Source organism: Pipistrellus kuhlii, unplaced genomic scaffold (assembly GCF_014108245.1).
Source record: "Pipistrellus kuhlii isolate mPipKuh1 unplaced genomic scaffold, mPipKuh1.p scaffold_m20_p_7, whole genome shotgun sequence".
Classification (NCBI taxonomy): Eukaryota; Metazoa; Chordata; class Mammalia; order Chiroptera; family Vespertilionidae; genus Pipistrellus; species Pipistrellus kuhlii.
In genome coordinates this window covers 31,455,505-32,032,220 of record NW_023425573.1, presented here as the reverse complement: position 1 = coordinate 32,032,220, position 576,716 = coordinate 31,455,505, and the positions used below count along the sequence as shown (strand labels likewise).

Genomic DNA, 576,716 nt, shown 5'->3' with positions numbered 1-576,716 from the left:
TCTTTGATTTCTAACAAAGTTACTTATTTGTTATTTTGCCCACTTTCCTATTGCATTCTTCTCCTTTCCCTATTGGTTGGAGATTTTATTTCAATAGTCTAGATTTTAGACCTCTAAATGTTTGCAAATGTTACCTTTTTAAATAAAATATATTATGAATAGATGCTTTTAATACTAATACAGTCAAAGTTATCAATCAGCTCCTTTAGAAATTGTACTTTTTCAGTCTTATTTAAGGAACATTTCTTTATTTGGAATTTAAAAAGAATTCTACTTTTTTTTTTTTCAAGTTCTAAAGTTTTCGCTTTCACTTCTAAGCCCCTAATTCATTTGGAATTGATTTTTAGATATGTGTAACAAAGGGAGGTATTTTTTAATCTTTGTGGGTAACTAACTGTCCCACCACTTTGTGTATTTTTTTATATTAAGGAAATAATCTATAGAATGAGGGATGAAAAGAAATTTTATTTGTAGGAACTGAGCTTTTTCAATGATAGGCAAATTTAGGATTTGCCTGGCACACAGTTTTATTCCTTTTTAGAAGAATGAAAAGCATGACTCCCTAATGATAATTTCATGTTCGATACAAGTAATTGAAAGTTAGTAGGCATATTTCTGAACACGGAAACTTTCTAACTCAACCTCAATCAGACCTGTTTATAGAGTAGCCATGATTAAAACTCTGCCATTTAGTGTTATTATTGTTCTTGTTTTGAGAAGCAGGTGAATTAGAGAGAAATGGTAAGATCTTTATGAAACTTCACAATCAGTTCTATAATTTTGGTGAGATTTTTTTTTTTTATCTTAAAGGCGGTAAATCTGCATCCCAAACATAAAGAAAAGACAAACAGAAGTCAGATTTTTTAAGACATTTAGTTCTTTCAAGGCCAAGAAAATAAATATAGGAACGAAAGCAGAGGAGAAAAGAAGACTTCTCTACCCTTACCTCTCTTGCCACTATTGAGGAGACCCCTACACACCTACTGTTCTGAATGACTTTCATTTCTGTCCAAGTTACCACGTCTCGTTTGCTTCTAGGTTTGTGTGTAGACGGCTCTGCCTCTGCCTGGAATACACGCCTGCCCGCTTCCGCCTTCACTAACTCGAGCTCATTGCCCAGCCATTGAGGGTAGGCAGCCTCTCCTTCAGGAAGACGTTCCCAAGGGAGGTGTCTGTTCTCTGTGCCCTTAGTCCCTCCCTCTAGTCATTTTTCAGTTCATGATGTAGATGCCTGTCTACTTGCATGTCTCCCTGACTAAATTAACAACTTGAGGGTGAGGCCAGTGTGTTCTTTCCAATAGTACAGTTCTATCTGTTGGATAAATGAATTTTAAAAGTCTTTGGATATGTTACACACCCTGGGTATTACCGTGATGACTGCCCATTGCCAAGTTAAGAGCTGCTGAGTCCTGGGGCCCTAAGTTCTTGGTGTTCTTGGGAGTTGTATGGTTTCTGTGCTGGCATCTCTGAAGCTGTCACTCCTTATAGCTTTTAGTATTTGCTGCCAACTTCCAGTTAAATTACTATAGACTACTCCACCCTGTGCTCAGGAATCTTAAAGTGTCAAAATAAGGAGAAATTCTTGTCCTCAGAAACATGTTTCTGTAAATCTCCCTATCTGTCTGAGACTCTGAAACCTAGTTTAGGCAGATAAGTAGAATGGAAGGCCTGTTTCAGAATTAGGGAAACTTCCATGGACTATGTGCTACTTCTTATACCTTATTGCTGATGAGGAGGAGACCGTCCCAAGTGTAAATGTATGATTGTAGAATGAATATGATATAAAAACTTTGCTTCCCCTGCCAAATCACATGGTATAATTTGAAGTGTCCTCCCTTAGCCTTCCTGTTTTATGTAAAAGCAATGTTCCCCCCTCCCAAAGATGAAGCTGCATTTGTTTCCGCAAGGTACTAGTGTAACCTACATCGTGTTCTCTGTTTCTTCTTCATCGGTGGCTAGCATCTAAATGCCTTTTCTGGTTTCCTTATCATTACTGCAATGCTTTCCTCTGCTGGACTGTTGCCACTTTGATTTCCCCTGCCTCACTGGAGGGTGTGATTTAGTGGAACTGTATCAGCAGTGACATCACCACGACATTCCCTTTGGTGGCTGACATCTTAGTTTACCAATGGAAGCATTGTGAAAGGCCATATAGGGTCAAGACCCATTTAATTCAGAGGGTTTATGAACTCTCAAAGGCCATACTTCACAGGCTGTAAAGAGAACCTCAAATGTCATATTGTTAAGTTCAGTACTGCTATTAAACACTCAAAATCATTTCTCCGTGGGGGTTGGGTTGAGAAAGAACAGATACAAAAACCCAGGTAAATGACGGGATGCATTTTCTTTAATCATGTGTTACATCAGATAAAATTATCTAACAACTAATTGTTTTCAATCTTGGCAGCCCACTGAGTTTTAAATAGCCCCGTAGAAGTTATAGTAATGGGACAGACCTGAAAGTATTGGTAGCTGCTTTAGATAAATGGGAATGTGTGTGTTTCACATACAGCTCTGCAAGGGTAGGATGGACATAAAATCTCCAGACAAGGCTATCTTCAAGCACCGACCTGGGATCAGAATTCCAAAAAACTTCAAAGGTACATTTTAGTCTCAACCTTGGCAAATCAGGCATTTTGCATCTTGATCAAATCTGTGCTCAAAGACTCCCCCCGACCCCCATGGTTTTGTAAAATACCAGACAATGGGGTTCTAATTATGGGTGGCTAAGGAATTACCTAAATGTTTACACATGAAGATCCACTTACTCTGAAATATTTCCCCTTCATCACTGCTAAAGAAGGCCTGGAATTTTATTTGGATTACAATATAGTCTATAAAAGATTACCACAAGAAGTGTCCACTAAAGCATGTTGGTAGAAGGGAGAAGCATCAGGGATAGCCCTGTCACAACAAACTTATTCATAATAACCATACATAGTCACATCGGTTTGGCTCAGTGGATAGAGCGTCGGTCTGTGGACCGAAAGGTCCCAGGTTCGATTCTGGTCAAGGACATGTACCTTGGTTGCGGGCACATCCCCAGTAGGGGGTGTGCAAGAGGCAGCTGATCAATGATTCTCATCTATGTTTCTAACTCTTTATCCCTCTCTGTAAAAAATCAATAAAATATATTTAAAAAAAATAAATAAAATAACCACACATAAATGTGTTGGTTTTGGGTTTGGTTTGGCTTGATTTAAATTTTGTGTGAAATTTATTGGAATCACTGGTGTCATCTTGGAAACCAGGGAAGCATAAACCACGGTAAGATTTGGTTCTTCCACTGCGTAGAGGCATGTTCCACTTCTCCGTAGGGGAGCACTAACACCAACACACAATCTTGAAGCAGGAAGAAATGTGGACCCACAGAATGGAACCCCTGGGTCAGCAAGCAGGTGAGGACACAGTGTGGGGAAGGCAATTGAAGTCACACCATCACAGTTGGGGGAAAGAATCCAAGAAGAGACAGCACAATCCCTACATTGGGTGGTGGGACCTCAGACAAGGTGCTCCCTTTGGCTTCTTTGTATTGTTGCTGAAGATGGTTTCCACGTCCGGCCAACTTTAAGGTGAAACCTTATGAGTATTTGAGTGGAAACATGAACCGCATCATTTTTCTGAGGAGGCTTTTTGTTGGCTCCACGGCCCCAGGCATTTGAAAAGCAAAAACAATTAATTTATTTAGGATTGAGGCTCTGATCAAATTTTTTATCAAAATTACAGCTATCTTTAAGGTTTTCCCTACTTCTCAACTTTTATTCAAAAGTATGGATCAGATTTACAAGCCGGACACAAAAGTGTGCTCTGTGCCATGACCCTGAATTAAAATGTTCAATTTACAAGCCTAAAGAGTGGGTTGCTGGAACCCTCCAAAGCCTTAACATATCTTGGATTTAGATTTTCGTATAGTCTTCTGAGGCAGGAAAATGTGTGGAGGCTGAAATGGGGTGTTGCCATTCTGAGCCCGTTATCTTGCTTGGCCTCCTTGCTAGATACTTTGCTAATCTGCTGACTATGGCCTGGCTCCTGTTCCATTTGAAACATTTGAAGGGGTTGCTTTTTCCTGAGAGGGAGGGACCATCCCTTTTTTTTTCTTCTGGGCACAAGGAATCAATCTTGTTCTCTCTTGTTACACTTTGCAATTTTGTTTGAATCTTTATAAAAAGGCATTGTAAGGTAGTCTCAATGAAATACATATAACAAAAAAAGGAATTACATCTCCCTCTGAGACTCCTAAAATATAAGAAGTAGCTATTTAACTCGTAATTTTAGTCACAACGGAAACCTAGCTCTTTGGAGAATAGCCACCAAATAAATGTAATAAAAGCTTAAAGTTCATTATTATGTCCTGTTCATCCATGGCTTGTAAAGGAGCTTTTAAATGTTTTTGATGGTCTGTTTGTTCTGTACTTTCTAATCAAGCTCCCCTGAAAAAACACACAAAAATCCAAAACAACTACAGTTAGTTCATTCTGAAGGAAAAGCCAGAAACTTACATAAGACACTTGTGGTTAAAAGAATATATGTCACATTTGATACTTCCAAAGGGGGAAGTTACAATTAATAAACAGAAATTTCTGAGACCTAATAAACATAGATGCTATTTAAAATAGCAGCCAGGTTAAGTAATCTGAGCATCTGTGAACAGAAAAGTCTGGTGTAGCCCTAACTGGTTTGGCTCCGTGGATAGAGCATCGGCCTGGGGACTGAAGGGTCCCAGGTTCAATTCCTGTCAAGGGCATGTATGCCGTATTTTCCGGCGTATAAGACGACTTTTGAAATGAAAAAAAAAGTCAACCGAAAATCGGGGGCAAAAGACCAAAATTGCATAAAAATTACCTGCAGATCTTGATGGCAAAGTAAGTCTTTTCTTAGAAGTGGGGGGTACTTTTATACAGCGAATATAGGCATAAACCTATGTTTTAACTGTAAAAATTAGGGGGTCGTCTTATACGCCGGAAAATACGGTACTTTGGTTGCAGGCACATCCCCAGTAGGGAGTGTGCAGAAGGCAGCTGATGAATGTTTCTAACTATCCCTCTCCCTTCCTCTCTGTAAAAATCAATAAAATATATTTAAAAAAATATTTTTTTAAAAAGAGAAAAGAAAAGTCTGGTGTAACTGGCCTGGGGAAGACAGTAGAAGCAAAAGATCAAGACCCCTAACTTCCTAAATACTGGCTAGTGTTTTCTTTCATTTTTTTAAAGATATATTTTTATTGAGAGCTAGGGAGAGGACGAGAGAGATAGAAACATCAAGGAGGAGAGAGAATCATTGATTGGCTGCCTCCTGCACACCTCCTACTGGGGATCTAGCCCCAACCCGGGCATGTGCCCTTGTGCTCTGACCATAAATAGAACCATGATCTCCAGTCAGTGTTTCCCAAAGTGTGGTATGCATACCCCCAGGGGTACGGGAAGAGTTTGGTGGGGGTACGCATTGCACCGGAGTTTGGTGGGGATATGCACTGCACGGTGCTTAGCTGCGCCTAATTCTACGTTCTTATGAGTACGAGGGATACTCAGCATTACGAAAATTATAGAAGGGGTACATATATGTCAAAAGTTTGGGAAACACATCAGACGCTCAATCATGGAGCCACAGAGGCCTGGTTAGTGTTTGTCTTTAAGCCTATAAATAAAAAGTTCTAATTTTTAAAATGATAACTCAAGAAAATGAGATTTTCTTCTGGCCTGGGGTGCTTGAATTCATGTGCACGGAAGAGACAAAATTTGCCACAGTTCACATGTGAAAACCTGTGGATACACTGACTATGAAACTGCTGTCAGCTTGATTGTCAACCGAGGTCACGCCTTGGATTCCTGACACTGCTGCACACGGTCTTTTTGTAGACATCCCTACGTTACAGAATGAAGACTTCTCCTGAGAGAATGGGGCCCAGCAACCGTCAGTCATGATGCTCAGGGACAGAAAGTGAAGCAGGCAGCACTCCAGAGTGACGAGACTGGTCGAATGACTCCCACGGAGTAACGATGACAATAACTGAGATTACACACCTCAGCCTTTATGCTCCAGCCTTTCATTGTTTGGTCTGACATCACATTCACACTTGATAACCCTGGCTTCACCACATCTTATATTTCAAGAGAGAGATGCATGAGATGAGAAATTCCAACCTTCCTGTGCTCCCAGAGCTAATGGCATGGCTCTGAAGAGAAGGTAATTCATAATCTGACCTTGAGAATAGCATAGAAGTTGGTCAAAAAAAAAAGGCCAATGTAATGCGACCTACCAGTCATAGCATATCCAAGCCCTTCTTAAATTATTTTTACTTCCAGTCTGTGAAGCCCTGTGGGGGAATTGGTTGTGCAAGTTCATATTATGCCTCTTGGTTTTCTTAAGCCTATATCCCCTTCAGGCACCAAGAAGACTCATTAATTCTAAAATTCCAGGACCGAATGAACACGTCTACTTTCATCTGTTATTATCCCAGAGATTTTGATAATCTCACCTTGAAGTTCATAATGTTATTCTAAACAATCTCCCTGAAGGCCCCCTGTCCCATGGAGAGCTGAGTCAAGCCCTCCTGGGCTTCTCTCTAGCTGTGCACCAAACCAGGGCACCGCACCGGTGACAGCTTAATGGGCCCAACCAACCCAATGGCTGCAAAACATAAAATGCATGGCTTTCTTCGAAAACTTTGTAAGCATCGCTACTGAGAAGGGGGCTCCTGACAGTGGAATGGGAGGTACGACATGAGGAGAGAGGAAGGAAGAACTTGGAGAGCTGGTGTGGGAAGGAGGGGAGGCATAGGAAGAGGTTGATAAAAGGTTACAAACTTTCAGCTACAAAATGAAAATGATCTCAAGATCTAATACAGAACATGGTGACTATAGTTAATACTGTATTGTATGATTGAAATTTGCTAAGAGAGTAGGACTTAAATGTTCTCACAAACACACAATCAGGTATACATATGGGGTGATGGATGTGTTCATTAACTAGCTGGGTGGAAGCCTTTCACACTGTACACTTTAAATATCTTACAATCTTTTTTGTCACCTATACCTCAATAAAGCTGGATAAGAATAAAATACCACTATATTAATGTTAATATAGTGATCTGAACTTTATCCTAGTATCTCTGTTGAGAGATTAAAATCTTCAAAATAACACATGTGAGTAACAGAGCCCTTTAGTGGAATCTTAGCCTAAAGTAGACATTAATTTTCGGGTTTTTTGTTTTGTTTTGTTTGTTTGTTTATTTGTTTGTTTGTATGTCTGGCCTGTGCTGAAACTGGTGGCTAACCCTCTCAGTAGCATAATAGTTTTAATTTTGTACACGTTTATCAGGCATTTCATATATGCCAGAGTGATAAATGCTTTTGATGGAGCACCTTTCTTTGGACTCCACAACAGTGCATTGAGCCAAGAAGCACCTTCTCCCATATTTTGCTGACGAAGGAACTGAAGCTTATGTGTCACAGTAGTTAGCAGAGGGTGGGAACCAGATTGAGCCACCAGCCCACATTCTCACCCACTGTGTGAGGTGACTGTCCTGGTTTAGCCACCTCATTAGATCTTTCAAAGCAGCAGAGCACTGGTATCTAGCTAAGATCTGAGGAACCCTGTGCCAGTAGACAGCCTGCTTATGCTATGGGACTTGGGAAGTGGCACTACATGATATGTTACTCTATCTTGGAATGGGGTCGTCACTTTCCTCAGGATAGCTCACCACAAAATCATAATCAATCATTAAAACTGATGCAAAATAAACCCAAAGGCCTCTTAATCCCACTTCTTTGTCTAGAGTAGAATAACCAGCACACAGAACAGTGAGGGTGACTTTTTCCTTGGGCCTAACAAGTAGTATGATTTAATAGCAAGAACACTGGATTGATCAACAGGTGGTTAGGGTGTTAATCCTACAAAGTAGATTTGTCAGGACACTTTTTCTCTGTAGACCAAATTCTGTTCATCTGTAGCAGCAAGGAACTCATTCATTCATTCATTCATTCATTCATTCATTCACATTCATCCAATGCAGATTTATTAAATGTTTTTTATGAACCAAGCCCTATGCTAGCTATTGAATATCAAGACTGTAAAAGATATTTACTCCCACCTAGAAGCTTATAGTGTAGCTAGGGGCAAAAAGGTAAATTAAAAAAAAAAAGTACTTGCAGTTCTGTAAGTCTGGGTGGTCAGTGCAATGATGGAAATATATAGAACATTCCTAGGAAAGGCAACTAGCCTAGGCTTGGGTGGCAGAGCTTCTTAGAGATGAGTGAGAACCAACATGAGTCCTGGAAGGATGAGAACAAGTTATACAGATCAGAGAGGTGGGGAAAGTGGGAGGGAAGGAAGGGGAAAGGGGATTTCAGGAGGAAGGAACAATGAACAGACTCAGGATGAGATGGAGACAGGGGTGTACCTATAAGGAGCTCAGAATGCTGGAGCTGTGTGGTATTCAGGTTGTGTGGTTGCACCTGTGCCTGCATGTGGGCTGGCAGGTGCCTGGTGGTGGTGGTGGTGGTGGTGATGGTGGTGTGTCGGGGGGTGGGGAGGGGAAGGGACTTGGGAAGAATGGAGCTGCAGTGGGTGGGGAATTTTGAAAACCATGAATATCCTGACTCAAGGGTCCTGGGGGGCTGGGTCAGAGTTTTAAGGAAGAGGGTGGCATAATTAGATCAGTATTTTTCAGGGCATTCTGGAGATGGTGTGGAGAATAACCTGTGGGCAGCAGCCCTGGAGGCAAGCAGGCTGCTTGCACAGCTCCCCAGGGATGCTGATTCAGCTCGTCCAGGAGCCACACTTGGGGAACCAGTGGGTGAGGCGATGTTGTTGGCTCATTATAGCACTCTGGGATTCTTCCTGATTAAAAAAGCAGCTTTCATGAGTATATACATATATTTTTTTCAAGCACACTCATTCTACCTAAATTACTAAGATGAATATGGGCTTACTGATAAACTAAATTAATTATCCTTGTCCTAGATTTTTCTTCTTTTCTTTTCCCAAGTTAAACTTCATTTGATACACAAGAGAAAAATCTCATGGTACATCCAGTCATTTGCAACAGGATTAAAAAGCTAAAATGCCACTGCAGTTGACTAAATTCTTTGTCTGATGGAAATACAATAGAGCAATTGAAGCCTGTGATATTCGGGTGCAGGGTTTAGACATTTAACCTTGTAGAGGGAAAAGAAATGTCTTATCTGCTTTGTATGGATAAAAAAAAAAATCTCATTCCTCCTATTTTGATGCTGGGAAAACAGGAAAAAAAAAAGAGGTTAGAACTGCAAACTGCATATATACCCGGTAATCACAAATTCCTTCCCTTATCAAGTATCTAGGAAAGAACACTATATCATAGAAAAACAATGGCTCTTCAGAAAAAAAAGGAACTCTGTTACTTTAGAACAAGGCCCTGCATGTCCCCAAGTCTCAATCTAATGGAACAAAAAAGTCCTGTGTTACATTTTTTCATCTAAAGAACAGTGAGTTTGTAAAACCATCAGGCTGCTCCGACTTAAGGGTGGACTATTCATAATGCAGAGTATTTTAGCAGCACACTGAGCCTGTTAGTGTTGAACCATATACCCATCGTATAAGAAGGACTTGGTCAAAATAGGCAGTCGACATGTGATGATGCCGTCTCTTAGGAGTTCACTTCAGTGAAGCTACAAGGATCTCTCTCCTTCATCAATGCCATTGAGGGGCAACTTCACCAGTTTCTTCATGTCCCAGTGTCAGCTGTTTTCTTCAGAAAGCCTCACCTTCTTAGGCTTGTTCAGTGTCCCGGTTAGTTTAACATCACATTTCCCTTGGAAATGCAAAAAGGCCCCCATGTTACTGAAGAATGTTAATCATCCGAATCTTAATAGAAGGCTCAGTGCAGCCAGAATAATCCCAATGAAAGGGACTAATGACACAGATTCTATCAATTCAGCCATTTTCTCTTTGCTAAGCATCTCGTTTGTGAACTCACAATTGGTTTCACTAGAAAGGATTACAGCATCCCAAGCATTGGGCCATCGTTATAATTACAGGTGTGGCCTGCGGAAGGCAGCACAAGCAGATGAGCTCATAAGAAACACAGATTGGGTCTGCTGGACGGTCTATCTTGTCTAAAGAACAAAGAGTGGCCGAGTGGATGAGTCACCGTGTAAACAAATGGAGCAATCGCCAACATTCAAAAGGGTGCGTGTTCCTCAGCCAACAAACACACCTCTCTCTTTTCCCTGGCGGAGCCGAGTTTTGCCTCCCTGTACTCTCCCGACCTCCAGTCGGTGGGCAGGGGCTGGTTGGGTAACAGTAATGAAGCTTCGCTCCCCTCCTCTTTCATCACCTGCCCCCACCCCAGTCTATTTTGCAATGACCAGGAGAGGACAATACAGCCATTGACCTTGAGTGAGAACCTTAGAATGTCATTTTTATCTCAGCTAGAAAGAAGACAGGCAACCACACTCTTCTTTAAGGATCGGCTACTAACGTGACAGGCACTGTTTCTACTTGTCTTGAGAAAGTCCTCTTTTGTTCCAGCAGTGACTTAGGTTGGATTTGAGGCTAATTGGAGCAACATACTTGACGTCTTGACTTCCAGTTTTATAGGAAAGCAGTTTGCAGGGCCGGCAGCCAAGTCTTCATTGGCAAACTGAGTCAGAAGAGTACTTACTGCAATTATGCAAACGATCAAGAAAAGAAAGAAAAAAGAGCTACAGCAAGCCCTTTTTAACAATGTGGGTGAGGCCACAGTACCTCCTTCCTGGTTTTCAGTCTGGCTGTGCTCTCAGAGATGGTCCTACTCTACTTGGGCTGGATGGTGAAGGACAATGTTGGGGCCCCATAGAGGTTGGGGTTTCGGTGCGGCCTTTCCGGAGATCATGAAGTGGATTACGGACTTTTTCGGGCAGGCAAGCATTTAACCTGGTATTTAGAAGCCAACACAGGGCAAGGTTGGGAGAGGAAACTTACTATCAAGGAAACTTTTAAAGGATGACGTTTAAAATATTCTTTCAACCTTTCTCCACTGCTCTTCATTATTGTATATGACTCAAAGTACTACGTTAAAACAATTTCCTTCATATAAAAAAAAACAAAAAACTGGCTTTGGATACAGTGTTTTAACCTGGAAGGTGAGAGCGGATATGAGGGCCAGGGAGAAGGTCATTCCTTCGTGAAAGTAACGAAGAGCTTACACACATGATGGGCAGTTCTTCCTCAGGAGCCTGTAGGGTGGGGAGAAGCTTGCAATATGCATAGAAATAGACACGACAAGTCTGGTTCTATGTCTTTAGTGGCTAAAACGGCATGCCCTGTTGTATTTTGCAGACATTGGCCGGGCAACTTGGGACTCTGAGGGCAGAGGAGAAAGTTCAGTGTGTACCAAATGTGGCTGATCCAAAGGGAATAGCAGCAAGCAGGGTCTTGACATTGTCATGAAAACAATAGCAGCATTCTTCCCGGCCAAGCACACACGATGGGGCTGAGCCCTTTGAAAGCTATTACAGACGAGAGTCCCTGACTGGCAAGTGACCTCTGCTGTTTCCCAGGGACTCGCCCACCGGCGCGATGGTCACAGAGTGCTCAGCCCGAGGCCACAGGGCTCTGCCTGAAACCCCAGCACAAAGCCGGCCCTGACAGGAGGCCGCGAGCCCTGGCAACAGCTGCTAGACACGTGCGTCACGCCTCCTGGGAATGTCCAGGCACCGGCCAGCTTCCCAGCCTCCGCGTGGGAGGAGGGCTGGCCGGGCTGGGCACCTGGAAACCTCCGTCCCTCCTCGTTGTTTACTTGACACCAAGTTGCTGCAAAAAGGCTGGCTGGCAGGGGCACCAACCTGGGGTGCAGGCAAGACAGGCGGCCGGGGTGGGGTGGAAGGAAGCTGAAAGGCTGTGCGGGACGGAGGTGCGGCCCCCCACTCAGTCCACAGACAAACCTTCCCCGCGGGTCTCACCTGTCATGACACGGCGGGTCCCGGAGCCGGTATTTTGAGGCAGGGGAAAAACCCAGTTGAGGTGTTCAGACATGGCAGCAAATGGTTCCTCAAACTATTTTTTTTTAATATATATTTTATTGATTTTTTTTACAGAGAGGAAGAGAGAGGGACAGAGAGTTAGAAACATCGATGAGAAAGAATCATCGATCAGCTGCCTCTTGAACACCCCCTACTGAGGATGTGCCTGCAACCAAGTACATGCCCTTGACCAGAATCTAACCTGGGACCTTTCAGTCCGCAAGCTGTTGCTCTATCCACTGAGCCACACCGGTTTCGGCTTTTCAAAGTATTCTATAAGCTGATGCCTGGGTGGGATTTTTGCCTAGCAGACATTCATTGGGAATAAATTAACAGTAATTAACAGGATGTGTTTCTTATTTTTTACTTAAATATATTTCTTTACTGATTTCAGAGAGAAACAGAAAAGGAGAGAGAGATAGAAACATCAATGATGAGAGAGAATCATTGATCTGCTGCCTCCTGCATGCCCCCCACTGAGGATAGAGCCTGCAACCCAGGCAGGTGCCCTTGGCTGGAATTGAACCTGGACCCTTCAGTCCACAGGCTGATGCTCTATCCACTGAGCCAAGCCTGCCAGGGCCAGGATGTGTCTTTGTGTGTGTGTGTTTGTGTGTGTGTATGTGTGTGTGTGTGTGTTTTAAGAGTTATACTAATATTGCCATGAGGAAAGTATAAAACAGAAGCAAAACGCACAGAAAGTAAAGGCTTCCCATAGCGAAGAAAATTTCACATCCTTACATTTCCAGATCCGTGCACGCTCACAAATATGGGTTTGGGAGAACAGCTATTTGAGAGTTTAAGAGCTAGTGTTTTTCTTGATCTCTAGCTAAGCATAACCCACAGTGCATAACTCACAGTGCAGCTTCTGGGTTAGGGAGGAGTTAATTGACATGACTATGAAAGTCCCTCCCACTGCTGAGAATCCTTGAGGCCAAACATTAATCTTTACCTTTCATAAGGACTTAGCTCTTGTCATTTGAAATCTATTAATATTTTGCCTTTTGTCTGTTTGTATTTCCTTCTCACTGATCTCAGCGCGCTAGCACTTCACAACCAGGTTTGAGAATAAAGCGGCTTGGCTGGGGCCATTATAAAACACACTAGAACTTCTCAACAACAGATGGGTGCTGTCTCTTCTACAATAGCCACCAAGCAGGCACTCTGTGCTCCTTAAACACAGCACCACAAACAAACTGAATAGTCAATGTGCCAAATGCTTCATGCTCGTATTACTTACAATCCCCAGGTTCCGTGCTATCATCTTAATTCCATTTTAGAGGTGAGGAAAGGGAGGCAAGAAAAAGCGTTAAGGCCACATCGCGTTAACAAGGAAGGTGAGGGAATTAAGATTGGAATCTAGCCACGTCTGTGTATTTAAGCATCATGAAATAAGAAGGTGCTCTCCCTTCCCAAAGGTTTCACAGGGTGATAACGTGGTTAGCTTTCATCTCAAGTTCAGCCCCTTCTCCCCTTGTGTCCCTCCCCTTTATTAAAAAAGCTTGGATTTACCAGAAAACAGTGTTTTAAATCAGAGTTAATTCTACTCTTTGAAAGCTAGTATACTTTCAGACCTTGTGTGAATATCATTGTAGCGCCTTTGGGGGTGACGTACAGAATGCTATAATTATACCATCTATACAAGCTTACTATCCAAGGTCTGAGGTGCGCCACCTACAGGAGCGATCCGCACGTGACATGAAACTTCCAGAGGAAGTGACTGTAATCCCACACTTGAAGAGTGAGTCACAACTTAATGGGAAGGGCAGGAATGGAGATGTTCTGATGCTGCCTTCATTATTCAACTAACTCCTCTCTTCTGCTGTTTTCAACGAAGCCAGGCCCACCCAGGAGAAGGAAGCGGTAAAGCCTCTTAGAAATGGACTTTAGGCTTCCTGTCCGTATAAAAGATACATCATGACTCCTTTTCCTCTGCTTATCTAGTTGATCTCTAAGCTGTTCAGCAGAGGGAGAAGATATTGATAACTCTAATTAGGGAATGCCAGAATTAAGGGCGAATAGAGTTAAATAACTTGTCTCAAGTCCTATGAAGAGCAAGAAGCAACGTCATTACCCACACTCTAGCATCCGCTCTATCAATAGTTTCTAGGCAGCCACATAAAGATGTCATCCTATTTGAAACCACTAGGTTTTCTCAGACACAGTGGAGTTTTTGTGCTCAAACCTAAAAGTCTCTTAAATAGGATGTACAATTACAAGATGGTTGCAGGCATCCTATTTCTTCAAGCCATCAACGTGCTTTCTTATATTAAAAAATTGCTTTGTAAAAATGGTAAATAATTTGAGTGTCGAAGGGAGCCACTCAGTTCTTGGTTTTTATTTTTGCAGCTGCTATCACTTTTTAAAAATATATATTTTATTTATTTTTTACAGAGAGGAAGAGAGAGGGACAGAGTCAGAAACATCGATGAGAGAGAAACATCAATTAGCTGCCTCCTGCACACCCCCTACTGGGGATGTGCCCACAACTAAGGTACATGCCCTTGACTGGAATTGAACCTGGGACCTTCCAGTCTGTAGACTGACGCTCTATCCACTGAACCAAACTGGTTTTAGCTGCTATCACTTTTAAAGGTGGCAGAATATAGTAGTATTGCTCAAATAATAAAGAAGTTCTTAAAACACACACACACACACACACACACACACGCACACACACACACACTTTAATGTTGTGAATGTGTTGCCTTGAATAACAGGCACAGGAAGTTGATGGCCAGAGGCCTTCATGCCTAGCAAAGCTGCAGGCTCTCAGAGTTACCCAACTCCATGGGGTCTGTCATGTGCTATTGGCTTCTTTTTATTTAGTCATTGTATGGTTTGGCACCATAATGAAATTTCACATTTTTAGAAACAATAGTGTGAACAAAGACCAGATTTTTTTTCCTGTTAATGTATTATTTAATTTGCTCTGAGTGCTTCAAAAGCAAAACTCTACATAGCCAGTTATATATTGTCTCCTGTTGTTTTTTTGTTTGTTTTTTTAATCAGAGAAATGATAACCATGATATATTTGAGGACTGGAAGTGGGAGCAGAGATGTCACTGACATCATGGGAATAACGATGAGCTAGTAGCTTGGAGAAGAGCAGGGACAGTGGGAGCAGATCATGGTTAGAATGATTTGGCAAGTCTGTCACACATGAGCACCCACGTGTATGCCACATGGCCTTTTAATTCTGTAGCGTGTAAACTGAGGGTTCTGCTACACAAGATAGGCCCTTAATAAAGGCTAGGAATCTCAACCTATATATTTTTTAATGTAATGTTTTCTTTTCTTTCCCCTAGGTAGTCAGTCAAGATTTATTCTTTTTTCCAATTCAAAAAAAGGACCATCAAGAACATGTTCCACTCTTCTCTTACCTTCCCAAAGAAAACGTCTTAAGAACAATGATCCTTTGTTTTCTAGTTCTCTCTGACTTAAGCAAAAGTGTTTCTATTTTGATTTTGAAATTTAAAAATGTTAGGCCCTGCAAACAGAGAAAACTTACTATCCAAAAACTTACTATCTCAGTACTGAAAAAGATAGCTCTTTAAATGATTCTAGATGATTTTTAAAAAATTTAAGCTTAAGCGTTATAAATTCTAGATCTATATCTTTTCTTGCCTTATAGCTTTCTAGAAAAGGAATAAATGAGGTCTGAGGAACCCGGTGATCCTGTTTCTTATTTTGTCAATAAGCAACTACAACTTTTTTTTAAACATAATCATCTCTTCTTAGTTATGATTTATTGATTGGTTTTTCTGGGGCTATGAACCAGAAGGAAGGTGACTTGATGTGAAACCCAGTGTTTTAATTCCTATGGCAACAAAGTAGCTCCAGCATTAGGCATAAGGAACAGCAGCATCCTCCCGGAACTTGGAAGACAAAATCATTCCATTCCCAGGAGTGAGCTTTTGGAACCTTTTGCAAATATCCAATATTTCACTGAGCTGCGCTGCCCCTCAGCTACCATTGTCAGCTTTGAAACTGGTAGCTCAGAACCCTAAGAGAGCTGTAACTCCATCTCCACTTAGCCCTGTTACCAGAATCTAGGATGCAACTCAACTGTTTCTCAGCTCCTTCACCTTTTCTCAATAGCCTGGAGGGGTCTGAGTAAAGAGAACTTGCTGTTTTATATGTACATCATGACTCATACAAATCCTGGCTAACTTCAGGCTGTGTGAGCTTTTATGGGGAAGCATTAGGAAGATGGCATGTCTGGGGGAATTCACTAATATAATTGAATCAAAGTTGAGACAGGTGAGGAGCCCAAACAGGTCCCTTACTGGTGTGTTGATGCTCACAGGTATACCTTCAGTGTGTCCTCACTGTCTCAATGCACCTTCACTGTCTACATGCATTCTCACCACTCTGGCTGGGATCCTTCATCTCCAGAATTATCTTTCAAAAACAAAAGACTGCCACCCACTCCTGGAAACCACCTGGAAAGCCACATTTGCAGCCTGATGTGATGTCTTCTCTTCAGTGTGCTCACTGCATTTTCACTTGTCTTTGACTTTTCATGGATTGAATTCCGTATCCAACCCAGAGCACTACTGGTTCTTCTTAAAGTTTATAAATACTTTGCCTTTTTCCCCCCAAAAGAATTTAAGGCAGGTTATAAACATTATATACCTAATAAAGTTTTTCGACTTCAAGGCTGTGTCCCAAATGCAAGAGGTCCATAGGGTTTATTGTTAAATAATTATGCAAAACATGTGAAATGACTATAGATAAGCAGGGAAGATAAATTTTACTTTCTGTGTTGATCCTGCCCTGGTATTGCCATCGCAGTATGATCAAGAGGAGTCTGCCACCTGAAACTGGGCAGAGCTCCTGGGCCAGCCAAAGTCAGTAAAACACGCCCAGGAGTGTTGTCAGCACGCCCTGGATTTCACCACCCTGGGTGTTCACAGAGGAGGGATGACACTAAAAGGTACGCAGCCAAGCAGTAATTGTTAGATGTCATCTACTGCTGGGAAATAGATAATTAAGTGACTGCTTTCATGACACCACGTACAGACACCATGGTTTCTCTCTGGAAAACAACAACCCTGAAAGTGGACCAAGCCCATACTTTATAGCATATGACTTTTTTTTTTTTTTTTTTTTTTAAGGGTTCTGCAGTGTTTAGCATTTGAGATGGAGCTTGGATACGTTTCAAAGGAGCACAGCCAACTTGGCATGACTCAGTGTGTGACCAGCCAACCTGGACCCCTTCAGGAGGTGATTTTCCAGTCTGAATTTTTCAGGGCCTGGTTTCCCCCCTTCTATTTCCTTCTTCATTATGTTGCTTGCATTCATGGCTTATTAGTGGTGCCAGCAGAAATGTTGGCTGAAAAAGTCAGGAAAAGCACAATCAGTCCAAACTGAAGGTCGCTAGGCATATAGATGAAAGATTTGGTGTATGTGTGTGAGGGGGGTGGGGTGGAGGAATTATAGTTTTAAATAAAATTTTAAAGTGCTTTCAGGTTTTATGAATCCATAATATCCTGGATCTGATTTATCAAAGAAAATAGATCTTCCCATGTTCCTCTCAATCTATGAATATGCTCCAGTGAATTCCATTTTTTTTTTTTTTTACAAATAGTATGGAAATACCCACCCCACCTCCAATTTTCCTGGTATCCCAGGAATATCGGGGTGGGGGTGTATTTCATCTTTTCCAAGGAAGTTTCTCCACTTGCTTCCCTCCCATTGACTCCTCAGCACTCCACGGCTGACCTCTCGTCAGTCACCGATGCCTCACTAATGGCTAAATCCAGCAGATGCTGTCAGCCCATCTCTTGTTCAGCCTCTGCTGTGGGTCCTTCTCTGTTTCTCAAAATTCTCTTTTCCCATAAGATCCATGACACTGTATCTCACTAGCTATTTTGTATTATCCTGACCACCCCATTTCTGGCACTTCTTCCACCCACACAGTAATTATTGCCATAGCCCTGGGTTGTGTTCTCTGTCAGGTATTCTTCTCACTCTATATGCCTCACCTGAGTAAAATGCCCCATTTTGATTGAAGCAATACTGATTTGCTAATGACTCCCATATGTATATACAGTCCCTACTTTTCCTCAAGTTTTAGATTTCCTTATTCAGTTTCCTGATCCTGATATAGTTCACTGGCCTCTCCAATGGAATTGATAGTGAATTTTTATATTTCCTCTTTCATTGACTCCTCTTATTCTCTTTCTTTCAGTGTCTTCACCAACCTTTTAGTTACCCAAGTTAGAAATCCAACAGTTCACTTTATCACTTGTCCTTATCACTTGTCCTCACTGGTTTGATTTGCCTCTGAAATTTATTTAGTGCATCCATTTCTTTCCATTCCTACTATCGTGACCTCAGTTCTAGTCTTTATTGTCTCTTACTTGGATTAATGCCAACAGTTTTGGTGGTTCTTTCTCTCTCTGTTTCTCTTCCCCTCTCAAATCTCTCCTCTATACTATCTGAAGAACTACTCAAAAATGCAAATTTAACCCATATTGCTCCCTTGCTTAAATGTCTTCAACTCTTCATCATCTATCCTATCCTTATTCTATCAGACCCTCCACAAACGGCATCCCACTGTTCTTTCTTGCTACTCTCTAGCACACTCCAAGATTTTGTATGGATTTATTGTTCTCTGCACATGCTGTTTCCTATCACCATGTTTCAAGGGTCTCTCATTCCTGGAATGGCCTTTTCCCCCATTCATTACCAATGACTAGCTTCTACTTATCCTTTAAGGCCTAGAAATGGTGTTATATCTGCCAGGAATTCTTCTCTGATACCTCCAAAACAAGACTATGAACTCTTCATTCATTACAACACTATGCCCATAAATGTTACCGTGTTTTAGTACATTACAAAATTATTCATTTTTATTGTGTCTATCTCCACCATTATAGACTTTAAAGTCAGACTGTTTCATATTAGTGGCTTCCAGGTGGCTCCCATAGTACCTTGCACATAATAACCACTTGGCAAATGGTAGATGACCTTATGAAGGTGATTGGATACTGAAGTGTGCTTTACTCCTGGTACCACTACCTCTTGATTTATCATTGCTAGATATTTTAGTTCTTTATGATTTCTTCCAAATCTATTTAAGATACCTTAGCAATTACAACTCTTATAAAGACATTTTATAATTATAGCACTTTTAAGTTTTCACTCTTACTGTTCCCCTTCAAGGAATTTAAATTATATGCTATAGAAAGTTACATATTCTCTGCTAGCCCCCTGGGAATCTCTAAAAAAATAAAATTTAAAAATTTAAAAAAGGAAAGCAAGTTCAACACACATCTCTAGTTCATAGACATGCCAAGTTCCTTCTGGGATGATAATTGCCAAGCACCAAAGTACAGTAACTCGTCATCTTTAGTGAATGAGAGGAAGAGGTGGTGTGGAAAGAACATCCTGTTTTGCAGAACCTCAGTGACTAAATGTTGTCATCTCACGTTACTTTTTTTCTCATTAGTGCATCTGTTTAATTTTATGTTGCCCCAATATCTCATGGTTGACTAAAAGCTGTTTTATGCAAAGAAACTGGAGCATAAGAAAAGCAGAGTGGTTTAAGGGAATTCCTTGTTCCCCAGCCCTGAGAATCACCATAGCACCATCTCTGGATCTTTAAATGGTGTGATGCCAATCCTGATGACATTCCATTAGACCTCCTGTCAAAGTCATTGTATTCCCAGAAGCAGTTTATTTCTATTTTAGAAAGATACTCATTTTGAGAACATCCACCAGTATAACGAAGCAAGTTCTCCTAAATGCTATCGGGGTTCTACTAGCAACTTGAATGCCCACTGTGCATCAATAATGTAGTAAATGCTTCCTATATGCTCTCTTACTTACCTTGCAAAGTAACATTCTGAAATAATGTGTGAATACCAAGGCTCAGAGGGCATAAGCAACTTGCTTGAGGTTCTACAATTGGTAAATAGGTGAATTTAGATGAAACCTAAGTCAGCTTTTGTCTCAGTTTAAGTACTCTCAAACCCCTCGCTCTTTTTGCTGAGACATAGTTTGTTTAATTTGACTCTTACAGCCATTTTGAATGTTTTTAGTTTTAACAAACTATACATTGAAAGTGTTGAATATATCATTTCAAATTTTTGAGTGAAGAGACCCTAGCTCAGTTGGTTGGAGCACTGTTTGTGCACCAGAAGAAGACTATCAGTTTGAGCCTGGGTTAGGGCATGAGGCAATTGATCAATGTTTCTCTCTCTCCTTCCTCCCTCTCTAAAAAAATTTTTTTTTTTCTTGAGTGAAGGGTACATTTATTACTATTGCAGCCTCAAATGCAAGACCTTGACAAGTGTCAGCAATAATTAAATGTTAATATTTGTTATTTGTTTTAAGCTATAAGTGACAGCAGGAAGTATTTTTATTCACCAAAAAGGGATGAGAAATATTTCTTGCTTTCATGGGTCACATAACCTGTTTGGGTAAGACAGTTTCTGTGTGTGATGACAGCTTAACAAGTTGATAGTGCTTATCTTTATGGCTTTTCTGTTGAATTCGATTTTGATCTAATAAAATGAAAGGATTGGAAGAGTTCTAACTTCACACGGCCTGCTTACTCTTGAAACATGATATTATCAAACACATTAGGAAAATTACTTAAGATAACATTGATCTGTAAGACCATTTGAAAATTCTGTGTAGTTTCAGTCAGCAGGGTTGCTGCCTCTTTAGAAACTCACTCAGAGGAAGCAAGTCTTGAGTTAGGAAAAAAATACTGCTGATTAGTAACTCCAACCTGAAGATTCCAAATCTTTGAATCCTCCTAATAAAAGGAGACACATAGTCTTAAAGTGAAATTATCTTTTTTTCTCTTCTAATAAAGATAGAGATGATTTTACCTTGTTTGACAAAATGTTTTGGAGTTTATTTTAACAAAACCATCTGGCTGAATCCCTTCTTTGCCATTTTTTCAGATTCATTCTAGATGGATAAGATTATCTTCTATAATACTAGATTATTAACTCCACTTCCTTTTGTATCATAATCTTTTAAAAGTTCAGTTAGAGAAGATGGGAAATAAGTTCATACATTTTCCCTTTTAAAAATGAAACAGATGTCCTGTGTTTTGGGGACATACCATAGAGTTATCATTTTCCAGAATTATGTCAAGAATATATTTCAGGTTACAAAGAAAATGTCAGCATGATACTTAGATCCAAGCAAGAAGGCAGATAAAAAATGCATGGGAAATAACTAATAATAAGTTGTATAGTTCAAAAACAATTTTACTTCACTTGAAGCTAGCTGTGCTATGTAAAAGACAAAGGAGGCAGTGAGAACTTAGCTGGGTTTCAAACCCATAAAGCTGGCTCTCATCAGCATGAGTCACTGGGAGATAAAGGCAGCCAGTGATCTGCTTGAATCGTTTGCTGCCAGCCTGCAAAAGATTTGGGGAATTAGCAGTGTCCTCACTTTTTGACGGCATGGCAAAAGAAAGGCTAATTCATGAAAAGGAGAAACTCCTTTCATTTGACATTGGATTTCCTCCTAGCTCAAACACAAATGGCATTCCTAATAACAAAGCAATGTGCTGGGAGACTAGACAGAGATTGTGTGCCTTTCAAAACAGCTTCCCATCTTTAGAGCATAACAAGTAAAGGGTGACCTGGGACATTTTGAATCTACAAATAGTCTCATTTTACGGACTATCCCTTCTTGGTTTTTGTTCTTATTTTTTAAGGACATCAACACATGTTTATTAATTTCCCAAGCAGTTGTACTTTGTAATGAACTTGCCAGTTTCCATTTTTACCCTGCGAATGATGTATGGCCTGGTTAGAACATATGATTCAGGTACATGCAGGCTCTTTGTGGCATTTTAGGATGATGAAGTACGCTGACAATAAGAACGTACCATCTTTTCTCTTTGAAGATGTTGACAGTCTGGCCATAACCTGGCATAGCTAACAACTGGGCCATGCCAAGTTAACCAAACACTCATCATCATGACGCTAGATGGTATTTGTGTCTCTTCTCCAATGTCAGTCCTGCCTCTTCTCAATTCAGGAAAAGGGTCAGGCTTATGAGAATGGCAACCCATGGTTCAGCAGGGCCCTTAGAGGGTCTCCTGATCCCTGGAGGAAGGACCCTGGGACATTCTCAGCGACGAAATAAAAGAAACAGGAAACAGTTCTTAATGCCAAGAACTTTTTAATCCCAGACTTCAGGAAAGACTAGAAGGTGGCCACTCATTTTTTCCTAGCCTGAAAGTATGCATCGTCAGGATCCATCTGTGATAGCTCCAACCGTGTTTGTCGGTGTCTTTGTCTAGTTCCTCCTTCAGAAAGCGCCAGCTCTTAAATAGCTGCTCTTGCCTTCCACGGCCTCTTCATGCGTGAAACTTGAACATGTTTCCCTGTGTCCTTAAAAGCTGCTCTTCATTCCTGTCTTCTGGCCGCCAACCTTCACAACCCGGGCAGCAGTTGTCATTTCTCCTCCGCCGTGTCCATGCCCATGGAGTTGATTTGCAGGGAGCGTGATTCCAATTATGGTCTTGGTTTCCCTCCCACCTAAAATGCCTCTCTCTTTAATTGGCACAGTCTTGGGATCCTTGGATTGGAGGTGAACTCATTTTTACAACCTTGTTTCGGCTGGTGTGCTCACAGCATTTCTAGTTTAATAATAAACCTTTTTTGTTGTTGCTCTGAGCATAATTTGTAAATTACTTCCCAGAGCTGCCCTTACTAAATGCCTCTGACCTTATTGTCGAGAAAGGCTTGACAAGCAGAAGCTGCTGCCTAGGGGCTGGAATGTACCACTTCCTGTTCTTTCTTTCCAAGCTGAAGCGTTCTATCCAAACAAAAACTGAACTCAGTGCACATGTGACCCGGAGTTAGTATGAAACAAAACTCCCCAAAGATGAAAAACTTTACACATTAACTCCTGGTTCCACTCCATCTACTTACAGTGCTTAAGACTACAAAGAGGGCCTTTAAAAAGAAGCAAAATAAACAAAGGGATGGTTCAAGCTGTGGATGATGGCAAACAAGCAACCAGCAGCCACAGATAGCATCAGATTAATTGCTGCTGACTTCTGACAAGATGTAAGAAACGAAGACAACAACACAGTACTGTTTAAGTCAGAGACTCCAGAGGCCTGCTAGACACTACTCAGTCCCACTAGGACATTTCAGTGTAAAGCAACCTGTACTTGGACCCCAGCTAAGGGTGTTTTTGATCAGAAGGAGCAGAAGAATCCTATGTCTTCACTGTAAAATACTATGACTACAGCATGGCACCTTGGTTATAAATACCTGCGGTTGATCTTGATGTCTTCTTGTTTTTCTGTCAATAATTTGCTAATGATATAATGTGAACCCTACCAAAAGGTACACCAGCCAGGCATTAAACCGAAGGCTTTTGCTCTTCTTTTTTGCTTGGGAGATGAGTGAACAATAAGTGGCAATAAGATGGGAGACAGGAAATTAGCAGCCAATCACTAAGGTAGCTTCCCTAAAAAGGGAAACTATCCTGGGAGAAACCTTATTTTATTCAGATGCTCCCCAGGAGAGGGAAGGCACTAGGCAGAGGGAGGAGTTGGAAAGATGGTGGTTCTGGGTCCATGAGGTGGCAGTAGTAATTGCCTAGTGGATAGATAGATGGCTGTGGGTGAGAACTGAGGAGGCTGAGCACCAGACCTAAAACCCCTTCGGCTCTGGCCAGACTAGACATGAAAACTCGTGACTGGATGTGATACTGGTAGGGTGGTCGCCTTTCCCCTAAGAACCTCGGCAGCAGGCCTCTCCTCCAGTTCTTGCGGTGGCCACTGGAGCAGTGGACTTGCATCTGCCCTGCTCTGGGAAGCTGTGGGAAAGGGGATTCTGTGGCATTAAGTAACTGGGTGGGTCTTCAGAATATGGGTCTTTAAGTGCTAAAACCAGAAAGGTTCTGGGTGAACTGAGATGAGCTGGTCACCCTGATGCACAAAAAACTGAAATTACCTTCTTTTCCATATATGCAATAAAACTTCCATTTGGACCTTAACTCAAATAGAGGCTGACTGAGACATGTTTGACATATTATTATAATAGGAATATAGAGAACAACAATCAGTTTAAGAGAAATAAAATAAAATTTTACACCAGCACTTACATATTGAGACAGATCTGTTCAAATAACGTTGTTCTTAGGTTGCACTTTATAGTGAGATTCAAGGACTCCAACTGGATGGTGGTATTAGAATAATTATAATGATTATAACAGGACTTACACAGTGCCGTGTAACTTAGGGGGGGAAAAGAAATCCATTTTGTTATTTGATTTTGATATCAACCTTGGGAATGTTATTTTCATTCACATTTTGTTGATACAGAAAACGAGGCATAACAAAAGGTCATAAACAATAGAGTAAGATAGCAAATGCAGGTCTTCCTGCCTTCAAAACCTGTGCTTTTAAAGTCTTAAGTAATATACCAGGTAAAGAGAAGAGCATGTGTAAAGGCCCTGAGGTAGGATAGAGAGAATTGGACGTTGTCAAGGAACAAGCAAGGTGAGAAATGAAGCTACAAAGTTTTGTGGGGTCCAGAGAAGGACAGCTGTCAAAATGCCAGCCTTTCAAAGGCATTACAACTCCACAGGGCACTCGGTGGACTATACATGCAGGCCCCTGTCTACAGTGCTAAAGTGCACCGCGCCCATGAGTGGAGACTGAAAAACAAAAATACTCTCCACACGAGTGCAGGCCTCTCTCTGAACATGTTTTCAGGTCAGTCAGCTAAAAATTAGTTAAAATATTGAAACCCATTAGACCTAGTGCTATTTACTGGGAATAAACTAGTTTTGGGGGGAGTTATTTATTTTTGTCCTTTTTTTTAATTAAATTATTATCTGTGTACATATTTTAACATTGCCCCCCCCCCCATACATACCCTCCCTCAGGAGGTTATTTTTTTTTAATTATCAGAATTTAAAAGTTCTTCCGGATACCAAACAATACAGTGTTAAGTTTGGAACAAAGAAAGAACTAACTGAACAGCTGGGGAGAACAAAAACTGCAGAAAAGTCAAAAGAGTTTTGTCATTTCCTCCAGAAGAGTTTCTTGCTTTGACCCAGTGGAAGTGAATGTTTTTATTTTTATTTATTTATATATATATTTTTTTAGTTATTCAATGTGTTTCTCTCCACTCCCCTGGCAGTAAGTTGAATTTGTGTCCCCCCCTGGGGACATGTCCACCCAGAATGTAAGAATGTGACTTTATTTGGAAGCAGGCTCTTTGCAGATGTAATTAGTAAAGGATCTCAAGATGAAATCACCATAGGTTTAGAGCGGGCCCTGAGTCCTATGACTGGTGTCCTTGTCAGAGACAAAGGAAGGACCCTGTGAAGGCAGAGGCAGAGCTTCCTCACGCAGCCTCCGAGTCAAGGAATGCCCGGGGCCACCAGAAGCCGGAGGAGACAAGGACAGTTGGCTCCCTGGAGGTTTCAAAGGAAGCATGGCCCTGCTGACAGCTTGACTTCAGACCTCTGGCTTCCCAAACTATGAGTGAATACATTTCTGTTATTTTTGAGCCTCCAGTTTGTTGTAAGTTGTTAGGGTAGCTGTAGGAATCTAACACACCCGCTAAATAAATGTTGCTATCGTCTGTGTTTTGGTTCAACCTTGTACCTGGGTTTGGGGAGGAGTCATAGGGCACATGTGGTGTACTTTTCCATAAGAAACACGGGCAGAAAGGAGATTTGGGTGGGAAAATGTGGTTCAAACATAGACATAAGGAGTTTCAGTTGCCTAGGCCATAAGGTGTTTCAGTTGCCTAGGTTGAACAGTCCATTGGATGTATCCACCTGGATTTCGGAATCTTGGTTTGGGCTGGTCACATGTGCTGGGAGTTGTCTGTGCACAGGTGGTACGTGACCCAGAGGAGTGGCTGAAATTGCCTGGGAAGTCAGGTGATGAAAGAGAAAAGAAGCACACTTTCTAACAGTTTCCTGAAGAGGTGCATTATTTAAACCTGGGGTAGACGAGGAAGAGATTGGACGGGAATGGTAGAGAAGACAGAGTAAAGCCGGAGAGGAGGGCAGCGCATCAGCCAGGGTAGGGGACTACTTGCCAGTGCTGAATGCTGAGACTTTGAGTCAGATACAGATTGAACATGGCCGCTGGCAGTAGCAACACGAAGGTCACTGAGGACTTCAGCAAGAGTAGTTCAGGCAGCATGGGATTCAGATTGGAACAGCTTGAAGTGCACACCTATTTAAAATGCTTTCCTATCTTTTCTAAAAGGAAGGGAATGAATGGGAAATGAGAAAATTGAGGAAGCAAAGCTCACCAAGCTTGGCTCTGCGGAAAAAAAAGGATAAGAGAGTGCTCTCTGTGTGTGTGTGTTTTAGGAGGGAAAGAAGGACTTGGGTGTGTTTAAACTCCTGTTGAAAGTTGAGGGGAAGAATTGTTTGAAGGGAATGAGTGTGAGGATAGATGGGGAGAGAGGAAGCAACTAACAGTGCAAAGTTCCACAGAAGCTCCACAGTTCACTGGACACCTGGGAGGAGTTGGCCCCAGAAGAAGGGAAGGCTCCCCCACTGTGACAGCAGGAAGGTGTAGACGGGCTGGGATCTGAGAGGGGGCAGGTACCGAGTTCATGGCGGGTGTCTCATGCTTCGAGGTATCATCTAATGTATGCCTTTCCCCAGAACGTTAACCTGTTAACCAAGTGGGACGTATAAATACGTCAAACGTAAACAATATCGGATACGAATAAGACATATGAATACATCCTTGAAATATATGTTGCTCCCTGAAACGGGCGGGACGTATATTTCCGAACAACAAAGGTATTAGTCATCCATACATGTCTCGACATGAATTTAAGACATGGAGGGAATCAGTATAATTTCGCTATTGAGAGTGGTGGCCGTGTTCTGGGTGAGCAGTGATGGGTACGTACTTACACTTACCTACCTGTTTTCTATTATATATTATTTACTTATATTTTTTATATCTCCAACCTTTATATAATAGAAAAACATATAAAATTGATCCAATCATCAATAATTTGTCAGAAAAGTTTAAAAGTTTTTATGTATGTGAACGAGAAATATGTGTAGATGAATCTCTTTTATTATGGAAAGGGAATTTATCTTGGAAACAATATATATCTACAAAGAGAGCTAGATTTGGAATGAAGTTGTTTATTTTGAGTGAAAGCCAATCTGGATACGTACAAAATATAATTTTATACACAGGCAAGGACACAAATTATGGTTCGAACTACCCACAAAAAAAACAATTGACGAATTGTTTTGGAGTTAACACATGACCTACTGAATAAAGGGTATAGGATTTACTTAGATAATTTCTATACGTCAATTCATTTGGCTGAACTCTTGTGTCAAAACAATACAGACATTGTTGGAACAATGAGGATAAACAGAGTCGGAATCCCCAGTGAAATAAAAACAAAAAAATTACAGAAAAATGAATATATGTAGGAATCAAAGACAAACTTATGGTTTTAAAATGGAAGGATAAAAAAGACGTCCTGATGCTCAGTTCTATTCATAATGACGAAAAGACAATGATTGAAAAGAGAGGAAGAAGGCAAGAAAAACCGAATGTTGTCCTGGATTATAACAAGAATATGGGCGGCGTAGATTTGGGAGATGGAGTTATGGTGGCCTACATGGCTGCCCGTAATAGGGTAAAAAAATTTTATAAAAAATTTTATAAAAAAATTTTTCTACGATTAATTGATGTGTGCTGCTTCAATGCATATATTATATACAACAAAGATAAAGGTCATTTGGATTGATTACACTTTTTGATAGAGTGTGTAGAGAAATTGGTAGATAACAACATAGTGAAAACCCACCCAAAGACATCAACAAGCAGCTCTACATCTACCAGGGGTCTTCAAACTTCTCTCATTATGAGAATCACCTGGTGGAGTTGTTAAAACACAGATTCCCAGATCCCAACTATAAGAAGTGCTATCAGGAATCTGTGTTTTAACACCTCTACCAGGTGATTCTCATAATGAGAGAAGTTTGAAGACCCCTGATAAACCATCATGCTTAGTTGAAAGGCATTTTCCAGAACAAATGAAAAGCGATATAGGAAAAACTAAATCCACGAAATGCCGAGTTTGCTACAAAAAAGGTGTTAGGAAAGAATCTACACACTGGTGTCCGGATTGTAAGATAGCACTATGTATCAACAATTGTTTTAAAATATATCACACGGAAGTTGAGTTTTGAATTTTTACATCTATATTTCAATTTTTTAAACTCAATATTTCTACTTTATTTGTGTGCTTTTGTTTATTGTTCTGTAATTGTTAACTTCTTTATATTTTTTATTGTGTATAGAAATAAAAAATATATATTTTTTGTAATCTTTATAATTGTTTGTAAAATTTATAATTTTTTAATTCGATGTTTCCATTTTTTTGTTGGTATTCTTTTCTATTTGTTTGTAATTTTGTATTTTCCTTTGTGCTTTATATATAAATAAACGAAAGAATATATATTTCATTTATTTTAATTAAGTATAAATTTAAAAAATAATAATATAAAATTATGTCCACTGGGCGTGACGTACTGACACGTCCTAGTGAAAGAGTATGCGCCCGTTGTACTTTGCGTAATTAAAAAGGGAACTCCCCGGTTAACAGGTTAAAGTGCCACGTCTTGATACATTTCTAGTTTAGGACTCTACACTACTTTACACTGAGATCTCCTCTTCCTACAATTAATCCAAATAAATGGTGTTTTAGGATTGTAATTTCTCCAAAGCTTCAGACCACACAACCGTATTGGGCTCAAGTCAAGATACTATACTGTTTTCATAAAATAAAAGACCTGCCATTACTTTTGGTTATTAATATCCCCAGAAAATGACACACATATCCACAGAAATTTAATATTTGTTATGCTTCTGTGAGAGAAAAATTACAATTCTTTCCAAAATGAAAAAAAAAGAGGCATAAAAATATGGAAAAATTGCTTTGGGGACTTCCCAGTGGATTTAGCCAAACTTTAAAAAATGTAATCAGTCTTACAATAACAACACTGCTGTTATACTAACTGAGTCAATTCTGGACTATGGGGCAGCTCATACAATTGTACACTGCATACAGCAAGCAGATAGACAGAAATGTAGAGAAGTGAGCCCGCAGATGGGTAGGTAGTAAAACTACTTAACATCAGTTCTACTGCTCCTGTTACCAGATACGCGGTAAGCTGAGTATAGCAGCTAGCTATTGATTTAACCTTTTTTTTGCTCCTGACACATAAGAATTCCAATTTCGTGTCTGCGCAACACTGAATAATAAATGCTATTACTTTGAAAATGTGTGTGGTCCTGTGCATATCCTTTTTTTTTTTTTTTTTCTTTCTATGAGCTGCTTTTCTTCTGAACTTAATCCTTTTAGTCCCACATTAAATTCCTTCTGGCATATTCACCCTTAGGACTGGCAAGGATAGAGCATCCCTTGCCCATTTTTGTGGACATAGTAATTATTTCCTGATAATGATGTGGTAGAAATAGCAGCGTAGTTGGCAATCAAGGCTGAACTGCTGATCGATGTTAATTCACTTTACAATCTAGTTACTAGATTATAGTCCATTTGTTTTGTTGCTGTATGTGTTGGCCTTCTGACCTGTGGTTAATATGCCATTTTATTCAAGCTTATCACTATTGGAGCTGGGGAATGAGCCTTATATTAGTGAAGCTAAGGACATTTTGCCGCATTTCGTCTTGCTTTATAAATCACAGCAGGTACCATAATTCATTTCAGCAATGAATTCATGGGGCAATTATATGGCTATAAATGTAATAGTAATACAGTAAAGGTTTCCTTTTAAAGCCCAAGTACTGTTCATTTAAAAAATATTCTAGATTTCATCAGTCTTTTGATAATAGCAGTATTACTTTTTATTACCCTTTTGAAAACTGACACTCCATCTGTATACAGCTCTTTCTTCAGTTCCTGAATCTTTAGTGAAGAACTGGTAACTCAAAAGTTTTTACAGCCATTTAGAGAATATTGGGTTTCATTGTTAAAAAGGAGAGATTTTAAAAAATAGTGATTCAGAGAACATCATGCATTTACATTTCCAGCATTGATGAATTAGGTTCTTATAGGCCCCTAACAATGTTTCTGGAAGCAAGCAAGCAAACAAAAGAATTTGGAAATAAGAATTTGAAAAATAAGGGTTTAGGTTTATATACAACTCACTGCAAAACCTTCTGCAAACCACCTAATGTGTCTGAACTTCTGTTTCCTAACCACAAAATGTGAGTATCAGCCTCGCTGCCCCTTCTAATGTTCCCTCTAGCTCTAACATTCCCAGGACAATCACATTTTATGGGTCAGAGAATAATAACTATAAATAATGATTTATTTCTCCCGGAAAAGAAGCATGCACATTACTATATTACAAAACATGGGAGGAACAGGACACAATAAAAAGAGCATGTAGTGACTCAGACTGGGGCTGGAACCCTCGCTACACCATTACCGCTAAGCAGTTCGTGCAATGCTCTCCGCCAGTTGCCTCACTTCTGCCATGAGAGCCATCCATCCTCCTTGCCGGGGCTAGGGCAGCCAATAACCAAATAGCTGGGCAGAGCTTAGCCAGGCACAGGTGGTACTCAATAGAGGTGAGTCATTGTTTTTGTTGTTTTGTCACAGAGGATTGCTACGGGAATGAAGGCCCCCAGCACCATTTGGGTACTTCCTAGGTGTCACTCATTCTTGCCTCCTTTTTTAAGTATCAGTTGAAACCCAGGGCTTTAAGACTAAACCATACAATGTGAGAAAATGGCATTAAAAATGGCCAGAAAGACGAAGCCAGTTTGGCTCAGTGGTAGAGCGTCAGTCTGTGGACTAAAAGGTCCCAGGTTCGATTCCAGTCAAGGGCATGTACATTGGTTGCAGGCACATCCCTGGTAGGGGGTGTGCAAGAGGCAGCTGATCGATGTTTCTCTCTCATCAACGTTTCTAACTCTCTATCTCTCTCCCTTCTTCTCTGTAAAAAAATCAATAAAATATATATATTTTTTAAATGGCCAGAAAGATCCCCAAGTCATGAGAATGAGGCAAGCAGTGTCTGGGTGAGGGTAATGATCCCTTACTGGGGAAGGGGGTGAATGTTGTTGACTCAAAGTATAGAAATCCGCTGCGGTAGTGGTAAAATAATACACGTGAACAGTATAGAAAACTGGGAATGGGAATCAAAAGGAAATAAAACACCTCTGACAACAGAAAGCCAATTCCCTCAGCAACAAAAGTCAGTGAGGTGGAAAGGCCTACTGAGGAAAATCAACGAAGCAAGGGTTCTTCCTTGCATCCAGGGATGAATGAGATGCGGTGTGGAGGTTTTGATAATGGGCCTGCCCCAAACTTTCTTTAACTCTTCTGGTTGCTTCTTCAGCATATATTTGAAACAAGGAGCACTGGATTTATAATCAGAATGCCTACTCTGCTGTGCAATAGAAATGTGATTGTGGACTATTCTCTCCTCTCTGGGGAATGCAAAGAATTATACAGTGTAACCTATTCCTGTGTACTCCAACTCAAAATATACTTCCTCAGATTCTTAAATTATAATTTTTACAGTTGAACCTTCCGATGGTGGATATGCTTGAAATGAGCCCCTCTTGGAGTCACCCCAGCTGTTTCTGAGAGTTCCTTAGGGGTCTTTGATCCCTGGCCGAGTCTTTTTTTAGTTTATTCTGTTCTGATCTTCTCTCTTTTCTACTCCACCGTTGATTCTACTGGGGTTACATTTATGAGGTAGCCATTTGAGAAGGCTGGTCTCTACTGGATTTCTGCTCTTGGAACTGGACAAGAGGGGCTGCTCTGACTCTCCTCCAGCCATGCCCCACCTCCTGGGGTGGGGAATCCACTGGGCCTACTTGTCACTCTAGAGTCTAGACTAGGGGTGTCGAACTCAATCAGAGAAGGGGCCAAAATCTAAAATCCAGCCTAAATCGCGGGCCGAATGGTTTACTGAACAGTCATAAACTGTCATTGTGATGGAAACGCAGCGGAGTGCAGTGATGACAGCGCGGTGTGGGCCACATTGCAAGGCCTGGCGGGACGGATTTGGCCCGCGGGCCTTGTGTTTGATACATGTGGTCTAGACCATGCTCTGGGTCTCCAGGACTCCAGAATCTGCAGCCCAGAGGGACTTCAGGCTTCCTCCCTGGGGCCTTCATCCTGAAGCTAGAACACTCAAGTGTACATACCCTACAGGCTAAAGGACCAATTTAGGGTGGTTGTTTGCTGTGAAGTGTGTATGTAGACTAAAAGTGTGGTTGGAGGTATTCACTCATGAATGAACAAGACCCCTCCTCATATGGGACAGAGCCAGCTTGGGAAGAGCAGTGGGCAGTGGGCAGAGGAGGGGAGAGAAAAATTCTGAATTTGAACTGGCCTACCAGGTCATTATGAAGGTAGACTTGGCAAAGGAAGACGATGGGACCTATTCTAGGCAATTAGGTAGTTTAATTCGGAATGTTTAAGTATTTGGCTCTGAGCACATCTCCTTTGTAATCCTGCCCAGGCCTGCAGACACTGGGGTAGGCCTGTCTGAGGGAGGTGATCACCACTGACACCTCCTCGTTAGCTCCAGAAAGGGCACTCTGCCCTTGCTCATTCTCCTCAGCACAAGTGATACCAGTTTGTGATTTTAGTAAGACTTCACTGAAGGCCAGGAAATAACCAAAGTCTAAAGTAGGGGTGTCGAACTCAATCAGAGAAGGGGCCAAAATCTAAAATCCAGCCTAAATCGCGGGCCGAATGGTTTACTGAACAGTCATAAACTGTCATTGTGATGGAAACGCAGCGGAGTGCAGTGATGACAGCGCGGTGCGGGCCACATTGCAAGGCCTGGCAGGATGGATTTGGCCCGCGGGCCTTGTGTTTGACACATGTGGTCTAAAGCATAGTAACCAACAGCTGTTGCCAGTGGTGGCTACTCTTAGGACCCCCAAACTCAGGTGGACTGCAGAGTTCCTGATGGGCTCCCGCAGCTTCCGGAATTGTGGAGCCCCGCGCTGCCCCCTCGGGGAATTCTAAGCACCTCTAAGCCCTCCTCTAGGCCCAACTATTTAATGTTGTTCCTCTTGCTCTTATTTTAAAGAAGCCTGGGTTTTTTATTTATTTATTTATTTAAACCAGAATAATGGGCAGTAATATTATCTTTCCTTAAGATAAGAGCTCACCTACCCATCAGCACCCACATGTGTGGGATTGGACCACAATAGCTTGTAAGAGATCACACTTGTTCCCCTTTCTCAAAATCCTAATTGCTCAGTCTTAACTGGCACAGGTTTGGGTCACTAACTGACGAGTCCAGGCAGCAGAATACAAGCCCCAGGCCAGCTCCCCATCACAGCCTCACCTGCAATAGGAGAGGCAGATAGAGGAAGGATGACACTTGCAAGTCCCTCCTGTCATAGCCTGGCCTCTGATCCCAGGATCCTGAGAACTATCTAGACAAAAGAAGGACTCAGAAGGACTCAGACCTTCCAGGAACAAGTTATTCTTGATTTTAAGACTAGGTAGGGGGAAGGGAGAATTCTCTACCCTTTAGGGGCAAAGACCTTATTATTCCCAATCATATTAATAGAATTGAATAGAACTCAAGATATCAGTTTGAAAATTTAGATTAAATTTTTATTATCCAGGGCTTTTCTAAAAATATGATTCTGCACCTGTATGTATATATCTGTGAGATTTAAAAGTCTCACCAGCCCTGGCCGGTTTGACTCAGTGGGTAGAGCATAGGCCTGTGGACTAAAGGGTCCCAGGTTCAATTCCGGTCAAGGACACATGCCTAAGTTGCAGGCTCAATCCCCAGTGTGGGGCCTGCAGAAGACAGCTGATCAATGATTCTCTCTCATCATTGATGTCTCTCTCTCTCTCTCTCTCTCTCTCTCTCTCTCTCTCTCTCTCTCTCTCTCTCTCCTTTGAAAGCAATAAAATATATTTTAAAAATAATAATAAAACGCTCATCAGAGTTAATTTTCCCAAACTTGCTCCTTGGCAAGTTTTCAATTTTCAAAGTTATTAGAATCAAATCTCTGCCACTCATTTTTTTTTCATTTTTACTTAATTTACTGGGTGACACTAGTTAACAACATTATGTAGATTTCAGGTACACAGTTCCACAACACACCTTCTACTAGTATACTCAGTATCCTGTGTTCTCCATCCCAAATCAAGTCTCCGTCCAGCACCATTCATCTGCCATACATTATTAAATGTGTTTACTACCAAACACAGTGTTTATTCTTAAGGCGAATAATAGTATCTGTCCTACCTCCATCGTGGATGATTGTGAAGATTGAAAGAAAAAAGGGGTGTTGTGCCACGGTATCATGGTAGCATGTCTAAACCCCATGAATAACAGCAGCGTGGTGGCATTACCATTAGCTACTTCACAGGCTCAGGGTTTGGACTTCAAAAGCAGATTGCAGACCTTGACATGATAATCCAGTGGCTAGGTATTCTGTTACATTTCCCATCATTCTGAGGCTAGTTGTCCTGGTGAACATATTGAGATTCAATTCAATGTTTTATTGAGTGTTTTCTAGGTATATGGCAGGATGATAGGCATTAAAACTCCAACTACAATCCCTTTGCTCAAAGCAACATTTCCAGGTCTATACCCACCCTGGAAAACTTTGGGTGCTCTGCTGCTGCTGAAGACAAAGGACTTCTTTTGTTTCTCCCCATTTTCCTTTTTATTCATTTTATATGACCAGAGAGAAAGAATGGTAAGGTCTGCCTTCGCCCAACAAATGAATTGATCTGTTTTGTTAGCGTGAACACTATGTATAAGACACAACTGTAATGGTGAAGACCAGATTCCAGAACCAGAAGACCTGCTTTCAAACTCTTAATTATTGAATTATTTAATATCATCAAAGCAGACTTTGATCATATGTCAAATGGGATCAAGAATAGTACCTTTTCTGCAAGAGTGTTGTGAGGATTAAGGAAGGTAATGACTATAAAGCACTTAGTAGAGAAGACTCAACTGTTAGTCATTTTAAAATACTAGTAGTTTGCCGAAATCGGTTTGGCTCAGTGGATAGAGCATCAACCTGCGGACTGAAGTGTCCCGGGTTCAATTCCGGTTAAGGGCATATACCTTGGTTGCGGGCACATCTCCAGTGTGTGTGTGTGTGTGTGTGTGTGTGTGTGTGTGTGTGTGTGTGCAGGAAGCAGCTGATCGATGTTTCTAACTATCTCTCCCTTCCTCTCTGTAAAAAATCAATAAAATATATTTTTAAAAATACTAGTAGTTATATTATTTCTGAATTAGGTGCAAAAGAGGACACAGGGATCATAAATTGAGACCCCTAATGCCAAATGTAAAATCCTTCTAAAGGGAATAAACTAAACATCAACAATGTGGTTTACAGTAAGAGACAGGGAGGAACTCTTTGTTATTAAGAATCACACCTACGTAGAATATATCTGAGAGGTGGGAAGTAAGTGAAAAATGAATCAGTACAGCTACATTAGGTATTATAAAGTACATATAGATCCTGTGCAAATAATAGGCATGAAATAACTCATGAACAATTGACAACAGATTATTATTGTAATATTCTGCAATGGTAATCATGATTTTTTGCAGGTAGCTCTATTATTGGCCATTCATAGAGGCCTTGATAGAAGAAACGTGAGTCAAGACACATAAGAGTTTAGAACAGTTCTGTAAGCGTGCTAAGTTATTAACAAAAGTTAGTTTTTATTATTGTTTTTCCAGGAATAAGAACAACTTGGACACACGCAAGAGTTTCTATGGAACCTGCCCAGGTTGAAGACCATATAGAGAACAATTTAGAAACTTAGAAATTTAGATCCAAAAAGCATATAAGGCTGTTTTATTTTTTTTTTTGTTAAAGAATCAACTCCTTAGTTCACACATGTGTGATGCTATTGAAAAGCTTTTGCATGTTTAACTCCGTAGTAATCTATATACAATCATTATTCCTTCTTTTTTAAATGTGTCATCTTCACAAATTTCCCATCTAAAACCCTTCCAGCTATTATTACAACTGATAGTATCTGGATCTACTCTAGTTCAAGTTCTAGGGCCCACCCGGAGTGGGCAGATCAGATAAGCATGCCACCTCACATATAGCTGCCCTGTTTGTTGGGGCATGTTTATGATTTCAGTCCTGTATTTTACTTAAGATGAGACCTCCTCACCCTATTCAAAGCTCACTTTTCTCTTTTCTAATTCAATGCTAAACATTTATTGAATTTCAAATATCTACAAGGCCATGAATATGTCTGGCCAGCCAGAGTAGGGGCAACTTCAGATTCATCAATTAAATGACAATTCGTTGGGAGGAGCAATGAACACCTCAGGCCTCTGAACCTGTGCTTCAAGATCGGTGTGAGAATGAAAAACAACATACTTACCCATTATAGACAGTTTTGCTTTTCTGGTTATAAACATATAATCCCTAGTAGGTTTGTAAACTACTCCCTGTGAGGAGAAAAATGCTGCTTTCCTGCTGTCACTTGACATAACCTGTAGTTTTGAAAGCACTCATATACATTCTCTACTAATGCATGGATTTGAAGACTTTTTATGGAAGTCAATGACTCATAGGGCAATCTATGTGACTTAAACACAATGGCAACCTGTGCAGGTGGTTTTTATGTGATCATACTGTGCCTGCTGTGTATATTTTTTCTAATTAGTCATACATCCTGAGGCCGTTAAAAATGTCTGTGGGAAGAAATATGAATTATATTAGGACTGATCTTAGCCTAACCCACGGTGAACTTGAGTGAGTAAAATACCCCCTGGAGAGAACATTGCTCACTGTATAAGGTGGGTGTATTCCTTCCTTTCAAGGCAACAGGATACATTTAGCAGCAAGGAAAAGAGAGATTATAAAATATATCCTGAGTTAGACCCTTTGGTGATTTGTTATTTTTCAGGTTCAATTTCTTGGCTTCTAAGATCTGTCCCTTATAAAGAATATAGTTTAAAAGCTGAAAACAATCAAGAATCCAATTTTTTTTCCCATTAAGTCTTCCTAGTGAAGGAATGGCAAGGAATTTAATTTAGATTTTAGTAAGCAGTCCAGGATGATTTTTAGATAAACTATAAAGCCATCGGCTTACACTTAATTTGCCCTGATAAAATTTAATTACACTCAGACAAAGCAAGTTCTTCCTAATTAGATTTGATATAAAAAAATTAAAACACAGCAAATTAACAAGGAAAGTGATCCCCAGATAATTAAAGCCAGGAGAATTACATGTTGTACTTAAGGAGTGGTCTGGAAAGGGTTCTAACAGCTAGACAAAGGGAATTCAGTGTGGTAATAGTAGGAGGAAAGGCGGCCAAAGAAAAGAATACTGTGATGATGAGCCTCAGGTCAGTGTTTGAGTTTCTAAAGGGGAGTAGAGAATAAAACCAGCGTGTTAGAAGGATCTACAATCACCCGCTCCTGCACAGAGGAGGAAACTGAGGTTTCACATAATCTCGACTTGTCCACGGACACAAAGAGTGACAAAGTTATTAACTGGGCATGTGTGAGTCTGGGCATACTTGAGTCTTCTGCTTAAGTGTTAGGTAATGTATACTATTAGGTATTATCTTCCTTATTAGATGTGAAAGAAAGAAGTTTCTAACAGTACAAATATTTAAGGTTATTATGTAGACTGCCCATAAAAACTTACTAAATATGCATAATCATCATTTAAGATAGACTTCTATCAATAATGTAGGAATTATGGGAGATATTTTTCTAAGTAATCCAAATACACAAACTTTAAATGTATTCTTGGAGGAATATCTAGTATTTAAATAAAAAAGTGATATAATATTGCAAACAGCTCTAACAGTCAGTATAATATCTTAATATTTAAAAATGTGTTTAAAGATAGAATATGGCATAGAAGCATATGTTATGAGGCAGTGGTTGGCAAACTCATTGGTCAACAGAGCCAACTATCAATAGTACAACTTGATTGAAATTTCTTTTGAGAGCCAAAATTTTTAAACTTAAAATTCTTCTAACACCACTTCTTCAAAATAGACTCACACAGGCCATGGTATTTTGTGGAAGAGCCACACTCAAGGGGCCAAAGAGCCACATGTAGCTCATGAGCCAGTTTGCTGACTACGGTTATGAGGGAATTAAAAATTAAAACAATAATGGGGCCCAGCTGGTATGGCTTTGTGGTTGGGTGTCAACATATGAACCAGGAAGTCACAGTTCTATTCCTAGTCAAGGCACATGCCCGAGTTACAGGCTCTATTCCTAGTGTGGGGTGTGCAGAAGGAGGCTGATCAATAATTCTCATTATTGATGTTTCTCTCTCTCTCTCACTCCCTCTCTCCTCTCTGAAATAAATTAAAAATATATTTTTTTAAAAGTACAGAATAACAAAAGTGTTATCCAAAATGTCCTTTCAGGATTATCTACAGATTTTATTTCTTTTATTTTCTTTTTTAATATATTTTATTGATTATTTACAGAGAGGAAGGGAGAGAGATAGAGAGCTAGAAATGTCGATGAGAGAGAAACATCGACCAGCTGCTTCTTGCACACCCCCTACCGGGGATCTGCCTGCAACCAACATACATGTCCCTGACCGGAATCGAACCTGGGACCTTTCAGTCCGCAGATCGACGCTCTACCACTGAGCCAAACTGGTTTTGGCCAGATTTTATTTCTATATGCTACTTTGTCTACTATTTAATGCAGTATTACTCAGCCATATTTTATATTTCCAGATATCCTGGCAAGTAAACTGTGTGGTCAGATACGACTTTTGAAACGAAAAAAAGTCAACCGAAAATCGGGGCAAAAGACCAAAATTGCACAAAAATTACCTGCAGATCTTGACGGCAAAGTAAGTCTTTTCTTTGAAGTGGGGGGGTAGTCTTATACAGCGAATATAGGCCTAAACCTATGTTTTAACTGTATAATTAGGGGGTCGTCTTATACACCGGAAAATACAGTATGTTCCATTCTGACCAAGTCACAGGCTTGCTCATGGCCGTGGGTTTGTAGGCATCTCCAAAAAGCCACTCAGACTGTGTGCTCAGATCTGAGGCTGACTTTTAGTGTGCTATGGTCGTCAGATTGCTGTATCCAATCAGAGACTTTATCACCTGAGAGGAAGATGAATTATTTCCTCCCAGACTTGCATCCTGCTTAGATAGCCTGGCCCCAAACACCCCCTTTTTAAGTTCCTATAAGTGAATGAGATTAGTGACAAGGACTTGGTCAATTAATGAATTTACAGTGTGTCTGAGAGTAAGAGAACAAAGAGGTGTGAGTGGTGGTGTGTGTGTGTGTGTGTGTGTGTGTGTGTGTGTGTGTGTTAGGGGGGACAGTTTATTTCACAGACCTTATTTTTATTGAATTTCATCCATGTTGGTTAAAGATGGAGGCAGTTGCTACAAGGGGCCAATTCCCATCTAAAATGACATATGTAGTTTTGATGGCATGATTCAGTGTATGAGCATTGACCTATGAACCAGAAGGATCATGGTTGATTCCCAGTCAGGGCACATGCCTGGGTTGTGGGCTCGATCCCCACTTTGGGGCATGTGGGAGGCAGCTGATCAGTGATTCTCTCTCATCATTGATGTTTCTATTCTTGTCTTCCTTTCTATTCTTCTCTGGAATAAATAAAAATATTTTAATAAGTAAATAACATAACACATGAAACTTCCCAACTAAATCAGACAAGGGAGTTTTGACAAAAGGCTGGTTTAGCACAGCCAGATAGCCGGTGGGGCCCACACAGAAGACTGGCTGTGCTTTCCCTCTGCAGAGAGAGAGCATGGCCTGAGGAAGGCGGATGGAGCTGCTCTTGTGGAAATCGCCTCCCTAATGCCATGTGGTCTGGCCATGTGGGAGGGTCAGGAGGAAAGAGACTGGGAATGGGAAGTGTGTAGGGGCAGGCCTCTGCTTCATAAGTCTTTCTATATTTGGTTTGACGTTTTTGTGTCATGTGAGAGGGACAACAAAGTTTAGAAGAGTAGCCCTACCCAGTTTGGCTCAGTGCATAGAGTGTCAGCCTGCGGACTGAAGGGTCCCAGTTCGATTCTAGCCAAGGGCACATGCCCCCAGGAGGGGGCATGCAGGAGGCAGCCAATCAATGATTTTCTCTCATCATTGATGTTTCTATCTCTCCCTCTCCCTTCCTCTCTGAAATAAATAAATATATATTTTTAAGTTTATTAGAAGGAAAAAAAAAATTGTATTAGTTTCTCAGGATTGCTGTAACAAAGTATCAAAAACAAGATGGCTTCAAACAAAAGAAATGTATTGTCTCACAGTTCTGGAGACCAGTTGGAAGTCAAGGTGTCATCAGGGCTTTACTCCCTCGGAAGGCACCAGGGAAGGATCTGCCCCAGGCCTCTCTCCTCCCTCTGGAAGTTCCTTGACTACGGTAACGCAGCTCCAGTCTTCCTGAGGCATGCCCCTTTGTGCCTGTCTCTGTTTCACACATCCCCCTTTTATAATGGCACCAGTCACACTAGATTAGGAGCTTACCCTGCTCTCGTATGACAGCATCTAACTAATTACATCTGTGGCAGCCCTATTTCCAAAAGAAATCACCTTCTGAGGTACCAGGGGTTAGAACCCCAATATAATAATCTGGGGAAAGCACACATTTCGACTCATCACACCACAGAAAGATGTATCCTTGATGGATCTCTGTGCCTGGAGTCTTCCCTCTTTGATTTGTGTAATAACTGAAGTGGTCTTTTGGCCTAGAGCACTTTGAAGTCATAACAAAGACATGAACTTGGATGGCATAAATTATAAATATTTTCATAGGCACCTTGTCCTTTTAGAATAACACATTTGTTTATCAAAATGCTCATCTCCTTACTTCAGTGTACCTACCATTTAGTGTACTTCAAAAATGCTTCCTGAACAATTCTCCATCCTGATGTTTTTCTCTCATCCATTGAAATCCTGGATGCGGAGAAAATGGAAGAAACTAGATATATGGTGATTTTATAATTAGTAAAATGTATTTGGAATTGAGTTATTTTTCTTTGATGATCTGGTATTTGCTGAAATGTCTGCATTTCTTAAAACTTGAGTCAAAATTATTTAGTTGTTCAGTGTAAAATGAAACATTTCAGAATTAATCCTGCATTGACTTAGAAGTTCAAGAGCTGCTACCACATTTAATAGACTTCAAATCTCTGCTTCTGTACTAGTTTTAAGAGTACCAAGCTATTTTTATTCTGAAAAATGAATCCTTCAAAGGTTTCCCTAGTGAACATTCTTATTGTTAATTAACAATAGAATGCAGCACACAATAAAAGAAAAGTAAGGGCTGGGCAAACAGGTTGAACTCTTACTTTTTAAAGAAAATAGGACCTAAAAAGGAAGTGAATAATGCCTTTAAAAACAAAAAAACAAAAAAAAACACCTCACAACAAATCCAGAATTCTATATTTTCCCTCACTGACACAAAGAGTCTGAGAACCTTGATATTCTGCAGATCACGTAACAGATGCTGTGATAACTCTAAGCCTTAGATATTTGGCAGAGCTGAGGTTTTATAACAAGGTATTCTGGCAGAGGAGAGAGGACCCTAATTAGAAAGCAACCTTGTTAACCTTTAAAGTATTGTCCTTTTGAATTCCATAAGGGTTTTTTTTTTTTTTTTTCAATAGATGCATCATTTGTTTAGATCATTGCAGTTTTATGATTTGGTGTCTTTCCAAAACTGGCTTCAAGGTCTTCCTTAGTTACCCTCCAAATGAGCCCAGGAGAGAAGAAATAGAACTTCACTGGAAAGTCATGTGTTGTTTGCAAGTCTCTGACTCCCTTTCCATGAGAAACAATCTGGTGCCCAAGGTTTTCCTTGCAATAACATATACTAGAGTACTGGCCATTGATGCCTTATAAAATAAGGTCCAGCCTGCTGATGTGGCCTGAGCTTCCCGTTCCTGGTTTTTGCACAGGTGAGAGGCTGTGGGTTAGCCAAAGGGAGAAGGCGGTGATGGTCAGTAGGGCGGGGAGAGGGGGCAGCTGGCCTGGTCTGACATGGGCTGTCCGAAGTTTGGAGGGTCCTCCAGTGACTTGCTCCATTGGAAGTCCAAGAGGGGGCGGGCATCTTCCTGCTTTAAATACAGGCATCAGGGATGGAGAGTTGAGGGCCTGGATTTGGCCAGGGCTTTTGTCCAAAGTGTTCACTTCACACTGAGATGAGATCACCTTGAACCACAGTGGGTGTCAGAGGGGAAAGCAAGAAGCTCGCAGCTCTTAGGAATTTCAGCGTTACTACGAGGGAGCTGCCAAGCTTGGGACCCTGGCATTTGGCTATCAGTCTGAGTAGGCTCTCCTTGTGTTGTCCAAAGACAGCCTGGGCAGCAGGCCACTAAGGACCCTGTGTCATACACAGTATACTCATGTCCTTGCAGCCACTTGTTTTCTAGGGACCTAGCATTTTTGAAATTACTAAAGCTTGCCTTTCTGAAAAAAATTACATACATTTGTATTTTTACTTTCTCTTCATTACAGAGATTACAAAAAAAAAAAAAGCATGTATATATTTGAAGGGTTTTATCTCCCTGGCATTTACTGCTTCTACACCCTTCTGTGGTAATAGCAGAAAACACAGATAAAACAACAAAGTATCTAGAACAACAACAATATTATTAGGTACTAGGAGCCCAGCGAGCGACTCGAAATTGTGCGGTGCTGCCCACCCTCGACTCGCTGGTCTGGCTCTTCCTGGATCCCTGGGCCCCCCAGCAGCCCCAGCTGCTGCTAATCAGGCCCTCCCCTAGCACAGGCACACGGAGGCCCCTGCCACCCCACCCTCAACGCTGCATGTGCAACCTTCTCCTGTCCTGTCAACCCGTTACAGTGTCCCAGTTAATTAGAATATTTCTCTACTATATATATATATATATATATATTGATATATATATATATATATATATATATACATATATATATATATATATATATATATATATATGCATTAGCCTTTACTGAGTGTTTCTAGCTCTCTATCCCTCTTCCTTCCTCTCTGTGGAAAATCAATAAAATATATTTTTTAAAAATTAATAAAATAAAAAAAGACTAAGGGAATTATTAACAGGTCTATTAACATCCAGTCTTACTAGAGGAGTGTGTGTGTTTGTATGCATTTTACATAACAAAATATTAATATTCATGCCATATAATTTGGCCTTTAGTAAACATTTGTTAAGTAAATTAAAAATAACATTTAATTAGATTCTGAGAGTTATTTTTTTCCCAGAGGAATTTTTAATGAACAATTATAATGCTATCCCCATAGTGAGACATAAATTTTGTAATAAAACTACTGACTTTGAATCCAAATGCCATCATGAGAGTAATTTGGCACCAACAACTCCACATTACTGAGAGAATAATAATGTGGTCAGTGCAGTGAGGTGTGGTTAGTTCCTCAGGACTTTTCTGATGTGGCGACTAGTTGGCCTGTTGACAGCATGAATAATAATAATTGCTTACATTTATTAAGTGCTTGGTGTACGTCGGGAAAAGTTAATTGTTCTCTGTTTATTAACTCATTTAATGCTCAAAACAGCACAGGGTATTTACATGTTGCAGAGGACGAAACTAAAATAGTTTCCCATGGCCCCGCACTTAGTAAGTAGAGAGGCTGGAATACAAAGCCAGCAGTTTGGGTGGAAAGCCTTTGTGTCTTACCATTAGCTTAAACAGGACAATCTTCCAGTCCTATCATATATACCAGGATTTCCCCTTTTTAACTTTTCATTTTAATTTATCATTAGCCAACTTAAGTATACTTTCAAGCAATCTTTTTTTTTATTAAGTATGATGATCAGTATACACTTACAAGTCTATATGTTACATTTAATATATTTTAACTGCAAGTAGCAGAAAATATGACTCAAACTGGCTTAATCCAGTGGTTCTCAAACATTAGTCTGCATCAGAGTCATCAGAGGGGCTTCTTAAGGCAGCTCTATTTCTCTGCCTCTTTCCAGCTGTTACCTCCTCTGTGTGTCTGCCTAGCCCTCAAACACTGGCAAGATGACTGCAGCCATTTTAAGCCTTGAATCTATGCACAAAAATATGCAACGAAAAAGAACTCACCTCTTTTAAGCAATTTCTGCAAGAACAAGGGGATTTAAGAATACCGAAGCCTTTGGAGTGTTTCTTTGGGTCACGGCCTAAATCAGCTCACCTCTTCTTTCTTTAAAAAACTCTAATGGGCAGGGCAGCACTGTTTGCTGGCTGGCTTAGGCCTTGTTCCTGAGCAGTCAAGGAGCATGGCATGCCTCTAAAAGTAATCAAGGACTAACCTTGAAGTGCAGGAATTGTAGTTTGTAGATAAGGAGAACTTTGCTATTTTATCTTCCTTTCCATTGTTTTGGATCAAAGTACCTTTTATAAAACGTTTCCTTTCAGGAGAAATTTTCAGAATCTGTCTTTGGAAAACTATAGACTATACTATTTTACCTTCCCAAGTCAACCTTAAAGCTAATATTTTAAGCTTATATATTAAAAACAATGTAACAATATTTTCAATGATAGAACAAGTGTATATATTTTAAAACAGTGCCTTTAACACATAATATTGAATAAGATTTTTCTCCTAAATAAAATAGGTACCTATCTATATGCAAAGTCTCATGGGAGTTTTGAAATGAACGTTGTTAATTTATAGAGTACTTGAGATATGCTGAAGACTGTACTTCAAAGACATTATCTAATTCTGTCTACTTGGAAACCCTAATAATTAGGTAATATTATTATCTATGTTTTGCAGATAAGGCTACCACATCATTATATAACAATACTTGTGGTCTAATGTAATTTAAATGACTACAATACTTCATTTTTCTTGATAACATGCCCTTGTATAATACATACTGCTCATTTATTTCAGGTGCATAAATATATAGTATATATGTGATATGTATATGTACATATGGAAAGATATATTATAGAGAGAGGCCTTACCCAGTTTGGCTCAGTGGATAGAGCATCAGCCTGTGGACTGAAGGGTCCCAACTTCGATTAGGTCAAGGGCACATGTCCTGGTTGCGGGCTGTATCCCCAGTAGGTATGTGCACCAATTCTCTTTCATCATTGATCTATCTCTCTCTCCTCTTCCTTTCTCTCTGAAATCAATAAAAATGTATTAAAAACAAAACGGCAAGAGAGAGAGAAAGAGAAGATAATCTCCATAAAGCTCTTAATGTAATGCTGTCTGACTCATAAAGCTTTTAATGTAATGCTGTCTGACTCATATTAACAGTATTATAGGGTACATATTAAGTACCCTATAATACTGTTAGCTTTTTTTGTATTTTTATTTTATTCATTATAACAGATATTCATTGAGGAACTATTAGCTGTGAAGCATTGTTCAAGGAAACGAGTACATATTCATATACACAGACACTAAACACCAGCCTTTAACATAGGATGCTCTTATTATACTCATTAAAGAGGTGATTTCTCAAGCAAATTAGTCATGTAACTTGTTTCTTGATAAGAGCACAGGGAGTTCAGAGTGCCAAAATCAACAGTGTGTGTCAAAGGCTGCCAGGTTCTGTATAACAAAGGCTGAGTAAGCCATGACTCACAATCGGGAAACTTCTATTTGAGGGCCTCATTATCTCTCTTCATATCTGGGGTGTGGGAAAGACTGGTAGGAGTGGGCAGCAGGCAAGGGCAGAGTTCCGTTCTGTTCCTAGTACCTCAAAGTGAGTGAGACACATATAGTGGAGTTGTCCTGGAGGAGTCTTTTCTATTCAAGGAAGCCCCCGGACGTGTACGCAGTGGTCTAGGACACATTCAGGAACACATTGGGGCTGCGTTAGAATTTATGATCTTTTACAGTGTCTGTGGCCGACTCAATAGTCATCCAGGAGTAAACCTGACTCTGTCTCCAATTTAGACTCTCCGGGTTGCTTGCTGCTTCAGTCTAAGTGTTTGATTTATTTATAGGCAATGGAGGGAAAGTGTTTTGAAGGCTCAATTTTGACCCTGCAGAAAATGTAATTAAAAGAGAATGGTTTCCCAGTTGCCCAGAAGGGGTTTAAAACGTGGCTGTCATGTGCTTGTTTTATGGCCTTTGGCAACACCTTAATATTTGTTTTTTATAGTTTTCTGTCTTTTGAAGAGTGATATCATCTACCTAGTGGATATGTTATGAAAAATAAATTAGATTGCAAATGAAAAAGAGAGCCTTCACAATTGGTACATAGTAGGCTCTCAAAAAAAAAAAAAAGAATAAAATAATGTCATATCTTTCAGTGTATAGGTCCTTCACATCTTTGTTAGGATTAATCCTAGGTTTTTTGGGGTGTTTTTTGGTTGCAATTTCAGAAAGGATTGTTGTTTTTTCATTTGTTTTTCTGAACTATCATTGTTAATATGTAAGAATGCAATGTATTTTTATACATTGATTTTATATCCTACAACTTTATTGTATTTGTTTTATTGTTTCTAATAGTTTTTTGAGAATAGGGGAAGAAGAACAAATAGTCCTGCTGTGCTCCTGAGGAAACTTTTTTTTAGATGAAGGCTAAAAAAAGAAAAATGTGACCGTTTTAAATACTTTTATGTTTTAAAAAATTACATTTTTAAATATGAAAGATGTATAATGTATAAACTACCCACAAAAACATCTGAAACCGCCTCTTTCTTGTTTTGAGGACTTTTTAAACTATTGCAGTTAAATCTTGACTTTCTAAAAAAAAACAAAAGCACTTTGAGCCCTGGTCCAAGAAATTATCTAGGCTCTACCATCTACTAGTTAGTACATATTAGGAATGGGATCTAAAAGGAGGTAACTAGACCTTCATGCCAAAAAGAAAGCATCTGGCAAATTTCGTGCTTGGCAAATTCTTCATTCATTCATTCATTCATTCATTCATCAGATTTTATCATGTTTCTACCAGTGCCATGTTCAAAGCCAGATGCTATGAATTGAAGCATGCTCACTGCCATGCCAGGCTCAGCCATCTCAGGTTTAAAGTCCAGAGAAGCAGATAGCATAGCTACGAGCAATTACTATAAAATGAAACCAGTGTTAATGATAGAGGAAGCTCAAGGCACTATGGAAGCCTATAGTGGTCACGAGTTCTCTTTGGTATGTGATTTGTTAAGCAGAGCAGGGTGGGTAGGAACGGCTATTTTATAATGGAAATTATGCCCAACGCAGGAGGGAGAGTCTGTGAGGGATGGTAAGAGAGAGCTTGATCTGAGGGTCTGAAAATAGACTAGCATGGCTCAATTAAAGATACCTGGTCAATATGAGGATGGAGAGGAGAGCAGTGGCTAAATTCTGGTAGCTTTGTAAGTCATATTAGGAGTTCAGACTTGATCCAATAGGTAGCTGGAAAGCTGTTAAGAGGCTTTATGCAGAAGGTTGACATGATTAGGTATGCATTTTATAGAGATAATTCTAGCTCCAAAGACCACTTGCAAAATGATATAATGGTCAAGGCCACAATGATCAGCAATTTCGGCAAAGATGTCAGTGGACATGGGAACATTTAAAAAGGTTGTATTAACAAGACTTGGTGATTAATTGGATAAGGAAAGTGAAGTAAAATATGACTAGGTTTTTGGCATAGAAGTCTGAGTGGGTGAGTGGTCCCTTAAGCGATATACAAAATATTTAAGGAGAAAAAAAGTGGGTTTGCAAGTCATGATACTGAGTTCCTTTTGGTCAGGTTGAGTTTGAAAAATCCATGACATATTCAAATAGAGATGTTAAACTGAAAGTTGATTGCATAGCTCAAGAGAACCATAGATAAAGATTTTGGACTCATTAGCATTTAATGGTCTTAAAGGGCCTGGAAGTAAATGTGAAACTCTTGCACTTCTCGATCCCTCCCCCCCGCCAAAAAAAAAAAAAAAAGATTTTTAAAGGGTTTTATGAAATTGACGGCATGTGACCACAGTCTAATTTGAGATGATAAGATATAGAGTCTAATATTATGTTCTGGGTTACAATATCAGTCAATATCTAAATATAGTTTTAAAGCCAGATTCCAACTAAAACAAAAATCTCTTGATCTTCTCTGGAAGTGAAGAGGACACGGGGCCTGACTATCTCACTAATGTTATTACAGTTTCTTTCCTTTTCCTTGCCTTCTTTGGTAATGCTCTATCCAGGACATGCTTCTCTGGTAACATGCCAGGCGTGAGCAGCCTGAAGACGGCCCTCATCTTATTCTCAGACAATATTCTCACTCATATTATACAAAAAGGAAGTTTTATGATAAGGGTAGGGGGAAAAGAAAGTATCTGCTTACTCTAGTCATGAGCTATTATTAGAAAGGCTAGAAATACCCTAAGTAGTAATCCAATACTCATTTCTCTCAAGAATTTCATAAAACTTAATTAAGGGGGTCAAAGGTCTTAATAAAAATTTTAAAATGTATACTGAGAAGGAAATAGATGCTCTTATTTTCCTCTCTGTGTTTCCAATCTGCATCGCATCCACTTACACGTGCTATCGCTTCATTAGAATTATGGCATATTAAATGTGAAAGGATTTCAAAGAGCCTCTAACCCAACCCCTCTTTGTCCTGGCCCCTTGACCACGTTATAGATGAGGAAAGTGAGATGCAGAAATGATAACACTTAGAATTTCATTTGCATGCCGCTCTCTATTTAAATAATTACCTTCAAGGGAATATCAATTGATAACATCAGTTGAGACACTTGGCTCTTGGAATTGACTGGGTTTAGTTCCACACAAGCTTTGGGTGAATTATTTTGTCACTTAGGAATTTCTCAGTTCCTTAGTTTCTGTATCTATGAAGTCAGCTCATTATAATAGCTGTTCATGAGTGCTAGTAGACAATTCTCCACAGGTTCCCTGTGTTTCTGCCTATGTTTTGAACAGAGACACTGAACACCTTTGTTCAAGACTGCTTATTCAAAAATGTTTGTATAGGCCGAAGGCTTGAAAGATAAGATAGTGTCTGCCTCCAAAGCAAAGGGAAGGTTTGCTGACCGTCCAACAACAACAAAAAGATAATGTCTCCCTTTGGAGCAAAAGTAAAGTGTGCTTACTGCCAATTACAAAAGGTTTAGGTCCCCTAATCTCAGGGTTCCTACTGTGTAACATGGCCCACTGAGTGTAGAGGTATCACCTGGCTCTCAGAGAACTGGTACAAATGCTGACAACTCTGGCTACGAACAATAGTGTAAGTAATAAAGGTCTTTGTGCCGAAACCGGTTTGGCTCAGTGGATAGAGTGTCGGCTTGCAGACTGAAAGGTCCCAGGTTCGATTCCAGTCAAGAGCCTGTACCTTGGTTGCGGGCATATCCCCAGTAGGAGGTGTGCAAGAGGCAGCTGATCAATGATTCGCTCTCATCAATGTTTCTAACTCTCTATCCCTCTCTCTTCCTCTCTGTAAAAAAATCAATAAGATATATTTTAAAAATAAATAAATAAATAAATAAATAAATAAATAAATAAATAAAATAAGGGTCTTTGCCTCTGACCCAGGAGTCTCATTCTCTTCTGCCAATGTCGATGAGATTATGGCAGGCTCATACATTTGCTTCCAAGTACAGTATAGAATCTCAGATCCTTACTAGTTCTTAACAACAGATTTCTATAAAAATTCAGTAAAGCAAATAAGCATAAAGAACTTAGAAGTGTGTCTGGCACATAAAGACTGAGTAAATGTTGGTTGTTAATATTGTTAAATAATTACACTTATAAAATGCACATAGTTTATTAGTGCAAAGCCAGGACTAGAATCTAGATCTATAAAAATGCAGCCTAGCCGAAACTGGTTTGGCTCAGCGGTAGAGCATCGGTCTGCAGACTGAAAGGTCCCAGGTTCGATTCCGGTCAGGGGCATGTACGTTGGTTGTGGGCACATCCCCGGTAGTGGGTGTGTAAGAGGTAGCTGGTCGATGTTTCTCTCTCATCGACGTTTCTGGCTCTCTATCTCTTTCCCTTCCTCTCTGTAAAAAAATCAATAAAATATATTAAAACAAACAAACAAAAAAAGCAGCCTAATGTTCTTTTTTTCTCTCCATTCTACCACTTCTGGCATCCCAACATTATATTTTCTGCATATTTCACTTACAATCAATGTTGAAAATAATGCAATTTAAGAAGAAGAATTACAAATTTCATGACAACTTAATCGATGAACATGTTAATATTATGAGAAAATAAAGTGTTAAAGTGTTATTTTAAGAAAAGAGAGGCCCAAATCATAGCAAGTTCTGATACATAGAAAGAAAATAATTTGCTCAAAAATATTTTATGAGAAAAAATTGTAAATCTGAGAATTTCCTAATTAGTTTAGTATGACTAATTTTAACGCCTCCCTCCCCAAAATCCACTACTACTTTTTATTAAAGGCTCAAAGAAAATTTCTAAAATGTATATAACACAGACAGAATTTCTGAAAACAATTGATCACTGGTACTAATTGCTGGATTTTTAAATATTTCCCTAATACATTTTGTAAATGTTCTGTTTTAAGATTTGGTATCTGTATTAACATAGGAATGAAAACAACTAATATTAATCAAATAATTGCTTTATAGCTGACCCATACTTAATATTTTGCATGCTTTCTTTCACTGAGTCCTAAATAATCCTACAGGGTATAAATTACTAGTAACTTTGTTTACTGATGAGAAAATTGTGCATGGAGAAATCAAGTAGCTTACCTAAGGTACACAGCTAGTGAGATCAAGGTGAACTAAAATCTGAATACTAGTCACCTGCTTCATTGAATCCTAATTATACTGCCATCAATCTTGGTTAAATTTACTAAGTAAATAAACATGGTGTGATGAAATGCTAACATTAAGAAACTAGACTTTTCACCAAATAATAAAACACTTCAATAGTGGACATTATATACTAATAATTGCAAATCACAAATCAGACCTACCTTTTCAATAAGCTACTCATGAATAGCCTGGTTCTAACTGTATGCTCTCTTGGATAAAATGTGAAATTTTTGAAGAAATATAGGATATAATTTAACCTTAAAAAACATTTTTATAAATTAATCGATTTTTTTACCTTTTTTTATTAAATTATTATCTGTGTACATATTTTACCATTGCTCCCCCCTCCCATATATACCCACCCTCCCCAGAGTTTTGTGTCCATTGGTTGTACTTATATGCAGGTATACAAAGTCCTTCAGTTGATCTCTTATCTCCCCCAGATCTCACTCCCCTCCCTACTGTAATTTGACAATCTGCTTGTTGCTTTACTGTCTCTATATCTATCTTTTGGTTCATTAGTTTATAATGTTCTTTATTATCCATAAATGAGTGAAGTCATGTGGTGTTTCTCTTTCATTTACTGGCTTATTTCACTCAGCATGATGTTCTCCAATTCCATCCAGGTTGCTGCAAATGATGAGAATTACTTCTTTTTTATGGCAGCATAGTATTCGATTTTTTTCCAGAGACCCTTGAAAATACTATTGTAAATACAAATAGTACATGAAGGGAGAAATCAAGATGGCAGTATAGGTAAACACCTAAACTGCTGCCTCACACAACAATATCAAAACTACAACTAAAATACAAAATGTACACCATCCAGACCCACAGGAAAGCTAGCTGAGTAGAAATGCTACAACTAGAAAGAAAGAGGAAAGCACATTGAAACTTAGAGCAGCTGCAAAGGCTGAGGTACAGAGACACACGGAGAGGATGGGCAGCTGAATGCATAGGTGATTGAGTGGGTGGCTGGCTTTCTAAAGTGGAGAAAGACAGAAGCTCCCAACTGTGCTGAACTCCAGTCCCAAGCAAGACTCTGGGGAAACCAGACTCATTTGGGGGAAATCTGGACTTTCAGGAAAAGAGAAAGCATACTGAGACTCAGGAGCTGCTGAAGGCAGAGGTCCAGAGGCCCTCTGTGTACGCGCAGAGAGGACTGACAGCTCAGTGTATGGATGGCTTAATGCACAGCTGGCTTTTTAAAGCAAGAGGGAAAAGGAAGCTCCCGACTGTGCTGAACTGCAGTTGCAGGTGAGTTTCTGGGAACCTAGATTCATTTGGGAAGAAACTGGACTGTCTGGCAGTGTGCGAAATTTGAGGGGTTTCTCTCAGAGGTGCTTGCAGCGATTACCAAGAAACACTGAGACCCAGGGTCCTCATAGAGCAGGGCTGACAGGAAACCAATGCTGTCTGCTCCGTCCTGAAACTCCACCCCATCCAAACTGAGCACAGAGGCTTTTGCAGTTTTGCAAGTCTTGTCCCTTAAAGGTGTCTCTTGCACAGAAATTCTCCCAGGATAGACACAGCTGATCCTCACAGCCAATTGGCCTGGAGGTCAATTCCTCCCAGTGATACCAACAACAATCAAGACTTAACTAAAACAAGGCTGAGCACACAGTCCACAAAGGGGTGCACCAAGAATGTCCACCCAGGTACCAGGAGGCTGAGCCACTGGACCCATAGGACACCTACCATACAAAGCTACTCTACCAACTCAGGGAAGCAGTGAAAATATGGAGACAAAGAAACAGACCACTTGTGAAAGAAATGGAGGAAAGCAAACGACTGGATATAGAGTTCAAAACCACAGTTATAGGTTTTTAAAAAATTTCCTAGGAAAGGCCGAAAAATTTAGCAAGACCCTTGAGGATATGAAAAAGGACCAACTAGAAATTAAACATACACTGACTGAAATAAAAAATATTATACAGAGACCTAACAGAAGACTAGAGGACTGCAAGAATTAAGTCAAAGATTTGAAATACAAAGAAGCAAAAAACACTCAACCAGAAAAGCAAAAGGCAAAAAGAATCCAAAAATTTAAAGATAGTGTAAGGAGCCTCTGGGACAACCTCAAGCGTACCAGCATCCGAATTATGGGGGTGCCAGAAGAAAGAGAGAGCACGATACTGAAAACCTATTTGAAGAAATAATGACCAAAAACTTCCCCGACCTGGTGAAAGAAATAGACTTACAAGCCCTGGAAGCGAACAGAACCTCAAACAAAAGGAATCCAAAGAGGACCACACCAAGACACATCATAATTAAAATGCCAAGAGCAAAAGACAAAGAGAATCTTACAAGCAGCAAGAGAAAAACAGTTAATAACCTACAAGGGAGCACCCATTCAACTGTCAGCTGATTTCTCAACAGAAACTATGCAGACCAAATGCGAGTGGCAAGAAATATTCAAAGTGATGAATAGCAAGATCCTACAACCACGATTACTCTACCCAGCAAAGCTATCATTCAGAATGGAAGGTCAGATAAAGAGCTTCACAGATAAGAAAAAGCTAAAGGAATTCATCACTGCCAAACCAATATTATATAAAATGCTGAAAGGTATTCTTTAAGAAGAAGAAGAAGAAGAAGAAGAAGAAGAAGAAGAAGAAGAAGAAGAAGAAGAAGAAGAAGGAGAAGAAGGAGAAGAAGAAGAAGAAGAAGAAGAAGAAGAAGAAGAAGAAGAAGAAGAAGAAGAAGAAGAAGAAGAAGAAGAAGGAGAAATAGGTAAAGATAAAAATTATGAACAACAAATAAATGTCTATCAACAAGTGAATCTAAAAATCAAGTGAATAAAAAATCTGATGAACACAATAAACTGGTGAATATAATAGAATCAGGGGCATAGAAAGGGAGTGGACTGACAATTCTTGGTGAGAAAGAGGTGTGGGGGGTGCGGGAAGAGACTGGACAAAAATTGTACACCATGGATGAGAACAGTGGGGGAGAGTTAAGGGCAGAGGATGGGGAGGGAACTGGGTGGAGGGGAGCTTATGGAGTGGGGAGAGGAACAACTGTAATAATCTGAACAATAAAGATTTATTAAATTAAAAAACACACAAATAGTACATGAAAAAAATACACTTTTAAAAATTTCTTTATTTCCCTCACTTGCTTCATTGCTCACACACTTGAACATCATGTTTTCAATTGTGAGAAAATTAAGATTAATGCATTGTGTGATTGTTTAAATTGAACTGTTTCTAGAAAACTCAAAATTTTCTCCAGTTTTGTTCATTCATTTTTAGTTACTTCTTTTTCAATTTTCTTGGTTCATCAGCTTTTTAAAAACACTGGGAACTTTTTTTTCTGTATATGTCTTCTATCCTATTTCCAGAGCTCTGTTTTCTGTCTTTAAATCTGTCAAACATAGTAGCTCCATGAAAAAAAAAAATTTCATCTTTTTTTTTCTTTTCTTCAGTGCACTTTATGCTTTTTAAAGTTATCATGATCATTTTCGTTCTTGATCAACACTTGTTCTAAAAGCTTTCCTGAAGCAAAAAGAAGTTACTAAAGCAGGCAACATGCTGAATGATCAGATGTGGGGACTAAATCTAGCCTGATATCCAGCTGGAGTCCTTGGCCACCTAATTTATATAATTTTAGGTAATTTTTATGTAATTTCAGGGTTTTTAAAACCCTGCATGTCTCCAGATCTTTTTACATTAATTCGCCATGATCCTGGTTCATCATAAGTTTAGAGAAGCAGGGCTTGTCATTAGTTCACCATTGGTGAAACACCATAATCATGGAAGATTATTTCTAGAACTACTTATCAACTTGGGCTATGAGGATAGGACATTTCACTGTGTAGCAGGAAAACAGAAGGAAGGAAAGGACATGTCAGGGCTGAGAGATCTCTACAGTAGCAGAATATACAAGGGTGTCAGCTATTCTGCAGGAGATAGGAACTTAGAAGGTGTTTTTTGTCTTCCTATGTGTTCATTATGAAAAAAGCACTGAGAATATGGTAAAAATAATACAATGTAGACCTCTCCCTCCTCCCTCCCTCCCTCCTCCCTCCCTCCCTCCCTCCCTCCCTTCCTTCCTTTTTTTTTCTTTCTTTCTTTTTCTTCCTTTCTTTCTTCCTTCTCCTCCTTCCTTCCTTTCTTTTCTTTCTTTTCTTTCTTTTCTTGTCTTTCTTTTCTTTCTTCTTTCTTTCTTTCTTTCTTCCTTCCTTCCTTCCTTCCTTCCTTCCTTCCTTCCTTCCTTCCTTCCTTCTCTCCTTCTCTCTCTCTCTCTCTCTCTCTCTCTCTCTCTCTCTCTCTCTCTCTCTCTCTCTTTCTTTCTTTCTTTCTTTCTTTTTTCCTTCCTTTCTTTCAATTGATTTTAGAGAGGGAAGAAGGAAGAAAGAGAGACACACATCAATCGTACGCACCAAAATGGGGACCGAATAGTCCTTAGGTATGTGCCCTGACTGACAATCAAGCCTACCACCCTGTCACATTTTTGGTATAAGGGATGACACTCCAACCACACCAGCTAGGGCTAGACTCTGCTTTTAAAACATTTCCCATATAGTTGGGGAGATTAAACTCACATGACCAAAACTGAACACTATATACAATTATTCTATTTCTTGGCCACCTAATTTATATAATTTTAGGTAATTTTTATGTAATGCACTAGAGACCTGGTGCATGAAATTCGTGCATGGGTTCCCTAGGCCTGGCCGGCATTCAGGGTTCATTGAGGCCAAGCCGATTGGGGCCTGAAGGCCCTGGCAGGGTCGGAAGATGAGGCAACAGTTGCCAGGCCAAGTGCAGAAGGAATGGATGCCAGATGCCAAGGCTGCCATCATCGGCGTCCCGCCTCTGTGCAGTTCCCTGTCTTCCATCCTCCCCCCCTTCCCTCTCTACCATGCTGCCACCGCAGTGAGCAGTCAGCGGGCCAATCTGAGGTTGGCTGTGGGAGCACACTGACCACCAGAGGACAGCTCCTGCATTGAGCATCTGCCCCCTGGTGGTCAGTGCATGTCATAGCAACCAGTTGTTCTGGTTATTTGGTCATAATGTTCGCTTAGGCTCAGATAGATAGATAGATAGATAGATAGATAGATAGATAGATAGATAGATAGATGATAGATGCAGTATAGTCAAGACTGTTAAGAATTCAAAGAAACACACTAATACTTCAAGCTTTCTAGCAGCATTCTCTAGAGATAACAATAAAGGAGTAAAGAGGAGAAGTAAAGGGTGAAAAGTCAGAAAAGTGGTTAAAAAGGAAAATAGCAATGTATCTACAGCACACTCCACTGATTGAAGGGTTGCATGGCAGCAGTTCCCAAAAAGATTAGGCAAACATGTTTTTCAGAACAATGTGGTTTTGAACTTAGGACACCTTAGAAAAGAGACCTGGATCCCATGTGTGACCATGACACCTACAAAACTCTGCAATTCAAATTATTTGTAAAAATAAATGAAATGAAATTTGCTTAGTACCCTCTTAGTTTATGATGTGTTTAACTTATTTGGCTTAAGCAAAATGGCAGTTACAAAAGAAAATATAAAATACAGCATAGCGAATACAGTCAATAATTCTATGTAATAAAAATGTACTATGCAAATTCACCAAATGGCTGAACAGCAGAATGACCATCCAAACAGCCATTGGATGACCATCTGGCACCAAGCTATGAGGCTCACTGACACCAGACCAGCCAAGGTAGGTGCAATATGATTGGTCAGGGGTCTGGCCATTACCCCAGACTACTGGCTGGCGGGGCGATCAGTTGGAAGGGATCCACAATCGCCCCAAAGAGGGAGTCTCAGGCCACCAACTGAAGGGCTATGGAGGTTGGGTGGGGCCTCCCTCTGTGAGGGAAGCCCGGGTCTCGGGTGCCAGAGGGAAGCTGATCCTGGCACCCAGAGGAAGGAAGGCCTACTCTTGCATGAATTTTGTGCATCAGGCGTCTAGTTTTATAATAACTAAGTGGATAATAGACTTATTGGGGGAATCATTACATAAATGTCTAACCACTAGGATGTACACCCAAAACTAATATAATATTGAATGTCAACAGTAATTGCAAATAAATAAATAATAGAAAATAAAATAAAATTATATATTAAATGCCAACTTGGGCATGGCATTGGGGACTGATTTAATAGAACCCAATAAATTCTGTTATTGCCCTATAATAAAATGTTATAACCTAAGGAAACATTGGCAATGAGAATAACATCAGCACATTCTTTGAAAGATAACTGAAAAAGAGTTGCCTATGCTGAAACACCTGTGTTTTTCAGTGACTTTTTCTTTGTTTCTCACTCTTCTCAAACTTCTTATTTCTTCTCAAACTGCCCGAGGGAATCTTGGCAGAATGTTTAGCAAACTATAACTAAGAGGTAGCAAACAGCAGCATTTAGGGATGTGGGAATTCTTGAGTTTGGGTTTTTTGAATCCTGAAGAGATTCTGCTTTAAGGAGTAAAGGCCAACTCTGTTCTTGGAAATCTTTCATAGACAACTGCATTTATGTTACCATAGGAGCAGAATTTTCAATGTGAAGCAACTCAATTGGTTAGAAGGAATGAGGAGATTGAGGGAGTTTCAACCCATCCCCAACACATCAGCCCATTTCTCTCTCAGAGAAGTCAATGGCAACATTGTCATGTAGAGGAATTTACTGTTGTACTTAATTTAAAAAAAAATAGTCTCAAATTATGGAGTGAAATGACAAGAACCAGAGCCCACTTCCCTCAGTTTTGACTTCTTATTTGGCTTTTAATGTGGAATTTTGGATACCCTCTGGACTCAGTGCAGTGAAGAATCATCTGGTGTAGTGCAATCTACAGCAAGAACAGACTTGACTTGGAAATACCTGGCTTATAGGGAATCATCTACACTTTTAACTCTGGAGGTAAATGAGGCATGCTGCTTGTTGTATTTGTTATCTGGGTTTTATTAGTGAAAACTGATGACGAGTAAGAATTGCTTTAATATGAAGGCTTTGCTATTAATATAACTAACTGGGACTTGGAATTTTATGAAAACAAATACCTTTTCACCAGCTCTTGCTTTGAATATGTGTATCAGTTTAATGCTTACTTGAGAATTTGGGATTTTGTTCATTATTGTTCTTTAAGATACTTTGAAGAAAGTGTTGTATGAATCCATGAGAGATATTAATGGCTGTATTGTGAATACTTACATTTTTTTAGGAAGATCCAAGCTTGTTTGAAATTTATTTTTACCATTTTATTTTCTAAAATAGAGATTTCTGTATCGAAATACATATAATTACAAAGAACAGAAACATATTGAGGGGTCTGGGTATCAGAATGAAGCATGGGGTGAGATTCAGTAGGTATTTTCTATAGACATTGGAGAGATGATGTGCTAGACAGTCCCTGGAACATGGCTACAGCTTTGATGTATTGTTTTGAGTTGATGAAATTATTGCCTTTCACAGTCAGAAGTGAACATAGGGTGTCTAAAGTCAATAAAGCCTGAAAGAGCAGCTTGTACTGTCGCATTTAATGTTCTTTCTGTGGCAGCACCTACCTCCACCTCACGTCCTGCCCCCTGCCCCCCTAGCTTGTTCTCGAAAGGCTCACAGTTAGTATGTATCAGGGGGAGTGAATGACAGGGTGTCTGAGCAGAGAAAAGAGAAAAGGAAGATGAGATCTGAAATGGGGTGGGACTCAGAGTTGGAAGCAAAGGTATATTTATCAGTTAATTACTTGAGGAAAGTGGTATATTCTGTGGGACTAAAAACAAAGCAATATAAGAAAAATAGAACTAAAATCTAGGGACTTGGATTCAATCTGTACACCCCATTGGCTTCTCCAATAGCAGCTCTATGTTGCCAGCTCGTGGCCAGGAAGAGAGCCTCTCATCATTACTCACTCACTGGGGGCTGCTGGAACTCTGAGGAGATAAAGCCGGGACTCTGTCCTGAGCCTCTGTAACCCTAAACTCTTTGCACCCTTTGATTATCCCCTTCCCTGCTAGGATAGAGGGGCCATTTCTGTGAGATCGGCTGTTCTAGTGCACCATCAGGCGCAGGAGAGCTCCAGGGTGTGTCCAGCCCATCTCGCTCAGTCCCCATTGGCCAGACCCCAGCGGTAAGCTAACCTACCGGTTGGAGCATCTGACCCCTGGTGGTCAGTGCATATCATAGCAACTGGTCAACCGGTTGACTGCCTGCCCCCCTGGTGGTCAGTGTATGTCATAGCAAGTGGCTGAGCAGCCTTAATATATCATTAGCATACTAGAGACCCAGTGTCCCTCAGCCCAGCCTGCACCCTGTCCAATCTGGGGCCTCTCAGGGGATGTCCAACTGCCGGTAGTCAAATATCCCTCTCACAATCCGGGACTGCTGGCTCCCAACCACTCACTTGCCTGCCTGTCTGATTGCCCCTATCTGCTTTTGCCTACCAGCCTTATCACCCCCTAGCCACTCCCCTGCCGGCCTGATTGACACCTAACTGCTCCCCTGCCAGCTCAATCACCCCAATTACCCTCCCCTGCCGACCTGGTCACCCATAACTGCCCTCCCCTGAAGGCCTGGTCCTCCCCAGCTGCCTTCCCCTACCAGCCTGGTAGCCTCTAACTGCCCTCCCTCCCCTGCAGGCCTGATCACCCCTAAATGCCCTCCCCTGCTGTCCTGATTGCCCTCAACTGCCCTCCCCTGCCAGCCATCTTGTGGCAGCCATCTTGTGACCACATGGTGGTGGCCATCTTATGCAAGGGTATGATGGTCAATTTGCATATTACCTCTTTATTATAAAGGATTATGTTTTGATTGGTTGTTTGGTTGTTCTGCCATTTGGTATATTTGCACATCACCCTTTTATTATATAGGACAGATTAACCCCTTGAGGACAGAAACTATGGCTCATATTTTCTGTATGTATAACATAGAGCTTTGCATACCGAATATCATTTATTGATTTCCCGCTGTTATATGGAGATAAAGTTCTTTTCGTACTTGATAGCTGTGGCAGCAGATAAAAAAAGAGATGAGGTAGGGGTCTCAGAGGAGCATAGCTTCCATTTCCAAACATGTGCTTTGAAAGACAAAACATTTTAATAAGTGCCTAGAAATTCATCATTTTTATCTGGCCATCAAGTATGTTTCTGAGAATTAAAAACATAAAGCATGTTTTTCAAGAGGAGAGCCTATTTTCATCAACTGCAGGCACAGAATGCTAGTTTTTAAGAATGCTTTTGAAAGACAGCCTGTTATGTAATTATGTTGTAAAATTATATCTCCTAGCTCAAGGAGAACTGTTGAAAGGAACACAGCTGCTTTAGTTATCTAGAATATCAGTGTCATTATTCTTATGGGATGCTTTTGAGAAACACTAATTTGTGAAAGAAAAGCATCCCAGAAGGCAAATTTGACAGTTTAAATTCTCATGCCCAAAGTGTTCTCAGGATCTTCATTGAAAGGTTAAATATAGCATTGTGTTTTTGTTTTGTTTTGTTTTTTTAAATATATTTTATTGATTTTTTACAGAGAGGAAGGGAGAGGGATAGAAAGCCAGAAACATCGATGAGAGAGTAAGATCGATCAGCTGCCTCTTGCACACCCCCTACTGGGGACGTGCCCCCAACTCAGGTACATGCGCTTGACTGGAATCGCACCCGGGACCCTGGAGTCCGCAGGCCGACGCTCTATCCATTGAGCCAAACTGGTTTGGGCTTAAATACAGCGTTGTTTAACTTCTTCACAGAGCCAGTGAAGTGACTCTGAATGTTACTATGCTTTAGATAGAAAATACAGGCTGACTGAGAAATTATGAAATGCTGATTGGCATTCTAGTATGATTTTAACTGGTTCTAGACAGTCAGAATAAGCACAATCCTTTCTCACAGTGAAACACAGGTACTTGTATAGGCCATTCCATTTTTTATACAGACTTTATTTATTCATTTATTTATTTATTTATTTATTTTTAATATATATTTTATTGATTTTTACAGAGAGGAAGGGAGAGGGATAGAGAGCTAGAAAGGTCAATGAGAGAGAAACATTGATCAGCTGCCTCTTGCACCTCCCCCACCCCGGGGATGCGCCCGCAACCAAGGTACATGCCTTTGACCGGAATCGAACCCAGGACCTTTCAGTCCGCAGGCTGACGCTCTACCACTGAGCCAAACCGGTTTTGGCCATTTTTGATACAGACTTTAAAAGCATGTTAGATTATTATCGCCTGAAAGGTGATGCCAATGAGAAGCTCCCCGTTTGGCCCTTTTTAAAAAATAAAACTTAATCTTTTTTCATTGTCAATCATTTTTTGGTAGGTTTAAAAACTAAACTAATTTGTGAGCAAACCTTAGGAAATAGGATCTGTCATTTACTCTGTGGAGGAGTTTCAAGAACAAAAATGCAGCTGTAGTTAAAATCAAGGAAAAACCACAAACTTCAGGAGCTAAATTCCGTTATACCAGCAGGATAATTTATTTTTAAGGGCTTTTGAAGGAGATAGTATTTTGGACATTTATCTTGTTATTATTGGCCCTTGCCTTTCACCCACCCTCTTGCTACCAATAAAAAAAGATATGGAGACATTTAACTTTGAGGAGAAATTGAATATAATTTATATTATGTGGTTCAAGACAGTGATAGAAAAAAAGTTGGTAGTAGTAAAAATATTGTCAGTAGGAAACAAATGGAAGAAATCAGCCTGAGTCTGAGAAGTATCTCTAGGTATAGGCCTTGCTAAAGTCATGGAACTATGTCCAATGGCAGGAGGCAAGGATGCCCACAGGTAACCACCTGGCAGGTAACAGGGAGTGTCTGGTCCTCTTAGAGCTTCTGTGTGAAAGGATTTCACAACTCTGACTATATATTTTCCTGAAGGAAATTAGCACTACAGTACCTTTCAAAAAAGAAGGTAATGAAAATTATAAGTTCAATGAATGAATAATTGAACGAATAGAGATATTCCACTCTCCTTCACCCATGGGAATTCAATTCTCTTCTATTAGGGCAATTTTATATAGTCAATCAAGGTGTATAGTGTACTTTAAATATATTCTGCATGCTCTCTTAAATAGATAATTCATTCAGTGTGGATGACATTACAAACAAAAACCACTGAGTTTTAAATAACCAATTTAAAAACAGGATTTTACAAATATTCACAACGGTAATAACTGTGATTTGAATACTAAGTTTCATATTCTGTGTTGCTTTGGACATATGCTATTTCTTTTTGTGCTCACAAGGCACCAATGAGGTCAGTATTAACATCCAGAATTTATACAGGAAACAGAGGCTCAGAATGTTAAATCACATGTTCAAAATTGCACAGCTAGGAAGGGGTTCTGCAGGGGCTCTGAGGAAGAGACAGGGAGTCGATTCCCAGGAACACCTTAATCTTTAATTTGTCTTATGAACACAATCAATGAACACAGTCAATGAACACTTTTTTGAGACACAAACTCATTTCAAAATATAGATCCCTTCCTGAGATTAACTATGCAATGTACATTGATATAAAATTTCCAGGCCGTAGACATACATGCTGCCAACCTCGGTACATATTATGAATTCCATACTTAATTACATAATCAGACTTTTGAAGCCAAAAATCTATGAAATTATATTAAAATTGGAAATATAAGAATTGCAATTCAAAACATCTCCTAAAGGGCTTACTACAGAATTAAACAAACATATGCCTGGCACTGTTTTGGGTGTTTGTGATACACCAGATCCATGAATTTTCCTTTGGGGAACATGGCATCATATAATAGTTGATGATTTAGGATGTGCTCTTCATCCCAGAGGATAAAGATGTGCACCATATTCTTACAGAATGTAATATCCAAATTGTCACCTTAGTTGTGTCTTCAAAAAGCCATTCCATCACGCTATCAAGCTAACAGAATCAGGATAGTAGGATATGAGATAGGAACAGAGAGTCTCGTGATCAGGTTTCTACTGTCACACCTTGTTTGCAGTAAAAAGGCATTGCTTGATTCAATGCAATTTATATAGGACCATGTGTTGGTAGATCAAACATTGTGTCTGCTCTTGGATAATAGTGCTTTCTAATGAGAAGGAAAGCCAATCACATAGAGAATTCCACTCAAAATAAATTTCTGTCTCCCAAGATAGAACGGGCACAATGTAATCAACTTTGTCTAGCTGGTCTGCTCAAGAGATGGTGCCATAGCAGAGGGTCAGCATTAGTCCTGCTGCTGGCAGGTTAGATGACTGGCAGCATCAGTACTTGGTCCACCTTGGTGAGAGGTGGGTTATATTGTCAGGCCCGTGCACACCTCTGTTCCCGAATCCTTAACTTCTCCTGAATAAACCCTTTTGGGCAACATTGGGGTGAATTTTGACAAAGATTGTCTATTGTCAACTGGTTACATTATTCTGTGTGGTTATTTTGTGCCCTTTCAATAGCCGATTCTTTCTAGTGGGCATTATGATGTAAATCATAGCTATTCACACTTCATGCCTATGTTTATGTGTCAATTCACATGTCTCCTCCTCAGACATCTTTTTCTTAGTCTAACTTTTCTCATTCCCAGCCCCTGGCCAATAAGCACAACCATTTGTCACTGCTAAAGAGTCCACATCTAAGCTTATATCAATGTTCTCTTTTGACACAAAATAGATGATCATGCATACTACCCAAACCTCTGCCAGTGGGGAAGACTGCCCCTCCCTGCTGTCTTTCAAGGCCACCCCTGAGTGAGGCCATTGTGTGAGTCCAAATAATATATTTGTTTATCTACTATTGAGTAACTGTTTGTTTAAAAGTAACTATTGAGCCACCCCAAACAGTTTTAAAACAAAAACAGTTAATTATTTCTTAAAGAGAGATGACAAACATAGTCAAGAATGAAGTCAAGTGAAGTGAAATGAAGGTGAAAGCTATGAAATGAGATTGTTATAATAGTGATTGTGATATTACCACCAATACACAATGGCAGGATGTGAGATAAAGGGACTGTGAGCTAGACAATAAGGTTTTAAATAAATATAGGAGATAAACTATAAAACGTATTATGCTTTCTACTGTTCAAAATCAGAAATCCTTACCCTGCTCTTCAGACCTCTCTCCACGCTGGATTCCATTTGCCTGTGAAATATTCTCCTCTGGTTACAACTTTAAAAGGTCCTATCAGAAACTGTGTAAGAAAATGTTCTACGTACTGCCTCCCACGTTTTTATTTTAATCTGCAATTTTCCTCCCACCCCATCAGACTCCAGTTCTCAATGAAATAATTACTTCTTATAATCCAACTCAAATAAATTATTTTTGGAAATGCGCACTTAAACAAACAAATTGAGTCTCTATGAGAAAACTCCTGTCAAGAACAGGTCTTTCCTTCCCGGAACACACTGAAATCCTTACTGGCAGAGCACACATCTCACTGCTGTATAAAGCACATGCAGATGCTTAAAACCTGATGAATGAATGCCTTAGCACCTTATACTTAGGCCACACAGTATTATATTTTGGAGTCATTTATCATTTCTTTCATTTAAAATGTCTTCCAAGTCAAGAGACAATGTCATAATTTTGATTTTCATAACAGCTAGTCTCATATTTAAGTTGGTTATTTAAGAAAATTGTTGCTTATTTGGGACACATGAGAAGCAAAACTGATCCGTGATGTAATTATAAGAACAGCCACAGTCAACCCATGAGGATCTCTGAAGGTAGAGTGGCCCTTTAGAGATGTCTTGAATGGAGGTAAGGTGGACAAACCTTGAACCAAGATCATTTTGTAAAGCACAGATATGTGATCCATCAGCATCCAAAATGGTGGAGAATGACTACTTTAATTCTAAAAGGGGATCTGGATAGTAGATGACAGCATCAAATACAGCATCCATGAGAGGGAAAATGCAGTCTCTGGCTTAGCTTCTATAGAAATCCTGTTTCTGAGGTATGGGCGAAAAGAGGTGAATTTACTTTTAGCACACACACAAGCCTTGAACTCCTCTTCTAAGCCCCCAAACTCCATTTGCTCTTTGAGGATTTGAATTGGCACCTGAGGTATTTATTTCTGACTCCTGTTTCCTGGCTACTGGAAAAGTTTCTCCCACTCACACAATGCTAGTCACCCGTGTCAACACAGCCCATGACCCAGCCTCGTCAGGCAGGGTCTCCCTACATCAGCAGACATCTCCGTGGACTACAGCTTCCTGGAAGTACACTGTTGCTCCTAGCTTGAAGACCACAGCATTAGAGAACATGACCCTGAGAAAAAATTCTCACCACTGTCCTCTATTTCTTTCACTCTCAGAATCAAGGCTTACTTCTGAGTTAATGACTTCTACACATACGCATATCTCTGAGTTACTGTAGGTCTCGTTCCAGACTACTACAATAAAGTGAGAATCACAATTAAGAGAGTCACAATCTTTTGCTTGAATTTGAAAAAAAAAATGCAACCTAGATGAAATTCAATAAAATGAAGTTCAGTCAAATGATGTATGTCTGTACAAGGAAGGAGCATCAACTTCTTTAAACTCCAACATTCATGATCTCTGCCTCCTTCCAGAAGGAGCTAGAATATCTGTTGGGCAAGTTTGTTTGCAAAGATGACTTGTCTCCTTGGTTCCTCCTTGTTTCATGATCTTTATTTTTGGATGGCTAAGGAAAGTCTCCCATAAGAAGTGTTTTCTAGAAAATACCCATCTTTCTATAACTAAATTTTAAAAGGAGAGGAGTGGGAAGTACTTTCCTTTCACCCGGCAACCCAATGCATTGAATATACACCACATAAATGAGTAAGTTCTAAAGGTGGTTTGTACTTCAATGGTCCCAGCTGCTCTGAGATCAGACTTCATACACTAAAGGTAAATTAATGGAAACAATCTCTTACCAGAGCTCCCATTTTTGCTGGGTTTCAGATCAGAAATGAAGGTTGGGGACCACTCCTTGTGACCTTATTTTCAGAAAAGTTGATTTACTAGGAAAGCTGATAAACCAGCATGATCAACTATATCTCTCCAAATCTCAATTAAGGCCTCCAGTTCAACTCTGTCATTTGGTTGGGTTCCATAAAGACATCTGTCACCTCGTTTCTCTCTCTCTCTCTCTCTCTCTCTCTCTCTCTCTCTCTCTCTCTCTCTCTCTCTCTCTCTCTCTCTCTCTCTCTCTCTCTTCTTAACTAAAGCTTTGCTATGAAGGACAATTTAGCTCCCCTGTGAATTAAAAACCTTCTTGAATAATGCCTTACTGTATTTTACTCTTGTAATAACATGCTTTAACTGAATCTGATTTTCCAAACTGTTCAATAGCACCTTGTTATTTAGCTCATTGCAAAAGACTCTCTAGTATTAACACATTTTCCAGGGAACTTTTCTGCTTCCTGTTGGTGCATGGTGGGAGCATGGATGTGCCAGTCCCAGCAACTCTCCACCATTATCAGGTGGGCTTTATGATGCTGTCAAGTATTTCACCACAGAGATGAAATTCTGACAGGACTGAGATCATGTACACCTATTAATGCCAAGTGCATACACTTTAATCTCCTTCACATCTCTGCCTCTGGAACCTGCCACTACTGCTCACTACTGCTCTGCAGCATGTTCTCTTCAAACTCAAAAATCTCTTGTCTATTCACTAAAATCCAGACTATTTGAGAATGTAATCTAGTGTACAGTTACTATTGAATAGGTTAGCAGCCTCTACTGAGGGTTCCAATGCTTGCTGATTACTGCTTCGACCAAAGATGTCCTGCATCTGAGGGATTCTGTATCAACAAATGGAGCTTGGTAGGGGCCTCGGGTCAGCAAAATCACCATGGCCATGTACATGCTTCCCCTTCCAAAGAGAATGTTATGTTTTAGAATCTCTTGAGGCAAACTTAAAAAAACAAAAATAAAAACCCTCACCTGTGACTTGGATGTTTTGGCTTATATCATAAGCCAAAATACCTTACTTTTTGTTTAAAATATTCAATCTTGAACAGTGTGTCTCTCTGAACAAACTGAAAATCAGAGCAGATTTCTATTTTGGATTCTCTAGGACGCTATTAGATTCTTATAATTGAAAATAGAGGGTCTGTGAGGCACATCCTGAATACCCACAGAAGGCTTTTTGAAAGATCACCTTAAATCTTCCAATGTCTTTAAAAAGGGTTTTGCAGTCACACACTTTGCTTCATATTTACTCTAAATTCCCTTATCTTTCTTCATATTTAACCTAACATTACCCTAAATATTTACCCTTCATATTTAGCTGTTTCCTGACAGCACCCTGGATTTGATCTTTGCCCTAAGGCTCCTTCTTACTTTTGAGAACCTTCCGAATCTTATTTTCAAACAAGGGCAATTATTATTTGTCCTATATTCTGCTTGGAAATGGAATGTTACTAGGCCAACCTAGTAACTGTTCACTAGATTACATTCTCTAATTTCTTCTTTAGCTCATATCTTTTTATTTTTATTTTATGACATGCAGCTAAAAGAAATTAGCCTAGAAATATCCTTAGCCAGATCAATTCATTCATAGAGTCATTTCTGTTTTCTGCAGGTGATGATTTCCCAAACTTTCCACCACTATATATCCAATACCTTCTATCTTCTAGCACCCAATAACATTTCTCTTACTCTCCTTCAAGCCTTCACTGAAAGCTACATTGTGGCTCAATGGTCGTGGTAACACCCTACTTAGGGTAACAAAATATGACTCTTGCTACATAGAAAATTCACCTAAAACTGCTCAGTAAAAAACAACATTCTGTTTTGCTCATGATTTTGTATGACAGTAATTTGGGGCAGGACTCAAGTGCACAGTTCCCACCTAAAGTCTCTCATGTAGATGCTGTCAAATGTTGGACAGGCCTACAGACATTTGAAGACTCGACTAGGCTGGATGTCCAAGAAAGCTCACTCTCATGGCTAACAGTTGATGCTAGCTATTCACTGGGTGCCCAGCTCAGCTGTCAGCCAGAATGTATAGAGGTGGCCCCTACATATGACGTAGATTCTTCAACATCTTGGTGACTTTGTTGGATTTCTTACAAGGAAACTCAGGACCCAAAATGTCAGTGTTCTCACGAGCAGGGTGAAATCTGTATCACCTTTTGTGACTTGGTCTCAGAGGTCGCATAACACCAATTGTACTCTAGCAGTCAAAGTAGTGACAAACCCACGCAGATTCAAAGTGAGGGAATCTATACCCACCTCTCAGTGTGAGACAAGTCTAAGAAGTTTGCAGCCATTTTTAAAAACCCACAAAAAGGGGCTTTGCTGTCTTGCTTTTTCTTATATTTTCACCCCTTCTGGTAATGCCAGAAACACAAAGGGTGCTCTGTAAGTGTTTGTTGAAAAATCATGGATTTTGGTAAAGAAAGGCAAGAAATTATGTGGGTGATACTACAATTAGTGAGGCAACATTGAGGTCTTTATCCCTGGGATCTTCCAGAAGAGAAGAGACACTAGTGGCTACTTGGGATGATGTAAGCACTCATTTGTCTAAAAGCAAAGGGCTGACCTTCTGTATGTATATGGTCCTTTTCATTTTTTGAATATTCTAGGCCCAAGGGAAATTCATAATTACCAGAGTTTTTATTTGAATTTTTTAACAATAATCAGGTTCCCATACTCTAAAAGTATGTAGAGTTATGATAACCTTACAGCAATCTCAAGAAACATCTGGAAAGCAAATGATCTGGAAGAACTATAGATGCTCTCCTAGGGAGCAACACAGATATACAGCTGAACATCTTTTTCTGTTCCATGTTATTTTATGTATAAAGTGTTTTCATTATCTTGTGCCACAGGATACAGAGAAATTCTTCCTGTAGATGAATTTCTATAGGAAGAGCTATAGGAATATTATATACCAAGGCCAACTACCTAGACTCTGAGCTAGGATTAAATTCAGGAAATGCCCTTCTTACACATCATAAACAAGATTTAAAAAAAAAACAACACACAACTTAAAAACATTGGTGATTGTTCCTTAGCATCTCCACCTAACAAGTTACCATATTTCTAAGGGGAAATATCTTCTGAGAAATGCCATCTTGTGTGAATTCTGTGAAAGAAAACTTCTGTGATGCAAGTACAGTGATGCCAGGAAATCCATCTGCCCCCCAGAATTCCATCCTTTTAATACTTCGTTATGGCAGCCCAAAAGAACGCAATGAGTTATGGTTAGAGTGTCAGTCTTCCATCTTAGGGCAAAAAGGATTAGGTCTAAATGGGACATCATATGTAAAGACTGTATGAAAATGTTTCTTTTGTCCTTAAAATTCTTGGTGGTATTTTATAAATAGCCAAAAATATTAATTGTACTGGGCGAAAAAAATCAAAAGGCCTTAGTACATGTGTCAGGCATTCTAATTTATGTGATTATTTTTCACCCAAAAGTCAGGGAGCCTTTCAAGCACAGACATTTGTTGGACATGGCAGGGGCTGAGGATAAGCCAGATATGTGGTGATTAAAAGCATAGATTTTGGAGTCAGTCAGATCTGTTATAGCCTCACTGGTCACTAAGTGTGACTAATAAATTTATTTAACTTCTCTGTGGCTTATATTCCTCACTTGTAACATGGAAATAAAAATATTTACTATCTAGAGTTGGCTTAAGAGTTAAATGGAATAACATAAGTAATCCATTTATCTGTGCTTGGCACAGAATAGCTGCACAGTTAACAAGTCAAATAAGAGTGAGCATATATTTTTAATAAGTAGTGTGTGGGTATGTGTGTGTGTGTGTGTGAGAGAGAGAGAGAGAGAGAGAGAGAGAGAGAGAGAGAGAGAGAGAGAGAGAGAGAAATAAGGAGGGAGGGGAGAAAAGAAGGAGGAGAGAGGGTGAGAAAGGTAAAGAGATGATGGAGAGGAAGAGAGACTATTTTGGTAAGGGTGTATAGAGAACCTTGTTAGAAAAATAGGATAGAAGTGATGATGATTATTTTCTGATGCTAATTTATTTGATGAAGGGATTTTGAATGTTGCATATGTTGGAATAGAATATGAGGGAACTTTTGGAGATGTATGTTACTTTGTGACAGTCACTTGTCTCCTATTCATAGAACAAAACATTTCCCACTTCTTGCTCCCCATTCTGTTCCCATTTCAACTGTACTTCCATACCCCTTCCAGCACTTGTTCCCACCCAATGTGAGAGGTTTGCTCTTTGAACAAGACTCAGCTGTCCACCAGGTGAAAGAGTTGGAAAGCCAGCAGGCCATAATGATGTCACTGCAACCAACAGAGGCATTTTCACCTTATTATGGGAGGAAAGTCCAATGAACTATTGATATATAAATAAAAATGGACTTTCCTAAGAAACAAGAGTTGGAGAAGGAGTGAAAGAAATATTTTGAGGTGTGCAAGACCTTTGCTTCCTTTTTAAATGAACTGGTAAGGTCATTTCTTTTTAAAAATATATATTTTTTTATTGATTTCAGAGAGGAAGGGAGAGGAAGAGAGAGTTAGAAACATCATCGATGAGAGAGAATCATTGATTGACTGCCTCCTGCATGCCCCCTACTGGGGATTGAGCCCACAACCCTGGCATGTGTCCTTGACCAGAATTCAACCGTGACATCTTGGTTCATAGGTCAATGCTCAACCCCTGAACCACACAGGTCGGGCAGGTCATTTATATTTTTAACGTTTATATGTTGGGCCGTTTGGAAAAAATACACTCAGTGATATAATGTAGTATCTTGGCATTATTAATTAGAATAATAATTTCCATTGCTTAAGGAATATTTATATAATGGTTTTGTTTAAGTTCTGGGTTTTTCAATGCTTTCTGAAAAAAAAAATAGATTTGCATATTACCTTAATACAAGTCTGTTTGAAAGCAATTCTAACACCCTTCAAATAACCTTTTAAAATATTACTTATGAATCTAGGCACTTCAATAAAATGTTTCCTGTTTTTTATTTCCCTAAGGCTAAAGTGACACAATTACTAGCTTTTGATTGAGTTAAACAATAACCACCTATGCTTACCTTTGTGGAAGAATAGAAAACAAATATACTTTAAAGCATTGTAACAGTTGAAAAGATTCCCATTTTTCAGCTCTTTCTTATTTTTCTTTTTTCCTGGAAGAGCACAGAAGAATTAAACTAAATTTCTAAATAAAATTTTCTCTACTTCAGTGCTGAATAACGTTCTTTCTGTCTCAGAATGTTAACATTACCATACTTTCTAACGGGGAACCTCTCTGATTCTGTACAGTAGTTACAACGTGCCATGTAACATTCTATAATAAATGCTGGGGATGTCCCAGAAAACAAAACACCAAAATCCCTGCCATCATGGCGTTTGCAGTCCAGTGGGAGGAGACAGGAGAGGACCAATATTTATACATACAGAATGTGGTGATAAACAATAAGGAGAAAATTAAGGCAGAAAGGAACTAGGGAGTGTCAGTGGGGTTGGGCAGAGTTGTGATTTCAGATAGGATGGTCAGATAAGGGCTCTTGAGAAGTTGACATTTAAGGAAAGACGTGAAGGAAGTAGAGAAGGGTGCCATGTTTTAAGTGACAGTTAGAAGGCCAAAGTGGAGTCGGTCAAGGGCAGAGGAGTGAGAAATGAGAAGTAAGAGGTGGCCAGTCTGGGATTCTACTGTAAGAACTTTGGCTTTTATGCCATTACATTAAATGGCATTGTAAGTACAATATAAAATGAGGAGCCATTATAGGTATGTCTACATCTGCTTGTCTCTCAAGATTTGTTCACCACTCTTGTCCATCCCGTTCTCTTGACTGGGGAAGCTGAACTGTATTTTCCTGTTTCTCCTCATCATTAATCATATTTCCTCCTTTTGACTACCGTCCCCCTCTTTCAATGACCTCTGCCAGAGAAGCAGAGACCAGATACCTGTGTTTCTCAGCAGTTCTCAACAGCGGACCTAGCTTGCCTGTGTCAGTGCCAAGAACCTACTAAAATGCAGATCCCTTGGCCTCACTTAATTCCATCAAGATCACTGGGGTTGGGGTCCAAGAATCTGCATGTTTAGCCGAAACCGGTTTGGCTCAGTGGTAGAGCGTCAGCCTGCGGACTGAAAGGTCCAGGTTCGATTCCGGTCAAGGGCATGTACCTTGGTTGCGGGCACATCCACGGTAGGGGGTGTGCAAGAGGCAACTGGTCAATGTTTCTCTCTCATCGACATTTCTAGCTCTCTATCTCTCTCCCTTCCTCTCTGTAAAAAAATCAATAAAATATATTTAAAAAAAAAAAAGAATCTGCATGTTTAAACACCTCCTAGGTCAGTTCTTTCTTAATGTAAGGCTTAAACATTACAACCTAGACTAGAGCATTACAACCCAGCCTTCTGATGGGTATCCAATAAAATGATACTCTTTTTCTTAGCTCCAAATACAGAAACTTAGAAATATTTGGTTCAGCTCTACTATATTTTGACTGATTATCATCTGAGAAACTTGGTTTATCTTTGTATTCAATGCTTATAAAATACTTTATTTTGTGAAATATTGTATCATTAAGTAAATCCATCAGAACCATTTTGCACACTCCTCATCCACTCGTGTCTTATGAGATTTGATATCTGGTTTCCAAATTTATAAACTGTGAAAGGATTATCTGTGACATCTATGTGTTTTTGTGTAACAGCACTGATTTTATTTTTACTTAAATTCTAATTTTTCCCACGATGAATCATTTTCGACGTTATATTTGAGTTAGAAATAAAGGTACCCCAAAGTTACTTATAAATGTCATCTATGTTTTCAACTATTCAAGTTGTTAGCACTGGATTTTGAGAACTTTCTCAGTGTTATGGCAGGAAAGTGCGTCTGTGACTTAACACTGATGCAGAGTTTGTGGCGAGAAATCCACATTTCCCAGTAGTTTGTGCAGTGCTGCTCTCACATCACGCCCAGTCTTCTGTGAAGAGACACAAGATAGATGTTTCCCAGAGTGTTTCTGTTACAGACTCCAGAGTTCAATGTTTTTAAACAAGTACTGTCTCTTTTTTTTTTTTTTTTTCAGATTTTATAGGTTAATTTCCTGGTACCCAAATTTGCTATTTTGAGATACTGAGGTAAATAAGACTTTCGGAAATAAAGAACAAAGGAGGCACTGACTGCCATGTATTAAACAGATAATAATAAATATCTACCTGAGTAGCTGAATCTAATACCCCTGAAGACTGGTTCATTGGGCCTCTTACTAATAATTTAAAATTCTTTCCTAGCAGAGAGAGGGTGTGGTATTTTGATTGAGGGAGCTGCATAATGGATTTGGCTGAGACCAAAGGTTAAACTTGCCTTTTAAGCTGGAAAGCATCAGATGGAGTCTTTATGGCCCATTCTGGCTGGACTGTGTTTACAACAAATACTCAAAAGCATGTATTTCCTCTCAGATATTAGGGTTTGCAGCTGCTGGTTAAAAATACATCCAAATGGATACCAAAAGCTGGAGCAAATAGTCCATACATTTTAAGGATATGAGAAGAAAGGCTTGTGAATCTTTTAATGACTATGTTGCACATAACAAAATGTCTTATAATAAAAGAAATTCTTGCAGAATTTCTGTTTCTCTATGCCTTTGGTTAAATTGTTTAAGTGAATGTGTTTAACATGAGTGCATTTTTCAGAAAGATAAATAAATTTCCCAGTTTTAAAAACTAATTGCACATTTTTGTTAGTAAAAGGGCATATAAAAGCTCTAAATAATGGGTGCATTAGATGGTAAGTGAAGATTAACCTATACAAAAAGAAAAACAATTTTTCTATTATGTACCTCAAGAGGCTTTGTTTACATTACTTTACATCGTTATATAGGAATTATGTTGGATTTTGGAAAACCTAAATCTGAAAAAACTGTGAAAGTTATTTAATTCAGGAACACCACAGTCAACAACAATGCTAATGATATAGCTAACCTTTGTGCATTCACCATCTGCCGGGCCCTGTTTTAAGAAGCTTCACTTAGGTGATCTGAGTGAACGCTTATGACGTAAATATTAACTACATTTGACAGATAAGGGAACTGAGACACAAAATGTTTAACAAATCTGCCTGAAGTCAGAGCTGGCACGTGGAAGAGTCCGTAGAAAAGCTGGAGAAACACTTGTGAAATTATCCCAGCCAGTTCTACCCGTGAAAAGTGTACACAGCTGTTGAGAGTGTGATTTGAAGGTGCCAGAAGGTAACCAAATACATCACCTTCAACAGTTTACAACACTGTTTCAAATTCCCACCAATAGAGCGAGTGCTTTGCATGAAGACAATGCCTTCAAAGGGCTGTATCTTTAAAAATATTACCTACGAATTGCCCATTAGCAAGACAAAGTTGACACATTTTAGGCAGATTTTGATGATAAAAGGAGAAAACAAAAGAGTTGTTGAAGGCAAATAACACAATATACATACACTCTTGGATAACCTTGGCAAGTGGAGGGGTGGTAAAGACAAAATTCTCCCCATTGGCTTCAGCTGTACTAGTAGATGGAAATGGTCCATGTTAAGCTGTCTTCTCATTTGGGAGACAGAGCCATATCAGATAGTTAAAACTTCACTATTTGCAATGGTAAACTTGGCTAACAGCAAAAATTATGTGTATTTTCCTCACCACTTCCCTTTTTGAATAAAGATTCTTAAATAGATGTCTTCCAGATGCATTCTGATTGATGTATGAAATTCCTAATACATATGTGAGAATGCACAGAGCCCTAAGCACTGTCCAAAGGTTTCATCATATTCTCATAAGTATATGCAAACCCACAAAACAGCATACATTGAACCTAGCCTGTCTGCACTTCTTATATATTCTCTAAAATTAGTGTCTGCTTTAACAGCTAAGAGAGCATCTAAGAGTTTCCAATTGTGTATCCCAATGAGCATCCAGGGCTACATTCGTGTTGATATTTTAGAAAGCCAAATATGGTACGCAAAATGATCAAGACCAGGATAACATCACATGCCACAGGCTTGCTATAATTATCTTCCACATTTTTACTGTGTTTCTGCAACAATGGGTGCCACTCTTTAGGACTGGAGCTTTAAGTAAATAATATGCTACGAGGAAGTGAGACAGGCATGTGGATAAAAGTTCTTGGGTTAGGCAATTGGAATGAACAGTCAATTAATAAAAAAATGCTTTTCAAAATGAACATCCTGATCTGACATTCTCACAGAGCTATTAGCAGGTTCATTTGAGTTCTCAAAAAAATTCTCTTTACTCTTGTGTTTAACAACAAATGTGGGCCAATTGCTGAGTTAATTGAAAAGGATTGTGTTCTTGTTGCCAAGAAACGGCACTTTCTTACATTAAGCAGGCCATTATGTGCCCAGATCAAGCCTCCTGATTTTTCTTTGAGAGTTTAAGAATATAGGCGGCTCTGGTTTAGCTCTGTCTGGAGGAGAGGAGCGCAGATCAAGGACACTTTCAGGGGTGGCGAGTAGTTCCATTTCGATGTACCAGGTAAGATTTGGATTTGAAAGTACTACCTTGTTCCTCACGCTTAATTTTTCCTAACTCACTTAAATGCTTTTATGTTGAGTGAATGAGTAGATCTAAAATGATGCTTTACTTGGGAGAATTTAGAATCATTCTAAGTTGATTTTTTTTTCTTCTCTCCAACTGAATGTGCTGAGGGGGGAAAAATATAAAGATCATAATAGACGTCTGTGAAACTGGCTGTAGAGTTTTTTTCTTCTTTATTTCAGAGTAGTAAATACATGCAAAGCAAGAAATTTCACAGATCATTGATATTTGGAGTAAATGTTATTTCTATTTCTATTTGGAGCAAAAAATTTCAAATCTTGTCTGACTAGTTCCAACTGAGAACTGAGAAATGAGCTTTATATTTGTTAACTTCTTAAGGGATATTTGTTGGCCTTTAGGTAGAACTACATTACTTGTCTCTCTTTAAAAAACAAACAAACAGAACTATATTTATCTCTGTTGTCTATTTTCTTCATTATCTTTGTCTTGAAGATGAAGATAAATCAGAATCCTTGTATTTGGATAGTGCAGGGTCCTTGTATCCTGTTCTTGAAGCTTACACCTTACCTGGAAACAAATACACAGTTCCAAAAAAATGGTAATAAGTCACACCAGGTGTACACACAGACAAAAAAGCTACTCTTCTTCCTCAGGAAGGAAAGTAGCATTTTTTTTTTTTTTTTTTTTTTTTTTTTTTTTTTAATATATTTTATTGATTTTTTTACAGAGAGGAAGGGAGAGAGATAGAGAGTTAGAAACGTCGATGAGAGAGAAACACCGACCAGCTGCCTCCTGCACACCCCCCACCGGGGATGTGCCTGCAACCAATGTACATGGCCTTGACCAGAATCAAACCCGGGACCTTTCAGTCCACAGACCGACGTTCTACCACTGAGCCAAACCGGTTTTGGCAGAAAAGTAGCATTTCTTGATTCGGTTAGTTACTCCTCGGCTCACCAATGCAAGGTTCGTTCTAGGTAATAATGTAGGGCAAGTGCTTGAAAAGGATTCTGTAAGATGTAAAATCATCCCCCCACTCTTAGGAGTTCCTACTCACATAGGCTTGTGTTGAACTCTGCAACCCCATGCACTTACACGTACATCACACAGTTTATATAGACTATATGTTGAAAACAAGCGTTTCCCAGTTTGCAGAGGAACCTAGTTGAACGCTGTTATTGGCCCTTTCTCTCAGTCATATTTTACCTCTCCTCTTCCTTGGCTCTGGGTTTCCTAGGGATATATTTCCCTTACAAGGAAGATCATCCAAATGGATGCAAGTCAGGTCACATGTCTGTTGTCTCATTAGGCAAGTTTCCATTTGTTCAGAGTTTGAAGAAACATGAGTATAAATATGACCTGAGTAATATGAGTCCTGGTTGAAGCTGGAAAGAAATTATTATAGCATGTCTTTACCTGATAATACGGTTTGGTTTTCCACAATAAACCAATGCTCTGATAAGCAAACTGCTATGTGGAATAATGTCAATAAAGTAATAGTTGAATATGACATGCAATCCATCTATTTTTAACTTGTCAAACTGAAGTCTCCTTTCTTTAATTCCTATATATTTTTTAATTAAGTGAAAGAATCACAGTATCATCAGCTATCACATGGTTTGTAATTATGAATATCTGGTGTGACTTATTACCATTTTTGTTGGAACTTTGTATTTCTTTCTAGGTAAAGGTATAATTAAACAATTCTGTTCTGGTTTACATTCCTTTCTTTACCTTGTCAAAAAGTGTCCTTTGCCCTGAAAACATACTTTGATATTATTGGTAGTATGGTGCTTAAAGTATCTATGCTGGTAAAATTTTTGCTTAGTCATTTTTGCAATTATTGGAGCAAAGTGGCAGGTGAATATGTGGGATGGGTGGAGTGGAGCAAAAGTCAGATTGATACAGTATCTTATAGGCAGATTTCTGAACAGACCATTTCTTCTTCATGTTGACTAACTATAAGGGAAATATTTAATAGTGAACAAAAATCTTGACTTTACCTGATTACTATTTTTAATTAAACAAATATTAGGTATTTGTTGAAGTATTGATTTGCTTCTCTGTGGATTAAAAAATTATGCAAAAAAGAATGATGTCCATCTAGGTTAATATGAAAATCAGTCTATAAATTTTTTGTTCAACCTTAATTAAGAAGATACTGAATTGCATTGATTGTAGATCTTAGTGACTGCAATACCATGAAAGGTTAGACTTGTAAGGTCACATATTGATTATTGAATCTAATGGGTTTGAAACTTTATTTTGAGGAGACCTATAACAACGTTGAGTGTGTGAAGGTGGGGGGAGGTGGTGTAGGAAAATAAACTATTTCAAACAGCCCATACTTTTTGAGTTTGCAAGAACACAGCCAAAGAGTATTTCCTTTATGGAAATAAAGATGCACTATATGCATAGGAATTTTCCCTTCTACAATTCAAGAAACCTAGTAGAATAGAAGATTGATTTGACATATCTCAGAAGATTTTAGACAGTCAATTCTATTGCAGGCACTCATCCTTTTTTTAATTTACATTTTTTATTGCTTAATGTACTATATAAGTCTCCTTTTGCCACCACTGACCTCTCCCAGGTTCCCCCACCCCCAGCACATGCCCTCCCTCGCCTCCCCAACCCCCCATCTGTGTCCATTGGTTATGTTCATATGCATGCATACAAGACCTTTGGTTGATCTCTTACCCCATTTCTTTCATTGTTGTAGAATTATTTTAGGGATCTTTACTAAGTAGCTTATCGATTTTTTTTTAACATCACCTATTTTTTTAAAAAATTGGTATTACTTATTTTATGGTACAACATCATATCAAAGATTTCTAAAAACTTTGTACTTTTGATTGCTCTTTTTCCCATACTCTTTTGATATGAAATTTATCTAACTTTAGGAGTTCAGAATAATACATAAAATAATAAAGCAATTTCTTACTCTTTTCTGAATTAAAATGGACTCTTTATAATGTTAGATCATCTGTCTTCATGGAGAAGATATACACAAAATTTTTAGTAATTTTAATTCTGTTGTTTATTTACACACAGTCAGCACCAAACTTTATCTTGCTCTGTAAGCCACGAAGGACATTATTTCCTTTTGTCCTTAAAATTTTTGCTAATATGGGATTTTTATCTCCTCTACAACAATGATATGATTTTTTTTTTAATTATTCTGATAAATTTCTTTTTCTACATTTGTGTGAGGAAGGGAAAATGTTTCCCTCTTTTCATTCTTACTTATGCTAGCTAGTCTAATAATAACATAAGATGAGACAGATTAAGAGAAGAAAACAGATAAATTTAATTTCATATGTACATGTGGGGATTTCATAAACATATGAGGCAGTTGAGGCTTATCTGCCATCTTGAGCTAAGAAGAAAAGTGGGGGTTAGTGGTTTGGGACTTCACAGGGGAAGAAGGCAATTTTCATGGAGATGGAAAAGCAAATGTTTGGTAAATACACGTTTGCTGGGCCATCTTTAACCATGGGACCCAGAGAGGTCCCTCCCTGTCTGTCACCCTCAGCTCATATTAAACCATAATTATCTGTGATGAATGCTCCCTTCCTGGAGCAGGTCCTCCACCTTTAGGCAGTTAGGGGGGAGATGAAAGGGTCTTTCCTTCCTTAAAAGTCATCAGCTTAAAATAATTAACATCTCCCCACAGGCACATTTTGAGGTGGTAAACTATGCCCCTCTCCCTCATTTACCTATAAGTATTTTTAAAACCTGAAAATGTAATCTTTCTTCTGTTCCTTCTTTTTGGATAGTTGTTCTCAATTTTGGAATGTCTGAAATTTTTATTTTGTTGTTGTTGCCTCATCAGAGGAGGTTGGGTACTTCAGGCATCCAGTGGGTAGAGGACGGGGATGCTGCTAAACATCCTACAAACAAAGAGGCATCAGCTTCCAAATGTCAATAATGCTGAGATTGGGAAACCCAGCTTCATGGGCTGCACATACTGTATCATGGCCAAATGCAAGATTACGGGTTAGAATTTTTGTTTTCGAATATCCTGAAATCTCATGTGCCTTCATTCCTTTTGTTTATAATTTTGGCCTAATTTTTAATGGACCTTTCTGGAATCTGCCTATATAAAGTCTAGGAATCATGATCTTACTGGGTTTTCCAGTTTTCCCATCCTTGATTGTTAGCACCAAAATGACAATGGTCACATTATCTTTAAGCTCATGTCACGTCATATTACTAAGTAAAGGTTAGTCTAAGTGACTCATGGCGTATTTCCCTCATTGCTTTCAATTGTGGCTAAGGAGGGGCTCGTTAGGACAAGACAGTACTATTATGTTTAATTACTGTGCTCCTGATTTCATGTCCAAACTCACTCTTCAATAACCATTTATTTATTCTAGTGCTATTTATTCAATGCCCATCACATTCCAAAAAATGTTTTATGTTGGGAATTTAGCAGTGACTAAGACAGAAACCCTATTTTTGTAGTAATTGCATTCCAGTGGAAAGCAAAAGATCCAAAATCCCCTTCCTTCAACCATTTTTCATCCTGGTCTACTATATGCTCAAAACAAAGTAAGCAGAATCTGGTACATTATAAGTAGTTGCAAAAGCTTGTTGTTGTTTTCATGTAAATCCTCTATTTTTTATTGAATTCCCAAAACTTTTTCATTAACTTCTTCTTCTTTTTTTTTAATCCACACCTAAGGATCATGTACTGGGCCTCTAGTTATTAATATTCTTTCAGGGTGCCATTGTAAATGACTGAAGAAAGAATCTACAGAAGCTCATAGCTTGTTTAGCAGGGCTCAGTGGTTGAGCATGGACCTATGAACCATGAGGTCACTATTAGATTCTAGGTCAGGGCAAATGCTTGGGTTGCAAGCTAGATCCCCAGTGTGGGGTAAGCAGGAGGTAGCTGATCAATGATTTTCTCTCATCATTGATGTTCATATCTCTCCCTCTCCCTCTCCTTTCCTCTCTGCAACATATATATATATATATATATATATATATATATATATATATATATATATATATATATATAATGAGGTATATATATATATGTATTTTTTTTAAAGAAGCTCATAAAGCTCAGATGGGCAACACTCACTGCGTCATCATATAATGATATAACCACAGTGCCAGCATTCTGTGGACTTAATATAAAATGCAACCACTTGCTCATTTGTTCATATAAATGATTATACTATTACATCTCACTCATGCCACATGGGCCATTTCAAGTTAAAACTATTAAAGTTTCTAAATGTGCAAGTGTTAAGCTGCAAAGTAGGAGCTGTTTTCTCCCTGGGATAATGAACATCTGCTGAAACAATTTGTCCAACAGCCTTTGCTTCTGCTGGCCTTTTTTTTTTTTTTTTTTTTTTTTAAGAAATGGAAAAAGGATCATTGTTTAACTTCAACTCTCCTCATTTTCTAAACCAAGAAACAGCTTCTCTTAGGACTAGATATTTCTAGGATTTAGAAAAATAAAGGGGCCTCAACTTTTTATTTATTTATTTTTCTTTTCAAGAAAGGGTAAGTAGAACTTTACTTTGAGTGTCACATTCTTTTTGTTTCCTTATAATTTGAATACTGTTTGAGAGACCACAGGCTTTTCTAGATGACCTAAGCTTTCCGCAGTGAACTGAGCCCTACAGCCCTTTCTGAGAGAGAGACTGAGGAGGTGCAGTAGTGGTTTATCACACAGGGAAAATGGGTCAAGTTTTAAATTCAAAAGGCTTTTCAAGAAATAGCTCAGATCTATTACTTTCTGTGTGCAAAGTCAGAGGGGTCTGGAGGGAAGATGATCCAAAATCTTGAAAATGAAATAAAATGCTCCCCACACGAAAACCCAATAGCATCCTAGAGATAATGGGTGGTTAAATAGCACCACTGATAAACTTCAAGTCAAAGATTTATCAGTCAGGTTACCTCTCCAGCTTTTCTACCTTGGTTTCCCCAGGGAAAGCAGAAGAGAGGACACTTCAAGCACTTAGCTTTACAATGTGTACTTAAGAAGTCAGTGAATAATAACGATTAGAGTTCTCTGGGTAGAGCAGCTTCAATTAAAGGTGCTTCTGTTGTTTCCTTACTCTAAAGTAGAGCTTCTGGTCCCTGGGGGAATAAGCCAAGAGCCACTAATGAGTCACATCTGAAATGAGGAAGGAAAAGTGTTGTCAAATTTCATGTTGATTCATAACAATCAATGTGACAGTGGGTCACAGTATTTCACTGCAGCAGGGAGACCGGGATCCAGAGAATCAAAGTTGAGCATTGTAGGGTTGCTCTTTGTTGTAAAAGGTGCAAGAACCTTGCTGTTTCCACACAGAATGAATTTTATTGTATAGAATTATTATTCCTGATTTTTTGTTTGTTTTTCCATTTTTGTTTATAAAACGGCATAAGTAAAACGAAAAGGTTCACCTAACACGTGCAAAATATTTTGCCACCTGCTATGTATAATATTTTGCCAGCTAGTTAAAATCTTTAGCATTCTTTAGTACCAAGCCCTAAGATGGCTGTGGGGAGGAGGGGAATTTTCCTCTGTTGGGATCTTTTGGATGATAGTCAAACACTTCTGTAATTTCCTTTACCATTTTTAGCTGCTTTTGGCATCTCTTATTTCAAGTATGCCTCTGGAATGTCAAGAAGATGCCAGATATTATTTTGAATGTTGTATTTTAATATAATATCAATCTAAAGCTGTTCCTTAGAGACTTCAAAATTAGAGTGCTTCTTTCTTATCTTTTAGCTAAAAGAAAAACTTTAATTAAGAACCAAATGGAGCTTTTGGTCAGTCTCCTACCTGTGAAAGTAGATTAGAAAGGAATTTTTATCCTCCAGCTACAGGCAGGAACAGATTGACATGTGTGGACATGAGGAGGGTTGAGGGTTGAGGAAAACCAGAGGCAGGCTTATCACTTTAGGTATCAAATGGTCCAAATATTTCGTCCAAAGCCTTGACTTCATTGGACTGGTTTTGTGCTGGATATTGGCCTTTGAGTGTTCCTCGTTTAAACTCTTTAGAATAATGATTCTGGCAATGCTTTGGAATAATTTCTATGGTTATTTCCTCAGTTCCATACGCCTACCATTAGAAATTCTAGCATGGCTGGCCATTCTAAGGCTCTGAAACAAGCATGTGAGATTTGTTGTGTTGGCAGCCAGAGGGAAAGAATGATTGAGCAGGGAGAGACCTCTGAGGTCACCCGATGTATGCTAAAGTCATTCAACATAGATGGTTCTTTAGTCAAAGGTTTCCAAAGGGATTCGTTATACGGGCAATTGCAGTATGACTAGGCCCATAACTATAAAAGAGGCTTGCTTGCCTTTCTGATCAAGAATCATTGCAATATCAAACAAAGGATGAATTCTTTCCTAAGAAGCTTATGACTAATTCAGGTCTCTACAGGTATTCCAGGAACAAGATTCTTTCTGGTTACCAAGATCATAAGTGTGATTTCGGCCCAGAGGCTTTAAAACCAAAGCATGTTATGTTGTGTCTCACTTGTTCTGTGGGTCAGTTCCTCTTTTTTCTTTCTTTTTTTTTCCCCCCCCTATGCTAGGGTTTGTCTTCTATCCTTATTGTATTGAGAAACATCAAGTACAAGTACTTTCAATTGGCTTACCTGAATTCATCTCTTACAGGACCAACATATTTGAACTAAAGGTCACAAAAAATAATTAACATAGAAAACATCCCTGCTCTATATTTTCTAGCTCCTCTCGCCCTCCCCTCTCCCCATTATTTTTTTTTTTTTTTTCTTAGCTTTGTGAACTTGGAAAAGTCATTTAAATTCTCTGGGTTTCAATTTCCTCTTTTGTATAAAACAAGAAATTGAGTCTAGATGACTGAAAGAGTCACTTTTAGTTCCTGCTGTCTATAATCCAATCTATTATAAAGCAAAATTGTGACCTTTATTATGAAGAAAAGACAGTGGGAGGGAAACACGTTAGGAATTTTTTCTCAATTCTCCCACTGCCATAAATGCTACAAATGACTGAAATTGGCAACTTAAAACTTTATTAGCTATTTTAGTTATTTGGGTCAAGTTGCACACAAAGCTTATGTATTTAAAAGGGAGAGAGAACCTAAGCTACAATCTTATTTTTTCCATTTTTGACCAGCTTCAAGACTTGGAACCTGTTTTATTTTAGAATAAAATGCTTAATAATATTGTGTGTTAGTTTCTTAGGAAATAACAGCTAACTTAAATTAACATTAGTTTTGATGTCTTCCTTCTAATTAATAAAATATAACGTTTCATTTTTTTCTCCCAAATTTTTGTGATAAACTTGCTTCCTCCTGCAAATGCCCAATATTTCTTTTTAAAAATTCTTCATTGAAATCCACCCCCAAATTTCAAAATACTCAGGGAGAAAATATTGCTAACGATTTACTTTTAATAATTCCATTCCATACACAAACAAAAAGAATATTTCTTCTTAGGGTCCACCTATGGCTTTGAGGGTAGAGAAAGGAGAATATTTTATTGATAAACCTTTTATTGCTATTCTTGAGATTTCCTCAAATTCTAGAAAAAAACTTTGATATGAGAAAACCATTGGAGACCTCTGATAATGAAATGTCAAATTTTGGTTAGACAGTGAAATTGACAGACTGGGAAAAGGAGCTAATATAAAAGGACTAGCTATGTTTCATTTCCTGAATTTTTATGTCTAAAAGCAGAAACATTTATCTAGTTCCCATTTTGTAAAGCTATTGCAAAAATTATCTGCAAATGAACATCTTAAAGATGTGAGTTTTACTTTAAAGTTGTAGGTGGAAAGGCTGCTCAATTTATACCAAGTTGCCACTGTAGACTTGGTTTCCTAGGAAAGATTGAGGAGCATGTCTTTTCTATTAGATGATGTTAGAATCAGCCGTGGTGACAAGTTAAATCTTTCAGTTTCATTTCATTTCAGTTGTCACCTGCTTAGTAGGGCAGGCTGACAGGTTTGGGTTAGCTCATTGACGCCATGCGCCTTTGCGCATAATTGTGCACGGACAGATAAGAGCTACAAGAAGAGCTGGTAGCTAATTACAATGCTCATGTTTGTATTTTTCTATCACAACTGAAAAGGAAAATTTAATTTTAAGATTTCCACAGAATCTATAAAAACCTGATTTATGCAAAGTTTTAAAAAAAATCATGCCCAAGGTATAAAATCAACATAATGCAAATAAGTTTATACCTTTTACTGGGAGAATATACAAATTCAGAGGATAATCTAAACCAACCATCTGCAACTTTAAACTTTAAAAAGCCACTATTTTCCAGTTTGTTTTTATGGTATATTCTATTAAGTCTTATTTAAAATTTAAGAGAATACTACAGGTCACATTGATCTCAACAGGAGGAGAAAACAATGTAATTTTTCATTAGAGCTGCTGGTGGTAACCATAGAGCCAGCAATATAGCAAATACAATAATGTTTGTGAAAATCACAAATGAAGGACATAATTTTTAAAAGGTTAGCCCATGAGGATAATTTCCAGGTACAATCATTTATCTTTTAAACTGCTCTGCTTCTAAGAAGTTTCTTTGGAGCATAATTCAAGCAATAAGAACACAAACTTTAAAAAATTAGATAAGACATTTCAATATATTTTTCTTCACAATATATTTTACTGCTTATTAGATATTCTAGGTAAAAATGTACAAATTTTGCCGAAACCAGTTTGGCTCAGTGGATAGAGTGTCGGCCTGCTGACTGAAGGGTCCCAGGTTCAATTCCAGTCAAGGGCATGTACCTTGGTTGCAGACACATCCCCAGTAGAGGTTGTGCAAAAGACGGCTGATCGATGATTCTCTCTCATTGATGTTTCTCTCTATCCCTCTCTCTTCCTCTCTGTAAAAAAAATCAATAAAATATATTTTAAAAAAAGAGAATGTATAAATTTTTATACTAGAATTTAGACATTTTCATTAGTTCAGGAGTCTTAATTAAGAAAAACCTATTCCTTGCTGAGCATTAAGAAGTCATAATTTTAAAAATTGTACAGTATCATTTTCTATTCCAGGCAATATTATTGTCCTGTGTTCCAACACTCAGCTTTTCCACCTAATTGGGACATCTCACTCATGACACAGATAATTGTGATTTTAGGTGTGTATCTGAGATAACCTACATTCTCACCCAGAGAAGTGCTTTCATTTTTGCATAGAAATGAAGGAAAAGAATGGGGAAATTCAGAAGTTAGATTTCTGAAAAGATAACTTAAAAGATTCTCATTTAGGTGTTTACTCATGCATCAGCTGCCTGGTGGCCCTACCCATCCAGTTTGCTCAGAACTGCCTTATCCTACAATAGCTGGCCAGAAATGCCCTTCTTTTGCCCATACAATGAGTCTCCTATAGCAGCGTTTTTCAACCGCTGTTCCGCGGCACGAGATGTTGCCTGGTGTGCCGTAGGTGCAGACAAGACAAGAATTTTATAATTTTTCACTATTTTGTTTACTTAATATTTCATAATAAAGTAATTATAAAATACTTTCTTTGTGTTTATTTGATTCCTATTCAAGAGAATTACTTTATATATAGTCAATATAGGCACAGAGTTAAATTTTTTAACATTTTCTAATGGTGGTGTGCCTCGTGATTTTTTTCATGAAACAAGTGTGCCTTTGCCCAAAAAAGGTTGAAAAACACTGTCCTATAGCATGAAAAATAACTTTCTTGTTTCCCTGCTGCTACTTCCCATCTTCCATCACATTTCCCAGTAGATGTGGTGAATGTCAGGAGGTTGCTCCTCCCTCTTTACTCTTTGTTCTCAGTTCCCACTACTGTTGAGTTATCTCTCCCACATCCTTCCTCTTACAGCCACCCTCTTTCATCCATTCTGCATGGACCCAACTATAAAACATATGTTTTTATTTATTTCCCTAAAACACATTCACACCAAGCAGTTGAGTTAAATATTTGGGTGTATATTTTGGAATACTAGGACATTACATTACAGCACAGCAGGACAAATAATGGTAAAGTGAGCATCGGCCATCCTGTTCATTGGCAGTATTTACCACAAGGCACACTTTTACTCAGGACTGAGCTCCTGGTGTCTTGCTGGACCAACCGCCCTAACTCCTGTGAGGCCCCACTGCTTTTCCTGGTCTTGGAACACTTGAAGCATCCATCTCTGACTGGAGCAAAGCACTGTTCTTACCTTATTTATACAGGCAATATTGTTTTGTCCAATTTTTAGCTCATTTTAGACAAGTTCCAAATGCAGAATCAAAGATGGCCCACCAAGATGTTTTTGCTAAACAAGGCATTTTTTTTCCCCATGAGGAAATCTGTTGCTTGCTTTGGAGTTATCTGCCCGCCCCACTACACACACACACACACACACACACACACACACACACACACGCACATACACGGTTTTGTAGCACATTTTACATTTTGAAGGCCATTCAGCCAGCAGAGTACTAGGCTTTGAAGGGCCCTGGCAGAGATCTGGGATTCATTCCCATGTTTCCTTAATCCCTGCTAACCATATCCAAATTCCAAGTCCTGTTGGTTTTACTTGATACATCTTCCTTCTCTCTGCTGCTACCCTAATCCAAACCAGCACTGCCTTTTCACTAGGGTTAGTGTAACAGCCTCCTAACCTACTGCTGGGAGTAAAATATAGCCTCTACCGACTTACTAGTAGGTCTAAGAGCCCTGGGGCCTTCAAAGTAATTGAAAATAGATTGACAGGAGAAAAGTCTCTGTTCACATTCATGTGGGAGCACCCCATAAGAAGTAATTCCCTGAACAGAGAGGAGTAGAGTTACTATACCAGCTCAATGAAGGGGATGGGGTCAGGGCTCAAAGGATGGGAGGTTCTGGAGAGGCTTGTTGACACAGTTTTTTGGAATGTCCCAGTGCCCAAGGCCAGTCACCTCCCTAACTCTCATAAAGTCCTGCTTTAGTCAGATAAGAGAAGTTCAGAGCAGATCTCTTTCTGTAGATATTTTCACTTTGGAGTAATCTTCATACCATTTCGGTGAGCTGTTGGTCCTTATACTATCTCCCTACATTTATCCTTGTTCCACAAATCTGCTCTCTATGCTGCAACCACAATGATATTTCTAAAACACCAGATCACGAGACTCCATTTCTTAAAATCAGTTCAGTGACTTTGTGCTGCCAAGGATTATGACTTATAATCCCAGATTTACCACATGCCTACTAAAGCTTAAAGAACAAAAGAGTGAAATCATATACGTCTAGCCTATATAGACAGAGATTTATATGACAGGAAAGGGAAAGCAAGATTGGTAAATTATGACCTATAAAAAAAATTAGTGCTTAGAGCCATCTCACATTTTCTATTTATATTTTTCAGACTTTACAACTAAAATCAGTGCTTTGGGCTCTGTGCCAGGGACCAAATCTTTCCCTCTTCCCTTTAGTTTTAATTAACATTTCATCTCTTTAGGGCCTTACTGAAATGCCTGGCTAAGTAAGTTCATAAGTATTCTTATGGGTGTTAATAAGTTAATGTACTATGCATTTCCACATACAGTGTTTCCATTTTAATTTGGTCCTACATGACTTATTCCACAGGATTACCTAGGAAAGTCATTGTAGATCCCAAGGCCACAAGCTGAGAAAATCTGAGCAAATGGGCTTTTGAAAATCTCTAAAACCCCAGGCTCTTGCTTGGCCTAGGAATAGAACTGGCCCTGAAGGGAAGAATTCTATCGCCTTCGTATAGTCCTCGCCCTTCAGGAATGGGTTTTGTGCTATTCTGGATAGCTTGTTATGTAGCACAATTTAGCGCACCAACACTGATATTTCCTGTCCATCTGTGGTTACTTACTTGAATCATCTATGTGCATTATTTTTAAATAAATTTATTCAGATATTATTTACATGTTATAAAATTTACCCATCTAAAGTATACTATTGAGTAATTTTTAGTAAAACTTGGACTTGTGCAACTGATACCACTATCTAATTTTCAAATATTCTCAGCATCCTATACACATCAGTAGCCATTTCCCATTCTCACCCTGCTACCCCAACCTAACTTTAGGTAACAAATAACCTATTTTCTGACTCTATAGATTTGCCTATTCTGGACCTTTCAAGATGCATCTCTGTTGTAGCATGTATTGTAATACTTCACTCCTTTTTATTTCCAAGTGATATTTAATTATATGGATGCGCCATGATTTTTTATCCATTTATCAGTTGATGGACATTTGGGTTGTTTCCACTTTTTGTCTAATATGAATAATGCTGCTTTGAACATTGGTGTACACATTTTTGTGTGAACATATGTTTTAAATTCTCTTGGGCATATACCTCTTTGTGGAATTGCTGGTCATACGACAATTCTGTTTAACACATTGAGAAACTGCCAAACTGTTTCTAAAATGGCTACACCAGTTCATACTCCCACCGATAACGTGTGAAGTTTCCAATTTCTCCATATCTTTGCCAACAGTTGTTATTGCCATCCTAGTGGAAGTGAAGTGGCATCTCATTATACTTTTGATTTTCCTTTTCCTAATGACTAATGATGTTGATTATCTTTTCATGTTCTTATTGGCTATTTATATATCTTCTTTGGAGAAATATCTATTTACATCATTTGCCCATTTTTAATTGTGTTATCTTTTTATTATTGAGTTGTAAGAGTTCCACAATTGCATTTTAATTTAGTTCAGAGCCTTCTGGAATATTGCAAGTTTAAGTATTGAAGGTGTTAAAGCATCTTTCCTTCACATATCCAGGACACTTAAGATTTGCCAGATGCCTGAGGTAATGTGACATAAAGATCACAAACATGGGCAGGGAGAAATAGACAAAGGTTGGGCATTGATTGTAAGAGTTCTTTATATAGTCTGGATATAAAGTAACTCCACTGGTCTGACTTACTTCCACGATGCTGTATGTTGAGGAATGCTGTATGATGGTTTATGAATAGCCTACCTTGAGTGTCATCAGCTATGAATCACCAGGTGTAGATCATGGGGTCAGTTCAGCACTTATCCATATATGGCTGTGGTAATTCAATGACTCACTAGAGTTTTAATGTTAGAAAATCAGGTGTTTCTTATATACTTTATATATAGTTCTTTATATATTCTGTTACCATTATCTAATTTTCAGAATATATAAAGAACCCTGTGGTCAGAAACAGAATTAAACTTAAAACAAAACAACATTGTCTTGAATTGTCCTGGCTATTTCTTTTAAATATGGTTAGAATAATGGTGTTTAAAGGGTGTTACCAGGTTAAATCTTTGTTTATTTGAGTTCTTTATATATTCTTAAAGTTAGATAGTGGTAACAGTTTGTCAGATTTATAAATTGCAAATATTTTCTCCCATTCTGTGCTTTGTCGCTTCACTATTTTGTTAGTTTCTTTTGAAAAATAACAATTTTACATTTGAGAAAGCCCAATTTGTCTGTTTTTTTCTTTTGTTGCTTATTCTTTGAGAGTCATATCCAAGAAAGCATTGCCTAACCCAAGGACACAAAGGTCTACTTTATGTTTTATTTTAGGAGTTTTATAACTTTAGCTTTTATTTTTAGTTCTAGGATTAATTTTTGTATAAGGAATGAAATCAGAGTCTGATTTCAATCTTTTTCATGTAGATATCCAGATATCCATCATCATTTGTTGAAATCGCATGTGTTTTTTCAACTACACTATGAACCTGTTTTGTCAGCTGCCTGTCACTGACTGTCTTTGTAAGCAAATTCACCTCTGAAAGGCTTCAGATATTAGTATTTGATCCTGTACATTCGTGTACACTCTACATCTCTTCACGCTTCTGAATATTTTGTGGGTTTTGTTCTGTTGAGTATCTCAGATGTTCAGTTGTATTTCTCTTCTCCAAAGCAAAGATAGCATTTACTATCTTCTTCAGGTAAAAATAGTGACAACTGTTATAAGTAATTAACATTGACCTACATAAAGCTAACAATTCATCCATTTATTTCCTCAAGAAAACTGTATTGAGTACCTATTATATTATATGCTTTAGATATAATGCTGGGAATATAGTAGTAACAAAGAAAACATAGACCATGTCCTCAAGGAACATGTTCTAGAGAAAAGAAGCAAAAAAAAAGTATACAAATAAATGTACACTATGTGAGGTATTGATACATGTTAAGAAGAAAATTAAAGCAGCGAATGAGGATAGAAACTGATGCAGAAAGGGGTTGCCAGTTTATATAGAATGGTCAGAGATCTTTTTGCTAAGTCAACATTTAGTTGGAGTTACAGTGAACTATCTATGCAGTGGGAATAGCAAGAACAATGACCTGAGGTGGAATGTGTTTGGAAATCAGATGTTTCTTATAAACTATACTAGAGGCCCCATTCATGAAAATTAGTGCAAGAGTACGCCTTCCTTCCCCTGACTGTCAGCACCGCTTCCTTTCGGCACCCAGGACCCAGGCTTCCCTCCTCCAACTACCAGCAGGCACCTGGGACCTGGGCTGGCTTCCTTCTGGCCCTGGCTGTGTCAAAACAGATGTCTGGAGTGACATCTGGTTTAATTAGCTTATTACCCTTTTATTGTTATAGATTTCCACTGAATACCAATATCCGACTAGAAGATAAAATTTTCAACGTATTTTACGACCATCACTTTTCTTAAAAAGTCATCACTTGACAGAAATAATGCCCTGAAAATCAAGGCCCAACCTTTGTCTATTTCTCCTTGCCCATGTTTGTGATCTTTATGTCACATTACCTCAGGCAGCTGGCAAATCTTAAGTGTCCTGGATATGTGAAGGAAAGATGCTTTAACACCTTCAATACTTAAACTTGCAATATTCCAGAAGGCTCTGAACTAAATTAAAATGCAATTATGGAATGCCCTCTAGCCTTTTGCCAAATATATTTAACTCTTACCCACTGCCTAAAATAAAATAATCCTTCCTGACCCTGACCTTACATTGAAACATTTTCACTTGCCTGGCATTTCTTATGCCTTGTTTTCCACACTGTCTTGTACATACTATACATCCCTTGACTGCCAACCCCCAGGAGCATAACCTATAGCTATAGAGGATTCTCAATAAATATTTACTAGTGTGTTATTATTGTGGCTTGGAAGTTCTAGGGAATATAATATTAGAATGGCTCCATAGGATTTAACCCTGGTTCTATTTTGTTGTGTGTTTTTTAATTTTATTTGTTTAGTTTATATGGCTTTGGTTAAAAATAAATAGGAGAGGATGAATGGGAAGTAAAGTTTAAAGTATGTTATTCTTCTAGGGATATTTTTCTTTGGTTTTACCTGCCCTGTGGTCAGAAATAGAATTAAACTTAAAAGAAAACAGAACATTGTATTGAATTGTAATGGCTATTTCTTTTAGATGTGGCTAGAATAATGGTCTTTAAAGGGTGTTACCAGGTTAAACCTTTGCCAAGTAAGGAAGGTGGAGCTGTGTGGGAATGAGGCTTTTTTTAACCAGGTTGTCTAATGTTTTGCTGAGACATGTTAGGAAAAGCAATCCAAAGTAAGGCGGACTCAGTATGAAATGAGGCTGAAGCACACCTTACAAAATATAAAGATTTTTTGCCATTCTCTTAGAAATTCATATACCAGAAATGCTAGGCAAACTAACTCTATTTACTATACACATATTGTCCCTTTCCTAACATTTGTGGGACCTGGGAAAGTATAAATAAAGACCCACATACAATATACCAAGTTATCAATCATGGTAACTACCTTCAAATGAAGTCTTCTCCATCCTCCTACCTTAAAAAGTACACCTTCAGGCAAAATTCAAACAGAAAGTCCTTTGATATCTTGGAGTTTTGTGTTTAAAAAGTGAAGGTATTAGTAGAGCCTGCTCCAAATCCCACAGCCTGCCCCCTTTTCTCTTCCCATCCCCAGCTCCATCCCACAAGGTAAGAGGTCTCAAGAGTATGCCTGTGGCCGAAACCGGTTTGGCTCAATGAACAGAGCGTTGGCTTGGGGACTGAAGGGTCCCGGGTTCGATTCTGGTCAAGGGCATGTACATTGGTTGAGGGCATATCCCCAGTAGGGGGTGTGCAAGAGGCAGCTGATTGATGACTCTCTCTCATCGATGTTTCTAACTCTGTATCTCTCTCCCTTCCTCTCTGTACAAAATCAATAAAATATATTAAAAAAAAAAAAAAAAAAGAGTATGCCTGTGGCCACATCTCTTCACATATCTGCATCAGATCCCTTGCAAATACCTGCTGGTTTGGGCATCCCTCGGACCATACTACCCACTGCCTAAAATAAAATAATCTCCTGCCCCTGACCTTACTTTTTTCAGTTGTCTGGCATTCTTATGTCTTGTTTTCCACACTGTCTTGTACATAGTATATATACATTCCTTGACTGCCAACACCTAGGAGCATACTCTATGGCTATCGAGGATTCTCAATAAATACTTACTAGTGTATTATTATTGTGGCTTGGAATAATTGGGGAAATTAGTATTAGAATGACCCCATGGGGGTTAACCATGTTTCTGTTTTGTTGTGTGTGTTTTTTAGTTTTATTTGTTTAGCTTGTATGGCTGGGAACAGATTTAGGGAAGAAGATAAAGCAGACTCCTGGACATTTGGATGGGGAATTCAGGGATTCCTGATCACCAGAGAGGCATAAAAAAAAGGGGAAGGGGGGGCATGACTCAGGCAAAGAGTGGGCCAGTCCTTCAGTTTCTGGATTCTTTATCTTGGGCATCGGTCTATAGTCAGAGAGATTCTCTCAGCAGAAGTTCCATAACAGAGTCTCCCTCTTGCTCTGGTCCAAGAGTCATACTCTGTGGGTGTACATATATGTGTGTGTGTGTGTGTGTGTGTGTGTGTGTGTGTGTGTGTGCATACGCCAAGCACTGTTGCCTATATATCTTTTAAAGATAAAGAAAATTAAGCATGTAATCACGTATCGATTATCTTATCTAAAGGAGAGGTATAACCTTATGGATGATCTAAAAGGATGAGCCATACAACACATTTGTCTTTGGATGTACTACAATAATTAGTTGACTGTGGATATCTAAATACTTCAAACAAATGATGATACGTTGTGCAATGATGAGATGAAAGTCCTTCTCAGAAAGGCCTGGAAAGCTGTCAAGTTTCCTTCATCTGTGGACTGAAGGATCAGCTTCATCTCATCCTTATTGCACTGCTGTGCACTGGGGGAAAATAGAGCAGCATTGTCTCCTGCGGAGCAAAACCTAGCAGCGGGCTGACCAGAGGCCACCTTCCACCGAGTCCCTCCCTTCTCATTGGTGGCTTCACATCCTCTTCCCTTGAGTTCCCTTGCACTTTGGAAGGAGTTGTCCTAAAACCTCATCTCCTTAATCTCATGGCAATTGAGAGTTGAAGCTCAATCTTTAGTCTTTTAAACAAAAATTACTGCAGCCCTAACTAAATTTACTTTTGGGGTACGGTGATATTGAAAAGTCATAATCAACAAAATGAAGCGTGTGAATAAAGAAAAAAATTACATTTTGTGTGTCGATATGGCTTTTAACTTTTTAAGAGGTCGTGTTTCAGCTTGTGTTTGTGTTTTTCAGGGGTGAAGAAGTCAAAGGCTTGAGGGTAGAGAAAAGGAGAGGCCAGTGAGGCATACAAGATGCAGTAAAGCAGTTCTAAGTAAAACGAATCAGTTGTTTGAACAAATATTACAGCATATGTATGTGAACTATTCCAGTTTAATACTGTATTTAATAGTTTGGGATAACTTGAAGTAGTGGGTTTAATCTATTGTGATCCGATTTGCCATAATTTGTACTGAGGCAAGATATTTTAAGTGATAACACCATGGATCATTATCATTCTAAACTATTTGTGGGTTTCCTTATCTCATAACCATGTTCTCTAATATTGTATAACTCTGTGAAGAAGTAAGTGGATAATTGGCATCCATAAACAGAGGATGTGTGTAAGAGGGCAAGATCTCTGGGCATCTCACTGGCTCACTGACCTGTGTCCATAACCAAGAATCTGGAATGGCCCATAGTAGGCCATTAGTAATTTTTGTTGGCTAACAAAAGAATACATAAATTAATGTAATTATATCAAGTACTGACTACGGCCCAGGGATTAGTGTTTTAGTTTGATTAGTATTTTGTATATTGCATAGCATGAAATCTTATTAGAATCCATAAGGTTATAAAACCTGCCTACGAACATACAGCTTGTCAAATGATGGACTTACCTACCAACTACTGTCATTTTATTATGTCTATTCCCTCATATTTATCTGTATCAGAAACTTAAATTTCCTTAGCTTTAATGGGCATATCAAGAGTATGACATGTACATATAGTCAGTAACTTCCTTTCAAGGCTAACAGTGTAGTTAGATCAGTTCAGTAATCTGTGACCTAACATGGCAAAGCTCTGTGCACTGAGTGATCCGGGCTCCTCTGCCTCAGCCAGAGGCCCACTTCCCAGGAGGACTTCTGACCTCTTTCTGATAGCAGTCAACAGTCAGGGCCCTGTCACAGCCACACACAGCAGGAAGAACAAAGTGTCACCTGTTCTCCAGAAACTTTCTTTCCAACTTGCTCTGACTTCCTGGACTCTGGGAACCTTGGTGATATCTAGAACGATGGCACTTGCCAGCTACGCTTGGCCTTGCCGGACTTCCCTGGACTCCAGCCTGAAGTATAACAACTTTTTCCCCTCCCAGCTAGAGTCTACCTCCAATGGCCTTCCTGAAGCTCTTCAAGTATGGTATCTTCCAGAACCTACCTGGCTAGTTTAGACACTTTCGTGTGTTTTCTTCGCTTGCTTAACATCAAAACCGTCCAAGCAGTAAACTGCAGAAAGCCTCAAGAGTTTTAAAAAATAATTGGAAAATAAATTAGATCTTATTCTACAATGCCTTCTCTGTCACTGTAGTATAATACTTATGCTGGTTTCTCCGTTAGGATAGGCCAGAGAGATGAATCCTCAGTAATATAATGAGTATCGGGTGACCATTTTGTTTCATCTGCAGGTTTCTAATATTTGTAAAAGGCCTGTAGAATGTGTGTCTGTGTGTGTGGGGGATGGTTTGTAGGTGATATGTGGGGGCTTGTGTGTATTGGGGGGTGTACTGTAACAACATTGGGCACTTTTGCTCAGGTGGTGTTAAATGTTAGTTTGAACTGATATAAAAGGTCTTGCAAAAAATAAAATGAAATCTGAACTGTAAATATTGATGTAAACCAAACAAGCCCATATCAGATATTATTCCATGAGCAATAAACCTCTTTACATAGGATAACATAATGAATGCCATGGTTTAGAGAGACCAGTTATAAAATTGTTACATGTTTAATGTATTGGGGAAATGGTTTCACTTGTCATGCATAGAGACAAAGAGGCAGAGAGAGAAAATATGTTAACTAGCTTTCCCTGACAGAACTTGATCTAATGTTCCTTAGAGTGTCTTACTATAAAATGATGTGTATTTTAAAAGGTATTCGTTTTTAAATGTAAACTGTGTTAATCATGAAAACCCTTTCAAAGTTCTCATGAGAAAGGTAAAGTGTTTTTCTAGTTTCCAACCTGTGAAACTAAACAACAGGCAGATAAAATCTGGGAAGCTGTTCAACTGAACTAATTTGTTTTAAACATTTGATATGAAAGATTTGATTAAAATTTTGCTTATCATGACTCAGGTTGGAATAGTAGAAAAGGTTATTCCAAAATGTCTCAGACACTGAAGGGACTTTCAAATTGCAACAAAACTGATTAGTTGCAGTTTTTAGAATATACCAGAGCTAAAACTATTGGCACCTGGAGTTCCTGTGAATTCGCACGAAGGCCATATGGCTTATAAAATAAGCAGGGTCTTGGGAACAAGAATTACATTTGACTCCTGGTTCTAGCTCTGCCAACAACTAGTTTGGTGAGCTCGGGTGGGTCACCTGACCTACTTTGGCCTTAAATTTTTTCAGTGTAAAGGAGGGTCTAGGCTCTGATCTCTAAGGTTAATTAAAGCTATAAAATCCTGTAATACTTCTGGAGCTTCCTTTCAAGCTACACATTGCTTTTTTATTTATGCCTGGGCCTATCCTAAAAGTATTACTGGAACTTATCCAATCATAGCTTGGGCAAACAATACAGCCACAGAAAAGCTACTTGCGTCACTTGATTTTATTTTTTCACACTCAAACAATACCTGGCAAATAAAGAAAGGTTCCTGAATTGTGATTGGCACAATAATGCATGATCAGCTGCACTGAGAATTTAAGCAAACTTTATATATTGTCAGGGTGCAGAATGAAATGAGGGCTGATCTGCAATTACCTGTATTTGTGAACCAAACCAATGCTGTAAATTATGGGTATGGGACAAATGCCAAAAAACCAACTGTACAACAGTTTCTTTACACATATATCCAGTTCTGTCATGTTAGCACAATTCCTACCCTCTCCCACTTACTGGCTTTTTTTTTTTTTTTTTTTTTTTTTTTTTACTAGAATGCACACATAATCGGCAACTTTTCTTTTAAGCTCTCTCCCTCCTAGGTCTTTTATTGGATTTACCATCATAGTCCACTCTTTATACTTTGCAATTTCTTATTTATCTCATTCTTCTCTTCATTCTTTAAATTTAGTTGTAATACAAGATATATTCCTAGAGCATTTGCTCTTCTGTATTGGATCTCATTCCTTTAGGGTTTTCTTGACGAATTCTCACTAATAATCTGGACAGCTCCAAAGTTAATATCTTTTTTTTTTTTTTTTTAATATATCACTTTTTAACTAATTGCCACTGGCTATATTCTCATCCATTCAGTCCTTCAATAGATAGAGCACTGCCTATGAATGGGCTATTTTAGAGCCACTGGAGTATTTGAGGTTTTTTTTTTTTTTTTAATTATGTCATTTCTATACAGAAGTATTATGTGATATATCTCAGCACTTGCTGGATTTAATAGGCACTCTCAGGTTTTCATAGGACTAAATTAGATGCCCTATTTTTTTTAATCTATATTGTTCAGATCATTACAGATGTTCCTCTCCCACCCCACCCCCCACATAGCTCCCCTCCACCTGGTTCCCACCCCACCTCAGGCCCTCACCACCCGACTGTCCTCATCCATAGGTATAAGATCTTTGTCCAATCTCTTCCTGCACCCCTCCCCAAACCCTTCCCCCTGAGAATTGTCAGTCTGCTCCCTTTCCTCTGATTCTATTACACTCACCAGTTTATTCTGTTCATCAGATTTTTTATTCATTTGATTTTTAGATTCACTTGTTGATAGATATGTATTTGTTGTCACTTTGTTGTTCATAATTTTTTTTAACTTTACCTTTTTCTTCTTTTCTTCTTCTTAAAGAATACCCTTCAGCATTTCATATAATGCTGGTTTGGTGGTGATGAACTCCCTTAGCTTTTTCTTTTCTGTGAAGCTCTTTATCTGACCTTCAATTCTAAATGATAGCTTTGAGTAGAATAATCTTGGTTGTAGGTTCTTGCTATTCATCATTTTGAATATTTCTTGCCACTCCCTTCTGACCTGCATAGTTTCTGTTGAGAAGTAGTTTCTGTTACCTTGTTGGTAACTAACTGTTTTTCTCTTGCTGTTTTTAAGATTCTTTCTTTGACTTTTGCTCTTGCATTTTAATTATGATGTGTCTTGGTGTGGTCCTCTTTGGATTCCTCTTGTTTGGGGTTCTCTGCATTTCCTGGAGTTGTAAGTCTATTTCTTTCACCAGGTAGAAAGTTTTCTGTCATTTTTTCAAATAGGTTTTTAATATCTTGCTCTCTCTCTTCTTCTGGCACCCCCATAATGGCACCCCCATAATTTGAATGTTGGTATTCTTTTTTTTTCTTTCTTTTTTTTTAAAAATATATTTTATTGATTTTACACAGAGAGGAATTGAGAGGGATAGAGAGTTAGAAACGTTGATGAGAGAGAAACATTGATCAGCTGCCTCCTGCACACCCCCCACTGGGGATGTGCCCGCAACCAATGTACATGCCCTTGACCGGAATCGAACCCGGGACCCTTCAGTCCCCAGGCCGACGCTCTTCCACTGAGCCAAACCGGCTTCGGCTGAATGTTGGTATTCTTGAAGTTGTCCCAGAGGCTCCTTACACTATCTTCATATTTGTTAATCTTTTTTTCATTTTGCTCTTCTGGTTGGGTGTTTTTTGTTTCCTCGTATTTCAAAATTTTTACTTGACTCTTAGGATCCTCTGGTCTACTGTTGGATCTCTGTATATTATTCTTTATTTCAGTTAGTGTATGCCTTTTTTATTTTTTATTTTTATTTTTATTTTTTGCATTCGCGCTAATTTCCTTAGAGGTCTCACTAAGTTCCTCGGAGGTTTCTAGAAGATTCTTAAATAACCTTATAGCTGTGGTTTTGAACTCTATATCCAGTATTTTGCTTTCTTCCTTTTCTTTCATTTGTAACATGTTTGTCTCCACATTTTTGCCGCTTCCCTGTGTTTGTTTCTATGTGTTGGGTAGCTGCTAAGTCTCCTTGAGTTGATGGAGTGACCTTGTGTGGTAGGTATCCTGTAGGGTCCAGTGGCTCAGCTTCCCCAATCATCTGAGGTGGACACTCTTAGTGCACCCTTTTGTGGGCAGTGTGCAAAGTCTTATTGTAGTTAAACCTTGATTGCTGTTGGTATCACTGGAAGGAATTGACCTCCAGGCCTATTGGCTGAGAGGACCAACTGCATCTACAATGGAAGAGCTACTGTGCTAAAGACACCTTTATGGGGCAGGACTTGCTTTAGTGGGACTTTGGTGCTCACTGTGTCTACCCCTTGAGTGTGTCACTTATGGATGTGAAGAGTTGTAATCTGGTATGGTCTCACACTGACCACTGGGTACACTGGCCCTTGGATCTCCAAGGAAGTGCACAAATTTTATGCACCAGGCCTCTAGTAGATGACAAAACCAAGACAGAGATTGAGACTTGCCTAAAGTAACACCACTACTCAATCCTATAGCCTCAGCAACTATAAATCCTTGCTCTTTCTCCACACGGGCTCCTTGATTTTGGATTCCAGGAGATATGATTATGAATAAGACATTGGCCCTGTCTACAAGAACAACACTTTAAAAAGGGAAAAAAACAACAAGTAAGAGGACAATTCTGTATAGGCACTCCAAGAGCACTGGTATAAAGACACTTAATCCAGGCTGGAAGGCCTGGGATTGGTTTCCATTGAAGTTTACAGCTAAACCAGGACTTTAAATAGACAGGAATTAGATCATGGGCTTAGATTGGGTGGAGAGTGTCCCAAGCAGAGGAAACAGCAGGCAAAGGAGTGGAGAGGATGCTCTGCCTGCAAAGGTGGAGGGCGGTGAGAGGACACACAACACTTACTTAGTATTTACAATAGATCAGCTCAGCTGGAACGTGGAATTTAGGGTAGGGCAGAGGCCTGGTTTTTAAGGGGAAGAAGTTGAAGCAGTTCTCCTCTGCCAGCCATGAAAATAGAAGCCAAGAAGAGGCAGCACAAATGCTTGTACACAATGATGTATATTCACTGGCCCCAAACACTCAGTGCCTGAAGTACAGGCTGGTGCTCATTTACTTTGAGGTCAGGATCCTTTTAAATATAATGTTTGCCCCAGGCCTGAGAGGTCAGGTGTCTATAGGTACTGTATGTTTTTTAGGAAAAATAACTTCATTAACAATTGAGAGAAATCTCCTGAACTTCCCTCTTCCAGGTATTCTTTCCTAAGGAAACTTATCTACATTAGACTTACATATTCAAATACCTTTGTTTCTAATGGAAAAGCATCTTGCTGACCTGTATGAAAAATATTTTTAGTGTTAATCTTACCATTCTCACAGTAGTAAATAATATATAGAATAGGTTACACTCAATGCCCTATGGATAGATGAGCTTACAGAGAAGTGCTGGTTTAAGGGTGTTTTTAAATTATACTCCTGACAATAGATTATCTCAGAATAACTGGGGCTTTCCATAGTGCAAGATTTTATTAAAAAACATTTTTTAAAATGTAATTAAAATATAAGCTAATTAGGAACCTGAAGAAATTTCAGCATAGTACCTTCTTTACTCTGTAAGACAATTTTATCCATCTAATGCCTCCCTTGATACTTTGCAGAAAAGTTACTTGTGCAAAGCAAGCATGTTGGGAAACCATCCATCTTAACAATGTCACTATCAATGACAGTGGACTCCTAGTGGTATAATCTTTAATTCAACTTAACTGATAAAGTATGACTAAGTGCCAGGGATATTATGAGTTAAATACTAAGGGGGGTGTTGAGTAAGATAAAGTTCTGCCCTTAAGTAACTCATTTTATAGGTTTAAAACATAAAATCTCCATGATGTAATATAAGTACTAACATAGAAGTATGTGTCAAATCTATATCACACTTGAGAATCCAGAGAGAACATTGGCAAACCTGGAGAAAAATAAAAGACAATTAAGTAATTTAGTGATTTTTTTCCTCTAGTAACTGGATATGGGAAGATTGAATCATTTAATATAGGTCAGCAAAACATCTGATTAGCACAAACTTGTGTTTAATAATTCTTCAAATGAGGGATAATGTTAAATTGAAATTGTTAATCCCCTTATCTTTTAAAACACCCTGGTCTCCCTTATAAATGTTCTAAAAATGCAAATTATGCAATATGCACCTATTTAACCAGAAATGTTTCCTTAGATTATGTACTATATTATAAAATAATTTTAAAGTTAAGTCACTACCTAAAGTATAATAGTATTCCTAAGAACACAATATGGATATCATAATTTATGAGACTAGAAGCTACAAAACAAATTTCTTTAAAACTGTGAAGTAATATTTTTGTTGCCTTTGAGGCAGAAAAGTTCCCATGTGAATCTGTGAACTATTTGTCACTGTAATCTGAATTCTTTAATCTATTATGAATAATTTATAATAAATAAATCACAGCTTTTAAACGAACAATCTTTACATTAAAATGATTTGAAGGAATCTTTTGTCTTGCCTAGTTCAGAACTTATAGTTCCCAATTTACATGGAGAATTTCAGGCTTAGTGTCTTTTATTTTTTCTTGTCAAGTGCTGTTACTGTCACTAACTTAACTTATAATTTTTCCTAACTTCACCATCACCAATAATCATATCACAGTGACACTGATTTTATAGTAAATTAATGGGATTACTAGATATGTACTTTATATTTCATTTTAAAAATTATTAAATTCCTTTTTTTTTAGTATAGAAAAAAAAATAGCGGAGGTTCCATGTATTTAAAATGTAATTTAAAAATACACCATACAATTTCCTATTTATAACAGAATTAACTAGAATAGAGGGTCATAAATAATAGATATTTCCAAATATCCCCAACTAATAGAAACATGAAAAAATTTTCATCCATTATAATATTAGAAAAGGTATCATTTTACATGTGAATATTTCATATTTATTATCGCATTGCCTTTCACTTCCCTTCTTTCATTTTTTATTTTATTGATTTGGGTCCTTTGTCTTTTTTTCTTGATAAGTCTGGTTAAATGTTTGTCAATCTTGCTTATCTTTTCAAAGAACCAGCTCTTGGTTTCATGAATCTTTTGTACTGTTTTTTTTTTTAAGTCTTTATGTCATTTATTTCCACCCTAATCTTTATAATTTCATTACTTCTACTTACTTCTAGTTTCTAAAGTGATTTCCCATGTTTATTTATTTTGATCCTCACAAATACCAGTATGTCATATACTATATTATCCTGTCTAATAAGAGGGAATATGCTAATTGACCATCGCGCCCTCACAAACATGACGGCACCCACAGCCAATAAGGAGGGAATATGCTAATTGACTGCCATACCCTCAAAGATGGCAGCACCCACAGCCACAAGGTGGTGGTGCCCAGTCCCGTCAACCCTGCTGGGCAGCAGGCATGTAACACACAGCCGGGCCCACCTCCAGGTGCTGCTCTGCACACCTACCTCCAGAGTCCCCCAGTCCCCTCAATCCCCCAGCTGCCCATGGCCGACTGAGGCTTGTGCTGCTGGCAGTGGCAGCAGCAGAGGTGTGATGGGTCCATTGCCTTCCCCTGATTTTCTGGTCGCCTTCCACCCCTGAGGTCTCCTGGACTGTGAGAGGGGGCAGGCCGGGCTGATGGACGCCCCCTCCAGTACATGAATTTTCATGCACCAGTCCTCTAGTATTAATATAACAATATAACAAGATATCTATATATAAAAGCCTAAGCAACAGTTTCTACCAAATGACCAGTTGACCAGTCACTATGATACGCACTGACCACCAGATGCAGATGCTCAATGCAAGAGCTGCCCCTTGGTGGTCAGTGAGCTCCCACAGCCAACCTCCTGCAGTCCCTTCCCGCAGCCGGCCGGCCCCAATTGTCCCCCAAATCGCCAACCAGGCTGAGGGACCCCACCTATGCACGAATTTGTGCAGCAGGCTTCTAGTAATCATAATAATAAAAGGCCAATATGAAAATGGTCATCATGCCATGACACCATAATGACCGAACAGCAGGAGGCTGCCTGCAAGGCAGGCATGGGTGGGTGGGGACTTGCAGCGTCGGTGGGCGGGGACTTGTGCCAACCCAGGATGTGAGGCTACCTCCCAGCCCGGTGTTTGGTTGGGACAAGAGGCTGCCTCCCCATCCAGTGCCAGGCCAGAGGACATGAATAGCAATATTAAAATGTTTCCTCTAATTAATCCCCTTTTAATATGCATGAATTTCGTGCACCAGGCCACTAGTCTATAATATCGATAACTATAGAGAGTAGGAAGTGTGCTTCAATCATCTTTGTTAAACAAAGAAAATGTAGAAAATCTGTATGTTCTAAAACAGTGGTCAGCAAACTATGGCCTAGAGGCCAAATTTTACTTGACCACCTGCTTTTAAAAATAAAGTTATATTGGAAAACAGCCCTGCTCATTAATTTACATATTACCTATGGCTGCTTTTGTGCTGCAATGGCAGAACTGAGTAGTGACAGAGATCAGAGGACTCTCAAAGCCCAAAACATTTACTAACTGGCCTCTTAACAGAAACAACAACAAAAATGTCCTGACTCTGTCCTACTATGTCCTTAAGAACCATACTTAAATAACCATATTTAAATAACTTTCTTAATTATGTCAAATTATGTCAAATGTGAAAAATCTGCATACTACTGAGGTGAAATAAAGAATTTCATAGTATTTAGTGTTAATATTTTATTTTATAATATAGGAAGCAGAATATAAAAATGTGCAGTTGACAGGAAAATAATTAGGAAAATTTTGTCTTACTGATGTGACTAGCATGCACTCAGAGAAGTGCAAAAAAAAAAAAAAAAAAAAAAGTCTCCTCTTAACGTGAACCTAATATAGTCCTAATTTAGTTTGGCATGCAATTTCATTCCTATTAATATTTCAGCTTAGCTTGCCTTAGCTAGCTCTTAACAGAAATAATTACCAAGTAATTTTTACAGCGTTAAAACAGGCACTAAGGCTATTTTGATCTTATTTTTAGACATTTCCTATTAGGGAATTTTACACTTGAGTACAAATATCTGTCTTTAAAAAAAAAAAAAAAAAAATCCCCTTCAGACAAGATGTGCTACAATCCCATGATATATAATAAAATTGTACCAATGATAATGCATTCTCACCAAACATTTAAATAAACTTAATATAGATTTTCTAGTAGACATATATAACTTCAAATTATTATCTGCCCCTGGTTTTCCTACTATGAAGAAGTTTAATTGTAGAGAAATTGGAAAAACAGACTTCCCTTTATTATTGCTAGAAATTTGAGGGTGATTTAATTGGGGGCATAAAATAAAAAAACCAATGTAGGTGAATGAAACACAAATTTATATCAGAGTTAGAGATTGTTTTTTTAAATGCAATTACAGCATTTTAATTGTAGAATGCTTTGCTTTGGTTTTTATTTTGGTATATTTACACTATTGAAAAGTAATGAAATCTCTTACTTAAAGACACTAAAATTCAACATCTTTCTAAAAAGAAATATTTGTCTGATCTGGTTTGGCTCAGTGGATAAAGTATCGGCTGTGGACTGAAGGGTTGTGGGTTCCATTCTGGTCAAGGGCATGCACCTCAGTTGCAGGGTCTGGGCCCTGGCTGGGGGCATGTGGGAGGCAACCAATGTGTCTCTCTCATATCAGTGTTTCTTTCTCTCTCCCTTCCACTTTCTCTAAAAATCAGTGAAGAAATATCCTCAGGTGAGGGTTAAATAAATTAAAAAAATAAATAGAAATATGCAATATACTTTCAAGTGTCTTTTCATGGCTGTACTATACTTCTTGTGGTCATCTCAATATCAATTATGTTTAACTGCTTGTGTGTGGCATTTATTCAAAAAAACTTACCCCATAAATATATGTTACATCTCTATTTACTCACTTTTCCTTGTAACTTACAGCTTAATGAAACCCTACAAAAACATTGATCTACTAAATTTAAGGCATGTGTACAGTTTGAAAGAAAATCATATTTGAGATTCTCCATTAGTTTGGTGCTAGATACTCTTCCTTCAAGGACTGATCAATTGGAACAAAGTTGAATAGAGTCAAGATAAAAACATTTTATTCTATTTGTCCAGTTTCTAGTCCTACTTATACCTCAGTGGTTTCGATAGCTTTCTAGCTGGTTCCCTTTAAGAGGAAACATAATCTCATAATAGAAATAAAAGCTCAATTGCTAAGCACTCCATAAACGTTAGTTCCCTTTCTTTCTTATCTTACTTCTTTACCCGTTCTCTCTCCCTCAGGCTTTCCCAAGTCAAAATCACTCTTCTCACCCATGGCAGACTTCTCTCTTTTTTTTTAATAACAGTGCTTTTAAAGCTGGTTGTGTGGGTTCTGTAGGAGGAGGGAAAGTGTAACCAGGACTCTCTCACTGCTTTTCCAGGCAAAAAAAAAAAAAAAAAATGTTCTCCTGTGATACATTTCAGACCTCATTCACTTTTTTAACATTTTAAAAAAGTGATATTTTAAAGCACTTGCCGGTAATTAAAATGACAATTACCTTATAATACAGCTCCTCGGCATGGTCCTCCTTAGTTTTCAGGTTTCTGGGTATCAGAAATAAAATCTTCGTACTCAATTTCTATCTGGGTCAAGTTAATCTCCTTGTATAAAAAGCACAATGCAACTATTTATTGACTGAATAAAACTGAGCATGGACTGGATGATTCCTAATTGAAGTGTATTTAAAATCTTACTTAACTTTTTAGTAATAAGGACACTATGATAAAATTAAATTTTTAGTAACTTCTATAAATGTATTACTGTATTTGCAAAGTTTTACTCACTGGAAATAGCTTTAGCAATAAATATTTTAAAATTACATACTTGTATACAGATATATGTGCACATGCATACATCCACATAGATAAATTGAGGTTTTTCTTGAGATTTTCATGTTATAAATTTTTTTTTAATAAAAGTTTTTGGTAAAAAGATTGTAGCATCAAAAGTTCTTTTGATCGAGCCATATTGACAGCTAAGGCAATCATATTAATAGTCAATTTTATCTGATGGAAAAACCAGGAATTCTAAAAAAAATTACAGACATTGGCAGTTATATTCAAGTATTCTACAGTTAAAAGCAGCACCAGCTTATTTAACAGGTTGCTCAGAATCAAGTGGAACTTACTGTTTTGCTGTTCTGCCTGACTTTTTTTTCCCATTTATAAATAATTTTAAAATATAGGAAAAATGTAATTGCACCAATATAATTTACTAACTAGGATGACAGTACTCCTCAGTGGTATTTGTCTGACACTGGGTTTATGTATGTCTTCACACATTTTATTAAATGAACACCTGCCAAAGCAAACGTCCGAATGATATTTATTCCAGATAGTCTCTATGTATAATAGGAACACAGTGTTACACTGCTTGCTTCCTTGAAATAATACAGAAGATGAGACGTTATGAAAGTGGAATACAAAATTGAGTTTCTGTTTTTTGAAATGCTACCTCCAAGTAGCATTTTAAAAACTGAAATTTACTACTAATAATAGGTATTCAAAAACCAGAATCTAAATAAACAAAAAAGATTGTTCAAATCTTTAAGCAACCCTTGAGACTGCTTTTTATCAAACATTAACCATTTTTTTCTAAGAAAGTGCCTAAGCATACTGACCCAATAAAATAATAGATCACCAAAATAGTTTAGGCATGCATTTTTTTCTTCATGTGTTTTAAGTCCTACTTAAGCATCGAGGCTTTGCAGTTTATCTGAATGGTCTCTGAAGATCAAGTTCACTGTTTCTAAATTCACTGTGGGAAAAGACTTGTGCGAACCCTTGACCACAGAGAAGAGAGCAGAGACAGGGTTTCTGCTCTTTCTTTAAAGTGCCTTCAGAATTCTTCCAAAGAGCCACCGGAGCTCCTGCTGGGCTGTGGAAGGGCCAAGCAGGCCAGACCTCCCCTTTCCCTCACACACTGCACTCTGTAACAGGAGTTGCTCCATTTGCATCTTTTTTTTTTACATATTTGAAATTCTGGGTAAGAATGAGTTTGGGGGAGGGGGGGATGAATTCTGTTCTTAAAAAAAACAAATTTGAAAACCACCGCATTACCTTGTGAATTGTGGGAGAAAAGAGGGAGAAATATTATTATGGGGACTCCAATCTGAAACAATGTCATTGTTAGTAGCTATCATGGAAATGCCTAGAAATTGCATGCTTAAAGAATGGAAATGGGATTCTGAATATAGTTGTTGTTTTTAAATCCTTGTTCATTTTTTTTTTTTTCTTGAACTTGGGCTGTTTACTTAGGTTTTTAGAAATTTGAATTGCACGGAAATGAACAATGAATAAACACAAGTTAGTGGAGAAACTTCCCATGTGTTTCAGAACGCAGGGACAGGTGGAGCATATTGAAAGGCATACAGATAAACTAGCTAACAAAGATTAGAACAAGGGAATTCTAAAAGGACTTACTGAAAGGAAGAGCACCTTATGGGCTGAAAGACTTAGAGCTTTCTGGAAAAGAGGTGCTTGAGTAAGAATAGAAGATAAAGGAGATGGCATTCCTGGTGGAGGGAACAACTGAGCATATTTATCAGAAAGAAAGAAGACTCAGCCGAAGCTGGTTTGGCTCAGTGGTAGAGCGTCGGTCTGCGGACTGAAAGGTCCCAGGTTCGATTCCGGTCAAGGGCAGGTACGTTGGTTGCGGGCACATCCCCAGTAGGGGGTGTGCAAGAGGCAGCTGGTCGATGTTTCGCTCTCATCGACGTTTCTAGCTCTCTCTCTCTCCCTTCCTCTCTGTAAAAAAATCAATAAAATATATTTAAAAAAAGAAAGAAAGAAAGAAAGAAAGAAAGAAAGAAAGAAAGAAAGAAAGAAGACCCAAATGGAGAGGAGTGCTGTGCCAGGGGGGTGTCAGCTTGAATTGGTAAAGTGCGGTTACATGGAGGAAGCATTTTAAAGGCAATAGATGTGAAATTGAAAGTATGCAGAAGGGCATACTTCTGATATTCAACAAAAGAAGGCCTTTAGTGCTGGTTGGCTGGCAGTGTATTCTGAGTATAAAAGAGACTTTTTTATTGTATGAAGTTACTGGTAGAAAAATTTAGATGGTACTTCAAAAGATGCTAGATTGCTTTCATAGATTTAAAATCATACATGTAATAGGAGGCCTACATAGACACTTTGCACTGCTGTTACTATTGAGTTGGCAATAAATAAATAAATAAATAAATAAATAAATAAATCCTAATATATAAAATATATAAAAGGCCAGGGGCCATCATGACCAAAAGAAGTGGACAGTTCATCAATTGAACACAGGCTGCATGGAGCAACCAGGCCGGCAGGGGGAACAGTTAGGGGTGACCAGGCTGACAGGGGGTGGGGAAATTAGGGGTGACCAAGTCAGCAGAGGGGTGGCAGTTAGGGGCTATCAGGCTTGCAGGCAGAGGTGGTTAGGGGTGATCAGGCTGGTTGGGGGGGGGGGGGGTAGTTAGGGGCAATCAGGCAGACAGGCAGGTGATCAGTTAGGAGCTAGCAGTCCTGTATTGTGAGAGCGATGTCTGACTGCCGGTTTAGGCCGGATCCCCGGGATTGGACCTAAACTGGCAGTAGACATGCTCAAGATTAAAATGTTTTGAGTTAAGGAGTCCCCAGAGCTGGCTAATTCAGCAGTACCATTACTTCACCAATGACTGAAAATCTATTCAACTTTCCATTTGTCATCCTGGGTATCTAGGCTGGTCTGATTTAATATAGGACATCCAATTACATTTGAATTTTAGTTGAACATTGTATGTCCTATGCATATTATTCATTATCTAAATTTCAAATTTAACTGGGTTCCTGCATTACTATTTCCAAAGTCTAGGAAACTTATCAGCATCTAGATTTTTTCTTTGTAGACTAGCTCCACATTTGGTCACATGGTGTCTGCCAGCAGCCAATGATATCAAAGGAATTCTGTTGGTAAGAAAGAAGGTGGAGGAGTGGTGGTTTGGCAGACAATATAAAACTCAAAGGCAAATCTGAGTTTTTGTTGACTAAAACATAATTTCCTCAAATATCTGCCAGTTAGTTCTATAATAGTGTATGATTTATCCTGCCTTCTGATCCAGGGATAAGATTTTTTTTCTAGCAAACTTTCTTATTTTTTAATTGAATTTATTGGGGTGACATTGGTTAGCAAAACCATACATTTCAAGTGCACAACTCAATAAAACATCATTAGCACACTGTATCTTATGCCATGATTCCAAGCAAAGTCTTCCTCCATCTATTTTCCTCATTCTACCCCCTTGCCCACCTCACCTACCCCTCATATACAAATGGTTTTACTTAATCCCTTCACCTTTTTCAACCAGTCTAACAACCCTCTTCTCAACAGCTCTCTGTCCCATATATTTATGCACCTGTTTCTATTTTGTTCACAGTATATTTTATTTATTAGAGTCAACATATAAGTGAGATTATTTGATATTTGTTTTTCTCTGACTTGCTTATTTTACTTAGCATAATACTCTCCAGATCCATATATGCTATCAAAAATGATGACTCCCCCTGCCTTCTTTTTTTTTAATGGCGCAGTAGTCATCCATTGTATAAATGTATCAAAGCTTCTTTATCCATTCATCTACTGATGGGCTCTTGGGCTATTTCCATATCTTGGCTATTGTAAATAATGCTGCAATGAATATAGTAGTATATATATAATCTCTTAAATTCATGTTTTGTGTTTCTTAATATATGTTTCCAGAAAGGAAATCACTGGGTCATAAATCAGTTCCATTTTTAATTTCTGAGGTGACTCCTTACTGTTTTCCACAGTGGCTACACGAGACTGCATTCCCACCACAGTGTATGAGGGTTCACTTTTCTCCACATCCTGGCTAGCACTTGTTGTTTGTTGATTTATTGATGATAGCCATTCTGACATGTGTGAGGTGATATCTCATTGTGGCTTTAATTTTCATCTCTCGGATGATTAGTGATATTGAGCATTTTTTTCATTTGTCTATTGGCAATCTGTATGTCCTCTTTGAAGAAATGTCTATTCATAAAGTCCTTTATCCATTTTTAAATTGGTTGTTTGTCTTCCTGGTTTTGAATTGTATATTCTTTATATGTTTTGAAAATGAACCCCTTATCAGATGTATCATTGGCTAACATGTTCTCCCATTCAGTGGGTTCCCTTTTTATTTTGTTAATTGTTTCTTTTGCTGTGCAGAAGCTTTTCAGTTTGATGCGGTCCCATTTATTTAGTTTTTCCCTTTGTTTTCTTTGCCTGAGGAGATATAGCAGCAAATATTGCTACGCAAGGAAAATGTCTGAAATGTTATTGCCCATGTTTTCTTCGAGGATTTTATTGTTTTAAGTCTTTTATCCATTTTGAATTTATTCTTGTATATGGTGTCAGTTGGTGGTCTAGAATCTATATACAGGAAGTCCTAGCCACAGCAATCAAACAAGAAGAAGAAATAGAGGGCATCTGTATTGGAAAGGAGGAAGTAAAACTGTCATTATTTACAAATGATATGATAATGTATACAGAAAACTCTAAAGACTCCACCAAAAACTACTAGATTTAATAAGTGAATTTGACAAAGTACTAGGATACAAAATTAATACTCAGAAATAAGTGGCATTCTTATATACCAGTAATTAACTATCAAAAAAGAGAAATTAAAAAAAAACAATCCATTTACTACTATTAAAACAAAAAATAAGTTTAGGAATAAATTTAACCAATTGGTTAAATACATTGAACCAATTTTCCAATATACTTGGAAAATTATAAAATACTGAAGAAAGAAATTGAGGAAGATACAAATAAGTGGAAGAACACACTGTGTTCGTGGATAGGAAGAATTAACATAATTAAAATGTCCTTACTATTCAAAGTAATACATAGATTCAACATAAACCTTGTTAAAATACCAATGGTATATATCTCACAGATCTAGAACAAATATTCTAAAAACTTGTATGAAACAACAACAACAAAAAAGACCTCTAACAGCCTCAGCAATCTTGAGAACGAATAAAATTAGAAGTATCAAATACCTGATATCAAACTATATTACAAGGTTATTGTAATCAAAACAGCTTGGTAGTGATAGAAGAATAGGCAAATGGATCAACTGAACAGAACAGCGAGCCCAGAAATAAACACATACCTTTATGGTCACTTAATATTTGGCAAAGAAGGCAAGAGCATACAATGGAGTAAAAACAGTCTCATTAATAAATGGTGCTGGGAAAATTCGACAGGTACACTCAAAAATATTTTTTGTCTTTGAGGGTCTTTGTTGGAATTGGGGATATCCATATCTCTGCATGAAATAATTAAAATATATATTTTTTTTATTGAGTATTCTGAACTGAGGGAAGAAGATGCCTCACATTTCCCCTTTTCCATATTATTCCTAGTGCATGCGTTAGAGGCTCTCTGTGTTTGAGGCTGCTGGTTCCTCTCTCCTCCTTTATGTTAGGTCACATTACTCATGGCCAAATCAAACCTCCATTTCCTGTGTTCCCTTCCCCCTTCTACTCCCCTACCTTTAAAAACTTACCCATATCCTTAGGGCCCTATTTGTGCTTACATGATAATGGTTTTGGGTGGGCTAGGGAAAGTAGTGTGTGTTAACATTTACTTTGTTGGACCTCGGAATGATTTAAGGCTTTTCTCATTTCAATAATTCAACCCCTTTGAAAAGCTCTTCAGAAACGCTGCCAGTTTAGGCACTGTAGTGATGTAGGCACTGTAGTGATGTGGGCACTTTCGGCTTCCCTAGCACACTCAGAGGCAGATAGTTATTATACAAGAAAGTTTGACCTATGCCTCCACTGTCTCCTGGTCTTTAATCTTACTCACGTTGCAACCCACTGGTTTTTGGAACCATTTTCTCCACCCCTCTTCCTGCCTCATCTTGAGTGATTCATATGTGACTTCAGTATTTATAGAGATGCCCCACCCAACACCCTAAACTCATCATTTCTTGATCTCAGCTGCTACACAGGCCTTTAGCCTTCAGGGCCACACCCCGTGCTACCTACTCATCCAGCAACTCCTCACCTCTCTTAATTACACTTTACAATTGCACTGTCTTCATATGAATTCCTGATCTTTTCAACCATCCTGCTTCCTCACTTCTATGGAACTCTTTGACTTCATAAGGAATCTAAAACCTTAGTCAAATAGCAAACATTCAAATCTCTGAGCCCTTCTACAAGCTGCTTCCTTCCCTCTTGCCTGACATTTTCCATCTCCTCTGCATTCCAAGGTTTAAGTCATTAACTAATCCTTTAACGTCCACCATACTGAACTTCTGAACTCCTATCCTGAGTGAATCTAAAATTTTATCTTTTGAAGTTTAATACTTGCATTCCCAAGCCTTCGAAATAAAGTCCTATATCATTGTCACCGGCATTGTGAAGTGGTTAAGAGAATGGCCCTGGAGCCAGATTACTGAGGTTCCTCTCCTTACCAGCCTGGGTGGCCAATAGGAAAATAGCATGACCACTTTATGCCTCATTTTCTTCATCTGCAAAAAGGGGATAATAATCAAGCATATCCCATGTGTATATTATAATGAATAAATGAGCTAATATTTATAAGACGTTTAGAGGAGTATATGATTGTCAAACAAATATTTTACTTCCTCTGTGTAGTTTTGTTTCCATTTTTAATAATAGTTACATAGTCTAAACCAGCGTTTTTCAACCGCTGTTCCGCGGCACACTAGTGTGCCGCGAGATGTTGCCTGGTGTGCCGTAGGTGCAGACAAGACAAGAATTTTATAATTTTTCACTATTTTGTTTACTTAATATTTCATAATAAAGTAATTATAAAATACTTTCTTTGTGTTTATTTGATTCCTATTCAAGAGAATTACTTTATATATAGTCAATATAGGCACAGAATTAAATTTTTTAACATTTTCTAATGGTGGTGTGCCTCGTGATTTTTTTCATGAAACAAGTGTGCCTTTGCCCAAAAAAGGTTGAAAAACACTGGTCTAAACTCTTTAATTCTCCAAACAGCTTAAGTTCCTTCACTGCAGCAGATGACCTGGCCTAATTCTCTGAGTAGGAATAGGACATTAGGTGTGAACTCCTTTAAATCATCGCGTCCCGCCCCCCATCCCCAGAACTTAACTACATTGGTGGAAATACATTTGTGTTTCCTTCCCATCTAAGACAAAGATATGATGTTATTATATTAATTTTCCTTTTTCTCAAGATCTTATTCCTTCAAATACCTAACCTTTTCTGCATACAATTAACCTTTCTCTGTCTACTTGTTCTTGTTTTATTTCCATCCATTTCCCCTCAAAAATAATTCAAGTCCTTTTTCAGCCTCCCATTTTCTTTCAGCTGTTTTCCTGTCTTCATCCTTTCCTTCATCAGATGTCTACTGTTTCTACCTTTACCTCTCTCATGACTGCATTACCCAGAAATGATAGCATGTAACTGTAAGGTCTAATATTAAAATTAATTGGGAATAAGTTCAGAGGGGTCAAAGCATTAGAACTGTTTGTTTGTTTTTTTTCACTCAGCCTTATCCGGGCAACAATATTTATTATTTTGAATGGCTTGGTTTTCCTGATTTTTTTGTTCAACTTAACAAATTGATTGTTCTAGTTTGAATACCATTGCTACTTCCTATTTCACTCTTCTAAAAGTAATCAGTCCCACAGATTCTTACTGTAATCAAGGCTTCACTTTTCACCACTCCCCACAATTATATTCAAGGTCAGCAATAACATCTGTATTGCCAAATACAGAGGTCAATTCTCAGTCTTCATTTCAATCAACTAATCAGGAAGTTGGTAAAATTGACCATTTCCTCCTTTTTTTGAAACCTTTTTTCTTCATTTGCCTCAGATCACCATTTTCTCTTAATCCTTTTCCTGTGGGGCTCTCGGTCTTTCTCAGCCTCTTTTGCTTGTTCTCATTTTTCGGCCTCTAAAATGTGAAGTACCCCAAGACACTGCTCTTGGCTATCTCTTCTTCATTCTTTACCAATTTGCCCCTGGGGATCACAACAGTTTTTTGTTTGTTTTGTTTTTATCTTTAGATACCATCTATAGGTTGATGACTTCTAAATGTATACACACTCTAGTGCAGATTTCCCCCCTTGAACTCTATATGCATATATCCAAATGCCTACTCAACATGTCCACTTGGATGTCTTTTCAAACTTCACACATTCAACAAACTTTTGTTCCTCCCAAACTCCTCCATCGGAAGCCTTTGCCGTTTCAGTCTGGGAGAGTGTGAGGAATGTGTGAACATAAGAGAGGAAAATCCTCAGGAACACAACAAAAAAGCTGGTAAAAGAATGAAATCCAGTGAAGGAGACTGAAATGTAGGAGAACCAAAAACTGTAAGACCAAGAAAAAAAAAATGAGGACAGTTAATCCTGGCAAAAGCTCTACAAGGTTACCTATAAAATGAGGGCTGAAAAGCATCTACTGGGTTTGGCATTTTAGAGGTCATTGATGACTGTGGCCTCAATAGGTTTAGTTTAGAATAGTTTTTTGGGGGAAAGAGGGAAAGGGCTGCTATCTGGTATTAATGATCCCCAATGTCCCACATGCACACACACCTACAATATTTAAGCCAAATTTTATCCAGAGTTCAGCAGTTGTACTGAACTTCTGAGCTACATTTCCATCAGTGTGTCATATAAACACCTCATATCTAATAGGTCCAATAAAAAACTCATTTTCTTCCTTCCCTCTTGTTCTCTTTACTCAATTCTCACACATTCTCTTTCATGTTGAAACACCAGTACCTACCCCCAATACCTACTGCTCACTTAAAGTAGAAGACATATCTCGGTCATATTCTGTTTCTTCCTCCATGCCCAGTCCTAATCTGTCAAATCTAATTGTAGCCCCTACCTCCACCGCTCTCACTGAAGTCTTTAGCAACCTCCTTTTCTATTCTATTAAGCTTCCCTTGCCTGAGGACTTAAGGTTTCCACTCTTTCAACTATATTGTTACTAGTTAAATGAGTCAGAAAAAGACAAGTATCATATGATTTCACTCATATGTGGGATCTAATAAAAAAAAATGAACTAACAAGCAAAAGAGTGACAGATTTATAGACAGAGAACAGGCTGATAGCTGTTAGGGGGTTAGTGGGGACTCGGGGAGGAGGGTGGAGAGAGAGAGAGAGAGAGAGAGAGAGAGAGAGAGAGAGAGAGAGAGATGGATTGAGAAAGAGAAACTAACTCTTGGCTACGGACCAAAGTGTGAGGATTGCCACAGTGGAGGCGGAGGTGAAGGGAGGTGAAACAGGGATGGTGAACAGACATAGTAGGATAAAAGGTGATGGACAGAGACTTGACTTGGGGTGATGTACACACAATACAGTGTAAAGATATGTTGTAGAATTGTGCACTTGAAACCTATCTATTTTGTTAGCCAATGTCACCCCAATAAAAAGGAAAAAACTTCCAATAAAGAACATTAGTTAAAAACTGAATGCTGCTTACATCTTCCCACTGGTAATAATACAATCTCTTAGAACAGCACATTATGGCCTTTAAAATTTGGTTCTTATCTACCATTCCAACCTCACTTATCACAGTCCCCCACTTGCCCTAACATGATCATGGGGTCATGCACATACTTCCCATATTTCTCCTACCTCTGGAATAAATTACTAGAGCTTTCAAAGTTGAAACCACTTTCCCTTCTTAAATTAAAAATACAATTTCTAAAAGTTTGTAAAAATCAAAGAAAAAAAATTAGGCATAACATTGCCATTCTAACAAAACATATTTATTTCCCTCCTAATATTGTGCTATAAATATACATATTTGTATAGTAAACATAGTTCTGAATATTCTAACATATTTAATTATTTTCTTTCTCCTGTTGCAGAGAAGAAATATAAAAAATTACACAATATTATTTTGAGAAAAAGAAAAATTAAAAGAACAAAAAACAAGGGTGGGGACAAACTAGAGCTATGAATAGGATTTAAGATGCATACCATGGTGGCCTACTCATCTACTGTGAGTGAGCCACACATTTGGCTCTCAATTTTCTAGTAACCAATGTAAAAACTGAAACTTCATCCTTTATCCAAGTCCCAGTGCTCTTGAGATTTTTTTTTTTTTTTAAGTCTCAGTAATTTTGACTCTTCTTGGAACACATATTATAAAAAGATATTTCTACTGATGTCCTCCTCAAGAGAATACAGGGCAATATGCTTAACTTTGGGAAGATTCTGTATTAGAGACAGTGCATTACAATTCATGGCATTGCTCATACTGGAAATCAATAGAGATGGATGCCATTGCATAAATCAGAGTGATTCTGTAAAAACTATCTTTTTGGAAATCATTTGACCTTATCAAGGCACCCAGCTTTTTGGAGATCTGCTTTAAGTCACAGGTAAATCCTAATATTTTGAAATACTCACGTAGAATATATATTGTCACAGTAATGGCTGGATTTTTATCCTTTTAGAAAAACTTTCTGAGTATTGTTTCTCTTCAAGATTGAGTTTCAAACAATTCTTAGGTAAAATCTTAAAACTCCAGGCCCCCCATTGAGCAGTTGAGGATTGCTTGGAAGACCAGATTTTAGGTTGAAAAGTAAAAAAATCTCACTTTTTAATCATGAACATTGTTCCTTTGGAAAAAGCCCTCTGAATACAAGAATGTGGCTGGACCAGGAATGTCTCCCTATAATTCTGGGTTGCTCTAAAAGAAATAGGTGTACCACAGCACTTGATCATCCTGCATTGTGGACAGGAAGTCACTGTAGGACAGAATATGGAAAAACAGAATGGTTCCTACAGGCAAAGGTGTCAGAAAAGGGTGCACTTTATGTCTCTATTTGTTTAATCTGTATGCAGAACAAATCATATTAAAAACCGGGTTACAAAAAAAACCAAAAAAAACAAAAACTGGGCTATTCTCAGGAAAGGGGAGTGAAAACTGGTAAAATAAATAACAAGATATGCAGATGATACCATCATACTGGCAGAAAGCAGCAATAAACTGAAATGACTTCTGATGAAAGCATAAGAAGAAATTGCCAAAATCAGAACTGCATTTGAGCACCATGACTACAGAAGAAATATACAACTTTTACATAGATAATGGAAATATCAAAATTGTTAAAGCTTTTTGCTTACATTCAAATGGAGGCTGCAGCCAACAAATGAAGAGAAGGCTGAGATTAGAAAGGGCAGCAACAGGAGAATTAGAAAAGATCCAGAGCAAAGAGGTGTCATTAGAGACCAAGGCTAAAACCATTCACACCCTCCCACTCCCAAGTAAGACGTATGCATGCAGAAGTTGAACAGCAAAAACACTGATAGGGAAAAAAGTTGATTCATTTGAAATATGGTGTTGGAAAAGAGCTCTATGGCTACCCTGGACCAACAGAAAGATGAGTAAGTAAGTCTGAGAGCACATTAAGCTTGAAACTACTAGGGGCAGAAATGACAAAACTGAAGGTGTCCTACTTTGGGCACATCATGGGAAGGCAGGATTCTTTGGAAAAGATAACAATGCTAAGGAAAATAGAAAGTAGCAGGGAAAGGAAAGAGAAAGACCAAATAGGAGATGGGTAAGTCCATAAAAGAAGCTGGAGGCATGACTCTATCGGACCTGGCCAGGGCTGCTGAGGACAGGACACTGTGGCCATCACTCAATCACAGGGTCTTCAGTTGTCAGAGGGGACCCAACGGGCATATCACACAGAAGAAACTTGACTACTACACTCTTTGTTTTTACCGTCTCTTGAGTTTTTTAGGTTTGATAACATAGAAGCAGTTTTTCTAGCTTTGCTTTTATTAATATTTGTAGGGCTGCTGTGAGATGTGGATTCTTGTTCCTAATGAACTCTATCACTTAACTAGATGGCTGACCTTATGCAGGCTATTTAAAGTGTTTGAGCTCAGTGCTCCTCCCTGGTAAAATGAGGACATTGTAGTAGTTCATCCCTTTCCTAGAACTCCTTCCACTTATACGAAGTCACACTGACCCTCTGCCCAAGAGTGGGCCTGGAGTACTCCAAGGCAGTCACACATTTTAGTAAGGGCATGGGCTTTGCAAGACAATAGTCCTGGTTCCACTCTGCAACTTGGGGCAAGTGTTCACCTTGGTAAAGCTCAGTTTCCCTCTCTGTGACGTCAGAATGACACTAGCCCTCACAGAGTTGTTGTATTGAAGGAGACTGTAAATCCAGCTCTAAATACAGTGTCTGGCACACAACAAGTACTCAATCAGAATCATCTACTTTTAACACAGTTATTTCCTTGGGCCCACTGAAATAGTTCTCCTCTAACAGCCTTTCTCCGACCTGAGTATCAGCACTATTATGGCTACAGCATTTAAAGGTTTGAAGGTGCCAGCATGGGCTGGCTTAGAAAAAAGTTGGAAAGACACGGGCTCAGAGGATTTTTTAAAATAAACAAAACAACCTGTATGCTGACCTTTACCCTGTAATTCTTTTATTTAATAACAGCCTATTAATAAACATAACTTTAAGCTGTTTGATTTATACTAATTGTAATCTATGCCAACTATGCTACCTGAAAGTAATAATAAACCTTCTCTAAAGCAATTATAATGGAAGTTTGCTTCACTTTTCTGCCTGTTTTGAAACAAGGTCGTGGGGATAGTTCTTTGCATTGAGTTGCCATCAGTAGATATTTAATCGTTTTAACTTTTGATCATACGTAGGTTCTATTTAAATACAACTAAATGTGATAAAAAATCATTTTTAGATGCATGAGATAAGCTTTGAAGTCTGTGTAACTACTGTGTTTTATATTTTAAAAAACAATTGCTTAACCAGAAAAGAAAAATTCCCCCAAATGTGGGAAACCTAAGTTCTTTGCTATGAACTTAGCTACAGCAGGAAATATGTGTTTGTTTCTTATTACCCTAGTGCTTCCATAGCCAAATTAACTTTCAAACACTGCATTTTCATTCTGTATAACCAACAATTGTCACCCTGCCCTGTGGAAACTGATAATTCTAAGGGAGTTCAAGAATAATTGCATAATTACACCTAGTAAGGCCAAGTGTGACCCCACAGCTCGGAGACAGACCCTTTGTGAACAGGAACCCTTATAACTCAACCCTACAGGATGGATTAACTGTTTTATAGCAAAATGGATCTGAATTACCATTATATATTTAAGAATGTCTCCTTCTTGATTCCAGGTTTCTCCTCATTCATGAGATGTGAACCCCAACAAACTTATAGAGTGTTCACTTGTACTATTGCTAAAACGTTCTCTGCAGGATAAAAGGTGAGTAATACGTTCTATAGATACCTGCATGTTAAATATCCAAAATTTATCAAGATACCGTAGAGACTTTGATGACAGCAATTCAATTTTTAAAGTTTCTTAGGAAGTAGCTTATTTTCTGTCTCTATTTCTTTTAATGTTTTGTTTGATAAACTCTCATGAGCTTCACTTACATTAAAAGCAACTTTAAAGGACTGCACGCTGAATTTTTAACAACTTTCTAAATGCCTAAGCCCGGCCGGTGCTACTCAATGGTTAGGTTCAATTCCCAGTAAGAACACATGCCTGGTTGCAGGCTCAGTCCGCAGGAGGGCGTGTGCAGGAGGCAGCTGATCCGTGATTCTCTCTCATCATTGATGGTTCTATCTCCCTCCACCCCCGCCCCTCTTTTCCTCTCTGAGATAAATACAAATATATCTTAAAAGATAAAATTGCCTAGAAGCATTATTAATTGGCCAAAATTGATTTAATCAGGAAAAAGAGATTATTGAGTGGATACATTTTTATAGCTTCTGGATTAAAGAAGGAAAACATGGGGGATTTAAAACTGTCGCTACACTATAGTAGATCTGGTTTTGCTCACCATCACAGTGCTGGTTGAAATGGAGTGTCCCTGCTTCCTACCTGTTCAATCTTGCACTTTTTGTTCAGTGATGGTAAAAGAAACTGGTGGAGGTAAATGTAAATAGCCAGAATGGTTTAGCAGAATCCTATCTGAGTCTGACAGAAACGCTGCCCTCTCCCCAGTCTGTCCACCTTCAAACTTGCCAAGCCTTGTTCGCTCTGGCTTTCTTTAAAAAATGCACTTCTGGCGAGTGAGGAAAGGTTTTGTGCTGTTTTCAATGACTCACCCAAAATAACTCCATTCAACTTGTAAAGGGTCCTGTTCTGAATGCAGATTGTGTTTGTTCTGAGATGGGCACGGAGGGGCTGCAGAAGGCAGATTAGAGAAGGGAAATGTGATGGGAGAGGCCAGTGGAGCTCAGGCTCACATCAGGATTATTTTTAAAAAAGACATTGTGTGCATGTTTTCAAAAACCGTTTATAATATCTGCACCATGTAAGGCTTTTAAAGATACACTGATATTAGATAGGTACATGGTTCATATAGTCACTGACTTCTTTTTTTCTGATCCTCATAAAATACAGGAGATATTTACATGCAAATATATAATTCCAAAGATATGCATAGTGAAATAAAAATTTTAATAGTTCTAGTAGCTGCACATAGGAAGTAATCACATACATAAGAACTAGAAATAATCTAAAATTAGGAAACAAATGTGTATCAATAATTGATCATAGGACAATTATTTTAAAACTGAAAAAGGCAATATTGGCAACCCCCTGGTTAGTTGTGTACCGCAGAAAAATGTTAACTCTCAAGTGGCATTGACTGAGCACTTGATAGCAATAGATAAAGCTCCTTAAAAGCTTGTATGATTTATAATGCCAGAGATATTTAATAGCAACATTTTAGGGCAAGACTAAAAAGAAAAATAATAAAGGACTGATTTAATCTTGAGCATTAAGATTTCACAGCTGAATTAAAAATATTTTGGCTTTCCTATATGAAACTATGTCCAGTTATGAGGATATCAAAACCTCTTTTGAGTTGTTTAATTCATGAAACAGATCCAATAATGCTTATTCTGTTATATAATCTTGCTTCATGTGAATATTGATGACGAATAGATGAGCCATTCTTACCTGTTGCTTAGAAACACCAGAGAATTGAGCTACTGAGAAGAAATCAAGCTCTCTACAAAGTTTACCACAGAAAGTGTAAATGTCACATTATGTGGCAAATGGAAAAACTGTGATCTGGGAATGATGAAATGAGGGATAAAATTACAAGTTTTCAACATGCACAAAATCAGAAGTATAAAACTTTTCCAAATTATGTAAATAATGTTCAAGGTAAAGTTCCTGTGGTATTGACACCTGCTTTTCCTTTTAATATGTACTTGGGAAAATATGGGAAATTAAAATACTATATTGTTATGCTATATTAATGCTCCCTTATGAAACATTGATAGGACAATGAACTGATATAATAATCCTTGATTTTTTTTGCTAAGGTGAAAGAATAAATAATAGGTGTAATTATACACCTTAAATATACAAATTTATTATTGTACTTTCAAATACATGTCTACAAAAATCAGAAATACTTTAATGATTAATAATGACAAAGAAATATATTTTTAAAAAATCTTATATTTCAAAAAAACAAATATATTTAAAAAAATTTAAACAATTAAAAAAAAAAAGTTAGACAAGCCACTTTTCCTCAGAGTTCAATTATATGATTTGTAAATAAATCTTTAAACATTTTTGAAGTATTCACTTGCTGAGTAACATTTTCCTTTCATTTTCTTTTATGCTATGGCAAATGATTCCACTCTTATTCCTGGAAATGTTAATAGTTATATTGAGAGGCCCAAATGATTTCATGTTGAAATACATTTTAGAAATAGTGAGTTAAACAAAGGTAAGCCTTTTTTTTCTTAAAGTAAATTTTGAGGACTTATCAAGTCTTATTATGACAGGGTTGGGGTAGATTAGGATATAACATGCAGTGTTTTCCAACCTTATTTCATATAGAATTTTTCTCTCCGGTAATCATATCTATAATAATAAAAGGGCAATATGCTAATTAGACTGGACAGCCAGATGTCCTTCGGGACGAAGCCAGGGCCATGAGGGCCGAGCCCCTTGCATGAATTTTGTGTATCAGGCCTCTAGTTGAAATATAAAATGCTGCTCTCTTTGTTTAATTTGCATTCTACTCACCTTATTCCTCCCAGCTCCCCTAATCTTAATAAAGGTTGAAAATTTGGTAAACTACATCATTATCACTTTCTGGTCAGGTTCTAAATTATTAAGATTTAGATGTATAAAAGAACATTTTTGATCTTGTAAATATTTAAGGAACAATACCGTAACTAGAACCAAAATGCTTTAGTCTACCTATTAGTAAATTTTGTTTTTTAATTTTGAGATATGTGTTAAAATCTGGGAAAACAAAAAAAATTACTGAATTGAAGTGAGCATAATGTTGCAGTTTTGACATAAGCTTTCCTATTTATAAAAATAGAAATTGATTTTTGCCTCCTACAATATAATAATTCCAACAGCTATACTGAGTATCTACCGTATTCTATGTCATCCTCACATCACCTTAGATCGTCATCATGATTCCTATTTCACAGATGAGGAATGTGATGCCCAGGGAGATATTGTCTTGCTCTAAGATAGGGGTGTCAAACTCAATCAGAGAAGGGGCCAAAATCTAAAATCCAGCCTAAATCGCGGGCCGAATGGTTTACTGAACAGTCATAAACTGTCATTGTGATGGAAACACAGCGGAGTGCAGTGATGACAGCCCAGGTGTGGGCCACATTGCAAGGCCTGGCGGGACGGATTTGGCCCTCGGGCCTTGTGTTTGACACATGAGCTCTAAGGCTCTAATACAACTAGGCAGAGACAGACAGAAACAGATTTCAAACTTCAGTCTGACACCAAAGACCCTACTGTTTCCATTACATCATGCTGGTTGGAATTATGCACATCTTATATAATAAAAGCAGAGTATGCAAATTGTCTCTTCTACCCGGAGTTCTTCCTGGAGTTCGGCCAGGGGTTGGAGCCGGCCCGAGAAGGGGGGGAGTGCCCTGCTTGCCACCACCTGCTACTAGGGGTCCTTACCAGTGCACAAATTTCATGCACTGGGCATCTAATGTATAATATAAATGTGTTTCTCCATCTTATAAGCATCAGTAGTCAGATATTATCTTTTATGTAGAATTTCTGCAATGTGGATGTGCTGTTGGTCTACAATGCAGTAGCTGTTTGGAAAAAAACCTTGAAGAAGCAAACAGCTAGACTCTCCTCATGTGTGATAGGGCATTCATTATTGAATAAATAAAACACCTTGGGTATTTTTTAAAATCGCAAATTTGAGAATGATAACCCCCTACTTTTTAAAATAGCCATTTTAAAAAGAATTTCAAGGATTTTTCAAGGATTTTATTCTCTATTATTTCTGTATGTAACATTTTGCATTAAAAATCAGCATGTAGAAGAAAACTGAGGATTGTGCCATTGTAAATTCAACAACTATTGTTACCTGCTAACAATTTTTTCTTCCTTTAACTGTGGTGGTTTCATTTTAAACTGTAAATTATGGTTCATTATTGCTTTTCTCCAGAATTCTTGTCTATAAAAGTGTGTTTAAACAATAAAATTAAGTAAAAGACAATAGGTCTTAGAGAAACAACATAAAGCAAGTATCTTATCCATTCCACTATCCATTCTGAAGGACATAAAGTATAAAAAATTACTTCAGAAGATCTCATTGTTCCTTGTGATACTGGCATTGTACTAAAAGTGTAAGAGGTATAGGAAGATATTTAGAAATGCTCTTATTCTCTCACAGTTTACAATTTGGCTGGGAAGTCAGAGACCAGTCATATTATTTACTGTACAGTTTAGTCCCCACGTAAATGATGTAGACATTTGCAGTTGTGTATCAGAAAATTGTGGGAGAGATGTGAGTGGGAGTCGTGGAAAGATATAGTGAAGGAAAAGTTCTGGCTCCACTAGGTCTTGATCATAAAGGTACTGTACAGAAAGACCAGGAATAAATTGAGAAGCAAGGATATAGGGTCAGTAACAGTCTGTGGAAATGATGGAAATGAAGCTGGGAGAAGTTGGGTAAGGAGGGGTCCTCTAGGGCCCTGAATGACACAAAAGAGTGTACCTTACTGTCTTTTGACCAGAACCTTTGGGTGCCTCCTCCCTCATTCTCTCTCCTTACCTTTCCTACAGGCAGCTAGACTCTGGCCTATTTTTGAGGGTCTTTAAACTGTTAGCTGCTTTTTGCCATAGGACTCTTGAAGGCCGAAACGTCGTTAAAATTCAAAGAGTAATAGTGAAGTTTCAAACGAGTAAGAGAAAATAAAAAGTATCACTGTCCTAGTTCCCTTAATAGTTCATGGAATACATAAGGCCCAGATGATAAGTAGACGGTACTGGAAAGTCAGTATGGATTTTGGATATGATTTTATAGATAGAGCCTGTCCTGGCAAAACCATTAGAAAGCAGTGCGTGTCTGGTTTTGAATACGGTTTTATAGTCTTCCTCATGAGACTCTTAAAAAACAACAAAAGGGTACGCTCACACGCATTCGAAAATCGGTTCTGAACCCTGACATCATTGGTTTCTTGTAGCATCTTGTTGCACCCAAATCCAAGCACGTGTCCCCAGCTATCTATCCCGTGCGCTCTAGTTTCCCGTCCCTCTCCATGTCCAGCGTCAGTGTGGCATTTCCAGCTTCAATATTCTTTGCCAGCCCACCTGCCTACCATCCCCACAACCTCCGTCCACAGCTTCCTTACGCAGGAAGCATGGTCTTCCCCAGCCTGGACGTTAGGACAAGACCGGGACCAGGAGGAAGCGCCTCCCCGCCCCTCTCCGCCCGCAGCTGCCCGAACACAATTCCCTGGCCTCCCCGGGTGGCTCGTAGCGAGCCAGGCGGACACTTGGTGGCCCCTGGTCCTCCCCCATGGCTCCGCTTTGGAGCAGAGAGAACGTGGCGAGGAGGACACCACCACTGGCAAACAGACCAGCAAACAGACCTCGCCCCCTCGGCCGGGCGGCGGGGCCAGCCTCCCGCTCCCGCCCCCGCCGCGCCCCGCCCACCCCGCGCGCCCCCGGCCGGAAGGGGGCGGGCCGCCGGGGGAGGGGCGCGCAGACGCCGGGCCGCCAGCCCCGGGCGCGCCGGCGGGAGGCGGGAGGGAGGCGGGAGCGGGACGCCGAGGTGAGAGGCGGGGGGCGGGGTGAGAGGCGGGGGGCGGGGCCGGGGGCGGGGTGAGAGGAGGCGGGAGGCGGGGGCCGGGGCGGGGAGCGGGGCCCGGGGGCTGGCCGGCGCTCGGCTCCCCGCGGCGCACGTTCGGGCCACTCGCGCTCCCGCGCCCGCCGACTTCATGTGAAGCGCCGGCCCTCCGCCTCCTCCCTCCCCTTCCTCTCCTCCCTCCCTCCCATCCCCTCCTCCTCCTCCTCCTCCTCCTCCTCCTCCCGCTTCTCCTCCTCCTCCTCCCGCGCCCTCTGCCCCGGGCCCCCAGCCCGGCCGGCCGGGCGCTGACCGAGGGGCGGGGGTCTCTGCCGCCTCGTCCCGCGCAGCTCCGGCTCCGGCCCCGGCTCGGCGGCGGCGCGGCGCCCGGCGGCCATGGACCGGCCCCTGACGGCGTCGGCGGAGGCGGAGGAGGAACTGGAGTGGCAAGTGGCGAGCCGCCGGAGGAAGGCCTGGGCCAAGTGCCGCGGGTCCTGGCAGGCGTCGGAGACGGAGGACCCGTCCACCGAGGCGACGACGCAGGACGAGGACGAGGACGACGAGGAGGACCTGCCGGGCGCCAAGCTGCCGGCGGCCGCGGGGAGAGGTCGGTGCGCCCCGGGGCTGGCGGCGGGGGGACTCGGGGGGGAACGCGGGCTGGAGGCGGCGGCGCGGGGAGGTCTCGTGCTGCTCTGGGCGCCTCCGGGGAAGCGGTGGACGGACGGACGGACGGACGGACCGCCCTCCCCATCCCCGGGGCTGCAGAGGCCGATGGGGGAGAAGGCACCTCCGAGCTTTAAACACGCGCGCTCGGGGCGAGGAGGCGGCTCCAGCGTCCAGCCCGGTGCCGGCCCGCGTCTCTCTCCGGAGGGACCCCGGACGGCTGCCCGGGCTGCGTGTGGACCCCCGGGGACCCTCCTGCGGGCCAGCCTCCGGGTTCTCCCCGCCGTGGGGGCCTTCCTGGGGTGGGTAACCAGCTGCCCCTCCCCTCTGCCCCGCAGGAAACGTGCCCAACGAGAAGATCGCGATATGGCTCAAGGACTGCCGGTGAGTGCTCCCGCGGGCGCCGCCGTCCCCGTGGGTCCCCCAGGTTCCTTGTCAACCAGAAGCCGGAAAGGGAGCCTGCGGATGGCTTCCTCCTCCGAGCGATGGGAAATGGAAGCCCCGGGGCCGCCGATGAGTGGGTGACCGTGGTCAGCCCTCCCGTGGTTGGAACTGAGCTCCGGCGGCGAGTGATGCTCCTTGCGCATCAGGGATCGCGAACCTCACACACACAGACCCCCGTGCCGTGTGGTTAGGCTCGCCTTGTTTTTGTTCCAAAGGGTTTCTCACGTGCCACACGGTGCTTCATTTCGCTTTTGTTTTGACATCTTGACATCTGGCCTCGGATCGTTTCCCTTTCCAGTGTGTGTTAAGTTAGATGAGTTCTTTTTTTAATTACCTTAATTGCACTTAACACTATCTGGGCTTGCATATTTTTTTTTGTGAGTGTGTGTGCGTGCCCCAATGCTGTTTGGAGAGCTAGTAAAACCAGCTCACTTTTTTGTTCTTGTGATTTACTTCTTGGAAACGCATTTGTCAGATGGCGCTGGAATTCACGGAAGGGAACTGGAGCTTTGAAGGCCTTCAGACTGCATAAATCTGTTTAATTACAGGTTTTGGCAACTGGCACAAAAATGATAAAGAAGGGGGGGTGAATCATATTGCAATCAAATCTTGTGACAGTGAAATGTGCTTGTTAATTCTCCTCCCTCCCCCTCCCGCCCCAATGTATTGCTTCTTATAAAATCTCCAGGGAAAAATGTTGCTTTTTAAGACGTTTGTTTCTGCACGTATTTTTTTTTTTTTTTCTTTGCCAGACATTTGGGGCTTTTCTTAATCTTGTGTTCAAGGACCAAAGTTTGGGAAGTCGTTTTTTGGGAAGGAGGGTGAAGTGATTCTCTTATAGGTCAATTTATTTCTCTTTCCTAAAGATAGATTAAAATATTGGCCACTAGTCTATTGATGTCCTACTTTGATGAATTGCCTGGAGCCTTCCTGAACACTTTATTGCAAAGATCCTTGACCTTTATTGAGGGTATCATCGATCCTTCTGAGAAAGGATAAAATATGTGACCCCTTTCTCTAAAGATACACCAAAAAATGTTTAAGAGCAAGAGAAGAATCACATTAGGTTTACTGTATGATGTAAAGGAATTAAGATTGTATAAGAGATTATATTCAAGTATGGGGCAGGTGTCCTTGATTATTTCAAGCAGATCGTAAATAAGTACATCTTTTAAGATAAATGCAGTAAGCAAATGTTAGTGTTCAGCAGGATGCATCATGTCTGAACATTTGGGAACTTTTATTGCTAGTCTCGATTAACGCAGGCAGATTCTGAAGTCTGCCACTCCTTTGCTGCTTTTTTCTCTAACATGTTGCACCTGTTCTGTTTAAAAGTGGCAGAGGTAGAATAGGTCTTTTACTGTTGGCTTTATTATCACAGATTTGACTTCTAGGATATATGCAACTGTATTTGTGTGTGTGTGTGTGTGTGTGTGTAACAAGTTAAGATCCTTCGGAGAGCTGAGCATCTAGCTACTTCGTACATTGTAAACAAATTATCTGAAGACAGCATTTTGTTCTCAAATAGTCATTGTTTTCTTATTGCTGCCCATATCCTGAGTAAAGACACCACACTGTGTTTTCTTAAAGTAAATATTTAATTTGATAACCATTTATCTTACTTTATTTCTGGCTAAGTGGAAACATATTGCTTGGATTACCATCTAAGACTGGACAGAGTTTTTGATAGAATTTGGAAGTGAGCAAGTATAAGAGTGAGATTTGTGTTTGAAGGCCAGTTATATTATGCTTATTTGCCACTTTGTGTCAGTGCACAGACCAGTGGGTACATCTGTACAAGGAGTAATAGTGTTTTGTCCTAATAAAGGAGCCATTGAGAAGAATGACCTTTCTTATGGCATAAATTAGTTTCATTAAAACATATGTAAAAACTTAGCTCAAAGGTTTTGTTAATATCTTTATGGCAATTGTTTATGATTCTTTTACTAAGAAAAAATTACAGAAAGCATGAATTTTACTAAAACACGAATTTCCAAAGAACTGCCTCTGCTATATTTTGTTTGCAGAAAATCAACATTTAATTGGCATTTCAATAACATTTATTTGAAACTGATGTTTTTATGTTGATACTACATCTGAGGGAATTTGTAACAGGTATAAATTATTATGAAAGTAAAACTTTCAAACTAAAACAATCTGGTTCTTTAATATAGTTTTGAGGAAGAAGTGAAAATCCTTTTTTTTTTTTTTTTTTTTTTTTTGCCTTGAAAAGAGATTTCTAAGTTATCTGCGACCTACAAGAATGTGAAAGGATTTTAGTAATGGCTAGTTCTTAAGGTTGATTCTCAAGCCGACGTTTTAGTCATTTTCTTTTCAGAGTACAATGAAGAATACATGTACTTTTTAGTTTAAAAGCAGAAAATAAACCTCCAGCCTCCCCATTTGTATCAATAAAGATAGTAGTTGGGATAAAGGCAGTGCCCAGCGCTCTAACATGCTAGTGATAGATTTAACAGATAAGGTTCACGGTAACTATGGAGCCTTCTTTCTGACTAGACTCTGACTTTTAGTTTTGTAGAGATAACCATTTGCTTTCTTTTAATTCTGTTTCCTGTTTCTAGGGAGCAGCCTGAGAGAAGCAGACATTTTCTCAATTCCTGCTGTAATTCTCTCTTTCTGTTTCTGTAAAGAAAGTGCCAGTTCGTATCACTTATAATTGCCATTCTTGCTTTTAATTGCTGGCAGATCAGACGTGTGATTAAATCATTCCTGGTAAACTGACTTGACACAGGTATTTGCTTAGCTCGTAGCCGTGGCCTATTCCTTACGTAATCCACTTGCATTCCTTGTGTGTTTGGGAGGAGAGTTACACTGTGATTAGAAGCTTGCTTAGCTACAACCCTTTAAGCGTGAGGCTTGCAGTGATAGCTCTCCAGACAGCTTTTCAAGACTAAGGTGTATGCGTTTCTGTGGTTTCAGTACCCCGCTGGGAGCCTCACTGGATGAGCAGAGCGGTAGTGCGCAGAAGGGTAAGAAAAAGTTGCCTTTCTAAATCTGTTCTTTACGAGGGTCCTGCTTCCTTTGTCCTCTAAGTGAGAATATAGCTTGTCAAGAAACTTTTTGAAAGGTGGCAAGCTTAAGCACATTACCAAACATTTCTATAACAGGAAACTATGTTTTTATTGTCCGGATAAAGATATACTAATCAAGTACAGAAATAGGATATGTGAATGTAAGGAAAATATATATTGTGTGAGGTAGATCAGCCTTAGTGCAGCATTTCTTTGCTTACATTAACTGACGTGGCCACACCTGAAATTTCACCACCTTTGCAAGACAGAATGCTAAAGTTCAAAGTACGACAAGAATGTGCAGGTAGTGGCAAGGCATATAAGGAACATTTACAGTATTGGGAGAGTCTAGCTTGAGCTCCTGATTTAATGTAAGGGGTGTGAAAGGATGATTCCTCCAAGATCTGGTTTTCCACGAAAACCTTGGGTAAGATACCTATTATCTATTTGAACATCTACAAAGGCATAAGTATTAAATAGCCTGTACGTTGGCTTCTAAGAACTTCACCTGCCTGCAAATCTTGGTTTCTTTATGATAAAGTTTGTACTACTTGAAACTGTATAATCAGAATAATTTTCAAGGGCATTCGGGTCTGAAACACTTTACTGTATCATATATTTTGCTTGGTCAGTTTGGCTTACTAAGACATTGATTTTACATGGGGGTCAGGAGGAACAGAACAGTAGGATGAGTCTTCTGATGTTTCTTTCAGGTGTGCTGGTGAGAAATGGAGGAAGTTTTGAAGATGATTTGTCACTGGGAGCTGAAGGTACATTTGTTTGTATTTTCACATAGTTTTTAAAATTACATAACGAAGGAGAGCAAGTTGATTGCTTTCAAATTCTCAGAGCTAAACTTAAAGGTTTTGAAAATGGCTCAGACACATTTTATAGGACCTTTTATATGTTAACAATCTAGTCAGAACATATATGATACATATAAGAATGTCTCTGAAAACTTTTGTGAAATGTCCATGTGCCTTCTTTGGACTTAAATGCTTAAATGAACTGTTTGGAGGCAAACAATGGTGATATAACTGGGGGAAGAATTGTCCTACAGAGGGAAGGAAACTTAAATACGTGAGAAAACTAAATTGAAGCTTATGTTTAGTATGAGGTAGCTTTATGTCAGACTTACAGCTGCAGTGTGTCTTTCTCTTTGCATTCAAGTGTCTCTTTCTTTCCCTCTCCTCTTTTTCCAGATTTTTAGGAGATTAAAGGATAAATGACTTTATCCTTTACCAAAGTTTTATTAGAAATAATTATGCTGAGGTCTATTCCAGACTGCATTAGCATTTTAAGTGTATTGTGCTATGCTTAAATTTTCACAGATTATATAATCTCTTCCAGTGGGTTGATAAAGCTTTCCATAATGTAAAATTTCCATAATGTAAAATTAAGAACTTTTTATTACTTTATTGGTATTTTTAAAGATTATTGGTAGCTGTATAGCTTAATAAAAGAATTAAGAATTTTATTGAATTTTTTAAAATTATAATTTGATTAATAGTGAATTTTCTCCACTGAATTTAATATCCTTGATCTTTTGCTGTTTTAAATCAATCTGTATGATATAGAAGCTTCTAGTAAATATTGAAAAGTCTAGAATAAATTATTATCACTGTTAATATGCTTTCAAGGAATAAACTCTGTGTAAGGAGCTTAAACTTATTGCTTTCCAATCACAATAATTAAACATGTGTCGACCCATTTTTAAAAGCCTTTCAGTATTACTGTAAATAACACTGATATTTGTCTTAGTAGTTTCTTCAAAATATGGAATTATTTTTTAAGACACTATGTTTTTAGAGCAATTTTAGGTTCACAAAAACATTGAGGGAAAGGTATAGAGATTTCCCATGTGCTTCTGTTTCTGATGTGTGTGGCCTCCCATTATAAACATTCCCCACCACAGTAGTACATTTATTACAATTGAACCTACAAGGAAGTATCATAATTACCCAAAGGGCATAGTTCACCTTAGGATTCACTCTTGGTCTTGTTCATTCTATGGGTTTGGACAAATGTGTAATTACATATCGCCGATGTAATATCATATAGCATATTTTCACGGCCCTAAAAATCCTATTGCTCTGCCTGTTCATCCATAAGTAAATGATTTCATGGGAAACCAGACCCTAAAAAGAGTGTCCCAGAAAAGAGGAGAGTTATGCCCTGGCGGGTGTTGTTCGGTGATTAGAGCATCCGCCCTAGCACTGAAGGTTTCCGGTTCAATTCCCAGTCGAGGGCATGTGCCTGGGTTTCAGGTTTGCTCCCTGCCCCCTGTGGGGTGCATGTGGGAGGCAACCAGTTGATATATCTCTCTTTCTCTCTCTCTTCCTCGTTCTCCCTTCCTCTCTTTCTCCTCCCCTCCCCTCCTCCTTCCCTTCCACTCTCTCGGAAAAGCAAATTGCTTTTCCGAGAGAGTGGAAGGGAAGTGAGCCCAGCTGATGTGCCCAGCTGATGTGCCTCAGTGGTTGGGCATCAACCTATGAACCAGGAGGTCACAGTTCAAATCCTGATCAGGGCACATGCTGGGGTTTCGCCTTGATCCCCAGTAGGAGGTGTGCAAAAGACAGCCAATCAGTGATTCTCATCATTGATGTTTCTTCCTTTCCGTCTTACCGTACTTCCTCTCTGGAATCAATAAACACATATATTTTAAAATATCCTCAGGTGACGATTAAAAAAGGAAAAAAGGAAAGAGGAGTTTTACTGAAAATTATTTCAAATTTATTTTCATTCAGTAAATATTGAGTAGCTATGTGTTTATGTACAAAGAAACATAAGAAATTTCTGTGACTTTGTAGATCAGAAATGAAAAAATAAATGGGGTATGCTGGAATAGACGTTTTAAATTAGTTTCATTCTTTATGTTTGTCTAAAAAAGTTAAATACAGTAAATTTAACTTACTCTAAGCTTAACATTAATCTGTTTAGGACTTGTATGTCTGGGATAAACTTGAAAGGCAATTTTAAAAAGAAAAATTGAAATGAGTAGAAGTTTTCCAAATATGTGCATTAAAAAGTGGTTGTAACTGGAGTTTCCATCCTTAAAAAAATCACAGTAGAAAGTGATGCATACTGTTGCCACACTTAATGCTGAATCATTCTTTATTAACAGCTTTTAAATTTAATAATAAGAATCTCCTGCCGAAACCGGTTTAGCTCAGTGGTAGAGCGTCGGTCTGCGGACTGAAGGGTCCCAGGTTCGATTCCGGTCAAGGGCATGTACATTGGTTGCAGGCACATCCTCGGGAGGGGGTGTGCAGAAGGCAGCTGGTCGATGTTTCTCTCTTCTCGACGTTTCTAGCTCTCTATCTCTCTCCCTTCCTCTCTGTAAAAAATCAATAAAATATATTAAAAAAAAAAAAAGAATCTCCTATACCACATATGCTGTGTATCTTCTTACCACTTATTTCTAAATTGTTAAACAAAGAAGTTTAATTGGTTATTTACATGGCTTTTTATTTTAAACATTCAGTAGAAATAGTTTTAAATTGATATCTCATAAAAACAAAAACAACCTCCATAAGCTACTGTTTTCTGTTCTTACTGATCTGTGTATTACTTTTAATGATATAGATTTAGGGAGTCATGACAAGAGTTGGCATATTAGGCATTTAACAATAGTATTGTGGCTGATTTGCTAATTGTATCATAGTAGTTCCTGTCGTACTAACAATTGTACTCCACATTTATTCTTTTTACCTGTAGCCAACCAACTCCATGAAACTGATGCTCAAATTGAAAACAGGTATGTAACTGTGTGTTTTTCCTTTTTAAAAATGAGGGATATTTAGGAAAATAAGATTTTATATAATCTATTTTTTATTTTATAGCAGTAGTATCTTGGCCAAAGACAGAAGACTACAGTTTCATCAGAAAGGGAGAAGTATGAATTCCACTGGATCTGGAAAAAGTAGTGGGACAGTCTCAAGGTAACTTATTATTAAATTATGCTGCAATTACATTGTGCTGTAGATGACCTTCTCTTGTCACCTTTTCAAACTTGGATTTGGTGTAATAGTATGAAATTGACAGGAATCCAAAGTGTTTCATGGTTCAGCATGACTGACAGGAGCAGCTGCTGTCTTTTTTTTTTTTTTTTTTTTTAATTAAGAGTGAATAAAGAGCAACAAATATGTTTATAGTGCTGTTGGAATTCATTAATAAGTATTTTGAACCCTAGCAACAACTTGAAAGAGGAACTCCATAGTAGAGTAACTTCTGCTTCCAAAATTCTTCCTTCTGTTAGGGTCTTGAGTTACTCTGACATAGAAATCAGAAAAACCTTCCTAATTTAAAGCTTGATATTTAAGCATAGGTTTTTCTTTCTACTAAAGTAAAGATCTTTATAATATGTGTATGTGTATTTATATGTATATGTATATGTTTATGTATATATGCAAATACATGTGCCTCTGGAACCAGTTATCTAAACTATTTTATTGGAACCTGAGCACTTTTTTGGAAACAAATAGAAATTTTTTTCTGTTCAAATTCTATCTCTAACAGTCCTATTTTTCTCAGTGATCCTCAGCGTGGATTATCAGGATGAGAGAGATGGGATAATAAATGTTCAGTTCCCAATGGCATTAGAGTAAGAAGTTACCTTTGTGTAACCCACCTTACTCACCTTACTCCTCCTACTTCCCTAGTGGAAGTGGTTGAAGTAGCTCCTCCCTCTTTCCTGAGATCAGGTTGTTACCTGTGCTGCCTCTCAGAGGAGAGCCAAGGGTAGCAGAGAAGCTCCAGGTCTACCGAATGTCACTTGGTACCCAAGTTCTGCCAACTTCCTAGTGTGTTTTCCCTTTTCATTTATTCTTTCAATGTTTTTATTCCTTGTTCTCTCCCATCTTTCCTCTTAATTGTTTTGTTTTAGCTGCTTTATTGGGAATCTCTTAAAATGCCAAAAAAAATAAGGTGAGGAATCACTTAGAGAATCTCTGACTGAGTACGTTCTTAGGGGTTATCTCTTTTCTCCATGCTGACAACTTGAGAGAGTGGGCATTTTCTAAGGGATATCACATTTGAGACATGGTGTAGAAAGATACTGAAATAAATAATGGTTTAAAGCTGTAGGAAAAGGTTTTTATCACAGAAAAGCAGGAATATGGATTTATTTATAATGTAATGTGGACTATAAACTCATTTTATATCTTGGTATTTCTTTTCTTTTTTTTCTCCTGTTTGGTAGTGTTTCAGAATTGTTGGAACTTTATGAGGAAGATCCTGAAGAAATTCTTTATAATCTTGGATTTGGACGAGATGAACCGGACATTGCTTCTAAAATTCCTCCCAGATTTTTCAGTTCCTCATCATTTGCCAGAGGAATAGATATTAAAGTATTTTTGAGTGCTCAAATGCAACGGATGGAAGTAGAAAACCCAAATTATGCTTTAACAAGTAAGGTTTTTTAAATATTAGTATATTATTTTCAAAATTAGATGGTCTTGTTTTCAAAGCCTCGCTGATTTCTAGGAATAGCACTGGAGATTTAATTATTGAGGTTAACACAATAGCTATTTTAACTTACTTGGAAATTTTATTATTCTATTTATGGAAGTTAATTTACCTACTCTTCTCCCCCTCCCTCCCAAATTTTTGACTTAAGTGTTATCTTACAGTGACACATGCTGCCTTGTGGAGCAGAACCTTAGACTGAACACCTGTCTCCAGAAGGCTTTGTTCAGGAAGGAAAGAAGGAGGGGAGGGGCCTTGTTACTATGAAATGAAATCAATTTCAGGTGCTTTTATGTAAATCTAAAATAGCACATGTAGTAATTTTTATTCATATTATACCTTTGTTTACTTTTCTCTATTGGCCAAAATTTTCAAAAGAGGATTAGCTTTAAGAGATCTATAAATCCACCCCCTCCCTAATTATGTACACTTTCTAAGGAGAACATATTGAAGAGTCTTAGTGGAATCCAAAACCTAAAAACAGAATCACAGCTTTGGAGCAGTATCTAGCCCTTTCTGTTTTATGTGGTGGTATCCTTTGTGCTTCTGATTTTCAAAACTAAATTCTAGTGCTTAGAATGAAAAATCTCCACAGTAGATGTTGAGAAGTTTTAAGTGTTTGGTAAGAGGGGGAAAATCTGGTTTCGTGATCTTTCTGATCTAAGTGCAGTTACTGGAATTCTGAACAATAGTAATGGTTTAATATGTAGACATATATATATGAAAGAAATATATATATATAATTAACACTTTTTTCTTTTTGTAGGTCGTTTTCGTCAAATTGAAGTGCTTACTACTGTGGCCAACGCTTTTTCTTCTTTGTATTCCCAAGTCTCTGGGACTCCACTGCAGAGAATTGGGAGTATGGCCTCAGTAGCCTCTAGCAAGGAGACAGACTCTCCTCCACCGTTAACCCGAAGTAACACTGCAAATCGCTTAATGAAAACACTATCAAAACTGAATTTATGTGTTGATAAAACAGAGAAAGGAGAAGGTAGTACTCCTTCCCCAGCAACTGAAAAAGGAAAGATTCTGAATGTTTCTGCAAGTGAAGACAGTGGCAGTAAAAACGATCCAAAGTCTCAAAAAATTGTAAAGAAGAAAGACTCATCTTACATGTTGGCTACAGTTAAAGAAGAAGTATCAATTAATACATCAACTATTATGGAGAATGCTGACATGGATGATGGGCTTTCTGATGAAGCAAACACTAATTTTAACCAAGAAAGGGAAAGTGAACAAAGAAATGAAACTCAAAGTCATGGTAAACGGGGTGAGGAATCCGATATTACGGGATCCGATTTAGGTAGCGATTCCAACATGGCCAGCCACAGTGAGCCGGAAAACATGCATGTGTCCACAGCAGAAAAGGAGCCATGTGCCCCGCTGCCCATCCCATCCATAAGAAACATAATGGTACAGCAGAAGGACTCCTTCGAAATGGAAGAGGTGGGTAAAACATTACTAAGACCTGTTTCAAAGAGTAAGGGGAGAGGGGGGAAAAGTGCCAAGAATGAAAGGTGGCTGGCTAATAGACTGATACTAGAAAAAAAGAAAATTCTAATTTTGGCTCTCCAGGTTTTTTGTTTTGTGTTTCTCAAACCAAGAAGTAATCACAGGAATATGTGAAGTCAAGATCATGGTGCAGTTTATTCCACTTCTCTAGATCCTCTGTGGTCCACTGCTGATACAGTGCGTGAACTTGAACCCACTTTCTCTCAGGTTGAGATTTTGATGCCCTGAGAAAGTCCTGAGAGAATTTTCATATTCAAGTTAGCATTGCGTAATAGTTAAAAACTCAGGCTATGAAATCAAACAGGTTTGAATTCTGTCTCTGCCACCGAACTGCTGTGTGCTTTTGGGCAAACTTTTAAAGTATCTCAGGGGAAAAAGTCAAGGCTGAGGATAGGTTTGATATAGGACTGGAAAGAACAGAAAGAAAGGTAGGTTCTTGAAGGGGAGGATAGGGAACCTCAGGAAGGTTTGAAAGGCCATTGAAGAGGATTTCTGCAAGTCCAGAAGAGCAGTGTTTGATTACTTTTTTCTTTTCCCTAGTGATAGTCCTACTAGCATACGTAAATTTTTGATTGGACAAGATAAAAATATTAATTTTGGTGAGATTCCTATAACACTGCTTTTGAATAATGGGAGCTGACACTTATGAGTTGGGGCTATAGAGCTTGTGGCAGGAAACTCCTTTATCAGGGACCTCCCCTACCTTGTGTCAGGCATTGTACTAGGCCCTTGAAGTACTTTTCTCTCTCAGTCTGGGAGGCAGGCAGTGGTGGTCTCATCTTACATGGGAGCACATACGTACTGCCGAAGTGTGTGGCTATACATTATGTGCAACTTCTCTTTTTAAAGTTTATTACAGAATACTTTTAGTTATAGGTCACAGTAGTTCATGCTATTATATTAGGGAATTGGAAAATGGGATAATTGATTTTGCCCATAAATGTTCTATTAGGTGAGTGTATATCTCTCACTTGCGAAGGTTTTTCATTTGTTGCAAAATTTGAATTGTTGATATAGCTATTTACCTCTTTGTGGTCTTTGAATATATCTTTTAATACTTTAATTTCAACTAAAAAGAGAAATAAAATGAACAAGAGCAGCCTTTGAAATATTTTATATTTTTTTGATAAGCTTTTCATCTTTTATATATTTATACACTTTAAATCTTAGTATATTTCTTATTATAATGAATTTGGAAAATGACTGCTTTGACTAAAACTCCTTTATATTTCATTTTATTGTTCAATTTCTTTTTTTACTTCAAAACTTGTGATCAAAACTTGTTCAGGCACTCATAATTAAAGTGTAACTTCTTGCCTTCCAGTAGGGCACTCTCTGTGACAATCAGCTATGATAGGTTTCTTGTTTTAATACAATAGCAGAGTATAAAAATTTAAACAGATCATGGTAGATTCTTGAAAATTTCTTATCAGTGACTCAGATGTGACACTTTTTTATGCTGTTGTTTTTTTGTTTTTTTGTTTTTTTAATTTCTAGAATTCCTGAATTCTAAGCTGTAGTTTTTTAAAAAAATTATTGATACCATACACATAAAAGGTCTTTAAAATGTTTATGAAGTGCTAGCTAGATGTGCTTTGCCTCAAGTTAACATTTAATGGATAGACTGGGCTTTTTTTTGCTCCCTCTGCTGGCAAAAAACACTTAATGACAAAAAAGTAATGTGACATTGAACTTTTCTTTGAAGTACATGTTTATAGGCATTAGTGGTTAAAGAATAGTGGAGTGTTTTTTGTTTTGAAAAAAAGGAATATATGATTAACTATAGCTACATTGTAAATATGGGGAATTTAAAAAATGAGGAATCCTACTTCAGATATATATATGAAATGTGGATAAAAAGCTCCTAGAAATGTCTTAATCTTTTGGGAACTTAAAAGAGAGTTTGTAGAACAATGGATAAAGAAGGGAAATAATGTGTTTCTTTAATTTCCTCCCCTCCCAAGCATGATTTGAATCATACTGACAAATAGAGAACAGTCTTATTGAAGCAAACTTTTAGATCCCATTCAAAGCGTTGCTATTTTTCTTTTGGATTCCTTTCCCTTGAGGTTTGATTCCTATTGGGAAAGTTGTTCCTGTGAAAACAGGGAATAAATATAAGTCAGAGCGCGCACTCTCTCCCTCAGTGAGCCCGTTTCCAATCAGAGTCACTGACTACAGCTGCTTCGGAGCTAGGTAGGAAAAAATGTTGCAGACACAGCTTTGTGCGTGAAGCTGCCTGATCCCTTAAGGCAGAAGGTAAGATCTCAGTCACCAGGAGCAAAGGGAGGAAATATTTAATTGTCAACAATTAAGTATATGACAAGAATGACCCCAGCCTTGGAGAATGAAAGTGACTGTTTCTTACGTTAAAAAAGGGGGGGTGGAGGGAAGAAGAGCCACAGACTATTTTTAATTAAAAGCCAGCTTACCTTACAAAAAAAATGTCTATTTAGAGTTTCAGTGTGTTTAAAAGTTGTAAAATCTGCTCTTGAGTTTTGTAATTCTTAATAACTTGTCTGGATAATTGTGCGGTTTTTAAATGGTTTATTTTGAATAAATACATCATGGTAACTCATAACAACCATAGGTTGGTAGTGTGAATGATTCACAGTAACACCAAAATGATTTACCCATTAAGCAATTGTTCTTGCAGGTGTAAAAACTTTGCTGAGAAAGTTGGCAAAGGGATCCTAACTTTAATAGTAAAACTTTGTCATACTTACATACTTATCTGTATATTTCTGTAAAAATACTGCTCTGTGTCTTCTCTATATATGAATGTACATTCAAATACAGATATTAGTGGAAGTATATATACATAACTTTTAAGCTACCAGTTTTACTAAGTGTTTCTAATCCTGTCTTTACACTGATGGGTGATTTAACTAATGCACCTCGTTTTACTTGGTCTTCCTCGATTAATATAGTTTTATTTAACATGGTTTTATTACAACATTGATGAGGGGCCATGGGAACCTAACTTTTGTTTATATCACCTAGTCATGGTACATTGGGTTTTGTTAGATGCTGTTTCGCTTGAAGTAGCAAAACCTATCCACAATGTTAAATGATTCTGGCCTTTTATTATGTTTATTGGCCTGAGTTAATCCCAAATCAGGCTGGTACACACTTAAATTGTCCCTTTGACCTTTCAGATTGAACTGTATGTTTTGAAGGCAAGTATTGTGTCTGCAGTAGGATATGAGCTCTGATACATGACCTAATGAACCAGTGTCTGTTACCTCATAGCCCAGTTAATCACTGTTTTGTTATGTGGTTTATCTAAAAGAGCAAGTTAGCTTTTTTTTTTTTTAGAGTATTTACCTAACAGTAAAAGTAAACCAAATATATGTATGTGTGTTTTTAAAACGTGGAAAAAATTTTTTAAGGTAAAAAGTTGCAGCTAATTATAGAACCATAGATTAGTAGAGAATGAGTTAGTTCTTTGAATGCGTTTTCCAGTTTTCTCCCTTTACAGGTGAGGAAGGGGTTTCCCCTCCCTGACATTTGATATTAATTGATAGCAGTGGTTTTCCCTCATCTCTCTGAGGGTAGTTATGTTTGTTCCCTTTGATTGGTATCAGCACCTCACCCAAGGGAGGGGCAAGGGCGGGTCAGGGTGGGGAGTTCCTGGAGGGTGGAAGATAGAGATCTATTCTAAATCTTTCCCGCTTCACTGTTTCAAAATACTAATAGTCACATTTCATCATCCTCAGGACCTGTGAGGTAGGAGTTTCAATGTTTACTTTTCAGTTAAGAATTATTAAATGTTTTTAAAATGAACTAATGAGTTACTTCATTTTATGTATGGGTTACTTTTTTTTTAACAGTTAAAAGTTGGTATTTATTTAAATTTTAACATATTGACTATGATATAATGCTAGCATAGAGAGTTGGATTTTTGTTAGTTTCCTTCCCCCCCCCCCACTGTTTGTTTGTTTATTTATTAAATTATTATCTGTGTACATATCTTACCAGTCCCGTCCCCCCCCCCCCCCACAAAGCTGGTTTATAATATAGCTTTAAATCTCAAAACACCGAGACCAAGTTATTTTGTCATTTTGGTTTAGTGGGGGCCTTGGGTGTTTTTTTGTTTTGTTTTGTTTTGCTTTTTATAATTCTTATTATGAAAAGTTTTAAGCTTACAGGAAATAGTGTAATGAATACCCACTATCCGTCACTCAGCTATCATTATTGAGCCGTAGTTAATTCAACGAAAGGCAACCTGTAGCAAATGACCAGAACTCTACCTGGAATTGAAACCATTGAATAGGAAAAATCATACCACATAAATCTAAATTCTGTGTGTGTGTCATAGTTTTCTGTGGTGCACACCATCTGAAATGTGACTGCTTTCCTCTGCATACCCATGAGTAATAACAAAACATAATAAGCTGTGAAATTCAGCCATTATCACTAGTGTGTCAGTTTCTGCCTTCAACAAAGAAATCGATGATTTTGCTGAGTAAGTTGGCAAAAGGATCCTGACTTTAATAGTTTCATTAGTAAAATATGACCTTCAGACCTTTTACTGAAAGGACCTTTTTCTTTCCATCAGTTTATGGGGTTTGTGGTGACAGGAGAGAGGGGGTTAGATGATTGATTGATTGACCAATTTTTGCCAGGAGAAGCTTCTTGAAGGATAATATGCTGAGGATACATATTCACTAAAGTCATATTGTTTTGTGACTAATTTTGTAAATCTAAGGGACATAATGTTCTATATTAAAAATGAGCTTATAATTTTTAAGAGCTTATAATTTTTATCATTTTAGTGTGCATAAATTGAGATTTCTAGAATATAATTAAAGAGACATTTGCATTTCTTTTATAATTTCTGGCCTATTTGATATAAAACTCTTTGATGTAGGGTAGGCCTAAATAGAGACTAATAATAGACCTTTTGTTGATTATAAAAGGAAAATGCATTTTATTTCCTTGCACACAACACAATGGTTTTCCTGTTGAACTTATGTCTGCTGCTTTGAAGAATATTTTATAATGTTTCAATAACAAAGAATACTAGAAACTGTTTTATATGTGATTTATAGGTGATGGTTTTAAATGGCCAGTGTGCTTTCAGTCTTCAAAAGCGTCCTAAACGGACTCATGGAACTGTTTTAGAAAAAGATAAAACAAATCAGGCCCATTTTTAAATTAATAATAGCATCTTTAACCTCTGGCCTTTTTTTTTTTTTCTCTCCATGTTGATCATTCCACTCTGATTCAAATGAGTTATTTCTTTTTCTTGAATGGATTCATAGCTTGAAACACCAGTGTTCTACCCAAAACCTGTTTGCTATTTGCTCTCTGATTTTTTTCATTGTTGAAATCCCCACGTGTTTGGCTAGTTTGCCCACTTTACTAGGATGTCATTTATTATTTTAAACACTAATCATTACAGGGGTTAAAGTGTTGGGAATTAGTATTCTCCCCACCGATGGGCCCCATGTTCCATCTTAGTATAGAGTTACTTATGTTAGAATAGAGGGTGTGGCAAATAAGGAATCTGAAAATTCCTAAATTTTGTAGTTGTACAAGTGGTAGTTGGGGGTAGGGGGAGAGAGTGAAAGAGAAAACCTTTGTGGGTTTGATACCTTCTTTGGACAGAGTTTTCAGGGAAGATTTGTGGTTAAGAGTCTTTCAACATTTTAGTTCTGTAATGAAACCTGCTTTTCCACTTAACAACTCCCAAGTTATATGTCTTAAAAGATCAATTATGTCTGGACAAAGAAGTCTTACACACAGATTTGACGCCTGAAATTTGTGGGATTTTAATGTAATTTTGCAATGGGAGCATAATGTGCCATTTTTCAAAGATGCAGGATCCGGGCCTGCCTCGTTGGGGTCAGCCATGCCATGGTCTGCTGCAAGGACTCTGCTAGCATTCCTCCTGGCACTGAGCAGTTTGAAGTTTAACACGGAGAGAACTTTTTGTTATGGGTCTGTTTTTCATATGATAGCAACTTTTAAAGTTAGTTTATACATGTAGTCATTTCTCTTTGCTAGTTAGAAACTTGCACTCCTGTTAACTTGAAAGTAATTTTGAGGTAAGATATTGTGCAATTTTTAAAGAAGTGAAGCTTTGGTACCCTTTTTGTTAGGTTGATTTGTTGAATAAATGATTGTTAGGAAGGGATTCTTTGCCATAGATTCTTTTAAGTTTTAATCACTTAAAACTCTTTTTTTAGGTTCAAAGTACGGAGGAAGAAGCACCTCATGTTCCAGCCACTTACCAGTTAAGTCTTGGTAAGTCGAAAAGAGGTAAGTAGGCCAATGTCCACAAATCCCAAGCATATGACCGAAGGGTAGTCTTTTGGTTGGGAAAAGGGGTTTTGTCTGCCAGTATTTGTAGAAGATAATAGTGTAAAACAATAATTAAGAAACATAAGTATTCATGCTTCATTATGGTTTGGATATAGAATTTTTTGTATTCTTGAAGATTATTGCTCTTATAAAATAATTTTAGTTTGCTTATTCTGCAAAGACCTCATTATAAATATTTTTCAGTTCTGCATAGGACTAGGTGGGAAGTGATAGAGCAGCAGATTCAAGCCTACGTTTTTATGTGGTTATGATTGAAATATACACCTGTATTCCCCCTCTGGGTTTTCATTATTTAAATATGGCTCCTACACTGATACATGAATATGCCTCTGGCAAAAAAAAAGAAAGCCCAATGTCTCAGCAATAGTTAAAGCTAGTTAAATTAAATTCAAACTGGATCAAAGGTGAGTGGCTGAAGATGTCATTCTTCTCTTGAATTATTAATTATTGACCAAAGGACCTTTGAGTCCATTTCTTTCACTTTTCATTTACAACACAAAAAGCATGTCTGATCTTCTTTAAAGTCACAAAGCTTTTGAGATTTAGAGAAAAAGAGAGAGGAAGTCAAGAAGTTAAAATGACCACTGAAGGTAGGACTGTTTATTTTTAAAACTTTACCCATGCCGAACCACCCTGCTTTTTTTAAGCAAAGATTCATATGTATGTTCCTAGAATAGGAAATTACATGTTTGTTTTCTGATCTCTGAAATGACTTTGTAAGAGATGATTTGCATAGAATTTTTCTTTTATTCCAATATGGTACTAAGAAACAAGAGCTCCACTTACTAGGTTACTGTAGTTCCCGTTAGACACAGAACGAATTTTACTATTTAATTTTCTTCCCCATGTAAATCCATAATGTATGTACTTCTGAGCTGTGAGGAAGAGTTCATAGGAATCTCTGTTTGAGATAGGTAGACAAGGGGTACATTGTGTCAAAAGGGATAATGTAGTATCTTTGACCTTTGAGCTTTTTTTCATATTGGTCATTCCACTCTCATGCCTATGAAGTATTTCTTATTCTTGAATGGCTTCATAGCTCAAAACTTTGAGGATTCTACCTAAAACCTGCTTGCTGTTTGTCCTCTGATTTGTTCAAGATTGAAATCCCTTATGTTTGGCTGGTTTGCCCACATTACTAGGATGTGGGAAAATTTTATACATTTAAATAAAAACAGTATAATTTAAGATCTTCCAAGAGTAAGCTTCCTGTGGTAGGAAAGATGGAATGTGGTTTGTATTCACATCCGGGTTTCTTCCTCTTATTGACTTGTGCTGTTTTATTTCTGTTGGCATATGTAAGAATGTTAACGTTTTTATGAGTCACATTTTTATAAATTAATAGTAAAATGGTTTTGTGTGTTCATGTGAGGGAGAGCGGACAATACAGTGTTTTAATCATTTTTGAAGGTAGCCTATCAAATTTTGATAACGCAAACATGTGAGTATCTTAGATTAATCACAATTGCAGAATTAGAATCACTGGTAATGTGTTTATTTCGCAACTTTAGTAAAAATGCATGTAATGTCTGTATAAAAATATTCCACACTTTTGCTAATAGGACATTGGAGATTACAATGATCTTAAACTCAAATCCTGCCTTGGGATTTACATACTGAAGCCAGAGAGGCTTAGTGACTCAACTCATGTCACAAGCTAACATTCCATAATTATTCCGAGAGCAGTGCAAAACTTTCCTTAGTACAGAGGAGAAACAATATTTCCTTAAGTCTGGCAGAGCAGACAGGTGTTCTGTTTTGTTTCTTTATGATACTAGTCAAATACAATGTCCAGATGTTTTGTTCTCACTTTAGTTTGCTCTAACTTCCCAGTTTTTAAGTTAGAAAAACCTTATGTCTTCAGTTAGGACCAGAGGTCTCTTTCTTTTAAGCTCCACCTTTTTTCTTTGGAGAGTAGTGCATTTTCTTTTCTTTTCTTTTTTTTTTTTAAATATATTTTATTTTTTTACAGAGAGGAAGAGAGAGGGATAGAGAATTAGAAACATCGATGAAAGAGAATCATCGATCAGCTGCCTCCTGCACACCCCTCACTGGGTATGTGCCCTCAACCAAGGTACATGCCCTTGTTTGGAATGGAACCTGGGACCTTTCAGTCCGCAGGCTGATGCTCTATCCACTGAGCCAAACCGCTTTCAGCAGTGCAGTGCATTTTCTGAAACAGAAATGTCTGACTCAAGAACCTAGATTGTGATTTTTAGGTTACAGAATAGTTTTCCCTGCATTGCGCTTAGTTCCTAAAGTGAGCCAGCCGGTAAGATAGAGAGGATTATTATTCTGTCTTGCAGAGGAGAGACGTCATGGCTTTCCGGAATAAGCAGAGGCTTGAACCCAGGCCTCTTTGTTCTTCCCTCTGCCTGACACCTGCTCTGAAGACTGAGCAGTCTGCAGTCTGACTGTCCTGTGTGAACTCAGGCTCACCACGGAGAAGTCAGCTCTGCACGTGCAAATAAAATGGCTCTTAGCAGAGAGGCCTTGAGTGTGGCTGGGCACTCAGGTTTCCCTGCACGCACTGGCAGCTTTTTTACTTTAGCAAAATCTGGCAGCTTTTGACATTACAGCGATCTTAATCTCACATCCCAACCAGACAGGCAGTTTTACTTCCAAATCCTTTAGGAGATTGCTTAATTATATTGTTGCTTTAAGAAGATAGTTCTCATTCATTCATTCAGCAAACATTTTTTTCTTTTTCTTTTTTAATTGTTAGCTTTCGCTAGATACTGGGATACAAAGAAAAATAAATGAGGTTCCTGCCTTCAGGAACTTTAAAAAAAGGACATACACATAATTTAGGTGATAACTGCTGAAAACATAAGATGTTAATTGTCCTCTCCATTATCGTAATGCATAATGAGTACCTTTGGTAATTAACAGCTTATTCCAGTTCAGTTTCACAATGATTCCAGTTTACCTAGACTTCTCAAAGGATATTAGTCAGTTTCTTGTATTACATTATGCAGTATCATTAACTTCCAAATGATATTGCAGAACTATTCTAAATTAATGAGGAAAAAAATTACTCCATTCCATTATACTCTTTGAAACGGAGGCTACACTGGGACACTTTTCAAAGTCAGGCAAACCTTAATTGATTTTGGATTTGATTCAAACATATTGTATAGTTTTTTTTTTATTTCTAGCATTCAAATATGAAATGAATGGATTTGGCGAGCACACTTTACTGAGCCTGCTGCTTTTGAAGTTCTGCAGAACTAATCTCACGAAGCGCCTCCCTTAGTAAACGCAGCAGTGATAGAGTGTCTCCCACTGCGGCATTGTAGTGTGGATGGGCATGTGATTCTGTTTATTGTACGCAGTTGGCCTTTTTACATACTTAATGTGGGTGTTGGTTTTTTTTTTTTAGGTTATATTAACTGGGAATTTGAGGTTTGGGGCCAGAAACTAAATAGGGTTTTTATAGGATTAACAATATTATGTACGAGTTGAACCTATTTGACTGAGTTTTATGCAGTTGTTAAGAGAAAATTTGTTTCATAACTTACAAATGTTTGCATCATTTAAAACACCACGGATGTTTAGATACCTGCAAACAAGTTATTTAACTTATTGGCCTTAATTGTACTTTTATTTTCTTATTAGGAAAGTAATAGACATTTTTTACACTACATTTAAACTTCTAATTTTACCTACTACATATTTAACCTTTACGTTTTTACATAATAGAAATGGTTTATTTGGGGGACTTTTATTTTTACTGGAGCCAATATTTTAATTCAAGCAGTTGTCCTCCAAGGATAAGACATTAATTGGACTTACCAAGTACATTATAATTAGAGTTTGATTAGCAACCGGACATTGAGAATTTGTGATCTCTTTCAGTTTTTGTTTGAATTTGACTTAACTCCTGAGCTTTGAAGTCACAATTTTTAATAAGCGATGCATATTTTTCTAAGACAGAATCAATGTTTGCATATCTGTTAGGAGTTCATATGTGTGTTATAATATTGTTCTCATTGAAGCATATTTGGCAGTTTTGTATAACTACACTTCTTTTGGTAGATCACCTGTTACGTACTGCCAGTCAGCATTCTGATAGCAGTGGTTTTGCTGAAGACTCCACAGACTGTGTCTTCATTAATCAACTTCAGGTAAAATTTTCTTCAGGTAAAATAGTAAGCACTATGATTAACTTCACATTTACGTGGTTTTTTAAGTAGCTATTTCAAGATTCAATCTGTGATATCTTTATTTTAAACATAATAAGAATAAAACATTTTCTGGGATGCAGATGTAATCTAAGTGTTTGGCTACTGATTTTAGGTTTCACTAATTCTTCATCTCTGACAAATATGTAACAACAGCAAAAAAAACAACTAAACTTCTTTCTTTTTGGACCACCAGTAAATAGGTTATTTTAATCATTATCCTAGCTTGTCTGCTGTTTTTATTACTTTTTACCATCGTTGTGTTTTAGTATTTTCCAGTAAGCATTTATTTAGTAACCAACATTAAGTGTGGATCTATAGCTTGCTGATCATTATATGACTTTTATGTAAGACTATGTTAGATAACCCAAGAGTTAAACACATCTTCTCAAGGAACAAACAGTGTATGTGTTCAGTGCACAGAATTTATGTGAAAAGTGTCTAAAACACCTATACACAAATTTTAAATAAAGTTACATTAATAGTAAAAGAGAACCCCCCAAAAGAACCTTTAGAAACAGCATTGGGTGGAAATATAAGAGGAGTGACTGCGGTGACTCTGAAAGGATGGTTCAGTGGGCAGAAAAACCGGGAGCTGGAGGAGAAACTTTCCAAAGGAAAGCTATGGCCATCAGAGTGCAAAGATGAGAATTTGGCTGCTTGGAAATTGAGTAGTTGAGTGAGCAATTCTGATACAGTAAAAGAGGCAAAAGTGCAATGGGAGAGTAAATCAATGATAAGGACAAGAAGATAGGAATGTTAACTATCCTTTCAAATGATGATGATAGCTTCAGGGTGATAGATTTTTCTTTGGTCTTTTTCATATGGCAGTGGCTTAGGGAAGTTTTTAAGGAAGGGCCCTGTGAGAAGAGAATTGGATGCAGAAAAATATGGGATGAAATTTTGGGAAAGTACCCTCATCCTGGGGAAGATGTGATCAGAAGGACAGGTTGGAGGGTTTAGTTTTAAAAAAAGAGACACAGTTTCCTTTCAAAACGGAGAGGAGGGAATGATGGGAAGAGGCGTGGGGAAGTTTGTAGGTGTTGGGGAGGAAAGCTAAGCAAGCAGCTTTTGTCCATTTCCTCTGAATTAGTAGTGGCATGTGTTGCAAGAAAATGAGATGCGTGTTGAAAAAGGAATTTAAGGGAGTAAAGGTCTGGACTAATCTCGGTGAGAAATTGGAGGGACGGCTGACTAGGGTGGTGTAAGCAGTCTTGAACAGCACCTCTGTCACAGCAGAGGTGGGAGACCCCAACATACAGTTGCATCGTATCTCTGGCATTTCATTCATGATACGTATTTGAACGTTTCTTCCTTCCACCCGTTTTTCCTCTCCCAGGTTCACATGGGGAGTAGTGCCGATAGTTGTGACAGCGAGACAACAGTCACTTCGTTGGGTGAAAACCTTGCCACGCCAACAGCACCTGACCCTCCTTCCTTTAATGACTCTGCGGAGGGATCTCTCACGCCCGTTCCCAGGGGAAGCGGGAAGGCGGCAGCAGCTGCTGACAAAGGAAGGTCAGATGGCCAGGACTCCCCCCAGTGCGAGGCGGTGGAGGATACAGGAAATGAGGAGTCCACCTGCCGTGCGGGGGATCATGCTCCCGAAGTCACTGAAGTGAAAGAGGACTCCTCTCCCGCACAGCCAGAGGGACTGCCAAGGGGAGAAAGCGCCGAAAGTGACGTGGATAGAAGCACGGAATGTGAATTTGTGCAGTATACCACACACCATATTCTGAAATCGCTGGCTTCCATCGAAGCCAAAGGCAGCGAGAAGGGCCCTGAAACTAAAGCCGGGCTTCCCTCTTCCTTGGACAGAGTCAATACAGCCTTGCAAAGAGCTCAGATGAAGATCTGCGGTCTGTCTGGTCAGAGAGCGGGGCGTAGCTTGATCAAATCAAAAGACCTGTTAAAGCAGAGGTACCTGCTTGCCAAAGCCGGCTATCCTCTGCGCAGGTCTCAGTCTTTGCCCACCACCTTGCTGAGTCCCGTGAGGGTCGTGTCCTCGGTCAACGTTCGATTATCCCCAGGAAAGGAGACCAGGTGCAGCCCACCCTCCTTCACCTACAAGTACACCCCCGAGGAGGAGCAGAAATCGGAAAGTGAGGCGGTTGAGCACGATGGCCAGTCTGTTGTCAAATCCACTATCTTCATCTCCCCGTCGTCCTCTGGGAAGAAAGACTCGGAAGCCTCTCCCAGGGAGGCGAGCCCGGCGGAGGAGTGTCATCATCAGAGGGCGCCCACCTGCTCCCTCTATGCCCCGGCGCCCATATCGCAGTCCAGCTGCTCCCTCCACTCTCTCCACTCCGAGTGGCAGGAACGGCCCCTCTGCGAGCACATGAGGACCCTGAGCACCCGCAGCGTCCCCAACATCTCCGGCGCCACCTGCAGTGCCTTCACGCCCCCTCTCGCGTGTTCGTACTCCCATAGACACGCTGCCTACCCGTACCGATCGGGCTCCGTGAACCCCCCTTCTGCCATCGAGATGCAGCTGCGAAGAGTGTTGCACGACATTAGAAACTCGCTGCAGAATCTTTCACAGGTATGGGGGAAAAGTGCATCTTCACTCATTCTTCGTTTTATCGACCTGAGCACCTCCTAATTCACCTAGAGGCTAAGATGCAGAAGGCATGAACCTCCTGTCTTCATTGTCTTCCGTGTCTACACTGATCTGTACCCTCTCTCCTCCCAGACTCCCTCCTCCCGCCTCAGAAACGACTCTTACTAACGCTGGCCAAGGTTCATGTCTCTGCTCGGAACGTCCCATCTAAGAAAAGAGATTTTGTCCATTCATGTCCTTCCTTATGCCTCTGCTCCATTGTTTTTTGTCTTAGTGAGGTGGTCCTGTTATTTAAAAAAAATCTTCCCTCTCAAGAACTTTCTCTCCTTCTCTCTGCCAGTGGACAGTGTTCACCACCTCTTCTTTCTAAGTGTGCGTGCCCTTGCCTGCCTGTCGCCGTGTGCTCTGGTTCTGCTCGTAGCTCTCTGACTAAGCTTTCCCCTCCACCTATTGACTCCCGAGGCCGGTCTCCTGGCGCAGCGTTAGTCTGCCTCCACTGGGTTCAAAGCCTGAACTACCCCAGGAAAGGAAAAAAAAATCAGGTAAACTGTGAACGTGAATTAAAATAGTCTTATGTGTCTTGTCACTTAAACAACTATTAGTGGACTGGAAATAATCCCCCCCTAAAAAACGCTGAAAATAAGTAAATTGTCCTCAGGTTTGCCTTTCATATTTCACATTTCCTTTCTGTATCTTTCTGAACTACTTACATTCAGACAGTTAAGGACATGAAGAAAGGGACTGTCATGCAAGGATCAGAGTGTTCAGCAAGGTGTCAGGAGGCCTAGGATGTGCATAGTAGGTCTCTCACCATGATGACTGCAGACAGGAAGCCACTGGGAAAGTAAAAACTAAAGTTGTGACTTTTCAAGTTAGGTAGTAATGTGCCTTCTCCAAATGATTTTCAGCCTAACCAGAATGTGGGTGTTTGTCTTCCTGTGTACAAAATGTAGTTCTGTCTATGAGTGAGACATTTAACCTTTCAGCTGTAATTGTGTGACACTGGGGATTCCCAGGGCCCTGTCTCCCTGTGACTTTCTTGCTAGGCCAGCTTGTTCTACCCTGGGTGTGGCCTTCTCATTGATGTCCCTTCAGTAACTCAGTTAATTTCCACTCCCACCTCAGTAGGCAGATGCTCTTCATGACCTGGACTCTGCCAGTATCTCCAGACTTATTCCTTACGTGTGAGCTCCAGCCGTTACTGGACTGCATGCCGGCCCCTAAATAGTTGTGTCAGGTGTCAGCCGTTGAGGTTGTGTACTCCCCTAATCCGGATTTTTGAATGTTTCTATCGTAACACTCCCCTCCACCCCAGAAGTATAATTTTTTAAGTTCTCTTTTCTCTTTTTTTTACATTATGAGAACACTAAAAGGTTGGGAATGCCTTTTATCTTTTTTTCTTCACTGCCTGTAATAGTCACATATAGCAGATGCTCAGACGTCTGAGAATGAGTGATGATGGATTGCTACTCTCTCCATTCAAATCAATAGTTCTGTTATTTCAGAATGACACTTGTTATTTCTTCTGTGGGTTTTGTTTTTCTACTTTCCTAAGGCAAGAGGGAAGTCCTATAAGACATAAATGAGCTATCTGTGTTCCTTTGCTTCCGCCTCATTCCAAATAGGCTGACTTATCCCCGGAACAGATGGGAGTAGTAGGTAGAGTGAGGGACTGATTGATTTGGCTCTTGCTCACAATATGCAGTTTTGTTTTTACTATTTTTGCCTCAAAGAGAAAGACATGAAGGCCTCAAATTCATAGTTTTAAAACTTCAAATAAATCAGGAACAATCACTTTGGCATTAGTTTGTAACCATCCTTTCCCTTTTTTTGAAGCACCCTATGACGAGAGGATCTGATCTTGCTGCTGCTTCGTACAGTCCTCAGAAATCGTCTGTTCTACCTCTTTATGAAGTAAGTTCTTACTGAAATCGCTGTGTGCAAAATAACCTCTGTGACTTAGAGGTATAATTTTGTTATGTTGTATTTCAGAATACTTTTCAGGAGCTCCAAGTAATGAGGCGGAGCCTGAATTTGTTTAGAACGCAAATGATGGACCTAGAATTGGCGATGCTGCGTCAGCAAACCATGGTTTATCATCACATGACTGAGGAGGAAAGGTAAAAGTTTATTCTGTCTTAACGTGACTCAAACCTTTTTCTATCCTAAAAAGCATTGCCAACTTTTCTATTTAAAGCTAGATTTTATTTCCGCTGCTGTGTACTCTTTATCTATTTGGTGAACCAGTATAAATAAAACTCCCAAGTACACTTCCCTGCTTTCAGTGCGCTCAGGAAGGTAGTGGCTGTCCTCTGTTGTCAGTGTTTGGGGTATTTGTGAGGAAGGCTAGAGAGAGAGAACAATTGTGCTGGTGGTCACACCTGCTGTTGTGCCAGTTTCTAGAACTTGGAATTTCACTGCCTTCCGACAGCTGGTGAGGGAATGGTGATTGCATCCCCAGACTGCTTTATTCAGACGTTGTGCCTGTCCCCCTGCCATTAGGTATGAAGTGGACCAGCTCCAGGGTTTGCGAAATTCAGTCAGAATGGAACTCGAAGACCTGGAGCTGCAGCTGGAGGAACGTCTGCTGGGCCTGGAGGAGCAGCTGCGCGCCAGGCACATTCCTTCTCCCTTCCGCTCCTCCGCACTGATGGTGGGTACCCGACGATGTCAGTAGATCTAGGAAGGATTTGCTTATAGTGTTCCATGTAATTTCAGATACATGCCTTAACACTTATTTATATGGCATTAGAAGCATGGAGTATGTTTAAGGAATCTTCCCCAAATTAGTTGAATGTACACATTGTGATTACTTTCTTAAATAGTATATTTAGAAATACATTGAAAACTTTTCATCGTAATTTTTAATAATAGAAAATAAGCAGCAATAGAAAAGTTTAGGGGTTTTAAAGGAAAGTGATAGTGGTTAATCTCTGACATTTAGCATGTGATTGTAAAAGAACACATATATATTCCACTCAGTTTTTTTTCTTCCTTTCATGTCTTTGAATAACTACTTTCTTTAAGCTTTTCCTTTATTTTGGATACTTTTCTATTCTTTGTGTGTGTGTATATATATTTTTTTAATATATTTTATTGATTTTTTACAGAAAGGAATGGAGAGGGATAGAGAGTTAGAAACATCAATGAGAGAGAGTCATCAATCAGTTGTCTCTTGCACACCCCGCACTGGGGATGTGCCCGCAACCGATACATGCCCTTGAACCTGGGACCTTTCAGTCCCGGCGCTCTATCCACTGAGCCAAAGCGGTTTTGGCAATTCTTTGTGTGTTTTTTTTTAAGAAATCACATGAATTCTTTGTAAAGGCAAAAAATATATACAACAAAGAGAATTAAAAGAAACACTTTATATTTATAAAAGTACCACTCTTTATACTTCCCATGTTTCTTTTTATCAAATTTGAACTTCAAAAGTTGTAGTCTTATTTTTGCTGATACCTTTGCAGTTGTAGAAAATATTGCTTTGAAATGCTGAAGTAGTGAACTTTTCTGTTACCGGAACAACATACTTGATTTATTATAAAAAAGTGGATGATTACCATACACACACACACACACACACGCACGTATGTGCACATATGGTAAAATCAATAGAATAGGAATGTGTATGTACACATATGAATAAGTAGCATAGGCTAAGAATATTCTATATCAATGATGACTATCTTTTTTCTATAAAAGGTTTTGATTTATTCTAGAAATGTGTGTTGGTGAAACTGTGATGTATGCACTTTCAATCGCAGTAGCACCTTTTATAGGTTCCCATGACATTTGAAGGTGACATAAAGGAATGCATTAGAGTAATAATTAGCTAATTTACTTTATTATAAAACAGTTGCAGTTTGGGGGGAAAAAACACATGTAAATATATATATTTTTCTTACTTTTTCAGGGGATGTGTGGCAGTAGAAGTGCTGATAACTTGTCTTGCCCTTCTCCATTGAATGTAATGGAACCAGTAAGCCTCTTTCCTTTTAAATCATAGGGGAGGGAATGATAGAACATTTCAAAAACACACAACTTTCCTAGTGCAGATGAAATACTTTCTAAACTCAGAATTTGATGAGTTATTTAAATTGATTGGAAGGGAGTTTGGGACTTCTGGAAGTCCCTTGCTACCTTAGCCCACTAGGAAGCCAGTTAATTGCATAACGGGATTTATCTTTGTGGCCTACAGGAGATAATGCATTATAAAAACGTTTAATTTATACTCCAGGGTAATTGTTCTTTTACAGTCTGATTCCATGTCCTTTCGGTAATTGGATCTCTAAGGAGACTACTTTTTGAGCAAAAGTCTGATTTTTAACCCACATTAAACAAATTAGTTTAGCGATTTTGCTTTTCACTAGTTACTCTTTCTCGTAAGTCATTTGGACAACCATATGGTGACAAGTAAAATTTCATCCCACTAGTTGTTCTAGTTACACATTTTATGGCCTGATCTCACTAAGAATTTAAATTTTCTTTGCTATTGTTGCAAATGAAATTAAGTACCGTATTTTTCGGACCATAAGACGCACTTTTTCCCCCCCAGAAGTGGGGGGAAAAAGTCCCTGCGTCTTATGGTCCAAATATAGCCTACACATATACTTTAAAAAAAAAGTTTTTTTACTTGCCCGGCTCTGTGTGGTCTCTGTGTGCTTGCCCGGCTCTAAAATGGTTCTAAATGCTGCTGTTTACTTTACAGGGTTGATTACATGTGTTTATGACTGTGATGTTGGGTTTTAATGCACATAAAATATTTTAGGACACTATTTGTTTCAGAATCTTTTTTCTTCATTTCCCTTCTCTAAAAACTGGTGCGTCTTATGGTCCGAAAAATACGGTAGTTACTGAATGAATGCTTTAGAAGAATCATGCCTTACAAGTTAAGTGACTTTAGGCAATATAGCCAGGACTTTAGTTTTTTTAACCAGTGATCTTAATTTCAAGAGAGGATAATTATAATTTTTCTGATCTCCAGGTCACTGAACTGATGCGGGAACAGTCATACCTTAAGTCTGAATTGGGCCTGGGACTTGGAGAAATGAGATTTGACATCCCTCCTGGAGAAAGCTCAGAATCTGTTTTCTCCCAAGCAACGTCAGAGTCCTCTTCTGCGTGTTCTAGTCCCTTTCATCCTAATCGAAGAACTGGAGGGCCTTCTGGTGACTCAGCGCGCAAACCCAAGGCTCATCGGGCACCAAGCAAGAAAGTGTTCCGCGCATCCGTGGCCCTGACGCCAACTGCGCCTTCTAGAACAGGCTCTGTGCATTCGCCTCCAGAGGGGGAAAGTTCTGAGGACGTGGGCGCAGCTGAAGAACACTTAGAGGCTGTAGGACCTAAATCCGACGTGGAAGAAGGGTATGGAAAAGTCCCATTGATGCCAGCTGCTGAGGAAATGCATAAAAATGTAGAGCAAGATGAATTGCAGCAAGTCATACGGGAGGTGAGTAAAACCCATGCTTAATTTATTTTGTGGTATATGTTGGAGGATGTTTTGTTTAAACATTATTTCTAAGATATTCCTTTGACTCACTGTATTCAGTAATTTTCATAGAGCTTTTAAATTAACCTTCTCTTTGGTCCATCTTATATTGATTACAATATTTTTTTAATATTTGAAATGGCATTTCTATAAATCCCATACTACAGTGTGGAATAATTGCAATTCTGTATTATTCACTCTGGGGAAGAAGGTACGTTTAGAGTTTGAAATAGATAAACATGTGACGTGCTCTTTAGACTGTTTCTGCATTTGTAAAATGGGAGATTACAATTTAGGTCTCTTCCAGGATATTATGTCATTTTTATAATGTCAACTTACATGGGAAGGTGGTGTTGTGACTTTAATAAGTATAATTAATTTGGTCTGTTTGGTTTAATGGGTGGAGAAATATAGAAATTATATGAGTTGCTCAAAGACAAAAATACAGAATGAAAAGGTTTATCCTGAAGGATGACAGTGGTCAAACCTGATTAACCATGGTTCTAGTAACCAAAAGGACCACAAGAAAATTAGGAAGTTGAGTAGTCAGAGGTCAAATGTTAATTTAGAAAATTAATAGAATACCTGTTTTTGGCACTAGGATCAGGTAGAAAGAAAGAATTGTATATATTTTTTTAAAAAGAAGCCCTAGTTTTGATTAGTGGTTAGAGCATCTGCATGCAGACTGAAGGGTGTCCTGGGTTTGATTCCAGTCAAGGGCACATGCCTAGGTTAAGGGCTCAATCCCCTATAGGGGAGTTGTAGGAGGCAGCCATTCAATAATTCTCATCGTTGATGTTTCTATCCCTCTTCCTCTCCCTTCCTCTTTGAAATCAATGAAAATATATTTAAAAAGCAACAACAAACAAAAAAAGGGAGATCAAGTTGTTTCCTAATTCAGTCATGTTTGAGACAAATGCACATTTTCAGAACAAGCATTATAGCAGGAGAGACTGGATGTATATACTTTATTTTCCTGACATGATATATTAAAGTTTGAAAAATCTTAATTCTATAAAGTTATTTGTCTTACAGATGTAGTTATTTTTATAAGTTGGTTGTGGCCAACTAGTGTTTATCAAGCTCTATGTGTGCAACTTTCTCAGGTATGACCTATTATTATTTGTATGTTTCATATCAAAGATCAATTTTTGAGTGAAATTAAGTAATTGTTTTTCTTCACACTATTATTTGTTAACTAAGGAAGTTTTAAGATACTTTTTTTCCACCTTAGAAATGTGATACTTTTGCTCCCTTTAGCTTGTTTTGGTTTGAAAATTTTCCTTTATATTTCTAATTTGTTACAAATACTCCCTTACTGCACTTTTGGGCCCTCATTTTAAAAGTTATTAATGGATGGCCTGATATGTGCTGTATATAAGGAGTAAGTGATTCCTAGACGGGAGCATTGATCTTTGACATAGAATATAGCATGTAGGAAGTTGGTGGTGTTCTCTTGGTTCTAGAGAATTACTTAGGCATCTATAAGAATCTCCCATGTAATGTAAATGTAGATTTTATAATTTGAAGATATTTAAACTGACATGCAAGGCAAATGCTTCAAAACTACTCAGAATTTGTTATTAAAACTGTTACTTAGACACTCCCTAAGTCAGAATTTGGCATGTTTGGAGGAAATTGGGCTTAACATTTATCTGCTTACTGTCTACAAAAAAAAAAAAAAAAAAAAAAAGCAACCACTAAACAAAATGTATAGATCAAACAGTGTGAAAGAGGAGTATTGGTGTATTTAAGAAAATTAAGCTGCCCTGGCCCGTAGGCTCCATTGTTTGGGCATCATCCCATGCCCCAAAGGCTGCTACTTGGATTCCTGGTCAGGGCAGGTGCCCAGGTTTTGGGCTTGAGGCCTGGTGGGGTGTGAGCAGGAGGCAGCCATTCCCAGTCAATGTTACACTCAGACCCTGATGTTTCTTTTGTCTCCTTCCCTGTCTCTCTAAATATCAATAAACTACTTTAAAAAGGAAAACTATTTTGAAGCACTTTAATTTCAAATCCATACACTTTTCACCTAAAGACACTCGGCACTGAATTCCAATTTTTTTTAAAAAGCTTATTGTTTTAGGTACCAAGAAAGTTAAGTGAGATTCTGTCTTCCAGTAAATTCTGGGCCCCTAACCCATTAACAAAGCCACTATTCAGGAAACAAGCTTTAAGCTTGTGCTGAACAGTTTTGCCGACGAGGATTAAGCATGTTTGGCAGACACTTTCAGGGAAGTTTTCTTACTGCACTCTTGGGTGCATGAAAACAATGATGTCTGTCAGGCCTTTGTTTCCATCGTTTCGCCATATCTGAAGTTTTTAGAACGAGTGCTTTCATTACTTATAATGTGTTAGTGCAGTGGAATTCTTCTTTGGAAGGACAGGATAGGAAGTCCTTTCAAACACATGTTTCATACTCTCATTCAGTAACGAAGCTTTTGTCACATTGAAGATGCCCCTAACCTGTACAGGTTGTGTGTGTTGTGGTGGGGGGAAAGGACACTCTCGGGCATTTTCCCTGGTGGTCCATGATGTATGTAGTCAGCAGCCTGAAGCTGTTCATTTGCTTTTCTTTGAAGTAAACAAATGAATAAGATTACTGAACAGAATGAGTGAACATGTGCCCACACTAGCAAACGCAACAGAACTAAACACGTCAAAAGTGTAAACACAGGTTGCTTTGTGTTCAGAGAGTTGTTCTTGGTTTATTCAAGTTCCTAGGCTTGGCTCATCCCTTTTACTGTCTTCACTACAGTTCACCTGACACACTTTAAACGTGTATTTTGGTAAATCCCCAACTTGACTGTGTTCTTACTATTATAAAGTGTGTTAGTGATCTCTGGATAGGATGTCTGCCACGAAGTTCGCACGCAGAAGATGCGTGTTGGATGGATGCGTTGCCCCGCACGTCAGACTGGCTGTCGGTGTGTGTATGAGCCAGGAAGCTTGCCTTTCTTAATCTCCAGTAACCTGGCTTCAGCCTGTCCCACTTTTTGGAAATTGTGCTCATAAAAGCAACTTGACCACTCATCCCAGCGTTTTCTCACTCCTAGCCCTTCCAACCTCTCTGTAGCATGGAGGATTTTAGAAAGAACTTATTTGTCTGTACATCAATTCTTTCAATAAATTGTTAAAGGTATTTGATTCTTTTCAGTGCTAGTCTGTAGTCCCTTTTTTCCCTACTTCCTGTTTCCTTTTGTGTGTGATATATGGTCTCTACTCTTGGGCTCTTTCCCGGTCTCTCTCCCTCTGACTCTCACTCTGTCATTGATTCATTCAAACATTTATTGAGCACTTATTTTATGCCAGGATACATTGATAAATGAGGCCCAACCCTGCTCACAATAAATAAACACTTTCCATTTGACCTCACCCTTTCTGTTCTAATTTCCCAATTTTCACTCCCTCGCAGGAACTAGCTTGTCAGCCAGGCTCCTTTTGGCTTGCACCCTCTTATCCAGGGTGCTCTTGCTACAATTTTCTGTTCTGTCTTCTGAAACCACCTTTCCTTTTTCATGACCTGCTCCATTAAAGTCCGTCATTCTCTGAGGTGTTTTTTATTTATTTTTATTTATTTTCTCTTCTCCTAGCCCAAAGTGGCCTCTCATTTTTCACAATTTGTTCTATTCTTATGTCATTAGTGAATGAACAAATTACTTTTCCTTGTCTATTTTAGGAAACAGTATTGATTGTGTGCCCATCTTGATAATGATATCCTTGATGATGGGGACTTTTATGCTTTACTCCAGTAATGCCTATACTCCCCAGATACCCTGGCACACTTTTTTGGTTTGTAAATAATACTCTTTGACAAGTTTGTCTTTTGAATGCTGAAGAAAGACAAGACTTAATAAAATGGCGTCATGGCATCAGACAAGGGAACTGGGAAGACTCTGCTGCTCATTGTCTCCTGTAAATACAGGTGTGCAGTGGTTTTGATTCAGCACACATTGTGTTTGGGCTTGCATAGTGTGGTTAAGAGATTCTGGTTTTCATAATATTTGTGTCTTACATGTATCTGTTTAAAAAAAAATGAATATGAGATGATACGAACTTCAAAAACTTTTGGTGATGTTTAAAGTTTAAAATATTGGTAGAAAATAGAATGAGAAGCTCATATTTATTTGGATATATTCCTGTGAAGATGGTTGATAGCTATGGAGCATTTGTTCCTATGTATACTTGTGTATAAATCCATGTATTGTGCATGTACCAGGTTTATCTATATTTCAGAGAGAAAGGGAGAGGGAGAGAGATAGAACCATCAGTGAAGGAGAATCATTGTTTGGCTGCCTCCTGCACACCCCCTACTGGGCCCACAATCTAGGCATTTGCCCTTACCACCAACCACTCCTGAGCCACACTGGCCGAGCTGTACCAGTTTTGCATGACAGATTAATTCAGAGCTATTTTTGGAAAGACTTCAATTGGAATGAGTTCAGGATGTACTTAGAAACATTTTAGGAAATAGATCAGCCTCACAGGAAACTGTGGAAATGTAGAATTTTTAAAAGCTGGGTGAGAGTGTCTCCAGTGCTAATTTAGGAAGGCATTATCAGTTTACTTCAGGAAATGCACAGTTAGAGTCTTTCCAGAGGGCTGTTTGGAGGAGATGGTATATCATAAGAGAGAAAAAGGCACGGATAGGCATGTGTAGTGTTTAGGCATCTGGAGAAGAAAACCTTGATGAAATTGTCATTGTCATACTTTTATTTGCACTTTCCACTAATAAAAGAGATGTATATCTTTTTTTGAAGCTAAAGTTTTAGACAGTTGACAAACATACCGTACAACTAAAGAAGAAAAATTATTTTTTAGAGTTTATGGTCATTTATTTTCATGTTTTAAAGTAATCTGTGCTACATGATCACTTCTTTCCACTTAAAATATGCATGTTACATTTAGAACAATATATAACAATATTACTCCACTTTCAGACCATATACTTGTCTATTGTTTTGCCATTAATGGACTTTCATAACAATGAGAACACTTGAGCTTCCTGCTGACTACGATACAAAGGTGGACACTAATCAGGAACATAAAAATGAAATCTAACAGTGATTACTTCTTCCAGGTTATCTTGTGTCGTGAAGCAAATCATTTAAAAGACAGTTTTTAATATATAAAAGAATATAACTTTTTAATGTTCTCAACTTAAGAAACGTGATATTTTGTAATGTAGTTGTCTGAATTTTGGACCGACCAGACCTAGGAGTCGGGTCTGAGTTAGAGGGGAGATGAATGTGATTGCCGGCTCCCTCCGTATTCATCGAATTTCACATGAAGGTTGCCACTTTCCTTATGGTTTAGTCGATTACAGAAATGAAATGCTATTTATGTTTTTTTGAAAACAAAAAATGGATGATAGTTACGTTGCCAAATTCTTATTTTCCTTTGTTTCTATTCTAGATTAAAGAGTCTATTGTTGGGGAAATCAGACGGGAAATTGTGAGTGGACTTCTGGCAGCAGTGTCTTCAAGTAAAGCATCAAATTCTAAGCAAGATAGTCATTAAATGGGATTAATAGGTAAATTTACTGATGTTCTTTGTTTAGGTAAATGTAAAGTAGTTTTTAATGCTTTGTTTTCTTAGTACACAGGTCTGCTTCTCTAAGAAGTTTTAATTTTTAGAATGTGTGTACTATATTTTCCTACAATGTAAAAGCCCCATACAGCCCCTTTTGAAATGTAGTCAAAATCTTATAATACTAACCTCCAAGGAATTGTTATTCAGAGTGGGACAGAAGTAACTTTACAATTGTTCATACAGAAAATAATACAAGATTTACCTCTGTGTTTACCACACTCACAACTGTAAACCTACTTTCACCCCATCCTGTATTATATCATTTTACTGAAAATTAATTATAGTAAACAAATTCTGAAATTGGGGAAATCAGGACCTTCAAACCTGAGTCTTATTTTAACTGCATTGGTTCTAATGGTTTTTTAGATATACAATTTATGGACCACAATTTTAAGAATTAATCATAAGCCCTAACTGGTTTGGCTCAGTGGATAGAGCATCGGCCTGCAGACTGAAGGGTCCCAGATTCGATTCCGGTCAAGGGCATGTACCTTGGTTGTGGGCACAGCCCCAGTAGGGGGTGAGCAGGGATCGATGTTTCTCTTCCATTGATGATGTTTCTAACTCTATCCCTCTCCCTTCCTCTCTGTAAAAAAAAAAAAAAAAATCAATAAAATATGTTTTTTAAAAAGAATCACAAATTCTTAGTATTTTTCTCAATTTTTGCCTTTTAAAGAAGTGTTTCCCATAGTTCCATATCTAGTCATGTCTTAATATATAGCATTATATATATGTTTTAAATATTAAAAGGAAGAACTTTAATTTTGTCTCATAACTTTAGTTACATTTTATAAAATACATATTAATAGTAATACTCAAATGCTAAAATCAATAATTCAATTCAGTAGAATAATGCCAGAACTAAAAATATTCATTCAGTAGAATGTGAGAAACAAATATATAATTTGAAAAAATATATATAAATATTTATAATATAAAATTTAAGTATATAATATAAAAATAACTTTTAGCTGAAGAAAATAAGAAAAATAGTTCTATAAACTATTTCATAAAATAACTAACAGGGTCTTTTTTTTTAAATATTTTTTATTGATTTTTTACAGAGAGGAAGAGAAAGGGATAGAGAGTTAGAAACATCAATGAGAGAGAACCATCGATCAGCTGCCTCTTGCACCCCCCCCACCGGGGATGTGCCCGCAACCAAGGTACATGCCCTTGGCCAGAATCTAACCTGGGACCTTTCAGTCTGCAGGCTGACCTCTATCCACTGAGCCAAACCGGTCTCAGCTAACAGGGTCTTTTTCAAAGCCAGGGATAAAAGAACTAGCTCTCAGGAAGATGTATAGAGATCACACATTCTCATTTCACTTTTAAATAACCTCTTAGTAATAATATTTGAAAGATTTTGATGCTCTCTTTTTCTTTCCCAGGGTTGGCATGGATCATATTAGCTGAGAAATGTTGGAGTTATGGTATACACTGGTGGAGGTGTTATTTGTGCTTCAGAAGATACTTGCTGCTGAGCTGGGCTGCTGTATACAGTGTACAATGTTTATTCTGTGCATATCTTTTTTAAAAACAACATACATAGAAACTTAGGCAACTTTGCTGACTTTATTTCTCTCCTAAACTGTAGCTATTCAAAAAGCCTAATATTTATTTGTATGTCAATATTTTCAAGTGGATTCCCTATGTAGAACTAATTTTAAAACTTGAAAACTTCCAGATTTAACCAACATATAAATAACATATTACTGTAGACTAGCTTCCTTAAACACTGACCTCTATGAGGTATTTACTGTGCAATAATAACTGATTTGTGTTTTGAGAGCTTGAAACAACCAATGATTTTCCCTCTACTGCTGTTCATTAGTATCTCTTCCAAGAAGAAAATTTGTTCTGTTGTGAAAGTTTGCTCTTAGTTCTTGAGGAAGTTACTAATAGCAGTAAGATAGAATTCTCATATGAGGTTTCCTGCAACTACTTATTGTTCTTACACTGTAAGCATTGTTACTTTACCTAAGACAAATGTAACTCTATTATAGCTTATCTAGTATTTTTCTTTTGGAAATGTGTCTTATATTAAACACTATGTACTCTTTGCATTGTCCAGACTTCTTAATTGTAAGGAGATGTTTATTCTTCTGTCTTTTCGACTAAATAGAGAATTTTCAAAAGTAACAGGGCCTATGACTTGAATGGGTAGAAATAAATAAGCTGTTTTTGTTTTTGTTTTTCAAAATGGAAGTAATTTAGATTTGTTCTCCTTACAGTAGATGGTTTTAGTTCAGTTTAACCATTGAAAACTTGGTTTTGGGGGTGGGGGGGTGGGGAGAGGAAGATGGCTTCCTATTGTGGTTATGTATGTGTTAATAAATATGTAAGGTAACAACCAATGTTACTAGAAATATTCCCTTGGCATTTATAATTTTCAATTGCTAGTCTATTTCTTTGTGTGGAATTTTAATCAAAAGTGGTCGAGATGTTAACAATATTCTTTGAAAAACTATCTAAAAGGTTTATCAATGTTTGAATTATCACACAAAGGCTGATTTCTAAAAAGGAAAAAAAGAAAAAGAAAAAAATTTTAAAACAATAAAGTATTTATTTTGCCTAACATGTTTTTAAGTGGTTTATTTTCTGGAACTGCAACTCGAAGAAATTGGATTAGGTTTGGTGAGTGATGAATGAAGCCCAAAAGAATTGCAACATATAACTTAATAGGTTAATATTCTCCTTTCCGGAAGAAGTTGAAATGCAGTTTAGACTAGACCACCCCGGAGAAAGATACACACGGGGGGTTTTTGGTCTCATCTAGTTCTGTGGTCCTAATGATTGCCATCTGAGGCAAAATAAAATGTTTCTGTAAAATGTACTGTTCAACTACACAAAAAACATTAAAGCGTTCCCTTATTCTTTGATAAAATTACTCAGCGATTTAGTTGATTTTTAATAAGGATAAGTAAAAACCAAATACCCCATATTAATAGCAATATACTATATCAGTGATTTTTACTACTCAGCTTTGTAGCCATATTTAGTTCATTTCTGATAATACAAAATACCCAGAATTTGCTAATCAAAAATTAGAGACGTAACAGTTACAATAATAGGCTGAGCTAGTGGGCAAATCACAATAGTATACAAATAAAATGAAACTCAGCACTACTAGTTTCATCTTCCCTCTCCCCATTTTAAACCTTTGTGTACTTGAACCATTGAAAGCTATTATACTATATTCAAGCCACCTGCAGGCTGCTATGTATAAATGAGTGAGATCCATGCTTGCTTGTCAGGGGAGATGCCATGATCAGGAAGGTGGCTTTTCCAGGCGGAGGCTTATCCCTTGCCCTTGGGATGTGCTGACCCCTGTGATTTCCCCAAACCTGGCCTACTCGACGGCATAATTTGTGTTAATGGGGACTGTGTTCACACTCTCCTCTGGGGGTGGGGGAATGAATAAGAGAGGGTCTATGAACTAAGTAGAGGAACAAGGCATTGTTTTATTTGTGGGTAACTTCAGAAGCGCCAAGTGAAAAGTATGCAGAAAAAGAATAAAAAGAATTTGAAAGACTTTGGATGGTCAGAGAAGGCTTTACCAAGGAGATGTGGGTTGAGTCAAGTCTTAAAGAATGGGAAGTGGAAATGATGGGGTTCAAGTAGTTACATTTCTGATTCCCTGCTGAGCACCTTGACACTTTGTATGCAAGCTATTATTCCAGTACCAATGCATCAGCTGTGATAATAAGAACAAAGAAAACAAGGTAAAAGGCCTGCCTTAATAGTAACAAATATAAATTTAAAAACTGTATGAGAGGAGCTATTAATTAGATATGACAACTTTATATATTTAGAGTGCAGCCAGAATAAGTGCTAATGAAATGCTTTCAATAGTTATACCTGATTCCAACAGTTATATATATTTATATATATATATATAAAAACACTACAAAATTTAGATCCTTAGGTTTAAAAGATACAATGTTTACTCTTCCCACTTCCTAAAGCTGCTATAAATTCTTCCTTTCCAGGAAGGAAAATAGAAAACAAACAAACAAAAAACCCCTATGCTTCTTCAGTTTGGGCTATTATTCTACTAGCACCACTTCCATTTGGACAGGTGAGGGGCCTGGGCAATATTTATCTTCAAGAATCCCCTAAACATACTTTTCGTTATTTTACATGCATTATTATTTTCCTTTTTAAAAACTGGTGTCATAAACCTAACACTGTTCTAAAAATATAGTCTTAAAAAAAAGTTGAAGATGGCCAGATGAATAAATCTCAACTGACATAATGCATCATTTAAATGTTACTGAAATTCAACAGAATATTCTTAGAGGAACAATATGTACTTCAAGTCTGAGAAGCTGCCATTATTGACAACGGTATATCTCATCATTCACAGCAACCCCCAATTTCCAAATCACCATCAAAAAATCCTTTTTCTTCTATGCCTTCTTCATGCAGGCTCTTAGCACAATACTAGAGGCCCGGTGCACAAAATTTGTGCATGGGGGTGGGGGGAAAGGTGAGGTCCCTCAGCCCAGCCTGCACCCTCTCCAATTTGGGACCCCTTGAAGGATGTCTGACTGCCTGTTTAGGCCCGATCCCACTGAATGGGCAGTTGGACATCCCTCTCACAATCCAGGACTGATGGTTCCCAACCACTCACGTGCCTGCCTGCCTGATTGTCCCTAACCACTTCTGCCTGCCAACCTGATCACCCCCTAACCACTCCCCTGACAGCCAGATTGATGCCTAACTGCTCCAATGCAGGTCTGGTCACTCTGATCAGGCATGCCCTCTCCTGCATGCCTGATCACCCCCAACTGCCCTTCCTTGCAGGCCTGGTCTCTCCCAACTGCCCTCCCCTGCTGGTCTGATGGCCCATAACTGCCCTCCCCTGCTAGCCATCTTGTGGCGGTCATCTTGTGTCCACATGGGGGCAACCCATCTTGTGTGTTGAAGTAATGGTCAATTTGCATATTACTCTTTTATTATGTAGGATATGCAAGCTGTAGACAACTTAGGTTCTAAAAATCATTCCTTTCATGATACATATAACTCAAACTGAGTTTATTCTGGATGATCTTTGCTAATGCTCTTGACTACTCAAATATCAGAATCCATTTCCTCATGAGTGTCTTTTTGGATGTCCCAATGGAGACTAATCTTTTGTGAACAATGATTAGCCTATTTGCTCACTCCATTCACTCACTTATTAAATTTTACTGGATACCCACCCTTAGGAAGATGGATATATAAAGAAAGAATGAATAGCAGCATGTTTTCAGAAAAGGAAATGAAGTACATTGGTTAGAACTCTGAAAGAATCAATACACTTAGGAATTAGATTGTCTCCTTCTGATAGCAAGGATTTAGAATAGCAGGTCTTACTATCTGTCTGATGCTTCGAAGGGAGAAATTTCTCAAGCAGAAAAGGACATTTTATCACTAAGGAGACATCTTACAGGGAGCTTTTCATTATAGCTCATAGTTCAAAGTAAAAAAACCAAAAGTAAGCATAGCACATAGGAAGGCAACCACAGGGGAACAACCTAAGTCCTCATGAGAACAGTGTTCAAGAGAGGTGGTGGCAGCAATAAGAGCTTGAGCAAAGAGCTATCTTGCTGTTCATCATAGCAGTTAATAAGTATTTTCTTGACTGTGTTGACTAGACATTGAGAAGAGTAAAGATAGTCTGAGTGCTTCTAGAGTCAACCAGTCAAGAATGAGAATGAGCCAAAACCGGTTTGGCTCAGTGGATTTCAGCCTGTGGACTGAAAGATCTTGGGTTCAATCACGGTCAAGGGCATGTACCTTGGTAAGGGGTGTGCAAGAGTCAGCTGATCGATGATTCTCTCTCATCGATGTTTCTAACTCTCTATCCCTCTCTCTTCTTCTCTGCAAAAAAAATCAATTATATATATATATATATATATATATATATATATATATATATATATATATATATATATATGAGAATGAGACCATTAAGGAGAGAACTTGCTTTCAAGACGCTGTAGAAGGAGGTCAGCAGTAAGAAGTGGAATTGGTTTCCGTCATTGGTATTTGGAGTTGCTTACCATCCCTTTGGGGAAGAGATTAGTGATTTAAGAGTTATACCTGTGCTGAACACACTGTAATATGTTATTCATGTTCTTGAGTTAATTGTTTAGTAAATCCATCCATAGACAATTCATGTTTTGTTTCAGTACAACACATACAATTCTTTTTATTATTTCTCCAATCCCAAGGTGGGGAAAAAAAATTCCCTTGAGGCATTGCAAAGCAGATGCAATCTGATGAGTCAATTCACAAACATGAATCACAATCTTGTGCCTCAGCAGAGATTGCTGAATTACTCACAAGGGACCATCAGGTAAATCTTAGTTGAGAATGTTTCTGTGTTTGGTTGGAACACGGAATAGTTACACCACTATTACCCTACCGAGATACATGTAAAATAAGCTCACTCATATAAGCCTTCGAATACAAGTGGAATATTTACCCAGATCTCATCAGCCTTTGAGGAGATATGGGTTTGCGTTAGTGATGATAGGCATTTGAAATCTTTTTCCATCACCAGCTGAGGCATATTCTCTCCCAAATCTCATACATTTATATTGAAGGGGATCCCCAAGAGTTTTTTTATATATCTTCACAGCTGTTCTTAACTGTTGATTCCAAGTGATTTCCTCTTTATAATTATATTCATTCAACATATATTTAATGAACAACTGTGGTGTACAAAGCACTAATGAAGAAGTTAATATTTATATGACCTTATTTTACTATTTGCTCATTCTACTAGCATTTGAGTAAAGTTTTTTTTTTTTTTTTTTTTTACAATTCACAAGGATTTTTATCTTGGTGCAATTCATTATTGCTGTTTTTGTTATTTTTCAGTTGCTCTATAAGAAGCCAAAAGCAGAACACAAATAATATCACAGTTGTGTCAGGTGTAATCCTAAACCATTTTTTGAGTGGATAATTTCCTAGAAGAATTATAGCTTGGCTCATTTTGCCTGAAATGCCCACATGGGAAAGGGAATGAATGGAATAACACATAACTTGTGAGATGTTTTAATTCTTTAAAATCTAAATATACATTTTGACAGAAATTAATTGTAATAAGCACAACAGCTGTGAAGAAAACTTCATCCATGGTAAAAAAAAAAAAAAAAATGTGTGTGAGTTATAAACCACAGTCAAAATATCACAATTTTTCTAAAATAAGCTTAATTTCCAAAGATTTTGGATTTGTGTCTACTCATAGGTAAATGCCTGCCTCCCATTCCCCCAATCTCCCTAGAAATCCAAGAGCTTGGCTTTATAAAAACAACAAGTGGGACATTAGAGAAACTGATAACCATCCATTTACAACGCGTCTTGGTTTATGGATCATCTGAATTATATCAAAGCTGGCAGCAAAGCAACTTTCTTTAATGTACTTAACACTTTCCAATTAACAACAAAAAGAAAGGGGAAAAAGGAGAGGACAGTGGGGGAAATCAGTAACAGCCCGAATAGAAATCTTCTGGTGAGGAAATATTTTTATAATGGAAAAATCCCAACCACAGGTACTCATAGAGTAATACATATTTCTTTTATAGTGTGTCATCAATTTCAGCATTTCCTTTCTGCTTTTCCTTTTCTTATCTCTATTTCTTCAAAACCTAGAATGAATGAGTGTGTTGTTTTTATTCAGTTTCATAATTTTACAATTGGAGAAATATTCCTTTGAAATACAAACTACAGAAAGCACAGCCTGTTTAAATATTATGAACTGGCGGCGTATGGGTTAACAGAAGTTAAGAAAAACTGGCTAATAAATTAAGTCAATTTATTATCAATACTGAAGTATTACAAATAAAATGTACTCTATGTACATGAGGGGTTCTTCCATGCAGAATATTAGAGACCTAATTGATATGCATCAGCCAGATGATTTTCAAGTTAATATAATTCTGAAAAACAATCTAAAGTTAAATAAATATTCAACTGGTAAAAACTACAAATAATCTGTTTAACAATATTTTAAGGCACTACAATGGGATGGTCAGCATCTTCTCTCTAGTGGGAAGAATTTACAGCTCTGGGTCATGATGGTTGCTAAGGAAATAGCACTTTACCACGATTTGTGTATCTTACAGACTGATGATCAGGAAGTGCGGACATCCGTATTTCATGACCTTGATATCTCATTACAGGCAAGAGGTGATGGCCACTGCCAACTTCCTGGTTTCTTCTTTAAACAAGGAACATTTAGACATCTCCAACATATTCTGGTACAGTGATAGAAAAACATCCCATATACTGAAGGGGCTTCTTTTCAGCCTACCTATTTATTTTTATTTTATTTTTTTTAGTTATTGGTACAAAACTTCATAGTTATTTCTGTAAAAAAAAAAAATTAAAAGACTTCTAATTAATGATGTTGGTGATCAATAAGAGTAACTATTAAAAACTTCATAGTATTCATAATAAGCCCCCGGTTTGGTGATTAGGTAGTTTTTAAAATATATATTTGACTTCTCCTTGAGAAGAAATGTGTAAGCAGTTTTATATATTTAAGGTGTGTTTTTTTTTTTAACTTAGAGATTTTAAGTACATACAAATACACTTACAGATTGTGCCATGTCATTTCTTTCCTTTCAAGGGAATATTATATGCAAAGCTTATGTCATCTGAAACAGCCATTTTAGATTATGTTTCACATTTCCCCCTTGTTGAAATAGCTAAGTAAGAGTCTTACCAGACTTCCAGTTCTGCTTAACAAAACTTTATTGTCTTTTTTATGCCAGGTACCTTGCTGCTTTCCACCAAGACATGATAGTTTAATTCCTTCAAATCTAATAATCTTCACTGCTAATATCTTAGTTCAGGGTCTCTTACTTCTTATCTCAGCTATGGCACTATTTTCCAGTGAGGTCTTCCTTCTATAGTAATCTATCTGAAGTCCATATTCCCCCATATTGTTAGAGTGATTGTTTTACAGACAAATATGGTTCTATCACCCCTTCTCCTCTATTGCTCAGACTTCCAATGGCTCCCCATTGTTTTTGAGACTCTCTTTTTGCATCTCCATCAGTGATAAAAATATTCCCCTAAATATTAATTTCTTTATGCAATCCTATTTTACTTAGCTTAACAGATTTTGTTTTCCAAAGATAGGCCCACATATTCTTATAAAACCTTGTGACTTCCCCCTCAAGAGCTGGAATCTATATACTGTCCCCTTTCAACTGGTTGAAACTTCTTGGCTACTTCAAAAATAAGGTGTAGTATAAGTGATTACCTATGATTCTCAAGGTTAGGGTATAGAAATGCCATGCACTGCTATTTGTTTTTTTTCCTCTTGCTTAATCTCAGAACCGAGCCACCACACTGTCAGGAAGCCAAATGACGGTACTTAGGAAGGAGAGGCCTAGGTGGAGAAGAACAGAAACTTCTAGCCTTTGATCCTGGCTGAACTCCCAGCCAATGAACAGCATCCAACTGCCAACCATGTGAGTAGGTTATCCTGATGCAGGTTCTCCAGATGCCAGTCAAGCTACACCAGATGATCCCATGAGACAGGTTGTCCTTGCTAAGCCCTGCCTAAATTACAGATTCATGAACAAAATAAATAATTATTGTTGCTTTAAGCCAATGGTCGGCAAACTCATGAGACAACAGAGCCAAATGTCAACAGTACAACAATTGAAATTTCTTTTGAGAGCCAAATTTTTTAAACTTAAACTTCTTCTAATGCCACTTCTTCAAAATAGACTTGCCCAGGCCTTGGTATTTTGTGGAAGAGCCACACTCGCGAGCCGCAGTGTGCCGACCACTGCTTTAAGCCACTAAATTTTGGGGTTATGTATGTGTCAATAGGCAATTGCTACTAATTTTGGTACCTATGAGTGTAATGTTGCCATAACAAAAACCTAAACTTGTGGCAATGGCTTTGGAACTGTGTGCTGTGGGACGAGGTCAGAATGGTGTGAAGGAGACTGAAAGCAAAGGGCTTCAAGTAGAGTGTTAGTGGAAACCTGAAACACCTTGAGGGGGCTGTCAGCAACCCTTAAAGAAAAATGTTATTGAAAAGGAAGGAAAGGGGACCCTAGTTAGGTGAAGGCAGAGAGTTTGTCAAAACTCAGGTGATGTTTTGACAAACTCTCTGTGGTAGTATGGTAAAGAGGAAATGTACCTGATAAACTCAATGATCTAGCTAAGGGATTTCCAGGCAGAATATTCCAAGTGCCACCAAATGCCATCTTTTTGTATGTCACTGTCTATAATAAAATGTGAGGAGAAAGAAGGGGGGGGGGCGTAGATGAGCTAAAGAATAAATCATTAAATATAAGAGAGTCAGGACCTGTGGTTTTGAAATAAACTTATTTCTCTAAAAACAATTACTAAATTGGAAAATAGCTTCTGGAAAAGATCAAATCCAGGGTGAATGGCTACACTCTTTGCTAATACCTTAAAAGGATTTAAGATGGTTGCTCATAAAACATTTCAAACAGAGGAAAGATTCTTTAAAAATCTTAATGCCTACTTGGCCACTCATTTCAGTTAAAGAACAGGGCTCCAAAGACTCTTAAGGGTGTTCTATTCCTACTATTGCATTGAAAACACACAACGCTCTTCTGGATGACCATGGAGATGCTAATGGACCTACAAAATTTGCTGTGATTGAAAAACTACATCAATATCTTTAGCCATACATCTCAGAACAAGGAAATTGCAATGTTAACTGCCCTTACTAGAGAGGGTTCATGGATCATGGGAAATAAAGTAGGAAGCAAACATCATATCAAATGTAGCCAGCAGAAACAGTAAATATTGACTGAATCCTGTTTGAATAGTTATAGAGGATTATTCCATGTGTTTCCTTTATTCACTTTAATGAAGGTAAGTTGAAGGAGGTGAATGAGAGTGATGTATCTGAAATACTTCCCTTTGGATGTGACATTTTGGAACTGGAAGCTGGCAGGGCAGCAGGTACATATTTGGTATTGTCTCGGGCTCTGTGGGAAGCGTGTTTTCCCCGCGCAGCCTGCATCTGCAGTGTCAACAGTAACTAAGCAAGCACCGGCGAAGCTGCATTCCTGGAGAAACAATCTAATTATGGCGAGTCTGAAGACCTTCACCCGGTGATAATTTCCAGAGTGAAATGTTCACCGGGTGAAATGGAAAAACATCAACTGCTCATCCTTTTCTCTGTCATCTTGTTTATGGAAACCCAAATCTGTGAATGAGCTTCCCTTATTTCCCAAGCTGCATAGAGACATATATGGAATTCTACCCAGTGAGTTAGCATTTCTGTGCAAGTGCCATCCAAATGACTTCTTATGGTTTGAGCAACTACTTTGAGTAGTCACTTTTTCTGGATTCAAAGTCACTTCCTTTCAAAGAAACAAACCCAATTTGATCAAATCCTTCATTCAAGGCCTAACGTTGAGAGATGGCTGAGTCTCACTTCTTAGCTGCTCGTCATTTATGTAATTGAAGAAAGCCGAGGTCTGTCAGATCTTTATTCCTGATTTTGCTCTGGCAGGATAATTTTTTCATATTAATTGATGCTATTTCCTTAGGATTTTTGTCACTCTGATAAGAGTGAGGAAAATACACTTCCTTGCTTCAAGGTTGTGATGCAAGGCTGATTCTCTGAAACTGAAGGAGAGGCAGCTCTCCTGGACTCCTACCTCGAGAGGGCTCCACCTGGGCTCTCACCTTTTGGCCGTGTTGGGAGAAAATCCACTCCCACCTGTAACTGTTCCATGTCAGGGCCCCTGGAGAAGTGATTGTGGTATAGGATTGGGTAGTCTCAGATCAGACACTCCCTGTTCAATGCTGATGACTTTTATAGAGCATGGGCTTTTACAGAAGAACTTCCTGTAGAAAGATGACCACACACCCTTTGTCTAGGGATAACTTTTATGAATTTCAAAGTTCATGTAAAAGTAAACAGTCTAATAGGACTTCCTATCACTAGGTCAGAAGGAAGTTGGGGACTCTAGAAAAAAACAAAACGATGATGACAGAAATAATTTGGGGATTTCTTAAGCCTGTCATTTTCTTATTTTTTACAAGTCCATTCATTTTTCTAAAATAAACATCTGTGACACACATAAATTGTAAAAAATCTTTGTACATCTCTTGGGGGAGGTCAGCTAATGAGATTGTGTCCAGTATTTAGACATTCTTGTGAGATAAGACTAAGGGATGGCATAGAAAAGACACTGACCTCTTGAATGTAGAAACTCCCATGCTGGTTGACTAATCCTGTGAAACAAATGAGGTGAGTTTTTAATTCATTTATTGTGATTTAATTTTGTAAAAACGCAGATTTTAATTTCTCTGAAACTGTGCTTGCTCACCAAATTTAATGCTTATCAAATTTTAATTTTCAAAAAATTAAAAACATGATTCTTCTACAAATATAAAATTAGCAGTGTCAAAGATTGACTTAGTTAATTAATGAGGGAACCAAAGGAATATTAATACTAATTTAAATATCTACTGGTTAGGCAGAAATATATTTGAAATACCAGAATAACATTGTTAAGTTGAATTTTAAAACCTTGTGTTTTAACCTTTTTAGCTACACAGAAATCATTTACTCATCCACAGAATGAAATTCATTTGCAATGCTATTGGGCAAAATTAATTTGAATTGCTATCAGTTTTCTATAAGTTAATATTTATATTTTTACAGTTGTAAGGTAGCCTAATTAATGGGAAAAATAAGTCAAAACAAAACTATATATTCTTCTTTAGTTATCAATCTTTTGTCTTTTCTCAGTTGGTATTTTTCTTTTTATTGTGATTCAGTTAATTATATTTTTTTTCAAAATGAGAAATATAGAGTGATTCCTCCTGAGAAGTGATTTTCATAAGGGAGTGAAATTATGACACAAATCTTTTGGTATTTATTTTATGTAAAACTAAAAACCAGTATTGATGTTATTGTATTTTTAATTTTAAAAGTGTGCTTGGAAGTCAAAACAAAATAGTCAATGAAATAAAATGCTTAACAGCTTTATAAAATTTATGAAAAGATTACTAATCATAAATTAAAAAATAAATTTATAAAAAATTAATAACATATTTCATTACTCATAACTTAACGGATAAAAATGTAAGAAGAATAAAAATGTTATGCAAAAAACTCATAAAATGCTAGATATTTAATTTAATTCGTCTCTCCTTTGGCCATGTGAGGACACAAAGAGAAGGCAACCATCTGCAAACCAGGAGGAAGGTCCTCACCAGGAACTCAATTGGATGACACCTTGATCTCGAACTTCCCAGCCTGAGAACTGTGAGAATTAGATGCTGTTGTTTAGCCACCAGCCCATTTTTGTTATTACAGCCCAGCAGTCTAAGATGCCACACCTAAGGAAGATTTTGTTATTTTTTTGTTTCCTTTCTGGGGCTTGAAAACTGCCCCCTGTCATCGCCTGTATTCTTCATATTTATAAGTTTTTGGTAAAAACTCTATTCTCAGCCTTCCAGAATTTGTTTCTTGATATTTAAAGGATAGACTGTGAAAATAAAAACAAAACACAAAACCAAAAACCTTCTCTATCTTAATCTCTCACCTGGCTCTTGAAATTGAAAACTAAATTCAAGTTTGTCCTTACTGAAATTGATCTTAAGAACCTAATTTTGGGATCTAAAGCCAAACTCTGATTACTGACTCTTTCTTTTTTAATTATAACAATAGTAATCCCCAGATGTAATGAAGAGCTCTAGTTGAAGAGGAGTAAGGTAAAACAAAAAATAAGGAAGTATGAAAAAGAAAAGCTTAATAACGTGTTTCAAAATATTATTTCAAGTATAAAACAAGAACATCTACCCATGCATTAAAAATTATTGAGAGGAACTAGGTGACAAGGTAACATCAAACAGTGCTTGTTTGCTTATTTGTTTAAATAGCATTTTGTTATAAGCTCTTGTCGTCCCTCTCTCTATCCTGTGGTACTGCTAGAACTCAGAGACTAATTTCTCTTCCTTGGCAGGGACTCTGTTTTGAAGTTCTGATAGCAGTACATGCTTGGCCCCTACACTGGTCTCAGGATTGCCGCCTGTCTGACATTCTTCTAGAGTTACTTTGGAATGTAAGTCTGGCATTTACTGAGGTCTTTTCATCTCCTCTTGGTAATGGGCCCTGGTGTTCAAAGGTTTCTCTAGATTGGGCTTATTAAAGGTAATAGAAACCTAGGGCTCCCTCCACCCAATATTATTTTACTAGAGGCCTGGTGCACAAACTCATGCACGGGGGGTCCAGCCAGCCATCCCAGTCACAGCCAATCAGGCCAGGCCAGGCCAGCTGGGGGAAGGGGCCACAGGCAGTTGGCCAGCTGGCCCTGACCCTTGGTGGAACTCCCAGTCAAGGGGACAATTTGCATATTGGCCATTTGTTATATAGGATTTGGTTTCTATGTAAAGTAGTCTTTCTTATTTTCTCAGGTAGCCCCAGGTGTTATATAATTCTTGATGTTACCTTTAATTTCTTGAAAGATTTCAGTATCCTCCATGGTCAGAGTCAAAGGACAATCCATATAGCATCTTGAATGTCTTGATGGGGTCACCTTGAAATAACATATGTTAGTACTAAATCAGCCAGTTTACTATGTTCAATTCAAACATCTCCCAATACATTTCTCTGAGTTTTTTTTTGTTTTGTTTTTTTTTTAAAATATATTTTATTGATTTTTTTTTTTTTTTCAGAGAGGAAGGGAGAGGGATAGAGAGTTAGAAATATTGATGAGAGAGAATCATCAATTCAGCTGCCTCCCACACACTCCCTACTGGGGTTGTGCCCGCAACCAAGTTACATGCTCTTGACTGGAATCAAACCTGGGACCCTTCAGTCCGCAAGCCTATGCTCTATCCACTGAGCCAAACTGGTTAGGGCATCTGTCCTAGAGTTTTTAACACATCTGTGTACCCTGAGAGGTTTTAAGATTGCCTTTATCCTAATATTCTTAGAGAGTTTAAATTCCCTTTTTTCCTAGAGTCCATTTATAGCTTCCCCTCGAGGAACATCATAATCTTTCACAAATATATGTTAGAATTGGGGGTTAATATACAAATTAGATCTTTTGGAAATCCAATCTAAGCTAGTTAAAATGGCAGAGAGGATTTATTGACTCATATAACCAGAAGTTGACATATAAGTTGGCTTCAGGTTTGGTTTGAATCATCTGTTTAATCACACCTTTAAAGATTCAGTTTCCTTTTCTCTCTTCATATATATATATATATATATATATATATATATATATATATATGACTTTTTACAGAGAGTAAGAGAGAGGGATAGGGATAGAGAGTTAGAAACATCAATGATAGAGAAACATCCATCAGTTGCCCCTGCACACCTCCCACTGTGGATGTGCCCACAACCAAGGTACATGCCCTTGACCAGAATCTAACCTGGGACCTTTCAGTCCCCAGGCCGACACTGTATCCACTGAGCCAAACCGGTTTTGGCTCTCTCTCTTTTCTTAAGCTTGGTTCTACTTGTGGTCTACTTTGATGGTTGTGTCCACTTCCAGGGCAATGTGCTGGTCTATGCACATCTATGGAGGGAGAAAGGATCGTTTCCAAGAGTGTTCTCAGAAGAGGGAGGGCATTTTTTCTCCTGAAACCACTCCTCTGACCTCATCAGCCTGACATCAGTCATCCTGGAACAAATAACTGTGACCAGGGAGGGAGATTATGTTCATTAGTTTGGGCTTCAGCCAGTTGCTCCACTTGCTAGGGTGATATGCTCAAGGGAGGTGGAGATATTTGAATTAAAATTTGGGTAGAACTAAGGAAAGGGAGAGTAGTGTCAGAGACTAACCTCAATGTCCAATGTATTTAACCACCAGAAGCTAATACATTTCTTTGACTTGAAGAAAACCATACTGTGCATTGACTACTAGGCCTTGTGCCAAGCCACATACGTGTTTCTGACACTATTAGAGAGTATCTGGCCAGACTATTGCCTCTTTTCATTGAGAATTTCCCCTCCCTCAGGAATGGGCTCCTGTTAGACACCTGGTCCAGATTAGGCCAATTGTTCGCCTGCTCCAGGAATGCTATAGTGGGATTCAAACAAGTTAGTCTCTTGTGGTCTGTGGGAGCAAATATATGAAACTGGAAACTGTGGAGTGGCTGCTGCTGTGTGTGCCTAGAGAAACAAAGGAAGCACTTGGGAAAGAGAGGAGAAAGATGTAGATTATGAGCAGAGAGAAGCAATAAAGGTAGTTGTTTGACCCTAGAGAGGGAAAGACAGAGAAAAGCTTCCTTGGTTCCTGATCGCTTCACATTCAGCTACCGGTTCAGCTATTCCTTAGCCCCATTGTCTCTATTACAGGTTGTTAAAATGGAACCCGAAGACAAAGAACAATATAACAGATTCCAGAGAACATTCCCTCCACCCTCCCTGCCCAGTTCCGCAGATACTAACATGCTGGGCCACCTGTGCATGATTTGTTAAGGGATAAAGAATTGTCAGCCAGCTTGATCACGTACCCCAACTGGTAGAAGAGGGAAAAGAATAGAGAGATTTCGTTGGGTGAGCTTTATGAGGTATTCTCTGCTCCCTCCTCAGGGGAATAGAAGGATGTTTACCTTCACCTCAAGCCGATGAGGGAAAACTATGAGGGGTTTAGATATTGGTGTCCTGGAGATGGAGGATGATAGACAGTGGTGTTTGACTTAGGTCTGAGAGGTCTTCAGTTAAGAGGTGCGAAGACATTCTACTAGGGCAGAGTGCACTTCCACTCAGATTGGCTCATGGGGACAAAAGGAGACCTTCCAAAGGTGAACGGACCTGGGTCATCTCAAAAGGAAATCTCTTCCAAAAGGACCGCCTCAGCGGTTACGATACACAAGAGACGGTGAGTTATTGCTAGTTACGCAGAACAGAGCTCCCCAGAAGAGGGCAATGCCAAGGGCGGGGGAACTTCATCCGTGATCCTGAATACGTATCTCCAAAGAATCAACCAAAGTGTCCAAACGAGGAAGCATCAGCAATGCTTCAGTCCCAAGGGCACTGAGGACAGATTGCCTTTTACCAATCATGTGACCCGTTTCCTTTCTTCTAGTCCCTCGCTTCCTAGGCTGACTTCCTTCCCAGAGGCCAGAACTGGCTTACAAGGTCTGAGGAGTCAGTGAAGAAACTGCCTAAGAAGCCAACCATGACCCTCTCCCCTCCTTGCCCTGGGCCCCCATCCTGAGAATTGGGAAAGCTTTAGATCAAATAAGAGTTTAGATATTTTATTCCTCACTGGACTGGACTCTAGTTTTGCAATTATTAGACTAGAGTGGATCGTGTAATGCCAAAACATGATCTAAGAGTGAGTATCCTAGTAAAAGCTATGGCCTATAAGAGTTTTATCTTTAATACTGATAAATAATATTCTTATTTTATTTTTACATCTTACTACTGGCTGAGGGGTCATATAATCATTTTAATGACACTTCAAGGGAGATAAGATTATTCTTGATGCTGTAATAAGGAAACTGAGGCTCAAAGAGCCTCATGGAAGGGAATGACTCATGGAATGGACTTGAAAAGGAGGAATAGGTTTTTGGTAACCAGAGATGAGAGAAAGGGAATTCTAGGAAGAAAAGAATAAAGAAGCCAAGGCTGAAACTGTGGGTAGTCCAATTTGAGTCTAAGCAGGGTTAGGGTAAGATAAGTCTGGAAACATTTTAGAGTAATAGTGTGGCCATTTTTAACATCACTTTTACCCCTTATCCTCCTCTACAACTTCCTCATTTACATTCTTTAAAGAAAAATAAAGGTATCTTTTCTATTTGATCTATGTGAGAATGTACAATTTGGGGTTATGTGAATGAAAGGGGTTATGTGCCAGATCCCACAAGGTATAGGAGAAAATGAAAAGAGCTTTGGGAATTAAGTAGACCTAGTTTTAAATCTATTACTATTGTAAGAACATACTGTTTATAAAACTCAATTTCCTTGACTGCAGAGCAGGAAAATCGCTCCACATGACTACTGATAAATAAAATAAGATGAAAGTAAGGCAGATGCATAAAATAATTTTGTGACCTAAGTAAATCTTAGGTGTTTCAGGTCCCTCCGTTTACCCATTCCATCGTGTTGACAATAGTACTTCTTGTTAACATTCGAAGTACATCACCGTCAAGATATTTTTACGATAGTAAGTTATAAATGCTGAGTATTTTAACTTTCTATGTCTCCAAAAATTAAACTTCTTGCTTTAGTTACATAAGAAAGGTCCTTTTGGTGAGGGTAAGAAGGGCAATTAAACTGGAAGTGGTGTAATATCAGGCCTGAAAATTTTTAATGGCCTTCATTTAAGACGAATAGAAAGGTACTTGAGGAAGGGCTTTCTTTTCTTAGGAAATCAATACTCGTAAAACTCAAGGTTGGAATTGAGAATTAGAAACCACAGTGAGTTTATTTAAAAACATGTAGCCTGTCATATTTACTTTCCCTTTGGATAACACAGTGTTTATACCCAGAGGTCTATTTATGTGGCCGCAGCTCTCTCGCTGACTTTGAAGTGAACTTCCTCGGGCTCTAGAATCAGAACCTTCGGGCCTGGAGATGGCCTCCTCCAAACCCCTCATTTACAAAGAGTACACTGAGGTCAGAGTGGAAAGTGAGTTGCCCGAACACCTCCTCCGTTTCCTCCGTGGTGTAAAACGGGACCTCCTGTTGTTTGTTCTTAACCATCAGGTCCCGCTCTGTGCGGGCAGGACTCTCCTTTCCCTGTTCATCCCCACCGCAGTCCTTGCCCTCCCACCAGACCTGGACAGTGCCTGGCAGGGAAGAGGCGCTCTCTCTAGAGTTCTTGAAAAAAAGAAGAAAGAAAAAAAAGAATTGTATTTAACTCAGAACAGCCTATTTATTTCCTTTTTTATCAGAGCCTGATTAGAAACTCCGTGGCTTAGGTGAATCACTAATCACTGGTTAAAGGGAAAATAAATAAATCTCTGCTTCTTTACTCCCAGATACAAGTTTCAAGGAGCTGCCTGGGTGAGAAACAGTTCCACAGCGGATCATGCCTGCACTTTAAACATTCTACTCCTGTAACTTCTCATCTGCAGGTTCCTTCTCACCGCCGGCTAGATCTGCTCATACCTCCAGCACCTCTCATCCACTGGCAGGCCCACAGGCTTATCAGAGATTGTTCTCAGAGGCAGGGCCCTGCCTGCTTCCGCAGGGTCCATTCAGGATCCCAGAAAAAAAAAAAAGTCATTTATGTTTATGTTTTAAGTGTGGCTGTTCCAAACAAAGTTTCAGTATTTGGAAAAAACGTGTTTGCCTTTTGGTGTGATTCGGATACAGGGACTGATTGTATCTGCATAGTTTTCTTGAAGGCTATGTGGATTGGAGAATGATTCATAGACAATGAGAAAGTTCGAGGTTGAACCAAATGAATGAACTTCGATGGTTTGTAATTTCGGAGGTTTTTGTCTGGAGAGGAGGAAGCTAAATCTGACCTATATTCAGCTTCCTGTATATTCTATGTGGGGGAGGCCATCTGTTGCCCTTCTGTACTGGGGCACACTAGTAATTATAATAGGCATACTGGGTAGTAATTGGAATTTTTATTAGAACCAGATAACTTTTGGAGTTCTTATAGCGAGACGAAGACAGCTCCGGTGAGTCCCTTTCCCTTGGTTTCAGATCCCATCTACCAAGGCTGATTCTGCCCTCACTCCTCCGTGTTTACAGGTGACTTAGTGCCATGGTTTCCACACTGAGCCCGGTGCCTGGCGACCCTCTCAGGGGCCTCGCAGCGGCACAGAGAGCGTTTAACACTGTCCAGAGAAAGCACAGTGCCATCTGTTGGAAATCGTGCCAACGGTTCTTTAAATTGTTTGGACCTAGCCACTTAATAAATGGAACTACTAGGTATTTCTTTTGGCCAGGAATACTGTGAGAAACTTACTGAGACCTCAGGGAGCCATCACTGAAGAAAGTTTAAAGATCTCTGAACAAGTATTAAGAGACTCCAGAAAGATCACAGTTATCAAGGAAGTTAACCCCTCCCCCTCCCCCCCATTTGCGAACATTCCACCTTTTTCTTTATTGCCTGCAGACATCCCCCTTCTGCTCTCAGCTATGTAAACAAAGGCAGATGTCCACGGTCAGAAATCAGCCTCCAACTTCTTGGCCCAGGATCAATTTACTGCCACGTTACTGGCTACGAATTCTTTCTATGTATATTCTCCTATCTGCATCTATAGACAGATGATATTTATCTACAAGTGCATAGATAGATTTTTTTTCCCCCTAGAAAAGTCTTAAAAATTATCTTAAAAAGTTTTTAAAGAATAGTTTATTGATTTTTTAGAGAGAGAAGAAGGGAGAGAGAAACATTGATGTGACAGCGAAACATCGATAGGCTGCCTCCCACACACCCACCATGGGGGATCAAGCCCACACAACCTGGGCCAGAGCCCTTGATTGGGAGTTGAATCTGCAACTTCCTAGTGCACAGTACGATGCCCAACCAACTGAGCCACACCAGCCAGAGCTTAAAAACTATTTTTAAAAAGTTAAAGATAGGGGTTTCATGTTACAGAAAGTGCTAGAGTGGGAGCTGTTTGAAGGCCATGAGAAGTGTTGACAGTGAAATCAGACTCATCCTAGGTGACCTCCATCAACTTTACAAGCTCTTTGATGACTTATTAGTCCATTTATAAAACAAAGAAAATAAGCAGATGTTATTGTTGTTTTTTTTTTATTTATAAAATAGCCTAAGATGCTCAGGTGAAAGGTGTGACTCACAGGAAATTCCAAGTATGAGATAAACTGTCCCACAGATTCACAGCTAATCCCTTTCTATGTGATGGAAAGTTGAGTTTTGAAAAAACCCATTGTAAGGATCCTGTTCTCATCAGCTGTGCCTTTCCTCTTAAATTTGTTTCCTTTTCCTTTCCCCGTTATCATGCTTTCAAATGGGTTTAAGTCATTGAGCACTTACCTAAGGAACACTTGCACAAATATAATTTCTTTTCTACCAAGGAAAGATCAGGTGTGTGTTTAAATGTGTATATCCCTTTTCTGTCAGCATTTGTCCATCAAGGAAATAGATGTTAGGAAAAAGTCGATTGTCTAATCTCAACGGTACCGGCAAAACCAGTTTTGTTTTGGTCCCTTATTTTAAAACCAGAGGCCCAATGCACAAGTTCCTGCACAGGTGTGGTCCACTGGCCCGGCCCATTCGGGGCACATAGGGGTTAGGGCCTGTATGGAAAGGCAATTGGCCAGCAGGCCCAGCCCCCGATTGGAGTTGAGGGGCCGATTGGGGGTGGAGCCAGCCATGGGGAGGGGCTGTGGGTGGGGCCTGCCAGCCCCCCCGCCCCAAAATGGGGAGGGGCAGCAGGGGTGCCATTAGAGGCCAGCAGCCAAGGGGACAGGCCATGGGTGATTGCCTGCCAGCCCTGCCCCTGATCAGGATGGAGGGCCTGGCTGGGGAAGGGGCTTTGGGCCAATCAGGGTGTTGGGGGTCCATTGGGGGCATGGCCATCCAGGGGGAGGGGCTGTAGGAGGTTGGCTAGCCAGCCCTGCCCCTAATATATATACTGTATATATACTGTGTATGTACTGCCTAGGAAACATCTATAATATATATATAAAACTTATATATATATATTATAGATGTTTCCTAGGCAGTAAATAGAAGGCTTATATATATTATAGATGTTTTCTAGGCAGTACATACACAGTATTTCAGAGAGATCTAAGTAAATTTCTACTTAATTCACACAAGCCTTTATAACACGCTTTCATAATATTCTCATGCATAGGTGACATTCACCCACTAAGCCTTTGAGAGAACTTAGAATTGTAGGGAGGATCTTATACATTATCTTTTCCATAAACAACACTTTTCCTGATGAAGAAAACGAAATGATCCTCAATCCTAGCACAGAGATAAACATCAAAATGTTGGTGCGCTCAGTCCAGCCTTTCATTTATATACATCTTTCTGTTATATACATTTTTATTTTATAATCTCATTATGTGTCACAGTTTATTTGGGTAATTTTGAATACCATTCACTCCAATTTAATTAATCATGTAATACTGCTGGAGGCAAAGACCAACAGTAGCATAATAAATTTGAGAAGTCCTTCAGAAGGCTGATGGACTTTGATATTCAGCTGAAAATCTGCAAAATTATTACCTGCTGCTGGCTGAACAGCTGAAGGCAATTCCCCTAACCTGATAATCCTTTATTGTTTACCAAACCTTACCACTGATGTGTATTTGCTTTGCGAAAAGGCCAAATGTATATTCTAGTAAATAAAAGCAAAGGGGATGGAAAAGTCAGGGAGCTTCTCACTAGAGGAAGTGATCCCTCCCTCTGGCTCCCCCAATGCCTTCTAAATTTATATTTCTTGTCTAGTGTATCATGTATGACAGTGACTCCACATTGTGAAAGGAGTGTTTTGGATAAAATGGGAATTTTGGGGGGTGAAATGGGCAGGTCTAAGAGATTTTAAAAATTAACAGGTCCATGGATAAAACATGGGCTACAGAGTTGCAAAAGGGTACATTTCCATAAGACAAGGGAGCTGGGAGCAGCAAAAGGTACACATTTACAGAATAAAGGGAAGGAGAAAGAAAGCCCAGAGAGAAGAGGAGAACAATAAAGGAGGAGAAGAGAGCCTCACATGTCATATGTGAAGTTCCACCTTTGAACTCTGGAGTTGCCATAGTAACCAAATCAGAAGGGGATAGTGACCAATCAGAGGGGATATCTGCAGCCTTTATAAACCAGAGGGATAAGGGACTCAGAGGGACTTTTTCCTTCTCCTCACGTGGGAGTCTGTACTTGCTCTTCAATAAATTTTCACCTTTGTTATACCATCTTCCATCCACGGTTTCATTCTTTGACTCAGATGGACAAAGAGCCCAGAAAAGCCATCCTACCCAGGGAAACATCATTTGTTCCAGTCTAAAATTCCCACTTCAATTGTATTTTCAAAGGTGTCCCCAAAGTCCCCTGTCCTTTTTATACGTCCGAGGAGATCTCAGACATTAAATAAAAGCTATTTGTACACTTTGCAACTTTCTCCAGCCTGATTCTCCTCCCAAGCATCCAAGGCAGTCTTCTTTATTCAGAGAATAAAGTCACTTACAGTAAAAACATTTTCATTTGATCTGCTGAAATACATTTAATAAGCCTGTGTGATAGATGCCCAACCATAAATATAAATGGCAACCTGAAGCTACAAATTAATTGAAGAAACTTAACCATGAAAGTGAGTTATTCAAAATATTGAAAGAATCCTAAAAGTTTCTAAGTAGCAGGACAAAACACACACACAACAACAACAACAACAACAACTATCCACATTTAGACATTTAGACTCATACCCTAGTCTAATTTCAGAATGCCAAATTTCAGAAAACCTAAAATTAAAAGATAATTTCGCCCTGACAGGTAAATAAAGACTGGGGAAGTGGACATGCTAAGCTTGGAGCCAGATGTAGACAATGAATGCTATTCATCTACTGAATTTATTATTAGTATAATTAATTTTTACTAGAGCAGATAACAATGGATAAACAAAGTCCTGTGATATCGATAGGATTCAGGGAAGACATGTCCAAAAAGGGGGCATTTGAAGTCAGTTCTAAAGGAAGAGGTGTTTGTCAAGTAACAAAGGTGGTTAGAGAGATGCTCTGAGCAAAATGTCTGCAAGTGGCAGCATTGTGCAAGGGCTTGGGTTATTCATGATGGGATAAGAAGATGGTGACTTCTGGGTTCAGGCGTTGATGTGTTTAGAAAATAAGGTTTTAAAATTTCTTTCTTCTCTGAAGGGCCAGGTGATGATCTAATAGACTTCCTTATCATGCTTTCTTAATTATCTACTCCTATCATCAATGACTCATTATTTGCACTGGAAAATAAGGCTCAGCACATTACAACCTGCTAGAAATTGTATGGTCTTTCAGAATTAAGACTAATTTCTTTGCTTTCAAAATCATTATGCATATATCATACAAGCAGTCTAATGAGTCATGTGTTAGTTATATCTTTAAAACTAGGTGGTTATGGGATCATAAAAAAAAGATTTATAATATTTCAAACTCACAAGAAACAGACTATGGAATAGCATTAATAAAACCCATAACAGGTCGCTGTGAACTAAATGTCATCAATAAACAACTCTGTTTTAGAGACTGACATTCAATATAGGTTTCATGTTCTTACTAAGAATTTTGCTTTTACAGGAAGTGACTCAACCTAATCAGTGCAATATTCTATTATATAATGTTCCATTACCTAAGACTATGCTTATATTTTGCATGGAAACATAGACAAACAATGGAAAATAGTTATCATATTCTTTTCAGAGTCCACTCAGACCTAGAAGATTGCTAAATTGCAATAACATGAAGCCAAAAGTTGCAATCATCTTATAAATAACTTATTTTTTTTTTTAAATAGAAGCCAGAACAAAAGGAATATACACAAAGTACTAAGGGTATAAATATTATTCACATAGTGGAATGCAGGTGAGCAGAAAGAATAAGACAGAGATAATTTATCAAGGTTTATAATAATCTATATATATAAAAGGCTAATATGCAAAGTGTCCCCTTGGGAGTTCTAAAGGGAGACTGGGAGTTCCATCACTCTCTATGATGTGCACAGAACGAAAAAAGGCCCTGGCTGACAGCCGGAAGGCCCCAATCGACCCTGATCACCAGCGGCCTAGGGACCCTGTCCATGCATCATCTCGATGCATCAGGCCTCTCATATAATAATAATAATGGCAAATGATGAATGTTAAAGTATCAAGTTAATAATTTCTTGAGGTATAAGTCAGAAAAAAAGAAATTTTTAGCAAAGCAGATCTTTCTCTGTTGTGAAGAGTACATAGACAATTGGTATTTTCTGCAGAGTTGTTCCAGTCAAATGTATTTCTTGAAAAACAAACTCAATCTGAATATAGTACAAATTTATGTAATACTATTAGAGGTCCGGTGCATGAAATTCATGCAAAAGTAAGCCTTCTTTCCCCCAGCTGCCGGCACCAGCTTCCCTCTGGCACCCGGGACCCCAGCTTCCCTCACAGCCTCACCTTCATCCAGGTCATCTGAAAGGACATCTGGTCTAATTTAGCATATTATGTTTTTATTATTAGAAATAGTCTGGCTGACACCTATCTTGGATGAACCTTTTCTAATCACATTTATATGTAATTTAAATTTATATCCTGTTTCTTAAAAAAAAAAAAAAAGATTTTGAGAACCTTGTTAGATCATTTACTATTAACACCAACTTTCTGTTTCAGATGAATTAATTGGTGACTTATGTAGACATTTATCTCCAATTTTTCTTCCCTGTATCTTGCCTTCAAGCAATCATTTAAGTATTAGTGTTTTACCCATTCAGAATATTACATTCTGAGAATATTTCTTTCTATTTTTTTTTTTTTTTTTTACCTCATCACAGAACTTAGATTCTATTCTTATTACAAATTGTAATTGGAAAAGACTGTGGTCATACCCCTTGCATGAAGATTTGACATCTACTCTGATAAGGGATTCCTCCAGATTAAGATAAACCTGAAGCATCTCAATCATAACCTCACACATAGGATGGACTCTTCTTCTGGGGAACTCAAATTTCCTAGTTGTGCTCCAGGCTTGGAAGAAACCATTTGACACTGTCCAAGCATGAAGGGGTGAAGGCGGAGATTCACCAAAGCACAAACAGAAAGGTCAGTTTGGGTTTGAAAGACACTCCTAATTTGAGAACTACAAGTCAGAATTTTCCCTGGTCCCTAGAGGTCAGAATTAGCCTGGCAGCAGCCGGTGGCTGGGATTTACCTGCTCTCCCACTAGTTACCTCTCTAAAATGTCACTTGCATTTTAAAGTAAAGTACTTCACCATATCAGGAGTGCAGCCTTTGCCTGTCTACTTCAATCACTTAAAACAGCCTGCAGATTAAAGTAGTACACATAATGCTTTTCCTCGTACACGTAAAACGAATTAAAGAGTTTAAGAATCTACCAACATTTTGATAACTATACAAATTGTGCCTGACAGCAATCATATAGGGTTACAAGGCACAGATTTTAGGTGACACAAAATCCTGCCTTGAAAAATTATAAATTTAAAATCTTGGAGGTAATTGAAGTTGTTACCAGACTGAAGGGGTCCATTTGCTTGTGTGCATCAAAGTTCAATAAGTTAGGAACAGGAGTTTGTAACCAAGAAAGTAGGGTTTGTAATGGACATGGCTCCACACCCAAAATCACAGGTAGTTAATGCTTAAAGACCTGACTCCCCAATGACTTTTAGGAGATGGATTACATAGGGAAAATTTAATTGATCATGATGACTAATAGAGGTAGGGTCAGGTTGGTGCTAGGGTAGGGGATAATTGATCATTGCATTTGGTCCTGATGTCAGCCATGGAACAGTCCCATTTTGCAAAGATTTGTTCTGTGGAATCATTCTGCTTTTTGGGGGAAGCCCAGAGCTAAAATGCAACTGAGGCCAAGATATTATGTTTAGTTTGATTAAAAAGTGTCTCAATAGTCAATAGACTCAGGACCTTTTTCTATAACTACTGGATGCTGACCAGGACCTCACTGTCCTGAGAGCTTAATGATTAAGCAAGGGAGAGGGAGGTGGGTGAGTCAAGGCGCTGGGTGAGGCCAGTTTGAGTCAAAGGAAATAAACTGAAATAAAGGCCAGATTAGAGAAAATAAGGTTTCTATGTAGTTACAGGATGAATGTTTTGTATCTGGCATTAGATGACGTTTTGAAGAACAAAACTAGAGATATTATATTAGCTGGGGAGTTATTTGTTTTCTTCAGAATGTTTTGTATATTTAAGTTTCTCTTTTGCAAGACATCTAAAAGATAAAGACTGGCCAAAACCAGTTTGGCTCAGTGGATAGAGTGTCAGCCTGTGGACTGAAAGGTCCCGGGTTCGATTCAAGGCATGTACCTTGGTTGTGGGCACATCCCAGTAGGGGGTGTGCAAGAGGCAGCTGATTGATGCTTCTCTCTCATCAATGTTTCTAACTCTCTATCCCTCTCCCTTCCTCTCTGTAAAAAATGAATAAAATATATTTAAAAATAAAAATAAATAAATAAAAGATAAAGACTGGGCAGGACTGGGAGAGAACTTGTTCCTTCAAGTGTCCTCTGACTGAAGGGTAGTACCAGAATATATTTCATACGTTACCTGATCACATTTTTGTATTACTTAATGCTATTTACAATTTGAACATTTTTTTTCTGAGTAGAAGGCTTGGAGTTTCTTAAAGTTCAAAGAGTTTCATCTTCTGCCCTGCTCATATTCTCTCTCTCTCTCTCTCTCTCTCTCTCTCTCTCTCTCTCTCTCTCTCTCATGTGCCAATAGAAATAAGACTATGTTTTGCTATTCATAGCTTAGAGAAAGAATCAACAAAGCTAAGAAAATAAGAAAATAATAGCTGTTTTCAAGGAAACTATAAAAAAACAAGAAATTCCAATTATTGTAGTTCCTATGCATTATATATATTTCATGTTTTAGCAAGTATATTGAAAGTTCCTCGGTATACTTGCACTCCGTCCTGTTATATTGCGCTTAGAGGTAAATATAAGAGTGTTAAGAACAGTGTTCTTTTGCATTTAATAGGTAAGGTAAATTCAATGTCTTATGGAAATAATGCTCTCACCCAACGCAAGTTGTCCTTAATTTAAAAACAAACAAACAAACAAACAAACGAACATGTTTTTTGAAAAATGACTCTATATTCATTTTTTTTATTTAAGAGAAAGTATAAAAATAATATTTTAATGATGGAAAATTAAGCCTTTTTATAGAACAAATTACTTAAGCCCTAGCTCAGTAGTCAGCAAACTCATTAGTCAACAGAGCCAAATATCAACAGTACAACGATTGAAATTTCTTTTGAGAGCCATTTTTTTTAAACTTAAACTATATAGGTAGGTACATTGTTATTAACTTAATTAGGGTACTCCTAAGCTGGCCTTTGCTAAAAACTCAAAGGGCCGAAGAGCCACATGTTTGCCGACCTGCGAGCTGCAGTTTGCCGACCACTGCCCTAGCTGGTTTGGCTCACTGGATAGAGTGTTAGCCTATGGACTGAAGGGTCCCAGGTTTAATTTTGGTCAAAGGCACGTATATGCATTGCAGGTTCCTGAAACTTGCAGGCTGGGGAGCATGCAGGAGGCAACCAATGGATGTGTCTCTCTCACATAGATGTTTCTGTCTCTCCCTCTCCCTTTCACTTTTTCTAAAAATAAATGGAAAGTTATCCTCGTATGAGGATTAACAAAAAAAAAAGTGTTATTTAAAAACATATCTTTGTTTTCCTGGAAGTTAATATTTTAATTATAAAATTAACACCTTCCCTTTTTTATAAAATAGAAAAGCATAAATAGCTAAGATATAACCTGTAATTCCACCACCAACAGTAAAGTCCTATGTATAAAGAAGACTTTGTTTTAATTGCCAAGATTTTTCCCCCCACTTACCCATCTCCCAATCCTTTTTGTCATCCTAGCTACTAAAATTTAACAGATATATTTTAATGATCATAATTATGTATTCTGCAGGTTTGCTATTATTTGTTTGTTTTTGTACTGATTATAAGTTCCTAAAGAAACTTCTTCAACCTTGACTTCCATGTTATGATTCTTTCTTGATTTGTCTACTCTGACTAATTTTTGCTTGTTTCCATGCTGTCTTCTCTTTCCTTCCTTAATCTTTGGGTTCCTCAAAATTATATACTTCCTTCTCTTTGCATCCCACATACTGTTTGGATTAATTCACCCAATCCCATGTCTTTTATTGTTTATTTGACAACGACTCATATTTTTATGCACATATCTTTAAAGTACACTTCTCTTCTGAGTTACACACACACACACACACACACACACACACAGACACACACACACACACACACACACTTATATGTAATGGCCAGCCGTTACAAAAATAATTCTAATTTTAGGAGTAGCCAACAATTACTGAGTTTTGTCTATATATGTCACGAAGAGGAGAGGAATTAGACTCCATTCTAATTGTTTATACCAAACTTAGTGGTATAAACAACAATCAATTTACATGTTGCCGAATTCTGTAGGTCAAGGATTCAGACAGGGCAAAGTGAGGCTAGCTCCATGATGTCTGGGGCCTCCGATGGAATACACAAACAGCTTGAGGTGACTCATGTGGCTGGGGCTGAAGTCATCTGGAGGCTTCTTCACTCATGTCTCATGGGATGGCTGTGGTGACTCAAAGGCTCGCCTTCACTGGGGTTGTTGTCTGGCGTCAACATATGACCTCTTCTTGTCACTCGGCCTTCTCACTGCATGTAGGTTCGGAAAGAAAGTGTCCCAAGAGCGAGCACCGGAATGTAGGCAGACAAAGCAGAGAAGATGCTTTTCTTTTTTTTTTCTCCCCCCCCCCCCCCCCCATCTTTATGTCAGAAGCTCCAAAAACACAATCAGCTGGAATGACTTGACCACTTGAAGACTAGAATGCTCTGGGGGCTTCTTAACTTATGTATCTGGCATCTTGGTAAAAATGGCTCCCAGGCTCGATTGAGGCTGTAGACCAGAGTGCTTGCATGTATCTTCCAAGTGGCTTTGACTTCTTTAGGGTGATAGCTGGTTCTAAGAGGGAGCAGTCCCAGATGGAGGGACTAGAGAGTAAACTGAAGTTAGAGAACTGAGTAAAATTAGTATGGCCTTTTATGACTTAGCTTTGGCAGTCATGTGGCATCACTTCCTCGGTATTCTATTGGTTACAGATCAGTGATGAAGGGGAAGGGAATTAGACTCCATTCTCATTGTGAGTGCGTAGTAAGGGCACATTGCAGAAGAATATGTGGAATAGGAGGTGGTGTAGCCATTTTTGCAAATTACCATCCAATCAGGCAATGTGGTAAGCACTTTTCATGGATAATGACTCTAACTGCTAATATCTACCCTAAGAAATAGTTATAATTTTCATCTTTATTTTAAAACTTGATTTTCACTAATTTTAATTATGATAAATGTAGGGAGCATTGTGACTCACAGAGCTCACTGGTACCAACCCAAATCTACATAAAATATAATTGATTTTTGCTTTATATCTTATCATCCTCACATTCTCTCTCCGTGAATGATATCTCCATATGTTAAAGCTGCCGAATAAGATATCGTGGACCATCAGTTTTTCACCTCTCTCTTTATCACCATCCAATTCCATTAAATAACTATATTATGTCAATCTACCTCTCTCCACCTTCACTGCTGCTATTTTACAATAGTTAAGGTTTTTGTCATCTCTTGAGTAGATTATTATAATGTCCTCAGAGGCTCTGGCCTCTGGCTTTTGACTCCTTCAAATCTATGCTCCACACAAGTACAACAGTGACCTTTCTAGGACCCAAATCCAGTTATGATACTCTTTTACTTAGATTTTTCTAGTTCTACCCATTGCCTTCACAGTATGCCTTGCATTTCTTTCCATGGTATGAATGTTGTCATGCCTCTTCCTCTAGCTCAGGGACCAACTGGAATTAGCTAGAACGAATGCCATGCCCACCCTGTATTAGCCCTGATGGAACCTGTTGCTCTCTGTGGAAATCTCCGTCATGTTTACCAAAGGTAACTCTATGTTGCTGGAGTTGATGGCAACTTTATGGATATGAGGACCCAGATTTTCCAAACGTTCCACTTTATTAAGAGAAACGGGATGTCTTCATGAGTTTTAAAATTCATCTCAATTTTTAAAAACATTGTGAATTCAAACAAAAAATGCCTGTGGCTCAGGGACAGCCATCACCCTCCTACCCAGGTCTCTTTCTATTTCCTATCACCCCTTTCTACTACAGCAGTTCTAGTTCTGTGAAGCTTATTTGTTTAGGATTCTGCCTTCTCTTAATGGTAAGTTCTTTGAAAATTGGGACTGTATTTTGTTCATGTCTATATCCCAGTTTTTGGCATAGAATGAGATAAATATTTGTTGGATGAATGAATAATATTTATGAAAGCATTTTGTAAACTCGTATATTTTAGGTAAACACATTAATTACAATTCTGTATTTCATGTAACAATCGTCACCTCCAAATAAAAGGCAGGGAAAGGCTAAAATTAAGCTATGACCATGAAAAGAAACAAAAGATGTGAAAACAAATGAAAAGAGGGATGGGTAAAGAATAAATCTCCTATCTTCTTCCTATTACTCCTGTATCTTTGCTGGACCTGAGCTAAAACTCTTTGTAACAGTCCATGTGGTCAAAATTTCAAAGGTGCCTGCTCCATACTAAGCTGTGATAGATTCTGTGACTGCATGACTCTCCCCTGCTCAGATTGCCCAATAACTGCTTCCCCAGTGGTGGCATCAACAAAGTCCCACCGGTCCAAAGACCCTTCAAAGCAAACTCCCTCTCTCTGATGGGAACTTACCATGGCTGATATGAACTTGCTGAAAACCTTCCTCAAATTTCTGGCTTCTTTAGTGAGCCTACATCCATAAGAAACAAAGATAAAAATTGTTAAGTGATGATCCAGAAAAATATTATACATTAAACAAAACACCATGTCCATAGTTAGGAGAGAGAAAAAATCCTGAGTATTTATATAACTCAGTAGTAATTCTTCAATTCAACATGTATTATAAACACAGAACTCATTAATATAAAGATCCCAGAGTAAATCAACATTGTTTGAGTTAGGGAAGATGAAAATATGCAATCATGAAAAATTAAGAAACAATTTAAAAGGATATGTTAGGCACTACATAAATAAATGAATCAATGATGTCAGCTTTTAAGCATGAGGGTGACTACAAGTACACATTTATACTTAAGTGCTGTGGGGGGTTAGAGTTTATTAAAGGTTATTTAGTGAGCTTTGCCTGAGGAGTCTTCTTATAAGTGTAGAATGTGAAAAAATATAAGATTTAAAATGGCATAGGTGAACTTAGAAGATATTCTGTTTGTTGTTGTTGTTTTAAATCATCACCCAAGGACATATGGTTTTTAAAAATTGATTTTAGAGAGAAGGAGGGGAGAGAGAGGAACATCAATGTGAGAGAGGTTCTGGTGCCTTCCACTGATTTCTTTGTAGCCCTTATAATATAGTAGCCATCATGATTAAAAGCCCAAGTTCTAGGCCTGGTTTGAATCTTGGTCCTGGCATGTATTACCTGGATGACCTTGAGCAAATTTACTAAACTCTCAGATTCTCAGTTTCCTCATTTTTAATTAGGGACTGGGATGGCACTAACATTTGTCTCAAAGGTTTGTTATGAGTTTTAAATAAATCAATTCAGGTAAAGCATTTATAATAGTGCCTGGTATACAGTAAATGTCATATAAGGGTTAGCTATTACTATTATCTCTAACAAGAGAAAAGTGTACAACTAATATCTAGTATAATGACACTCTTCATATAAACACATTAATATTTTTGGATTATTTCAAATTTAAGTTGCATTTTACCTGATTCTTAGAAAAATAATTTAGCTTTAAAGTGACTTCACTCACCTTTGACCACAGTTTATCCTCTAATGCCATAGCAAAAGGCCTGGCATAGAGTAGACTCAATAAAAACTTGCTAAGTGAATGGATGGCATTTCAAAATGCTAACCAGTAAAAAGATAGTCATGTAGTTGGTATTTGGGTGTTTTGGAAATACAGAAGAGGTGGGTCTAAGACCAGTGTGGGTAGGAATCTACACTAATAAAAGAGTAAGATGCAAAGTGACCATACCTTCACGACACCCACCAGCCAATCAGGAGTGAGTATGCAAATTAACCCAACAAAGACGTAGGTCTAATTTGCATATGCAGGTGCCTAGCAGCCAGGGGCAGGGCAGGATACTTGCATTGTTGCCATGGTGTCGACGTAGGCATTCTGCACTGCCCCAGCTGCTCTGGGCCTCTGGGCAGTGTGGGAAGGCAGAAAGGAGGCTCCAGCCAGAGCAAAGGTGGTGCCTGCAGCCAGGGGAAGGAAGGCCCATTCTTGTACGAATCTTCATGCCTCCAATAAACCTATAAAAGCTTCTTAGAGGTGATATACCTCAGCTGAGTCCTGCAGGGGCTGGCCTGGGGAAGAAGAAGTTTAAAGGGGCTAGGTAATCTCTTTACAATATATTATCTCTGGTCAAACTACTCAAAAATAGAGCAGTTAGTTAATGAGAATCATTTAGTTAATATTTATATTATGCATACATAAAATTTCACTTTTTCTCCTATTAGTCTGCTATCTAATGAAGGAAAAGTAACAGCTATCTTTTACTGAGTGGTATCTTGTGCTGGACATGTAATTTCTTTAAAAAAATTAATTCATCTAAACCTCACAAGTAAAAAGTTCTATTACTGCCCATGTGGATAAACTCACTAAGTATCAGAGCCAAGGTTTGAACTCAAGGCCACCAAGTATATCATGCTCTTAATCATTACTCTAAATAAAATTTTTAGTTCATTTCTCACTAGAAATACTTTCTTGTTTTCCTTTTATATAATTTAAAAAAATGTCCAGAGAAATAAGTTCATTAATGATATTAATTCTTATTTTCTTTTAGAGCCTTTCTAATCTATTACACATAATATAATTTGTAAGTTTTCCTTCGACACTACAAGGATGCACCCATCACAAAAGTTCTTGCTGGTCAGCACTGTTCTCCAACTGAAAGTGCTTTCACGTCCACATCTGCTTTTGCTTTTTCCCCAGTGAGTATAGAAATCTGCTTGAATAATGCATATTACTTTCCATATTCTTTCAACAGAATGTTGCATGCTTAAATCATTAAGATGGATTCTTGGTATGAGCTCAGAATTTTTTTAAAAAGGAAGAAAACTTCACTTGTTAGTAACTGGAATCATTGTCAGTGTCTAAAAGTATTATGTAAATCTAAAAACATATAAGAAATCTAATATTCATGAAACAATATATTTCTTTTAAAAATATGTTTTTATTGATTATTTAAAGAGGAAGGGGAAGGGATAGAGAGATAGAAACATCATCTGCCTCCTGGAGACCTAGCCTGAAATCTGGGCATGTGTCCTGACCAAGAATCAAACCAGGACCTCTTGATTCCTGGAACAACACTCAACCACTCATTAACATTGGCCGGGCAACAATATGTTTCAAATAAAGAAGTATATAGAAAACTAAGTTCTTCCTTTCATGAAAGCTGCTTCATTTTCAGGATTCCTTCACGAAAGGAGTAGAATGCGTGAAGGCTGTCTGGCTATGTTATTGTCTCCCCTTTAACACTCACAGATGTGGAGAGCAGGCAGTGTTTCTCTACCTTGACCACCAGCCAATAGGATTACCATCTTCTATTATTCTGGAGATTACACCTTTTATGATTTCCCCCCCAAAAAAGTTCTTTCCTTATCTTTGCACATATCCCCACTATTGACAACAAAACACAATGTTAGATACCATTATGTCTCCACTAATGTTTTCTAATAATTTCTGGAATCTTCCAAATGAGAGGATGTAACCAGCTCCCCCAGAAAGTGAAACAGAGGTCATTGCAGCAGCAGTGACCAGGCTGTTTACTAAATTTAGCTGTCCAATAGTTTCCATTCAAATTTGAAAACTGTGAACTACAATTACAGAATGTTGAAACAGAAAGGACCTTAAAGGTCATTGATTCCAACCCCCTTTCTCCCCCCCCTCCCCCCCATTTTTCTGATGAGAGTATAGGGGCCTAGTCATAACCTATGATTTGCTTCAGGCTACAGAGCTTGTTAATGGAAGAGATGGAACTTGAATAAAGATCTGCTCAGCTGTTCTCACCACACCACAGCTGCTCTGCCTGCTAACCAGAGATAGGAGGTATTATTGGTTGTGGCTCACCCTCTGTGGCCATTCATCTATTCGGTGGCTGCATATACAAGAGCAAGGGTGTCTGAATTACAAGTTGCTGCAAGAGAAATGAAATGACTCCATACGCAAACCCTGCCCCCAACTCCAAAAACTTCCTGCTTTATAGTCATCAATAATGAATGGCCCGTCCCTGCAATACTCAGAGGGAGCTTGCGTTGCACTTTGGAGCAGCCGGTCAGTCATGTGCAATGGATAGAGCCCTTTCTTTCAAATCCCAGGGCAGTGCGTCCTTCAGGGCTAGCATTGCATTTTCAATTAACTGCTGAGTGAACGTTTGGCATGTGTAGTAGTGGAGAGGCATACAATTAGCTTATTATTCCTTTCCGTCTTGTGCTGAGAAGATCTGAGAGATTGGTAAGGGAACAAACCAGACGTCAGTGTGGATTTGAAAGAGGGAGTTGCTCGGACCGCGGCATCCTCACTTGCTCACGCTGGAATTACAGCTATTCATTAGGAAGCGCTCTGTGTGGCCGGGTGGAGTGTGCCCGAGGAGACACATCCCAGACACCGCTTGGGGTTTGTCCTTCGGAGTCCTCCACGTGTTTGGCTAATTCTCATCATCACCATGGAGCCCAACAGTCCCAAAAAGATACAGTTCGCTGTACCTTTGTTCCAGAGTCAGATCGCACCCGAAGCGGCGGAGCAGGTAAGCAGGACTGGGTGGGGACCAGTTGTTGGATCTAAAGTAACATGGACGGACATGCTTGTTATTAATGGAAGGCTTCTCTACCTCTTGAATTTGCCCAACGTCGTGGATTTCCAGGACACACGAATGAGAAATAAATTGGTTTCCACATGCACTTGTGTTTGAGTTGCACTGGGTGAACTATTGGTTAAAATGCAGCATTTCATGTGATGCAAAATTAGCATCTGCTAGGGAAAAATGGTTATATTAGCAATTCAGATTTGGATCCGAAAATATCTTTGCTTTTGTGCATTAAAATAACATGTTCAACATTTAGAGAAACTTAAAAGTAAATTCTAAAATTTAACAACCTTTTATTTCATTACTTATGAAATAAAAAGATAAAGATTCGTTTAACAATGAAAGCATTAAATCTTGGAATAATTTCAGATGATACACTTAATATTTTATTTTCATGTGTTTTTTTATTATATATCCAGAACAGTAATTATAAATATATGTAACATATGATAGATGGGATGTGTAGGTATATGTGCAATTTAAAAAGCATTTTATTCAGATATTAGAGATAGTATTTTAACATTTCTTGAATTCCTTTTCCATCTATACTATGTCTATATGTATTTTTCTCTTTGTCTTTCTGTCTCTGACTCTCTCACATGTGGTTAGTTTATATCTATAGTATTGCCTTTCATATTCAGAACCACTTAAAATATCATTAGTAGTAAAAGTATAGCAGCGAGGAGACAAAAGCAAAGAAATTTACAGGATCATCAACTTAATTCATTAATTTCTTAAAACCTAAGTTATCCCTGAATCTTTAACCAAATATTATATACAAAGCTTTAAAAACAATTATTAAATCTGAGACTCATAATTTTCTATGATGCTGAAGTAGATTCACTCAGTCTTGGGCCGGTTAAATACAACCTTGAACACGTATCTGTGTCGAATGAGGCATTGGTTCTGTCTTGAACAAGGTGTCATTGGTAAATTTTGTCTACTCTCCTACTGACATATATTCAAGGAATCATGAACATATTGGAAATTTTAATCATAATATACTCTTATAACTTAAATTAAGTAAAACCACACACTACACCAATTAATTTTAAATGAGTAACATACTCTTGTAAGATCCATATTCATTTTTTGTTTGTTGATTTATTCTAAATGATATACTAGAAAGTAAGAAAAACTTATAATATTAACTAAAATTAAAAACTCATTCTGTTAAATTTAACCTGCTAAAAATTTGAGTTTTCTAAGCTTCTCTCATTTAGATATAAGTATAATGAATCTTGAAAGCATCATTAATATTATGAAATTAGCAAGTCATCCCTCTACCTTCCTTCAGTGCATTTTAATTTTCGGAGGCATCATTTGATTGTATACAATTATTTCTTTTTTGTGGAAGTGTAGCTTCTCGGAAAAACAAAGGTGATAGTCATATATGACAGTTCTACTGTCTGACTTTCTATGTTTCAAAGTAAATGTAGTGAGCACCTCCTGTGTGCCCTCCAGATACTTGCTTTTGCATGTTGGGAGATGAGGGTGGGACAGCTTTGCAAGCTGGGGGGTGACCTGGAGCAGTGTCTGGCTCCCACTGACCTCCGCTGGGCCTCTGTTGTTCACAGATCAGGAAAAGAAGACCCACCCCGGCATCCCTCGTGATTCTCAGCGAACATAACCCCCCAGGTAAGGGAGCACGTCCTGTTTCACGATGGAGCAGAATAGAATTGTGAGAATAACATCAAAGAGCATTTCATTGCCAAAAGACTTTAACTCTGCATTTCAATTAGCAACAATCTAACACGTTCATCTCTACAATGGATCATAAACAAAACCAGAAATAAATATGGAAACTGTCTCAGCCAGCAGCCTGCTTTGCTTCTAGAATAACACATTGGTGACGGTGATATACTATGAAATGTTTTGCTCGCATTCGCTGTCCCGTGTTCAGGTGTTTATATAGAATTTGATTTCATGCTTACTAATGAGGCTGGTAGAAAGTTATGTAATTAGGATTCAAAGCTCAAATTACAGCTCTTGAGATGCTTATATCTTTACAGAATAGGTTTGTGTTTTTTTGTTTTTTTTTTTAATCTATGAAAAGTTGTCATGGGGTGGGCAAGGAGCCAGCATTGGCTATTGCTTTGCTGATGATGTCATCTCTGAATAATGCAACTGACAAGTAACCAGATCAATTTTCATCTCTGTCCATTTGAGAGCCATTCTGAAGGATCGCATCCATTTGTTGAGGTTTTATTTTCCATTTCCTGTAAAAAGTAAAGCTGATTATTATTTCTGGTAGAGAACAATGATCTGTAATATGCAAACATCATTTACTTATTATAGGGAGGTGATTTTAATCTCACATTTTAGTGGCTTTTCCTAGTAACATAAGACAGCAAAGGTCATGGGATTAATTGGTAGCCAGGCAGGACTTGGTGTTGGATTTTTGTAGGAAGAAACAATAAGGATGAACAAAAGGAGTTTGAATAGTGGAAACAAGCCTAAGTATAAGTTGTAGTAAATGATGTTTTAAGAATATCAGGACAAAACAGACTGACTTTTTCAGATTCCTTTCTTATTAGAGAAGTTATACATAAGAAAAGAAGGTAAAAATCTAATAGAACATTTATCATTGGGTCCAAAAATAGAAATGTGGTTAGCTGATAAAAAAAAAATGAATAAGCAGCCTGGCCTCCGTGGCTCAGTGGTTGTGTTGACCCATGAATCAAGAGGTCACTGGTTCGATTCCCAATTAGGGCACATGCCTGGTTTTCAGGCTCCATCCCCTCTAGGGGGCATGCAGGAGGCAGCTGATAGATGATGTTTCTCTCTCATCAATGTTCTATCTATCTGTCGATGCTATCTATCCCTCTCCTTCCTTTCTCTAACAAAATCAATAAAAACATATTTAAAAAAAACACAAAAAAACAAGCACATTTATTTCTGCTGAAAACAAAGACTCATAATTTGATCCTACAATTTTAAAGTGCTATAGCATTTTAAAATCGTTTTGAAATATATTATCTCACTTAAAATTTTAACTTATATTTAGATGAATAAGAGGTGCAGATGATATACATTCATAGTTTACAAGTAAAAACAAGTAAGTAAATATAATAATGAAATCTCAGATTGGAGGTAATTTTATAGCAATTTCTCATCACTATCTTTGCTCATAGTGGCAGACTTTTCCATAATGTCCTAGAACTTACCTCCCTACGCCAACCTTGAAAAGGGTTGCCCATCTTGATTTCTAGGTGTCTTTTGCCTACTAAAGAGCAGCTTTTAGAATTCTGCAGGTATTGTCAATGTTTGAACATAGTATAGCCAGGGAACTCATTCGAGCTCCGGAAGTAGTAACTATAGCTTCTTGAATGCCAAATATTTTCCATTTATAGCTGAGGAAAGTGTGCATCAGAGAGGTGAGGTGATTTTTGCAGAATTTCTTCCACTCGAAGTGACAGATTACACAAGACAAACACAGATCGTTCTGATTCTAGAGCCCATGCATTTCCTATGGCATGATTCTGGCCCTACAGATTCCAGTCTGCAATACACAGTGAAGGCTCTGTAAATGTGACTAGACATTCACATTCACATTCATGTCCTGTTGACAAGCAAACCCAACCTTTAAATAAGTCTGTTGTCTCTAGACCACTTTGCTTATTAGATTAGGAATTTTATTTTAATGTCCCTGTGAACAAATTTTTTATTTTCTCTAGAAACCTTTTCTCATCAGACCTCCTAATCACTAGATGGCAGGGTGCTAGTTCCCTTCTAGACTCCATCATTTTCTCTTTTTATAAGCACCTTTGGAGAGGACTTAGATGCAAATTGCATCTCACAGAGAACTGTGTGGTTTTAGTAATGTCATCTCCCCTAGTCTTCATTCTCCTTTTGGAAATGAGAATAGTTTTCAAGGACTGTTATGTCAGTCTTTGGCTCTGTATAGCAACGTGTATGGCAACCAGAGATTTGAACTACTGATCGGTTCTTGCAGCAAAAACCCAAATGCTTATATATTGTAGTTTTCTCAGTAACAATTATCTAAAACCGTGATTATTGAGGAAATAAGTCTAAGGATCAAATAAACAAGCAAACAAACAGCAACAAAAGAACATCATATGAAGCCCAACCAACTCTGGTTGCTAACTTTTATTAGACATGTGTTCTTGGGTAAGGGACAATATCTACAAGTTTTATTTTCTCATCTATAAAATAGGGATTATAAAGTCCATCCTTCCTACATCACAGGGTTGTTGTAATGATTGAAAGAATTAATTAAACACACTTTAAAAATTGCAAAGTGCAACAAATGTTAGGTGTTATTAGCTTAGGTGTTCTGGAATATAAACTTTGCATATGATATTTAAGGTTAAGATATAAAAACTAGCTCTCATTGGTGATCCTCATAATCTGATTTGTATCAAATATTTTTGCCATAACCAACAATTCCTTGTTCCAAATGTTACCTGAACAATCTTTATCAAACAAACAAGCCAAGACAAATAGCAGCAACAAAAACCTCGTTAAGTATTAAATGACCTTTTTTTAAGCAATTGCTTCTTTTAGCTCTCAATAAAGCAATATGTTCTTTGACAAATAATAATTGATTGCAGCTTTAAATCCTGGCAAACGAAACAAATCTCTTTAATTTATTGAAATTGCCCAGGAAACAAATGAGTGTTCCTGGAATCAAATATCATTAGTGCTGTTTAAAATCCCTGAAAAGCCTTTCTTTATTGTCAATTAATAAAGCAAAGAAAATTAAATTTTCCATATAGAATCATAGTTAATAAACCTTTTCAATGTATATGATTAGATCGGTGTATTGCAATCCTTGTTAAATGAGTTAAACGTAGCTTATTTTTTAACCTTTTCAAGAGTTTGCATCCCAGCCAGTGTAGCTCAGTGCTTGAGCATCACCCTATGAACCCAGAGGTCATGATTTGATTCCCGGTCAGGGCACATGATGAGTTGCTCACCTGATCCCCAGTAGGGGGCATGCAGGAGGCAACCAATCAGTGATTCTCTCTCATCATCTATGTTTCTCTCTCTTTCTCCCTCTCCTGTCCTCTCTGAAATCAATAAATTTTTAAAGTGTACAGAAATAATAAAAATAAAATAATATTTGAAAGATTTAACTTTGCATTTAGAAATACTTATACATTCTGTTTATATTTGATGAGGAGAAAGAACAGAAAGATGTTCCAATATGTAAATCCAGATTGTTTACTAGTTCATCCACGCTGGTGAAGGGAGCACCTGGCTGATAGGATTTCAGGTGCAACAAAATGCCTGTCAGTCCCTGTCTAACCAGTAGCCTAGGATTCTAAGCAGGAGAAGCACTACAGCCACAGATAGTAACCTGTTAAGGATCTATCATCCTCTGGCATAGATTCATCAGTTTAACTCAAAATAATGGAAAACAGTACAAAACATTTTAAATTGAAAACATCATGCCTTAAAAAATGTAATAGCAAAGAGTGTTTAGGGTGGAGAGGGCAGGGACTATGTGCTTGTTCCTAGGAATGACTCTGAACAGCCAGAGGCAATAAAAAGATACTGGAAACTTGAGATGTGGGGGCAGAGAAGTGCAGAAGAAAACTTTCACCTTAAAAGGTTTATTTGGGGCTAATAACGTGAGTGACCTTGTAGAAAATTAATTTTTAGTTCATTTTCTGTTAAGGGCCTGTTTACGATAAGCCCTCTGAGGCTATATAGCAGAGCTCATTGTCTGTTCTTGTACTGTGTGCTCTTTGCTTTTACTCTTGGAAAATATGCAGTTAAATAGTTTGGTTCTTGTGTTTTTATTTAGAGGGATGACTACTCATACATTTTCTCTATTCAGAAATAAGTGCAATGCCACTTTATTCAATTTATTTCATCACATTTCTGTATTTACTTAAACATACTTGTCTTTAACTAGACTTATGAGAAATTATATATTTGGTCACCAGTATTAGAAATGTAGAATTGGAACAGAACTTCAGAAAATACCTAATCTAACCACACATCTTCATGAAAGATACATAAGTCAATCCAAATCTCAGAAACTCACTCCATTTTATATATCTCAGAGAAAAATCCATAGTTACTCCAATTTTCCAATTCTAGATCCAATAATTTTAGTTGTTAAAAAATTAGTTTGTTACACCAAAATTGAGTAATGCCACACTTCATTCTAAAGTAACTATTTACTGTCTTCAATGAAAGTTTATTTACTCACCTTTTAAAACATATACAAACTGGAGGTCTGGTGCACCAATTTGTGCACAGTGGGGTCCCTTGTCCTGATCTGCGGGATCTGGCCAGAACCAGCTTTCTGACATTCCCTGAGGGGTCCCAGATTGCAGAAGATGCAGGTAAGGCCAAGGGACCCAACTGGTGCATGATCAAGGCTGGGGAGGGTCACAGGAGGCTGGCCAGCTGGGGAGGGACCATGGGAAAGCTCCAGGGTGTGTCTGGCCCTGTCTTGCTTAGTCCCACCAAACCTCGGCAAAAAGCTAATCTACTGGTTGGAGCATCTGCCCCCTGGTGGTCAGTGCACGTCATAGTGACTGGTTGATTGGTCTACTGTCTGCCCTCTAGTGGTCAGTGCACATCATAGGGAGTGGTTGAGTAGCCTTAGCATATAATTAGCACATTATGCTTTGATTGGTTGAATGGATGACTGGACGACCAGATACTTAGCATATTAGGCTTTTATTACAGAGGATAATCTTTATCATGTTCTCTTCTGGATGAATATTCCCAGGCCCCTATAAGGCTTGAGTGAATTGTATCTAAAATATCCTTGTCTGTTGGCCTTTGGAACCCAGCGCTGTGCACAATCTTCCAGTAAAAAGTCTGACTATTAAAGTTTATGGCACCCATTCTTTTCCACTTATGGTTAAGCAGAGACAATATGGTTACAATTAAATTTAATGGATCTGATTTTGGGGCTATTGGCTTTCCCTTTGGCACTGTTAGCTCTAAATATTCTTAGAACTGAGGAATAAAAACATTTTCTTATATAGATTAGGATCCTCCACATTATATGAGTTATATAAATTAAATACCACTCTGTCTCTCTTCAATCTTGATAGTAAGTGCAGTCAGTAGCAAGAACTGGGCTTTCAAATTGACTGTGCTATTCAGGTCTACACACTGAGAAAGAATCCATAGTCCCTTCTGGAGGTAGCATATGACTTTCTAAATGAAGCTTGCATTTTAGAACTCTAACACCAAGCTAACCAATGAGGTTTTGAAGGCTTTGTATTTATAATCCTGAGAGACACTGGATGGTATCTAGAGAATAGTACTGGACTCAGATTGGGTTGTTCAAACAGAGAGGTGGGTTCCAGGAATTTCTGTTGATGGGAGGTTTTGCAGGGTCAACCAAAGTTTAAGCGGAGATTTATTTCCAGTGTTAGAGCATTCATATGCACACACTCTCTTTTCATGGAGTCTCTCTGTGTAACAAAATGAACAATTTGTGATTGAAAGGCAGTGAACACCTTGAGTGCAAGCTCCAGAAATCACACTAAAGATTTTCCTGGGACTCTTAATGATGGGTAAGACATCATAAGCCCAGACCTGCAGATGCCTGTCACCCCCAGGGACCCCCAATCAAAAGCTCTACTGGACCCATCATCCAAGGAGTTTTGTTTCATTCTAGGTTTTCTCATCTTCTCTGAGAATGTGGTTGTAATTCATTCTGATCCACAACCCCTGTTGATTGTTCAGCTTTTATTTTTCCTTCTTAGTATTAATGACAGTCAAAGCAAAGAAATGTCAATGTTTGAAGACCATTAAAGAATCAACTGGTATCAATTTCTAAGGAATTTCAGGAGAAATTGTATTTTTCTCCTCAGCATTTATTTTTATGAGTTATTGAATGCCAAACCATGCTAAATGATATAAAGCATGTAGCTTTCAGAGATACAATTGACTGACATATTTTCCCATAACTATTTGATCTGTTCAGCCAAATAGCCCAATCAGTTGGAATAATTGCGAGCCAAAGATGAGTTTCTAGTCCTTAGTCATGTCAAAATTTGCTATATTCTAAATATAACAAACTAGTCTACTCTTTAAATAAATGGAAATAATGAAAGGGTCAATTATAAAACTATGAAATAGTTCTAGTACTTTATTTCAGCCTAATTACTACTTTTGTTCATTTTGAATAAATATCATATTCTTTTTACCTTTATGTTGATTTTAACTAGAAATAGATTAGTGAAATATGACAGAATTGTGGTAGGGTCAATTCACTTCATTTTTCATATTTTGGACATAACAGATGAAAATAACTCTATGGGCCGAAACCGGTTTGGCTCAGTGGATAGAGCGTCGGTCTGCAGACTGAGAGGTCCCAGGTTTGATTCCGGTCAAGGGCATGTATTATACCTTGGTTGCGGGCACATCCCCAGTGGGAGGTGTGCAGGAGGCAACTGGTCGATGACTCTCTATCCCTCTCTCTTCCTCTCTGTGAAAAATCAATAAAATATATTTTTAAAAAAAGAAAAGAAAAGAACTCTATGGTACTTTTGCATAATATAGAGAGGCAGTATTTGTAATAGGTAAAGCACTGGCTTTGGAGTAAGACAGGGGTTAGAAAGTCAGCATTCCCAGTTACCAGTGGTGAGTCGTTAGGCGTGTACATAATGTCTATGGGCTTGGTTTCCTCCTTTCTTAAATAGGATATTGAGGTATGAGACAGTGCATAGCATAGTGCCTGCAATCAAGTAATACTGAAGACATGCAGCCCCCTGAGGAAAGCTGAGTTCTCCCAAAGCCTGCATTTCTTATTGGAAGATAGTGCAGCTCTTTTCCAATTCTGACTGCATTAGGCAGTGTCCAACAGTATCCCCAAGAGATGGGGTTTTTTGATAAGGAAAAAAGATGTACCATACTTCCTAATGCATCAGGATAATAATGCACAATTAAGGACATGTTATGTATCTCATGTAGTACTTGTTCAACTGATCATGTTTACAAATATAATTTTCATGAAATATGAGCCCTTTACAGTTTTTAAAATAAGCAGGACATTGGTGTCTATAAAGTTATTTGGCCACACACAAATCTGCCACAAAAATCTCTAATGTTTGCAATAGTATTTTCATATGGGTTATTAAATTTAAATGCATGCAAATAGATCCTTAAATCCAATTACCATCCATTAAAAATTTAGGCACTTACTCTGATTAAAGCACAGTGTTCAGTCCTCTAGATCAGTGTTTCCCAAACTTCTCTCATGATGAGACTCACCTGGTGGAGTTGTTAAAATACAGATTCCTTAATCCCAATTAAGAAGTGCTAAACTAGAATTTTTGGGAATAGATAGGTAAAATTGTATACTTAATTAGTGCTCTAAGGCTATGTGTATATATATATATATATATATATATATATATATATATATATATATATATATATATATATATATTGCTTAGGAGCAAGTCTGAAAGTTTTGGGATTTTCTACCTTGTCTTCCATCCTTTTCTAGTTATAACTTTGACTTTTCCAACAATTCCAGGCACATTTGGAGGCAGAATTTACCAAGGGCTTAAATTAAAATGCCCTCGGGGCCCAGGCAGGTGACATAGAGGAGTGCCCTGGATCCATGTAGGTATGACATTGTGATGGGCCTTGTGGTCCATATGGAGGATGCAATATTTTTATTGGCTGCTCTGTCTAGGGCACTATTGCTTTATTCCAAAATCATATATAATAGTAACTTCCAAACTGCTTTCCCATGATTTTCACATTGGGAGTTAGCTTTGTGAAGAACTAAGAGCCCTAACCTTAGAATTACATGGTATATATGAATTTCTGAGCTTTAGTTCCTAGTTCTATGAAGCACAGAGCATGATAACAGATCATGCTGGAATCAAGCAAGATGATGTATGTCAGCAATCCTATTGATAGTGGATTTATTCTTGCCCCACTCTGGTTTATGTGAGAGGCTTTGGCAGTCTTATTATATATGGGTGATTCACTAGGGAAGATTTGCTTTTCATAATTGGTTTGTTATGACCTTTAATTTGTATTCTATAATTTACCTGTCCTAGATTTCAATTAGCTATGATAAGGCCCATGAGGTCTTCTCAAGAGAAGCTCAAATATTTCCTCACAATCTGCACATCATTATAATTTTTTGCTTTAAGTCATTCAGTCATTTCCTACATAGTCTGTGGAACATTTATTACACAAATTATTGATAATTGTACCATAGCTAAGATTTAATTAAAGGAAAAATAATGGAAAGAGCAAAGGAAAATAATTATGTTAGATTATGGTTAACATTCCTGCTTCACTTATTTATTTATTTTTTACTTTTGACCTGGCCTAATTTCTTTCTTTATTTTCTTCTTCTTTTTTTCAAAATGTATTTTTATTAATATCAGAGAGGAAGGGAGAAGGAAAGAGAGATAAACATTAATGATGAGAGAGAATCATTGATTGACTGCCTTCTGCATGCCCCCTCCTGAGTATGAAGCCCACAACCTGGGCATGTGCCCTTGACCAGAATCAAACCTGGTACCCTTTAGTCTGCAAGCCAATGCTTTATCCACTGAGCAAAACTGGCTAGGACCCTAATTCTGCACCCCCCTTTTTATTGAATGTATTGAGGTGACACTGGTTAATAAAATTATATAGTTTTCATTTGTACAATTTCACAATACATCATCTGTACCCCAAGTCAAGTCTCCTTCCATTACCATTTACCCCTCCTACACTGTCCTCCGCCCACCATGCCCTCTTCCTCTGTAATCACCACATTGTTTTCCATGTCCATGAATTTTTCTCTCTCTTTTCTTTTTCTTTTTTGCTCAGTTCCTCCACACACCTGCAGCACACCCCCATCCCGAATGGCTGTCAGCCTCTATCTATGAGTCTATCTCTATTGTTTTTTAAGTTTTTAAAAAATATATATATTTTATTGATTTTTTTTTTTACAGAGAGGAAGGGAGAGGGATAGATAGATAGAAACATTGATGAGAGAGAAACAGTGATCAGTTGCCTCCTGCATACCCCCTGCTGGGGATGTGTCCGCAACCAAGGTACATGCTCTTGACCAGAATCGAACTTGGGATCCTTCAATCCATAGGCCGATGCTCTATCCACTGAGCCAAACTGGTTAGGGCAAGTCTGTCTCTATTTTGCTTGTCAGTTCGTTTTGTTCATTAGACTTTTCTATTTCCTCTAGTTTTGGCTGAGGATTCTAAAGCTCAATACAGGAACCTTGCTCGTTTGCCATATGTTTAGGGATTTCAGATCAAGCAGGACAGACACAGACAGGATTTGCTTTTCAAAGGATTATCCATTCTCCCTTCATAGATCTTAAGCACTGACCACTTGCCCCAGTGATGAAAGGATTTTTAAAAAAATGATGCCAGAGAGCTATTCACCTTCACTTTTCAGTGAAGAAAAATGTCATGAATGACTGAGCTAGAATGGCTCATCTCAAATTCTACCACAGGTCATTTTACCTGGTGAATAGCCCAGAATTCCTGCTTTACTAAGCCAATAAAGGGCACTTTTTGCTTAAGGTCTTGGAGATAGTCAAAGATATTTTCATACTGTAGTTTTATAGTTCACAGCCATAGTCGGAGTCAAGACCAACACCAGCTGCACTGTTTATATGGACAGTTACAGTACAAGGAGCATATTAAATACATATTTTGAGACACTTTTATCACATAAAAGAAATATTCCTCCTAGGCTACAAATAAAATAATTTAAAAAATAATATAAACTCAAAGGCAAATGTAAAGAGTTTAACAGTAACTTATCTTAGCTTTTATAGTTTTACCAGAGGCTTGGAGCATAGATTTGTGCACCAGTGGAGTCCCTTGGCCTGGCCTGCAAGGATTGGGCCAAAACTGGCTCTCCAACATCCCCAAGGGGTCCTAGGTTGCGAGAGGAGGTTTCTCCAGTAAAACACCCCAAAATTGGGCTCCCTCCTCTTTGTTCCAGATGTGTCACACGAGAACCACAGCTGCCAAGTCACCGCAGCTTGGCAACTCCTGGGTTGAGCATCTTCCCCCTGGTGATCATTGCGTATCTTAACTACTGGTCAGACAGTCGAATGGTTGGATGGTTGTTTAGGCTTTTATATATATATACTAGGAGCCCAGCATGCAATATTGTGTGGAACCGCCCACCCACCTGCAGCCCTGTTCTGACTCCCAAACCTGTCCACACAGAGCTCCAGCATGCCTGGCCCAGCCCCCAAACCCTCTGGCCTTCTCTGGCTGCTTCAAGCTCTGACCTCAGTCCCTCCAGTCACCTTGGGCTGGTCCTGCCTTCTCTGGGCGCCTTCCTGTTTCTGCCCTGTCTCCAGAGCAATGTGGTGGCTCCACCTGGTCATGGCCCAGAGGAGAGCATGGAAGCCTCCTGCCTGCTGAGCTGTGCTCCTTCCCCTGGCAGGTGGGCCACAGGGCACTCAGAGTGTGAGTGGTGGGTGGTAAAGGACTGGTGAGGGGGGTGCTATGAGCTCTCACTCCTGTCCTCCCCGGCACAGGATGATCCTGCCTCCTCCAAGTGCCTCCCCACTTCCAGCTTGTCTCCAGAGAAATGCCCCAGCTAATATGCTAATAACCTGGTCGTTACCCATTACAGCGTCCCTCTTATTAGCATATTAGCTCTTTATTATTATAGTATAGATGGATAGTTTGCAAAACTATTACCTATAATATATATCCTCAAAATGCTGTGAGATGAATATTATTTTCATTTTACAGAAGGAGGGTGATAGATGAGCTGCTCAAAATCAAAGAAGCTAGTAAGTAAGTAGGTCTGAAATTTAAACATAGGTTATCTATCCAAAGTCAATGGACTTCCCACTATATTTATACATCTTTCTTTCTATATATAAGAAACATCATACTCTTGCATCTATCCTTCTCACGGAAGTAATCATAAGCAAGTTCTTCATTGTAACTTAGCTACACGAGGTTCTATTTGATGTAATACCATGATGTTCTTTTTTTAAAATTCTATTCCAAAGCAAGTGATATTGTCTTGGAGTGTCAATTCTATACCATTTCCTTTTTCTTTTCTTTGATAATGTATTAAATAAGGTGACTTTAATTCTTAATATTTTATTATATAAGCAAAAATTCAGTTAACAAAACAGAAAAATAAATCCCAAGCATTATTTCCTTCTTAGAGTTAGACCCTGTTATTTGTTTATGTCTGGTTCCCTAGCTGTGTATCTACACTTATTAAAAACATTTCTTGTCTTTACTTAGAACATTAGTTGGAAGGTGAACAGCTTAAAACCTTGGATTCTAGTGGACCAATCTGAGTGATTTGTACACATACTGAGATGTCATCTTCCCTTTCTGTCTATTGCAGTTGCTCTTATCATCCTAGACTCAGGTCAGATCTCCTTTTCCCTATGAACCTTTCATCAACCACTCCAGCTGGAAGGCTTGACTCCAATAGAGGCAGCAAGTCACTGGGTGCATGGACTCATTTCCTCCAACTGATCGTCAGTGACTTTCTGTCACCTTGTCATGCCCTGAAGGAACGGATTATGGAACATTAGATTTTAATATGAGTTGGAAGAAGAAATATCATGTCAGCAGGCCCTTCCATGTGTATCAGGTGTTAGTTAAGTCCTCTCTGGGTAGCAGGACTGAAGAATAGGGCTCTGGAGATCTGGGAGAGCGACTCAGAGGAACCCTTACTCTGGAAGGAAAAGAGAGACCACTTAAAACTTACCTGATTATTTCAGAAGTTTATCTTTGCCCTCACATTTCACAAGTAGTTACAAATGATAGTCCATTGAACCACAGGAGCTCTTACATTAAATATTTATAAGAGACTTTAAAATGGCTTTTACAGCACATGAACAGGATGAAAAAAGTTGGAACCATCTCAGCAAGGATAAATTTCGTTAGCAGTGGGCTGGAGCTGGTTGTGTCACTCTTTCAGCCTGGACATGCTCTGAATTAGCACCACACTCAGCAGATGATTGTGGGTAGACAATTTTGCATAATTGTGATTTTGAGACTCAGGTTCCAAAGCTCGAGTGTGCTTGTCCAATGACCAATTGCTCTCTTTAAATTATCTGAATCTGTTTTAAAAAGTCAGTAAAATGGTGATTGTAGAAAAGTGAGTAAACTAGAATAATCAATTTGGCTGCCTTCTTACAGGAACATAGGGGTTCAAGAGTTCAATTCAATACTGCCACGTAATAGCAGTATCTGTCCTGTAATGGTCATTTACCTTTCTTCTACGTTGATGAGTATATGGGCCCAGATAAATAGGGACTAAGTTCTCTTTTCATTTCCTTTCAATTGAGAAGTAAACAGTTTACCCCAGTAATGCCCTTAAACTTCATTGTTTGTTGCAGTAAGCTATCAGGGAATAGTTAGTAACTTGTAGTCAATACTGAAAATCAAACAGTTCATGACTTATCAAAAACATTTAAAATTACACACTTCATCCAAAAATCCATTTTGGCTTGCATGTAAGATTTCAACTTAAATGGAACATAATGACTACAAGGAATCTAATTTTAGAGTGGACCTTGTGCCTGAGCCTTCCTTTCCCTCATTTTTTATACAAGGCAGCCACAGAAACAACGTACTGCAGCCCCAGTGCATTATTTGCAAGCATATTGTAAGCACATAGCTTTGCATTACAACATTCTAGCTGCTTTTTTTGCGCCTATTTCTTTTTTTTTAATATGCATTTACATTTTAAAAAATATATATTTTATTGATTTTTTCAGAGAGGAAGAGAAAGGGATAGAGAGTTAGAAACATCGATGAGAGAGAAACATCGACCAGCTGCCTCCTGCACACCGCCCATTGGGGATGTGCCCCCAACCAAGGTACATGCCCTTGTCAAACCCGGGACTTTCAGTCCCCAGATCGACGCTCTATCCACTGAGCCAAACCGGTTTCGGCTGTGCCTATTTCTTAAAAATTTTCTTTATTGATTAAGGTATTACATATTTGTCCTCATCCCCCCAATACCTTGCCAACCCCCCCCCACTCAAGCCCCCATCCCCCTGTTGTCTGTGATCACTGGTTAGACTTATATATATGCATACAAGTCCTTTGGTTGATCTCAGCTGCTTTGTTTTCTGATTGGCAAAGACTGTGCTCTATGTATTTCTGTTATCTGGGTACTTATTAAAATTTGTGCACAGGTGGGGTCTGGCCAGCCCACCCAGATCAGGGCCAATTTGTGCCAGAATGGCCTGGGGAGGGGCCACAGGAGGTTGGCTGGCTAGCCCCACCCCCCCTCATTGGACCACAGCTTGCATCATAGTGATTGGTTGTTTCGGTCCTTCCAGTCATTCCGCTCGCTTGGCTTTTATATGAATAGATCTATCATTATGGGCATACTGGGGTATATTACATAAAAAGGAGCTCATTGCAGTCATCAGTTCATTTTCTTATTTCTAACTTAGTTTGACATTCTTCTTGGCAACTTTTCAGACATACCACAATTTTCTTACTTATTTTGATACCCCCCCCCTTTTTTTTTTAAAGATTTAAAATTTTTTTAAAATATTTATAATATATTTTACTGATTTTTTACAGACAGGAAGGGAGAGAGATAGAGAGCCAGAAATGTCGATGAGAGAGAAACATCGACCAGCCGCCTCCTGCACATCCCCCACCGGGGATGTGCCCACAACCAACATACATGCCCTTGATCAGAATCAAACCGGGGATCTTTCAGTACGCAGACCGACGCTCTACCACTGAGCCAAACTGGTTTCGGCTTGATATTCCCCTTTTTAATATTAAATTTTTTCTGAGCAATAGCTTGAATTTGAAATTGATCTCGTTTTTAGAAGTAAAGGGCTACATTTCACTTCAGTGAAAAGCCTGAACATCTTTAGAATCAAACTCCTAATGAGAAATTATCTTTCTTAGATATAAAATAATCTTGAATCTTCGACATAAAATAACTTGAGAAAAAATAGAATATGACTTCCTATTCCAAATTTTATATCCTAAGGAACACATGCAAGTGGAAAGAAAATGAGGCAAAATAAAAACCAAAATAATTAGAAATATTATTTGTGTATATCATTAAATTTATATTTTAATTAATAATGTAATTATTATATAATAATGAGTAAGACTCCTTTTTAAAAGTAGAATACTTGAATTTAACTTTTATTAATAATTTTGATTGAATGTTTTAATGAAGGAAAAAAAAAAACATGACAAAGACAAAAAGACCCAAAATGATATTTCAAAGAACTGAAATATAAAATATTATTAGCTTTTAACATAGCGCTTAGTATTGCTTCCTGAGCTAGACTGAGTTCCATGCTCTAAACATTCCAAATAAAATTACAAATGCAGTAAGAGCACATAACCAGTCAGTAAATGCTTAACGGAGGGAGGAAGTTGTGCTGAAAACTGAAGGAAAAGACAGGAAAGAATATTCAAGACCACGGCAGAAACAGGGACAGAGTCTCAGAAGTCGGGCGAGGCCCTGCAGATTTGAGAAAGTGTAAGCAGTCCAGTCAGAATCAACATAAAGTGGCATCAGGTGAGGGCGGAGATTAGGCGGGAGCCACATAGGGGAGCATTGTACAGTGTTAAAGGAACTATGGTTAGGAACTCCCAAATGGTTTCAAGCAGGAGGGTTCACCTGCTCAGATTTTATTCTAAAAAGGTCCCTGTGGTCGCAGATAAAGAACAAATAGGAGTGAGAAAGTCTGAGGCCACGGACAGTCCGTGGACTTGGCTAATTGGATGGCAGATGGGGAGCAGTCTGACCTGAGGCTACAGATACCAGGGCCTTTTCTAAGAAGGCAGAACACATTTGGAGCAGAGTGGGGGAAGGTGATGAGTTCAGAATGAAGCACATTACTTTAGATATAGTGGATAAAATCTCTCTTAATGTCACATGAAATATTTAAAACTTTCCTGGAAGTAATGCCTCTCTAATGGAGCCACTGGTATTAAAATCCAATTTACTAGAGCCTTTTAAGAGTAAGCACAGTGTACTGATAAAAAGAAAATGTTTACCTAGTAATTATTACCTTAATAATGTTGGTGATTTATCTATGATAAGCTCAGTATAACTACCCGAAAAACCATTACTGCTCTTAATCAGTAAAGAACTCCATTTAGACACATACATAATTAGTCAAGCAATTAAGATTATCTACTCACATCTACTTTGCTGAGTCATGAACATGCCGCCAATCTATCCTGCCTCTGACAGGTGCTCCATAAGCATGGGCTCAGGAAACAGCTAGCTAATTCTGAACTGTATGACCTCAATGCAACTCCTCCTTTTAAATTCAAAATCCAACTGGAGAAAAATATTCATTCTCCTTCTTTTAAAAAAAATATATATTTTATTGATTTTTTACAGAGAGGAAGGGAGAGGGTTAGAGAGTTAGAAACAGTAGGGGATGTGCATGCCCTTGACCGGAATAGAACCTGGGACTTTTCAGTCTGAAGGTTGACGCTCTATCCACTGAGCCAAACCGGCTTTGGCTCATTCTTCTTTAATGAGTTTTATACCCTTCTCACTTTCAATGTTTAGTGAAGCGAGCATGTGTGGCTGAACAAGTTATCTAAGTATGGAATTTGGAAATTTTGAAGATTTATAAAATCAGAAGCAGCATATTGTTTCAATCTGTAACTAAAGGCATTTGTTATACTTTATATAATCACCCATATTTTCTATCATTTATGTTATACATAGCATTATTTTCAGGTCTCAAATAAGTGCCTGACTACCCTATCTACTTTGTCATTCTCTTTTCTCAGTCACTCCTATCTCAATCTTAGAAAAACCGTCATTCTAGCAATATGGTATAATCAAAAGATATAATCTTTGGAAATTGACAGACCTAGGCCTGAATCCCTACTCTGCCACTTACTAGTTCTGTGACTTTAAGCAAGTCATCCATCCTCTTCGAGTTTCGGTTTGTTCATACATAAAATATAATTAATAATATCTACTCTATAGAGTTGCTCTGAAGATGAAAATAATGAATAGAAATGTTTGGCAGTATAGATCACAGTGTTAGAGCCAATAGCAGTGAGAGTAAAACATTAATCTCTTGGAAATTATTGAAGCAAAGAGTTGTGTCTTTCCTTTCCTCAACTAAAAATGCTGCCAATCTAGTTATTGCACTTGTTTGATGGTGATTTTATGAGTTATAGGATGAAGTGTCCCCAGAGACAACAGGCAACTTAAAAAGTATTGAAGGAAGATTAATCTAATATCTTTTCTTATTGCCTAAGATTTTATTAAAAAAGATAAAAACAATGATATTTGAAAGTCAGGGTTTGGTATAAAAGAACAAAGACACTTACTTTGATCTTTACTGGAACCTCCTGAAAACTTAAAAAAAAAAAGTGATTTTCTTAGTCAGAAAATAAGAATTAGATGAGGGAGACTAAAAAACAGATTTCAAGTTAACCAGGTCTGCACAAATGGAGCAGAGCATGGAGAGAATAAGGGAATTTTTTTTTTTTAAAGTGATACTTTAGCCAATTTGTCTACATCTGGTGGTGACACCCATTGGTTCTCAGGAATGAAGGATAAATGTTATTGTTGAATGTGGTTACCCTTGTGAGCAAAATCACATGAACTAATTAAAAAATTGTCTTTAAAATTTCCTGAAATCTTTTCTGTCTAATCTTTTCTTTTGTTAACAATGGCCTTGAGTTTTTAGTAGTTTCCTCCTGTAGGGAAGATGTGTTGAAACGTGCATGTGAAGCTGTGTGCCATTATTAGAGAAACACAAAGGAATTAAAGCCCAACCTTAGGCAGGAGCCATTACTGAAATATTTGAGGTATTTCAAAAGAATAAGAAGTTTAAAGTTTTGAGCAATGATCAAAGGTAAAACCATGGACTGAAAAAAGATTGCAGCCTCAGGATTTGAACAGGCAAACCTGGCTTCTCACTGCTTCTTAATGGTTTTCATATTGCTCATCATATTGTTCTTCAAAATTAGGATGTAAGGTAGGACTTTCTTTGTTTAAAAGGAATACTGATTATCATGATTTATCTATAGAAATTGCTTGCAATAGCAGCATGAAAATAGTTAAAAACAATAATTTATGTATTGTTAGTCTCAAGTCTGCTACGATGTAGCTATATAAAAGGATTAATCACCTCATGTCTTTAAGTGTAATTTTCTAGATTTATGAAATGAGATTTGATGAGATAACTTTCCATGTATTGAAATTTTATAATTTATCCTTATTGTTGGATATGTACACTGATACATACATGCACACACACACACACACACACAATCTTCAAATATACTGAATAACTGGTTGGTCAAGATGCGCCATCATGCTATGGCTGCATATTATGGTTTATTTATTTTATAAAATACTAATGCCACTACTAATATTACTAATACTTTAGTTACATATCCTTTCAAATCTAAATGTCATTTAATAGCCAGCTGAAATTCTGCTCAATTCTATTCTGAGCTTCATAGGAGAGACTGCATGAACACCCCCAAATCTGTCTTTGTACATAATGCGTTGTGTGGAATTCTATGCATACTGAGGCAGGTGATAGTGAAATAAAAGAAAACTAGATCATAGGGTCCCTGGTCCTGATATCTACTAGGTTACCCAGGCAAAGGACTTTGCCTTTCTTTCCCAGTGTCATTACCCCCTCAACCCCACCCATGGATCAATAAAGACATAGTGCCAGGAAATTATGAGTTTTACTGGACCTATTGAAAAACATAGGACCTGGTCCTATTGGTGTGGCTCAGTGGTTGAGCATTGACCTAGAAAACAGGAGATAATGATTGTATTCCCAGTCAGGGGACATGCACAGGTTGTGAGGTTGATCCCCAGTAGGGGTCAAACAGGAGGCAGCATATCAGTGATTCTCTATCATTGATGTTTGTATCTCTCTCTCTCCCTTCCTCTCTGAAATCAATAAAAATATATTTAAAACAAAACAAACAAACAACAAAAACAACAACAACAAACCACATAGGGCCTAAAAATTTTAAGTGGACTTAGCACTTTAAAAAATATTTCAAAATATAAATCGATATTTCATATAAATATCTATAAAATATGTTCAGCAGTTATTTGAAACTCAAAGAATGTAATTATAAATCAACTCGATTTAATGTAGGCTATGAGTGCATTGTGATATGCTTGATATGTTAGACTCCAAGTCACTGCCTTTGCCTTTGGCGAGAACATGCTGGTAAAGAGAGACAGACTCAATACTTAGAGGACACTTTCCTCTTTAACATATTACAATATGTTCTTTTAAATGCTTTTCATTAAATTCTTAATGCTTTCAATCAAAGAAAACTTAGAAACTGTGCTTTTGTAATGACTTTACTTTTGAAGCAGTTAAGCAAAGCATAAAGGTTTTGGGGGTATAAGGTAAATGTGGGTTTGTATCTTAGTTTAGCACTGAGCAGTTAAGGGCTCACAGAAGTGATACCATTTTCCTTGAGATTTGGTTTCTTCATCTGAAAAATGATACAGAGCTATTTATCTCATGTGATTATTAAATGAGGGTTAAATGAAATAATACAGTTATTGGTACCATGTGGTAGTTTCTTATTGAAATGCTAGATCTTTTCATTTTGAACATAAAAGCTGATATTTTAAAGAAATATTATGTACACATTTGAAAGAGAAGCTTATTCCTATATTTTATAGCTAAAATATGTTAACATTCCAGCTCTTTTAAACTATAGGCATCAGTTAGTGAGACTTAAGTGACTAATTTTGCTTTTTATTTCTGGTAAAAAAAATAAACATGCCAAACTATAAGAGTCTGGGTTCCCGATTATATAGTCAATGCACTTATCCCTCTATTAACTATTTAAAAGTGGTTAGACATCTGTTTAATTTTTGTTCATTTTATAGGCTAGGCTCTAATATATTAAGTTTGTGTGATTCATAGCCAAATTTCCAATTACAGAACTAAAGTTTTAATCTTACTTTCATCCATGATCCAAAATAAATCTTTCCTTGTCATCACAAATACATGATAGTGTATAGTTTGCCCATTTTTGAAGAGGTTTAGCCATCTTTGAAGTCTTTGCCAAATATGTGGTGGGCCAACAAGTTTTATGTTTCCACTAATGGTAGATTTTCTCGGTGGATCAACTACACCATTAGGGTGTTTATTTATTTATCCATTCACTTAGTATGAATTTAGCACTAGATTCATAAACTGATTTTAAAAAGCTACATTTCTGGGAGGACATATGTAAAAACATATGTATATATTGTACATCTACATTTATAAAAGCCTAAGATACGGAATGACTGGTTGCTATGACACACACTGACCACCAGGGGGAGGACACTCAATGTAATAGAAGCTGCCCACTGGTGTTCAATGTGATCCTACAATGGAAGTGCCATTGAGCTTACCAACCTGTCCCGGGGGCTGACCAGCCCGGCAGCAATCACTCCCTCCCTCAGTAGTCCTGCAGGTCCAGTCTCTGGAGAATGGGCCAAGCACCACCAGCACAATCCTGAGAGCACTGCTGGCCTCCTGGAAGTCAGCCTTGGGCACCACAGCCACTTCCCCTCCCTAGATGCTCCACAAGAAAGAAACAATATAAAAGTGGCCACCGGTGGCTCCCGACAACTGGCATGAACATCAGCGGGATGGATCTGGATCCTGGCCTGCAAGAGCATCCCACTGCCTACCAGGAGGGCCGATTGCATCCCACGCCCCCTCGGGACGGGGGCCAGACACAGGGCTCACAGCTAGAGAGCACCGCTGCGGGGGCCAGCCTCTCCGGATTGGGACTGACTGGGCACGAGCCTGCGACGGGTGCCACAGGGCTGGGATGAGCGGGAGCAGCAGGCAGGAGCAGCAGGTGGTGTTGGACTGCTGGTTTCGGCCCAGTCCCCACAGGCCATGCAGAGGACCACACTCGTGCAGGAATTCATGCACCAGGCCTCTAGTAGGTTCATAAATATAAATGCATATGTATATGTATATATAAATGTGTCTAATCAAGATGTGTCAATACATTTTGGAGTTAATAATTTATATTTTGATGACAGTACAGTTAATAGAGTTCTTAATCTAAGTCTGTTTCCAATTTGTTATATTGCTTAGTAGGTCGGCAAACCTTTCTAGGCATTTTGTTTGTTGATACATAAATTGAAGGAGTGCCCTATCTATTCTCCTGAGGAGATGAGACAGTGTGGGCTTTCGGAGACAACGCTAAGTCCAAATCAGTCTGGCTAGGGTTTAGAGGTTAGGTGAGCATGAGAAAGACACTGGAAGTTTGTTCAACAGAACAGATTTAAGGAATGACTGAAATCAGATAGGAAAGAAAGCAAAACCTTTGTGAAAATCTGAGATCAAGGGTAAAATGTGTGTGTGTGTGTGTGTGTGTGTGTGTGTACGTGTGATAATCAATCATATTCAGGAGATGGAATGAAAGGAGGAAAGAAACTTTATTTATTAATTATACCTAAAAAAAAATCCTGGGGTGGTGGAGGGGGGCAATTGACAGAAGAAGGAGGAGGAGGTGGAGAGGCAGAAGAGATGGTGGAGGAGAAAGAGAAAGAGAAGGAGGAGGAGGAGGAGGGGGAAGAGGGAGAAGAGGAAGAGGAGGAGGAAACTGGGGCCTAGAGGCTAAGGTAATTCCCTCAAGTAGAAGTTACTTATTGCTTCTTAGTCAATGTCCTACTTTAGCTGTAGATGGAAAATAAGAACTTTTGTACAAAAACACACTGAAGGGCTATGTAATATAAGGTAAATATGCCATGTAAAAATTCTTTAGATAAATTTTCAGAGTTGTAACAAACTACTCTTGAATTTTTGACAGAACTATATATCTTAAGCACCATCCAAATTACCTTTTCACTTTGCTGAAATTAGTATCGTTTGAATATTTTTCTCATTTCATCCCAATTTTTTATACTACTTACTACAAAATTCAAACAAAATTGTTTTTGCTCACTATTTTTGACGTGACTTTAGATTTTCATGCAAATTGAAAATGAGTGATGTCAACTAATTCAACTTGGTTGTAAACTTCTGAGAAAGTTCTGTGTTCATAGAGTCTAGCATGGCACTTGCATTTTAAAATGTTAACATTTAAAGATAATAGGATTGAATTTAAGTAATTTTTACTTGCTCATTTATTCAACAAATGAGTAGGCTTTGAGCACTAACTACATGTCCTAGGCACTCGGGGACGCAGTGGTGAAGAAAACAAAGTCCTTGTTCCTTTGATGCACATGTTCTAATGGGATCTACTGGGAGAGGGAGGCATTAATCACTAAGTTCTTATCTCCATCAGGAACGTTTCTGTGCATATGTGTTTTGTCAAATCAGAGAAATGTTATGATGTATGTCTTGCACTATATTTAGCATCATATATTTCATAGTAGTTTACTACAGAGCATATAGTTTTCATTGAAACTCATACTGCAAACCCTTTGTCATCTCAAAATAGATGTGTGATGCTGAAGTTCTACATTTCTGGGGTAAATCAACAAAGAGAGAAAAATCATGCTCTTTTGTTTTGTACTTATAAATATAAATGTGCCATTTATATTATTCTGAATTAATGTCAGTTAAGAGAACATGAGTATAGTTCAAGTTTTTTTTTTTTTTTTTTTTGAGACTTTATGTCCATTTAGGCTAATCGATAATAATCATTTCTATTGATTTCCCTCAAATTCAATCTTTGTGATCCCATCTTCTGAAATATTTAAAGGAAGAAAAAAAAAGAATAGTATTGTGAAAAAATGACCTCATAGTGTATAGCTCTTGGCCAGTAATGATGGATCCAAATTAAGCCAAAGTAAAAATATTGAAAATCCAATTTCTGTGCTAGGTGTGCTGATAAAATATATTGCAAGAATCTGATTTGTGAGCTTATAACCTAGTTTCAGGATATAAGTAAAGGGAACTAGAACAATTACTAGAGGCAAGAAACAGCGTAAAGGAGTTATAGTAAGCCAGGTGACTTTTATTACTTAATGAATAATGTCAACAGTAAATGCTGCAAAAGTTCAGTGGAATGAGAACTGTCAGTATACTGGTGATTTAGAGTTGAACTTATGGAAGAAATAGAGTTTCATTACAGGCATAGCTTCTGGAAAATCATGGAGGTAAAACATGCTAAGTTAATTGCTCAGGTCAATTGGACTGGAGCAGAAAGTTAATTAACATTGGAAACCAATGAAAATTTTAGTGTGTGGGAGCCAATAAGTGGAGGGACTAGAAGAAGAAATTCTGAACTTGTCTTGCCAAGTGGATATTATTGACATTGTTTGAGCTGGAGCATGATGTGGTCTAAAGAAGCTCAGTCTTGCGGCATATGGTGTTGAATGTACAATGGCAGTAAGCTCAGTTGGAAGACTAATGGGATAGTCTAGGAATGAGTGATAAGGATCTAAACTGGGGAGGGGTGGAGGCAAAACAAGGGCTTATAAAAGACAAATGTGTGAGGCACTGAGAAAAATAAATCAATTTATTGCCTGAATCATTGATTGCCCGAATAGGCATGAGTCGAGGAAGCTAAGAGAGTAAAGAAAGACCCTATGAATAAGTAATAGGGGAATTGGGAAATTACAATCGGGAAGAGGGAAATAATTTTCTGGTAAAAATTAAGTTAGTTATAAATGTAAAATTAATGGTTATGTAGCTGCCTAATAACACATTAAACAAATTCATATGGTGTATGCAAAATATGATCCTGATGTATTATTTTACTATGTTATAGTTATAACCATATTCGCACTGTGAAAACATACACACACAAAAAAAAAACTTCAAAAATAAAACCAAGTGATAGCTCTATTTAAAAGTGATATATGTATTTTTAAAGAGTGGAGGTTCATATCATCATATATGCAACTTACAGTGTCGTAGGTCTTGCGAACCTACAGATAGAGATATAATCTTATTTATAATAATTGCTAAAGTTCCCTGGTGTGGTAGCTATTACCTGCTAATGTGGGCCTTCCAGCCTGCTACTAAGTGTTTTCCTTAATCAAATATTTTCTTGAATCCTTTGGGTAAAGTATCACATTTTACCATTTCTCATTATTTTTACTGTTCCTTGGACCCAGCTGCTACTACTTTGAATTGTTTCAATCAGCTGGCACATCTGATTGTTTCAATCAGCTGGCACATCATTTTTCAGGCACAATCCTGGTCCTCTGGGTAATTTAGTGGAGCCATGCTTTGGTAAAAAATGTCTCTCTCTTACCCTGACCAGTTTGGCTTAGTGGATAGAGTGTTGGCCTGTGACTCAAGGGTCACAGGTTCAATTCTGGTCAAGGGCATATACCTTGGTTGCAGGCACATACCCAGTAGGGAGTGTGTAGGAGGCAGCTGATCACTGTTTCTCTCTCATTGATGTTTCTAACTCTCTATCCCTCTCCCTTCCTCTCTGTAAAAAAAAAATGTCTCTCTCTCTCTTCTTGGTATTAGCCTATTAGTGGGGATGGAAATGAGGAGTGATTTAGTATGGTGGTTTTACGTATAGCTCCTTTTCCCATTTTTTTGGATGATGAATTGAGTTCAGAGAGATTAAGTAATGTGTCAGATACCATATAACAAATCAGTGACAGACCTGGAATTCAAACTTAGATCTATCTGACTGCAAAGTCTTAAACACAGAATTTAAAAAAAAATAGTTATGACTGTGATGCAGTCGTATAAGATAGCATTGAAGTAAACTCTGGAATCAGAGCCATTGTCTTATCAAATTAGTAAGATTTAAACAGGCATCTCTGAACTGAAACTAAGCTTCATAACTAATTTGGTGAAGTTTTCTATAAAACAGTCAGTGGCTGCCAAAACCGGTTTGGCTCAGTGGATAGAGCGTTGGCCTGTGGACTGAAGGGTCCCAGGTTCGATTCCGGTTAGGGGCATGTATCTTGGTTGCAAGCACATCCCCCAATGGGGGATGTGCAAGAGGCAGCTGATGGATGTTTCTCTTTCATCGATGTTTCTAGCTCTCTATCCCTCTTCCTTCCTCTCTGTAAAAAATCAACAAAATATATTAAAACAAAACAAAACAAATAAACAAACAAACAAAAAATAGTCAGTGGCATCTAGATATATTTCTATACCCGCAGCTTAAAATATCAGATACATTAAATAATTGAGATGCTTAAAAATCAATTCCCTGGAAATATGAGCCTGTTGAAATTGGTTTAAACAAGTTACATGATTGTTTGATATTTAATATTGAAAACTCATTAGAAGCATAATTAGTTCTCCATTATTGCATGAGATTACTGATAACTAAAGGAAAAATTAAAATGACTATACCTTATATGTATTTAAATGAAAGAGGCATTTTGATTTTTATTTGATATGTTGTTTTAATGTACTTATAAATATTCATACTGTGAGTCATGATAGGAGTATCTGAGGTAAGTAGCTTATGTTTTAATTTCCATATTATCATTACATAGAATTAGAGGAAAGGAAAGTAGTAACTTAGGTTACAAAATATCATTAGACATTACATACATTTTGGATTTGGGGGATAAAGAATGTGAAAGAATATGCAACCTGTGCTTTTCTCTTTTTCTCTCTGAGAACCATATAAGGGTTCTTCTTCACCAAGAAGGATCTCTGGGTAAAGTTAACTATGTGAAGAATGCTAACATAGAATCAGCAGTCCCTTGAGGACCCTGTTGGCCTGAACACTATTTTGCATGTGTTTCTCTGATAACCTCATCAGAAATCACTGCTCTTCTCAACATGTAGTTTCTCCTTCTATTCTTGGATTCTTTTTTTCCTCTTTCCCTAAAAGTTTTTGCTCCCCATCCTCTCCAGAATCTTTATCCTCTTTCTTTTTTTCTGCCTTGTAATAAGAATTGGAGCCTCTCTCTCAAAAAGAGAAAGAAGCCGACTCATGTCCCGACCTTCACCAAGCCCTCTATGATTCTGCTTGACTTCCTTCTGGCATTTACGACTCAGCTTTTCTAAGGTTAGCTTGTCCTTACTTTTATATTCTCATCAGTCACTCAACCCACTTCATTTCAGCTTTCACTAAACCTCCTCTCTCAAAGGTCACGTTATGGAAACAAACATCTCCTCTCTGTGCTTATCTTTCTTGATCTATCAGCTGCTTTTGAAACTGCTAACAATTCCCTTCTTGAAATGCTCTCCACCTTTGGCTTTTGTGATTCCATGCCTTCTTACTCCTTCAGCCAAGGTGACTTCTCAGTTTTGTTGTCTAGTGGCTCCTTGTTCTCCTTCCCTTCAATGAGTGGTGGATTTCTAGGGCTCAACTGTCCTTTCCTTACTCAGAACTAATGTCAACAACTGCACATCTGTCGGCTACCTCATTATAGTTAGTTTGCATCCTTTCAGCATTTATTGATTTAAATTATCTTTAATATTTAGACGTTTCTTCTAACTGGAAGAATCCATTAATATGGCCCAAGTTATCTAACTTTGTCTTGTGAATGAATGTTTGTTATTTTCCTTTTAATCGCTGATATAAGAAAACAGTTGTTAGTCATCTTTCTCTGCTTTTTAAAAACTTCTTCTGGATGCCGGAATCGGTTTGGCTCAGTGGATAGAGCATCAGCCTGCAGACTCAAGGGTCCCAGGTTTAATTCCGGTCAAGGGTATGTACTTGGCTGCGGGCACATCCCCAGTAGGGGGTGTGCAAGAGGCAGCTGATTGATGATTCTCTCTCATCAATGTTTCTAACTCTCTATTCCTCTCTCTTCCTCTCTGTAAAAAAATCAATAAAATATATTAAACAACAACAACAACAACAATTGTTCTGGAAAGGAACAATTGGCAAAATAAAGCTAATGAGGCAAAAAAGAAGTCAGATAAAGGGGAAATCTCTGAAATATAAAGTATTGGTAAGCTCTAGAAAGTATAAAGAAGATATTTACCCTTTCCCAGAAAAAACAAACAAACAGAAAAATGGTTATTGCAAACAACTGGACCCCTACTTTTATATATACGGTATATATATATATATATATATATATTTGAGTTTTTACAGAGAGGGATTGAAAGCTAGAAACATCAATGAGAGAGAAACATCGATCAGCTGCCTCTTGCACACTCACTACTGGGGATATGCCCGCAACCAAGGTACATGCCCTTGACCAGAATCGAACCTGGGACCTTCTAGTCCATAAGCTGACGCTCTATCCACTGAGCCAAACCGGTTTCAGCTGGACCACTACTTTTGATATCAGAGCTAATCACATGGCACATTGTAAGGGATCAATAAATATCTGTAGCCTAAACTGGATGGCTTAGTTGGTTGGAGTGCCATCCTGTAGACCAAAGGATTGCAGGTTCAAGCTCCGTTCAGGGCACTTTTGAGAAACAACCGATTAATGTTTCACATCAGTGCTTCTCTTTCTTCTTCTTCTTCTTCTTCTTCTTCTTCTTCTTCTTCTTCTTCTTCTCTCTCTCTCTCTCTCTCTCTCTCTCTCTCTCTCTCTCTCTCTCTAAAAATCAATAAACATATCCTCAGGCGAGGAAAAAAATAATTTAAAAAATAATTATTTGTAAATGAGATAGAAATAGCAAAAGGAGGAGAGACCACAGGTGGAAAAGCCATTAAGTTACAATCAGGATTAAATGACAAACAGGCTCTACAATGGGTTGTCAATGAATAACTTATAAGAAGCTGTTTCTTTTAGTCTTGATCTAAATTGCATGTTTTTTTAAAGAAAATGTTAAGCGGAATTCGTTGTCAGTGTTTACCTGATTTATGCTATTATTTAAATGAAACAAATAAAGTAATTAAAGAAATTCCCACAAATTGATGAACTATTTTTTGGTTAATAAAAATTTTACATTCATGTCAATTTACAATTTCAATTAAATTGAAAAGGTATTTTGAACCACTGTGCTATGCTCTAGGGGGAAATTAGAAATAAAGTATAACGTAAATCTGGATAAAGACAATTTAATGGTGCTGTATTACAGACTCTTCCTCCTCAGTCCTTCATTCTACATTTGCAAAGGTAAAACCAGCAGGAAAATTATCAGATAAAAACATAGCATAACTAAAAGTAGCAAAAGGGTAAAATCACATACCATACATTTTTTAAAAAATATATATTTTATTGATTTTTTACAGAGAGTTAGAAACATTGATGAGAGAGAATCATTGATCAGCTGCCTCTTGCATCAGCTGCCTCTTGCACACCTCCCACTAGGGATGTGCCTGCAACCAAGGTACATGCACTTGACCAGAATCGAACCTGGGACCCTTGAGTCCTCAGGCCGATGCTTTATCCACTGAACCACACCAGTCTCGGTAATGCAGGAAATTTAATAAGATGTTGAATAAATGGCAGAGCCAATACCAATGAGCTATCTCTCACCATCCCTCCCCTATTAAATCCTTAGGTTATGCAAAAGTGGAAAGAAACATACCAATTCCTCAATTGTAAGGTGGCAAGAAGGTAAATAATTCAACTACAAAGTGGAAACTGTATCAAGAATAATTCATAGTTGATCATATAAAAAAAATAGAATGGCAATTTTGTGAACATAACACAGAGAAAAAATAAACACCACACAACGCAGCTTGCTAAATGTTGGTGAAGAAGCCAGTATGGAAGAACATATGATTTAAGGGACAGAAAAAAATTTACTTACCAGTACCTCTGATACAAAATACATTAACATTAACAACATTAATATTATGACCCCATAACTACAACTTGAGATGATGAGAGGGAATAAATAAATGGGAGACTGTAGGCCAAAATGACACCACTATAGAATTTATGAATAAATTACAAACAGAAATAAAATGTAATAGACACACTAAAAGTGGAATAACTGATATAAAAGATAATTAGGATTAATGCACAGGGAAAAGATATTGAAGCAATTAAAAAAACATAGAGAGGGCCAAGAACCCAATTAAGAACAATCAGTCTCCCTTCCCTCCACCAAAGGAAAAAAAGAAACAAACAAACAAAAAACCCCAAGGAGATATAAGTACTACCTCTGTAATACTTTAAACAATAAAAAATATTTAAAAAAGAAACCCAAAATTATAGTAGTGAATTTTTAATTATAATAATGGAAAAATGAATGAAGATTGAAAGAGCATCTGATGAGCATCTGATGAGCCAATTCAAGCTTGCTTAGTGTGACTAAAATAAAATAATATTAATATTAAGTTATTAAAAGTTAATAATAAATTATTTTTCAAATGTGCAGACATAGAAAGTAAATTGCTCTTTTCCACAACACTAAATTACAGAAGACAGTAGGGGCCATTTCTAACATAGTTCTAAAGAGCTATCTTTAAAGTGCTGTTACCTCTTGGTAAAAAAAAAAAATTATTTGAACCTTATCAACTTCTAAAATTTTATCTTATCATCTATTTCTCCCATTACATTTGAAGAAATATCAGAGTACTTTTTTAAAACTAGAAAACTGTCAAGCATGTACTGATGACTTCCAAATCTGTGTCTTGAGACAAAAATATTGCCTGATCTTTAGACGTTTATGTTTAAAAATTGTCTGGACATTTTATTTTGGATGTCCCAGAGGCATAGCAAACTTAATATAACAAAAAGTGAAAATATCACTTCCTTTTATTTCCCCAAATCTTCCTCTTTTCATGTATTCTTTAACATTCACCCAAATCCCAATTACTGTCAATTTCATCTCCTAAATATTCCTAAATGTAGCCCACATCTCCATAGCTTCTACCATGTCTTAAGTGAGGCCCTTATCACCTCCATTCTTTTGCAAGCATGCCAACTTTAATTTTCTCTTCTTTTCCAACCGAGTGATATTCCTAAAATACACATCTGACCAGACCCATGTCCTACTTAAACACTTTTAAAAATTCTCCCACCAAATGCAGAAAAAGTTCCAAGTTCTTTTGCATGACATTGAAGCCTCCTTATGATGAGAACTCTGCTCTTTTCATTCTCATCCCTGCTCAAAACCATTCTGAACTGCCTACAATTCTACAAACATGGCTTTTTTATTCCTACTGTTCTCCATTCCTGAAGGGCTCACTCTTCTGATCTTTTGTCAAGATTCAGATTTGGAATCAAGAAACTTTTTTTTTTCCACTCCAAGCTAGAGTATGTGTCTTTTTAAGATGTGTGTTTTTGACAATGTGTACACATCATAATATACTTAATCATTGATGTTTTCATGCAAAGAAACATTTTTGAGTGCCTACTGAGTCTAGGAAACTGTCCTAGTTTGGACAGAGGCAGAGTGCCTTCCCTTATGTAGGGGTGTCGAACTCAATCAGAGAAGGGGCCAAAATCTAAAATCCAGCCTAAATCGCGGGCCGAATGGTTTACTGAACAGTCATAAACTGTCATTGTGATGGAAACGCGGCGGAGTGCAGTGATGACAGTGCAGTGCGGGCCACATTGTAAGGCCTGGCGGGACGGATTTGGCCCGCGGGCCTTGTGTTTGACATATGTGCCTTATAGGGTGGACTATTTAGGAGCAGATGACAAATATTAAATACATCAGTACCAAAATAATTAATTAAAAATCATGATAAATGCTACAAAGTATTAAGAAGTGCAACCAGAGTATATAATGACATAGATGTGACCTTGTCTAGAGAGTCAAAAAAGCCTTCTTCATGGGGTTAATATTTGAAGTGTAACATGGGAGTGCTATAGAGTGCAAAGTTTTTTAAGTAGAAGAAAGAACATGTTAAAAGGCCCAGATTGGGAAATAGAATAGTTCTTTGTGAGGAAAAGTGTCGTGAAATTCTGTGTTCACCATGTGCTTAAAGTATTTCTCCACAGATGGACTATGTTTTGGCAGGACGGGTCTGATTGACCTTTTAATCATGTATACTTATTAAACTACTTTAATGATAAGCAATAAACACCAATTCTGGCAATTTAAATAAAACAGTTAAATTGGAGGATTATAAGGATGTCACAGACGTGATGGACATGCCAATGAATGGGCATGATTCAAGGAGATCTTAGGACTAGAAGGCAAATTGTAATCACTCTACATTTATCTAAAGAGAACAGACAGAATTCCACAAAATTTACCAGGTTGCTGATGGAAAAGAAAAGGAGATTGTAGGCCACCAGAATCAGCAAATGTTCACAACACTGACCAAGGTCCTTGACACATATTAGGAATGAAATTAAAGTTTGTTGTATTCCGTGTCCTCCCATGGCTCCTTATGTACTTTAACATGTAAATTATTGCACTATATCGTGGTGTTTTGGTCTGTATCTTTTCGAGACAAAGGACTTCACTGGATTTCATTTTGTACCCAGCCCAGTGCAAGGCACCTAGTTGTTGTTCAACAAATGCTTGGAGGGGAAATGAGAAGTAACTGTATGCTCAGGTACCTGTTGTTAGATAGCTCAGTGGTCTGACTGAGAATGAGGGCTCTTTATTACTACATCACGTCGCTTCTTCCCATCTCTAGCATGGAGCAGAGTTCCTGATTCATAAAGTTTATTGCATGAATGAATACCTGAATGAATGAATGAAGAAATTGTTGTTATGATATCAGCTTTAATGACTATTTAACTTTCTCTCTCTTTTTTTTTTTTTTGTTAGCTGTATTGCAGATGTCTCCCACTTTCCCCCCTTTTACCTGCCTCCGGTCTTCACAACCCTGTTGTCTGTGTTCATGGTTTATACATAAGTTCTTTGGTTTATCTCTCCTTGACCCCCCATTCCCACATTAGGGCATATCAATGTTCCATGCCTCCATGCTTTGGGTCTTGTTTTGCTGGTCAGTTCATTTTCTTCATTAGGTTCCATAAGTGAGGTCATGTTTTCACTTAGCATAATAGTCTCTAAGTCCCTCCATGCTGTCTCAAAGGGTAAGGGATCCCTCATTTTTACAGCTGCATCGTATTACATTTTATAAATGTACTACAGCTTTGTATCCACTCATGTACTGCTGGGCAGTTGGGTTATTTCCAAATCTTAACTATTGTAAACAATGCTGCCATGAACAAAAGGGTCCATATATTCTTTCTGATTGGTGTTTTGTTTTTTTGTGTTTGTTTGTTTTTTAGGACATATTCCCAGAAGTGGAATTGCTGGGTTAAATGGCAGTTCCATTTTTAATTTTTTGAGGAACCTCCCTATTGTTTTCCATAGTGGCTGCACCAGTATGCAGTCCCACCAGCAGTGAACTAGTGTTCCCTTTTCTCCACATCCTTGTCAGCAAGTGTTGAATAATTGCTCAATTTATTCTTATTTTTGAAGAATAAGCTTCTAACTAGTCATGTAAGTGTCTTAGTTACAAAAATAATTGTCATGAGAAATTAAGTATAATTTTTTTTTTCTGCATAGAGCTTATTTCTTGGCATTTTGATTGCCAACTCTAAATATCCAAGGGGGAAAAAGCAGTGACATTTATTTTTTACTAGTCCCACCATGGTTTACTATGGAGACCTATGCTGTATCACTCACTTCACTGTGCTTTTCATCACATCTTTATTTGCTTGTTTCTAAGGAGTGTGACTAAGTGGTGGGAGGGAAAATATTCTCCAAAACAAGTCCTTTCAAGAAAAAGAGTTATAGCCGGCGCTATAAATTCAATGCAATTTGGCTTAAAAAATTACTTGGTAACACAAAAGCCTTTTACCTCTCTTACAGTCTTTGTAACTCTAGACAATTTCTCCTCTTAAGGACTCAATAGGTTTGTTCAAACCCTGTTTTTCATACCAGATTTCACCATTCACTGTTTGTTTCTTTTATTGCCTGTAAATTGAGGACAGTGAAAAAACTCAATAGTTGTTGAAATGATTAAATAGGAAAACAAATATGAAAAGGTTTAGCACAGTTCTGATACAAAATGAATGCTCATTAAATAGTAGTTATTGGATTATTATTATTATTATACATTGCTTATTTCCATATACATATTTAAAATTCACAAATACTTTAAAGATGAAGTTACTACACAGGCATATTAATAATTCTGCTTCTCAGTGTAAATAAAATTTTTAGTATTTGGACAGTTGTAATAGTCAACTAGTTAGAACATATTTATCTAGGAGATGATCCTTAAGATGTTTATATTCATTCTACTAGCAACATTTTATAATTCTAAATTACTGAGAATAAAGACAATTTAATAATTATAACTCACACTGCTTGGCAAGTATTTGACATAAACTCATAATGTATATTATCAAAAATTGCTTTAAAGGACTACTCCTGTGTGTGTTTGTGTGTAGTATTAAATGACATTCATAAGTACTTACATTTATAAGTTGTATTTTCAAGGAAAACGCACTAGAGGCCTGGATTTCCATCCTATCATTCTGTTATATTAGCTGCTTTAATAAGGATAAAGTCTTACATGCTTCTTTTTCAGAAACAACGTGAAGATGAAAGAAGAAGCATATAACAACACATATATCACAAAAAAGAGTTTTGTGATTTGTAAGAATTATGTCAGAGAGGCTAAACAGCAGAACAAGTTGAGGATTAAAAATAAAACACTTTGAAGCACACACATGAAATAGCTTTTAGTTCCGTTAGGAGCAAGAAATAAAGTGTATCCCAGTTGTTTTGTTCAGATGCTGTATTCTTAACATAACATCAAAAGCAAACATAGACAGAGGTCTTTAACTTTTATATTTCTTTCATCTCTTCGTACAAGGCAAATTTCCCCCCAAGGAAAAATGTACTGTGAGCATGTTAAAAGAGACCTGAAGATAAGTTTTCAATAACATTAAGAAGGCTTTTTGTCACTTTAAGTGCAGGTTCCCAGGCTCAGCAAAGAAAGTATATCACATGATAGTAAAATAACAGCAATTATGATCAAAGAGCTATGGAAGTCAACATTTAAAGATACAAGTAAAATAAGAGAGGTGCCAGAAGACTGTGGGGAGTGCTGGGGTTTATGGTTGAGAAAACACCGGAGTTTAGAAACTGTGAAATGTTCATTTGAACTTGGAGCAAAATCTATTACAGACTTCTGAGTGATCTAAAATGTTGAGTCTTAGAAACAAAGGAAATTCATAAAAATAAATCATGTCCCCACAATTTTATTTCTACTATTTTATTAGATTTTTGCATTGATTGATCAAGGGAAGGAAAATGCTGAAATCACATGTATATCAATAAAATATTTGGCAAATAACTCCTGATATTCATATATATATATAGGATGGAAAATAATTGGTTTATAATGCATTATGACAATTCATAATTTTTAAACTAACAGTCAGTCAATATGTATGGGCCTGGAGTAAACTATCCTAGTGATTTGCCTCTTGTTGAGCCATTTTGTCTGATAGTTTTAATTAATAACTCCAAATTAAGTCTGGCTAATGCTGCAAAGCTGGAAATACACTTGTAGGCTTTGGATTGCAGAATCAAGGTCAAAGACATCCTGACAAGGTATTTAGATGTGGTGAAAGCCTTCAAGATTAAAGATACTAAAGAAGAACATAACATCCTGTATTTAACTATTTAAGGTCAAATACACAAAGAAGAAGAAAAAGTTTATGTGAATTAAATCCATGGGTTTAAAGGTACAAATAGGTTGTATGAGCCTATCATGTATGGCAGCTAATGCAGTGATTTGCAACATTAAGATAATTATGATATACCGTATTTTTCGGACCATAAGACGCACTTTTTCCCCCCCAGAAGTGGGGTGAAAAAGTCCCTGCGTCTTATGGTCCAAATATAGCCTACACATATACTTTAAAAAAAAGTTTTTTTACTTGCCCGGCTCTGGGTGGTCTCTGTGTGCTTGCCTGGCTCTAAAATGGTTATAAATGCTGCTTTTTACTTTACAGGGTTGATTATATGTGTTTATGACTATGATGTTGGGTTTTAATGCACATAAAATATTTTAGGACACTATTTGTTTCAGAATCTTTTTCTTCATTTCCCTTCTCTAAAAACTGGTGCGTCTTATGGTCCGGTGCGTCTTATGGTCCGAAAAATACGGTACCTTCACTTGGAATGTAGTGCTTAGTTCTAAAAATTAACTTTTTAAAAGGGTCATCAACTGAGAGCTGTTTAAGAGAAAGAATGGAAAGAACTTGGAGACTGGCTATGGGACAGGAATGACAAAGGAGAAAGGAGTCAAATATTTGATTTTTTCTTCTTTTTTTGCAGCTTTCTCTCTCTTCCACTTACCTACCAGCATACACACAACATTTTACTTATGTTTAATTAACTATGTAATTATATTCACTGAAAAGGAATTTCTGGACTAGAATAAAAAATATATACTCATTTTTTTTCTTACAAGTGTAGTGAAATTTCAATGAAAAATATACATGAATACTTCTTGATCTTTAAGTCCAAGCATGTACTAGTCTATGTCACAGACAAAATGCTAAATATATATAACGTCATTTGGATTCTCTGGAGTACAGAGCCTGGGAAAAGGATTTGGATGAAAGTACTTCATCTGAAATGTAATCCCAGGAAACAAGAATGAGTGATACAGGGGCGGGGGGGGGGGGGGAAGAGGGGGGAAGGAAGAAGGGAAATGCATTCTCCAGGTCACTGCTATGGAATGGAGAGCCAATATGTCGGAATCTCTTGAGATGCACATACTGGTAGAATGCCTTTCTGAAGCTGCCTGCCTGAAAAACAAGAAACCAGAGCTGGTGTCCACTGTGTCTACTCCGCCAGGGACTACACATTACCCCTCAGGATCAGCAGTTGGTTCTCTGAGAGCCAGAGGGTGCCCTGGGGAGAAGAGGGGAGATGAATGTGACATGCCTCTTGGAGGTGGGATGCCGAGAACAAGAGCATTATAGTCCATTACTACAACAGCAGCATTATAATGTCTGGTGCCTTGATTGGGAATGTGTTGCTCAGGTCTGCACACCAGCCTTTAAGAGGGTGCTTCACAAGGTGAAAACAAATAGGATAACAGTTGCTATGGAAGCCAAGTCACATGGAAAAACACCAAGGAAGCTGAAGGTATTCGCTTTAAGCAGAGATGGGGGGAAACGATAGGTTCAGCAGCTAGAGAGGAGCCTGAGCTTCTCTGAAATATGACTGCAGCCAGGACTGAAACCAGGGATGGGCTGGTGTGATGAGATGCGGTGCATCTGAAGCATCTGGTACAGTGACCAATTTCTGAGAAAATCTTAGCAAGATTATTTATGTTAACTTTCCTTTTAACCTTAACATAATGTATGTTGCTCCAAATAATGAGCCATTAGAAAAGTCAAAGAAAGAATTTACTAAAGGATGACTGCCGAATATTAGAAGGGCGAAGGAACACAAAAATCAGCATTTGTTCAATTCCGTACTTATAGTCATTATTTTTAGATGCGGGCAAAATATATTTGGTTAACCATTCATATTTAAGTTCATGCGACTGGAAGTAAATTTGATCCATCTGTTCCTGAATTATTTTCTTAAACCACCAACATTTTGTTTTACCAGAATTGATTTCCAAGAGTCTTATGATATCCCAACTTCCTGCCAAACCTGCTATAAAAGTCTGGAATATGGTTATTGTACCAAACCTCCTCAAATATACTGTTGCTTTAAAAAAATTGAAATACGCAAGAAAACCAGCGAAAGAATTCTGATTTATCTGCTAAAATGCCATACATGTTGAAATAAAGCATAAAACATAAAATAAGAAGGAAGAAGTACATAGTATCTATTTTTACCATATAAATAGACCCAGATATGGTATAATACAAATAATCTCTCTAGATAGCACATGTGCCACTTTTTTAATGTGGAGTGGAATGCCCAGGACAAATTCATACCCACTCTGAAGAATGACGTAAGTCATAAGATTACCAATAACGTTTCCCCATCTTCCTCTTGGCTAATTTTTTGGTTACTGATAGGCTTCTTTTCCTCAACCTAATTCTGCTGTCGCTCAGGGCTGCCACCTAGGCCTTCTGCTTCTCTAGTGCCCCCCTCTTCCTGGGCATTGTCATCCTTTCCCAGGGCATCACTGACCGCCTGGAGGCTGATGCCTCCCAGTCCTTGTCTTCAGCTCTGCATTCATTTCTGAGAGTGACTATTTATGATCTCTTCCTGCTTGGATTGTCAGTAAGGATCTCAAAGTCAGCATTTCCATAAGTGCTCGTATTATGAACCAGAAACTTGACATTATCTTTGACTCCCTTTTTCTTTGTCACTCCTGTCCCACAGCCAGTCTCCAAGTCCTGTGCATTCTTTTCCTTAAACATCGCTCTAACTTGGTTCAAATGATCATTTTCCAGCACCTGAATTACTGCAGTATCTTCCTAAGTGAACTACTTATATGATTGGATGGTCTCCTCCAATCAATTCTCAACACGACTGCAGGACAATCTATAAGAGGAATCTGATGGTTTCTTCTTACTTAACAATATGTCAGTGGTTTCCCAACATGCTTAGAATAAAGTTCAAACTTCTTAAAGTCACAAAGCCCCAAATAAACCAGCTCCTTATTAAGTCTTTATCTTCTTCTCTCTGACGTCACCTCTGGCATATTATGGTCCAAATATTTAAATTATGCTTCAATTTCTAAAACTATTTCTTCTGATAAAAATCTCTTCAACTATCCTGTCCCAATAACTTCCCTTAGTCCACCTGCCTTTGTTGGGCATGCCAGCTTAGGTATCCTTCTCCCCAGGCTCCTTCTTGTCTGCCAAGGCTAAGCTAGCTGCCTTTGAGATGTACTTCTACCTCGCTTTGTGCTTCCTCTGTTACAGACATGATTTATTACACTACAGAGTGGTAGTTTCTTTAATTGACTGTCTCTTTCAAAGAGTTTAAGCTCCCTAGGAGAGTTGGATCCAAGTTCCTAGCAGCATGCCCAGTACATATTATGCAATTGATATATTATTGTTATGATACTAGGTGCATTTTAGTTCCATGGTGATGGCCTTATATACAAAAGACAGACAACCATAGCTGCTTACTTATAAACTGCATTCAAATAGGTTTTTATTCCATTTTCTTCTTGAAAAAAAAGAAAATTTTGAAAAAATTTAAATTTTAAGCTTCTATAAATATAGAGCTGTTCCCCCCCTGACATATACACATGTATAATTTTTTTCTATTTTTCTATCAAATATATTATTGCTATACATACAGACTAATTTCTGATTATAGTACTTTGTCTTTTAATAGTTCTTCCACATAACTACTATAAATAATCACTGCCTGAAGAACACACTGTGCAACCCTCAAGTAAATTTCATTTGAGACAAGAAAATTGGGAAATTGCATGAAGGTTATGATTTCCAAGACAGATAAAGTACCAAGAGATGGAAAGGGAACCTGATTCCACAGATATTTAATCCTTCATCCTTAAAAACAGAATGACTTAAGCATCATTTTTAAGAGAAGTTTTACTTAAAATGTGAAGTAAATACTTATAGATCATTTAATGGCAAAAGCTAACATGTATTTTTTAAGCCTACAAAAAGTTATGTAGAGTAGGATTTTAAAGATATAAAATTGACAGTGACTTATTAAATCTGCTTTGCAATTTGCATCAGTCAGAGAAAATGTAATAGTTTTTTATTTCTAGAAAAAATATTGGAATATAAGGTAAACTTCTAAGATGTTTGCTTATTTACCATAAATTTAATTCTAATGATTGTTCAATTTCAAATTACGATTAGTACATTTCTTTCCTTTGCTAGTAGAAATATTCTTATTATTGATGGTGGGATACTTTCAGTTGATTAAATCATGAAAACTTTCCCATGTTGCTTATAGATAGGTATCCAGATATATTTAATATAACTTCCATCCGTAGCAAAAAGGGGAAGTTTGCCTCTTATTTTAGATTTTGGTAGAAGGAAATTGTTGCTTTACTTCATTTCATTTTAGAATGGTTTACTAGGAAAAGAGGTACTCAGGTAAAATTATTTTGAAATTCATAACAGTATGTTTACATAGTCCAAGATGCGAAAGGATTTGCTATAAAAAATTATTTTCAATGGAGCATATCAAGAATTTGGTTAGGAGATAAGAATATGGTTTAAACAAGTCATTCTTTAGTTTAATAGTTTGATCGAGTTAGAGACGCTCCAAAATGATCAAATATTGATGTGTATTTGTCTTCGTAAGAATACACTGAAACCTAATTTTAACTTTATCTTTGCTTTCCAGTTTTTGTGAAAAGGTAGTCCCCCCATACTGACTATTAATTCAAATTAGGAATACATTCATTGACTGTAATTTCAAATTGAACAATCATTACTAAGTAAATATATGACTTGTAAAGAAACATTTTTTGAAGTTTACTTTTATATCACAATATTTTTTCTAGGAATGAAAAGTATTACACTTTCTCTGACTGTCTGGTGCAAATTATAAAGTAGACAAAATAAGACTGTCAATTTTAGCAGCCAGTGTGGAAAAAGAGAAAGCAGTCAATGGAGTGTGAACAATTCTAAATATTCCAAATATTGGTAGGCAGGTAATTCTAACCCCTGCGCCTCTCAGAACCACCTCTAAAGTAGGTGTTCTCAAAATTCCCTGGCATCGCCATTCAAATCATTAACCTCTGAGTGATTTTCTCATGTTAACCTCAATTATTTCCCTTACCCTGACTTATAAGGCAACTGGATATAGGATTTCATTTGGGGACTCTGCTAAGAATATAATTTTAATATCCAATGAAGTAGAATAGTGAAATGGTAGTGTTTTAAACTTGTTAAAAATGAAATTATTCGAATCCTGACTATTAAATGAGTTAACTACATTAGGTCAAAATGACATAGAATACATTGTTGGGAATGTAGTAAGTGCTCATTAAATAACTTCTTGATGGTTGTCCACATTGCCTGAAACATCAGTCATTACTTTAAATAAACCTATAAAGTTTATGTAAGAGGTATGCTTTGTAATCAGTTCTCTAGGTAAGTCTATGCAAAGGACATGGCATTTTAAAAATCAGAATTCCTGGAATAAGTGTGGCTGTTTACACTGATGCTATCCCAAAAGAAACCCATGTTTTAAATGAATCAATATATTTTGTGGGAAATTCAAACTCCAAATAGGCAGAAAAACTTCACTAATGGTTGAAAATTACACCTAATAAGATGATGCAATAGTTCTTTGACCCTCATAAAAATTGGTTCTGTGGTAGGATAAAATAGGTTTTATAAGAGAAGCTACGTTTATAAAATCCAAGAATACTGATGAAAAGCAGACTTCTGAGGTTTTTAAATGATCTGATTTTTCTGTCCTTTTATTGTGTTTGGAAGGGGCAGCAGAAATTATGAAATATAAGCATATTAGGATAGCTTGGAAGATACCTAATCCCTATCACAAGACAATTACTGGTTGAGAGTTCTTTCTTAACACACCAACACGATCCATCTTGTACATTTCTTGTCATCTCCTTCCCTATTTCCACACAGAACGCTCTGCACCTGGCTCGTATTCACTGCCACTAAAATCCATTTTCTAAGGGGCTCAGAGGGATCCGAATCTATTTGTCAATGGGGTTATGTCTTTCCTTTCCTCAATGAAAAGTGGAAAACTATAAATAATACGGTAAGAAAAATACAGCTGTGTGGGTATTGGCACAACAGGGTGAAACTATTCCTACCGTTTGTTTCTTTTCCCCGTGTCCCCTTTTCAGTGCGTATAAATTCATTGCTCTGGTGGTTTCAGTGTGGGCCCCAGTTATGACTAAATCTAAGAGCTCAAAGGAAAACACAGCTGAAACCACTGCCTGATGGCTTAACTCACGGCCCCAATTGACAGGCCTCTAACAAAGCCAAGCAGGCTTTCAGCAAAAAGGCTGATGACGAGACCTCATTTTAGAAAAGTGAGAGTCTGATAATAAGTTAGAAAGAGTGGTTTTAATCGTAGCTGTCTTAGGATATTCTGCATCGCCCTACTAAAAAGAAACATTTGAGTATGTGTAAGAAACACACGAGAGATTTCCCTACTATAAGTAAGAAACACGTGATAGATTTCTCTGGCACTTGAAACTGACTGAGTCTCTGCTAGAGTGCTAAAACCACAAGGCAATGACAAACTTACATACAAAATGAAGAGCTGAGCTGTGCAAAGCAATTTCCTTCACTTGTATTTGATTTATTCTCATTCACTTCTGAAAACTTGTGGGTCAGTGATTGTTCTTGAACTGTGAAACCCAAAGCCCATGGTTGTGATCCAAGGGTCTCTGGAAAGAAAGATGCTCTACCTTCAGATAGGCGAGGCACAAAAACAGAGGATCAGCTGAAATGTGATCATGTAGACTTCCCTGCCATTTTCAGAAATCTGATGGTAAATTCCTTCTGAGAATGCCATGGACGGTGCTAATGTTCTCGTGTTTACATCTCCAGGGCACTTCAAAAAGAGGACTATAAATTGCTTTCCACTGTTACACTTCCTCTACAGAACAGAATTAATTTTTCCTGCAAAGTAATGCTAGAAAAGATTAAAAAGAAGCTGAATGAAAATATATACTGACATAGGAGAGTATCTATATTTTCTGCCAACGTAGAAAATTCCACTTATTACACAGAGGAGTGGAACATAATAACTGAAAGATATGCTGAGCATTTTTTTAAAATCCTTGTATGAGGATATTTTTATTACTATTATTTAAGAGAGGGGAAGGGAGAGAGAAATATTTGATTGGTTGCCTCCTATATGGGCCAACCAAGGATTGAACCTGCAGCTAGGCATGTGCCCTGACTGGAAACCTTTTGTTGTTTGGGATGATGCTCCAACCAACTGAGCCACCCAGCCAGGGCACTATTTTGTGACTTTTAAAAAATGGATACGCTTTCTTCTTTATCTCTTCTTGGGTCCCAAATATACACTTAAAAAAAAATCCTCACCCAAAGATATCTTTTCATTGCTTTTTAAATAGAGTGGAAGGGAGGAAGGAGGAAGGGGCGGGGGAGAGAGAGAGACATCAATGTGAAAAAGAGACTATCGATTGGTTGCCTCCCACACGAGAGCCTCTGACGGGGGTCAGGTAGATGTCCTTGACCAGAAATCAAACCCTTCGGCTCCTGGGCCTACACTCTAACACTGAGAATACCAGCCACGACCCAAATACTCTCATTTAAAAAACATTTTTACATTGCTCTGAAGTTTTCGTTTCATCTGGAGGAAATTCATCTTCCAATTGCTTTTCTAGCAGTCATTCTTAAAGGTTCCTTTTCTTCTTATATTTTGATATTTTAATTTTAAAAATATATATTTTATTGATTTTTTGCAGAGAGGAAGAGAGAGGGATAGAGAGTTAGAAACATTGATGAGAAGATGAGAGAGAAACATCGATCAGCTGCCTCCTGCACACCCCCCACCGAGGATGTGCCCACAACCAAGGTACATGCCCTTAACCAGAATCGAACCTGGGACCCTTCAGTCCGCAGGCCAGCGCTCTATCCACTGAGCCAAACCAGTTTGGGTTGATAATTTAATTTTTAATCATCGTGAGTGAGAATCCCATTCCTCACCATCTGTGCTCACCTTTCCTTATTAATGTCCTTGATTCTTTCTCCATTCCAGCCCTTTAATCTAGAATCAGATCTGAATTTGGATCTCAGGCCTCCTGCTCCATGGTGATTTTATAAATAGAGCAGATGTGGTCATGGAGCCCATGGTGGCTTGTTCCAAGTTGTCTGCTTTCTCCCGCCTTCCTGGATACAGAGACAGGGTCCTCTCTCAGCGTACACAACAGAGCCCTGCTTCTAGTTTCAGTCAGCCAGCCTGGCCTCTGTCCCTTCCTTCTCCTGCGGTAAATCCCTTTCCTCAGGAAAAGAACCAGCTGTCTCTACCTTCTTCTGGAGCCAAAGTTTTTCAGGCCTATGATTTTTACCTGCTTAGTGCATCTTGTCTTCTGTTTATGGTCCAGAGAAATATTAGACTAAACTTTGATTATGGTTGTATTACGTTAGTCATCTCTTTTTATGTTCAATCTGTCATTGTTATTGCTTTTGAACAGAGAAGTCTTCAAAGCATGCTCATTTTATTGGAAGTACACCAATTTCCTCTAAACTGACATTACTCCTCACATTTCCAATATAACTGCCTAGAATAAAGATTTAAGTGGCTAAATTCATCAAAAGTCTGTATCTTTTGGTGTATGCTAAGAAACTAGATCTCTCCTTATGAAAGCATTCCGTACATGGGTCAGTGGTCTTGTATAGCCAGTATTCTAAGTAAATACTGCATTTTCAATCTTTTAGTTATTGTCTGAGGCTGATATTGATAAAATAGTATATTAAATGTGACTTTACCATTCATTTATTTGTTTTTAATTTCTCTTATGATATATGTTGTCCTTGACCTAGATATCTTCCCAATCTCTAGAAAGCAATAAGACAAATGATATAGCCCTAACCAGTTTGGCTCAGTGGATAGAGCATCGGCCTGTGGACTGAAGAGTCCCAGGTTCGATTCTGGTCAAGGGCATGTACCTTGGTTGTGGGCATAATCCCAGTAAGGGGGTGTTCAGGAGGCAGCTCATTGATATTTCTCTCTATTTGATGTTTCTAACTCTCTATCCCTCTTCCGTCCTCTCTGTAAAAAAATCAATAAAAATATTAAAAAATAACAAAAATAACCCCCCCCCCAAAAGATATATATCCTTGTTTTACCTCCTAGATTACCTTTCAAATTACTTGGGCAATATTTTCCGGAGTGCCTTTACCATTACCTTGAATCTGGTAAACTGATTTAAAGAAATGCAAGTCATGGCATCTGTTTAACAAATTTGCAAATAAAATGCTTATTTGTTTTAATTAATTTATTTATATTTTATCCACTTAATGTTTACATTCAATATTATTTAGTATTAGTTTCAGGTGTATGCATAGAGGTTAGACATCAAATAATTATGTGTTAAAACTATTCATTTAGTATGACTAATTGCACTACTATTGTATTGTTGTAATATAGAGAAGCATCAAACAGAAGATCTTGTTTTATAAAACATAAGCTTTAAAATATATTTATTTGATAGCCTGTTACTATGTGTCAGCTATGCTACCAAGCTAAGAGCTGTGGAAAAATCAAACATGGAAGCTAATCCTCATTTCTTCAGACATTATTTTAGGAGAAAACAATATTGACCTCAGTACAGCATTTATAGTGATGAATACTATGTGATAGAGAAAGTGCTGTGGTTATTGGCTGGAAGAGATGACTTCTAATTGAGAAGAGGGAGACCTGAACTTGGTGAGAGTTTCCAGAGAAGATGGAACTTCGGGGAATAGTAGTATTGAGGGAAAGAGCCTTTGGGTATGAGGAACAAACACACAGAAGCAGCAAGCCAGGGGGAGGTATAATCAAACAGGTACGACTAGTATTTTCTTTTACACTTTGTTCCTTCTCTCTCAACATTTAATCAGTAAATAAATAAAAGTAAAGACTCCCATTATCACTGGACATATTTAGAAATCATTTCACTCCTCATGTTCCACTAACATAAACTTGCTTACATGACCTTTCAACAACTTTAATTGAACATTGAAAATTTCTCTTTATAACCTTTATCTTACCTTTTCATCTCATCTTTTTAATTAGTCCCATATAACATTTTTAAAAATTCTGTATTTTTTTTCATGAACTTCCTTTCAGTTACATTTCTTACTTTCTAATAATGACTATGTGGTGTCATTCAAATCACATACAGAATCTCAACAGCAATAGCAAAGCATATTCATGGTGTGTTTTTTATTCATGCTTTCTGATTTTTCTTTATTTTATTTTATTTACTGACAGATGAAGATTTTCAGCTTTAGAGAAAAATTCCACAGTGGTCATACTGAATTTCCATTTATCCTCCTCATCACACAGTTTCCCCTATTATTAACATTTTGCTTTAGTCATTATAGCGTTATATTGTCATAATTAATCACCCAATATTGATGTATTAACTGAAATCCATAGTTTATTCAGATAGCCTTAGTTTTTACCCAAAGCTCTTTTTCAGGATAACCAATTACATTTAGTTGTCATGCCTCCTTAGACTCTTTTAGGCTATGACACTTTCTCATGCTTTCCTCATTTTTGATGATTATACTAGTTAGGGTTCTCCAGAGAAACAGAACTAATAGGATATAAATAGATAAATGGAAAGAGATTTATTATGAGGGGTAGGCTCACATTATGATAGAGACCACAATGTCCCACGATCTGTCCTCTGCTAGTGGTATAGCTCCAGTCCAAATCTGAAGGCCTGAGAACTAGTCGGTGGTGGCAATCATAGGAATTCTGGTGTAAGCCTGAATGCTCAAGGGACTTGGACCAGGACTTAAACTATCAATCTCCCTGATTCTCAGGCCTTCAGATTTGCATTTAGTTTGTTCTTTTTTTTCTACTTCCTTAAATTGTAAAGTTAAGTTGCTGATTTTAGTATTTTTTTTTAATATGGGAAGTGATAGCTATAATTTTTCCTCTTAACACTACCTTTGCTGTATCCCTTGAGCTCTGACTGGTCTTCTATGTTTATGATTTTTTCTTTGGCCCATTAGTTGTTTAAGAGTGTGTTGTTTAATTTCTACACATTTCTACATTTTCTAGTTTTACTGCTGTTATTGATTTCTAACTTAATCTTATTGTGGTTGGAGAAGATACTTTTATAATATATATCTTTTTACATCTATTGAGATTTAATTTGTGGACTATTCTGGAAAATATCCCAAGGTACACTTGAGAAGAATTATGTATGTTAACATAGAGTAAATGTTCTTACTGTCTATTTTGCCAATTTCATTAATTATGTCATTTAAAACCTCTATTTTTCTTACTTGTCTTCTTTCTGGTTGTTCGACTCATTATTGAGAATGAGGTATCAAAATCTCCAACTATTATTGTAGAACTATTCTTTTAATTCTGTCAGTTTTTGCTTCATATATTTTGATGGTCTATTATTAGGGGTTTATAATATTTATATCTTCTTTCTGTATGTGCACCCCATACTTAAGGAGTGGGGAGTTATGCTCCAAATTTTTTCATATTTTTTATTCCTAAAACCAAGCTTAGGATGAAATGAGGAAGGCAGAGAATTATTATGCTTTCCCAACCCCATTTCACAGATAGGAAAAACCCTAAAGCTCATGAAATTAAGAGACCTGCTTATGATCAAGACAGAAAAGTAGAAGAATCATATTAGGAATTATGTGTGCTCTATTTAGAAACAAATTTCTCGGCCAGCTGCAACCAAGATTCTCTAGTCTTTTCTTGGTTCTTTATCTCTTCATATTTTGCCCACATCTTAGTTTTTGTAGTTATCACTCTATTGCTGATCAGAAACTTTTCCTTATTCTTTGGTCATGGTCTTCATTATTTCCTTCTCTTTTAGACTTTATTTTTATAAGCACTTTTTTATTATAACCAATCTTCAGAGCAAGCAGACAGCTCTGATGGAGGTAGAAGGGTGTTGTCGGGGGGATAGGTATGGTGGAGGGATTAAAAAAAAAGAAAATAGAAGAGCGAGAGAATTCATGGACATGGACAACAGTGTGGCAGGAGAATGGAAGAAGGCATAAAAGGGATAACTGGTGATGGAAAAAATTGAATTAAATTAAAAAGAGACAATTGTGTTTGCAGTTTATGTGCATATCTACATAACCTTCCCAATTTAATAACAACCTATTAAGGAAAATAGAAACATGCTTACTTCACTGGATCTCAAAAAAATTCATGATCTATTCTTGGCTTGCTTTGTACTTTCACCTGAGTTGCTTTGACTTGAGTATGTCCTATTCCTTCCATGACTTAAATGTCTCAAGAGTATTCTAACTAATCAATACTCAAACCTTCAAGGCTATTTTTATCCCCACCTCCATCTTCAATGAAAGAAATATTCTTTGAAACATTATGCTTAGATGACTTATCTAATTGTCTCTCAAAGCAAGGAATTTCTTCTTTCAGACCAAATGGCCCTTAAAAAAGGGAAAAATATAGTTAAGAAAGCTAAAATAGGTACAATAGCCTATTTCAGAATATTTGTAGTTTTAGATTATAGACCATCATTTAAAAAAATCTTTCACATATTATTGATTGTGTTCCACCCTACTCAATATAGTATTTATTTTTATTTAATGAGAAAGCTAAACAGTATTTAAAGACAGAAATTTATCTTTATATTTTATTAATGACTTGACTTTCTAAACATTTCTGGTATTGGCTAGGGAATCACAAGTTGAGACCCTGAAGAGAACATGGAGATATTATAAACTCTATTTAATGTTTTTGTACAGAATAAAGAGCTGGAGAAGTGTGTATATATATATTCTTTGGATCTCCCCCTTCAGTTACAACCTCTTTGGTACAAATTGGAAAGAACAGTATGTTTGTGTCTGTATGTTGTGTCTATGTTTAAGGCACACAACAACTATATATATCCATATACATTCAGATACATATTTACTATAAAAAGAAAAGCAAACAATACAGATAAAATAAGACAAAATGTGTTATTCAAATACCCAAAGATAACTACATTTAACATATTGGTATGTATCCTTTCCATATATATGCATTTCTCTATCATCTCTATATTGATATTTTACCTATCATTCATAAATTTAAATGCCACAATATAGTTTCCAAGTCTTTTTTATTTATATAGCACATGTTTTTATGTCCATAAACACAGATTTATATCATGAAGCAGGCATTCTTTGATGAACTCCTTATTCAGTTTTGGATAGTCTCTCAGCTTCAGGACTAACCTCAGAGTCAGGAAAGGGTAACCCCATCAAGAAGCCTAGAGGCAGAATCCACACAAAGTAGGTGAGGAGACAGGAAAGAGGCTCAGCCTGGAATGTCTTCCCTTTGTGAAAGGAGTAGTGAGGACCTCTTTCTCCTCTCCTCCCTCCTCACCACTTGCTTACACAGACTGTGTTGAAGCTGCCTGAGCACTGTCATAAGAAATATTTCTGAGAAAGGAACTGATTCTTTCCAGTGGCATATAGAAAAGAGGGTGCTGACTCTCTTAGAGCCAGAGTAATTGGGCGAATGGAAAGGGAGGTTTGTTCTGCTTCATGGCAGACTTGAGGAAATTTGACAGAGGCGCCAGTCCATAGACAGCAGCAACAAAACCCATGAGAAGAGGAGGTCGTTTATGCTTTAGCACTCTGAAGCTGATGACACCAATAGTTGTCTAAGAGTCATTTCCTTGGACCCTTTCTGGACTGCTGGTAGGTGGAAATTTGGAATTTCAGGAGGGATTTTTTTAATTGCATTTAAAAAAAACGTTGGGAAAAAGTTATCTTAGAAGGAAACAACTATTTTCTGTTTCCCTTTCCTGTAGACTAAGCCACAGATGTTATATAAGCACGAGGGGCTCAGTGCACGAATTCATGCACCTTGAAAGGAACTGTGGGTCACGAGGTTGTGGTGGGCACAGGGGCAGGTCTCGGCCCCTCCCAACACAAACGCCTGTCCCCTGCCTGCCCCGCTCCTATCACCACTGCTCCCATGCACTGATGGTGCTGGCCCTGCTTGTACCTGCTGATGGAACAGAGCGATTTGGGCTGGCACCAGCAGTGGTGCAAGCAGGGCCAGTGCCATCAGGAGCAGCAGGAGGTGGAGAAGCCCTCAGGAGCAGTGAGGGCTGGCAGCCGCTGCTTGCACCTGCTGATGGTACTGGCAGGTGCGAGCAGCATCTCTGGCACCAGCAGCAGGTGCAAGTGCCAGGCGGGACCTCAGTGTGCGGGAGCAAAGAATTTTCAGTAACCATCAGAGGCTCACCCTGATGACAGCAACTGGCACCCCACCTTGGTCTGGCACCCCCACTCACCAGCTCCACCATCCCACCATGGCCGATGCCCACCATGTTCCACGCACATGCCCTGGTGATCAGCGCATATCATAACAACCAGTTGTTCAGTTGTTTAGTTGTTCAGTTTTTCTGCCATCAGTCTATTTGCATATTAGAGTATATATATATATATATATATATATATATATATATATACAATTATGAAATCATTTTGATCTGAGTTACTGAAAATATTAATGATATTATAAGAAAGAATATTATCTTTCTAATAAATTACACCTACTTCTCTTGCAGAAATAGATGACAAGAGGGTGACCAACACGCAAGCAGAAGTAAGTTTTCTTATAATTTGTGATATAAAATATGGTATCAATATAAGTGATGAACATATAGTAAAATGTGCCATTAAGTCTCTGCCTGTAGATTACTTTAATTCTATATCTATGAAATACATTGAAAAAAGTTCTCAAATAAACTACTGCTTTTAGTGGTAAGATATGGTATAGATAATTTCAATTTAGTGACTGATGGCATAGCCATAGGACCATCACAGGCTGAGAACAGTCAATGTTAGAATTCTGGAGCAGAGAGAAGGGGGACAGGCATCTCTTAAAGCATCTGGTGTGTGCAGGCAAGAGCAGCTCACAGGCCAAAGTCTCCAGGACACACCTAGGAGTTCAAATAGAGAATAGGAGCCAAGAGAGGCCAGGGAGGCTGGTGATGTAGAATATAAAGAATTCAAGGAAGTGAGTAAACTTGCACCCAGAAATGAACCAAATGTTTAATAAATTGTATGCAGATTTAGAAGCCAATTCCCTGAAGGCTGCATAAGTAGGCATATAGTACATAATCAGAAAAATGTAGAAAGAACAAAATATCAAAATACTAAAATGTAATGAAATTATATATGTGAAAATGTTTTGGAGACTGAACTCTCACATAAATATAGTTTTTATTGCTTAAGTTTTACTACTGTTACAAAATACACTTTTCTAAAGAGTTAATTTTCTACTTGATCTTTGAATACGTGTGTGAAAAATAAACATATAAGAAATCCTGGAATAGGATGGAACTGAATACAGTAGAGGTATACCAGAAATGCCAATCATTCACATGTTTACACTCATGTCAGTCATCCACATGTTTACAGTCCGTTTTGCAGAGTTCCCCTGCCTGCACCTTTGTGTACTGGAATGTTACTAAACATTCCATTCTGGATAAATTTGCTTATACCATTTGTTTGGTTGATATGGATTTGGCAATTATTTGTTTTATTTTTATCTTTTACTTTTAAAAAATAATACTAGCGTTTATTTAAGATCTACTTAATTTGCTAAATGAGCTATTATGTTAAAACATTTTTCAATCTTTTTTTATTTTCAATAAATTTTACTTGTCAATATATTTCTGTGTTCTATATTTCTACACAAATATATCTTACAGTGGCAACATATAATTTTAAAATTAAAATTTTAAATGTAATTAATTCAATAAATTAAATTAATTCATTAAATTACATTTTGATAGCTATATAATTTTGTTAACCAATAATTTTTCCCTTCCATTTAGAAATAAAATAATGTTATTAGATGAAAAAATAAAAAACAATTTTAAGACTGCAATGGATTTTAAGTTTCATGTTAAAATATACCCTATAGCGTGTTGTTTTTTAAGATTGTAATATCATTGATCATGTCTATAATTTCTCATTGATTAGAGTTCTCTTTCCCAAGGGGGGGAATCAGAAAGCTCTTTGAAATGCAGCCCAGCGTTTACTTCCCTCACAGGGCTGATGGCATTATCTTATTATCTAAATATAACACTTTTACATTTTCTTTTTGTACACAGTCACAGAATGCATCTCCGAAGCAGAGGAAGCAGAGCGTGTACACAGCACCCACCATGAAAGGTACTGTGCAGGTACTGTTTCGGGTTGTGCGAGTGTTGAGTTCCTAGCTTGCAGGCTGTATGCTTTCAAGGACCATATACTTGATAATAACCTAGATCTCATCTCAGCTCCACAACTCAGTAATGTGAATTTTAGCAAGATACTTTATCTACTTAAAACTTGGTTTCATCAAAATAAATAGGAGGTTAAAGAAGGGATAACTGGAGATGTCTTAGAATCTGCTTGGAAATTCAGAGTTTCCAAAATAATGACAAAGGTCTTTCTTTAACCCTTCCTCTCCTATTTTTCTTGAAGGTATTTTCCCAGAATCCCTAATTACTCTTGCCAGTATTGGCAGATGAGTGTCATTTTCTTTTTTCTTGGCTTAAACAAAGAAGAATTTTGGTAAGATTTAATATAGAGTGCTGCCTCATTGCCTTGTGTCGGGAGCGGCGCTAACAAACCCAATCAGACAGCTATCCGCTGAACATATAACAGCTGTTGGAATGACAACTAAGAATGCTAACTCAGATTCTGGCATTTCCCCAGAACTTCTCCCTAAAATTGGAACTGCTAGAAGAACATCTAAGTGTATCAGAATGTTGACCAACATCAGTTCCAGGAAAGGCTTCTTTTATTTCTCACACCAAAATGTTCCTGACATCAGGCAGACTGCGTCCAGTCCAGTAGCTCATGTTCCAGTCTGGCCCAGGGGGTCGTCATGTCATCCCCAGCTCGGTGTCAGCCGCAGCAGAAGCCAACGAGCATCTTCCCCAGGAGCCTGGAGAGATGTCTAAATTGAGGGTGAAATTTTCCACTCCGCATTCTCTGTAGATTTGAGGCCTTTTCAGGGAGGTGGGATATAAATGGACACATTAAGAGCTACTTTTCAGTAAACTTCTTTCCTGTGCTGCTATAAAACACTGGGTTTGCTTGTTCGCGAGACTGCTGTACATAACACAACCATCAGCATTGTAATGTATGCCAGAGTAATTATTGAGACTATCAGGCATTCCTCTCTGATGATAAATGTATCATTTTTGAGATATTTTCTCCAATGTAAGTCATCTTGTATTTTTAAGACCTATCAGTTTTGGCATGAATGGGCCACACTGAAAGATATATGTTTACCCATTTAATGATTTCCTCTATTCTATTTTTGGTTACCTTAACTAAATAAAGTAATACTGTTCTCAAGTCCTCAGAGAATAATAGCATTATTTTTAAAGAGAAATCTTAAAACCAAGGCCCCAAGGGCTTGTGGTTTGCACTATATTTAGTTCTCAAATATCGTAAGAATGTGGGATCCAAACATTTAGGGAATATAGTTATATTGCACATTTTTACATATAATTTTACTACTATCAAGTACTCCAGGATGGTCATTCAATATTAGTCATTTTTGCTCACTAGTTAAAGGCTTGAGAAAGCAAAGTAATTCTTTTAAGAGACTATGAAGGTGTTATTACAAGCCAATTGGATAGATCCTCACTTATAACCAGTACATGCCTAAGTCTTCTGCTCCTGATAAAAGAGAAAGCTAAATCCCCATGTTTTGTTTAGTCTACCTTTCCCTAAGAACTAGAAGTAAATATTCCAAGATGAAACTTAACAATAAGAAGCTTTTATAGTAAGAAAGACGAATTAGCAAAGGAAATGCTATTGAGATGCTAAATACAATAGTACAATTGCTCTGAAGTGTATAATTCTTCAAAGTGCATTGGAACATGCAATTATTGAGGGTAAAAGCATTTTCTGGGAGAGCAGAGCAGCAACAGATATGATTAAGAGTTCTGAAAAAGAATCACTCTGACAAAAAGGACAATTAGGGCTTCATGAAGGACTCAGTGAATAAGCTGCTTAGTAAAACAAAACAAAAACAAATGGCAAGACTCCTTTATTCTCCTCTCTTATTAGGTTATGAAGAGTTACTGGGGCCCTGACTGCTTTGGCTCAGTGGATAGAGCATCGACCTGTGGACTGAGGGGTCCCAGGTTTGATTCCACCAGTCAAGGGTACATGATCGGGTTGCAGGCTCACTCCCCAGTGGGGTGTGTGCCAGAGGCAGCCGATCAACCATTCTCTCTCATCATTAATATTCCTACATCTCTCTCCCTCTTCCTTCTTCTCTGAAATCAATAATAATAATAAAAAGTTACTAGATACAGATGCCAAAGTGACAAGAGGCATCTCACCTATGCACAATTTCAAGTAATGCATTCACAAGCTAGTCTTTAGCTCTTGCATTCACTTATCTTTAGTTGCTATATTACTTATAGTTCCACCAGGTGTCAGGAAACAGATATGGCAAGGCCACCTCCTATAATTAGAGTTTTATATGAAGGTACAGCAGCGGGGAGGAGGGAAATAGAGCAGAGGAAACCATTTTAACAGGCACACTCTCAGGACTGATATGCTGATGAAACTTGACATATTTCCTGAACTTCAGACCCCCATTTCCAACTAGCTACCAAATTTGAATGTTATTAAGTTTCTCAAATTTAATATGTCCAAAACCAAAGTCATTGGCTCTTTTTGTTTGTTTTTCCTCTTCTCAATAAATTGTATTCAGCTGTTGAGAATCCAAACCTTTGTGTAATCCTTAACTCCATTCCCTTAGCCAACCCGTTGTCCTCACTTGTTAGCTCTAATTTCAGAATGCATGCCTTACCTGATTGCTTTCCATATTTTCTACTGTTTCTACTTTGTACAAGGCACCATTTCCTGGGCTTCTGGAGTAGCCTTCTTACTGGTCTCCTGATTTCTGTCTTGTTCCTCTGCAGTCTCCAAACAGAAGCGTGAGTAATTCCTCTAACTCACAAATGTGATCATGCCATCCCCTTGATCAAAATCCTCAATGGCTTCCTTGACAACATTCAGAATAAAGTTAAGGCTTCAACCATGGCTTATAAGTCCCTGAATGAGTTGCATTAGCCTCCCTCTTTGACCTCATCTTCTTTCCCACTATCCTTTGTCAGTGTCCAACATTATGAACTATTTTGCTGTTAAACATTTCAACAGACTTGTATTTAAAAGCATTTGTACTTCTCATGTTTTCTTCCTGGAATGCTCTTTATCTATTGTGGCTCAGCTGATGTTACCTTCTCGGAGAGGCCTTCCTTTCCTGGAAATTGCCCCTTCTACCATCCCCTATCCATGTCCTTACATACTGCCTAATTTTCCCCCCTAGCACCCAATTTGATGTACTTAGAACGAGATGTCAACGACAACAGTTTTGTTCATTTGAATATGCCTAGTACCTAGAACAGTGCCAGGCACATAGTAGGTACTCGATAAATACTTGTTGAGTAAATAAACTGTAATGAACTGGGGAATCTAGCCACATTGTCATCTGATCAGAAGCAGGTAATTCTTGAGCTTTGCCCTACTAACTGTCACACCTGTGGCTCTGCTTCTGTTTCTCCTTGCTTCTCTCTATGCCTGATTCTCCCTTAACTTTTGTATTTCTACTTATCCATATTCTTTTGTTTTTTTCTGGTATACGTTTTCCCACTCCCCTTTCCTCTGGTCAGGATAAAATCAGATTTGGTAAATTAGTTACCATCCACATCCAAAATGATGCAACATTGGGCTGGATTCTTAAGAAAGATCATATTACAGACCACTGGAACAATCACATGGTTGCCTTTGGCTAGGACCTGGTTAATGACCATCATCAATTAGTTAATGACCCGGGGGCAGCATCATATGATACAAACATGGAAACGTAAATAGAAGGATAGAGATACAGCTTTCCTTTTCCAGGGTGCTTCATGGTGTGTGTAGCACATTCACTCCTAGAAAGTAATAACAGATTTAATATTCAGTCTGGCCATCTTTCCAGTTATACATTTGTTGGCACTCAAAGTTGTCAGAAAGCTTAAGGTTTAACTAGTGCAACTATTTAGTGATAACTGAATATTTTCACCGCTTTTAACCTTGGGGTATTATATTGGCTATTTCTCTTGAAGATTCTAATATATTAGTCCTGGGGTGGAGTCAGATCATCAAATGTTTAAAGTGATTCTGCAGTAACAAATCTAAAGATCTATGGAACTCATATATCCAATCACCTACTTAACGTGTCTTTCTTAGAGATCAAAGAGATCATAAGATCAAAATTAACATGTTCAAAACTGACCTTTTGATCTTCTCCAAGGCAAATTGTTTTGTCTTCCACTGTTGGCCTTCTCAGGAAGTGGAATTTTCATCTTCCTAGGTATATTCCTGGGTTCAGGAAGTTTCCAAAGACTATATCTAAGGTCTTGTGGATTGCACTCCATTAGTATCTCTTCATCTTTCCTCTTTTTTTATCCTCAGGGCAACCAATGTATTTCAAGTCACAATCATCTCTTTGACAGGATGTAATTGGTTACTCTCCATTTGTCTTTCTCTTTTTGCCTCTCATTCATTATCTATACTGTAGTCAACGTGAACTTTAAAAAAAATCCTCATCAAACAACGTTTCACTTGTGTATGTGTGTGTGTGTGTGTGTGTGTGTGTGTGTGAGAGAGAGAGAGAGAGAGAGAGAGAGAGAGAGAGAGAGAGAGAGGGAGAGAGAGAGAGAGACATCAATATCAATATGGGAGAGAAATATCAATTGGTTACCGCCTAGACATGCCCAGACTAGTGATCAAATCCCCAAACTAGGTATGTACCCTGATCAGAATCAAACACATAACGTTTTGGTTCATGGGATGATGCTCCAACCCACTGAACCACCAGGCCAGGGCCAAAATAAGCTTTTAACACACAAAAGTGCTTATGCTACTTTCCAGTTAAAACTCTTCAATAGCTCCCCATTGTCATTAGATAAAATCCCTGTTCCAGAGCAAAGTTTTCAAAGGTTAATGCCCCCCCCCACACACACACACACACACTAGATCACAGTTACTACCATAGTATATGGGCATTTTGCAAGCTGCTGCTGAATGCACCAAGCTCTTTGCTGATTCAGGAAAGACTTGCAAATTCTCCCTTCTTTTTTTTTTCTTTTTTAAAAAAAATATATTTTATTGATTATTTTACAGAGAGGAAGGGAGAGAGATAGAGAGCTAGAAATATTGATGAGAGAGAGACATCGACCAGCTGCCTCCTGCACATCCCCCACCAGGGATGTGCCTGCAACCAAGGTACATGCCCTTGACCGGAATCAAACCTGGGACCCTTCAGTCCGCAGGCCGACGCTCTATCCACTGAGCCAAACCGGTGTCGGCACATTCTCCCTTCTTAACAGTGTTTCCCAAAGTGTGGTATGGGTACCCCCAGGGGTACGGGAAGAGTTTGGTGGGGGGTACGCGTTGCACTGGAGTTTGGTGGGGATATGCACTGCACCGTGCTTAGCTGCACCTAATTCTACATTCTCATGAGTATGAGGGGTACTCAGCATTATGAAAATTATAGAAGGGTACACATATGTCAAAAGTTTGGAAAACACTGAATATTCACCCTCGTCTACTCCTTGTCATCATTCCTCAGTTGGCTAACTTTTACTCATTATTCAAGCCCTGTCCTTAAAGGTCTGTTCCCAAAAGGAGCTTTCCTTAAACCTTCATTCTGAAGTCTCTGTAACTATGCCTCTCTATCAGTAGACAATTCTCTTGAGTTCTTTTATTGCAAGTAATCACAGTGCAATTTTTTTTTTAGTGTCTGTCTCCCCAGCTAGACCAGAAGTGACCTATGTGAGTGATTTATGTGGCAACAGTGGCAGTGTCTATTTTGTCCTCTATCATATCTGCAGAGATTACATATGCTTGAAACATAGCCATGTTTACAAATATACTTTTAGATGAGTTTTTAAAAATATACTCAACATTAGTGTTGGCAAATGAATCATTTCCTTAGGAAAAGCACCTTGTCTCTAATCTGCCAGGAAGATCTTTTCTCTATTAAGTCACCTAGAAATCCCATCCCTTAAGGCCAGAGGATATTGTGACACTCCTAGTAGATACATTGCCGTATTTCAGATATCTTGCGCTGACCACATTTTCCATCTATAGGGATGAGTCATCCATGTTGCATATACAATGACAGAAGCTGAAGTTTGCATAGAAAATGACTCACTTCTCCATCATTCACTTTTCCATTAGCGTGCTTTATAATTATGTAAGTAGGAAGTTCTGGAAGATTATCACAAAAATGATAGCTGACTACCCATGTGCACTTCTCTGCTGTTTATGTGGTGGTCAGCCCTGTACTTTACAGAATCAATACAATTATTGTTGGATTGCTTGAGCCATGTTTTCAGAAAAGCAAAGTAAGTTTTAATCTTGGGACAGGAAAAGACCGACTCGTTTCCACCACCATTCTGTGTTTATGTGTGTCTTACTGGAATGCAATTGCCTTCAAATTGAGGCAAGCAGAGAAAGTGCTATTGATTTAAAAGAAAATCTGAACATAAACCAAAGCAGCTGACTAAAAATGGCTCTGCATAAGAGGGCCTCTTCATATTACATTACCAATGCTAATGCCTAGCAAGTCAGATTTTTTTTTCTTGCATTTCGGGAAAATATTTTCCTTCTCTCATTCTTCATAATTTCTCTAACAGAATAAATACGTCTGCTACTTCAATGTCCAGATGTTGTTCTTAGAATGCAGGTGGCATTGCAATTTCTACATTTCTTTTTCTTCAAGGATGGTTGTGATCTTAATATTTTTAATCTCCATTTAGCATCTTTTCATAATAAAGCAATAAATGCGAAGAAGAAATAATAGCCCAGGCAGAGAAAAGAAATCAAACTGGTCCAATAAGAAGTTGACTGGGGCAAGGATGTGAGCTGTAATGTTAACTGAAGGATAGTCTCCAAATCAGGAAGGCTGCTGATCATAATAATTTCATGGGACCCAACATAAAAGGACATGGACTTTAGGAGGCAAGTGATCAGGGTTTGAACCTCACACCACCAACTTATTAATTTTTCTGCTTCAGCAAGTCAATGAGTTGAACATGCCTCTCTTCTCCCATCAGTAAAAAGGAGATGATGCCTTCCACTATCTTGGGGCAAAATAAAACAACATGTGTGAAGAGATGCTTAGAACAGGCATGCACTATGAGGGATATAATTTTGGAATGATTGGGTCAGGCACACCCCCTCCTCCATTTCCACTGAGCCAGGCAGAATGGAGGAAGGAGCCCGGGGAAGCCGTGAAGGAGGGATGGAAGGACTTGGAGGAGAATGAAATACCTGGTGGAGCTTTGCTCTCATCCTTGTGGGAATTGCAAAGTTGGGGTTAGAGGGCCTGGTCCTAAGAAGCACGTGGATTACCACGCCTGGCCACATTCGCTCCGCTTTTATTTGCACCAGTCTCCAGGGGTCTTGTGGATTTCATCTTCCCTTTCACTTCCACTCAGTGTCCCTTGTTGACAGTTAAATAAATAAATCTTGTATTTCAAAAAAAAGCTTAAGAACAAACTGATGGTTATGATGAATCTGGGGGAGCTAAAGATGATGATACAACAAATATTTCTAGCCAGAGGGATGAGCAGAAAATCACATCAGATAAATTCAGCCTGTAATGAAACAAGGTAAGCAGCTTAATGATAATGATATCGAGTTGTGACCATTTCACTTTCCAATTTCAAGTCTCTTATAATTGCGACTAGAAAGGTGTTCAAAAGGAATAGACCACCCCACTCTCATCCCTCCCTGCACATTGAACATGGAAGGCAGGGCGAGAAGGCGGCTAGGTCTTTGAGCTTGTCCGCATGCCCTTCTTTTTTAAACGCCTCTGTCCCCCGTGGGTGTTCTCCAGGTAGTCATCACATCTGCCTTTCTGAATCATGGCTGTTGTGTTTGTGCTGGCTTCGTTTATTTATTTACCATGCAGGGTGGGGCTTATTTGTGCAACTGGAGACACGTTTTAACAGATTGCTAGATAACAAGGAACATTCTAAATATATACAAGCCTTGTTTATTTTTTTAAACCAAATATGCTTCTATTTCCAGATCTACTTCTCTCACTCCTGTCTACTTTCTTCCACTAAGTTGGATGTTCCTCCTATCTTTGAATGAAGAGGGCAGGGTCCGTCTAGAGACCTGATCTGAGAATGTACCTTCTTGAAAATCACTAAGATGTGCTTTCATTGGGAGATCCACACTGAGAGTGAAGCAAGAGGAAAAGGCCAAGACTGAATGGACACTATATTTTATTAATAGTATAGTTTTCATAGGTTCTTAGGCTGAAAGGACTAAAGAATCTGAAGATGCATTAAATTGCCAATTGCAAATTTGGGACAAGAAACTTAATTTCCTTTAGTGCCATTTACATTTTGACAAGGACACCACTATTTGTTAATATAGTTCCATTCCTGTGTTGTTCTGTATTTACTTATTTCAAAATTAACCCTTTAAATTTTCAGCCCTCGGCATAAATAGTACACACCTTTGAAAATTGCTTCCTACTTTAGAAGCTGGGAAAGAGGTGAATGTCTGCATTTGGTTTAAACAGCATTTTTAGGTCTTTCCCAGATATGCAAATGGCAAAATCCAGGTGTGTAAGCACGAATCTGCCACAATAATCTGCCACAAATCACATGTGAGTCTCCATGGTGTGTCAAGTGTTGCATTGAAGTGTTGTTGCCGCAGAGACGAAGAGGGGAGTCCCTGCCCTCTGGGAGACCCGCCTAGGAGATGCAACACTCAGACGGACAGGGAGGACTCACCATGAACCCTGGAATAAGGACTTGACAGCGTTATCAGGGATGTGAGGAGACACACTAGCCCTGGGGGACAGGAGGGTGAGGCCACTCTCGGATCACAGAGGGGGCAGTCACGTTTACACATGTGTCCGCAGAGTACAATAAACCGAATCGTGGAAAAGGGGGGCACACGGCTCGCCATCTTCCAGCCTCCAGCTCACTATAACGAGCAAAGCACTTAAGATGACACCGTCATGTAGAAAGTCAAGGCCTGCGCCAGTCATCCATCACAAAGACCTCTGCTGCCATGCAAAGTCTAAACAGGCCCCGCTAATGGACCACGCAGACACCGCTTTCCGAAGCATTTGGAAGTCCTTGTGCATTTGATTACATTTTTAAAGTTCTGGTTCACAGCTTTGTCTTTGCTGCGAATGATATTACTTTTAAAACAGCTCAAACTATACTTTAAAAAAAACATTATATTCTAGAACAGTTTTAGATTTACAGAAAAATAACGATGATCGTACAGAGAGTTCCCACACACCCTGCCGCAGTCTCTCCTGTGGGTCTCCAGAGGATGGCGCATTTGCCACAAATAAGAAACTGCTATTGACACCTTAATATTCACTGAAGTCCATATCCTAGCCCCATTGGTTTAGCTTTTGCCTTTCTCTGTTTTGGACCCCCTCCAGGACACCATGTTACATTTAGCATCGTGTCTTTTCTTGGCTGGGACAGTTTCTCCTCTTTTCTTGTTTTTGATGAACTTGACAGTTTTGTGTAGTGCTGGGCAGGTATTTTCTAGAATTTTCCTGTATTGGGATTTGTCCGATTTTTTTTTTTTTTTTTCATAGTAAGACTGAGGTTATGGGTTTTGGGGAGAAAGACTAGCTATAAAGTGACCTTTCCATTGAATGCTATGAAGGGCATGTACTGTCAACGTGACTTCTTACTATTGATGTTGATCGCCTGGCTGAGGTGGTTTCTGTCAAGTTTCTCTGCGATCAAGTTACTCCTTCTGCCTCTTTCCATTCTGTACTCTTTGGAAGGAAGTCACCAAGTGTTGCTCTCACTTAAGGGGGAGGGATTATGCTCCACATCCTCGAAGGATATGTATCTACAAAAATTATTTGGAACTCTGCACATTGATTTATTCAATCATTTACTTTTATTAGTATAGTCTCATGGCTATATATTTTACACTTTGGGTTTTAACTCAATGCTACTTTATTTTGTTGCTCCAATAGTTCCAACTTTGGCCATTGGGAGCTTTTTTTATTGACTCCTATGTCCCTTTGATAAGCCCATTATTGTGAGGTTTTTGTTTGTTTGTTTTAGCATATCCTGTATGGCACTAAAGGATACTTAAGGCTCATTTGCATATTTCCTGTCCTAATCTTAGACTCAGCCATTTCTTCAAGGGGCCTTCAAATTACAATTTTAACTTCTCCGTGAGTCAGTTTACTGTGAAATATATGTTTGCATCAGTTTATAGTTCCTTAAAATAGAAAAATCTATCTCTTCCTCTGCAGAAATCTAAGTGCATCATATCCATTAGTGCGTAGGAAGGTTAATGCTACACTATTAGCATGCTAAGATGTACACACTCCACTCTTATCAATGCTAATGGAGTTCCAGGAAGAAAAAACAATGGCTAAATAGCAGAATAGGCAGATGCTGTCTTTATGGGCTTGCCTTCCTATCTTTAATACAATGTTCCCTGATGATTTCTGGGATGAGATTTGTTTTGCCCCTTTATAGGTGGAGAATTAGTGATAGGTATGCAGCCTTCTTGGAGATTGGCTGTTTGCTTTACTTAAATCAGGGATTAGAAAAAGTAATGTTTATAACACCTTGTATTTGTGTAGTGCTTCAACATATGCAGTGTGTTTTGTGTAAGTTTTTTTTCTTTTCTTTCAGAAAACCATTTAAAGTTAAATGGGATATTTTCTTTTAGAGGACATTGAGGCTCAAGAAAAGCAGATTGCCCTAACTGGTTTGGCTCAGTGGATAGAGCGTCAGCCTGCAGACTGAAGTGTCCCAGGTTTGATTCTGGTCAAGGGCATGTACCTTGGTTATGGGCACATCCCCAGTGGTGGGCATGCAGGAGGCAGCTGATCAATGTTTCTCTCTCATCAATGTTTCAACTCTCTATCCCTTTCCTTTCCTCTCTCTAAAAAAATCAATAAAATATATATTAAAGAAAAAGAAAAAGAAAAAGAAAAGCAGAGTTCCCATGTGAAAAGTCACTGTCCTTTACAAGGCTAAATTTTCACATGAGCCTTTCTTTGCTTTTCTATTGAAATAGCAATAGGTCTCATTTTTTCCTATTTACCCTTCTATGTTGTTTGCCCTTTAAAATCCAGAGATCCTTATAACTTAATGAAAGGCTTTACAAGGTATTTTATACCAAAGGTCCTAAAAATGCTTAGCACCTTTGTTTTAATCAGTTTTGTATATTAAACTGACATTATAGATCCATATGCAATAACAATTTTGTACTCAATCCAAGCTTGACTTTTATCTTCTCTCTCTCTAATCAGCCTTCCCACTACCCTGACAGCTGAGCACACAAATCGGACCTGTGTCTCTTGTTTCACAGCACTCCAGATAGGCCCCAATTCCTTCAGAAACACATGCAAGGCTGTTTATAATCAAGCCCCCTCAACTCTGTCTAGCCTTACCTCTGGCCACAGCCTCTTTTTATCTCATGATGTGGCAATGCTGAACTGTATTTGGTTGAAAATAATACCTGTTTTCTAGCCTGCACATTTCTCCTATAGCCTTTTTTTTTCACAGAGAAGTCCTTTCTTTGTCCATCTTAATTCTAAATCCTTTGAGCTGTGCTACTTTGAGACTCGGAATGTATTATGCATTCCTATTTGTGCTGTAAGGGGGAGATAAGTAATTTTCCTTCTACCCTTCTAAATTCGCTTGGCTGGACTAACTTAATCAAGTTCACAGGAGACAGATTGGCAGAAGAAAATAACTAACTGTATGTACACCTGGTGCTTCCCTAAGAATATGGGAGCCTAGAACTCTGGCAGGTGGGGCTTATATACCACCGTGAGCTAAGGAGAAGTGGGCGGATGGGCTGTGGTTTGGAACTTCAAAAAGCAGGAGGGCAATTAACACGCAGATGTTTCCTGGGCCATCTTAACCGGGACACAGAAAGGACCTTGGTCAAATGGCAGGTCCTCTAGCTAACTTCTCTTGGGCCGTTAGGGAGAAGGTCAAGGGTCTTTCCTGAGTCTTTCATGTCTTGAAAATAACTTGTGTAAAATAATCAATATTCCCAAAGTCATCTTTTGGGGTGGAAAACTCGGCTTCCCCCACCCCTGAGTGTGCATCTGTAATCCCCTCTTGATTAGGGGTGTCGAACTCAATCAGAGAAGGGGCCAAAATCTAAAATCCAGCCTAAATCGCGGGCCGAATGGTTTACTGAACAGTCATAAACTGTCATTGTGATGGAAACGCAGCGGAGTGCAGTGATGACAGCGCGGTGCGGGCCACATTGCAAGGCCTGGCGGGACGGATTAGGCCCGCGGGCCTTGTGTTTGACACATGTGCTCTAGATAAACTGAACTCCCAGGAGACAGGGCCAGTGCCTTATTATTTGTCTTCCAGGAGTATTCTTGTTTTCCATTTGTGTTGCAGAAATCTCTTAGTAAATGCTGAATCAATGAGTGAATAATCTTTCTGATTTAAAAATGTAGATTTAATGGCTTAATTTTAGCCACATTGAAAAAATATATATATAATTTCTCACTCACTCAGTCTACAAATATATGTAAAATGCTTACTATCTGCCAAGTCATGTGTTAGGCTCTTTTAGTTTAAGGTGAGATAAAATGCAGTCTTTGTCCATAGGAAAACTGTAGTCAGATGGAAAAGAAAGTTGTGTAAGAAAAGTAGTTTCTGTACGATTAACGTGGACAAGGATATTTGAATGCAGAGATGGAAATTGCTAGCTCTCCTTGTCGCAGATAGTGAAGACATCACAGAAGACATAAGCACCTGTCAGGTGAAGGGTGAGTAAGATTTTCAGAGAAGGCTGTGGGGTGAATTACAAGGGGAGAGTGGAGCAGATGCAGAGGGGCAGACTGGGAAAGGGCACGGGAGTCCGGAACAGGATGAGGCTGGGGGGGAGGGGGTAGCGTGTAGAGAGAGAGCACTGAACAGATGCTGGGGACTTGTCCACGGGCCTGTGTGTCATGTGCTGAGTATTCGGGATTTTATCCAGAGCCCTTTTGGGCAACCTTTAAGATGACTTTATATGCTGCAGTGTTCTCGTGAATGATTCATAAATATGGGATATGGAGAAAGGGACAAACAAGTTGATTCACAGAGTTAGTTTTTAAAGATAATTCTACCTTGGTTTTTATTTGCCTCATTTCATCTGCCTGTTTCCAATGCTCTTATTTATAAAAGAGTAACTGCTAGTGCCAACCCCATTATCCCCCCCCCCCCCCCCTTAATGCATTTGGACTTTCTAAGTAATATTTATGACTTAGGAGAAGTTGAAATATTCATCGTATTATCTTCCAAAATAAATGAAAGGAAATCCAATTAGAAATGCATTATAATATATAAATGTCAAGATAAATTGAGAAATTGCTTCTCAAGGAGACAAATTTAAGATAGGATTACATTCTTTGCGAACTTGTGTTGGTCTGTAAAACTTTTCTAAGTATTTTCCCTTTTAAAACCTTATCTTCTTGTCTGAAACTCAAAATAAAGTCTGATTTACAGGACATTTTAAGAACATTTTCATTAATTACTGTCTCAGTAGGTCCTCATGACAAAATACCCCACATTTCTGTTTGCAGAACAGGCTGCCCACCCTCTGTGGAGTGTTTATTATGGGATAATAAAGGTGTCAGCACTCCTGTCAATAGATACACAAACATTTATTAAGCTCAAACTCTGGGCAGAGCTCTGAGCTGTTGTTATTTTACACAATGAACTATCAAGTTCTAAAACACATAGGTCAAATTTGAGGAAGGTTTACAATTTTTTTCCATAAAAAGTAAGAAATGCTTAAAGGTTCATTTCAAGAAATCACTAGGGCCCCCAAGATAAAAATTCTATGCTAAGCACTGCATTTATGATCTATAATCTACATATCCCCCTCCCCTTTTTCCCCTATTATTACCAAGGGGAGCCATCCATGCTTTTCTTATCCATCATAGCTATGCTGAAACTACCTTAAAAAAAATAAAGAAAATAAAATAAATTGTATTCACTTCACACTTGAACAACTTGCTAAAATATTATTCTCAAAATGAAACCAAAAATCAACTTATTGACCTCCAACAAGCTGTCTTAGGACAAGGTTTTCTCGTGCCCATCACTGTAACAACCAAAAGACACTCGGAGCTCTACGTACAGCAGAACCAAAGCGGGTAAAGGGTTAGAGAGCTGGCAATGGCGTCATCTTGCCTCTTCTGAATCGGAGGCCATAGCTCAGTCTCTTAATAAATATTTAATTCTTCAAAGCTTATTGGTTCTCCTAGACCCTGGCAGTCCAGAGGCAAATGACAAAAAGGAATAAGCAGTGGAAGTGAAAAAGTAAAATGACTGCAAGAGATGTAAAAGCTGGCTGGGGAAGAAGCAGAAACGCTACGAATTTGTACTACATCACTGTTTACACAAAAGATAATCAAAATAATGACCCGACTCAGGCAGAAAAAATGTTGTACAGCACTATTTTTATTATAATATGTATTTTAAAAGGCAAGAAAATGAGAATATAGAATAAAAGATGTACAATCCTACTTTTCTTTTTAGAGTTTCTACTTCATGTGGTATGTACTATACATCACATGAAAAGACAAGTGCTCATGGCCTCCAGTTAATTCTTTTTTTGAAGCCTTGATGCACGCTCTTATGACCTACAATGGCCACTCGGTGAGGGTGAGAAACGACAGGAGATAAACAGAGGTCTTGAGCTCAGTAACTCAGAATCGGGTGTTCTAGTCATTTCCAGGACATTAGGAAGGCTATGCAAACAAACTTGACCTATTTAGCAATTTTGCCTAGGTCAACTTGTTACTTCCTATATACAAGATACATTTTAGTTAAAATACTTCTCAGAAACAAAAAGTTAAAGGCTAACTTCCAAGATTTATTCCAATCTTCCCAAAGCATTTCATCTGGAAAGTTGAAAGGATCACCTTGAAATAATACAGGCTGTTTTTCTTTTTCTTTTGCGGTGGTGAATCTTGAGCCAAATTGCCAGTGTGACAGTGATTCATTGTCATAGATAACTACATTGGAATCAATGAATAATTAGAATAATAAATCACTCCCTCATATTATGTTACTCACAAAAATATTTCACTTAATTTTAAAATCTTGTTGACTGTTGACCTCATGTAAGATTCTATGTCCATTTGTTTGAAATTATGAAGTCTAAGCATCCTAGTTCAGATTTGATGGATTTATTTGATGATCTTTATATTATTAGTTTTGCCTCTTCAGTGAAAAGTAAATATATTTCATGTATTGAAAATTACCACTGGGTAAGCATGCTTATGTTGTATTAACAATAGGTCTCAATATAGATTTTTGCATGGCAAAAAAAATTTTGAAAATTGATTAAAAATGTATTTTATGCCCAGCTAATATGGCTCAGTGGTTGAGCATCATCAATCTATGAATTAGGCGGCTATGGTCTAATTCCCAATCAGGGCTCATGCACAGGTTGTGGGCTCAATCCCTAATGTGGGGTGTGCAAGAGGCAGCCGATCGTTGATTCTCTCTCATCATTGACATTTCCATCTCTCTCTCCCTCTCCATTCCTCTCTGAAATCAATAAAAATACTTTTAAAAATGTATTTTTATATATAATGAGTGTTATTTCATTTTTAGGTTTTAATGACACTATTTGTTATTTTGGTGTTTGCCACAAAAGCTTTATCCTATCACTGTAGGTGTTATTCTGTATATTTTGAGTTGGTTCTTTGAAAAGTTCAAGGATTTTGAACTTGAATCTAGAAGAACAGATCAAGAGGAGGAGGAGTCCTCTCCCTCCATCCGTTCGTGTTTCTTTAAATCAAAAGCAAAAAGGATCTGAGCCAACCTTTGATATTACAGAATTTAAAATATATGTAAAAATTAGGTCAGGGGAATGGAGGAAAGAAGTATTGGATCTGAGATTACCTATGCTGTTCCCCTTATATAGTTAAGCCCTGATAATTAACAAAGTTGATCAGAGTTTTCCTAAAACTCCTAACCCTGCCATTCCTCCTTCACAGAATATTTCTCCTCTAAACAATAAATTAATTAGTACTTGTATAATAATTTTTCTCCAAAATATTTTTCTATCGATCTTTTCCAATTATGTAAAATTATATATTTATAATATCTTGCTTAGGCTACTTTCTTCAATACTATTGTACATTTCCCCCCTACTATTAAGTTATTCAATTGGATTTTAAATAACACACCTGTAAATCTTAACATGAAGAAATATGGGAGAGAGATTTGTTTGTCAAAGATTCTTAGCCAATTGGACAATGTTGATCTGTGCATACTCCTTTGTATCAATCTTATTCATCCTAACTTTTTACATTTATCAACATCCCTTGTTTTCCAGACAGGCATTTTAATCTGCTCCAATCGCTGAGATAAATGTATTTTTTCACTGAATTATGTAATTAGTCAATAGACCAGAGCAGATCCCCTGGAGCCACTCCACTGTGCTCTGTGTAAACACGTTCCTTTCTACCCCCAGGGAATTGGCCAGCAGACCCCTCAGGAGTGTTCTGATCCTTAAACAAACACTGTGTGCAGGAGGAGGTGAGGGTATTGTGTTTTCTTCGTTGGCAGTGAAACCAGAAAGAAGAGCTGCACATTCAGTGCTTATGACATCATTTTAAAACAAGCAGATTGCATGTGACCATATAGCTCCCTCTGCTGGTTCACACATTTAAAGAGTGTAAGTAGAAATAATGTTTAGGAACTAGGGCCCATTAGGAGAAAAATGTGCCATTTTAGGTATTCAGTGAGGAGAAGCTAAAGACATCAGCAACGGAGAGGCTTCTATTTTAATGTTTCTTAAGTTGTGAGCCACCTAACTTGTCGTGTTCAATCGTTTTACCGTTATGTATGCCTGTATTGTCTTCATTTGTTATACAATAAAAAGCAGGTGCTAGAACAATGAGCAGGGAATTTTTCTGAACAACTTCAACCAAAATAAGTTTCACGATTCTATTAGCTCCAGAAGGCAGGGGATTATTCATGAGGACATCAGCTTCCCTTACTCCATCTACAGAGGGAGGGGCGGCAAGTGAAGATGTAAAGAAGTGAAAGTGTGTGTTTTTCTAACTGATCAATGAAAATCCTGCACATCTCATCTGTATGGCATTAGTGACCATCTTCATTGGGTATAGCCAAGGTCGCAGAAAAAGTGGACAGAGATCAGAGAAACGGCCTCGAATTCCAACTGTGACAAAAATCTGCATAACCTCCTTCTTCAAGTTACTTATCCTCTCTGTTCTTCCTTGCTCACATTTATAACTTGGACATAAAATCCTCAGAGTTGTGATGATTAAATAAAGCAGTGCATGTGTAATGCCTGTCCTGTGGTAGTTGGGTATTGGTTGTAGTTAACACTATTCTTGAGGAATCTGGGTTTCTGCTCACACCAACCAAATAAGAGAAATAACTTCTTTCTCAAAATTCTGGAAGTGTAAAATATGTTCAATCATATAAAACACATAGTTTTTCTTGAAAGAAATTACTATGTTTGACTTCATCATAGTTACACAGTCTACAATCCAGTCATATGATACAGAGATAAAATCAAAAATATAGTTGACCCTGCAAAATTGTAGGTCCCAGAAACCCATTAAATTGGGTTCCAAAGCAACAAGGTAAACAATATATTCTGATGAGAAGGATTTAGATGGTGCATTGTGGATGTTGTCCTAGATTATCATGTTGTTATAGATTATCACAGTAATTTTAGTTTATTAAGGTTTTATAACACAGTAAACAATGGTTTTATAATCAAATAACAAATAGGGAAAAGTGGTTTGAGCCTAATGTTTATGTATTTGAGCGGCAGTTTGCCTCCAGGGAATGGCTTGCTGTCTCTAGTTCTATGTACACAGTCTAGCTCACTCTTTATTATCAGGTAATAAAAAAATAATAGAGACAGTATAATAGTGGCTAAGTGCAAACAGCTGAAGCCAGGAAATCTGAGTTTGAAGTCTAGGTCTCTTGACTGTCTGACCTTGAGAGGGAGATGGAATACTGCATCTGTGCCTCACTTTCTTCACTTATAAAACGATGCTATACAAGTATCAGCTTCCCAGGACCCCCTGGCTAAATTGTATGAGATACTTGTTTTCTCCCAGTTTGGAAGGCCAGAAGTCTGAAACGAAGTAACCGGTAGGGCCATGCTCTCCTCCAAAGCTCTGGGGAAAGTCCCTCAGGCCTCTCCCAGCTCCGGTGGCCCCAATGTACCTCGGCAGGTGTGACATTGCCTCCATCTTCACAGACATCTCCACTGTGTTGCTGTGTGTCCTCTCCTATTCCTGTGAGGACATCCCTCATTGGATGGAGGATACTGAATACCAAGGACCTCATATTAATTACTTCTGCAAAGACCCTGTTTCTTTGTAACACAAGGTCACATTCTAAGGTTCCAAGTGGCCCTGAATACTAGGGGGTCACTATTCAACCCACTGCATACCTCAGAGGGTAGTTTTGAGGATAAAAGGGATTACTGGAATTAAAGCCTAGAGCAATGCCTGACACGGGTGTTTTAGCTAAGGTGATGGCTAAAATTGTATTAGTTCAGGAGCCCAGTTGTGAATACCCGCTAGATAGCTTCCCCTGATGGTCCACTGTATTTTGAGTTCAAGCCATTTAAAGTTGCTTACATTTTCACTCCCAATAAGAACCACTAGTTTCCCCAGTTCTTGAGACATTGCTAACCCCATTTGCCCATCCCTCGTTTCCCAAGATTCAAAGTCTCAACAACATTTCTAACTCTTCTGTCTTTGTTGTCTTATCTAATAAACCACTTGGTCCTATAGAATGTACCTTGAGAGCAATGCACCTGTTGTATTCTCACTTTTCCTTGTCCAGGTCAGGCCTTCTTTAACTTTCATGTACATGAGAAGTAGCATAATTTGGTCACACCATAAATCGCAGTAAATACACACACACACACACACACACACACACACACACACGTTTTAGAGAGCAGAAAAATAACTACATTTCCTTTAATTTGGAGAATAGGTCTATTTTATGATTTAATCAAAATTATGGGATATAATATACTACAATAAAATGGCCTTATTTAGTAGCTCTATTATAGAGAAAAGAGAAGCTTGGGGGCGGGGGAAATAAGGAAAACATTTACTATGTTTCTAATCTGTAAAATGTAAACAAAGACATGGCGATCTGAAATAGATTTTGTCCAGACATTTTACACTTCTGGCCTCGGTTTCCTTATCAGTAAAATGCCACCTTGAGAAAGTTATTTAAATTCTCTAATTCTGTCGACGATGTTTTGTCATCTGTAAATTGAGGTTGTGCTTACCCATAAGACGATCATAAAAATGAAATGAGGAAACTATAAGTTATATTCTTCAGAGTAATACTATGTCCCCAATACATGTCAATAAGCATTAGCTATTAGATATAATTTTAGAATCATGTAGACATTAATTCCCTAAAATTCTTGTACCGAATTGGTTGCTGTTTCGCTTAATTGTCCATCTCACTTACAGAGTAGTTGCAGATGCGGTTGCATTTTCGCAAGGCAGTGTGGTTTGGGTGCAGTGTGTACAACCATTAGGTAGAATTTGGCTTCTGAGTCATCAGTTGCTATAGGACAACTGCTTAGGCAAGAGGTGTGTTCTTTCTGAGTTCAGTGTTCTCTGGTGTCCCTATCCATGAAAGGGGGGTAAGATGTATTACGAGAACTAAATAGCATGTACTAAGTACTCAATAAATGGTGGCTGTCAGTATTATATGTTTTTTCTAGTCTCAGATTTTATGTATCAGTGGGTGTAATCCATTATGGTGCAGGGGTTACATGAGGTACCCGAACAGACACCATTTGAGCATTGGGATAGAAACTCTTGAAATCCTTATAGTTCTAATGCTGGAATAAACCCACATATCTTCAGCACCTGTTGGAAGCTGAGATTCTGAAGAATGTTGGATCAGATGAAAGTGATCACTCAATAAAGTGAACGAGAGAGCCTGGATTCTGAGATACAATTAGAGGAATAAAACAGAGGTGAGCTTTCATGCAGCTTATTTTTAAAAGCTACATGGATAGCTTCCTTTAAAAATATTGTGCCATCAGGAACAACTGTTCTTGGCAGCAATTACATTAACTGGATCTAAAGTGTGTGGTTGAAAAGCCACTCAGACAGCTCGACACATACACCTCATACATGTATCCTGTGTAAGGCCGTGCTCATCTTGCCATAACTGCATATTTTAGTCTACATATTACCAATATCCCACTTACTGTCATAAATGTCTAGGAGAGAAGCTTCATGTGCAGAAACTTTGTAGCTAGTGGGAAAATCAATACCAGAAAAGCTCTAACCACATGTGCACACACATCCTTTTAAAAAATGCCCCTTTTTAGCAGCTTAAAGACATGAACACAGAGCTATTACTTTGACAAAGCAGATATGAACATGTTGAGATTTGCACAGGGATATATATTGCCCTTTAACTACCACTCTGACATTTTTTGCTCATAAGAAGCTCATGCGCTGCTTAGGAATTCTCACTGCACCCATACAAAGGACAGAAACACACTCATAAAGCAACAGACAAATGCATTTCCGTGATATTGGGAGTCGTTTGCTTTTAAAGTGATAGCACTTAGAGAGGCGATCAGAGGGAGCACTGTTATGAAAATATTGTGTGGCAAAGGTCTCACTGGGTTTTTAAGAATGATCTTCATTATGCCTGACAAAATCATGAGGCGTTGTCTCTGAAGAATGTTTCCATGTGTTCGGCCCAGAAAACACAGTTGTAAAGTGACTCTGAAGGACAAAGGAGTCAGGATCCCTGAGATTCTGCTTGACCTGGTAAGAAAGCATTCGTCATTGAGAGACTGATTCTGAGCACGGGGGCCATTCTGTCACTCACACTTCTTCCTGGCTCTCTTTATTGGCCTGAGTCCTAGAAGAATGTGGGCTAGAGTACATTGCTGACCCTGCGAGCATTAGAAAAACTAGGAGAGACTAGGTACATGAATAAGAAACTAAGAGACTGAAAGAGTTGTTTCAGTAAAAGCATTATTGGACAATCGAAGGTCTTTTAAAAAAATCTTTATTGTTGAGAGTATTACAGATGTTTCCCCCCCCCCCTTTTTTTTTACCTCCATTGCCCCTCCAACTGGTTCCACCCCACCCCAGGCCTTCACCACCCTATTGTCCATAGGTAATACATATACGCATGTAAGTTCTTTGGTTAATCTCTTTCCCCCCCTCCTTCTCCCCCCACGTCCCCCAACACACACACACAGTACCTTCCTTCTGAGATTGGTCAGTCTTTCCCATATTTTCATGCCTCTGGTTCTATTTTATTCATCGGTTTATTTTGTTCATTAGATTCCTTGTTCTTTTATTTTGATTTTTAGATTCAATTGTTGAAAGACATGTATTTATTACCATTTTGCTGTTCATACTTTTTCACTTTTTCCTCCCTTCTTTTAAGCAATATTAATGAGGGGGGAGGGGAGTACTTTAGTCAACTGCAACATGAAAGGAAAAGAGACGTTCTTTCCTACTTTGCCCCAGACAATCCTCTGCCTTGGTGTCAGGAGGACCTTAGTTGGTAACATTTTATGAACCAAATATGTACCTGATGGAGGCTGCTCCACTGAGTGGAGTCTGGTGACACCCAGTGGGAGACCACGGTACCTGGTAGGACAGAATCGAACTTCGGTGTGAGCACGCTGGGGCTACATCCTTACACCCAGGAAAGTCCTGAGCACCTTGGCGCAGGACCAGGCAGAGTGGATTCTGGAAAGGCCTTACGTAGGTTTAAGAGTCAAAGAGATTTGAAGCATGAATTATGCTTTTAAGATCCCATTAGTTTCTCCAGTTGCTCAAGTCTAGGAAAAATTAAAATTAAAATTTCATATTTTCAATTGTTTGTAGGTTTTTGGCTAGTCTTCTAATCAATACAGTGGAATAACTAGATTAAAGATAAAAATTTAATTTTCCTTATCCATTTTATTTTGCAAGTTTTCTCTTATACACACTCATCTCCATGCACATAAGCACACGTATCTCTATACAATAAAAGTAAAATATTCTGAATATTTGTCCTTCGTTGTAGGAAATGAGTAGTTACAAAAAAATTGTTTTCTAAAATGCCCATCAGTAACTTATATAGCTTTACCCTCCAGCCCCCAAAGGAATATAAACAAGAATGTGGGTGCCAAACATGATACTTCTAAGAGATAATTGAATTCTGGTTCAATTCACTTTAGATAAAATGGGAAATATCTTGTATCTTATTGCCGTTAGCATTTCACAATAAAAATGATTCCTACAGAATTTGCTGCCCAAGGCAACTCTCTGCTCTCTCTGACAGAATCAACTTCGGTTATATTTGTTGAAGTTCAAATATTTGATATTCCTTCAGTGAATAAACTACACTGCAACAGGCTGCAAGGAAAACTGTTTTAAAATAGAAAAAAGACAGAAAAGAAAGCTGATCACATAACATGCATGTTTGGTCTACTTTGCCCTCCAGTATAGGTTAGTATTTTGATCAAAGAAAGTGCATTGATAAATACATAAAAATAAACTCAAAAGTATCATAGAATTAAAAAAAAGGAATGATGGTATAAAATAAACTACAAGACCAGGTGGATACATATGAAATATATTTACAAAATATGTCTAAGACGCAAATGAAAATTTAAGAATTTACCCCCCAGAAAAGCGAGAAAAAAAAGACTATAAAATGAATAAAAAATATTTTGAAAACTAAAACATCATTGAGAAATAACTGGCTGACTGGAAAAAAATGGCAGACAAGATTATATCATTATATCAAGAGCTCTCATAAATCAAGCAGAAGTTACTTTTTGAAAAGTCACTTCTTTAAAAAATGAATTAAGTATGTGAACATTTATAGAAAACATTAATGTCCCTGAACAGACAAAAAAGCTAAGTCTCTTTTATAATTGAAGAAATAAAAATAAAACAACTTATATATTTACAACTCTTTTTAAAAGATAACATTCAAACTTTGGGAAATATGAGAAAATGAAAGTTTATACATTGTTATTGGAATATAAATTGGTACCACTTTAGCAAGGAACAGAAAAATGTTCAAACCTCTTAATACAGAATTCTGTGCTTATGAATCTGTTATAAATATAACATGGGGAAAATAACCATCATCAAACATTAAATGAAAGAAGCTGGATTTACAATGATACTTGTTTTATCCCTTGTATGGTATCAACTTTTTAGTTAAAATCGAAGAGAATACAATAATTACAATTGTATTCTCTCTAGTATGAAAGACTTTTAAATCAAGATAGGAACTGAAAAATTAAAACAATGAAGTTCTACATTTGTATACTACATAAATGAACATATCTATGCCTATGTCTCTCTATATATCTCCACAATATTCTACAAACATAAACTTATTAGTTAGTATAGTAACTACCTATGTAAAACCTACTAAATGTCTGATAGATATAACTTATGACAGATATTTAGGGAGTACATTTTTCTTGACTGATAAAGAATATAGTCTTCTTCAAACAAATTGGACAGTATATAGTGATACAAAAATCACATAAAGAATCTCTCTCCCCCTCTATTGAGGCAAGTTTAGATAGCATTAACTTAGATATTACTATATTGAACACTTAGTACACCATATAGCATTTAGTATACTAGATAAAGATTTGCGGCATGACTGAGAATGTAAAGTGGATTCATCAATCATGATACAACTTTTGGTCACAAGTCCATAGTTTATGATACCATATTTATCTTTGTTGCTCCAAACTGGAAATACTTACAAACTTGAACAGACTACACGAAGTTAGTAAGTGTTTAATGAGCCCCCACAGACATAACATTAGACTGGGAAATGGAGCAGTGGCAATCACATGGCCTCAAATGTTACCAATAAAATGACCTCGTCCAAATGCTAGCACCACCCGGGAGGAGAAGAGTGGCCTCTTGTTGGCTGTCTTTTAAGTGATGTATTTTTTTTACTAGTTGCTCTCAGTAGTTGCTTTGAACTTTTGTGTGTTCCCCCCCCACACACACACACTTTAATTTTAGAAATTTAAAAATCGATATGCTTTCCCTAATTATAGACAGATATTCCATGGAAGATTTAAAGTCCTACAGATAGATCTCTTAGACAACTGCCTTAAACATTATTTTCTCCGTGGTTTCCTGGGGTAACCAGTAAGAATGCAAGCTCACCTTGTAACAATTCCCCATTTCCTATGTGGGGACTTGACCGTTAGTACAATAGATTCTGACTGCCTGGGTTTATACTAGTAAAAACAGGTACCTCCCACAAGTTTTGGGGATTCTTCCTATAGAAATTTCCTGGTTCACAATTAAGTTTCAAAAGACTTCTAAACTGTCACTAAACTGGAAACCATAGTTTGATGACATTTGGAGGAAGGCTGTTGATACTCAGACATAGCAACCCCATAAGTAATACTTATCCGCCTGCTTGGTCATGAAGTTCATGGGTAACATCAAGGTGATGGGGACATCAAGAGAGGCTCTCATCACAGATCTATGGGATTTCCCCTGACTAGGCTGTGACTGAGTGTCAGGCCAAGGCTGACTGAGGGAGGGTTTGGCAGTTTTATCGCTCTATTCCTCTTGCCCTGCAAACTTGTGTGGATATTTCAGCTACATTGATTATATTTTTGCCTCCTCTTTTAGTAATGTGTTCTTTTCTTAGCTCTACATGTTTAGTTTAATATAATCAAGACTAAGACAACAAATTTGCTAATAGGGTTGCTACTAGCAAGCACACTATAAACATGCTCTATTGAAAGGGCCTAGGTCTCTGGGCCCTTGTAATAAAATGAGACAATTTTAAATGCTGGAGGAAAAAAATAAGCAGCTAGGCTTTCTTCTATCTGGACAACCAGGTCCAACCAGTTCTGTGCAGAAACATCATTTATGTCTCAGTCTTGTAAACCAAATTCTGTGACTACAGTGAAAATCCTGCTCTGAACAAGAGTTTCGTTTTTTTTCAAAGTATGTCCAGCTGGAGCCAGACAACTCTGAAACAGATCCCAGCTGTTTAGATTATTTCGACCCCAAAACAACTAAACTCTTCTGCGAAACGGGCTATCAGTAGTCACTCTGGGTTCGAAGTGTTAGGTGGATAGAAAGCCAAATCCTTAAAGTCCACTCCCGCTCAGCAGCAGCTTGGAAGGGTAGTAAGAGGAAGAGAGTAATTCTTACTTGCGGTTTTAACTGGCCTAACTACCCCACGTCTCTTGGAATCTTAAATTGTTCCAAGCATAAGCATGAGCATTTGTGAGATACACACGTTTGCAAGTTGGAAAAGCTAGCCTTTTTCCAGGAAATTTAAAAATTTTGCCAGATTTGAGATAAATGTTTCATGTACCATAATTTTTTATGGATTGTCTCACATTCAGCTTTTTTTTTTTTTTTTTGCCTTTTTGTAAATGCACGCAGGTATAGAAATTTCTGTATACAAAGTCTCATTTTCATTACACAGTGTAAAGCATGTATTATTTCAAGCACACACAAGTATTCATAGGATAATGTGTTCTTTTGACAATAGCCATCACTATATTGCTGTGTAATTTGGTAGCAATTTGTCTTAGCCATCACACACTTTCCTATTACTAAAATGAATAATAGTACATATCAATCTCTGAAAATTAAATAGAATAATTTCTATTCTAGGTGAATAATCTCCTGAGTTGTTTTTGTTTTTTTTTTCGTTTTGTGTGTGTGTGTGTGTGTGTGGCCAGAATTATCTACTAGTAGCAAAAATATTTTTAAAACTATTTATATTTATTTAATATAAATTAATAAATATAACATTAGTATGAATTAAACTGCCATTTGCACACACACTTATTGTATATTCTCTCAATACGCACATTTTTATAAATTATACATTTGAATGTGTTTTTGTTTGAACACCTGACCAATAGCAAATTCTTTCAAGCATAAATATTTAGTCTCTCAAGGAGAAATTTATTTATTTTCTTTTAGGATATATGCTGTTTGTTTCATTTGGACATTCTTGTCTATGGAAACTTAACAAGCCTATCCAATAAAATATTTTGTATAAAGATATATGCTAATTCTAATTGGATTGCAGGTTGGAACCATCACCAAAATTCATTTTTTCCACCTGATGTTATGTCACATTACTAAAAAGCAATTATCTTGAACTACAAAGCTGTGTTTGTGTATGTATGTGAGATGAAGCTGTGTAGTTGAATATACTTTCTTAAAGTGAGGCCGCAGAGAATTCATTGGTGAAGGATGTTATTTCAACCTTAAACAAGTGATAAATTATGTGACATTTGCTATTTTTTTTATATATATCTTATTGATTTTTTACAGAGAGGAAGGGAGAGGGATAGAGAGTTAGAAACATTGATGAGAGAGAATCATCAATCAGCTGCCTCTTGCACACCTCCTACTGGGGATGTGCCCACAACCCAGGTATATGCCCGTGACCAGAATTGAACCTGGGACCTTTTAGTCCGCAGGCTGATGCTTTATCCACTGAGCCAAACTGGTTTTGGCAACATTTGCTATTTATGCAGATAAAAACAAGACAGGAATTTCTTTCCGCTCTAACCTCTGATAACTAGGTAAATTCAGTTTCTTTAAATGCTGTATTAATATTTAAACTGGATCTTATTTGAAAAGATAGTCTAGGTCCATGGTCGGCAAACTGTGGCTTGTGAGCCACATATGGCTCTTTGGCCCCTAGAGTGTGGCTCTTCCACAAAATACCACAGCCTGGGCGAGTCTATTTTGAAGAAGTGGCATTAGAAGAAATTTAAGTTTAAAAAATTTGGCTCTCAAAAGAAATTTCGATCATTGTACTGTTGATATTTGGCTCTGTTGATTAATGAGTTTGCCGACCACTGGTCTAGGATGAAAAGATGAAAACACTCCAAGTGTACTCCTCCGGACATGATAATATAATCCTAATTTCTCAAAGAATAAAATTAGGCAATATGCCAGGTTTTGAAAGTTAAATGATTTTAGATAGTAACCAGTAAGTCTCCCACAACATGTAAACTTGCAAACTGAATATTGAATACTCAAATTCACTATTCATACATGCACTGTGTTCACAGTTACATGAGGATATAAACTGTTATTGAAAAAGATAAAAATTTCTAAAATTTGAAAATAATAGGAGGCAGTCTGTTTCCAAGGGCAGATGAAAATTTTACCTTCCTTTCCCAGAAATAAATACCAAAGTAGTTAACCATAATCAGGATTGAAAGAGAATAAATAACTATATAGTTTTGGCTATGTTGAGTTTATGGTGCCTGTATTCGTGAAGATCTTTTTTCTAATCTTAAGTAATAAGTGACCTGGGGAATACTTACATTTTACTTACAGCAAATGCAGAAAAGCAGAGCATAAAGGAGACAGGAAATTAATAAATGTAGTAGGGGAACCACCAGTAGAATTGCATCTCGGAAGGCAAGAAAAGTTGAATCCTAAAGAGTGAACTGGGTCCTATTTAATAATGGCAAAGGCTGAGAAATGAAATAATAATGCTTAATAAGAGCCCATTGAGTTAAGAAAGTTGGTGGACGAGAGATTTCATACATGCTGAAAGTTAAGCATTCACTTATGTACATCAGAGGTTATTCATGGAAGCCATGAACCCTGTTTCAGTACATGGTTTATTTATCCCATATAATAATTTTTCTTTATTATTAGTTGTCATCATTTACACATAGATTTAATGCAAAGGCTCAGATGTATGGCTTGTCTTAGAAAGCAAGGAGACAGGCAACACTTGACTCACATCTCTTCAGGACAACAATTGCCTGGGTCTGATTTGAGGTTGATCCCTCCCCCACCTCCCTCAAGCACATAGACTCACAAGATGAAGCACATGATCTTCATTTGCCAAAGTACTCACCAGTCAATATAGTAGCCATACTCTTAGGTCTATTGTCAATTGTCGTTTATTATTGAACTTGAACCTTTGTTATTTTTATAGTACGGCTGTCCTACCCACTTCTGTTACCTAACTGGTAACAGGAAGGTAATCACATCTTTAGTCAGATGTGATTGCAATCTGTGATATTGATAGCTTTGGAATAACAAATAATTTGTGTCCAATTGGGTTTTCTGATGTCCTTAGAAACACAGGCTTATTTCAGTTTTTTGAGCTTTGTTTCATTATGCTTTACAGAGTTAAATTTTTTACGAATTGAAGGCAAGTTCCTCCACCAGTAAAAAGATTATGACTTTCTTTATTGCAATATACACTTTCTTGCAGTGGTCTGGAACTGAACCCACCATATCTTTGAGGTTTGTCTGTTGCTTAAACTCCTCAACATGGCTAATCAGGCCCTATCAAACCTGTCTGCTCCTATCCTCTCACCCGCCTTCACAACTCTCCACTGGGCTTTAAGTGTACTCCTATTTTCAGTCTTCAATGCCCTCTTCCTTTTTCTTAAGTATGTCAAGGTCCCAGCAGCCTCTATGCCTTTATATAGGGTGTCCCATAAAAATCTATACACTCACTTTGAATAATCATAAAAGCAGTGTCTATTAAAATACATTTCATTTTCAAAATTGAGCAATCAGTTGTTAAAATGTGTGTACATTTTTGGGGACACCATCTATTTTCAGTTTCCTTTACTACAATTTCTTTATTTTATTTTATTTATTTTTTAATATATTTTATTGATTTTTTTACAGAGAGGAAGGGAGAGAGGTAGAGAGCTAGAAACATCGATGAGAGAGAGATATCAACCAGCTGCTTCCTGCACACCCCCTACTGGGGATGTGCCCAAAACCAATGTACATGCCCTTGACTGGAATCGAACCCGGGACCTTTCAGTCCGCAGGCCGACACTCTATCTACTGAGCCAAACAGGTTTTGGCCAATTTCTTTCTTTTAGATTATCACCATGGCTGTCTCTTAATTTTGCCACACATGCAAACATTTATTACAAAGCAAAGCCATACAAGATGTTCTGAAATCTCAGTGCATTTTAGCCCTCTGTTCTTCCAAGTTCTCCAACTGGGCCTTTCCATTAAAGGCTTCCCCAAGGCAAAAGAGACAATTTCCTAGTGGCCGAATTAATTGAAACTCCTAGTAAGAAATGGTGACAAAGACTGCACACAGAACAAATTGGAATCCAAGGCTATGTTCCACTTTGAAGAATATATGCTATTCTGTTATCAGATCTTAAAGCCCTCTACATGCAAGTGCAAGGTTATTCTTTCAGTGCATCTAGTCAATAGACATAGCTTGAACGCCACTCATTTTCCTGAAGAAAAATTATCTCTAGCACATCATATGCTAACTAATAAACTTTTTGATATTGATTGGAGTTAAAAATGATGCTCCTCTGATGTAGATTTTTTATTAGAATCCTTCAAATGCTAACAAACTATCACTGGGGTATTAGCCTTATTAGTGTACTTGAAATATTAGTCAACCATCCCTTAGAAGTAGATAAACCTAACACACTCCTATACACATGTACTCACACATAGCATATTCTCTTTCCTGAAGTGTTTTAAAGTAAATCACAGGGAAACATAACCGTTAGGGAATCACTCATACATAGACTAAATGACTGAGAATCCAGCACTGTGCACTTCCCTCCCCCCATACCAATTTTGAGTGAATTGGCATGAGACTAAAATGTTAGTTTGCTACTGGGATAAAGAATGCCTGGTTCACCCCTTTACTCTTTCCATGGTTCAGATGGAATTTGAAGAAATTGTTTCTGACACTTCCCACTGTAACTTGAAACGTATTTGGTCACAGAAACAAAGCAGTCTTGATTTGCCTTAAAATGGAGCTCCTGGTTTTACATTTCTAGTTCATTGAGTTAAACAGGTGTTGTAAGCTTTCCTCAACACTTATTATAAAACACAAATTAGGTTCCGTCCCTTTTCTCTTCCTGTTCTTCCAGAAAAATTCATTTCACACATGTGTAAGTAACAACATAGAATTTACTGAATTTCACGAGATAAACCGAGGAGAGGGTTTCGCCTCAAATATTCCAATGTCAGCTCTCTTCAGTTTCTCACGAGACATTTCTTTCAGGTCTCTTCTTCCTCACACAGCACCCAACAGATGTCCTCTCTTCCTCGTCCCTTCTTTCAGAAGCTCCGCGGCTACTGCTGATCCCACTCCCTTCTTCTCTTCCTAAAGCACAAGTATTTCTCCCCTTTGGCAGGCACAACAACCTTACCATTTACTCTGACCCCCGCATGGGCCCCAAAGCCCCAGCATTCACTATGCATGAGTTTATCCAACCATCAGATGTAGATCTTTTCCTCTGGAGGACTTGTATGTCAACAGCCTGGAAAAATAAAACTAACTCTCCCACATTGTTACATTTGTTCTTCTAGAAAAATAGACTGAGTTCCAAAAACCTTACAAATATATTTTTGAAACACAACCCCTCCTTCTTTTAGAGTTTTTGAGTAATGGAAATAGAAAAACATGCTCATTAATTTTGGATTTTTTTGTCCCGTATGATGGATGAGGCTTCTTATGATGACACATGAGTGTAAACGCAAAATAAATGAAAGATTTATATGTTTTCTTCCCAGAAAGAAAACATAGGCTGTAAAATCGCAGACATTTTTTGTAGCAATATTTTTTTCTGATAGATCTCCTTGGGCAAACCACAATGAGATATCGCTTCACACCAGTCATCAATAAATAAACAAACAAGTGTTGGCGAGGATGTGGAGGGAAGGGAACCTTCATGCACTGTTGGTGGGATTGCAGCCACTGTGGAAAGTAGTGTGGAGTTACCTCAAAAAGTTAAAAATGGAACTGTCTTATGACCCATCGATTCTAATTCTGCAAATATATCTGAAGAAACCCAAAACACTCATTTGAAAGAATATATATTTATATTCTTTCAAATGAGTGTTTTGGGGAACTGGGTGAAGAAGGTAAAGGGATTCAGCAAAGCAAAACAAAATGAAGGAATTTTTAGACACAGAAAACAGTATAGTGATTACCAGAGGGAAAAAAAGTAAAGGGGGGGATAAATAGAGATGGAAAGATACTTGACTTGGGATGCTGAAACACAATACAAAATGCAGATTGTACAGTATAGAATTGTACTCTAGAATCCTATATAATTTTATTAACCAATGTCACCCCAATAAATTCAATTAAAAATAAATTAAATTTTCAAGGAACCTAAAAAGTAAATGAAATAGAGTACATTCAAACAAGAATATTCTACAAAACCATTAATATATATTTATTTATTAAATTTCTTAACGATTCACCATATTATATCAAGAAGAAAATTTTGTGATATAATATTAAATGGGGAAAGTAAGAAAGATACTGTATTTTGATATAACATGACAAAAATGTCTGGAATAAAAGCTGAGGGGAAATGGTAAAATGTTAATAGCGTTTTTCACTAAATAGAGGGATCATGGATGATCTATTGTCCACTTTGTACTTTACTGGGTTTCCAACAAAAGTCACATACTACTTTTACATAATAAGTAATAAAGTATTCTTGCATAAGCACAAAATAAATTTCTGGATTTTTGTCAAATATAATGGATGTGGCTTTTTATTATGCTATCTGGTCTATAACAAAAAGGTACAAGCTGTACTGTCTCAGTACACACTAATCTACAGTTATTTGTGTACAGAGAGTATTACCCTAAGAATAAATATCTAAAAATAATTGGAGATCATAATAAGCTCCCTAAAATAATTTTGTTGGGGGGAAAAAACACACATGAAAAATTTGGTTCTAGTAACCAACTTTGCAACAGATGTAATGTGTCTCTACATTCTTTTGGTGATCATAATTTCTAGAAAAATCAGGACAAAGGTCGTTTGCAATGCTGCAATGACATTGGTACGGGAATTCCTAGGACATTTTCATAATTTATGAGGAAAGCATTTCAGAATATTTGAAATTACTATCTGCCTTATTTCTAAGTAGAATCAGTCCTACTAATAGGCAGAGACTAGGGACCTATCTAACTATTATGATGTAAGGAACAGTGCAAAGTCCTAATTTCCTAAACTATCTCCACCTAGGGTGGACTTTCTTGATACCTGGATTAAAATTGCCATTACTTAAACCTTTCTTTGGAGATATGATAAAGAAATGTATATTCCTCAGGAAAAAGATGCTAAAATGTTCACCCTATTATATTGCAAGGCATGAAGTAGGATCCTTAATAAGAAATAGCCTGGGACTAGAAGAATGATATCTTGGCCTTAAGGGAATGAGAAACTAAATTCCATAGTGGAAGAAGAACTAGATTGGAATTCAGGAACTTTGAGTCCTGGTGCTGTTTCTGATATTGACTTGACAAAGCTACTTGGGTGACTCATTTCATTATTATGAAATGTGGAATGTGGATCATAGAAGTAACCCTTCTGACTTTACAGTGTTATGCTAAGGATAGAATGACATGCATCCTTTTCTTCGAAAAATTGAAAAGTGTTATAAAAATATAAGGTATTATTATTATTAGACAGGATGATAGCATTAAGATCAGAAAAATAAAATGGATGGTAGAGGGGGTCTCATGTCAAGTTAGCTGGTGATAACTATAAATATTAATAATATAGAATGAAGATGCAAAGGAAGGAAAGAGGACCAAGCTTCCAAAACAGTCCTACACTCTAAGATGGATTGGATGCCCCACTGGGCAGTTGGGATAAGTTATGCTTAAACTGAACTTCACTTTTACCTAAAATTACCTGTTATGATAAATTGAAACAAAAACCATTATGGCATCAAGACTATGGATTCTGTTTACTTGTATTTTCCAGGCCAAACTGAAATAATGATAAGGTTGAAGCATGAGCTAATTTAATAGAGGGTTTTAAAAAAGTACCTTTGCTGTATTTTCTTAGTCGCTATCTGGTTATGTCATCTCCATAATTGTTGAAGTAAATATTTAACCTGAGAAAACTGACGAATTATAAACCTAGGTTGGAACACTTCTGGGTAAAACACTTCTTTTTGAATCACTCAAATTCTTTCATGGCTATTTTAAAATCCACATGGCAAGAACTAACCATAAATGCTCAGGGTTTTGTAGTAATAAAATTACTGCCTCAAGACCAAGGAGAACATGACATAAGTGGTGGTAATTTTGACCTCTGGTCTGCTAGTTTATGATACTTAGCCTTCAAAAGATGCCTTGCCTATAGAGAGACAATTAATGATTTTGTGAAAAAAAACTATCCTAAATTTTCTCTATTATTTTAATTTCAGTAATGAGTCTAAGGTTTAGAAGTAACTTAAAGATACTCCTGAGACACAATGAAACATTTCCCGCCTTTGTCTGGTCAGCTCAGCATAAGTTTCCTTCAAAGCTGGAGATATGAACAGCAAACAACGACAAAAACAAAAAGAAGAAAAAGAAAAATTAATACTCCAGCTGTCTTTCATTTCCCTTCTGTCTCCTGCCTCAAAAGGAGATTCCAGGAAAGATATAAGACACAGAGAAAAAACTATTCAGGGCATTTTGTGTTCCACATGTCAAAAAACATACTTAATTAGCCTAGGCAAAGGGAAATCTATTGAAAGTTTACTGGTTACTTCATGTTATTAAGGGAAATTAAACTGCAAGAACAGCAGTGAGCCTCAGAAAACAAAGAAACAATGAGGCCGCCATCTCTTCTATTTCACTCATTTTGCCTGTCAAATTGATCCTCACCACAGTCCCCTGCAGACCAATTCTCTCCTTAAGTAGCAGACATGGTCAAGAGCAAACAACTTTAATATCCTGTACTATCTATAATTTAAAAACTCTCTCGTGATGACTTGGTTTCTGACAGCAAGATCATGGAGAAAGGGTTATGACTGGCATAGCATAGGCCAGGTGTGCCTGGCCTGCTTAACCCATGTTCGGAGTGTGGAGAGAGTGGTTCCTGGGAGAAGGTGAGTGGGAGAATAGTTTTTCACCCCAACATGGGGAAGGTAGCGCATATTGCCCAAAAGACTAAACAAGAAATACTCACCCTAGCTGGTTTGGCTCAATGGATAGAGGGTTGGCCTGTGGACCAAAGGGTCCCAGGTTTGATTACAGTCAAGGGCACATGCCCAGGGTTGTAGGCTCCATTACCAGTAGGGGGTGTGCAGGAGGCAGCCAATCAATAATTCTCTCTCATCATTGATGTTTCTATCTCTCTCTTCCTCTCCCTTCCTCTCTGAAATCAATAAAAATATATTTTTTTAAAAAAAGAAATACCCATAAAGAATATATCAGGAATCAGGAATGCCTGGGAGATAATGCTGCTTGTTGAGAAATTAACAAACACTCATGAGAGCATCATACCTTTTATTTCCGGCTCTTTCTGATTATAATCTGGCAGCGCTGTTGGTGAATCTCTAGAACACACATCCTCCAATTTAAAAATGGGTTGTGTCATGAAAAATGACTTGTAAGGGATTTGGATCTATGAATATACAGAATCAATACCATTAGTGGTATTTTTTCCAGGCCAGTTTATAGAAGTAGAATCCGCACTATGCCCAAGTGGAGGAAATTTGTGGCTCATGGAACTTCCCTGACAGAAATGATGAAAGAAGTTCTTTGGATAGAAGAAAAATTATAAAGATCAGAAACTGGGATCTACCTAAGGAAAGGAAGAGCATCATGAAAAATTAAAACTTTAACTTTTCTTATTATTTTGTAGAGAATAGTTTTTTAATTGGAAAGTGCTAGTCCTATGAGTTGGTACGTAGTTTCAAATCTTTAGTGGACTGGACATGGATGAGGAAAGAATACTTGACCTTAAAGATATAACAATAGAGCCCTAACCATTTTGGCTCAGTGGATCGAGCATTGATCTTTGGACTCAAGGGTCCCAGGTTTGATTCCGGTCAAGGCCATGTACCTTGGTTGCCGGCACATCCCCAGTGTGCAGGAAGCAGCTGATTAATGTTTCTCTTTCATAGATATTTCTAGCTCTCTATCCCTCTCCTCCTCTTTGTAAAAAAAATCAATAAAACATTTTTTAAAAAATATGTAACAATAGAAACTCCAGAAAAGCGAAGAATTAAAATACAAAAATACAAAACAGTATATGCAATAACTGTGGGAACCTGTGCCTCTGTTCTATGACCTTCAGTAGTGCATCTCAGCCTCCCTCCCCCCATTAGGTGACACCTAATACCAAAGCAGAGTGGAACTGGCATTTCCCTCCCCCAGGTAGGTTAGTTTCTGATAAAACCTCCGAATGTTAGGCTGTGGTAACAAATTTCCTCTGGAGAGAGGCCTTATAAGAACAGAATTCTCTAGTTTTGAAAATGCCCACTGATCCCCTTTCTGGTCAGAAGCATGAGATTTTTCTTTGACTTTTATTACAAGAAACTAACAGAACTCCCAGAGGTAAAATTTACAAAAGCATGAGGTCCCTCCGAGGCCCCCTACTTCTCACCCCACCCAGAGTTTTCTATCTCAGCCTGTTCAGAGCTCCCAACCATTCATCAATTACACCTTGGCTTTTTCTCCCCTGGCTCTGGTTCTGCTCCAGTAACTTTTGTTTGTCTGTATTCTCATGTCTGTCTCTCCATATTTTGGCGGGTTGTGGCAGTGATTTGCCCTGTGACCTTACTTCTTGAACAGATCTAAGTATTGTTTGTGTGTTTTTTTTTTATTCCAGTTTGTTAAGCTTTTTTACTTGTTATAACAGAGTGGTGACTTCTAAATTCCTTACAGCCCAGACCCAGAGTGATTCTTTGTAAATGTAGACAGATTGTGTTGCTCCTCTATTCAAAAACAAAACAAAACAAACACCTGCCAGTGGCTGCTCCCTGGGATAACAGCCAAACTCTTCTAATGTCCCATAAGGTCCTACTCCCTGGGCAGGCTCCTTCTCCCTGCCTGCTTTCATCTCACTAAGCTTACCTTCTTCTACTCTCCATCATTCACCTCATTTCTGACACTCCAGGCTCACTGCTACTCTTTGGCCATGGCAGGCACGCTCCAAACGTAAATCCTTTGCAATTCTTGTTCCAGCTGCTTGGGATGGTCTTTTCCCAGATTATATCCAGGAGCTATCAGTAAGTCTAATCAGGGTCTATTCTTGCCAGCAGGCTCTGCTGTTGCCGGAAAATTTCTCTGTGAACTTAGAATCAAAACTGGATCACCTCGTTATGTGACTGGGTATATACTGGCAACAAACAGCCTATGGTACCCTGTAGGTACCATGGCTTCCATGAGAAAGTACCCTGCCTGGGAGACAGCCTTCAAACATACTCACACAGGACACCATCCTGTGGACACACTTAAGAAACACAGACAGCATTTACTTTAGTGCCTATAAATGCAACTCCCCTTTCATCATTTCATTTTTAGTGCTTTTAAGGCTAACTACTGACTTTTGCTGGTTGGTGCCTTCTTGATTTTGGACACATGCCATTGTGTCCAATCAATAGCGGTCAAGTCTCACAGGCTAGGGAGCCGTTCTGTCTCTATCTAAAGTGAAATTGCCCAACACAGTTTAGCTCCATTATGTGCAGGCTTAAAATTTAACTCTACTTCTGAGTCCACGGGGAATGCATTAGCTAAGAAGAAAACGGGGGTATGAGAGGCACCTGACTGTGGAGGGCAAAAGAGGCTCTCAGCCTATCAACGTGGCTCTCATCCTAGGCCGAGTAGCAGGATCCTCACAAAATTTATATAAATTCTTGCCTGGCCCCAACCTCAGACTTACTGATAAAGACACGAGCACTTTACATTTTGATAAGCGAGACCAGATTGCACTCCAAAGATTTTACTTGAATGCACACTTTTAACAATAGTATATAAGTGTACCTCCTCCCTCTTCGGTATTTACTGCTAAATCTTTTGCTAAGGCTTTTGGGCACTGGCGTTAGTAAAATATATGATAGATAAACATATACATAAAATATATAATACTGATGGACATCAAATAAGCATGCTGTCCCTATTCTTACATATTATGAAGAGAGAAGCATATTACACATCATCTCACCTACAGAAAAATGCTTCCCTGCGTGTTTATTTACAGTTTGTCTTAACTGACCAATCACCATATTAGAACAGAGATTAATTGTGCTGTGTGTATGTAGTTTACTTCAGATAAAGTAGAAAGAGATCGATTTAAGGTGAGTTCTGAATATATGTGTTTGGCTTTGGAATGCTATCAATGTCCTTTGTTGTCTGTGATCCTTGGTGTGTTGATGTGTAGCTATTCATTATAAATCAATGACAGGAAGATTAAGTAAACTACATGTGAAAGCATTTTGGGAAAAGTAAAGCATGTTTTTAATCTGAGAGATGATGGGCTTTCCTAAGGAGTTTTGCTGTGCCATATTATAGGTTAAATATACACTGAATGGCCAATTATTATGATCTCTGAATATATAATAATCTGGCCACTCAGTGTGTATATATGTTAGAGGCCCGTTGCATGAATTTGTGCATGGGTGGGGTCCAGCCAGCCTGGCCAGAGGGAGGGGATGTGGGCAGTTGGCTGGCCTGCCTGCTGGTCAAACTCCTGGTTGAGGGAACAATTTTCATATTAGCCTTTTATTATAAAGGATATACACTGAGTGGCCAGATTATTATGCATTCAGAGATCATCATAATCTGGCCACTCAATGTATTTCTCAAGTTTACCTAGCATGGTTATTTTGATAAAATTTGAAGTGTCAAAACACAGGAACTATTAGAAAACTGTTTTTCTAAGGCCATTGGAATCACTCTTTTGTATATAGCAAGCTTTCAGAAAACTAACATGTTTTGCAATTAGTTTTCTCCTATAGAAATCAGATTCGCTCTTTCCTTTACTCTAGGCAGTCCACTGCTCAAGAAATGGCTGTCCAAATTACATTTTGAGTTGGAGACCTTCTTTACCACATCAGAACTTTACAAATGCATTATTTGTTCTACTGGTTCATAACATCTCTTCAATAAATTAACTTCATTGATGCCCACACCGTCATCCCTTGACCTACATCACCATCCGATCTGTAGTTGTGTCTCTCTCATACTTAACGCACAATGGGGGGGGGGGGAGGTGTGCTTTTTTATATTAACTCATATTGCTTGATGGCTACTATGTCTCATCTCACAGACAAATCATGATATCATTTCTGTGCTGCCCAGATCTAGTCCCAGATCTGAGCACAGCAGAGAGAAAGTCTGCTTCTTTTTAGTAACCTGAACATTATTTGTAACTTGCTTCTATGCTGGAAACACTCCCAGAAGGTAAAATTTTGTATTTCTTTCTTTTTTCTTTTTTTAAATATATTTTATTGATTTTTTACAGAGAGGAGGAGAGAGGGATAGAGAGCTAGAAATGTCAATGAGAGAGAAACATCAACCAGCTGCCTCTTGCACACCCCCCACCAGGGATGTGCCCGCAACCAATGTACATGCTCTTGACCGGAATCGAACCTGGGACCTTTCAGTCTGCAGACAGACACTCTACCACTGAGCCAAACTGGTTTCGGCAAAGTTTTGTATTTCTTGAATTCTCTCCAAAACAATGACAACAGCAAAGACTGAAATGTTACATCTAATCTATCAGCCATGTAATGTCCTTCCAAAGAGCCTGATAATAAGAAGGGTCTCATGATACTGTGAATCAAATTTCCCTTCTGGTTTTAACTTCAAAAAAGATCAATGACAATGAAAGATTGAGTCCTGGTGACTCAGATGAACAGCCCCCAATAGGAATTAAAGACCCTAGTTTGTGTCCCAACTCAGCCAATGATTGCTCTGTGAATTTAAACAAGTCATTTTGCCATCTGAATTTTTTCCTTCATCTTTAAATTGTAGAGATTAGACTAGGATTCATATTCACAATTTTAAAACTATGCACCTTTTTCCCCCCAAAAGGCACAAATACAACTATAAATACAATTCCAATAGGGGTCAGAGGCTCTTTATAATCCACCCACAGCTTTATTAGAGGGCTTTCAGATGATTTCTAAGATCTAAAGTATGTAGTTTTAAAAAATGAACTTATTTACATGTGCTACTGCCAATGTGAATTAGTTTTAAAATATAGAGATTTGGGAAAGTTATGTCTTTTGATGTTATAATTACTTTTTGTAACTTTTGCTATTATAATTACCTTTTGTAACTTAGAGTACTCACAGCAGAGCTAATTTTTCAGTTAAAAATAAGATCTCCTTTGTGCATTAATAACATCTCAGGGTCAGTGTAATTGCTATTCTCCACCCTGCTACTCAATGCAGGGTTCCTTCTATAACTTGCCTTAGAGATCAGAATGTAGCTTTGACCTGAACACACTCAGTGGTGGGGAGCTCACTCCCATGTTTATTGCTAGGCAAACATAAAGTGTTTAGGAATTTTTTTTCTTTATATTGGGCTGTAATCAGTCCTCACCACATACATTTTAACCAGTGACCCTATTTCTGCCTCCAGGAGCTACATAAATTGCTTTTCTCCAGTGTTTTAGGAATTCAGTAGCAGCTTCTTTTGTCCTCTCTCAATTCTCTCTGTTAAACATTCTAGTTTCATATTTAATTCTTCTAGAAAAGTGATTTCATAAGATTACTTTTATTTTTTTTTTTATTGATTAAGGTATTACATATGTGTCCTTATCACCTCATTGTCCACCCGCCCCCACTCCATAAAATTACTTTTAATCCCAATTATCTCTTTCAATGAAACTCTTAAAATTCAGAGTCAAGAATTAGGCAGCATGGCTCAGCCAGTGTGATAAGGTGGTCAAGCGTCAGACCATGAACCGGGAGGTTGACAGTTTGATTCTGGGACAGAGTACAAGCCTGTGTTGCAGGTTTGATCCCCAGTGGGGGATGTGCAGGAGGCAACCAACTGACGATGTTCCTCTCTCATCAATGTTTCTATCTCTCTGACTCCCTTCCTCTCTCTCTTAAAAAATCAATGGAGACATAGTTTTAAAAAAGGAGTTAGGCAGCATGCTCCAGAAAATTTCTGAGTAACACATGATTAGAGAGTGGTTCCCTCTCTTAAACCGCTGACTCTGTTGTTAGGAATGCCACCAACCCCTCCAAGATCTCTGTTCCTAGAAACAGGTGACTCTACTGGGTCATTGTGAAATTGTGGTCACCTGAAACCCCTGGCTATAGTAATTTAGGTTGCCCTCATTCTCTATATTTTTTATTGAAAATAATCTTTCTAAAAGCAAAACTTCCTGTTGACCTCTACCATAATTGCTTAGGCCATCTCTCCAGCAATTAAAACCTTTTGGAATATTGCTTGTATTGTCATTCATTATGTCATCTTCTCTCCCAAGTTTTGTGCCATCTACAAATGTAATAAACCTGACTTTCCCCCTCCAAATTTATTGGTAATTATATTCACCTGTGGTTTGCCAAGTACAAGCCTCCTTCTATGGATTCATTATTCATAATTCTTCACTCAGCCACTTCTTTACAACTTTACCCAACTCACATTTAACCTCCTGATCTACAGGGTGGAGAAGAGCATGAGTGTTATGTTCTTTTGGAGGCAATGCTTATTTCTTTTCCTTTAACTGTTACTTAGTCTACTTCCTTTCCTCAAACTCTATTTTTTCATTCCTTCATGTATTCATACTGCATATCCTACTCTTATATGTGGTCCCCTTTTCCATGTGTGCATTTTGCTACGGAGAAAAGAACCTACACTGCATGTTTTGGGGGAGTCCTTTGACTTCGGCTCAGTGCAGGGCTGGCCGAGCCTGTGCTGTCTCCAGGAGGCCCTTTGCCCATGCTGAGAGTCAGCCCCTGGGCGGGGGAAGTGTTTTCCTACCTGAGCATTAGCACTTGGCAGAGGAGGAGGCTGAGAATCTCATCAACCCCAAACCAAGTTATTTCCCTCCACCTCCATAATCACTCAAATACCAAAAGAGGGCTTAAAGGAAACTTAAAAACAAAGTATATGTGTGTTTGGAGATGGGAGGAGGGTGATGGGGAGAAAGATTTATTAGACTTCACAGATTTTACACTTCAATCTCAGCATTATTGTACCTATAATCAAATAAACATTGCCGATAGGAAAAAAAAAAGATTCAAAACACAAATTTAGCAACGATTCATTATCTAATGGAAAGATGCCATTAGTGTAAACTGCTTTGGCAGCCAAAACATGTGTGGTTTTATAGAAATGTTCTACAGAGCATCTCTGTGATGTCACCAACTCTTGCCTCATCAAAACCTTTTACCTACAAACAGTTAGTGTCACACACAACTAAGGCTAAGAAAGGCCCTTCCAAGGTTTGCCTGGGTGGTTTTACTTTTGAAAAAGCTTACTTATATAACTTTGTGACCTTTAATATTGTAAAATGAATTAAGTATGGATCAGGTCAGCAAGGAGACCTATACTCATGTATGGAAAATTAACAGTTGATTAGTGATTTAGTAAGTTGGATACTTTGGTTACTGATTTTTTAAAAATGTTTAACCCCCTAAAATAGACAAATCAATGTTGACATTAAGTTATTAACCCTAATTTAAAGGAAATTACCTTAGACGCAGCTTTATTACTCTGTAGTCAGTCACCTTGCAGATGAAAGGGATGAGCTTGGAGGCCCAGACAAGTTCAGCTCGGGAGCGAGAGTGGCAGACAGCTGAATGAGGACTGGGCTCTAATATTTTAGAGGGAATCCCGAGATCATCTGAGCCAGGGTAACAGGTACTATAACTCTGGTAAGTCCTAGAGTATGTTAGGAAAATCTAGGTCAGTGTTCAAAAAGCTAAAGGTGAAAATAAGTTGGAATCTCCTGAGAGTGGAATTTAATGAGTCAGTCAGTTAGTCAGCCAGTTGTCCTACACCGGTCGAGGGACTATGATGTGTCAGACCTTCTCTTATACCTATATTACCCTTAGGATCCCGAACAAATGTTATCTTCTTAGAGTCTACATTTCACCATCCAGGTGTTTATCTTATGGGGTTGTTGGGAGGTCAGTGACTCAGGTATGGAAGACTCTCACAGTGATTAATTGGATGCTTTTTAAACTCTCTTCCCTTCTCCTTAGCATGTGGACTTCTGTTTTTTTGTGGGGGGTTTTTTTCCCATGTAATTTGCAATAAGATGAAAAAAGTTCCATTTGTTACTAACAAATGTCTCTCTAAAGTCTTGGGTCAACAGGAATTGTGAGTGATCTGTGTTTGCGGATCAAATTAAAGTATTTAAATATTATTACAACTGATCAAATATTTTTGCAAGATAATCCACCAAGCCCACAGATGTCATTCTTTGCCAAACAGCACTCTGCAGTGCATGAAAAACCACACTTTCCCCCCGAGTTTTTTTTGTTTCATAGCAAGCATGAGGGGCAACTTCCTTTCATTTATCAGTTCTAACTGGTATGTTTTTGAGTAGTACTTACAAAAACCTCATAAGCCAATTTTCTACAATAAAAAAAAAATGTATAAAATTTCCTGTATGCACAGTGACAGCTAGTATAAAGATAATTTTGTAGATTGATATGGCTGTAGTAGTTGCCTTCTGATTTATATTCCAACTTTGAATTAATTTTGAAAAAAAAAAATCCGAATGTACATTAGTGTGAAATGGCCAAAAACATATACCCAATTGTTTGTTACTTCATTAATTCTATCAACCACTTATGCGGTAAATATTAATGAGCACCTACTATTTGCCAGCCACTGAGTTTAGGACCCCAAAGTGAATCTACAAAATCCTGACATCAAGAAGTGTGTTCTAATGAGAAAGATAGATACACAACTTCGGTTCTATTGGGTGATTGGTACCAGGGCAAGGGATCCAAGAGCAGTGGGGGAAATATGAGAGAGATCTAGGTCATTCTACATGGGAATTAGAGAGCCTTCACAGAGGAGGCAAGCTGAGACCAGAAGGATGAGTGGGAGGTTACCAAGGGGGTGAGTGGGAAGAGGCCATTTGTCAGAGAACAGAACAAGAAACGCATGGGTGCTTGATGGAACCTGGTCTGATCAGGGAAGAGGGAAGAGGTGGTTGTATTGTTAAAGAGTAAATTACTGTGAAAGGCGAGAGCAGGAAGGGCTGGTGAGAAATGAGGCCAAATTGGTAGGGAGCGGCCAGATCACATAAGCCTGTACAGCAGGCAAAGGTATGCCAATGTTTGTTCTCTCTGTAGGAGGTAGGGGAAGTGACTGAAGAATTTTGAGTACAGAGGTTTCATAATTATAAGTACGTTCCTATTCCCAATGACAATATTAGGGTTCTCTTGTTGTTTATGCCTTACAATGAAATGGCAAACAGCACCCCCTTTGTTCCTCGGGGTTTCAGTGGTTCTCATTGTAACAGAGTCCAGAGATGCCAAAGGAAATATTTTAACTAAAATGATATATCAGGATTACAATAAGAGCCTGTGAGCAGATTTTTCAGGCTGTGATGCAACTCTTAATGAAGAAGATAAATTATAAAAGATTGGCCGCCCCCCATGGAAATTTGGCTGCGTATGTTTTCATTCCTTGGCGAATTGAAAGGTTTGCATAGGATTAGATTGTTGCGAAAATACAGATGCCCCAGCAAACACTTCCCACCCATTTCCTTTATCTCTAGGAGCAAAGCAGTGTATCTGTTGGGATACATTTCATCTAAATTAATTGATATCATTTCAGGGGTTAAACACCTGAAAGGCCAAAGTGGATCAGCATTCCCTGAAGAAGAAGAAGGGGTCAACGAAAGAGAAAAGCAATGGGACCATTAATTACGGGCCTGCAGCAAGGGGGCATCTTGGGAGTATGAACGACCAACTTTTCTGAATAACCCGTGGACGCTGCTGCTTGACTTGCAGATTCCCCACCTGTGCTCTCCACACTCAGCCCGGAGCAGTGCGCCTCCTCGGAAGCCCTCCCCGATGGGACTTGAGAACTAAGTACAGATCGTTCCATATCACTTACCAGTAAAGAACAAGCACTTATTTCACAGGGTTTTTTTTCTTTTTTTCTTTTTCATGACATTGACATTGGCAAACATGGGAGTGTTCTAACTTTAATACTGCTGAGCTTTCATTGCTGATGTCCTACTGACATAGTTTGCCTTCTAAGGTCAAATGTAAATAGCAGCAATTTAAGAGTAAAAAGTAAATATTAAATACATCTAGACATCAATGTGTGTCTGGGTTTAATTTGTAGAGGAATATTTCATGAATATCAATATTTAATAAGTATGTTAACTTTTAAGTTGATCTGTACATAATATTTATCTCAAATGATGAAGGTTTCTTGATTCAAAATACCATAGTATATTCATCTTTAGTTATTAAAAAAGAAAAATGCTAAATCTAAAATAAAATGTGCAAAACCTGCCCTGCAATGTTTTTTTATTATCATTTGAAAATATTTCCTACTGCATCTTAATTAATCATTAGCATTCTATAAACATTCTATTATTATAAATAAGAAATTCCATTAGTTCATGCCTGAAGTCATTGATTAATTCAACAACTATTTTTTTTTAAAACCAGTTCATCCCTAGTAAGGCACATTGCTGAGGGTTATGAAAATAAAGGAAAAATAATTTCTTTCCTATAAAACTGGCAGAGAAAATAAAGCAGTAGAATAAATCCAGGTTTTCTAAGACAGTATTATTTATTAAATATGGCTTTTGATAATTCAAAGTTATGGCCTCCTGAACAATGTTAATTATTTATGGCATTTCAATGTAAAAATTTAGTGACCATGGAGGAATGGCAAGCTTCCTTCCCACATTGATATTAGTAAGGTTCAAATGTTTCATGGATAAAAATATGAAACGATTTCTCAAAAATCAGTAAAAAGAGAAATTAGGACAGAAAGAAAAAAATCAAATGTGACCTTCATTGTGGGATATTAATACCAAGATTCAAAGATGTAAAACTATATTTTTAAAATTTTGAATGTGATACTTATAGAGATTGAGAGAAAATGTGTGAATTTATAAGATGATATAGTAGAAATAATCATTTTCCTTAGAATATGTTCTACAAGAAAATAAGTGCAAAACACACTGTTAAATAGTATCTTAAATTTGAATGAGTACTCTCCTTTCTTTCCTTCCTTCCTTCCTTCCTTCCTTCCTTCCTTCCTTCCTTCCTTCCTTCCTTCCTTCCTTCTTCTCTTCTTTCCTCCCTTCTTCCCTTCCCCGTACTTTTTTGTTTTATTTGTCTTTTTTAGGTCAATTTCACCCAAAACTTCCTGGAGTTTCTAGATCACCTGCTGTGACTGTTTGATTTCCTAAATATCACTTTACTTAAAACCTGATTAAGTCACATATTGCTTTAAGTGATTTTGAATTATTTGTATTTGAAAACCATCCCCAGACCTCTTGAGATTATTTGAGCACCCTGAGGTGCTAAAAAATAAAACTGCCCTTCCCTTTCCTTGAACAGATAACTTTCATAAATGTTTTTTTTAAGAGGGTTCAGACAAACAGAAGAAAGCAAAGCATTTGCTGATTTTGTAACATCATTTGGGAAATAAACAGCATGGCTTCTGAATTCTTCTCTTCTGGCTTCCATTCTCAAAAACACAAAGAGATCAAAAATTAAAAGCATAAATTTTCCTTAGAAAATGTTGCTTTCTTCTAGTGCGTTCTCCACTCTCAAAACAGAGATCACATCGAAAAGCATACGTTGTCCTTGGGAAATGTGTTGGTTTTCTCAGGAATTTGAAGGAAACCAGCTGAGATAATGGCTTTCCAGTTTCCTTTTCACACAGTACTTACAGTTTACAACAATTCTTTTTCAAGAAGATAACTTGGCTTCAGTTTGACTGAATGGGCAAAGAAACTTTCTAACCAAAACAGAATAAAACAATAGCTTTATCTTTCCCAGACCACATTTAAACTAGAACATAATGGCTAGTGGAGGGGACTCTGAGTCACTCTGACTTGGGTTCAAGTTAAACCTCTGCTAAATTTTTTTACTCAGTTTCTCTATTTGTAAAATGGATGCAATTGTTTCTACCCCTATTGGGATTTGGGGGAAATTAAATAAGACCTATAAAATGCTCAGCACACCTTAGTGAGCATTTAATAATTGGTGGCTATTATTACTATTATTATTAGAGTGAGAAAGGGCCTGCGGCTATCGACCCAAGGCTTATATATGATCCTCTTCAACATTACAGACAAGTGATGAATCTCCTCACTTAGTCTTTTAATAAATAGAGAGGAAGGGAGAAGGAAAGAGAGATAGAAACATCCATGATGGGAGAGAATCATAATAATAATAACAATAGGCAGCAATTATTAGCAGTGCAAGAGAAAATTGAATAGAAAAAGCATATCTAGCTACTTTGAAATGTTCATGCTTACGTATAATTTTGAACACTTGCTTTTTCTGAAGAAGGAGGATGGAGGAAGAAATACCTTTACTTTTCTAAGTCCTTGATTTTGCAAACCAGTCTTCAAAGCTCCGGCAGGTATATTGATTATTGAACATTTTTATGTTGCTGAAATGTGAACTCTGTTAAATAAAGTAAGTTACTGTATTTCATAATACTATAACATTCTGAAGAACTAAATATCAGAGGAAGAAGCATTTCAGAAAATGATGGCTGGCCTTGTGGTTTTAAATGACATTGTACAATAAGTACTACTTAAGGTGTGAACATCTTTATGGGATATTTGCAAATATCCCATAGAATTCACCAAAAAAAAAAGGGGGGGGGAGTGGGGAGAGTTTCTACTTTGCATTGCTCTCGAATTAAGAAGAATAATCTACATGAATGCACAAGTGTCGGATTGCATTTTGTAAAGAGGCTACCACTCAAATATAGCACTTTCCTTGCAGTTAAATTATGGGGCCCCTTCACTCTGTGGACAGACGTATGTACAGCCACTGTCCTCATTGCATTTCATACTTAGCTTATGCAGATAGCAGGGACATGGTCTATGCAGTGTTTCCCAAACTTTTGACATATGTGTACCCCTTCTATAATTTTCGTAATGCTGAGTACCCCTCGTACTCATGAGAACGTAGAATTAGGCGCAGCTAAGCATGGTGCAGTGCATATCCCCACCAAACTCCAGTGCAACGCGTACCCCCATCAAACTCTTCCCGTACCCCTAGGGGTACGCATACCACACTTTGGGAAACACTGGTCTACAGAGTGAAGATGTACATGACGGTGGATTAGAGAGTAAAGGAGGTGAAGGAGAGAACGCAATTCTGGAAACCTGATGAAGAAACTAGAGAAATGATATCGGATTCATCTTCATTGTTGTTTTTCATTCTACAAATGTGATATCATTCTCCCCTTTTCTTTGACTTTAGTAACAAATGAAGCAAATGTGAGGCAATAAGCACCATGAACCTCAGGAGTATATTACACTAGCATGTAAAAATCCTGAAAGTGACAGAATATTAGAGTATGCTCAGCAAATGATGTTTCATTATTATTCAGAACAAGCATTTGGCAGCAAATAATAGAGAACCCAGCAAAAAATTTCCTCCCACCAATCACTAATTGGGTAACTTACTGGATCCTAGCACACAAACTTTGTTGCTATTAAGAGGTTTGTGTGTGTCACACAATGTAATGTCTGAGACAGAAAGTATGTCTCAGGATGCCAATGGGCATCCAGATACTTTTCATTTTTCATAACATCCTCAAACTTATTACGTTATGGTTTCAAGAGAGCTGCTGCTCCAGGTCTGTTCCAAGCAAAAGGACTAGTGGGAAGCGAAAGGGAAAGGATGCAGAGCAGAGAAGCAAACTAATGTCTGAACCCATACTAACGTCTCATTTACCAGAACTGGGTCACAAGACCACCCCCAATGCAAAGGCTTTGGAGAAAGTCAGTATTTTTAACCAGATTCCTTGCCACCTTCCAACTAAACAAAGGGCCCCTTGGAAGGTATAAAGTGACCCTGGTTATCAGTTGAACAATCAGCAGTCATCTGCTTTCCAGGGGAACAGAATTCAGGAACTTTCCCCCTGGGGCATCTAAAGGAAGCACAGGCTATTTACCGTATTTTCTGGCGTATAAGACGACCCCCTAATTTTACAGTTAAAACATAGGTTTAGGCCTATATTCACTGTATAAGACTACCCCCCACTTCCAAGGCAACACCAGTTCTTTTTTTAATAGACTGCCTCTCTGACTCTGGCCAATCTGAGCAGGCTTTTTACTAGAACAGTGCGTAGCTTCGGGTACAGAACATGTATAATTTGCATGCATAAAAAGCCTGCTTGGATTGGCTGAGTTAGAGAGGCGGTCTATTAAAAAAAGAATTGGTGTCGCCTCGGAAGTGGGGGGTAGTCTTATACAGTGAATATAGGCCTAAACCTATGTTTTAACTGTAAAATTAGGGGGTTGTCTTATACGCTGGAAAATACGGTACACATCTCAAGGAGTAAAAACATTAATACTCACTAGATTTATTTGTTGTTGTTGTTAATCCTCTCCCAAGGTTATATTTTTTCCATTGATTTTTAGAGAGAGTAGAAGGGTGAGGGAGAGACAGGGAGAAATATCAATGTGAGAGAGACACATTGATTGGCTGCCACCTGCACACACCCCAATGCAGGCCAAGGAGCCTGCAACCAAGGAATGTGCCCTTGACTGGAATCGAACCTGGGATCCTTCAGTCTGTGGGCTGATGCTCTATCCACTGAGCCAAACTTACTAGGGCTCACTAAATAATTTTGCTCCTTAAAATGCATACATTTTGGTAATACTTATGATAGACCTGAATCTATATAGAACAATTCAGTTATCCTTAATTATTCTATACTATTTTTTTCATGGCATAATTTGGTACAGTTTTTAAAAGTCTACTTTAGAAACAAGAAACCACTATTATAGTTCATTCTTCAATAATATGCATGCAACCCTAAAGCATGCTAGACATTGCTTAAGTGGTGAGGATTCAGGTTTTAACAACATAGCTAAGGCCCTTAAACCCATGGATGTATATTCTAGTGTTTGAAGACTGTCAATCCTATTTAATAAGGAGGGAATATGTAAACTGACCATTATGCCATGACAAAGATGGCAGCACCCATAGCCACAAGATGGCAGTGCCCAGTCCCCTCAGCCCCACCAGAGTTCCCTGGTCCTCTCAGCCCCATCAGGTGGGAGAGGGGGGCATGTGGTGCAGCTGGTTCTGCCCTCAGGCCCCTAGCCACCTAGGGCTGGCCCAAGGCACAGGTAAGCCTTGGATGTTGGCTTCCCAGCTGCCTAGGGCCAGCCTGAGACATAGGCAAGCTTCAGATGGTGGGCTGCCCAGCCCTGCAGGGCTGCCCGAGGCTCAGGTAACCAGGGCTGACTGAAGCTTGCACTGCCAGCAGTGGCAGCAGCAGAAGTGTGATGGGGCATTGCCTTCCCCTGATGTCCAGGTCGCCTCCTGCCCAAGACTGTGAGAGGAGGCAGGCTGGGCTGAGAGACCCCCCTCCAGTGCATCAATTTTTATGCACAGGCCTCTAGTATGTACATAAACTAATAAATAAATGAGATCATTTCAGATAGTGAAATGTTCCTGGAAGAAAATAAAGCAAGGTGATGTGGCAGAGCTTGGCATCTCCTGTCTTGTAGTTGTGTGACACTGGGCAAGCCCTTTAATCAGTCTGGGACTCAGTTTTCTGATCTGTAAAATGTAGAGAAAAATATGGGGGTAGGGTTTGACCAGATAACACTGTGAAGCTCCTTTAAACTTTAAAATCTGTTTCTCTCCTCCGATTGTTTTTCAGGAATTGCAGGCAAGAAGCAAAGGAGAAAAGAAAAGATGGGAGTAGACAGAAAACTGCAGTAATAAGGGAAGGAGGGAACGTTGTGTGCTTGTGTGACAGACAACAGAACATAGTTGTTTGAGTTAGAAATACACACACGTGCTGAAACCGGTTTAGCTCAGGTCAGCCTGCGGACTGAAAGGTCCCAGGTTCGATTCCGATCAAGGGCATGTACCTTGGTCGCAGGCACATCCCTGGTGGGAGATTTGCAGGAGGCAGCTGATCAATGATTCTCTCTCATCGATGTTTCTAACTCTCTGTCTCTCTCTTTCTCTCTGTTAAAAAAATCAATAAAATATATTTAAAAAAAAAAAAGAAATACACACATATGCATGTGTGCATGTAGTAACAACAATAGCACTGTAACCAATTATCTTCTCTGTCTTTTAAAGCTCCTCTTTAGAAAATGATCTTTAAAATGATCAGATTTTGTGGGGGGTTTTTTAAATATTGAAAAGTCCTTCCAGGAAAAATTTCCTCCCACAAATCACTAATTGGGTAATTCACTTGATCCTAGCACACACGCATTTGTTGCTATTAAAGGCCGCATACCAGATTTTCCCCTTCACAGAGATTTATGTGACATGATGTTACACTCTCTGGAACACTTCACTGGGCTCTGGACAGTTATTTTCTCTTTCTCTTCCAGGTGCAAAATGGGTTGACAACAACCAGAAGCTGGCTTGTCAGCACTGTGCTCCTACTTGAGCTTGGAAAAGTACCAACACAAAACACACATCACACCACCATCACCTCCAGCTCCGTCTGAACTGTTATTTTTTCTCTCCTGGATCGCTTTCTGAAGCACTGGAGATATTTTACACATAAATATTGACATATTTTTTTAGAAATGGTTCCTTTATTTTGTTTTTCATCATTCTCTCTACACTATTTGCTAAGTTCCTCATTTTGGATTTATTTTTTCTATATGGCTAAAAGGAAGATTTGAATTTGGGTACATTTTGCTAATTTATTTTTAGTTTTCTAATTTTGGAACCCAAGCCTTTAATAATTACAATAAATATGTTTGACAGGAAGTACTTATTTTATACATCAGAAAACTAGAGTCCACAGGTCATCAGTGGTGCTACATAAACCAATAATCTAGCAAGCCCTTTTCCTAGCTTATGATCTGTTGGAGAAGTTATGAGAGGTTTTAGGATGCAAAAAAACCACCCTCCCTAAGAACCATAGGCTTTTGTGTGTGTGTGTGTTTTTTTTTCTTCTTTTTAAAAATATATTTTATTGATTTTTTACAGAGAGGAACGGAGAGGGAGAGAGAGTTAGAAACATTGATGAGAGAAAAACATCAATCATGTCTCCTGCACACACTGGGGATGTGTTCACAACCAAGGTACATGCCTCTGACCATAATCAAACCTGGGACCGATCAGTCCATAGGCCAACTCTTTAGCCACTAAGCCAAACCGGTTAGAGTGATTGTGTTTTCTTATAGTGGCTTGCATGTGGACCTGGAACTAAACGTTCTGTTCCAGAAATAAGGCCTAAGGAATTACTTTGCAAAAATAAGGCTAGAGTGGGAAGAAAGACCGGAGTACTATTGTAATTGTTTGGCATGGCCTTCAAATTAAATGACCTATGACCAATAAAGGAAGCAAATTGAAACTCTTTTTAAAGAATTTGGCTCCTTTAAAAATAGTTTCTATAGCCTCTGGCTGGTGTGGTTCAGTGGATAGAGCACAGGCCTGCGCACTGAAGGGACTGGATTCCCAGTTAAGGGCACATACCTGGGTTGCAGGTTTGATCCATGGGCCTGGTCTGGGCATGTGCAGGAGTCAACCAATTGAGTGTCTCTCTCACTCTCTCTAAAAGTATCCTCGAGTAAGGATTAAAAGAAAAAAAGTTTCAATGTTTAAATCTATACTTCCAAAAAAATCACCTTTGATATTATACAAAATAAAATTGCTTAGTTTATGACAATCTGAAGTACAATCTTTTCTTAAAGAACAAGGCATCCATCTTTTTAGTAGTTTTATTTTCTTAATTTCTAAAAAGTTGTCAAATTAAAAATGAAAATAATTTCATATTTGCTATTTTTTCTTTCCCTTTCCCCTTGACCCTGGCTCCTGTATTTGAGAAGTGATTCTTTTCACTCAGACTTTGTATTGCTAAAGACTTAAAAATAATAGAAGCAAGCATAATCACCCCAGACCTAAGTACATAATGCATATATCCTGTATATGTTATGGCATTACAAACACAACACGCTACTGAACCAGGAACCAGAGAGAATGTTCCAACTGCTGCTCTTCTCGGGCTAACTGAGGAATGATTTTCATTGGAATTTCAAAGCACCTTTTTCTCAAAAGTGGTGATGGGGAGGGAGCAAGACATACTCCTTCTGAAGATGGCACCTTGGAACATTATTTCAAACTGGAGGAATCTGAGAACATGGTAGAAGCAGGAAGATCACGCTGACCTCCCCTGTGTCCCCCTGAAACAGGCCATAAAGCCCCATGAGAGCAGAGTCCTCCCTGCACCCGAGGGAGAGCAGCACCCTGGTCTCTGAGGACAGGAGGTTCGGAGGAGAATCAGACCACAGCCTCGTTAAGTTCCCCCAGTTGACCATGCTTACCCTTAACTATCATATTGCTCCACACTGTCCATTCTTTATATTTTTCAAGTTTTTTTTTTTTTAAACTGATTTCAGAGAGAGGAAGTGAGAGGGGGAGAGAGAGAGATAAACATCAATGCCCCCTACTGGAGATCCAGCCTGCAATCCAGGCATGTGCCTTGACCAAGATTTGAACCATGACCTCCTGGTTCATAGGTCGATGCTCAGCTACTAAACTATACCTACTTGCCAAGACTGGTTTGGCTCAATGGATAGAGCGTCGGTTTGATTCCGGTCAAGGGCATGTATCTTGGTTGCGGGCACATCCCCAGTGTGTTGTGTGCAGGAGGCAGCTGATCGATGATTCTCTCTCATCGATGTTTCTAACTCTCTATCCCTCTCTCTTCCTCTCTGTAAAAAATCAATAAAATATATATTTTAATAAATAAATAAATAAATAAATAATAAATAAATAAATAAACTATAACTACTGGGCATGACTGGCAATTTTTTTTAATCATCCCTAGCATAAAAATACTTTAGTCTAAAGATCTCTTCTGACCTTCATTTCCTTTTGAAGCCTCCCACGTCATAGAAACTTATATTAAATACATTTGTATTTCCCTATTAATCTGTCTTGGTCAGTTTAATTTTCAGACCCAGCCAGGCACCCTCAGAGAGTGGAGGAAAACGTTCTCTCCCTGCAGCAGCAAAGGTATAGCATGGCTTTCTATAAATCAAAGCAATGAAACAGTAAGCGCTTAAGAGAAAGCCAAAGAGCTTGAAGATGGCTGGTTCTATATCTCTTTAATAATGACGGGAGTATATCCTCTCTTCTTTATTTTATAAGAGAGACTAGCATTTGTCAAGACAAGGCAGGTTTCGCATCACATCGCCCCTGCAGCATGAATTATGTGGGTGTGTCTCCCTAGCTGTATTCTTAGATGTTGCTTTCATCTTTCTTCTTTTGCCCTAATAAGACATAGATTCCCATTTTGAAGTGTTTACTTATTTGTTATACTTGTCCAGCGTTTTAAACATCCTATGGGTCTTTATTTGCTTTTGAAAACACCCAGCAAGCTAAAAAATTCAAGCTTGACATAAATCAGTGATGACTAAAATAGGAATTATACTCCTCAGTCCTGCACTTCTCCATGGTACCAAGCTTAAGCTATACACCTGCAACGCCAGGAAAAGGGATTTTCATAGTAAGTAGTTCGGTGGAACTGGTTGCTATCTAAATAAAAATTTAAAAAATAATTTTACAATAGGGGCAGAATAACATTAAAAACCAGACATTTTCATCCTAAACTATGAAAAGCTGTAATGATGTAAAATAATTTTAATACACTTTGGTGGGAAAATATAATTGCCAAAATTAATAAATTTATATTTAAATCACAAATAAAGTTTATGTTTATTTCTATTAATATATTAATTTTTAAAAAATAATCTTTCATTGTGTAATGTGGAGTTGAACTGTTTTTCAGATTGGAAATATATATGTGTGTGTATAGAATTTATATATTTAAAATCCCTAATGAGTAAATAGACCGAATGGCCGAAGGACCGAACAACTGGTCACTATGATGTGCACTGACCACCAGGGGGCGCTTACAGAACATGGTGTGTGTCTGCAGCAGGCGGCCAAGTGTGGAACATGGCAGGCATCGGCCAGGATGGAATGGTGGAGCAGGTAAGCGGGGGAACCAGACCAAGGTGGGGCACCGGTCGCTGTAATTGGGGCGAGCCTCTGGTGGTTACTGAACATTCTTTGCTTCCACACACTGCGGTCCTGAGGTCCTGTTCAGTGCTTGCACCTGCTGCTGATGCCAGAGCCACTGCTCTCACTACTGCTGGTGCCTGGTGCTGGCCCCAATTGCTTGGCGCTGTCAGGAGGTATGAGCAGCAGCTGCCAGCCCCAATCACTCCTGAGGGCTTCTCCTCCTCCCCCTGCTCCTGAGGGGCATTCAGGTAACAGCCACCTCTCGCACCCGCTCACACTTGCTGCTGGTGCTGGCCGTCAGCGGGTGCAAGCAGGGAAAGTGCTGTCAGCACATGGAAGCAGCAGCAGCTGGCGAGGGGCTGCCGACAGAGAGGGGAGTGGGGGGCCATGGCGAGAGGAACTGGATGGGGCCCAGAGGATGGGCTGAGACCCACCCCTACACCCCCACAGCCTCGCAGCCCACAATTTCTTTCAAGGTGCATGAATTCGTGCACTGGGCCCCTAGTATTTATATATGTGCATACATGTATATCTACATATGTATGTATAGAATATATATATATATATATATATATATATATATATATATATATATATTGCACTGATGCTGAAGTAGAAAAGAAAACTTCTTTAAAGAGAGAAAAGAAATGTAATCCATTCTGTGAAACTGGTGGAGTTTGCTGGGGCATGTGCCTGTAGCTTTCTTTCTTTCTTCTTCTTCTTTTTTTTTTTTTTTTTTTTTTTTAGAAACGGCTATTGTTGCTTCACAGGGCACCTGCATGTCTAATAAACAAAACCTTCTAGGAAGTTTATTTTATTTTTATGCTGACACCTTTCTCTTTAACATTGCCATGAAAATTGTGCCCTACCATCCAATGTCTACATGACATATATTAACATAGACGGCAATATGCGTCGGCCTAGAGCCACTTGTATATATACACATCAGAGCATGTCTCAGTCTACCCATATCTATATGTGTAACTTCGCCTTCCCATTCCTCCAGCAAGGACATGAGTGCTGAAATCAGTGATACTACGGTCTTCACTATGGAAGGGCCGGCCTTCTCTTCGCATGGTCCAGCCTCCCCCGCATGTGGACCTTCGGGATATTGCTGCTGAAGTGAAGGCCGTGCTACAGTCCCAAAATGAGGAGCCTGCATTAATATTAAAGGAAGAGGATGAAGTTCCTGGTGGATTCTTATTTTTATAGCTTGTACCATTTCAGTTTTTCCTATGTGTCATTACATAGCCTCAGCATCTTACACAAGCCATTTCCCTTAATCATTCCAACAATCCTATAAAACAGGTACTCTTACTATGTCCATTTCGCAGATGAGAAAACTGAGGCTTGTCTAAGATCACAGAGACCAAGTGTAACAAAGTCTAAAATTGGATGAGAGCCAAACTCGGTCCTTGAAGAAGATATTTCTTGCCTTAGGTCTTCCACAAAAATTCAACAAGAAATAATAACATTTGGATAAATATAAAGTAATAACATTGATTTTTGTTAATTGAGAACTAACAATGTGTCAGGTACTGTCTAGATTAGGGGTGTCGAACTCAATCAGAGAAGGGGCCAAAATCTAAAATTCAGCCTAAATCACGGGCCGAATGGTTTACTGAACAATCATAAACTGTCATTGTGATGGAAACGCAGCGGAGTGCAGTGATGACAGCGCGGTGCGGGCCACATTGCAAGGCCTGGCGGGACGAATTTGGCCCGCGGGCCTTGTGTTTGACACATGTGGTCTAGATCCTTTAAATATTCCTCATTATCATTTGACCATTCTATCAAAGTCTTCACAGTGAGAGATGAGAAAATGTTAAGGTCTACGGCCACCAAACACCAAAGACATACCAGGATGGAGTTCTTGCTCCAAAGCTTGAAGGTTCCCAGTATAGGAAATCCCTCGATGTGTGGGCTTTTCTCCTTGGCAAAGTGGGTAAGATTAGCTGCAATTAACATATCAGCGCACCTGCAGACCCGTCTCCCCAAGGGTAGACAAGAGACAGAGGGGGAGATCTGAATGTTTCTCTTGTATAATTCAGGTTTGCTTTTAGTGTGCTATTAAGAATTAATTAAGAATTAATGCACTCCCCATTTGCCTGCTCTGAGAAAAACACACAAATGGCCTTTTGAGATTGTGTGGATCTAAGTGCTTGAAAAGTGATTCTCATTTTGACTTGCCAGGGATGTTATCTAAAAAGGATTAACTCATCATATATCAAACGCTGAGGACAAACAAGAATAAACATTTCCTTTCCTCCTTCCTTCATTGACTCATATTCCTGTACTCAACAAATATTTACTGAGCACCTTCTATGTGTAAGAATACTTCTTTGCTTTTTCTTATATATTTTATTTATTTTGTAAGAGAGGAAGAGAGAGGGATAGAGAGTTAGAAACATCGATGAGAGAGAATCATCCATCAGCTGCCTCTTGCACACCCCCTACTGGGGATGTGCCCACAACCAACGTACATGCCCTTGACCGGAATCAAACCTGGGACCTTCTAGTCCACAGGCCGATGCTCTATTCACTGAGCCACACCGGTTTCAGCATGTAAGGGTATTTCTTTACATTAAAATCTGGCAGCAAGCATAGGACATGGAGAGCTACAATTTCCCAGCACAGAGGGAGAGAGGTCTCTGTTCACTCAGAGGAGAGGGGCTGAAGGTTCTGACCAGAGTGATGAGAAGAGGTTTGCTGGGAGAGAGAGCTGGCACATGCTCAGACCCTGAGAGGAAGGGGAACCGCGACAGGCACAGAAGGCAGAGAGAGCAGCAAGATCCGCCCGGTGCAAAGGCCTGGCGGACATCCAGGAAGGTGAGCAGTGCAGCGAAGGCTGTGGCTAACACCTCAGGCTGCGGTTAGACTGGGAAGGGCTTGGACACTATACCAACGAGTTAAGTTTTACCTGTAGGCCAGTGGTTTGCATCACTCAGGCCCTACCCCCGACATACTAAATGAGAATCTCGGGCCAGGGGGGCTGATGCACGCTGAAGGCTGAGAAGCAGTGTTGTAGCCAGTCCCCCAAGCTGCCACGTGTGCAGTGAATGGAGGACGCATGTGCTGGAGATACTGCCTCGGGCCTTGGGGGCGGCCTGGGCCGAATCTGCCTGGTGGTCTGCTTATGTGTGCAACCGCATTGCCCTAAGCTAAGAGGGGCTTCTACATTTCTCAAGGATTGCTAAAGAAGAAAAGGAAGAGAAGGAGGAGAGAGAAAAATGTGGGAAAGGAGGAAGAGGAAGAGAAAATAAAAAAGAAAGAGCAGAAGGAGTGGGGACCCTGTGGTGGAAAGTAGCCTGCAAAGTCTCTAAACTATTTACTCTGGTCCTTCACTGGAAAAGTTTGCTGACCTCTGGTGGAGACCAGGAGAAACTGTTTTTTGAGACGCTCAATAGGCCCAAAGAATGAATTAAGGACATTTCAGTTAATAACAGTGTGCAGACAAGAAAAGGTGAAGGGAGCTGGAAGCAGAGAAGCCAATTAGTGAAGACAAGTGGGATGGTAAAGATTGAAACAATGCAATGTTCTTTGAATAGGAAGAAGAAATAGGTCGATAATGTTTATAGAAATAATATGATTTAACTTTAAATGGACTGTGACACTATAACACAGTAAGATTCACAACGATTGAAGAAATCATAGACTACATCCAGTTCAGCAATCTCCTGGGATTTGGTTTGCTTTAGTTTTCAGAGAGTAATACAGTTTTGAGAGCACAGAAGCCTCTTATTTAGTGTGTGTGTTGGCGAGGGGGGATGGGAGGGGAGACACGTCATGTTTAAACGCATAGCTGGGGTTTAGAATTGCCTCCATATTTAATTATTCCCTGGAAATGATGTGCGTAGAAATAGCCAAGTTATCTTCTTAAAATGCCAAGTACAACTTAGCAGGTCTGGATGGGCCCGAGATTCTTCATTTCTAAGTTCCCGAGTGGGAACCACACTTCAAGTAGCAAAGTCTAGGCTTATACCAGTGATTATTTTAAAAGCAAAACTTTAAGATCACATATTAAGCATGGGAAATAATTCCTCCACCCACAGATATCTGCTGTAAGACATGCTGTAATTGGTCACCAAATCACACCTGCCCCTGCTATCAGTCACTGGAAATTCTGCCCTACCAGAGGGGTAGTGTTTAGGGACATGTGCCTGGATATGGACTAAAGAGCAGAATGGAATAAAGGGCAGAATGAGAAGTAATGAAGTGGTGGGTGGAGAAGATCGTGCAGATCTTCCCATAATGGCCAGAGGCAGTCTACTTAATAGTTTGGGGGGGGGGGGGCGGGTCACACTCCTTCAGACCTCAAATCCAGTTCTTCCACTTACTAGCTGCATGATCTTACACAGATTATCTTATTTTTTTTATTTTTTTTTGGTCGCAGTTCCTCCTCCATATATGGGGATAACAATTCCTCAGAGTGGTTACAGGATGTAAACGAGAGAATGTCATAAAATAATATGATGCAGCTCAGCCAGTGTTGCTCAGTGGTTGAGTGTTGATCTATGAACCAAGAGGTAATGGTTCAATTCCCGTCAGGGCACATGCTCAGGTTGTGGGTTCAATTCCCAGTAAGGGGCATGCAGGAGGCAGCCAACCAGTGATTCTTATCATTGATGTTTCTATCTCTCCCTCCCTCTCTCTTCCTTTCTGAAAAAAAAAATATTTTTTAAAAAGAAAATGTAATGTAGTAGTGAGACTATAATAAACACTAAATAATTATTATCTTTAATAATAAAAGATAGAAATGTAGCAGCTTGAGATGCAAAGGAAACTCTCCAACCATCACAAGTATTAAGAAAATGACCTAGAAATTTATTAATGTTACTAAAGGATAAATGGCCTCAAATAAAAATGTAAATATACATGTTGTTCCATATATAGGATTAGCATTTTAAATATTTAGAATTCCCTCCAAAGAAGTGACATGTATGTAATGTGGGACATTATTAGTTTGCTCTTTGACTAAAATATATATACATAGTCTTTATTGTTAAAGGCTTGCACTAAATGGTGGCTAAGCATTGCAATGTTTAGAAAAAGAAATTAGAGGGCAGAAGGCTTCATATAGCTTCCAAAGACATAGGTGTTTTGTGTCTAAATTGTATTTCTAAATTAAAATAAGGCCTTTGAAAGCTTCCTGATATTGGGTAGAAATTTATCATGGAGTGACAAAGTAAAATTTCATTCATATATGTGATGACAAGATACATTTTTATATTTTCATCATGAATGCTTTAGCATCTTGGAGACACGGCCAGAAAGGTGACATCAGTTGTGCCAATTACTCTTACTTCGCTTAATTGAAAGTCTCCAGGTCTTCGCCTGGACTTGAAACTCTCTGCTTCTGAGTTATTCTCTGGTGTCACCTCACTCACACTGCCCTTCACAGTGCTTTCCTTCTCACTGCACTCTGCCCCGCCCCGCACAGATGTAGTAGAAAGAAAAACAGATCTCTGATGCCAGAGACACCTGGGACCCAGTCCCATTGTGGCCTCTGCCGCCTGAGACCCACCTGGCCTTAGAGAAGGCTCTTTCTCTGGGACTTGTTTCCTGACTCACATCGATGCGCACTCTGCTGGATTATTTCGGATTAAAGACAAGGTTTGTGAAGAGTCTCTGGAGGCTGTACCCGGAAAATAAGCAAGGAGCATGGGCTTTTGTTATTAGTTATGACCGAAGTGTCAATGCATGTGCCACCTGTTCTCAGCAGTGTTCTTGGAAGCCCTGGTGAGGGAAGCAACGTGTAACGCCTTTATGATCCAGAGGTGCATCTGTTGGCACCTCTGAGTGCGCTTTCATTGTTGGCTGTATAGATGAGGCCCGCTGTGGGGAGGAAGTCTCTGGAAAGGTTTAGGTTTCCAGATTCCTCTGTGCACCATGCACCTCGCCAGGAGCTTGCAAATAACAGGTGCCCTAATGGCTGTTGAGTGAAAAAGTCTTAAATAGAGCAAAAGGCACTCTTGGACAGGACTCAAATCAATGTTTGAGTTGGTGCACTTCCGGTTTTTCCTGATTTCTCCCACTTTTCAGTGCCCAGTCAAATTCCATTACAGAAGACACCAACTGTTTCACCATGTAGTCCCTCAAGTACGATTTATTTAACAGTCATATATACGAAAGAGAATTACAGCAGAATAAAAACACGGGAATTGCAGCTTGTCATGTTACAATGCAATGAGAGGTGCTGGGCACAGGGAAAGGCATAGGAAAATGTTAGCTGAATTCTGGGTAGCTGAGGGATAATGCTCGAAGCAGAACGCTCAGGGTGCAGCAGCCTAACCCATCCTTCTCTTTCTTCAGGGCGCCTCAGCGCTGATGTTCACAGAAGGGGGCACTGGAAGCCCCACTGTGACCCCCTCATTAGCTGCTCTAGTCAGCAGCTGGCAGCTGTCTTAGGGAGAGAAGGAAGGAAGGAAGAAACAAGGAAGTAAAAAGGGAGAGAAGGAGCCAGGGGAGGGCCAGGAGGGAAAGAGAGATGGGGAGGGAGGATAGGAAAGACAAGTCTTCTGAAGAGCTGGGGCAGGTATTCTCTCCCTCTGGAAGTTCGGCCACTCTCCTGCGTCATGCAACCTGGAAAAGTAGGTGAAAGCCCACAGGCAGAAATGGATAAATTCCTTATATGCCTCCATGTTGCCTAGTAACGAAGTCTATAGGTTGTAAGGTGCTAACAGGAACAAAGTGGACATGTGTCCTAGGACGATGGAGTGGGAGTGTTTCAATGGACTTCTCCCTCGAGAGGCCCCACAGCTCTAGGAAAGACAACTGGCTCAAACAGGAACAAAAGTAAGCAGAGTTTCCAGAGGCAGATTCTATTTCAAATGCAGAATGTTTTCGAGCTGGTAAATAGCTACGTAAAGACATTGAAAGCCATAGTTATAGTGTCTCCATAAATAAAAATAAAATACCTCTTTGAAAGGACAAAATGTCACCATGATGTACATATCTATATTTCCCCCAATACATCATTATAGATCAATCTTTACTGCTTACATTTAAAATATCAATTGCAAATATGATGCCTATGATACAATTCAATTATATAGCTGTCTTCTACACAAGATTCCGGTGAAACAAAAGCTCAGTACCTTATTCACAGAACATTTTAAAAGCACTTTATACATTGTCTATACACAAATCTATCTTAAGTTAGAAGGATGCATACCTAATATGCATATAGAATATGGCTTACACATTAAAAGAGATCTAAGTTGTGAGTTATAAAAATCCCACTCTTGAGGCTTAAAAGCTTCTGGTTGTATCCATTTCTAAAATATTGCTTAGCATGGTAGAACCCAGAAAAGAAGCAGGTGCAACAGAAAAGTCTTGAGGACCAACACACCCTCCTTCACTTTCATTGATGGCTGCTCTTGGTGTTTCCCATCCAATTTCTGCCTTCTACAAAAACAAAGTCACTTAGTCTCACCATCACGGATGTATTTACAGTGAAAAGTTACAACACCTCACTGTGCTTGACTTTCTTGTTAGCTAATCACAAATACAGGTAGTTCTTCAGTTTGGAGCAAGGAAAAGGCTCTGCACATGCTCAGGCAAAACATGACAGGGAAGCAGAGTCTCCAAGGGTGGCGGTTTGTTTCTGTGTAGGAAAACGTCAAGTCACATCAAATACTGTTATCTGTACAGAAAAGTTTGGGCTCCCATTCTCATAGATACTTTTAAATACACATCACAGACACACACACACACACACACACACACACACACACACACACACACTCTAATGGGATCAACACCCCAGAAGGCAAAATTTCATTCTCAATTCTTGTGTCTGTCTCCAACAACAGTGGAGGTTCTTGTTATCCAGGGTTGTAGGGAATGTGTGATTTCCGTGGTGCTAGCACCCTGTAGGGGACGCGTTAGTATGCTGAAGCCCCAGGGGTGGGTGCAGGCTGGTCCGCTGCTGTGCAGGACGGGCTGCACTGTGGGTTCCCGGCTTGCGAGTCATGATGACGTGTGTGTCAGATCACAGGCCAAGGTTGTGACGCTCCATGGTTGTTCTAGGACTTCCACCACAGCTTCGGAATAGTCCTGCCTCTCATTTGTTCCCGTGCATTTGAAATAACAAGGACGATCTAAATGGCTTGCTCCTCAGAGCTGTAAAAAATGTTTCCATAATTTTGGTGTTTTTTTGTTTGTTTGTTTGTTTGTTTTTTCTCTCCTTTTACTTAAGACCTTAAAAATTTGTTGTCATAGCACTCTGTATAAATCAGTGGAAGAAAGTTAACATTTTAAAATAACTCTTCTGCACATGTTTTGCATCGTCACCTATGCTATACCTGGTTCAAAATGATGACAATTTAAAACTGTCCAACTTTTGTCTTAAAAATTTCTCTAGATTGATTGAAGGACACAAAATTGTGGAGGAAAAAGGATGGCAGAAGCACTGGCTAAAAACCTCGATAGCAAATTTGAGTGTTATTTATTTGGCCAGAGTTACTAGCATAGAATTTACATTCTTCTTATTCATCCTTACACAGGAGTCCATAAAAATAACACGATCCGATCCAAGTGTGTGGTGAAAGAGAATATAGTTCTGCAGGAAGTTGAGTTAAGTTTTAGTACTGTTCTCATTATCCTGAAATAAAATTCAAATTAATATGAAGATCATGTCTTAGTCATATACAGACATTAATTACTGTGTTATGTTGCAATTTTCTTTAGATTTTATATACCTTGTCAAAAAGAAGCAATTTCTTAGTATATGATATTGGTTTTATATCAGTTGGAATTCATCTATTTCTTGTGTGTGTGTGTGTGTGTGTGTGTGTTGATTTCTATCCAACCTTCATACATAGAATAGGAACCACAATTACTAACTTTGGAGTTGTTGAGTAAGATAATATGTATAAGATATGCCCCACAGTGCCTTACACTAGAAAGTTGCTATTAATGAAACCATTGTTATCAATCAGTTTTATAAAAAAGTGCAGAATACTGAGAAAATAATCATCTTAAAACTAATCACCTTCTAACTCTTCCATATCTTAAGCAACATTTGAGGAGCTAAGATAACATCTCAAACTCTCAGCATTTCTTGCCCTCACCATCACCCAGACAGCAGGATGAATTACAAGACTTGAGCTTAGATTCTTACTTCTTTCAGGAAATATGAAGGCATTTCCACTATTAAAACACATTCTCCCTTCTGACTACCTGCACCTCCTTTGAAGTCCCAACATAGTGGTTCTCAATTTAGTGTACAGAAATATCAATAGGTGGGTTTATTAAAAATTCAGACTTCTAAGGCATCCCTCCCAGACCTAACACTTTGGTAGACTGAAGGCAAGCCCTAGAAGCTGAATTTTTAAGAGAACCGTTGAGGCACATGTCCATGGATTTTAGCTGATGTTTCCTTCATAATATGTATTTGCTTTGTTATCACTATTTGTAAACATTTACATTTTCTACATGAAGTAGAAAATGAAATCAGGATTAAACCTCCCCATTGACTATAGCCTATTATTTTTGAAGGGCTAAAATGTCTCAGTAAGTAAAATTTATATTGAAAAGCAAATTAAGAACTCTTTGAAAAGGTAAATATTTAAGATATTGCCTCAGAAGATAGAAAACAGAAATTTTTCTAAAAAGAATCCAGGAGGCCATTTAAATAAAACAACTTTGTCTCTAGTGACATTCTACAAACCACTCATTTCAGAAATTAGGTTTCTTATTTAAAATGTTACTTACCTCTCATGTTTAAAATGACAGGAGCCATTATTGTATTCCAAACCTATGAATGTGTATCAGCACGTTTTTCTTCGGCATTTACTTGGCCTTCTGAGCTCTTATGAGGATCAGGCTCACCTAGAAAACAAGCAAACAAAATCAAAATAGGCCTGTGGGGGAAATGAGTAAGGTCGGGAAACTGAAGCAATTGGTAAAATGTTGAAGAACATTATACAATGGATTTTGTGGCACATTTCTCCAAAGATAGCAAACATTTTCTTTTCAGCCTGTGGGATTTACAGAGTATATCAAGTCATCTTCTGGCCATTACACAACTTTGTGAAGTTGCAATTTAATCTGGGAATACAGAAGTGAAACAGATGAGACATGTTTAAACATCTATTAAATCAAATGTAAAAATCACGTATGTTTTTCTTGAACATTTTTAATTAAAACAAATTATTTTAAACACATCCTCTAATGATCAGTATCTTTTAGCACACAGTGCTTAGTTGTTATGAATTTGAAACAAATGAACCTCAGAGAATAGTAGTGTTTAAGATAAAACAACCTGCCAAAATGAAATTTATAATCTTAGAATCACTTGGCTTCCATATAAACCTTCAAGAAGAAGAAAAACATTTGCATGAAAACTGTTCCAACATTTCAAGAAAGGTTGCAAAGACTCTATCAAAAACAGAAATATGAAGCAAAATATACAGTTAAAAGAGCTTACAATATAAGAAAGTAAACAAAAGTCACAGAAATTAATTTTTTAATCAATGACTCAAACTATCTGGATATTTCAGGAAATAGTTGTACATAAGCAACTGCTCTTTCTGTCTGACACTTGATTGAAAAATATATTAACAGCCGGGACTGGTTTGGCTCAGTGGATAGAGCGTCGGCCTACGGACTGAAAGGTCCCGGGTTCGATTCCGGTCAAGGGCATGTGCCTTGGTTGTGGGCACATCCCCAGTGTGGGGTGTGCAAGAGGCAGCTGGTCGATGTTTCTCTCTCATCGACGTTTCTAACTCTCTGTCCCTCTCAATTTCTCTCTGTGTAAAATCAATAAAATATATATTTAAAAAATATATATATATTAACAGTTAAACTTTGTACCAATTAATTTTGAGAGAATTCCTTCAATATATATTGTGAAACTGCATTATATCAACTGCAACAGATTTTCTATTAAAGTTATAAAATTAGTAAACATATAAACTTATGAGGTGTTATCACAAAGCAAATTTATTTTGTCTCCTACTTTAAAAATATATTCAATGGGGACAGCTTATCTTTTGTACCAGGATAAAAATTTCAGGTAGTATCAAGATTTTTCAGATCATTCTTAGAGTGAAGTTTCTCCACTGTCGGGCATTTAGAGCTCATTCTTCTGTGAGCACATCCAGGGGCTCTTCAGGGACTTCTTGCCAAGGACAATGGCTAGAGACTTTTTCCAGCTTCGTATGGGCACCTAGAATGATGGTTCCTTTTCAATGTCCACAGCCTCTGGGAAATTTGTTCGTACCTTTCCAGCTTCTGTCTGCTGAGGTACTATCATCTTCCAAATATGGGAGCGACATACTTGGTTCAGATGAAACACTTGTGAGGCAAATGTTTCCATTAGACACCCGAGGAAAGGCTGGAGTCTACTTTGGCTCATCTGTGATCATCTAACTCTTTATATTTCTCTTGTAAGAACTGGATCCCCTTCCCCAAATTTCCTTGACTTCCAGCTCCCCTATGGTTCTGGTGAAGCTCTTTTCTCTTGATTTGAGATGAAGAGAGAATCACGTCTACATCTTTCCCGATACCAGAGAGCCCATTGAAGAAACCTGCCTCACAAACCCTTATCCAACTATCAACCTGACCCTTTCACTGTTTGAGTTGGGTGAAGCTATAAACATCCTACAATTAGTTTCTGAAACTACTTTGAAATTTTGGTTCCTCAACTCAGTTTGTTTCTGACATTTATTATATCAGAGTCTTGGCTTAAGCTTCTGCTTTTATATCCTGTTTCTTATGAATAGATTAGAAAATGAAAACTCCACAAAATAAACTAGAAAGAACACAGGGGAAAGAAAGGAATATAAGTAATTAATTCTCTGATTCTAAAAAAATTTCAGAGACTTTTTACAATGGGCAAAGGACACTGAGGTCTGTGTACCAACAAATGCTCTTATGTCTAGTAGATAAAGAGCTCACCAGTAACAAAAGAGTGGACAAGAAATGAAATAATCAAATGCTTACAATGCAGTAATTACAGAAAAATAAATTACCAAAATGATACATACATTACATCCAAAAGTAATTCTACACATGTAATTAGAACAGTAGCAAGTAAAAGCTATGAGCAACTCAACACAGGAATTTTGCAGCACTGAAAATAAAGTGTTTCCCTTAAAAATCTGTAAAATTCCAGGTGTTTTCAGAAGCACATACACAACATTGCCAAGCAATTGCATGAGAGCCAGATGGCTTAGGAAAATACTATCATCCTCAGCAAATACTAATCACATTACTTTTACTTAATAACTCTTGAGTTGTAGAATCCTTTACAATTAACTTGAATAATACTATCTGGAAGTAACCCTTATCCTTTTGACCTAACATTCTTCCAGAGAAGAAGAAATGATTTGCATTATTTAATCCACTAAAGATCATTTTGGCTCAAGGTTTATCCCTGTAAAATGCCTTGAGAAACATCCATATAGCCCAAGGTTTCAAACATTTTTAATCATGGGCACCTCTTTTAGTTTGGTGAAACTATGGCTTTCTCAAAATAAAATGTATAAATAAATAAAATAAAAAGGAACACAAAGGATTCCATTGACATGAAAAAATATTATAGCATATTTAAATTATCCTAGTGGTGTGAATATAATAATATATGTGCTTCCACATATTATTATATTCATTAAATCACAAGGAAATAAATAAGTTGCATTAAATCACAAGGAAATAAATAAGTTGCCATGAATCAAGTTTGCTGGATTAACTAAAATCTCTTTTCGTGAGAGCATTTTCTGCTCTGGCTGGGTAGCTCAGCTGGTTGGAGGGTCATCCCCATATGCCAAGGTTGTAGGTTGCATCGTTGGCCAGGGCACAAGTAAGAGCTCAGTCAGTGTTACATAGAGGAGAATTGACTCTAAACTATGGAAATCAGATTGTAACAGTGAGTCTGTATAAATTAAATGGTATTACCCACTATGTTGTAATTATTTTTCTTTATTAGCCAAAAGATCTAAAAAAAAAAAAAAAATCCACAAAAAACAAATGAGAAGTGGCTAACGAGAAAACTAAGTATAAGGATATTCCCCCCAAATCCTCCCCTTGCTCAACATCTGTTCTTGCTGTTTTCTGACACCCCAAACCTAGTTCCTTGTTCTAATTTTACTTTGCAATATGAGTAAATGTGGCAAGAGTTTACAGGATATTTGTAGCCTCTGGAAAAAAATCTGCAGCTATTTGTTTTGCACATAGTAGGCCTCTGTAAATAGTGTTGGAATAATCTCATTACTTGTCCTCAATTTTTTTTTGTCAGGCTCTATAGTTTTAACTGTATAACACACTCCAATAAAATATTTCATAAGACACAGTGGCTGGGTGGAGAGATGGTACAGACCTCAGGGGAATGTCAGAATCTCTATCAGGCATGTGGAATGGGAAACCCTGAATCTCCTCTTCTCCACTCCCACTTCTATTTTAACACTGATTTTTGGTAGGTTTCTCTTGAAAGCCTTTTTTTTTTTTTTCTATTTTGAGAATGCAATGCAGAATATAAGTACTCACGCTGTAATATGAATAAGATATCTACGCTTATATAAAGAAGTGATAGGCTTCTTGGATAAGGCATTTTAATTAAAATCCTTGGAAGAATGTTAATGAGCAGAGTGGAGGAAGGGATCCCAAGAATCCAAAAATTACACTCCCTGAGGAGGAAACAACAGGATAAAGATAGAAAGTCCACTGACTTTCCTCGGAGTAGAAGGCAAACATTTCAGGGAAGAGCTGTCTGACCCGAGACAGAAATGTAAGGGACATCATTACCAAGGGACATGCTGCTGCTTCCTGGTACAGCTTGCCTCGGTGGCACTGCTCAGATTCTAATCTGTGCTTGACCGTGAGCTGATGAAATTCCCTGCTCTCCCGCTCTGGGTCTTGCTGCATCCATTTAAATGCACAGAAGTGTTCTATTTTGACCTATCTTTGTGAACTGCAGATAAACTATTTTGAACTCTTTAAAAAAAAAATTAAGTAGTGCATTGGCTGCCCTCCACTTGCACCCGAACCTGCATGAAGCTCAGGCATGTGCCTTCATGGGGAATTGAACCTGGCAACCTTTCAGGGCACAGGATAATGCTCCAACTATCTGAGTCACTCTCCCCATTGCCTTCCCTCTGGCAACCACCTTACTGTTGTCTGTGGCCGTGAGTTTCTTTCTAAAATCCCTTCACCCTTCTTACCCAGCCCCCAACCCCAGCCCTCTCTCCCTCTGACAGCTGTCAGTCTATTATCTGTATTTATGAGTCTATTTCTATTTTGTTTGTTAGTTTATTGTGTTCATTAGATTCCACAGACAGTGAAATCATATAGTACTTGACTTTCTCTTACTGGCTTATTTCACTTAGCATAATACTCTCCAGGTCCATCCATGCTGTCACAAAGGGTCAGATTTCCTCCATGTTTATGGCTGAGTGGTGTTCCATTATGTAAATATCCCACAGCTTTTTTTTTTTTTTTTTTTTTTTTAATCTGCTCATCTACTGATGGGCACTTGGGCTGTTTCCAAATCTTGTCTTTTGTAAATAACACTGCTATGAACACAGGGTTGGTTGCATATATTAGTTCAAATTATTCAAATTAAAAGAAAAAGTAAGCTATAATCCTTTCCTTCAAAATGGTGATGAATAATAAATGTTAATCTAGTAATATTGTTTTAAATAACATTAATTGAGATCAACTGAAGGACTTGTATACATGCATATAAGTACAACCAATGAACACAAAACTCTAGGGAAGGAGGGTATGTAAGGGAGGAGGGGCAATGTTAAAATATGTACACAGATAATAATTTAATAAAAAAAAAATAAATAACATTTATTGAATAATCATATTATTTTAATTTCTCCTCTGAAAGAACTACAAAGGCTGTTTGCTTTGTTGATGAGCTGATTCTGTGAACTGTTAACTAGTCCGGTTTTATTCTCACTGTTACCATGGCCCACACTCATTTGAACAAGTAGACATCAGTGTCATTACGGAAGTACCCAGACACAAAAGGATACAGTCTTAATTATCATATTCAAAAGCCATGTCTGTGTTCCTTAGAAAAAAGTTTCTTAGAAAATACTTAGTCAAACTCTATCTCCCCACACCCACCCTCCCAGAAGATATCTAGGTTTCTGATGCACTGGATATGGACTGAAGTTTTCTCCAAGAGAAGCAATTAGGATAAGGGGATACTTCAGGTTGGTGGTGAGAGAGGTTTAATTTCTTATTGTTCTAGTGACAATATTTTTTTCCAACCTATGGAACCCAAAGGAAGACAGAAGAGTTGGCTGATAAAAGAGGGCTGATAAAAGAGGGCAAGATACTTATAGCTTCTGACACAGGGCCCTGGCTTTGCCAGTCCTATCACATTTTGAGTAAAAAGTGTGAAATGTTTTGGAAATGACTCAGGGATCCAGAAGTAGAAGAGACCTTTGCCATGTTCCCTTATCTGAAGTTCTGAGAGGTGGCAGAATTTTAAAATTCCAACTCATTTGATGAGTGAGTATGACCTCAGAAACAAAATAAGACAGGGTCAATATGAGAAAGTGAAATGACAGGCTAATCTCACTCATAAATATAGATTTTTTTAAAGTCATCGAAAATAATTTTTAAAAGTCGATACATCATGATTCAGGTGGGTTTACACAAAAAATACAAGGTGATTCAACATTAAAAAAATATAATTCACTACATGAACCAATTGAAAAAAAATCATCTGAATTATTTTTAAAGATACAGAAAACATAATACATTTTCTTAATAAGTTACTTATTGATGGGAATATAATTAACCTCATAAAGAGATCAAAGAAATTAAGAAATATCACTGTGAATGCTGAAACATTAAGCACCTCTTTAAATTCAGAGACAAGCTGAAGGTCAAAACTACTACCAGTTCAGAATGTTCTAGATGAGCTTGCTAGTGAAGTAGACTCAAGGAAAACAATCATAAAAGATACGTATTTGGGAAAGAAGAAACTGCCATTATTGACAGAAAACCAGTATTCAAAAGCAAATGTATTTCTATACACCTGCAAGAAATAGCCATTTACAAAAGCAACAAAAAATATAAAATGCTGATGGGAATTCCAACAAAGTATATCCAAAATTTAAATCTTAAGTGATTACGTAATATAGTTCAGGGTAGGGCAAAAGTAGGTTCCTAGTTTTTCATATGAAAAATAATACAATAACTAATAGATAATAATACAAGAATAAACTGTGTTTCATGTACTCACAATCATAAACCTACTTCTGCCCCATGCAGTATATGTTTACTGTAATACCTAACATCTAATAACACTAATAAGAATTTTCTTCTATTATTTTTATTATTTTCAGGGGAAAATAAACTTTCGGAGCAACATGAAAAAGACCTAGGCATGATGAGATATGTATGAATAGGAAGACAATCTCATAAAGATGACAATATTCCCCAAATTAATATAAAAGTAAGCCTACTCAAAAATGGTAATTTTTCTTTCTTAGGTGGCACATATGAGCTACATAAGCCAAAACCAGGTCTCAAAAAGTTCAAATGGATGATATCATACTGAACATACTCTATGACTTCAAGCAATTATGTAGGAAATAAGTTACAAAAATAAACTAGAAAGCACTTGTGTGTTCAAAAATGTTAATACCTATTCTCAAATGTCAAGCTTGCCTTCAGCTAGCTCTAGGTTTCCTGCTGGTTTAAACAGCTGTGATTCGTGCACAATGCAAATCCGGTGGCATCTCAGTTCCCACGCTGCCTCCTTTTCTTACATCTTCTCTTCTTTGAGCCTAGTATTTTGGGATTTGAATCAATATCAAATAAATCAGAAAAGTACCCAGCACAGTGAGAAACATATTGCATTTCATTCTAGGTTGAGCCCCCAGATTCCATTCTGGGACATGACTAATGTTTCTCAAGAACACATTCTCTTTGAGATGTTGGGATAGAGAGCAGATCTGGGGTTGGTGGGTAGCTTTTGCTCCTGTCAAGGTGAATTGGGTGGGCCTGAGTCAATTTGGAAATCTTGCGTCTAAAGGCGAACCAAATTCTCAGGTGGCTTACAAAAGTTAACGCATTTGCTGTGAGGAAGAACAGGTATTTGTGTTTGCCATTCAGGGGCTGTTGTAAATATACATGCCTCATTCACGGTTCATTAGCGTGCACTTACTCCGCTCTCCCATCACAGCCTCAGAAAAATGTTTCTCATGACATATGAGGATGGGACCACCCATGAAAACTAGCTACAGTCGCCACCAGTTTAGGCAAATGAGCCTTTTCTTTTTTTCTTACTTCCTCGGGTGCCTTGCTCTCAAAGCTGCATCATATCGGGTCTAGTAATAATTAATGTCGTTTTAAAACATTCGTTTAAAATCTTGCTTGGTGTTGACTTGTATTGACATAACCTTCAAACACGTGGTATCTACAGAACGTGTGAAGTGCAATTAACAAGTTTTGCTTGAAAAAGTTTGTGTTTGGTTTGGTTTTTGTTGCAAAACTAGGGCTAAGAAGATGGCGGATGAAGAGCATATTTGGCACTGCATGCTTTACGAGTTCCAATTAGGAAGAAAAGCAAGTGAGGCTGCAAAAAACATCTGTAGTGCTCTTGGTCAAGATGCAGTTAGCGCCAGAAAATGCCAGCGTTGGTTTGAGAAATTTCGCGAGGAAAATTTTTCCTTAGATGACAAGAGTGGTCGAGGCCGTGTGTCCAATTTTGATCAAGAAGCTCTTCAAGCTCTTTTGGTGCAAAATCCTCAAATTACCCAACAAGAGCTTGCGACAACTTTAAATTGTTCACAAAAAACCATTTCCAATCAATTGCATGCACTTGGCAAAGTCCAAAAGTTTGGAAAATGGGTTCCTCATGAGTTGACCGACAACAACCGTAATCAAAGAGTCACAATTTGCAGTTCGCTCCTCTCTCGTCAAAACTGATAACTCAGGAGCTATAGTCTTTGGAACCCAAGCAGTCACACTTTCCATGGCTCTAGGATTGTGCAATATTTTTGAGATATCCGTTTGCCGTTTTTAGAGCAAATTGTTACCAGAGATGAACAATGGGTGCTGTATGTTAATTTGAAAAGGCGGCCTCAATGGTTGGACAAAAATGAGGCTCCGCAGCCCACGCCAAAACCTGACTTGCATGCGAAAAAAGTAATGTTGTGTGTTTGGTGGAATTTTAAAGGAATTCTTCATTATGAACTTTTACCATCTAACCAAACCATTACAAGTGCAGTGTATAGTGCCCAATTGGAAAGGTTAGCCCAAGCTTTAAGAGAAAAAGAACCCGCGCTGATTAATCGGAAGGGCGTAATTCTTCACCACGATAACGCACGACCGCATACTGCAAGAATCACTGCTGAAAAACTGCGCCAGTTGGAATGGGAAGTTCTCCCTCAACCTGCATATTCTCCTGATATTGCCCCTTCCGATTACCATTTGTTTCGTTCTTTGCAAAACTTTCTTCTTGGAAAAAAATTTAATAATGAAGAATGCCTCAAAAATGCATTGACCGAATTTTTTGCATCAAAATCACAAGAATTTTACAACAGAGGGATTAAAATGCTTCCTGAGCGTTGGGCACAAGTAGTAGAAAACAACGGCAACTATATTGTTGATTAAATTTTGTTGTATTGTTTAAATAAATTCGATTTAAAAAAGTATTAGAAAACGACATTAATTATTACTAGACTTAATAGATCCTCACGGCTCTGCAGTGTAACCGGAGACCGGACCAGGATTTGTGGGACTGTCTGCTCCCTCATTAGGGGAGATATTATGTTCCCAATAGTCACAATTTTTGAGGCTATGATTAGCCTGAGGTAGAAAGAGAAGAGTGATTTGTCTCACTATTTCCCTCCAACTGCCTCATTAGAAAGAGGCACACACACAATCTTCCTAATATGTCCTGTCTGGTCTGAGATCACACAGGAAAAGGTACAGATTGGGCAAAGACTTAAGAAATGCTGAGTAGGTTATGAAAGTATTTTTCTCACTCTATAAGATCTACCATTAAAAAGGAACACATTCCCGATGGAGAAAAGAGTGTTTACGTTTTTTAAAAGGCCCCATGTCAAAAAGGAGTTGGTTTCCATACAACATTCTTAGATATTCCCAGATCCTTAATAGAAGGTTTGGTGAATAAAATGACTGTTTAAAAAGTGTGTGTGTGTGTGTGTGTGTGTGTGTGTGTTTTGTTTTGTTAAAACTGATAACTCAGGAGCTATAGTCTTTGAAACCCAAGCAGTCACACTTTCCATGGCTCTAGGATTGTGCAATATTTTTGAGATATCCTAAAATATAGTTTCAAGGCTAATATGATAATAGCCACCTATTTAGGATTCTGTTCAGAGCCTCAAAATTGAATTAATATTCCAAAGCTCTAAGCATCAGATCACCTGCTTATTCTCATCTCATGCAATTATCATGAACTTATATCTTCAGTGTATTTAAGAAAATACATACATATATTTGTATGTACCAAATCACACAAATGGATTATATGTATGTATATAAAGCATATATGGTAGGTAAAACCAGATCATAAAATAAATATTTGTGTGTTTGGCACCTAACCAAGAAATAAAATATTACTAATTCCTAAATAAATCTCTCAATCTTCTTCCTAGATTCTGAATGTTTCCTCCATCATTCTTTTATTATATATGTTTTTAAACCTATTATTTAGCTTGTAATTTTTAAAAAAATGTTCTACAAGTAGTATCTTTCTATATTTTAGCAGCTTGTATATTTTGCTCAACATTGTTGTTGATTTTCTAAGTTTGTGATGCTCACAGCTAAAATTCATTTATCCTAGCAGTAGTATGCTATTCCATAATATGAGTATGTCACAGATTATGAATTCATTTTACTTTTTTTCAGGTATTTTACACTCATACACAATGCTGCTATGAACATTTTGCTCGTGTCTTCTGATGCACATGAGCAAAAGTTTCTCTAGGATAAAAATATGAAAGCGAAATTATTGGGAAATATGGAATGTGCATCTTCAGCTTTGCTAGAGATGCCAACCTGTTTTACAAAATAATTATATAAATTCACATATACTCAATCAATGTGTAAGAAAACAAAAAGTCCTGACATTCTTTTTGACTCTTGATTTCATACTCCACATCTAATCTGCTAACAAATCCTATCAGTTCTGCTTTCAAAATCTATCCAGAATCCAATATCTTTAAGCGTATTTTATATACATACTAGAGGCCTGATGCACGGATTTCCTGCAAGAGCAGGCCTTCCTTCCCTCAGCTGCCGGCACTGGCTTCCCTCTGGCACCCAGGACCCGGGCCTCCCTTGCAGCCCCGGCTTCGTCCGGAAGGACGTCCAGTTTAATTAGCATATTATGCTTTTATTATCATAGGTATAGTTTTTAATTGATTTCAGAGAGGAAGGAGAGGGAGAGAAACATCAGTGATAAGAGAGATTTATCAATTGGCTGCCTCTTGCATGCCCACTACTGAGGATCAAGCCTGCAACCCAGGTTGGTGTCCTGACCAGGAATCAAACCTCAACCTTCTGGTTCATTGCCGGATGCTCCTGAGCCACGGAGGCCTGGCAGATTCCAATCTTTCTCCTATCTCTTCCTACTCATGCATACTGGCTTAAGCCACCATCGCTATGTATCCAGAGTTGACACACTTCACCCTCCCCACTGCCACCTGATCGAACCCCCTTTTCTCTTGGGTTATGAGCAAACACCCTCTTTTCTGGCCTCCTTGTTTTCATTTTGCCTCCCAAAGAGAAGAATGTTTTCCATTTTGTAGCTGGAGTGATCCTTGTAAAGCTTAAATTCAGACCACTTTATTTTTCTTCTTCAAAATTCTACCAATTTGGCTACCTATCTCTCTTTGGCCAGAACCAGTGATGTGCCACGTTACCCGTTTACCGCACTGTCTGCGTTACTCCCAGGGGTTCAGCCTCATTTGCCTTCTTTTATTCCTTCAACTTCATTTGCCTCCGGGTATTTTTCCAGGCCAGGCAAGCTTGACCTCCCAGATGCTTTGCTGGTTATTTGCTCTGTCTGAAAATGTATTTCCCATCCTTTACCCAGATCTCCCCAGAGTTTTTTCTAACTTCCTCCATATATTTACTTAAATTATCCCTTTCTCAGCGAAGTCTTTCCTGGCCGCCTCATTAGAAATTTCAATCCTGCTCCTAACTTCCACTTCCTCTTTCATGAGGATAGGAATTATTGTCTCTTTTGTTTCCTACCATATCCCTAATTCCTAAAATACTAACAGAAGGACAGTAAATAATAATTACAGCAAGCATATCAAACTCGCAGCCCACAGGCTGCATATGGCCCACAACGAATACTTTTGTGGCCCAGCCAACATAACGGTATGCAGGAAATGCTTTAATCAAAATTTCTTAACTTAATTTTTATAATATCCTGCTATACATAATTATTAAAAGCGAACTACAATGTTTGCTAATGACTGATTACTATAATTGTGTTACATCCATTTCCCTTACACAGGCACACCATTTCTCTCCACTAATACTTGCAGGGAATATTTTAGCAGCCGATTGCCACATCGTTAGTCTTGGACTGACTTGTTTGGTGTGCACAACAGCAAATATTTTGCTTTTGGAGAACAAAAAAAAATAGATTTATTTGCATTATACTTATTTGTGCAGTTATTCAGTATCTGGTATGTTAATGTTCAAGAAAAAATATTAATTTTTATGAAAATGTTCTATTATTTTATGTTAACAATTACTCACTTATTTCAGCCCTTTTTTTCATCATGTCTCTATGGGAATAAACCTACATTTCTATGAAAATTGAAGCTTTTGGGGTTTTTATTGTTGTTGTTGTTGTTTTGTTAAAAAGCAGCCATTCTTTTATTCTTGAGTTTCAAGGGTGAATTTTAAATTTTGTTAAATATAAGTATTTTCTAATTTTTTTTAAATATCAAAGACAAAGTTTTCTATGGTGTTTGTGGTATTTGGTGGAAAGGTAGTTAATTGATTAACCTTACTATTATCTACTGTTGCTTATGCATTTAAAATTTTCTAACTAATCAAACTTCCAAAGATGGGGAAATGTGAGTTTCAGACTAAGATAAAGGCATTAGATCAATATTTATTTTATTTTTTAATAACAGAGGTGGAGAAATATATCGCATCATCCAGGATTAATTAACTACTTAATTAAGCAAATATTTGGGGAGCACTTATTCTCTGCTTAGTGCTATGCTAGTCGCTGAAGATACACTGGAAAACACAGTAGATCATGGAATTCTGTGGACTGTACATTTCCATGTGGAAGACATGATAAATAAGGAAGGGAATGTGAAAGTATGGATTATGGATTAGTGATATCACTGTGAAGTGACTCAACTGGGCTGTAATGGGGGAAAACAGAATAATAGTCAAGACTGGGGGGGGTTTCTTTGGGGTGTTTTAGGGCCCTGCATTTGGAAAGAATGAATTCTAACTCCTGCACTTAACTAATTGTGAGATTTGTAGCAAGTCACAAAACTGTCTTCTGCTTTTGTTTCTTATCTATAAAATAGTAATAATATATAACCCTATATGAGAATTATTAAATGGGTTATTGAATGTTGTGTGTTTCAAATTTAAAGTTAAAATGGACCTGCCAATCAAGAAGGAATCAGCTTTGCAGCGAGATCCAAGAGAATTCCTGGCTGCAGAAGCAAACACTGCAAAGATCCTAGGTGTTTTGAGAAACTGTCAGAGTGCACTGTGCAGGGAATATAGAGCATGAGCCAGACAGAACCATGGGGTGGGGGTGATAGAAGGCAGGGACCAGAGAGAACAGGGGGTTGGGGGAAGAGGGAGGAATTAAGAGAAGGCAGGGGCCAGATCTGGAATTTGAAAGCTAATTTCCTCATTAAAGCTAATGAATGATGGATATTAACTCACACATACTCTGTAAATGAAATGGAGTAATTTATTTGAGTCAGAAATAACTAGAGCTAGCTCCATATTTGTTTCTCAGGTCATAAATCAGATGGCTTTTCCAGCTCTTGAGTGAAACTGTCAGACAATGAACTAACTTACTAACATTGAAAGAAGAAAAAAGAACCAGATACCAAATCTCTGACACTAGGTGCTATGTTCCCAAGGCAACATAAAAGCTAGAAGTTTTGTCAGCTTTCTATTGGCCCGTTCTTTCTATCTACTTCTCTGACATACTCCGCAGTCCATGTGGTATAAATAGAGCAGAATCTCTTTTTTCCTTAATAGATTAGCCAATTTAAAAATAATCAAAGGGTAGCTAAATTCCAAATCCCACCAGGGGCTTGCACATTTTATTAAAGCATAAAACCAGGAGGGAAAAAATCCAAAATCTCACAGGAGATAAGACAGAGAGAGAGGTGGCGGTAAGGCTTCACAAACAACTATACCTTGAGCAGCTAACTCTTTCCACCTCTCTTTGTTCTGTTGGATGATGTCAACCAGGTTGTTCTTGAAGCTCTTCAGGTCCACGCATGCGAGAGAGTAGTCCGGGGAACAGGAGCCATCGTTCACGGAGCCTTTCTTGTTGGATCGTCTAAACGAATCGGCAGTGTATAAACACATGAGGGTGCTTAAGTTAACAGTAACAACCAAAGAAACCAGAATATACTGCGGCTGGCGTATGGGATGAGGAAGCAAAGCCTGAAACACGTGACAAAACCAGCTGGAGAAGCAGGATGGCAGGTGCTCGGCCCGGTGTTGAGCACTTGTTAGGGACACTCGCCTCCCTCCTTTCCTTATACCCTGGAGAAGGCCAGAGACCCTGTCAGGGATTCCCAGAGCAGCAGTTGGGGTGCTCATGTAATGTAGGACAGGATGGAGAGGCTGGTGTGGGCAGCAGAAACTTGGGGTGAGCGGACTTAGAAATGAGTCTATTGATAAACGTCAACAAAAGGGCATCACAATTCTGGAGCCCTCTTCATCCACCATTTGGTCTCCAGGCTAACCCACTCTTTCTCAGGTAGAACATTCCCTCGGTTTCCTCCTTCGGGCAACATGTAGGGAGCCTGCTGGTGTGCTATTAGGGAAACTTGTTTGTTCAGATGGAGAAGAATTTAGTATGATTTTTCTGCAACTGGAAGTTTTAAATAATATCTCTTAACAAACGTATCGATGAAAAAAATCTAGTTTGCAACAACGTAAGTTGTATATATAATGGACTTGACTGTAACATGTTATATAGATTCATCGCATTCATGTCATTTAAAAGGCTAACTTTGATAAGAGCATCTTTCAAGATATACAAGTGGGCTGTGATTTGTTTGTAAGAAATCTAACACAATTAGATATGTTAGATACACAGGATACAATATATATATCCTTAATAAAAATTCAATAATTTTATTCTCCTTAGTATTGAATATAATTCTAATATACTCCTTAAAACTTGGATTTTTTTTGGTAACAGTCATCATGTTATTTCAAAGGCATAGGCAATCTAATACATAGCCACCAGGTGGCAATAATGTCCAATAAGTCTTGTAAGAGTTTTCCTGCCTATGTAAGAAATACTAAAATTAATCATAATTAAAAGGTTATGAAACACACTAATATGAAAAAAATTATACAAAAAAAGGAAATATCAAACCTGCTTGCTCCATAAGAATTTTCTGTTTTTGAGTCTTCCTCTATAAGAGGAATAATAATTTTCTCTGTTGTGTCTGTCAGAAGAGAAAATGTTGGCTCTACTATGAAATCAATAAAACCTGCAAAAGAAAAATTTCAAAAGTTACAGTTTACTGAATTCTAAATCAGTAATCATGAACAGTCTCTAATGCTCCTTATATCAAGTATTAACTATAATATTGGTTTGTTTAACCCTTGTGATGCTATTTAATCCAATGATACAACCTATCAGGATGGTCTAACAGCTGGGTAAAATACTCTCTCAGGCAGGGGAAGTGATACAACGTAAGCTTGCTAACTCAAGTATATTGGCTTTCCAACTTAATACTCAGCCCCCTACTATTAACAATAAATCAGGATCTAACCAGAATTCAAATATTTTCCTTTCACAATGAGAGTCATCATTACCCTTTCTGAAAGGTCTTCGCTGAAGTGTTCTATTTCATTATTCCCCAACAAGAAATAATATCTAAGTTTCAAAGAAATGAAATTAAAATATTTTCTCAGACAACTGGAAGGTAACCACTTCTCCCCCCCCTCTTACTGTATTAGTCGGAGCTTTCTGCCAGTATGTTAATATTTCAGATTGCTGTTGATTATTCTCTGGATGTAAAATGTTAGTTCACAGTGTGTGGGTGATTTCTGTCCAATCACCTCTGGGAGACAACATTAATCTCACTATGTGGACGTGTCAGAATGAATAAAGACTTTTACATTCAAAGTCCTCATCAAGACAGAGGATGACACACAGAAAGAATAGGGCCCTTGCCACCCAGTGTCTCGGTGGGAGAGAAGGAAACCTATTCTAAGCATGGTGTACATTCAGCGCCCCCAGGTCCCCAGAGCGGGTGGTGCTGGACATCGAGTGCTTGCTGCCTGAAGCACACCCGCAGCGATGGGCTACCATCTGAATGTAGGAGACTACCCAGAGGGGGCTTTTCAGGTAACAGTGTCCCAAGCAAAATCTACACTTGAAGAGCAGCCCATCCACCGGATACTTGGATAAAAATAATTTGAACTTCAAATAATTGGATGAGTCAGAGAATATATGAAGGTATATTTTTAATTAAAAAAACACACTTCAACAGTTTTGTGTTTTAATCTTGCTTTTGGGTCAAAGCAATGTTAATTGGCCAACCAGTTACCATTGGCTAAAGTTTTAAATGCCTGGGATAGGGAGCCTGTCAAATAAGAGGTCACCTGTGCTAACATAGCCGCGGTTTATATTGCAGAAACAAGTCTCAGAAACTTCCGTTCTTCCCAGGTTGCCTTAGCCTGCCACCCTCACGCCTGCATTACAGGCACCCGTGTGATGGTATCTAGAAAAATGGCTGTTAGAACTTGGGTGGGAAGAGGGGATGGTCAGAGGAAGAAGCTGACTCTGGCTTTGTCGGAGGTGGTGCGGGAGCAGCTGGAGAGGCCAGGCAGCCATCTAACAGTATGGAGTGGTACGAAAGCTGGCTCAGGGAATAACTACTACAAATATTTGAACTATGCAGCATAGCAATGATTACGTTTTAATAATGGGTAAGACTCGAAGTCTCAAACACAAATGAAAAGAATGGATTTGGCTGGGAGCAGTATCATTTTTTAAACTCACTGTATTCGTATAAAAAATTTTTTTCAAAAGAATATATGCTAGTATATTGAGCATATTATGCAAACAGTGATAACAGAACAGCTATATTGCTATTTTCATTGACTTGTCCTATATTCAAAAGATTCAATTACAGAAACCAATAATCAGCCAAAAACAACAAAAAGGCTGTCACTTCCATGAGATTAAAGTTATCTTCTTTCTAGTAAAAGGATTACCAACAGAATAACAATTACATTTACTAACACTGCTTCATTGAATTCATTTTGTGAGGATGTTTTAGTATTTCCTATTATTTAGCACCTCTAGTTAGGTCTAAGGAACGAGCTATCATGACTATGGAATGAGGTCTTCATGGATGCTGCCTCTTTGGACAACCTGGTGCATCCTTCTGAAAACTGACAAGCACACACGCACACTCCAGCTCCCTGTGAGCCCCGATCTTCGGTATTACCTATTTGTGACTGGGCCACCATCGTTGACTTCCGATCACAGAGTGGGGAAAATGGAAGCCCTAATTCAGCTTCTTTGTCTCCCTGCAGAGAGGAAGGCTCGTTAGTCTGGAGAAACTAAGATAACAAGCCATCTAGATACAAAGCCAAAAGCCACATCTTTCATTTTTTAATTAGCACTGTGTGTTTATGATTTTGATAAAGCCAAAGCATAGTCTAATTCTACTGGGATGGTGTGCTTTAGGAGCACACTGAAAAGGAAAGAAAGAAATGAGGATTTTTCAGCATTTGGAGACTCTGCTGTGTTGTTACAACCCCTTGATTATAAAGAGACACCTTGTTCTTTGGAATTTTCTGAAGTCAACCATTAAAATAATCATCTTAGTGTGTTATTTGGCATTTAATTAACAACCCAGCTAAGGAATTTTTCTGCTCTTTTTGTGTGTGTCTCCTGCCAAATATATCAGAAGATAGTCAGTATCAGGAATTATTAAACTGCTTTTTGAAATTGAAAGTATATGAGCATTTTTAAGTATCTTTCTACTTATTAACCAATTTTATTTGAATCTCCCACAGCAAATAACTAAGAATATATTTAACATTCTTAAATTCTGTAGGCATAATTTTTTTAAATATTTTCTCAGAGAAAAAAATGTAAATGGTGGGGGGGGGGATTTTGTGTTTGTTTGTTTTTTATTTGACCTTATCTATATATAGTAGATTAACTTAGTGCCTATCTTAAAGAACTCCATTTAAATGTTTGGGTTTAACATCAGAAGAGCTAATTAAATTTTCATCTCTTAAAATAAAGATGGCCACTCTGGATAAAACTTTATTATCACAAGGTTCATCAAATATCAATGCTTTCCTTCGCATTTGAGGGGATGTGCTTACAAATGAAACAGAGGGAATACTTCATTTGTGCCTGTTCCCTTCGATTGTCTGGCCATTTGAAAGAAAGCTTTGAGATCTACTTTCTCCTAAGCTATTGGTTCCACATCTTCAAGGTGGAGACTGGCCTTGCATCCGGCCACAAGTTGAGATACAGGGTCAGCTCCTGAAATCAGGAAACAAAAGGGAGGGGCTCTCTCACTTGTAATGATGCAACATGTGTCTGAGGACTTCATAGCTTCCACTCACTCTGCTCCTTTAACAACTTTTCATCATGATCTTTAGAGCATCATGTCAATATGTTTTATGAGCTTTAATGTTTTCTGTGTATTTCCCCTAAACCATGCTTTATTATATTGAAATCAGAATTGTTAGGAAAATTTATAGTCACCAAAGAAGTAGCTACACACAGGAATGTTTTACCATATCAGGGCCTAAAGCAAACAGGTAATATAATTTCTTTGACCAGCAACTACTCTCATTCCCTTAGAGAATAATGTTATCCACAGCATATGGAATTAATATTTATACCCAGTTTAAGGGACAGATGAGAGGGAATTATTAGGACCATTAGCCTTGGAATCACAGACACAGTATGGAATCACTGCTGTTCAGCAGGCTCTCTCTGCAAATCTCATCTGCTACCTAACTTGGTAATTTTGGTTTACTCATTTTAGGAATAAAGATATAATACCATGTTTCCCCGAAAATAAGACATCCTTCAAAAATAAGACCTACTTACAGTTTTCCTTCTGAGTGAAATATAAGGCATCCCCCGAAAATAAGACCCCCCCAGGCTAAACATGAGAGATTTGGTCCACTGATTCTGAAAGAAATGGAGTCACAAGAAATTCACCAGGAAATTCAGGAATTGAATTTTTATGATGATGTTCCAGAAGATGATGACATGATTGTCATTGAATAAATGAGTAAATTCTTGATACTGTAGGATTCAGAGTTTGTCTGGTTTGTGTTGACAACTACCATACCACCGTACCGTATACAGGTAATAAATTTCCTTTATTTTCATTTAACAATAAATGTGTACCATATTCTTCTTCATGGAAAAATAAGACATCCCCTGAAAATAAGACCTAGCACATCTTTGGGAGCAAAAATTAATATAAGACACTGTCTTATTTTCGGGGAAACAGGGTAGTATCTACCAAATAGAATTACCCTGAGGTTATCAAGATGATGAATGTGAAGCCTAAAGACAGGGTCTAATATTTAGTAAATAGTAATTAAATGTTAGCTAATAACCATAATTCATAATAGCAAAAATATGCAATTGTGAAAATTAAAAGTATTTAGGATGCTTAGTGTATATCTGGAGGGTGTTAAACCATAGGAAAGGGGTTGGAAGTTATTTAATGTAATGGAGAGGCATTGGATTTTCACCCTGTCTTTTGTCTACCAAGGAATTGACATGACAGGATTGGACTTTTGAAAGATTAATTTGCCAGCAGTGGGGAGGATGGCTTGTAATGAATTGAGTTTGACCCTTGAGCCTCAAACCTGAAGGAAAAGGAGTCTTTGGTGCCATGTATCTACATACGACAGCCTGTGTGAGGGTAAATGTGAAGGTTATTATGAATTTGATTGTTAACATGTTGAGAATAAGGTATAAGAATATCATTAATAGTTTATTAAAATATAAATAATGATATTACTATGGTTAAAATAGAAATAAACCTCAGAGGAAATGTGATATTGGGGATACTTATTTGATATATGCAGATACAACTGATTTGTTTTATTGATGAAAGAGTAGCTATCTGATATTTTAATAGATGTATTTTTATACTACATAAGTTATTTGTTTGACCTAACAACGAAAATTTGGGCCTGATAAAGGCATTGTGATGACTTACCTTCCATGAGCTAAATTTTATAGAATGCTGGATGGCAATTGACAGATACATACAGGGTCGACCTTCCTACAGATGGAGTGAGAGATTTTATACTCTCTTTGCTTCTTGTACTCTATAATTGATTTTGAATATAAAATTTCCAGTGTGAAGGCACACTGAATATTAAAATTCACAGATTATTTAATTTACTTATAAATATTTCAAAGTGTTCTTTATTCTTTAGGGCAAATAGAGGCTATGAGTATAAGATTAGTAGGGGGCTCTGCAGCCAGACTATGGGGGCACCAATGAGGACCAGTTAGATCACATGTGTCAAACACAAGGCCCGCGGGCCAAATCCGTCCCGCCAGGCCTTGCAATGTGGCCCGCACCGTGCTGTCATCACTGCACTCCGCTGCGTTTCCATCACAATGACAGTTTATGACTGTTCAGTAAACCATTCGGCCCGCGATTTAGGCTGGATTTTAGATTTTGGCCCCTTCTCTGATTGAGTTCGACACCCCTAAGTTAGATACTGAGAGAGAAGAAAAGATAAGTAAAGAGAGAGTTAAGACCCCAGAGTACAAATTTGACAAACTTTGTAATTTTCCTTATTCTGTCCCTGAATAGTGAACATTGACTTTCCATCAGGATGATGTCAGGGCCAAAGCCACTGTATGTCACCTTGTTCTCCACAGAGGTTGTCTCCCATTTGACTGTGCTGTCTTCTGGTGGCCCAGTAGCTTACTGACTGCACATATGTTCTGAGGTTCTGACTCATGCAAATGATTGGAGCAAAGTTATCCGGCCATAAAGATTAATTAACCAGTGCCACTCAGTTATACCACTGGCTGACCACAGCTATTCCTGGCAGGAACCTGGCCCCGTTGACATGGAAGCACAAGCCAGCCTGAGGCGCTCTGCCTGACAGCCATGCCTGTCTTAGCAAGTCCCTCGGAGGCTGCTGAGATTTCCTCTTTGAAAGGCCATGACAAAGGTCTAATAATTGTTTGTATGCTTTCCTACCAGCGTGAAAGGCTCTGATGGCTGTCAACAAGATGTCAAATCCAGTGACTTAATGGTATATTTTTTTCTTTTTTCTCTGAAGTGAAACAGTTTCTATAGTTCTAAAAAAAATTGCAAAAGGTAGGAAAAAGTAAAGTATGAAGTCTTGAGAAACCTTTTTGTACCGAAACCCATTTTAAATCACAGATGCAACAGCAACAACAAACATGTAGCAAGCCTCTGGCCACAGGATTTGAGGTCACTGTGAGGTCAAATGTAGTATTTGAAAGACCTCTATTTCAATAGGGGAGTTTATTGAGATTTAAAATGAGGAGGTATAATAGTTAGCCTTTTTTGAACAATTTATTTAAGGAATTTAGGCCACCTAATTATCTTCCTGCCTTCCTCCTAAATATGGCCCTTCTAAATTCTATAAAAGTTACCAAAACCGTTTGAATGCTTAATGATTATTATAGCTAACATTTGGTTTCAGCAAAATTTATATGATATAGTTATATTTTTAGTGTTATATTTTACAGAACATTAATATGCCCAATATAATTGATGTTTCCATTTTCATGCTTAAAACTATAAGCTTTGCTTTTTAAATTTTAAAATTTAATGATTTTTAATTTATGAAAATGTTTTGGTTGCATCTCTAAATTTGTGATACCAGATCCTTAGTTGAGAATTCACTAATTAAAAACATTTTTATTATTTTGGGGAAATATAATTTATTTTTAAATAACACCATACTATTTCTAGCAACTGAAGAAAATAAACGGGCCAGACTGTATACTATTTAGGATAAAACAATCATTTTGATCTTTCTTTCTAAATAATTTGCATTTCCAGTTCTTCATTTCTTCTTGGCTGACAAGGAAACACAAGGTAGGCTACACACATATATCTGTGTGGGGGGTTTTCATATGTCACAAAGCAACTATTTGAAAAAGAGAAAACTTCACTTAGTCATCAGGTTCATTTAGTATGAAGTATGCACAATTTTAATGGTAGTGATTACATATATTCTTAACTTGAGCTGTATTAACTTCTTGTTATCTTGCCAACCTAATATGTCTGTTTAAGAAGGGAATATGGAGTAAAAAAATTGTCTTCCTTTATTAATGATTATTTTCTTGGCTGGTACCTCCACCTCTGATCTCTCAGTAATATCGGACATAGTTGAAATGATGGAGCACTTTCCAAATACACCCATTCTGGTCAGAGGCAGAGGCCACTGTGCTGACCTGCACGGACGCTCAGAGAGGGCACTGCCGGGCTGATGACTCCCAGGTGTCCTGTGGAAAATGCCCCGGAGACAAGGACCTGCTTTATTTCCTTTACCATCAGCTGCTTACTCAAGAGTCAGAAATAAGAGTTTCTCAAGACTGAAAATTCTGGATACAGTTCTGATCTCTTCTTCCTATCATTTGCATTGATTTTAGAAGGTATACCTAAAATATTTACACCAAGGACTGGGGTAACATTGATGGGATTTTAAAGGATGATACAAATAGCTTGGTCTACACTTCTGTCTTCCAAAAAATGCGTGGTGTTAAAAATGTGTTAATGTCTATTTAAGCTCTTTTGTTAGATAAATTTAGTAGACAAATTAATAAGAAATTGATCCCCAAACTCCTGCACCCTCTCCAATCTGGAACCCCTCAAGGGATCGGGCCTAAATGGGCTGTCAAACATCCCTCTCACAGTCCAGGACTGCTGACTTTCAACCGTTCGCCTGCCTGCCTGCCTGTCTGCCTGCCTGTTCACCCCCTAACCACTCCACTGCCAGCCTGATCGATACCTAACTACTCTCCTGCTGGCCTGATTGCCCCTAACTACCCTCCCCTGCTGGCCTGATCATCCCTAACTGTCTTCCTTGCTGGCCTGGTCACCCAATTGCCCTCCCCTGCAAGCATGGTCCCCCCTATCTGCCTTCCCCTGCAGGCCTGGTCACCCATAACTGCCTTCCCCTGCAGGCCTGGTTGCTCCCAACTGTCCTCCCCTGAAGGCCTGGTCCCCCCCAACTACCCTCCCCTGCAGGTCTAGTCCCCCCCAACTACACTCTACGGAAGGCCTTGTTTCCCCCTAAATGCCATCCCCGTCAGCCTGGGTTGCCCCCCAACTGTCCTACTATACAGACTGTCTTGTGGTGGCCATCTTGTGTCCACATGGGGGCAGCAATCTTGTGCAAGGGTGTGAGGGTCAATTTATATATTACCTCTTTATTATATAGGATTGTCTATCAAGAGTCCTGCAAAATAAAACAAAAACCTGATGCCCTCTTCCTGTAAGTAACACAGCCTGAAAAATGCAGATTACAAAAACGAAGCATGATTTTTTAACTATTTGAAAACTTGACCTTTTGTGTTGGGTATAATCTTAAACATTAATATTCAGATATCTGAGTCACTGTTTACTAAGCACTGAGAATGATAAAGTAGCTAAGTAGCCTTATAGAATCATTTCTCTCTGCTCTGAAATTCAGATGTCAAAAATCACTGCCTGCTGGAAGCTTCATTATTAGTATCAGTCATCTTGCTAGAAAATTCAAAATAAAATGAACTTTAAAAACATCTGCACTCAAATCCATTGAATTCATTATTCTCATGATTCTGTCAGTTATTCTTTGTCTGGCTTGAAATCAATAAAAGACATGGATAATACAAGTCATGGTATTATTGGGAGAGCTATCAGTAATTTTCAAGAGTCTCTGGGAGTTAGTAGAGCTAATATTTTGGGATGAGAGGGTTTTAATTCTCATCCAAGGATATTTTTCCCATTAATTTTTAGGGAGAGTAGAAGGGAGGGGGATAGTCAGAGAAAGGGAAACGTCAATGTGAGAGACACATTGATTGAGTGCCTCCACATGCCCTGACTGGGCTGGGAATCAAGCCTGCAGCAGGAGTTATGTGCCCCTGACTGGAATCAAACCCGCAGCTCTTCAGTCTGAGGGCCGAGGCTCTAACCACTGAACAAACAGGCCAGGACAGAGCTATTTTTTTTTTAACACAGTAATTTTTTGTTTTTAGTATTCTTTAAGTAATTGATGAAGCATTTTTATCCTGATACACTGTTTCTGAAACTAAGGGTGGGAAATGTTCAACTCTTTCAACAAGGGAGCTTATTATAATTTTTATAAGGATTATGCTGTTTATTAATCAATTTTGGTAGAATTGGTTTTTAGCAATACTTAATCCATTAACATATCTCTCAATTTATACAGGCCTTTAACATTTTTTTCTCAACAATATTCTCTGGGGCCCCACATGGGCCTGGCATCTGAAGTACAGCCAGTCTCCTGGACCACTGAGCTCTTAATCTGTGGGATCTGATGCCAGCTCCAGTTGGTTAGCATCCCAGGTGAGAATGGAAACAGAACAGAAACACTATAGAAAAAAAAATGCATACTTGTAGCAGAGGCCACTGCCATTCCTTGTAGCCACATCCAAGCTTGCTTTTTCACATAACAATAGATATATTTTTTAATGTAGGCCTAGGTCCACACAGCTAAAAACTGTTTTTGTCAGCTTCCCTTGCAGCTACACATACAGGACTAAATTCTAAGCAAGATGTATGCAGAAGTGTCAGATATCCTCCTTTTCCTATGAAAGTTTTTTTTTTTTATTCTCTAATCTAGTATTTACCTCTTAATAGCCAAAAAAAAACAACTCTAATATGTTCTTTCCTTCTTCTTCCTTCCTTCCTTCCTTCCTTCCTTCCTTTCTTCCTTCCTTCCTTCCTTCCTTCCTTCCTTCTTTCCTTTCTTCCTTTCTTCCTTCCTTTTCTTCTTTTTTCCTTAAGAGTGACATCTGAGATTCAAGAATTGACTTTCTTTAAGTTTTTATTCATTTGTTTGTTTGCTTTTACCACGTAGAAATTTTTAATACATTTATCTAAAAGATTAATACAGTTTGCCTGGGGTCCCAAAAATGTATTGTGGCCAGTTAACAAGTCACCTTTGTGTCAAAAAAAAATGAGCACGTCAATATGCAGTCACTATTTCCAAGAACATTTGCCCAGAGTGTGAAAGAAGTACCTGTCGGAAAAACTCCTCCATCAGGGCCATTGTCCACCGGTGGTGAAGCTGCCAGCATTTGGCCGGGTGGCTGATGTCTGCTGCGTGGAGAATCAGGGACATGGTCTTGGCTCTGTCGGTCCTGCCAAACCAAGGACATATTCAAATTATCAGAACAAAGTAACCAATTACAGTTCTTTCTAAGTACAAGCCCATGGCATTGTAACATCACAAACGAAAATTACCCACCCTTCAGGCTGCTGCAAACTGTTTCTTATATTTTTGATTTGCTGGAAGTGACCGGACATGTCTGTAGACAAAACCATTTCAATCACTAGGTTCCGAAGATCCCTGTGGAGTTATCAAAAGGAAAATGTTCATTTGGCTCTTTACTGTTCTGAAGGGGAACATTTCCTTAAACATCACTGATCACATTTATTTATTTTTAATGGATATATAAGCACAAAAGAAGCTGCCTTTTTAATGTAAATGTGCTTATAAGAGCTATTATTTTAAACTTTTAAGGATTTAGGAAGTCTCCATCATCCCCTTGGAGATGCTTGCTCCTCCCACTCCTGCAATTCTCCCTCCTCCCCCCCCCCCCATAAATCTTAAATGTTGTTTTTCTATCTGAAAGGATCCTAACCAATTTGAAAGAAAACCTATTCTAAATGCAGTATATACTATAATAAAATCACCACTATTTATAGAGTATTTATTCAACCCAGCTGTGTTCTGGTTGATACATATATTTAATCTTTATAACAGCCCGCTCAGGGGATATTATTATTTTCTACCAGAAAAGATTGAATCCTCTGCCCAGTCACACACGTATAACATAGCAGAGATAAGAGTCAACCGCAAGAGGTCCCACTCCCAAAGCTGGTGCTGGGACCCCTCCACAGTGCCAACCTCCCATCTTTGGACCCCAGGAAAATCTACTCATTTACATGTCATGAGCTATCAGTACTACTGAAATTTTAACCAAGACACTGCAATTAAATTTCCTCCAGGTTTCCGCTTAAACTCACCTCCAGTCATCTTTGGATAAATTTATCAAGACATTCATTTCCTCTTCTTGCATAAGTCGATAAGCTGCACTCACATGGTGATTTTCAAGGACGGATCGGTCGTTATACAAAATGGCGACATCTGACCTAAGAATGACAAAGAAAATGCCTACTAGAGGATTTCTCTAGACTTCATGAGTGACTAATAAAAATACTCAAGTCATAATAAAAACCCTATAATCAAACATCTAAACTTATGGAAGTCTTAGCTCCCTTTTAAAAATATATGACAATTTAAAAAAAAATAAACTTCATTTTTAGCAATTTTAAATCCACAGGAAAACAAAGCAAAAGATACAGGGATGTACCATATACTCTCTGTCCCACATATGCATAAGCTAACCCATTGCCAACATTCCCCACCAGAGTGCTGCATTTGTTATAACTGACGAATCTACAATGGTTCATTATTGTCACCCAGAGTCCATAGTTTTATATTAGGCTCCACTCTTGATATTGTACATTTTATGGGTTTGGATAAATATATTATCACATGTATCTGTATACTTTTTGTTTCTCTGTGTGTGTGTGTGTGTGTTATTGAATTAGTTAGGACTTCCAATATGATGTTGGAAAGCAGCAATGATAGGGGAAATCTTTGCCTTGTTCCTCATCTTAGTGGGAAAGCTTCAAGTTCCTCACTATTAAGGATGACATGAGCTATAGGTTTTTGTGTATTTATTCTTTGTCAAGTGGTTGAACTTCCTCTCTATTCCCAGCTTATTGAGCATTCTTATCATGAGTGGGTATTGAGTTTTGTCAAATCCTTTTCCTCATCTATTGATATGGTCGTTTGACTATTTTCTTTTAGCCTATTGATATGATAGATTACCTTAATTAATTTTCAAATATTGAATTTGGGATAAACCCCACTTGATATTGGAACTAAACAACATAGTTTAAATTTATAGCTTCTCCTTTCTATTTGAAATCCAGATACTTGTGAGATAATCTAGATATGCTAAAGAGAGAGAGAAAAATTACCTAACATTCTCATTCACTCAGTGAATAAATCAGCCTTTTTGTACTCCTTCTAAGTAGTTGATTACCACCCCTATCCTCTGGACCTGAAATTACTTTGGGCAGAGGGCAGAGGGGAATGATGAAAATAATTTGGTCTATTTATGATTCTCATTTTTCTTCCTTATAATGTTATGATTCAATTCAAACATTATATTCCCTAGCATTAAATTAAACTAGCAAAATCATTTTTTACACAAACTTAAAATGTATGTTTTATCACCAATTTATAATGGACATTATATTTCTAAGAGATGAATTCATCAAGGAAACCTTTTATTTCTCAACTGTCTATATTTCATATCATTTGACCATCAACTAAGCCCCTTCAAGTTGCATTGTTAAATGTATCACTCCACCACAGAGAGTAAAACATCCCAAGCATTCCCATCTCCATATAGCAGAGCCCTGGCTTCTTCTTCCTTATCCTCTTAGGTTGCCAAATCATTTTTAAGGTGTGGGATGGAAGCAGAGCCCATGGGTTCAATGTTATTAAAACGGAACTCCTATAAGTTTCTACAAGTTGGCAAGTTGGAGATAGACAGCAACAAGAGCAAAAGGCAAGTCAAAGGAAACCTTTAGAAATGTCACTACAATGTTTTCCCAACACTAGGCTCCACTCACTTTTCCTCCCTCCTGTTAGATAAATACTCTGTCAGCACTAAAATTGCCTCCTTAAGACTTACTGCATTGGGCTTTTCAGGGAGTAGAGCCATAAGTTATCACCTTATATTCACCCTGTCACTGAATGGTTATGAGTAGGCAAAGACAAACAAAACAAAGAACTAAAGAAGCCTGGCTCCTCTTGCGAGCAACCTAATTGAGATAAAACAAGCTTTATTATTACTCCCACACAGGGGAAATGACCTATTAGGCAATAGAATACTTACTCCCCCTTTTGTTTCTAGAGCTTTATAAAAGTAGAATAACATGTAGTTAGCTAATAGTACATGCCTCCTAAATACATTGTCTTTTAATAATTTCAGCTATGGCCTCAAAATTACTTAGCCAATAGTCATAGCTCAGTACAAAGAAACCTGAACTAGCAAAACACACATGTAATCTTTACTTAAGAGAGAATTAGATAGATCTTGTCCAAGTACCTCCAGAAGTTTGCTGAGGTCATGGTGTGGTAGGCAGTTAGACATGAGCAGAGCAAGGACGATGGGCCAGGTACAGAAAGTCACCAGGGTGGAAACTGGGTGCCTAGCAATGGACAGTTGTAGGGAGGGACCTCATCCCTGGGTGGCCTTTCCTGTCCTAGCATATTGCTTGTCATGTGGTTTAGACCCTCTGACCTTTCCTCTCTAGAGATAACATCTAGACCTCAGCTGTATTCCAGTTCCAGGCCCAGAAAAGCAGCAAAACCAGATAAGCAACATCACCAAGACTAACTTCAGGACCAGCTACATCGCATAATGACCCCTACCCTGGAGTCAAGCTATCAGTGGAGAACCGGACCCTTAAAGGACACAACTGGAAAGGTGCTGAATGTTCTATTGAGATCTTTCCTTGGGACCTCACCTGTAATGTCCTCCCTTAAAACTCTTAGTAAAGAGGACCCAGAGCATTCTCCTTCTTGGCAGCATGCCCATGCCTTTCTCTTCCCTCTCCCCCTCACCCCCCAATGCATTACCATGACGACCCTCTTCACTCCCAAGCTCTAAGGGTCCTTTTCTGCCTCTATAACTTATTTCCTAAGTCCATTTCTTCTATGAATTACTTCTTCTACCTCTTTGATTTCCTAAATAAAGGTTCTCTTTGAGTTTGAGTCTTAGCTCTGAATTCTTTCCTAGGCAGAACTCAAGAAGTGATATTTCTGAAGCCAGGTTCAGTCTGACTCTCACAGTCTAATACCTGGTGTTGTTCTCGAAGCTGCCAGCAATGGGAAAAACAATAATGTGCAATCAAATATCATTTATATGGCCTCTGATCTACTCACGGCAGTTCTGCCAAGGTTATGAAAAGACATTTAATAACCCTCTTTTTACCTTTTATCAACAAGAAAATATAGGTTTTTGAACTAGATTTAATTGTAGCAAAGTATGTATAATTTTGTCTTATAAATAGAGCAGGATGCTGAGAACATAGAATAGTCTTAATGTTTGAGGTGGTCTTTACTAAGAAAAGAACAAGACTTTAAGCAACATCCAGTATCCATGGTAACATGTAGCTCAGCATTTTCTTTTCACAAGGAAGAAATTATTTTCATTTATTTACACGTGTAAGGATTTCATGAAATATGTATATATTAAACTTAAAACTAGCCTTGCACTGTTTTTAAAATTATTTTTCAATAATTTTGCATGATGCCATAACATAAGACCTACTTCTCCTTAGATAAAATGTGAAGGTGATAGTGAGAATTTTAAAAAGCATGTTATTTGGTTGCATTTTGGTCACTACAACATTTTGTTCATAGAATTTTCAAGTTCTTATAAAATTAACCCATTAAATAATTGATCCTAGAAGATAATTTTTAAGAAAATAGTAAAATACTACAACTTCCCCCTTTTATAGTTGTTAATATAAACATAGAAAATAAAGGTTTCTTCTTCCTCCTCTTTCTCTCCCTTCTTTTTTCCACCTTACTCTCCTTCTCTGTAGTCCAAAGTAAAAGGGAATTAGGACTCTTCCTTCAGCTGTAAATGAATGGTCAAATGAGAAGACTAGAAACATCTAACACTGCTATGGAGAAGGCCAGAGTAGAAAGAGCAAGAAGCATTTATGGAGACCAAATCACTTGCTCCCTTCTCCAACTCCCCAAACTATTGTCCGATGCAGGACTCAGCTCCATAATGAGTTGTCTTCAATTAAAATCCCACTCACTGTGAGACTTAGTGGATGTAGAAGAGACTGTGATAAGCAAAAATGATACCTGCATATGCTGCCTTGCCTTTGCTGTTTAACACAAATAGAAACAAACAACTGCCTATACTCTGCAAACATTCCCTACAGCATCACTTTCCGAGTCTCCCCCTTCCCTTCAATCTCTGTCAATCTGGGGATAGACAGAATACCTTCCCCAATATTTTAATTGTTTGAATTTCAACTCTTTTTTTTGTCTCTATCAAGGGGCCATGATTTTTAAGTCCATCCATTTCAGCTATAAAGTTCTGGGACCATCATATGTTTGACTCTGGCCCTGGGTGCAGTGTAAGTAGCCTGGTTTGAGTGTGAGTGTTCCTCTTAACTTAATTGAGCTACTGCCACCAGCTGACTGTGTGCATATCAATAGGTCATTTCACCTCTCCAAATCTTTGCATTTTCATCTAAGACTGTGAGGTCTAGACCAGGTGATCTATAATGTGGATCTCAGCCACGTCGGGGCCTCTAAAATATCTAATATTTCTTACAGTGTTTCTAAGCTCTCCACATCAAAACAGTAACTTCCTGTAACTGCAAAATCAGTTGTTAGAAATTATTATAAAACAAATGAAGGACCACATAAAACCTACACACGAATGTTTATAGCAGCTTTATTCATAAGTGCCAAGATTTGGAAGCAACCGAGATATCCTTCAATAGTGAATAAATAAATAAACTCTGGTACATCCAGACATTGGAATATTGTTCAGCAATGAAAATAAATGAGCTGTCTAGTCATAAAAATACATATAGGAGCCTTAAGTGCATATTGCTATGTGAAAGAGGCCAGTCTGAAAAGGCTTCCTATTGCCTGACTTCAACTATATGACATTTTGGAAAAGGTAACACTATATATAGAGACATTAACAAGATCAGTAGTTACCATGGGTAAAGGGAGGGAAGCGGGAGAGAATTAAAATGTGAAGCACGGGGACAATTAGAGCAGTGAAACTATTGTGTGTGTGGCTATATGGTGGATATGTGGCATTATACATTTGTAATAGCCATGCAATGTATAACACAAAAAAGTAAATCCTAATGCACACCATGGACACTTTAGTTGCTAATGATATATTAGCAATGGTTCATCAATTGTGACAAATATAGCCCAGCAGTGCAAGCTGTTAATAATAGAGGACACTGTGGGTTGAGGGAGGGAGCATATGGGAACTCTGTGCTTCCAGTTCAATTTTTCTGTAGGCTTAAATATGCTCTCTGAAATAAATTCCATTAATTAAAAAATGAACAAATAAAAAAATAGGTTTAGTTTTTCCTCAACAATAGAGAATTTTATAGTAGTTCCTAAACTACATCTATCACTCAACTTATGGCTCTATCTTAAGCATATCTGACTAGTGGAAGACAGAAATTTCAGGATTGCATGCATATAAAGTGAGTTGGTTCCTGATGGGTCCTCAACCAAATTCTGCCTCCCAGAAAGGGAGATCTCTGTGCAACCAAAAAAAAATAAAAAAAGTAGAGCACCTTCCTATTATGGACTGACTCACATTCCCCCAAAATTTACATGTTGAAGTTCTAACCCCCAGGAATATGACTGAATTTGGAGATAAGGCCTTTACAGAGATAACTGAAATCAAATGAGGTCATAAGAGTGAGGCCCTAATCTACTAAAATTGGTCTTCTTATAAAAGAGACATCACTGATGCTCCAACACAAACAAATGACCGTGTAGGACATAGCAAGAGATGACCATCTGCAAACCACACAGAGAGGCCTCAGAAGAAACAGAACCTGCTGTCTCTTTGATCTTGAACAGCTAGTCTCCAGAACTGTGAAAAACTTCCTGTTACTAAAGCCCCCAATCTGTGGCATTTTGGAATGGCAGCCCTGACAGACTAATACACTTCCACTCTGGTATTTTTAATCTAGTAACTGGCATTGTCACTATTCGTTTTAAAATCACATTTTCCAATTATTTTAAATTTAGCACTGTGCTCACCTAGAAGTTAGATTTCTTTGATTTTTAGATTTGTGTTTCAGAAGTACTGTGTTATCACTTTCAAATACATAATAACACCAAACTGATGCCTTAGACCCGTGGTCAGCAAATTGCAGCTCGAGAGCCACATGCAACTCTTTGGCCCCTTGAGTGTGGCTCTTCCACAAAATACTACGGCCTGGGTGATTATATTTTGAAGAAGTGGCGTTAGAAGAAGTTTATGTTTAAAAAATTTGGCTCTCAAAAGAAATTTCAATTGTACTGTTATTTGGCTCTGTTGACTAATGAGTTTTCTGGCCACTGCCTTAGGCAACAAATTGCAAGGTTTATCTCAATAAATGTCTGTCATGTGACACTTCAAAGTGTAAATTCTGGGCAGAGAAAAATTATATTACACATCTTTAGGTTCTTTAAATTGCTGACTATGCCACAAAACACGTTCAAAATTCTTGATAAATAATATCTGACTGACTGAAGTATTTAAACTTTAAGACATTTTGCTAAAATTTATTAAACTTATTTTCATTAGATATCTTCATTTTTTTTAATCCTCTTAAAATAAGTCATATGCAGAAAAACATTTCAAGTTTTAACTTAGAAAATGTAATACTATTTTTAGCTTACCTTGTCTGAATATGAAAGTTGTTTGTGGTTCCTGTATGCTCATAGTCATGAATGGCAGCAGCAAAGACCATTGCTAAAATTTCCAGTTCAGTGAGCCAGTGCTAGTAAATTAAGAAAGATTCCAATAGATTTAGAAAGCAGAGACCATGTTGTCATTCCACAAAAAAAGATTTTCAGGGCACCCAGTATAATTAATCACATGATTGTTCATTGATTTTCAATATAGTTTTCTTTCTATTTCACCTCCGTTAATTGTGCATAATAATGAATTCTTCATGAGGTCAAAGATTATTTCATGTCTTATAAGTTCAAAATCCATACATTATAATTTCCCTTGCTAATTGGGAAAAAAGTAATTTTTTGTTATTTAAATGGTTAAACCCTGACTGGATTTTGAATTCATAGCTTTACCAATTTGGGTTCTCATGAGATCCATTACAGGTAAGTGAATGTTAACATACAGCTCATATATCAGTAAAATGTCTCTGACCTCAACTTTTGTAGAATACCTTACAATGAGAAAATCTTCTATTAGAGAAACAAACTTAGTAAACACTTTAAAGACTTAGAGGCGTTTCCAAGGATTTTCCAAATTTACTCTTCATAGCACATATATCCTATAACTACGCAATTAAATGTAGTAACAATTAAAAACTAATGCTTTCATGTAAGCTCCAGACCACCTGCTTCAAATACACTGACCTTTTTGTTATCAATTGGACAGTTTACCAAAATTTCACTACATACTAGTATTATATAAATCCATTTAGATTAGGGGTGTCGAACTCAATCAGAGAAGGGGCCAAAATCTAAAATCCAGCCTAAATCGCGGGCTGAATGGTTTACTGAACAGTCATAAACTGTCATTGTGATGGAAACACAGCGGAGTGCAGTGATGACAGCGCGGTGCGGGCCACATTGCAAGGCCTGACGGGACAGATTTGGCCCGCGGGCCTTGTGTTTGACACATGTGATTTAGATAATTCAATAACTTATCACTGACATTTTGTATAACACTCTTACTGCTCTAATATAACCACAGTTGACTACTTAAATTAAAAATAAATATAATTAAACAAAATTAAGTTCCATGTTGTTGTCACAGCAGCCACATTTCAGCTGCTCAATAGTTGCATGTGGCAGGTGGTTGCCCTACAGACCAGTGCAGATACCAAGTGTTTTCGTCATCACAGAAAGTCCTGTTGGACAACACTGCAGTTTGGTGGTAGGAACGGAGGATCCACAATGACATAAAGCTTGGTCTTAGTGGTCTTATTCCATTCACTTGAAATAATTAAAGACCTTGCACAAAGCAACAGAAAAATATAATGAATAATGGTCACAATTTAATAGTGCCATAAGAGGGCAAATAGAATATCTATTTTGTGGCAGTGGATTTTTGGGAATTAGGATGGACAACAATTGGCAGCTACATGCAAGGTTGGGAACAGAGAGAGTCTAAATAAAAAGAGCAAATGTTGAATGACACTGTAGAAGTCTATATGAAAAGTGAAGTCCTCTTAGTACAGTTGTGTTGGAAGGTCCAGGGAAGTAAGATTAAAAATAGTGCAGAGCATGGAAAAGAGTTGATAGATTGTGCTTAGTGCTGATGAATTTGAATTTAGTATAAAAGGCAAGAGGAAGCCACTGTAGGTCCATGAGGCCACAAATGAAGGAAGTGACCACTATAGTGTCTCATAGTTGCCAAAGGCATGTTCTTATTAATCTTTGCTCCTTTCATGTAAGCTAGCATGGCATGTGGCATGTAGTAGCAGCTTAATATTTGTCTGTTGGACCAGTGTTGCATTTTGAGGAAGTAGTAAGGACTAGTTGTTGAAGATAGGATATCAGACAATTCTGATTTTAAATCTTTGTTAAGCCTTAGACATATAAGTTCTTTTCCCTTCCAGCCACAGTTCCCATGAAAATAAAATTAGTGATCATCCCCCCATAACTTTTCAAAGAAGTTTATAGTCTATGTATGCACTGTGCCATTGCAAGTCTTGCCATATAGTAAAATACAGAATAAGTGGCTTATTAAGCTTATTACCTTTAATAAACTGTTTTGGTCATTCAATCTGGAAAATAATAGTGAGCTAACATATCTTTAGTGATTGAAATTTAAGAATAACTGCCTCACACATGGATGACTGAAGCAGAAATTATTTTCAGAATCAAAAGGAGTTGATTTAACTAACTGTCCTGTGTTTGCAGGTGCATTTAATTGTGAGCCATTAAAAGAAAGAAAATGACCTTATTAAAGGCCTGTATTACAGGCTGAACTGGGACTGAGCCTCCAATAACCCCAGTGAGAATGTGGAATTAAGCACCATGAAATGAATAGGAATTGAAATTAAACCAGTTTTTGTACTCCCAGAAACCCATTGTTTTATTAAAGGGAACTGTTCCTAGAAGAAAAAAATAACACATTTTATTAAGTATTTCTTATTTATATTGAAGATTTACATATTTAAGTGCGATTTTTTTAAAAAGCAACATCCCATATTTATTTTAATAATATAGACTATGAAGCTAAAATTGTAAAAGAGTAAATAGAAAATAGATGTTAATCATAGATTATCTCATACATATGTAATGTTATCTTCCTAGCTGTCAAAATTGACTATACATATGTTTCTTGTTTTTAGACTCATTAATCTCTGCCTCTCATTAGTAGTATTTCCTCCATGAATCCTCTTATGTATTGCCACACTATAATCTTACTAATAAAGTTTATGTTATAAAATAATTTGGGAAGAGAGAAACATTGAGCTTTACTATTTAATTAAAATACATCTATTTGATATTATCAAAAGTAGAATTTTGAGCTTATTTTTAGCTTCTTAGTTGCTGATTCACTTTACACTGGTATCAAATGAGAATTCTAACTCAGAAAATGAATGCTTAAAATTATGGATCTTGTAAATGATTCATGAGGACAAAGCCAGAGAAAATGAGGTAGCATCATATCACTCTTCCCAACTAGAATGGTGGTCAGTACATAACCGACGTTCTCCTGCTTCCTAATGAGTAATAAGCAATACAAAACTGTGCTCATCCACACCCCATTGGGTTTTGTCTGGAGGAATGCTCAAGTGGCCTTGCTCCAAATGGAAAGTCCTCAAATTATGCTACAGGGAGATATTAATGCCATTAATAGCATGCACACGATGACAGAAGGGAAGAGAAAGGAACTAACATTAATTGAATTTTTAATTAGATTAGTAGGCAAATATTTTTATCCCTATTTGGCAGAAAACAAAACTGAATCCTAAACTTCCCAAGATCACCTAGTTCTCAAGTGGCAGAGCAGGGATTCAAATCAATATCTGTCCAATTCCAATTTCTGTTCCTTCCACAAATTACAATATTTCTTCTATGTATAACAACAGCATTCATTACTCAAGGGAGGTAATGTGCTGAATAAATTCTTCTAAAGTTTCAAAAGCAGAAGTTCTAGACAATTTAACCAGATATCTTGATGACTAAACATTAATAGAGCTTTGATTTAAGATGCATGATGTTAATTTTCTAACTGAATTATTCCATGAGAGAGAGAGGGAAGGAGGAAGAAGGGAGAGAGAAGGGGAGTAAAGGAGGAAGTGGGAGAGAGAGAGAGAGAAAACGTATGTCTAAGGCTGGGAGAATTTCACATCAGAAAATCACATTGACCTATTAATTCCTGCTGTGACCAAAGACCATAATTAACAACTCTTTTATCATAAATTATAGGGCTGAGCACTTTTTTCTCGATGCCTTTGAATAGACAGATAATTTTCTATAATTTGCCCAGTATGGCAAGTGAGTATATTATAATAATAATAATAATCATCATCATCATCCTATATAATAAAAGTCTAATATGCTAAGTGTTCGACCACTTGACCAGTCACTATGATGTGCACTGACCACCAGGGGTCAGGCCCTCCAACTAGTAAGTTAGCTTGCTGCTGGGGTCCTACTGATCAGGACCAGGCAAGATGGTCTGGATATGCCCTGGAGCCCTTCTGCTGTCCCACCCGGGCCCTGATCCTGCACCGGTGGGGTCCCTCAGCCTGGCCTACTCCCTCTCACAATCCCGGACCCTTTGAGAGATTTTAGAGAGCCAGTTTCGGCCCAATCCCCACAGGCCAGGCCAAGGGATCCCACCAGTGCAAGAATCCGTAGTAATAGTAATAATAAATTAATGATTTTTACTAATATTAGTGAATGGGCTAATAGCGACTATATTTCAGGAACTAGGTTAGGTGCTTTACACATATGATATCATTGATTCCTCATTGTCATACTACAAGATGCTCAGTATTATTAATTGCACTTTAGTGACAAAGGAACCAAAGTAGAGAGCAAACAAGCTCGGATCATGGGCCAGTGTTTCGGACCCAGGCCTGATGGCCTCAGGAGCCCACACTCTTTCCACTCTTCCAAACAGTGCTGTCCGGGAAGCCATTTCTGAGATCAGAATTTCCATACAGTTTGTAGGATAGAAATATAATGGCAAGTTTTCTATAGATTGCTTGGAGAAAAATGAGTAATTTCGATGTGTGGGAGGCTATTTCTGGATGTAGTACATGGACTACAGTTTCCAAAGGAAATAGATTTCAAGTCATCTCCTTTCCTTCTGCTCTTAGTGTTACCGAGAACTCAGGGCCAGCAGCCACCAGAGGCAAGCGTCCCCCTGCCAATGCGCCTGATTTCATGTTCAGAGACATTTGGAGGTGGCGGGGGCAGCCCTCAGGGAAGCATTTGCTCTTCAGCAAAAGGCCTGAGCTGCGCACACCACGACCACGGTCCCTGTGGCTCAGGGATACACATCAGCCAAAGGACAAAAGAGAGAGGGAGGCAGCGCATGTCCTAGCACCCGCTCTCCTCTGCACGGCCCGCCCCCAGGGTGTCCACGTGACATTCACAAACTGAAGGACAGGCGCGGTGCCTTTCAGGCAATGGTCCCCCGAACACTCGGTGCCAGGCTGCACTCATCACTGACAGTGCTGGCTGCCCCTGGAGCGCTCCTTAATGTCACACCGATAAGACCGTTCTGAGACAGCAGCACATCCACCAGAACACCAAGGTGATACATTTTAATGCTTTTTTTGTTGTTTGTTTTAAAAAACCAACACATGTACTATATGGATGGAAGTTAACATTCACCTGTCATTACTTTGTTCATCGAAAGAAAAGTCTTTTAAAATAACTTTCCAGAAACGGACAAGCTGGCAGTGTCACCTAGTTTTGACCAAATAGTCAACAAACTTGTAAATTTATTTTGCTTTTCCTTTCACCGTCCATCATAACATTTCTCCTTACTCCCTCTAGTTCAAATGTACTTTCCAGATCCAGGACAACACTGACAGTCCCGCCAGGTTATTTTTATTTATTTGTTTGTTTGTTTTTTGTAATGACCAAAGTAAGGGATAAGCAAAGAACCCACTAATATTTTTTTTGCTAAAAGATGAGTAAAATCATAAACAAGTTCTCAAAACTTGCTAACAGGAAATTATATTTATAATTAGTAAGTCACTGTCCCTTCAAAAAGTGACTGAGCCATCTTTACTAGCTTGTACTCCATAGGAGTTGTGCCAGGGGGGGGGGGGCAGATGGCCTCAGCCTTCCAGAGAAGGTGGTATGACTTGTGTAACCTGGAAGGAATCTTCCTTGCAAGTCTGAGGATATAGTCACACTGTGTATTTGGATTTCTCTATTTCCCCACCAATACAACATCCCTCAGCTCTTCAGTCTCACCTTCAGAACCTCTGTCCTGAAGCTGAAATAGGACACTCTTTTTTTTTTAGCTCCCTTCACATTTGTGACAAAAAAAAGGACTTAAGCAGAATCATATTTTTAAAATTCTGATTAAATTCCCCCCAGCATAAATAGAATACATCTTTGCATTATACTTCAAAGTTAAGCAGATTTTTTTATCATACTAAAGTAGGCTTACTTTCTATTCTATCTTGTTCTGAGGAAGCTCAATCAGTTGTTTTCATTAAAGAGTAAATCTTAAATATTCTATTTTTCAGTTAACTTTTTCAAAGCCACAGAATTCAGAAAAAAAGGAAATGCAAAATACTTAAAATGTATGCCACCTCACTATCAGTTTCAAGAGCAAGGCCCTAGAAAGGAAAAAGTAAGCGGTTCTAATCAAGAAGAAGTCAAAGCAATTTCTGCGAGTGCAGCAGCACTGACAGCTGTCAGGGGCACTTTGCTTATCACAGTAATTGCCATGCATATCAGACCAGGTGAAAGCAAAGAGTTCAGGAAACAGCCATGACCATGAAGCCTTTGAAATTAGAAGAGCTTTAAAAGAATGTCTGTGAGTGTGAATATATTTGTGTGCACATGCACATATTCTAGAAAGACAAACAGGAATAAATTTCTCAAATACTCATTAGGATTTGATTGTGATTAGCAATGTATGTGAAAGAGAGTTGTGCTGAGGCAGTTTAGAAGAACATGATGATATAAGAGAAGAGCACTGTAACTAACTTTTATTCCAAAGACTTTTCCTTTAGATAATTTTTTTATTACTATGGGAAAGTGAATTTATAAATAAAAATGTTCAATAGTCCAAATTTTGGAAAACTCACAGTATATTTTCATTTGCCTCTGGGTATCTTCTCTCCGCGCCCCCCCCCCCCCCCCACTAAGTTAAAATACTTTTTGAAAAATGTATGTTATCAATTATTCATTAAACCAACAAACTTCAGTTACAAAGCCGTTCTTACCATGATACCAGTATGAAGCATGATGCAATGTACAGTTTGAGTGACATCAGCTGCGTGGATCAGATTGTGATAAGGATTTTTGTACTTGCTGTAACCAACTTCTAAAGCTTCTGCAAAGGCAATTAGGCAAGAAACAGGAATCTGTGGAAAGTAATAATTATGATTATATTTTACCAAAAGAGCAGTTCTAAATCAATATGAACACAACAATTTTAGGGAGAGGACACATGAGTGAGTTAGAATCTTGAAGTTCAAATGTGGACTATTCTCAAAAACCACTCCTTCAACCTGTTGGCTTTCAATCCTGATAAGGATTATAACCCCCAAGTGTTTAACTAAGGTAGATGAAATAGCAGTCTTACCCATACTGTTGTCTTTAAAGGTTTATATCTTCCAGAGTCAAGTCAGAAGGCTAGTTCTTAAAAGAGTAGAGTTCACCTGTTAGGATTGGTGAAGTCTAGTTTTTCCATCTGTAATACTGTCTCAACATAATTAGCTAGTTTATTAACATTAATAATAGAGAAAGAGCAAAGGGGAGGCCAGATATTATAAACATGGTCATCTGGGCAGCATCACCAGGAAGCTACAGCTTCCCACCCCACAGAATCAGAGCACTGTCCCTCCAAGGGGATTAACACCCCTCCCTCCCCCTCCTGGAGGAGACAGGGCCTGAGCGGTAAAGTTGGGTTGCCAGAAGAGAGGTACTTGCCTGTCAGTCTAACCTGGGAAAAAGATAATTATCTAGAGCTACTGTATAGTGTGAAATCTTGAAGGGTTAATTGGTTAAACTCCCAGTTATAATCCCCAGAAAAAGAATTCTCTCTCTCTTTTGCGTTGTTCCTGCTCCCTTGCACTCTCTTGCTCCCTGACCTGCACTCACCCGCCATGAGGCCTCCAGCAGCTGCCTTGGCCATGTGGACCCCACACGCAATGGACTGCAGCTGAGAACACAAGCTAAGCTAGCCAGATGCTAAGCTGGACGGTGCTTTCGTATGGAGTGGAGCCTCTGGGCAGTGGCTTCAATCCCAGCTCCACTGAGGCCAAGATTGGACTTCTTCCACGGCGAGACAGAGGGAGATGGGATCTTGGAAGGGAAACCTCTTAATTTTATATCATCAATAAAGCTTTCCACAATACCTCAACCTCCCACAGGGGCCTCAGAAAATTCCTTTTTCCCAGGGCACCCCAAGAACTCCACTTCCACCCGTATCAGGTGGGTACACAAGAGCTCCCCATGGAGGGCAAAACAAGACATTAAAATAAATGTCCTACCAGTACCTTTCAGCTCTAAAAATGGCATGATTCCATAAGTAATGATGAAAGGTACAGCCGCAGAATGATCAAACCTGTTGTTTAAATGGCTCTAAATGAAGTACTAAATTAGAAGCCCTTTCGTTTTTCGTTAATAGTTGAGGGAAGGCTGACAATAAGGGTTCTTTCTGTGTCTCAGGAACACAGAAGATCACATTCCTTTAAAACACAGCTTTCACTCTCTAAATGGCCGCCTATGAGTAATTCTGGAGGATGCTGGTATGTCATTAGAATGACATTATAATGGATTCATGAGATCCAGGTGGATATATAGTTATGTCAGTGAGTAGGGGAGGATGGCTATCTCAGGTGATGAACTCCTCCCCTCGCTCTGTGACCTGCCAACTAGAAACATTGTCCAGAGCACTGGTTAAATGACTCCACGTCCTGCATTTCCATTGTTATTCAAATAACTAATCCTAAGAGCACTTCCCTTTTATTCCATGCTTCTCACCTTGAAACGGTTGATAAGATCATATCTGGTAAACAGTTCATAAATCATAAACTTCAGGCTATGTTCTCCACTTGCTTCGTTTAAGGCAAATACATCAAAAGACCATTTATCCACTTCCTGTAGAAAAAAAGGAGTAAATACTTCAGGTGGCAAATTCATACCGTTTTGTTTCTTTCTATGAAAAATTAAAGGAAAGATCAGGCATTATACATCCAGCCAGGCAGATTTCAAACCAGCACATTAGACTATACTTTTACCAGTGTCTGATATGACAGGACCACTTAGTGTCTATGGTTTACAAAAGTGAGGCCATAAGGCTTAATTTAGGGGTAAGATTGTCTCCTTAACCCCAAGGTAATCAAAAGGTACAATAAGCCTGATAACACTTTAATACTTCTCTGATCTTAAATCTTGCTCCAAATTTATACCCAAAATAATTTCCCCAGAGTGGGCCTCATCTTGCAAGTTATGTAGGTGATGTTAATTGAGGGGTAAAAGGAAGACAGCCCAAATTTCTTTTTCCCACCCACCCACCTGCTACATTGCTTGAAATTCCACCATAGAATTTAGTAATTTGATTTAAATCTCTGATATTTTTATATCTTCTTTTCAAATGCAAGTATATACTACCTTCCTACTTTCCTCCAGGGAAAGATGGGGAGATAAAGGAAGTGGGTCTTTTGATTGAGGAGGAGAAGGATGGTAATTTTGGCATTTCAGGCAATTCCCTCAGGAAGGAAGAGGTCAGACTTCTGGGAAAGGGGTATTCTAGGAAAGCACCGCCTGCTGATGCATGGTTTTGCTTAGGTAATTCCAGGGCAAAAAAACCTGAAATGGCCTTGTGGCCGGTGATGTCAATCCCATACATCCTAGGGAAGTTTCATTGTAAAGTTTGAGCCCCAGCAACGAAGCTCACACTTCAAATCACTGAAATTAAGAACCCTAAAGAAATGCAACAAACTCAGTACTAATGATTATGAAAAACTGTTAGCCAAGAAGGTCTGATTGCATGCACTGCAGGTTTAATTTAAGTAAGTAAGCAGACAACCTTGAACCTATGCATCCGTTTTGAATGTGAGCAGGCTATGGTTAGAGCTTCACTCACCTAACACATTTTATGGAGGCCAACTGAAACTAATCTAAAACATCTAATAAAAGGCATTCTAACAGTCTCTTTTAAACTTAGTTCTTTTGAAAAAGAGCAATAACTTCAAATGGTCTTTTGAATCACTTGGAAAGACCCGAAGAAATATTTACTGAACTGCGTGTGCACCTTTGTTACAGTCATTGCACTTGGCGCTAGTTTGATCCCTAAACATTTGGTTTATCTTCTGTCAAATGCAAGTCTCCAAAAGTTCTATTAGAAGGCATTTTACCATCAGTCAAGCTCAAAGGAAGCCAACAAATCTTTTATCAAATTCCAAAGCCAACACAGAAGAATCAGTTCAGACTGTGACAAGGCTGCTGTTTACAGTTCCCATTAGGGGTTTCCCACTGGGTAAAAGGCTAGTTCTCCATTTCTTGGGGATTTTCATCAACAATGAAGGTTACCTTTGTAAACAAATGCAGATGCTTGGCTTTTACTTGTCAGATTGAAAGCAAAGAAAATAAGGAGGTATCTCAGGAAATAATAATTAAGTAAAAATATTCTTTATTGATTCTTCCCTCAACCTGTTTTTTTCTATAGTTTATTTTAGAAAAACATTTATATTCTCTCATACTTGAATATTTTGTTAATTAGTTTCTAAGCACAGGTTCTTAAAATAAATAATATACTTTCCCATAGTTGAGGAAATAAAAAACTCTCAAAAGCTGGGTAATTATATCCTATTAATGTGACATTTCAGCTATACAATAATTGCTATATCAGATTTAGAAACATAACGATAAAAAAGCATCTAAGAAAAACAAGCTATATTTTTAAATTAATAAGATTAACATCTAATATGTAGCAAAAAAAAAAAAACCAATGCAAGGGGATATATAAAAGGAAATCAAAGGACAAAGGAAAGCAATATAAATTTAAGCTACTAAAGTCATTTAATATATCACTTAACTTCTTGGTTAGTACAGGAAAACCACCTTAAGACTTAGAGAAGACAAAGTTGAAATTCTTCCACCCATATTAAGTGATAGAAAAAAAATAAGGAATGTTGAATTAATGAGCTTTCAAATGCTTTTGTAGAAATAATGGCTAGGAACAGCGCACGCGCACACACACACACACACACACACACACACACTGGAGACAAGTAAATGAGCCAAAACCTTTCCTCTTCAGAGTTTTGAGACATAAGCATTTCTAACACATTAAATATTTTAATACTGCAATTGGGTCTCAGACTAGAGCAGCCATAGGAAAAGAAGAGACAAGAAAGACAGATTTTTGTTGTTGTTGTTGTTTTCTTTCTTAATTTTCTTACTTTTTATAAATCTTTTCAGACCTAAAATTCTGGACAACTTTATTCCATATAAGTTTTTTACTGAAACATCTTTTTATAATGCATTCAACTTTTCTATAACTTATATAAAACCAAATATGTATATTCAGACAAGTCTTGGTGCTGTCAAAATTGAATTCAAGATCCATGTAAATAAAGCATAGGAAAAAAATCACACATGTGTGATCACACACGCATATGCATTGATATAGTTTGTTAGTGAAAATCAATCCTCAAGTAAGTCTTAAATGAGTCGTAATTTGGAACATGTGACATTTTGTAAAATGGTTAAAATATTTTTTACATACCAATACGTAAACTGCAACAAAGACCTATTTTCATTTCCTCTGACAATTTTAAGAAGATTTAAAAACATAACTATTCGGAAAACTAAAATAATTGAAATTATTTCACCTTTAATGTTACTATCACAGCTTCTGGATATGCCAAACCAACCATGTGATAGGACTTTCTGTACATCCTAAAAAAGAAAAATAAGTATGTATATATGCATATGTATCATTTACTCAATATAAATATAAGGGGAAAGATTACTTTTAACTAGTTCACCTTTTGTCAGTAGTTACAGGCTGCCTTTGTGACAACAATGAAATAACTACAGTCACCCTTTATTAAGCTCTACAATGTGACAGATGCCAATACTATTTTGTTTACTTATAACTGCAATCTGAAGTCTTATTGATTTTAGTTCCCAAGTAAAGATACCTTTGCCTTAATTTCATCTTACTAAAAGGGACTGTCTTTGGGATATGCAACAACAACACTTTCTAGCATGTCACCATATCACTGACAGCAGAATAGTTTTGTTTTATGTTCATTTTGTACCAAAAGTTTCAGTGTGGAGGTTGAATGTCATTAAAATAGCTCATAGATTTTTTTCCCCTACAAAATGGAAATTATGGAATGGAATGTGTAGTATCATAAAAATCTGCACAGTATTTTTTTTTTAAGTTTAGAATATCGGTGGAAACAATATTGACAAAAATTGTTTAAGGTTGTTCAAATTGTCATTTAATATCATTTAAGAAAAATTATCCAGAAAGAACAAAGTTATTTCTATTTTTATAAAAATATTTTTATTAATCAGTAATTTGTTGGCTTTTCCATCTTTCATTGGGCAATCCGAGATGTCCATCAAAAACCAAATCAGACAAAACCATTATTTAATAATTATATTATTAATTTATATTAGGGTTGAATATAAGAAAAAGTAATGTGAAAAATATTCTGCATCTTCTATAAAACCACTATACAAAATATCATTATTGACAATAATTATTGCAAATATGCAAAATATCAATCTTTTTATTTAATTTATACTATATCAACAATCCTTAAGACATAGTACCCATTTTCTATGTAAAAGCTATCTTTTTTAAAAGATCATAAAAGCCAAGTAATTTAGCATGTTTTCCTTTTAAATCTTGACTTCTTGAATATCAGAATTAAAATATTGTTTATATTTACATCTACCCTAGTTTTTCTTGATAAAGCACCCTCCCTTTAATGACAGAGATGCTACTTTATTTTCCAGTTATGTTTATTGTAAATGACTTTAAGTAATTTTTGAATGTAGGTGATCAATTATAATAAAAATATTATCTGCATGCTCTATTCTGTTGGAAGATTTCAGAATAGTTTATAAATAAAAATACCTATACCAATTGCTTCATTAAGCAGATAATTATTCAAATCTTGCAGGGCAAGGAAACTACTAACTACATTACAAAAGAGCCAGAAAATAATTATTGTCAACAATTATATTTATTAGTTTTTTTCTCCTAAGGAAACATAGTTTTTCTAGTCATTATTACTAAAAAAATAAAAATTAAAATTAAAATTAAAAAAAAATTTTTTTAAATTAAAAAATTAAAGTATAGGAGAAATGAAAGGGTGATGGATCAGGGGGGAAAGGTCAATATAAAAATCAATAGGTATAATAAGTCTTACAAATTAAGAAATATTAAAACAGTTTGACCTAATAGCATGATGTAGCACCGAGAACACATGCCTTGAATAGCTTGTTAGCCACTCACTAGCTCTGTGCCTTTGGGAAACTATTTAATGTCACTCGTCCATAAAAAGAGAATAGCTACAAGATTTCTGTGAAGAGTACATACTATTCTATAAACGCCTAGCATAATACAATAAGTACTCGATATAAGAAAGTCATAATTAGTGTTAACATTTTTATTCTCATTACTCTGCAGCAAATACTCTTGATTCCAATGCTTAATGTTCTCTAGGACTCCCTGGGCCCAGTAGGAACTCCAGTGCTATTAAGTTTCTTAGACGTACAATAGATTAAGAAAGAAATATCCGTATATATTCTCATTTATATGGAATGTAAAGGAAGACAAAAATGAAGATTCCCCCTCCAAATTGATAGAGAAAATTTCCCATTATCATTTCCTAACCCTATAATTGAAAGTAAAATGTTGAGATAAAAAATTAGAAGTAGGAAAGTGAGATAACTCATCCTGGAATCAGAATGAGTGTGGGAGAGATTAATGCAGTTGCCTCACACTCGAGTAAGTAGTTTATGTATGGCAAGTTGCTCAAAAAGAATAATGGATTTCCGGGGCTCTTACAAGTGACGAAAGTCCAGCTGGAAATACGGTGGGTTATTTTTGAAAGTTTTGACTATAGTTACAAAATGTAACTCAAAACTTAAAACACAACTATTTATTCCAGACACTGTGCTAGGCACCAGATTTTTTTAATAGCAGATAAGAAAAATATAGTTGCTACTTTAATGAGATTTAGTCAGTGGTGGAGAGGAAAAATGAATAAGAAAGATTATGTAATTACAGCGGTAAATGCTATGAGGTAAACTACCCATTTTGGGGTAGAGAAAGTCATGAACAGTACACAGATTGGTCTGGAAAGATAAAAGGGCTGGCTAAAATGATAAAAAGGGTGGGGAAATCATTTCTGAAAGAGGAAATGTCAGGATTAAGGACCTCAAAGAAGAAAGGAGTTTAGGGATGTTCATGGAGTTGAAACCAGACTGGTATAGACATTCAGTCAAGCAGGTAAAAAAGGATGAGCGTGGAGGGCGGAGGGGAAGGCGGGAGATTGCTAATCCTGCAAAACCATCATACAAAAATTCTCTAAATCCAAGCGAAAAGGAAAACCAACAGGTAATATTAAGCTTATGAGGGACAGGAACTAGTTTCTATTTTAAAACAGCACAATAAGATGACTTAGCCAGAGAAGGCAAGTGAGGCAGAGGGGAGCCCAGTTCAGAAGCTGTTGCCATCCTTCTCTCCTGAGGGCAGGTAAGGAAGATGGGGAGTGGAGATGAGAAAGGGAGCAGACTCCGGGTGCAAGGAGGTGCGTGAATTGCCAGCACTTGCGGAGATAATGAATTTGAAGAAAGATGCTTGAGAGAAGGCTCAAGAAGACTTTCTAACTTTCAAGATCAAAGATGATTATTTTTTAAAACTCAAGATAAGCATATCCCACTATTTGTATGCATTTACTAATGGGAATTCAAGGGTAATAAAAAAGACTTTATTTTCAAATGTTTGTAGCACATTGCTTTCTTCAGGACTGCCTATTAATTTAGTGATCTTAAGTACATTTTGATATTTCCAAAGGCTATTCAATTAAGTATTTTGAGTAGCACAAAAAAAAAAATTTAGCATGTCAATATATTTTATAGAATTCTTCTTAATCTGCTACTGAATGGAAATGGAAATGTATTTGGTTTACGTTCACAGTTTGTATTTCTTTTCAGTTTGCCAAGTTCTGTAGCATTTTCTTTAAAAAGACAAAATACACATTGATTCAGTAAATCAAAACATAGTCTCTGTGATTTTTCACTGACTTTCTGAACTACTATTTCTTTTGAATTTGATGTTATGAAAAAAATCAATAGCTATCACACACTTGCCTAAGTTGTCTTAAAATGAGGAATATTGTTATAGAAATTCTTTCTCTCCTGTCTCCCTGTTTCAGATTCTGGACTCACCAAGCAGGGTTGGGACCAGTTTATGTACAAAGGGTGTGTGCGTGTGTGTGTGTGTGTGTGTGTGTGTGTGTGTGTGTAGGAGGGTGTCACCTCACCAAACTAGTCAAATTGCTTATTATGATGATTCTTTTATGAAAGCCAATAAGATATGATTAATAAATATTCTAAATAAGTTGAGTAGTCACTGAGTGGTTTTTATTTTGGGTAACACAGACACAACAAAGATCCTGGAAACTTTAAGTGAGTGGCTATAATATATTTTTTAAGTCACACTGAATACTTCCTTTTTTAATTATTTTTCAATTACAGTTTATATTCAGTATTATTTTATATTAGTTTCAGGTGACATGTTGAATATTGTTTACAATGTATTCTCATTTTCATGTTTTAGAAGCCCAAGTCTATTTCCCATTCTTCCCTCAACAGAAGAAAATTAAAGCTTATACTGTTCATTAGAGGTAATGGCTAGAGATGTCAGAAGATTTAAAATGATATGATTTCCCTTCAATTTAATTTTGAGCACATTGACAAATTTCTCTGTTCCTCAGTTTTATTTGTCTCAAAACTGTTAAAATAATCTTTTCATATAGAAATTAAAACAATGTAATTATATTTTATTCTAAAGAATTTCTAATAACTAGTTTTCAACATGGTTAGTTGTAACATGTTTATTTCAAGTCTTTTCATAGTTTTAGTGTTGGAACATCTTGTTTCCCAGGCAGAAAAGTAAGTTGTGCTTTTAAGGGCTAACAGAATGTAACACTGGGTCATATTAACATGTTTTCTACATGAAAACTGGTGATCTGATTCAATGCTTCTAGGTGCCATCAAGTATTTCTTGCTTCGGTGACAGAAATGTTTAAAAACACACAACCACACACAAGTCTTCCAAGGTGGACAGAACAGACGGACTCTTCTCTAGTGCAGAAAGAGACCTGCTTGGTTTGGGAATGTGGTGTAGAATTTATTGTATGAGGTGTTACAATTTATCCAGGTAAAATTGGTTGTGTGGCTTATGGATGTGTTATAATTGTTTTTAAATAGTTATTCACAAAAGTTCATTCAAAAGCCAAAAAACTTTGCCTTTAGTCTTTATGTCAATTTAAAATAAATGAAAAGAATAGGAAATTTTTGTTCTAGGTAAATTCATCAGAAGTCCTAAATCTCATTGTAGGTATACTCATGATTGTGGTTTTCCTCAGTAAGTAATAAGAAGTTCCCATAACTTCAAAAAGGATGGGTATAGCTTCTGCCTTTTGAATTTTGTCTTGAGATACCAGAAATTTCACATACCTTTCCACAAAAATTCCAGCTTGAACGGCATGCACAATGCTCCGAAATTTTGGCTTTTCCTCGGATTTCTTTTTCATCATCCCCATTTTTCGTGTAAAGGTAGAAGCCAGCCAGTCCCGGACTTCCAGTGGGACTGAATCTGACTGAATGTCACTGAGTTCATCGTCAGTATCCAGCAGCCTCCTACAAAAACATACACAGATGAAAACTTTAGGAGCCTTTAGGAAAATAACAATAAAATAAGCATTGCAATGGGATTTAAATACACAAGTCACATTCAGATCATTCCTTCATATGAACTACCTAAAAAAAGAAAAATTATTGGGTTAATATTTGGAAAGCTCTGAATTTCTCAAATTAGTAATCTTCTTGAGGTAAGACTAATGGACTTGAGCATTTGCACATTCTCGATCATTTAAGAGCAACGATGCCAGTCTGGAGATATCAATTGTTAATATTAATATTCTAATGGCAAGGAAAACTAAGATGAGATTGGAAAGAAAGGCCTTAAACAGGTGTCTACTAGTAAAGGAAGGAACTAGAATGGGGGAAAAAAGAGGGGTAGAAGCCATCAAAGTTGTCTTATATTTAATACATACAGTACAGACGGCACATATTATTTCAATAAGGCCGTTGAGTTTACAAACATCACTCACGTGTGCCATTTTATTTGATTTAGGTATCTTTAAATTTTAGGAAAATAATAAGTACTCTAAAATATATTAATTCTGATATCAACATCACAGATTTTAAAAGTGAAAAAAAAAAGTAAAAACAAATTATTTGAATACTCTTTTTAGGTGACAGAACCAGTGTAAGTGGAAGAGAAACTCCTCCAGTTGTGAGCAAATGCTTGTTGAGGGCGGAGCTCTGAGGGCTTTGGAACTGCTGGTTGAGAATGTCCCCTGCGTGAGGGAGGAGGTGAACGGGACTGAAAGCATTTCCCTCGCTGATATAAGCTCCAGATGCACAATGGTGACCATACTGATACTGTTAATGACTTCTGGCCATGTGTCCTAAACTCATACAGCTATCCTTAAGGCTGGTCAGCTCCAATGACCCAGAACCTCCTAAATGTCTAAACCAGCAAGAAAGTGTGAAAGGCACCCCACAAAAGATAAAACCAGCTTTGCAGAGCAACCCGGCTTTGCCAAAGACAAGCTCTGCCTGTCACTTGATTCAGTTATTTCCTTGTCAGTGCACCAATTTAATAACCTAGAGCTATTTTGGGCGCATGTTAGATCTGACCTTTGGGTTCTATTTGCTTTGGTAAATCTCTTTGCACAGAGTGAGGCCTAAAGATTAGGAGTCGGTGGAAGGAAGGCAGCCAGAAATGACAACGAGCACTAAGTTATCCAGAACAAGTCACACACCAACTCGAGAGGACGGGAACCAAGGCAAGGTCAAAAGAGAAGGAAGCCCATCCTCCACCACCAAAAAGAAGCTCAAAAGGTAATGTCACCTTCTCGATGTGTTGCCATTTTCTAAAAACTCTCAGAGGACCGTCATTTGCCAATATTTATTTCTCCTGGTATTAATCATGAAAGCATTTATAAAATAACATATGAAAAATATACCCAATTTAAGTGCCGGAGTTACAAAACTACATGTATGCATATGAAAAGAAGATTTACATAGTTGAAAGTCAATACTGATTAATACTTACTGTATGTTATTTTTTATTTTCTTTTGGGCCTCGGGTATGGATGATTTTGATTTAGCCTTAATACACTGACACTGTGATTCAAAGGAACATATATTTTTTCTCCTTCTGCCCATTTTAAATTAGATTCCTTAGCCACTTGAAGCAAGATAGTACACAGCATGGCTTGAAAAATGTCAGGGCTCATGCCATTTCTTATGCGGTGATCACATAAAACCACAGAGCAGAGCGTGTGGAATGAGGACCATTGTACTGTAATGCTGTGAGGTCACCGTGCTCCAAGAATTCTATTGCTGCCTTGATTTATCAACTATTGAGTGACAGACACATAGTAAGGTTGTCAATTATTCCTTTGACATTGATCACTTTATGGCTATGTGTCTTAAACTCCTAAAGTGTCCTAGCCAGATGGGCAAACATGACAACAATCAGCATATGGGAGTGAGAGTTCACACAGGGATGTGATGCTCAGAGGTCCAGGAATCCTTAGATATGAGGCATGATGTCATGCACTCAGAAGGGAAGAGCCTATAATCTCAGGGGGAAAGAGTGATGGGGATTAATTGGTGTATCTGGGGATAAAGGAAGTCTGTGTGCAAAGAGAAAAAGATGGGATATGCTATTTTATAACTAAAAAGGCAGATCTTGAAAAAGCAACAAATAGCTCAGTGGTGTCCAGTTTACATATTAACATGGTTAGGTTATAATCCCCCAGTTGTTTGGTACAATGACAGTCTACATGTTGCTGGGAGGTATAGTTTAGATGTGATTAATATTTAAATCATAGACTTTGAGTGAAGCAGCTGGCCCTCCATAATGTGAGTGGGACTTATTCAATCACACGGAGGCCTTAAGATTTAAGAGATAAGATGGAGGTCCCCCACAGAGAAAGAAATTCTGGCTCCAGAATGCTTTCTGACTCAACATTGCAATTTCACTCCTGCCAGAACGGCCAGCCAGTGTCAGCCTGCCCTGCAGGTTTCCACTTTGCCAGCCCCCCGCAGACAAATGAGCTAATTCTTTAAAATAAATCTTGCTCCTTCTCTTCAGACCCCTTCGGTTAATATAATATTATACAAATTTTATATAAAATAAAGATTAAGGTCTATCTATATACCTATCTAACTACCTACCTATCTAGACGAAGAAGGAGTATTTTCAACCTTCATGAACACTATGTGGCTACTGCCAGCATGGGTTATAAATCAGATAGGAGATAAAGGCGCAGCTTTGTATTACATTGATGTTCATTAAATAAAGCATATCCATCCTAATTCTAATTCTGGTTTTAAATGATAAAAATGTCATTTGCAAGAGACTAAAATGTGTTTTTAACTGTTATGGATCTAAAAATTATACTGTCTTTTCATGGCTTAGTACCTCATTTATTTTTATTGCTAAACCAGAGGCCTGGTGCATGAAATTAGTTCACTTGGGGGGAGCAGGCCTAAATCTGCAGTCCGACATCCTTCGTGCTGCAGTGGAGGCGGGAGAGGGTTCCACCATTGCCACTATGCTCGCCAGCAGTGATCTTGGCTTCTGGCTGAGCAGTGCTCCCGCTGTGAGAGTGGTACTGACCACCAGGGGGCATCTCCTGGGTTGAGCGTCTGACCCCTGATGGTCAATGTGCATCATATCTACTGGTCGTTCTGCCATTCGGTTGATTCGCATATTAGCCTTTTATTATATAGGATAATATTCTACTGTATGGATGTACTATATTTTGTTTCTACATTCACCTCTTAAAGGACATCTTGGTTGCTTTCAAGTTTTAGCAATTATGAATAATGCTGTTATAAATATTTGTGTACAGTTTTTTCGATTCATTTGAGAAAATACCAAGGACCACAATGGTTGGAACTTACAGTGTTTAGTTTTTTAAGAAAATTCCAAACTGTCTCCCAAAGGGGCTGTCCCATTTTGCATTTCCAGCAGCAATAAATGAGCGAGAGAGTGGCCACACCATCTTCACCTCTTGCGTGGCCCCCTGCAGTAGGTCTCTCAGCTCTTGTCCTGAACCCCTTCAGTTTCTTCTTTCCTCTGCAGCCAGTATAATTCTTTTAAAGTATCAATCAGACCATATTAATGCCTGATGCATGAAATCCTACATAGCTCATCACAAGCTCTGCCTCCTCCTTCATCTCCTAACCAGTTGTTAGTCCTTTTGTCCAAGCAACCCTGCCCTCCTTGCTGCACGCAAACCTGCCAAGTTTGTTTCTGCTTCAGGGCTCTGCACTTGCTGCTCCCTCTGCTTAGGATCTCTTACGGAATTTTTGTGGGGATCCTTTCCTCACTGCTTTCAGGTAGAGAAGAGTTCCCTGAACCCCCTACTCAAATTAAACACCTCTATTCCTTTTTGTCCATAGCTCTCACCACTATTTGATGTCATGCCATATGCTTATTAGCTCGTTTATTCATGTTATGTTTCGTCCACTGATTATAAAAATCTTGAGAACAGAGAGTTGTTTTGTTTGTGTGCATTGCTGCATCACAAGCAGCTACAACAGTGCATGGCATAGACTGTGGGACCAACATATACCTCCTAAATGACTAGGAAATGTCTGAAAATATCTGCACTGAACTATTACAAGTAATGAGCTTTGGGGAGTGGAGTGAGGATGGAGATGGTGGAAGAAGCATTAGTGTTTAGAGTGCTGTGCTCTTTGATTGGTAAGCAGCAGCATGCTGGGAGTAGTTCACTGTTGGCAATCATCTCTTCACTGCCTTTCACTTGCTGTGCCCCTGAACAGTTCGTTTGCAGTTTTTGAAGCAAATTATGGGGAAACATATCTTTGGCATGGAAAATATATTAAACATTTTTATAGCCTTTAGAATTAAAGGTACAGGAATTTTAAAAATAGTATGTACTGTTTCCATGCCTTTAGCCAAGGACCTCAGTATTTCTGTTAAATAATAACTCTTTTATGCTCACATATTGAGTATGGTAAGAAATTCCTAATGAAGGCATAAATAAGGTGTAGCAGATTAATTGAGGCAATTATTACAGTTTGACAGGAAGAAAGTTAAAAGACAAGTGGATAAAACCTAAATTTAAATTAAAAAATAAACCAGTACACCTAGCGGTGCATTTCTCCTCCTCCTCTTTCTTCTTCCTTATTTGTTTTCCTTTTCCCTGGTTCCTGCCTTGTACACTCTGTCTTCATTCCTCTGAGCATAAGAAACTCTTCAAATTTCATTAGACTATGTCAGATAGGGCAGGGACAAAAACTATATAGTAATATAAAATAGTAATCCTGGATTTAGAGAATTATCATTAATAATTTTCCTCTACATTTATCTAAAATGTGAAAATACCTGAATACTTAAATAGGATTATGTTACATGTAAAACTCATGAGACTATAGTCTGCCCTATTTTATTTTTGGGATAAATTTGTGCAAGTAGCTTGATAAAATGTGACTTCAAATACTATAATGAATTTTGCTTTTAAGATATCCAAAAGCTTTATTGCCTTTCATTCAACATCCTAGTGTTAGATGGCAGCATGAACATAATTCTTTACACCTCAGTGCTTTTAAAAAATTGAAGACTGTGTATTTAAGAAACTAACAACATAAAAGAATTATTGGTGCATTTTCCTTGGGAATTCTTTTAATGCACTACATAGAAAAGAATAATAAGGAGTATATGTATAAATGTTATCACCGTTGACCTTGGAAAAATGCTTCTACTGGTGTTGGATGTAACTTTTTTTTTTAGTCCCAATGGAGTCAATGCAGCATAAATATGAACTGTGTGATTAGGTGGGGAGGGGGGGGTGGCAAGCTGTGAAAAGTGACCCTGCATCCAATCAGTACTCAGCTGATTCTTGGGAGATATTTATATTCCAAATTTTCTCTCGAAATCAGATGACACAACTCCCAAAGGGCTTATATTTTGAACTAGAAAGTTTTTAGGGGGAGGGAATAAAGGAGGCAGCCACGGAAGGAGAGGTCATGGGATTTTGACTCTTACAACTATATCAGTGAAAATATTTCTTTTCACAGTGGACTCTTGGAAAACAATTACCCCTGTATCCACACAGTTATTTCCAGGCAACTGGTGCCCATATATACACCTATCATATGTAAACATGTAAATTGACTGTACCTCTGCTACACCCACAGCCAATCAGAGTGAGTATGCAAATTAACCCAACAAAGATGGATGTTAATTTGCATACACAGGCACTCAATGGCCTGGGTCCTGGGAACTTTCTTGGCACCCAGGTTACTTCGAGGTAGACCCCATATGGGCCCTAAGCAACCTGGGAAGGACCTGAGCCATGGGCAGGACCAAGCCTGCGATTGGAGCCAAGGGGCCCCTGCCCAGGCCTAAAGCCTCGGCCAGAGGCTTTTGGTATGGGCAGGGGCTGAGCCTGCAATCAGAGGAAGCTGGAGGCCCCTGCCCAGGCCCCGAGTCTTTAAACCTTGACAGGGGCCGAGCCGGTGATGGGATGGAGTTGGGGCCTGGGTAGAGGCCCCAAGCCTCAGTCAGAGGCTTGGGGTCTGGGCAGAGGCAGAGCCGGTGATCAGAAACAGCTGGGGGGGTCCTTGCCCAGGCCCTGAGGCCTTAGGCATAGGCAAAGGCAGAGCCTGCAATCAGAGGCTATTGGCAATAGGTGTGAACTACAGAGGAAACACCTTTTCTGACCGCTCATTGGCTAAGCTTCCTGTATGCCACTGGTAATATTCTTAGTAACTTGGGTATAAGAATCCAAAAGGGTGATCTAGGGTTTTTCCACCACACTCCTGAAGAAATAAAAGCAAAGGTCCGCTGCTGGAGAGCTAAGTAATGTCATATCCTGCCCTAGCCGGTTTGGCTCAGAGGCTAATACCTAGGCTTGTAGACCACAGAGTCCGGGTTCTATTCTGATCAAGAGCATGTACCTCAGTTGCAGGCTCCTCCCTGGCTGCTGCCAGGTCACGACTCATGCAGGAGACAACCAATCAAAGTGTTCCTCTTACTTTGATATTTCTCTCTGTCTTTCACTCTTCCACATTCTCTAAAAATCAATGGAAATATATCCTCAGGTGAGGATTAAAAAAACAAAAGAAATGTCATATCCTATGAAAGACACATCTTGAAAATGCCTAAAGAAAGTTGTCATTTTTTCCATGGTGAGGAGACTGGAGTCCATGTTGATGAAAACACCTTGATGGCTGCAGTGACTGGCAGTGGCTGCAGCAGCAGGGTGATGGGGCTGGTGCCTTGCCCTGATCAGCCCGGTCACCTCCCATAAAGGAGCTATCAGAAGGACATCCCCTGAGGGCTCCCAGTATGTAAGAGGGGACAGGCTGAGTTGAGGAACTCCCTTCCCCCAGTGCATGTATTTCATGCACTGGGCCCCTAGTTAAGCATTAAAATTTAAGTGCTGAGTGCAATTAGGAGAAACTAACCTCTCAAGTTTGAAATTTCCTTCTGCCTATTTTGCTATTATTACAGAGAACACATTTTAGCAAGCAACTAAGTTTAATCCTGCCCCTAACATTTGCTGGGCCCAGGACAGGAGCACATCTGTCCGAAATACTATATAATTAAGTAAAGTTATATATCAAGTGAATAAATTATTTAATATGTTTTATCCCTCTACCTTTTATTCTTTTAAATATGTTTTTATTGATTTGAGAGAGAGAAGGGAGAGGGATAAAGAAATAGAAACATCAGTGAGAGAGAAACATCTATCAGCTGTCTCCTGCACACCCCTACTGGGGATCAAGCTCACAACCCGAACATGTGCCCTGTCTGGGAATCAAACTGGTGACCTTTTAGTTCCTGGGTGAATGCTCAACCCATGAGCCACACTGGCCAGGCAATCCTCCTACCTTTGAATAAGCTTCATGAAAGCCTGACAACTTGCATTTGAATTGAGAATTCTCAACTCCTGAGTGACAGGAGGCTGGCTGTGGCTGCCCCTCTGCACTTACCTAACCTTCTGCTCAGGTCCTCAATATAGAAGCAGGTGGACACTGCAGGCGCCTAGTACCATCGTCATCAACCTGCCCAGCCTTGAAAGCAGCTGCCTTTGGGCCACTCTTAGGGGTGGAGGGGTACACACAGCAACAGCATCCTGTGCCCCCTCAGGGGGAAAGATCTAAGAAGGAAGCCCATAAATACTTAAAGACAGGCTTGGGGACCTTTGAGCAGAGACTTCTGGGGTGTTAGTGTCCAGAATACAGTAGAGGGTACACTGCATAGAGTATGGGATTCCAGGTCCAAGTGCCTGGAAGAGGGATAGGATCATGGGCTCCAGGTTGTTCTTGGCCTTGGAGACCTATTGCCATGGAGCGGGGCACACTAGAAGAGGGTTATTGTTGAGCATCCTGAAATGGGGGCAGTGTCTACTGACTTTGGGCTAAGGTGGGTATTGAATTCCTATGTAGTAAACATCTTTCAGGTGAGTCCTTCCGGGATGGCTGGGGGAATTAAGAAAGATTGATCTTTCTGCCATATGGTTCTTCTTTTTGGGTAAGTGGTTCCCTGGTAGGCAAGTTTATTAGTATTATTTCTTTGATTAACACATATCAGCTCTTAGCTGACTATAAACCACCTTCCCTCCCTTCCCACCCCACCCCCCAAAAAAAACCAAAAAAACCCTAAGGGCAATCATAAAACTTCACTCAGACTTAGAACTATCTTAAGATAGATATAGATGATAGTGCCAGCTGACTTTGTTGCTTACTTACTATGAACCAGGTCCACAGCCAAGCTTTACCCCACTTAATCCTCATAATATCATCATAAGGAATACAATTATTATCACTATCCCTATTTTGCTGATGAATAAACTTAAATCGCAGATGCTATAAGTAGGTTGCTGATAATCATACAAGGAGTGGCCATGCCACTTTTTGAGCTGAAGTCTATCAAATTTCAGAATCTGAGTTTTTAGCTGCTGAGCTAATCTTCACCTTAAATTCATGTTTTTCTTACTAATTACCCAGACTACCCCTTCTCATTGAGACTCTATAAATATCAGTAATCATTATTACCTATCCCATCTTTACCCTGAAATTTAGGGTTAACAATTTGGTTAAAAAAGTCTTAAATGAGTTTGGCCCACCAGAGAATTTTCAGTTGAAGGAAGCTTAAATTTATTTCCTACAGCTGGTATGTTGCATTATGTTCTCATAGAAAAATACATCTGTATGGTAGACTTTTAGGGTATTTTGAAGTACATATAAGTTAAATGCCAGGATAGTAAAAAGAAATGCCTTTGAAATGCCATAATGACTCTTAGTACCCTACTTCCTCAGTGCTAAATACATCTGAGTTAATTTTCCAGACCACCACAATTATTTATTTATTATTTTTTCCTTGTCTTGTTCCATAGAAAACTTAAAATAGCAGGCTCTCAAATTTATTTCAATAGTTTTTGTAGTTTTATTTAGTTTTGCTTTGTTCTGTATGTTTTGTTTTTATTTATTTTTTTATTGGCATTTTTCTTTCCTTTTTCTGTCTACCTGGTAGCTTTGCTCAATGTTTCTTTTGGTTTTATTGGTCTTTTTTTAAAAACTATGAGAAGATGAGCATTATATCTGAGTGACTATAAAGACTAAACATTTGGATTGACAAGTCAGCTATGGCGACCTTAGCTCAATTCTCAAGAGGCAAATCTTGGCTAAAATGAGGTCAGCTAAGGAAACTGCTAAAGTTAGCTGTGGCTTTCTCCATGTTAAGGCCTAAGGCAGGCTATGTGCCTCCTCGGAACCCACCACAGGAAGCAAAGCCAGGCAGAGGGCCTCACCTCCCAGGACAGGCAGCAAGGGCTGTCGGAAATGTAGGGGGGGACTCTGAGAAGGAATCAAGTTGCTTGGAAAGTTGGGATCAAGACTGTATTTTTGGAGTCAGTCCCAGGATGGAAATGAAGGAATGGCAATGCAGAAAACTGCCCTAGGTCTTGCTGGTGACGCTTGACTTCCTACCAGGAAGTCCTCTTGGTTCAAAAATATCTTTGAAAATATTCCATTAGGCACAATGCCTGACATTCTGCTAATTGCTAATATTTTTTTTTAATCAATAAGCATTCTTTTTTATTAGAACTGCCTCTGGAGTCAAAGTCTTGGCTCTGTCACCTTTTAGCTGGGTGGTCTTGGAAAAAATACTTCATCTGTCTGAATCTCAGTTTCTTTGTTAATAAAACAGAGATCTTCATAGCAATAATAGAATAGAGATGATGATAATAATAGCATCCCTAGTGGTACGGGAGGCAACCAGGTGGCCAATTAGGGGAAGGTGAGCAGCTGGCCCTGACTCCCCATCACCCCTCCACTACCCCCCCCCCCCAACCTGATCCATCCCTCTGCCCGCTGGCATGTACCTTGGCTGGCCTGGCGCGCCTGCTCGCTGGCCCCATTCTCAGCCCCTCCCCCCCCAACCTACCAGTTGTCCCGCCATTTAGTCTACTTACATATTATGCTTTTATTATATAGGATGGTGTTCCCTGAAAGGATTAGAGATTAAGGACATGGACTTCAGAATGAGGCAGACCTCTGTGGCATGTGGCTGTATGGATGTGGCAGGTAGCTGTATGGATAAAGTGGCATCAACCATAAGGCACTTAAATAATGGAGAAATTTATTATTTTCTTTATCATCAAAGCTAAAGGTAGGTTGACACCAGTAGACATTGTTTAAAGTCATCAGGTCTGTACTTAAATAATGGAGAAATTTATTATTTTCTTTATCATCAAAGCTAAAGGTAGGTTGACACCAGTAGACATTGTTTAAAGTCATCAGGTCAACAACATCGCCAAGGACACAGGCTTCCTACATCTTTCTATACTGCCAGATTTAGTGTGAGGTGTCGCTCTATACTTACAGCAAGACAGTTGTATCAGTTTCAAGCACTGTACCCAGATCCAATACCCAGTGGCACAGGACTCCTTTTCTATGGAGAGGAAATATTTGCCAACACCTCCATCAGTCTCATTAACCGGAATTACATTGCATGACCATGTCCAAACTTACTGGTTAGAAAAATGGAGACTAATTACTGGTTTAAATCAACTAGGATTCACCCATATTGAGCCTGGAGCTGGGGTTGGCTTCGTAGAGGAAACTAAATAATTGGGAAAAGGGTGTTCTATTAGCAAGAAGGGAGAATGGATATTGGGTATGCTCTATTTAAGATCGAACCTGTCTCTGACACTTAACAGTTACATGATCTTTAAGGGAGTAAATTACTTTCTTTATGCCTCAAATTTTTAACTTTATAGTGTAAATAATGTAAGTATATAAAACATAGGGTTTTTGAGAATTACATAAAATATACGTGTAAATTGTATAATCTATTGCCTTGGACATAATTGTTAGTCTTAATTCCTATTGCTATCATTATTAGAAAGTAATACATTTAAAATTGTATATTTTTAAATACAGGGAATATTTGTTTATATTTTATTGACCCAATATATCACAATAGTGAGGTATTATATAATATGTGGGACTTTTTGATCTGTTATCTCTCAAAAGATCTGGTCAGATTTTGTTTCCTTTTTCACTAGTGAGTCTGGTTTTTTGAAAGTTTGTAGAAAGAAATATGCCACAGATGCACAGAAAATAAGAAAATCAACCAAAATGTATTGCAACTTTCTCCAAGCCTGGTTTTCATACCCCATCTACATGGTGAGAACAACCTACAAACACAGCACTCAAACAGCCACCCCGCCCTATAACACATCATAAAAATAGAATTCATAAAAGTCATAATTTGCTCTTTAATTTTTCACCGAGCTCCAGCAATGCCTTAGCACATACCCTGAAATTAATTTCCAAATGCTCACACTAAAAAAGACGCAAGTGTCCATCTTTATCAATGCTCCCCCAGTAAGCAGTAAGGTAACCCATTAAGCTAACCAGCCTTATCTTGTCACCCTCCTGGTTGCTAGGGTAATTGAGGCATGAGCAGGTCTTTGTGGGGGGCCTTTGGATGTAACTGTAGATGTAACCACAAAATTCCAGAAAAGAAAGGAACTGGAGACTTCATCTCCATGTAAGGAAACCAACCACTGGGAGAAAACAAACAATGCCTGCCCACAGGCGTATCACTAACAAGAGCAAAGCCAGAATGGAAGTAGTTCAACATCCTCCTCAGACCCTGAGTCAGGTCCCTTTGCATGCTGTAGTAGCACATGATCTAGTTTTCACTCTAGAGAGGAAACTGTGGTTTCGTTTAAAAAGCCCTTTCTTCCATTCCCAAATCTTAGGCATGTGATTTAAATAAAATTGGCCTCTTACCTGCCTCATGAGATGCTTGACCACTGGATTGTACATTCAGTTCCCCGGACATGATTGTTTCGGGGATAAGCATCTTTCCAAACTAGAGCCAATGAAACAGAAAGCTCCTATGTGTTGGAGCCTCTCGGAAAGAAACCCTTCCTCGTTCCTGCTGCATTTGAAGGTGTGAGGAGGTACGAGTAAACCTTGGAAGTACTGCCACTGCCTCGTCTGGCTACTTCACAAAGCATCAGAAAGAGGCCATTCCACAGCAAGCAAAACAGAGAGGCCAGTCCTTCGACATCATGTTTGCTCAGATCACCCAGGCTTCAGTCACCAGCCGTGGCTATTTGGTCAGGATTTGTTGGAGCTGGTTTGGTTGGGTTTCCAGTCACAATTGAAATAATTATGATAGGTGTTCATGAGTCCAGCTCCTTTCTTTTTTCTTTCCTCCCTGCTCCAGCTCCAAGAAGCACACGAGTCTATGCCAACACGCTGTGCAGGTGGCGCTGATTAGCCGCAAAGGGCTTCTTCTCCGTGTTACTTTGATCCCTGTGTTTTATTACAGCCCATCGTCTCCCTGTGTTAGTCCTAATTATTGTAGCACTCTTACCCACACTGAGGGACTGAGTTTAAGATAAATGGTAATGAATCATTCTGATTTTCCAGGGCTGCTTGTGTTTTGCTTCTTTGAAGACCCTGGTCTGTGTGTGTAACTTGAGCCCACCCTGTCTTTTTTTCTTTCATGATCAAAACTGCTCTCAATAAATAAACTGAGATTTTTCGCTAGGAGGTATTGTGCATCTTCATGTGTTCTGTACCCAGAAGTATCTGCTTTTTGTTAGCACGCTAAAAAGAGTGGTTATAACTTAACTTTTACTCTGACAGATGTTGTACTGCATTTAAGCCTCAGATCAACCTTGTGGGTTCAGCATTATACTTATTCTTATTTTACAGATAATAAAGCTAGGAAATGAAGACGTTAAGTAACTTTCCTAAAGCAAGAGAGTATCAAGTGAAGGATCCAGGCTTTGAACAGCCCACTCTTTCTGAATCTGGAGTCTGTGTGGAAACCATTGGACTTGGGTGGTTTCACACTAAGAAAATGAAGTAGCAAATTGTATTGTGAGGCAGGATAAGTACGCATAATATCTACCCCCGGAGAGTATACTTCCCAATCAGCCACCCACCTTCAGCAATTAGCAATTCATGAGGTCAAGGATGCTACTTGGCCTGGCAGGATCCCAATTCAAATAAGGACAATCAAACAGAATTTTTTTTTAAAGCAACTGAGCAGCTTTGAAAAACAATAGCCTCTAGGGACACATCTGAAAGCAGCGCTCATAAAATATTTGCATTTGCATTTGAAATGTCTTGTTAAAAAACCAACAAACAGTGGTATTCATTAGGGAATTGTGCTATACTCCCTCAGAGAAGGTCAGAATTCAAATGGTCAGAAACTCTTTGTCTTTTTCTCACTGAAATCATCTTTCAAGAGAGATTTTTGTTTTGCTTTGTTTTCTTTACTGAAACCCCACAGTCAACAAGTCACCAAGGAAAATGTGTGTGTGTGTGTGTGTGTGTGTGTGTGTGTGTGTGTGTGTGTATGCATGCACGCATGTTCACGTCTGGGTTTTAAATCAAGTCATAGTTTCGGTTTCCTCCCGCTTTATTAGCTGTCAACCTTTAAATGAATCCCAATCCAAATCTCAAACAAAAAAAAATGCTTCTCTGAAATACCCATTGAAACATTCTTTTTCTAGAAAGAGAATTTTCCATTAAAAACATCTCAGAAGTAAGCAGGGATGCTTACTTAAAAAGCAACTAAATGCTTCTTCATTCCTCCTCCTAAATCGACTATTTTAATAATACTCCAAAGGCAATTGCAATTTTAATAATTGTATACTAGTCTTAACAAAAACAGCCTGTTTTCTGCTGGAAGTCCTACTAAGTTTATAGGAAATCAAAGCACATGAAGTATTTCATTACAAAATTTCTTGAGCTGGTATTTTAATCTTGAAGTCACAGCCTTAGAAGGTAAAGATGTTGTGATCTTGGTCTAATCAGTGACATAATGGTAAATGTTTAACCATAGGCTTTCCAGAAAATAAAAAAATTCCTGATTTGCAGCATTTTCCAATGTCCATAGTGTAAATACTCCTACTGTGACATCCCTGAAGGCAGAGTTGGGAAGAGATGCAACCACTGATGGCATGTGAGCTTTCATTGAAATGTCCAGTATGTATCTGAAATCGCTTTTTGGGCAGAATTACTAAAGGATACAGATGAGAATTGTGTTTAATAGCCCAAGCCTTAGAGCTGGGCTGCCAAGACCCTAACTCCATTCTTTAAATATCTCTCTATGTCTTTTGGGTAAGAACCATAACTTTTCTGGGACACTTTTTCCTCATATGTAAAATAGTAATGAATCAAGTTTCTATCTCATAGGATTGCTGTGATGATTAAATGAAATAATGCATTAAAATTCTTAAAAGCACTTTTGGCACCTACCAAGACATAATAATAGGCTATTAGTAATAAATGTTAGGTATTGTTTTCCTAGAATCTACAATTCTAACTATCAGAAAGTTTTACACTTTGTCATCTAACTTTTCAGAGATCATTGAAAACCATCCAGCTTCATAGCAACACTCTGAGAGGAGCCAGTTGGAAAGGGAAGAGCAATAAATAAGTCATCCCTCAGTTTCTCTTCCAAGTTTTCAATGCCTCGGTCTGTGATCTTTGGCAGAACATGTTACTTCTGAGTGCTTTAGTTCTCTTGTTAGTAAAGTGCAGAAAGTAGCAATCACCCTGTCAAATGCATGGGATTGTGGTGAGACTAATATGAGACAATGAAGCTCAGAGCCCTTGGAAGGTGCTACAAATGAAGGGTATTATTATTAATCCAATTTAGAAATCAAGATGCCATGGAAGCACAGGAGCATTAAAATAAAACAGTGAAAAGTTCTGTGTCATTTGAGTAAAGAAAAACACCCACAGTTTTACCATGAAGCAGTTAAGCATTTTTCTTCTCACAAGAGAACAATCCTATGTTACAATCTTATCTAATAAGGAGAGAATATGCTAATTGACTGCCATGCCCTCACAAAGATAGTGGTGCCCAGTCCCCTCAGCCCCACTGGGGCAGCAGGTGCACGGCATGACCAGGCCCACCCCCAGGCAGGTCCAGCTGCTCCGCGTACCTGCCTCCAGAGTCCCCCAATCCCCTCAGCTCTCCAGTCACCCAGGCCCAGCCTGAGACACAGGCAGGCCTTAGATGGCAGCTGCCCAGATGCCCAGGGTTGGCCTAAGGTGCAGGAAAGCCTCAGTTGGCACTGCTCAGCTGCCCAGAGCCAGCCCGAGGCCCAGACAAGCTACTGATGGTGGGTACCTAGCCATCCAGGTCCTCCCCAGGCACAGGTAACCAGGGCCAGCTGAGGCTTGTGTTGCTGGCAGAGGCAACAGCAGAGGTGTGCTGGGGTGTTACCTGCCCCTGATCACTGGGTCATCTTCTGCCGGTGAGGGCTCCCAGACTGTGAGAGGGGGCAGGCCAGGCTGAGGGACTCCCCCTCCAGTTCATGAATTTTCATGCACCAGGCCTCTAGTTTTCAAATAAAAGGAACTGTGCTTTGGAATGTAACATGTGTTTAAATGAATTAAGGACAATGGAGAACTAATTTAATAGAATATCTATGAAATTATAACTTCCTGGGAAAGTAAACACATCTAGAAAATTAACAAATATTGCATGTAATAATCTATCAAATGGAAGATGAAACACTCAGGTATACTATATGGTCAGTATTATGCCTTTATAAGATGAATAATGTAAATAACCAAATGATTCTTAAAGGTAAAATTATTTTGGTTCTATAAATAAATGTAAAAAATAAAATGCCAAGGACAGATTGGAGAAATCTTAAACATGCTAAGCTCAGTAAACTTGTGAATAATAAAAAGCTCACATGAAAATGAAGGAGCAAGGAAGTTATAGGAGCAATGTAAGATTTTTAAAATTTACACATTGAATTCTCTTTAGAGGAATCATATACACTTACATATATTCAGTGAAAGTTAACTAAGAACATAATTCTACATAGAGTTTATAATCTTAAAATGTGCCTACTATAGTTCTTAATTTATGACTATAAACCATGCTTTAACAGAGGACTTCTTTTCTGAGGACAAAAAAAAATATTACATGTGCAGCAATGTCCTCACCATGCCATTTTCTGTCCATTAGTGAAAATTCTCATTAATATTAAAAAGTTCAGGCCCAGACAGTGTGGCTCAGTAGTTGAGCATCCACCCACGAACCAGGAGGTTACGGTTTGATTTCCTGTCAGGGCACAAGTCCAGGTTTCCAGTTCGATCCCCTGTAGGGGACGAGCAGGAGGCAGCCAGTCAATGATTCTCTTTACTTACTGACTTAAATCTTGAAATAATAGGAAAATCCTTACATCAGTGAAAATTAGTATAAACCAATATTTGTTTCTGACATTTACAAATCTGGTCTTAAAGATAGTGAGAATAGGGGGACAAGAGACTAATTTATTCATTTTATGACTTTATTGTTTGATTACTACTTGATATTCAAACATTTGGATTAAAATGTACACTTTTAAAAGAAAATGTCACAGTTTAAGTTCAGTGAAGAACTTCTTAAATTTAAATAAGATTTGATTTTAATTTCATGACCAATCTGTGCTAAATTCATGTTTGAGATAAAGGAACATCAAGAAAGAGGGAAATGGGAAAGAGGTAAAGAAGATAAAAGAGAGATGATGAAGTTAAAAAGTACCTTGTTTCATCGATATAAACCGCTTCCAAAACAGATGCTGCATATTCAATATTCTTCTTTAAGTCTACAATGTTCACATCACCTTTTTCCAGCTGCTTCACCAGGCATCTTAGTCTGTTTCACAGAGTAGCCAAAGAAAGAGAGAAATAAAGAGAGATTAATTATAACTATATGGAAAATAGTTCAATTTAAATACACAAATCAAGTGAAACGTTTAACACATCTTTCTAAGTCATCAAATAGAAATATTTGGGTATAGTTAAGATCAATCTTTATTACTTAAACAACTATGAGAAATTCTATTCACCTCTCAATAATATTAGGGTTGTAGGTTTCTAGTTTAAGGATAGTTTTTTTTTCAAGGATAGTTTTTCTGAAAATTCAAGACAAAATAGATTCTTTCATGAAAGTATATTCCTAACCTAAAATTCCTCCTATGGCTGTTCTATTATACTTCCCCAGAGCTGGCAATAAAATTATTTTTAAGGGGTACTCCTTTGATCACTTCTGTAGCAATTATTCACTGTATATAGCAACAAAAACAAAAAAGAAAGGCAAAGTTTCCAAGCAAATATAAGCAAGATGAGAAAACAATATTTAGGTGTATACTTGGTATTTTTACTGCAATGGTTTCCACCTGAGACAGATGTATGATACATTTTCCCTCTTTCCCCTCCCGTTCCCCCCCGCCCCCATTGGATGATATGTCCCAACTCAAATCACAGGGATCAGCTAAGCCATGTCTGGATTTCTGACTCATAGAAACTATGATAATGAATGTTATTATTTAAAGGGACTAAAGTTTGGGATAACTTTTTGTGCAGCAACAGACATCTCTTGGAATGAGATAATACAAATCATCTCAATCAGTATATAATACTTTTAGAAACTTTATGCATTCATTATAATCCAAGTGTTTCTGATGATACTGTTCTATACAAGTAGAAAAAAAACATACTTCTCACTCTATATATACTGTAGATAACCAATATAAAGACAAGTTATTGATTTTCCTAAGTCAATAGAATTTAATTCTACACCTAACCCAAAGTATTTCAGAGAGAAATGCATCTACTTTTAGGCACAGTCTTAGAGACAGTACAGTAGGTTTTTTGAAAATTTGCTTTGGATGATTCCAGTATCAAGACTAGGGTATAAAAACAAGTTGAAAATTTTAGCAAGGGTATTTGACATCCCTCCATCCATAAGGAACACTTTATTTCTCCATAAGAAAAGCATCACATCTAGATTAAAACTTCTTATTTAGGAAGCTACAAATAACTGCCATATACTTTCATGTAACAAAATATTAGCAGACCATACCATTTTAAAATAAATGTTATATACCAAAAAGCAAGTCTTACTTATACAGAGACAGCAAAATAACAACCAGAACATATTACTTAGGAAAAATTAAGTCTGACTTTGAAGCTTGCCTAAAACACTGAGCGTGATAATAAGGAACTAACACATAGAGTGTTCTGAGATCTTTGTAATGTTTATGACCCAATCACATTGTATTTGGTGAAATTACCTTTCATGTGTGAAATTAGAATAAAGAGTTTCATAGTTCTGCGATGCCTTAAAAATATATCACTTGTGAATCTTTCTTGTGGAAATTATTCGGTACAGCTTGGTTGTATTCGGTTGTATGAAGTGATTTTAAAGACAAAAAGTTTTTCAGATGGTTGCCTCCCCTTCTTTCTGAATAAATGAACTCGAATTTTATCTGAGTTAGTAATTTTTGCCACTAAGAAAGCACATTTCCCAGGCCCTCTTGAAGCTAGGTATGCCATGAGATTGCATTCTGGCCAAGGAGAATGAATGGAGGTTAAGAGTTTTAGAACAATTATCTGGAGGATGGTGAGCTCAGCTGGAAGGGGTTCTCTCCTATCCCTTGCCCATTCCTCACTGCCTGGACTACAGTGGGATCATCTCAATGGTCAGGAGCCATCTAGGATCATAAAGAGACCTGGCAGAGGAAAGCATCCCACCAAGAATGATAGAAAAGGAAGATGGAAGTGGCCTGAACCCCATGCTGTGAACAACCTTAATGAAATTACCTACCTCTGGATTTATTTCCCATGAAAAAAAAAAAAGTTTTCTTTAAGCCACTATTATGTTGAGATTTCTTTTATTTGCATCTGAACCAAATCTTAACTGATGAATCAAATGAATAAGAAATGACTCAAAATAACTAAAGAAAAGAGGAATCCTATATAATAAAAGGCTAAAATGCAAACAGACCAAAAGGCAGAACTGGTGCTATGATGTTTACTGACCACCAGGGGGCAGACATTAAACTGACCAACCAGTTGCTATGATGTGCATTGACCTCCAGGAAGGTAGATGCTCTGACTGGTAGGTTAGCTTGCTGCTTGGCTGAGGCCAATTGGGACTGAGCGAGATGGGCCTAACATGCCCTGGAGCCTTCAGTCCCTTCTCGACTAGCCAACTTCCTGCATCCCTCAGCCCCGATCATGAACCAGTGGGGTCCCTTGGTCTGGCCTGAACCCTCTTGAAACCCAGAACCCCTCAGGGGATGTTGGAGAGCTGGTTTTGGCTCAATTTCGCTCAACACAGGAGCTGCCCCTTGGTGGTCAGTGCACTCCCACAGGGGGAGTGCCACTCAGCCAGAGCTGGGCTCATGGCTGGTGAGCGCAGTGGAGGTGGTGGGAGCCTTTCCTGCCCCCACAGCAGTGCTCAGAATTTCCAACTGCTGGCTTAAGCCCGTTCCCTGGAGGGGTCCCAAGTTGTAAGAGGGTGCAGGCCAGGATGAGTGACCCCCTCCCTGAGTGCACGAATTTCATGCACTAGGCCTCTAGTTGTCATATAAAAGGAGAGGGACAAGCTGGGAAACTATCCATAAGTGCACTTCCTTGCTCATGGCAGCCTGTAGGTGCTCCCAGGGAAGTTGTCAGATCATCATCAGAGCAGCACAGCACACCTGGTGAAAACTGTGACTTCAAGAGGCCCTAATACTTGTACAATGAACGTGCTCTTTCACAGAGACAACTTGAAGTAGCTTAAAGATAGTAAATATTATGAATTGTTTTATATATATATATATATATATATATATATATATATATATATATATAGGGTATATGCCTATAATATGACACAAGAAACTCTTCTGAAAAAAAATAAAACACTCCAATACCACCTCATTAGAAAATCTAATTAGATATGATCATAATTCCATAAAACCTTGACCACTCAAGCACACTTGCACACACACAAGCACGCACATCTGGGTGCATACACCCTCTAACCCCTAAGCTCACTAAGTCAACCCAAAAATACTGGAAGAAAATATGTATTTTGGGGTTACTAAAATGTCTTTCTCTTTTATCTCCTTTGCATCAAATTCCTTTAATGAGTATGAGTACATATTTCTATTTACATAATTTCTATGTAATAGAAATGGACAATCTGAAATTAAAAAGCAAGATTATTTATAATAGTACCCCAAATTCTTAGACGTAAGAATTTCACATTTGGGGTCTGACAAAATATGTATGTTACTGTAAACTACAGAACAGCAAAAACAAATCAAAGTAGGCCTAAATAAATGAAGAGATACACCATGTTCAGAGGCTGAAAAACTCAATATTGTTAACGTGTTATTTCTCCCCAACTTGATCTCTAATGCAATCCCAATAAATATCACACCAGGCTTTTTAGTTGTATATATTGTCATACTGATTTTAAAATTCATATAGGAATGTAATCAACTTACTATAGTCAAAACAAATTTTTAAAAAAGAAAAAAGTTCTGGGATTTACTTTAGAGCTACATTAATCAGTACAGTATAAATGGAAGAGCATGCTATATTATTGGGTCTAGTAATAATTAATGTCGTTTTCTAATACTTTTTTAAATCGAATTTATTTAAACAATACAACAAAATTTAATCAACAATATAGTTGCCATTGTTTTCTACTATTGGGTCGGCAGCTAAGTAATTGCGGATTTTTTAAAGAAAATCAAAGACAATTTTTTCATGGAACTAAATAACTTTATTCTGTAATGTATTGCCCATTTTGATCAATGACCTTTTGCCATCTTTCAGACAGCATCATAATCCCACGTTCAAAAAACTTCTGGTTTTTATTAGCAAAAAACTGAATCAGGTACGATTTGACATCATCATCATTATTGAAATTTTTACCATTCAAGGAGTTTTGTAAAGATCGAAACAAAAAGTAATCAGATGGTGCAAGGTCAGGACTATATGGTGGATGTGGCAAAACATCCCAACCAAGCTCCATTAATTTTTGCCGAGTGACCAAAGATGTGTGTGGCCTTGCATTGTCATGATGGAATACAACACCTTTTCGATTTGTCAATTCGGACCACTTTTCTTTAACTGCATTGTTTAATTTCGTTAGTTGTTCAATGTAGACATCAGAATTGATCGTTTGGTTGGGTGGTAAGAGTTCAAAGTAGACAATTCCTTTGTAATCCCACCAAACTGATAACAAAACCTTCTTTTGATGAATATCAGCTTTTGATGTTGTTTGAGTTGGTTCACCTGGCCTGCTCCACGATCTTTTCCGCTTGATATTGTTGTAAACAACCCATTTTTCATCGCCAGTTATCAGTCGTTTTAAAAATGGATCATTTTCATTACGTTTCTTTAGCAAATCGCAGCTGCTAATGCGTTGCGTTAACTGTGATTCTTTCAGTTCGTGAGGAACCCATGTATCAAGTTTTTGAACATAGCCAAGTTGTTTTAAGTGATTTTCAATGCATGTATGTGATACATGAAGCTTCTCTGCAATCTCACGTGTTGTACTGTGACAGTCCGAATTGATTATTGCTTTGATTAGGGCGTCATCAACTTCAACTGGACAACCAGAGCGTTTTTCATCTTTGAGTGAAAAATCACCAGAACGAAATTTGGCAAACCAATTTTGACACTGCCGTTCTTTTAAGGCTTTGTCACCATAAACAGCACATAACTTTTTATGAGCTTGGGATGCGTTTTTCTCTTTGCGGAAATAAAAAAGCAAAATATGACAAAAATGTTCCTTTTGATTTTCCATTTTTCAACGAACGCCAAACAAAAACTACAAAACAGATCAAAAAACTTTTTTTACTGATTAACAGCTGAATAGCCAACTATCAAATAACAAAATGTGTTTTACATTTGTACTACGTCTGCAAACCTAAAAATTCAACTGAAGCCATGTGTGTGAAACCCGCAATTACTTAGCTGCCGACCCAATACTTGTGCCCAACGCTCAGGAAGCATTTTAATCCCTTTGTTGTAAAATTCTTGTGATTTTGATGCAAAAAATTCGGTCAATGCATTTTTGAGGCATTCTTCGTTATTAAATTTTTTTCCAAGAAGAAAGTTTTGCAAAGAACGAAACAAATGGTAATCGGAAGGGGCAATATCAGGAGAATATGCAGGTTGAGGGAGAACTTCCCATTCCAACTGGTGCAGTTTTTCAGCAGTGATTCTTGCAGTATGCGGTCGTGCGTTATCGTGGTGAAGAATTACGCCCTTCCGATTAATCAGCGCGGGTTCTTTTTCTCTTAAAGCTTGGGCTAACCTTTCCAATTGGGCACTATACACTGCACTTGTAATGGTTTGGTTAGATGGTAAAAGTTCATAATGAAGAATTCCTTTAAAATTCCACCAAACACACAACATCACTTTTTTCGCATGCAAGTCAGGTTTTGGCGTGGGCTGCGGAGCCTCATTTTTGTCCAACCATTGAGGCCGCCTTTTCAAATTAACATACAGCACCCATTCTTCATCTCCTCTCCGGTAACAATTTGCTGTAAAAATGGCAAACGGTTTTGACGAGAGAGGAGCGAACTGCAAATTGTGACTCTTTGATTACTGTTGTTGTCGGTCAACTCATGAGGAACCCATTTTCCAAACTTTTGGACTTTGCCAAGTGCACGCAATTGATTGGAAATTGTTTTTTGTGAACAATTGAAAGTTGTCGCAAGCTCTTGTTGGGTAATTTAAGGATTTTGCACCAAAAGAGCTTGAAGAGCTTCTTGATCAAAATTGGACACACAGCCTCGACCACTCTTGTCATCTAACGAAAAATTTCCCTCGCGAAATTTCTCAAACCAACGCTGGCATTTTCTGGCGCTAACTGCATCTTTACCAAGAGCACTACAGATGCTTTTTGCAGCCTCACTTGCTTTTCTTCCTAATTGGAACTCGTAAAGCATGCAGTGCTAAATATGCTCTTCATCCGCCATCTTCTTAGCCCTAGTTTTGCAACAAAAACCAAACCAAACACAAACTTTTTCAAGCAAAACTTGTTAATTGCACTTCACATGTTCTGTAGATACCACGTGTTTGAAGGTTATGTCAATACAAGTCAACGCCAAGCAAGATTTTAAACAAATGTTTAAAAACGACATTAAAGACATTAAATATTAGCACCAAGACAGGCAGGTATGTCGCTGGAACAAAATATAAAGTTTAGGAAGAGACCCACAAATACATTGTCAATTGATTTTGGAGAAAGTTGCCAAGATAATATATGGTGGAAAAAAAGACAGCATTTATAAGACAGTGCTGGATCAAAAGAAATATCTACATATAAAATGAACTTGAATTCATACCTGCATCACAAATATAAATGTATATCCCAAAACTATAAACATAGAAGGAAAAATCTTTATGATCTGAACCAGTCACAGATTATCTTAGATGTAATACCTAAAGTACTAACTATGAAAAAAATAGATTGACTTAATCAATATTAAAATTTTCTATTTTTTGAAAGCATTGCTTAAAAAATAAAGACAAACCACAGACCAGGAGCAAACATTTGCAAATCATATTGATAAAAGATGTGTATCCAAAATACGTAAAAACTTGCAAAATTCCATAATAACAAGACAAATAATCCAATACAAAAATCTGCAAACAATTTGAACAGACTCTTCACCAAAATGATATATTCATAGCAAACATGAAAAGATGCTCAAAATTATTACTTATTAGAAAAAATTCAAATCACAACAATAATGTAGAAACAAACACCTATTAGAATGGCTAACATTAAAATAATTGATCATACCAAATACTGGCAAAGATGTGGAGAGACTGAAACTACCATATACTGCTATCGGGAATGTAAATAGGTACAACCCTTTTAGAAAACAGTTTCCCTAAAAACTAAATTTTCATCTAATATATAACTTAGCCATTTTATTCTTTGGTGGAGAGAAAAAGAAATATATGTCCTTACAAAGACTTGTACATGAATGTTCATAGCAGCTCTATGAAGCAACCCAAATGCTCATTGACAGGTAAATGAAAAAACAAACTAGGGCATAACCATCCAAAGAGTTGTACTCAGCAATAAAACATTGATATACGCAATGACATGAGTGAATCTTAATTATATTGAGTAAAATAAAACATGAGCCAATTGTATGATTCCAATTACATAAAATTTTAGAAAATGTAAACTATCCTCATAGTGACAGGAAGCAGATCCCTGGTTGCTGGGAATAGGGGAGGAGGGGATCAGGGAGGAGAAAGGGAAGGATTACAAAGGAGCTTCAGGAAACTTTTCAGGGTAATGGAAATGTTAATTTTCTTGATTGTGGGATGGTTTCATAGGTATATATACATGTCCACCTTCACCAAATTATAAACTACAAACTGAAATGTAAAATCATTGAGATAGAAAAAGGCTATATACTAAATAAATGCTTCTGTTATATATCTGAATTTTTTGTTTTATCAAAATACTTAAAATTCTAATATATACTATCAAAGATTTGAAACAATCTACAGCAGCACTCAACTTTTAATAATCTTTTCTCAAAGAGAATGGCAGTAATCTTTGATAATTCATAATACTTTTAAAACCAGCCTGACTATTATGAACAGAATAGTCTTTGATCTTAGTATTTTGGAGACACTTCCTTCCTTTCTAATGATCAGAACACTTAAAAAAAAAAAAAAAAAAAGACAGAAATGAAAATAGAAACATACTCTTTGAAAATAAATGAGTGGCTCTGTAATTCAATCAAGCAGTTGCAGAGGAGACATAATTTCTACTTTGAACAAAGAGTACTGAGCTGTAGGAAATGATTGAGTATTTTTTTATCCAAATATAGAACTGTCACTTCTTCAAATGAAAAAATACTCAATATAAAACTATGTAGTTTTCATAACCAAGTACTGCAAATACCCTAAGGTTACTTTGTGAGATATGGCTACTTGACCCAATCTTACAAAAAGACCACCAACATAAGTAAGAATATTCTTATACTAAAATATCTTGTGTGTCTCTGCATATCTTCATTAAATTCTAGGATATAAAATGCACAGGTTATCTCTAATGCTATTGACCATGAGTAATAAACTAATAAGTGAAATTTAAAAGAGAGTAATCATTGTGTTCCTAACAATGTCCCCATTTGTGACCTGATTGAAATACAAAAGAGAAGGTATGATTGTCAGAATACTGTAATAAAAAGTAGAAAAGGTGAAGCTAAGAGGATATCTGTAGCAAATATTAACATATTATACAAAATATGGTCATACATAGGAGTGCCCCAAAACTAATAAATGGGGACATCCAGAACAAGAAGCTATGTCATTTTCCATAAGTTCTGATTGTCTCTGATCTGAGCTTGATAAAAAATGTCATTAAGTAATTAAATTGTCCTATCTACTCTGCAGGTCAATTCTTAGGAAATTAAATCCTAATCTCAGTCTAAGAAGCAAAGCTTATAGATGTAAAGTCTTTTAAAGTCATTTTTCTTTCACATAGGCAAAGGTTGTCATTGTAAAGCTCCTTAACACCTTCATTTTATGGCATAAGTAATTCCCAAAACAACTGGTATCATTAAAATATGGGAACAATTGTGTGGCAAATATTATTAGCCTTTGATAAAGATTTACATTGTACATTTAAAGGAAAAAAAAAAAGCCCCTCATGGAAATGAAGAATATATAATGGAAAAGTATTTTTTAAGCACAAATGAGCATATAATTGTTTTCTCTCTTCTCTCCAAATCACAACTTAGGTAAACCATTTATCACAATGTTTTATTATAGAAACAAGCATTGCATAAGTCCCAGCATGTTAAAGAATTCCTTTTAAGTACAGAGATACAAGCCCTGAAATGCTTTCAAGACCAATTGTTTCTTCATTGGAAGCAAAAGAGCATATTGACTCTAAAGAGGGAACTAGTCCTATGTGCCCAGATACTGTAAGCCCTCTGAAATACTATACATACCTACTTAAACACATTTAAATATATGAAATATATAATACACTTAAGTATAGTTATTTATAAAATATACTTATTTTTATATAGCAAATATATTTTTATGTAAATGTACATATATGTGTTCTAAAGAATAAAAAAGTAGTGACCTTCCCCCACTAGTAATGAATTATGGTAGCAACCTTACTTGGGTAAATATTGCTGTTTCCTATTTTAACCTTGCTGTTTTGTGTTCTGTACTCATTTAAAAGTTATTTTGATTTTCTGATCTTATGTATGCTATCCCAATATTCCACTGAGGATGGCTTGAATATCCCATTGATTGTGATCTTACTGGTCATCGATGCACATTCCTCTGACACCCAAGACAGTTCAATTATCCTAAATTGTCTCAGTAACTACAGATAACTGAGTTTCGCTTGACTTAGTGGTCCTGGAATCAGAAGAGCACAAATTATTATAAATTGCTACAGATAGTGCATTTCTGTTGATTCAGGGATTCGTAGATACTTAAGATAACTAACTTGCCGGTTTCACTTCTGTAAATTCACGAAACAGGTTCCTCATTCCAGACCCAAAGATGTAATCGATATTTTTGTGATACTCCGCCAATATAAGCCAGACGTGGCAAGCTGTTCAGGGCTGCGAGATTTGGAGCTTTAGCCCCTCGTATGCTGCCAACCTTTAATAAATGACTCGGTAATTCGACTTCTAGAGGCGCCCTTTGTAAGATGGGGGTTGCACTACAATGGTAAGGCTTCATTTCTTCTCAAAGGGAAGTCATGTGCTTGGCCACTATTCTGCTCTGATAATTACCATTATTCCTCCTGTTTACATATTTCAAAAATTCATTGAAATATCCTATTCTTTAACACCTTCTCTCTTTTTTTCTCTCTTTGAGTGTGTGGGTTTATAAAATTTTACCCTTCTGTCATTTTAGGGAGGGTCTTAAGTAGGAAAATAATAAATATATGTGACAACCCACAATCTTCATTCAAAAAATAAGAATTTTATTTTCTTGCTGCCTAATTAAATCAGCAAAAAATATAGGGTTGTAGATACAATGAAAATTTCTTTTTGATGAAGTATTAAAATAACTGAACAAAATAATAATGGTGAAGCAAGAAATGTACAGGGTTGGTGCAAATGGTTATTAGCTACTTGGTATTTATAAAAATTGCAGAGCATTTTTCACAAATAGAATAAAATCTGTCTTTTTCCGGGGTAGAAAGAATGACTGGGATACAAGGAACAATAAGTTATAGCTGAAAGTCCATTTAGATAGTAGGCAGAATCGAGTTTGATCTAGAAACTGAAAACTGTCTCTTGATTTGTGTGCAGTTCATAGTTTTTCCATTTCATTACTCCCATCCACCCCCATGACTATGACTCTAAAGGCTCAAAGAGACATGTTCTAAAGGAGTCTGTGTATCTAAAATGCATGAGTCATTTTCATTTGTTAATTTTAGCACTAATTTTTTGTCTTCATCACTTTAGCATTTTCATTTGAAGGTGTGATATGCTCTCAAGTTCTATAACACAGATGCTGGTTTTCCACTGCAACTTGGTTTTAAAATAAATGTCCCAGGAAAAGAAATCATGCTGAAGAATGTCATAATGAGGGTTTTGTCTTAGTGGTATTTAAAAGAACACTGCTTTTAAAGAAATGTTTTTTTCAGTGGGTGGGTGGGAAAAGATCAACCAAAGAACTTGTATGAATATATGCATAACCCATGGGCAAAGATAATAGGATAGTGAAAGCCTGGGGTCGGGGGCAGGGGTGGCTAGAAGGAGTCAGGTGAGGGAACATATGTAATACTTTCAACAATCAAGTTTTTAGAAAATAAATAAATAAAAAATAAGTTAGCATAAGTATAAACCCTCCCCCCCCCAAAAAAAAAAAAAGTAAAAATGTTTTTTCAAGGAACTACTTAAAACAAACCTGTGGAACTTTAAAATGATTCCAATAAAATAGGAAAGTAGTGTTAAGAAACCTATCTGAATGCTAACCATATAAACAAGAAGACTTGATCAGAACTCCAGTAACTGCCCCATGAAAGAGGCCAGGTGTTAAGCAAATGCTGCTGCTAAGAAAAGGAAAATGAAATAATAATTATAATAGAAAAGGAAAATAACTAAATAACTATGCATACTCAATGTACTATGTAGTCACCATGTACTTTTACAGCTAGAAAAAACAAAAACAAAAAACAACAGCTAAGGAAAGCAGTGGAATGTGACAAGTGTCAGTATGTTCAAAGAAATGAGGTTGTGAAAATATTTTTTTTAAGTTTCTCAATGGCTGCTTAGACTTGTACACTCAATCTTTTAGCAAGTAAGTATTAACTAAAAGAAGAAAATATTTCTTAATGCAGTGAGCAAGCAAATGGTCAGCTCAGCTTCTAAAACTACAGCGAAATGTTTCTGAATTCAATATGAACTGCAGTTAAGAAATTTTAGAGAAATAGACCTTAGCCTAAAATGTTGAAAAAAAAAGAAACCAAAACATTATTAACATGGTTCTGTCTGTTTATTATTGATCATTTGGATCATTCCCCTAGTAGCTGTGTTCTTCTGTCATCTGGAACAATGTCACACTCAATACAATGATGCTGCTATTGAAGACAGAATGCTAGTACAATTTAGCTTAACCTTGAAATGGGAGTAAAGTCATCCAGTTAACTCCCATGATTCAACTCATTCACCTCATAGAGATCTCTAACTATAACTTTAAGCTCACCACCACTTTCCCCCTAACTTGCCCTTCCTATCCTCTTGTTCTTGAGCCCTCTTCCCGAATCATTCCCTGCTATGTAAATCCCCCTCCATTGCCCATGCTCAGCTAGGCTATTCCTCTGCTCCAAGAGGAAATGACCCTGGCAAAGGAAAACACAACTTTAGTGAGATATCTTTGACATATGAAAATGTACATGTTGAAGGCATGCTGCTTAATGTTTTAATATCTGCATGCATTGTGAAAATATCACCACAGTCAAGCTAAATATCCTATCTATCACTTCTACATTACTGCCATCTGTGTTATGTGTGGAAGGGGGGTATGTGAGATTAATTTAAGATAGCATATCCTCTTAGTCATTTTTAAGTACACAATTCACTATTGTGAACTATTGACTTGATATACTTATCAAGTTGGTAACCTTCCCTCCCATCCCCTGCCTTGACTTCAGCTATCAATCATCTTCCCTAAGAAAAATTATGTGGATGAAACTTACCCCATAGAACTAATTAGGTTCATAGGTGTCCTTATTGCTGTTATATCAAATTTGCAGCAATCTTAACTCAAGATTACAAAAAGCTGAGCACAAAAGCATTAATTCTCACTAAATTTTAGCTCTTAGTTCCATTACCTGCAACACACCTAAGGATCTCAATATTGATGTCCCCATATTATATCTTATATTCTAATATTGAAGTTTTGTGTTAGCTGTGTGTGTGTGTGTGTGTGTGTATCTGTAAATACAAATGAGTCCAAAAGTTGACTTTATTTCCCTCCAATGTTCCTAGAACTTAATTAAAATTTTTGTAATTTATAAATGATTAACCAAATATATGAATGTGTAGTCCAAATTCATGTCTTGTGGCATAATAAATCTCTTAGTCCTAAGTTGTCATTGACAGTCCCATTCACTCAATAAACTATTTAAGATCTATCTGAAGATCATAAAACTATTTCTCAAAAAAAGACTAACAAAATAGTCTCAATTTTAAAATGAAGACAGTGAGGTGTGTGTTTTTTTGTTTATTTTTTTATTTCAAGAAAAATGATTTTAAGCATAATAATGTTACATACAATAGACATTAATATTTCAAGAAAAAATATTTTAAATATAATATTACCAACACTGTACTAACATAGTATAACAACACAAAAGTTGTAGGAAATATTAAAAATCTGCAAATAACAGGATTACTTTTATTATATTCTAAAATATTTCTTTTCCTCTGGCTCTATTTTGGCTCATCAGTTTATGCTGTTCATTATATTCTACAAATGAGTGAAATCATGTGATATTTATCTTTCTCAGTGGACTTATTTCTCTTGGCATCATGCTCTCCAAGTCCATCCATGCTGTTGCAAATGGTAAGAGTACCTTCTTTTTTATAGCAGCATAGTATTCCATTGTATAGATGTACCACAGTTTTCTAACCCACTCATCTTAATCTTAACTATTGTAAACTGTGCTGCTATGAACATAAGAGTGCATATATCCTTTCTGATTGGTGTATCTGGTTTCTTGGGATGTATTGCTAGAAGTGGGATTACAGGGTCAAATTGAAGCTCCATTTTTAATTTTTGAGGAGACTCCATACTGTTCTCCACAGTGGTTGCACTTGTTTGCGTTCCCACCAGCAGTGCAAGAGGGTTCCTTTTTCTCCACATCCTTGCCAGCACTTGTTTGATTTGTTGATGACAGCTATTCTGATAGGTGTGAGATGGTACCTCATTGTCATTTTGATTTGCATCTCTCAGATGATTAGTGACTTTGAGCATGTTTTCATGTGTCTCTTGGCCTTCTGTAGGTCCTCTTTTGAAAAGTATCTATTTAAGTCCTTAGCCTATTTTTTTATTAGATTGTATATCTTCCTTTTGTTAAGTTGTATGAGTTCCCTGAAATTTTGGAGATTAAACCCTTATCAGAGATAACATTGGCAAATATGTTCTCCTATGCAGTGTGTCCTCTTGTTGTTTTATTGATGGTTTATTCTGTGTAGAAGCTTTTATTTTCATATAGTCCCATTTGTTTATTTTCTTCTTGGTTTCCATTGTCTTAGGAGCTGACATTTAGGTTTTGAGTTTTAACTAGCCTATCTACATCTATACTGTCAAATAGTAGAAGAGGCATATCTAAAATAAGTCTATATTATTCAGAGATCCATGCTTTTTCCTCTCAAATTTTTAAACTGTAAACTTTTGATATAAACATTACCAAGGGTTAGTAAAAGTAATAGCAAAGTAAATAATTCTGAACATCTATTGAATGTCCACATAGGTACAACTAGCTAAACTCTACACTTAGGAGTGAATGGTTTACCTATATGACATGCTTTCAGTGAGTCTGATGTATTTGTTTTCAACCACCAAATATTTTCAAGCATAATACAACACATCACTTAAACTCTTATTTTTTGAAGAGTCTACCTTATCAATATGAGAACATGTTTTCATATGTAGAATACCTGAGTTTTACACACGCAAATGCTTTATAACTCAGTGGAGGCCTAATTAAATGCTATACAATACAATTTGAAGATTTGAAAAATGGTATAGGGCTCTGTTTGGGCTTTTGATTTTAATTCTGAAACTGTTTTTAAAACCTTTTTTAAAATATATTTTATTGATTTTTTTTACAAAGAGGAAGGGAGAGAGATAGAGAGCTATTATAGAAACGTCGATAAGAGAGAAACATCGACCAGCTGCCTCTTGCACACCCCCCACCAGGGAAGCACCCACAACCAAGGTACATGCCCTTGACAGAAATCGAACCCAGGACCTTTCAGTCCGCAGGTCAACGCTCTACCACTGAGCCAAACTGGTTTCGGATGTTTTTAAAACTTTTTGATGTTAAGTCAAAACAAATCAACAGTGACCATTAGTTTAACAAGGAATGATACAGATCTGAAGTTTTTCTAGAAGGAAACAAAAACCACTTCCATCCAGAATAAAATAAATCATTCTCAGGAACTGGAGTTTTGACCCCAAAACAAAAGACACAAAGGAGCATCACTATAAGTTTGTATTTTTTGACAAAAATACTATAAAGTGAAATTCAGACAAGGGAGAATGATTTTGATTAAATTAGTGGTTAGCTACAACTCCCTGGCAACACACACACACTTGTGAAATGCATCATGTCTCTTAAAAGATTATACATGATCAAATCCCATTTTAACATCTTATTCTAAGGATAGTGCAAAATGTCAAGGACATCTGAGACCTAATGCCATTTAGGATTTCTTGGACATTAGAAGCTCAAGGAGTTGGTTCTGTAAAAGTTACTATGATCAAGTACTAACCCTGTATTTCTCCCTGCAACAACTGAATTAGGTCCCAGCTTCTAAGCAGCTACTGACCGGGTAGCTCTACCCTGTCCTATTGCAGGTATGCATAAAGTTTGGGAGTAAGGAAAGTAAGGAGTTGGCTTATATGGAAGAACACAGGGAAATGCTGTGTACAAGAAGGATTGTCTGGGATTTTAAAATCTAGTTTGAGGACTCTAGGCCTTATACTATATGAGTGATTTTAGGAAATGGTCATTTTTGTTAGATTTGTTTTTTTTCTATTTTATTTATGCCACTTACCCATCACCTTCTCATCTCATTGCTGACACCTTGATTTACTTATTTTACTGCGTTAGTTCCTATTTTAGTTAAGATTCTTCTAACCACTTTAAGAGATAAAACTCTAAACCCCAGCAGCTTAACACAATCAAAGTTTACTTTTCACTCATAAAAAGGCCGAGTTGTGGGTTCCTGGTTAGTAAATAATTTAGGAACTAAGTTCCTTCCTTCATATGTTGCCACTATTTTCAACACGTGACCTCCATGATCACTGGACTCACATCAAGCCAGCTGAGTGAAAAAGGGTGTAGAATGCTGCATGTAAAAAGGCTTTGTGGGTGAGAAATAGAAGTGGTGCTCATTATTTTTATTCATTTTACACTGAGGAGAAATCAGAAATATGATTGCATCTTACTTTAAGGGAGGCTAGGAAAGCCAATTCAACTAAGTGCCAAGGAAACAGGTAATGGGTATGGTGAGCAGGTAGCCATATACTGCCCCAGTACCCTTACTGGCCTCCTTGCTTCCAACACTGGTCCCCCTACAAACTCAATTCCTGGCATTTCATATAACAGAAATTGGATCAGCTGACTCCTGTGTTTAAATTCTCCAATAAAAGGCCCAAGACCAAGCACTAGGAGCAGTCTGCCTTGCTTCACAGTTTGGCTTCTCCTGGACACTTCCAATACATGTAGTAGCCATATTTTGAAGGATTTTGGACAGAAATCTGGCTTAAGATCTTTCTTTTTGACAATGAATTAAATCAGTTCAAAGAAGCTTACCATTAGAGGTAGTAAAGAATAGAACTCCCACTTCTCCCAGATCCATGGTCTTTCTGCCATACCATATTTCCTCATCTCACTTTTCTGATTGTCCATTACTTCTTAAGATTCCTTGGGCTTAGGTCAGTGGTCGGTAAACTGTGGTTCGAGAGCCACATGCGGCTCTTGAGCTTTTAGCAAAGACCAGCTTAGGAGTACCCTAATTAAGTTAATAACAATGTACCTACCTATATAGTTTAAGTTTAAAAAAATTGGCTCTCAAAAGAAATTTCAATCGTTGTACTGTTGATATTTGGCTCTATTAACTAATGAGTTTGCCGACCACTGACTTAGGTAATTCCCAATGGTATTATTTCTCTAGGTAATTCCCAACCATTACTGTGTCTGCTTCCTTCTCTGATTTTATTATTCTTGCTTCTGTATTACTCTCCCACCCCCATCACAACATCAATATTTACCTATCCTATTACCCTTACTCTCAGTGCTCTCTTTCTGTTTGCTTAGATATAAGAAAAGTAGATAAATTCTAATGCATATATTATTGGAGGCTAAAGCCTGAAATACTTCTTTCTCTTAAAATTTTTATTTAGAAACATAACTTTCCAAGTTTCTAATTACTGAAAATTTAGGGAATATAATAGAACAAAAAGAAAGATGTTTGGGGCAGTTATTTTTCAGAACCCCTCAAATCACTTAAGGGCACACAGCCAGCTTCATATAGAAGGACACAGAAGCAAAGAAGCAATGATAACATAACAGTAGGATAAGCTAAATAAACATGTGTATAAATATTTAAACCAGAGATACACATCACTCCCTGTGTTTTAATATTTATCTCTTTCCCCTAATCACAAAAGATTCTTTGTTTAGTTTTTCTCTTTTTCAAGAAAAGCAGATTTCAAGAGGAGCCATTTTAACATTTAACAATAAGAACATTGTCTACAGTTATTTTTTTTTTTTCAAATGGAACAATTTGTTCAGTTTCCTTACTGGATTTCCAGACCTAAAATGTATCACTGCCTTATGTCTACTAAAGGCAAACATACTTAACTCTAAAATTCTTACTTCTGATTGTTATTACTCTCAATCTACATTAATACCAAAACTCTAGCAAAAAAGTTCATAGAATATGTATGTAATACAAATGTAGTATGTTTGTGTGCATCCTGTTGCTAAACTTTTTTTAAAAAAAATTAAAGTATCCAGCATATTCAACATTTAAAACAAAATAAAATGTTTAATAATCTCTAAATACCTTGATGGAAAGATTAATTTAACTTGAAAGTGTTTAATTGGATGTTTACTAATTCCCCCAAAGCTTAAGATTTCTGTCTAGCAACACTGACTAAGGGTAAAATGAGAGAAACAAGGGTAGTGTTACTAGTAAGTTTGATTCAATCATAAAACATGGAAAAACTATGCCATGGAATAAAGTCTAGCCTTCCTTGCCTGCCTTAAGGACCCTCAACGTGTTCCCTTTGGACTCCCGGATTCCCATGACTTCTATGACACTCACTGACTCCTCCTTGGCTCCAGTCTGGTCCTCCTTATAGCCTTCTACTGTTTCCTTTCTCATCCTGTTGCTGAAGTGTTAATGTTGCCTAGTGTTTTATCCTTGCAGCTCTTATTTTATTCCCATGTAATTAAACTGTGAGAGTATGTATAATATAAACCAACATGATAGATAAATATAAACTAGACAGAGAATAGTCATCTAGGTTTATTAATGTGAATTTTTCAAAAATGCTTCAATTAACATAAAGTACTTTTTCATTTAATTTTGGTTTTTATATTAGAATAAAACACTAATATTTGCATGCCATGATTATATATTTAATGATAATGGGATTAAGAGTCGATAATGGGATTAATAGCTCATGTGACTATGATTTTATGATTTACAAGGTAACTTCATATACATAATCTAATTTAAGCATGAGAACATCCTTGCGAAATATGTGTGACATTGAGAATGTTGCTCACACATCTTGTTTAAGGGTAAGTCCTAAGTTTCTTTTACTGGATACACTTTAGGGTGTGATATTTAACATCACATAGCTCTGTGCCTTTTGGCACTACCTTACTGTGCGAAAGGTGAGCTCTGATCCAAGAACAGGCAGTTTATAGGGTATCTAGCACTATGCAATGTAGCCTGGCACAAAAAGTTAAGCTGGGACCGTTAGATTTTCTCTGATAAAAGTGTGAATTTGCCCTGGCTGTGTAGCTCAGTTGGTTAGAGTGTCATCCTGATATGCCAAGGTTGTGGATTTGCTCCTTGGTCAGGGCACATGTAAGACATAACCAATGATTACATAAATAAGGTAGAACAAATTAATGTGTCCTCTCCTCTCCCCCCCCCCCTCAAATCAATAAAATAAAAGTATATTTTTAAAAGTATGAATTGGGAAATAGCAGGAATCAAGCAGTTAATGATGAAAGGTATAAATAAAAGGGCATTTAGAGAAATGAGCCAGGAGGTGCAACCAAGATCATAAGGAATCATGGCAAATCAAAATTATGAGGGAGTAGAGAGAAACAGAAATGCCATAAAAGAGAGAAAAGACCCATGAAAAAAAAGAGAAGAAGATAGATGGTTAGTGCCTAGGGCTACCCAGTTTTCCTCAGATAACTTGGATAAGTTTATTTATTAGAATCAAAGGATACCAATCAAAATAATAGGTAAATATATCCCCACTTTGTAAATTGAATAACAAAAGTTCAAAAAAAAAAAAGTGACATATCTACTATCACATGGCCATAAGTGTTTTAGTTAGTCCTGGAAACCAAATCTTTTAAGCCACATGGAATGATTTCACCATTGTTTCTTAAACTGGAAGGTCATCAAATCATCTGGAGATGTTTCAAAATGCAGTTTTCCAGATCCTGCCTGGGACTTACTGGATCATAACCTCTAGGGCTACAGCTATGGCTTGATTTCAGAATTTTCAGTAACTGTCCCAATATTATTCTGAGGTCATCCACATTGAAAACCAAAATGTCCACTTTTAAGGGAACTTAAAACTGTTCAAATGTATCCTCATTTAAAATTAGGTAAAAACTTATTTCTAATAGACATATATGTAGAAAGAGAAAAATATGACTTACATTATTCAATAAGTAGTACAAAATGCAGAAACCTGGGTTCTGCTAATTAATGACTCCTTATAAGGAAAAGAAATTGGGATTCATGGGTCACATTCATGCAATGTTGCTATGTATTAGCAAGAAATCTACCATAGTCAAACAGACTTCTCTTACTAGTTAATTAACTTAACTTTGGTAAATTAGACAAGACATAAAACTCTGATTTTATTTTAAGCAAGGAAATGCTTTTTAATGTTTCAACTTTAATACCAGCTAGTATACAAAAACTAAACACATATCCATGGTGAACTGAAACTAAGTATATGAGATGCATTCGAGTCCACAGAATGGGGCCAAAAATTACTACCTAAAAGTAAATTGTATTCACTTGTGCTTGGGATTGCTTGGAACATTCAGGCTCTCTGGCCTGCTGTGCACCCATCCCATCATATAAATTTTCATTGTCTTTCTCTCACTCTTTTATTTTTTTAAATATATTTTATTGGGTTTTTTTTGCAGAGAGGAAGAGAGAGGGATAGAGAGTTAGAAACATCGATGAGAGAGAAACATCGATCAGCTATCTCTTGCACACCCCCTACTGGGGGTGTGCCCACAACCAAGGTACATGCCCTTGACCGGAATCGAACCTGGGACCCTTCAGTCTGCAAGCCGACATTCTATCCACTGAGCCAAATTGGGTTCCGCATCTTTCTCTTACTCTTGATCATCCCTCCCAACTCTCCCCCCACCCCCACTCCCTGCATTGTCATACATAAGAGGAGATGATGGTGAAGTTAAGGCACAAATGTGCTCGCTTTATCAACAAAGGCGTACGAAGAAAGAAAGCACCTTCGGTTTTCCAAGCATGTGGATATGTCAGTGTATGTGGCTGCTCTGGGAAAACCTTCCTATATCTGTCTGTCCTTTCCCTAAAGGCATAACGGTGAGTGGCCAGGATCACTTGCCCAAGAGACATGAGGCCAAGTAATGACGAGGACACTCACCTTCAATAAGGAATACCTGGCAAAAGTGCCTTTGGAAGCTCTGAAATCTAATCTGCAGGCCAGTGGGTATGTTAAGACATGTTCTGCCACACCCTTGGTGAACTGTAAACTAACTCTTGGCTCTCCTTGGGATTACGAAAACTATTCCCATTGCATAAAGCTTCCATGTCTTGTTTGTTTTGCTTTCTTCCATTGGTGGAGGGTGGGGGAATCCTACTTATCCTCCTGTGCTCTTCCCTCATCCCTCTCATAAAAAAGCATTGTCCTCACTTAGTAAACTCCATTTCCTGAGTCCAAATTGAAAAGAGAGAGAGAGAGAGAGAGAGAGAGAGAGAGAGAGAGAGAGAGAGAGAGAGAGAGAGAGAGAGAGCGCGAGCGCTATTTTCTTTTTTCTCTAGGCTGGCAACAAAGAGGATGTTTGGTCAATAAACTGGATTGGAAGTCATTTATATACATGCCACTCACAAGTATAAATAAAATAGACAATACTCTTGGAGGATAAATGTGAGAGAAACAGCTTCATATGTGGTCACTAGAACAGGAGTCAGAAAGCCCATACTCTTGTTTCCATTCTAACAATTTTAGTCTTTGGTATGTTGGGCCCTTCCCTTACAGCAGATGATATCCGTGCCTTGCCTCTATCTACTCAGACTTTACCACTTAGCCCGTGCCATCCCATTTCTGTCATCTAGCACCTACTTCTCTTTACCGGGATGCCAGTGCCCCGCACTGTGTTATGCCTGACTCTGGAATCGGCCTCAACCAGTAAGGGACAAAAAATAGTTGTCGCTCTAATAATACCCTATCTCCCTCACACCTTACCTAGCATCACTCACAGGCACGTGTTCCATATTATCAATATTTCCCAGAATTCCTCAGTAAGCTCCAGTTTCCCACACTGATAACCTGCTTGGTAATACATTCTTCCATGTATCACTTCTCCTTACCAACATTCCCAAAGATCAGCTGGTTTGCTTTGGGGACAGTATAAACAAAGTATTTTGCAATATTAAAAAGCAGATCCACAAGCCAGTGGAATTGGATAACTCGCCAGTCAGATGGAAAGAAAAATCCCATTTCTGGCTGTAACTACAGTGATGATAATCCTTGGTGTGGTCCAGTGCCACAATCGCTAGTTCACTTGTAAAGAACTGGGATAAAATACAGGTGGAAGGAGGTACTTATGCATAGCCTTGGAGAGTTATGGGGCAATGCCAATTATAGGAACTATTAAGTTGGATGGCTATTAAGCAATGCTTAAAGAAAAAAAAGATAATAGTGTCAGTTGAGCCCACTTTCAACTTGGGAGAATATTAGTGACAGAAAGTTTTCATGGCAGAATTTAAATAGGCCTTTATCTCCTATAACTAGAGGAGATAAACCAATCCCAGGATCTTACTGTGAGAAAGACTAGAAAACAGAACCAACTGAAAAGTCCCGTATGCCAAAATAAGGCCCTATTAAGAAAGAAATGTGGCCATGAGGTGTGGGATGGGGAAGATGGGGATACATGCACTTGGTGACAACGGACTCTCAAATTCCCTTGAATGCTCACAGAGGTATCTCACTTCCCTTGTTAAAGAACCATACCGTTCTTTCCCTGGAAACTATGCTCACTCCTCAGCTAACACAGATGTCTCACAAGTTGATCTTCCCCCACTTTACCTCACTACTTCCAGACAAAAAACTAAGCTCACGTCTCAGCAGTGCCTCTTAAAGAGGAAAGGGATTACTCACCAAAAGGCTGTGGGAGCTTGATATTATGTTCCAGCAAAAACTGGGGAAACATGACTGAGAATTTGACTTGAGGATACTAGAATATAAGGGCTGAAATATAAGGAGTGAAATGTAAAGTTGGATACACACTCAAAAGGGATCAAGATCAGATGAGCAGATAATTGCTACCGTGATGGAAATTTAAAACGAGCCAGTTTCTATGGGCAGTGCCAATTCTAGATCTAAAATCATCGCAACAGTATAATAAGTATATTAATAGCCATTCTCTATGCCATCTTATTATGTTCTATGTAATATTTCCCCCAGGATCTCTTTATTTTGGGAAAAATACATCTTTTGAAGTATGTTGAATACCAAAGACCCTTAAGAACTAACATTTTAAAAATATATATTTTATTGATTTTTTTACAGAGAGGAAGGGAAAGGGATAGAGAGTTAGAAACATCGATAGAAACATTGATCAGCTGCCTCTTGCACACCCCTTATTGGAGATGTGCCCGCAACCAAGGTACATGTCCTTGACCAGAATCCAACCTGGGACCTTTCAGTCCACAGGCCAATGTTCTATCCAGAGCCAAACCGGTTCCGGCAAGAATTGACATTTTTAAATGTCAGATAATAATGGAGTCCTAGATCATGTCTAGCTCATGGTGGGTCCATTGTGTCCACTGATATGTCCTATGATTATTTCCTCAGTCCCTGAATAAAGAATCTGGATATACCTAGCAACTGACAGAAATTTGAATTGATATCCAAATCTTTATCAAATGGAAGTCCAGCATATTCTCCCATTCTGCATAATGATATTATACCATTATGGTTGGAAAGATCAAGTACAGGTCCATAAAACAGCTTTCTCCCCTCTGTCCATCTAACTGCAAAGGTTAAGTAATAGCTCCATTTGCAGTTGCTGAGCTAAATGTGTTCATCTTTTCTAGAGCCCATTAAAAGCTTCTGACACATAGTATGCAACTATTGAACTGGTAAATATTTTCATTTCAATTCCCATCAGAAATGAGGATCAGAAGCAGCTCAGATTTATGTGGTTGGATAGCAGCATACGTTTCATGATCATGTCCCAGGACTGTTAGGTCTCTGCTCTCTGTCACCATATTGTGTGAGAATACTTTGACCAGATAGACCTTTTGCAGATCATCACACCAGTCCACTGTATTGGTAACAGCATGCTATTCAAACCTGAACAGCAGCAAGTGAGAAGGAAACCCATACTGGACATATGTCTGACAGAGGATGGGAGACAACTCCTATAATGACCCAAGGGGGTACCATATCGGCAAAGCTTGTAGGAGTCCAGTTGCCTGGAAGATGCCAGAATATATGCTCCAGGGAAAAGAACAAATTGTATTTTGTACCTCTATCACTGAGAAAGAAACAGTGTTTAATGGCTCTTTAGATTTGAAGACATTTAGTTCATATCACATTTGGCAATGTTACATTTGAAATATTATAAAGGAACTAAAGGCCAGGGGCACAAAATTTGTGCATGGAGGGGGGGGGGTGTTCCCCCTTTCCCCTCCCCCCCCCTAGCCCAGCTTACACCCTCTCCAATCTGGGACCCCTTGGGGGATGTTCTGGGGATCAGGACTAAACTGGCAGTCAGGCATCCCTCTCACAATCCAGGACCATTGGCTTCTAACTGCTCACCTGCCTACCTGCCTGCCTGCCTGATTGCCCCCAACTGCCCTCCTGCCAGCTAGTCACCCCAACTGCCCCCACCCTCACCCCTACCCCTGCTGGCCTGGATTAACAACAACTAGAATAGGAGTCAGAAAGCCCATACTGTCGTATTAGTTTCAGGTGTACAGCATTGTGGTTAAACAATCATATACTTTATAAAGTGCTACCTCTGATTTTTCTGGTAACCAACTGGTGCCATACATAGTTATTACAATATTATTGACTATATTCCCTATGCTGTACTTTGCATCCCTGTGAATTTTTTTTTTTTAATCCTCACCCGAGAATATTTTCTATTGATTTTTAGAGAAAGGAGAGGGAGAGAGAGACATCCATGTGAGAGAGACACATCGATTGGTTGCCTCCACATGTGCCGAGGATGGAGCCTACGTGCCCTTGATCAGGAACTGAACCCGCGACCCTTTGGTCTGCGGGCCTTTGCTATAACCACTGAGCAAAACTGGCCAGGCCCCTGTGACTATTTTTGTGACTACCAATTTGTACTTCTTAATCCCTTCACCTTTTTCACTCATTCCCCCAAACTCCCTCCCTTCTGGCAACTATCAACCTATTCTCTGTGTCTATGAGCCCGTTTCAAGTTTATTTGTTCATTTATTTTATTCTTTAGGTTCTACATATAAATGAAATAAAGTGGTATTTATCTTTCTCATTTTTCACTTATTTCAGTTAGCATACTACTTTCCAGGTCCATCCATGCTGTTGCAAGTGGTGAGATTTCTTTCTTTCATTGTTTGTATTATGGTTGTTGTTAATCCTCACTCAAGAATATTTTTCCCATTGATTTTTAGAGAGTGGAAGGGAGGGAGGGAGGAGGAGAGAGAGAGAAAAACAAAAGCAAACACATCAATCTGAGAGAGACACATTGATTAGTTGCCTCCTACATGTGCCATGAGCAGGGCCAGGGATTGAATCTGCAACCCAGGTATGTGCCCTTCAGCAGGAATCAAACCCAAGACCTTTCCGTGTGTCAACTGATGCTCTTACTACTTAGCAACACTGACCAGGGCAAGATTTCATTTTCTATGGCCAAGTAATGTTCCATTATATATATACATATATATGTATGTACCACTGTTGTTTTTAATCAATTCATCTCTTGGACACTTGTGTTGCTTGCAAAATTATGCACAAGTAAACCACTAGTTTGTAGATGACACTGTTCTCTGTGGGATCGACGTATTACCTTTAAATGCCAGTGGCTATTGTGTGGCCTCTAACAGCTAGAATACATGGCTCTGAGAGCCAACAGTAAAACTAGAAATGGTCCCTTTTACGATCTTCCGGTGATCCAATTGTTCTGCCATGATTTGTGCTTTGCATATTCAACTTGCAGCTCTATTGTATATGAGATATGAGATAATGATTCCCAGGATGTGGGTTAAAAGTGTGCTCCTATAAGGAGGTATATGTGTTACAATAAAATTTCATTTACAAAAAGAGACTGCTGGCCAGGTTTAGCCCAAAGGTTGCCATTGCTGATCCCTGCTCTAAATTATTTCTAAAGTTTCTTCGTGCTATACAATTCTTTAATGCATGCCTCTATATTCAGTAAACACTTTGGAACATCCTTCAAGTCCGAGAGATTATCAATAACTCCAAGAAGAGATTAAAATGTTGTAAAATCATAAATGATCTAAAATTATTGCTAAAATTTAGTGTTTTGATCAGTCCTCTACTATCGATAGTAAAAACAATGTATTTATAATGATTTAGACTATAACTAAATGTGAATATGTTTTAACATTTAGCATTAAGGCACTGACAGTTATATTGAAAATTCACTTTGAAAAATAATGTCCCCTGGGGAAATGATTCTTTTTCTCAGCTGGCAGGCCCTGTTGACAACATTATTCTGCATAAATTTAATAATGATAGCCTACATCGGAACAAAATCACTTCCAGCTTAGAGCACAAAGCAAGAACGACAAAGCTGTTGTTTAGAACCTAATGCTACAAATAAATCAGTTATACAGTAATAAAGAGAAATTGCATGACTCCAATAAAGATGGATGTGGTTTATGCAAATCATCACTTATAAATTGCTAAAACCAAAGTAAAGATTGAAGTACTAAATAAAATACATTGTTATAAATCTTTAAACAAAGCACCTGAAATGTACACTAAGGGCATTGAGAACTTTAAAAAGCAAATTTCTGCATAAGAAATTGTAAATTAACACAATCCCTAGGAATATAGTTTTTCTTCCATTTCATTTTTATAGAGGTAGAATATTTTAAAGGAAGAAATAAAATAGACTATGTAGAAATTAGAAGAAATAGCTAAGAAACAAATGAATAATTGTATTAAAAGTGAAATTTGATCAAGCACAGCTTTAATTAAACAATACTTACAATGTAAATGTGATTACCTGATGGAGTGAAAACACATGGTGACTGCCTCCTTTCTCCCTACATTCTTAAGTTGTTCAACAAAAAATTGTCCCTTTAATCCAATTGTATATTTATGTTTTTTAGATATAGCATGAGTTGTATTATAAAGTAACTTCTTTTGTTCAGTTGGAGGCAAAGTGTATGCATTTTTCTATAGTTATAAAGTATAGTATCTGATATAATAAAAAGGTAATATGCAAATCGACCAAATGGTGGAATGAGCGGTCGCCATGATGTGCACTGAGCAGGCAGGCAGGCAGCAGTTAGGGGCAATCAGGCAGGCAGGCAGGCAGAGTGGTTAGGGGCAATCAGGCAGGCAGGTGAGTAGTTAGGCCTGGGTTCGGGCCTACATCAGCAGCTGGACACGCCCTGAAGGGTCCTGGATTTTGAGAGTGAGCAGGCCAGGCTGAAGGAACCCTCCACCATGCTCCCATGCATGAATTTTGTGCACCGGGCCTCTAGTCTATTCCATAAAACTATAGAATTTATTGCAACCTACCGTGTTTGTTTTTCCTTTTTACAATGAAATATTAGTGCCCTAATTGGTTTGGCTCAGTGGATAGAATGTCAGCCCTCAGATTGAAGGTTCTGGATTTGATTCTGGTTTGCAGGCTCAATCCCTGACCCCAACCAGGGTGTGTGTGGAAGGCAACCAATTAATGTGTCTGTCTCATCTTAAAGTTTTTCTCTCTGTCTCTCCCCTTCCCTTCCACTCCCTCTAAGAATAATCAATGGAAAAATATCCTTGGGTGAGGATTAACAAATAAATAAAATTAAGTATTAGTTACTTTGTCTTTACTAAGTTTATAGGGTAAACATTAATGCTGTTTTTTAGAGAAACAAGTGACAATGTGGTTTACATAAGAAAAAAAGAGTTTGCAAATTAATCTGTAAGAGAGTCATGAAATCTAGGTTTTCCTTTCAGGTAAAAAGTTGGATGTGTTTTTATGTTTATTTAAGAGACTAACTTTTCTGTTTATTCTGAGAAGAGACAAGACCAAAGAACTAATCCCCCCTCCTTTCTCATGAATATGTTTTAATTGATTTTAGAAAGAGAGGAAGGAAGAGGGAGAGAAAAATAGAAGCATCGATGAGAGAGAAACATCAACATTGATGGGCTGTCTCCTGTATGCCCTCCACTGAGGACTAAGCCCTCAACCCCTACCAAGAATCAAATCTGTGACTTGTTGATGCATGGGTCAACACTCAACCATTTAGCCACATGGGCTGAGCCAAAGAACTATCTCTTTATTTTATATTACCATGTTTTCTCTTCAAATGTTGTAAAATCAGGTATAGAAAAATGAGTATTTTATATTTACATTGAGATTTTGTTGTGTAGAGAATAATATTGAACATAATACCTCTATTATAAGTCCATAATTATAGGTTGTCACAATAAAAGGTAATTTATTGCTTTTACATCTAACCAAATTTTTAAACATGTCCATTTTTTTCATAATTAAGTGTCGGGTACAGAAAGTATAAAAACAAATATGAAACCAAGGAGATAAGAAAATGATAGAAGGCCAGCTTCCCAATATGGAATCACAATTATCCTCTAAGGTTATAAATCATTTACTACTGTATCAATGTTTGGTGGACTCTGATCAGAAAACATCAAGATAAAAAAGGATAAGTGTATTCAAATCATTTCAGTTAAAATCTCATTAGAAAAATGAGCATTCATAAGTTGAGAAGAGTAAATTGATGAAGAAAAACTTATTTTGCAGATATATGCAATCAGGTAAAAAAAATACAGATGAAAATATAGTTGGAGAAAATATCAAGAGGACTATTTTAAGAATGATTCTCACATGAAGATATGGAGAGGTGAAATAACTACATATGATGGATGCGAATAGCTTAGAAATGATGGGAAAAGTGTCCTGTAACTCAATAAAATAGTTAAAATTGGATTCAAAGTCACTGAGAACTTGGTTGGAAAGAAAAAGACACAGAATGCCAATATAATGAAGAAAATTGGTTCCAGAAGTAATCTGTTGGAAGACAGCCCTAAGGAGAGAAGCAGAATTATCAGAGTACTAGTAACTGAGGCAAGACACCATAAACATGCTAATGGTAAGAAACAGAAATATCTGAGGCAAAAATGAAATATGCACAGAGAAGTAACAAAACAGGTTTTAAAAATAATTCTCTATCCTTCTACATTTCAATCTTATTTGTGCACATTACTGCTATTTTTATTAGCACAGATGGTAATAGTACATCCTTTGCCACAACACAGCAGGATTGCAAAGAAGGGAAGTGCTCTAAGAAGTCCTGGGGTTTGCTTTCCTTTATAGTTAATAACTTATTAATAATGCCTTCTCCTCCGAGAGGAACAAGACAGGCAAAGGAAACAACTCTTCCTTTGGAGGGGAGGAGGGTGGTATGGAGGGACTAACTGGCAAAGTTCAAAAGTCGTGGAAAAACAACTTTCCAGGCCAAGTCATTGAACAGGGGGAAAAAATTGCTTTACAACTGTAGTAACCTCAAATTAACACAAAATATGTTATACTTTATGAGTGCTTTATAAACCTTGAAAGACAGCTTTAGTACATTACCTTGTTCCATCCTCAGCACACCTTTGAGTAGCAGGTGAGTATCATCCTATTTTACAAAGACATCTTTGGCCAGCTATTGCCCCGGAGACAATATTAACTCAATCTTGGTGCTCAGTGTTCTCCTCTAGTTCCTCGCACACTCCCTTACAAATTTTACCAGCTTCCTACATCCAAACAGACTCCTCAACACTCCATGTCTGCACATCTCACTGTCACAGGTCCATAGATGTGGCAGGGAGCCCACTATGTACTCACCAAACTTGTTTCTTTCTCCCTGTGGTGTTTCCCAGAACTGAGCAAGGTTCTAAATGTAGCTGGAGAACCAGTGCTAGGCAGGGGCATCTAAGAGCCAGTGATGTTACACACAGGTCATTAAGAAATAAAGATGTGATGTCAGATGATCCAAATTCATCCTCAAGAAAATAGGATAACAGATGACACTCATAAAAAACGAGGTAATGTCTGTGGTCAAACTTGGAAAAAATGTAATGTTTTCTAAAGTTACATTATATACTGATGTATTCGTTTAAAGTTTCGCAAAGAGCATTGATATGTTTTTATCATCCTATTAAATAAATAACTTTTAAGCAACAGGAATTATTTCTATTTTATAAAGGAGTGAACTAAGATTCAACAGGGATGAGAGGTTTGTCAAAAACACACATTGGCCCTGACAAGACTGAGTCTTTTGAATTCTAATTTAAAATTCTTTCCATTCTATTAATAAGCTCATCACATACAGGATTTGCAAAATACCAGTTTTATAAATAGCTAACAATTTGTAAAAAGATTCCTAGAGTCTTCACGTGAGGTTGGGGATTGAAAAGAGGATATTCAGAGAATCAGAAATGCAGTGTTTGTTTTTAATTTTTATTCTCTTTTAAACTTTATTTCAATCTATCATTATATAGTGTCCTTTAATTTTCAAATAAAATTACATAGACTGAACACTCCACATACATTAAAACATTTCAAAGTTTTCTGAATTTGGTATTATTGTTTAAAATCAGAAGTAACAACATGGGTGTTTCATTTCTGACACGTGTTAGCTGAATATTAAATGAACAAAATCTGCCAAATTGTTGTTGAATTGTAGCACTTATTTAAAAATGTGAAAAATTACTTACATCCTTTTGCAAGACAGTAAAGATAGACATGTTTTCATTGTTCTTCCTCTGACCAGCCTGTGTTTAGGTTTAAAAAGCCTGTGTTTTGGTTTTATCTTGCCTCTGAATAACAAATTTCTGGTTTGGAGCTTAGACAAGTTTAGTTAAGCAACACATCTTAATAACCATAGTTAAACATATTCCCAGGCTAACCAGATGTTAATACTCTCATGCATTTATGCTTTATAACACTTGTAGTGATATGTGTCTCCAGAGTTTAGTTTTAAATGTTTATGCTTAATATTTTAAGAAAACAGATGCTCTTTACACATTTCTCACAAACATTATTTAAAAAACAATTAAGTATTATTTGATAAAACCATGATGTATTGAGCTAAGACATTTTGAATAGTATCTTTCTCTCCACTCACAATGCTCTCATCAACTACCCAAAGAAACTATTCGTTCACAAGCCAATATATTAACAAACATACTGAATACCTACTATGTGCTAGATACAGTGCACAGTGTGCCAGATAAAATGGAAGGTGCAGTTCTCATTCTCACTGACAACAAGTTCAGAAAGACAGGCATGTAATGGCGTGAATGTAAGATGATCAGTGCTATGACAGAGGAAAGCACAGATTGCTGTGAAAAACAAATAAAATCGAGCATGTAGCTCTTTCAATAGAAAGGAGGCAGAGAGTTTCCCGAGGGGTCTGTTGGGGTTTATCCTTGAAGTAAGTCCTGAAGCCATAACAGGTGCTAGTCAGGTATAGAATGAACGCTAAACACAAAAAATAACAAGTCCAAAGGGCTGGAGGCAGTCAAGAGCAGGAAGCCTGAAGTAAATTGCTAATCATTAGAGACAAGGGAGGTATGGCGCTGATGATCCTGAAAGGCAGAGAGGGGACCATATGCACATTCAAAAGTTAGAGCCGAAACCGGTTTGGCTCAGTGGATAGAGCACCAGCATGCGGACTAAAAGGTCCCAGGTTCGATTCCGGTCAAGGGCATGTACCTTGGTTGCAGGCACATCCCCAGTAGGGGGAGTGCAGGAGGCAGCTGATCAATGTTTCTCCTTCATCGATGTTTCTAACTCTCTATCCCTCTCTCTTCCTCTCTGTAAAAAAATCAATAAAATATATATATTTTTTAAAGTTAGAAATTTACTCAGAGGAGGGAACACCACTCCTACAGTACTGCAATATAACAGAGGACAGATCTAAGACTGATAGGACTACCGCAAGGAAATTGAGATTATCTTGTTATTCAACATGAAGGACACAAGAACTAAATGAGGGTAGAAAGGAGGGGTTTGATGACTGGTAGGGAAAGAGAAGGAGATGTTTGGGCTTAGGAGACAGGGGAAACTAGTGAGCATCTCCATGCTAGTGGCAATGGCAGGGTGGGCCATGAGAAATAATAGGTTTAGTTATTTGCAGCCCAAACATGTGGTGTTCATGGGACAGCCAAGCCCAAAGGAAGCAGGACACTGGATCTGGCACTCCAAAGAGAAATTTGAGGCTGTGACACATAACTGAAATTTATTGGAATGCAGGCAGAAAGTTTAAAGTCAAGCCCCAGATCTGGTCTTCTACTAAATGTTCATTCGTGATTCCAAAGCAGGTTGATGAGAGACCACATGTGCAGTAATAAAGAATAGTTGAAGCTATTGATGTAGGTAAACATCTCCAGGATGCTTTGTAGAGAAGAAAAAAACATTTAAGATGCAACAATGAAAGTGACAATATTTAAAGTGACAATATTTGGAGGTGGGCCAGCTAACCCCGAATGGGGTGAGGGGTGCCAATTGAGGGCCAGCAGCCTGGGGAAGAGGCCATGGGAGTGCCACAAATTCGTGCAGCAGGCCTCTAGTATATAGGTAAAATTCATAGAATACCTAAGAAAGCTCATATTGGTTGCCTCTGCAGAGAAAAATCAAGAAAACCAAGGAAAGATGAACTTTCATTATGTGCCTTCTTGTATTATTTTCAGATTTTGCTCTAAGCATGCTTAACTTTTTCATCTAATAAAGAAGCTTACCAAAAACATGAGAATTTCCCTTAAGAATGATTATTTTCTTCTACTCTATTGTCCCCTCTCTTATTTTATCCTTTATGACTCTATATCCCAAGTGTACAAAGTTAGTGTTTATCATGTATTGAAATTCCTATTTTAATAAGTTGAGATTTGCACATACACAAAAATAATTATTCAGTATGTTTCTTACTCCAGTACAAAATTATCTCTTTTTTTGTTTCTGTAAAGGGATGTGCTGGTTCACAATCTCCGCATAATAATAGGGAGTTAAAAGAAAAAAACTGGCAATACTTAACATAACCTAATTTTTATTGATAATATTAAATAAACATTCACATTGATGATAAAATGTTAGTTATGAAAGGAGATGCTTTTTAAAAAGGTTCTACAATAAATTCATCCTGAATCTTAGCTTAACATTTTCTTTATTAGGCTTATAAATTTAAAAACACTCACTTTGATCCTGCCCTTAATTTTGCATTTAAGTCTTTTCATATTTACTAGTAGTTGTACCTTTACTTACTCTTACACTTCTGTAACAAAACAGTCAGCATAAAATGCATTAAAGGGTGCTATCATACAGACCTCATTTATTATATTGACAACCAATCTAAGGGAGAATTCTCCCCAAGCAGATTTTCTGAGGGCTCCAAAGATAACATGAGAAGTGAGAAGTACGAGTCAGCCCCTTCCTTCGCTTCTTACTGAGTCATCCAGCTCCGTACAGCTGTTCTTTAGAATCTGTCAAAATGACTTCAGCTCCTGCTGACAAGCACAGAAACCCACCAAGGAATACAAAACGATGTAGCTTCTCTGAAAACTGTCATGACAAAGAGAATAAATACGATGCACACTGCTTCACTGGCATGCAATGAGGTTATTTTCTTCAATGTTAGTTAGACCTTAATATTCTGAATATTTCTTCAGTGTGTACTGGATTCTGAGGCTATGTCAAATCAAGAAGCAGCTTTCCACTTTCAAATTTATTTCTTCTGAATAAGAATGTATATTACATCATTGGTCTGCATTTTCCTGGTGGACTTAACCAGTGGTAGGCTCTGTATTCTTACTCCAGCAGCCTATGTTCAGTGCCTTTCATTTACCAGGTTTGTATAATAAGGACCAGCTGGGAGATATACAAGTTGTGCTGGTTCACAGTGAAGACAATATAGAAATCATCTAATTAGTAAATATTCAAAGTCATGAATTGACATCAATATTGTTGACAACATAAGGTCAATATGGGAGGCTTCTGTTTCCTTTGTTATTATATCCTGAAAGTCAAGAATATCCTTGGTTGGTTGACCAGGGTGTCTGAATAGCTAAGGTGATGTGCACACCAGAGGTGGTAGTGCTTTTGTAGCAGTTAACAACTGTAATATCCCAGATTCTCTGCGAGGTGCAGGGACACACGATTTCTGTCTTCATGCAGGTCACATTGAGCAGGAGGAAATTGGCAAAAGGAAACTTGGAACCATTTGCAACAGCATGGATGGAACTGGAGAGCATTATGCTAAGTGAAATAAGCCAGTCAGAGAAAGATAAATATCCCATGATCTCACTCATTTATGGAATATAATGAACAACATAAACTGATGAACAAAAACAGATCCACAGATAGAGAAACATCGATCAGAATGTCAAACTTCAGAGGGAAGGTAGGGGTAAGGAGGAGAGATCAAACAAAGGACTTGTATACATTAGTATAACCAATGGACACAGAGACCAGGGCGGTGAGGGCATGAGTAGAGGGGTCGGAGGAGGTAATGGGGGATAAGGACACATATGTAACACCTTAATCAATAAAGAAATTTTTAAAAAATAAAGAAAAATACGTCTTTACTCAGGCCAAAGAAGTATTTTAAATAACTATTATGTTTTAAAACTGTATTATGAATCCAAATAAAAACAAAATAACAATATCTTCTGAAACTGAAGAAACATTTTTTTAAATTTATAGTTATCTTTGTTACATCAGTAAGTACAATAGATATTATTGACCACACGTACAAATTTGCTTTGAATTCACTATTTTTGGGACTTAATACAATTAGCTTTTAAGCCGAGACTGGTTTGGCTCAGTGGATGGAGCGTCGGCCTGTGGACTGAAGGGTCCCGGGTTCGATTCCGGTTGGGGGCATGTACGTTGGTTGCGGGCACATTCCCAGTAGGGGGTGTGCAAGAGGCAGCTGATCGGTGTCTCTCTCTCATTGATGTTTCTGGCTCTCTGTCCCTCTCTCTTCCTCTCTGTGAAAAAATCAATAAAAATATATATATATATATATATATATATATATTTTTTTTTTTTAAATGTGACTGTTACCTTTAGTATCAACTCTCCTTTTCTATGTTCTTAGCTAACTTCAATTGAACAATTTGAAAATGGGTTACTTATTGCAAAAGACTTCTGTGAAACATAATGTTATACATAACATTTGATAGTTTATAGTAGCATATTTACTATTTCTGTTTTGTGACTCCTTTGTCTCCATGGATTCCAAAGTACTGGCCTAAACTAAATAAAATCCCCATGTAAATTATTACATATCCACAAACTATTTTATTCTGTATCACTAGCAAGCATACAACATGTACAGTCTGATTAATTAAATATTTACACATTCCATCCCCTGCAAAAGGTTGTCATAAAGTGCTTTGAGTAAAATAAATCTGGTTTCAATGAGAAGGAAAAAATGAGTATTTAGGACAAATCACTGCTGATGGCTTCTGTGTGAGCATTGATTTAAAGCAGATAGATGTTTTGCATGTTGAATGAGATATAAAACCAACATGGTCATAAAAAACAGCAGTAATGGCATTTTCCAGAAAGAACATTTATGAATGCCCTCTGACTAGACTCCAGTTCATAAAATCACAGCCAGAACTTCTGAGTTCTCCTGTAGTTCCAATTGGCATACTTCTCCACTTCGTGCTTATTTCTTTGTGAAGGGACATGGTGTCCCATTTTTAATAGTTCACAAACTCTCCCTAAGGCAATATGTTGGAGTGAGTCTGAAGATTTTGGTTACACATCAACATGTGGCTATAAAAATTATTTTTCTCCCCAAATCTTAGTGTATACACACACACACACAACACACACACACACACACACACACACACACACACGCACACCCCCCAAATATTTTTAAGAAAGTTGGCTTGTGCATTGATTCTTTAATTCATTCACACACAGTGTTGAGTTTCTATTAGATGCCAGGCATTCTGCTAATAATGGGTCTCAGTGAAACCAGGAAAAAAAAAAAAAAAAAAAAAAAAACACATGTCTATCCCACGGAATGGATCAACAGTGAGAGAGAAAAGGCATACTAGTAAAGAAGGGAGTCTTTACTACTTTGATAGTATTTCTTTTATTTTTTTAAATATATTTTTATTGATTTTAGAGAGGAAGGGAGAGGGATAGAGAGATAGAAACATCAACAATGAGGGAGAACTACTGATTGGCTGCCTCATGCACACCCCCTATTGGGGATCGAGCCCAAAACCCAGGCATGTGCCCTTAGCTGGAATCAAACCTTGGAATCCTCAATCCGCAGGCTGATGCTCTATCCATTGAGCCAAACCAGCCACGGCGAGAGTATTTCTTTCAAACTACATTACTGAAAAGATGTCTTTTCACTTATGAAATGAATATGTTGGACTTTTCAGTGGTTTTTCACATTACTCCCTTAGGACTTGATTCTGGGAAGATTCTTTGGGACTCCCTCAGAAAGTACCTCACACTGGGAATTGCGCAAGGCTACCTCTGCCCTGCTCTCTTCAACATCTCTCCACACTTGCATGGTTTACATATTTAAGCTGCAGAAGGAGACCAAACTATGGGTAATGAACATACAATACAATATACAGATGATATATTATATAATTGTACATTTGAAACCTATATAGTTTTGTAACCCCAATAAATTCAATAAAAATAAGAACAAACACACACACAATTTTTATTGAAAGAAATTTTAAGAATAAGAACTAATTTATAAGCCATTAGGCTAGATAAACTTTTAAGTTCTCTTCCAGTTTTACCATTCAATTATTCTAGTAATTCTAGCTTTACTCTGGTTTTATAATCTCGAAATATTATTTTCAGAAGATAAGTTTCCTGATCTGTCAAAATCATTGCAGCTGAAACTGGTTTGGCTCAGTGGATAGAGCATTGCCCTGTGGATTGAAGGGTCCCAGATTCTATTCCAGTCAAGGGCATGTACGTTGGTTATGGACACATTCCCAGTGGGGGTGTTCAGGAGGCAGCTGATGTTTCTCTCTCATCAATGTTTCTAACTCTCTATTCCTCTCCCTTCCTCTCTGTAAAAAAATCAATAAAATATATTTTAAAATAATAATAATCATTGGAAATTATAGCTCCCAAGTCACATTGCACTTTGAATCTCTCCCTGCCACTTGCAAGCTATGTGATCTTGCAGGTTAGGTTTTCTTTCTAAACTCAGTGCTCCCTTTTATAAAAGGAGATAAGATCTACATCACTAGGACTAAATGCATTATTGTATGATGTTGGGCACACAGTACATCACAGAATCCATCCCAGACTTCCACAGCTTCCTGGATATTAGAAGCTGAATTCATGTTTCATTAAGCAGAATCTCTGATACATAAGTGAAAACCTATGTGATGCACCAAAAAGTTTCATTTTCACCTTGATGAAATTTTCATTTGAGACATACAGAGTATTTTATAAAGTTTAGAACATCCAGTTAAGTAAATACATGAAACTATGTGGGTGTGTGTTTTTTACCATTTTTTTATATTAGAAGATAAATAATAAAGTAGATAAATTGCCTCTTAGAAATCAATAAATAACTACTTTTAGACCCAGAAATCAAAGACTATGTTCTATAAAAATAATATCATAACAAGATGAGTTAGCAAAATTTTACTACGTTTAGTTTCTACAAAATGAATTCTGGTTGTTATATTTTGTAAGACTCAGGCCTAAAAAAAGTTGAGATTCTTTTCTAATTTATTATAAAATCAAGAAAATATTATTTTAACCTGATGAATTTAACAAGCAAATTTAAAACAAACAGCTTTGTAAAAGCCTTCAGATTTTTAAATAAGTTAAAGCAGTGGAAAATAACATTCCAAGAGATATGTACATCTAAGGGAAGAAAGGGAAAACACACTCCATTTCTCTCTTCCTTGGGACCAATTAAAATACGCATTTATTGTCAAGGCTGGTTAGTATATCTTATAATTGTATGGAGGAAAATCTCCCATTTCCCTTCCAAATAAGATATTAGCTATTTCTCTCTTTGGTAGAAAAGTCACAAAAGTTATAAAAATAAGTTTTCTACTACTAGGGAAGCAATAACTTAAGTAATGAGAATTTATTTTAGAAGAAAGATACAGACAATTAGGAAGTTAAAAGTTAAATGCAGGCTGGGGCCAGGCCAACATATGTGTGTGTTAAACACACACACACACACACACACACAAAAAAAAAAAAAATCTCTACCTCTGTCCCAATGTCCAGTAATTGCAGCTAAGTATTTCTTTTGATTTTACTAAGGGAAAGGGGAATTCTTTAAAAGACGTAAGTGCATGTCAGAGGAGCACTAGAAAACCCCATCTCCAATGTGAGTACTGCTGAGAGGGCCCTTGCCTAGAGTGCCTGAGAGGTAGGTCCAACAGTTACCTGTTATCAGGACCAGAAGACACCCATGGACCACAAGGAGGACATCACAAATGCAGCAACACAGGAGCTCTCAGAGCATTTGTCTGAGGCACCTTATCTTCTTCAGAAGTAAGAGGCTACCAGCTTCCAGAGACTTCTCCATCCTGTGGTATAAGCCAGTGCCTAGCCCGTCACTCTAGGCACAGCTACCAGACCTCGCAGTGCGTTGCAGTGACACTATGCAAATTACCTGAGCAGCAAACAATTTTTTCCAGGTACAGTATATATTTTCTTAGTGGGCCAGGGACTTAATCAGAGGCTCACCACAGCCAGGAGAGAAGATGCCCTGTTTTGCAACACTGAGAGGAGTGGAAGAAAGAGCCATAAACATGGATGATGCTATTAATTTTTACTGTCCATTCTCTAGACTGCTGCTTGGAGAAAATACTCATTGCAAGTTTATATGCTTCATTTTATTTGACCTCATGCTATTTCTATAAGGGAGATAAAACAATAAATGTTTTGTTTTATTGAGGAGGGAATAGCACTAAAAACTCTGTGTTTCAGTGGTTAGGGGACAGAAGACAATATCTGAACCCCCCGTAATTCTCTTACCAGAATCTTGACTCCTTCACATTAACCCACTAAAACTCCCATTTAGGGATCATGCATATAAGAAATGCAATGTATACAATTTGGGGCATATTTTAAAATTATAATTGTGCTAAATATAAAAAATGATATGCATAAGATAATTGTATTACCTAAATATAGGATATTTCAAAATATGACAATTTGTCATAATTAGATGTCTGTGGAAAATTCGAAACAGATGGAAATCAGAGGGTTCCTATATAATTGTAAAAGACTTTCTTCCCAATTTTCAAGCATTTTAGCCTTCCTACCTAGTACCAACTATACTGTATTTTAGAGATCAATTTTGTTATTACCATAACTTTTTGCTTGAAGTGGCATATTTTGCCCCAAACCAATACGGAAACAAAACCACTGCTCCACTGCCACTCCACCTCTGTAATCCTCTATGATATCTCTCGGCATTTGCCCTTTTTTTCCCCATCATAGGAGGTTCGCCCTTTCTGCCCTCTACCTGCTGAATGGTTGACTGCGCTAGACACAACACCAAGTCAGCTGAGATTCAGAAATCATCGGTGATTCAGTCTTGAGCAATAAATTCAGTAAACATTAAAGTGTTTATTACGTGCTAGTTGCTTTTACAGAGGTTATCACAACAAATGCTAAGGTAGGTATTAATAACACTGCAGTTCTGAAAGGTTTAATGACTTGCTCAAAGTCACATAACTAGCTATTGCTGGGATTCAGTCCAAGCTTTGGACTTTAAATCCATTGCTCTTTTTCCTACACGAACAACATATCCTAGCTAAAATCTTAGTTATTAATAAATACATGACAAGTCAAACAGAATAAAAGGTAGAATAAATGGTCATGAAGAGCAATTAGAAATAGAAAGATATAAATATATAAATCTCAATTATAATAGTAATTACCAAATTTAGACTCTTCAATTAGTAATTAATTTCGTGATATATATTGTTCTAACTATGACATCAATGTGACTAGAAAGTATAGGTGTACCTTTTCCGTATAGTATATACAAAAACTAACCCAAAATGGATCAAAGACTTAAGGTAAGAGCTAAACCTATAAAATTCTTAGAGGAAAACATAAGGAAAAGCTTTATGACATTGAGTTGTCAATAATTTCTTAGATATGACAACAAAAGTATAGGCAACATTAGAAGAAATAGAAAAACTTTATCAAAATTTAAATGTTTATACAGATTGAAAAGGCAATTCACAGAATAGATGTTCGAGAAAGAGTATAGAGGTCAGTATGAATGGAACAGAGGTTTTAAAAAAAATACTCCATATTTTAAAGGTAAGGAGATGAGGATGAACAAAGACCATTGAGATGGAGTGGCTAATGAAATGGCGGTAGAACTAAGAGAAGAAGTTGTCTCAAGAAATAGGAGTATTTAGTTATCTCAAATGCTGTTGATAGTTCCCCTAAGCAGACTGAAATGTGACATTGAATGTAGCAACATGAGGTCATTGAAGATTGCAAAGAACTGTTTTAGTGGAGATATGGGGACAAAGTCTAATTCCTGGGTCTAAGAAATATGGAAGAAGAGGAAATAGATAGTGACATACAGATAATACATTAAGAGTTCGCCATTAATTATAAAGAAGAATTGGGGAAAACTGGAGAGAAATATGTGCTGAGGGAGAGTTTTTTTCTAAATGGAAAAAATAAAAGAATACTTTTATACCAAATGCATGGATGCAATACATCAAACTGATCTAGTGGGGAGATGGAGCAATAGCCAAAGTCTTTGAGAATGCCAAAAGAAATGTGATTTAGTAGAAATGATGGCTTTGATAAGCAGGCTCATCTATATTTACAGTAGTGAACATAGAATATAGCAGCATGAGTGCAGTTAGGTGGGTGGATGTGCTAGCAATGTGGCAAGTTCTCTACTGATTTCTTTCATTTTCTCAGTGAAATAGGGAACGAACTCACAAAGGTTCCATTTTAGAATGAGTCTTAGGTGATATGGGAGGAGAGACTAAGAAGGTGTGAAACAGATCCTAGGAATATGTTTGAGCCTGAAGCAGTAGGGAAATGATGTGACTGCCAGCAGGCATCAAGGATTATTTGAGGATTTTGATCATGAATTTAAACATGGAATATTAAGCCAATCTCTGTTTTTATTCGGCCACATTGCCCTATTGGTGGTGTGAATATTGTGTAAGTTGAACCTAACAATGTTAGGGTTTTGCCAGAATAGTATAGGAAGCAATGGGACAAGGACATTGAGAGTGTTAGGAAGGTTACTAATGATGTGATGGATCATTGCATGTGAGCTGTGTGGGGAGAGAAATAAGGAAACAGTTCAGAGACAAGGGCATGGTAAAAAGGCAGCAGGGTTATTGGACTGTCAATTCCATTTGGATCAAAAATTTTGGGAGTTAGACACTAGAGGGAATAAATTGGAAAGACAGAATTCCGTTAGAGACGGGAATTCTAGAAACAGATTGTCAAAGGAGTACAGTTTTTAGGCCTGAAGTATGACATGGGAGTAGGTGGTTAAAGGATGGAGGAGTAAGACCAAGGAGCTGAGATGCCAGGGTTCTTTGAGGAAGCACTATGAAATATGACTGGAGAGACAGTGATCCAGATGATAAATTCTTCAAGGACAGGTGAGTCTCTCCATTGTTTAGAGTCAAAGTTAACCTTGAAGAATAATGTTGGAAAGCATCTCATCATCCAAAGTCAGAACTTTAACCTGGGGTCTATGGGAGGAATTGTAGAATTCCCAGAACTCTCTGAAATAAGAAACTTCTTGTCTTTGGGTAAATATGTGCTTTTTTCCTAATAAGAGAATCCATGGTTCTCAAAATGGTCTAATATCCCAAGATATAAAAATCATCACTAAGACATAAAAAACTATGCATAATAAAAGTAATAATTCAAATGTAATCCAGTCCTAGAGTTCACTTTACCTATAAAAAAATTGCAGACTACTCTTTATATTATAGTACAATTTAAGTTGACAAGTTCCCATACCCCAGCCTTGTTCATTCCACTCCTGCCACAGTGGCCTCTTAGCTTTTCCTTGAATCTTCCAAAACTTTTTCACTCACTGTCCATCGGCCTAAACATTTTCTCATCATCCTATATAATAAAAGGCCAATATGCAAATCGACCAAACAGTGAAACAAACAGTCGCTGTGATGCACACTGACCACCAGAGGGCAGACACTCAATGCAGGAGCTTCCCCCTGGTGGTCAGTGCACTCCCACAGGGAGAGCACTGCTCAGCCAGAAGCCCTGAGCTGGGCTCATGGCTGGAGAGCACAGTGGCAGTGGAGGGAGCCTCTACTGCCTCTGCAGCAGTCAGACATCCCCAAGGGCTCCCAAACTGTGAGAGGACACAGGCCAGGCTGAGGGACCCCCTGAGTGCACAAATTTTGTGCACCTGGCCTCTATTTTATTCATAAAATTCAGCCTCTCATTGCTTTGGTCTCCACTCAGTCTATTTATCAAATAGGACTCCCTATCCCCCATCTATACCAGCACCACCACCTGCCAGAGACCACCCTAGCCTCCTCAATCCAAGTTGGTTTTCTTTATGCATTCATTTGCATGTCTATTGCTCATTTTAGGTAGACTCTACAATGAAAGTGCTACAAGAGCATAAATTTTGCCTGTTTTGTTTTTGCTATTCTTGTATTTCTAGCACTTAAGGTGGTGTCTGGCCGATAGTGACCACTTAATAAGTATCAGTTGTTAACTAAATCTCATATTATCATATTACTTTTTTTTTTATAGCAGCACAGAAGAAATGAATAAAGTGCAAATGTTTTCAGAAGGGCTAGAGGCCTATTTTTTCTACATTTTATCTTACCCTTCCTCCCCTTCTCAATTTCTCCCCGCTCTTCTTCTGATTCTTAAATAGTACTATGTAGAAACACACTTAAACTTCTTCTATTCCCCACCCTTCTCTCAGCACTGCTTTCTCTCTGGCTGCAATCTTCGTGCCAGACTGCTAGGACAGTCACACGCCACCCCACCTCATGTTCAGATGTCCAGGAACTTGGGAGTAAACAGAGCTAATCAAGAAGAGCAATTGAATTCATATGCCCTTTCATGGCCAGTGGCTTTCATTTCTAATTTACGAAGGCCCCCTATTCTAATTACTATCATAGAGTAGTTTTGTTAAACTGAACTAAATGCATGCTCCTGCCTTTTGGACAAAAAGTAGGATGATCCACTTCGATGTGCTGAAGATAAATATAGGTTTTTCCTCAAATAAAAGAAAATGTGGTGTCCCACTATTGTTGGCATTATCTGTGATAAAATATCACAACCTAACTAAACCTTCCTTGTCAATTTTGGTCCTCAAAGAGCTACTTGTTATTTAAAGTTATAGGTCCTTTATGTCTCTATCATATTTGACTTGTAGTTATATTTTTCTTACTGGATCCCCCATTTTGTTATGTCTTTCAGCAATACCTATACACTGTCAGCACAGCTTGGACTGATTTAAGTATTATAATACCATATTTCAGAAATAAGGCTAAGACATGAGACAATCATTCAAAGACATACAACATTCTGAATCCAGTGACATCATTCTTTTTGTCTTGATGGGGCCAAAGTAGAACTGATGGTGCTAGAGCCAGAAATATTTGCACTTGAAACTCTGAATCTATGACTCACTATTTAATGTGAGGTTATTTCGGCTTCTTGGGACCTCAGTTTCCTCATCTGTACAATGGATTTAACATCACTTACTTCACAAGGATTAATAAAATCAGCCTGTAAAATAACTTCAATAAATGTTAGTTCATTTACTTAAACTGACATGAGACTCCATTTCTTGGTGATTCAGCACTAAGTATGTTAACTGGCATAAGCACCTATGCAATCAAGACCACTTTACTCATTACAGCAGCCCCTGTTATCAATAATTCTCTGCTAAGCACATGATTTTATTTGTACCTAGGAAGCAAGAGTCTGAGGTGACAGGCAGCTAAGTCATCTATTTTCTCTTTCATGACTTCACCAATGGCAGTAACCAATATTTCGGTGGTAACTAGCCTTGTTTTCACTTGCTTATTATTAGTGCCTTGTTGAAGAACATAAATTTTAATTAAAGTTTTCCTAATGGATCTGTGCAGAACAGTATTGTTTACCTTCATATGTCTATGAAAGTTTGTAATCTTGCTCTAACCTCAAAAACACGTTTCCTTTTCTTTGAATCATTACACAAAAGAAAATTTTATAAGGTGTGTGAAGAAGGCTTTCTTTGGTAAAACTAAAAGAGACACAAGAAACAAAGCCTTTTCTACTTAATAGATTGTGAAATCTTTCTATGTAATTTTTATTTCCAAAAGATGCATTTATTTAGCTTTAAAATTCTCAAGTGACCTATGTAAATATTTAGTATACACTAGTTGCTTTCATCCACGAAATATCCATGAATTTCATTTTATAAATGAAAGTAGAGCAATAAAAATCTAGTCTTGGAAAAGCACTTTTAAAAGAGTTATAAAATTCAAACACAGTCTAGTTTCAATAAAAAACTAAGTTCAATTAATCTGAATGTGATGTTTTGATTAATAATGTGTATATTGAATAATCATCAGAACATAACTGTTTTCAAAAGTGACTCAACCCAATTCTGGGTCAGAATGCTCACATAAAAATGCCCTGAGTTCTGCAAGTTCTGTGAACCTCATGCATTTCTCAATCTTAACAACTGAGAATTGTAAATCTAATCTTTCCTTCAGGAAAACAGTAAAAATTCTACTTCCATTTATGGCTGAGCCTCTCCAAACAACTGAATCATAATTACATGCAAAATACTTTTAAAATATCCATACTGCCAAAACCGGTTTGGCTCAGTGGATAGAGTGTCAGCCTGCGGACTGAAGGGTTTGATTACAGTCAAGGGCACGTATTCCGGTTGCGGGCACATGCCCAGTGGGGGGTGTGCAGGAGGCAGCTGATTGATGTTTCTCTTTCATTGATGTTTCTAGCTCTCTATCTCTCTCCCTTCCTCTCTGTAAAATATCAATAAAATATATTTTTAAAAAATTTAAAAAAATAATAATAAAATAAAATATCCACACTCCATGAGATTTTGATTGAGCAGGTCTACTTTATGTGGATTTCATAATCCTATCAAATAAAAGAGTAATATTCAAGTTGACCATCACACCAAGATACAAGATGGCCACCCCCATGTGGTCAAAGATGGCCACCACAAGATGGCTGCTACAAGATGACTTGCAGGGGAGGGAAGTTGTGGGAAGTTAGGGGTGACCAGTCCAGCAGAAGAAGTCAGTTGGGGGTGACCAGAGGAGGGCAGTTGGGCGAGACCAGGCCAGCAAGGAAGGGCAGGCATGGGGTGGGGGGGGGCAGGCATGCAGGGGAGGGCAGTTAGAGGTGACTGGGCCAGCAGAGGAGGGCAGTTGGGGGAGATTAGGCAAGCAGGGAGGCCAATTGGGGGGACCAGGCCTACAAGGGAGGCCAGTTGGGTGGGACCAGGCCTGCAGGGGAGGGCTATTGGGGGCACCAGGCCTTCAGGGGAGGGCTGTTGGGGGACTAAGTCTGTAGGAGAGGACAGTTGTGGGGGACCAGGCCAACAAGGGAGGGCAGTTGGGAACCAGCAGTCCTGGATTGTGAGAGGGATGTCCAACTGCCCATTTAGGACTGGACATCCCTCAAGGGGTCCCAGATTGGAGAGGTTGCAGGTTGGGCTGAGGGACACCCCTCACCCCTGTGCAGGAAATTCATGCACCGGGCCTCTAGTTGGATTTATAATGAAATTTTGTGAAAGAACAAAAGGAGTTTTCATTTTGTAAAGTCCTGACCCCAATTAGTGTGGAATAAAGGGGGTGATAATCATACATTCATTATAGTACTTTATTTGGAGATATAAACATACCTCCAAATGACCCGTGTAAAGCAGCCTCCTGTTTCATAGTCTGGGCAATGATCACTGAAATTCTACTATAAATCACAACTTTTATTGAAGAAAAATTTATGGGAATTGTTGAATCATAATAAGGCCAAGGTAAATAGCAAAATGAAGGATATGCAGTCTGTAGGATTTATAGAATTGTTGAACGGAATTTCAAAATAAGCAAATGGATGCTTTCAAGGTCATTTGTAAATATATAGCTGTGTTACCATTTGCTTTCAGGCAAATTACACCACTGTTAAATGTTATTCTTCAGAAAGTTGTCCAATACAAATGAACCACCATAACTTCTGTATAGCTAATGTCTGCTCTCATCATTGAAGACTAGCTTGCTGTCAAAACTTTCAGAGAGAATTGAAGTTGAGTGAATTCTGAAGAACAAAATTTCTAACTATTTTGGTCCCCACTCTCTCTTTCTCTTTGGTCATTAATCTAAACAAAAAAACATCTTGTCTCATAAACTTACTTCATAAAATACCTCATACTTTCTAAAACTTACTTCATAAAGCAGCAAAAAATGAAAATGTCAAAATTAGAAACAGAATACAAAAAAAAAGCTACCCTTTAACAAGATCTAGCAATTTCAGATTTTCAGATATTCAATCAGAAAAAGTGGTTAAGGGAGAATCAGACCTAAAATTGTATGGCGTTACATGTCATTAAAATAGTTAGAATGTCATAGTTAGCTTTTCTATAGTCTTGATGTTAAAACAGGAGGAAATTAACTAAAACCTAGGTATTGAAAATAATTTCATGATGATGAATATAAAATTTTACATGTCAAATGGGTTAACTGTACTAATTTTTTTTTTTACTTCTAATTTAGAAATCATTTAAAATACCATGAAGATTATATTTTCTTCTAGCAGTAAGAACACATGGTGCAATGTTTAGCTTAGCCATTATCCATACACAGTACAAATACTTGCCTTTGGAAAATAATTGATAGCCTCACTGAATGAACAATAGGAAAAAATATCTTATTATAGTTTTCATCATGTTTTTATAAGACGCTTTTAACTCCAAATTTGGTACAGTTTTTTCTTTAATTATCTTCTATATATCAGCAGAATTTGCTCAAGTTTGCCACAGAGAATTTGGTGTTTAATGTTCATTTTGTAACTATTAAATAAGCTTTTATGATTTGGCTGAGAACATTTCTCTTCTCTTTTACTACACCTGGGTCAGACTGGGTAGCCAAATTAGGAAGATTCAGGAATACAAAGATCACTTTGTGGATTTATATTGAGTAATTATTATTGAAACGGAACCACATTATATGATATAACTTTGTATGAAATATTCTTGCATTAGTAAAAAAATCAACAGTCAGTACCTATAACTAGAGAGTCCCATGTGTTGGGTTGAGGAGGAATTAAGCACTGTAGAAAAGTGACACAATCTCTGTCCTTTAGAATCTTACACAGATAAGGTGAGTATATATCATATGTATATGTCTGTGCATATACACATATACATTACATATAAATAAATTCAACCATATTTCTTTTTTTTACAACTGGGTTATGAGAGTGACACATTGTTTTAGAAACAAATAGGCCCATAATACTTATTTGCAATGTCATTCCCTGCCAAGACACAGTTAACTCAGATATAGTCACAGCTCAAGGCTGTTTTGTCTTGGTATTTTGGTAGGCATTTAACATTAAAGAGGAAGCTCTAACTTCTACATATTTACTGTATACTAGAGTTAACACTTATCTATATTATTCCCTGGTCAACTTGCAATCTTGACTGATATAAATAATTTATGTAAATCATAATTCCTGTGACTCTTAATTCTCAACCTTATATCAAATATAATCTAATAATTACAATCAACTATGCTCTCTCAAAGTGATGTTGATCTATCATCATGAAGCCCATAAACAGCACGCATGATATTTTCTTTATCTTTAAATATGTTTTATAAGTATATTTTTATTTTGTCAAAGTAGATCTTAAGCCTCAAGGACTGAACATTAAAATGATCTGCATATTAAACACAGTTTATTTTTGAATGAATGATCACATGTTAAGTGAATGGAAAGACAGGAGGATAAGGGAATTCAGAAATGGGCTCGAATCTGCTGGTGGAGATGTGTGGAGAACAGAAGTGAGTGCAGGACAGGAAACTCTCTTAGACCTCACATTTTGCTGTAACTAAATATAAACATTTCCAAAGAGAAAAAGGCCCTATAGCTTTAAAATGCTCCTCTTTAGTATAGCATGCATAGAGGTATAAATGTGACTATATTAACTGTTGTTCATCACTCTGCTTCCTCTAAAGAAAAACTAGGTGATTCAGATTAACACTGCTTCTGAAGAAAATTTTAAAACCTTCTTAAAATCAAGATGCGCATCATAAGATAGTAAGAAAATTTATAGGATCAAGATCTGGAACAGGATGGAATTCAGAGACTTGGGTTCATTCTCATAAAATACGACTTTTACTTCAGAAGCATTTTCTGACATAATAAGATAGCTAGGAAGTTGAACTTCACATGGATAAGAAAACAAAAGTTAAAATCACAGGTCTACTATAGCTGGGGTCCCAGTAAATCACATGACCACCTTCACCAGTTTTCTGCTAGGAATATTGTTCAATATAATGCTACTAGAGGCCCCATGCACAAAATTGGTGCACAGGTATGATCCCTAGGCCTTGCCTGCAATCATGGCCCATCAGTTTCCCTGTCTCCCGGCCTCTCCACCTCCTCCTCCCCTCGCTCCCTCACCACTGGTCACCCCCCCATGTTCCGCACTGCCCCCTGGTGGTCAGCACATATCATAGTGACGGATCAAACTCCCAAGGGAAGCATATTAGCTTTTAATATATAGGAGCATAGGCAGCAGACTGAACTAAGATATCTTTATAACTTTATCCTTACAAGAAATTGTAGTGCAGCATGCTTATTCTAAGATAAAAAGCTAGAGAATTGTCATTAAAGTTGCCCCAACCTTTAAAAACTATTGCTCTTAAAAATCTTTGCAGTTTAATTGACAAGGCTGACATTTTACACAGATCTACATCTTCAGACTATCGTAGTGTTTTTGTAATAGACTTATGAAAACCATCACGATCAAATTTGGTATCAGAGTTGAAGAATTAGCATTCTTATGAAAATCATCATGATCAAATTTGGTATCAGAGTGGAAAAAATCACTTATGATTTATCATTTTTAGAAATTAAAATATTAAGTGTCATCTTTGAGAAGAGCATACAGACTATATTTTACATTTCCCCTGAATTATATTACAACATGTAGGGCATAGTAGCCACTTAATATTTTTGATGCCATTATTAAAATTTAATAGAAAATGTTATTTATATCTTCAATCATGCTACAAAAATATGAATATTTATTAAAATATGAATATGAGGACGCTTTCAAATATGCAATAAGATATTTACAAAAATAAATAGGGCAATGCTTACAAAAACAAGAAGATTGGCATACACAAATGCATCTCATGCTTACTATTAGTATTCTTAGCAAAGAGGGCAAATTGACGTCAATCTTCCTAGCGATTATAACTTAATTATATGTAATTTAACTGTCTCCAGACTTCACCTGAGTGTATGAATGAAATCATATTCATAAGTATGCCAAAATTATACTAGTTTCGACCTCCCGGTAAGGAGCTGTGTTTATCTCCAGCCTCCTCCTGCTGTTTCCTCCATCCTTAAGTGCATCTGGAAGCCTAAGCAGTAAACACATGGCCCTCCCAGTTCTGAACGAGCACTGTTTTGTAGCTTCCTCCAGGTGACACACTGCAGCTCACCTGCTGTTGTTCTGGGCTCTGATACTCGCCTGGGTGGTCACTCCGCTTACTCAGTGACCTCAATGGCCAGAATGTGGACAGCAAACTTTCCTATGTAAGTCCCACAACACAACCAAGTTCATGTTGGAATATCAACCCAACCTCTGCTAACAACAAACTCATCAATGAAATAAATAATTTACAACTAGCTCCTTTATAAAGAGAACATGGTTTTAGTAAAATAAGCATCCTCAAATGCACACCATTGTATATATAGGGAGGCAGATCTCTGGTCTTGTTTCCTAGACTGAAATTAAGTGACTAATTTTTAAATCTTCATTTAGACTATTGAGCACACATTTATATCTTCACCTTGGACCTCTCTGCCTCATTGCCATGCTTAATATGGTCAATAATGAATGGCCAGGATAGTCCCCTTCATGTCTGAATCATTCTCAGTTTTCTCCATCCCAGTTCATGGAGAATGCATTTTTCCAGGTGCTCAGCCCACACAGCTCCTGTTATCCTTGGCCTTGGCCTTCACTCACATCCCTGCAAACCCAGTGCTACCGCTCAGGACACAGTTTCTTGCCTATCTTACGCTGATAAATACAACCTCTTGCTTTCCTCTTGCCTTTCTATAATCTGTTCTGAATAGAACAGCCAGAGTGATCCTTTTAAAGAAAAGGATCCTCTTCAAGAAGAATATTTGTCTGCCTTGCTCACAGGTCTAGAACAGTGTCTGATACATACAGCAGACAATACCATATTAACATTTCTTAGAGGAATGAATGTGCTATTATTAGGCTTTTAGATGTATGTCTCACACTACAGTATGTCTCACACTACAGGATGACTCTAAGTCATCAGAGTTTGGGTTTTCCAAAAACATCAATATCTTTAGTATTTTCTTTTTTAACTGTGAATAATCTAGAAGATTTAACTTTCTAAAATATATTAGTCCTACCCACAAAGAAGTGCAAACAAAACAAACAAACTTCAAACTTTGGATGGATTGAGATAAAATATAATAGGATCTAAATTTTCATAAGAGTGGGCATATTTTCCTGTGGGTACCAGATAAGAGAGAATAGTTATAAAATAAAATAGAAGGTAGAGCTAACAGTATTTATTGAATATCATGTCAGGAACTGTGTTGGAAATTGTATTTCATATTTTATGGTTTTTTATTTTTTTAATTAAACGGTGTAAAAGAGTATACCATAAAGAGTATATCTATCTCCCAAACCTGATAGCTAGAGGCACCCAAGCCCTCCACCTGGAGGGACAGATTGCAGCTGTTCCTCCTAGCACCTTCTGGAAGTGACCTATGCACCCAGAAATGTACGTATATGTGCATTTGACATATCTTTTAAGTAGTCATAATACATCCCTGTTTTAAAAATTAGAAAATCAATTCAGACTTGAAGTGACAATGCCAGGGTCACTTGGAGAATAAACGGCAGAGCTGGCATTTGAGCTCCTGTCAGTCCGGACTCTAAAGACCACACCAAGAAAAATATCAAGTATTTCACCCAAAACTGATGAAAAAATTAACTTGTGCTCCATAGAAGCACTTTTTCTTCATATGGCAGCTAGTTAAGGAGTGATGAAGACACTGTTACTAACCAGAAAAATTTTTTGAAAACAAAATCTGAGATAAAGTTTTGTAAAGTCAGAACTGACTGTTACTGGTTAAGTCCTTATTGATGTGAGAGGGGGGAAAAAAGAAGATAGCAAAAAGCTGAGTTTTGCTTTTCCCTCTGGCCTAAATATAAAAGCCATTTGAAATACTGATAAGAAATTTTTAAGTTTTAATTGGCCCTGTCTCATGTTAATAGCCCAAGGGGGATGGAATTTACACAGACTCTGCTACAAAGAAAGCAATTTGCCTCACTGCAAATTAATCTAATTTAAAGTTGTAAACTCAGAAATTAATACTAAAACCTTTGGAGTCTGCACTCTGGTAGCCAATTTGTGCTATGCTTCTGTATAATTCGTGTATTCAATTTCAATATTAATGCACTTAGATATCCATTTCATTCTGTTAAAATTATTTTCCCCCATGATATCCATTAATAACTTGCTTTTTCCTTTGCCTCTGGTGCAATCATGGATTGAAACCTTGTTAATTGTAGCATGAATTCAGCGCTTGGAAAATTGCTTTTTTATTCATAATGTAATGAAACTCTCCAATGCATACCAACTGGCAATTTTTAAGACAGATGCCATGTTACATACTGTGCAATAAGAATGAATAGGGCATGTTCTTCGTTCTTAAGGAGATTATCATTGGGTGGGAAGGAAAAGGATACACAGAGTAATTACAATGCAAATCCATTAACAAAGAGGTATAAACAAACAGAAAGGAAGGATCAGAAATGAAGTTACATGAAAGCTGAGAATTTTAAAAAAAAAAAATTTTGCTAGATGATGAAAACAGTATAAGAAAAAGACAGAGAGTTGTGGTATTTATGGTGATCTTTAAAGAAAGCAACAAGTACAGTTATGGGGAAATAATGTTTAATGCCAGCCACAAGTGATACATTTACGTTGATTGACACTCCTGGAAATTTGAAGCCATCGTTAAACACAACCTACCCCAGGCTATGCTGATGTCAAGCCAAAGAGTATGTTTGTCATTTGTCTGGGATCAACTTTAAAATCTACTATTATAAATCTTTAAGAAAAATAGTGTATCTGTTAGATTATAAACTGATTTTTATATGAACAACCTCAAAAAAGCCAGTACAGGCAAAGAGGGGGGTGTACAAATAAAGGAAAAGATCATTTCTCTATTCTATATATGTTCACAGGCTCTTTAGGGACTTGAGCAGAGTGTCAGATTCTTTTAGGAAGGAAAGAAAATTATGAGAATCAAGAGGAAAGAAGTAGGCGAGAGGAAAGGTGACTGAGGCCAATGAACAAGTTCAGCCCACGTCAGTACTCTGTGCCTCTGGCTTCGGGGGGGATACCTTTCCTGTATGAATTTGCTCAGACCACCTAACAGGAAGGAGGACCACAGAGTCCCTCGAAAATGTTTCCTCCTGTGTTCCCACGTGCTCAGGGAGTTCTTCCTCATTCTTCTCACATGGATCAGCCATTAGTCCTCTCTTTTGCACATTTTATATAGGTGTGTGAATCACATCTATCCAACTGACTCACTGGACTCCACATTATTCCATCCATTTCATTCCATTTATTTCATTCAAAAGGCAGTCCTTAGTCCTTCACCTTAGCTCCACGTCCAGCTACACTTATAGCTGTAGCCTGGATCTCCAAATCTAATCTGTGCCAGAACTCTGGGCCACTCCATGCCTGGGAAGGTTATTGAACCTTATTCTCAATTTTGAGTTCAGACTGTTCTATATTTTCCCTTACTAAATTAGCTTGAGCTAAATGATTCTGTCTGTAAAAAGAGAAAAAAGTTCAAGGCAGAAAGGGCTATGCAAGGGAGGTAGGACAGTTTGAATTTCTGTAAAAAGTATTATTGTAACACCAAAATAATCTGTTCTGATAAATGGTATATTAATAGGCTTCTCCAATAAGGAGCTAGGTAGAATAAAATGTCATTGCTATGGTGATCTCGGTCTCGGGAGAATTGAAAATAACCCAAGTGAGTGTAGACCAGACCTTTGACTGCTAAGTTTATTTAGTCAGAAAGTTCTTTGCTGTGGATGCCAGGAGCAGTATTTCAATATACCAACGTCCAGATTACAAAATGGAGTTCACTGAGGAAAAGGGAAGCCTCTGAGGGTGAACAATTTAATTTTTTAAAATATCGCAAGTAAACAGGATAAACATAGAAACTGTCTGAAAAAGACTCACTTTCCATTTCTCTTTGCCAAAAAAACATACTGACCTCCAACCAAGCCAGTGCAGGTCAGCAAAGTCATATGGCCATTGAGTCCTGGGTAGCTAAACCTCAACAAATTGAATGGAAATTTTGTTTAGATTTTCTGTCATGTTTTTGTTGTTCTTGGTCAGAGACCGGGTTGGTGGAATTTTTTACAGTGTTTCTGACATTGAAAGGCACTTGAAATTTCTGTAAACCATCAGTCTTCTGATTACGAAGATTAAAATGTGTCAAACTGCATTACTCTCCAAAGCCACAGAATTCTAGACAAGGTGCTTAATTCAAAAAGCGTGCGCGCGCGCACACACACACACACACACACACACACACACACACACACACTGGCCAAGGCAGGACAACTCTTGATGGGGATAGAATTCAAGAGGAAGTAAAGGCCTTCTAAACAAAGTAAAACATACAAGTAAACATACTATAAGAAATCATGACACAATCTGGAAACCATACTAGGTCCAGGTTAATAAAGCTAAGGAAAAGTCAGAGAAATGGCAGAAGACAAGGTGAGAGATACAGGCTCAGATGAAATGAGGAGCAAATTGTAAAGGGCATTATAGACCTGATTAAGTACACTGGGCCTTATTCAATGGGTAATAGGGAGTCAACTGAGATATTTAAGTTCAGTAATGTAATATTTTCATATTTGATTGTTAGAAAATTATCCCTTGATAGAAGAAAAGGTGAATCATTCCAAGGAAACTACTGGCAAATATATATATATATGAATGTGCTAATATAGTTGGGATAGATAATAATAAGTTAATTAAGTATTCTATCATTGAACATTAATTTTTCTATTTTTTCCATACTTTGTAGAATTGCCAAATTATGGAAATATAGAGCATAAAAGTTATTTTAAATATTCTATAATTATTACATGTGGTAGGAAATTGCATTTGGCTGGCCTTTTCCAATTTTTCAAAGTTTATACAAAAGTTACATTGCTCCTATGAGAAACTGAGACTACTTGAAAACTGTTCCAACAGATTTCCTATTAGTTAATATTGACAAGTAAAAAAGAAGAAGAAGAAGAAGAAGAAGAAGAAGAAGAAGAAGAAGAAGAAGAAGGGGAGGAGGAGGAGGAGGAGGAGGAGGAGGAGGAGGAAGAGGAGGAGGAAGGAAAAAAACATAATTGCACTATATCAACAGGAGTACATTCTTCTTACAGGCCTATTGGAATTTTACCTTCAAAAACATAGCGTTACCATTACCAAGGTGGTTCTAATTCCTGTAACCCCTTCCAAGAATTTGTCCCTATCTAGGAGGATTCTTGTAATAGTAATATATTTAGCCTCTTCTTACTCTTTCTATATGTACAAAGTTTGGGTCAAAAACAATCATTTCCTTTTCTTCTTTAGCTGTAGAGTCTATAACTCTAGCATAAAATAAGGAATTTATTTTGCTATATTATTTCTTGTGATGAAATTTACATTAATAAAACCAAGTCTTACTTTGATAGTAGCAGTGAATAGAAGAATGAAGGATTTTTCATACTAGTCTATTTTTATCTTTGTATTGTAGTATAACTACTATAAATGTAGAAAAGTGCACAAATGTTAAGTTACAAATTGATAAATTTTCTTACATGAACACATCATGGTCACCAGCATCAAGATCAAGAAATGGAATATCATCCCTTCTCTCACTCCTTAACCCACAAACAAGAGTAACCATTATATGGCTTCTAATACCATGGACTAGTCTTGCCTGTAATTTATATCCATTCAGCAGCATCTTTGTGAGACTTATTTATATTGTTGCTTAGGGTGTAATCCATTTCCATAATTTATTTGGCATTTGGTTAGTCTTCAGATTAGGGCTACGAGAGGAAGTGCTTCTATGAACATTCCTGTACATATTTTCAAATGAACATATGTGTGCATTTCTATTGCTTATTTCCCTAGGAGTTGAACCCTGGGTTATATAGATGCTTATGTTTCCGCTTTAGTGTCTGGCTGTTGTATCTTTATTTGAGGGTAAGCAGAAGTGGCTACACACAAGGCCTGCTACATAAATTACAGAACACAATTCAAAATAAAAATGCAGGCCTTATTCTTTAAAAAGCAGGAAAAAGGTACAATGATAGGTATAACATTTTTTCATCTTTTTTCTTGACTTGTCATCATTTTATATATAATCAATCAGATTCTAAGTAAAGAAAAAAATTTTAAGTTAAACATTTTAGCATGAATTTTATTGTTTATATCAATGTTATGCAATATCAGTTCTAAATGCAAGTATAAGAGCACTCAGTTTATGTGCAGAATCACCAAAATTGCACAAATCTTATTTTAGAGGTTGCCATGAGCTGGCCAGAACCAACAAAATCCTGACCAAGGAAGGTTGGCAAAGGAGGAGAGAGCACCCCAGGGACAGAGCTGGCTCTGGACTCTCTCTGGAGCACAACATTCTCAACCAAATTCAGGGCCTTGCAAGTAAGCAAGGACGCCACCTCACAGCTCGGTCAGGTACACACTCAAGTCTGAGGAATGCCAGGTTCCTCCTTCCACTAGCTGCTGGAGTGACACACCAGGCCCCAGCTGAAGGTGGGCTCGGGAACTTAAGGCAGACATCTTCCCTTTCATGAGTCCATTGCTCCAACCTACAGCAAACAAGTGCCCTTTCCCCGCAGGGGTCTTTTAAAATGGGCTGTGCTGCTGCCAACCCCTGGTGGAGAAGTTGCTACCACATCCCACTCCAAAACGTCTCCAATACCAGACCCCAATCCCCCTACCCTTGTGCCTGTGTCCAGATCTCTGATGGTGCTGGAGGCAGTCAGCTAAATATGTGCTTCTCTTTTCTTTCTACCCCCACTCAGTAGACAAAACAGATTGTCTCCATCAACACTGCAGAAGGCAACAGTGTTGTGGAGCAGAGCAGGGAGAGGGAAGGGGAAGACAGGTAGGACCTGGACCCCAGGGAATGAAGGGAGAGTGGGGCTAGGCATCATCATGAATGAGCACAGGCTGAAGGCCCCTGGCATGTGTGCCATTGTCCCATGGAGCTTCACATACAAAACAGGAGTTGAATGGGTCCATTTTGTAAGACTATTAAGATGTCAACAGCAGAGCTTTAAATCAAGTATGAGGTCCTTTTTACCCCAGAGCCTTGTGTGACTACACAGGGTGTGCAACCGTGAAACTCTCACTAGGCACATACAAAAAGTTCCAAGGACCACAAGGGGACACGTATAAAAAAGAATACTTGTGGAAGATCCCGTATATCTTTTTACATCCCACAGCAACATCTAGAATTATACTCAAATACCAAAATCAGGAACACAAGCATCTTTGAGGTGAAAAAGGAGAAGATATTATAAAAGACAATATCCAGAGAGCATTTTAAGGAAGTGAAAGGAAAGAGAAAGTACCATGGCTTGACCAGAAAGAGATTAGGACAGGAACTTCTTTAAAAAGGAGAGAGATGAAAAATAGCCAAAGTAAGTACCAAGTTAAGTTCAAGGAGATCAGCTAAGATATGAAGGGGCAGGAAAGTTCCAGAGCTCTTGGAAGTCAAGCATGTCCTTAAAAAACGCACAATACATGATGGTTGTGAACTGAAGTTCTACAAGTCAGAAAGTCAGCCAAGAAAAACACTCAGAAGTAAGCGTGGTGAGTTTTCATTTGAGGCCGCTTGCAGTCGCAGAGCTTGGTGACTTGGGGTAGGTGAAATCAGACCTACAGATATTAACTACAGCTGCAAAGTTTTAAGACATGGAGGTGAAATCAGCCTCTTCCTTGAGGAGAAATTCTGAGATCACATGAGGACTAATTGAAGTAAAATATAGGAGAAGGAAAATGTATCATGGCAGAGGAAGTAAATTATAGGTTATCACCAACAGGCCAGTCTATGTTCAGGAAGACACAGCTGGGGGGAAAACTCGTGCCAGGTCTACCGTGTTTCCCCGAAAATAAGACATCCCCTGAAAATAAGACCTAGCACAACTTTGGGAGAAAAAATTAATATAAGACACTGTCTTATTTTCAGGAAAACAGGGTAGAAGCAGATTCTAATTCATTTGGGCATGGAATCCTGGCATTTCAAGTTTGTGGTCAAGAAGAGAGGCATGCACAGGCTCCAAGAGGAAATTTCCAGTTAACGCCTCAGTCTGTGAGGTGGGTCTGGGCAGAAAGAGGCCAGAGCAGAGATGAGGGTAAAGGCCCCCAGTAAAGAGCTATAAGAACACTACTGCTATCCCCACTACCACCGGTATTACCCTCACGAGCTGCCTCACCCACGTGTCTTTACTCCCTACCCTACAGTAATCTGATCCTGATTTTTAAAAATTATTTTTATTGATTTCAGAGAGGAAGGGAGAGGGAGAGAGAGATAGAAACATCAATGATGACAGAGAATCATTGACTGGCTGTTTCCATGCTCCCTCCTGGGGATCAAGCCTGCAACCCAGGCATGTGGCCTGACCAGATGGAACCATGACCTCCTGGTTCATAAGTTGACACTTAACCACTAAGACATACCGATGGGCGATCCTGACATTTTTAAATCCAAGAAATTATCCTGGTTGTCCCCACCCTGTAATTTGAGTAGCTTCTTTTTGTTTTTATAAATTATGACAAATTTAAGGTTGGCTTGTAGTGAAGAATGGCCATTTCACTTTTGCTTTTTCCAGCAATATTAATAAAAAAGCACATTTAACAACATAACATGTTCTTCCTGGGATAATCTGAAGCGGGGGAGGGAATGCACTGGAAAGATGTAGATCCTGTCTTCTAGAGACTCTAGAAGTGATTCCATTAAACTCTGACATCTCTCAGCACCGCTGGAGTTATGTACCATAGATAATTTGTACCATCTTATTTCACTGCTTCTACAATTAACCTGCTGTTTCTCAAAGTAATCATCAAATTTTTCTTCTTTTTTCAATGTCTGTAAATGGGGATAAGTGCTTAAATCTTCTAACACTTTAACAATGGACGCAATTATGAGTAGTTTCTAGACATTTGTTTTTCTCTAAATGTCTCAAACTGATTAGATCCAATTTCTTAGATAATAGGGGCCTGATTATCAACTGGAGGAAAATTAATACCAGCTTAGAGTATGAAAATTAGAGAAGATAGTGCATAGGAGATGAAAATATCTAACAGACTGGTATCAAAGAATAAGTCTCTTTTCTTTACAAATTTGGCATGCTTTTCCATGCATGCATGCTACAAATGAATCATTTCATTTGAGGTGTTTCAAGTATCAGCTTTACACTGACATTTTATAATCAGTCACAGCCATCTCTTCTCACTTCTCAATATAAAATCACAGCCAAAACCCTGTCATCCCTGCATATAAATTTTATTGAGCTTTATAAGTTTATTTTTAAGGCAATGAATCTGAACTGAAATCAATTAATGTTAATAATTTACTTGATGCTAATGTTCTAGGAAATAATCTGGATTAAGGAAGTGAACTGGTAAGTACAGAGTTTGTCATATACACATTCAGTTAGTCATATACCAGAAAAAGTTAAGAAATATGCACACAGACCTGCCTAAAATAGGGTATGCATGTCAAAAAATGTACAATGTCTGCACATATGTCATGTGATAGAGACCCCTGCAGGTCTCTAGTACTCCCATGTCTCCTACAGAGAAGGACAGAGACGCTTTTCTACCCGGGCTATTTCTCGGGTGGTGTTTGAAGTAAGCAACCTTGAGAGATGAGGTAAGGTCTCTGTTTGGGACAAAGGGCAGGCTTGCCTATTATTTGCCATAAAAATGTGGGTTCCCCAAGCTTAGGGTTCCTCAGCTGTGATGCAAAGTCACTCACTGCTGGGGCAGTGTCTGTCCGAGCCCACCGTTGTATTGCTTCTACGGGACTTGAGGACAAGGACAGCAGATGCACAGGCTCATGTTACGCATGCTGCGTGCATGGCCCTGAGTGATTAAGCTTTTTGTTCTGACTCAGGAGTTTCATGTCTCTGCCTGCATCTATGAAGCAATGATAGGCTAATTAATTAGGTTGTGATTAGAGTTAAATCAAATCTAAAATGCTGAAACAAAATTAAAATGAGATACCCGAATAGTCAAACTTCATGTTTCATTTCCAAGGAAAATGGAAGCAGGGAAATGAACTAAGGAAGGTAGGAAATAGCTATTTTATAGACATTATGATAAGGACATTCAACTTACTGTTGAATATTAAGGTAATAATCACCGCCTTTAAATGGTTAGTTTTTCTTTTAATTGTATATGTGTTCTACCCAATTGCCAGCTGGACTAGAGAAGTTGCCTATATGAGTTGGCTTGAGATATGGCAGAGAGAATGTTTTTTAGATAAGATTTTGCAAGCAACACCTAGCTGCTATTTAGTTAAATAGTATATATATTTCATCCTAAATCCACAGAAACCATTAGCCAATTCTAAAGTGAGAACTTGAAAATCATTCTTAAAAATCAGCAATTTAACCTAGTGTATTTCAAATATGTGAGGTATAAATTAATCAAAATTTAATACTTGAATAGAACATTTCATTTGTCTGGGCCTAAGAGTTCCAATGAGATAACTATAAAGTAATGGTAATTAAATATGAACATTTGAATAGCAAAAGTGTACCTTGACAACTACTCTCAATTATATATGGAAAAGTGACATGTATTTTACACTAAAAGCTAAAAACAAAATCTTGCTTATGGCCATAGAAGGCACACTGGGTTCAGTTATGCTTCTATTTCACCTGTATTCTAAAAATTAATCAGTTAATTATTTAAACTGTCAGTGTTTATCAATGCTAGAATCCTAATTGTATTTTATAAATCCAGAATTATTTGGTGTGAAATACATATTATGTAAATCAAATATGCTTATGGAATGCAAATAAATGTGGGCTCACATACTGAGTGTTCTATATTAGAATATATATGTTCTAATTCTTGCTTTTCTGAAGTATAAATAAAAAATACAGTTTATAACTTGCCAGAGCACTTGGTAAAATAAATACAGAAATCAAATTTGGAAAACAAAAGAGATAAGTAGAGGCCTTGTGTTTTAACTCACATAAATATTTAACATGAGCCAGTCTTTCTCATACACACACAAAAAACATAAGTTAATGCAAATGAAATGTATATATGTGAATATTCTATTGCAAGATATATCAATAGCTGAGTTACACTAAAATAAATACTATTATTCCAATCTTTTAAGACAGCAACATATCCATACCAACAGTTAAAAAGAATCAATTTCTGAGTTTGTCTTGATACTCATAATACAGGGATGATGATATATGTAAGTATATTTTGTATGTCATAAAACTTTAGGCCAAAATGGTTGTAATTTAACAAAATAATTTTTATTCTAATTTTTCTTGTTCTCATAAAATAAATCCAGCTTTTAAAATAAAATTGTAAAACTTAGAAAAAGAAAAGTATTTCAATCATTTCTGAATGACTAGGTTTCATGTCTACATGTTTTATGTGGCTTTTATTAAAAGCATTAATCATCCTCATCTGAATTTTACATGTATTCACTGATATTAAAATCATTACTATCAAATTCAAACTGCCTATGGCATTTATTTTTCAAAAATAATTTCATAGTTTATTTTTTTTGAAAGAGGTTTTATTTAAGGTAGAGTTTGACAGCAATGATGTTTCTATGACAACTCATGATTTCAGTGAAGTTCCTTTAATGTAATATGTAAGTAAAAAAAATTGAGGAAACATTTAATAAAATTTTACTTTGATTTCAAATGATTCTCTCCCTTAAAATTATTTATTTATAATATTTGCAAGTTGCATTGAGTTACAGGAGTTTGGAGAAATACTAACTTTACCAACAATTTTATAAAGAGTTGTTCATATTCCAAGATAGGAAAGCCTGAGTTGTATAATATCTAACATGTAAGAGTTGCACAATTTGAAAACAACTAAAGGTCAGTTTGATTGTAGCAAGAGTTTTTAAAATACCCTGCTGAGTGTTGATATTAAGAAACAATTGAACCTTACAAAAATACGAAGATATTTTACAAAATTGCTGAAATTCCAGAAACAGAAGAATTTAATTGTAACAAAGTGAATGATTTTGTAGCAAACTAAGCTACATGGCAAAAACTAAACAAAACAAGAGGTAGTATATTTCCTTAGAGATATATACCATGCTAAATACATTCTTGCATCTGTTTGAAAAGGAAAAATATCTTGAAGATTTTTGTTAATAAAATACTAATTTATAATTATTAATTTATTAATACTAACATATAAACTTCTCACTTATTTCTTATGACCCAATCATCTTTATAATAAATGGTTCTTATGAAATTACAGCTCTCTGAGCTACTTAGAAAGGAGACAGAGAGCCAAGGGAAGTTAAAAGAGAGAAAGGGAGAGAGGGAGGAAAAAATTAAGAAAATACCAAGACAAGAGAGAACAGAACTAACAGTCTAAACACTTAGTTGACATCAATACTTTGAATCATCTCTGAATTCTATTTATTGCTTTAAATAATTTTAATATATATGGGGAAACACTTAAAGAACAACACTGCATGAATCATCACAAATTCACTGGCCTTTCTTTAGATTAGGAAGTCAACCTACAATATGAAACACTAAGGAATTTTGTTGCCAACAAGCTTTTGAGCATTGCAGAAAGTTCATGTCCTCTCCCCCACCTCACCGTCCCCCCACCCCTTTTTGGCTATTAGGATCACTATGACATTAATGAGAATATCATCACTTCATATATATATCAAATCACAGCAGAAATAATTAACATTAATAACACCCTAGTGAAATGACTTCTGAGAAATTTGAATGCTTGTACAAATGGCTCTTAGTACTTTCTAAAATGGAAATAATTCAAATTAAAAAGACAAATATATGTTTATATTGCTTTTAAACCTATATTAAATACCCAATAACCACCCAAGACACTTACTTCAAAGAAAAGCTGTCAGAGTCTTTAACATGTTTCTACACTATGAGCTCTCACTTGGGATTTGAAGAGATGATATGTACTTAAATGGACCACAAAGATTACTTTCTTCACTAGAGCCTCAGAGTAATGCTTTATTAAGTCAAAGCAAAAATATAACCCCTGAGAGTAAGAGTGCATTATTATAGTGTCCATTTTGTATTCTAATTACTAAATAGTTTTAGAGAAACTATCTTTATAACTAACACTGCTTCATCGAAGTAATGTTAGGTTCCAGACTTCAAATTAACTTAAATTGCTCCACTATGCATTTCAAAGACAGCTCCATTGAGTACATTCATCAAAGAAATAAATGGACTATTATATCTTAAAATGATACATATTACAATAGACTTTTAAGCAGTTCTCCCACAGCAGCATTCAGCCCCACTGAGCCTGAGCTCTAGAATTCTCGATGAGAGGAGTGGGTGTGCAGTGGGCACTTGTTTGCAATGAGCAGTGTTGGAATTCTTACTTCTAGTGGATGCAAGTTTGCTGGTTGCCTCTCAACCAGTTTTTAGCCACCTCCCTTTTCCTTGCTATTACTTGAATCTCTCATGTTTTTGGTGTACATAACTCTGTTCAGAGTTATCTTTTCAAGGACTGATGCAATGATGTCACCTTTGCATGCATTTAATGGCCCTAGTTAGCATATGTTCATGAGAAGATACTGATCCTAACCATTTTTTTCCAGACTTATATCCCTCGGCTGAGCCACTCCCTGCCTCAAGAACACCTAACCATCCCCATTTCTATATTTTCATATCCCAAAAGTTTGCTCATACTCTTTTACCTGCATGCTTTCTAAAATTTTAATATGCTTCTGCGTAAACTCTTTGAAATTTGGTCTGACTTACTCGGTATTAATATCTCCCTCTTTATTTTATCCTGCAGTGATGTTTTTAATCCCTCATTATTTCCATTTCCTTATCACCACAGTATTTTTCCATCTGGTATCAACTCTGTGCCTCCTGTAGCACTTTGCTCAGATTTATACGGTAGTATTTATTGCACCGTGTGGCCGTGTATCTGTGTTTGGTGTTTGCTGCTTTCCTGATACACCGGGTTCCTTGGCAGCAGGGATATTCCGTTAATAACAAATACTTATGGAGGGTGTAGGAAGTGCCCGGCATGATTCGAAGCACTTAACATGAATAAACCAATTTGACCTTCCTAACAGCCCTACGAGGTTGGACCATTATCACCCCAATGTTTACGAGGAGGACACTAAGGCAGAGAGAGGTCATCTTCTCGTGCCTTTGTTTGAAAGGGTAAGTATTCAAACTCAGGCCACCTGATTCCATACCCTTGTTCTCAACCGATTTCCCCACCCTGTTTTTGCTCTCTCTTTCTTTACATTCTTCCTTGCTTGCTTGCTTTTTGGTGTGTTTTTGTTGTTGTGGTGGTGGTGGTGGTGGTGGTGGCTGTTTGGACTGTTCAGTGCTTATTATGGTTCCTAACATGTAGTTGTGCATGTTTCCAAAGCAAATTAACTTGTTTGAACACGCCTGAGTAGATCTTGAGGGAAGGTAGGCATAGTCTTCCCAAAACAAACTCTTTAAAAGTTTAATAAATCAGCCAGGCCAGTAGATTCAATTCCCAGTCAGAGCACATGCCCAGGTTGTGAGCTCAATCCCCAATGGGGGCGTGCAGGAGGCAGCCGATCAATGACTCTCTCTCATCATTGGTATTTCTATCTCTTTCTTCATCTCCCTTCCTCTCTGAAATCAATTAAAATATATTTTTTTAAAGTTGAATAAACCTAAGTTAAATTATAATAAACATTTGTTTCCTTAGTTTAAAACTGATAATAATCAGGATCTGTTTGAAGCAAAATTTAAGTACACCCTTTCAGAGCACACTAACTCATTAAATTGATTTTTTAAAAGGCAAACCCCAAATGAGCATGTAATAACTAATGGCAATAAACGCCTCCATCTTATATTTAGAGGGTTTGATTGAGCAACTTTATAACGTAAAACTGCTCTTAGAGCTGACAAATTTGCCAGTTCTGAGCTGACACGTCAATGATTAATGTAAATGACCTTCCATTTGAAATCCGTTTCTGGGTCTAAGGATTCAGACGCCTAAGCTTACGTCTGTACTAACACATTTCTCTCTGTCTGCAAGATCACTTTTACGCATCAGAACGATTATTGTCGTTTTCACGAAGTGATTTATGTGTTTGAGGTCCGTGTTCATATAACCGAGTAGCTAAACTCCGTGTCGGACTGTATGTCGCAGACACGCTTTACGCTGCTGAGAATAAAGCTCCCAGCAGTCAAGAAAAGTAACAGGGAAAAGGTTACAGAAGGCATTTTCCCATGAGCTTTTACTCCCCGCATCCATAAACCTTCCTGACTGAGGACACTCAGCGGGTCACGCCACACCAAAAATCACCCCGCAGAGAAGGGTCGCTTATCCTCAGATTGCCGTGTTTACTTAGCTTGTTTCTTGAGGATGATCCAGCAATCTTATATATAGTTCAAGCTCTGGATTCCTATATTCTATGGCGTCTTCAAGTTGGAACCCAAATGCCACGAGGGAACTGCTCCAGATTCCTCTTTCTCACTGGAATTGCTGCATGCAGCCTCCGGGTTTAAACACGCACGGGCTCCCTTTCCTTCCTGATTACGCTTAATCCAGGCACCGACTGCGATGCTGTTTGGGAACACTCACATAGAGACCACTTCTGGGGAAGACATGACGAACTACCACAACATTTCCTAGTACACATTTGTTTGCGATTAATCTCAGATCTTACTATCTGACGTAGAAGAGTTATTGTATTTTACGTTTAATCTTAACTTTTTTTTTTTTTATCATGAACTTTTAAATTTGTACAATCCTATCCATCACTCACCCAGAGTGAGGCAACAGGAGCTGCTTGGCGGCCCGATTTTATCTAATTTGGTTGAGAAGCTAACTATAGTACCTTCGGAGAGGCGCTGTGGGGGGAGCTGGGAGACCTCGCTAGAACCATTTCTGAATTGCAAGACCAAACACAGAGATAGAAGGATCCATAATGTTTATTGTTTGTCTCATAGGAAACAGATTTTTTTTTTCTAACTTAAGATTGATTTAATCATTAGATACAGTGGGCACAGTACCTAAAGCCCGTGATAAGTTTAGATCCACAGAAATGTTCTCATCTTCGTTTCCTTTGATATATGAACAAAGCTAAATATGTAACAGTAAGGCATATGTCATAATGAATCCCATTGGGGTTTTTTTTTCCCCCTTTGGCAAAAGGGGCAAATGAAGGCAAAAATGCCAATGGCTCAAGAAAGTCCTGGGTCCACAGGTTATAAGTTTTGTCAGCTTCACAAATCAGTTAACCTGCTCTACCTTCAGTTTCTTTACCTATAAACAGGACTAGTAATTACAGGGGTTCAGAATGAGTGTCCCCAGAATATGCCATTTGGCCTATAAGTAATTATTACTTTTTAAAATATGTATTGTTTAAAGTATTACATATGTCCCTCTTTCCTCCCATTGACCCCCTCCAGTCTGCCCCTACCCCCTGCCCCAGGCCATCACCGCCCCATTGTCTGTGTCCATGGGCCACACATATATACATACAAGTTCCTTGGTTGATTACCTCCCACCCTCCCCCACCCGCCTTCCCTACAAGATTCTGCACTCTGTTCCATGCTTCCATTTCTCTGAATCCACTCCGTTCATCAGTTTATTTTGTTGCTTAGATTCCACATACGAGTGCGATCATGTGACACTTGTCTTTCTCTGACTGACTTATTTCACTTAGTATGATACTCTCCAGGTCCCTCCATGCTGTCTCACAGGATAAGAGATTCTTCCATTGCACTGCTGCATAGTATTCTGTAGTGTAAATGTACCACAGCTTTTTTATCCACTCATCTACTGGCCTGCAGAATATTTTAAGCTGAAAACAACTGAGGCCCAAAAGACTCTAAAAGAACTTTTACAAACCCCTTATCTGCCTAAAAGGATTTAGATAATACAAATAACATGAGTGAGGTGTGATAGCCTGGGTGAGGGGCATACTTAGCAAGCCCTGCTTGTTCAAAGTCCTGCCTGTGTCCCATTGTCTTTGCCTGATGCAACAAACATTTGTTTACCAAACACTTGTTTTCCATGGTCTCATGACCTGCTTCTCCTTGGCTCAGGATAGAATATAAACCTCGACTGCCTGACTGTCTGGGAGCTTCACGGTCTGATGGAGGCCCTGTACATAGGAAATTAAGTTTTCTTTTCTCCTGTTCATCTGTCTCAAGTCAATTTAATTCTTAGACCAGACAGGAGGACCCAGAGGGCAGAGGAGAAATTTTATCTCCCCAACAAAATAATAATGGTCTATGTACTTGGCATTCTTCTAGGCATGTTACAAGCATTGCCTTATTTAGTCCCACAACAACTTGGAAAAGGCTTGAGCTGAATGAAGCAGACACTGCAAACACCTGCCTAAACAGAGGATTAGAAGGCTGACCCATCCCCCCCACCTAATTAGTGAGCAGTGGAGCAACAAACTGAATCCAATCTGATTTGAACACCTGTTTTCTATCCAGTCACTGTGGGCTCAGTAGTCAAAGGAAGTGATTTCTCAATACCTAAGAATCATTTATCCATAAAGTGTTTAGTTGCAAATGGTGGCATTTGCTTTTGCTAACATTTTTTTCTTCAAGGCACTTTTTGATCCAAATATGAGAGCTGTATATAGATAAAACTATCTATTTTAAACAAATGAAAAGATGACATAAGTATTTGGGAGATAAGGAAAATATAGGAACTGTCAGGTTTTCTTTAATCTAGGCTCACAAAGACATACAATTCACAGTCTCATTTATGTGTATGGATATATATTATTTTAGTCATGCGCGTGTATGTATTATGAGAAAATTGCTGGTAAATTATTAAATTCGAATTAAGTTTTAAGTTGTTCAAAAGGCATTAGGTACTTTAAAAAAACAAATTAATTCAGCAGGAAACACCATTGAGAAGCAGCATGTTTCAGAGCCATATCATTCTTTTCTTCATTTTGAAATCTGAGTTGGGACAGGACGAGGAAGGCCTTAACACAGAGGAGATAAAGGAACTAAAATTCTTATAACCTTCTGTGGTTGGAGAAGTGTTCTGCTTTCTCCCCCTCCCCAGGGGACAAATTATCCAGGTGATGGAGTAGCAGTGGCTAAGCCACTTCTAAAGCTAAAGAAACAATTTCAATGGCAAGTCAGAAGAAATCCCATAGAACAGAGCCCTAGAACGTTAGTCATGGAAAGGATGTGGCTTAACATCTGTTCTCTCCTCATTTTATGAAAGAATAAACTGAGGCCAGGCTAGTGAGACGATTTGAGCAGATGAGTGTCAGAATCAGTTAGTGTTGTACTTCCTTCATAATAACATGAGAAGTATTAGTGAGAGGAACATGTATTTATTCTGCAAGTCAAGAAAGACAGAAGATGAAAGAAACAGCACATTTATAAACTTACCAGTTAAAGGTGGGAGCCTTCAGGCCTTTGTGTAGGATGAACATCCACGATCTTATTAATAATGATTGAAAACATAACAGTGTCATCCATAGCATGGCCATCTCACATCGACACAGAAATAAAAGTTGGCCAACTGTCCCAGTTTGCTCAGGGCGGAGAGGGCTCCCAAGACACAGGGTTTTCAGTGTTAAAACTGGAAAAGTCCCCAGCACACCAGAACGAGATGCCACAGGTGTTGATGTTTTTTAAATTTGCAACTTACATTTGTACCTTCCTTTTATGTTCAATCTTATCTATAGAGAATGTACTTATTAATATTTAATAGCCATAGAGATACATGCACACTTCCCTATATAGAACAATGAAAAGTAAACAAGATAAAAACCCCTACCTGAAAGACATTATTCTCCAATGGGGGAAGAGAGATTAAAAAATAAACACAAGGTATAAATAAAGTATAAAATCTGTTAGAAAATGTTCAGTGTTATTTAAAAAAAAAAAAAAAAAAAAAAAAAAAAAAAAAAAAAGATTGATCCAGGGCGCCTACTTTAAGTAGAATGTCCAGGGAAAGCCTTACTAAGAAGGGGATAGTTGAAGGTGGACTTACAGGAGGTCAAAGATTGAATCATGTGAATTATCGGAGTGAAGTGTGTTCCTGGGAGGGGAAACAACACAAAAGAAGAGTGTAAGCAGGGAGCCAGCTTAATGCATTTGAGAAGAGGGAAACTCCTGTGTGGGCCCTACAGAGTAGGAAGAGAGGAATCAGAAAGGAAACTCCAATTCTCCAAGCTGATTTAGCTACAACATGAAATGCAGAGAGGCAAAGAGTTGGACTGCTAAAGCCATTTAAAATAACGCACACCACAGAGTGGTTTTGTCAGGAGAATAAAAATGAATGCCTGTAGAGACCAACAAGGCAATGGCCTCAGTAAAAGATGTTTCTCGCATACTACAGATATGAGGTTTGAGAGGTTTAGAGATCTGATAAGCATGTGCAGGAACTATGATACACACATCTCAGGAATTTTTTAGATTGAGGGAAAATAGAATCAGTCCTTTATGTTTAAAAATGAACACAGATAAATTACTCTGAAAAATAACTATTCTCTATAATAGACAGAGCACTTCATATTTGCTAGTAATTTGCTTTATATTTTAATAAGAGGCAATAGTGATATTAATAAATAAAACTAACAATATTTCCCAAATATGTCTTAAAATTCTTAGCAGAAAGCTAAGCTTGGGAAAACCATTTCTGATGTAACAAGTAAAATGGTTAAACAGTTAATACACAAGTTCCAGAAATGAAGTGTAAGCCAAAACATAATTAACAGATATGTGTGGTATTGGCCAGTATTTGGTCTGTGGCAGTGTTGGTGTTGAAGACCCAGGAACTGTACTGTGCTACTTAGAATTCATCATCTGTGATCTAATCTCAGCAGCTCACTAGATACCTTGAGACTCTCCTCCAGTCCTTACACCACTCCCCTTCCTATTTAGACTCCTCTCTTGGCTATTAATCAATCTAGTCTCGCCCTTTCCACACTTCTTTTCCAAAATTATCTTTCAAATTGCAAACATGATCACATGAACATGCCATTCTATTACTTGAAATTCTTCAGGCACTTTTCTTCAACTTCAGATTAAATGCTAATCTTCATTTTGAAGCATGAAAGCCATTCATAAACAGATTTGTCTAGGTCTCATTTCCTGGTAATTCTCCATGTGGACTCCACATCTGTTTTCCCTTTTAAGCCCTCAGTAATGCTATTTTTTTTTTCTGTCTACAATTAGTCTGTCTCTCCTATCCTCACCCCTTGCTCAGTCTTGAACTCCTCCATGAAGTTTCTCTCACTGTGCCTCCCCAGCCCACTTTTCTGGGTCTCCAAAGTAGACCCCTTCAGAAGAGTTATATTGGATTTTAACAGATGTTTTCCTTCTCTGTCTTCCCTACCAGGCTGAATTATTTGAGTGTGGGAGCTGAGGTCTATTCATCTTTGTATCACTAGCTCTTAGAACCGTGTCTAGCATTTAAGTAATTCTTCTTAGAAAGATGAAAGAATGGATAGTGTAATGAATGAATAAAATAATGGACATAATCTTGGGCAACTTAATTTATTTAAACCACAGGTTTTTTCGTCTGTGAAGATTATCTTTATTTAGCTACCATTCACTTTAAACATGAAATTTGATTTTCAGCAAATTTCACCACTAGCATTTTCATGAGGAGTAGATGCCTATGTTACAGAGTTTGAAATAATAGGCTCATACATTATCTGCAATTTCTGCAGCAATGCTCCCTGCAACCCCAACAGTGTTGTAATTATATGTTTAAAATTTCATTTACAATTATGGGATTACTAATCAAACCTAAGTATTAAATAATAAGGTAAATAACCTTATGCAGCACTGGCTTTCAGAGTCTTTTATTAGGACCCATGGAAGACATTTGTTATGCAAGCACTCATATAGAATATATAAAACTAGAGGCCCAGTACAAGAAACTTTGTGCGGTGGGGGGTGTCCCTTAGCCCAGGCTGCCCCCTCTCACAGTCCGGGAGCTCTGAGGGGATGGTCTACTGACATTCCTGCTGGGAGCGGGCCTAAGCTGCAGTCTAGCAACCCTCTGCGGGAGGCGACCAGGCCCATCAGGGGAAAGTGCCAACCCCATCACTCTGCTGCTGCTGCCACTGCTGGCCCCACAACTGCCTATTCCTTGGCTCTAATAGCTGCCACCGGCTGCCTTGCCCTTGGTCCTCAGCCTTCGCAGCTGCTGCGGCTTTGTCCAGAAGGACATCCAGAAGACATTCAGTCTATGTGGCCTAATTAGCATATCACCCTTTTGTTAAGTAAAAGTATAAATCATAACTGTTCAAATTGAAGTTGAAATGGGGACACTCAGCCTTTTAGCTTTATTTTTCTCTCCTACTTTCCTCCTGTGGGTCTGCATTGTACATTTCCCATAGTATTTATGAATATCCAATTCTGCTATATGGAAAACAAGACAAAGAAATGGGAAGGATAAAACTCAGAAGTAAAAATGAGTTTGTGAAATATAGTATAATTCAAAAGAACTGTGATAGAAAATAAATTAATTACTTGTAAGATACAATATCTATCCTATAAATATAATAAATTGAATATATCATAAAGAGAATGGCATAAACAGGAGTATTACTTATAGATTGAAAAATATGGGAAGAACAAGTCACAAGATATAAAGCATGCCTCCACCAGATTTAAAGATACATCATTACTATGTCAGCCACCATTTGTGACATGAATAACAGATCTATTTTGGTCCCATGTGTGTGCTGCCCCACGTGTGCAGAGTAAAGGCAAGGCTCTGTAGCAGGTCATGTAAAAATGATAGCAATTGCCCAGACCCTGCCCTTAAATGCCTCTAATGGGATAAGCATGTGTTGGCTCCAGGTAATGTCCCTCCCTGAGCCTTCTTATTCATTGTAACTTATAACCACTTCTTCAGTAAGAAAGGCTGATCTGGCAGAGAGGCAGAAAGAGACACAGGACATAACCACAGTTATACAATACAGGATTCAGATGAGTTAGTCTCTCCACCCTTCTGATACCTATTCTGAGTACGTTAACCTATCCTCAACTCTTTCCCCTGGTTTCTTGCTGTGCTTTTTCATTTGTTCAATAACCATGTGATACAAAGCACCTTACTTTAGGTCTGAGTCTAGAATTCTATCCTTTGAGTCCTGGGAATGTCTATCAGTTAATATGCTTGGAAGCTGCCATTGCGTCTGTGTAATTTTCCATATAGGTCCTGGGAATGTTATTGTTTGGAAAATATGCTTACAATGCAATCTTACAAATCAATAAATAGTCTACTTTTGAAAGCTTTTCACTAATCTTAACTCTATCAATCACAGTTAATTTAACATGACTTTTATAGCATTCTCAGACTTTATTAAAACACTTTTTTGTGTGTGTTTTTTTAAGTACTCTAAATTCTTTTCTAGAAATCTTATCCCTTACAGGAAGTCCTAGTGTATAGCTCTGACATTTCATGAAAGCTTGGTATCAAAATACATCCAACTTTTCTCTAGGCTTTCAGTGCTATCCTTCTGACTTATACTCATGAATCTTTTGTTAATATTGTATAAAATAAAGACATTTTAATTTTTATTCTTACTAATGAACTTTCAATATTTTAAAATGAGACAACTTATAGGTGGCTTTTCAAATGTAAGTATAATTTTTATAGCACTCTACACATGAAGCAGCCTCGAGTGTTGGCGGACATTGTTGTATTAGATTGAAACATATGAAACTGACATTTTTGTAACTCTGAAACAGCCAAAGATTGACTATTTTCTATAATTAAAATTAATTGATAGGTCTGCTGTTCTAACCATTATTGGTTTAGGCCCCTCCTCTCCCTCCCCCAAAAAAACAGACTCCTAAGTAATAATGTGTTAACATCTAATATAGGACTTCTATTTCTGTTGGCTCTTAAGGCAATTACTTCCATGATTGGAAAATTTTAACTTATGGAAAGTTTTTTTTAATTTTGAATAAAAACTATATTGCTATAACTTAAGTTTATGTTTACATTCTTTATCATGCAAAGCAGAACGCTTGTGAGAGTGAAACAGGACATTCTTATTATGGAGGGACTAATTACGGAGGGACAGGTGCGAATTGAGACGATGCCAAACAATACGCATGTGTAATCACCCATGAATGGATCACAGTGAATATATACGATTCCTCCGTTACAATTGGTTCTTCAAAATAACTGATGATTTATTCTAGAGCTTTTTCTCCTGACTTCATGAAATTGAACACAACTCCTTTTCTTTAGATCATGCCTCTGCTGGCTTGACTCTAAATCCTCTTCATTTAACTTAGCTTAGTAAAAATACATTAAATATTATAAACCAAGGAGAATAAAAGTAAACTAAACCAGTTTCTCAATCACAAAATGGACACATTATAACACTAATGGCAATGCACATCCCTAAATTAATTCTTGGTTATAAGTCACTGGCTCTTTCTACACTCTGTTTTTCCTTCACATATACCCTTAAATCTTCTTACTCCCTGCTTTCTCTTGCCTGTGCCTACAATGACAGAATTAAGATTGTTTGGGCTTGCCTTTGTCTCACAACATTAAAAATGTCTCAGAATCCTTCTGATTGACCATAAATACTTGCTAGTATCCTTGTGTATAAATCTATTCTTTATTTTGTATTGTCCTTTATGTAACTGTTCTCAAACTAGTACATTAAAAGAGTGTGTGAAACTTATTACCGGGTTTTGTACCCACCAGCGGTTCTCACCTCTGCTATTTACCATACTCCTCCTCATAGATGTGCAGCCAAATGTTGAAAAATGCTAAAGTGGCTGCAATGTGTAGGAATTTTGCCTCCAAAGTACAAAGATATGTTAGTCTGACAATATGTTACATTCAGTGACACACTGTTGAAGGTGATGACATAAATTCTGTGAAATTGTAGTTAGTTTTATAGGAACATACACTGAGAGGAATTCCTCTAGAAAATACAATTATTCCTTCGGTGTGTAGTGCTATTTTGACTTTTTAAAATCCTTTCAAGGGTGACTCCCAAGTTCTAGTGTTAAAGAGTTTGCCTCAAACACGAAAATTTGAAATCCACTGTAATAAATGTTTATTTGCAGAGTAGTGATTGGCCAAGATAAGTAAAAAGAAGGGAAAAAGAGAATGAGAGATGTGTTTCCTATGTGTCTTTATAGGTGAGGTAACATTTCTGCTAGTGCTTAATCTAAAATCATATTGACTTATTTGCCTGTTGCTTCTCTTAAACATTATTATGTAACCTTATAAAAACTTAAACTAGCTACCTTTATATAAAGAAATATTATCTTTCTGTCCCCATTGATTTAATAAAAGTATGAGAAGCCAATCTGTTTGTATAAAGCCTTACATTGTGACATTATCTTACCCGTTAATAGAATGCCATTTCCCCAGACTGCATGGGTTACTATGGTATCATGCTTATATTTGCTTCTGCTAATGTTCTTGAGTCCGTTAATGTTCAATTGTGAAAATGTTTTTACCAGTAGACTTGGCAGTTGTGGCTAATATGGAATATAGTGATTGGCTCCTTGAGCAATCAGAGTGATACATAAATAGAGTAAAGCATCATTGTCACAAACTCATGTTAAATCATCATGGGCTCTATTACTATGATAAGGCAACCAACCATAAACTTGACAAAACACCACACACACACACACACACACACACACACACACACACACTAAAAAAAGCAAGTTTTAAATACTTGTTGACCATCTTTCTTCCAATTATTATTGTTCACTATGGCAATAGATGGCCTACTTCTTTTAGTCAAAACTATTTAATGGCTTATGAAATTAGCAAGTTGGAAAAAATAAATAAGCTTGTTTTATTGATTCCTTTGATTTGGAAATCACTTGGAAAAGATGAAAAAATGTACATAGCAGCTGAGTATAAATATTAAGGCTCTTCAAGGCAAAAGCCATCCTTTATTTATTTATTATTAATCACTTTAACTATTTTGTTCCTGGTGACTAGAATCAGATGTAAAACAATGTGCTCCTTTGTTCCCAAGAGCGTAAGTGACACATCTGACAAATTTGCTCACCCATGGTTTCTGTAATCCTTTTATCTCCTCCTATTTCTAGTTCAGATGTGTTAAAATTTTAACTGTTAAACATTGGAAAGAAAACTCTAATAACATATAAATTATGGTAATGAAAAATTGTTTTCCCCTCAAAAAAAAAAATCAGTGAGTAGAACTAAAGAACTTTTCTGTATCCAGGGTATTTAACTTCTTGATAGAAGAGTCCTGACAAATTAATTCAGCAAAGCTAATTCAGGTGTCAAATTGGGGCATGTGGTGGAAAGAGTAGCTCTTATAGGTTAGTCGGTGTGAGTTTTCAAAATCCAATTATTCTTTAATATCTTAAAAAATAATTGAAAATATACTTCGTTATACACAAATGCCATAATACATACTAAAAGGAGTTATGATTCCTTCGTGATTCAATCTTACATCTGAAAGAAAATTTGAAAATGTATGTATCATCATTTTTTATTTTTTTTTGCTTTTTATTGTGGAAAATAAACTTAAAACCCATACAAAAGTAGAAGAGTTACTATACCACCACTAAGGTTTAACATTTATTAAGTTTGCCAATCTTTTATCATCTATCTCTAACACACTTGGATTTATAAATATTTTAAAGCAAATTTCACTCTTAATAACTCTTTACAGTTTACCCTTTAAATACATCATTTATAGCAAATACTATTTCTATAACATTTCCTAATACCATTATCATATTTTACAGTGTTACTAATTTCTTAATATCATCAAATACCTAATTTAAATCAGAAATAACCTAGCCCCCTCCAATCCCTTCAAAAAAAAGCCAGACATTGCATTTGGTTGATAATGTTGATGTATTGTATATAATGACTCTTAATCTATCTATAACACTCCCCCTTGCTGCTCTTTTTTACTCATCATTTTTTTAAGAAATCACATAATTTATTCTATAAAATTTGCACAATTCAGATTTAATAGTGTCCCCTCTCCTACTGATTTCCCACTGAATCACTACATTGAATTACCAATCATGTGAAACTATTTAAATGGACCAGACAGATCTATGGTATATAGAAAAGAACAGAAACTAATAAATGTTAATTGGTCCTCCACCTTAATTAGTCAATCATTCTATCAATAAGTATTTACTAAGTATTTGGGGAATGGTGGAGAAATATTAGAGTATAAATATGTTTAAAAATTTTAAATTTAGTTAGGTAAACAAACCCACATAAAAGATTATTGAACAAGTCATTCTAGCAAATACTTAATATTATCTTTCATATGTGATGTTTTAAAATTTGTATGCCACTTATTCATGCATAAAAATGAAATATACAACTCTCAAAGATTGACATAATAGGCTCTATGATGAAAATCATCAGGAACACCTGGATATCTCCATGAAAAACATAAACATTATTCCCTACCACAAAAATAATTCAGAATAAATCAAAGACCTACACATAAATGATAAAATAATAGAGCTTATAGAAGAAAACAGGAAAATATTTTTGTAACCTCAGTGTAGGCAAAATAGTCAATAAGCACATTAAAAGATGTTCAGTGTTATAGTCATCAGAGAAATGCAAATTAAATTTAATGAGTTATATCACTAGAACCCACTAGAACAGGATAAAATTTCTTCCCAAGTGTTGAGAAGAAAGTAAAGCACACAGAACTATCTGGTATTCTGGTGAAAGTGAAAAACTGTGGTATCATTTAGGAAATGAGTTTGGCAGTTTTTCATAAAGTTAAATATACACTGAGGGGCCAGATTATTATGATCTCTGAACGCATAATAATCTGGCCACATAGTGTATATCCTATATAATAAAAGGCTAACATGCAAATGGTCCCCTCAAAAAGGAGTTCGACCTGCAGGCAGGCTGGCCAACTGCCTATGTCCCCTCCCCCTGGCCAGGCTGGCCGGACCCCACCCATACATGAATTCACACACTGGGCCTCTAATATGATATAAAGATCATAATAATCTAGCCACTCAGTATATAACATCTTTGTGACCCAGCAATCCCAACTCCTTGGTATTTACCCAAAAGAAATGAAAACATGTGTTCACAAAAAGGATTTGTCCATATTAAGTTAATTCATAATTTTCACCACAGAAAAAAAAATGATGGAAAAATTATGGTATTTTTATATAATGAAATTCTACTTAGAAATTTACAAAAAGAAGCAACAGGTATTGACAATCAAAACAACATAGTTAAACCTCAAAAATATTATATCAAGCCGAAACCGGTTTGACTCAGTGGTAGAGCATCGGTCTGCAGACTAAAAGGTCCCAGGTTTGATCTGGTCAAGGGCATGTACCTGAGTTGCGGGCACATCCCCAGCAGGGGGTGTGCCTGAGGCAGCTGGTCGATATTTCTCTCTCATCGACATTTCTAGCTCTCTATCTCTCTCCCTTCTTCTCTGTAAAAAATCAATAAAATATATTTTTAAAAATATATTATATCAAGCTAATATAACCAGATACAAAGGAGCATATCATGAATGATTCCATTTACATGAAGTGCTAGAGCAGGCAAAACCAAAATAAGGTAATAGAAATTACAACAGATGTTGCCTTTGGGTGATGGGGGTGGTGTCAATATTGACTGGGCCATGAGGAAACTTTTTGGAGAGATGAAATGCTCGATATTTTATTTGGATTTATAGTTACATGTGTCAACAACTATTAAATACTTGTCATTAGTGTTTTGCTGTGTATAAATTATGTGTCAATTAATAAAAAAAAAATAAGTGGAACTAAAACCAATGATTTCTAGGAGTCCCTTCCTATTTTAATATTTTTGTCAAGACTAAGAATTTTCCAAATATCTTTGAGAAAAGTAATTATTGAAGGATCTCTATATGTAATACTTAGATCTATTTGCATGTTACTATTTTAAAAGCTTAACATTATATAACTCTGTAATGAGTTTCAAATTGCAACTAATGAGCTGACCTAATAAAATGCTATCATATGTGACTCAGATGTCATTCATTGTATTGTCCAAAGTCTCTCAAACTACAAACCTTCTCATTTAATCTATAATCAGAATTATGCCAGAGGCCCAATTTGTGCACTGGTGGGGTCCCTCGGCCTGGCCTGCAGGATTCAAGCCAAAACCAGCTCTCCAACATCCCCCAAGGGGTCCCAGATTGCAAGAAGATGGTTCTCATGTGATGCACCCCAGAATTGGGCTCCCTCCTCTCTGGTTGCAGCTATCAAGTCAATGCAGCTCAGCAGCTCCTACATTGAGTGTCTGCCCCCTGGTGGTCTTTGCACATCATAACTACCAGTCAGATAGTGGGACAGTCACTCACTAGGTATATATATATATATATATATATATATATATATATATATATATGGAAATCCTGCATTTTTTGGTATGACAACTCTTTAGTGTGAAATACTTCTAATGTTCAATATTTTTATATTGTAAAAATCATTACTATTTTAGCATAGCTTTAACTGCATAAAACTGGGTGGTCTAATCTAACATAGCATTTGCTAAGACTTTCAACATGACCCAGAAAGGATATGCAACAAACTGAAATTTATTTTTTACAAAATTTTAAATTAGTTTTTATGAATATTAAGCTATGAAAAATGAGGTTAGGGGAGAATTTGTTTCGACTAAATCTTATTGATAACTACCTTCATAAATTAAAATAACAAACTCCATTTTTTAATAATGTAAAGAACACTTTAAAATCTACTTAATCTTTGAGATATACCTCACATGCTATATCAACACCAATTTGTCTTAATTATCTTCTGCTTCAGCTCTAAATTGAAAATGATGAATCTCAACCCCTTCCAAAAAGAAAATCCATCCTAGAATTATTTAAATTTATACTTCATGCCAAATGATTTCACAAGATAGAATAACGACATAATTATCATTTTCTAAAATGGGTTTAATAAAGCAGTCACAAATGTTCTGAAATGTTAAAAGCCAGATAGAGGATGTAATTCCTTCTCACTATCTCTTCTATCCTGGCACAAACATAGAAGTTAGTCTTTCCAAGTGAACTGTGTGAATATAAAGCTACCGAGAGAGATCATGAGAGCTCACGGCCCTTGCTGACACGAGCTCTACAGATCTTTTCCTTCAAACTCAAAAAACTGCACAATCCCAGCTGTTCAGATGTCTGACAGAAATCAGAGCTTGGAAGAGTTCCATTTGGCTGAACTTTAACAGCACATACAGGAATAAAGTAATGCTCACAGGCAAGGATTTTGCAGGACTAATTAATCCTGCAAAAGGAGGAAATAAAAACGCATCAATCTGTGAAGGCTAGGTGGAAAGAAATAAGGATTAAAGCATAAAGTGTTAACGTGACTATTCTTACTTTGAGACAAAGACAGCCATGTATTATTTATGAAATATCTTTATTTTTCTATGAATGGTTCTTTATCAGGATCATCTTAGTTGGTCTAACATAGTAGGTGTGGATTCTGTCAGAATGAAGATCTTTTCTGTTCTATTTATTCATGGTGGTCCAAGGACTTGACTGAGCACCTTCTTTTACAAGGCAATTCTGGCGATTCTGGCCCACCCTCATTATGACACACTTCTAAGCATTGCACATAAGATCCACCCAACTCTTACTCTGTTTTTCCTTTTTATTTTTTCTCTTTCTGCACATCCTCCTTTTTGCCCTCCACTCTAGTCCCTTGGTCATTGTGCCTCTCTGCCTGTATTGATGCTCTTCGTGATCCCTCTCCAACACCAATTCATCTAAGAAAACTCAGCTCTTCTTCACACTTTCCAAATTTTCTTGTCCTGCTGTCTAGGTGAATAGACAATTCCCTCCACCCATTCATGTCAATGTGTTTTCATTCACTTGGAAAACAATGGAATGTATCCTACTTTTATACTAAGTAAAAACAAGTTATTTGTCGTTGATCAGGTGGCTCAGTTGGTTGGAGCATTATCCCGTGCACCAAAGGTTGTAGGTTTGATTCCTGGTCAGTGCACATACCCCAGTTGCAGGTTTGATCCCTGGTCTATATTGATTTTAGATTCATCAAGAACAGAAATCATATCATAAACATTGAAAATTATTCATGTACAACTTATTTTAATTTTTATAGATGTCTTAAATAATTAAAACTTACATCTAATATAATGTAAAAGAATAAGTGAAATCACATTAACCATGACTGGATAAAAAAAGAAAATGTGCTGATTGAGTGTTCTCTAAAAGTTTGTGGTCATTTGAAGACTCTGTGTTTCTATTTAGTATGTGAGCAAATTTTTTAAGTTTCTCAAGAAAGAATAAACATATAAATTATTCTATTGCTCTCAATCTAAAACATGAACACTGTAAGACACATCATTATCTTTATATCACTCAAAAGAAACAAAAATTGTCATTTAGAATGCTTTTATGATATTCCTGTATGACATTGGTGGGCACACCACTACTTACCATACTTTGGAATTTATTTAATCAATCAGCTGACCTGTCACCTGCTCTTACCTCTAGTTGTATTGGCTGGGGGATGAAAAGCAATGTTTGTGCACACATCTAAAGAATAATAGCTTTATCTACTTCTGAGTATCTTTCTTTTGAGTTCTCTTCAAGTACTTTGATACTGCTTTGCAAGAAAACATATAGTTAGGTAATTTATTCTATAATAAATTTTCATTTCAATGTCAAATACAGGACCCAGTGTTCAGTTTCCATGCCTTTCTCCATGCATAATGTCATCTCTAGTATGATATTGCATTTTTAGGACATTTTTAGGGGCAGTAAACTCACATATTTAGTTATAATAATGCACCTACCACAGCTGACATAATGACAAGATGAACAGAAATGACAAAATTTACAAATGGACTGGAAATTATGTCATATACAATTGCTGTTTTATAGGTCAAAACAAGTTGAATTTATTTAACCTAATACATCATGATTACTAACTCCTCAAAAGAGATTGTAAGACACTGTTTATATGACACAACCTCATTTCAGAAGCACTGCGATGTGGGGTAAAAGTGTGAACCAGGGGAAAAAGTTAATTTTCAATAAACTTTATAGAATAAAAGCTACATATAACTTAAAGAATATTTACTGTTGTCCTGACTGGGTGGCACAGCTGGTTGGAGTGTCATCCAATACACCAAAAAGGTTGCATTTGAATCTTGATCAAGGTCAGGGCATACACCTAGGTTTTAGGGTCAGTCCCTGGTTGGGCTTGGGGAGGTGTACGGGAAGCAACTAGGCAACTGATCAATATTTCTCTCTCTGCCTTCCTCTCTAAAATTATATATATGTCAATGTGATACATCGATGTGATTTATCAGGTGAGGATAAAAATAATTGTTTTTATTGTTGACCCTATTATAGATGTCCCCCATTTAAGAGTTTTTAGTGTTAATTTCAAACATATGGGGGAAATTGGTAGGATAAGAAACCAAATTAGGAGAGTAGTTTCACTGGATGTTTCAAAGATCAGTATGAGAGAAAAAAAATGTCCTCCACCCATTGTACCAACACTCCAGTGTCTTTTGTCTCTCTCCCTTTTTTATCACTCTGTACCACACGATTGGAGTCTAAAGTTGGAGTCAGATATAGCTAGTCTTATCTCTCCTACTGAATGGTAGATTCTTTAGGATCGGGGACAAGTTTTAAGTTTGTTTGTTTTTGTTTTTTGGTGTTTTTATTTTTGTTTGTTTGTTTTGTGTTTTTTGTTTTTTGTGTGTGTTTTTTTTGTATCTCTTCCCAGCTAGCATGTTGCCTCAAACAGAAAAGATGATCAGTACCTACTTGACTGAATGTTAGGGAAATGTCAAAGGAGCAGGATATAGTCTCTACATTTAAGGTACTTAAAATTTGTTTGGAGAGATAAAATTAAATCACTCAGAAAAAAATACTATATTCTAAGTATAGTAAGATTTCAGAAAATAAAAGGCATTATTTCCAAAGAGGTTTATACGAAAAATATGGGATTTTAACTGAGCTCAGAAAAGATGATCATGGTTTAGAAAGATGAGGCAAGAATGGAATATATATTTGACCCTAAAAAGGTAAGCCAAAAAAAATGTGGAAAAAAAAAATCCACTTGAGTTGGATAAAATCTGTGAGGAAATTCCCAATCTACTCTTATTAAACAGTTTATACTTTAAATGTGCTGCTTTGAATTATCATCACTTAAAAGGAAAACATTTAATATTAACTGTTATTACTGGAAATGGACATATCCATGAATTACAATATAATCTGTCAACCTTAACTATGCATCTCTGATCTCTTGTGCCACTTAACTCCTATTGACCTGAAAACAGAGTTCAACATGGCCTAAGATGTAGATGTTGCACTGACAGATTTCAAATTTATTATACTGATTTTTAACTATAATGACCCATGTTAAATCACTTATCATTCACTCTTTAGCCCCTACTATTTATTTCATTAAAAGCTCCTTTACAAGTGTCTATGTCAAGTTCTTTTAGAGTTGAATTAAGTATCTTTATAAAAATATTATATTACTTTATTTTCAGCATCCTGGATTAAACTCCTCACTAAAAGATTATGATAACCTGTGGTCACTATATCCACAGAGCTTTCAGAAGTGCCTGGATATGGGCAGGCCATAAGTAACTTACTTAGGTCTAAAGTCTGTTTTATTACTCTAACTGTAACAAGGAGTATGTCACAAGTGATCTCAAATCTTGCTAGATTTGCTATATCACTGCCTTGTAGTGAATTTATACAAATACCTTGTACCTTATATACATTTAACTTTTACAAATCTTGACCTCTGTTCTTCCAAAGTTTGAATTCCAACTTGAAGTCTGACTAATAGTTCTGAGTAAATTACTAAAATGTTCTAAGCTTTATGCTTGCTGTTTATAAAACAGGGTGAGTAATGCCTATTGACTCATTAGTGCTTATTCTGTTGACCCTCAATGGCTAAGTAAACAGGAAAATAACCCCAAAGTTATTATTTTAGTGTTATTTTACAGACCTTAAAACATTAGTTTTAGGATTTTTGAGGACTATTTTTTATTAGTCATTTCTCAGTATTTAAAAAAAATTATATTTTTTCCCTCACTTGTTTTTACTTTCTCACAAACTCACATACAATAAAATGTGCTTTATTAGTTTAAGTTATATTAACTTTGGCACATGCATAGATTTCATGTGTCATCATTTACCATCAGAATATAGAATAGTTCCATCAGCCAAAAAATTCCTTTATGTTGCCCCTTTGAATCAAGCCCTCTTCCCGCACTCCTAATTCCTAAAAACGACTGATATGCTCTCAATTTTATACATTTTTAATAATAAAATCAATACATGATTATTCTAAAACATTAAATATAAATATATTAATATACAAATTTAAAAGCTAATGTTCCCATTCTTCTTATCAATCTTATCCCTCTCTAAGCTAATCAACATTAATAATATGGTATGTATCCTTCTACAGCTTTCTTAATTTATAAATATATCTAAACTTACAGAATCCCAATCCTTTTGTTAGTGAAACCATCCTAATGCAGACTTTACAACTCACTTTTTCAATTATTTTGGTAACATCTCCATTTTAAATGTAGAAATCTATTTTATTCTTTTTAATAGCTGCCTAGTGACAATAGATTTCCCCCCCCCTTAAACCTCTTGTCCATACCAATGAACACATTTATATTGTCTACCTATCTTTTTCCCATCATTACATAAAGACTAAGTGTCCTTGATATATAACAGATAATGAACAAACTAAATTAAGTTAGCAACCTCTCTAGCAGGGTGGCAATAGATTTTTACATTTTAGAATTTATTTCTATTGATATAAGGTGAGAACTATTAGCTCCATCCATATTAATAATGTCTAGGCAAGTTCTTTGGGGACACTGCTTCCATGGGATGTGCCTTTGTCTGTGGCAGCAGAAAGAGCCTTCAGCACACGTGCACATTTGTTGTCTCCCACCTCTTTGCAGCTGTGCTCACAAGAGTTTCTCAATGACTCCTGAGATGTTGTAACCCTATTTAGTCTTCCAGGGCAATACCCTGGGGAGTTTCCAATTAAGCCACTAAAGGCCTAAATAGATTCAAAAGAATCATTCTCTTAGGCAAAAGGAGAAAGTTAAATTACATTTTATGAGTTTAATACAATAGAAGGAAAGACGAGTTCAGGAAAAGGTTAGGAAGTCAGGCCAAAATGAAAGGCAAGAGGAGGACCACTTGCTGGGATGATTAATGACTGGCATGGTCTTGCTTGACCTGCTCTAAACCTGTCACAGAGGTTTTTTTCGGGGTGGTTTGGTTTGGTTTGGTTTGGGGGAATAGGGGGGTTGTTTTATTTTGTTTTTCCCAAAAAGCTTAATAGAGAATACCATCTTTGCCAAAATGTCAGAGCATTTCTGACCTTCAAGTCCCATACAAACCATTAATGACTAGTGGCACCAGCAGGGAGTTTTTAGTATTCCATTGATGGTCACTTTTTTCTATAAGTATTTACCTATGAATCACAAAAACACAAGGGAAAAAACATATATTGAAGTATATATATCTCCTCCAAGGCTTTTCTCCACAGAGAAAGACAAAAACCCAATTTTAATTTTAGGTCTCACTTATGTCAATAAGAATTAAAAAAAAAAAAAATAATCCACCTTTTAAAATAAGAAAAGTATGCCTTGAAAATGTCCTCAGTAGATCTGAAATAAGCCAAGAAGTTCCATGCTGCAGACAGACTGGAAGTTCAGCAAAGCCCAATCCTGGTAGTTCCTTCTACCTGTCCATCTCTTGGATATCTTTTGCCTGGTTTCCCAGAAGAGCTGAGGGAAAAATCACTTATGGGGTGTATGAAGCTCTTTATATTCCATTATCCAAGTTTCAAAGAGATGACTCCTTCTTTGGCCTGCAAATTATACCCCAAAAAGATCCTTCAATGTCAAAAATAAAAATAGCCCTAATTAGTTTTGCTTAGTGAATAGAGCATTGGCCTGTGTTCGATGCTGCTCAAGAGCACATATCTCAGTTACAGGCTTCTCCCCTGACCAGGATCTGGTAGGGGTACATGCAGGAGGCAACCAATCGGCGTGTTTCTCTCACATCGATGTTTCTCTCTCTCTACCACTCTCTAAAAAAATCAATGGAAAAAATATCCTTGAGTGAGGATTAAAAAAAGAAGAAGAAGAAAACAGAAGACCAACTATTTTTTTCAGCTGACAATTGCAATCTAACTTGTTCAAAACAATTCACTTTATAGTCAAATTTCCAATCACCCTATAGCTACAAAAAAATTCAAATACAAACTGGAACACATATGTTTTTATTGTTGTTCAACTTCACTGACTATAAATCACAAGCCTTCTAAGGGAGTGTAAATCAAACAAATTACATATTAAACAAAAAAATCAATGCCTTTCTTTATAAGGTAAAATTCAAATTCTTTAATATAGACTTCAACTTTCTTCACAACTGGACCTCAACCTACTTTTTTGACCTTTCATTTGAATACTTTCAGAGGAGAATCATGGGCATGGTGGAAAAAACACAGATGAGGCGGTACAGCATAAGTGAGGAGATTCAAGGTGAGGTACTAAACAAAGGGTAAGAGTTATATATTTTTTAAAGGTACCACTGAAGACAGAATTGGAGCACTGAAAGGTGAACAATCCACAGGAATCAAAGACTAGTCTTACTAATGATCCAAAGAAAAGTAATGAGGAAGAAACAGGAAGTGAGATAATAAATCCAGCCAATCAGATGTCAGCAACTGCACAAAGAGGCAGGTCAACAGAAATGAGGGCCAGAATTATCTGAAAACCCTAGCAGTACTGCCTTCAGGAAACCTTTTGAGAGTCTGAATTGCTTCAAAGACACTTCAGCTCAGTAATTACCAGTGAGAATAGATGAATTTTATTGTCTCAACTGTGCATAAATTCTAATTAACTTTTTAAGCTAAAATGCAAAGTTAGAGATAAAGTCTAACATCCAATAAAAGTGTGATCCAGAAGCACCACCAGCATCACTGAAGAGCTTCTTGGATGCAGTATTTTGCTCCCTACCCTGGACTTCCTGAGTCAGAATCTGCATTTCAACAGGATTTCTGGGTGAGCTGCATGCCCATGATGATTCAAGAAGCACTGTATACAGTCTGATTAAACCCATCTTTAAATTTATTCAGAATAGCCAACTTGTCATCCCTAAAAACATCAGATGTGTTCAGTCTACTCTCTGAACATACTCCCATACCATTTTCCCCTCTACAAAGCTCAACCCTTTTCTCTCAATCTATGTGGCTCCCATCCTCCTTCAGATCAGAAATTATTTTCTAGCTTTTCATAAAGTCTTCCTTGAATCTTTCAATTAGTCATTGGGCCCTCATCTCCGTAAATTCTTAGTATTTCTTCAATATCACGTATTGGCAGAGCCAGCTACTAACTTGTGGTGCTTCCTGTGTTGATAGCTTGTACAATATTATTATTTGAGGATTTAGATATGTTTTAGATTAACTTTAGGAGACAGCCTACTCATGCTGTTTGACCATGGTTTCTTCATAGAGTGCCTGGATTCTATGCAATTCATTTGTTAGACTAATATAATAGAATTAAAGCCTTTCTGAAACCTGTAAATCGATGTCTGCAACCACAAAGTGTACATTACAAAATATGAAATTGGGCACAATTCATAGCCAGACAGCTTTGCTAGTTTATGAAAAGCAGACAATACCAAAACAACTGGTCTCAATTTATGAAATCAAATGATATTTTTATGTTATATGTGTAATTTATATGTAGCTAGAAACATGTAAAACTGACATACTTGCTGCCCAGCCACTCTGTTCTTATGGCCTCTCTAATTTATCTTAAGCTAGCATCTACTGTATCTTTATAAAAATAAAAGATTCAGGTTTATTGTTGGTGATATAGTCCTCTACTACAGTAAATCAATACCATCTACTTACTGTATTGAAGCTGGCAAACAGTCAGGTATTAGAATACACTGCAAAACAATGCTATGTACTATTAGCCTTTTTAATTCTTTTTTTTTATTTTATTGATTGAAGCATCACATATTTGTCCTCATCCCTCCATTCCCATCCTCCACCCCTCCCCACACACACCTACACCTCCCTGTTATCCTTGACCACTGGTTAGGCTCTTATGTATGCACACAAGTCCTTTTTATATATTTTACTAGAGGCCTGATGCACAAAATCCGTGCAAGGGGCTAGGCCCTAGCAGCCCTGGCTTTATCCGGAAGGTCATCAGAAGGACATCCGGGCGGACATCATTTGGCTGTTGAATCTAATTAGCATATTATGCTTTTATTATTATAGATTTTAGTGCCTCCTTCATCAAAAGTATTTAATTAAGCGTAATATAACGAAAGGACTGAATAGTATTAAATAGCTGACATATTTTCTAAATCTAAAAGATCATAAATCTAATTATATACTACAATTTCAAGTACTATTCATTACTCAACTACTCATTCTTATTTTTAGACATAAGATTATAATACCATTTGCACTTTTCATTTCTTGACTTTCTTCACAGGCAAAAACTTGACATCAGTGTTGTATTACGTTAATCTAATTAATTTAGAGAATTTAAATTTAGGGGATGAAAATGGCTGCTGTTCAAGTCAAATCCAGAAAATTAACAGAGTATATAAATGACATGATTGGTTTTAAAAAAAAAGTGGGAAGATGAAGAGGTAAAAAAAGAGATCTGACAATTAGGTTATTCTTTACTGACAAGTTCTAAGAGACACTCTTCCTCATACATTATGTCATTATGTTTCCTTCTAAGAAAGTGAATATTTGGCCGGGACTGGTTTGGCTCAATGGATAGAGCGTTGGCTTGGGGACTGAAGGGCCCCGGGTTCGATTCCAGTCAAGGGCATGTACCTTGGTTGCGGGCATATCCCCAGTAGGGGGTGTGCAAGAGGCAGCTGATCAATGACTCTCTCTCATTGATGTTTCTAACTCTCTATCTCTCTCCCTTCCTCTCTGTATAAAATCAATAAAATATATTTTTTTTAAAAAGAAAGTGAATATTTGAACCAGAAACTTCTGGACACTCCTATAAGTGAAGCACTAGGAAGTCACTCTGTGACATCACTGTTTATTGAGCTAAGAAAATAAAAACTTGAACTATGACAGATTCTTTAAAGCTACAGATATCTCTCGAGTCCATTGCAAATGATAATGCAATTAAGAATGACTATTAAATTGTCAATCTAGTCTGTTTTGGTTACAGAGTAACCTCTGTTGGTAGGAAAAGCACCCTCCTGTCATTGATCTGTTTTGGCTTCAGGCTATCAACACAGGTTGGGTATCCTGTCTCCCATAAACTCTTCATAGTAATGTTTTGCCCTTTGCTTATGATTACCTACTCTTGTGGATAAATTGCTCATTTACAGTAAATTACTACATTTAGTACCCACAGTTAGATAAGAAAAGATTGAAAAAGCAAATATTCAATTTTTCCTAGCCTCTATTTCATCCTCTGATTTGAGGGGTCAAAGTGTGATGATCTCTGATTTCCACCCTGCCCCCTCCCAATCACCCTTAGGGGTGAGCTGGAGCCAGCCCCAGCCAGCTCTTGAGAGTTCATTGTGCTCATGTCTCCTCAATGTCAATTTCATGATGGAAATATTTATACCATGGAAATCGGCTAATGCTACAAACCAAGCATTTTTTTTCTTTTCATAGAGATATTTTATAGGCAATCAAAGCTCTATTTAATAAAATAAGTAAAGTCTCATCAGTAAACAGAGGGAAGTTTGAAGTTCAGTTCACCACATAGTAAAGGGGCATTATAAGAAGTTTAGGAGGAAAAACCAAGATGACGGCATAAGTAAACACCTAAACTGCTGCCTCACACAACAATTTCAAAACTACAACTAAAAGACAAAATGGACATCATCTAGAACCATAGGAAGGCTGGCTCAGTGGAAATTCTACAACTAGAAGGAAGGAGAAAAGCACACGGAGACACAGAGGAGCTGCAGGAGACAGAGGTACTGTGACACATGTGCAGAGAGCACTGGCAACTGAGTTTGAGGCTGGCTTTCTCAAGCTGGGGGGGAGACAAAAGCTCCCAACTGCGCTGAACTCCAGTTCTGGGCAAGACTCTTGGGACCCAGACTCATACAGAGTGAAACTGGACTGTCAGGAAAGAGAAAGGCACACTGAGACTCAGAGGAACTGCAGAAGGCAGAGGTACCGAGGCGCATGCATGTGGAGAAAGCACACAACTGAGAAAGCAAGTCAAAAAGAGACAAAAGCTCCCGACTGCACTGAACTCCAGTTTTGGGCAAGACTCTGGGGACCCAGACTCACCCATGGAGAAACTTTTTCTCAGCGGTGCTTGAGCTATTACCACAAAACATAGAGACACAAGAGCCTGTTAGGGCATGGCTGACAGGAAACCAATGCTGTCTGCTCTGCCCTGAGACTCTGCCCCATACAAGCTGACACTGAGGCTTTTGCAAGTCTTGTCTCACAAGGGTGTCTCCAGCACAGAAGTTCTCCCAGAATAGACACAGCTGATCCTCACAGCCAATTGGCCTGGAGGTCAATTCCTCCCAGTGATACCAATAACAATTAAGGCTTACCTACAAGACTGTGCACACAGCCCACAAAGGGGTGAACCAAGAGTGACCACCTCAGGTAACTGGGGAGGCTGAGCCACTGGGCCCTATAGAACACCTAGCACACAAAGCCACTCTACCAACTCAGGGAAGCAGCCAAAATGCAGAGAAACAGATCACAAATGAAAGAAATGGAGGAAAGTAAACGACTGGCTATAGAATTCAAAACCATGGTTATAAGGTTTTTCGAGAATTTTCTAGAAAAGGCCGATAAATTTAATGAGACCCTCGAGGATATGATAAAGGACCAACTAGAAATTAAGCATACATGACTGAAATAAAAAATATTATACAGAGATCTAAAAGCAGACTAGAGGATCACAAGAATCAAGTCAAAGATTTGAAATAAAAAGAAGCAAAAAACACTCAACTGGAAAAGCAAAAAGAAAAAAGAATCCAAAAATATGAAGATAGTGTAAGGAGCCTCTGGGACAACTTCCAGCATCAGAATTATGGGGGTACTAGAAGAAGAGAGAGAGCAAGATACTGAAAACCTATTTGAAGAAATAATGACAGAAAACTTCCCCCACCTGGTGAAAGAAATAGAGTTACTAGTCCAGGAAGCACACAGAACCCCAAACAAAAGGAAGCCAAAGAGGACCACACCAAGACACATCATAATTAAAATGCCAAGGGCAAAAGACAAAGAGAGAATCTAACAAGCAGCAAGAGAAAAACAGTTAGTTACCTATAAGGGAGCACCCATACGATTATCAGCTGATTTTTCAACAGAAACTATGCAGGCCAGATGAGGAGTGGCAAGAAATATTCAAAGTGATTAATAGCAAGAACCTACAACCAAGGTTACTCTACCCAGCAAAATTATCATTCAGAATTGAAGGGCAGATAAAGAATTCACAGATAAGAAAAAGCTAAAGGAGTTCATCACTGCCAAACCAGTATTATATGAAAAACTGAAAGATATTCTTTAAGAAGAGGAAGAAGAAGAAAAAGGTAAAAATAAAAATTATGAACAACAAATACACATCTATCAACAAGTGAATCTAAAAATCACGGTAAATAAAAAATCTGATGAACAGAATAAACTGATGAATATAATAGAATCAGGGGCATAGAAAGGGAGTGGACTGACAATTCTTGTGGGCTAAGGGGTGTGGGGGTGCGGGAAGAGACTGGACAAAAATCATACACCTATGAATGAGGACAGTGGGGGAGGTAAGGGCCGAGGGTGGGGTGGAACCAGGTGGAGGGGAGCTATGGGGAAGAAAAGAGGAACAGTTGTAATAATCTGAACCATAAAGATTTATTAAATTTTAAAAAAAAGAAGTTTAGGTTAGTGGGCAGGCACTAACAGAAGCCCAGAGAAAATGAATCATTTAGTCTCACAATGTTTATAAAGACCTTAACAGAAGACTAGATTTGGGCATATGTTCCTGCTGACTGCTCTTTTACTGGTGGCACACCCTTACTGTATCCCAAATTACATAAATACAACAGTGGTGAAAAATGAGTACCACAATGTTATTCTTTCAGAGTTGTTTATTAACCACTTTTGGAATTATGATTTCAATAACAATAAAACCACTTATTCAATAGAAATTTTGAAAGAGCAAATATAGTAATCCAGGCTTGGTTTCAAAATAAAATCCAAATTTCTAATTAAATTTTATCAACTGAATATAGCGACTTTTCAATCCTTTCTAGCTACATACAGCATTTTCACCACAAACTTTCATCGTAATAGAAAGTGCTCTGCATAGGAATAGGAGTTTGGACTTCACCTCTGACTCACCATGTAACCTGTAATTCTCCAACCCAGTGTTACCTCATTGGCAATTTGCATAGGAATAATAATAAATGCTGCCCTTCTTCCAGGACTCATGTCAGATTTAATTTAAAACCATACAGGCGGAAATTTTATAAACTACAGAAATACTCTAGGTAGTTCAGTTTATGATTGCTGGATTGGCCCAAAGGAAAAATGTGAGAGGGGACTATTGTGTTTACCGAAACAAGCAGGCAATAAAAAGAGAGTCCACTGTAGGTCAACAATAACAACAGATGATCACGCAAACACGGTGTACACTTAAAGATAGTCTATGCACATGACAGCTGTGGCATCATACTATATGGCATCACTATGACTCCCAGAAGAGAGTTCTTAAGGTACTTATTAAAACGTGGTATGGTCCTTCCTAGGATAAAATGAGTAATAAACAGAAGAATAAAGTCATAAATAGTTACAACTCTATTTCTCTTGCATCACTTATATAAGGGGAACAAGAAGACATAGCTGACAGTGAAGGGAGCTATTGCTGCCTAACCCTGCATGATGCCGCCAGGACCAGGGAAACTCTGCTTCTCTTAAGCCCACATTCTAGGTAGGAGTTTGTCAAGTAGTCCTGACATAAACTCAGCTTTTAGAAAACTGTGAATATGCCTCTCAGAGATTGATTCCTTTCCCCCTCTGTGGATTGTTTGTTTGTTTGTTTGTTTGAATTGATTTTTTTTTTTTTTTTTTTTTTTTTTTTTTTTTTTTTTTTTTTTTACAGAGAGGAAGGGAAAGGGATAGAGACTTAGAAACATTGACGAGAGAGGGAGACAAGATGGCGACCGAACAGACAAACTTGTTCTGACCCAGGTCCCAGAACAGATAAAGGCAGCGTCTGAGTTGCTCAGGGAATGTTGATTGGAAGCTAAGGGGCAGTGGAGCTCTCAAGGAAGGTAGGGAAGGGTCCGCTGGACAGGATTTCCTGGCCGGGTGGCCAGCACTGCGGTGGCCGCGGCGAGCTCTCCCAGAGGGAAGGCTGCGCCATCTTACCAGGAAAGGAGGATCTTCTCTGAGGCCTGGAAAAACCACCGTAGAGGAGACCATCAAGCAGCTGAGATGCCCCAATCGGCACAAACGCGTGGATTCAAGGGAGTTCTTCAATCACCCACGGAAAGGAGAGATAAATCAACACAGGAGAGAGACATCCTGAAGAGAGACCATGAGGAGACAAAGAAACAGCCCACAAATGAAAGAAAAGCAGGCATCACCAGAAAAGGAAGTAAACGAGTTAGAGGCAAGCAACCTACCAGAGCAAGAATTCAGAGTAACGATCTTAAGATGGCTAAAAAGAATGGAAGACAAATTTGACAATATGAGTAAGACCCAAAAGGAAATGAAAAAAACCCAAGAGGAAATGAAGATGACTCAAGACGAAATGAAAAATGACATCGCTACTATGAAGAACTCAATAGAAAGCATCAAGAGCAGACTAGAAGAATTAGAGGATCGCATGAGCGAGCTAGAAGACAAAATGGAAAAAAATACCCAATTAGAGCAGCTTCTAGAAAAAAAAATTAAAAAGCAGGAGGAGAGCCTACGGGAGCTTTGGGACAATGCAAAACAAAGCAATATATAGGGGTTCCAGAAGGAAAGAAAACTGAGGTAGACATGGAAAACGTATTTCAAGAAATAATGACAGAAAACTTTCCTGAGATAGAGAAGAAAAAACCCACACAAATCCAAGATGCTCACAGAGTCCCAAGCAAAATGGATCCCAGAAGACCGATGCCAAGACATATTATAATTAAATTGGCAAACACCAGTGACAAAGTAAGAATCTTAAAAGCAGCCAGAGAGAGACAGAAAGTTACATATAAAGGAACCCCCATCAGACTAACAACTGATTTCTCAACAGAAACTTATCAGGCCAGAAGGGAATGGGATGAAATATACAAAGTCATGCAAAGAAAGGGTCTGAATCCAAGAATACTGTACCCAGCAAGGCTATCAATCAAAATTGAAGGGGAAATCAGGAGCTTCACAGACAAAAAAAAAGACTAAAGGAATTTATCTCCACCAAACCAGCAATGCAAGAAATGCTAAAGGGTCTACTGTAAAAATAAAGAAACATTGATGAGAAAGAAACATCAATCAGCTGCCACCTGCACACCCCCCACTGGGGATGTATTCGCAACCAAGGTACATGCCCTTGATTGGAATCGAACATGGCCGACACTCTATCCACTGAGCCAAACTGTTCAGGGCTCGAGTGTGGTTTTTATTCCTTTCCAATTTTCATCATTTTCTGATTTTCACTTATTTCTGTCAAAAGCTACAATCTCAAAGTCTAGTGCTGAAATGTGTTTTAAGAAACAAATACTGGCCTAAAAATACTGTCTTTTCAAATGAAAAATTTTATGGATGCAATTTAGGTCACAGAATATTTCCAAAAAAAAAAATTAGGTTTCTATGGGATCATGTTAGCTATCACTTATCAAATGTTTAGACTATCTTGAGCACTGTGCTATGTACTCTATACATTTAATCTCATTTTACTTTCACTTCAACCCTATATGGCACTACTATTATTATCTCCATTTTACAGATGAAAAAACAAAAGGTCAAATCAGGCCTGGAATTTCAAAATCTTTTACAGCATATTTTTAGAGGGGCAATATTTAAACATACTAAAGTTCACTGCATTTATTTAAGTAGTTTTCATTTTCAGCATAAACCTAAAGGAGTTTTTATTAGCAGTCAAATTATTTTTAGGTTTTTAGGCTCACAGTAAAAATGTAGACTTCCAGTAATGCTAGCAGACCAAACATGGCTTATTTTAAGCATTTGTTTATTATTCATTCATCATTTGTCTTTTCATTCAAGAAGTATGTATTATCAACTGCTGTGCTCAGAAGTCTGGTGGAGACAAAGAAATAAAAAGCTATTTCCCACAATCATCCAGAAAGATTTTAAATAATAACCCTTAGTTTTAGCCTGTGGCATACCTGGTATGTTATTCACCACAGTGGATCATTTGAAAACACTCCCTTTATATGTATGAAAAAATTATTCTCAGAAATAATCAAAAAATAAGACAAATGGCTAGAAAGGGAATTTAGACAGTAAACATTTTATCTAGCTGAACTTGTGCTGGTATGCCAGTATAAAAACATAAATAATAAAATAAACATTAGGGATACTATAGAAAAATGAACAAGTAATGGACTGATTTTTAATTAATGTATTTTGTTTATTAAAAAAAAAAAAGAGTATCTACATGGCATTCTGTTAATAATATTAGTTTCTGTTTCTGAACCTTAACTTCTGTATATTTCTTAACTTTGCCAAAACTGACCATCACATATTCATCTTTGGTAGGCAATATCGCTAGTATTACATCTATCTTTGCTCAGAATAATTCAAAGAGCACATTTTATTTTCAAAATGTTTCCTTCCCATGAAGAAACAGATGTATGAAAATATATTGGGAAAGAACTAAAGAAAAGCTTAGCAGATTCATAAAATACATTTTACAACAAAACGTTGTTCACGTCTTTATTTCCTCTGAAGTAACTCTAATGACTTTCAAATGGCTCTGCAGTTGGAAAAATGCCACTAAGACATCTTCCCCAGGAAAGTCAGCATACATTTGTATTATACTTTTTCAAAGTTTATAATTGTTCTGACTCACTTGTGTCTGATTTGAGTACATTTTTGCTTTCTCCAACACATTTGAACAGTATATTTGAAATAAATAATAGCAAAGTGATGAAAAAACAGAACTTGGCTGACTGTTTACTCTTGAAACAAATGTCTGTGGCTGAGCCCACATGTGCTAGGACACTACTGAGTAACTGGACATTCTCCCCAAGTATCTGCTCTGTAGGCACAATGTTTATTAAAGAACAAGTAATATACATAGATATATAATGCAAATGTATACAAATAGACACAATGCTATATATGTCATGACTACAAACACAACCTATTTTTTTATGTATACCATGCATAATGTATATAAACATGTAGATAATCAAAACTTGATAGTGTCACAGCTATTATTGAGGAATTAGACCAAATAGGACTCTTGAGGAGTACATTATCCCTGATATTGTTTAGAGTAGCTGGCATATGATGGTAATAAAAAGCAGACTGACTTTTAGCTGGTTGTATTGCTGTCAAATCCTCCACTGGAAAATGTCAGCCCATGGGCCTATACTCAGGGCAAACAGCCCCTCTGCCCACATGTGGCATTCTTACTGGGTTTGAGCCAGTGGGACTGAGTCAATCAATTCATTTAAAAATAATTACCTGTAAAATTTCCTGGAAATATAGAAACAATTCTTACCCAAATTCTCCCCACCCCCTCATTATTTATTGTCCACACTATTATTCCCAGCTATTGAGACAATACAATGTACTTGAAGTTCACGTGGATTTAGTAACTTGGCAGAGGTAAGCTTGAATCCTGGCTCTGCTACCAACTTGCTGTGCAATCTTTTTTCTTTTTCTTTGTTACAACTTAATATGTGGCTTTTATTGTGTCAATTATACTTCAATAGATATTAAACATTAATGCCATAGAAGTTAATTTTAATAGTAATTTCAGGGGGGAAAAGAATTGGGGGGAAAAAGTAGGGAAGGCAGTTTTGAATAGTAGATGACATTTGTGCTGGCTTTGACAGCACACATGCTGAAAGCAGATGACATTCTAGCATTGAAGTTAGGCACGAGTGTTCCATTAGAACTGCCCACTAGCTGTGCAATCTCAAACAAGTTAGCTAGCCCCTCTGAGCTTCACTTTTAACTTCTTAACTCTGAAAAATTCTATCATGACAGGCCTTACATAAATAAAAACTAAAAGGCACTTTGGCATGTTAGGTGCTCATTTAATATAACTATTACGATGATCACTAAGCCTTGGTCCTGGACCCGCCATTATATGCAGACCCCTACATATTTCAGACTCCTTGGGCAGTAATTACCTGCACTCAGACATGGACTTTTCCAAAACTACATTTAAAATTATAACAATAGATATATTTCCTGTTACCAACCCAGTGTCTTTATAGCTATTTTTATAGCCCTGGCCTTTGTCACTCAGTATTATCCCATGCACCTGCCCATTCGATTCCCAGACCGGGACATGCCCAGGTTGCAGGCTCGATGTTTCAGTCTTCCATTATTTTTTAAATGAATCCACAGTTCAAAACTATGAATAAATGTAATTCATTTTAAAGAAAACCTTTATATTGATATGAATTATTCTTAACTCTGATAATAATTATTATCCATCTAAATATAAATGTGGGAGTACCTCTCTAATGAACATACAAAAAGTGCAGTACAATTTATATATGGCTCTGGAATAGACTAAGAAAACTGGGCTCACACGGTCTGTATCATTCTGTGAAAAGTATTTTCACTTCTCAATATCTATTTCATGAGGTGGTACAATCACTTTCATTAACAATGTAGAGTAAGATATTTGGGTAAACATAGAGGATTTGAAAATTAAATGTATGCCCAGTAACTTCTAGTTGTCCTCCACATTTATGTAGTATTTTTGACAGGTTTCTATTAGCATGGGCTAGAAGTATAAGAGCTGCAAATAAATTGGGCTAGAGAGAACACTGGATTGGGAATGAAGACATGTGTCCCAGTCCTGACTTTGCTACTAACTATCTGTGAAAACATGGTCAAAATATTTAATGTCTGAAAATGTTTTATTTATCTATGAAGAGAATTATACTAGATGAATTGATTGTTGTACAATTCTATAAACATAACACCTTAAACACCATTAAATTCATAAGAAGGAAAATAGAATATGTACAAAATAATCAAAATCATACCAATTTCTGGCAATTACGCTCAGAAATACAGAGTTAGAGGGGGAAAAAAGTAAGTGTTACTAGCATTAAAGCCCAAGGAAAGAGAAGCTTATTTTTGCTGGAAAAATCAGGAAACACTTTATGAAGACAGTAGCATTTGAATTAGGACTTGAAGCATGGATGAGGACACAGAGGAAGTTCAGACATGAGATGGAAGATTGAAACCGAGACAGCAGAGAGAATACAGAATCAGGAAGGGAAGCATAGACAGGTCTTAAGGGAAAATGAGTCATCCAACATGACTGTAGCATAGGATTTGTGAAAGGAAGGAGATGAGGTAAATAGAGAGTAGGTATAAAGTGCTTGGAATGCCAGAAGAATCAACATGTCACTTGGTTGAAAATGAAGATTACTTTGCCAATTATGGAAGAAGGGAGTGACATAACCACAACAAAACTCTAAAGACTAATCTGATAACTCTAGAAACAAGGAACTGTAGATGGGGGCTGAGGATAGAAAATCAATTTGAAAAATATAAAATTTTAGATGAGAGAGGAAAAGGTTTTGAAGTTTTTTTAAAAAAGAGAGATAAATAAGTACATTTTAAAAGACATAATTAAAAGAATTTGAACTGGTTTTGCTAAGGAAGAAGTAGAAAGGCATCAAAAATAACCAAGACTAAATGTCTAATTGGAAGTCTAGGGAAACATTTTATACTTTCCTTAGTAGCTATCAACAACCAGCTTCAAAGCAGCTAGGCTAGGCGGCTCATCTAAGAAACATTCTCAAACAACAATTTACTGAAGATTTTGGTAGATTTACAGCTATTCAACACAAAGAGGGTTCCATTGCCAATTTAGGAAACACTAAATATCATATCTTCCTCTTAATTATTTAACATAAGCATAATAAAGTTCTGGAAAATTGTGTAAGAAGGTGTGTGTGTGTGTGTGTGTGTGTGTGTGTGTAAAACTATTAAATCTTACGAACATTAGTGTTGCAAGAGACATTTTGAAAACATGAGTACATATGCTCCTGAACTTACTTTCATAGAGTAAGTATGTGTTATAATAAATTTCTTGGGGATAGTTTAGTATCAGATATAGGAGGTCATCCAGGTGAACATTTCTAAGAGATAGAAATAAATGTAAATTGTCACTAAAGATAAAATTGAGATCTGCAAATGTAAATTTAGGAATCTCCTAAAGGAGAAGACAGTCAAGATTATGAGAACTGGTTTTACCAGGGACTGGAAAAGTTAATGGGAAGATTTGGGACCAGCAGACAGTCTTCACCATAATGAATGGAAATAAGAGAGATCAAATTGTGACTTGATAGAGTAGAAAAATGAAGGGAAACTTATTTTAGAATCAGAACCTCCAAGTTACTCAATAAGCTGTGGAGAGACGACCTATGCATTCTAGTCTAGGACAAGTCTTAAATATGGAATCCCAAATCCTCCCTGTGGCATCCCAATCTTTATGGGAAAATCTAGAACCACTACTCCACCTGGAAGCTTAAAGCTATTGTTTGACAAGATTTAAACTCATAGTCCTAACGTGGTCTTAAATGTCCTAATATTTACAGTTGTAGGTAGAACTCCTCAGGATAAAACACTAATTGACATAACCATTAGTTTTCTGAATATATAGTAAATAGTTCTCACACAGGAAATGCTAGATTTTGGTGTCTGGCAGAGAGTGAGAGAGAACAACAATCATATTTTCATCTAGACATCTACAAGAGACACAAATTAAAGACTAGATGAAAGGGCCCTCACTATGGCAGTGTTGACATAGCCTCTGTTAAATGGATGAGTGGGGCTAAATAGCCAACTGAGCTAATAGGAAGAAGGGGAAACAATGGGTTGATAGTAGAAGAGGAAAAAATGAGAAAAACTTATACACACCAATTACAATTATTTATTAATTATAGCAGCTCAACTTCCACATGAGTTTGTCTAGAAACTGGTATACAGAATTAATAAGAATTTTTACATAAGGTTTAGGTTAATGGTCTTTTGGTTCAACTATTTAGTTCCTCAAAATATAGTCAGAAAGGTGTGTTTTTTTTCCTTTTCATCTTTTAAATAAGCAAATATCAAAAAATAATGCATCTACTCTTGAAATGTATTTTAAATAAATTGTATCTTTTCTACCCTGTACCACAAAAATTATACTTCCATTAGTAAATATTTTATATAAGTACTAGGATTTGTGCACTGGTGGGGTCCCTCGGCCTGGCCTGCAGGGATCAGGCCAAAACCGATTCTTTGACATCCTCTGAGGGGTCCCGGATTGCAAGAGGGCAGTTCTCAGGTGACACACCAAGGAATTGGGCTTCCTCCCCTCTGGTTCCATTTGTGCCACCTGAGAACCACAGCTGCAAGTCACCACAGAGTGAGAGAGAACAACAATCATATTTTTATCTAGACATCTACATGAGACACAAATTAAAGACTAGATGTAAGGGCCCTCACTATCACAGTGTTGACATAGCCTCCGTTACTCCTGCATTGAGTGTCTGCCCCCTGGTGGTCAGTGCACATCATAGCTACCGGTTGGCCGGTTGCTTACGCTTTTATACATATAGATTCATTCTTAATGGAGAGACAATAGCCTTGTAAGGTCATTATGTTGGTTGTCAAATAGAATGTGGCATTTATTTTCCCTCTAAAATTAAATTTTCAGTATGTTATTTTATTTAAAAAATCACAATAAAGTAAAATATCTTAAAACAACAAAATGTGGAAGTTTTATGACACTCAGGAATGGTCTCGAGTACATTAAAATAAAACACTATCAAAACAAGACATTTCACACATTTTAAGTATTAAGAAACTTATAAAAAGCAAAGCTTTTAAAAATATTAATAGGCCCAGCCAGTGTGGGTCAGTGGTTGAGCATCTACCTATGAACCGGAAGGTCATGGGTCAATTCCCCGTCAGGGCACATGCCCAGATTGTGGGCTCAATCCCCAGCGTGGGACATGCAGGAGGCAGTCGATCAATCATTCTCTATCATCATAGATGTTTCTATCTCTTCCTCTCCCTTCCTCTCTGAAATCAATAAAAATATTTCTAAAGAAAGATTAATAAGAGGCTACTGTAAAATTATATATTAATAATTTCTATCAATTAAATCATAATGAAGTCATAATGAAATCTAGTTCTAGTCTTGCACAACCTAGGAGCCACTTCCTTCAGCTGTTGCCTAGGAAAATGCTATTTATATTATGGTAGCAACAAATCACTTCTGTTTAGAAACACTTTAAAAGCTACTGCCTTTATCTTTCTTTTTCCTCCTCTTTCTTTATTCCTCTGGAGACAGTATTTTATGTTCTAAAATTCCTAGTAACAGAGTAATATATTACACGTCGTCTATGTATAGTCGTCACAGCGAATCATCTGACCCAGAAAACACATGATAATTTACTTTGTTCAGTCCCCTCCCCACCCCCTCGGCCCCCCCCCCCCCCCCCGCTTCACCTTTAGAAGAGAAACTTTTCATGGATTCTATGGGTATTAAATAATTCTGAGTAGCTAAAAAATATTTTAAGGTGATTCAGATCACTTCCTTGGCTAGTTAGGATGGGTTATACCTCAAGAAAGGATCATATGGCTGGCCTGGAATACTCATTAAGTTCTAATATTATTTATTACACAGATGCAATCCATAATGGTAAGCCACACTTAGTACCGTTCTTAATGTCAGTACTCTTCCATGTTTCTCCCTCTGACTTGCTGCGACCCCTTGAGCTTCACTTTCTTCACTGTGAAAAAGAGCTCTATATAGTTTTCTTCCTATGCATAAGGACATCATGTAAACAAATAGTATAACAGAGGTCATTTTTTCTTCAAAACCCCAGTTCTGAGATTCTACACAAGCATAAGCCATCATTATTCAAAATGACATTATTTGCAGATTTTGAATGGCCTGATTTTCACTCAGTATAAACTTAAGGATAAATGCTTTTTTTTAAAAAAAATCTCTTCAGGAAGAAACAAGGAAAAAGGCACAGAAGCAAGGTAAAAATGCTGCCAAACTTGAGTGTACCGTGATACCTGAGTGTGATCATCCACAGATAACTCCCATCTGTTATTTCTTAATTTACCTCTGCTGTTTTAATAACGTGACATTGTTCCTCATTTATCAATATTTTCAAAATATTTCTTTTTTCTCTTTTTAACCTCATACCATTACAGTTATATAATAGGACATTTAACAGACCAAAGTAAATTATCACGTGTTCTCTGGATCATATGATTCACTGTGGTGACTGTACATAGATTTGACATGTAACATGTGACTCAGTTACTAGGAATTTTAGAACATAATCTCTTAACCAGGAAACTTTGCTGCGCTTCTCCAAGTATACATGAAAAGTGACAACCAAGGAAAATATATTGGGGTCAGACTATCTAGCAGATAAATAAGGGAAGAGAGGGAGAGAGGAAAGGAAGGAGGGAGGGAGAGAGGGAGGAAGGGAAGGAGAGAAGAAGGGAGGGAGGGAGGAGGGAGGGAGGAAGGGAGGAGGGAGGGAGGGAGGGAGGGAGGGAGGAAAGAAAAGAAGGGAGGGAGGGAGGGAGGGAGGGAGGGAGGGAGGGAGGAAGGGAAGGAGGGAGGGAGGGAGGGAGGGAGGGAGGGAGGGAGGGAGGGATGAAGAATCGAGCAGACAAACTAGCCTAAGCAAAGTGAATTTCAGAAAACTAAGAGAGGGATATTTTGGAAAAAGTTATCAGAACAAGAATTGTGTACATTGGAACACTAATTTCTGGAGATACTAATAAGCATTATGTAAAAATAAAATGTGTTTTGGGGAAATATTGGAGTACACAAACTTAAGTTTTATTGAAAAATTCTGATATGCTTTCTAGTCTCTAAGAGGAGAGTGAATGTGACAGGCAGTATTTCCCAAACATACTTAATGCTTTTGTTCAGAGTCTCTCAGGGGAATGATATTCTATGATGAAGTAGTATTTTGGAAACATTGAGCTCAAGAGTTCAGTTTATCAGATTTGTCAGTTTTAGCAACAGTCCAGATGGGTGAGTCCATGCTCACAACATAAAAGCAGTATGGCCCTGGCCTCACCAACCCAACCCTAGCCAAACTTTCAGCCACACGTCCCTCCACAGAGAGCAGCTCAGTTCTAAGCAGGCCAACAGAAATTGTCTCTAGCTCCCAAAGTCTCCGTCTCATGCAGTTCTCTCTTCCCAGGTTTCTGCTTGGACTCTACCATCTTCTTGATGTTCTTTTCTTCTTCATCCACTTGCCTGTCAAAATCACTTGCAACCTTCAATGTTGGTCCCCAAATATTTCTCCCTTGTCTATCACTATAATTCATATGTGCTTCAGATTAGGGTAATAGTTCTCAAACTTGGATGTACAATTTAAAATATCTAGAGTGTTGCCAAAACCGGTTTGGCTCAATGGATAGAGCGTCAGCCTGTGGACTGAAAGGTCCCAGGTTCAATCCTGGTCAAGGGCATGTGTCCTGGTTGTGGGCACATCTCCAGTAGGATGCGTGCAGGAGGCAGCTGATCAATGATTCCCTCTCATCGATGTTTCTAACTCTCTATCCCTCTCTCTTCCTCTCTGTAAAAAAAATCAATAAAATATATTTTTTTAAATAAAATATCTAGAGTGTTAAAAAAAAAAATTAAACTAATTCCTGTGTGTCATCCAGTGATTTTTATATACAACCGTCACAAAAACCCCAATGATTATAAGACATAGTCAATGTCGGCAAACACTGCTTTGGAGTTCATAGTAGCTTATCTCTACAATTTTTAAACCTACATTCGAAAAAAAGGGGATTTAAGGTGTTTTATAGGAGAAACTTAACCCTCTTTTTATTCATAGGACCCCTGGATCCACAGATATATTTGAATGAAATAAAAGAAAAAATGGCTTCTATTTCCAATGATGATGCTAATCTCATTAAAAGTTTTTCCAAATTACTCTGATCTTTCATTCTTATCACATGCAGATTATATCATTCAAGAAGGTAGCTCCCAAATCTATGACTGGGCATAAACTGGCTAGCATGTAGAAATATATCCAAGCTTTCCACTCCCAGGCCTATTACATCAGAATTTCTGAGGTTAGGTCTTCAGAAGCTTGTTTTGTTTTGCAAACTGCAATTCTAATGTCAATAGCAAACAGATTCATTTCCTGAACCACTAATTTAAAAAAGAGAAATTATGTAATTTGTGGCTTTTATGAAAACATTTACTCATTGTAGTAATCTTTGGGAGGGTTCAGTAATAGTAAACTGTCATAAGTCTATCCCACTAAAAATAAATTCTAGAGAGGACACATAATAGATGAGACTCAAATATGATTTGGATGCTTAAAGAAATATTATTTTAATATACTATTTTCGAGACCTCCTTTCCATGTTTTAGTTTTAGTGGCATTAAAATTGAATTACCTAAAATTATATAATTCATTATATTCAGCTTCCATTAAAATAACTAATTTTCTCAAGTCTCTTATCATGATACTTGTTATACATCCAATCTCTAGAGGACATGGGACAATGTGGGAGATCATTATAGTGTAATAGCTGATTTTTTAGGCAATTAGGTGAAACTTTTTTTTAACTTTTAACTTTTAAAACTTTTTTAAAACCTGGAATCTCAGGTATGCCATAATCCTAGAGTCAGGTGAGCCACATGTGACCTCTCAGCCACATGAAGGTCAATCTGCAGAACTTCACTTCCTGTTAATACATGTTTTTCCTGTCCTCACTGCCACCCAGGTATCTTTAACAACATGAAATAAAAATCAAATTGCGTACTATCTCTTCAATGACTGAATGAACTAGGGAAGAACTAAAGGAAAGAAGAATTAGAAAAAGCATAAGAGCCTTCAGAAAGCATTAATTGAATCAATAGATCCTATTGTATATTCTTCCTATTAGTAATGCTCTCACACTTCAACCCTGGATTTGACATGTGACTTTGATTTTTTTCAATGGGACAATAGCAACTTGACTCATTCAGACTCAATCAGAACCTTGAAAAAGTATGAGTCCTGCTTCCTGTTTGAGATTCCTGTTATTAGCCGAGAACATGTCCAAGTTAGCCTGCTGGAAGGCTATGAGCGATACAGGCAGTCCTCCGGTTACATCCGACTCGAAGTACGTCATTTCGTGGTTACGTCGCCATCTCCCACTTATATATATTTAAAAAGTTCTGTCATTTTGACATATGTACATATGTGCTTTATGTTTTTTATTATTTTCCAGAGGCCTGGTGCACGAAATTCATGCACGGGGGGGGGGGGGGGGGGGGAATTCCCCTCAGCCCAGCTTGCATCCTCTCCAATCAGGGACTGCTAGCTCCTAAATGCTCATCTGCCTGTCTGCCTGATCATTCCTAACTGACCCCCTGCCAGCCTAATCACCCCTAACCACCTCTGCCTGCCAGCCTGATTGCCCCTAACCGCACCCCCCCTGCTGGCCTGGTGGCCCCCAACTTCCCTCCCATGCCCGTGTGTTCACCCTCAAATACCCTCCATGCCAGCCTGGTTGCCCATTACTGCCCCCCTGCCAGCCTGGTCACCCCTCATTGCCCCCCCCCCCACCTGCTGGCCTGGTCACCCCCAACTGTGACCCTGCTGGCCTGGTTTCCCATGCAGCCTGCTATTCAGTTGTTTGGTTGTCCCTCACTAACCTCGCTGCCGACCCGGTGACCCCACACAGCCTGCATTTCAGTTGTTTGGTCATCTCTCACTAACCCCCCTACTGGCCTTGTGGCCCCACACAGCCTGCTGTCTAGTTGTTTCAGTTGTGATGGCTTTTTATATATTAGGATTTACCACAAATAAAGGTCAGGAATTGTTATCTTTCTTTTAATTTTTTTTTTTTTTTTTTACTGTTTCACTTCATTACTGCTGTGTATGTGCTCCATGTGAATAATGTCAGTGCTTATGTAGGTGGGTTCTGACTTACAGTGAAAATCACATTACCTTACGCCATAGGGACAGATCTCCAACGAAACCTGAGGACCTACTGTACATGGAAGAAACCCAAGTCATGCAACCACGGTCTTCCTAGACCAGCCAACCCATGATCCAGCCACAGCTGAGAAAGCCCACTGAGATCAACAAAGTTTGGCACAGATCACAGAACCACTCAGCTGATCTGTAGACTCTTGTTGTTTTAAGCCACTATGTTTTAAGGAGATTTATAAACAGATATAGCTGATATAATTGTTTTCAGTGTTTGAAAGGCAGACCTGTGAAAGACAGTTTGTATCCTTCTCATTCCAGTTCCACTAAGAGAGGGGGGAAAAAGTTGAATTGATTGGAAGACAGAGTTCCATTTCAGAAAGTCCTTTCTAACAAGTCGTAGTTGTTCAAAGTTGGAACAGGCTATAGACCTTGCATTGCCTGATTCTGGAATTATTCAATTTGGAAGTAACATTAATGCATTTTATTCATTCAACAATTACATATTTATTCATCTATTCCTTTACCACTACAAAATTATATTCAGTACAAGTGTGTTGTAGAATATGTTATGTGGTTTGTTTTTTATTCTTTAATATTAGAAATAAGAACCAAGTACTCATCCCTCTAGTAATCCTTTTGGATGATGCTGCCAGGAATTTCAGTCAAGATTTACTGGCCATGATTCATGCTGAAAATGGAGGGTGGCCATTACATGGACCAACTAAGCTGGATTTTGTTTAATCTTTCAGCAGTTTTAAATATGTGAAACTAGACTTGACTTGAGGTGGTGATCAAATAATACAATATACAAATGTGATGGTATCTGGAGATAAAGCCATTGGAAGATGATTAGGTCATTAGGGTGGAGCCCTTATAAGTGGGATTAGTGACCTTTATGAAAGAGACCCCAGAGAGTTCCCCTGGCCTTTCTACTATATGAGGAAGAACAGAAAGAGCCATCTAAGAACCAGAAAACCAGGTTTCAACAGACACCTAATCGGCTGGCTTCTTGATCTCAGATTTCCAGCACTTTGAGAAATAAATTTCTGTTATTTATAAGCTTCCTAGTCTATGGTATTTTGTTATAGTAGCCCAAATGGACTGAGATTTAAGAGGTACTCAGAGTAGTCATAGAGACAGAAAATAGAACAGTGTAGTAAAAACTTATGTGGAAAGATAAACACTAAATTCTGGAGAATGGTTAGAGAAGAATAAATAGGAATGAGAGTAGGATGATATTTGTGGGGGTTTCCAGGAATTGATTATTTTTTTAATGTTAAATATGACAAAATGTTATGATTGACAAACCTGAAAGAAGTATGAAAGATGATTAAGATAGGTGATAGATAGATGATAGATAGATAGATAGATAGATTGATTTTAAAAATGGAGCAGTGGTTACCAGGGGCAAGAGATGGAACAAATATGGAGTTAGTGTTTAATGGATATAAAGTTTGTTTTGCAAGATGAAAAGAGTTCTGGAGATGGATGGTGGAGATGGTTACACAACAATGTGAATTTCCTTAATGTCACTGAACTGTATATTTTAAAATGGTTAAAATAAAAATGTTTGCCAAAACCGGTTTGGCTCAGTGGATAGAGCTTCGACCTGCAGACTGAAAGGTCTCAGGTTCAATTCCGGTCAAGGGCATGTACCTTGGTTGCGGGCACATCCCCAGTAGGGGGCGTGCAGGAGGCAGCTGATCTATGTTTCTCTCTCATCAATGTTTCTAACTCTATCCCTCTCTCTTCCTCTCTGTAAATAAGTCAATAAAATATATAAAATAAAAAATTTTTTAAAAATGTTTGTCATATGTTGAAAGAAAATTGAAACCAAACGCTTTGAGTTTCCCATCTACCACAGTTCCCAGGACTCCTATTTCATACATTTAAATATTGACCTGGTCCCTGTAGGCATTTAAGTTTGAAGACTGGGTTAATGGACACACCTAACACACATTCTACCAAAAGTTATGGAAAACACAATGATGAATTCAACATTTATTTTAGCTTTAGAAATCTTACAGTTTTATAGAATTGCTCCCCTTTCTCAAGTAATTAAAATGAAGTGTCAAAAAGAAGCAGAAAAAACGATAGGGGATCTCAGAATGAAAAATAATTGGGAGGTAACTGGACTAAGCAACAAATGCTTAATTAATGCCACAGAAATTAGCAAGAGTCTCTTTTTTCTTCTCTCTCTCTCTCTCTCTCTCTCTCTCTCTCTCTCTCTCTCTCTCTCTCTCTCTGTATGTGTGTGTGTGTTGTTGCTGTGCTGCTTCACAAAGACATCACCACTGGAATAGTTAGAACCTTCATTGGAGAAGATATGTAACAACCAGATGCTCCCAGATTGTCACATGCCCCTACTATGATCCAAATTTTAATTTAATAACATAATTTACAAGTGACTTGACTTAATGGGATTTTCCTTTCCTTCCTCAATTAGGACTCAAAAATTGCCACATAGAAACAGTCCTACTGTTTTGCATTACCAGTGTTCTATATAATTTGCTCTAAGCTCTTTGATCCTTAAAAATGTCAAATTCAGTATTAATGTTTTTAAAGCTGAAGTGATGATTTTTATTTTAAAAGCCCATGAAGTATGATGCCTATAAATAATTGGTTAATAAATATATAATTAATATTTAAATGCCTGTTTTTACTTAGTAAACTTCTAAAATTAACATCCCAAGATCCTAAACGCTATAGTCACCAAAACACTAAAAAATGGACACCAATTTGACTCAGAATTAATGCTTCTTCATAACAAAAAAAAAATGGCTTCAATGGAGCAGGCTTGGGATGTTACAAAGGTAACAAATCTGGAAGCTTGAGCATCTATTCTTTCAAATGCACTGTGACTTGCCCTATACACTTTCAGCAGCCCCAATACAGGAAATGTTGGATTTTCCTCATTTAGATCTCATGTCCAAGTGGCCTTAATCAAACACATAAATAAACTGGAGCTTTCCCATGAGAACTAACAAAATTACGTCATGTCTAGTGACAGAACTGAAGAGACCGGGTTTATAAATACTGCAGGCTTCTTTAACTTCATTCCATCTCTACAAACCTATGGGTCATCTTTAACCTTATTTTTATTATTTTACCTTGCTTTCTACCTAAACACTTTTTGTAGCAGGCTATTATTTCAAATATAAAATTTTCCAGATGGTATAAACCACTAAATTATTCCCAGTAGAACATCTTTCTTAGATAGTCTTGATTTTGCTAATCTCAAACATTACAAACCTTGGAAATGCTATTCTAAATCATACTAATGTCCAAGATAACTGACCTTCCCTAGCTTACAAAATAAGATGTGCATAGCTACTGAGTTAAAGACACTTTCCTGTATTTTAATCTATTCCCTATCCCTGGATCCATAACAAAAAAAAAAATTATTAATTATGGATTTACTACTTCCTCATGGAGTTGCTCTGAAGATTATATGTATGGAACTGCACTAAAACATACACTAAGGTTTTGATGAACAGTAGCCTTTAGTATTAATATTAATACTAACTGCTGCTGGTGGTGGTGATGATAATTTTTGGACATAATTTAAATTTGTGATGATTCTGTGTGAATTAATACCAGCAGAAGTAAATTATTTGCTGCCTGACTTTAAAAAAATATATCAAATTATACCTTATCTGTTTGTAATGGACACTTAAAAATTAGAGCTACTCTTAACACAACTGGAAAAAAAAAAGCTATAGCAATTTCTGGTTATTTCTTTCATGTTAAACATTACCATATGCCTTACATTCATATGTGTTTGTTGTTTCGCTTTGACCTTTGTAATCTATTTTAAAGATCAATCTGTATCTGTTTCTTGCTTTATGTCATGCAATGAATGACTCTTGACCAGCAGCATTAACATCTTGACCTAGATAACAAGAAGGTTAATTTTAATAGCCATGTTTGTTATAAAACATATTTTTCTTCTAACTAGCATTGTATCCAATAGTGTCATTAACTTCAATTTCATTTCACTATGTCTATGTTCTAAAAATATTTTTCACTTTTATAGCAAGAGGAGACAACTTAAATATAATTACTTTTCTATCAATTTTCCCGTACATAAAAAGCATCATTTATATTTTCTTAAAAAAAACAACACTGCATTTCCAGTATGTGACTATGTAACCATTGCAGATAAGTTCATTTTCTTTTTTCTCTCTCTTTTATTAATAAGCAAATTCACAATCGCTTTTATCTTAGCGCCAAAAACTGGTATTATTTTTTTATAAGTACAGTTGGTATTATATTTCAGATTTTATTTACACAGCACTTTTTCCTATGAGCAATTCATTACATAAAAAAGAAAAGATGTTTAATACATTATACTACTTCATCACCTCAAATGTAATTTTTTTCTATGTAATAACTTTTCACTCTGATGACTATGTTCTTAATATATTTCTGTCTAAAGTACATATTTTTTGGTGAGAGGAAGGTGTTAAAAGGGGGACTTAAGTCAAAGAATGTCATAAATCTTTAAATATTTATGAGACAAAAATACCAATGTCCAATATTATAATTTCTTTAAATTTTGAAGTGACTTTATGTTTTACATTTTGTTTATACTTTTTTATTGTTCTTGAAACACTAAAGGACAAAAGTCTGAACATCTGAATAACTGAATACTATCAAAACACCTTGCCTAGAAAACTAAGTACACAGTGTCAGTCAGGTGTTCCACCTCATCCATTGATATGTGAACATCTAAAATGTGCTATAGTCCCCACATATTAGCAACTTCTGGTTTAGCTTTGACACTGATGTCAATACATTGAACTTAAATGTGGAAATAAATAAAAATGATTACACTCCAACAGGTGTAAGATTTTAAATATGTAATTGGTATTTTATAATTTTCCTCTATAAAGCATAGATCACAACCCCAAAATGAGAATGCAGACACAGCAATAAGGTTACGAGTCATCCCTATAAGGTCCACCAACCAAATCAAGATATGCTTTTTTTTTCCTAGGCTTTTTATTTCATCCCACTGCTTTCTGCATCTCTCTATGTGAAGGGACTATGCCTGCCAAAAACACACTCAGAATTCCTCTGCTAACAGATACTTGTAAAAATAAAACTTCTTTAAAGGCATAAAGAGACAAAACAGCACGTTCTGACTGCATTGAAGACAACACGATTTTCATTCCTTCTTGGGCCCTGGCAGCCATTTGACTTGCACTGTCTCCGATCCTGGATGCACAGACCAGATCTCAAATCCAGGGCTGGTGAGGGCTATTTGCATGATTTCATTTATGGCTTTTTAGTGCAGCTTCTAGTGGAAAGTCACCACAAAAATAACATTTCCGCTTTAGAACCCTGAAGGGTTCAAAAGGCTGTTGTTCCAAAGAACACTAAATATGGTTTAACATGTAAGAGAAGTTCCAATTTATTTTTTAAATTCACTTTTCCCCTTCCTACCTCTAGAAAGAATTTCATGCAACAAACAGAAAATGAGGCCCATATTACAGAATTTGATAAAATAGCAACTCAAATAGGAGGAGATAATTATAACAAAAACCCAGACTCAAACTCTTCATGGCAGTGAAATTCAGATAGGAGATTTTTTTCACTGATGCAATTTTATTAGGAGAAAGAGATATTTCTTGTTTCAAGTGGAAGGTTGATCTATCCCATGGGAATGTTAAAAGTTCACTAAGCACTATGAATATGCGAAATATGAAAGTGTCTTCAGCAATTGTTTTATGGAAGTTCTATAAAGGTACTTCACTTGAAGAGTGCTGTAAATTGTTGAATCTATTTATATAAAGAGATAAATCATGATTACCAGAAATAAAACTCTGTAGTAATACAGAAAAGGGTGTTTTTAAAGTCTAAAGAAATGTGTCTCTATTAGAGGCCTCCAGTATCAAGTGTGATTAACATCTTGAATTTTAAGGATCTGTATAATTTTATTTTCTAAGTGAAAAGCGAACTCAGTGGTGTTGAAAATATATTAATATACATTTTGTGATAGTGGAAAATTATAAAACATGAAGTGTTTCTCTTAAGTACAGGGGATCATCTCTTTTCAGTGCCAGAAGGTCTGCAGACAGAACCACAAAGCATGGTCAATGCACTATGTATGCGCAGGGCTGAGTGGTCTCACTGGTCCCAATGTTCCCCCTGATCATGCATGGGAAAGGTCACATAAAAGCCCGCCTTGGCCATAAAGGAAACTTGACTTTGTTCCTGGCTTCACAGACCTGTTGTAAAAATATATATTAAAATTTCCACAAAGGACTTTTAAAATATAGGTTTGGTATCCTAACTGGTGAGATGAGTTTGGAATCAGCACTGTAGGAAGGACAGACATTCTTAGAGGCAGAATCTAAACAACATGTAAAATTCCTCCTAGTCTCCCCAGGATCGTACCCAGCCATGGAACTTCAATATTCACCATGTATTCTAAAACCACTCAACTAACTTTCTAACATTTAAAGGATGACTTTTACTGTATGACATTTAGGGAAATTATGCTAATGAAGGTTGATATTCATTCAGTCTCAAAATTAAAATTTTAAAAATCTTGCTTTTATCTGTCTCAATTCACTGAGTCATCGCTGAAATATGACTCTTCCATTGCTATTTCCCAAGACATCGCTGCCTCCTTTTCGGCGCCAATCTGCCTGTGCCATAGTGACCTGAGTATATGTTAGAAGGTCCCGGGAGGGCAGCTACAGTTTGTTTTCCTCCCTCTTATCTAACCTCCCCAGATTCATAGCCCAGATTCTCGATACTTGTTGTCAATCAGAGAAGGCCAGGTGGACTGAATGAAAGCTGTGGGTTCCGCTGCAGGTGAAAGTAGCCTGTATTTAGAAATCTGAATGGTGTCAAAATGTCAGATATTTTCCAAAATTTTTCCTTGACTGATTTAATGACTGATATTTTAAATGACTTGTTTATAAATAGCCAAGATACTATTTTCACAAGATTTCTGTTCCACTGGTAGCTAGCACATACAAAACAGACAGAGATTTGCTTACCAAGTGGAAGTGGGACATAAACAAGTACATGGTGAGAAGGAAAGGTCTGGCTCATGGGTTTCTGACCAGAAGGCAGGCCTGAGGAAGATGTCTCAGTGTAAAAGGCTGGACGGTCTAGGGAGCCCAAGAGGAGAGGAGGCTGGCAAAGTGAGGCATGGAATAAGGGCCAAAGATGCCAAAGGCAAGCTTAAACCACTTCCCAACTTGCCCAAAAGTACAACTGGCTTTCAGAAAGCCTATGCCATTTATTACTGAAGAACAGCCCCGAACTGTCTCTGAAGAATTGTGCCTGGTCATTTAAATCCTTTAAAATAGTCCCCCCATCTCCTTTGTCTTCGTCACAATCAGACCCTATCAAAGCAAAGCCAGCTGTCAACATGGTGTTAGACCAGCCAGCCCCTCATCTGGCCTTAACATGTTTTCAGTCAAGGACTGCTTCTCCACTTGCTTGAAACAATTGCTTGGGTGAAAGTATGTCCTCTTTAGTAGCTACTTTCTCTCCTAACTCAACAGGATCATGAAGCAATCATTTGAATTTGCCAAATTTTACCCTAATTATCTAGGCAAAAAAAATCTCAGCTTCCAAAAAGGATCTGTTTTTATATAAAAAAAAGAACACAGTGAAGTTGCAATTTCGCAGTGAATGGCACCTAAGCCTATAATTCATCAGGAGCTAATAAGGATGAAGGACCACCTGCCTCATCGCACCAGCTCCGGTGGGGTAATACATTAAGGTGCTGGCTAAGGGGGTCTGATTTTATCCGACTCAATGTTGCCTTCCTGTAGGTCTGCAGGTGCCCACCGCGAGGGGGACCTTGGTGGGACTGAATTTGGAATCATCTGTGCACCTGTCACGTCTTTTATAATTCATACAAGCCCTCGGAAGAAAGTAGAAGTTAGTAACATAGAACTGGCACGACTTTTCAGGAAATGTGGCAGATGGACGCACATTCTGGGGGTCATTCTGAATTTTTGGTTATGACTGCCATCGCCATATAAAATTTACAAATGCATATTTAAGTCGACACAGATTATGATATTAAATCCACATGTATAGATTTCAATAAAATTTATCTTCAAGTGAAGGTTATAAATGGATTTGAGCAAGGATTTGTTTTAAGCAGTAATAAAGCATATTGTTGCTATTAATAATACTATACTAATGTTTAATAAACACATAAAAATGGCCACATTTTATATAATTATATTCCTCCAGGCCCCCCTCTTATTCATTATATAACCACAGAATGCAGGAATTCCAACCATAAACTTCTATTATCCTGTATTTAATTCCAGATCAAAGCCAGTGACTGCAACTTGACTTTAACATTTAATATTGCTAACTTGTAATATCTCTGCTACGTTTAAGATATTATTTTGGGGGAAGCCCAAAACTGATATACAGTTAACTTGCTTTTTAATCTTCTGTTTTAAGAGGCAGAACTTGTTTTTTTCATTGCCTGGCTACTTTAAAATTCTTAACTCACATTTCTGAATTCTAACGTACCATACCAGGTAACTAAAGAACCAAGTGTGAAAGAGTCAATGAAGAAATTGCTGCATTCTCAGAAAGTGTCCCTCCTCACAAAAGAAAACCTTAACTCAGTCCACTGTACTGTATCTATCCCAGCCAGAGATTCCACCATAGTGTAAAGTTTCTCTCATTGCTCTATTGTTTCCTTAACTGCTCTACAAATACTCCTGAACTCGCTGTATACTGTACCCTCTTGAATGGCAGCTATCAAGTTCACATTTGTCTCCCCCCACACACATTACTGCAGAAAGTTCCAGCACTGGCAGCACAGAAACCTCTGAGAGCAATCAGATGAGAGAACGAAGCACAGTAGCTCCCATAGAGGACTGAGCAACCATTAGAAACAGTGAGGGTTGCATAATGTTTCAAAAATTTTTTTCCAGGGCTAATCTCTCGTGTGCTTGAATGGCTAATATGTTTTTAAATATGTTTTGCGTTGATAAGAGCTTGTACACGGAGTTTAAGAAAATAGAAGGGCTCCTTTGGTATGCATGAAGTTACACTTTAGACACACATACTCTATTGCCTTGCGGTAGCTTAGTGCCAGAATTCCCAAGTTTAAAACGAGGGAGAAAAATAGTTTCTCCAGATAGCCCTGAGCCACCTGGGTTGTAGCCTTACTTACCTAAAGATGGGTCTTTGGAGATGTTTCTTCCTGATTGTGACATGGTCATCCATTTAAAGGTGAATGTTTAACTTCTTCCTGGAAGCCACGCCAGAAATCCAGGGAGGGACTGTGGAAGCTTATGCTGATCTATTGTGCTGCGGGGAGCCAGAGGGAAGAAGTGGTTTCCTCTTTCTCTTTTTGGGTGCTGGGAGAAACTTCCCTGCTCTCTGCCAGCTGAGCAGTGTGTCCATAGAGGCCACATAAGACAGGCACGTCGGGGCACTCCCCCACAGAGCAGGGTGTGCAAAAACCTCCGCGAGTCACTCTGGCACAGGCGAGAGAGGTGCAGGGAACCCTCGGGGTCAGAACAAAACAAACAGGAGACTCCCAGCCCCCGTGGCACCCAGGCAGGAGCCCCCTAAGTTATCGCAGCCATGAGAGCACTCCTTCCACATGCTGGTCAAGCCCTGAAAAGCTAAGTCCCTCCCTGCCTTTAAAACAGCCTGTTCTGAGGCTCAACTTTTTTTTTTTTTTTTTTCTTCAAAATAAAAGTTGTGCAGCTGGTTCAGCAGTCCCATGTGAGTACCCTCTGAAAGTTTGTTCTGTGAAAATAAGGACTGTTATACAAATTAATGGAGAAAGCCGGGCTCAGGCTGTGTGGCTGGCTCCGCTTCAAAAGGGATGATAATTATTTTACAATCTTGCTTTTACTAACACTGCCTAAAGTATGGCACGACTCATCATTTTTGGCATTCGTAACCTAATAACCTACACTTGGCTGAAGTCAGAGATGCCATTTCAACTGATAGAAGGCCATGTGAAGCTGGCCAGAGCTACAAAAGCTTAAAAAAACACACGCAAATTGCTCAATTCTAACAGTGACATTGTACCCAGATAATTGTACTCAAATGTGGCTTTCCAGCTAAGAGGGGACACTACAAAAAAAGATATGGAAAAACACACATATGCACACAAACTTTTTTTTAAGTCCCCCAAACTCCCTTGGAACCTAAGGTTTTTTTTACATTAGATGATCAAATTTGAATTTATAAAAATAAAAAGAAAGGAAAGTAGATATGAGAGAGAGAGAGAGCTGTGGACAGCTGAAAATAAATGACATTAAAAATGTTTTATTTGGAAGACTTAGGCTCACACTGAAGGAACTCTTGTTCTAGTTACAGATAAGGCAAATCGTCATATTTTAATATAACTTATTTTGGAGAAAGTCCTGTTTTTGAATCACTAACAAAATTTCTACTCAATCAACAGTGTCATGAAATTCCAGGCCAAAGGTTTGGTATGTAATAAAATAAACCATCTCAAAGCATGACTAAATGTATTTTTTTAATTATACATGTAATAAATGGTGAAACACCTGAGAAACACACATGCCTTTAGTTAAATGATTCATAAAAATAAGAACCAAATGTCAAGGAGGAAGGATATGACCAATAGGATCTCAATCTGTAGTTAGTACTCTCTAATCCCACAGGAACAATAACTTCTCTCCCAGAAGAAAGAGAAAGGAGGAGAAAAAATTACCAAAATATTAAATAAAGTTAATAAAAATCAGATTTTAGCAGTTCTAATACACACCTTTTCTCTCATTTTTCTAATGAAATCAGCCTGAGAGATCTCTGAACTAAAAATAAAGCAAATGGGTTCCAGTCCTAGTTCCATCATGAATACACTGGGCTATTGTGGGAAATTTTTTTGACTTATTTGAGCCCCAGTTTTCTTGTTTGTAAAATGAAGTTATAATATTAATTGAATTTTATCTTCCTTTAAGCTTTAATGGTACTAAAGTACAATTTCAAAATATGGTTAGTTCGCCAAAACCGGTTTGGCTCAATGGATAGAGCGTCTGGCTGTGGACTGAAAGGTCCCAGGTTCGATTCCGGTCAAGGGCATGTACCTTGGTTGCGGGCACATCCCCAGTAGGGGGTGTGCAAGAGGCAGCTGATCGATGTTTCTCTCTCATCAATATTTCTAATTCTCTATCCTTCTCTCTTCCTCTCTGTAAAAAAATCAATCAAATATATTTAAAAAAAAAAAAAAAAAAATATATATATATATATATATATATATATATATATATGGTTAGTTTACTTCTTGTAAAGGAACTAACATAAAGATAATGACTGATATTTAAAATAAAACACATTGTACAAAGTTATAAATAAGAGACTTATAAATAAAATAAAAGATAACTTTATATTATATTTATGTAGATATTCCATATTTACATAATGATGTTTAAATTAATGTTCCCTTCACCATCAATAAACATCCAACCAGTAAACATGCGTGGGATACTGATGCTAAATCTGGAGACCATCTATATGCAAACTGATACTCTGACATTTGGGGCAAATGCTTTGTTATAACCATATGCTTTAGCTCTCTTTGTATAATAAAGTATATTAGTAATAACATGCTTCACAGGTCTTCTGAAAGCAGCTTTGCATTTATGGATGGCATTCAATTGTTGGACTCATGGTTCATCTATATTACTATAAAGTTAACATAGATACCCCTGAGGGAGGGACAAGCCAAGAGAATAATAAGCCCATCAACTTTTTAAAATTAACTTTCATTTTGTTTACTTTTGAATTTAAAAAGTGAGATGCTTTCTCCATTAGTATGATAGAAGGAACTCAAGACAAATACTAGTAAATATCTAGCCAACATACAGTTCAAATGACAAGAAAGTAAGCAATCCAACTTGAGGTTCAGAGGCCTAATTATCAGCTGCAGAACCTCAATTAATTACAGGAAATCCATAACACCTTTGATTACATTAGGTTTATATTCTTTTTGTTCTTAAGGCTTAAGGTAGAAAGCTTAAATTCCCATTTACAACAAGCACTGTATTTAAACCCAATCTTAGAACCTAAAGAGCCATGAGAAAATACCAGTATGTTAAATATTCTCTTGGCACAAAGAAAAACACACATTTCATAAATGTTTTGATTAATTTTCTCTCAAAGAGAATTTAAATTTAATATTGAGAAAGTTTGCCTTATTCAACTGAAATACAATATTCAATAAAATGAAAGAATCTCAACTATGGTTGCTTAAATTATAAAAATATATTTCTTAAATTAACAGAATTTGTGCACGGGTTGGGTCCCTCTGGGTTGCCTGCAGGGATCAGGCCAAAACTGTAGTCCAATGCTGCCTGCAGTTCCTACCTGCCGCTCCCACTCACCCTGGCCCCACTGTGCCTGCCATGGGCTCACGCCCAATTAATTGCCAGCCATGAGCCCTGCATCTGGTGCTCTCCCAAAGGGAGTGGCCTGTAGGATCAGCTGAAACCATCTCTCCAACATCCCCTGAGGGATCCGGGAGGGCACAGGCCACGCTGAGGGACCCCACAGGTGCACAATTGGGCCGGGGAGGGACTGTGGAAGGGCTCCAGGATGTGCCGTCCCATCTCACTCAGTTCTGATCAGCCAGACCCCAGCAGCAAGCTAACCTACCAGTTGGAGCAAGCTAATCACTAGTAGACAGTGCATGTCATAGCGACTAACCAACCAGTTGACTGTCTGTCCCCTGGTGGTCAGTGCATGTCATAGCAAGCAGTTGAGCCTCCTTAACATATCATTAGCATATTACGCTTTGATTGGTTGTTCGGTTGTTCTGGCTTTTGGTCTATTTGCATATTACCCTTTTATTATATAGGATAAGTGCCAACAACACATGCAAAGGTGTAAAAATCATGTAATATTATGCCAGCCCAACAACTGAAAAATGACTGTATAAGCTATCATTTTACCACACTATGTCTAGGCAAATATGTCTGAAACAAAGTGTATGCTCTTTTGTTCCAATATTATGTCATTAAATACAATAACATAAGTTATAATTTAAATGGGTTTAAAATTAAGTGAAGAAGTGGGAAGAAAATGCAAAAAAAAAAAAAAAGGATCAGATGGTATTTTAGGTTTTATTATTATATACAAATGATATATTTTAAAAATTTGTAAACGTTTTTACTTCTTTCTCTCTTGCCTCTCTACCTTTCACCAAGAGAAGAGCACGCCCTGTGTATGATTAGAGACTCTCCTAACCTAAACTCTAGTTCAGTAGTTCGAAATCTTTTGTTGACACATTATATGTGATGAAACCCAAAACTGTAAAATATAGGCATTGCCATAATTTTTTTTTTTTTTTTTTTTTACATAGCTATACATATTGCATCAGTAAAGTGAAACACTACTTGGTCAACTTTACCATGAGATGAATGGCAGGGTGTGAACTATTTCTGATGGACCAACCATAAGTCTATCCTTTTATCACTGGGCCAGAAACTATTACATATACATGAATGAGAGTGGCACTGTTTAAAAAGATAACTTAAAACTGATCTATCCTTTCAAGGTTAGTCATTCAAAACCTTCAGTATTTTTTTTCCATTTAAACAAATTTTCTGCTATATATTTCACAACTGATTACAAAGTTAGTTGATAAGTGGTGGAGCTAGAATTTGAATCCAGATGTCTCATTCCTAAACTTTTACCCCTATTTAGGTTGTTATGTTGTCGGGCAGCATGCTACCGAGTCACTTGGGCTCTTTCCGGACTACATTTCCTATTCCATGAAGGAGAAGCAACTAGCCACTCTAATGGGTATCTATTCTTCTAATCCTCAACCCTACTTAAATATCATTTCATTGTAGGTTACGTCCCCAAAGCCAGCCTTAGGAAGGGCCTACTTATATGGAGGTGAAATAATCAATGAATATTTCTAAGATCTGAATGGAAATTCTGTCCTATTACAAAGAGCCCTGGACTAATGACAAGGAACAAACAATTAAATCCCAGCTCTAGCAGCAATTTTCAGCTCTCTGCCCATTTGTTTCCTTAAAAATCAAACTAAGATGTTGGGCCAAATGACCTCTAAGATCCTTTTCAGCTCTGAATTTTTATGACTTTATGACTGGCACCATGAAAAAATGTCAAGTTATTTAAATTTAGTGTCCAAGCAAGAATAAACTCTGTAGTCATTTTAGTTTTTCTTAATCGCAACAAGGTCATCCATACCACCATTTTAGCCTCACTGTTGTGAGACTAAAAATATAACAAGCTACTATTCAGATGTGAAAATAAATTGTAGAACTTTGTTTTTTCTAACTAAGCTTTTTTCCCCCTACAGCTTCAACTTGGAACTACTTTCACTGGAATGTAAGCTACAGCAAGATAGAGATTAGTGTCTGTTGTATTCCCTGTGCATAAGAGACACCCAATCATAATTTATTGAATGAATGGCCACATGACCAAAGTTATTGTAGGGGAGCAAATTTTGCCCCCCTAAAATGTATCTTCTTGGCATGAGGATTATTTTAGGTTGACTCTTTTTAAAGAGCAAAAGATTCAGAATTTTTTCTTCTTACATCCCCCTTAATTGCCTAAAAATAATTTAGTAGAGAGCCTATTCCTGGAAGAGATCTATCACCAGAGATAACTACAAAGAATATGAGCCAGATGTAGTAGGAATTGGTTATAGTTCTCTCTGTGTCCCATTGTCTCTGCATGGCATACCAAACATTTGTTTATGAAACATTTGCTCTTGCCATATTCCTGTGAATTTTTTTCTCTTTTTTCAAAGCCCTAGGCTCCTACCCCTACTCTTTAGATCAGGACTAGTATATAAGCTTCATTTGCCTGACTACCTATAGGTTTCATATTCTTATGCAGTCCCCATATGTGCAAAATTACATTTGTTCTCACCTGTTATTCTGTTTTATGTTCATTTGATTATTAGACCAGCTAAGGAACTGAAAAGGATAGAAGTAAAAATGTTCCTCCCTCACATGCCCACGTTATCTTTTTGTGTATTCTTTTTCTAAAATCTCAGTCATATCTGATCATTGTTCAGTCTCTCATGTTTCCTCCAAATTACTGTTTGTTTGTGTTTTCAAGAAGTCATCTGATATGGTTTGAGCTAAACCATATCCACGGTTTGGCTCAGTGGACATAGCATCGGCCTGCGGACTGAAAGGTCCCGGGTTCGATTCCTGTCAAGGGCATGTATCTTGGTTGCGGGCACATCCCCAGTGGGAGGTGTGCAAGAGACAGCTGATTGATGACTCTCTCTCATTGATGTTTCTAACTCTCTATCCCTCTCTCTTCCTCTCTGTAAAAAATCAATAAAATATATTTTTTTTAAAAAAAGGCATCTGAGTTTATAGGAGATGGGTTTCTATGACTCTGTAGTGACTGAAGAGAGATAGCCTCAAACCCAAACTTGCAGGTACCTTCTCTCTTCTTTGTTTTCTCTGGCCTCTGCAACAATGTCCCTTGTCTTTTGGCCATTTGGCTCCCTGTACACATCTACGGCTGAAATCTGTGCCTGATGTTGTTCAGTTGGCTCAATCTGTGATTGTCCCTTTCTGATGGAGCCAACCTTAGCCTTCACTGATGCTGCGGGACACTTGAAGTCTTAGTCACATCTTCCATCTGGCTCTCCACCAAAGCTGTTCACCTTCTGACTTCCCTAACCCCTGGCCATAGGCACGGTAGGCTCATGACAGATATACTAACCCCATATCAGCTGACTTCTGAATTGCCCACGAGCCAAGCAGGACTTCTTGTGCCCGCCATCCCACACAGGCACTGAAGAAGGCTTGGGACAGGCCACACCATACCACCGTTTTTATTCTGCTGTAGCTAACTCACTAAATTACTGGGAAAATACTCTGCTTTAAGCTTATATTTTCAACCAAACATGCTCCCTAACTTTGTAATTTCAGCTCAGAGGTAAGAGGCCAAAAAACTTTGTCCATTTTTGGCATAAAGTACCTTTTATCTGGGGTCCCTTTTTCAATATTTCACCAGGGCCGAAAAGGTACCATATGCTTTCCCCATCTTCTCTGTACCCTTTATAGTTTATTAAACTCAATATTCAAATCTATGACCCTGGATCATGTAAGTTAGGCAGCACTTCAGAATTTGGGAAACACTTTTTTATGTTCACAAAGTCTGGCCTTCAGAAATACGGTCCCACTAGAGGCTCAATGTTTTATTTAGGTGTGCAAAGCCCTGCTTCTTATTGTCTTCACTTTTATCTGTGATGACATTAATCTTACGCCCTGCCAATGCATGAAGCAGCTGGATGCCTCTGGCTGACTGGGAAAGGTAAGATCATATTCATATTCATCAAAATGGAGAAGAAGAAAAAAGCACATTATCCCAATTATTTTATGAAGCCTTCTTACTCATTTTTTTCAGTGAGTAAACTATACACAATATTAACGTGCTGCCTTATCTGGTTCTCACCTTCCTATACCCCTGTCTCAAAACCCTGATTATTAGGCTCATCCCTCACTAGACATGCTGGTATTTTGTTCCTCAAATACTTCACAGTCTTTTTTGCCACTTCTGAATATACTGTTCCCTCTAATCCAAAATGCTTTTCCTGATGCTCATTTCTCAGGCTTCGGCTGCAGCTTCATCTCCTAAGTGAAGTGAGTCCTCTAACAACTCCATCTGAATGTCATATGTCTACAATACTGTGATCCTTTCCCTCAGAGAAAACATTATAATCTGTGTCTCATAATAGGTGTAATTTATTTATAAATGTATTTGTTTCGTTAGTGAATAAACCCATTCTGATGAATGCAGTAACTGAGGAAAAGATCAGAACATCTATCTCTTCTTGACTACATTAAAAATAAACCTAGTCAAATTATACTGAAAATATATTTTTCCTCATATGTTTGTCTGTAAAAACCTAAAAACAGATTCTCACTGATATCTTGCAATGTTTCCAAATATTTTCTAATACTTATGTATGTGCTTCATCTTGAAATATTTATCATTATACTTCAAGAATTCTACATACCTGAGGATAAGTACAATGGGAATATTAAAACTGACAATGCAATTGAGAATCGCTTGTTAAATGGTTCTCAATTTGATTAAAAATATTTTCTACCTTACAGGCAAAAAAATAAATTCTATCCAGTTCTAGGTTATCTTGTGTTATGTGTCAGCCTTAAAGTTTATTTGCCTCTTGTTCAATAATAAAATACAACAGAGTGTTTATTTTCTTAGGTGAATGAATAAAAAACTGAGTTTATAGCTTTAAATAGCAATGAAAAATTGTTCCCTAAACTGGCTAACTCTTCAGCGTGTGTCAGAGCTGAGCTTTTTACTGCATAAAGCAGGAGACATTCCTCTTTGTCACTGAAGTGTAGAAGCAGGTCAGCTAAAGTTTGATTGGCTCCAATTAACACTCCTACAAGTTCTGACAGCCATCAGTGCTGGCAAACAACTTCCTTGGAATGTGTGACATTCTGTGAAAACATCAACAATAACAACAAAGGAAATCATTTAAAACAGATTCTCTTGTAGCCAAACACCCACCCATCACAGCTCAATTGAATGAGGGTAATTGAGCAACATACAAATCTACTATAAAAGGAAATGACTTTTGCATAAGTGGGTAGTTAAATAAACATTGCAAAAAGAGACCTCCTTAATATAAAATTTCCGAGGTCAGAGGACCAAGAAAGAGATGGTTGGACAGGGGATTGAAGGATGAGTAGAGATTCTGTAAGCAGGCAAAGAGGAAGGCCAAGCAGAGTGCATCAGCCCTGAGCCCCAGGCAACCACACGTTTTGGAGGGCACAATATGGTGGAGCAGTGTGCTGTGGTGCCTGCCACACCAGCCTGCAGAGTTTACAGGCTCGCACCATCACGTAAGAAGAGACGTTGTGGTTAGAAAAAGTAATCAATATGACATCGCAGGTGTGGGTTTTTTTGTTTGTTTGTTTGTTTTGTTTGTTTTTTAAGGAAGGAGATCTTACCATTTGCAACATCAATGGATATGGATCTGGAGAGCATTATGCTGAGTGAAGTAAGCCAAACAGAGAAAGACAAGAACCATAAGATTTCACTCATATGTGGAATCTAATGAACAAAATAAACTATCGAGCGAAATAGAGATAGATCCATAGAGCATAAGCTGACAGTGGTCGGGGTGGGAGACAGCAGGGCTAAGGGGGCTGGAGGTTGTGGAGGGATTGAGAAAAAAAGAAAAAACTCATGGACACAGACCACAGTGTGGGGATTTCGGGGGGGGGGGGGTTTGAGGGATATGGGAGAGTGGAGGAGGGTGTAGGGGTGATAAATGGTGAGACTTGACTTGGGGTGGTGAACACACAATATAGTGTACAGATGGTATGTTATGGTATTGTGCACCTGAAAACCTGTATGTTTTTATTAACCAGTGTCACCACGATAAATTCAATAAAAAGGGAGAGAAAAAGGAATGTGGTTCAGAGGTTTCCATTATTTCCAAAACATGCCAAAAATGTTCTTATCCACAATTATTTAGTCAGTGGGAAGTTGTCCAAAGGTACCCTGTTTCCCCGAAAATAAGACAGTGTCTTATATTAATTTTTTCTCCCAAAGTTGTGCTAGGTCTTATTTTCAGGGGATGTCTTATCTTTCCATGCGCTAGGTCTTATTTTCGGAGGATGTCTTATTTTCAGGGAAACACGGTAGTTAGTTGCATGCTGAGACTCATTTAGTTTCTCTGCAGCTCTGAACCCAGGCTCTGAATCCCATCACTAAATCATTAACTTAGCTTCAGCACTGAGTCATCCTAACCAGCTTTCTTCCATACTTTAAGCATGGTTTCAACATGACTAAATTCAATTAGTAGTTGGTTTTGTTGTGTGTGTGTGTGTGTGTTTTTTAAGTCTTTCTTAAGCTTCCAGTAATGCCTATGAATAAATGTGCAGAACTACCATCAAGAATGAATTGAATCAATGTCAGTAAATGGAAAATTCCTAAATGCTAACCTATTGACTCTCTGAGCTTTTAGAATTAGACAGCAATAGAGATAATCATGACTCACACTGACTTTGAATAGAAGCAGCTACTCAGTTTGCCAAGCTTTCAATAGTTCGGTGATAGGTTCTGCATAATGACTCAAATGTATAAAAATGAGTCACTACCCCGTTACCTTTTTAAAACACAAATGAGTTATTAGCAGAAATAATAAATACAGACCACATTTACTTGTGCCCTTACATCCATTCACGCCTCATTTTAGCTTCAGCTTCTCTTTCTGCATCTACTGACTTTTCCCCATTCCATATCCTTTGAAATGATTGATCTATCCTTTGCCACACTAACCTTCTTGTTACTATCTTACTTTTCATATAAATATATCATTCACATAAATTCTTCTATCATATGCGATAGTTACCATATGTGTACATTCATTTAGTTAAACTCTAGGTTTAAATTCTATACAGGATTTAAACCGACCAGCAAATGTTTCCCCAAGCCCAACACCAGACACGTTATCTACTGCATCATGTGACGCAAGGCCCAATCCTTAACAGAATATTGGAAATCAGTCTGTTTTAGAAGTTCTGCACCTTTTTTAACATTATAAACTACCATCCCCTCTCTGGGGTCAATGGCAATCTTCCCTCGTCTTTTCTTTTCTCCAGCTGGCCCAGGGGAAGGTGTGGGAGCAAGAGAGTTGACATGTATTTATTAGTCATTTGCTACATGTTAGGTACAATCGTTTATATTTCAGTTAATTCTACATAACACACTTGGAAGGTAGGTCCTCTTACTTTCAAGTCACATTCAATGTAACCATTCCAGAAAAATTCTATAATTTGCCAAAGTTTACACATCTTGTATGTTACAATAATAGGATTTGAATTCAGTTCTATTTGATACAAACATCTTTGTCTTACTAACACTGTCTCTCTGTGATCATAATCTTAGTTTTAATAGCAGCCTTAAGGAAAAAGGCATCCTGATGGACTGTATTTTTAAAAATATAATTCTATGATCATTTGAATTAGGTTGAGTTCTAACAACAATTCAAACTTGATTTCAGAGACACATTGATTTAGATAATTCTCACAATAGAAGATTCACTCATTTACAGATCAGAAACCAAAAAGAATAAAAAAGCAGAAGATGAAATATGGATGCTTTAAACTTTATCATTTGTTTGCTGTATAATCCTCATCAAATAAAAGGGGATAGACAAAATTTTGGGGTAAAACATTGCTGAGAAACTCCAGAAAAAAATCATGTCAGAATAAACATGTAAATGAAGCTGAGGTTATATCTCCAAAATACAGAATGGATCTCCAGCACTGAGGTGTGTGTCTATACTATAATATAATATAATTCCCTCTTTAAAATCATACCCACAGAAACCCATGCCATTAAAAAAGTTTATTAATTAAAATTGTTTATCCCCTTTTAAAATCACATTATGAAATATTCATCTTCATAGAAAAGATGGCTGGATGGACTTGTAAAGCTCAGAGTTGCCTATGAGATTACCTCGCTCCTATATCCCACTACACGGATAATATTGGTAACTGCTGCCATTTACTGAGCAGGTACTATGTGCCAGGCACAGCTGAGTACTCCACAAGCCCTATTACACTGAATTCTCCTGACAACAATTAGTATCTCTATTTTAGAGATGGCTAGTATTGAACAGCTGGGAATTACAAAGCAAGGATCTGAGCCCACCTCTGCTTTCCCCCATAGCTCATGAAGTAAAATGCTAGTGCCACCTATGACGGGGGCCATCTAATATAATTCACTTCAATTCCCTTCTTCTGTTCCATCATTTTATGCTTTTATTTGCACTTTCTTCTTTTGCTCCTGTTTCATAAATGATTTTTTTTTCAATGATGGGCTCCAAATGTCATTATTGATTCCAACCTTCTTAAATGTGCGAAGATTCTGAACTCACTTTCCTAGGTGTTCTACAAATACAACATTCCTGCTGTTTTGAATGTACACATTGTTTCAATATTTTTTTACCTTGAGGTAATGACCTGCTTGTTATAAATAGAATCACAGACCTTCAAGGTCAAGTTATTCACCCTCCCAACCACTGCAGAATTATTCTTGCTTTTTCTCTCAAAAATGGCTTATCCCCTGAGCTGGAGGAAGTGAGTCTGCTGTTCACTTGCTCTCCATCCCCAAGAACTTGTTATAACATGAGAATTTTATCTTGTTCAGTGTTTCCTGTGTTAGGGATAGAGGCTTTTCTTATACTAACTTCTTTAGCAGGTATAAAAACAAAGAAACAATCTGTTCCAACAATGAAGGGGAAATTGGCTGCATTGGGCTTATTGAGGAGTGATGTTTGGTCGCCATTGTAGCCATTGCCAATGCATATTCAATGGGGAAATATACTAGATAAATTTTTGCCTTATATATTACCTTTAAACATAATATGACTTAATTTCACTGGTCAGTATGACAAAGAATATACCAAGCATTAAGAATACAAACATTATTAAGACACAGGCCCTCTCCTGAAGAAGCTTAAGTTTAAAAGGAAATAATCTACTTTTAAAAGTAATTTTAATACAATTCAATAAGTGGAATTATAAAATAAATAAAAAGAAACAAAATAAGTTCAGAGGGAGAAAAAAAGAAGACTCATAAAGGAAATTATTCTGTTTAAACAAGGTTTATCCAGTGATTAGAAGTTCACCAAGGCAAATTGTTTGCTGGAAAGAATAAGTTGAGAAAGTCCAGTCAAAGGAAGATGGAAATAACACAAAAGCATGAAATATTATAGTGCTCGGGAACTGGAAGTCATCTTGATATGAGTGAGGAGAGCGGCAGGAGACAAAGCTGGAAAATTTGACAAAGGCCAAATCATATGTGCCATACGGTGAGCTTAGGCTCTGCCCATTAGGCAATGAATAATCACTGGTAGCTACAGTCAAGGAAATGGCACCTTCAGATTTGCAGTTTTGGAAGATCTCACTGATAAAAGTGTGGAAGGTTTTTTTTAAAAGAATAAGTCTTGCCCTAGCTGGTTTGGCTCTTGAATAGAGCACCAGCCTATGGGCTAAAGGGTACCAGGTTTGACTGTAGCCAAGGGCATACACCTGGGTTGCCTGGATTGTGGGCTCAATCCCCAGTATGGGGCGTGCAGGAGGCAGCTGATCAATGGTTCTCTTTCATTGTTGATGTTTCTATTTCTCTCTCCCTCTCTGAAATTAATACAATTATATTTAATAAATAAGCACACTATGCATGTAACTTAACTGTACTTATATAACAACAATATGTATGTGCATGTTTAATTACAGACATATGGAGAGAGTGAGAGAGAGAATGATAAATGGAGTAAAACATAAACAACTGTGCTTAGAGTTCCTTTCACTATTTTTCTTTAACTTTAAAATTATGCTAAAATAACAAGTATTTCTTGAAAGTTTGTTACAACTTTAAATTTGAAATTATATTGAAATATTAGACATTGAAAAGTCAATATATAATTGAGTTTTAATTTTAATGTGGAAATGGGCATTATCTTTAAGTTTCGTAGCTTACAATAAATTTTACAATAAAATTTGCTATATCAAAACTATCATGGTACCATTTTTCAGAGGCAAGATTGAAAACTTTGGAAGATTACATGTGTATTATTTATGTTCACAATGATTTAAAGATCAAACAATCAGTTATAAATAAAATGAGTAATCTACAACCCTGGCTGAGTTGGAAGCCCAACCAAAATGTTCTCTTTTCCCAGAAGTTTCTTTAAGCTATTCAAGTGAAAATAATCTTCCAATTCTTGACTCATAGAACATTGTTTCTCTGACTTTTCTAGGACATATGAAACCTCTGTCTTAGATAATACTTATTTACATATATATTACCTCTGATGATGAATTAAATAAAACTGTTTAAAGGTAAAATTTCCATTTGCTTAAACTCTTTCAATGGCTCCCAAATACCCTCAAGATGATTAAACTCTTAAATATAATTTGATGTAAATTTAATTATAATTAAAATTTAAATATAATTTAATGTAAATTTTATATAATAAAGTTTCACATATCAAATATATTATGAATTTTAATATAGCTCTCAAAACCTCCCCAGTCACTCATCTACCACATAAACATACAATTAATGCAGCATTCAACTATATTGTATTACTTTTAGTTTACCCAGATCATAATGTTTTCTCTTCAGAAATTTACAGTTTCTAATATACTTTCTTCAAATTCATTTCCCAGTTATTTCCTGCCTACCATTCAACCCTCAGTGTGGCTAACTCTCTTGTTTCTGAAAGCCTTTCCTGGGAACAAGTCTGAGATAGATAGACATTCCTTCTCTCACTGTTGAGTACTCTCACTTCCACTTCTAAGGCATTTACAGCTTCATTGCAATAACTCTTTTACTTCTTTTGGTACACCATCAACTATAACTTATCTACCTCATTTTGCATTGAGGAAATCACTCATCTCTGTATTTCATAAATTTCATTAACACTGCCTTATATAAAGTAGGTTGGCAATGACTAAATACATACCTATAGCATACTTTTGCAAAATGCTACCTATAAGTTTTGGGGTGAAATCTATTATTCCCTTGTTCTGTTCACTCAGAAAGCCTGTAAGACATGACAGTTCAGTAGAAATGGGCATACTTAGCACCAAGAGCTTTACTTCTATATATCATTCTTTCTTTAAAAAAAAGAAAAAAAAAGTTTATCTACCTATCATCTATCCACTATACATGCATACAAATGTAATTTATAGAATTATTTCTTCCCTAGAGAATGTCTTAGTATTTAATTCAGTACTCTTATTCTCCTTTTTGAATAGAACAAGAAAAAAAAGAATGGAAAAGATAGCTAACCCTTTGGGGTTTAGTATGCTAAAACAGTCTTGAGATACACAAGTTAAACTTGGCATACTTTGGATCTGAGCCAAAAATTGTTTTTATTGGCTGTGGAAAATGGAATTTTAGACTATGTTGGGCCACACTATAATTGTGTTTGGAAATGCATAATGTGATGGTTGAGACTTCAGTGTGATTAAATGAGTTTATGTATGCTAGAAAGTGATTGTATTTTTCTTAGCACTTAAGGCTAACACAGACTAAAAACAATGGAGTTTAACTTCTTAAGACCATTTACTGAAAATGTAGGAATAGGAATATTTGCAAATGACAATAGGAAATATAAAGGAACTTCCTTCTAAATATTAAAATCTCAACAAGGTTGATAGAATGGCCTAAAACCTGCTTTTTGTTTGTATAAAAACAGCAGTATAAAATCACTTCAAGTAAATAGTTTGCCCTAAGATATCTTCTCAAAATAAACATTCCATTACCCATCTGACATAGACTCAAATGACATTGTTTTGTTTCTAAGCAAGATTATTTTTTCTAAGGTCCATGAATGTTGGTGATTCCCTTCAGGAGAATTGAAACCTATAAATATTGTTTTAGGGAGTTGATCTGGGAGTTTAAAGGAAAATATTTTGCACCAATAAAAATCAAATTAACTTCAGTGAGAAAACTATACAAGAGAGGAAAAATCCATAGTACAAGAATATATTCCAGCTGTTTTGGCAATATCGGGCGGTAAAATACTATATAGTTCTAATATCATCAGTTAGGTTAGTTTCTGCTTGGGGCAATAATAATTTAAACATTTCCTGCTTCATTCCTGCCCAGTATTGTTTTTTCCATTATTGCAGTGCAAAAATACTTGGGCTGGTTTAAAGATTAGTTTGCTGGCATAAAACTTTATTTGCCTTTTAAGAGTATTTTCTTGCTGAAACCGGTTTGGCTCAGTGGATAGAGCACTGGCCTGTGGACTGAAGGGTCCCAGGTTTGATTCCGATCAAGGGCATGTACCTTGGTTGTGGGCACATTCCCAGAAGGGGGTGTGCAGGAGGCAGCTGATCAATGTTTCTCTCTCATTGATGTTTCTAACTCTCTATCCCTCTCCCTTCCTCTCTGTAAAAAATCAATAAAGTATTTTTTTAAATAATATTTTCTTTACCCTTCAATCATGACTTGATATCTAAAAATTTTCAATGTGGTCAAGGGCCTTTAGCATCAAAACAAAATTTCATCTAACCTTCTTAGGTAATTAGTTATAATAGAAGTGATAGCATGCTGGGCCATGAATATTCAATATTTACCACTATTTAAAATGTTAATGTGCAAGATAAAAGTTCATGTGTAATCCTACTTAAAATGCAAATATACCAGATAAAAATACAAGTATGTTTTTTCAATTCATTTTAATTTAAATGGTTGTCATGGCATCATATTTATATCATCTCAGCTTTTATTATTATATTAACACTTTAATATAAAAGCATCAATAAATCAATTAAAAAGAAAATGGTTAGCAATGCTTTCCTCAGAATATTTTACAGTATCTTAAATGTTTACCTGATCTGCATCACATGAAATGTTTATATCAAGTGATTAAACATCACTTTTGTATACTTTTAAATGATACCCTCTCTGTATAAAGAGCATGAAATCTCTGAAATGACCTATTTTGGCTAGAATCCCAGCTCCTCTTCTAACAAGATGCATTATTTTTTGGAAAGTTATTTGAAATATTTCCTCAGCTGCAAAGAAGTGATAATAGTTATGATCACCTCATGGGTTTTTTGTGCTTTTTAAATGAAATTATATATGTTACACTTAGGTGCCTAATATCGATACATGGTCAAATAATTTATTTTTAATTTTAATTTTAATATATATAAAATTAGAATTACACTTAAAATTCCGTTAAGTTTAAAGGACAACCTTTTGAAAAGTGTTTCCCTCGAGGGGTTTTTATTCTATCACAGTTCCTAAACCACGGTTTTCATATGTGTATGTGTAGCCCCTCCTCCTCCTCTATTATAGAAGCTCTTATTATATAAGCTCCAAATCTCACTGCTTCTTTGGATATTTGCACTTTTGTGTGTGTGTGATGCCCCTGTGCAAGTGAAATTTAAAATTAATAAAGTTAGTTATCTTTTTCTCCTGTTAATCTACGTATTGTCAGTTTCTTTCATACACCCAGCTATCAAACACAGGAATATAGAAAAGTCTTTTCACCCCTACCATACATACACCTGCATATTCTTTTTTCTTATTTTACATATCCCTTTTTATTACAAGGTACTTCCTCATAAGTTTTATTTTCCTCATTACTAAATATTCCCAGAAAATACTGCCCTTAGTTTTAATGTCCTAATGTCTCATGCCATCTACTAGTATGATTTCCGAGTGAGTAAAACAGAGATGTGCCCGCCTAAGAAGACCGTGTCAGAACCAGCTGGGACCTTCTACAGAGTAGCTGGATACCTGCTGTCCCCCACAGACTTCTTCCCATTCCCACCATTTACAACACCTCTCACCAACCCTCCCTTCCACCAGTTTGGTTCACAAAAAGCCCTCTTTCCTGGTGGCACTGTGTATCACAGATAGAGAAGAAGAGAAGATGCATCCTGGAGACCACCACCAAATAAGGAACCTTATACTGCCCAGGAAGGATAATAACTTCTGCAGACCTTGAGACTGTCAGTCTATATGGTTACCTTGCTTAGGTAAACAATAATAAGAAGAAAGCAAAGGGAGTCAGACATTGGTAAGCATGGTCAGCTGGGGAGCATGAGGATGTCTGCTTCACCTGGAAGCTAAAGCTTAACCCTCCCTTCCACCATGTAGGAAGCAGGTGCCCTCCCCTACAGGATTATGGGGGGTGAGAGAGAGCATGGGGAGGTAAAAACTAGTGCAGCAGAAGTGAAAATGGCACCGGGGAGGTGCTTGACCATAAAGGCCTGTCAGTCTAACCTGGGAAAGGGATCCCTGGTCAGGGGAATGGACCCATCAGAAGCCCTGGTTTTTCTCAAGCCCAAGATAATATAAACCAGGCAAAATAAAGAAGTTCTTTTTCTTTCTTTCTTTCTCTCTCTCTCTTCTCTCCTCTCTCTCTTCTCTCCTCTCCTCTCCTCTCCTCTCCTCTCCTCTCCTCTCCTCTCCTCTCCCCACCCCTTCTGTCCTCTCCTCTCCTTTTCTCTTCTTTCCTCTGCCCTTTCTCACTCTCATGGTAACTTGCACTTACCCCGTGTATTCACATGCTCTCCATTGCCCACCCTGTAACACTCCCCCCTTGGCTTACCCAGGAGAACTCGACCATACCGTCTAGCAGCTATCGGGGCCAGTGGTAGACCAAATGGGCTACAGAGGACTAAGCTGTAACAGGAAACAAACTCTGGACTTTGTCTTGGCCTTGATGAAGACAAGGTTGAACTTTTCCATGGCAGGATGAAAGAAGATGGAACATTTGGGAATGCAGAAGGGGAACTCTTCTGATTTTGCATCACAAATAAATTATCTTGCCACACCACAATCTCCTGTGCGTGGATCCATTAATTCTTTCCTCACAGCCCATGTAAGAACTTAATTTCCACTGACAACAGATCCATTTTTTCCAGCTCAAAGGCCATCTATTCAATGATATTTCCCCTGATGCCCCTACTCTTCTCTTTCTCTGAAAAACCACAAACCTTACCTATACTTTATGACCAGGATGTCTTTCTATGCTTTTATGCATTGTAGATAAGAGATTGATGAATGGATGAATGAATATCAACTTTTCTCTTTGAATCCTTTCCAAACTGTTTAGACAGCCTTGTGCTTCAGAGCTCTGTTCATACTCTGTTATAAGGGTGTTTGCTGATTAGCATTGACCCTGGACAACTTTTTGACATGATGAGGCTAGAACACGAGCTTTTCTTGAAGCTCTGGCTGCATCTCTCCGATTGTAAAGCTCTTTCGCCAAGGCCCTGGATGTCACAGCTGTTTCCCCAGATCCAGAGGCACGTCCTATGACCCTAAGCTGCACTTGCACATTTTAGCACTACATATGAGCTCGGTGAACCTTCTTCTAATTATACAACTCCTGGGCTTTCCTCATATTTCAAGCTCCCTTACACTCACGCTGGGCATATTGGGTGTGCTCAGTAACATGACTTTCTTCCTTTCTTATTTTAAACCACTGGAATTATATTGGAGCATAAGGTTCAAATTAAAATTTTTAAAACAATGTAATTCGCTTAATCTTATCATTTATGTCATTTTTTATTTCTCATATTAAAGCAGCCTTTAAAGATAGGGAATTTTTGAGTTACCTGTGAATTATTCTTTTCAACTTATAGGTTTCCCTTTTTGAAGTCTGATTTACAGGTAACCTGAAACTCCATAATTGTTAACCATGTGGTTTACCACCCAGCAAAAATTATGGACTGTTTGGCTATAAAAAGTCTAAAGAATCTCAGATGTTTAGAACTGAAAGAAAAAACTTCAAAGGCATTCCAAAACAACTTTCTGTTCTTTCCACATTACATCCCAAAACACCATCAACCACTGCTAATGACTGTGCATGCCAGCCAATTTTCACCTAACAACAAATGTATTAACTTACAGTTCCTTTCAGCAAAGTTCTATATTAGTTTAATTTAGTGGAGTTTAGTAGCTGAAGTCCAAATGATTTTTCTTAATTTAAAGGTTGTATGCACTAGAGCTGTCAAAATCTATTCTGATTTCATTCGATGGCAGGTGTCAGTATGAAAATATATATTAGATATCATCTTTATTTCCCTCTGGGAACACTGATGACACAAGACATACTAAAGTAGTGTCCTTTTTCTCTAACCAACAAATTTGAAGTTAATTCTCTGTATTTTTTTTAATATATTTTATTGATTTTTCACAGAGAGGAAGAGAAAGGGATAGAGAATTAGAAACATCGATGAGAGAGAATCATCGATCAGCTGCCTCCTGCACACCCCCTGCTGGGGATGTGCCCGCAACCAAGGTACATGCCCTTGATCAGAATCGAACCTGGGACCTTCCAGTCCGCAGGCCGACGCTCTATCCACTAAGCCAAACCGGTTTCAGCAATTCTCTGTATTTTCAAATATAATTTTATATTTAAAATAAATAATTGTTGAAAGCTGATAGAATTATCCTGCTATCTACAGGAACACACAACATGCGTGCTCACACACACACACCAGGAACCCATCAAGAGATTCTTAGGATACTAGTGTGTCAGGCCTGGTAGTAATCCTGTAAATGAAATGTAACAAAATGATAACATACCAAAATGTGAAAATGTCCCTGCCAAATATGTAGACTGAGCCAGGAAATATATAACCCACTCCCCTGCAAAAAAGTGAAACCTCAGCCAAAGATTCAATCAATAACATGAATAGTGAAAAGAACAAAGGAAAACCTTCCTTTCCTTCATGACCTCTTCCCCACTCCTTCAGCAAAGGAGTGTTTTGCTGTTTAAATATTGCCCATGGCAATTCTAGCGGAGAGGATGAAGTGCATGTGTCTGATTTTTATATTATACAGGTTTGTTTTCCGCAGTAACTGAGAGGCACTCACCACTCACTCTTTGGCATTTTCATTTTCATTTTTATTACAGAGCAGGATCATAAAGTGCAACTATTCATAAAAATCTGATGTAAAAAGGACCTGAGTGTAAATGCTGGTTTTGCCCCTTACCAGTATTTTGACCTTGGATAATTCTCTCATCTCTATAATTCATTTCCTAACTTATTTAACGGACTTGACAATAGTAATTCCTTTATAAAATTGCCCTAATAATTAAATAGACTCACAGTAGATTTTGACAGCTATATAGTATATGCAGTTTTTAATTTTTTTTTAAAATGTTTAGACTTCAGCCATTATGCCACACTAAATTAAACCAACTTAAATAAATCATGTAAAAGATTTAAATACTGATCATCACATAAAATATGTTAGCTAAAAATACTTTTACCTTAAAGCCTTGCTGTCAGGTAATTTAGAAAGATAATTTAGACATACATTTGTGAACACTGTGCCTGGCTCATGGTAAGATAAATATCGGCTTTGTTCATTATTGTCAACATTAATATCATTGGCATTATCTTTAATTACTCCTGCTGCCAACCATCTTCTCTTTTTTTCTGCATCAAAGGAAATGAAAGTCTCCTCAAGCAAATATCAGATCTTCAAAAGATTTACTGACTGGAGAGGGTAATGGAATGGACAAAAGGAACAAAAATGGAAGGAATGGAGACACAAAGTGCCAAGTTGAGCCAGAAAGTTTCCAGTTGGAGAAACAGGCTACCAAAGCTTCCTTGAGTGGAATTCAGGACTGGCCCGTTAATGACTCCACCTCAATACAGGTGCATCTGCTAGCCTGGGGGCCAGAAACTCAGCATTTACCCATGAGAGTTCATTTGTAGGCTCATGGCAGGAAACAAGGTACCAGTAACACCAAGCTAGCTCTCAAAAATATGTTCAACTAAAATAAACGACGTTACTAGGGAAATGAAAATCTCCTGCAGTGTGATTAAATAAAAAAACTGGTTAAGGTCAAATCAGGCTCATCTCTTCTAATGATTTGTTGTGTAGGGGGTTTTGTTTTTTGTGTTGTTGTTTTTTTTCAAATTTCCAAAGGGTCATACTTCAGAAATTATAATTTATTCATCAGAGAGATATTATGTTAAGATTATAGTGTGTGAACTGCTAACTTTGTACTATATATAAAAAGATGCAAAGCACAAAATATAAGAATTGCTTACATTTGTAAAATGTTACATATCTTAACTTCAAATGAGGGAAATACCAATAGCTACAACTGGCACTGTTTGATGTACCAATTTATGAAAACAATAATGTCGAAATCCATATAAGTGCTTGTCCTCTGACAAATTTAATTTACAGATAACTTCATATCTGTATTTTATAATTCCCATTGGAGTTGAGTTCCTAATCACATTCAAATGACCAAGGCTATAGAAAATATATACTTGAAAGGTATTTTTTTCTTTGTAAAGATATTTCAAATATATATAAGTAATATAAAGTAATATAATATACAGAAATGTGAAAAGGCAAAAAGAAATAAGTGAATGGGAGTTCGGAGGCACACTGACAGCCATGCTGACTCTACTGAAGGTCTCATCTTCATCCCAGTCTGGCCACTTTATACCACACCACACCCAGGACCCAGAATTCCAGAAACGTCTCATGTTTTCTTCAGGCTCCTGGTATCATGGAGACTAGAAGAATTTCTCACCTCTTGTTATTCTCAATAGTCATTCCAAAACCACCGGTTTTATATTTGATTCTTCAGAGAAAAGTTTTCCTGGCAGAAATGGATAGTCAGAGAACTTAACATTTTCTTTTTAATAGAGATTTAAAAAAAAAAATAGAGGATGAGCATCTATCTGGAACAGTTTGAGAACATTCTACCTCAGATTGAAGACTGTATTTATAAGAAGACATTTAGGGCTTTTCTAAATAGAGAGAATCTAAGAAATTATGGAGAGAGAGGGAGTAGGAGATTATGACTCCTGCCTTGATTTATTGTTTTATAATAGAAAATATGCGCCATCTTACTCCAAAACAAGTATATTTAATTGATGAAGATTCCTTTAACTTGAAATTACTGAAACCACATATTGTTCATAAATACATACACATATATGCATATATATTACCTCCCACTGATCCCATTAAGATAGAAATGAGGAAGAGGAATAAAAGCCTTATGTACTTCAAACTCAAAAAGATGTCAATGATAATTCTAGTAAGGAATAATCATTTCAGGCTATGCTTATTAGGCCAGCTGAAAAAATGAAGTATTAGAATTTTCATAGATAAACTCAAAGCATGAAAAGTAAACCTTACTTCTATTTAAAAAACAAACAAACAGTAATTGTAGGCAATCTTAGAGATGCATGGAAGAATATGCCTATCTTTATATTTACTCCCCACTTGAATGTTCATCCAAAAGGCAGTTATGCTGACAACTTACCACATTGACAATGATAACAATTCTTAGATAAAGGTGGGCTGTACATATTGTGTTGAAATGTGAAATCCCTAATTCAAACCCTAACTGTCACATTCATTAGTGTCAGCTCACAGATATAATTTTACCTTTTTCTTCATTAAAAAAAGAACAACAGGGAAAGAAGGAAGGAAGGTAGGAAGAGAAGGAGTCAGGGACCGAGGGAGGAAAACAGGCAAGCTTAGGACATATGACTCATTTACATCTAGTCCCAAGGGATGAAGATGCATTAATGTGCACATTGGCACATACTAAATCTGTGAAAAGAGTTTAAGGAAAAAATAAATATATAGAACATTTCAGTTTTTATTATACTCTTAATTCATTTAATATTTATTAAAGTATAATCATATGTGCTAAAAATATTATTGTCATATATATCACATCTTGTATGAATTTCTTATTTGTATTTATTTAATTATCAGAGATCCTTATAAAAGGCTTCATTGCAGAAGTCACTTGATACCTTAGCACATTGGGATAAAAGGCAATGTAACCTATAGAAAATTAACAGCATTGACTAAATATGAATTCTGTCCTATTGTCATTAGCTGGTGAAAATGATCCTACCACATCTGTTTCAAATGGAGAACTGGTTTTTTTAAAAATCATACTGTAGACCTACATATTCTTATTAGCCAATGCTACCCCAGTACATTTAATAAAAAGAAAAAAATTACTGTAGAGTATTTTCCCCTCTTATTTACAAGGAATGATTGCAATTAAACATTCAGAACTGTTATGCTGAAGGGAAAAAAAAAAAACTCCCCAAAACAAAGATTTTTACTAGCTTGATCATCAACAGTATTTACATGTAGGAGAGCTGAGAGAAAAATAAAAGTTTAGTTAGGGGGAAAAAAAACTAATAATTTTCCACCAAAGAGAATCCAATATAATATTCTGTTCTACTACCAACATGTGTACGGTAAAGTAACATTCATTTTACCTAACACCAAAGACAGAGGGTGCCAGGTTCCATTAACTGCACAGACGGACTAAAGGCCACAGCTGGGGAAAAAAGCACTAAGTATTAATACAAAAACATACTCAGGCTGAACTCCTGAAACTAATATAAATAATGCTGAATATAAACTGTAACTGAACAAAAAGCACATATTCAGAATTCAGAGAGATCCACCTGATAGAGATAGCCACCTCCCTGAAAGGCTTCCTTAAAAATACACACAAACTAACTCTCTCTCTCTCTCTCTCTCTCTCTCTCTCTCTCTCTCTCTCTCTCTCTCTCTCTCTCCTGCGATAAAAGAACAGTTGATGGGAAGAAGGAGGTCGCCTTTGAGGGAAGGCTGCACGGCCTCCTGCTGGAGCCATCACCTGAATTTTGTAGTCACTTCGGGACACTTCGGAAGCCAGCCCTCCCACTCCTGCACTTAGGGTGGGAGGGATGGGAAGAGTTTTAAACTGGACCTAAAATAAGGAGGGCCAAGTCTTAAAGAAACAAAGGTATTAATTTAACAATAAAACAGGACTGAGAATTTTTAAAATAAGGCTATTCTGTCAAAGGGGCTGGAGGAGTTTAATAATATAATTATGGACAAGTATAGAAAATAAGCTTTATGTTTAGGCCCCAAGAAATACATATCCCTTATTATTAAAATTATAATAGTGCTTATCATGGTCTCTCATGTGATTATACATTTGTGTGTATATCTATTAGACTTTTTCCACTAGAATATAATCTCCATGAAAGCCAAAATGTGTGTGTTTGCTGCTATATTCTTTTTTTTTAATATATTTTATTGATTTTGTACAGAGAGGAAGGGAGAGAGATAGAGAGTTAGAAACATCGATGAGAGTCATCAATCAAGCTGCCTCTTGCACACCCCCTACTGGGGATATGCCCACAACCAAGATACATGCCCTTGACCGGAATCGAACCCGGGACCTTTCGTCCCCAAGCCGATGCTCTATCCATTGAGCCAAACCAATTTCCCTTGCTATATTCCCATCATGTAGCATAGTACCTGGCATGTAGAAAGCATTAAGTAAATGTCTGTTGAATTAAATTAATGAATAAATAATAAACATTTATCAAATGTTTACTAAGTGTCAATTACTGATTTAACGTTTGGCATATGTTGCTTTATTTATTGTGTATAAAGATCCCCGTTATCCTAGCCCTACTTATAGACGGGGAAACTAAGACCAGGGATAAACTATCTGTTTTTGGTCACTCAGCTTCACCAAGGAGCCAACTCGCCGACAGGTTCACCCGATTCTAAAGTCACTCTTGTTACTGCACGGATGCCTCCTATCAGTAGTATGAGACTTTCTCCCTCTGATCCACACTGGTTTGATAGAGCGCCCACCTGCTCTGCAGAGACAAAGTCTAAGAGAATAGAGAAGAGATGGGACTGTAAGGCAATATCAGTGCCTTTCTGTGCCTTCTCCCACAGAGCCACTTTGCTTGCATCCTAGGACCTCTTTGCTCACTAGCTGTTCCCATAATCGGTGATGCTTGAGCTTTGTTTTAAACCAGGCCCTTCCTCCACAAGGACAGAAACTCCCGTACCATTCATTCCTCTGTTTCTCCATAGGGATCAGATCAGCCCTTACCATTTTGAGACTGGAAATTTTCCTTTTTCTATAGTTAGTATGAAATATTTTCAGCATTTGGGGGGGGGGGTCTTCTTTTTTATCTATACAGTATTTAGGAAGTCTTCTTTTTCTTTTCTTTTTCTTCCTTTTCTTTCCTTTTTTTTTTATTTCAGAGTTAAGAATCAAATAGTAGAGCTATCCAAAAAGATGACCTGGACTTCATCAGAATACCAGTGGCTCCTCATGAAGGGAGGAATTCAAGCAGAGGTTGGATGACTTTAGTGCATGGGGGAGGGAGGAGAGGTGACCTTTGACAAAAGCACTAACAGAACAGTTGTTCATTGTAACAGAAGGGAAGGCAGAGTATGGATGGGAGAGACGTGTGTGTTTGTAGACATGGTAGGGGAGGGCTCTTGTTAGTGATCCATTTGCCCACTAAAGTAGGAAGTCAAGGAAAGGAGAAGCATCTGAGTTTAGAGAAGATTGGCATAGTCATAGGGAATGTAGTAGGTGTGGGGACAATACTTGAGGTTCCTGGTCATGCATTGAAAATAATAGTGTGGTGAATGCCTGGGGTGGGGGGGGGGGGGGTTGCAGGCTAAAAGGGGAAATCTGTACTACCTTCAACAAGAAAGATAAATTAAAAAAGAAAAAGAGAAGTCAGTATAGTGGTGAATTCTTCTCCAGACGCATTCAGCTGCACGAGTGCACACATGAAATGATCAGAGAGGGATTTAGCCAGGAGAAGGATTTTTCTTGAAGAGTATACACAAAAAGGACAGGGAGTTAATAAGTATGCAAGCAAAGGACATAAAAATGGGCCATTGGGCCCTAGCTGGTTTGGCTCAGTGGACAGAGTGTTGGCCTACAAAATGAAGGGTCCCGGGTTTAATTCTGATCAAGGGCACGAACCTCGGTTACAAGCTCAATGCCCAGCCCTTGTCCGGGCATTCTAGGGTAGGCAACCAATTGATATGTCTCTCTCATATCAATGTTTCTCTCTGTGACTCTCCCTCTCCCTGTCACTCTCTCTAAAAATCAATGGAAAAATATTCTCAGGTAAGGATTTACAATAACAACAACAAAAATTTAATGGACCATTGCATCTAAAGCCTGTTAAGGGAATGTGAGCATATGGGAAGAGCAAAGGGAATGAGAGAGACCGTGTAAAGGGACTGTGAATTGGAGGTCCCAGACGGCGAAGAAACTACTGGAGTTGAGGTGCTAGAAGAAGTGGGCTTGAAAATAAGAGGAGGTGATTGGAAAGTTGGTCACTAAAATTTACATTTACCAGAATACCTACTTCTAGAACTATGTTCTAAGGAAAAATATAAAATATAGAAAGATGTTTTCTAGTGTTATCTATAAAAAAGCCCTAAATTATAAACAACGCAATTGTCCAGCAGCAGAGAAACAGCAAGGTAAACTTTATGTTACCATTTAAAACAATATATAAAGAAAATATATCAGCATTTAATAAAATGTAACAAAAACAAAGTCAGACACCAAGTTGTATGCACACCATGATTATGTGTGCGTAAATATATCTGTGTTTACATATGTAAATATTTAACATGCATTACAAATATATAAATATATGTATATCTAATTATTTATGTAATTGTTCATGCCAATATCTTATTAGTTTTTAAGGGTCCTGAGGTTTACAAATATCCATCTTTCTATTGATCTAAAAAGCAAGCATCAAGCTACACACATGATTGGAGTTTGGTACATTTTACTGAGTGAGTGAGTGGCTTTGAGAATGACTGAATGGATGGATGGTGGATAAATAAAGATCTGTGTATACTTTTTGACTATCAAGTCTAAACCTCACATAAAATTTCTATTAGGATGTTATCAAGCTTTCTAGAATTCTGAGTTTAACAGTTTAATCTATTGATGTAAATGATGTAGGGTTAAAAATCATCATATAAATTAGAACTTTTGCCCATATGACCTTAAAATAGAGCATGGATCAAGTAGAAAACAGTTACCTTGTGAATGAGATTCCCTTAGGAGAGAATAAATGTTCCTATTGTGTACTTTTGTGAATCACAAACTGTTGTTTATTGTTATATTTCAAAATAATGCTGAGTGAATTTTATTATGGATCCAATGATATGTATTTAAATAAAATATGATTCTGAGAGAAAATCTGTGACAAGAGATATCCACATGCCAAAAAGGCACTAGAGCTGCCTTTGTTCCTCAGATACTTAATTGTGTGGGGAAATTTCCAGGCTCAAAATGAGTGCCAGGCAGTGCAATGCACATGTTCTGTTATGGTTGTGGCCCAGGGGCAGGGAACCAGCAGGCTTTTCAACCACAATTGTTTAATGTGTAAAAGATCTACTCTGTGGTAACCTCATCCTTATCACAGCAGCTACAAGAGTATCCCACAACCAAACACCACCACTAGGAACAAACAGAACAAAAATCTTAACAATTACCCAAAACATTCTCTGCCATACATAACAAAAATTTCCCACTGACTTACATCAACTTCTAGTCAGCAAGAGGGCTTTCTAGACTATCTTTTGCAATGTATTTTTATTCCAGTATTTGAACTCCTTTCCTCAGTCACTTCTGGAATCAGGGCAACAAGAATTTACACCCTAGACTAGGGGTGTCGAACTCAATCAGAGAAGGGGCCAAAATCTAAAATCCAGCCTAAATCGCGGGCCGAATGGTTTACTGAACAGTCATAAACTGTCATTGTGATGGAAACGCAGTGGAGTGCAGTGATGACAGCGCGGTGCGGGCCACATTGCAAGGCCTGGCGGGACGGATTTGGCCCGCGGGCCTTGTGTTTGACACATGTGCCCTAGACCAAAGATGAGATTATTTTCCAATTTAGAAAATAAATAGCTCCAGAGAAAATACCTGTGGATAGTGGCATTTTATAATCACCTAATTAGGTGGCTGAGTACCTCCTCCCCTATTATGAAGCCCACAAGTCAACAATGTCCACTCACACTGACCATCAGTCAGCTTTCAATCTCTTTTTCAGAACTAAGCAGGTAGCCACTTTGAGGAAAGTCTTGAACATAAAGATAGACTGAAACAAACACAGAAAACAGCAACTCTGAAGAAAAGTGAAAATTGTTAACCAACAAAAGTGAACTTCAGAGTTAGAAAAAGTGTTTTATATGCATTACTAATAAATGAAGTGAAACAAATAAGAATGAGGTCAGGTTTAGAAAGTATTGGAGAGGTTTAAAGATAAATGTTAAAGTATTGGATATTTTTTAAAAGGCAAAAATGGACAAGCAGAAAGGGAATATAAGAGAATTAAAGTTTTGATCCAGAAGGAGCAGTATAAAGATCCCAGAAAAAAAGAAAATAGAAGGAAGAGTTATCAAATTATAAAATAAAATGAAATTTCCCCAAACTGAAGGGTGTACATTTCCAGATTTAAAAATCCAGCTTTCCAGAATAGAACTCACACCAATATTATCATCATGAGATTTCCGAAGAAAAAGAAATAAAAATAAATTCCTGGTTTATGGGGATTGGGGAGAGCATTACTAAAAGATCAGAGCTAAATGGCATCAAACTTCTGGCAGCAATACCAACAGCTAAAATTTAATGAAGCAATACTTTCAACATTCTGAGAAAAAAATATTTTCTTATTTAGGAGCCAATCAAGCTATACCAAAAGAGATAAACATATTTTCATATATGAATATACTTTAAAAGAATGTATTTCTCAAGTGCCCTATTTCAAGAGCTATTGGAGAAGTACATCCCCTAATTGAGGGTAAACCAAGAAGGAATGGGAATCAAGACACAACTTTTGAGAGTGTTGAAGGGATTTTCCAGAATGAAAGCAAAGAGCAGTCCCCAGGATAGCTGTGCCTCAGGCTTGGAAATGTAGGAACTATATTAAAGGAGTTTTATTATTCTTTTTGTAAATTTGGAAAGAATTAGTGATAGGTATGTAGTAATCAAGACCAACAAATTAACAATTAAGTGAGATATTTATTATTTCCAGGAAAAACAAGGGAGTTGTACTCCTTAGGAAATATATTTAATTTCTTGACTCAGAAGTTTGGACAAGTCAGTCATAATACTATAAACACTGAATGCTGATTCACTGGCAGTGTAATAGAAGTACAGCAAAAAGATGAGAGGATAGTAAATCAAGAGGGGAGTGACTAGAGTTTGATCTAAGAGTGATAAATATTTATCCACTACTATGTAAAGTCAGTAGATATGATTAAAATAGATAAATCAAGAAAAAACAAAAATTATTACTTTAAAATATGAATGACTTATAGAAAGAAAGAACTCAAAGATTATTACTTTAATAAAAAAATGAGAATTTTTGAAAGTAAAAGTGTAATATAATGTACAGGATTAGTACCAAGAAAACCAAATTTCTACTTCTTTATAGACCCAGGCAAGGGGTATGACTGGCAGTTTCATTCATTCAAATACAGCTTAAGTGGCAGAATAAACAGGAGTAATGCAATCTCAGGTCATACGTAGGTCAATCCTAAAAGGGAGGGTAATCAGGAGAGAAGATCACCGAGAGCTCAGAAGGAAATTCAATTTACCAGCTATGAAATACACAGCATTATGTATGGTAACATCCCACCAAGGACCCAATTGCAATTTAGGATAAGCAAACTAGTACCAAACTTCCAGTAAGATCAGCCCTGCAATGTCAAATAGGAAGTTCAGAAGAACCATTTTTAAATATTCAGATAACTCAGATATAACCCTCCCCAAATTAGTTTATTACACAAAAGCAGAAGATTCAGTTTCCTGGAAAGAGCAGATATAAAATCTAACTATAATACAAGTGACCACAAGTGGCCGAAGTCATATAATTCTTTAATATTATGACCCACTAAATTCCATATATCGTGAAACTATGATAAAATAAAAAGAAACAATGACTCTTACATATACAGTCACTGAATGGCATTTGCAAATACACCAAAGTGAATAATTAAATATTATTTCATGTGAATATGCAGTTATCTGTGTGTGTGTGTGTGTGTGTGCGCGCGCGCGTGCGACTATTTTATTAAAAAACTTTCCATCAAGGCAAGCTTCACTCCATTCTTGGTATTAAAATCATCAAATAAAGGGACAATTAATTTCCTGCTGCTGAGCATGTGCAGACTTACAAAATGGTTTGGCTCCAAAGGGGAAAAAAAAAATTAAGTCTGAATTATTTACCGTATTTTCCGGCGTATAAGACGACACTGTGCTGAGTAAAAAGCCTGCTCAGATTGGCCAGAGTCAGAAAGGAGGTCTATTAAAAAAAAGAACTGGTGTTGCCTCGGAAGTGGGGGGGTAGCCTTATACAGCGAATATAGGCCTAAACCTATGTTTTAACTGTAAAAATTAGGGGGTCGTCTTATATGCCGGAAAATACGGTAGGTCAACTATAGCTACTCTGAATGTAAACAGAGGAAGAGCCCTTAGGCAGCAAAGCAATCTCCATATCTGTGTGGTAAAACCCATGTTTTACAGCAGTCCATCACTGCATGCTTGGTCTGTTGCTAGCCACGCATACATTGCAATGTGCCATCCGCACTACAAACAGCGAAGCAGACACCCCAGGAAGGTGCAGGGCAAGCCCTATTATGAGTTCCCATGATTCTGTGGAAGGTCCAAGTGTCAACGGCGTTTGAATTTCTTCAACCGGTCTCATTAATTTCTGGAGGCTACTTTTATTGTTTAGGCAATACTTAAAAAGCTGTTGTCAAGGAAAAGCGTTCTAAAATTAGATCTGCCAGCTTTGTTTTCATTGCAGGAGTGGCCACACTCCGAACAGCCTCTTCTGTTTTGAAGAGAAAGCCTGGGAATGAAATGCAAAGGAGTTCACAGGGGGCTGCTGCAAAGAGGAAAATAAAACTGCTTGTGATATATTGGCTTCACAGATGGGTGCTTTTTGTATAAGCTTGTCTACACATGTGTTTATTTTATAATTTTGTCTTTCAGAGGAACGGAAGGTCACTGATTCTAGCACCGCATTCCAGAAATGGATTATCCCCTTCTCTACCACCAATCTGTGGACCTTATCCACTTTTTCACCGTTCCTGAGTTATCCATCCTCCCCCTTGTTCTCCCCTCTCCCCTCACCTGAAACCTCACAGAGGCCCTCCAACCCATTTACCCCTTTTTCATCCATCACGCTTACGTTTCCTGGCGAAGTATCAACCCTGTTAGCCCAGGCCTGCATCTGCTCTCAGCCTGCATGGAAGCAGCTGAACTGAAATCAGCAGGAAAATAGCACTCAGGGATGCAGAAGATGCAGATGGATCTCACTTTAAATATGTGACTGCGAGTGGATGCTGGGCACTGCCCATCCATCACACTGCATTTCCTCAGGCAGCTCCTCTCTGAGGTGACTATGGTTTCACCACTCCTCAAATCTCCACCCCCTCTCTCCCTTTCTCACAGTCCGCAAAGAGCCTCTAATTTCATTTCACGGAGAACATACAAGTAACCAGAAGGGACCATCATCAAGTTTTCACCTAATATTCTGCTTCCCGCCTGTTACCAGAGATGAACTGTCCCTACTCCTAGATCCATTCTCTACATGTAAGCAGTCCTTACCTTTCACCTACTCAAGGGGCTAGAGAGTCTCAGATTCTTCTCCCTCTCCCTCTCCCTCTCCCTCTCCCTCTCCCTCTCCCTCTCCCTCTCCCTCTCCCTCTCCCTCTCCCTCTCCTTCTCCCTCTCCCTCTCCCTCTCCCTCTCCCTCTCCCTCTCCCTCTCTCTCACAGAAACATTTGGCCTAAGGGTTTCAGATAAAGGACTGTATACCCAGTTATACAGGATAATGCACTCACATACACATGACATAAGACAATGCACTCTGACTCACGCTCTTCAATGTTTATGCTCCCAAATCCAATTCACCTGTGAGTCCTATGAGTTATCATTTTAAATTTGTCCTATATCTGAATACTTATCTTCATAAGCACCAGTGCCGCCAAAGCTATCAAATCTTCTCCTGGACACTGCCACAGCCTCCCTGCACATCCTCCTACCTCCAATTTTATTTTTCTCGCTCCCCCTTCTCAATATTAGCCTCTGCAAAACGGCCAGAGAAGTCTTCCTTTTTTAGTTTTTGTGTAAGATGTACAATGTGTTGATTTGATACATTTATAAATTACTAAGCGATGACCACCATAGTATTAGCTTCCACCTCCATCCTGCTCCATAGTTGCCATTTCTTTTTTGTGGTGAGAACATTTCATAACTATTCTCTTGGCAATATTCTTGTATATGAAACAGGATTCTAAATTATAATCACTATGCCTACATTAGATTCCCAAATTTGTTCATCTCATCATTGGAAGTTTGTATCCCTTAGCCAACATCTTCCATTTCCCCAGCCTTGCAACTCCTGATAAGCACCATCCTGGTCTCTGTTCAGGTAAGTCTCCTTAAAACATGAATAAGATCCTCCACTTTGCTGTTTCAACGTTCCAAAGGCTCCCCGCCAGGCTAAGGATAAAATGCTAATTTCTTAGCATGGCCTGTTGGATCTTAGATGATCAGACTTCTCTACACATTCGGTCCTTCCACCTTTCCCTCATCCAACGTGCTCCAGTCTCCTGGTCTTGTTGTTCCTCAAACCTGCCCCATTTACCCTGCCTCAGGGGTGTGCCTGGCTTCCCTCAGTCTGTGATGCCCTTATTTCAGGCCTTGGTGGAAGGCACTCCTCACTTCGTTTAGGTCCCTCTGCACAAGCCATTGTCACAGAAAGCCCTTTCCAGAAGACTTCCAAAGTAGCTACTTTTGAACGTCCCAGGCACTTCCTCACCTTACTCTGTTTGCTTTTATTAAAATTACACTGCATATGTATTTTTTTGCTTATCATTCATCCTCACCATCAAAATGTAACTGTGAAAGTAGGGATCGTGACTGTACTGTTATTATTGTATCCATGGCACCTAGAACAATGTTAGAGCATTCTCTGTGTCCAGCGATGAACAGTCATTGAACGAACAAATAAATGAAACTGTATTAATAAGTCAACTGAATTACTTAATTAAATAATATTAGTGCTACTGTCCGAAGTAACTGAATTATTTTTTCAAGTATCAGTATGGTTTTAGTAACTTAAACTTACTTTATTTCTGAATGACTTTCAGTGTTAAGAGTTCTAATCAATGACTAAGATTACCCTAGTTTTTCTCACGTCATGTAAATTGGTGTTTGCTTTTATACCTGTAAGACAAATACTTTTTAAAAAATCTTAATTTATCAAGGAGAGTACTTTTAATGGCCTATTTCTGAGCTTAAATACATTCTTTTACTGGGGACTTTAAGATTACTTGGCAACATGTTTCTAATTCCAAAGGGATTTAAAGTGATTCCATCTTATTTCTTATTAGATCAAGCAACTTTTCTAATGACACAAAGTGAACCTTACCTAACTTGGTACCGATTTAGAAATCAAAAAAAGTACGATAGTGAAAATAAACTAATTTTTAGCATTGTATTTAACAACTTTTCATTTAGAAAACTAAAACAATTTGTGGTAAAAGATCACGAAAATAGTTACAATGGCTTATCTATACTAATAAAAGGGTAATATGCTAATTAGACTGGAGAGACCAAACATCTTCTGGACATCCTTCCAGACAAAGCCAAAGTGACTGTGAGGACTGAGGAGGTTAGGAGCCATGGTGGCCGACAGTGGTGGCAGCAGCAGGGTGATGGGGGAAGGGGAGGAGCGCCTTCCCCTACTCAGCTTGTTCGCCTCCCACAAAGGGAGGCCAGACTGTGGCTTAGGCCCCCCCTCCACGGGGAGCAGAACGGGTCTAAGTCATCATTAGGACATCCCGTGAGGGCTCCCAGACTGTGAGAGGGGGCAGGCCGGGCTGAGGGATCCCCGTCCCCGTGAGCAAATTTTCATGCACCGGGCCTCTAGTGCAATATAAGAGGGAAAGTATATAAAATAAGGTTTGGGGGTACTAATGCCAGGAATGTTTTAATCCTTTGAAATGGATGTTAATATTTTGATTGTGAATTTCATTTTAGAACATTCCCTGTCATTAAGCACATGATCTCCCCTTAACCTAACTCCATTATGGATAGATTGCTTATCTCTTAGACAAACATCTTTTTCATACACATTTTTTAAAATACATTTTATACAGAGAGGAAGGGAGAAAGATAGAGAGTTAGAAACATCCCTGAGAGAGAAACATAGATCAGCTGCCTCCTGCACACCCCCTACCGAGGATGTGCCCACAACCAAGGTACATGCCCTTGACCGGAATCAAACCTGGGACCCTTCAGTCCTCAGGCTGATGCTCTATCCACTGAGCCAAACCAGTCCTGGCTTCATACACATTTTGCAAATATTCCTCCCTAATTGAAATATGATTCACCTGACAGTATGAATTCAGAGAACAAAAATATTAAATGACAGTTTGAACATTATGATTTGAGTTCAAGGTTTGTCACACACGTTGGACTTGAATGTCAGGTAAAAATAAAACTCAAACATTTTAAATTGCTGACTCACATTAAGAAATTTCAAGACTACATTGCTTTATAAGTTTATCTTTGAAAATCTGTGCAAAGGGAGAATGAGTCTTTAACTCAGTAGTGGAAAAACTATAGGCTGGAAGCTAATATGTTAAGTCTGATTGCCCCCAATTTTGATCAGCTTATCTCCTTCTGTCTGACTCAGGACAGTCTGGAAACTTCAGCAGGCAATTAACTCACCCAGGACACACAGCAGTCTTCCCTCACCAAGAACTCTCTGGGCCACAGGGCCACATGAGGCCAGAATAGTTTCTAATCACAAAGACATTCTTCACATGACCCTCACTGTCCAACTACATAATGAAACAGAACTTTGAGTTGTCTTAGACAAATGGTATAGAACTTAGGAAATTAGAATCTTGGAGTAGGCAGCTCAGTCCTCAGTCAGTGTTGGAATATCCTCTGTCTCTTCCCCCTCATGTAGTTAGTGTCAACTTTTTTCTCAATCTCATATTTGATAAAGGAAAGAGCAAAACAAACTCACTGTCTTATACATAGTTGTGCCACAAATTTACAACCGTGGCTACCATTTATAGATGCTTATTTTATGCCAGACACAGCACGTGAGTTCTTCAATTGCATCTTTTTTCACTGATGAAAGGTATTTTTCTAATCTTTATTGTTGGGAGTATTACAGATACCCCCTCCCATTTTTTCTGCTTTCCCTCCACCACCCGGTTCCCACCTTGCTTGCCCCAAGTCTTCACTACCCTATTGTCTGTGTTCATAGGTCTGCATTATGCAAAGTGTCCCCTCAGGAGTTCAACCGCAAGACTAGGAGTTTGATTGCTCACTATGACATGCACTGACCACCAGGGGGCAGCATGGAACAAAGGGAGGCCCAGGCCAGCAGCCAGTAGTCATCGAAGGAAGGCCTTAGCCAGCAGCTGGAAAGGCTCCAATTGGCCCTGATCACTGGCTAGGCCTAGGGACCCTAACTGTGCACGAATTTCATGCACTGGGCCTCTAGTATGCTTATAAACTCTTTGGTTAATCTCTTCCCACACCTCCTTCCCCCTTCCTCTGGGAATCATCAGAAGACATATAGATAGCCAAGAAACATATGAATAATGCTCAACATCACTGATCAGAGAGATGCAAATTAAAATCAAAAAGAAGTACCACCTCACACCTGCCAGAATGGCTACCATTAATAAATCAACAAATAACAAATGCTGGCAAGGATGTGGAGAAAACAGAACCATAGTATAACTGCTGTTTGAAATGCAGACTGGTGTAGCCATTATAGAAAACAGGGAGGAGTTTTCTCAAGAAAATTAAAAATGGAACTGCCATTTGACCCAGTGATCCCATTTCTATGAATATATTCAAAGAATCCTGAAACACCAATCAAAAAGAATATATGCACCCCTACATTCATAGCAGTGTTATTTACAATAGGTACAATCTGTAAACAGCCCAAGTGGCCATCAGTAGATGAGTGGATAAAAAAGCTGCGGTACATTTACACAATGGAATACTATGCAGCTATTAAAAAATAGGTCTATTACCCTTTAAGACAGCATGGAAGGACCTAGATATGATTATGCTAAGTGAAATAAATCAGTAAGAAAAAGACAAATATCACATGATCCTACTCATATGTGGAATCTAATGAACACAATAAACTGATTAATAAAACAGAACCAGAAGCATTGAAACATTGAACAGACCAATGATTGCATTATTTTTATCTTCCCAACAATCCTCTGGGATTCTAAGTTCCATATGACAAAGTTTGCCTTTTGGTTTTGTTTGGGGGGTGGTGGGTATTTTTTATTTTTTATTTTTGTCTGTGAAAGTCACATCCCCAATAATCACTGCTGGTAAAGTTTGGATACCTCATTCACTTTCTTTCTCCAGCAGCTACTTAAATATCCTCTATAAACTTACTTGACCTCCCAGCCTGAATTAATGTTGCTGTTGAACAACTATAGCTTTACTAACTATACCATTCAAATGGAAAGTTGTTACATGTTGTCTGATTACTGGTTTCTGTTATATTGAAATAATTTTAAGTTTTTACTTCATGCAATGTACTGTGCTAGTTACTGAGGACACAATAATAAGGAAGTGAATTCCAACTCTTCCTTCCTTTTACCTCAAAAGTTGAAAGAAGGACTACCTAGAGGGCAGAACAATTAAATGGACAATAACAATAAAAGTGAAGTGCATTTAGAGTACCTAGAAGAGTCACCTAATCTAGGCCCAGATGATTATGAATCCTTTCTGATTCTAATGATATTCTAATTACGGTGTTTCCCCGAAAATAAGACGTCCTCCGAAAATAAGACCTACCTACAGGTTTCCTTCTGAATGAAATATAAGGCATCCCCCGAAAATAAGCCCCCCCCCCAGGCTAAACATGAGAGATTTGGTCCACTGATTCTGAAAGAAATGGAGTCACAAGAAATTCACCAGGAAATTCAGGAATTGGATTGTTATGATGATGTTCCAGAAGATGATGACATGATTGTCATTGAATAAATGAGTAAATTCTTGATACTGTAGGATTCAGTTTGTCTGGTTTGTGTTGACAACTACTGTACTACCGTACCGTATACAGGTAATAAATTTCCTTTATTTTCATTTAACAATAAATGCGTACCATATTCTCTTCATGGAAAAATAAGACATCCCCTGAAAATAAGACCTAGCGCATCTTTGGGAGCAAAAATTAATATAAGACACTGTCTTATTTTCAGGGAAACAGGCTAGGCTCCAACTTTCCCACCTGCTCTTTCAGAAATGCAGCCTTTACATGGTTAGAATCTCCCTGAGATACTCTTCTTCGCCAGCCTACAGTTCCTCTTTCACTCAATTTAATTCCAAAATCTGTTCCCCACAAATCCCTTTTCCTGTCCTGCCAGACCTTTTCCCTTCACCAATAAGAATTCTAGCTTACAAAAGTTAAAGACTTGTGATTTACAGAATTTAAAGCTATTATTTATTCTACATTTGAAACCAGAGGAGTCAACTAAGATTTTGTTTTAATTCACAGGATAATTAGTAGAAATTAGTTATAACAAAAATAATAGTATTTGCCAGTTTTAAATAGACAACTGTTTTATATAAACCATAAGTTATGACTATACAACAATATATATCTCCAAAAGTACATGTAAAGTATGTTTATTTTATGTAATCAAACCAATTGTTTAAGAAACAAAGAAAGAAGGAAAAAAAATTTGATCAGATTGCTTTCTTGTCTACTCTATGTGGTAAAAATAAATAAATAAATAAATAAATAAATAAATAAATAAATAGATAGATAAGTGATGAAAGAAAATAAAATCTGAATACGAATGAAAAAGAAGGAAGTTTGCACTGAATTAAAAATTAAGTTAATAAAAATTATAACATTATATCATCCTATGATGTTTGGTTATATGTTATCAGCTTTAAAGAATAAAACTAACCAAATAGCAACCATTTAACATATGTGACCTTCTCAGATGAACTAAACCTAACCAGTGTGGCTAAATGATACACACCCAAAATCAGTTCTTGGCTGCTACATTATTCATATGCTTCTTCTCTGGTTCCCACAATTTATTCTTCTTACTACTTTGATTCCTTCTCTTTCCTTTTCCCCCTATCATTTACTTCTTTAACCCAATCAAAAAACAGCAAATGTTTCAGGTTTATGAGGTCAGTTTTCTTATCCTCTCCTACATCTGGAAATACAATCTTATACTAAAGTGATTCAGATAATAGAAGAACTATGTAGGTGTGGGAAACAAGATGCAAAACCACTTTCTTCTTTTTCTTTGTGGTTTTCAAGAAGAGGTCTAAATGAGTGGGAATTGGGTCTTCCCATGCCCTGCATGACCTGTTGTCAGGGTAACAGGATGTGTAGGCAGCCCTGGCCTTTCCAAGGTCTGTTGCCAGGGTAACAGGCTATGAACCACCTCTTCTTATGCAACTATGCCTTTTCTTTACCTTATTCTATGTTTCTCTTCTATTTGGTGGGAAATAGAACAATACAACTTTAATATACAGGCCACTGAGGGGTCATTTATTGGAAGAAATATTATTGCAAATGGAAATAATATGGAGAAGAATTCTATTGGACTGACTTTCTGAAAATAAGGGCCTTCATTTTTATCTCTTAAATATATATTAAATTTTGATTGGGTCAAAGAAATAAATTATGGAAGATGATGAGAGAAAAAGAAGCAGAGTGGTAGTAGGAAAAAAACTGTAGGCACCAGAAAAGAATTATATGAAAAATGTAAAGACTAAGAGCATGATTTGAGGAGTGTATGGGTTGGCTTTTTTTGTACAACAAACCATCTCACCATTTAGTGGCCAAAAATAATGAAAGTCTATTATTTCCTCATGAGTTTGAGGATGTTCAATATTCCAGGATGACCTCACTGACATGTCTGGTTGTTGATGGTCTGGATGGTCTAACGGAGCCCCCGCTGCAATGGTAAACCATAACATCTGCCCCATCCATATGCTCATTCTCCAGCTGGCTTCACTAGGCTTCTTTCCAAGCTGGTGTGAGAGTTCCAAAGAGCAGCAAGAGAACGTAAACTCCAATGCACACACTCTTCCAAGTCTTTTCTGGCATCATATTTGCTAAGATCCCATTGGCCAAAGCAAGTTGCATGGCCAGGCTCAGGGTCTGTGCCGAAGGGATAACCCAATAGTGGATGCAGGAAGTCATGAGCAAATGGAGGTACACTGCAATAGTAAATGATAGCATGGAAATTTTCCTGGAAAACAGACTGCTCTTTGGAAAACTTGAAATATATTAAAACAGACAGAGATTTGCTAGGGGATGAAATATCAAGAGGGTCACACATATAAAAACACTTTTTCATATTAGAACCAGTGGGAGGCCTTGGGGATTTTAAGAACTCTAAAAGTGCCCTGACCAGTTTGGCTCAGAGGATAGAGTGTCAGCCTGGGGACTGAAGGGTCCTGGGTTTGATTCTGGTCAAAGGCATGTATGTACCTTGGTTGTGGGCACATCCCCAGTAGGGGTTGTGCGGGAGGCAGCTGATTGATGTTTCTCTCTCATCAATGTTTCTAGCTCTCTTCCTCTCTATAAAAAAATCAATAAAATATTTTTTTAAAAAAGAGTTCTAAAAGTTAGAAAGAAGCTCCTTAAGCCATATTATAACCATCTCAAATGCACCTGAACAAAGAAAAAGGAAAAATGCTGTGTGCCTTTAAGTAGTTTGTGTTCTCTGTGGGAAATAAAGTCTAATTAAATACATTTTGATTATTTTTAATTTAAAAAGAGAGAAGACTCTTCTCACTTTACTTCAGAAAAGAACCTTATTGTATTATCAAAATTCTTTATAACAAGAAGAGAAGAAGCAGCATAGCAAAAATAAAATACCTAGTTGGGTGTTTTTGGTTTTTTTACTTCTCACCCAAGGATATGTTTTTCATTGATTCTAGAAAGAGAGGAAGGGGAAGAGAGAGGAAGAGAAGCATCAATCAGTTGCCTCCCCTACATGGCCAAATAGGAATCAAACCCACAACAGGATGATGCTCTAACCAACTGAACCACTCCGGCCAGTTTCTAATAACTACATTTTTTCCATTAGAACTCCTGCCTTTATTCTTATTAGTAAATAAAAATCTTCAAGGACAAACACCCAGATGTTTTTACCACACAGTGGGATACCAAAGGCAAAAATAAAAATTAGAATAATTCTGTAAGGGTCCAAGCTCTGAAACAACATGAGGGCTTAGGAAAAGTCTAATTTGCTTGAAAATGCCAGCTTAATCGTTGTTTAAATTAATTAATTAAAGGCATAGTGGTAGTCCATGTCTAGAGGAGGAGAGAAATAAAACTGGAGAGTTTCTGACATCTAAAGCACACACCAAGTGATAACTCCCCTTGGTATTCAGCTCTGAGGATGCAGAACTAGGCAAGCAGATGGCAGGATTTGGAATAATCAACACAAGAGAAGAGTTTTTAACTCCTGAAAGGTCAGGCTTTTTAGTGAGTCCTGGCTGTTAAACTGAATTATCTGTCAGTGTTTAATGAAATAACTATGGACCTAACAATATGGCCCTCCCCTTACTAATTGTGAAACATTGGTCAGTCACTGAATGTCTCTAAGGCTCATTTTTCTCATCAAAAAAGAAAAATGGGGTTAATTCGGCTGAATCATACAAAAGAAAAATATTTTAGAAATTATAAAACACAAAAAAAATTGCTATAAAGTATGATTAAGACTACAATTTAAATGTGAGGTAATTTAAAAATATTTAAGTTAATCAAAATCTGATTGATGCCCAACTTGTTTGGTTTTTTCCTTAGCCTGCTCCAAATGCAATTTATTTTGAGCCAAGGCTTAGAAAGTCCAGCTTTAAGTGGATCAAAGTCAGCATACTGCTGCTTTTCTAATAAGTTCATTTTTATTTTCTTCTAAGTAATCAAGGACCTGACTAATGTACAAAGTTCCAAGAACCCTTTGATTCTCCACACTTATTCAGTGTTTAAGGTTGACCTCTGTTTTCTTGCCCTGTCGACTTCATACTCTAATCACACATTAGAGATTTTAGAACATTTTTATGACTTATAAAATCATTGGAATAGCTATAAATATAAAAATTTTGCAGAAATTATCTGCAGTGATTCTTTTCTGAACCTGTTTTAATAAAATTTTATGAATTTAAGTATTTTATGAAATATATCTCTTTAAACAACTTCAAGAAAGTAATAGTTTAACAAAGAAATCAAATTGGTCATAATGTTTCATTTACATGCCTCTGTTGACCTATTGTCATTTTCATGTATTTTCTTAACAATTAACAGTTATTTGTGCCAGGTTCTTGCTCAAACCTGATATTTGGAATATGATGATTCTCATGAGTCTTTAACACTGTCATCTGTTTAATTGTGTTAATGAAGGATTCCTTTCATATCTAAAATGTTTATAACACAGTCCTTTTGCATGGGACTCAGACTTGTTCAAATATATACATTTGATTAGATTATTAAAATGCTAGAATAAAAGATATAACCTATTAACATAATGGCAATTTTATATTTTCTAAAATGAGTGGGCAAAAGGAAAATTATGGGACTGTAGTAATTACTTGGAAGTAAACTCCCTTGTCAACCAGACACAGACTGTGATAAGGAAAGATCTAAAGAGTAATTTCCAAGCTGAATGATTCAGAAGTTAAGACTAGCCCTGGGTCATACATGGTTATAGAATCCCAAATTTCATTCCAAGGCAACTACAAGATGCCGAACTAAAGATGCTGACTGAATCCACCCAGGCAATTTTTCTATCAGTGAATTGCTCAAGGCCATCCGATTCCTTTTCCTCAGCTCTCTCTCCTTCACGACTCCCTCCCGTGAGAAGGTAAGTCCTCTCTTCTGATGAAGAGGACCCTGGGGATTTGGTGAGACCACTTCCACTGAGCTAAGAGAAACTCTTCGCATCTTGACAACCCTCTTCTTTCCACTGATTATGACAAGAAACTTACTTGAAAAATGAATAAGATTATAGGGATATAACATCTTCACAGATTCAGGGGATTAGAATATGAACATGTCTGAGGGGGCAAAAAATCTGCCTACCGTGTACTAAGTTTTGGGTTTGTTTTTTTTTTAATATATTTTATTGATTTTGTACAGAGAGGAAGGGAGAGAGATAGTTAGAAACATCGATGAGAGAGAGTCATCGATCAGCTGCCTCTTCCTACTGGGGATATGCCCGCAACCAAGGTACATGCCCTTGACCGAAATCGAACCCAGGTCCCTTCAGTCCCCAAGCCGACGCTCTATCCATTGAGCCAAACCGGTTTCGGCCCGTGTACTAAGTTTTAAGAAGCATCAGTCTAGATCCTTTTCTAGTGACCTTTCTAGATAAGCATTCTGAGAATGTCCTCTCTTTTTTTGTTTTGGAAGCAGATGTGTCTCTAAAATCCAAATTCCACCTGACATTATTTAATCAACTTAGAATACCTGCCTCTAGAAATTGTTGAAAAAGTAAATAAGAATACAAATATGCTATATCTGGAAGATTCTGACAGTTAGTAGATTATAAGCAAACACTACTTCCATCTTCTCTCTCCCTATTCTAGCTGTGAATCTACCTTCATTCCTCCAACCTAGCTTTAGGCCCTATTTTGGCAGCCTCACTGATCTTCTAAATTTGTAGTTAGAGCCATTATAAGAATAAGAATTTTATTAATTCATTGGCTGGTTTTAAAGTATCTGTTGCACGTTCTCCTAGGTGCCAGGTACTATACAAGTGTTGGGGATCCAAAAGCAAACGGCTCTTCCAGAAAGCAGCCACATGTGGCCTCTGAAAACGATTTACTTTTTACCCAGAAAACCTCACAAAATCATGCAGACCAAGAGGTTCAGATCTCCCTGTTCACTATAAGAGCACACTTGAAATCTCCCAGGCCATCAAGGGTATGCATATTTGAAAAGGCAGCAAGTATCGGAAGGATGTCTCTTTACAGAAGCAGTGTGTGCTTTTCATAAGGGTAGTTACACTGTCTTCTTCCATCACAACAGCTTGTTGAAATGAGTTATGGGATTATTGTACAGCAACTCCTTTCTCCTTCACTCTCCGCATCTTAATGTTTTATTCTTCCACTACTGAAGATCATGTTTCCCACCAATCAAAGAGCGGGGAGAAGCTTAACTTCCAGTCCTTCAACTGTTGCATTCACAACTCCAGACCTTACTGTTGGAACATTTGTCTGGATTGGGAGAGATAGGAGGAATGTTCTATTCATGTAAAATTAATTATATATTAATTGGTTTCTAATTATGAAATTCCCAAAAGTTCTAGTCCTACTTCTATAAAAGGAATTGGCAATAAGTGCTAATGTGAATATCACATTTTTGCCAATAGTTTATGGTTTTGAACAGTTCCAACTTTCCACTCTTGTGTTGAACAACGAAGACAACATTCTGATTTACTTTTGGCTATAATACCATGTGACTTTCACTGGAATTTCTACTGGATCACACTTTTTTGAAAATGTTGTCACCCCTTAGATTGAATTCTTAGAACAGTGGCACTGGTTGGAAAGAGCAGCCCAGTGTTTTAAATACTATGCTTGATTTTTTTAAATATATTTTATTGATTTTTTACAAAGAGGAAGGGAGAGAGAGAGAGAGCTAGAAACGTCGATGAGAGAGAAACATCGACCAGCTGCTTCCTGCACACCCCCCACCGGGGATTTGCCCGCAACCAATGTACATGCCCCTAACCAGAATCAACCTGGGACCTTTCAGTCCGCAGACCAACGCTCTACCACTGAGCCAAACCAGTTTCGGCTATGCTTGATTTTTTTTAACCCACAGTTGTAGAACTATTTTACTTTTGACAAAGAAAAAAAAAAACAATAGTACCATGATACAAAAAAAGGATCATCTCTAAAATTAATTTTTAAAACACTGCACATAGATGAAAACAAATATGAAATTTTCAAATCAACTTCCCTCATGGAAATCAATAACTTACAATCTTTACAAAGACATGTTAGAAAATTTTTCATAACGTGTAGGAAGCAAGCAGGTTCCAGAGTCATGGGAGTCTTCTGGAATTTCATTAGGTGATGAGATGGCTGAAGAAATAGGAAGTGTTTTGCAGGTCCTAAACAATTGATAACTACGAACAAATATATGATTCTTTTTAAATGTAGTTAATGAAGAACATGATGCCATAGTCATTTGTTAACATTTCTACCATCACAAATGGTGAGTCAAAGTATAGAATCTCCATGGTCAGACTGAGTAAGAAATTAGTAGTAGGTGGTGGATTGAAAATCATGACAGTAAAAAGAAAGTTAATAGAATAAAGTATACAAGTCTATATCAGAAATAAGAAAACTGTTTCACCTTTCTTCCCACAGAGGAAGAAGAGATTTCTTAGCACAGTACTGAATATGGTGTCCCAATTAAGTATTATATTCTTTCTTTCATGAAAGAATAGTAGAGAAAATTTGTAAAAATAAATAAATAAATAGTAGAGAAGAATTGATATTTGAACTTAGCTTACTAATGTTTTTTGCATGTATTATGAGATTTAAATATTCTTTCTATGGACTCAAAGTAAAGTGTTCTAAAATGTTATGTTATATGATAATGCCTATAAAAATATTTTCTATGGAAAGCGCAAGTCACTTATAGTGACTTGTGCTTTCCATAGTTAAGGTATACTCGAATAAACCTTATATTAACCTTTGTCTGTATTTTTATCTCACCTCTAAAATGCACATATTGAAAATACACTTAAAAATAAAATATTCTGTTGAAATAATATATTTGTAAAGTTAGATACACTAGAAGATCAAAATACCACTTTTCAGACACATAGCTAAAGGCCTTTATTCAATCTATTTTACCAAAGTGAAAAATTATTGCAAAATTGTTTCATAGCTTTCATGAATAGCAAAATTTTAATTGCCAATACTTATTGTATAAGTGGAATTCTAGCATTAGCAATTTTGATAGCTAAAATTCTATTTGAGTCAATATTACACATTAAATAGGCAAGACAGTCTCAGCAATGGAACAGGGAGTCCCTCATATCACTGTTTCGAATGTAGACTATACAAAAAACCATAATTACACAATTTGGTTGTCATTAGTCATGCAGATTTTAGATTTAGAGCTACTTGTTTTGACAATTGTAATCCTAGAATACTAGAAATGTCTTAAGTCAAAGTACAAGTTAAAGTAATTGTATCAAAATGTAAATTCCTTCTTTCTTTCATGCAAAAATGATTAGTCATTTCAATCAGTTTAGTAATAATTTTTTTAAACCTAGTTATCAGCCCAGTTGGCATGGTTCAGTGGCTGAGCCTTGACCTATGCACCAGGAGGTCACAGTTCAATTCCCAGTCAGGGCACATGCAGCTCCATCCCCATTGTGGGGCATGCAAGAGGCACCCAATACATGACTCTTCCATCATTGATGTTTCTATCTCTCTCTCCCTTTCTAGTCCTTTCTGAAATCAATAAAAATATATTTTTTAAAATACCTAATTATCAGTAATTTTCCCCTAAATGGTCAAATCAGTTGTTCTGTGTGAACACAACTCAAAATTTACTTATTATGTAAATATATTAGTATATCCTACATCAGTGTTGAATATCAAGTCAAGAAGCTCTGCTGTTGACTATATCAGCCTCTCCTGAAATAGAATGACAGCTTCATCTTTGAAGTCAATTGAAAAAGTGAAAGTCAGTTAACTTTGCGCTAAAATGTTAGGTAAACACAAAGTCACTTTTCAAATTTCTTAAAGACATATATATAAATCACTACCATAAATCTTCATACATTCAGGTGACTATAGAAAAAAATAAAACAAATATAAACCAAATAAACACATACTAAAAGGGAAGAAAATCTAAAATAGCTTGAAATATGGGATGTAATTTGTCCTATTCAGATGTCCATCCACTCATTAGGTTAGGACACAAATCATTTGATGATTGCCAATGTTTAATTTTCATCTATGTTAACTAATTATTATTTGTTTTGTGGGATTGTTTACCTAGAGAACAACCAAAAACTGTAATTTCTAAATCTTCGATGGTTCTTGGAACATATTTATCTAATTTATTCAAATGATGTAAAGATGGCTTCCTTTTTAAAAGTTAGTCTCTGTTAAATGCTGTTTGCACTATTACTGTGCTGTTACACCAGTGCACTGTAATGCCATGTATTACTTCAAGTGTGAGAAAATATGCAGGCAAGACTATTTAAATATATGAACATCATTAAGTAGATTCAAATGGAGAAAAGCAGAGGTATTGTACCTCTAAACCAAGTTTGATATAATTTTTTTCTTTTAAGATATCAACACAGCGACACTTAGCTTACTAAGATGTTGCATTTTATAAAATAGTATATAAATCCAGCATTAGACATGAATACTAGAAAATCTCTATTTCACATGATTCCTTAAGCTATTATAATAGAAAGGCAAATATAGTTCCATTTGAAATATGCAAGTATGCTAAGAAACTGTTTGTAAATATTCACATACATATCTTTATCCAATTTTTAAATCAGATACTTAAATTATAATATAATTAAAATAAAGCATGTAAACATAGTGTGCTGGAACACTAACCAGGAATAATAGGAATACACAGGGCAAAACACTTAAATGTCGTTTACATAGCAAAGTGAACAGAATTTCAATTAAAGTTTGACTCAGCTACTTACATTTCATGTTTAGCGTAAACACATCTCTTGACTCACCTTCCTAAGGTCTATTCTACCTCATGAGCTATTCTGTACTCACACAAAGTGTGAAATGCTTAATTTAAAACCAAACTCTCCAGTTTATTACCATCTTAATCCTCTCCTTGTTTTTTCAAAAGGTAATCACAGAGAAACAAGTACCAGTAGTAATCTCTCTATTTACCCGATAAAATTTTTATGTCTGTAAGTGCCCTGGCAAGCAGTTTTCCTGATACTTTTCTGCATATCTAAACACGTTCGGAAGCATAAAAGAAGCCACGGTGTATAACAGCAAAGTGAATTATTTTCCTCAGGGAGTTGCCTTACTTTATATAAAATATATAGGTGCAAAAAAAATAAATAAATGTTTATCTTCCAGGCAGGTTGTTAGCTGAGACTGGCACGTTTTCTTTCTTAAGGGGGAGTCTTTCTAAAGGAAAACACTAGTCCACAAAGTCAGAGAGTACCAACAATGTACCAAACGCTAATAGTCAAATTTTGGGGTGAGAAATAAAAAACACAGAACCAAGCAAAGAGCTTACTCACATTCCTTTCAGGCGTTGCCACATCTTTTCGGTGTGTTCTCCTATGAGATATTTAAAAGTGGCGTTCTCCAGTTCTTCGATTTCTGTAGCAGTAGACCCCATGATGACACTCCTAGGGCAATACAGTTACAGTCAGTGCCAGCAGCCAGAACAAGCATTCCTCAATCCACTACACATCTCAGCGACACAGTTGAATCTCTTATCTATCAGAGCATGGCTTTCAGAGCTGAGGGCAACCTCTGCCAGAACAGCTATTGATTCTGACAGGCATCGCCACTGCTCACCACACATCCCCACCACCCCCTCCCCCAAAAGCAGACAGCCGTGTAAACAGATCCTCTGACCTCACAGGAACAATCCACACATGGGAGCCTGCTACTGTACCACTGACCGACTGAGCTCTCCGGATCTCCCTACCAGCAGCTCGTCTGTTCCACGGCTCCCTGCACTGAAACACATCAGAATTCCTACAGTTTACGAGGTCTGCTCTGCACAAGAGAAAACGTGAATGACTTGAGCGCACCAGAAGAAGCCGAATTCCTCTCTGCCAATGGAAGGAGGGCAGGATGGAATGAGAAAACAGATGGCAGGAATCAGTATCGGCAGCACCACCCCGAGAGAGAAAAAGTGGCTGTTTTAAATGCCAGGGTTTTTGTCTCTTAATTGATCTCGGAACCAACCGTTGACAAAACGATTCATGCGCTCACAAAAATGCAAACACACATCAATGACAACAATGAGAAAATAACATACAGAGCCTTACAGGAGACAGACCACAGAGCTCCACAGGTTGTTATTGTTGCTATAGTCATGCTTATTCGCCTTCTCCTAGCAACTCCAGACAGTAGGTAACTGCCAATTTAGTGGAAAACACAGCAGTTGCACACAGCCAGCTCCGTGAATCCTTTGGGGATTAAAAAAATAAAATAAAATAAAATGAAACTAGTGCATATGCTTGTATGTGCGTGTTGAAGAAAAGGGAATGTGAGTGTGTGTGCCTGTGTGTGTGTGGAGAGAGGGAGAGGGAGAGGGAGAGAGAAAGGGAGAGAAAGAGAAATCGATTATATGCTGCTTGTGCATTTTAGAAGAAAAATGAGAGAAAAATGAACATAAACAGAATCAGAACCGAGTTATCTGCCAAGCTTTAAACACAAGGCAAGCTTTCTTAGAAACAAGCACAGCCTTCAGTATAAGCTCCACAACAGCCATGGCTATCTGCAAGCTGTTAGGAAAATACATTTAAAAGCAAGATTTCTTCTTGTTTGTTTGGAAACCCAGACTCAGTTTTCCTCCTCAATGCAAGAAAACGTGTCTATTACCTCGAGATTTAATGCAGAGATACCCATAGATAGAAAATAGATAACAATATAGCTTATTGAGTGCTTACTATGTGTCAGTCACTGTTCCCAGTAGCTAGCAGTATGACCTTTTATAGTTCTTACATAAAGCCCGTGACGTAGGTAATGGTCCCATTTAACAGTGAGTTGAGAAAACTGGGGAACAGAGACATTCCCCAGACTTAACGCGGTTCTTTAAAACGGGTACCTTGATTTAAGTGGCAAGTAGCATTCCAGTATCAAGTTACTATGTCTATTTAGCAGTCAAAGTAAAAACATGTACATAAAAGGCATCTTTGAAAAATTGCATAAAAAGTGTCCTATGATTACAAATTAGAAGTGGCTAGCTTTTCCGTGTTCTGGGTTCCTGTTGCCCCTTCCAGGGGCATTTCCACAAGGTCCGGAACCCTTGATGTCCTGCAAATTAAAGAGCAGGATGGACCCTATTCTTTTTGCAGCAGAAACCTCCTTAAGTAGCACCAACCTTGACTTCCACACGGAGCAGTCATCTGCAAAAGGAAAAGTGATGTCATTACCTCATAAATCAGAAGAGAGCCTGGGTGAATCTTTGGCTGGCAGCTCATGTCACTGAAAGCCCAGCTGATGTCACATTCTGCAGGAATACCGGCTGCCCTGGAGGCCCTCCTATTGCTGCTGCTTCTCTCCTGGAACCTCAGGCCCCGCAGCCTCTGGGAGCCATGGCTCCTGTGGCGCCTGGCCCTACGGCTAACCGCCAGTCTGTGGCAGAGGAGGCCCATTCGCCTGCCTCCCGGGACTCCGTGTAAGACGGAGTGGCCACTGCCATCACCATAGGGAGGTCACGCACTGCGTGACGTGGCGCAGGCTCGCCCGGGAGGCTCTGCACCTGTGCACCGCAATCTCCCGTGAGCACCCGCGGGAGGTCACACCCCATCTTCCTTCTGCAGGGACCCTGCAGAGACTGGGAAGGAAGAGCAGGCCACGCAGTGAAAGCTGTGGCCAGGAGGAATTTCGGGGTGCATGGCATGGACTGCTCCAGTTCCGGGGTGCAGTGCTGCTCACCCTGTGCTCACAGGCTGGTCTGCAGGCGCAGGTGCTGTCTGCACCCGCTCAGCGGTTCTCCACTGAGAACGGGTCTGCAGCCCCCACTGCTCAGGCCATGGGATGAGTAAGAGCAATCCCCGAATGCTCTTAAGCTTTTCCTCTACAAACGCTTAAGCATGAAATGGAAATAAGGCTGACAGAAAATAAACAGTTTCTAAAAAAATGAAGGTGGGGGTGGGTGTTAAATCAAGCGGAGCTTCAGTGTCCCTTTCTGCAACAAGCTTTTTCCTGAATTTGGTCTGACATTAATGTCTTTAGCCGGCAGACAGCTTTGCGGGGTCCCAGCCTAACTCCCATGAACTTTTACCAGAGTTGTCAGAAAATAACTTAGCCCTTGCTCTGAAAGTACCGATTGTTCCTTCACTGTGTTTTCATTTGTAACGCCAGCTACATTCACTTGATAAACACCCGATTTTTCTTTAATGAGATAGTCAACAACTATCTGAATTCTGCCCTCATAAATGAATCACAGTGGAAAATCTCCATAAAAAGCAAAATATTCCATCCTTGCCATTTTATGAGCCAAGATACCAAAGTCCGTCAGGTTATAACCTCTTTCGGGCCACAGATAATTTTCTAAGTATGCCATGAAATTTCAGGCGCTCACATGAGCCAGATTACCAATAATACTGCCATGCAAATAGTGATAGCTGCATGGATGGTGAAATCTCAGAAATGTCACAGTCCTTGGCTCATGGACAAAGAATTGTATTGGGCCAAAATGATTGAAGGTGGTTACTAGTGAAGAGTAGGTTACTAGTGAAGACTTATGGGAGTTATAGGAAATTTAGTAGGAGATTTGATATTAATGTGTACCTTACTTTCCTATTTGATTTTTTTACTATAGTCACATATCTTACCTAATAATAGACAAACATGTAAATTGACTGTACCTCTGCTACCAGCCAACCAGAAGTGATATGCAAATTAACCCAACAAAAATGGCTAAGTGGTGGGATGCTTGTGTCCTGTCGCCATGGCAATGACGCAGGTGTTCTGCCCCACCCCAGGTCTCTCAGGGCTCTGGGCAGTGTGGGAAGGCGGGGCCTGAGCAGAAAGGGGCTGGGCCGGATTGGAAAGGCAGTGCCGACAGCCAGAGAAAGGAAAGCCCATTCTAGCACGAATTTTCATGCATCCAGCTTCTAGTTACATAATAAAAACTAAGGGATATATTTAATATATTTTATTGATTTTGTACAGAGAGGAAGGGAGAGAGATAGAGAGTTAGAAACATCGATGAGAGTCATCGATCAGCCGCCTCTTGCACACCCCCTACTGGGGATATGCCCGCAACCAAGGTACATGCCCTTGACCGGAATCGAACCCGGGACCCTTCAGTCCCCAAGCCGACGCTCTATCCATTGAGCCAAGCTAAGGGAGATATTTAAATATATCTCTAATATCCTATTGGCACAAACTTGACTCAGGTTTAGAAATTAACTTATCTCTTTCAAACAAGCTTTTCCTCCAAATTTCCATGTTTCTATAAACTGGCACTTCCGTTTTTATTTATTATTTATTTATTTATTTATTTTGCTTTTCTTTTTTTTTTTATCTTCCCATATTATTTCAAAATCTATGTAGTAGTTGTGTGTATTTTTTATATTCAGAAAAAAATAATTGAATTCTTGGCTCCATTTCTCTATGTTCCCTTCCCAGTCTCCAAGCACTTTCAGTTTTATCCCTGGTCATAAGTCAGTATCAGTCCCTTCTGGCCAGTCTTTCTACCACTGCCGAATCTGAGTCAGCCCTCCCCGCCTGCTGTTAGAACCCCCCCAGCAATTCATCTCAACTGCTGATCTTACCACACCTGCCTGTGACCTTTCTCAGCTTGTCCATTGCTTGCCAAAGGGACTACAATTCTCTCTTTTCAGACTGTCTGTTGTTTTACTTTTCTTTAAAATTATTTAAGAATATTTGTATTTATATACGTGAGACCACCTGCATGTGCCTTCCATAATTTTACTAGTACTTAACAGGATCTGAAAGGCTGCCTCTCTGCACATTCCCTAAATATAAACATGCATATAGTTATTATAGAGAATTTGAAGTAATACTGAAAAATGCAAAGGAAAAAATAAAACTTATCCATAACCCCTGAGTATGTGGTTACCCAAAACTCTACAGTATATGAATTTTCCAATCTCAGGGCACATTAATAATGGCTATTATATCTTTTTCTTTCAGATTATTCTCCAATGTGATAATCAAAAAAGTGTGTATTTTACTTAAATTTATTATTAATAAGATTTCTTATGTTATTTTTTTTTTACTGGCTCTTTGTAACACTTTAAGAAATTCCTTGCTCTACTTTTTGCTTATTTTTCTCTTATAGGGTTTACAATTTTTATTATAGATTTATAAATGTTCTTTATATATATTAACCTTCAGCCTATCACAAATGATGCAAATATTTTTTTTGTTTATCATTTGTAATTTACTTTTTATTACATTTTTTATATCATTTACTACCATAGTAGACCTAATTTTTTTTTTGAGACTTAATTTTTTATATAGTTGAATCTCTCTAACTCTTCTCTATGGTTTCTGTTATTGCTGTTTTGCATTTGAGGTTTTACCTCAAGTCAGTATCCCATACTATTGACTTTTATTTTATTCTGATTGACATATAGTTTTACCTTGTTTATTTAATGCTCTAATTTATAAGAAATTTACCTGTGTTTATATGAAAAGTACACATATAGCTAATTTTTCCCAAATATTTCACCCATAGTCTGAAACCATTTACTGAAATTTTCTTTCTGCCCTCTTTGCTTTGTATTTTGGCCTTCATCAAATAATATAGTTTTATATGTACTTGTATTTGCTCTAGAGCATCTGTGCTATTTTATTGCTCCATCTGTCTATTATGTAAGTCCTTCAGTTTTACTAATAAGATTTTGGTACATTTTATATTACACTTAAAATTACATAGGTATTACATTCTAGTGCTTTTTCCAGGCATACATTGTCTGTCCATCTTACATCAATACCAGTATTTCAATTTTTGTACCCACTTTATAAACAAGGAAACTGAGCTCAGAGAGATTAAGCCCTCCAGCTATACATGAAATTTTTAGAATTTAAATCTAGATGTGTACAACTCCTAAGCCTATATTCTTAATTTTTCAGTCTGCATTTTAAAGCAATCTAGTTTAAAAATGAGTTTAAGAGAGAAGAACATGAATTATTTTAACAAAGAGTCATACAGAAAGGAAAGACAGATGTTAATCAGGAACTTTCAAGTCAGATCCTTTCCATCTTGGAAGTGAGATCATCAGAGATTCTGCTCAGTTCATCATTTTCTTTCGTCTTCTGCTCAATGGTCTCCTCCAGCCAGTGGATGCACATGACTTAACCCATCCCTAATTATTTATCCCATTTTCATTCTATTATAAATAATTTTATTCTGATGAATATATTTGTGCATCAGTGCTCCTTCCTCAGGCTCACCTAGAACACCAAGGCCTCCTCCGCTTTGGCCTTGCTCAGGAGCTGGGTGATCTCTTTGTTTACCAGCTGTTTCTCTTCTGCATGAGCCTTCATTGCTTGGTATCTCTGGTCTTCGTCTTCTGTTCTTACTATGTAATCCTCAACACACTTCTTCAGCAATTCTTCATTTGAGCAATAGCCTCAGATCACTTTCTTCTGTGTCTCAAACCACCTGCAGAGGTCAGAGACTTTTTCATAGACTTCAGGTGTGCCGGTAAGTTGGTCATTCTCTGTAAGAATATTCTGGATTTTGGCTTTGTCAAGTTTCTCTTTTTCTGAGCCTCCTCCATACCTGATGCATGATCCCCTCAAACTTCCTCAGCTCCAGGTTCTTCACATGGAGCTTCTCACATCTGTTCTTTAGCAACAGGTTTGTGTCACTTCGGTGTTACTTCCACTGCCACACCCAGGTACTTCTGGCTATGCCCTAATCATTGGTTTTGGTGGCAAAGAAGATTGGCCAGCAGCAAAGAAGACAGTTGAGTCCTGACTTGGTAGGGCTTATATTCTAGTGAGGGAAACAGGCAATACACAGAGTAAAGTGCTTTGGAGAAAAAATAAAGCAATGTGACAGGTTTCTTTTTCCAAACTTTGGAGAATATATATTTTGCATCCAACATGTTCTTTTCACAATGTCATATTGACAGCTCTCCATCAGCAGAAAGGGCTTTGGCCCCCTCCTCTCTTGAAGCTGGGTAAACCCGTGTAACTTCCCAAACCTACACAATGATGCAGCAGAAGTGACATTGCCTGGCTTCCCAAGGCTAGGTTATAAGTGGTGATATGGTCATTGGTCTCTCTCTCTATTTCTCTTTCTCTCTCTCTCTCTCTCTTCTCTCTCTCTCTCTCTCTCTCTCTCTCTCTCTCTCTCTCTCTCTCTCTCTCTCTCTCTCTCTCTCCTTTTGGAGTCTTGAGGCACCATTTAAGAGTTCTGACTACCCTGGAGCCACCATGCTGAGAGATGCTACAGAGAGGTGACTGAAGAGCCCCAGCTGTTTCTGAACCCAGCTTTTTTTGTCTTCCCAGAACAGTTGCCAGGCAGCCAATGAAGGCTGAGAGGCCCCAGTCCCAGCTGTCTGATCACAACTCATACGAGACCCAAGCCAGAACTGCCCAGCTGAACCACTCTCAAATTCCCGACACACAGAAACTGTGAGAGATAATAAATGGTTATTGTTGTTTTAAGCAACTGAGTTTTGGTATAATTTTGTATGCAGCCATAGCAACTGGAAAAAGCACAGTAAAGGAAAAGAGGGGATTATGTTTGACATTGATATTCAGGGATGGCTTCCCCAAGGCTGTAACATTTGAGTAGAGAATGAAAATGAAATGTATGAAAAAAAGGAAGAAGCCATGTACATATCCATAGAAAGAAAGTTCCAAGCAGGGGCAATAGGCTGGGGCTGCTTAGCTTATTGCACAACCAGTAAGGAGATGTGTTGCTGGAGAGACCTACGCTAGAGGACAAGTGGTTGGGTAGATGGCAAGAACCAAATATCTGCAGAACCCTGGGGGCCCTGAAAGTATGGGGAAGTTTGTTATGATGTAATGGGAAGCTCCTGGAGGACTTTGAGCAAATGATGGGTTCTTGTTTGTGCATTAAAAGCTCCTTCATGAATAACTTCTTTCCTAGTATTCTCTCTCTCACTGATACTGCCCGTTTCCTTGTTGCTTAAACATACAATGCTCTCTGGCAAATGTGGCTCTGAGGTTGAGCATCTACCCATGAACCAGAAGGTCCTGATTCAATACCCACCAGGGCACATCCTCAGGTTGCAGGCTCAATCCCCAGTAGGGAACCAATCAATTATTCTCTCTCATCATTGATGTTTCTCTCTCTCTCTTCCTCTTCCTTTCTCTCTGAAATCAATAAAGATATATTTTTAATTTTTTAAAAAAGATATTAGCATGCAGTTTGTTTTTCATGAACCATTCATTCAGAGAATTTTAGATTTTATCTATCCTTCCACAATATTTTTTGCTTCTTTTTTTATTTATTTATTGATTATGGTGTTACCTAAGTGTCCATATTACCCCATTAATCCCCCTAACACACACCCCCTCGTGCCCTCACCCCCCTGTTGTCTTTGTCCATTGGTTAGGCTTATATGCATGCATACAAGTCCTTTGGTTGATCTCTCCCACTTACCCCCACCCTCCCTAACCTTTCCTCTGAGGTTTAATGGTCTGATCGATGTTTCTCTGTCTCTGGATCTATTTTTGTTCATCAGTTTATGTTATTCATTATATTCCATAAATGACTGAGATCATGTAATATTTATCTTTCTCTGCCTGGCTTATTTCACTTAGCATAATGCTCTCCAGTTCCATCCATGCTGTTGCAAATGGTAAGAACTCCTTTTTTATGGCAGCATAGTATTCCATTGTGTAGATGTATCACAGTTTTTTAATCCACTCATCTGCTGATGGGCACTTAGCCTGTTTTGCTTCTTTTTGACTGAGGTCATCTCTATTATTATTTGTTTCATACACTATAAACAAAATGAGAATTTGTACCCCAAATGGAGCATTTTTTAGCATGACTCTGCTACCTTTAAAGCAATAAAGTAAAAAACAATATCTCTTTCTTAACTTAAAGCTATCTGTGAAATTATTTGATTCACTATTTGTTAGCTAGAAAAAGCCATAATTTTTTTAATATACATAATAGCTCATACTATAGTATTCATTTGGCAAGAAAAATAAAAACATTATGTAACTCCACTATTGAACACATAATAGACTATGTTGCCAAGTTCATCATATAAATTAGCATGACTAGCCTAACTGTAGTTTCAATATAATAGACATTTAGTGACAATGAAATGCATTTTTATTGGAATTCTTCATTGTTAAAGTATTGCATATGCCTCTCTTTTCCCCATTGACCTCTTCCCAGCCACTCCATCCCCCAGCACATGCCCTCATCCCCCCTACTGTCTGTGTCCATTGGTTTTGCTTATATGCATGCAAATAAACACGTAAAAAACACCTATCAAATGATCTTTGGTTCCACGGTCAGTTTTATGCAGATTAGAGTAGAAAGTTCAAGAAGTTATTTCCTCCCTCCAAATATGACCCTCACCTGCTAGATAATCCTTAAAATTATAATGAGAGAAGCCTTTTTATTTTAGCATTACTCAAAAATATTAAAATGCAAATAACTCCCAGAGAAGTAAGACATTGACCTAAAGCTCCATACAGGGATAAATTACTGACATCAAATCATTTCTTAAAATAATCCAGAAAGTCAGAGGAGCACATGAGCGCTTTGGTACATGAAAAGGAAGACAAGAGATTCCAAAAAGGGAGGTTATTTTGCAAGAGATTAATCTCTCCCACTTCAAAACTTAGCCAAGTCATTAAATTGGCACACTGATATATAACAAATAGTTCTCTTAAAAATAGTGTAAAGCTTATCAAATTTTCCATATTTTACATTTTTAAAGTTTTTTTTGTTTAAGTAATGCCATATTCTTCATATTCAAAACTAATGAAATATGTTGACTTACACATTTTACATTTTTTCACATGTGCACAGATGTGTTAAAATATGATTATTCACTAAAGAAGTTTCAATGAATACAAGGAATGTACCTGTATATTTATTTATGTTGTTCTGAACTCACATTGACAAGAAATACATACTTGCAGTATTGTACGTTAATATATATGCACACGACCCCCCCCCCCGCTCATTAGCAGCATTACTGAATATTCATTATTTATTGTATACTTATTCTTATCCCATGCAAGAAAACCCAACTGCCTTCATCATTACCTAAAATCTTTAATATAATTGCAGCAATTATCTAAATTTAAAAAAGAAAAAGGAAGGAATGGAAGGATGGCTGATTAAAATATCAGAAATCACAGAAATAAGATTTATGTATATCTAAGAGGGTAAATCCAGTTCTAAATATATTTAGCAACTTCTTATCTAGACATACTGAAAGCCATTGCTAACCCCACATGATTTAAATGAACAATTTAGATTTATGAAGATTTTTACAAGAATTTGGCACAGCATGATGGTAGAGGAGAGTGAGCATTGGATTTGTATTCACAGTAACTGAGCTCAGCTTCTGGCCCTGCTCCTTGCTAGTGATCTAAACACTTAAGCTTTCTATATTTCATTTCTTCATCTCTAAATAAGAACCCAAAAAAGGTAAATATATGCCTGGACCTATTCCCAGCCTCACCACTCACCAAGCAGTGGCCTTGGAGAAACTATACTTCGTTTCCTCAGCCATAAAGTACCACTCACTAGTCACAAAACTGACTTCACGGGATTGTCATGCGATTTCAGAGACATAATATGTGTAGTTTAGCCACCATAGTCCATGGCTGAAGTAAAGATTCAATAAGTGGGAGCTATCGTTACAATACTGAAGGGAGATAGGCAAAACCTCCCTCCTAATCTTAGACTGTTCTTGTGATGCTCAACGTCTAATAATGTCCATGATAAACAATTAGACAACTAAATTACTTTTAAACCATGCCAAACTGACCGTATTTAGTCAATTTAACTGATAATAGAGTATTAATAAAATGAACATAGAAGAAAATTTGAAAGTATTTTGTTACTTAGTCATAAATATTTATAGACAAATCTGTTCCTGACTTAATTAGCTTCACATGTTAGAAAGGGAAATATTAAATTTTAAAATCCCAAATTAACTATTGTAAATGAAGTTTTATGTGAGTAAAGCACAAAATGACCGGCTTAAGGCTGTCCCTGGATATTAAAATTCTTTCTCCAACATTATAAGCCTGTCAATTCCAAGTCCTAAGCATCAAAATTAAAATCAGTTTGAGAGGTTTTTATTGGGCATTTAGAAATTAATTTCTAAAAATTAACATAGTCTAATAATTTATTATAAAATATTTTTTTCTTATTAGCTTATTTTAAAATAATATAATTAAGCATTGCCCTTTCAAATTAGTTTATCACATTATAATATCTAAGCCTACATAATTTCAGGGAAAATGTAAAGTTAAAAACTCAACCTTAAATAATTCAAAATATGTTAACATATATTCTATGATTTAAAAAAAGAAACTACGCTAAATTTAACAAAAATTTGATGCATTTTGATCCTTTAATTAATAGATGTATCTATGTATGTGCTTTCAGGCTAAATTACTTTTTAACATCAGAGAAAACACCAATTTTTTTTAATTGCTACTAAGTAAATTTGAAGTGAAAAACATCATTAGAAATGTATAAAAATATCTAACATCCTATATGAATTAAACTCTTTTGTAAGGTCAATATAAATGCTATATATATATATATATATTAGCCATTCATTCTCTCAACCAGAATTATATTAGCATCTGCTTCCACATATTTTTTAACAAATTTTTACTGAGGATCATGCTAGTTACCTGCTGGGTGAAACTAATCTTTGTTCCAAATTATAACACTGACATAACTTTGAAATCAGGAAAGAAAAACTAAATATAGTTTAAGTGTATTTATTTTATGCAACTTTTTGCAAATTTTGTTACTTGTTTGCTATAATGATAACCTCATTAAATACTTCATGTACTCTTTGCTACTGTCTATTAAGCAAAAAAAAAAAGTCTCATTTGTTCAAACAGAATAAATTAAGTTATGAGCAATATCTGATGTATTCCAAATATTGTCTTGTGATATTGTTTTATTATTTTACTAGAGGCCCAGTGCATAAAACTCGTGCACTGGTAGGATCCCTAGTGGCTGCTTGCTGCTGGCAGGGTACTCTCTCTCTTCCCCCAGCTGGCCCTGCCCCGTGGTTGAACTCCCAGACAACCCCAGTCAAGGGCACAATTTGCATATTATGCTTTTATTATATAGAATTTATTTTTAGAATTTACAATTTTTATTAATCTCATTTTTATTCTTTATAGCATATTCTATTATTTTATTGGGCAACAAAATAACAATACCTATTTTGGGAATGGAAATCTCAGTTCCATGGCATATCTTTAGAATTTCCACACCATGGATTTACGTCAATGGATGATAAACCTTTGGTTCTTGAAGATGTCCAACTAGTGTACAAAAGCCAATTGTCAAGATAATGACGTGGGCGATTCTCAATTTTCACATTTGTTGTTTTGAATTCTCTGCCAAAGTCATTTATTTATCTTTTAGGAGGAAATATGATAATGACAATAAGCACATGTCTCCAGACCCAGAAGCCAGAACTTACAGGGCAATGATAAAGCAAATCAGAGGGTGAGTATGATTGTAAGAGTTACTGTTGCTGTGCATTACTTCTCTATCGCTTTTAGCCTTTGGCTTTTGTAGGAGAGTCTGTTTTGTGAGTGTGTTCTCAGTGAGTCTGTTCAAGGCAGCTGCTCTGTTTCCCTTAAATTACAAATCCAGGAAGCAGTAGGTCGTAGGGAGGATAGCCATCAGAGGACAGGTAGCCCACAGTCAACGTAAATATTGAAGACCACCCAAATCATGCTCTGTAACCGAACTGGATACGAAATGATGACAATTTAATAACTCAAATATAAAAATATCAAGATCATAGAAAACAAAGTTTAGCTCCATTTAATTATGTTTATGTTTTCAAAAAATTTCCTAAAAACTAAATAGAACTTACAGATTGGTATAATTAATTCCAAGTAGCATGATACTCTACTAACTGTAAGATTTGTCCCTGATATAGCACTGACCATTGTTGTGAGCCACAACTTATTTCTGTCTCAGTATCTCATTAAGTAAACCAGATTATAAGGTTCTGAAGGTCAAAACGGTGATTTATTTTGGTTTATTTATCCCTGGGGTTTAATAGATCATAAACCTTTGACATCAAGCTGCAAAAGAAAAAGGGCATACTCCTTTATGGATAATAGGGTTTTGGGGGGTTGGGGGTGAGGAGTGAGCAAGGTGTTATTTATTATACTTTGTTTTATTTTATGACCTTCACAACATTAAAATTGCTCTTCAAACTTATTTTAATCAGGCCATAGGATTTTTAATTTTTAATTAGTAATTTTTAAATAGTGGAAACATCTTTCAGAAATAAGTTCATGTTTTCATTTAAAAAGTAGATGCAACAATTTATCTTTCAAGATCAGCCTATAAGAAATTCAAGACACCGAAAAATTCTTGTGAAGTCTGACATGAGATTTGTAATTTATGAAAATGCTCTTAATAAAGTATATTTTTAATATGATGTAGATGAAAACTATATGGCAATTGAGCGGAGCATTAGGAAGCACCATATGGGCTCCTAAACTGAGGAGATGACACACATGGGTCCTGCCAAGTTCCCTCTGTCCCTCCCTCCCCACCTGCCAGTCTCCCACCACATCCTGAATTCTGTTACGATTTTGGGTGCCTTTTGTATAAATTACTGAAATGGTGGTCTCTGTGTTCCTCACCCTGACCTTATTAACAATCAGTGGCCAGTATTATGTTACAGAACTATCAAAATACAAGCTTTTCCAAATGAGAAAAGAAGTGACAAACACTTACAGGATCATAATTAGAAATCAGGGCTGGCTGCTGAAAAAGACACTGACAAAATTAAAACAGAGCATGTTGCTCAGAAAATCAACTAACCCTGACAGGTACTAACCATGGCAGTTCTAGTAAACAAGAAGAATTAAAGCACAATACAGCTGTCTGGTTCCTCTCCCCTATTCATTGTTAAGTTTTAAGCATCTTCTCTTCTATTGGAAGATAGAAACTCCCTTTTTCTTTTTATGCTTTCTTTTGCTGTCCACACGTAAACCATTGAGCCCAGATGAGTTTACCACTTAAGAAAAAGAGTTGTGTAAAATATTCATGAAAACATGAGATTGGTGACATGGCATCAGCTCAGAGGATTAAACATCTGTGGCACTTGCTCTGGTGGCAAGAAAGAGAGGTCATCTTAAGGGGAAATGACGCAGTAAAGGGAGGATTTCTTCGATATATTCTTTCCTACGCATCCTCCAGACCCTCCTCCTTCCTCTCCATCTAAATGGGGGAGAATCACCATTAAACTGCTGCATGCTTAGTATCGTTTCACCGTTTTAACTTAGATTGCAGTTATTAGCCTTGCTTTTCTGCCTATGATGTTTGTGCCTTCCTGATTCTCTACACTTTTGTGTCTCTGTTGAGTCCCCTTGTCTTCCCACCACCTTTCACCTCTTTCTGGTTATTCTCCCTCTTTATTTCTTTCTTTTTTCTGTGATGAAAAAAAAAAAGAAAAAAAAAACATGTAAAACTGCAATAAAGAGTATGATGAGGATAAAACAAAATAAGTTGATACAATGGGCTTCTCTAATCTTATCACTTACTGTTCATGTAATATTCTTCCCCAAAAAACTTACTTATCTTACAAGTAGAAGTTTGTAGCTTTGAACTACATCTCCTCCTTTCCCTCACACCCAGCCCCCATTCTACTCTCAGTGTCTACGACTTTGGCTTTTTAAGATTCCACATATAAGTGAGATGATATAATATTTATCTTTCTTTGTTTGACTTAATTTTACCTAGCCTAATGTTCTCAAATTCCAACCATGCTGTCTCAAATGACAAGATTTTCTTCATTTTATGACTGAAAAAATATTCCATTATGTATATATGTATATAGGTATACATATTTAGATAATAGTATATATATCCATTTATCCATCAGTAGACACTTGGGTTGTTTTTATGTCTTAGCTGTTGTGAATGATATAATATTTATTACTTTATTAATAATTAAGTACCCATCTTACTGGGAAGTGGCTTCTTTTTACCCTTTAAATATGTCCCTATAGAGATAAGTTATTAGACATGCCATATTTTTTTCTTAGTATGTAGCTACTTATTTTCCTAAGTAAGATCATCAGGATTACTATATATCTATTTCCAAAAAAGTAAGAAACGGAAAAAGGAGGAGATGCACAGGTAAAAGAATGAAGGACAGGATGAAGGAAGATGTCAGATATTTCTCCCTGTCTCTCTGTCTTGTTGGGAAGAGATCATGGCTGCACCTTCTCCATGGAAAAACATTATGCTAAGTGAAATAAGCCAGAGAAAGATAAATATCACATGATCTCATTCTTATGTGGGATATAATGAAAAATAAAAACTGTTGAACAAAAGTAGATCCAGAGACTAAGAAACACTGAACAGACAGTCCAACATCAAAGAGAGAAGGCCAGGGGGATGTGGGAGGTGGCAGTAAGAGATCAACCAAAGGACTTGTAGCATACATATTAGCATAACCAATGGACATGGACACTAGGGTGGTGGGGGCTTGTCCTGGGGGAAGGGGGTGGTGGGGTGGGGATTAATTGGGGGAAAAGGAAACATATGTAATACTTTAAATAATAAAAAAAGAACATATATGAGGTTATACTAAGAGAAAGAATGCAAATTGCATGCATATTATCAGGTATTATTATGAGTAAGTAGATGTTAACACTCTGTGGACCAGTAGTTTTATTGCTAGCTTTACCCAGTGGCCAGATAAGTTTCTACTGAACAAGTACAAAAAATATTTTACATAAATGTTAAAAGCATGCTTTAAAATTAAATATCCATTGCATTTTGAAGTTATTTATTACATGTTCTTACAAGCTAATATCTTTGTAAAACACTGTAATATGAAGCGAAAATTCTCATGATCCATCTGCAATGTGTTAAAATAGGGCTTAACAAAAGAGGCCTCAAAGATGGCCAGTGATTGCATTTTCAAAATATTTAAAGAGGCATTTGTTTGTCTTGAATGTTGGTTTTTCCATCCCATTGTCAGCTCCTATTCTAAATTTCCAGCCTACCCTTTGTAATCTAACACCTTCTTGCTGTTCATATTTGTTTAGTAGAACCATCATTTCCCAAAATGAATCTTTCCTCCAAAAACAGAGAAGTAAATCAAGTAATAGGAAATCAACTAAGATTGATACAATTTGATCTTCTATCTTATGTCTTCCTGCCTTTGACTTTGAGCATAGGCCGTCTGCTTAATGAACAGATTCCAGGCAAGAAATAAATAATCAAGAACATCAGAATTTATTTGATACTAGAGGCCTGGTGCATGGATTTGTCCCTTGGCCTGGCCTGTACCCCTCATAATCCAGACTGCTGGTTTCAGCCCGATCCCTGCAGGCCAGACGAGGGACCCAACCAGTGCACGAATCCATGCACCGGGCCTCTAGTATGCACATAAGATCTTTGGTTAATCTCTTTCCACTCTCTCCGCTTCCCCTTTCCTTCTAAGATTCATCAGTCTATTCCATGTTTCCATGCCTATGCATTGAACATCTGCTCCCTGGTGGTCAGTGCATATCATAGCTAATGATCAAATGGTCACTTAGGCTTTTATATATATAGAAAAGTTTTTTTAATCCATCAGGCCTACTAAATCAACAGTACCCAGTAAGTGCTAATTAAAACACATAATGCAGACACTTAGCATCCTCTTCAGATTACATAGAAAGTATACAATACAGAGGCAAACATTGTGGGGAAAATAGGTCTATATTAATACATATGCAAGTATAGGCTGTTGCTATGTAATGTGCTTTCACAGCTACAAGAAGGTCCCCTCTGGCCAAACAAAATACCTTCAGAAATGTCCTGTCACAGAACCAGAAATTTCTATGATTAGAATAAAGGCACCAATGGTACTTATTTAAATTTAAAAACTAGTACATTTATCAATTATTTTTCAGCATCTTCACATGCATTAGTTGATCAGCTAACTAGTTCCAATCCTCTGAGAGGTTAGTACATAGGACAAGTAAGTTTTGAGAAGAGGGACCTTCAAGAAAGTTAAATAGCATTTAATTTATCACAGCAGTATCTGGGGATCAGGGACCCAGCGGCTGAGAGGGGAATGTAGAAATGGAAATGATCTGCCCTAAAACAAACACCGCAATTACTTTTAGGATCAGACTTCTACACCATGTAACACCTACTACAAATAAAGATCTCCTTTCCCAACTTTGCACTTTTCCCAAAGAACTTCTGTGAAATTTGGAAAGGGAATTGACTCTTATTCTCATCTTAGTTGGCAGGATATTTGCTCAGACACCAGAGAAGATAGTAGACAAAAGCAAGACCAAAACCTAAAGAAACCTATGTTCTAGATTCAACTTTTATTAACAGGAAACAGCTGGCTCTGCCTCCTTTCCTAAGACCTCCTGAACAGTCATTGCTTTTCCTTTTTTTTTTTTTTTTAAGCACCTAAGCAAAACAATGGCAAGCTTAATTTTTAAAATAGGATCAGTGAGAAATGCTGAAATGCCAAATCAAAACGCACAGGATACAAGCATGCAAAATACAAGAAGGAATTTGGAAGGCAGATTAGGGGAATGTGGGCCCAAATCTGTGCCTTCCAACTGTTCCCAATAAACTATGCTTAGGTCAAAGATGCCCTTCAGACTTTATTCAAAACACACACAGACCAAGGAGGTAGAGGCTGCTTCTCCTTGGATTCTTAAGGGTATTTTTTAATAAAGGCGCTAGAGTGTTCCCCAAATTAAGGATTTCTACACTTCTTTGTGGGTAAGGTTCTCTCTCCCAGAGACTAAACTTTCCTCATCTATGGTAAAGCCTCTTTGGTACTTCCCTAGTTCATGCAACACTAACAGATATTTTCCCCACTTAGGACCAGACTCCTCATATGGTTCTGGGTTCCCTCCGATAGGTCACGTTAAGGTCAAACAGCAACTCCACAATGGAAAAACTGACCAGGGCATGTTCTATAAATGTTTGCAGACCACTCCTGGAAGAATGTTCTATATGGATAACCAACTAAACAGTTTCCAAAATCACAATTTACAAGGCTAACAGGAAGCAGAGATGTGTTTAAGATTTTTAAACTCAGTTTATACAGATTATAAAATACAGTGAAGGTAGCTGTATATTAATATCCATTATTAAAGAAAATAATATTTATAAACTAGTTTGAAGTTCTCAAATATAATAAACTATAGAAGGATTATAGAAGTTTTGAATCCTTGAATATTAAGATTTCATAATAGCTCAAAAATCTATTTTATGGAAAAAGTGTTTCAGAAAGTGTTAGAAAAAAACTTTGAATAGCCTTCTCAAGAAAAATCTTGAAAAAATTATAATGAACATCAAATATGACTCCTATTGAAGCTTCATATAAGAAAATCTTCTACTTTAACTTGCAAACCAGAGCTATTTCTACTCATTCAAATTTGCCTCTTTAAAATTGCAAGTATTACTAATATTACAAAAAGATGCAATTTAAATAATTCTGAAAGAGCACAGGATATTTAAAAGTTGTGTTACATATAAATCAGAAATTAATGGTAATATAATCAGCAACATGGTATTATAATGGAATGTGTAGCGTTTGGCAGAAAAGAGTGAATTAAGAAATCAAAATATAATTTGCAGATCTCTGGGAAATATCTCTTAACATGATCAAATTGTGTACTTAAATAGAAAATTTAAGACTGCTTTTTTTCAACCTAGATTATATTATTGTTACAAATCATTCACTATAGTATAGGTAAAGGCAAAACTGAGGAACTCTGTTCCAATTTAAATAGACATAAAATACATAAAATGGTGTTCAGAGCATGATTTATGAACACTTTCGTCAAGTTATGAGGGTTCTTTCAGTGAAATAGTGTTTTCTGAAATATCTGTGTGATTTCATGCTACTTATGGGCAGGGTTATTAAGTGGTTGTCTGTGTTATATAATTTCATTTGTGCAAATAGTAACATTTGGTTAATGTAAATTGATATACACATGAAATCAGGCAGAGAATCATATTTTTCTGAATTTAAGTTTTATCTTTATATCAAGCTTAGCTTTTCCCAGGAAATGTATTATTTGTACATTCATATTCATTCAAAGTCATCAGATTTTTCATTAATCTCTGAAGAAAAATGAAATATTTTTAAAGGTCTGGTAAAACTTGGAGATTCCTAGAGAAGAAGCAATATACACTGAGTGGCCAGATTATTATGATCTCTGAACACAATAATCTGGCCACTCAGTGTGTGTGTGTGTGTGTGTGTGTGTGTGTGTGTGTGTGTGGTGTATATATATTAAAGGCCCAGTGCATGAATTCCTGCATGGGTGAGGTCCAGCCAGCCTGGCCAGGGGGAGGGGACACGGGTGGTTGGCTGGCATGCCTGCTGGTTGAACTCCTGATTGAGGGGACAATTTGCATATTAGCCTTTTATTATATAGGATATACACTGAGTGGCCAGATTATTATGCGTTCAGAGATCAAAATAATCTGGCCACTCAGTGTACTTCTGACTTCAAGTATCCAAGATAATTGTAATAGCAGCACTAACATAAGGACTTTAACTCTGTCCAGCCTTCTAGAAAACTTCTACTATAAAAAAAAGGTAATATGAGAATGACAAGTAATCAGTTGAATTATAGTCTTCTCCCCATCCAGCAAAAAGTGTCCTGAGCAAAGGTTATAAACACTATAACGTAAATAAGTACTTAATTTTCAGGCTTAATTTGGAATAGATTAATTCACATAGTATTTCACTAGCCTTTCTATTCTGATGTTATAGCTAGAGAAAGACCCCATTTTCTAAGGACATCATCCTCTGGCCAACTACTTTCTTTGCACAGATCACCAGAATTCATAGCAGTTCCAGCCAAGCCATATGCATTGTTAATCTTAGTCTATCACTAGTTCTGAAAGGTTTGTCAGGCACTAGTGATTTTGAGATCTTTAATTCCATTATATTAAAGAAAAAAAAAGGGAAAACCTGTCTGTTAATGAAAAATTACTATGCTCCAGTCACAATTCTAGATGCTTGGACTATAGTTTTGTGTGATTCAGGGTAGGCTAGCCACTATAACAAATAACCCAATAATTTTCAAGGTTTAATACAATAGAATTCCACTCCTATGTCAGTAAGAACTTGATGAGCATCCATCAGGTGGTGATTCAGGAATCCTGTTATTTCTATTTTGTGGCTCCCCTACTCCTCTATTCTGTGGAGTATTCACACAGCAGATAGGGGAGGAGAGAGAATATGCATTTCGGGCCTCAAAACGGTGCACGTCATTTCATTCACATTCCATTTGTCAGAAACAAGGTGCAAGGATATACCAAAGAGCTAGGACAGGTGGGAAATATAGTCTACCTCCATGCTCAGGAAAGAAAACAACTGACTTGAAACGTAACTACTAGCCAATATTTCCTTTAAAAATCTCTGATCTTGAATAATTAATTCTAGATGTGAGAAACAACAATTAAAAAACAAACATAATAAGTATAAATTGCATGGTCTGTGATAAAGTGATAGCTGCTGGGGGTAGGAAGGAATAGGGGAGAGAAAACAGAGTGGAATAAGTGGGAGAAGTCTTTTGACAATGATGCAGGCAACTGTGGCGGTGTGGAGAATAGAACATTGGAGAAGAGATTTAAAAAAATATTGAAGGTTTTGTCTTTAGCAATAATGGCACAATATTAAAGAAAGTGATGGTGAGCCAGAAACCAAAATCACAGATGAAGGGGGGTTAAGTAAAAACAATTGTCATGGAATTCAGAGTTCTAGAGGGGATAGAAAAAGAATGATCTGCACTAAGGGACAAAAAGAATGTCTGCCCTGAACCTCAGGTCTAGCTGTATACAAACTAGACTAGTAAATAAAAAGCAGCCGCCACCTGAGAAGGCTACCAGGATGGAGTGCCCTCATGAGAGAGGCCAGTTTCCGAGCAAGAAAGCAAAAGGACCATGCATGTGGTCATGGATGTCAGGATTTTGCTAAAGATGGAGTAACCAGCAAATCTAGTGTTTTCTGTGATGGCTGACATAAACAAGGGATAAATGGCATATTGAGATGAGTCTCAGGCAGGTAAACCAATGAAGTCCTTCGATATTTAGATGAGATACAAGAGCCTGAAACAAGGCATCTCTCAAAGAAGTTGCACCCTTTTCTTTGACTAAATTTAACCCACAACTTAAGAGAACATTTGTTTTGGAACCAAATTTTCTAAACTATTTCACATTCCTTGTTAGTGTTTTAAATTAAAACTGATTTTAAATCCATCTTTGATGAAACTCTAGTCACGATTCTCCTTCTGAAATGTAAAGGTACATAAAAATATATTTCTTACTGATATAAACATAGAATCACAGATTCTCAGGATTTGGAAGTTTTAATTTACTTTGTTCAACCATCTAGTTGATGTTGGAAACCTTTTTTGCATATCCTTGCCAAGCGATGTTCTAAACTAGACTTGAACATCTCTAGGGCTGATGTATCTACTGAGGTGGTTAAGAGTGTGGGCTCTGGAATTCAGTAGAACTACATTTGAATTCTTATTCCATTGTTTTCAATGTGTGAACTTTAGCAAGTTATTTAACTTTTTTCTCAGCGTTTCAGATTCTTTATCTGTATAATAGAGATATTATTGCAACTTAACTCATAGAGTTTACAAATGAAATAATACACATATAGCTCTCAGCACAATGCCCAACACATAGTAAGCCCTCAATAAGTAATTGGCATTACTATCATCATTTTATGTCATTATTATTACTTTCCAAGGCATCATCTTTCAATGTTGGATAGCTGCCTTAGAAACATTCTTTTCCCTGCCATTTTATTAAAAAAAAAAATCTGGCTTCAGATTATAACTTGGCAAAATAAATTCAGTGTTTCATTAGTCATAATTCATCATAAAATTTGAAAGAGATTTGTTACAAGGAATGTTCAAAATCTCATATATATCCTATTAGGGTTTCAAGATATTTATTCAAAATTATAAACTGAGAAACTCTTGAACTATTAAATCAGTAAAGCCTTGTCAATGCTTTCTGATTCATAACAAATGTAAAGTGAGGAGGTGTGAACAAACGTAATCTCTTTTCTGACATCAAAGCTGGGCAATGACTCATATTGCAAATTCAGTTCCAGTGGCTCATAGTAATCATGTCCCTGATTTTAGAGCTTTCAGCTGACACAGAACTTTAACCTAAAAAAGGTTTCTGTAGAGGTTCTCTTCCATCCAGAATAATGAATTCCCATGCTACCAGAGTTCATTACATCATCCAAACACAGTGCTGACCAATGCTTTTGTCAAGATGCTCAGAACATTTGATAATAGAAATAAGATAATGAAATCAAGAGTCCAAGGACAACAATAAAATAAATTATTTCTAACCCATGTGGATGCCACCTGCCATAACTAGTAAATTATGAGGTATGCAAATAAACGTTTTTCATGCAAATTATCCAATTGTTTTAAAAATGATGTCTTCTATGCTATAGTGCAATGGAAAAAAAAACATGATTATCTTAAAAATCACATACCCTTTCTTCATCACTAACGTGTTGAGAATGCATATACTTTGCACTGAGAAATTCTTTGCTAAAATATATTCTCAAAAACAGATTTGAAATGTCATTATTTGTTACCAGGAATCTTTTTAAGTTAATATTCTCTGAGTATAGCATGTTTTTATTTAAAAACAATGCACTCTCTGAGGTAAATAATTGGGAGACAGATGCATTGGATAGTTGAAGATATATACGAATGAAAACTAACTTACTTGAAGGAAATAAATAATAAAAATGAGGATATTGATATTGTTAGCTATAAAATCCTTTCCAACTATAAAATTATTTTTATTTTTAAATTTTAAATAATAGAACTAACTGTAATTAGATTATTTGTAATGGTAACTATTAATACAAATACAGAGCAAGAGAAAACTTTGGAAATAAATATATATTTAAACCATCTTAAAGGTTTCCCACAGAAGACCATAACCCAGCACATTTGGTTGTGCCCCAGGTGGTCCAGAAAAGGGAAGTTACAAGTTACTCAGACACTTCAAGGGTATGTTATCATAGATGCAAAAAGACACATAGGCTCTGTTAAGGTAAAGGTTGACCTTGTCAGTGAAGATACCATCCTAGGACATAACTGGCCACCATAACTGCTTTTAGTTAAAATTTAATTTCAGACCATCCTTTGTGGTTACTTTAGGTCTCTGAGTTTGCAAGACTGTCATGCAGGCCTCCCCTGAGCTTGTTGGGTCAGCATGTGGCCCCTTTTCTCCACAAACAATACAATGGATAAAGTGTAGAATACTAGTAGTCACACAGTGAAACCCTATACAGTGATTAGAATGAATAACCTGCAACCACACACACACACACACACACACACAAAAAAAAAAAAAAAAAAAAATCTGAATGAATCTCATAAATATCATTGGGCAAAAGCCAGACACAAAAGAATACATATTGAATAATTCCACTGAGATTTTGTAAAAACAAACAAGTCTAATCTACATTTCTAAAAGAGGGAATAGCTTTGCCCTTGGTGCAGGTAGGGGTGACCACAAGGTAGCACGTATGGGGAGAGAAGCAGTAAATACAATAGCATTGGGACCACAAGTTGGTGGCAAAGAGGGATGATAATAAAAAATGACAGAGATTCTTGTTTTGATTGATAAAATATGCATAAAAAGCACATCATCAAAGATCATACTTAACAGCCATGTGCCTTTTACATGTCTAACCGCTCCTGGTGATAAGAAATTCACAATTTGCCTAAACCGGTTTGGCTCAGTGGTTAGAGCGTCAGCCTATGGACTGAAAGGTCCCAGGTTCAATTTTGGTCAAGGGCATGTACCTTGGTTGAGGGTACATCTCCAGTAAGGGGTGTGCAAGAGGCAGCTGATCAATTATTCTCTCTAATCGATGTTTCTAACTCTCTATTCCTCTCCCTTCTTCTTTGTAAAAAATCAATAAAATATATTATTTAAAAAAAAGAAATTCACAATTTATAAGGGATGTTGTTCTGCTGGAAAAAAAAACACACAACCTGATGTTTCAAATGTCACTTATAGCAATCAAAATCTGATTTGTTATTCTAATTATTCTCCCTTAAACAACATGAAAAAATCCAAATACATATTATTTTTGTATAATAATATATACTATTTATAGTATATTGCTATTTGCTATGTATAAATGCTATGATACTGGAAATAGAGGTGAATTATGGGCTTTATTTATTTATTTTGCTTTATGTTGTGGGCTTTACATTTTAAATATTTCTTGTTGGTTGTTCAAGTTATGATTTCTAGCATGATAGATGAAGCTTTGATGTGAGGTATTTAGCTTGATAACATGCCTTTCAGGTCTGGAAATTTATATTTTAATAAATCTGGGAAGCTGATATCAGTAATTATATTTTCCTAGGCTCTCCTTCCTTTCTTAACAGACTAAAACCAACTACCAGTTATAGATTTGCTTTTCATCTCCTCTAAATACCAGAACGGCTATACAAATATTTTTTTATAAACTTAACCTTTGTATAACAAGTTCAATCAACTGAATTTTGTATTTATTTTTGTGAGTACCCAGATTTGACTTAGAATTTATTCTTGCTTTGCAACATAAAAATAATATAATACATAATAACTTTATAAATTTTGTTTCTTACATAATCATAAGTTAGAGTGCGTAATTTGAAGCATTAAAAACCATGGAAGAGCCTCGCTTCGCTAGTTAATTAATTAATTAGTGATTAATTATAATGCACTCTTTAAAATGCAGAAACATCCTTTTCTGCTATTACCAAATTTAGCAGCCTGGTATTCTGAATCACTTCCACTGATGCCGTTTTATAACAATTTGCTACAACTTTAGCACGAGAAGTAAAGAATTAGGAAATTAGTAAGAAAATTACCCGACTGCCACAAACGGTTTGGTTCCAATCGGAATTATTCAATAGGATGACTAATAAACTTCATTTTCTTGTCAGCCGATACATATTTGTGCTTGATATCTCCGCCTGCTATTCTAAAGCAATTTTCTGGAAGCGGAGGGAGTTTTGCAGCAGGAGTACCATGCATTTACCTTTGTGGTGTCTCAGGAGAAACCTGGAACGTTACACTGACTCCCAAACTAAGGGTCAAATGGTTGTGAAAAATAAAATCTTTACTCATTTACACATGAAATACCACCATCCTGGGAGATACCAAAAGCTTGTATTTCCTTCTCTTCCTTGCTTGCCACAATAAATAAAATTGCTTTAAGAGTGTTTCTAAAGCAATTACAGTTATGCCTTAACTTACACAGGTTTGAAACAGGCAAAAGCCAAGAAAAATGTTTTAGGGGACTATTTATTAATATCAACTTGCAAAATTGGAAAATTAAAAAAAGTAATATTCATCTGCCATAGCTTCCAGCTCTCTGTCCCACCAGGCCGGTATGTGACCTTTATCCTCAGGGTCTAAGATGCCACGGGACCTCACCTGTCCTGTGGCCTTCCAGGCAGTGAGGTCATAGGAGAGAAGGAGGTAACACTCCTCCTCTCTAAGGAAACTTCCCAAAAGCCCCATGCAGTGACACAACCCTGCTTATATCTGACCGCCAAAAACCTATTAGTTAGAACCTGGTTACAAAGTGGAGACAAAAAACATATATGTACCACGTCTTTATCCAATCACCTGTGCGGGACACTTCAGTTGTTTCTCTCTCTCTTCCCTGTCTCTCTGGTAATATTTGTATATACATGAGTAACATACAAAATTAGGGAATAGTTAATCATCTTAGTTATTATACCAGATTGTTATTATATAGAAGTTTGTCATTATTCTTTAGAAATGCATACTAGAATATACATAATATATATGTGAAGCGTGATGATGTATGCAATTTATTTTAAATGATCCAGTGAGGATGAATTTAGCTAAAATTGGGGCAGGGACATGTGCTGGGGGAGGTATGAGAGGGAGGCAGGAGTGGCCAGGGAGAGGTCAATGGGGGGAAAAGGAGACGTATGTAATACTTTCAACAATAAAGAATTCAAATTAAATAAATAAATAAATAATTTTTAAAAGAAAACAAGCAAACCCAAAACAGCAGTGCTAAGTCCAGATATATCCAGCCAAAAAAAAAAATAGCTTAAAGGTATTTTTGCACAGATTCCTTTCTTCCTTTCTTCCTTTCTTCCTTTCTTCCTTTCTTCCTTTTTTCTTTCTTTCTTTCTTTCTTTCTTTCTTTCTTTCTTTCTTTCTTTCTTTCTTTCTTTCTTTCTTTCTTTCTTTCTTTCTTTCTTTCTTTCTTTTTTCCTGAACCATGAGATTTGGTCTAGAAGGAACCCAAGGTCATGAGCCAACCAAAATCATGGAACTCTCATAAGCTGGGTCTATTTTCTTCTCAACTCCTTTCTATTCTTGAAAGGAAACAGAAAACAAGTTTAAGGGGCTCCTTTATATCCTCTATGACTATTAAGCATATCATCAGAGTGTCTCATGAGTTTCAATTCTGCACATAGGATACATTTTAAAAGTTGCAGAGTGAGGGCATGAGGGTCAGGAAGGCTGGTGGGAGGTCAATGTGGGGGAAATGAGACATATGTACTACTATTTGTAATACTTTTAACAGTAAAAAAAATGCAACAGAAACAACAGTTTTCAACATATCAAAAAGGCAATATTGTCTGATTTCAAAAAGAAAATTCTATATTGTAAAGTTTAAATTAGTAAGTTTGAGTAATGTAATCTGTCAACATGTATTTGAAAATATACGTGTACTTTGATCAACAGACACGTTTTTCATAAGCTTATTATTTCATAGCAAAGGTGGCAGAGGGGCTGGAAATAACCCCAGTGCCCATCATTAAGGGAATGGTTGAATCAGTGCATTTATACAATGAAAAATTAGTAATCTTTAAAAATAAATTACATATTTAGAAATGAACTTGAAGCATGACATTTCTGTTCAATGAAGGCAGCAACTTGTAGAAATGTATGTATTTTGGCCCTGTGTTGGGAAGGAGCGTGGGAGGATAGACAAGGGGGATTATTAGCATGGTGACCTCAGGGCTGGAGGAAGATGTGATTAGTCTCTTTAGATCTCAAATTGTGATCTTATTGCAACAACTAAGTACTATTTTATACTTCTTTAATCTTGTAAAGAAAAAATTTGAAGTTCTGCTCAGGCCTCAAAAATAAAATTTACAAAATCAACTTCCAGGCAGTGAAATTCCCCCTTTCCTTTTTTAAAAGGCCCTGTTATCTAATCACAAAAGGGAGAAATATTTTCACTTGGAGTAAAATAAGGAACCTGAAAACAATTTTGCAAGGTCACAGGTGCTTGTTTCAGACTAGGTGAGGTATCAAAGGGAAACAGCGGGCCTGATTATCCCCAAATAAACATCTTACCGCGGCCTTAAGAAATAGTGACTGGTCGGCCATTTCTGTAGGAAGGCAGAACTACTGAATGGAGGTGACCCCAGTCCCGGAGATCAGACCCCCTGGATTCAAATTCTGTCTGCGACTCGCTTGCTGTGGAATAGTTCGCTCATTACATAACCTCTCTATGGGCTTCCATCTGCTCGTCTATAAAATGAGAGAAGATCCCTTTAGAATCACATAAGTTTTCAACAAATGAGTCAGGCGCTCTGCAATGAAATTCAGTTCCTGCTCTCGAGTGGCTCACAGTGAAGGAGGGACACAAACTCCTGAACATCAGTAAGTAACGCAGCTAATGCAGATTTCCTCAGCAGAGGATCACAGATGTTATTAGTTCTCCCGCAAGGAGCAGGGTCTGTGGCAGCTTGGAGATCAGCCAAGGGGCCGTTAGTATGTAGAGTCACTAGTTCACTGTCATCGTTGGCCTAAGTGAATCTGAAAAGAAAGTAATTTGAGAAGAGAAAAATGACGGTTTTCCTTCATGTGTGGAAGCAAGCACATGGTATGTTCAGAAAAGGAGGAATGAGCGCTTCAATATAAATTATGGATTTCACATAAATTATAACAAGTGGATATATACAAGTATGATTTTCAGAAAACAGTGACTCTAGAAATAGAATGAACAGAGAGGGCATTAATTCCAGGAGGAAATTGAGAAATGAGAAAATGTCTGGCAAACTTTATTCCTGGCAATACTATTAGCACATATCTAATTAATGACTGACCATCAGCAACATGATTTCATTAAATGCAGATAAGTATACAGACTGTATTTCCAGTCCATTCAGGCTAACAGCATCTGTAAACAAACTATATATCAAACGACTCCTTTTATTGCTAACAATAAACAAATTACCCATTTGAATTTACTAAATTTACTCTTCCTGTCTCAAGAAGTTCACTATATACCAAAGAATCTCTTTGGGTTGAACTGTGTCACCCTAAAAGATACACTGGTGTCTTAACCTTCAGGACCTCAGAGAGTGGCCTTATGTTGAAACAGAGAGATAGCAGATGTAAATAATTAAGTTAAGATGCAGTCATACCAGAGTAAGATCAACCCTTAACCCAATATGTTTTGGTGTCCTTATAAGAGGAGAAGAGACACAGACAGACAAAGGGAGGGTGCCATTTGATGGTGGAGGCACAGATTGGAGTTATGCAGCTGCTGCAAGTCAAGGAGCACAAAGATTGCCAGCCAGAGGCGAGGAAGGGTTTTATTAGAGGTTTCAGAGGGAGCATGGCCCTGCCAACACCTCGATTTGGGGCTTTCAGCCTCCAGAACGGCGAGACAATAAATTTATGTTGTTTCAAGCCACCGACTTGTCACTTGTTACAGTAACCCTGGGAAACAAATACACAGTGCACTTTTATTATGGATGTAATCCTTACCTAGCCAGCTGCAGCGAATTACAATTGTCTCTAAAATGCTTAGGAGCCTCTAATTTGAGATTTGATATAAAATATTTATTTTTTATAAATAACATAAAATATTAATAAACTGTTTTTCCCATCATGAAGTCCACGTAGGGGATTTATTGTTCAGAGGCTACAGAATTCTAGCCTCGGGGATGAGAGTGGTTTGCCAGGGCTACCATAACCAGTGCCACAGGCCGGTGGGTGGCTTACACAACAGAATTTCCGTTCTCACAATTCTCCAGCTGGAAGCCCAAGATCAAGGTCTTGATACAGTAGATTGCTTCTGCGGCCACTTTCCTTGGCCTGTAGAGAGCCATCTCTTCCCACATGGTGTTCCCTCTGTGTGTGTGTCCAGATTTCCTCATAAGGATGCCAGTCATACTGGATGAGAGCCCACCCTAACGACTTTATTAAACTCATAGAATAACTTTATTGAAGTCACTTGATGACTTTAAAGACCTATCTCTCCAAAGAGAATCACGTGTGGAGATACTGGGGTCGGACTTTAATATATGAATTTGGGGAGACATAATTCAGCCTATACCAGGGTCCAAGGAAAGATTTCACTATAACCTTAATGAAAGACTGTGCTCTCAACCACGCCACTTTTAATGTCCTTAGTGCCATTGTAACTACCAGGAATAATGTATAGAAGGTTTTTAATAAAAGAGTATTACTAAAAGCCAAGAGGTCTTTAACAAAGGTGAACTTCTTAACAGCCTTTAAAGCATTCTTTGCCTAACACCTGCTCAACAAAAGCCCTGCTCTTATATAACTTCACTGTTTATCTTTTTTTTTAGTAATTAAATATTCACTCAGTTTATTCATAGATTATTTAAACTTGTCTTTCCCCCCATTGTTTCATGTAAATTATATCTCTTTTTTTTAATATATTTTATTGATTTTGTACAGAGAAGAAGGGAGAGAGATAGAGAGTTAGAAACATCGATGAGAGAGAATCATTGATCAGCTGCCTCTTGCACACCCCCTACTGGGGATGTGCCCACAACCAAGGTACATGCCCTTGACCGGTATCGAACCCGGGACCTCTCAGTCCCCAAGCCGATGCTCTATCCATTGAGCCAAACCAGTTTCGGCTAAATTATATCTCTTGCAAAAATGATCGCCCAATTGTAAAACTGATATGCATCTTTTCTATATCGTGATCAATCTTATTCTCCCAGTTTGAGTATCTTACCTCGTTCCTTCTGCTTTCAGTGTTGGTTACAATGTCAGGTAATATGGAGTAAGGTTACCATGTCTATGGACCACACATACAGTGATAATTTCCTTTACAAACTGAGTCTGATGACAATAAAAGAAAATTAGACAAAATTCAGTAACAAAGCTGTACCCACTAGCTGATTTTGATCATACCAAAGCAAATTTTAATTCCTGGGGAAAATATTTGTTTTCGTGGTTGTTACACAAACTCAGTTAGTGAAGAGCATTCTATTCTCCCTACGAAGACCTGGCAAAGGAAAAGTAAGGATTGCTGAAGTATTCTCATAGGTTTAATTCTTAGATAGTAGACTCAGATAAGGACAGAATGGGGCAAAAACCTCAAATGGCCCCAAGGATACCGCCCTCTTTTCCCAAGGGAAGGGTCTGTAGACTCAGTCAGCAGGCAAAAGGGTTCTGTGGGCTCAACGATGGGCAACACTAACTAAGCAAAGATGTTCTGCAAGCAGAGAACCTTTGCATGAGATTTTTGTTACGTGTGAACACCTCCACAGACTTTTCTTTTGATCTAAATTAATGATTGAATTATGTACCAAGGTGAACAGCTTTCTTGTGTAATAGGATTTTAAGAGAACTAGTCTAATATTAAAATAAATTTACCTGACTGCCCCCTCCACTCGAACCTGCAACTCATACCCCAAGACTTCACTTGATGGCCTCTCCTGGTCTTAAATGCAAAGGTAACAAAGATCAAAATCCAATTGGATGGCCTGTTTCACAGAGTTGGAACTATAAAGAAAAGGACCTGGACAAGAATCTTTTAAAGTTGTCAGTTGGAATGAAGATATGAATATACTTTGCAAAGGGACATAAAAATCGATCAATGTAATTGAACAAAAAGCTATTGAGTGCCTGCTACATGGTTGTGATTATGCTAAACGTAGTTGGTCACTAAGACACAGTCCCTGCCTCCAGGGGGCTCAGGTCTAACAAAGAGGATAGCTACAGAACTAAATAATAACAGTAAGTGTGAAATTTTAGAATAATACTAAAAACACTATAGAAACAGGAAATTAATTCATTTTATAGGAGTCTTGAACACTAAGAAGATATAAAGGAGTGGTCATTCAAGAATGCATAAGGCTATATGGGCTGATACAGAGGTATAAAAATGCCGATGTCTATAGGGAAAAGAATGCCCTAGTGGAGCTAGGGTCTGAATCACAGAATGCAAGTGAGGGGCTTGAGATGGCTTGGGAGGAGAGAGATCCAGTTGTGAGAGACATATTGACAGGGTAGTGGACGGAGGTTATAGGACTTGGGAAAAGAACTATTTATCAAAGTATCAGAAACCTATCCTATGGAAGCCAGATTGTTTTTATACTTCATCTATCTCTCTGTGCTTGTATTTTTATTGTGATGGTTTTGTGTTTGGGGAATATTTGAAAATTCCATGCTGTGGAAACTGTAATAAATACAACTAAATGATGATGGGGTTCCTTTTTGAGTTTGAATCAGACCTTTAAAGGTTCTGTGGAATAACACTGAAAAATGGTTTGATAATAGTGGGATTGATTGAAATAAAAGAATCCCAAGACAAAGATAAATTCAGGAGAACAAAGAAGCAGCTGCTTGTTTATCTGCTCTTCCAAGATGATCTCCTAGTGGCAAAACCCGTGGAAGCTCAGGATTTTGTTTTTAATAAGAAAGGCTGTTCCTCTTGCAACAGCTAACATTATATGACTCAGCTATAACACATTTAATAAGAATTGAGGGAAAACAGAAAAATCTCTATAGTCAAAGAAAATTTAATAATTGAGGAAATTATCAGAATAATACATGCAAATTGGCCACTTAGATTGAGTTATTATAACTATTGTAGAAATCTGGTTTACTGTTTATCTGAAATATCTGGATTTTCTTTGTTCATATGCAGGCTTAAAAGCAATGTGATTATTCAGAGCCCATAGATCTTCGGAAGACAAGTAATGCCAGTTCCCAAATACTCATAGTAATATATCACAAATGTAATGCTAATTCTAGGCTTCAGTCAAAGCTTTATTACTAATGACCAAGATGTCCTTAATGTTCCCTTCAGCTTGACTAAACTTTAGATAGGTTTGTTTCTAACTATAGTCCCTTTTCTTTTTTTCTTTTTTTCTTTTTTTAGATATATTTTTATTGAATTTTTGCAGAGAGGAAGGGAGAGGGATAGAGAGCTAGAAACATTGATGAGAGAAACATCGACCAGCTGCCTCCTGCACACCCCCCACAGGGGATGTGCCCACAACCAAGGTACATGCCCCTGACTGGAATGGAACCTGGGAACCTTTAGTCTTCAGGCCGATGCTCTATCCAGTGAGCCAAACCAGGTAGGGCTTAGTCCCTTTTCTTAGAGCCCTTAACTTTAGAAAACTTTCCCTGTTCCCTTTGAAATGTATACAAATCTCCTTAGAAGACTTTTGCTAATTTTATGAGAGGCAGGGGCAGGGAATGTCTTTCTCAAAGCCCTGAGAGTCATTGTTTTTAAATATATTGGTCAAGGAAGATAGCATCCCTTTCTCCCAGTCTCTGTGGGAAGATAGAAGCCAAACTTCATGAGGTTCTTTGTTCCAAGCTGTAAACTACCTTCTGTCATGAAGATGCCAGAAAGTTTACTCTTCCTTTGGGTGGAACCAATTGGCAGATACAGATGGTCTATGACTCCCCTCAGCCCAGTTTTTAAAAACTCTCCAGCCCTTTGTTTCAGCCAAGTTCAATTTCTTTGCCCTTGCAATAGTCTTGAGAAAAAGTTTTCTTCACCTTTTTAACTTTGTCTAATATAACTTTTCTTGAGATTAATGATGCCAAAAACTATTGATATATTCCTGCTATATTATGTTCCCAGTCAGTAGTGGGGTCTTTTGCCTTCATCATGTAATGTTTCATAGCAAAAATTTTAAAATCATCCATTAAGTGTTCCACAGAATTCCAATATGAGAGAGCAGATTGGGATGATGGGTTTTTGCACAGTGAAGTCAAAATTGAGACGATTTAAAATTTAGAATTCAAAGTAACAATAGAATTGGGTCAAGATTCCAACTAAGAGATTCTAGAATATTATTAAATCCTTTAACCTTTGATTGCTAGATTAGAAAAATCGGTACTATGTGATCTGACTTGAAAATCTGACCAATGCTACTTCCTATTTTGGTTTAAAAGGCATCTCTGGAGAATCTACAAAAGCCACAAGGAGTTACAGAGAGAGAACACAACACTGCTGGAGTTAGATTCCAGTTTGAACTGTTGCTCCACCACTGATTATATGTGTGACTTTGGGCAAACTGCTTCCTCGTCTTAAAAAAAAAAAAAAAAAAAAAAGGAAAATAATAATCCCTTGGCCAGGGCTTGTGAGTTGTAGGGTGAGAAAATGTGTGTTAAGGGAGGCAAGTGGTGCCTTTTAACACCTTCTGAGGCCTTGAATGTCTTAAATAGCTGTGCAATGCTTACCATGTAAAAGGGCATCTACAGGATGTGCCATGCAGACACAGAGACTTCTCCAGAATAAACGCTATTCTCACCAGCTGCCTGCCCTCCAAGAGTGATAGGAGTTTCCTATGGGCCTTTGCAGTTAAGACTCATCTCTCAGCCGGTGCCAGGCTGGGCACTTGCCTAGATGCACCAGGTTCTGGCTTCACCCAGAACATGTCCTTCAAGGGGTCTTAAACACAGGAGGAGAGCCAAATCCAATCATTAACTGTACAGACAGAGCAGATTCAACTCTCTCTGAAAGTGAGATGAAAAAAGCTTTGTTTTTCCAGTTCAATAAAATAAAAAGAAAGAAAAAAAAACTGGTGTAAACAGTGAGGTTCTTCAACTTAGTAATTTTTCAAAAAACTATATAAAAAAAAAGATTCTAAAATTTTAAACCTAAATAAAGAAACACAGCAATCTTTCAACTTCAGTAGAGTGAAAGGTGGATATGGGTGGTAGGTATTGCATTTTAGCCCAAAATGTCTTGTAAATCCCATTTAGCCTTTAATCGTGAAAATCACATGAAGAGTATTAATATCTTCCAGGAAATAGATCCTGATGAAAACCAGATTCATGATGTCAGTATGCCACTAGGACATCTCATTTAAAAGTTAATGGCATATCATTTTTATGAAATATATTTTGAGAGTCTCTCCTGTTTGGCTAATTTTTATTCTTCAATGTTCTTAATCTTAGAAATTTTCTAAGGTTAGGGTTAGGGTCAAGATTCCAACTAAGAGCCCTGACTGGTTTGGCTCAGTGGATAGAGCATCAGCCTGCGGACTGAAGGGTCCCAGGTTTGATTCTTGTCAAGGGCATGTACCTTAGTTGCAGGTACATCCCCAGTGGTGGGTATGCAGGAGGCAGCTGATCAATGTTTCTCTCTCATCGATGTTTCTAACGCTCTATTCCTCTCCCTTTCTCTCTGTGAAAAGTCAATAAAATATATTTTTTAAAAGATTCCAACTAAGAGATTCTAGAATATTATTAAATCCTTTAACCTTTGATTGCTAGATTAGAAAAACCGTACTATGTGATCTGACTTGAAAATCTGACCAATGCTACTTCTTATTTTGGTTTAAAAGGCATCTCTGGAGAATCTGCAAAAGCCACAAATAAAAATATTTTAAATTTGTACAGAGTGGTCCTATTCATGCATCAAATCACAGACTTTACTTCAAAACCTTCTAGCTTGGATATTTTTTATTTCTTGATTTAGAAAGCAATTTAAAACTCCCAATTAATTTATACTCTTTAAGGAAACTTCAGTTCATTTTCTGAATCTTACATCTTTTGATCCCTACGCATATGATTTTGCTTTTCTCATGGTAAAATAGATAATAACACAAGGTTAACAACGAGGGCAACATCTGCGCTGATTATTGAGAGGAGCAAAATATTTCTCATCTTTTTATATTTGTTAGAAGCAGAAGTAATTTTTCTCTCGTTTCCATAGATACAGTAAGTCTGATTATTAATCAGAATAATACACCACAAATTGCAAAGCCAATTAAATGTCATCTGTCCTTATTTAATATTCAAAACATTTTCTTGTTTACTAATGGTTTCATTTTTGTTATACTGAATATGATTTTGAAGACTAATTTGATATAAATTTAAATGCATTTCAGATGTATATATAGAAAAATGGTCTTACTATGCTAGCTGTAAACAAAATGTGATCAAAGGAAGATATTATAGAGACCTTTTGAAATAATGTGTCTCCATTTCCAATAAGACAGAAAGACAATGTTTTCTCTATCTCTATATTGGAAGCACTTCAGGTTCTGTGTCTCCAATCTTCTCCCTACAAATTATAGGGAATTCATTTTCAGTTTTCCTCCCCAGTATGCAATCTGTCATGTTCAAAGAAAATATATTTTTTTAAAACCTCAAAATTGAGTAGCAAATATTCCATGGGCAGAAGGAGTAAATTAAGGCAACACAAAAGAACAGTAACTAGAAGAGATAACAAAATGATAAGTATATCTAAATATCAACTTTTTTACCTCCTCTCCTCAGCCTACCACATTTGGTATCACTAATACAGGAAGACTGGTTCCCATTGCTCTCCATGACCTTGGTTCTGAACACTTCTCTTTGTACCTAAGCTTGAACTGCTTCCAAACATGTAAGTTATTTACTTTTGCTACCCTCTTTTTTTTCTACTACTTATCCATGAAACCACCTTTGTATTTCCTGTTATAATAAGCACAGTATTACCTATACCAGAGTGTCTCACGTTGACATTATTGACATTTTGTACTAGATGACCCTTTGTATGGGGGACTGACCTGGGCATTGTTGAATCTTTAGCAGCATCCCTGGCTTTGCTCACCAGATGATATAGCACAAAAGATAGCAAGAATTAGCTATCAAAATGTCTACAGACATTACCAAAATATCCCCTGGTAGGAAAGATCAAGCACCCAATTAAAACAACTGGTTTACACTGACATTTGTTTATTTATGCATTGATCATTCAATGAATGTCTATCAGGTACATTCTGTGTTCCAAGTACTAGACTACACCATTAAAAAAGATATAATGTTGCTCTCTCCTACTCAGAAGACTAGCTATGTGTGAACAAGTAAACTGTCAATTACAACTTAGTACATTCAGCATTACCACGGAGCTAAAAACAAAGAACTAACTACGGGAGCACAATGAAAGGGCGCCTAGCCCAGCTTTGAGGGACCAAGCCTTCCACAAAGGGAGAGGCACTTACGCTGACACCAAAAACAATGAGTGGGAACTAGCACAGTGAAAAATTAGTTAGGGACAAAGTGTTCCAGGCAAAGAGAACAATTAAGCAAAAGCCTGTAGGTAAGAAAGCAGGTCAGCGTTACTGGGACACTGAGAACTGTAAGCAAGGACAGGTATTTTATTTCACATTTATTCTGAAGATAGTGGAGCTATGATCCTGTTCCTCAAGACAAAGACTTAAGATAGTGGGTTTCCTTGGCCTGAATTTTGTAACTCCAGGTAAATGTCCTTCCATTGTACAGTATAAGTGAGTCCTTGAATACTTCTATGCTAGCCTAAATCGTCTTCATTATCTTCGCTCTTGTACCAAGTATAAGACAGAAACCATTCATCTTCCAAGTCTACTCATAAAGGAATGGGAAATTATTTCTGTAATTAAAACTAAAATTATCCTACATTTTTTCACTATTATACAAATAACTCTAAAGATATTTCATATATATTATATATATATATATATATATATATATATATATATATATATATATATATATATAAAATATGGCCAGCAACCAGAACACTGCTAACAGCCCAAACAACCTGTTGCTGTGACGCCCACTGCAGCCAGCGAACTGGCCTAATCTGAGGGGGTGAGGCCAGCTGGCCAACCTCCTGCAGTCCCTCCCCCTGGCTGGCCCCGCCCCTGATGGGCTCCCAGCACCCAGATCAGCCCACAGGCCCTCCCCCTTGTCAGCCCCACCCCTGATTGCTCCCCTACCCCAATAGGGGGTGGGGCAGGCTGGCCAACTTCCTGCAGCCCCACCCCCGATAGACCCCACCACCTCAATCAGCCCACAGCCTCTCCCCCCAGCCAGCTCCATCCACTATAGTCCCACACACACCAACTGGGGGTGGGGTTTTCCAGTTAACCTTCCATAACCTGCCCTGGTCACTGACCCCTGATCAGCCCCCCCACCCCAATCGAGGGCAGGGCCCACTGGCCAATCACCTGTGGCACCTCCCACCAGCTGGCCATGCCCTGATCAGCCAATCAGGGCAGACAGGCCGGTCAACCTCCCATTGTCTCCTCCTCCTGGCAGGTGGGGCTGGGCTGGCCGGACCCCACCTGTGCACAAAATCATGCATTGGATCTCTAGTGTATATATAATCAGGTTTTTGGTATACTAATTAATCAATGCTTGAAGCAGTTCTTTAAGAAGATAAAGCAAGTGCATAGTTAATTTGCCATTTATAGATGAAACTGGGGAAAAAAATCAATGGCATGCCAAGTTTGGAAAAGCCTACTGACTTTCTCCCTCCAACCCTTGATTTATGTTATATTTGTCTGGTATTCAATTGGAAATTTCTGAATCAAAAGGATGTACATTTTTAAAAATTATCTAATACACCCATTATATAAGCATTGGATTTGTTTTTGTTGGGGGTTTTTTATGGAAATTAAATACATTACATGGGCAAATTTATTCAGTATACCACACAACTAGAGAAGATTTTTATCACGAGAGAGAAAACAACTTGATGTGACATTGAGTAATATCTGAGTCACAAATAAGAAAGTCAAATGAATGCTCAACATATTGGAAGATTTTTTTTGCTAAGGAGTGACTGTGTTTTAACAGAATGTGTTTTTGATTGAATCACTTTGGAATTTCAAGAATAAAAAATTGTTAGTGCAGCTTTGCTATTAACTATACTTAATCAAAGCAAAGCTTTATAGAATATGTCTATTTGCAAGTAAATAAGTTTGAATCATTTCCTCTCTATCATCTGTTCACTACAAAATAAAACGAGAAAAGAGAGCTGTAGAAAAATAAAGCAGAGTGGAACTTTTCCTCCAGCTCTGTAGAGCCATTTTTAAATCTAGAGAAGTGGGTGAGGGGCCTCTATCTTTGACCTTTAACAAACTTCAAAACAATCCTGTCATTGATTTTTCCCTCACAGGTAAAAAAGTCCCTAAAGTTATAAATTCTTTCTCTTAAATTTTAAATTCTGAATGTTTAGAATGCATTTTAAGTGCTGGAAACTTAACCTTCCCAGAAACTATTATTACTTCTCATTTTCTGTTCAGAAAAAAAAAAAATCACAGCAAGGTTCTTAAAAATGAAAATCTATATGACCCCTTTATTGTATTATCTGTTGTCTACATTTTAAATTTTATCTCATCTCTTCTAAGATGTCATATCTGAATGTCTAATTAAATTACAAAAACTTATCATAGAACATTGGAACTTAATTCTTTATTATTTAAATTTTCAATGGTATTCAACAAAAATTAAGTAAAAATTTAACATAATGAATGCTGATCCTTTCATAATTATAACTATATATGTTCTCAAATTTAGTATAATTAGATCTAATTTTGAGAGTCAAAAAAGAAGAAAGGGTATGAAAAGAGGGAAGGGAGGAATAAAGGAAGGGGGAGAAGGTTAAGGAAAGGAAGGAGAATGGCAGGGAAATACTGTTAATAGTGTGATTCATAAAAGATACAGTGTGACGATCTCCATTGGGATTTTTAGTCAGTGCATAATAGCTGAGAGATCTCTGGCCAAAAATACAAAAATGAATCTGAATGAATATAATAATATCCCTAAAGAAAGAATGTATTCATCATAAATTGGTGGAGTTGATAAGGACTAGCAGGAGTGGTCTGTCATGAAATTATCAAAAATGAAAATTAAAGCAGCAAAAATGTAGAGTGCCCAGCCAAGCTCCACTTAGCCAGCTGCGCTTAGAGCACTACAGTCCCATGAACATGCTCTCCCTTCCAGGGAGATGGATGCACCAGACTAAGGAAATGTGCATCTAAATCTCAATGCTCTGATTCTGATTCCAAGTGGATGTGCCTATAGATCAAGAATACTCTGATCATGCCAACACTTGTGAATATTAGTACATTAGCATTTATATTCTGTACATCAGTCTTATGAGTCTAGTTAAGGAGTCCACCACATCTGTGGCTTGCACATCCACTCTCAGAGTGACTGACAAGATGTAGGATAATGTACTCATCAAGATAATAAATATCATCTAATACTAAGCAGCCAGCCTTTCTCAAGGGGGCACCTTAACCATGTGTACTTTGTGTACTCTCTCCATTTTAAAATTTATTTAACTAAAACTCACTCACTTCTTGTGAACATTAAACACTATGTAGAAACCATAAATACAAATAATATGTGTCTTTTCTGGGTGTAGGAATAAGTGATGATAATTTATTCATTCATCAGTTCCATAAACATAACTCTCTGTGCCAGGTTCTTTGGTAAGTACTGGAAATGTGTCATTCTTACCTTGAAACAGTTCACAGTTTAGCAGGGGAAACAAAAGTGTGCATAAACATGATGTAGTATGAAAAACACTCTAATGTTGATTTGTAGAAGTGAAATTCATGCAAGTGGAGAGGGGCTTATTTCCGCACATAAGGGAGGAAGGTCAGTCTATAATTTAAAAATAACCAAGAGACTTTATCAAAAATTATATCTCACTTTCTATAGCATGTAGCAATGATTTTCAGAATAATCACTATCTTATGAGTGATTATTCCAGATATTTTATATGCAAAGATTTTCATTAAAATGTAGGGAAATTTTTGTTTTGCAGGTAAAATTTGTTATGTAAATTGACAATAGCATGTGACCCCTACTCTTGCATTTATTTAGATCCACTCATTTGCATTAATATGAGTTGCCTAATTGGAACTCAGACATATTTTTAATATAATCCATAGGAACTATAACAGTGCCTAGTATAGATAAAATGCTTAATACAGGGTTGGGCAAAAGTAGGTTTACAGTTGTGAGTACACAAAAAACAGAGTTCATAAAGCTATTGTAGTAATCATAACTTGCATGTATTTTTCCATGTGTGCAACTATAAACCTACTTTTGCCAACCCCAGTATAACCTATTGAATGTATACACAAATGTTTAAGCATGTCAGTAGCTCCTCAAGGTACTGGGTAGTTAATGTGATAGAAGGTTGAATCTGTGCCTTGCCTTTTGGGCACTAATCTAAGCAAAATTAATAATATATCGGAATTAAATTATTTTTTATAAATAAAAGCAGTCTCTAATAATGAGATAGGTAAAACCCATAGGCCTTTGCTTTTAAAATCTCTTGACCTATATCAGGTATTCTATCACAGTGGAAGTAAGTCTCATACTGAATTCTGCAACATGTCCAAACATATAGTAGCAAACATGCACAAAATACTCTACGTCCCAGTTCTATGACCTCTCCAGAACTCTAGAACCTTCCATAAAGGGTTCATTTGAGAAAATTTAAGCAATGTTATAGCATCAGCTGACATCTAAAGTCAGAAATAAAGGTTTCCTCTGTTAATGGCTACACATGTGAACAAGTCGAGTCCTAGACCTACGACACCACCCTGAAGAGTCCAGGTTAGGGTTTTTCAACTACCAATATTTTGGAGCAGATAATTCTTGGTTTAGGGGGTGAGGAGGAAATATTCAGTGCATTACAGAATTTTCAGCAACATCTCTAGCTTCTACCATCCTGATATCAGTAACAGCCCATCCTTCTAGTTGAGACAACCAAAGATGTTGACATTGCCAAA

General features: G+C 37.7%; 3 protein-coding genes, 3 long non-coding RNA genes and 1 other non-coding gene across 19 annotated transcripts; 5 read left to right on the top strand and 2 right to left on the bottom strand.

Annotated features, from left to right (window-relative positions):
- Positions 1–118,642: 118,642 nt before the first annotated feature.
- Positions 118,643–122,026, bottom strand: LOC118709690. 2 transcript variants are annotated; one of them, XR_004985090.2, is made up of 4 exons: positions 121,924–122,026; positions 120,477–120,590; positions 119,618–119,696; positions 118,643–118,752 (listed from the first exon to the last, which is right to left on the bottom strand). It is a non-coding gene; the product is annotated as an uncharacterized LOC118709690 (long non-coding RNA). The 2 variants fall into 2 exon arrangements; XR_004985095.2 differs by lacking the exon at positions 120,477–120,590.
- A 2,832-nt stretch (positions 122,027–124,858) lies between these two features.
- ITPRID2 (ITPR interacting domain containing 2) lies at positions 124,859–161,935 on the top strand. 6 transcript variants are annotated; one of them, XM_036420707.2, is made up of 18 exons: positions 124,861–125,209; positions 125,604–125,649; positions 128,650–128,699; positions 129,455–129,511; positions 132,459–132,498; positions 132,587–132,682; positions 133,942–134,150; positions 134,974–135,656; positions 141,917–141,989; positions 146,091–146,179; positions 147,576–148,778; positions 150,633–150,710; positions 150,789–150,916; positions 151,299–151,449; positions 152,710–152,775; positions 153,781–154,245; positions 159,697–159,814; positions 161,266–161,935. In XM_036420707.2, the coding sequence occupies exons 1-17, from the start codon at positions 124,999–125,001 to the stop codon at positions 159,799–159,801; spliced, it is 3,750 nt and encodes a 1,249-aa protein (XP_036276600.1). In that variant the 5' UTR covers positions 124,861–124,998; the 3' UTR covers positions 159,802–159,814; positions 161,266–161,935. The 6 variants fall into 6 exon arrangements, with proteins under 6 accessions (XP_045431581.1, XP_036276600.1, XP_036276601.1 ...); XM_036420708.2 differs by having other exon boundaries at positions 132,584–132,682; positions 152,710–152,763; XM_036420706.2 differs by having other exon boundaries at positions 132,584–132,682.
- On the top strand, positions 142,651–145,548 carry LOC123651661. The gene is made up of 2 exons (XR_006740534.1): positions 142,651–143,966; positions 144,210–145,548. It is a non-coding gene; the product is annotated as an uncharacterized LOC123651661 (long non-coding RNA).
- Positions 161,936–163,115: 1,180 nt separating the features above from the next.
- LOC118710060 lies at positions 163,116–163,277 on the top strand. The gene has a single exon (XR_004985280.1). It is a non-coding gene; the product is annotated as a U1 spliceosomal RNA (small nuclear RNA).
- A 519-nt stretch (positions 163,278–163,796) lies between these two features.
- On the top strand, positions 163,797–173,421 carry LOC118709011. Of its 4 annotated transcripts, none has more exons than XR_004984802.2 (3): positions 163,797–163,954; positions 169,213–169,349; positions 173,053–173,421. It is a non-coding gene; the product is annotated as an uncharacterized LOC118709011 (long non-coding RNA). The 4 variants fall into 4 exon arrangements; XR_006740500.1 differs by lacking the exon at positions 163,797–163,954 and adding an exon at positions 172,089–172,129 and having other exon boundaries at positions 167,525–169,349; XR_004984800.2 differs by lacking the exon at positions 163,797–163,954 and having other exon boundaries at positions 167,525–169,349.
- A 21,392-nt stretch (positions 173,422–194,813) lies between these two features.
- PPP1R1C (protein phosphatase 1 regulatory inhibitor subunit 1C) lies at positions 194,814–291,038 on the top strand. 2 transcript variants are annotated; one of them, XM_036422110.2, is made up of 5 exons: positions 194,814–195,363; positions 197,001–197,061; positions 245,295–245,332; positions 246,849–246,920; positions 290,345–291,038. In XM_036422110.2, exons 1-5 carry the CDS (start codon positions 195,283–195,285, stop codon positions 290,357–290,359), a joined length of 267 nt encoding a protein of 88 aa, XP_036278003.1. In that variant the 5' UTR covers positions 194,814–195,282; the 3' UTR covers positions 290,360–291,038. The 2 variants fall into 2 exon arrangements, with proteins under 2 accessions (XP_036278003.1, XP_036278002.1); XM_036422109.2 differs by having other exon boundaries at positions 194,839–195,363; positions 246,849–246,909.
- A 15,794-nt stretch (positions 291,039–306,832) lies between these two features.
- PDE1A (phosphodiesterase 1A) lies at positions 306,833–536,744 on the bottom strand. Of its 3 annotated transcripts, none has more exons than XM_036421948.2 (16): positions 536,568–536,744; positions 536,225–536,335; positions 375,605–375,718; positions 358,924–359,106; positions 354,048–354,114; positions 351,193–351,309; positions 349,428–349,568; positions 342,703–342,803; positions 336,192–336,317; positions 335,410–335,511; positions 335,182–335,302; positions 327,393–327,474; positions 325,304–325,421; positions 324,105–324,250; positions 310,459–310,575; positions 306,833–309,346 (listed from the first exon to the last, which is right to left on the bottom strand). In XM_036421948.2, the coding sequence occupies exons 2-15, from the start codon at positions 536,323–536,325 to the stop codon at positions 310,502–310,504; spliced, it is 1,593 nt and encodes a 530-aa protein (XP_036277841.1). In that variant the 5' UTR covers positions 536,326–536,335; positions 536,568–536,744; the 3' UTR covers positions 306,833–309,346; positions 310,459–310,501. The 3 variants fall into 3 exon arrangements, with proteins under 3 accessions (XP_036277841.1, XP_036277838.1, XP_036277840.1); XM_036421945.2 differs by having other exon boundaries at positions 306,833–308,865; positions 536,568–536,701; XM_036421947.2 differs by lacking the exons at positions 536,225–536,335; positions 536,568–536,744 and adding an exon at positions 488,715–489,236.
- Between the last annotated feature and the right edge of the window lie 39,972 nt (positions 536,745–576,716).

Excerpts from the sequence above, each read along its gene's own strand:
- PPP1R1C (XM_036422109.2), top strand. The coding sequence starts at position 195,283 with ATGGAGCCCAACAGTCCCAAAAAGATACAGTTCGCTGTACCTTTGTTC. Across the intron at positions 197,062-245,294 it reads CAGCGAACATAACCCCCCAG|AAATAGATGACAAGAGGGTG; the intron begins GTAAGGGAGCAC and ends CTTCTCTTGCAG. Across the intron at positions 245,333-246,848 it reads TGACCAACACGCAAGCAGAA|TCACAGAATGCATCTCCGAA; the intron begins GTAAGTTTTCTT and ends TTTTGTACACAG.
- PDE1A (XM_036421948.2), bottom strand. The coding sequence starts at position 536,325 with ATGGGGTCTACTGCTACAGAAATCGAAGAACTGGAGAACGCCACTTTT. Across the intron at positions 354,115-358,923 it reads GCTGGAATTTTTGTGGAAAG|GATGTACAGAAAGTCCTATC; the intron begins GTATGTGAAATT and ends TTTCTTTTTTAG. Across the intron at positions 349,569-351,192 it reads ATCTTATCAACCGTTTCAAG|ATTCCTGTTTCTTGCCTAAT; the intron begins GTGAGAAGCATG and ends TACTTTCCACAG.
- ITPRID2 (XM_036420706.2), top strand. The coding sequence starts at position 124,999 with ATGGACCGGCCCCTGACGGCGTCGGCGGAGGCGGAGGAGGAACTGGAG. Across the intron at positions 150,917-151,298 it reads CACATGACTGAGGAGGAAAG|GTATGAAGTGGACCAGCTCC; the intron begins GTAAAAGTTTAT and ends CCCTGCCATTAG. Across the intron at positions 154,246-159,696 it reads TGCAGCAAGTCATACGGGAG|ATTAAAGAGTCTATTGTTGG; the intron begins GTGAGTAAAACC and ends TTTCTATTCTAG.